Genomic DNA, 507,113 nt, shown 5'->3' with positions numbered 1-507,113 from the left:
ACGGTTGGGAGAAGTTGCTCTCGGAGGATGTGTTGGTACCATTCTTTATTCATGGCTGTGTTCTTAGGCAAAATTGTGAGTGAGGCCACTCCCTTGGCTGAGAAGCAACCCCACACATGAATGGTCTCAGGATGCTTTACTGTTGGCATGACATAGGACTGATGGTAGCGCTCACCTTGTCTTCTCCGGACAAGCTTTTTTCCGGATGCCCCAAACAATCGGAATGGGTATTCATCAGAGAAATTGACTTTACCCAGGTCCTCAGCAGTCCAATCCCTGTACCTTTTGCAGAATATCAGTCTGTCCCTGATGTTTTTCCTGGAGAGAAGTGGCTTCTTTGCTGCCCTTCTTGACACCAGGCCATCCTCCAAAAGTCTTCACCTCACTGTGCGTGCAGATGCACTCACACCTGTCTGCTGCCATTCCTGAGCAAGCTCTACACTGGTGGTGCCCCGATCCCGCAGCTGAATCAACTTTAGGAGACGGTCATGGCGCTTGCTGGACTTTCTTGGGCGCCCTGACGCCTTCTTCACAACAATTGAACCTCTCTCCTTGAAGTTCTTGATGATCCGAAAAGAGGGACTTTCTGATTTATTGCAATTCATCTGATCACTCTTCATGACATTCTGGAGTATATGCAAATTGCCATCATCAAAACTGAAGCAGCAGACTTTGTGAAAATTAGCATTTGTGTCATTCTCAAAACTTTTGACCACGACTGTAAAGTGTTGGTCCCATGTTTCATGAGTTGAAATGAGCACAAAAGTGTATTTCTCTCAAATGTTGTGCACAAATTTGATTACATCCCTGTTAGTGAGCATTTCTCCTTTGCCAAGATAATCCATCCACTTGACAAGTAAACTGATTAAACAGCATGATTATTACACAGGTGCACCTTGTGCTGGGGACAATAAAAGGTCACTAAAACGTGCAGTTTTGTCACAACAATGCCACAGATGTCTCAAGTTGAGGGAGCGTGCAATTGGCATGCTGACTGCAGGAATGCCTCCAACGTCATTTTTGAGAATTTGGCAGTACGTCCAACCGGCCTCACAACCGCAGACCATTTGTAACCACGCCAGCCCAGGACCTCCACATCCGGCTTCTTCACCTACAGGATCGTCTGAGACCATCCACCCGGATAGCTGATGAGACTGGGTTTGCAAAACCAAAGACTTTCTGCACAAACTGTCAGAAACCATCTAAAGGAAGCTCATCTGCATGCTCGTTGTCTTCACCAGGGTCTTGACCTGACTGCAGTTCGGTGTCGTAACCAACTTCAGTAGGCAAATGCTCACCTTCGATGGCCACTGGCACGCTGGAGTAGTGTGCTCTTCACGGATTAATCCCGGTTTTAACTGTACCGGGCATATGGCGTCATGTGGGCAAGCGTTTTGCTGATGTCAACGTTGTGAACAGAGTGCCCCATGGTGGCAGTGGTGTTATGGTATGGGCAGGCATAAGATACGGACAATGAACACAATTGCATTTTATCAATTTATCAATTTGAATGCACAGAGATACCGTGACGAGATCCTGAGGCCCTTTGTCGTGCCATTCATCCACTGCCATCACCTCGTTTCAGCATGATAATGCATGGCCACATGTCGCAAGGACCTGTACACAATTCCTGGAAGCTGAAAATGTTTCAGTTCTTCCATGGCCTGCATACTCACCAGACATGTCACCCATTGAGCATGGTGGGATGCTCTGGATCGACGTGTATGACAGCATGTTCCAGTTGTAGTTGTTGCATGTTGCGTTTACATTTTTATTCAGTGTAGCAGACACAGGTCAAACCATTTATCTTTAGCAGCATCATGACATTTTCTCCTCTTCCCCCTCCCTCGTTTCTTCCATCTCACCTCCTCCTCTTCTAGCAGATCCCCCTCCTCCTCAGAGTCATTGAGATCCTGGCTCTCCCTCTCCCTCTTGATGCTCTCCTCCTTCTTGTTGCTGCAGTGCTGCTGTGAGGACACCTCTCCAGGCTCAGGCTTTGCACCCTTCCCATCTGTTACAGAAAGAGAGCGCGATCCGGGTCAAACAAGCCAGAGAAAAAGAAGGCGTCAAAAGAAAGTTCAACAATGAAATCCCTTAACTATGCATACAAGTCATAAGAATGCTGAGATTGCTGGTATACAGTGGGGGGAAAAAGTATTTAGTCAGCCACCAATTGTGCAAGTTCTCCCACTTAAAAAGATGAGAGAGGCCTGTAATTTTCATCATAGGTACACGTCAACTATGACAGACAAATTGAGGGGAAAAAATCCAGAAAATCACATTGTAGGATTTTTTATGAATTTATTTGCAAATTATGGTGGAAAATAAGTATTTGGTCACCTACAAACAAGCAAGATTTCTGGCTCTCACAGACCTGTAACTTCTTCTTTAAGAGGCTCCTCTGTCCTCCACTCGTTACCTGTATTAATGGCACCTGTTTGAACTTGTTATCAGTATAAAAGACACCTGTCCACAACCTCAAACAGTCACACTCCAAACTCCACTATGGCCAAGACCAAAGAGCTGTCAAAGGACACCAGAAACAAAATTGTAGACCTGCACCAGGCTGTGAAGACTGAATCTGCAATAGGTAAGCAGCTTGGTTTGAAGAAATCAACTGTGGGAGCAATTATTAGGAAATGGAAGACATACAAGACCACTGATAATCTCCCTCGATCTGGGGCTCCACGCAAGATCTCACCCCGTGGGGTCAAAATGATCACAAGAACGGTGAGCAAAAATCCCAGAACCACACGGGGGGACCTAGTGAATGACCTGCAGAGAGCTGGGACCAAAGTAACAAAGCCTATCATCAGTAACACACTACGCCGCCAGGGACTCAAATCCTGCAGTGCCAGACGTGTCCCCCTGCTTAAGCCAGTACATGTCCAGGCCCGTCTGAAGTTTGATAGAGTGCATTTGGATGATCCAGAAGAGGATTGGGAGAATGTCATATGGTCAGATGAAACCAAAATATAACTTTTTGGTAAAAACTCAACTCGTCGTGTTTGGAGGACAAAGAATGCTGAGTTGCATCCAAAGAACACCATACCTACTGTGACGCATGGGGGTGGAAACATCATGCTTTGGGGCTGTTTTTCTGCAAAGGGACCAGGACGACTGATCCGTGTAAAGGAAAGAATGATTGGGGCCATGTATCGTGAGATTTTGAGTGAAAACCTCATTCCATCAGCAAGGGCATTGAAGATGAAACGTGGCTGGGTCTTTCAGCATGACAAGGATCCCAAACACACCGCCCGGGCAACGAAGGAGTGGCTTCGTAAGAAGCATTTCAAGGTCCTGGAGTGGCCTAGCCAGTCTCCAGATCTCAACCCCATAGAAAATCTTTGGAGGGAGTTGAAAGTCAGTGTTGCCCAGCGACAGTCCCAAAACATCACTGCTCTAGAGGAGATCTGCATGGAGGAATGGGCCAAAATACCAGCAACAGTGTGTGAAAACCTTGTGAAGACTTACAGAAAAGGTTTGACCTGTGTCATTGCCAACAAAGGGTATATAACAAAGTATTGAGAAACTTTTGTTATTGACCAAATACTTATTTTCCACCATAATTAGCAAATAAATTCATAAAAAATCCTACAATGTGATTCTCTGGATTTTGTTTTCTCAATTTGTCTGTCATAGTTGACGTGTACCTATGATAAATTACAGGCCTCTCTCATCTTTTAAGTGGGAGAACTTGCACAATTGGTGGCTGACTAAATACTTTTTTTCCCCACTGTACATACAGAGTACAAACCAGCTCATGAATTTTTTTTATGTTATAAAAGTTGACTGTCCACATAACCTGGTTCAAGCATTTACCATGTAACCCTGAAGGAGGCACTGCGTGCCGAAACATTGGTTGCCATACCAATTCAATGTTTGGGAGCATAGTGTGCAACTTTCTTTTTGTAAAAGCTTTGAACACATGGTTAAGGTGACACTCCTGCACTCTACCTGACTTCTTGCTGTGGTCCTTCTCCATAAGCTCTAGGCTCTCCAGCAGGTAGTCTACTTTGTGTTTAATCATTGTCAGCTCCTTCTTGATGGTCTGCAGGTCATCTGTTTTCACTGAGAGAAAAGAGACAGAACAAATTGGGATAAAGGTTTAAGAGATAGCTCCTTTGATCACACTACCTTATGAAGCTCTGTATTAAAGCGCTGTGTGAGTAACTTTCATTAGCAACATGCGATTAACCTCAAGCCCAGCACCGTGAGCATCAGGGCATAAAATAAACGTTTTGGTCCACCAGCCAAAATCGAGGTGGAATAGGCTATATAGGATTCGTAGTTCTTTGACTTTGTGCAATACATTTACCAGCAATTAAACAAAAACGGCAGAAATACTTTGAAAACAGCTACTGCAGCATTTATTTTACTATAAATGTGATCATACTTGACTATTTCTATTTGCAAATGCGAGTGACACACTTCACACTGTGGAGCCCTGACCACCCTCCAACGTAGCTGGTGAAATATACATCTTACCCGCCAATGCCAAAATCGACCTGCATTTGGCAGGTGTTGGGTGTTAATTTTAGGCCCTGGTGAGCATTGACAGCAGGTACTGCATGAGGATGCTACAAATAGTCTACTGTGCAATGTGCAAAGTGTATTACAAGTAGTGTGCTATTCGAGTGGCTAGAGAAGAGAGGGCTGGGCACGGACTTGTTCTTGAGGATGCCCTCTGGCTGCTCTTGGAGGAAGAGGAGAAACTGGCCTTGGCGCGGCGGCTGCCCCCTCCAGTCATGCTGACCCGTGGGCGCTTGGACGGGATCACTGCTCGGGACATGGGTGGAGGAGGAGGAGGGGGCACGCGGGATGGGTACGAGTACACTCTGAGAATAGAACAGCGAGTAATGAATGAACAATCTACTGCCTTTACACTAATTCTGCTTGCATATTGAGTTATCTACACTAAAGAAAAATATAAACACAACATGTAGTGTTGGTCCCAAGTTTCATGAGCTGAAATACATCCCAGGAATTTTCCATACGCACAAAATGTTTAATTCTCTCAAATGTTGTGCACAAATTTATTTACATCCCTGTTGGTGAGCATTTCTCCTTTGCCAATATAATCAATCCACCTGACAGCTGTGGCATATCAAGAAGCTGATTAAACAGCATGATCATTACACAGGTGCACCTTGTGCTGGGGACAATAAAAAGCCACTCTAAAATGTGCAGTTTTGTCACACAACACAATGCCACAGATGTCTCAAGTTGAGGGAGGGTGCAATTGGCATGCTGACTGCAGGAATGTCCACCAGAGCTGTTGCCAGAGAATTTAAATGTTCATTTCTCTACCATAAGCTACCTCCAATGTCATTTTAGAGAATTTGGCAGTGTGTCCAACTGGCTTTACAACCGCAGACCACGTGTATGGCGTTGTGTGGGCGAGCAGTTTGCTGATGTCAATGTTGTGAACAGTGTCCCATGGTGGCGGTGGGGTTATGGTATGGGCAGGCATAAGCTACTGACTGGCATTTTATTTATGGCAATTTGAATGCACAAATACCGTGACGAGATCCTGAGGCCCATTGTGAGACCATTTTTTTAAAGGCATCCCTGACCAACAGATGCAAATCTGTATTTCCAGTCAAGTGAAATCCATAGATTAGGGCCTAATGAATTTATTTCAATTGACTGATTTCCATATATGAACTAACTCAGTAAAACCATTGAAATTGTTGCATGTTGCGTTTATATTTTTGGTCAGTATAGTTAAATAGAGCTGAAACATAGGATGTGGGAACAGACAAAGCACTGGACTCACCTGTCATAGTAATCTCTCTGGAAGTCGTAGTCCAGATCAAATGTGGGACTACTGTGGGGAGAAGAAAAATAGTTGTATGCATGTATGCAGTGGAGAAGAGGAATTATCAAAGTAAGAGTAAGATTGAGACCCAGAGGTGGCTCACATTTGATATTAGATATTTAAAAACTTGGTTCTTTACATTGAATCAGACCTGTACATGTCTCCCGCCAATCGCTTTGTGGTCTTTGACCTGTGGGGTTTGGGTTCTCCAGCCAAGTTAATGTCTGAGGAAGAGAGAGACAGTCAGTCTTGGTTGGCAGTTGGAAATACAATCTTTATCCATATTCAGTCCTTACAGAGGCACCTTTAAAAACTGTTCTCATCCTCCACAAGCAGGCCAGGTACTGTACCGAAAAGGTCTGTTTTGTCCAATACCCATTGAACCCTGAGTTTGAGGCATTGCTCACCAGCCCCAGAGGCAGGCTTTAATCCTTACCCAGCACCTGTCCCACGATCATGCGTCCGTCCTCGGCCCCTACGGCGGTACGTGCGCATCTCTCGTTGGCGAACTGGACGAAGGCAAAGCCCTTGTGCACAGAACAGCCCACGATCTTGCCGTACTTGCTGAAGATTGCCTCCACGTCTGCCTTGGTGACCAGGAGCGTGTTGAGGTTCCCGATGAAGACCCGCGAGTTGAGTGAGCGCGGGTCCGTCTTGTTGGTCACGTTGCTGGCCATCAGGCTGCTGGTGGTGGGGGACCGACTGGTGGAGGAGGGAGAGACGGGCGAAACCCCAATTATTAACTATGTCACTGCAAGATAACACTACTCAACCATCTTTATATACAAACAAAGCGAGTGGCAGGGAATGTTCAGAATGAACACTTGACCTTGTTCAGTGTAATATTATATCACCAAAATATGTAAAATAGTTTAAGCATCTCATGCACAAATTTGTTTGTGTCGTATCTTCAAATCAGATGTCCCATGTGTTGGTAGTGTAACAACAATTAGCCTTAAAAGGGATACTTTGGATTTAGGCAACGAGGCCCTTTATCTACTTCCCCAGAGTCAGATTAATTTGTGGATACCATTGTTATGTCTCAGTGTCCAGTATGAAGGAAGTTCGAGGTAGTTTTGCAAGCCAATGCTAACTAACGTTAGCGCAATGACTGAAAGTCTATGAGTATCTGCTAGTATGTATAGTAGATACCCATAGACTTCCAGTCATTACGCTAACACTAGTTAGAATTGGCTCGGAAAACTCTCTCGAACTTCCTTCATACTGGACAGAGACATAACAATGGTATCCACAAGTTAATCTGACTCTGGGGAAGTCGATAAAGGGCCTCTGCTAAAATCCCAAAGTATCCCTTTAATATCAGTAGTACATATACAGTATGTATGTCTAGGTTGGTGCATATGGTGCAACTCCAGGAGGTCCTACTGTAAAAAAAGGATTGGGAATAAGCACAATAAGTTGCATTAATATGCACAATAAGTAATCAAAGACAATAACTTCTATTACCATATGTGAAAAACACCATAACGTTGTATTTATGCAGACGTACAGAAGCTGCACATCACATTTCAATTCATACACAAACCACAACTCACTCAACAGCCTATTACAATTGAAATGTTCCTGGAAGAAACGGATGCACACGGGTGTCCACTGACTGTTCAGACAACAGGGTATTATATTAGAACAGTGTGGACGGGGCAGTGTGTGTTCCAATCCACCTGTAGCAGGTTTTGTTGCAGGGTTTGTTTTATATTGCCTGAATTGCACATCTGGGGCCATAGTTAACAAGTGTCTCAAAGCAGTAAATAGATAAGTGCTTGAACATTTTGAGAATGTCACGCTATAGGCTACTATTTAGCACTGTAAGCATATGGTCGGGAAAAGGCATGAGTGTGTACAAATTAGGTGCTTATAATATTAGTGGCACGTGGTAATTTAAGGAAAGCTGGGCAAAGGAGTTTGTGCACAATCGGACGTTAGGGAGTGAGATTTCTCACTGGCACTGCATACAACCTGAGTGTCAAAAAAAGGAGACGTTAACAACCATTGGGGGTTAAATAACCATCACTCACTCCATAGCGTCTGTGTGCAGGGCGATCGTCTGTCTGTCAGTCAGTCAGTTCTTTGACACTGAGCGCAGGGCCAGTGTGAACGGGCAGGTGTCTTGGGTGCTCTCAGCAAAAACTACAATTCCATCAGCACCCTCTCAGAATGCAGAACTTCGCCCCACGACTTATACTGAGGCGGGTGACAGAGAACACACCTCAGTGACATTGGATGTACAGGGTTATTACAGTCTTACCTGGTTGGGTTTTGCACATAATTCAGTTATGAGCCAAATACAGAGAAAACCAGGGTTTAGGGCCATCCTATAGAGGAGCATTCAGGCGACACCCTTTCTGCTATTGATGTGTAACAATAGGAGTTGCCTAGCCTACCAACTTGTTTAAGAGAAAGATGCAATATGCTTCAGGTACTTTTAGTGACAGATTATGCAACAGTATCAATATGTTGATTGCTTTTTTATTTTTTATTACCGGTCAGGCATCCATTGCAAGACTAAGTTACATCAACAGACAGTGGGCCTAGACCTGCTTAGCTCTAACTGTGATTAAGGGGAGAAGCAGTGGGAGGTAATGTGGTAACAGCTGACAAGTCTTCAAATGTACTATATGAGTAGCCGTGTGATGCACACAGAGAAATAACATTGGGACGTTATTTTGCATGAACACATTGAGAAGCTAAATAGTCTTTGTGAACGTAAACGAGGACATGTGGGCCTATGCCTACTTTGAGGATTTCACCAACAGTGAATGTTCTGTGCAGGGGCCACCAGAACACTCACGCTGCTCATGGGCCTTCAGCAGCACTGCATGCGGTGATGTGTGTGTGGGGAGGCGGGAGCTGTGCACTGTAGTGCTGAATGTCCCGACTCCCTTATTTCATAGAACCGAAGTGCACAATAACATTTGTCAGAGCAGATATATTGCATTGACTACCCCCCTTTGTTTTTACACTGCTGCTACTCGCTGTTTATTATCTATGCAGTCACTTTACCCCTACCCATGTACAAATTATCTTGACTAACCTGTACCCCCGCACATTGACTCAGTACCTTTACCCCCTGTATATAGCATTATTGTTATTTTATTGTGTTACTTTTTTTTCCACTTTCGTTTATTTAGTCAATATTTTCTTAACTCTATTTTCTTAAAACTGTATTGTTGGCACAAACCGTAATTCTGTTACCAAATTTTGCATCGGCACGGTTTCTCAAGTAAATGTGTTTTTGTAAAATGTTGTGGAAATTGTAAAAAGTAGTCCTTGTGCATAGAGTTGTTTGGTTTGTTTAACTTTGCAATCATTGGTTTTTGTTTGGCCTACATTTTAAAGTGAAATCTTAGTCTCAGCATCACTCTTATCGTGGAATTGCCCTGTACTAGGCATGTTCCAAAGATGAGACCAGACCAAACTAAAACTTGATTATTAGTAGTAGTGATGGGGGAGGGGAAATCGATAGTTACATATCGGGATATTGATTGACGCTATATCTTCTCATTTTGACAATACCACAATATTATCTTTGCGCTAGTTGGCTGTACCAAAACTCCAGTATTTTTCCTTAATTGTTTGCTCTCCATCTTCTTTTTAAATAGGGAGCCAATTTGTTTAGAGCACTTATTTCCATGACTGATCAAAACTCATTCTCATGGCTTTCTCGTCTCTCTGCAGCAGACATATGGTGAGCAATTGTTTGGAACATCGAATCGAAATAAAATCAGTATCAAATCGCGGCACCCAAGTATCGTGATAATATCGTGAGGTCCCCAGCAATCCCCAGTCCTAATTAGTAGCCTAATTAGATGGTAATTTTACATGAAGTAAAACATGTTGGAGCTTGCTTTAGCTCTTAAAATGTTTATGTTAGTGGAAGAAGTGTTCGGATTTTAGATTTGAAAAGCAGAGAAGTAGAATAAGATTTCATACCCAAGTTGTCGTCTAACTTGTGGGAAAAGTGGTCAAAACTGCAGTTGTTTCAAAGATTTGATGCGAAAAGTAGTTCAAGCGGGTAGTAAAATAAGGTTCATACACATTTTGACAGATGGAGAAGTCATGGAAAATCCATTAGTTTTAACCAAATTTCGATGACCAACCATTAGCGGCGTTTCTATGTACAGTTGAAGTCGGATGTTTACATACACCTTAGCCAAATACATTTAAACTCAGTTTCACAATTCCTGACATTTAATGCTTGTAAAAATTCCCTGTCTTAGGTCAGTTAGGATCACCACTATTTTAAGAATGTGAAATGTCAGAATAATTGTAGAGAGAATGATTTATTTCAGCTTTTATTTCTTTCATCACATTCCCAGTGGGTCAGAAGTTTACATGCACTCAATTAGTATTTGGGAGAATTGCCTTTAAATTGTTTAACTTGGGTCAAACGTTTTGGGTAGCCTTCCACAACCTCCCACAATAAGTTGGGTGAATTTTGGCCCATTCCTCCTGACAGAGCTGGTGTAACTGAGTCAGGTTTGTAGGCCTCCTTGCTCGCACACGCTTTTTCAGTTCTGCCTACAACTTTTTCTATAGGATTGAGGTCAGGGCTTTGTGATGGCCACGCCAATACCTTGACTTTGGTGTCCTTAAGCCATTTTGCCACAACTTTGGAAGTATGCTTGGCGTCATTGTCCATTTGGAAGACCCTTTTGCGACCATGCTTTAACTTCCTGACCGATGTCTTGAGATGTTGCTTCAATATATCCACATAATTTTCCTTCCACCCCCACAGCATGATGCTGCCACCACCGTGCTTCACGGTTGGGATGGTGTTCTTCGGCTTGCAAGCATTCCCCCTTTTCCTCCAAACATAACGATGGTCATTATGGCCAAACAGTTATATTTTTGTTTCATCAGACCAGAGGACATTTCTCCAAAAAGTACGATCTTTGTCCCCATGTGCAGTTGAAACCGTAGTCTGGCTTTTTTATGGCGGTTTTGGAGCAGTGGCTTCTTCCTTGCTGAGCAGCCTTTCAGGATATGTCGATATAGGACTCATTTTACGGTGGATATAGATAATTTTGTACCGGTTTCCTCCAGCATCTTCACAGGGTCCTTTGCTGTTGTTCTGGGATTGATTTGCACTTTTTGCACCAAAGTACGTTCATCTCTAGGAGACAGAACGCGTCTCCTTCCTGAGAAGTATGACGGCTACGTGGTCCCATGGTGTTTATACTTGCGTACTATTGTTTGTACAGATGAACGTGGTACCTTCAGGCGTTTGGAAATTGCTCCCAAGGATGAACCAGACTTGTGTAAGTCTACATTTATTTTTCTGAGGTCTTGGCTGATTTCTTATAATTTTCCCATGATGTCAAGCAAAGAGGCACTGAGTTTGAAGGTAGGCCTTGAAATACATCCACAGGTACACCTCCAATTGACTCAAATTATGTCAATTAGCCTATCAGAAGCTTCTAAAGCCATGACATTTTCTGGAATTTTCCAAGCTGTTTAAAGGCACAGTCAACTTAGTGTATGTAAACTTCTGACCCACTGGAATTGTGATACAGTGAATTATAAGTGAAATAATCTGTCTAAACAATTGTTGGAAAAATTACTTGTGTTATGCACAAAGTAGATGTCCTAACCAACTTGCCAAAACTATAGTTTGTTAACAAGACATTTGTGGAGTGGTTGAAAAACGAGTTTTAATGACTGCAACCTAAGTGTATGTAAACTTCCGACTTCAACTGTACGTATATATTTGTTTAAAGTATGTGTAATGTGGTGTTGACACTGGGAGGCTGCTCTCTGATCCCATGTACCACCTCCTGTCATAGTGCAAGGCACTTAACCCCTCACAAAGTAGAATACCTGTTAGGCAACTGTATAAAACATGTGGTCAACTGGGGAGCTACTGGGTGTGCAGGCTTTTGATCAAGCCCTGCTCAAACACATCAGAGCCAGTTTATCAAGGTCCATTTGAGCAACTAATTTCTAAAATGTGGTTTGTTAGAGGGGGACTGGAATAAAAGCCTGCACACCCATTAGCTCTCCTGGAGGATGGTTGACCACCCTTGATATATAACATTGCAACATTACAAACAAATAAGTTATGCCTTTTGAAATAATTCACTAATTTAATATATCAAAGATCAAATAGCTATGGTAGGCTACAAATCGTTTTATTCAGCTGAAGCAAGCCCACACATTTTCAGGAAATGTATATTTTCTAGTTTAGTGATTTATTTTAGCTACCTTGGAAGTGTTTACTTTGCAGGCTGAGAAGCATCTATTGAGTTGCAATGTCCCATACATTGGATGCCCAAATCAACTGGAAGTATCTATAAAACAAGTTGAAGCCACATAATCCAAAAGAAAGGCTACATGTAAGTCTAACCCACTGGAATTGTGATACAGTGAATTATAACTGAAATAATCTGTCTGTAAACAATTCTTGGAAAAATGACTTGTGTCATGCACAAAGTAGATGTCCTAACCGACTTGCCAAAACTATAGTTTGTTAACAAGTAATGTGTGGAGTGGTTGAAAAATGACTTTTAATGACTCCAACCTAAGTGTATGTAAACTTCTGACTATTTCAAGGCCTACCTTCAAACTCAGTGCCTCTTTGCTTGACATCATGGGAAAATTTAAAGAAATCAGCCAAGACCTCAGAAAAATAATTGTAGACCTCCACAAGTCTGGTTCATCCTTGGGAGCAATTTCCAAACGCCTGAAGCTACCACGTTCATCTGTACAAACAATAGTCCGCAAGTATAAACACCATCTCTTAAAAGTCCCCTACCACATTTCTAGCTTACCTTTCTAATTTTACAATGGCTTGCTAATGGTTGTCTGTCAACAACATCAGAAATCTTCCCCTCGTTTCTACAATCCCATCCTAGCCTGATTCTCCTCTCCCCTAACCTGAAAGACGTTGCTCTTATGCCCGCTGTCAAACTCCAGCTCAGCACGGCGACGTGCCCAGTCCCACACTACCACCCGCAGGTCATCGCTGCCGGAGGCCAGGCGTGTGCCTGAGGGGTTGAAGTGCAGGGTGTTCACACAGCCAGTGTGTCTCTCCAGGCGCCCCTGGAGCTCCAGCCTCTGGACCAAGCCTCGTGCACCACACACACGCCTCACAAACTGGTGCGAGCCCCGGCCAATCTCCCTCGACTTCAGGGAGGGCACCGCCCGCCATGACGGCCCGCTGAGGTCACGCAGCTCCGCCCCCAGCCACGCGTCCATGGCCTGCTCGTCCTCTTACAGACCGTAATAGAGCCTGGCTGTCAATGTGTTGTCAGGAGTATCCCCCTGAGGATAGACTGGTCACTTAAAGCCATGATTACTCTTGATAGGTGTTAGCCTGGTGTTACAGTACAGTGAGGGGAGCTCGGCCAGGTCAACGGATTCTCATAGCTCAGGATCTAGAATAGCCCCTGGCATAGATAGCCTACCGAAGTTTGAAAAGAGTGTGGATCTCTATTAATTGTCCTCACTGTAGTAATACTTATCTAACTGTGCATTCATATGAAAAGTACTTGGATTAAAATGATGATGTAATCTTTTATTTCACGGACATGTTGGAGGTGTGTTTGAGCGTCCAGTGAACCTCATCAATGTTACAGTCTCTAGAGCAGAGAAATGGCTTCTCTCAATGTCCTTGTAACTAGATCACTGTGATGCCCTGACCACTTCATGTGGATAGAGGAGTGGGTGTGTGTGTTTTTGTGTGTGTAGGTGTGTGTCTGTGCATGTCTGTATGTACATGCATGTCTGTTTGTTTGTACACCTGGGTGAACCTTTGATCCTCTTATTGGGGAGTTGAATATTTGAATTCATAAATGGACACATCTCACCATCCCCTGTACTGTCTCTCCTCTTTATCCACCCATTCATCCCCCTCTCTCTTCTCTCTCTCCCCTTTCAGAGTTAATATGTTCTGCGTCTTTTCTAGATTAACAATCATCAAAAATACATGTACAGTGTATGTTATGTTGATTTAATTCAATGTCTACTTTATCAACAGTATGTTGATGTCAGGCTGGTCTTTGTTGTGGAGAGTGCACTCATGTAGGACTAAGATGTTTCTCAGGTTAAAGATAGAGCTTGGCTGTAGCCTAAAACGATGTGCTGCAACTACTTCTCTCAGCTCATTATCCATGCATGTAGGCCACTGGAATATGCAGCTCTGGGGAGGCTGTACATCTGGTGACCGCAGGCATGACAGAGACAGAAAAGTGCAGTTTGACAGAAATCGTACCTGTGAGAATTCATAAAATACCTACATTCTCAAAGTCATGGATAAAGCTCACTATTCTGTCACCCTTCAAAGTGATAAAACGACAAGATCACGCTCCAGAGTTATCTTACAAGGACTACATCATGATGTGTGAAAACATGAGGTACATACAGTATGTGTGGTAATCCATTACTCTGATGACAGCAATATATCCTCCCTGCTGTAATATAGGCAAAGAGAATGAGGCTGTAGTATGATAATGTTCCTATCGTCCCTATTTAGGTTGACTTATTTCACCAATCTCCCTGTAATCTGTTGGAAACCCACCAGTAACACAGCACCTTCAGGCCGCTCAGATATGTGGTGATATGTGGGCTCTATTTTAAGCATGTGAATCAAAAATAATTTGGCCCTGAGATTGCGAGGTGTTATTAAAATGCTAAACAGTTGAATGGGTGGATAACAAGACAATCTAAACCTCATCAGGACATGGGAGGGAAGGACGGAGGGAGAAAATAGAACATGTCTGCTTTGTATTCACTGTGGGTGATTGTTATTTCATATATTACAGAATGTAATATGCCCATAGATCATTATTGACCAAATTAACTCAATGCTGATGTATTCACTCTCCCCTACCTGTAGTATGTAAAATGTAAAATGTAAATGTATGTAAATGTCTGTAGTGGTTTGATATATTTTTGGTTTATTTATTATTTTTGGTGAATTCAAACACATATGCCTAACCTAAGCATGCTGCTTCACAGATCAACAGTAGTGAACATTTGCTGCAGAAATATTAACTGTTTTTATTAATTGATCATAGTATAGCTTTTGCTATATTGAAATGTTCATTAGGCCTACTGGACGGATTTCTCCATAGAGGTGTCTGTTAGGGTGGAGATCAAATCTTCAGCAGAGTCATCCTTCACATCCTCATCAGTAGCGATCATGTCCTTAGTGCTCTCAGGGGTCAGTGCCATGTCAGGAGTGGAGTTCTGGGTGCTTGAGTCTGATGTGTGAACCTCTGTCATGGTCTCTGATGACTGGGTGGTCACCATGGAGATCTGTCTCTGAGAGGTGGCAGTGGTCTGTGTGTCTGTGTTCATATCTGTTGTCTGTGTTTCTGTCTGCGCCTGTGTCGAAGTGTTGGTAGTGGATGGCTTTCTCTCTGTCCTAGTTGCCATAGACGAGGTGGTCATAGGGACTCCAGGTAGCTGCCACTCCAGCGGGAGGATGGCCAGGTTCCTAGCCTGGGAGAACTGGGAGAGGGAGCTCTACCCGGAGGAAGAGGGGGGTTAGGTTGAGGTCAGAGAGGAAACTGCCTGAATGTGTGAATCTCTGAATGTCTGTATAGTAAGTCAGGTTTCAGTAACTTACGTGGGCACGTGGTAGCGTCGGAGAGTCAGGTCTTATGTATATTTCCTCCACATGGGTCTTCACTTGCCGGGGTGTCCTTTGATTTGCCTGCATAAGACAATTGCAATACCCAATGATAAAACATTATGGGAAATATATTTTGCTCTCGATAAAATATGATACAGCATATTTGCTTGTCTCACAGAGTTCGGTCTTTGTCCCAAATGAGTTCCCTTGTCTGTTTCTGGTGTTGTACTTCTGGGTTTGTGGTCTTGAGATGATTTCAATAGCTGGACTTCAGTCCAGTCTTTCTCCCTCCCTACCTTTCCATTACTCTTGTCCTTGACCTTTTTGGTTGTAACATCTCCTCCAGACCAGTCTGAGCCTGTTTAGACATTTTGATTTTGAAGACACATCTTTCCAAGTGGAGCAATATCATTCTATATCTAATCAACAGACAACCCATAACACTCACCAGTATCAGATGCAGTATCTTCGTCCTGGTCCTTTTTACTCTGTCTGTACTGAGAGGCACGAGTTTTCTTCAGCTTGACTTTCCCTCCACAGCAGAAGAGAGTGAACAGCTGCAGGGCCGCCACAGCTGGATAGATGCTCTGCTTCTTCTCTTTCTGCTTGGTCTCCTTTGCTTTCTCCACAGGGGAGACCTCAGGGTCACAATCAGTACATCAGTTAGAAATCTACTGATATTTCAAACTACAATATAAATAGCCAATGAGCTCTAGTGTGTTTCCATGGCAAAATGTTACCCAATAATAACTAGGGTTAGTGCTAACCGAGATCCTTGAGACATCCCTACCCTAAACCCTAACCTTACCCTAACTCTAACCTTAACCATTTCAATTTCAATGGGGGTAAGGTCAGAGTTGGGACGTTCCATGGATTCCGTTAAGACTTTTTAACTAGTAGGGCCTACCCCATCCGAAGGGGCATTGTGACATTATCACATTTGTCAAGCAGTATCAAATTCAACACAATATACTGTGTTTTCCTTATTGTGGTCATTATCAATTATCAAATGCATTGGCAAATCCTCATTGATAAGCAGGTTTGGATGTCTTATCGAGTTAGATCTTTGTTTATTGTCTTTTTCTGTTTCCAGTGTCGTTCTGCGTTTGTGGTCCTTAGATTTACATTTTAGTCATTTAGCAGACGCTCTTATCCAGAGCGACTTACAGTTAGTGAATACATATATTATTAATTTTTTTATACTGGCCCCCCATGGGAATCGAACCCACAACCCTGGCGTTGCAAACGCCATGCTCTATCAACTGAGCTACATCCCTGCCAGCCATTCCCTCCCCTACCCTGGACGACTCTGGGCCAATTGTGCGCCGCCCATGAGTCTCCCGGTCGCGGCCGACTGCGACAGAGCCTGGATTCGAACCAGGATCTCTAGTGGCACAGTTAGCACTGCGATGCAGTGCCTTAGACCACTGCGCCACTCAGGAGATTTCTAAACTTCAATCCAAACTTTCTCGCTCCGAACCTTTCGTTTACTCTTGTGCTTGATCCTTTTCACATCACCTTCAGAATAGTCAGAGCCTGTAAGTGAAACATTTCCAAGACACATTATGTTTTTTTTCCAAGTGAAGCCTAAATAATTGTACTATGTAGCAGCACTAGTCAATAGGCACCTCCTCACACTCACCAGTATCAGAGTCATTATTGTTGTTCGTATCGTGTATTGTTGTTGCCTTTCTCCCCTCACCACTCTGGGAGGGATCAAATGGTGTCTTCTTCATCCTGACGCAGCTCAGCAGTGTACACAGCTGAAGAAAGGTCAGGGCTGGAGGGATGCTCTTCTTCTTGGGTTTATTTTTATGTTTATGGGTCTCCTTTCGTTGCTCCCAAGGAGAGACCAGAGTGACAGGGTCACTATGTGTCTGACCCATAACACGCTAGGGTAGTGTACTGTTGTAATCAATCAAATCAGTTATAGGTTGAGAGATGTAGCTAACACGCTCTACCTGAGCTTGTCTAACAATTTTAATGTGGTCTGGGATTATGTTAGAAGTGTGTTTCCGTGGCAACATGTTACCTCATAATGTTCCCTAGTGCTCCATCCCTGGTAAAGTGGCATTGTGACATCATCAAGTTATTTACCTATCCACATATCCACCCAGAACACTGGAGCAGCCTATTACTATAGACCTAGTCTGCCTTTATGTCTGTATGTCTGTCTGTCTGTACAGATGTAGGATCTTTAATTTGATCACTCTTTTGTTGCTGAGATTTGTACTGCAGAGCAAGAAATGCAAACTTGTATTGTATTACAAAAGGCTTCTAAAGTTTGTAATTTCCATTTTAAAATGTCAGACTTGATTTGCCCAAACAGAAAATGTATCAACCCCTACAAAAAATGTCCATTCATTATAATCCACATCATAATTCACATTTCCTGTTGCTGCAGAATTATTTTCCTGCTGTAGCAAACTGGCTCAAATTAAGATCATACATCTGTATGTCTGTCTCTCTCTTTCCTTCTCTCTCCATCTCTCTCTCTGCCTGTACTCATATTTAACCTCTCCCTTCACCCTATTGCAGCACTTTGTTTTCTCATCTATTTCCTGCCTGCATCATGTTGCAAGGAGATTGTGGCTGAGCACAGGTCAATCACTCCACATTGAGAATTAATTTAATTATTAATGAATGATTATACAGTTGATTATCAAGTGCCACACTCAACATATTACTACTGTTGGCAATCAGAATACATACTTGTTGTAGTCCAAGAGTCTACTCAGTGAATACATGCAGGCCAGTGGGCAAGAGTCATGGCAACACATCTATATTCACACCTCCTCTATGTCTGCACTATTAAAAGCAGATCGCCGCCACATGTAGCATAAGAGATAGGAAGCCTCCCTGGCTCAGCGCCTGTTAGTGTCAGATTTGAAGAGCTACATGTCAGCCTGATAATTACTCTGTGTCATCCGCTGAGGCAATTAGTGATAAAAGCTCACACAACGTGATAGGCTAACACCTCTGTAGGTACCTGGATGGATCACAGTAGCTTATCCACTTCACTCAGACCACTAATGATAGGTTTGCAGGTATGCACGCACACACGCACAAACACAAACACACACCACATGCACTCACTCACACACACACACACACACACACAGGCACACACGTCACACTCACACACTCCTATTGTCATACAGTAATGGTTGGTGTAGGTGGACTGCGGGACCATGGGTCGTAGGTGTTAACCAGATGAGAGGCGACTGCAGGACCATGGGTCGTAGGTGTTAACCAGACGAGAGGCGACTGCAGGACCATTGGTCGTGGTTGTTAACCAGACGAGAGGCGACTGCAGGACCATGGGTCGTGGTTGTTAACCAGACAAGAGGCGACGGCAGGACCATGGGTCGTGGTTGTTAACCAGACGAGAGGCGACTATAGGACCATTGGTCATGGTTGTTAACCAGACAAGAGGCGACGGCAGGACCATGGGTCGTGGTTGTTAACCAGACAAGAGGCGACGGCAGGCTGGCTGTCATAAAGGCGCTCAGAGAGACCTGTGACACTGCGCATACTAATGACAACTGAATTATTCATCTGTAGCGCGGCAACATCCAACAGCAGCGCAGCTAGCTAACGGCCTGGTTTATATCAGTCAGGGATGAGAGGCCTTATCTACATCACAGCAACTCTAACCAACGGCCTAAGTGATGCTATATGCTAGACAGAGGAGAAAAGAGGGATCATAGACAACAGAAAATAAACAGACTGCAGCTAGCTGAATGTAAAGGGGAGCAGAGGCTTTTTCTATAGTGCAGTTTATTTTTATTTTTTTATTTATTTCACCTTTATTTAACCAGGTAAGCCAGTTGAGAACAGGTTCTCATTTACAACTGCGACCTGGCCAAGATAAAGCAAAGTAGTGCAATAAAAACAGCACAGTTACATATGGGGTAAAAAAAACATAAAGTCAGAAATACAACAGAAAATATATATACAGTGTGTGCAAATGTAGCAAGTTATGGAGGTAAGGCAATAAATAGGCTATAGTGCAGAATAATTACAATAGTATTAACACTGGAATGCTAGATGTGCAAGAGATTATGTGCAAATAGAGATACTGGGGTGCAAAAGAGCAAATTAAATAACAATATAGGGATGAGGTAGTTGGGTGGGCTAATTTCAGATGGGCTGTGTACAGGTGCAGTGATCGGTAAGGTGCTCTGACAACTGATGCTTAAAGTTATTGGGGGAGATAAGAGTCTCCAGCTTCAGAGATTTTTGCAATTCGTTCCAGTCATTGGCAGCAGAGAACTGGAAGGAATGGCGGCCAAAGGAGGTGTTGGCTTTGGGAATGACCAGTGAGATATACCTGCTGGAGCGCAGACTGCGGGTGGGTGCTGCTATGGTGACCAATGAGCTAAGATAAGGCGGGGATTTGCCTAGCAGTGATTTATAGATGGCCTGGAGCCAGTGGGTTTGACGACGAACATGTAGTGAGGACCAGCCTACAAGAGCGTACAGGTCACAGTGGTGGGTAGTGTATGGGGCTTTGGAGACAAAACGGATGGCACTGTGATAGACTACATCCAATTTGCTGAGTAGAGTGTTGGAGGCTATTTTGTAAATGACATCGCCGAAGTCAAGGATCGGTAGGATAGTCAGTTTTACGAGGGCATGTTTGGCAGCATGAGTGAAGGAGGCTTTGTTGCGAAATAGGAAGCCGATTCTAGATTTAACTTTGGATTGGAGATTCTTTATGTGAGTCTGGAAGTTGAGTTTACAGTCTAACCAGACACCTAGATATTTGTAGTTGTCCACATACTCTAGGTCAGACCCGTCGAGAGTGGTGATTCTAGTCGGGTGGGCGGGTGCTAGCAGCGTTCGATTGAAAAGCATGCATTTAGTTTTACTAGTGTTTAAGAGCAGTTGAAGGCTACTGAAGGATTGTTGTATGGCATTGAAGCTCGTTTGGAGGTTTGTTAACACAGTGTCCAATGAAGGGCCAGATGTATACAAAACGGTGTCGTCTGCGTAGAGGTGGATCTGAGAGTCACCAGCAGCAAGAGCGACATCATTGATATACACGGAGAAAAGTGTCGGCCCAAGAATTGAACCCTGTGGCACCCCCATAGAGACTGCCATAGGTCCAGACAACAGGCCCTCCGATTTGACACACTGAACTCTATCTGAGAAGTAGTTGGTGAACCAGGCGAGGCAGTCATTTGAGAAACCAAGGCTATTTAGTCTGCCAATAAGAATGCGGTGGTTGACAGAGTCGAAAGCCTTGGCCAGGTCGATGAAGACGGCTGCACAGTACTGTCTATTATCAATCGCGGTTATAATATCGTTTAGGACCTTGAGCGTGGCTGAAGTGCACCCGTGACCAGCTCGGAAACCGGATTGCATAGCGGAGAAGGTACGGTGGTATTCGAAATGGTCGATGATCTGTTTGTTAACTTGGCTTTCGAATACTTTCGAAAGGCAGGGCAGGATGGATATAGGTCTGTAGCAGTTTGGATCTAGAGTGTCACCCCCTTTGAAGAGGGGGATGACCGCGGCAGCTTTCCAATCTCTGGGGATCTCAGACGTTATGAAAGAGAGGTTGAACAGACTAGTAATAGGGGTTGCGACAATTTCAGCGGCTAGTTTTAGGAAGAAAGGGTCCAGATTGTCTAGCCCAGCTGATTTGTAGGGGTCCAGATTTTGCAGCACTTTCAAAACATCAGCTGTCTGAATTTGTGTGAAGGAGAAGCGGGGGGGGCATGGGCAAATTGCAGCAGAGGGTGCAGAGTTGGTGGCCGGGTTAGTGGTAGCCAGATGGAAAGCATGGCCAGCTGTAGCAAAATGCTTGTTGAAATTCTCGATTATTGTAGATTTATCGGTGGTGATAGTGTTTCCTAGCCTCAGTGCAGTGGGCAGCTGGGAGGAAGTGCTCTTATTCTCCATGGACTTTACAGTGTCCCAAAACTTTTTGGAGTTAGTGCTACAGGATGCAAATTTCTGTTTGAAAAAGTTAGCCTTTGCTTTCCTGACTGCTTGTGTATATTGGTTCCTAACTTCCCTGAAAAGTAGCAACAGTATATGTCTGTTGAGAGCACTAGTGGTAGGGGGTGATTTACACTCTCTCTTTATGATGGTCCATGTCAATGCCCTGCTTAGCATTGATATAACGATACAGAAAAAAGCATGGAAGAAAATTACATTTACATTGGCCTCCCTAGCTGGGATGAGATAACAAAGATATCATCACTGTGTGGCTGGTACTCTAATTTATTGATGTTGTGTGAGGAAGAAAGTGGTGCTCTCTCCATATGACATATAGCACACACACACACACACACACACACACACAGAAAGACAGTTTATCTGTCCATGTCGTCTGGTGGTCGACTCCATAGAGATCCTATTAAATTACAAAAGGGTCTATGTCATAATCCCTCACAGTTATAGAAGGGGGTGATAAAGGCAGCTATTTTCGTCAGGAGAAATCCAAACCAGTCTAATTGGAATGAATGGCAGTAGAGGCATCGGTGATGCATTTCCTGTTTTTACTTCTGCAAGAAAAGAAAAGAAAGGTATGATAAATATCAGAAGTTGTGTAATAGAAATATTGTAACCCCAAAATATTGACGTATAATTATAAATACAGTTTATACAGGTTTATACACATTTTCGGTCTAAATAGCCTCTAAAATATATGTAAACAGACCGTAAATGTCAACATATGTATTTTCTTAGAAAGCTGTGAGTGTTATTATATTATACAATATCAGTACTTGTTGCATTTAAAACTTGTCTAAATCCTATCATCAACTGATTTCAGCAAGTGTATGCTGTGGATTGACTGCATTGTTTAAATGGAATATTGGCATATTGGCACAATTTGAAAAATGTATGGAATCATGCCTCTAAAAATGGCTGGCTATAGCTAGCAAACATACAATGCAGATAATCTCCAAATTCATTGTTTTACACAATATCTTATTACAGCACTGCAAACAATGTTTGACCAAGTCCCTGACCAAAATGGCTGATGCTTTAGACCATCATAAGAAGGTTCATATCCATTCTAGTATTCTAATTCCTAATTCTATTTCCAAAGCATCCTGTAGGCTTCATAGAAATGGGAAATTGCCCTGCTTATAGTGAACATTGCATCATCACCATCATCTAAATGGTGTCACGCCTCATCTTCTAAAGTGTCCCATATGTAGGGAGAGAATGTATAGGCTGATGACCAGTGGTGAAAGAAGTACCCCGTTGTCATACTTGAGTAAAAGTAAAGATACCTTAATAGAAAATGACTCAAGTAAAAGTGAAAGTTACACAGTAAAATACTACTTGAGTAAAATTCTAAAAGTATTTGGTTTAAATATACTTAAGTACCAAAAGTAAATGTAATTGCTAAAATATACTTAAGCATTAAAAGTAAAAGTATAAATCATTTAAGCAAACCAGACCATTTTCTAGTTTTGTATTTTATTTACGGATAGCCAGGTGCACACTCCAACACAGATATAATTTACAAACAAAGCATGCATGTTTAGTGAGTCTGCCAGATCAGAGGCTGTAGGAATGACTAAGGATGTTCTCTAGATACTGTAAGTGAGTGAATTGGACCGTTTTCCTGTCCTGCTAAGCACTCAAAATGTAATGAGTTGTCACGCCCTGGCTCTGGTGACTCTTAAATGTTGAGCCAGGGTGTGGACTTGTTATGTTTAGTTTTCTATGAGTTTTGTTCTAGATCGTTTATTTCTATGTTGGCCAGGGTGGTTCCCAATCAGAGACAGCTGTAGCTCGTTGTCTCTGATTGGGGTCCATACTTAGGCAGCCTGTGTTCACTAGTTTATTGTAGGATCTTGTTCCGTATGGTTTGTTGTATTACCTAGGACTTCACGTATCGTTTTGTTGTTTTTGTTCTTGTTGTGAACACTTAATAAAGTATGTACGCCTATCACGCTGCGCCTTGGTCCGCTTCTCATAACGATCGTGACAGAAGATCCCACCAAGAGAGGACCAAGCAGCGTGCCAAACAGGAGAAGTTGGCGATGTCCCAGGTGGGCGAATGGTGGTCTTGGGAGGACATATTCGCGGGCAGAGGGCCATGGGCAATATTAAATGCCCAGGCAGGAGAGGAGAAACGGCGCCAACCGTGCCGACGACGGACACGCGAGAGGCAATCCCAAGTAATTTTTTTGGGGGGGCACACGGCGTGGATGACGGGGCTGCTGGAGGCAGCTAGAGGGCGCATCGGCGATCTAGGAGAGGAGGCCACCAGGTTTGGGGGGCTGGAAGGATGGTTGGCGGAGCCTAGAGGTAGAGCAGAGCCAACTCCCCGTACTCAGGCTAGGCAGCGTGAGACTGGGCAGGCTCCGGGTTATGCGGAGCCACGTACTGTGCCGCGAGTGTTCCGGCACAGTCCTGTACGTCCTGTGCGAGCACCACGCACGTGTCGTGCTAAGGTGGGCATGTAGCCAGGACGGAGTGTGCCGGCTCAACGCTCGTGGCCTCCAGTACCCCTCCTCGGTCCCGGATATCCTGCGCCAGTGCCACGTGCTGTAGCGCCAGTACGAGTGCACAGCCCTGTACGTCCTGTGCTGATGCCTCACACACAGGGTGTGGAGATAGGCATTCAGCCAGGACGGGTTGTGTCAGCTCTCCGCTCCAGACCTCTAGTCCATCTCCACAGTCCAGCCCGGCCTGTTCCTGTCCCTCACACCAAGCCTGTGGTGCGCGTCGCCAGCCGGTCCGGCCCATTCCTGCTCCCCGTACCAAGCCTGTGGTGCGCGTCGCCAGCACGGTCCGGCCTGTTCCTGTCCCTCGCACCAAGCCTGTGGTGCGCGTCGCCAGCCCGGTCCGGCCTGTTCCAGTCCCTCGCACCAAGCCTGTGATGCGCGTCGCCAGCCCGCTCCGTTCCTGCTCCCCGTACCAAGCCTGTGGTGCACGTCGCCAGCCCGGTCCGGCCCGTTCCTACTCCCCTTCACACATTCTTCATTAAAATTCAGTACAAGTTCCTCAACAGATGGATTGACAGATAAGCCATATTGCTAATTGAACTATACGGAAATCAAGTTTTCCTGTTATCGTGCCATGTATGAAGGCTATGTAGAAGCTCATCCAATCACAATCGCCTGCAGAGTTTCGGGTATAAGTATTATTCCTGCACAGTAAAGAAACGCAGGGAGAGTTGGGTCCTGTGTGGCTCAGGTGGTAGATGCCAGGGTTGGATTCCCATGGGGGACCAGTACGAACAAGAAAGTAAAAAAGGTATGGAAATGTATGCTCTGGATAAGAACTTCTGTTAATTGACTAAAATGTAAATGTAATATGAGAGTTCAAAGTGTTTTCCAGAAAGGTGGTTACCATGTTTTATTGAATGCTACCTGTTGCTCTTCAACAATTGCCAAGCTTTTCCCATACCAACTTTTAATTGAAGGACCTTGTTCTGTGAAGGTGCAGAAATGACAGACAATAGAACAGGTGACTACTATGACACAGAACTTTCCAGTTTACGGTCAAAACAGATGAGTCTGTACTATCAATCAACTGTGTTACAATGAACAACTCCACAACACCAGTCTTTCTCCATGTGCATCTCCAGTATGCAAGCGATTTCCCTGTCTGTGTACAATAACAATAACCAGATTCCTCTATACAGATGCAGTACAGATATATAAGTAGGGAAAAGCATGAAAGTGAAACCTCAAAAAGTCTCTTACCTTTTTCAGCTAGGCAACATGCTTATAGAAATCTATGTTATACTCCATTCTGTTGGCCCATTGTAGCTTTGACTATTTTCTTCCTCAAACTCTACACTGTAACGAGAGAGAGAGAGAGAGAGAGAGAGAGAGAGAGAGAGAGGAGAGAGAGAGAGAGAGAGAGAGAGAGAAGAGAGAGAGAGAGAGAGAGAGAGAGAGAGAGAGAGAGAGAGAGAGAGAGAGAGAGAGAGAGAGAGAGAGAGAGAGAGAGAGAGAGAGAGAGAGAGAGAGAGAGAGAGAGAGAGAGAGAGAGAGAGAGAGAGAGAGAGAGAGAGAGAGGAGACTTAACAGAGCTTCTGAAAGAAAGATACTTTATCACTGTTAATCCCCTTGAATCCTTCTATCTGCTTCTTCCTCCTCTTCCCCTCCTACTCTCTCGCTGCAGAGAGACTGTAGTGGGGAGCCTATGGTGTGCTGTGTCTAGGTCGGACCCTGGCTGTGTGGTTTGGAGCCCAGACAGAGGCAGGCTGAGAAGTGGCTAGTCTCTAATATCAGACTGCAGCACTACGACTCAGACCACGCCAGCTGGCTCCTCTCCCTCCCTTTCTTCTCCTTCTCTCTCTCTCTCTCTCTCTCTTTTATTCTCTCCCTCTCTCTCTCTCTCTCTCTCTCGCTTTCTGTCTGTCTCTCTCTTTTTATCCCTTTCTGTCTCCTACACAAACACTATCACTTTGTTATTTTTGTCTCTATTCCACCCCATAATATCCCCCCCCCTTCTGAAAGATGGTTCATATGCTCAATAGAACCCAGTAACAAGGTTTCCTGAATAAATACACCACACTAGCCAGTTTAGTGTGTGAAGTGAGTTTAGGCTGTGTTGAAGCTACTCACCCCTCCCTTCTCCAGCCAATCTAACAGGGTGTGTGCTGTGTCCATGGGGACCTGTCTGCTCATGGAGTCATGCTCCTCCTGGTCCACCTGGCCCTCCAGGGCTACCCTGAGATCCTCTACCAGCTGCAGCACCCTGATGTTGGGGTTAATGGCTGAGGTGAGGGCAAAGGTGGGGGCAGAGTTCGAACCCTGGGAGTGGTAACCCTGGGCCCCAAACTTCAAGAAGGCCTCGCAGAACCCTCCTGCCAATAAAATGAAATAATTTAGATTCAAGTTATGGTTAGGGCACATATCATAGGGGTGATACAGCCATCAGAGCCATAAAACTAGCTATCCCAGAGTCTAGCAATCCATTTTGACTTGTTTTGATTTTCTGAAATCAGATTACTATAAACTGTTTGCTGTTGACTATATTGTATGTGACTGCTCCACAAACAGGCTGTTAGGATTGCTGAGTGAAAGTATTATGTGCTGATGAATATATCATGCCAGTTTGAATTTCCAATGTGAGTCACTGAATACATCAACATAATGTGTGAAATAATTGAAAACATCCAACTGCTACCTAGCATAACCACTGGAGGGCACCCTCCCACTACAACGCTAGCTTCAACAGTGCCTGAACGCTGTCAGCTTTGAAAACTCAAGTGTTCCCTATAGGGATATTGTAGGGACATTGCATGGTGTATTGACTGCTTCTCTGAGTAAAGGCAGTGTGTCAAAGTGCTGTGCTCTGATGGTCTTTTAAATATTGCACTAGTCTGCACAGATATATATTCATGATCTCATGTCACCTTAGCTGTAGGCCTATTACAGGAATTGTTAGCATTATTAGCAATATGTTAGCCTGTATGACCATCTCTATGGGTGATGTCACGGTTTTCTCTGTCTTGCAGTGTACTGGGGGTCATTAGCACTATGCTATCTCTATTATTAGAGCCTTTTGTCTTGTGCCCCTTACAGGAACCCCAACAGAGTCATCTGATATCCTGCTATGGTTATGACAAACAGTGGTGACTGAAATGTATCACCCCTGTAAGAAAACATGGGGAGCTGAACAATATGGAAAGAGAGCTAGTTATAGAGTGTGGTGGACAACTACAGACAAGGATGTTGTATTTGTCTTTCTTGCTAGCACTGATTTTGCTGATAGCTGCTTTATTGAGGAACGTTTTTTTCATTCTATGACATTGATATGTGGTTGTTTTATCGACCTTAGTTGAATGCACTGACTGTAAATTGCTCTGGATAAGAGTGTCTGCTAAATGACCAAAATGGAAATGTAATATAAATGATAGAGTATACATGGAATAGATCAGGTGGGGGAAGAAGAGAGGCAGCGTAAAAGACTAGCAGAATGGTTGATGTACAGTAGCCTACTGACAAGGACCATCTATTCAAAACCTGCTGAGTTTCCCCCAGTAAATCTGCTCTAGTTGGAACAAGCTTAATCCCAGTATCTCAAACTTCAAGATCCTAAGAGGAACTTTCCTTTCATCATTTCAACTAAAATCCAAAGTACACAATTTATTTTGATTATGCTTAGAAAGAACTGAACAAAATGTAACATTCCTACTCTAAGTTAATATATTTAAATCTCAATGAAACCTTCAAGACATTACCAAATACCAGTCTAAAGAGAGCAGTAATTGCAAGCCGGGTTGTCTTTGAGGAGGTCTTAATAAAATAGAAGCTTACCAGCGATAATGTCATCCATTTGCTCCAAGGCTGCCTCCAGCATGTGGCTGTCATCTGACGCCATGGCAACGGGCTACTTCATACACTGTTACTCACCGGATCACCATGCACCGATAGGAGAAATTGAAATAGAGAAAGCGAGAGAGAGGGAGAGGGATGGAGGGAGTGATAGTAGAGCCGGAGAGAGAGACAGAGAGGAGCAGAAGGGAGGGGAGTAAGAGATGGGGACAGTTTTCAATCATGTCAGACAGATTATAATCAGCATTCAGTTGACTGGAGCTTTAGGGAGTTCTCTTTGCCTCTTAGATCTATTTACAGCAAAACAACAACAGCTGCCCCAGCCCTTTTTCCCATATACATATCCTCCATGTATGTGGCTTTTGGCTTTAAATGTTCCTCTCATTTTGCGGGTGGAGTTCTTGCCATTGTCAGCAGTCCTATCCACTTGGGATGGGAGCGCAACCTTGGCATTGTTTGTGTTTGTGTTTTTCTTCAAGTACTCCATTTGTCTTCCCTTTATTTCTTTAAGATGTTCTCGTTAACTTCATTCACAGGTTCGGAAGGTAACTGAACTAAATGACTATCGCCCCGTAGCACTCACTTCTGTCATCATGAAGTGCTTTGAAAGGCTAGTTAAGGACCATATCACCTCCACCTTACCCGACACCTGAGACCCACTACAATCTGCATACCGCCCCAACAGATCCACAGATGACGCAATCACCATAGCACTGTACACTGCCTATCACTGCCTGGTACAACAACTGCACCGTCCGCAACCGCAGGGCTCTCCAGAGGGTGGTGCGGTCAGCCCAACGCATCCCTGGGGGCACAATGCCTGCCCTTCAAGACATCTACAGCACCCGGTGTCACAGGAAGGCCAAGAAGATCATCAAGGACCTCAGCCACCCGAGCCACGGCCTGTTCACCCTGCTACCATCTAGAAGGCGGAGACAGGTGCAGAAAAGCTGGAACCGAGAGACTGAAAAACAGCTTCTATATCCAGGCCATCAGACTGTTAAATAGTCACCACTAGCTGGCTTCCGCCCAGTACCCTGCCCTGAACCTTACTCACAGTTACTAGCCGGCTACCACCCAGTACTCTACCCTACACCTTAGAGACTTATATTCCAGACTTGCTCGTTCTAATACAGGGGTGTCAAACTCATTTTAGCTCAGGGGCCACATGGAGGAAAATCTATTCCCAAGTGGGCCGGACCGGTAAAATCATGGTATATATAACTTAAAAACAACAACTTCAGATTGTTTTCTTTGTTTTAATACTATCAACATAATACATAAAGCTGGAGCCTGAGGACAGTGTGTCCAAAATAGTACAAGCACAACATCACTATTAATCATAAAACACCTGAAGTTTATTAGAAAATTCTAAAGAAAAAGAACACACAAACACACAATGCCTCAGTGATTCACATAACTGTTTCACAGATCACAGAACTATATCAGGGTGTCATTTCTCAGGCAGAAATGTAGATACAAATACTGAAATCCTGTTCCCCAAACAAGTGCAAGAACCACAGAGTCAAGAATAGGTTAAATATACAAATAAAATCAATTAAAAACAATAGCACATCAACATAAAAACATATAAACATAAAGCTGGAGCCTGAGGACAGTGTGTCCAAAAGCACAACATCACTATTAATCATAAAACACCTCAAGTTATTTGAAATTCTGAGGACAAACAACACACAAACACACAATGCCTCAGTGATTCACAGAAGTATATCACAGATCACAGAACTATATCAGGGTGTCTCATGCAGCACTTTAAGTGGGGTTGCATAGTTTATTTGACTCCTGATACCTGGCATCTTTTAGCTTTCACCAGCGCATCAATATCAGGCGTCACATCCTGAGTGGCAGCCAACTTCAGGATGTGATTCAAGTGCTTGTGCGTGAGCCTTGAGCGCAGCTTTGTTTTATTCATGACGTTATCCATCTTTAATGACTTGCAACACAAAGCCTCCTGGTGCAAAATACAGTGAAAAGTCCAAAAATCACATCCTCCATTTGCAGATTGCACTTTCTCTCTGAACTTTGTCACAACGCCTGCTTTTTTCCCGATAATTGAGGGCGCACCATCTGTAGCCAGGCTGACAGCGCGGGACCAGTCCACTCCGACCCTGTCCAGCGCGCCGACGAGTGCAGTGAAAATATCAGCTGCTGTCGTTGTATCTGTCATGGGCACCAACTCCACGAACTCCTCGGTGACGGTCAATGTGTCATCAACTCCGCGGATGAAAATGGCCAGTTGTGCAACATCTGTAATGTCCGTGCTTTCATCAATTGCAACCGAAAACGCAATAAATGACTTTACTTTTTGCTTCAACTGGCTGTCCAAATCCACTGAAAGATCGGAAATCCTGTCTGCAACTGTGTTTCTTGTCAGGCTGATATTTGCAAAAGCCTGGTGCTTTTCAGGGCACACAATCTCTGCTGCCTTCATCATGCATGTTTTTACAAATTCACCCTCACTAAATGGTTTTGAAGCCACTGCGATTTCATTAGCAATGAGGTAGCTAGCTTTCACTGCAGCGTCACTGATGTCTCGGCTGTGAGTAAACACAGACTGCTGTTTCTTCAGACCCACCAACAGTTCATTCACCTTCTCTCTTCTCCGCTGTCCTTGAAAGTTGTCATATTTGTCGGCATGAAGACTCACATAGTGGCGACGAAGGTTATATTCTTTCAGCACTGCAACATGCTGTGAACAAACCAAACATACAGCTTTCCCATTCAATTCCGTGAATAAATAGAAGGATGACAATTTTTCGTGGAACACTCTGCGTCCACTTTTCTCTTTTTTGACAGAGACATATTGGGGCAATGAGGGCGCCAAAGCACATAATGTTAAAAGTAGAAGCCGTAATAAATATTGCGGGCAAAACAAAGTAGCTCATCCGGACTGGCTGCACTTGCTTGACCTATTTGCTCTGCCCCGGTATAAACAGTTTGCTTGCTTAACACAATTGCTATTGCGCCATCGAGTGGAAACAATTGGAACAGCAGTTTATTTTATTGAAAAATTGCAGCTCATTTTTATACTTTACAAAATCATCTCGCGGGCCGGATTAAACCCGTTTGCGGGCCTGATCCAGCCCGCGGGCCGGACGTTTGACACCCCTGGTATAAACTATTAACATGGGTCCGGCCGAAGCGCTAGCGAACTTGCAACATTGTATAAAATATTCTGGGCCTCCATTTCCCGTACCAGTGAGCTCGTGAGCTCGGGACAGACACAACTGTAGGCTATTTGCACAAGGGATAAGAAGCAGTGCCCGACATGGGCAAGAGCTCACCAGAGCGATGTACCGGCACCTCAAAAGTTCTACTGCTTGAGCTCCTGTTCCTCTTATAGAATATTAGCTCAAAAGTATTGTGGAGCTCCTGCACCTAAATATAAACAGTACCAGCACCCAAAATGAGTACCGGAACCTATTTTAGTCCAAGTCAAGCACTTGATAAAGAAGTAATCAGGTAGGCCTATTTTATGACGTTTCCACTGGATCAGAGCATGACATATTTCCCTTTATCTAAAGGGAGAGAGCTGGAAAGATTTTTCTAATGAATTGAGGAACTATTGTCATTCTCAATGGTTGTAAAAACAGATTTTGTTTGCTCGCTGTTTGAGGTGAAGAAAACGTTACTTTGAGAAGCTCCACAGCTCATTAGTGGTGGTGCCATAAGCCAATCAGAAATACTATCAGATCTCCAAATGGGCACAATTATATGTCTACATTTGCAAGAAGGCTAGATAGCCTATAGGCCTACTTCTATGCGTAATCAGGTGCACGTCCTTCCTCAACATTGACAGGAGCGCTCCAAACAAAAGACAATGACTAAATTGACAAAACTCCTAAATGGAATGAAATAAACCAAAACTTGTTTTTCACAAGTGTAGCATAGGTTGTGCCCTCAGCAAACAATGTGTCCACTCCGACAATGAGAATGGTAAAAGACTGGAATAATAACTTATTGAATGCATTAACAGAAATCACCATAACCAAACAAACATTGTAGATTAGAAATTATAGGAAATAACGGTAAATGTAGGCTACTACTGGTGATATAGGGAATTGATAGACACCTACAATCAAACGCAAACAATTTACACAATTAAGTTATGAAACAATGAATGTGCACAAATTGGCGGGAGAGAGATCATTCTGGAGAGAGAAGTGCATTGTGCATTTGGGCGCTGCATGGTCATCCGACGACTGCATTGGCCATGCAGCATTTACGCTTCGAACACACCCACTGTGTATATGCGTTTTGGCACACCAGAAGTACATTCATTTCCAATGGAACGCTGCGTTTGCCTTGCAGCATTGCATTGCAGAGGCAGTTGCAGTGCGTTCTTTGTGGTGCATACGTTGGATTTATCGAACGTATGCGTCAAACTGTATGCGTGAATGGGTTGACAGAAATGGTAGGAGAAGGTGAATGTTGAACTTTTGCTGCACACATATCTAGATGATGCTGCATACTATTTTGCGCAATGACGCAGTTGATGTGTTCAGAGCGTTACGGTGATATGGCCTCTGCAGAAGTCAGGGCATTCATACTGTACTTCTTGCGCTTTGCGGAGCAGCGCAGAGCTGTTGTCAAGGAATTTAGTTTATGTTTATACAGGATGTACCGCCCCCACCTACCGTCAACCAATTATGTCAATGCCCTCCGCATTGTTACAACATTTGGGAGCATACAGAGCTCAATTTGGCCTCCGCACGCCTCCAGAGGCTCCGCAATTGCGTCTCACCTTCCATATGGACAGTTTTACATGTTTTTTTGGCATTAATACATGTGACATATCCGTTAGCAAACAATGTATGAAAAACAATAAGAGTTAATAAAGTATCTCTACAAACATGGTCTCTTTTTTGCTTTCTTGAGTAAGGCAGCTCCAAAATGCAGGTGTTTCAGCCTAGCTCAGTCCTTTCTGTGCTGGTAGGGCAGCCAGCGGGAAAATAAAGAGCGTAGGGGGTGGTAATGTTCTCTAGTTGCGCCGTGATTGGCTCAGTGTTCTGTCACTCAAGCTAGACAAGCAGTCATCATGAATCAAGTCGACAATCTACTGTCAAATCCTTGTCATATGAAGAGAAGTTCTAGGTAAAACGTATCGGTGCTCATCGGCCATCCAACAAGTTGGAAATAGCAAATTCAACAATAAGTGGTTTGGAAGGAATCAGTGGCTAACTGCAAGCATTGCAAAGCAATCACTAGCCTGCTATTCAGTGGAGTGGGTGTGTGGTCCAAGTCTGGGTTTAAGGGTCTCTTTTCCAAGCTTAAAAGGATAAACATTCACATGCCATGGGCCAGAAAAGGTTGAATACATTGGCCATGCTGTCAATCAAGCATGACTTCTGCCGCGTTCAAAACAACTGGAAACTTGGAAACCTCAGACTTCAGTGAGTTCAAGACAACTGGGAACTATGAAAAAAGCTCAGACTGGGAAAATACGTTTTGAACAGTCATCCGACTCTGAATTCCAATACACATGATATCCACAATACACATGATATCAGTTATTTATTATTGGGCTATCTTCACCCAAACACAACTAATAATACCTGATAAATTAGGTGTGCATCTGAAAACCTGTTTCAATGAAATACAGATGCATTAATCAATTTGAGTATTTAATTGCAATTTATTATTACAGTACAACTTAGACCGAGTAGTATAAAAAACAATGACATGAAAAGAAGGAACATACAAGCTCAAGTGGGCGAATTAAAAAATAAATGTCTTTAAATGTTCACTCAATCTTTAAAGTTGTCATCTCTTGATTACCAATCCTAGTAAAGCCAATGTGGTGGTTTGACTTGTGGCTCAGGTCATAGAAAACAGCCATTCCTGCTCTCTGCTGGTCAAAAGAGGAACAGCAGCACAGAAAATCACGTCATACTGCTCGCTATCTACATCTAGTTCCAATGTACCTGGCTGCAAGACAATGCTAAATGTTTACACTGTGATAGGAGGGGGCTGAAACAGGGACAAACTAAATTGCATTTTGAAAAATAAAAGACCTGTGGGACAATGGAAGGGTGGTAGTGGGGGCAGGTGTTCTATGTGTGCGTTTGTGTGTATTGACGTTCTCACGTTTCGTATTAGTGTGGGTATTAAAATAGGAGTCGGCGGTGCCACTGGAAGCCATGTGGATGTGTTGTCTGTACAAGTGTGCTTCAGTCTCCGTGTTGTCTAAGAGTCCTCATCTCTGTTGACACTGTCACCATCGTCGTCTCCATCCACATGCTCTCCTTCCTCCTCCTCTTCATCATCATCATCATCCTCCTCCTCCTCCTCCTCCTCCTCCTCCTCCTCCTCCTCCTCTCTTTGTTGATTCCTCACCTGAGAGACCATATTAGGTGGTGTGAGTATAAACAATACTCAAATTACATTGAACAAATATAAACGCAACATGTACAGGTCGTGGTCAAAACTTTTGAGAATGACACAAGTATTGGTCTTCACAAAGTTCGCTGCTTCAGTGTTATGAGATATTTTTGTCAGATGTTACTATGGTATACTGAAGTATAATTACAAGCATTCCATAAGTGTCAAAGGCTTTTATTGACAATTACATTAAGTTTATGCAAAGAGTCAATATTTGCAGTGTTGACCCTTCTTTTTCAAGACCTCTGCAATCCACCCTGGCATGCTGTCAATTAACTTCTGGGCCACATCCTGACTGATGGCAGCCCATTCTTGCATAATCAATGCTTGGAGTTTGTCAGAATTTGTGGGTTTTTGTTTGTCCATCCGCCTCTTGAGGATTGACCACAAGTTCTCAATGGGATTAAGGTCTGGTGAGTTTCCTGGCCATGGACCCAGAATTTCTTTGTTTTGTTCCCCGAGCCACTTAGTTATCACTTTTGCCTTAAGGCAAGGTGCTCCATCATGCTGGAAAAGGCATTGGTCGTCACCAAACTGTTCTTGAACGGTTGGGAGAAGTTGCTCTCGGAGGATGTGTTGGTACCATTCTTTATTCATGGCTGTGTTCTTAGGCAAAATTGTGAGTGAGGCCACTCCCTTGGCTGAGAAGCAACCCCACACATGAATGGTCTCAGGATGCTTTACTGTTGGCATGACATAGGACTGATGGTAGCGCTCACCTTGTCTTCTCCGGACAAGCTTTTTTCCGGATGCCCCAAACAATCGGAATGGGTATTCATCAGAGAAATTGACTTTACCCAGGTCCTCAGCAGTCCAATCCCTGTACCTTTTGCAGAATATCAGTCTGTCCCTGATGTTTTTCCTGGAGAGAAGTGGCTTCTTTGCTGCCCTTCTTGACACCAGGCCATCCTCCAAAAGTCTTCACCTCACTGTGCGTGCAGATGCACTCACACCTGTCTGCTGCCATTCCTGAGCAAGCTCTACACTGGTGGTGCCCCGATCCCGCAGCTGAATCAACTTTAGGAGACGGTCATGGCGCTTGCTGGGACTTTCTTGGGCGCCCTGACGCCTTCTTCACAACAATTGAACCTCTCTCCTTGAAGTTCTTGATGATCCGAAAAGAGGGACTTTCTGATTTATTGCAATTCATCTGATCACTCTTCATGACATTCTGGAGTATATGCAAATTGCCATCATCAAAACTGAAGCAGCAGACTTTGTGAAAATTAGCATTTGTGTCATTCTCAAAACTTTTGACCACGACTGTAAAGTGTTGGTCCCATGTTTCATGAGTTGAAATGAGCACAAAAGTGTATTTCTCTCAAATGTTGTGCACAAATTTGATTACATCCCTGTTAGTGAGCATTTCTCCTTTGCCAAGATAATCCATCCACTTGACAAGTAAACTGATTAAACAGCATGATTATTACACAGGTGCACCTTGTGCTGGGGACAATAAAAGGTCACTAAAACGTGCAGTTTTGTCACAGCAATGCCACAGATGTCTCAAGTTGAGGGAGCGTGCAATTGGCATGCTGACTGCAGGAATGCCTCCAACGTCATTTTTGAGAATTTGGCAGTACGTCCAACCGGCCTCACAACCGCAGACCATTTGTAACCACGCCAGCCCAGGACCTCCACATCCGGCTTCTTCACCTACAGGATCGTCTGAGACCATCCACCCGGATAGCTGATGAGACTGGGTTTGCAAAACCAAAGACTTTCTGCACAAACTGTCAGAAACCATCTAAAGGAAGCTCATCTGCATGCTCGTTGTCTTCACCAGGGTCTTGACCTGACTGCAGTTCGGTGTCGTAACCAACTTCAGTAGGCAAATGCTCACCTTCGATGGCCACTGGCACGCTGGAGTAGTGTGCTCTTCACGGATTAATCCCGGTTTTAACTGTACCGGGCATATGGCGTCATGTGGGCAAGCGTTTTGCTGATGTCAACGTTGTGAACAGAGTGCCCCATGGTGGCAGTGGTGTTATGGTATGGGCAGGCATAAGATACGGACAATGAACACAATTGCATTTTATCAATTTATCAATTTGAATGCACAGAGATACCGTGACGAGATCCTGAGGCCCTTTGTCGTGCCATTCATCCACTGCCATCACCTCGTTTCAGCATGATAATGCATGGCCACATGTCGCAAGGACCTGTACACAATTCCTGGAAGCTGAAAATGTTTCAGTTCTTCCATGGCCTGCATACTCACCAGACATGTCACCCATTGAGCATGGTGGGATGCTCTGGATCGACGTGTATGACAGCATGTTCCAGTTGTAGTTGTTGCATGTTGCGTTTACATTTTTATTCAGTGTAGCAGACACAGGTCAAACCATTTATCTTTAGCAGCATCATGACATTTTCTCCTCTTCCCCCTCCCTCGTTTCTTCCATCTCACCTCCTCCTCTTCTAGCAGATCCCCCTCCTCCTCAGAGTCATTGAGATCCTGGCTCTCCCTCTCCCTCTTGATGCTCTCCTCCTTCTTGTTGCTGCAGTGCTGCTGTGAGGACACCTCTCCAGGCTCAGGCTTTGCACCCTTCCCATCTGTTACAGAAAGAGAGCGCGATCCGGGTCAAACAAGCCAGAGAAAAAGAAGGCGTCAAAAGAAAGTTCAACAATGAAATCCCTTAACTATGCATACAAGTCATAAGAATGCTGAGATTGCTGGTATACAGTGGGGGGAAAAAGTATTTAGTCAGCCACCAATTGTGCAAGTTCTCCCACTTAAAAAGATGAGAGAGGCCTGTAATTTTCATCATAGGTACACGTCAACTATGACAGACAAATTGAGGGGAAAAAATCCAGAAAATCACATTGTAGGATTTTTTATGAATTTATTTGCAAATTATGGTGGAAAATAAGTATTTGGTCACCTACAAACAAGCAAGATTTCTGGCTCTCACAGACCTGTAACTTCTTCTTTAAGAGGCTCCTCTGTCCTCCACTCGTTACCTGTATTAATGGCACCTGTTTGAACTTGTTATCAGTATAAAAGACACCTGTCCACAACCTCAAACAGTCACACTCCAAACTCCACTATGGCCAAGACCAAAGAGCTGTCAAAGGACACCAGAAACAAAATTGTAGACCTGCACCAGGCTGGGAAGACTGAATCTGCAATAGGTAAGCAGCTTGGTTTGAAGAAATCAACTGTGGGAGCAATTATTAGGAAATGGAAGACATACAAGACCACTGATAATCTCCCTCGATCTGGGGCTCCACGCAAGATCTCACCCCGTGGGGTCAAAATGATCACAAGAACGGTGAGCAAAAATCCCAGAACCACACGGGGGGACCTAGTGAATGACCTGCAGAGAGCTGGGACCAAAGTAACAAAGCCTATCATCAGTAACACACTACGCCGCCAGGGACTCAAATCCTGCAGTGCCAGACGTGTCCCCCTGCTTAAGCCAGTACATGTCCAGGCCCGTCTGAAGTTTGATAGAGTGCATTTGGATGATCCAGAAGAGGATTGGGAGAATGTCATATGGTCAGATGAAACCAAAATATAACTTTTTGGTAAAAACTCAACTCGTCGTGTTTGGAGGACAAAGAATGCTGAGTTGCATCCAAAGAACACCATACCTACTGTGACGCATGGGGGTGGAAACATCATGCTTTGGGGCTGTTTTTCTGCAAAGGGACCAGGACGACTGATCCGTGTAAAGGAAAGAATGATTGGGGCCATGTATCGTGAGATTTTGAGTGAAAACCTCATTCCATCAGCAAGGGCATTGAAGATGAAACGTGGCTGGGTCTTTCAGCATGACAAGGATCCCAAACACACCGCCCGGGCAACGAAGGAGTGGCTTCGTAAGAAGCATTTCAAGGTCCTGGAGTGGCCTAGCCAGTCTCCAGATCTCAACCCCATAGAAAATCTTTGGAGGGAGTTGAAAGTCAGTGTTGCCCAGCGACAGTCCCAAAACATCACTGCTCTAGAGGAGATCTGCATGGAGGAATGGGCCAAAATACCAGCAACAGTGTGTGAAAACCTTGTGAAGACTTACAGAAAAGGTTTGACCTGTGTCATTGCCAACAAAGGGTATATAACAAAGTATTGAGAAACTTTTGTTATTGACCAAATACTTATTTTCCACCATAATTAGCAAATAAATTCATAAAAGATCCTACAATGTGATTCTCTGGATTTTGTTTTCTCAATTTGTCTGTCATAGTTGACGTGTACCTATGATAAATTACAGGCCTCTCTCATCTTTTAAGTGGGAGAACTTGCACAATTGGTGGCTGACTAAATACTTTTTTTCCCCACTGTACATACAGAGTACAAACCAGCTCATGAATTTTTTTTATGTTATAAAAGTTGACTGTCCACATAACCTGGTTCAAGCATTTACCATGTAACCCTGAAGGAGGCACTGCGTGCCGAAACATTGGTTGCCATACCAATTCAATGTTTGGGAGCATAGTGTGCAACTTTCTTTTTGTAAAAGCTTTGAACACATGGTTAAGGTGACACTCCTGCACTCTACCTGACTTCTTGCTGTGGTCCTTCTCCATAAGCTCTAGGCTCTCCAGCAGGTAGTCTACTTTGTGTTTAATCATTGTCAGCTCCTTCTTGATGGTCTGCAGGTCATCTGTTTTCACTGAGAGAAAAGAGACAGAACAAATTGGGATAAAGGTTTAAGAGATAGCTCCTTTGATCACACTACCTTATGAAGCTCTGTATTAAAGCGCTGTGTGAGTAACTTTCATTAGCAACATGCGATTAACCTCAAGCCCAGCACCGTGAGCATCAGGGCATAAAATAAACGTTTTGGTCCACCAGCCAAAATCGAGGTGGAATAGGCTATATAGGATTCGTAGTTCTTTGACTTTGTGCAATACATTTACCAGCAATTAAACAAAAACGGCAGAAATACTTTGAAAACAGCTACTGCAGCATTTATTTTACTATAAATGTGATCATACTTGACTATTTCTATTTGCAAATGCGAGTGACACACTTCACACTGTGGAGCCCTGACCACCCTCCAACGTAGCTGGTGAAATATACATCTTACCCGCCAATGCCAAAATCGACCTGCATTTGGCAGGTGTTGGGTGTTAATTTTAGGCCCTGGTGAGCATTGACAGCAGGTACTGCATGAGGATGCTACAAATAGTCTACTGTGCAATGTGCAAAGTGTATTACAAGTAGTGTGCTATTCGAGTGGCTAGAGAAGAGAGGGCTGGGCACGGACTTGTTCTTGAGGATGCCCTCTGGCTGCTCTTGGAGGAAGAGGAGAAACTGGCCTTGGCGCGGCGGCTGCCCCCTCCAGTCATGCTGACCCGTGGGCGCTTGGACGGGATCACTGCTCGGGACATGGGTGGAGGAGGAGGAGGGGGCACGCGGGATGGGTACGAGTACACTCTGAGAATAGAACAGCGAGTAATGAATGAACAATCTACTGCCTTTACACTAATTCTGCTTGCATATTGAGTTATCTACACTAAAGAAAAATATAAACACAACATGTAGTGTTGGTCCCATGTTTCATGAGCTGAAATACATCCCAGGAATTTTCCATACGCACAAAATGTTTAATTCTCTCAAATTTTGTGCACAAATTTATTTACATCCCTGTTGGTGAGCATTTCTCCTTTGCCAATATAATCAATCCACCTGACAGCTGTGGCATATCAAGAAGCTGATTAAACAGCATGATCATTACACAGGTGCACCTTGTGCTGGGGACAATAAAAAGCCACTCTAAAATGTGCAGTTTTGTCACACAACACAATGCCACAGATGTCTCAAGTTGAGGGAGGGTGCAATTGGCATGCTGACTGCAGGAATGTCCACCAGAGCTGTTGCCAGAGAATTTAAATGTTCATTTCTCTACCATAAGCTACCTCCAATGTCATTTTAGAGAATTTGGCAGTGTGTCCAACTGGCTTTACAACCGCAGACCACGTGTATGGCGTTGTGTGGGCGAGCAGTTTGCTGATGTCAATGTTGTGAACAGTGTCCCATGGTGGCGGTGGGGTTATGGTATGGGCAGGCATAAGCTACTGACTGGCATTTTATTTATGGCAATTTGAATGCACAAATACCGTGACGAGATCCTGAGGCCCATTGTGAGACCATTTTTTTAAAGGCATCCCTGACCAACAGATGCAAATCTGTATTTCCAGTCAAGTGAAATCCATAGATTAGGGCCTAATGAATTTATTTCAATTGACTGATTTCCATATATGAACTAACTCAGTAAAACCATTGAAATTGTTGCATGTTGCGTTTATATTTTTGGTCAGTATAGTTAAATAGAGCTGAAACATAGGATGTGGGAACAGACAAAGCACTGGACTCACCTGTCATAGTAATCTCTCTGGAAGTCGTAGTCCAGATCAAATGTGGGACTACTGTGGGGAGAAGAAAAATAGTTGTATGCATGTATGCAGTGGAGAAGAGGAATTATCAAAGTAAGAGTAAGATTGAGACCCAGAGGTGGCTCACATTTGATATTAGATATTTAAAAACTTGGTTCTTTACATTGAATCAGACCTGTACATGTCTCCCGCCAATCGCTTTGTGGTCTTTGACCTGTGGGGTTTGGGTTCTCCAGCCAAGTTAATGTCTGAGGAAGAGAGAGACAGTCAGTCTTGGTTGGCAGTTGGAAATACAATCTTTATCCATATTCAGTCCTTACAGAGGCACCTTTAAAAACTGTTCTCATCCTCCACAAGCAGGCCAGGTACTGTACCGAAAAGGTCTGTTTTGTCCAATACCCATTGAACCCTGAGTTTGAGGCATTGCTCACCAGCCCCAGAGGCAGGCTTTAATCCTTACCCAGCACCTGTCCCACGATCATGCGTCCGTCCTCGGCCCCTACGGCGGTACGTGCGCATCTCTCGTTGGCGAACTGGACGAAGGCAAAGCCCTTGTGCACAGAACAGCCCACGATCTTGCCGTACTTGCTGAAGATTGCCTCCACGTCTGCCTTGGTGACCAGGAGCGTGTTGAGGTTCCCGATGAAGACCCGCGAGTTGAGTGAGCGCGGGTCCGTCTTGTTGGTCACGTTGCTGGCCATCAGGCTGCTGGTGGTGGGGGACCGACTGGTGGAGGAGGGAGAGACGGGCGAAACCCCAATTATTAACTATGTCACTGCAAGATAACACTACTCAACCATCTTTATATACAAACAAAGCGAGTGGCAGGGAATGTTCAGAATGAACACTTGACCTTGTTCAGTGTAATATTATATCACCAAAATATGTAAAATAGTTTAAGCATCTCATGCACAAATTTGTTTGTGTCGTATCTTCAAATCAGATGTCCCATGTGTTGGTAGTGTAACAACAATTAGCCTTAAAAGGGATACTTTGGATTTAGGCAACGAGGCCCTTTATCTACTTCCCCAGAGTCAGATTAATTTGTGGATACCATTGTTATGTCTCAGTGTCCAGTATGAAGGAAGTTCGAGGTAGTTTTGCAAGCCAATGCTAACTAACGTTAGCGCAATGACTGAAAGTCTATGAGTATCTGCTAGTATGTATAGTAGATACCCATAGACTTCCAGTCATTACGCTAACACTAGTTAGAATTGGCTCGGAAAACTCTCTCGAACTTCCTTCATACTGGACAGAGACATAACAATGGTATCCACAAGTTAATCTGACTCTGGGGAAGTCGATAAAGGGCCTCTGCTAAAATCCCAAAGTATCCCTTTAATATCAGTAGTACATATACAGTATGTATGTCTAGGTTGGTGCATATGGTGCAACTCCAGGAGGTCCTACTGTAAAAAAAGGATTGGGAATAAGCACAATAAGTTGCATTAATATGCACAATAAGTAATCAAAGACAATAACTTCTATTACCATATGTGAAAAACACCATAACGTTGTATTTATGCAGACGTACAGAAGCTGCACATCACATTTCAATTCATACACAAACCACAACTCACTCAACAGCCTATTACAATTGAAATGTTCCTGGAAGAAACGGATGCACACGGGTGTCCACTGACTGTTCAGACAACAGGGTATTATATTAGAACAGTGTGGACGGGGCAGTGTGTGTTCCAATCCACCTGTAGCAGGTTTTGTTGCAGGGTTTGTTTTATATTGCCTGAATTGCACATCTGGGGCCATAGTTAACAAGTGTCTCAAAGCAGTAAATAGATAAGTGCTTGAACATTTTGAGAATGTCACGCTATAGGCTACTATTTAGCACTGTAAGCATATGGTCGGGAAAAGGCATGAGTGTGTACAAATTAGGTGCTTATAATATTAGTGGCACGTGGTAATTTAAGGAAAGCTGGGCAAAGGAGTTTGTGCACAATCGGACGTTAGGGAGTGAGATTTCTCACTGGCACTGCATACAACCTGAGTGTCAAAAAAAGGAGACGTTAACAACCATTGGGGGTTAAATAACCATCACTCACTCCATAGCGTCTGTGTGCAGGGCGATCGTCTGTCTGTCAGTCAGTCAGTTCTTTGACACTGAGCGCAGGGCCAGTGTGAACGGGCAGGTGTCTTGGGTGCTCTCAGCAAAAACTACAATTCCATCAGCACCCTCTCAGAATGCAGAACTTCGCCCCACGACTTATACTGAGGCGGGTGACAGAGAACACACCTCAGTGACATTGGATGTACAGGGTTATTACAGTCTTACCTGGTTGGGTTTTGCACATAATTCAGTTATGAGCCAAATACAGAGAAAACCAGGGTTTAGGGCCATCCTATAGAGGAGCATTCAGGCGACACCCTTTCTGCTATTGATGTGTAACAATAGGAGTTGCCTAGCCTACCAACTTGTTTAAGAGAAAGATGCAATATGCTTCAGGTACTTTTAGTGACAGATTATGCAACAGTATCAATATGTTGATTGCTTTTTTATTTTTTATTACCGGTCAGGCATCCATTGCAAGACTAAGTTACATCAACAGACAGTGGGCCTAGACCTGCTTAGCTCTAACTGTGATTAAGGGGAGAAGCAGTGGGAGGTAATGTGGTAACAGCTGACAAGTCTTCAAATGTACTATATGAGTAGCCGTGTGATGCACACAGAGAAATAACATTGGGACGTTATTTTGCATGAACACATTGAGAAGCTAAATAGTCTTTGTGAACGTAAACGAGGACATGTGGGCCTATGCCTACTTTGAGGATTTCACCAACAGTGAATGTTCTGTGCAGGGGCCACCAGAACACTCACGCTGCTCATGGGCCTTCAGCAGCACTGCATGCGGTGATGTGTGTGTGGGGAGGCGGGAGCTGTGCACTGTAGTGCTGAATGTCCCGACTCCCTTATTTCATAGAACCGAAGTGCACAATAACATTTGTCAGAGCAGATATATTGCATTGACTACCCCCCTTTGTTTTTACACTGCTGCTACTCGCTGTTTATTATCTATGCAGTCACTTTACCCCTACCCATGTACAAATTATCTTGACTAACCTGTACCCCCGCACATTGACTCAGTACCTTTACCCCCTGTATATAGCATTATTGTTATTTTATTGTGTTACTTTTTTTTCCACTTTCGTTTATTTAGTCAATATTTTCTTAACTCTATTTTCTTAAAACTGTATTGTTGGCACAAACCGTAATTCTGTTACCAAATTTTGCATCGGCACGGTTTCTCAAGTAAATGTGTTTTTGTAAAATGTTGTGGAAATTGTAAAAAGTAGTCCTTGTGCATAGAGTTGTTTGGTTTGTTTAACTTTGCAATCATTGGTTTTTGTTTGGCCTACATTTTAAAGTGAAATCTTAGTCTCAGCATCACTCTTATCGTGGAATTGCCCTGTACTAGGCATGTTCCAAAGATGAGACCAGACCAAACTAAAACTTGATTATTAGTAGTAGTGATGGGGGAGGGGAAATCGATAGTTACATATCGGGATATTGATTGACGCTATATCTTCTCATTTTGACAATACCACAATATTATCTTTGCGCTAGTTGGCTGTACCAAAACTCCAGTATTTTTCCTTAATTGTTTGCTCTCCATCTTCTTTTTAAATAGGGAGCCAATTTGTTTAGAGCACTTATTTCCATGACTGATCAAAACTCATTCTCATGGCTTTCTCGTCTCTCTGCAGCAGACATATGGTGAGCAATTGTTTGGAACATCGAATCGAAATAAAATCAGTATCAAATCGCGGCACCCAAGTATCGTGATAATATCGTGAGGTCCCCAGCAATCCCCAGTCCTAATTAGTAGCCTAATTAGATGGTAATTTTACATGAAGTAAAACATGTTGGAGCTTGCTTTAGCTCTTAAAATGTTTATGTTAGTGGAAGAAGTGTTCGGATTTTAGATTTGAAAAGCAGAGAAGTAGAATAAGATTTCATACCCAAGTTGTCGTCTAACTTGTGGGAAAAGTGGTCAAAACTGCAGTTGTTTCAAAGATTTGATGCGAAAAGTAGTTCAAGCGGGTAGTAAAATAAGGTTCATACACATTTTGACAGATGGAGAAGTCATGGAAAATCCATTAGTTTTAACCAAATTTCGATGACCAACCATTAGCGGCGTTTCTATGTACAGTTGAAGTCGGATGTTTACATACACCTTAGCCAAATACATTTAAACTCAGTTTCACAATTCCTGACATTTAATGCTTGTAAAAATTCCCTGTCTTAGGTCAGTTAGGATCACCACTATTTTAAGAATGTGAAATGTCAGAATAATTGTAGAGAGAATGATTTATTTCAGCTTTTATTTCTTTCATCACATTCCCAGTGGGTCAGAAGTTTACATGCACTCAATTAGTATTTGGGAGAATTGCCTTTAAATTGTTTAACTTGGGTCAAACGTTTTGGGTAGCCTTCCACAACCTCCCACAATAAGTTGGGTGAATTTTGGCCCATTCCTCCTGACAGAGCTGGTGTAACTGAGTCAGGTTTGTAGGCCTCCTTGCTCGCACACGCTTTTTCAGTTCTGCCTACAACTTTTTCTATAGGATTGAGGTCAGGGCTTTGTGATGGCCACGCCAATACCTTGACTTTGGTGTCCTTAAGCCATTTTGCCACAACTTTGGAAGTATGCTTGGCGTCATTGTCCATTTGGAAGACCCTTTTGCGACCATGCTTTAACTTCCTGACCGATGTCTTGAGATGTTGCTTCAATATATCCACATAATTTTCCTTCCACCCCCACAGCATGATGCTGCCACCACCGTGCTTCACGGTTGGGATGGTGTTCTTCGGCTTGCAAGCATTCCCCCTTTTCCTCCAAACATAACGATGGTCATTATGGCCAAACAGTTATATTTTTGTTTCATCAGACCAGAGGACATTTCTCCAAAAAGTACGATCTTTGTCCCCATGTGCAGTTGAAACCGTAGTCTGGCTTTTTTATGGCGGTTTTGGAGCAGTGGCTTCTTCCTTGCTGAGCAGCCTTTCAGGATATGTCGATATAGGACTCATTTTACGGTGGATATAGATAATTTTGAACCGGTTTCCTCCAGCATCTTCACAGGGTCCTTTGCTGTTGTTCTGGGATTGATTTGCACTTTTTGCACCAAAGTACGTTCATCTCTAGGAGACAGAACGCGTCTCCTTCCTGAGAAGTATGACGGCTACGTGGTCCCATGGTGTTTATACTTGCGTACTATTGTTTGTACAGATGAACGTGGTACCTTCAGGCGTTTGGAAATTGCTCCCAAGGATGAACCAGACTTGTGTAAGTCTACATTTATTTTTCTGAGGTCTTGGCTGATTTCTTATAATTTTCCCATGATGTCAAGCAAAGAGGCACTGAGTTTGAAGGTAGGCCTTGAAATACATCCACAGGTACACCTCCAATTGACTCAAATTATGTCAATTAGCCTATCAGAAGCTTCTAAAGCCATGACATTTTCTGGAATTTTCCAAGCTGTTTAAAGGCACAGTCAACTTAGTGTATGTAAACTTCTGACCCACTGGAATTGTGATACAGTGAATTATAAGTGAAATAATCTGTCTAAACAATTGTTGGAAAAATTACTTGTGTTATGCACAAAGTAGATGTCCTAACCAACTTGCCAAAACTATAGTTTGTTAACAAGACATTTGTGGAGTGGTTGAAAAACGAGTTTTAATGACTGCAACCTAAGTGTATGTAAACTTCCGACTTCAACTGTACGTATATATTTGTTTAAAGTATGTGTAATGTGGTGTTGACACTGGGAGGCTGCTCTCTGTAAGTCGCTCTGGATAAGAGCGTCTGCTAAATGACTAAAATGTAAATGTAAATGATCCCATGTACCACCTCCTGTCATAGTGCAAGGCACTTAACCCCTCACAAAGTAGAATACCTGTTAGGCAACTGTATAAAACATGTGGTCAACTGGGGAGCTACTGGGTGTGCAGGCTTTTGATCAAGCCCTGCTCAAACACATCAGAGCCAGTTTATCAAGGTCCATTTGAGCAACTAATTTCTAAAATGTGGTTTGTTAGAGGGGGACTGGAATAAAAGCCTGCACACCCATTAGCTCTCCTGGAGGATGGTTGACCACCCTTGATATATAACATTGCAACATTACAAACAAATAAGTTATGCCTTTTGAAATAATTCACTAATTTAATATATCAAAGATCAAATAGCTATGGTAGGCTACAAATCGTTTTATTCAGCTGAAGCAAGCCCACACATTTTCAGGAAATGTATATTTTCTAGTTTAGTGATTTATTTTAGCTACCTTGGAAGTGTTTACTTTGCAGGCTGAGAAGCATCTATTGAGTTGCAATGTCCCATACATTGGATGCCCAAATCAACTGGAAGTATCTATAAAACAAGTTGAAGCCACATAATCCAAAATAAAGGCTACATGTAAGTGTAATTCCAATCCTGGCTGATTTTTATTTAATTGATATAAATTACATTAACAAATTAATTTCCATGACATTTCCAAAACTGTTAGGATTTTATCATTTTCTTAAACTTTTCCAGGCCTGGAAAATACCATAAAAATTCCATGACCTTACGAACACTGAAAACATGTGTACCTCTTGATTTGTGAAAGTTATGTTCTGATTCCAGATTTGAATAAGTGAGTAGAGGAAGATTCCATACGCTAACTTTGTTGAACTTGTTGGGAAAGGGGCCTGAGTCAAAGTAGCTGATTTGTGTCAAAAGTTACATCGATCACAGTGAATGGAATCAGTTTGGGATATTAACTTTTTGGTGCACCAGCCACTGTGGCAGATAGATTTTTATTTATTTTTTATCTACCAGCCACTCAAGTTTTTTATTAGCCAAAATATTATTTTCTCAATAATTACACACACAAACGGATGAGCACGCATTCTAATGTTTTAAATACAATAAATGTACTACCAGTAATAAGTAATGGGGTATATTGTATAATTTCATTTCCTTTTTGTGACCTGCATCTTTTAACCAATGTATGTTAAAAGAAATAATTTAAATCCAATAATAAAAACAAACAGTTCTACTACTGAACATCAAGAATCAACAAAGTATCTGCCCTGCCACAAAAGGCTGAGTGATACGGCTTACTTATTATTATTATTCAGGGCTCTACACTGACATGTTTTACAAGGAGTACATGATGTGCTCCTAAGTAGAAATGTAGAAGCACACAAATAAACCTAGGAGAACAATGAATACAAGTTTTTGGGAGTGATCCATGCTCAATCAAGCACAATCATTAGGTGAGACAAACATTTTCAGCTGGCCCTTTAAGGGACAGGCCGTTACAGTGGTAAATCTCTGACTGTGATGTCTTCCTAGCTGCAGCAAACTCAAACTAACATTGATAAACAACCTAGCATGCGAACAAAACTATGTAACTGGCCATGAAACAAGAGGAGAAAGTCACACTTAGGTAGCCTTTGTCAATTTGACCAACTTCTACATGTGGGCATAGGATTAAAACTGTTCCCAAATGCTGTGACCACCCGCCAACGTGGCTGGTGAAATATACATTCTTACCCGCCAATGACAAAATCTACCAGCATTTGTTAATTTCCAACCCTGAATGGAATGTTGGAAATCATGTGACTGTCTAACAATGGGGAGCTTTACATGCTTACCAGACCACCCACGGTGTGAGCAAGCTTGCAAAATAAATGTACATGTTATTCAATAATTTCATCCAAACTGCTTGCAGGCGTCTGTGTAGCCAGGCGCTAATGCGCTGCAAGTCCCACCTCTCCCATCTACTCATTGGTTTTTATGAGCATATAGGCTACCCACATAGGTGATAAAAAGATGAGGTCCACACTCCAGTCGGTGGCTGGCCGTAATACACCTTAAAGTAAAAGTTTGTTGCCAACCGCCATATAAAATCCACAGAAGAATGAACGAGGAGAGATTAATCAAAGAAACTAAAAACGAACTAGGTTTCCCCTTTTATCTGTGGATTAATTATTGGAGTAGAGAACACATGATTGTGTGACTGAAAATGGGTCAAAATTCTACAAAGATTCAGCAAAAAAAGATCCATATGCAGGTAAAATAACAACCCAATGTTTATCTCACAGGACAAATTAGAACGCAACAGCAAGCTAACTAAATGTCCATGAATGTGTCTGGTGGTGATAGACAAAATCAACATGCGTACGATGGCTGACACGCTGAGCCGGTTGGGTCATCATGTTAGAATGTTGAAGTAATAAATCGCTTTTAAAAAATTGACAAAAAGCTTAAAGAGCAACTGCCCCTAAAAACCAACTTCTCATTTAGAAACCAGCCTATGTGGAATCGATACGAGTCAGAAACATTCTGTCAAAATTGACTACAACGTAATTTGTCATAAAGTCAAGTCTTGTTCAAAACGGAGTTTTGTAACAGAGTATTTCACAAGGTAGATGAAAGTTGGGTTTATTTCAATCCTGCCCACAGCACACAAGTAATCATCCATTCGGGGTGCAGCTGCAGGTGACCAGATCATAATGCCCCTGGTAAATGTAGGTTGACTTTGGGTATCCCTATGGGGCTAGTTAGGGACCATCTGTAAATTACACAATGTGAATATCTCCAAATTTCAATGACTGAAAACCCCCCCCCAAAAAGTAACTATAAATTGTAGAAATTAATATACAAATATTAAAAGTATTTAATGAGAAAACTAAAACGTGTGCAACATGAAAATATTGTCTAATTTACATTGCTCAATTACATTTACATTTTAGTCATTTAGCAGACGCTCTTATCCAGAGCGACTTACAGTTAGTGAATATATATATATTTTTTTTATACTGGCCCCCCGTGGGAAACGAACCCACAACCCTGGCATTGCAAACGCCATGCTCTATCAACTGAGCTACATCCCTGCCGGCCATTACCTCCCCTACCCTGGACGACGCTGGGCCAATTGTGCACCGCCCATGAGTCTCCCGGTCGTGGCCGGCTGCGACAGAGCCTGGATTCGAACCAGGATCTAGTGGCACAGTTAGCACTGCGATGCAGTGCCTTAGACCACTGAGCCACTCAGGAGTCTCATGGCGCTTATAACACCAGGGTAGTGGGTTCGATCCCTGTGACCACCCATACGTAAAAATGTATGCGCACATGACTGTAAGTCGCTTTTGATAAAAGCGTCTGCTAAATGGCATATTATTATTATTGACTGTTCTAAACTAGCCCCGGAGATAGGCTATCCAAACTCAAACCAACTTTGCCATGGTCACACACCAGCCAGCTGAAGCTTTTGGCGAAATAATTTAGCTAACTGTACCCACATCAAACCACACGTTTGGGTCATGGCCGCTAGCATTTCCAATCATGAACCACATTTTTAAAAAGACGCAAAATCAGGAAGTGCAGTCACTCTTTAATAGTTTAAAAAGCATAAAAGATATCAAAAAGGTGTCTACATGCACACTGGTCCTGACCTCTCTGCACCTTGTAAAGTTTTGATTACGTTTCTAGCTTTAACGTGTACGACAAATAGCGTTCCAAATAATAACAAGAAGTATGACAAGGACTTAGAGTGGGACGTCCCAGTAATTATTAGACACACAAACAACCTGATCAATCAATGCTGAGGTCTCTGGCAGGGAGGGGCCTGAGGCAAAGCACCACAACTCTAAACAGAGCAGAGCATTTATGATTCACCACCTTACTTCCAAAGTAAATGTAACTACTAGCTATTATCAAAACGGAGAGTGGACTGTCTAGTCACTTTTGAGCTACACTTGCTGATATCTTTAGCACTATTGTTTAGTCTAAGATGCAACTTGATGAAATCAGGTTCATTAAAAGGATTACAGGAAGGCCTAAATAACCTCATAATCTGCACATTGTAGTAAAAAAGTCCTATACAAAGCTGTGATCTAGCAAGCTATATATTGGTTTAGGGTCTAGCAAAGTGAGACTGAGCAAGGACAGAGTACATAACTGCATTATTCATAAAGTAACGTTTAATTAGTGGTAACAAAAAGTGCACATGTCCTTGTGTTTTCTGCGACATAGTTAATATTATCGACGTAAAATATGAATGACGTAACGTTAATTATAATGTGAAAAACGTGTCCAGAGAAAAATGGCCAACCAGCATTTCTTGCAGAAAAAAAACATTAATTCCCGCAAAAATAGCGTTCGTGTATCAGTCTTTCTGTGGATATTCAAGGACTCCAAAACCAGCTAATCAATCACAAAAATGTTTAAAAAAAAAAAAAAAAACAAGGTGCAACAGGGAGGACTTCTAATAAAAAAAAAGTATATCGAAAAACAAATTCCACAAGGTTAGCTAGCTAACTTTAGCTTGCAGGCTAGCCAATCAGCCAAACTACCTAGCTGCAAAATGGCTGAAGTGCAGCGTGTTATTGTCCAGAGAGCGCGTTATTCGCAGATATTGTCATAAAAATATAACCAGTTCGGCTTACACAATCATGAACTCAGTTTGCAAGACAACAAAACAGATGTCAAAAACGCTAGTAAAATTATTTGGGATCCTTCTAGCTAGCATGTTGTGCCAACTAGCTAGCTTGCTAAAACGCTAATGGAACCAAAGACAGTAAGTAACTTACATCAGTATGTTTCGAAACTGTGATGGAACCATGATGAGCTAACTAACAGTTAGCCATCTAGCCGCTCGCTCAAATAGAAAAAGACATGGCGTTAAAAAATGAAATTCCAAAGATACTGTAGTCAGAGAAAAAATATAAAAAACAGTCTTGAATCAAAATACTCACCAGGAGCTTAAAGGTTAAAATGTCTTATATTTCAGCAAAATCTGTCAATACAGTACTGAGGTGGTCTTCTTGCAGCTTTGAGAAAATGGTTCCACCCTGCACGAAATGGCGCAGCACACAAAGGGGGAGGGAGTCAAGACTGGTATTAAATCAAATATCTACTTTGACAAGATAGTCGACTGACCGCTCTAACAATGGAAATACATGACCGCAAAGGTAGACGGGAGGCGCGATCAGGTGGGAACATTGTAGCCAATGAGAGGGCAGATTCGCATGTAAACGATGGACACAACTCCGATATAAAATAGTTTTCCTCAAAGTTACTTGTCTTGAATGCCACGTGCGCCCACCTATATCAGAATATGTGTAACAACATCAATATTACGAAACGAATAATCGATCAAATAAGCCTCACGTAGAAAATTCGACACTCTCATAGACCTCCAAATTATTTATTTTTTAAATAAACTTGGTCTACTTATCACGCGGATAGATTTAAGCCTCTCGCTTCGCCTCTTCCTCTCTGACTAAATCCGCCTTAATAGACACCTATCAAATCTGATTGGCTAACTCGTTGCAAACCCAAACCGTTCCCGTCAGTGGTTGGTTACAATGTCTGTCACATGCTTTTATTGTTATAACCTTGCAACTGTCGGTCGTGTCAAAGCTTGTGTCCCAAACTGAAGACATCTCCCTACAACAGTGGTATTCAAACTTGGGGGACACCATTTTTTCCAAAATAATTTATCAGGACACCACCCCACCCCAACCCAAATCTAATATTGACACAGCCTTAAAATCGGTAAATTTCGATTTTTACGTCAACAAATAACCATCAATAACCTTGAAAAGAAACCAATAAATACATTTACTCAATAAAACATGATCTTTCTCAAAAAACATCCTAAACAATAATCTGTACTCTTAATGTTTGCTCCACCTCCCTAGAAGCTGTTAAGAAGCCTTTTAGACCTAGACTTGGCGCTCCGGTACTGCTTGCCGTGCGGTAGCAGAGAGAACAGTCTATGACTAGGGTGACTGGAGTCTTTGATAATTTTTAGGGCCTTCCTCTGACACCGCCTGGTATAGAGGTCCTGGATGGCCCCAGTGATGTACTGGGCCGTACGCACTACCCTCTGTAGTGCCTTGCGGTCGGAGGCCGAGCAGTTGCCATACCAGGTGGTGATGCAACTAGTCAGGATGCTCTCGATGGTGCAGTTGTAGAACTTTTTGAGGATCTGAGGACCCATGCCAAATATTTTCAGTCTCCTTAGGGGGAATGTCTGGTGAGTATGCAGCCCATGGAGAACTGGGACATTTTCAGCCTCCAGGAATTGTGTACAGATCCTTGCGACATGGGTCTGAAACATGAGGTGATGGCGGCGGATTAATGGCACGACAATGGGCCTCAGGATCTCGCCACGGTATCTCTGTGCATTCAAATTGCCATCGATAAAATGCAAGTGTGTTTGTTGTTCGTAGCTTATGCTTGCCCATACCATAACACCACCGCCACCATGGGGCACTCTGTTTACAAAGTTTAAATCAGCAAACGGCTCACCCACACGACGCCATACACGCTGTTTGCCATATGCCCGGTACAGTTGAAACTGGGATTCATCCATGAAGAACACACTTCTCCAGCGTGCCAGTGGCAATCGATGATGAGCATTTGCACACTTAAGTCAGTTACGACGCCGAACTGCAGTCAGGTCAAGACCCTGGTGAGGACGACGACCATGCAGATGAGCTTCCCTGAGACGGTGTCTGACAGTTTGTGCAGAAATTATTCTGTTGTGCAAACCCACAGTTTCATCAGCTGTCTGGGTGGCAGGTCTCAGACGATCCCACAGGTGAAGAAGCCGGATATGGAGGTCCTGGGCTGGCATGGTTACACGTGGTCTGCCAAATTCTCTAAAACGACTTTGGAAGTGGCTTATGATAGAGAAATGAATATTCAATTCTCTGGCAACAGCTCTGGTAGACATTTGCTTCAACAAAGTACTGAGTAAAGGGTCTGAATACTTATGTAAATGTGATATGTCTAAAAACCTATTTTTGCTTTCTCATTATGGGGTATTGTGTGTAGATTGATGAGGGAATTTTAGAATAAGGCTGTAACGTAACAAAATGTGAAAAAAGTCAAGTGGTCTGAACACTTTCCAAATGCACTGTAGACAGGTGTGTGCCTTTCCAAATCATGTCCAATCAATTGAATTTACCACAGGTGGACTCCAATCAAGTTGTAGAAATATCTCAAGTATGATCAATGGAAACTGGATGCACCTAAGCTCAATTTCGAGTCTCAAAGCAAAGGGTCTGAATACTTATGTAATAGGTGTATCTGTTATAAAACAATTATACATTTGCAAACATTTCTGAAAACCTGTTTTCGCTTTGTCATTATCGGTTATTGTGAGGATTATTATTTTTTAAATCCATTTTAGAATAAGGCTGTAACATAAGAAAATGTGGAAAAAGGGAAGGGGTCTGAATACTTTACGAATGGTATATATATATATATATATATATATATATATATATATATATATATATATATATATATATATATATATATATATATATATATATATATATAGTTGAAGTGGGAAGTTTACATACACCTTAGCCAAATACATTTAAACTCAGTTTTTCACAATTCCTGACATTTAATCCTAGCTAAAATTCCATGTTTTAGGTCAGTTAGGATCACCACTTTATTTTAAGTATGTGAAATGTCCGAATAATAGTAGAGAGAATTATTTATTTCAGCTTTTATTTCTTTCCTCACATTCCCAGTGGGTCAGAAGTTTACATACACTCAATTAGTATTTGGTAGCATTGCCTTTAAATTGTTTAACTTGGGTCAAACTTTTCGGGTAGCCTTCCACAAGCTTCCCACAATAAGTTGGGTGAATTTTGGCCCATTCTTCCTGACAGAGCTGGTGTAACTGAGTCAGGTTTGTAGGCCTCCTTGCTTACACGCGCTTTTTCAGTTCTGCCCACACATTTTCTATAGGATTGAGGTTAGGGCTTTGTGATGGCCACGCCAATACCTTGACTTTGTTGTCCTTAAGCCATTTTGCCACAACTTTGGAAGTATGCTTGGCGTCATTGTCCATTTGGAAGACCCATTTGCGACCAAGCTTTAACTTCCTGACCAATGTCTTGAGATGTTGCTTCAATATATCCACATAATTTTCCTTCCTCACGATGCCATCTATTTTGTGAAGTGCACCAGTCCCTCCTGCAGCAAAGCACCCCCACAGCATGATGCTGCCACCACCGTGCTTCACGGTTGGGATGGTGTTCTTCGGCTTGCAAGCATTCCCCTTTTTCCTCCAAACATAACAATGGTCATTATGGCCAAACAGTTATATTTTTGTTTCATCAGACCAGAGGACATTTCTCCAAAAAGTACGATCTTTGTCCCTATGTGCAGTTGCAACCAGTATTCTGGCTTTTGTATGGCGGTTTTGGAGCAGTGGCTTCTTCCTTGCTGAGCAGCCTTTCAGGTTATGTCGATATAGGACACGTTTTACTGTGGATATAGATATTTTTGTACCCGTTTCCTCCAGCATCTTCACAAGGTCCTTTGTTGTTGTTCTGGTATTGATTTGCACTTTTTGCACCAAAGTACGTTCATCTCTAGGAGACAGAACGCGTCTCCTTCCTGAGCGGTATGACAGCTGCGTGGTCCCATGGTGTTTATACTTGCGGACTATTGTTTGTACAGATGAACGTGGTAGCTTCAGGCGTTTGGAAATTGCTCCCAAGGATGAACCAGACTTGTGGAGGTCTACAATTATTTTTCTGAGGTCTTGGCTGATTTCTTTAAATTTTCCCATGATGTCAAGCAAAGAGGCACTGAGTTTGAAGGTAGGCCTTGAAATAGTCAGAAGTTTACATACACTTAGGTTGGAGTCATTAAAAGTCATTTTTCAACCACTCCACACATTTCTTGTTAACAAACTATAGTTTTGGCAAGTCGGTTAGGACATCTACTTTGTGCATGACACAAGTCATTTTTCCAAGAATTGTTTACAGACAGATTATTTCAGTTATAATTCACTGTATCACAATTCCAGTGGGTTAGACTTACATGTAGCCTTTCTTTTGGATTATGTGGCTTCAACTTGTTTTATAGATACTTCCAGTTGATTTGGGCATCCAATGTATGGGACATTGCAACTCAATAGATGCTTCTCAGCCTGCAAAGTAAACACTTCCAAGGTAGCTAAAATAAATCACTAAACTAGAAAATATACATTTCCTGAAAATGTGTGGGCTTGCTTCAGCTGAATAAAAAGATTTGTAGCCTACCATAGCTATTTGATCTTTGATATATTAAATTAGTGAATTATTTCAAAAAGCATAACTTATTTGTTTGTAATGTTGCAATGTTATATATCAAGGGTGGTCAACCATCCTCCAGGAGAGCTAATGGGTGTGCAGGCTTTTATTCCAGTCCCCCTCTAACAAACCACATTTTAGAAATTAGTTGCTCAAACGGACCTTGATAAACTGGCTCTGATGTGTTTGAGCAGGGCTTGATCAAAAGCCTGCACACCCAGTAGCTCCCCAGTTGACCACGTGTTTTATACAGTTGCCTAACAGGTATTCTACTTTGTGAGGGGTTAAGTGCCTTGCACTATGACAGGAGGTGGTACATGGGATCAGAGAGCAGCCTCCCAGTGTCAACACCACATTACACATACTTTAAACAAATACAGTGGGGAGAACAAGTATTTGATACACTGCCGATTTTGCAGGTTTTCCTACTTACAAAGCATGTAGAGGTCTGGCATTTTTATCATAGGTACACTTCAACTGTGAGAGACGGAATCTAAAACAAAAATCCAGAAAATCACATTGTATGATTTTTAAGTAATTAATTTGCATTTTATTGCATGACATAAGTATTTGATACATCAGAAAAGCAGAACTTAATATTTGGTACAGAAACCTTTGTTTGCAATTACAGAGATCATATGTTTCCTGTAGGTCTTGACCAGGTTTGCACACACTGCAGCAGGGATTTTGGCCCACTCCTCCATACAGACCTTCTCCAGATCCTTCAGGTTTCGGGGCTGTCGCTGGGCAATACGGACTTTCAGCTCCCTCCAAAGATTTTTGATTGGGTTCAGGTCTGGAGACTGGCTAGGCCACTCCAGGACCTTGAGATGCTTCTTACGGAGCCACTCCTTAGTTGTCCTGGCTGTGTGTTTTTGGGTCGTTGTCATGCTGGAAGACCCAGCCACGACCCATCTTCAATGCTCTTATTGAGGGAAGGAGGTTGTTGGCCAAGATCTCGTGATACATGGCCCCATCCATCCTCCCCTCAATACGGTGCAGTCGTCCTGTCCCCTTTGCAGAAAAGCATCCCCAAAGAATGATGTTTCCACCTCCATGCTTCACGGTTGGGATGGTGTTCTTGGGGTTGTACTCATCCTTCTTCTTCCTCCAAACACGGCGAGTGGAGTTTAGACCAAAAAGCTCAATTTTTGTCTCATCAGAACACATGACCTTCTCCCATTCCTCCTCTGGATCATCCAGATGGTCATTGGCAAACTTCAGACGGGCCTGGACATGCGCTGGCTTGAGCAGGGGGACCTTGCATAGGCTGCAGGATTTTAATCCATGACGGCGTAATGTGTTACTAATGGTTTTCTTTGAGACTGTGGTCCCAGCTCTCTTCAGGTCATTGACCAGGTCCTGCCGTGTAGTTCTGGGCTGATCCCTCACCTTCCTCATGATCATTGATGCCCCACGAGGTGAAATCTTGCATGGAGCCCCAGACCGTGGGTGATTGACCGTCATCTTGAACTTCTTCCATTTTCTAATAATTGTTTCAACAGTTGTTGCCTTCTCACCAAGCTGCTTGCCTATTGTCCTGTAGCCCATCCCAGCCTTGTGCAGGTCTACAATTATATCCCTGATGTCCTTACACAGCTCTCTGGTCTTGGCCATTGTGGAGAGGTTGGAGTCTGTTTGATTGAGTGTGTGGACAGGTGTCTTTTATACAGGTAACGAGTTCAAACAGGTGCAGTTAATACAGGTAATGAGTGGAGAACAGGAGAGCTTCTTAAAGAAAAACTAACAGGTCTGTGAGAGCCGAAATTCTTACTGGTTGGTAGGTGATCAAATACTTATGTCATGCAATAAAATGCAAATCAATTACTTAAAAATCATACCATGTGATTTTCTGGATTTTTGTTTTAGATTCCGTCTCTCACAGTTGAGGTGTACCTATGACAAAAATTACAGACCTCTACATGCTTTGTAAGTAGGAAAACCTGCAAAATCGGCAGTGTATCAAATACTTGTTCTCCCCACTGTATATACGTACAGTTGAAGTCGGAAGTTTACATACACTTAGGTTGCAGTCATTAAAACTCGTTTTTCAACCACTCCACAAATGTCTTGGTAACAAACTATAGTTTTGGCAAGTTGGTTAGGACATCTACTTTGTGCATAACACAAGTAATTTTTCCAACAATTGTTTACAGACAGATTATTTCACTTATAATTCACTGTATCACAATTCCAGTGGGTCAGAAGTTTACATACACTAAGTTGACTGTGCCTTTAAACAGCTTGGAAAATTCCAGAAAATGATGTCATGGCTTTAGAAGCTTCTGATAGGCTAATTGACATAATTTGAGTCAATTGGAGGTGTACCTGTGGATGTATTTCGAGGCCTACCTTCAAACTCAGTGCCTCTTTGCTTGACATCATGGGAAAATTAAAAGAAATCAGCCAAGACCTCAGAAAAATAAATGTAGACCTCCACAAGTCTGGTTCATCCTTGGGAGCAATTTCCAAACGCCTGAAGGTACCACGTTCATCTGTACAAACAATAGTACGCAAGTATAAACACCATGGGACTACGCAGCCGTCATACCGCTCAGGAAGGAGACACGTTCTGTCTCCTAGAGATGAACGTACTTTGGTGAGAAAAGTGCAAATCAATCCCAGAACAACAGCAAAGGACCGTGTGAAGATGCTGGAGAAAACAGGTATAAAAGTATCTATATCCACAGTAAAATGTGTCCTATATCGACATAACCTGAAAGGCCGCTCATCAAGGAAGAAGCATCTGCTCCAAAACCGCCATAAAAAAGCCAGACTACGGTTTGCAACTGCACATGGGGACAAAGATCATACTTTTTGGAGAAATGTCCTCTGGTCTGATGAAACAAAAATATAACTGTTTGGCCATAATGACCATCGTTATGTTTGGAGGAAATAATGGGTAGCATGCAAGCCGAAGAACACCATCCCAACTGTGAAACACGGGGGTGGCAGCATCATGCTGTGGGGGTGCTTTGCTGCAGGAGTGACTGGTGCACTTCACAAAATAGATAGCATCATGAGGAAGGAAAATTATGTGGATATATTGAAGCAACATCTCAAGACATCAGTCAGGAAGTTAAAGCTTGGTTGCAAATGGGTCTTCCAAATGGACAATGACCCCAAGCATACTTCCAAAGTTGTGGCAAAATGGCTTAAGGACAACAAAGTCAAGGTATTGGAGTGGCCATCACAAAGCCCTGACCTCAATCCTATAGAAAATGTGTGGGCAGAACTGAAAAAGCGTGTGCGAGCAAGGAGGCCTACATACCTGACTCAGTTACACCAGCTCTGTCAGGAGGAATGGGCCAAAATGCACCCAACTTATTGTGGAAGCTTGTGGAAGGCTACCCTAAACGTTTCACCCAAGTTAAACTATTTAAAGACAATGCTACCAAATACTAATTGAGTGTATGTAAACATCTGACCCACTGGGAATGTGAGGAATGAAATAAAAGCTGAAATAAATCATTCTCTCTACTATTATTCTGACATTTAACATTTTAAAATAGTGGTCATCCTAACTGACCTAAGACAGGGAATTTTTACTAGGATTAAATGTCAGGAATTGAAAAACTGAGTTTAAATGTATTTGGCTAAGGTGTATGTAAACTTCCGACTTCAACTGTAACTGAGCAATGCATTAAGTCGGTTTTTGGTGTGGGTACCGTGAAGAAAGCCATAGTGGCGTGTATGTTGGGGTATGTACAGTATATTCAAAAAGTATTCAGACCCCTTGACTTTTTCCTTATTTTGTTACGTTACGGCCTTATTCTAAAATTGATTAAGTAAAACAATTTCCTCAGCAATCTACACACATTATACCACATAACGACAAAGCGAAAACAGGTTTTTAGACATTTTTGCAAAATGATAAAAAATATATAAAAAAAATACCTTATTTACATAAGTATTCAGACCCTGTGCTTTGAGACTTGAAATTGAGCTCAGGTGCATCCTGTTTCCATTGATCATCCTTGATATGTTTCTACAACTTGATTGGAGTCCACCTGTGGTTAATTCAATTGATTGGACATGATTTGGAAAGGCACACACCTGTCTATATAATGTCCCACAGTCAAAGTAATTGTCCGTAGAGCTCCGAGACAGGATTGTGTCAAGGCACAGATCTGGGGAAGGGTACCAAAAAATGTCTGCAGCATTGAAGGTCCCCAAGAACACAGTGGCCTCCATCATTCTTAAATGGAAGAAGTTTGGAACCACCAAGAGTCTTTCTAGAGCTGGTCGCCTGGCCAAACTGAGCAATTGGGGGAGAAGGGCCTTGGTCAGGGAGGTGACCAAGAACCCGATGGTCACTCTGACAGAGCTCCAGAGTTCCTCTGTGGAGATGCGACAAACTTCCAGAAGGACAACCATCGCAGCACTCCACCAATCAGGCCTTTATGGTAGAGTGGCCAGATGGAAGCCACTCCTTTGTAAAAGGCACATGACAGCCCGCTTGGAGTTTGCCAAAAGGCATCTAAAGGACTTTCAGACCACGAGAAACAAGATTCTCTGGTCTGATGAGATCAAAATTGAACTCTTTGGCCTGCATGCCAAGCGTCACGTCTGGAGGAAACCTTCCCTACGGTGAAGCATGGTGGTGGCAGCATTATTTATCATGCTGTGGGGATGTTTTTCAGCGGCAGGGACTGGGAGACTAGTCAGGAAAACCTGCTCCAGAGCGCTCAAGACCTCAGACTGGGGTGAAGGTTCACCTTTCAACAGGACAACGACCTTAAGCACACAGCCAAGACAACACAGGAGTGGCTTCTGGGCAAGTCTCTGAATGTCCTTGAGTGGCCCAGCCAGAGTCCGGACTTGAACCCGATCGAACATCTCTGGAGAGACCTGAAAATAGCTGTGCAGCGATGTTCCCCATCCAACCTGACAGCGCTTGAGAGGATCTGCAGAGAAGAATGGGAGAAACTCCCCAAATACAGGTGTGCCAAGCTTGTAGCGTCAAACCCAAGAAGAGTTGAGGCTGTAATCGCTGCCAAAGGTGCTTCAACAAAGTACTGAGTAAATGGTCTGAATACTTGTGCAAACATTTCTAAAAACCTGTTTTTGCTTTGTCATTACAGTGTATTTTGTGTAGATTGATTAGGGGAAAAACAAAAATGTAATCAGTTTTAGAGTAAGTCTGTAATGTAACAAAATGTGGAGAAAGTCAAGGGGTCTGAATACTTTCCAAATGCACTGTATGTCTGTTTGAAGTGTATGCAAATAGATGATACAAGTGGTTAGGCATTTTCAACACACACATTTTTTTTTAAAGAAGAGAAGTAGTCAATTTCTCCTAAACCCTCAACCATAAAAGACTATCATGCATGTTGTGGATGTTAGTTCTGTGTGTGCGTGTGTGCAGTTAAGGGCAAGGCGAGCTGCTTTGCTTTGATCCAGCTGCAGCTTTGCTAGGTCTTTCTTTGTTGCACCTGACCATGTTACCGGACAGTAATCAAGATGCGACAAGACAACTAGTACATTTGATCTTGGTGCCAAAAACACATAACATATTTTTATAACAGACATACCTCTCCCCATCTTCACAACAACTTTGTCAATATGACTTGACCATGATAACTGTCCATCCAATGTTACTCCTAGGAGTTACGTTTCTTCAACTTGTTCAATGGTCACACCCTTTATGCACAACTCCAGTTGAGGTTAATGTCTAAGAGAATGCTTTGAACCAAATACAATGCTTTTGGTTTTAGATGTATTTAAGACCTGTTTATTGTTAATTACCTATTCTGACACCGACTGTAACTCCTTGCTAAGAGTTTCAGTGAGCTCACTGGCTGTAGGTGCTTATGTGTATAGTGTGCAATCAGCAGCATATATAGTCATTTTAGCTTCTTTTAAGACAAGTGGCAAATAATTTGTACAAATAGAGTAACAGCCCAAGGCAACTGCCCTGAGGGATACCGCACTGTACATATCTGATGTTAGAGAAGTTTCCATTGAAGAATACTCTGAGTTATATTGGTTAAGTAACTCTCTCTCTCCTTCCAGACTCACATTAAGAATCTCCAATCCAAAGTTTAAATCTAGAATCGGTTTCCTATTTCACAACAAAGCCTCCTTCACTCATGCTGCCAAACATGCCCTCGTAAAACTGACTATCCTACCGATCCTTGACTTCGGCGATGTCATTTACAAAATAGCCTCCAACACTCTACTCAGCAAATTGGATGTAGTCTATCACAGTGCCATCCGTTTTGTCTCCAAAGCCCCATATACTACCCACCACTGTGACCTGTACGCTCTTGTTGGCTGGTCCTCACTACATATTCGTCGCCAAACCCACTGGCTCCAGGCCATCTATAAATCCCTGCTAGGCAAATCCCCGCCTTATCTTAGCTCATTGGTCACCATAGCAACACCCACCCGTAGTATGCGCTCCAGCAGGTATATCTCACTGGTCATCCCCAAAGCCAACACCTCCTTTGGCCGCCATTCCTTCCAGTTCTCTGCTGCCAATGACTGGAACAAATTGCAAAAATCTCTGAAGCTGGAGACTTATCTCCCTCACTAACTTTAAGCATCAGTTGTCAGAGCACCTTACCGATCACTGCACCTGTACACAGCCCATCTGAAATTAGCCCACCCAACTACCTCATCCCTATATTGTTATTTATTTTGCTCCTTTGCACCCCAGTATCTCTATTTGCACATCATCTCTTGCACATCTATCATTCCAGTGTTAATACTAATTGTAATTATTTTGCACTATAGCCTATTTATTGCCTTACCTCCATAACTTGCTACATTTGCACACACTGTATATATATTTTCTGTTGTATTTTTGACTTTGTTTTGTTTTACCCCATATGTAACTCTGTGTTGTTGTTTTTATCGCACTGCTTTGCTTTATCTTGGCCAGGTTACAGTTGTAAATGAGAACTTGTTCTCAACTGGCTTACCTAGTTAAATAAAGGTGAAATAAAATAAAATAAAAATAAAACTCTCCAACCATGTGATGGTTTCAATAACAAATTATGATCAATAACATCAAAGGCTACACTGAAATCTAACAATACAGCTATCATCTTATTATCCATTTATTTTAGCCAATCATCAGTCTGCTACCATTCTCAATTGTTTCATATCTAGGTTGTCTATACCTGGTGGCTTATTATTATTGATGGATAACAACCATTTTTCCACCTCTTCCACACAAACTTGACCAAATTCAAAACGGCAATCCTTCTCTTTCATTATTAGATTTTTAATACACAAATATGATGGTTAACTGTTCAATATTGTCATTTCACTTCTCAGTTTGTCCACTTTACTGGTGAAATAGTCATTGAAATGATTGGCTATATCAAAAGGTTTTGTTAAGAATTACCCATCGACTTCAATGAACGATGGAGATGAATTGGGTTTTCTGCCCATAATATAATTTTAAGATATTCTAAGGTCTTTTCCCCTTGTTTTTTATGCCATTTATCTTGTTTTGGTAATATAATTTCTTAGTTTCTTTGTTAAATTTAGCCACAAATTTTCTCAATTTACAATGTGTCAACCAATCAGCTGAGCAGCCTGACATGTTGGCCACTTCTTTTGCATAAAGAAGTGTGTGTGGAGTTTTCAATAGTGTGTGTGGAGTTGTATGTTGGAGCAATTATGTTGGTAGTCTCTAGCCTAGTAGCCAGATCATTTCTTTGAACTATACAATTGTTCAATTTATCATTGATCCAGGGGGCTCTAACAGTTCTCACAGTTAGTTTCTTAACAGGTGCATGTTTGTCAACAACTGGCAAGAATAATTGTACAAATATGGATCCTCCTCCTTATACACATCAGACCAATATAAATGTTTTTACATCTTCAACAAAAGAGTCCTGAGAAAAGATTTTGTATGATCTCATATAAATTATTTAGGCCCTGCCTTTGATACTTTGGCTTTCCTTGTTTTTGCCACAATGTTAGGGTCACTACTACAGCCAATGGGAGCTGATATTGCTTTGGAGCAAAGCTCTGCATCATTGGTGAAGATACGATCAATACAAGTGGATGTGTCACAGATCCAAACACTATGGTATAAACTAGTTGGTTGAGTGATAACCTGGGTTATGTTACAGGCATTAGTCACAGTAAAAAGCTTCCTCTTGAGAGGACAACTAGATGATAACCAGTCAATGTTCAGGTCACCAAGAAAATACATTTATCTTGGTGGCCTATAGCAGCACCCTAAAAGAAGCGGCTTCAGATGAGGCAGGTGAACCTGCAACCACTGTGACAACTGCTGATGTAAAAAGGGCTTTATGAAATACATTTGATTGATTGAATTCTTGTCTTCATTCATGTCTTTATCTTGGTGATAAAAAAAGAGCAAGTGGTTTTCAATAGTGTGTGTGGAGTTGTATGTTGGAGCAATTATGTTGGTAGTCTCTAGCCTAGTAGCCAGATCATTTTATGCATTAGCAAACTCCTCGACCACTCAATAAACAACAGAAGATGGCTAAAGGACACACAGACCACCTGGGATATCCATTTTTGTTCTGTCCCCCAGACCTCGGACAAGTTTAGACAAAAGCCACTATACAACCATGTCAAATGTAATGATTTGTTGGTGTATTTTTCTCTACTTTTTCTCTCCAAATTATTTCCTTCCTCTCTAGTTGTTGGAATAAAAAAGTGTTTTTGAATCTGGCTGCTGAAGACTTCTATTCTAGTACATTTTAGACAAAACTTTTGACCAATGTGTGGGTCAAACGGGAACTTCTGTGTTAAACTTGCTTTAAAAGAGTAAGCTCAACCTGGGGGGTATTCCAGAAAGATGGTTTAACAAATTCAGGATTCCCTGAACATATTCGGCTTTTCTTAACTAGATAAGGGAGTTCGGAATTTCTTGGTTCCAGAATGGCTGCTTCTCGTTTAAGTAATTAGGCTAAGCGAATCTCAGATTGCATGCAACATTCAAAAAGGTAGATGATAGATATGGAGTCAAAAGGCATACCCCAGAACAAGAAACAATTGTAACATACAATAAATATGTTCACATATTTACCCAAAAAAGTAATACATCCCCTGCCGCAAAAGCCAGAGAGGGAGCCTGGCATACAATTGCAGACAGAGTAAATGCATAAGTGAAGTAGCACAAATTCAATATCTAATAGGCCAAGCTTACACACATGGCAGATTAGTAATAATGCTTTCACTTTATAGAGCACTTTCATTGCAACACTGGTGATATTACATGTCAAGGATATGGCCTAATACTGTATGTAAGTTGTAGTAGCCTGTCACAGTTGCAATGGTAGGCCCGCCCATTCCATAGCCTATGTAGGATGAATAATAATTTGTTGAATTCGAATTTCATGACAACACGGGAAACAATGTGTGCTATGTTCAGTTGTAACCCTATGGGAGTCACAGATCTGAAAAAATAAGTAAGGAAGATCATTTCTGAAAATGATTAGGTTTGGTGAAGATGTAGGCTACAGTATTCAATAGCTACCTGTTTATGCTGTGAAAAGATGTTCTATTCACGTAGTCTCTTTCATTTGGTCTTTGAATTAGGATATGTCCCATCTATAGAACCAATGACGTTTGGAATCTACGTGATGAATTTGGCTATTTATCATTTTTATCATGTTGCCTAGTCTTATCAATTTGAGATTAGCAAAGCATCGCTGGCAGTCAACTGACCGCAGCCTACTGGACCTGCAATTCTGTAAAAGTCCTCCTTGATTATTTGGACAGCTTGATGACCAAGGAATTCAACAAAGACATTAAAACATCTCTTCAATGCGAAGCAGACTCTTCTTACGGCTCTACACACAGTTGCCTTGCCAAATTGTTCCGCATCACCCACATTGTACAGGAGTACAGGAAACTTCCAGTGGCAAAAAAATCGCTAAGCAATACAGTTTGTATAGCAGTGAAAGCGAAACCGCATTGGGTTACTTTGCTAGGGGTTGAGTATGTTGGCCAGATATGATTGATCGTGCGGAAAAACTATAACGTTCCGAAAGAAAATCTTCTGAATGATCTAAAGCAGTGGTTCCCAACCTATGGTCTCATGAGTCTTTTCAAGTACACCCAGGGGTCCTAGTAACCCTGGTTGGGAACCACTGATCTAAAGGATCTATTCGAGGTGCAATAACTCATTCCCTTTGTAATGCAGGGAGAACAATGCAGGCTCCAATGTCAATTGGATTTTCCGCAAAGGGACAGTTCATAGTAACGGACAAGGACAGTTCATAGTGACGGACAAGAATCTGATTGGCGGAGAGACCCGTCTTTATTCACCAGGCCAGGCTAAGATCAAGTTAACCTAGTAGGTAGCAGGTTTGCTTCAGCGCATTTGTTGCTAAGGTTTCTGATCAGGCTATACATCAAGCTCTCTTTCTGGAACCAGAAATTCTGAGATTGCTCAAATTCTGGTTTGACAGATCTCGCAAACTCACTAATCCAGCTTTCTGGAATACCCCTCTGATGCCTGAAACAGTTAAAACAACCAATGTCAAAATAACACAAGGGACACGGTCTTCTGTTTATTGCACAAAAGGTACATGTTTCCAACTGCACCAGTAGAACACAATATTAGGCAGCAGTGGAATAAATCATTGATCAAAAGCTTAAACGATGTGAACAAAGAAAAATAGGTCAAGATCTTGAAGGGAGAAAATTAAACATTGAAAATGAAAAGGAACCAAACTTAATTCATGTTCAACTGAATCCTGCCGATATAGGATAATGTAACAATTGGGGAGGTCATTTACAAAAAAAAAAATGACGTCATCGTTGTCTCTTCATTTTAAAAGTACTTTGTCCTCATATATAATATAAACCTCTGCATCAATACCAATCAAATATTTAGACAATTTTTTTCTTAAGTCAAACATTATTTGCTAAAGATGATTTCTTTACAGTTTTAATATATATATATATGTACATATCAATTGATCTAACTTCTATAATTCTCATACAAAATGAGAAAAAGCTGGACTTTATCGCTCTCACACACAAAAAAAAAACAACAACTGGCAAGCAGATCGATCCTCCTTTCTTCTGTCCCCCTGGCCTGAATGCTATAACACAGACCCAGAGGCCTGACTGGGCAGATGGGCCCAGATACAGAGAAGAATGGCTTCTGAAAGCCCACACAGGTCAAAAAGAGAGCCAAACAGCAGTTTCTACATCTGATCTCCAGAGCCTGATCAAACCCCGTTCCTTCTTTATGGAGTCTGATCTCTGGCAGATGCCCGACAGCTGGCATGAGCCGTGGATGTAGGTAGCAGGACCCGAGGCTTAGGGCCTTATCATCAGGGTTTCTCGAACAGAAAAGTGAGAAACCTTTTGGATGTATTTACTGTATGCATTACGCAATGAGACCATCCAGGTGTTCCTCAGTAGCCCTCCAGCTCACCGTCTCAGCGAAATGTACTCTCAGAGGAAGAGAGGATGGCTTAGGGAGGGAGGGGCTGAGGTCAGGGTGCTCCTCCAGGAGGAGTGTAAAGGAGGAGGAGGATGGGTGAGGTTAAATTGGTGGAAGCAGAGGGATTCTTTCTTTCTCCTCGCTCCAGCTGGAGCTGTTTTAGACACTCCTGCTAAGTGCAAATCCCAAACGAAACAACTAGAGTCAAATGTCTCTCCTTTTACACGAGCACACCTTTACGTCACTGAGGTGTTCATATTGCATGGTTGGCCGCCAAACGCACACTTTGTCTAAGAAACTCACGCCATACATCCCTGATTAAAGTGCACTATGGGGGGCTAAACTGATTGGCCACGTGCTGATGTTCTGAGGCTAACTGCTGATGTTCTGAGGCTAACTTAGAGAAGAAGAGGGTGTAGAACGTGTAAGGGGCTCTGGTTTGAAATCTATGGAGTGAATTGGGGGATGATCAGAGGTTGGAAGGTGTATTTCCCATCACTCCATTTCTGCCATCACCAACAGAAAAGTATGGGGGAGAGAGGTTGTTAAGGAGAGTGGGGTAATGTGTGCTCTGCAGATGATGTACAGCGGATTGTGAAATGTGTATGATGTTGAAGTGCTTATGTTCTCAGGGGCTTGGCAGAGCATATGTATGGGTGTACGAGTCCAAGTGGTTGTCTAGGGATGTGAGCACTCATCAGCCTCCCTCTAACACAGTTTAGATCAAAATCAGGGTTGAGACTATTTGTATCAGCAGACTGTATGAGCAAAACTGTCTACAATTCACTCCCTGTCGGATTAGAAGTGAGATTTTGTGTCTTGGTGTATACTAGTCACCCTCCCTACCCCTCAGCTGTGTGTATGTACTTATATGTCTGCCTGTGTGTGTGTGTGTGTGTGTGTGTGTGTATATGCTGTGTGTGTGTATGTGAATACCTTTACTGTTACTTCATGGTCTCTCAGTGTTCATGTGTGTGCCAGTGTGTCGATAGTGCCTGCCTATGTGCATCAATGCTAGGGCAATAAAGAGTGTGTGTGTGTGTGTGTGTGTACTCTTGCATGTCTCCTTGGCTCAGGAGGACATGCACTGGACGTGGTCTGGCCCTCCATCCTCTTCATCAGAGGAATCTGGAGAGCTCCACGATTCATCAGTGTCTCCCTCTGCACCCTCGCGACGTGTCTGGAAAAAAAAAAGGGAGAGAGAGGGAGAGAAAGAAAAAAGAGAATGTTCAACCTCAACACAATTGTCACTAACTACTACTGGAGAGAGAGAGAGAGAGAGAGAGAGATTGGAGTGCACTGATTTGATTACTGGAATAGAGATGACACATGGAGGGTGGGTTATGGTGTTCCACTCACCCTCTGGGGCCGTCTGTTTCTCATGTGCCTCATGAGGAACCACAGGAGCTGTGTGTCGTACTGGTCTCCATGGCGAACACTGTCCTCGTCACGCTCATGCTTGTTCTTCTTCATCACCTGAACAACCACAACAGTCACATCAAAATTCACAGTTTGGTATGCAGTATCCAAGCCTATATGTTGTGGAATGTTTGGGATATTGGTGATATGTTGTGGTTTGTGTGGATATAATGGTATGAACCGTACGTCTTTGAGGCCCTTGAGCCCTGTGGGATTCTCGGCAGTGGGGGCCCACAGTTTAACGTCATGATCCAGACCACTGGTGGCCAGACCTGGGAGGTGAGGGTGGGGCTCCAGGCAGTTGACCTGGGAACAGAGGATGAGATAAAGCGTGACGTGACAGATTGAGATTAATAAGTGAGCATGAAACTTTGAAACTGATACTGTACAATTTTGTTTGAGACTATTGCTTGCGCTCGCCAATTTCCTCAAAGCGCCGAGGCCCTTTCTATTGTCATACATCTTCCCACCCTCCATCCCTCCCTCCCTCCCTCCCTCTCTCACCACTCCACCTCTGTCTCCCTCCATGAACTGGACAATGCGAGCGGAGACCTTGTCCCACAGGTAGATGTGTCCACAGTCGCTGCCACTGACCACAAACTCACTGCTAGGGCCATAGAAGTTCACCCCCTTCACTGTGAAATTGAGAAATAGAGAGGGAGGGAGAAGAGGGAAAGAGAGACAGGGAGAGTGGCAGCTTATTACACTGGAATTCCAAGTTATAACATGGTAATACGCTAGTGTTCATGTTACTTAGGTAGGGCGGCAGGTGGCCTAGCGGTTAGAGCGTTGGGCCAGTAAGCGAAAGGTCGCTGGTGCGAATACCTGAGCCGACAAGGTGAAAAATCTGTCAATGTGCCCTAGAGCGAGGCACTTAAATCTAATTTGCTCCAGGGGCGCCGTACTACAATGGCTGACCTGTAAAGATAATACATTTCACTGCATCTATCCTGTGTATGTGTTGCTGTTTTCTTGACTTATAATTGACTAGTTCATAATCATTCCTTCCCCTTTCTTCCCCAGTACCTGTAGCGTTGTTGCGATGGCCCTTGTATCTCCTGCGGTAGTCTGCACCGTCACTGTGGCTGGAGTCAAACAAGTAGATGTCCTCATCGTTGTAACTAGTCAGGAGCTCTGAACAGACAGACAGAGAGACATGGTCACTGATGGGGAGAACAGACATGAGGACAGTCATAACAGCAACAGCTAGAGGACGTCAGACTTCTGAATAAACGTGTTTTTGAGTCATGTGTTTTACCTGTGCCATCATGACTGTACACTAAGCAGGTAATGTTAGTTTTGGACTCGCTGGACACCAGGTGAGATGGACAGAACTTCTTCAGTACGCCATTATTTTCATTCTCATTAATCTTCCTCTGGTCATAGATCCTAAAAATTTTGAAGGTGAGGAGAGGTAAGAGAGAGAACATAGTAAGAACGTGCAGAATCCAAGAGAATGCACTTTGCACTTCCTCTGCTTTACGATTACGATAGACCTATAAAAGGGATTTGAGTCTCACCTGACATACTGATCTCTCCCACCCACAGCAAAGTGGTGTGTGTTGACAGGGTTCACAAATATGGTGTACAACCCCACTTTCTTATCCCCCTCCTTCACCACCACCAGTTTACTGAGAGAAAAGGAAAAGAGCAAAACAAATTGTGGGAAAAGGGTTAAACGGCTGTTATGTTATACATTGGGCCTGGAGTTTTTCCTGGTCTGGTCACATGGACAGGGAAAACGAATAGCTTTAGTACAGTAACGTCCAGGCGATCTTGCAGTAATGGCGTTATCACTCACTTGGCAGGCCGGTCGAGGCGCAGGTCGATGCCAAACACTATGGCGTCCTCCCCAGCAGACAGGAAGGAGCAGGGAGAGTCTGGCTCCAGGGCCAGCTGACAAACACACACACACACAAAAACAAACACAAACAACACACTTAAATCATCTCAGGTCTCAGCTTAAAAAGGCTTAGAACTACTGCATCTCAAATGACAACCAGTTCCCCACATTGTGCCCTACCAAAGCTGACATACACTGAGTGTACAAAACATTAAGAACACCTGCTCTTTCCATGATATAGACTGACCAGGTGAATCCAGGTGAAAGCTATGATCCCTTATTGATGTCACTTGTTAAAGCCACTTCAATCAGTGTAGATGAAGGGAGAAGACAGGTTAAAGGATTTTTAAGCCTTGAGACAATTGAGAAATTGATTGTGTATGTGTGCCATTCAGAGGGTAAATGGGCAAGACAAAAGATTTAAGTGCCTTTAAACGGGGTATGGTAGTAGGTGCCAGGCGCACCGGTTTGTGTCAAGAACTACAACGCTGCTGGGTTTTTCACACTCAACAGTTTCCCGTGTGTATCAAGAATGGTCCACCACCCGAAGGACAATCAGCCAACTTGACACAACTGTGGGAAGTATTGGAGTCAACATAAGCCAGCATCCCTGTGGAACGCTTTCGACACCATTAGAGTCCATGCCCAGACGAATTGAGGCTGTTCTGAGGGCACAACTCAATATTAGGAAGGTGTTCTTAATGTTTTATTTTTTAACATTTTATTTAACCTTTATTTAACCAGGAAAGGCTCATTGAGATAGGCAGCACCAAGTCATTACACAATTACGGAGAGACAACATGAAAAACTACAAGTAATCTAGTAAACATCCATAGAAATTACAGGAGCATAACAAAATCATAAAATAGCAATTTAAAAACATTGACAGGTCAAGGAATCTGCCCCAAAATCCGTCATCAATGATTTAAAAACACCAATTGGGACAGGTTCTTCCAGTTTAAAAGTATGTTGTAAGGCGTTCCAAGCCGATGGCGCAGAGTACATAAAAGCCCTTTTACCAAATTCAGTTCGGAAATTTGGAACAGTTAGGGAGTACCCACCACATTTCTGAAGAATAAAAATGCCTAGATAAAATGGTAGTAAACCCAAAATGGCTTTGTAAATAAAAGTATACCAGTGACTGAGCCTACGAGTGACTAGAGAAGGCCAGCCAACCCTGGTATATAAAGTGCAATGGTGCGTAAGGGTTTTGCAGTTTAAAATAAATCTCAATGCTCCATGATAAAGGGTGTCTACTGATCTCAAACACTGAGCGGAAGCATTCATATATAAAATATCTCCATAGTCTAGTATAGGCATAAATGTAGCTGATACTAGCCTCCTTCTGGCTTCAAAAGAAAAACAGGCCTTATTCCTAAAATAAAATCCCAACTTCAGCTTAAATTTTTTTGTAAGTTGTTGAATATGCTATTTAAAAGGCTGTCATCAATTAAAATTCCAAGATATTTATATGAGGTTACAACCTCAATCTCATTGCCCTGACAGGTAGAAATAGGTTCAGTGGTCTATTTCTTGCTTTAGAAAACACCATTAGTTTAGTTTTGTCAGCATTGAGGATAAGCTTCAATTGACACGAGGTATGTTTAACAGTATAAAAAGCAGTTTGCAAGTTCTGGAAAGCTTTTGTGAGAGACGAGGCACAACAATAAATAACAGTAACATCAGCATAAAAGTGAAGTTGTGCATTTAGCAAATTTTTGTCTAAATTATTTATATAAATACTGAATAAGAGGGGACCAAGTTCAGAGCCCTGGGGCACACCATTACAGACAGACAATTTAACAGACATGAGCCCATCAAATTGAGTGCACTGAGTTCTATCAGACAGACAGTTAGCAAACCATGCAACTGCATGCTCCGAAAGACCTACACTCGACAATCTCTGCCTCAGTATAGCATGATCAACTGTATCAAAAGCCTTAGAGAGATCAATAAAAAGTGAGACAGTGCTGTTTTTTGTCAAGGACTTCAGTGATATATTTTAAAACCTTCATGGCTGCTGTAATTGTGCTATGCTTCTTCCTGAAGCCCGATTGATACATTGATAAAATAGAGTTAGTATATAAAAACTATTTTAGCTGTTCACTAACACGGGTTTCAAGTATTTTTGCCAGGGGTGACAGCTTTGAGATTGGCCTATAATTATTTCAAAGAGTTGGATCTCCCCCCTTTAAAAGCGGTAGGACAAATGCCGTGTATGGTTCTGGTCAAAAGTTATGTAATATATTGAGAATAGGGTGTCATTTTAGCCACAGCCAAAGTCTGGCTTCTTGGGCAAATGTTGAAACTCATTATCACGAATACAACCACACTCCTGAGGTATACACATGGTCTCCATACCTTGTGTGCTGCCCCTTTATGCTGAGCCACTCTCTTGGTGCTCTTGCAGCGCTGAGTGGCAGAGAGCTCAGCCACTCTGATCTGACCGTCCCGGGCACACATGGCCATGGTGGAGTCGCCACTGTGTGGCAGGAACTTTGCCTGGGGAGGAAGAAAGGTACATTTCAACATCTCTTAAAAGTCCCCTACCACATTTCTAGCTTACCTTTCTAATTTTACAATGGCTTGCTAATGGTTGTCTGTCAACAACATCAGAAATCTTCCCCTCGTTTCTACAATCCCATCCTAGCCTGATTCTCCTCTCCCCTAACCTGAAAGACGTTGCTCTTATGCCCGCTGTCAAACTCCAGCTCAGCACGGCGACGTGCCCAGTCCCACACTACCACCCGCAGGTCATCGCTGCCGGAGGCCAGGCGTGTGCCTGAGGGGTTGAAGTGCAGGGTGTTCACACAGCCAGTGTGTCTCTCCAGGCGCCCCTGGAGCTCCAGCCTCTGGACCAAGCCTCGTGCACCACACACACGCCTCACAAACTGGTGCGAGCCCCGGCCAATCTCCCTCGACTTCAGGGAGGGCACCGCCCGCCATGACGGCCCGCTGAGGTCACGCAGCTCCGCCCCCAGCCACGCGTCCATGGCCTGCTCGTCCTCTTCCTCCACTTGATCTTCCTCCTCTTCCTCATCATCCTCATCAGAGCTGGAGGAGTGGTGGGCGGTGCCACCACTCGGGCGGTTCCTCTTTCTGGCGGGCCACTTTCCTGCATCTCTCTCATTCACTCTCTCTCTTCTACCTCCCTCGCTCTCTCGCTCCCCTTCCTCGGTCAGGGAGTAGAGGCCACTGCCGTCCATGCTGTCTGTGTCCTCCTCCTCCTCTCCAGGCACCCTCACACCCTCTGCATCTGGCATTGGCTTGTCCTTAGCCCCGTCTCCTGCCTCTTTGGGAGCTAAGGGAAGCATGAGGACAAGAGAGCAAGTTGTCACACACTGAGTAAAAATAGTTACTGTCAAGAAGTGTGGAGGAAACTTATCCATTGTAAAACAAATATTGAGTGTATAATGTCAAAGTTATGGTGTCCTATGTTGTGGATAGATGTTGAACTATGACAGCTATTTGCTATAGTCCTCTTCTACTACCTGCTTGAGAGCCAGAGTGTCCCTCTGTGGCTGTGGAAGCATCTCCCTCCCCTCGCTGGTCCTCTCCTGGATCTGGCTCCTCAGACCCACCTGAAAAACAAACGTACAGAGATGCCCACACATTCACATTAGTTTTACATAGCAGGTTCTGGTGGTGTGACTCACTAGAAGTTCAACTACAGAGTTTGTATTTCCAGTTGGCCAAAAGCAGTACATGGAGTAGCCAGCCAAATAGAAAAAGTAGCCAGCAAGGGAATTCCGGGCTCGGGCCAGAGGATGTGAGCGGAGTGGAGCGAGGAGCGGAGCGTGCGTAATTTGGCTGGAGCGGATTTAATTTTGGGGGGGAGCGTCTGCCTTCTCTTTCGCTCCGGTACTGCTCAGCCACGAACTCTGGGCATGCTCTGCACAGCATCTTTCATTTCCTTCATCACTGTTCTTTTAATTAGGCCTATTCTGTTGTATTTATTTAGCCTACCCCACCACAATGCGCAGAGATGTTGATATGAAATAGGTCACACAGCCTGTGTAATTGATAGCAAAACAACAAATCAGCCCATGCAGCAGCACCGGAGACATTTAGATTTTTATATATTGTATAAATAAAAAAAGAGTCTAAGTTTAGAAGTTACAAAGTTGTCTATCAACTGTAAAATGGAATCGCAACAGAGCCAGTTACAACTGAAGTATCTGATTAGAGAAAAAGCTATTTGTTTTTTAACACAGCAGCTGCATATCATCAGGTAGGTCCTTGTTTAATAGTCTACGACATGTTATTGAAATGTTGAAGCTTCTTACGATAGCCTACTTCAAAACCAAATGTTACATAGTCACAAAAGTAGATGAGGTGTTTGTTAATTATATTTTGAAACAAAAAATGAATGGAGCCAATTTGGAGCTGCATTTATTTTTCTGTGAGCGCTGAGCGATTTTTTGCGAAGCGGGAAAGGACGTTGAGCGCCGGAGCGTTGCACAAAGATGAGTGGGATTTCCAACAATTCAAACTCTGCTCACATACTCTGGCTCAGTGGTCCAGGGGGCATGCCCCCACAAAATAAATTGCAGAACAAGCTTTATTTTGGTGGCCTCTGGTACATTATAATGCCTTGATTCCATCTGAAATACACAGCTAAATTATTGAATACTTTAACAACTCTACATCCCAAATTGTGGTATTGAGTAGAAAGACATGACTTGCAATTAAAATGAATTCAGTGTGTTAATTGTTTTGGATACCGTCTAGGCCTATACTGAACAAAAATATAAATGCAACATGCAACAATTTCAATGATTTTACTGAGTAACAGTTCATATAAGGAAATCAGTCACTTGAAATGAATTCATTATGCCTTAATCAATGGATTTCACATGACTGGGCAGGAGCGCAGCTACGGGTGTGCCTGGGAGGGCATAGGCCCACCCACTGGGGAGCCAGGCCCAGCCAATCAGAATGGGTTTTCCCCCCATAAAAGGGCTTTATTACAGACAGAAATACTCCTCAGTTTCATCAGCTGTCCGTGTGGCTGGTCTCACAAAGCGCAGGTGAAGAAGCCGGATGTGGAGGTCCTGAACTGGCGTGGTTACACATGGTCTGCGGTTGTGAGGCCGGTTGGACGTACTGCGAAATTCTCTAAAACGATGTTGGAGGTGGCTTATGGTAGAGAAATGAACATTCAATTCTCTGGCAACAGCTCTGGTGGACATTCCTGCAGTCAGCATGTCAATTGCACGCTCTCTCAAATCATGAGACATCTGTCGCATTGTGTTGTGTGAAACTGCAAAACTGTGGCCTTTTATTGTCCTCAGCACAAGGCACACCTGTGTAATGATCATGCTGTTTAATCAGCTTCTTGTTATGCTACACCTGTCAGGTGGATGGATTATCTTGGCAAAGGAGAAAAGCTCACTTACAGGGATGTAAACAAACTTGTGCACAAAATTAGAGAGACATTTCTGGGATCTTTTATTTCAGCTCATGAAACATGGGGCCAACCCTTTACCTTTACGTTTATATTTTTTGTTCAGTATATACAGTGGGGGAAAAAAGTATTTAGTCAGCCACCAATTGTGCAAGTTCTCCCACTTAAAAAGATGAGAGAGGCCTATAATTTTCATCATAGGTACACGTCAACTATGACAGACAAAATTAGGAATTCTTTTCTCCAGAAAATCACATTGTAGGATTTTTAATGAATTTATTTGCAAATTATGGTGGAAAATAAGTATTTGGTCACCTACAAACAAGCAAGATTTCTGGCTCTCACAGACCTGTAACTTCTTCTTTAAGAGGCTCCTCTGTCCTCCACTCGTTACCTGTATTAATGGCACCTGTTTGAACTTGTTATCAGTATAAAAGACACCTGTCCACAACCTCAAACAGTCACACTCCAAACTCCACTATGGCCAAGACCAAAGAGCTGTCAAAGGACACCAGAAACAAAATTGTAGACCTGCACCAGGCTGGGAAGACTGAATCTGCAATAGGTAAGCAGCTTGGTTTGAAGAAATCAACTGTGGGAGCAATTATTAGGAAATGGAAGACATACAAGACCACTGATAATCTCCCTCGATCTGGGGCTCCACGCAAGATCTCACCCCGTGTGGTCAAAATGATCACAAGAACGGTGAGCAAAAATCCCAGAACCACACGGGGGGACCTAGTGAATGACCTGCAGAGAGCTGGAACCAAAGTAACAAAGCCTACCATCAGTAACACACTACGCTGTCAGGGACTCAAATCCTGCAGTGCTAGACGTGTCCCCCTGCTTAAGCCAGTACATGTCCAGGCCCGTCTGAAGTTTGCTAGTGCATTTGGATGATCCAGAAGAGGATTGGGAGAATGTCATATGGTCAGATGAAACCAAAATAGAACTTTTTGGTAAAAACTCAACTCGTCGTGTTTGGAGGACAAAGAATGCTGAGTTGCATCCAAAGAACACCATACCTACTGTGAAGCATGGGGGTGGAAACATCATGCTTTGGGGCTGTTTTTCTGCAAAGGGACCAGGACGACTGATCCGTGTAAAGGAAAGAATGAATGGGGCCATGTATCGTGAGATTTTGAGTGAAAACCTCCTTCCATCAGCAAGGGCATTGAAGATGAAACGTGGTTGGGTCTTTCAGCATGACAATGATCCCAAACACACCGCCCGGGCAACGAAGGAGTGGCTTCGTAAGAAGCATTTCAAGGTCCTGGAGTGGCCTAGCCAGTCTCCAGATCTCAACCCCATAGAACATCTTTCGAGGGAGTTGAAAGTCTGTGTTGCCCAGCGACAGCCCCAAAACATCACTGCTCTAGAGGAGATCTGCATGGAGGAATAGGCCAAAAACCAGCAACAGTGTGTGAAAACCTTGTGAAGACTTACAGAAAACGTTTGACCTGTTTCATTGCCAACAAAGGGTATATAACAAAGTATTGAGAAACTTTTGTTATTGACCAAATACTTATTTTCCACCATAATTTGCAAATAAATTCATTAAAAATCCTACAATGTGATTTTCTGGATTTTTTCTCTCTCATTTTGTCTGTCATAGTTGACGTGTACCTATAATGAAAATTACAGGCCTCTCTCATCTTTTTAAGTGGGAGAACTTGCACAATTGGTGGCTGACTAAATACTTTTTTCCCCCACTGTATGATCAGGACTATTTTCTAAGTAAGATAACTTTTTAAAACATTAAACCTATCTTCTCTTCAAGTTATATTTACAGTTGGTAGGGTTTTAGACCGGTCAATCAATCACTGTGGGTGGAAGGTGGTAGATTAGTAATCTAGTCAGAAAAACGAATCTACCCTTTCAATTGTATTTATTGTGGAAAGACTAAATCTAGTTTACTCTTTCAATTTAGTTTATTGTGGCATAAACCTAAGACAAAAGGAACATTAAACCTGTCTTCTATTTAGATTAAAGGCCCAGTGCAGTCAAACACGTAATTTTCCTGTGTTTATAAACATTTCCACACTATGAGGTTGGAATAATACTGTGAAATTGTGAAAATAATGATAATGCCCTTTTAGTGTAAGAGCCGTTTGAAAAGACCGCCTGAAATTTTACCCTGTTTTGGCGGGATGATGTTTTGGCCTGACTGGTAACATCACCAGGCGGTTAATTCATTAATAGATCAATAAGATAGAGTTCCAAACCTCTCTGCCAATAACAGACCGTTTTCAGTTTTCCCCTCCCCACTCAGACCACTCCCAGACAGTCCTAGCAAAATTCTTGCTCTTTGAAATTTCTCTTTGCAAAGAAGCTATTTTTGTTTCCATTTGACCAGTAAGGTACTTAATTGTTACCCAGATATGATTTCATATTGATATAAAAACGGCTGCATTGGACCTTAAAAGTCTTATTTACCGTTTTATTGTACGATATAAATTGCTACAATGTTTGTTCTTCAAATTATGTATTTAATTAAAACAGAAAAATGAAGGAAATAGCCATATTATCTTGAAAGATAAATGAATGGTTCAATTGAAAAGATAAGGGTTATATCAGTCTTAGGGCTTTCCCAACTAAAACAAAATATTGGTCAACCGTAAGTCTGTTCTTTAGACCAATCGATTTGTCGAAATTCTTAAACATAATTTTCCATATATAGACACACCCTATGTGTTTTAATAAAATCAACTATACGCATTGAGCTTATCTGATGCTTAAAGCTTACGGTTTGATGAAATAAGACAAATGCCTCATGAGGGCACCAGAGATTTAGATAACTAGAAGAAAATAAACTTTACCTGACCCAACTATTCTCCACCCGCTCCAGCTGGCTTTCGCAGATTCTGCCATTACTCTCCTGAAGTTGCCGGTAATAGGCGACACGAGGAGTCGGCAAGCTTTCACATGTTGAATGCCAATTTATCTTACCATTTCTATCGAGCTGCGCGGCAGTTATGGTTTTCATATGCACATTTTCGTCAAACAGTTTAATTTAATTTAGAATAACGTCTTCATATCTCAAAATCATTGTCATGTGATTAATCAAAATTATATCCAAATCTAAATGAAAATGATACAAACCTAAAAAGTTACTTCTATTGCCATTGCCAACTATGTAAAAATAGCCTACATAAAGCCAACAAATAAAAACATTGCAGCCTGCATGTAGAAAATATCCTGATAAAAATAAATATCCTATAAATCACATTGGCTACACATGGCCTGTCTGCAACATTGTATAAACTATTAAGTTGGGTCCAGCCCCGAAGTTTGTGCTAGCGAGCTTGCAACATTGTATAAAATGCTTGGTACCGGCACCTCAAATTTCTACTGCTTGAGCTCCTGTTCCTCTTATAGAATATTAGCTCAAAAGTATTGTGGAGCTCCTGCACCTAAATATAAACAGCACCAGCACCCAAAATGAGTACTGGAACCTATTTCAGTCCAAGTCAAGCACTGATAAGAAGTAATCAGGTAGGCCTATTTTACTAAGTTTCCACTGGATCAAAGCATGACATTTTTCGCTTTCACGCTGAGTGGTTATCGAAAGGGAGAGAGCTGGAAAGATTTTTCCGGTAGCCTATAGGCCCACTTCTATGCGTGCGTGTCCTTACTCAACATTGACAGGAGCGCTCCAAACAAAAGACAATGACTAAATTGAATGAAATAAACCAAAACTTGTTTTTCACAAGAAACACGAGCAATGGACATTAGACCGATTGAAATTTGTCCTTTGGTCTGGAGTCCAAATTGGAGATTTTTGGTTCCAACCGCCGTGTCTTTGTGAGACGCGCTGAGGGTGAACGGATTATCTCCGCATGTGTAGTTCCCACCGTAAAGCATGGAGGAGGAGGTGTGATGGTGTGGGGGTGCGTTTCTGGTGACACTGTCAGTGATTTATTTAGAATTCAAGGCACACTTAACCAGCATGGCTACCACAGCATTCTGCAGCGATACGCCATCCCATCTGGTTTGTGCTTAGTGGGACTATCATTTGTTTTTCAACAGGACAATGACCCAAAACACATCTCCAGGCTGTGTAAGGGCTATTTGACCAAGAAGGAGAGTGATGGAGTGCTGCATCAGATGACCTGGCCTCCACAATCACCCAACCTCAACCCAATTGAGATGGTTTGGGATGAGTTGGACCGCAGAGTGAAGGAAAAGCAGACAACAAGTGGTCAGCATAAGACTGTTGGAAAAGCATTCCAGATGACTACCTCATGAAGCTGGTTGAGAGAATGACAAGAGTGTGCAAAGCTGTCATCAAGGCAAAGGGTGGCTACTTTGAAGAATCTCAAATATAAAATTCTAGATGATTAATTGGGGTCAGCCCTAATCAGTCTTAAGTATTATATCTTTCTGATTTTACATAGCCTACATTTTTTGCCTTATTCCATTTTGTTCTTTCCCAAATTCAGTTTTCTCCATTTTGTTTTTCCAGATTTCTGTTTTCTGAGTTTTTACAGGTTTTCATTCTTAAAATCACACGTTAATAGAAAAACAACTAAATTGGATGTTCACAACTATGCTTAAACCACATCAGGAGACCACTTTTGAGTTCTGGGAAAAATCCAAGTGCACATCTAGCAAGAAGCTGTTGTTTAGCTGTGTTTCTGTAGAGCACATGTGATAGTAGAGCTTGCAAAACAAATACCCACTGGATTGATGAAAATAATCATGATCTCATGCTGCCAGGTAAGCAAAGGCTACTTTGTAGTTAACATTTAACAAAGTGTTTTTGGGAAAGCCTTTCCATCTACCAGAAGACTGTTTTCATTAGCATCAAGGCTAATGGCTACAAAAAGTGTGCACTGCACACACATACACAGGGGCATTCTCGTTGCCTCTTCAGGAAGTTGCAGGAAATGCAAATTACTGATGCATTCTGTTCATGTCTCATAATAAACTTGGGCAAATTAATTATTTTTCAATAGATTTAGTTGATTCACTGAGGTCAATACATTTTTGAATATTGTTGGATTCCATGAGGGTCCTAATGATCATATTTCGACCTGAATGAGGCTATTAATCCTGCAGTGATGATTAGCCATCTTCATCGAATGTTTTCATAATTTATCTGTAGATAATCGCCAAAATGCCTAGGCCTCACTGTCTGGCAAGCCCCGAAATCTTAGGAAAGGAAATATTTACATTTACATTGACATTTTAGTCATTTAGCAGACGCTCTTATCCAGAGCGACTTACAGTTAGTGAGTGCATACATTTTAATTATTTTATACTGGAATCGAACCCACAACCCTGGCATTACAAATGCCATGCTCTACCAACTGAGCTACCCTTTGGTTTACTTGTCCCGATGCGATAGCATGGACATAAACTCAGCAAAAAAAGAAACGTTCCTTTTTCAGCACCCTGTCTTTCAAAGATAATTCGTAAAAATCCAAATAACTTCACAGATCTTCATTGTAAAGGGTTTAAACACTGTTTCCCATGCTTGTTCACTGAACCGTAAACAATGAATGAACATGCTCCTGTGGAACGGTTGTTAAGACAATAACAGCTTACAGACGGTAGGCAATTAAGGTCACAGTTATGAAAACTTAGGACACTAAAGAGGCCTTTCTACTGACTCTGAAAAACACCAAAAGAAAGATGCCCAGGGTCCCTGCTCATCTGCGTGAACGTGCCTTAGGCATGCTGCAAGGAGGCCTGAGGACTGCAGATGTGGCCAGGGCAATAAATTGCAATGTCTGTACTGTGAGACGCCTAAGACAGCGCTACAGGGAGACAGGACGGACAGCTGATCGTCCTCGCAGTGGCAGACCACGTGTAACAACACCTACACAGGATCGGTACATCCGAACATCACACCTGTGGGACAGGTACAGGATGGCAACAACAACTGCCCGAGTTACACCAGGAATACACAATCCCTCCATCAGTGCTCAGACTGTCCGCAATAGGCAGAGAGAGGCTGAACTGAGGGCTTGTAGGCCTGTTGTAAGGCAGGTCCTCACCAGACATCACCGGCAACAACGTTGCATATGGGCACAAATCCACCGTCGCTGGACCAGACAGGACTGGCAAAAAGTGCTCTTCACTGACAAGTCGCAGTTTTGTCTCACCAAGGTCGATGGTCGGATTCGCATTTATCGTCTAAGGAATGAGCGTTACACCGAGGCCTGTACTCTGGAGCGGGATCGATTTGGAGGCGGAGGGTCCGTCATGGTCTGGGGCGGTGTGTCACAGCATCATCGGACTGAGCTTGTTGTCATTGCAGGCAATCTCAACGCTGTGCGTTACAGGGAAGACATCCTCCTCCCTCATGTGGTACCCTTCCTGCAGGCTCATCCTGACATGCCATACTGCTTGTTCTGTGCGTGATTTCCTGCAAGATATGAATGTCAGTGTTCTGCCATGGCCAGCGAAGAGCCCGGATCTCAATCCCATTGAGCATGTCTGGGACCTGTTGGATCGGAGGGTGAGGGCTAGGGCCATTCCCCCCAGAAATGTCCGGGAACTTGCAGGTGCCTTGGTGGAAGAGTGGGGTAACATCTCACAGCAAGAACTGGCAAATCTGGTGCAGTCCATGAGGAGGAAATGCACTGCAGTACTTAATGCAGCTGGTGGCCACACCTGATACTGACTGTTACTTTTGATTTTGACCCCCCCTTTGTTCAGGGACACATTATTCCATTTCTGTTAGTCACACGTCTGTGGAACTTGTTCAGTTTATGTCTCAGTTGTTGAATCTTGTTATGTTCATACAAATATTTACATATGTTAAGTTTGCTGAAAATAAACGCAGTTGACAGTGAGAGGACGTTTCTTTTTTTGCTGAGTTTATAACCATGTTGCATGATGTATGAATGGCAAAGGGATATAGGAGATTGACTCTCAGTCAGTTCGACACTTTTTATAAACTAGTCAACACTTGCTCTTCAGTTGTCAAACAAAGCACAGTAAATACCCTATGCACCACAACTCCGCATGGCTGGCCATGTGAAACACGCGAAAGAAAATAAACGAAGGTGACAGAGAACAATAATTAGTCTAAGTGGATTTCACCTCATCGTTACCACTTACATTACATCGCACGTAAAATTCACGCGCATCATGCTCTCCTCTCTCCCTCCGGGGGCGGGACAGACCGCAGACTGCTCTACCGTGTCATCGCTCGCTTTGTGACTGACACGCGCCTAACCTATCAATAGATCGCTAGAAGATGCGTAACGTTTATTCTATCCGGAGAGGGCTCGACGGACTAGCGAATTGAAATGTTTTAATGAAAAGTAGCCTAGTTAATATGAAGTGGAAAAAGTAGCAGCCTGAAAATTAGTCTGTAAGTGGCTGATTAGCCGACGGCCAGCGCTAATGGAAAACACTGAATGAGGCTGTCTCTCCACTACCTATGGTTCCTGCAGTGAGGATTTAACATCTTCATCGAATGTTTTCATAATGTATCTGCAGATAATCGCCAAAAAGCAGTAGTAGCCTACCAATATGCAAATTAGGGAGCCAAATGGCTCTCTCACTGATGCAATTTGTGTTGGTTCTGTTGACCTAAACATATTTATTTTTTAAAAGAGCCATTTGTTCGCGAACAACCCAACCCATAACTAGGCTACACTGGCAAGTCTCGACATGGGCTTCGAATCCTAGGAAAAGACAAACAAGATCTTTGGTTTACTTGTCGTCCTGATGTGATACTATGGACATGAATACATAGTATGATTTATGAATAGCAAAGGGGTGTAGGAGATTGACTTTATTCAGTCAGTTCGACACCTTTTATAAACGACTCAACACAAGCTGTTCGGTTGTCAATCAAAGCACAGTAAATAGCCTATGCGGCCCGGACTCCGTGGAAGGCTATATAGGCCTATCAAACATGTGAAAGAAAATAAATAAATCTGCCACAAAACAATAATTAAGTGGATTTCAACTCATCGTTACCACTTACATTACATGGGACGTGTACATTCACTCACAGGAGCCTCTCCCTCCGTGAAAAGACATTTGACTACAGCCAACCACAGCGCAAAAATAACACTGGTACGGAGAAGCGGGACGGACAGCAGAATGACAAACCAGCAGTGTTCCCCTGTCATCGCTCGCTTTGTGACTGACAGACACCTGTCCTATCTATAGATCAGTAAAATATGTACACTACCGGTCAAAAGTTCTAGAACACCTACTCATTCAAGGGGTTTTCTTTATTTTTTTAAACTATTTTCTACATTGTAGAATAATAGTGAAGACATCAAAACTATGAAATAACACATATGGAATCATGTATTAACCCAAAAAGTGTTAAACAAATCAAAATATATTTGAGATTTGAGATTCTTCAAATAGCCACCCTTTGCCTTGATGACAGCATTGCACACTCCTGGCATTCTCTCAACCAGCTTCACCTGGAATGCTTTTCCAACAGTCTCGAAGGAGTTCCCACATATGCTGAGCACTTGGTGGCTGCTTTTCCTTCACTCTGCGGTCCGACTCATCCCAAACCATCTCAATTTGTTTGAGGTCGGGGGATTGTGGAGGCCAGGTCATCTGATGCAGCGCTCCATCACTCTCCTTCTTGGTAAAATAGCCCTTACACAGCCTGGAGGTGTGTTGGGTCATTGTCCTGTTGAAAAACAAATGATAGTCCCACTAAGCCCAAATCAGATGGGATGGCGTATCGCTGCAGAATGCTGTGGTAGCCATGCTGGTTAAGTGCGACTTGAATTCTAAATAAATCACAGACAGTGTCACCAGCAAAGCACCCCCACAACATAACACCACCTCCTCTATGCTTTACAGTGGGAAATACACATGCAGAGATCATCCGTTCACCCACACCACGTCTCACAAAGACACAGCGTTTTGACCACAAATCTCAAATTTGGACTCCAGACCAAAGGACACATTTCCACCGGTCTAATGTCCATTGCTCATGTTTCTTGGCCCAAGCAAGTCTCTTCTTCTTATTGGTGTCCTTTAGTAGTAGTTTCTTTGCAGCAATTCATCCATGAAGGCCTGATTCACACAGTCTCCTCTGAACAGTTGATGTTGAGATGTGTCTGTGACTTGAACTCTGTGAAGCATTTATTTGGGCTGCAATTTCTGAGACTGGTAACTCTATTGAACTTATCCTCTGCAGCAGAGGTAACTCTGGGTCTTCCATTCCTGTGGTGGTCCTCATGAGAGCCAGTTTCATCATAGCGCTTGATGGTTTTTGCGACTGCACTTGAAGAAACTTTCAAAGTTCTTGAAATGTTCCGTATTGACTGACCTTCATATCTTAAAGTAATGATGGACTGTCGTTTCTCTTTGCTTATTTGAGCTGTTCTTGCCATAATATGGACTTGGTCTTTTACCAAATAGGGCTATCTTCTGTATACCCCCCCTACCTTGTCACAACACAACTGATTGGCTCAAATGCGTTAAGAAGGAAATAAATACCACAAATGAACTTTTAAGAAGGAACCTGTTAATTGAAATGCATTCTAGGTGACTACCTCATGAAGCTGGTTGAGAGAATGCCAAGAGTGTGCAAAGCTGTCATCAAGGCAAAGGGTGGCTATTTGAAGAATCTCAAATATAAAATATATTTGGATTTGTTTAACACGTTTTTGTTACTACATGATTCCATATGTGTTATTTCATACAGTGGGGAAAAAAAGTATTTAGTCAGCCACCAATTGTGCAAGTTCTCCCACTTAAAAAGATGAGAGAGGCCTGTAATTTTCATCATAGGTACACGTCAACTATGACAGACAAATTGAGAGAAAAAAATCCAGAAAATCACATTGTAGGATTTTTAATGAATTTATTTGCAAATTATGGTGGAAAATAAGTATTTGGTCAATAACAAAAGTTTCTCAATACTTTGTTATATACCCTTTGTTGGCAATGACACAGGTCAAACGTTTTCTGTAAGTCTTCACAAGGTTTTCACACACTGTTGCTGGTATTTTGGCCTATTCCTCCATGCAGATCTCCTCTAGAGCAGTGATGTTTTGGGGCTGTCGCTGGGCAACACAGACTTTCAACTCCCTCCAAAGATTTTCTATGGGGTTGAGATATTTTTTCTCATTTTGTCTGTCATAGTTGACGTGTACCTATGATGAAAATTACAGGCCTCTCTCATCTTTTTAAGTGGGAGAACTTGCACAATTGGTGGCTGACTAAATACTTTTTTTCCCCACTGTAGTTGTGATGTCTTCACTATTATTCTACAATGTAGAAAATAGTAAAAATAAAGAAAAACCCTTGAATGAGTAGGTGTTCTAAAACTTTTGACCGGTAGTGTATATAGTTCATTCTAGCGGGAGAAGGCTATACAGACTTTTCTGACTAGCAAATTGAAAATCTTTAATGAAAAGAAGCCTAGTTAATAAACTGGTAAAAGTAGCCGACTGACAATGATTCTGTTATCGGCTGTTTAGCCGACCGCCAGCGCTTATGGAAAACTATGCAACAGTGAGGCCTGTGTGATCCCTCACCGTTAAGCACACTGGATTTACCATCTGCCTCTGCCATCCTGCTTCTTTCTTCCTGTGGACAGGAGGAGAGCCTGGAATGAAACAGAGAGACAGGGTCAAGTTAATTACATTGCTGGCTGCTTTTGAAGACACCTATTAATATTGATTGTCAACAATTGCAATATGTCCAAACAACTGACTTGACCTTCTAAGTTAAAGCAAGTTAGCAAGACATCACTCAAGACAGCTAGCTAGTTTAGTTAGCTAGCGAAGGTGACTAATGACAAATTAAGTTCTCATATGATTGAAATCTTGCAAACTAGCTAGCTAAATATATCAGCAACTAGGCCTTAAAGGAAAATTCCACCCAAAAACTATATTTTGGTATTTGTTTCATTAGTCCATTGTTGATATAGTCCGAAAGTGTTTTGCATGTCAGCAATCAAGTTTTCAAGATATATGTGTTTCAAAATACAGACATACAGCAAAATGCATTATACCAGCTGTATTTCTGTACTTTGAAAGTTATATATATTTTAGACTTGATTGCTTACATGCAAAACATTTCGTGACTATATCAACAATGGACAAATTAAACAAATACCAAAAGATTGATTTTGGGTGGAGTTTTCCTTTAATGAAATCAAGTGTGCACTTACACATTACCAGAAACGAATTACCAGTCTATAGGTATCTAGCTTTGCAACCAGTAGCTTGGAGTAAGCTAGCTGACTTAACATGACTCCATGGTGAAGGAAGTTTATGATGAAATCCACCAACGGAGTGGAGCAGAGACCAGGCTTTGTGTAATCTAGCTCAGATTACATTGATTCGTCCAAGATCAACACTTAACGCTAACCTTGTACCTATGTTTGTCCTCTGTAGTCTTTGTTTGCTGAAATCCATACTTTTTCAATAAACGTTAATCAAATACAACCGCCGACTGTTTCCTATTTGAGATTAAATTAGCACATGCGCATTTGCGCTGAGTTGCCATCAGTCGGTGGTTGTATTTGATTAATGTTTATTGAAAAAAATATGGATTTCAGCAAACAAAGAAAGGCACGCAACTACAGAGGACAAACATAGGTACAAGGTTAGCGTTTCATAATTTACATTTTTTAAAGTATTGATCTTGGGCGAATCGATGTAGTCTGAGCTCGATTCCACAAAGCCTGGTCTCTGCTCCATTCTAATGGTGGTTCATCAGAAACGTCCTTCGCCATGGAGTGGTTTACCCACTAGGAGTAAGCTAGTCTGATTAATCAGGCTGTAATACACAATTAATTGGTATATACAGCCTGGAACTGACTGCAAAATCATGTAAATGTTCCTTACAAGTCAGAATGTTGAATAAAATTATGTTTGAACGTACTCTACCGGTTATCTGTGCGATTTGCCCTTCAACCACTCAAAAATTGAGACAAAATATCCACAAGAAAGTATTTTTTACCCATTTATATCACCTGGCACATGCGCAAAACCATGTAACTACCTGCTGACTTCAGTGCACATGTTTGCTCATGACCAAAGGCACACGCAATAGGGCTGGGAATTGCCAGGGTCCTCACGATATGATATTATCACGATACTTAGGCGCCGATACTATATGTATTGCGATTCTCATTATTCTATATGTATTGCGACTCAATACTGTGATTTTATTGCGATTAGTTGTTCCAAACATATTGCTCACCATACACTACCGGTCAAAAGTTTTAGAACACAATATTGTCAAGACAATACATTCTCAAAAATAATATCCTGATATGTAACTGTATGGATTTTTTTCACCCAACACTAACGTGCACAAGATTGAAGTACATGCAGGCAATGCAATGCTTACTACAGTGAGGGAAAAAGGTATTTGATCCCCTGCTGATTTTGTACGTTTGCCCACTGACAAAGAAATGATCAGTCTATAATTTTAATGGTAGGTTTATTTGAACAGTGAGAGACAGAATAACAACAAAATAATCCAGAAAAATGCATGTCAAAAATGTTATAAATTGATTTGCATTTTAATGAGGGAAATAAGTATTTGACCCCTCTGCAAAACATGACTTTGTACTTGGTGGCAAAACCCCTGTTGGCAATCACAGAGGTCAGACGTTTCTTGTAGTTGGCCACCAGGTTTGCACACATCTCAGGAGGGGTTTTGTTCCACTCCTCTTTGCAGATCTTCTCCAAGTCATGAAGGTTTCGAGGCTGACGTTTGGCAACTCGAACCTTCAGCTCCCTCCACATATTTTCTATGGGATTAAGGTCTGGAGACTGGCTAGGCCACTCCAGGACCTTAATGTGCTTCTTCTTGAGCCACTCCTTTGTTGCCTTGGCCGTGTGTTTTGGGTCATTGTCATGCTGGAATACCCATCCATGACCCATTTTCAATGCCCTGGCTGAGGGAAGAAGGTTCTCACCCAAGATTTGACGGTACATGGCCCCTTCCATCGTCCCTTTGATGCCGTGAAGTTGTCCTGTCCCCTTAGCAGAAAAACACCCCCAAAGCATAATGTTTCCACCTCCATGTTTGACGGTGGGGATGGTGTTCTTGGGGTCATAGGCAGCATTCCTCCTCCTCCAAACACGGCGAGTTGAGTTGATGCCAAAGAGCTCAATTTTTGTCTCATCTGACCACAACACTTTCACCCAGTTCTCCTCTGAATCATTCAGATGTTCATTGGCAAACTTCAGACGGCCCTGTATATGTGCTTTCTTGAGCAGGGGGACCTTGTGGGCGCTGCAGGATTTCAGTTTCACGGCGTTGTGTGTTACCAATTGTTTTCTTGGTGACTATGGTCCCAGCTGCCTTGAGATCATTGACAAGATCCTCCCGTGTAGTTCTGGGCTGATTCCTCACCGTTCTCATGATCGTTGCAACTCCATGAGGTGAGATCTTGCATGAAGCCCCAGGCCGAGGGAGATTGACAGTTATTTTGTGTTTCTTCCATTTGCGAATAATCGCACCAACTGTTGTCACCTTCTCACCAAGCTGCTTGGCGATGGTCTTGTAGCCCATTCCAGCCTTGTGTAGGTCTACAATCTTGTCCCTGACATCCTTGGAGAGCTCTTTGGTCTTGGCCATGGTGGAGAGTTTGGAATCTGATTGATTGATTGCTTCTGTGGACAGGTGTCTTTTATACAGGTAACAAACTGAGATTAGGAACACTCCCTTTAAGAGTGTGCTCCTTACCTGTATAAAAGACACCTGGGAGGCAGAAATCTTTCTGATTGAGAGTGGGTCAAATACTTATTTCCCTCATTAAAATGCAAATCAATTTATAACATTTTTCACATGCGTTTTTCTGGATTTTGTTGTTGTTATTCTGTCTCTCACTGTTCAAATAAACCTACCATTAAAATTATAGACTGATCATTTCTTTGTCAGTGGGCAAACGTACAAAATCAGCAGGGGATCAAATACTTTTTTCCCTCACTGTAACTAGGGTGCGTTGAGTTCGCTTGAACGTTTGCTACGTTGCTGAACGGTTTGTACTGAATGGCACGTTTTCCCGAAACGTTCCTGAACAGACAGGCTGTGGCTTGAAGCAATGAGTGACGTTTTTAAAGGGTAGCGGTGTATTTTGAATCCACAACCCAACCCCTCCCCGTTCAATTGAGTGTTAAGCAAATCAAAATATATTTTATAGTTGAGATTCTTCAAATAACCACCCTTTGCCTTGATGACCGCTTTGCACACTCTTGGCATTCTCTCAATTAGCTTCACCTGGAATGCTTTTCCAACAGTCTTGAAGGTGTTCCCACATATGCTGAGCACTTGTTGGCTGCTTTTCCTTCACTCTGCAGTCCGACTCATCCCAAACCATCTCAATTTGGTTGAGGTCGGGGGATTGTGGAGGCCTGATGCAGCACTCCATTACTCTCCTTCTTGGTAAAATAGCCCTTACACAGCCTGGAGGTGTGTTGGGTCATTGTCCTGTTGAAAAACAAATGATAGTCCCACTAAGCCCAAACCAGATGAGATGGCGTATCGCTGCAGAATGCTGTGGTAGCCATGCTGGTTAAGTGTGCCTTGAATTCTAAATAAATCACAGACAGTGTCACCAGCAAAGCACCCCCACACAATAACACCTCCTCCTCCATGCTTTACAGTGGGAAATACACATGCAGAGATCATCCATTCACCCACACCGCGTCTCACAAAGACACAGTGGTTGGAACCAAAAATCTCCAATTTGGAATCCAGACCAAAGGACACATTTCCACCAGTCTAATGTCCATTGCTCGTGTTTCTTGGCCCAATCAAGTCTCTTCTTATTGGTGTCCTTTAGTAGTAGTTTCTTTGCAGCAATTTGACCATGAAGGCCTGATTCACACAGTCCCCTCTGAACAGTTGATGTTGAGATGTGTCTGTTACTTGAACTCTGTGAAGCATTTATTTGGGCTGCAATTTCTGAGGCTGGTAACTCTATTGAACTTATCCTCTGCAGCAGCGGTAACTCTGGGTCTTCCATTCCTGTGGCGGTCCTCATGAGAGCCAGTTTCATTATAGCGCTTGATGTTTTTTGCGATTGCACTTGAAGAAAATGTTCTGTATTTACTGACCTTCATGGCTTAAAGTAATGATGGACTGTTGTTTCTCTTTGCTTATTTGAGCTGTTCTTGCCATAATATGGACTTGGTCTTTTACCAAATAGGGCTATCTTCTGTATACCCCCCTACCTTGTCACAACATAACTGATTGGATCAAACGCATTATGGAAAGAAATTCCACAAATTAACTTTTAAGAAGGTACACCTGTTAATTGAAATGCATTCCAGGTGACTACCTCATGAAGCTGGTTGAGAGAATGCCAAGAGTGTGCAAAGCTGTCATCAAGGCAAAGGGAGGCTATTTGAAGAATGTCAAATATAAAATATATTTTGATTTGTTTAACAGTTTTTTGGTTACTACATGATTCCATATGTGTTATTTCATTGTTTTGGTGTCTAAACTATTATTCTACAATGTAGAAAATACAAAAAAATAAAGAAAAACCCTTGAATGAGTAGGTGCTCTAAAACTTTTGACCGGTAGTGTATGTCTGCTGCAGAGGGACAAGAGAGAGCCAACTAAAAGTGCTTAAAACAAATTGGCTCCTTTTTTAAAAAGAAGATGGAGAAAAAGCTATGTCTAGTATTGGTGCAGGTACAGCCAACTTGAGCAAAATAATATTGCAATATTGTCAAGATGATACATTCTCAAAAATAATATCCCGATATGTAACTGTATGGATTTTTTCCCCCCATCACTAATGTGCACAAGATTGAAGTACATGCACACTAATGCATGCGTACTAACTAGGGTGCGTTGAGTTCGCTTGAACGTTTGCTATGTTGCTGAAAGGTTTGTACTGAATGGCACGTTTTTCAAAACGTTCTTGTAGTTCTTGAACAGACAGGCTGTGGCTTGAAGCAATGAGTGACGTTTTTAAAGGGTAGCGGTGTATTTTGAATCCACAACCCAACCCCTCCCAGTACCCCTCCCAGTTTTTCAACGGCACAGTTTCCGTTCAATTGAACGTTATATTACGTTTTTATGTACTGAACGCTGCCCTGAAGTCAACCGTTGTTTACATGGTTTTGCGCATGTGCCAGGTGATAAACGTCAACTTCAGTACCGGCGCTCTAAAAAGTCGGGTGAACATGACTTTCCTGTGAACATTTTGTCTATAATTTCGACCATCTGAAGGACTAACACCACGGACAACCGATAGAGTAAGTTAAAATGCAATTTTATGAAACATTCTGGCTTGTAAGGAACACTTATTTACACAATGTTGCAGTCATTAGTTTCAGGCTGTACATACCAATTAATTATGTATTACAGTTTGATTAATCAGACTAGGAGTAAGCTAACTAACAGTAACTATTAACGTTAACTGTCAAACTAATCTTAGCTAGCTGCTGCAGCAACACTGACATTTAACATAACACAACAGCTGACAGGCCACCATGCTACCTAAAATTAACCAGAGACAGCGAGCTATCGTGCACGAAGTATCCTGTTGGTTGATTTGAAACGCTAATCTACAAATGTTGGTACATTTAGTTAAATGTTGTTCAGGAGTTTGACCAATTTCACGGTAGTAATAACATGTAAACATGCTAGCTAGCTAATATTACCTCTAGTCGTAGGCCCAACGAGGCGTACGTCGTTTAGTCCTAGTCGTCGGTGCAGATGTATTGTCTTCAAGCTACTACTTAGCTAGCTATAGCATATTGGATAGAAAATCTTGGAAAAACACACGACATGAGGAATGTGTGTATAAAGAGACAGTCAAATTAAAGACGACGCGTGTTTGCTCTGTTTATGTTTTGACGTTCAGCTTCTTTTTTTCATAATTCCTTTTCCGGCGAATAACTTTTTTTCACCGGAAGTCTGTGTGTACAACAATGCACCGTTCTTATTATACCTCAGTGCAATGCACCCGTGTCATCTAATGTAAATATTTATACGATGTCTTTGCTGTAATCGATCATATTTGTCCTACAAATAACAGTAAGTGAAGTTAGGTGAAAATGTTTTCCCACCTGTAGTCCATAAACATGGCATCATGATGCGCATAATAGCTTTTCTATTATTATTATTATTTATCACAATTGAATAAATCCCTTTAGTGATGGGGAGGTGGAGCAGAGGGGTTTACTAAAAAGCAGAATCAATGAGTTAGCCAGCTAACTTGCCTTTTATTTTTTAGAAGGATAGGCTTGAAATGGGCCTGGTCTAATTGAATCAACAACCAAAAACACATGTCTAAGTTAAGCTTTCTTAAATAATCAGAAAATCAATAGTTACAGTGCCTTCAGAAAGTATTCATACCCCTTAATTTATTTCACATTTTCTTGTTACAGCATGAATTCAAAATGGATTAAATCAATTTTTTTTCTCACCCATCTACACACAATAGTGAAAACATGTTTTTTGAAATGTTAGCAAATTTTTTGAAAATGAAATTCAGAAATATATAATTTACATAAGTATTCACACCCTTGAGTCAGTACATGTCTTGAGTCAGTACATGTTAGAATTACCGTTGGCAGCGATTACAGCTGTGAATCTTTCTGGGTAAGTCTCTACAATACTTTTTAAAATTCTTCAAGCTCTGTCAAGTTGGTTGTTGATCATTGCTAGACAGCCATTTTCATGTCTTGCCATAGATTTTCAAGCCGATTTTAAGTGAAAACTGTAACTAGGCCACTCAGGAACATTCAATGTCGACTTGGTAAGCAACTCCAGTGTATATTTGTCCTTGTGTTTTAGGCTGTTGTCCTGCTGAAAGGTACATTTGTTTCCCAGTGTCTGTTGGAAAGCAGACTGAACAAGGTTTTCCTCTAGGATTTTGTCTGTGTTAAGCTCTATTCCATTTATTTTTATCCTGAAAAACTAGTCCTTGCCAATGACAAGCATACCCATAACATGATGCAGCCACCACCATGCTTGAAAATATGAAGAGTGGTACTCAGTGATGTGTTGTGTGTTGGATTTTCCCCAAACATAACGCTTTGTATTCAGAACATAAAGTGAATTTCTTTGCAACATTTTTAGCAGTTTTGCTTTAGTGCCTTATTGCAAACAGGATGCATGTTCTGGAATATTTGTTATTATGTACAAGCTTCCTTCTTTTCACTCTGTCGTTTAGGTTAATATTGTGGAGTAACTACAATGTTGTTTATTCATCCTCTGTTTTCTGTTATCACAGCCATTAAACTCTTTAACTGCTTTAAAGTCACCATTTGCCTCATGGTGAAATCCCTGAGCGGTTTCCTTCCTCTCCGGCAACTGAGTTAGGAAAGACACCTGTATCTTTGTAGTGACAGGGTGTATTGATACACCATCCAAAGTGTAGTTAATAACTTCACCATGCTTAAAGGGATATTCAATGTCTGCTATTGACATTTGTACCCATCTACCAATAGGTGCCCTTCTTTGCGAGGCATTGGAAAACCCCTCTGGTCTTTGTGGTTGAATCTGTGTTTGAAATTCACTGCTCGACTGAGGGACCTTACAGATAATTGTATGTGTGGAGTACAGAGACGAGGTAGTCATTTAAAAATCATGTTATACACTATTATTGCACAGAGAGTAATTCCATGCAACTTATTATGTAACTTGTTGAGCAAATTTTGACTCCTGAACTTGTTTAGGCTTGTTATAACAAAGTGGTTGAATACTTATTGACTCAAGACATTTCAGCTTTAATTGTTCTTATTAATTCGTAAAAATGTGCTAAAATACTATTCCACTTTGACATTATGGGGTATTGTGTATAGGCAGGCCAGTCACACAAAATCTAAATGTAATCCATTTTAAATTCAGGATGTACCACAACGAAATGTGAAAACAGTCAAGGGGCACTGAATTTCTGGTTCTTTATCAAAGTTAGCTGGCGAACTAATTGATTCTGCTTTTTAGTATACCCATCAGGGCTCTGATCCATTGAGTTATAAATAACCCTGTCAACTATTGTAGCATTTTGCAAAAGAAAACAACATGATTATTTGTCTCTCTGAAATTAAACCATCAAGTGATAGATTTTAAACAAATACATGTCTGTGTCATTGAGCAACCCCATGCCATGATTAGATAGTGAAAAAACACACCAATCTCTTTCATAATTTCTTTCAAGAATAAAAGCAAATCTACCAGCATTTCTGAAAATGGATATACAGTGGGGAAAAAAAAGTATTTAGTCAGCCACCAATTGTGCAAGTTCTCCCACTTAAAAAGATGAGAGAGGCCTGTAATTTTCATCATAGGTACACGTCAACTATGACAGACAAAATGAGGAAAAAAATTCCAGAATATCACATTGTATGATTTTTAATAAATTTATTTGCAAATTATGGTGGAAAATAAGTATTTGGTCAATATCAAAAGTTTCTCAATACTTTGTTATATACCCTTTGTTGGCAATGACACAGGTCAAACGTTTTCTGTAAGTATTCGAAAGGTTTTCACACACTGTTGCTGGTATTTTGGCCCATTCCTCCATGCAGATCTCAACTAGAGCAGTGATGTTTTGGGGCTGTCGCTGGGCAACACAGACTTTCAACTCCCTCCAAAGATTTTCTATGGGGTTGAGATCTGGAGACTGGCTAGGCCACTCCAGGACCTTGAAATGCTTCTTACGAAGTCACTCCTTCGTTGCCCGGGCGGTGTGTTTGGGATCATTGTCATGCTGAAAGACCCAGCCACGTTTCATCTTCAATGCCCTTGCTGATGGAAGGAGGTTTTCACTCAAAATCTCACGATACATGGCCCCATTCATTCTTTCCTTTACACGGATCAGTCGTCCTGGTCCCTTTGCAGAAAAACAGCCCCAAAGCATGATGTTTCCACCCCCATGCTTCACAGTAGGTATGGTGTTCTTTGGATGCAACTCAGCATTCTTTGTCCTCCAAACACGACGAGTTGAGTTTTTACCAAAAAGTTCTATTTTGGTTTCATCTGACCATATGACATTCTCCCAATCCTCTTCTGGATCATCCAAATGCACTCTAGCAAACTTCAGACGGGCCTGGACATGTACTGGCTTAAGCAGGGGGACACATCTGGCACTGCAGGATTTGAAACCCTGGCGGCATAGTGTGTTACTGATGGTAGGCTTTGTTACTTTGGTCCCAGCTCTCTGCAGGTCATTCACTAGGTCCCCCCGTGTGGTTCTGGGATTTTTGCTCACCGTTCTTGTGATCATTTTGACCCCACGGGGTGAGATCTTGCGTGGAGCCCCAGATCGAGGGAGATTATCAGTGGTCTTGTATGTCTTCCATTTCCTAATAATTGCTCCCACAGTTGATTTCTTCAAACCAAGCTGCTTACCTATTGCTGATTCAGTCTTCCCAGCCTGGTGCAGGTCTACAATTTTGTTTCTGGTGTCGTTTGACAGCTCTTTGGTCTTGGCCATAGTGGAGTTTGGAGTGTGACTGTTTGAGGTTGTGGACAGGTGTCTTTAATACTGATAACAAGTTCAAACAGGTGCCATTAATACAGGTAACGAGTGGAGGACAGAGGAGCCTCTTAAAGAAGAAGTTACAGGTCTGTGAGAGCCAGAAATCTTGCTTGTTTGTAGGTGACCAAATACTTATTTTCCACCATAATTTGCAAATAAATTCATAAAAAATCCTACAATGTGATTTTCTGGATTTTTTTTCCTCAATTTGTCTGTCATAGTTGACGTGTACCTATGATGAAAATTACAGGCCTCTCTCATCTTTTTAAGTGGGAGAACTTGCACAATTGGTGGCTGACTAAATACTTATTTTCCCCACTGTACACTGCTGAGGAGTATTTCTGTCTATTATAAAGCCCTTTTTAGGGGGGAAACTAAATCTGATTCGCTGGGCCTGATTCCTGAGTGGGTGGGCCTGCTTCCCGAATGGGTGGGCCTGGCTCCCAAGTGGGTGGGCCTATGCCTGCCCAGGCTCACCCATGGCTGTGCCCCTGCCCAGTCATGTGAAACCCATAGATTAGGGCATAATTAATTTCTTTCAATTGACTGATTTCCTTATATGAACTGTAACTCAGCAAAATCTTTGAAATTGTTGCATTTATATTTTTGTTCAGTGTGTGTATGTATATATATATATATATATATATATATATATATATATATATATATATATATATATATATATATATTATACATATAATATCCGCCTCGCTCTCAGATAAATAAGTATTACTGCTAGGTTTTACACGGTCAAATGTAACAAATCACTACATTTTTTATAAGGAAATGTACAAATGATACGTGACATCAATATTTATTCAAAAGGGGACCATCGCGCTCTGCCAGATGTTTGGTTGGTGCGTAAAACCCGTAAATTTAGATAAGCAAAAAGGTATGATGGGTCTGCACTTAAAAATATGTCGCATAAAGCTTAATTCATTTTTTGATTTCATTGAACTCAGGAGCAGGAGGAGGAGATTGACATCAATCTGGAGGCCCCTGAAACTGAGGAAGCTTCCCTGGCCATACAGAACAAGTTCAGACACTTCCAAAGGAAAAAGTAGTAGAGAGAGAAAGCTCTATGCAGGAGAAAATGGTATGATAATGAGAAACAGAAAGAAAGACTGAAAGGAAATGAGAGAGTCAGGATTAAATGGTGGGAATTACATTTCAGGTTTATCATCATGACCAAATAATAGTCATTCTGTTCCCCATACTGAGATGCTGGTTAAAGATTAGGGTTAAAAGTCATTAGGCCCAAGGGAATGTATGGATCAAATGATGATCTCACAATCAATGCTTTTTATCGCACTGCTTTGCTTTATCTTGGCCAGGTCGCAGTTGTAAATGAGAACTTGTTCTCAACTGGTTTACCTGGTTAAATAAAGGTGAAATAAAATAAAAATAAATTTTTTACAAAAAGGCTGCCCAATTCTGATAATTTTTTTTGTTTTACCACTAATTGGTCTTTTTACCAATCAGATTAGCTCTTTTGCCAATAATTGGGCAAAATATCAGAATTGGGCTGCCTGTGTAAATGCAGCCATAGGGTCCAAATCAATTGTACAATATACTTTCCAGTCAACTTTTGTTTTAAAAGCCCCTATTGTTTGAGTGGTAGATTAAAATGACTGAAAAGCATTTTGGATTGATTTGAGGGATTTTTGACAAAATCAATCACACAAAAGATTAAGACAACGCATGTAACACTACAACGTGGGTCCACCCTGCTGCCAATGACTCTTAAGCCTCTTTGTTTCCACTAAGGTCAAAAAACACATGACGAGAGAGAGACAATTTGTTATAATTGGGATTTGGGACCAAGAGATTTGTCAAAAGTAATTTGTAATATTTCCTTTCTGAAAATATCAATACATTTACTTTTTTAGGTGTGAATCCTAGTTTCTGAATTGTCATAATCACAAGTTTCTGAAAAATAGTTTTGTAGAACATGTGGTGCCAATTTGGACAGCAATATTGTCAAAGCTGGAAGTTAGTCAGCTTTTGCTGATTCTAATAAGAACAAATAGTTTTGCTGATGTTTTTGTATTTTGAAGTCTATTAGAGGTACCTCTTTAAAGGACATAGTCCACACTTTGGTGCTACAAAATGGATGCTGGCTTTTTTTTGCTTTCTGCTTGGGTAAACTGTACACCACAATGCAGACATTTATGCAGTTTGGAAGCTGATAATATTACTGCATTATAGCAACTTTATAAGTTCTCTCTTGCTGTTCACTACTCGTTGCTGTTAGATTTTCAAAACAGTAGTAAATCTGAAGATTACTCTATTATTTGAGATTCATTCCACCAGCACTAAGGTTTTACCAGGTTAACTTTATTGAAGAAGTCCACATCTAGTAGTTTGTGTAGTTCAGAATATGTATGTTCATAATGTTTACACTGTGTGCTGATCGAGTACTTTAATAGGCTCACAAAACCAAACAGTGTCTTGGAAAAACCACTGCACACAAACAGGATGAGTCGAGACAAGCAGCAGACTATTTCTAGGTCCTGTTCCAATATCTTTAACATTCATCTATCCTTCCTTCCTCATAGTAATCACTGATCTAACGTGATCCATTGCAGAGCTTTTTCCTACCCTAGTTATGTCAGATCGGTGATTACTGCAAGAAAGTGAGGGAGGCATGGAGGAATTGTTAAGTATTCAAACAGGACCATTGACTGAATGAAACTCTTTGAAGAGGGAAGAACCATGGAATTCGAATTTAAAAAAATTCTCGAAGATATGATCACACATATTGTGTTTATTAGTAGGCTATTTTAGCAACCTCTGTTGGCCCTAGTGGACAGTTGTAGAATAGATTGAAAGGTTTATTTGGTAATAGTAGTTGTGGAATCTGAAAAGTAACACTTGGGTGACTTGACAGCTTTTCTATTGTTTGAAATTTAGTTCACTAGATCAGTGCTTCTCAACCGTTTTCATTCAAAGGACTAACAAGCTGTGGTTCTCCTCAGTTTTGGAGTACAGCTAACATATTTTGGAGTACAGCTTAGATAAAACGAGGCTTGTTAGAAACACTGCACTAAAATAAACTTGCTGTTGGTCACCCACTAGTTTGAGCATATTTGATAGGGCCATGATGTTGAAAGTAGATTATTTTAAAGTAAATGTGTATATGCTATAGGGCCTATTTATTGCTACATAAATACCAAGTATTCAAAGTAAAGTAATTCAGTAGAAACCTAAATTGGACAGGAAGTGCAGCACCCAGTTTGCCACATACCTTTTGTTTTACACCGAATTACCAAATAAGTTTGAGCATTTTGTACATTTAACTACTCTAGTAGATGTACAGAAAGTCGTGAAAAATCTGTCGATGTGCCCTTAAGCAAGGCACTTAACCCTAATTGCTCCTGTAAGTCGCTCTGGATAAGAGCGTCTGCTAAATGACTAAAATGTAAATGTAAATGTTAAATGGAGGGTGATTGAATAATGCACAAGACTTAAATTTTTACAGCTTTTTTTCACAATTCAGTATTATTTACTGCTTTATCACTGAACTCACTTCCCTTGAGAGTCAAGTGTAAGTTCTGGTAGTTGTTTTAATAGGGATTTTTCGTTCCAAAATCCATTTACATTGACCAATCCTGTTCTATATTAGTTGCTGACCAAAATAAAAAAGTTCTTAAACTGAATTAAAGTTTTGAGTTTCTATTGGTTACATTAAAATGGCTTAGGTCTCACACATGATATCAAGTCAAGATATCAAAGCAATCAAATTGTATCTGATTGAATTGTAAGTTCATTTAGAAACAACAGTCCATTGGCTGAAGAAGATGAGCAACAGCCTGACTCACGTGGTACACAGCGAAGGAGAGCTGTGACACACTTGTCTGGACAGGAGTCCGGTTGTTTGTGCAATATTCGCACAAAAATTTACTCGAACTTTTATTGGTTATCTCAAACGTAAATTTTCTGGGAGGTTGAGAACTATCGTTGTTTCGATTAGAAAAAACAACAGTTGTATTGAAAGGGGGCGGGGCTCAGGGGCTGTGTGTGGCTGTCCATGTGGGTGTTTGAGTGAGAAAGACACAGAGGAGAAACAATCAGTAATAAAAAGCACAGCCCTGTTCATTATCAACGCTTTGCCTACAACATCAAGGAGCCTTTCTAGACTCAGAAGTCAGGAAGACTTCGAGTTTGGTGTCAGCCATGCTATGGGAGACTGTGCTTGGCTCCAAATGACTCCAAATATCTGCTGCCATGTCATATCATGCCTCTAGAGGCTGCTGTTGCCTAGAAGTGGGCAATGTATTTCAGTTGCATGAGTTTACATCAACGACAGTGGATATCACAGCAGGACCATGTAGCTTCTGAAATGTTGTGTTTTTCTCCTCGACAACTAACACCAATGAGGACACATTAGGATACACAGTTGTTTGAAATACACAATGCTTACAAAAGCCATATTGTGTGAGTTTTAAAAGGACCACCCCCCACCCTCCCAAAACACTCTCCTTCTCCCTTTTATTTCTCTCAGATACAGTAACACCGAGACAAACGAAGCGTAACAGGCCATGGGTTAAGCAAACAGCCTTCATTTTCTACAGTCAACCAGATATGCTTGGCAGCCCAGTCAACACTCCTCCTGTCCCCTTACAGTACACATTCCCCATCTCTACATTCCGTTCCCCCTCATATCCCTCTCCACAAGAGCTGGGGTTGACTAAATAGGAATTAGCACAGCTAGCCACTGAATACAGAGGGAGGGGGGAATTATTATGAGATCATGTAGCAGACTTTTATTTATAACTCACCTCTCCCCTTTCAATTTGTAAACGTATCTCACAGGCAACACACACACACACACACACAGACACTTGCAAGTCGACAAATTCCCAGAGCGCAGACAAATGAAAATGCTTTCACCATGGTAAAACTATCTGTTGGTTATCATTGAGTCAAGGCTGATAGCCCCCAGGGCAGGCTAACTGACCTATGTACTTTATGTCCAGTGAAACCAAACCAGAAGCGTCACCCTTACCTCTCACCCCTGTCCCTGTGTATCCTAGTGCCACATTCTAGCGCTGGGCCAGTGACAAGAGAAGCAAACGGGACACCAGCACCCCTACCAACATGTTCTACATCTATTATTTTTAGCCAGGATCGGAGCCCATCTAAACTAAATATGGGAAAAGTGTCTCTGATCTCCAGGATCTCCCTGCCCATCATTCCTAGTCTCTCTTCATTTGTCTCCCTCTAGGTAGTGGACTGTCATTCAATCACTTCTTTCTATTTCAAACTCTCTGTCTCTGTCTTTCACGATCCTCTTCTTTACTGAAGAAGAGGTGAGGTGGGGTGGGATGGGATGGGGTGGGGGGGGGGCTGTTCCTCCTCTTTTAACCTGCGACACAAACACGCAGATGCAGGCAGACACACATACACGCACACACACTCAGGCACGCACACAGGATCGGTCCCTTACTCTCATCAGCCCTGTCACCGCAACAGCCGCTCTAATCCCCTCCCACCTTCTTTCCCACACTCAGTCACACACACACACACACATACACACACACACACACACACACACACACACACACACCTACATCCAGAATTGAGCCCACCCCCTCTCGCTCTCTATACCCTGTTTCCAGCTCCTAAATGTGAGGGGTTTTTAATAAGGGGGGCTCAAGAGCAGGTCTTGCTCTGTTCTGGGTGGTGGGGATCGGAAGTCCTTCCTCATTTTTATCAAATTATTTTTTAATTATTTTTTAAACTAATTGAAACTACATTAATTCCCAAATAAGTAAGGAAACATGAATTGGAGCTGGGTGGTTGTGGCAGTCCTTCTGTCTTGCGGGGGACCGTCATGGGGTGAGGAGGGTTTGGACTTCCCTGAGTACGATGGCAAGGACCGGGTCATCGAGCTAACTACCAAGAACTACAAGTCTGTGATGAAGAAGTATGATGTGATGGTTCTGTACTACCATGAGCATCCCGGAACAGACACCGTTTCCCAGAAACAGTTTGAGATCGAGGAACTGGCCCTAGAGGTGGGTCAGGGGACTGGGAGAACCAGATCAGGGTACTGGGAGAACCAGATCAGGGGTCTGGGCGGACTTGGTCAGGGGAGTGGGAGGACTTGGTTAGGGGACTGGGAAAAATGGGTCAGGGGGCTGGGAGGACTGGATCAGTGGGCTGGAAGGACTTGGTGAGGGGGCTGGGAGGACTTGGTTAGGGGATTGAGAGTACTTGGTTAGAGGACTGGGAAAAATGGGTCAGGGGACTGGGTCAGGGGTCTGGGAGGACTGGTTCAGGGGGCTGGGAGGACTGGGTCAGGCGCTTGGGAGGACTTGGGCAACTGGGTGGGGGATGGTGAGGAGAAGGAAGGGGTAACTGGGAGGTAGAAGTGGGACACAGTGCCTGGATAGGGATGCATCATCTCTGCTATAATTGATCAATGCATTGATACATTATGGAGTGTGTAATAAGTGTGTAATAAGGGCTATGTGGATACAGACAGCATTGACAGGTAACTAAGTGTTGTTGTTAAAGGTAAGACAACTCAAATGTGACCTTTGCCACAATTTTCACAACAAAGATGAGGATGATTGAAATTAAGATGTTCAAGGCAAGAGATAAGAAGCAACAGTTACAAGGGTCAGACATTTAAATTGATTTGGACAGTTCATTACATTTGAAAGGCTTTTTAGAGAATTAATTAGTCATCAAGGTAGATGGGTAGAGGCAGACGAGATATAGTCCATGGGCCTGCAGAAACATTTGTCCACTTTGGTGTGGCAAAGGTTTGATGGTATTAAATTGTTCCCCACAAGACCCTGATCAAATTGATATATGATAGCCACACTTTTATATATCTTGTTTTATAGGAGTCTATGCAATGGAATGAATGTTCGCAGGCTGATAAAGGAATGTTGAGCCAAGTAGGGATGTTCACATGCTTATTGAAAATGACTGTATCAAACAACAATAGAACATTCTATTGGGTGGATCTCATCTTAAAAATTTGGAGAAAAGAAATTGCTATCAGATCGAATGATTTACCTAGACTGGCTCATCATTGAAACAATGTTACAAATAGCAGAACTACTTTTTTTTTTACAGAAATTGGTCATACTGGGAAATAATACAAGTCCGAGATATCAAAATCTGGTAGCGTATTGGTTTTATAGTTGCCACCTGCAATAGTACTCAGCAGTACTCAGCTAAGATAAAAGGTGTGCTCTGTCATTTGTTGAGTAGTCCCAGCAAGTTAACACAAAGATGTAGGTAATCACAATTATCTCTAAAAAGGAGCATTGGTGATTATAATCTCTTCTGTCCCTGACCATCATGATTTTAAAATGATGCTCTCTAACCTTACAAGTTATTTCATGAAATACAGTGAACTCCAAAAGTATTGGGACAGCTTTGTTTCTTTTTTTGGCTCTGTACTCCAGCATTTTGAATTTGAGGGTATTTTCATCCATATCGGGTGAATCGTTTAGAAATTACTGAACTTTCTGTACATAGTCACTCCATTTTAGGAACCAAAAGTATTGGGACAAATTCACTTATGTGTAATAAAGTAGTAAAAAGTTATGTATTTGGTCCCATATTCATAGCACACAATCACTACATCAAGCTTGTGACTCTACAACTTTGTTGGATGCAATTGCTGTTTGCTTTGGTTGTGTTTCAGATAATTTTGTGCCCAATAGAAATTAATGGTAAATAATGTATGATATTTGTGCGCCTGTAACTTTATCACTCATCATTATTCATTATTAATTTAGGATGATCCGTAACCGGGTTAGCATCCACATTAATGTAGAAGTGTTTAGAAACACATTCTATTCTTATTTACAATAAAAATGACTCCAAAATGACACAATACATTATTTACCATTCATTTTTCTTGGGCACAAAATAATCTGAAACACAACCAAAACAAACAGAAAATGCACCCAACAAATGTGTAGAGTCATACGCTTGATGTAGTGATTGTGTGCTATGAATATGGGACCAAATATTGAACTTTTTACTACTTTAATACACATATAAGTGAATTTGTCCTAATACTTTTGGTCCCCTAAAATGGGAGGACTATGTACAAAAAGTGGTGAAATTTCTAAACGGTTCACCCGATATGGATGAAGATACCCTCAAATTAAAGCTGACAGTCCTCACTTGAACCTCCATAGTCATTGTATCATTTCAAATCCAAAATGCTGGAGTACAGAGACAAAACAACGTGTGTCACTGTCCCAATATCTTTGGAGCTCACTGTATGTTCCCTAATCAGTTTGTAGCCATTAGTTCAGTGGCTGGTTGACAAATTTAATAGAAATCATGTAATTGGTTATTAGAAAAAATCCAGCCTTTTAGCAATTGGACCATTGCTGATACCCTCGAGAACCCTCAGCAGCCACCAACAATGCATATTTCAGTAGGCCCTATACTACAATATATATTTTTTCATAAATAGTGTAACTAGACACCATCTATAAAGGCTGTAAACCTAAGGCTTTAATACTTCACCAGCTATGTAAATTGATGCGCTCATCAGGCAGTTTATTAGAATGTTATGTTGGAATGCACTGTATATGACAGTATTCAAGACAGATTTTATATTTAAGCAATAATGCATGAGGGGGTGTGGTATATGACTTGCCTAGTTAAATAAAATAAAATAAATAAATATGGCCAATATAACACGGCTAAGTGCTGTTCTTATGCACGACGCAACGTGGAGTCCCTGGATACAGCCCTTAGCAGTGGTATATTGGCCATATACCACAAACACCCGAGGTGCCTTATTGCTATTATAAACTGGTTACCAACATAATTAGAGCAGTAAAAATAAATGTTTTGTCATACCCGTGGTAGATGGTCTGATATACCACGGCTGTCAGCCAATCAGCATTCAGGGCTCGAACCACCCAGTTTTATAATTAACTAATATATATATATATATATATATATATATATATATATATATATATATCATCATTATTATTATATCATTATAATTATTACAAACCAGTGAACGATTCTGTTATAAATATTATAGACCTTTTTTTTTTTTTTTTTTTTTATAAAATCTATAAAAATTTGGGAACCAAATACTGACCAAAAACGTTTTTATGAATAGTGTTTATGACAAATTTTGAGAAAACCTTTGCTAATATTTTACAAAGATGATATGTTTTGCAAACCTGGCTAAATTGGTTGTGTTATCTGCATATAACTATAATATTTTTTTAAATTATCATTAGGCATATTCCACCTATTATTGAAAGAGTTGTGGCAATGACAGACCAATCCAATTAATCTAATGTATTTGAAATGGCTACAAAACTCAGCAATTCTGACAGATTTGTTGGCATGTTTTTACCACTATTATGGTAATACTTTGCTAAACACATATAACTGACATACTTGGGGCATCATTTTGGGTTGTCCTCATTGTAACACACTTTTTAAGCCATTATTGGTCTTATTACATCAATTATTTATTCAGTTATGGCCATGCAGAATCAATGCAGTTCCTTCCCATTGAAATGAATGGCGGCCATCTTGAAAATAGGCTCCTGGGACTGATTATTGACTAAATCTATGATGGCTCTATATAGCTAAAACAAAAACGTCCCCAATGGCTCTCCTTGTTCTGTGTGAAATTTGGTGTAGTTATCATCTAGGGTACGAAAGAAAAAGTATGAAAATGTATGCACTCACTACTGTAAGTTGCTCTGGATAAGAGCGTCTGATAAATGACTAAAATGTAAAAATAAAATAAAAAGATAATAGAGCACATCCCAATACTGTCCATTCTGGCTCGATATACCCCAAAATGCATATATACAGTGGGGAAAAAAAGTATTTAGTCAGCCACCAATTGTGCAAGTTCTCCCACTTAAAAAGATGAGAGAGGCCTGTCATTTTCATGATAGGTACACATCAACTATGACAGACAAAATGAGAAAAAAAAATCCAGAAAATCACATTGTAGGATTTTTAATGAATTCATTTGCAAATTATGGTGGAAAATAAGTATTTGGTCAATAACAAAAGTTTCTCAATACTTTGTTATATACCCTTTGTTGGCAATGACACAGGTCAAACGTTTTCTGTAAGTCTTCACAAGGTTTTCACACACTGTTGCTGGTATTTTGGCCCATTCCTCCATGCAGATCTCCTCTAGAGCAGTGATGTTTTGGGGCTGTTGCTGGGCAACACAGACTTTCAACTCCCTCCAAAGATTTTCTATGGGGTTGAGATCTGGAGACTGGCTAGGCCACTCCAGGACCTTGAAATGCTTCTTACGAAGCCACTCCTTCGTTGCCCGGGCGGTGTGTTTGGGATCATTGTCATGCTGAAAGACCCAGCCACGTTTCATCTTCAATGCCCTTGCTGATGGAAGGAGGTTTTCACTCAGAATCTCACGATACATGGCCCCATTCATTCTTTCCTTTACACGGATCAGTCGTCCTGGTCCCTTTGCAGAAAAACAGCCCCAAAGCATGATGTTTCCACCCCCATGCTTCACAGTAGGTATGGTGTTCTTTGGATGCAACTCAGCATTCTTTGTCCTCCAAACACGACGAGTTGAGTTTTTACCAAAAAGTTATATTTTGGTTTCATCTGACCATATGACATTCTCCCAATCCTCTTCTGGATCATCCAAATGCACTCTAGCAAACTTCAGACGGGCCTGGACATGTACTGGCTTAAGCAGGGGGACACGTCTGCCACTGCAGGATTTGAGTCCCTGGCGGCGTAGTGTGTTACTGATGGTAGGCTTTGTTACTTTGGTCCCAGCTCTCTGCAGGTCATTCACTAGGTCCCCCCGTGTGGTTCTGGGATTTTTGCTCACCGTTCTTGTGATCATTTTGACCCCACGGGGTGAGATCTTGCGTGGAGCCCCAGATCGAGGGAGATTATCAGTGGTCTTGTATGTCTTCCATTTCCTAATAATTGCTCCCACAGTTGATTTCTTCAAACCAAGCTGCTTACCTATTGCAGATTCAGTCTTCCCAGCCTGGTGCAGGTCTACAATTTTGTTTCTGGTGTCCTTTGACAGCTCTTTGGTCTTGCCCATAGTGGAGTTTGGAGTGTGACTGTTTGAGGTTGTGGACAGGTGTCTTTTATACTGATAACAAGTTCAAACAGGTGCCATTAATACAGGTAACGAGTGGAGGACAGAGGAGCCTCTTAAAGAAGAAGTTACAGGTCTGTGAGAGCCAGAAATCTTGCTTGTTTGTAGGTGACCAAATACTTATTTTCCACCATAATTTGCAAATAAATTCATAAAAAATCCTACAATGTGATTTTCTGGAGAAAAAAAATCTCAATTGTCTGTCATAGTTGACGTGTACCTATGATGAAAATTACAGGCCTCGCTCATCTTTTTAAGTGGGAGAACTTGCACAATTGGTGGCTGACTAAATACTTTTTTCCCCCACTGTATGTATGACCTGTGACCCCCCCTCCCCAAGGTGGGCCCATAGATATGTCATTACCATTCCAATTGTTTCATACCTTATTAAGTTAATAACATGTCAATTGCCTTAGATTGAGAAGATTGCTCCCTGATAATACAAAATTACATTTCATACACTCAATCCTGTTGGCCCAACTAACCGCATAGGGGTCATAACATATAATGCAGTGATAGCCACATTTAGCTACCTCCGACACATTTTTTTATTTTATTTTTTTATTTAGCAGACGCTCTTGGCTGTCATACCAAAATATAACCCACAGACATGGACCTTAATGAAAATCATCATTAGACTTTGCCACCCCAAAGTGGACAAATTTGTGTAATGTGGCCCTCAGGCCCATGGACTAATAGCAATAGGAATTAATAATCAGCTGATACTATGAATTGCCAATTGAGCACCACTGCCTGAAGGGGACTGTAGGGGGTAGTATATTGACCCACCTGCTGATCCAGGAATCTATTGGTTGCTGGAAATATCCCTGGGATGTATTGTTTTAAGACTGACTCATGGTTGTGTGGTCTTAGATGAAATGGGAGATGGCAGGGATGGGCATGTCTTTGAGGAATGGTGAGGGGAAGGAATTAGTGCAGCGACATTGAGAAAACAAAAATGTGTCACGTGCCTATGGCATGCAAAAACAACAACCTTTAGAGGCAAAGTGCTGAGTCGCGAGGACACGAGATCCCATCACCCGTCCTGGAAAACAGTCAACAGTACAGATAGCCTATCTCAACAGGTCAAACTGTTTATGTCTCAAACATGGCATGGACAGAAGTAGCAGGACCTCAAGTCATCAGCTGATCTGATTTACAATCCATCAAAAATAATCTCCTCCCTCTTCCTAATATCTATCAGAAATGTACATTTCTGAATATTCTGTACATATTGATATGTTGAGTTGATGTTGCTGTGTGTGTGTGTCTTTATGTGACCCTGTTCTTTGAAGTACGCCCCTCACTACATTCAGTACCAGTCAAAAGTTTGGACACACCTACTCATTCAAGGGTTTTTCTTTATTTTTACTATTTTCTACATTGTACAATAATAGTGAAGACACCAAACTATGAAATAACACATATGGATTCATGTAGTAACCAAAAAAGTGTTAAACAAATCAAAATATATTTTATATTTTAGATTCTTCAAAGTAGCCACCCTTTGCCTTGATGACAGCTTTGCACACTCTTGGCATTCTCTCAACCAGCTTCACCTGGAATGCTTTAACAACAATCTTGAAGGAGTTCCCACATGCTGAGCACTTGTTGGCTGCTTTTCCTTCACTCTGCGGTCCAACTCATCCCAAACCATCTCAATTGGGTTGAGGTCGGGGGATTGTGGAGGCCAGATCATCTGATGCAGCACTCCATCACTCTCCTTCTTGGCCAAATAGCCCTTACACAGCCTGGAGGTGTGTTGGGTCATTGTCCTGTTGAAAAACAAATGATGGTCCCACTAAGCGCAAACCAGATGGGATCGCACGAAGTGAGCTGGCAACCAGAGGGTTGCTGGTATCAAAACCTTGATGCTATTGCCTGCTGTTGTGCCCTTGAGCAAGGCACTTAACCGCTCACAACAACAGCTCCCCGGAATCCCTGTGGCACCCCCCCACACCTCTCCAAAACCTGTATATGTACAGTATGTATGTATGTATATATGTATGTACACTGTGTGTACAAAACATTAGGAACACCGGCTCTTTCCATGACATAGACTGACCAGGTGAATCCAGGTGAAAGCAATCAAGTGTAGTTGAAGGGGAAGAGACCGGTAAAAGAAGGATTTTTAAGCCATGAGACAATTGAGACATGGACTGTATGTGTGCCATTCAGAGGGTGAATGGGCAAGACAAAATATTTAAGTGCCTTTGAACGGGGTATGGTAGTAGGTGCCAGGTGCACCGGTTTGAGTGTGTCAAGAACTGCAACGCTGCTGGGTTTTTCACACTCAACAGTTTCATGCCATGATGAATTGAGGCTGTTCTGAGGGCAAAAGGGGGTGGAACTCAAAATTAGGAAGGTGTTCCTAATGGTTTGTCCACTTTCAGAGGGGTGGGTTAAAAGCGGAAGTCAAATTTCGGTTGGACCTTGTGTGCAATTGACAAATAAAGTGATCTTAATCTTAATCTGAGCAATATGGATGTCAAGAATGTGTGCATTGTGTGATGCTTTTTGATTATTTTTTGGCACCACAGCAAATGTCAACCTTCATTTCCAATGGACTACAATGGTCAATCTTAAACCCTCACTGCACTCTCTCACCTTTTGAGCGGGGATACCAGTCCTTCATCTCCAGGAGACATGAAAGGTTACCTCATTCAATAGTGAGACCCATAGGCCCCCTGGATGGTGTGAAACTGAGAAGGAAAGGCTGTGATTGACTGGTGGATTATAAAGCAATCAGTACATTTTTTAAAGAAGTGGATCTCTCAGGGCTGACAAGGACTTCTGACATACAGTTTCTTTTGTCATGCTCTTCAGATGGCCAATGAGCTAATCCTCTCAAATCCAGCTCTGCCAGGACTGGACCAACTTCCTAGGACTACAACGTGACTACTTTGGACTACAACTCCCATCATTCCCTGAAGAGAAATATAACACAGCTCTGATGGTGGAGAAGCTATTTTGGGACTGTTGCCTTTTAAGGAGTTGTATGGTTTTGTTTTCCTTGGACTAATTTAATCAACTGGAGGTTGAATAATGAACAAAGTCTGATGGAGATAAAAACACCTTTTGGAAATGGTGCCATGACATGGTGCCACAGTTGGAAACAAACATTTTAGGAAACGAACACATCCACGTGCATGTGTGAGTGCATGTGTGTGTGTGTATGTGTGTGTTTGCGTGCGTGTTTGCATGTACGTAGGTGCAATGTGTGTGAGACATATGTCTACTCATCAGGGTGTTTTGATTAATGATATATTAATCATCATTTATGTTATAGACATTGAGGCCTAGCCCAGGGGTGGGGGCAGTACAGCAGGTTTTGGCCCCAGTACTGCGGTGTCGGCTGACTGGGCTCACTGGGCTGGCTGACTGACGGCTGCAGTACTGTAACTGTCAGCAGATCCTAGAGACTTGAGTGTCACCAGCACCTTGCCAAAATAGTCCTGGGTCGTTGTGGCTTTGGCTCTATATTTATCCAGTGCTGTTTGTGCGTCCTACAGTGCATTCGGAAAGTATTCAGACCCCTTCCCTTTTTCCACATTTTCTTACGTTACAGCCTTATTCTAAAATGGAGTAAATCATTGTTTTTCCTCATCAATCTACACACAATATCCAATCATGTCAAATTTATAAAAACCAGACCCTTTGCTATGAGACTTGAAATTGAGCTCAGGTGCATCCTGTTTTCATTGATCATCCTTGATATGTTTCAACAACTCGAATGGAGTCCACCTGTGGAAAATTCAATTGATTGGACATGATTTGGAAAGGGACACACCTGTCTATATAAGGTCCCAGAGTTGACAGTGCATGTCAGAGCAAAAACCAAGCCATGCGGTCAAAGGAATTGTCCGTAGCGCTTCGAAACAGGATTGTGTCGAGGCACAGATCTGGGGAGGTGTACCAAAAAATGTCTGCAGCATTGAAGGTCCCCAAGAACACAGTGGCCTCCATTATTCTTAAATGGAAGAAGTTTGGAGCCACCAAGACTCTTCCTAGAGCTGGCCACCCGGCCAAACGGAGCATTCGGGAGAGAAGGGCCTTGGTCAGGGAGGTGACCAAGAACCCGATGGTCACTCTGACAGAGCTCCAGAGTTCCTCAGTAAAAGGCACATGACAGCCCGCTTAGAGTTTGCCAAAAGGCACCTAAAGGACTCCCAGATCATGAGAAACAAGATTCTCTGGTCTGATGTAACCAAGATTGAACTCTTTGGCCTGAATGCCAAGTGTCACGTCTGGAGGAAACCTGGCACCATCCCTACGGTGAAGCGTGGTGGTGGCAGCAACATGCTGTGGGGATGTTTTTCAGCAGCAGGGACTGGGAGACTAGTCAGGATCGAGGGAAAGATGAACAGAGCAAAGTACAGAGAGATCCTTGATGAACATCTGCTCCAGAGTGCTCAGGACCTCAGACTGGGGTGAAGGTTTACCTTCCAACAGGACAACGACACTAAGCACACAGCCAAGACAACGCAAGAGTGGCTTCAGGACAAGTCTCTGAATGTCCTTCAGTGGCCCAGCCAGAGCCCGGACTTGAACCTGATCTAACATCTCTGGAGAGACCTGAAAATAGCTGCGCAGCGACGCTCCCCATCCAACCTGACAGAGCTTGAGAGGATCTGCAGAGAAAAATGGGAGAAACTCCCTAAATACAGGTGTGCCAAGCTTATAGCATCATACCCAAGAAGACTCGAGGCTGCCAAAGGTGCCTCAACAAGGTACGGAGTAAAGGGTCTGAATACCTATGTAAATGTGATATTTCCATTTTTTTTATTTTTAATACATTTGCAAACATTTCTAAACTTGTTTTTGCTTTGTCATTATGGGGTATTGTGTGTAGATTTGAGGGGGGAATAAGGCTGTACCGTAACAAAATGTGGAAAAAGTCAACGGGTCTGAATACTTTCCTAATGCACTGTATAGTGCTGTGTTGCTTCTTACATAGTGCATACTCAATCTGGAGCATCTAGATTCAACTCTGATTGCTGTTGATTTGATTACTAGTATGCTGTGTATCTCTATATGTATAGGGTAGATAGAACATTGTTAACTGGACCTGGGATCTTGGCCCTGATTCCACTTTATGGGCAATAGTGTTGTAGGCTATTAGAAAGGTAGTAGTGTCATGACATTATGTGAAGCTAATTTGCTGTGCACTCTGTTTTGGTCTATTGCTGAGAGAGAGAGTGTACTCTAGGTCAGTCAATGGGAATAGAAGAGGAGAGCAAGTCAGCTCTTTTAGATCCCGTCCCTGATTTGTCATAAAGCGAACTCTCCCCTTGCAGGCAGGCAAGAAATCTGCCCTCTTGTCAATTCATGGGCCCACACAGCAACCTTATATAGCTGTAGTAGTCTGTTTGGCTAAAAGCCTTTAGCTGAGTTTAGCCCTCAATCTGTTTAACAGGCATATCTAGGCCCTAACCCCCTTAGGACCTCTTCATATGAATACCCCTCCCCATGACAAATATGGACAGATAACCCACTGGGCAAAGATGTCAGTTCAATGTCTAGTTTTGATTTATACTCTTATCCAGAGCGATTTACAGTAGTGAGTGCATACATTTTCATACATAGTAAAAACTTTGATTCAATCAGTTTGTGCCCAGTTGGACGTGTCTACAGGGTAAAACCTATTAATCTGACAAGTAAATAGTGTGGACACTGAAAGTCAACTTTCCTGGGACATCCTGCTATTGTACTATTTTAACACTGTATAATAATTCACCTCTGATATTTGGGCCACTGTTTTATATTTATTCACAAATAAAGATTCTCCAAACAGGAACATAATAACTGCACAAAAAGACATAAAGCAAGGGCCACTATTGCTTGCATCCTGCGGTTACTGGCTAGGATCTATAGGCCTACAATCAGTGCCAGGCCAGCTATTATCATTGCCCATGATGTGGAACATGACAGGAACATGCCTGGTTATGGAACTTGCTATGCAATGAAAGTAACTGCACAGAAGCACCTGATAAATGGTCCTTTATGCCAGTCTGTGTGTCTGTGTGTGTATGTTTGGGTGCCTGCACCTCCTTTTATGAAGTGTGAGGAGATCTGTGAAAGCAGGGTTGCACCTGTTGCTATCCAAACACCCAGTTACCCCAACACAGTCTGCAGAACTGTTATCCAGCCCCGTCTGAATGCATGCCACAGATGTGGCAACATCATTGGTTGAACTGGTTGTCAGACATAAGGGTCAAGTTTCACACAGATTTAGAAAGTGCATGGACAGCGCTCTGAGTCCCAGGCTTTTATGGTGGTGGAACTGGAAGGAAATGTGTGTGAAATAAGACAAGAAATAAGAGAAGACAACAACATTTCTGTTTGCTGTAGTGTGTACACAGTAAACTGAGTATAACACCTATCCCTCCAGCAAACCCACAAAGCTGAGGGTGTGGAAGTGAATGCATATACATGTCCTTACAGAACACTGATAAATAAACTTGAAAACAAACTCCCTGTATGTCCCTATAAGTTGTCCATACATGACAGAGAGGATATTCCTGCTCAGGCATAAGGGTGCCACTGTATGTATTCAGTTTATATGACAGATTCTTTTATTTCACAGCTTGCAGCTCAGGTCCTTGACGACATTGATGATGAGGAGATTGGATTCGGCCTTGTTGATGAAAAGAAGGGCAGTATTGTTGCTAAGAAACTAGGTAAATACATACTGAAATAGACACTATTACCTTTATTCAAGATTGGTATGATTATTTAAAGTTCTGAGGTCAGTTATGGCGAAATGTTTCCATCTTTCACATGATCCATCTAAGCATCACCACTGACCAGGTGGACTAAACTACCTAATAAACTAAACTACCTGACCTGTCTCACTGGATGCATCTCAATAGTCATAAGTGGATTCCTCTCCTCGTCTTGCCTCCTTCATTTGCACCGATCAGGTGGACATGGCGGACGCCTGTCGCCCACTGAGACATCACCTTTTTAATTATCTAATCTCAGTGATGATGAAGGAAAGGAAACAAGGAAACTAAGCCACATTGAGATGCACCCAATGTGTCACTGTGCTAAGGCAGTCCATAAGAAAGCCTGACCTCTAGTGGATTTAAGGGTATATGGAACCCCTGAGTAGAACCTCTGTTTTCTCCTCAGGACTGGAGGAGGTCGACAGCATCTACATCTTCACCGAGGACGAGATCATTGAGTATGATGGGGAGCTTGCTGCAGACACAATTGTGGAGTTCATCTTTGATGTACGTGAGAATAATGTCACCCAGTTATGTCCTCTTTTACCTGGCTTCAATTTGTAGAAACAGACTATTTGTCCACTACTGATATATCCTGTACTGTTTCTTTCTCTTTCCCATCCCCATGCATCTCTCTTTTACTCTGTTCTAGGTTCTTGAAGACCCAGTTGAGATCATTGAGAAAGACGGGGAAGTTAAAGGTTTCCACAACATTGAGGAGGACATCAAACTGGTGGGCTACTTTAAGAGTGAAAAGTCTGAACGTAAGAATCTATAATGTATTCCTTTAACATTGTAATTTCGCATATGTTTTTACTGTATGGTATAAGTCTGCTCATGTGTATACTATTTTATGGATAAAACAATGTATTTACAGTGTATTTGTCAACAAAAAATCTGAATTATTTAGATATTTAATAAGGTCTTAACGGATGCCTGTAACATTTCAGATTATTTGGCCTATGTGGACGCGGCTGAGGAGTTCCATCCACACATCAAGTTCTTCGCTACATTCACTCCCAAGGTGAACAACCTTACCCACTAACAACTACATCCTAAAAAGTACACCGGAGCTCTACTCTCCTCAAACTGTAGCCCATTGCTCTTTCTGACCAGTCCTCTGTGTTCCAGGTTGCCAAAGATCTGGACCTGAAGGTGAATGAAGTGGACTTCTATGAGCCCTTCATAGATGAACCCATAGTTATCCCTGGAAAACCATACACAGAGGAGGAGCTTGTTGCGTACATTGAGGATCACGACAGGTGAGATTCATGAACACAGTGGCCAGAATGGCACAATATACACTACATGACCAAAAGTATCGTCGAACATCTAATTCCAAAATCATGGGCATTCATATGGAGTTGGTCCCCCCTTTGCTGCTATAGCAGCCTCCACTCTTCTGGGAAGGCTTTCCACTAGATGTTGGAACATTACTGCGAGGATTTGCTTCCATTCAGCCACAAGAGAATTAGTGAGGTCGGGCACTGATGTTGGTCGATTAGGCCTGGCTCGCAGTCGGCATTCCAATTCATCCCAAAGGTGTTTGATGGGGTTGAGGTCAGGGCTCTATGCAGGCCAGTCAAGTTCTTCCACACCGATCTCGACAAACCATTTCTGTATGGACCTCGCTTTGTGCATGGGGGCATTGTCATGCTGAAACAGGAAAGGGCCTTCCCCAAACTGTTGCCACAAAGTTGGAAGCACAGAATCGTCTAGAATGTCATTGTATGCTGTAGTGTTAAGATTTCCCTTCACTGGAACTAAGGGGCCTAGCCCGAACAATAAAAAACTGCCCCAGACCATTATTCCTCCTCCACCAAACTTTACAGTTGGAACTATGCATTGAGGCAGGTAGTGTTCTCCTGGCATCCGCCAAACCCAGATTCGTACGTTGGACTGCCAGATGGTGAAGCGTGATTCATCACTCCAGACAACACGTTTTCACTGCTCCAGAGTCCAATGGCGGCGAGCTTTACACCACTCCAACCGACGCTTGGTATTGCGCATGGTGATCTTAGGCTTGTGTGCGGCTGCTCGGCCATGGAAACCCATTTCATGAAGCTCCCGACTAACAGTTCTTGTGCTGAAGTTGCTTCCAGAGGCAGTTTGGAACTGAGTGTTGCAACCGAGGACAGACAATTTTTACGCACTACGTGCTTCAGCACTCGGCAGTCCCGTTCTGTGAGCTTGTGTGGCCTACCATTTCACGGCTGAGCCGTTGTTGCTCCTAGACGTTTCCACTTCACAATAACAGCACTTACAGTTGACCGGGACAGCTCTAGCAGGGTAGAAATTTGACGAACTGACTTGTTGGAAAGGTGGCATCCCATGACGGTGCCACGTTGAAAGTCACTGATCTCTTCAGTAAGGCCATTCTAGTGCCAATGTTTGTCTATGGAGATTGCATGGCTGTATGCTTGATTTTATACACCTGTCAGCAACGGGTGTGGCCGAAATAGCCGAATCCACTAATTTGAAGGAGTGTCCACATACTTTTGTATATATAGTATATGATGAGGAGAGCCAGGATTTTTTTCCTGGCTGTGTGATTTGACTTGGAAAAACTCCAGGCCCTATAACTAGGTGTAAAGGGAATTTTCAGGTTAACCAAAAGGAGAGCAGTCGTTGATTAAATCAATCAAAATCAACAGTTGCAACTGAGAGACACCTCCAGAGAAAATGTCTAACGGGCCTATTGGAAACAGTACTAAATGTTCAATAAACGTCAACCCGAGAGGTTTGTACGAAGTCAAAACAAAAGACAGTGACTTTGCCAGCTGCTACAGAATCACAGTGTTCATAATGTCATCAATACAATAATAATCAGTGTGTCATATGTCCTTGTACCTTCAGTAGCTCTTGCGTCAATCACTATGAAACGAGATGAGATTAATCCATAACATTCAGCAACAAGTCTAGCGACCATCAACCCATACACAAATTGAGTTTCACAAATAGAGCACTGAAAATAATGTGCATTGCAGAAAGGGAAAACATAGAAAATATGCTAAGCATTGTGTTCATCTTAAATATTCCCAGTAAACTTCCTCATTGAACAATAAAAAAATAAATTGCATCCTATTTCTTTACAGACCAACCCTGAGGAAGATGGAACCAGATAACATGTATGAGATCTGGGTAAGCTATACCAACTATTCCCATAAAAATGTAATTTATCTCACCCTACTTTTACCCTTAACCCAATGACATGGTTAAATGTTTTGTGGATTTTATGTTTAATTCACGTTAGTTTACAACTCAATCAAATGTAAATCAAAACTAAATGTTTAAATGTCTGTGGCCAGTGGGTAGTCTATTTGTATTTATCAGGGATCCCTGCCAAGGCAGCAGCTACTCTTCCTGGGGTCCAAACATATTAAGGCACTTACATTACATATAAAACAAAATATAAAACAGTACATCATATAACATTATTACACCACTACATATCTACAATACAAAAGTATAATACCACCATACAACAATATTACAATGTACGTGTGTGTAGAGTGCATGTGCTAGCGCTTGTGTGCGTATGCGTGTGTCTGTACCTTCGTGTGTGTCTCTTCACAGTCCCCACTGTTCAATAAGGTATATTTGTATTCGTTTTTTAAAATCTAATTCTACTGCTTGCACCAGTTACCTGATGTGGAATAGAGTTCCATGTAGTCATGGCTCTATGTAGTACTGTGCGCCTCCCATTGTCTGTTCTGGACATGGGGATTGTGAAGAGACCTCTGGTGGCATGTCTTGTGGGGTATGCATGGGTGTCCGAGCTGTGTGCTAGTAGTTTAAACAGACAGCTCGGTGCATTCAGCTCGGTGCATTCTATATTCCCCATCTCACTTTTCTCACTTTTCTTAGGAGGACGACATCGATGGCGAGCACATCATTGCATTCGCAGAGGAGGACGACCCAGGTACAGAACTAAAGGGGCAACTAATGAGTCAATAGGACTGGGTAGGGGAGGAAGGAACCATTTTCAGCAAGAGGGGTTTCATAAGGCTTATGTGCATTTAACCCTTGATCTTGTGACTTTCCAGATGGTTTTGAGTTCCTGGAAATCCTGAAGGAAGTAGCAGAGGAGCACAATGATAATCCCAACCTTAGCATTGTCTGGATTGACCCAGATGACTTCCCCCTGGTAAGATCATGTTCATGGCTTGTCACTTATCAATACAATAAGATCCATCTATCCAATTTCCCCCATTTAGATATGGTGGACAAAGATATGAGATTCTGATTACTGTTGCTTTCTTCCTGGAATATTATCCTTCCTCTTTAGCTTGTCCCATACTGGGAGAAGACCTTTGGAATTGACCTGGGCTCTCCCCAGATTGGTGTTGTGGATGTTGAAGATGTGAGTAACGTTCCTGTTATGATCCAAATTGTTCTGTACGAGGAGCCATGTGGTTCCACTAGCATAAAAAAAAATCCAATAGTCTATCTTTGGCATTGAATTGCTTTTTCTCTCTCTATAGGCTGACAGTGTATGGATGGAAATTGACGATGATGACGACCTGCCAAGCGCAGATGAGCTTGAGGAATGGATCGAAGATGTTCTGTCAGATGAAATTGATCCAGATGATGATGACGACGAAGATGATGATGATGACGACGATGACGATGATGATGATGACGACGACGACGATGATGACGACGACGACGACGACGACGACGATGACGACGACGATGATGAGTAAATCGTTGATGTCATCAATGTATAAATCTGGCCAATATAATCTGGCCAATCAACATCATCACCTTCCTCAAATCTTCCTTGTCCTCTGTTGTAATAAGTCATTAGGTTAAATCTGTCAGCTCATATGGACATCCTCATGTTTTCAACATCCTCGCTCAGAGCATCTTGCCAAAATATTGTTCCATTTCCCAAGCTATCCTAAACTCCCTTTGCTTTGAATTCATAAAATACAGTACTTTCTCAGAGCCCCAGTCAATTTTTTATTCACACCTGTAACTTTGCCATCCGTCCAATATGAAAAGGGAAAACATGCTAAATTGATTTAGAAAATAATATTTTCACAAATGAATAATTGGATATTCACTAGCACTTAACCTAAAAACACCTAATGCTTCTGATTTTATATTTCAAACAAATAAAGGGGTTACTCTGTTGATACATTTTAAGTCTAAGGCCATCTGTAAACTTGTTGTTTGAATGTATTTTGTTTTTGTTTTATTTTCTCTGGAATAAATGTTCGCCCCTCTCCCAAATCCAAGGGCGCTAGCAGGCTTTTCCTAAAATTATTGTAACTTTACTTGAAAAGAGCGGTTAGCTTTTTTCTTCTTGTGCACTGAAAAGTGCTGTAAATCACATGGATGTTTTCTACTGATAAAGAAATATAACAACAACAGTATTCTATTTTTTTAAACAAGAAAACTTAAACATACTGTAAAGTCTTAAAATAAATGACAGCTTGGAAAGAGATTTAAAAATGACTTGTGTTCTGGATTATTGTGCTTGTGTGTGAGAGAGACAGAGAGAATAAACAGTCATTTCTATTATTTGTCATGCTTTAAAGCAGTACCATAAAACCATAGCAATATGTCTCACTGTTACAATTATTTTATTTTATATGATATATTACCATATTACGCACCACGCTTTCCCGGAAATAAAGTGAATTTGGCGCGAGACGCTGAGCGTACTAGGTGATGGAATGTCAGAGACACGCCCCCAGCTTCTCCGTCCATGTGGTTGATATAAACACAGATAACTTCCGTGCCAAGCTTTTTGGCTTCAATATTTATTACATTTTCTAAACTGTGCGCTCATTAACAGCTGTCAGCATGTCTGTGTCCGTCGACGTTAATTATCAAAACCAGATTGCGTCTGTTTTGGATTCACTTACAAAGGTGGCCGTCGTGGAAATAACGAAACTGTTCGAGAGTCGCTTCCTTGTTACGGGAACCACCGTTCTCATTGAAGGGCGGACGGAGCAAAATGAAATCCTGCAAACGGTGGACTTTGTCAAAAAGTCAGGCAAGAAATGTCTTCGCAGTATCGGAGTTCAAGTGGATGAGGAGCTACCTGGTAAATGAAAGTGTTACTTCATAACACTGTAACGTTGTTGCTGTGCAGAGCCCAGTGAAACATTGTGTACAATCTCATAAAAATGATCTTGCTGCTGGATACTTTATTGCAAGTAGTACAATCATGTTCTCGGGGGAGCCATATGTAAACATTTGGATAAATAAACACTGTTTAGTCTGCATGATGACTCAGTCTTATCATGCTCTCTGAATGTGACTGTGGAAATGCAGTTTATTTTTAATGAAATGTTGGAAGGAGTTTTTTTTATTTTTTTATTTCACCTTTATTTAACCAGGTAAGCCAGTTGAGAACAGGTTCTCATTTACAACTGCGACCTGGCCAAGATAAAGCAAAGTAGTGCAATAAAAACAACACAGAGTTACATATGGGGTAAAAAACATAAAGTCAGAAATACAACAGAAAATATATATACAGTGTGTGCAAATGTAGCAAGTTATGGAGGTAAGGCAATAAATAGGCTATAGTGCAGAATAATTACAATAGTATTAACACTGGAATGCTAGATGTGCAAGAGATTATGTGCAAATAGAGATACTGGGGTGCAAAAGAGCAAAATAAATAACAATATAGGGATGAGGTAGTTGGGTGGGCTAATTTTGGATGGGCTGTGTACAGGTGCAGTGATCGGTAAGGTGCTCTGACAACTGATGCTTAAAGTTATTGAGGGAGATAAGAGTCTCCAGCTTCAGAGATTTTTGCAATTCGTTCCAGTCATTGGCAGCAGAGAACTGGAAGGAATGGCGGCCAAAGGAGGTGTTGGCTTTGGGAATGACCAGTGAGATATACCTGCTGGAGCGCAGACTACGGGTGGGTGCTGCTATGGTGACCAATGAGCTAAGATAAGGCGGGGATTTGCCTAGCAGTGATTTATAGATGGCCTGGAGCCAGTGGGTTTGACGACGAATATGTAGTGAGGACCAGCCAACAAGAGCGTACAGGTCACAGTGGTGGGTAGTGTATGGGGCTTTGGAGACAAAACGGATGGCACTGTGATAGACTACATCCAATTTGCTGAGTAGAGTGTTGGAGGCTATTTTGTAAATTACATCGCCGAAGTCAAGGATCGGTAGGATAGTCAGTTTTACGAGGGCATGTTTGGCAGCATGAGTGAAGGAGGCTTTATTGCGAAATAGGAAGCCGATTCTAGATTTAACTTTGGATTGGAGATTCTTTATGTGAGTCTGGAAGTTGAGTTTACAGTCTAACCAGACACCTAGGTATTTGTAGTTGTCCACATACTCTAGGTCAGACCCGTCGAGAGTGGTGATTCTAGTCGGGTGGGCGGGTGCCAGCAGCGTTCGATTGAAAAGCATGCATTTAGTTTTACTAGTGTTTAAGAGCAGTTGGAGGCTACTGAAGGATTGTTGTATGGCATTGAAGCTCGTTTGGAGGTTTGTTAACACAGTGTCCAATGAAGGGCCAGATGTATACAAAATGGTGTCGTCTGCGTAGAGGTGGATCTGAGAGTCACCAGCAGCAAGAGCGACATCATTGATATACACAGAGAAAAGTGTCGGCCCAAGAATTGAACCCTGTGGCACCCCCATAGAGACTGCCATAGGTCCAGACAACAGGCCCTCCGATTTGACACACTGAACTCTATCTGAGAAGTAGTTGGTGAACCAGGCGAGGCAGTCATTTGAGAAACCAAGGCTATTTAGTCTGCCAATAAGAATGCGGTGGTTGACAGAGTCGAAAGCCTTGGCCAGGTCGATGAAGACGGCTGCACAGTACTGTCTATTATCAATCGCGGTTATAATATCGTTTAGGACCTTGAGCGTGGCTGAAGTGCACCCGTGACCAGCTCGGAAACCGGATTGCATAGCGGAGAAGGTACGGTGGTATTCGAAATGGTCGATGATCTGTTTGTTAACTTGGCTTTCGAATACTTTCGAAAGGCAGGGCAGGATGGATATAGGTCTGTAGCAGTTTGGATCTAGAGTGTCACCCCCTTTGAAGAGGGGGATGACCGCGGCAGCTTTCCAATCTCTGGGGATCTCAGACGTTATGAAAGAGAGGTTGAACAGACTAGTAATAGGGGTAGCGACAATTTCGGCGGCTAGTTTTAGAAAGAAAGGGTCCAGATTGTCTAGCCCAGCTGATTTGTAGGGGTCCAGATTTTGCAGCGCTTTCAAAACATCAGCTGTCTGAATTTGTGTGAAGGAGAAGCGGGGGGGGCATGGGCAAGTTGCAGCAGAGGGTGCAGAGTTGGTGGCCGGGTTAGTGGTAGCCAGATGGAAAGCATGGCCAGCTGTAGCAAAATGCTTGTTGAAATTCTCGATTATTGTAGATTTATCGGTGGTGATAGTGTTTCCTAGCCTCAGTGCAGTGGGCAGCTGGGAGGAAGTGCTCTTATTCTCCATGGACTTTACAGTGTCCCAAAACTTTTTGGAGTTAGTGCTACAGGATGCAAATTTCTGTTTGAAAAAGTTAGCCTTTGCTTTCCTGACTGCTTGTGTATATTGGTTCCTAACTTCCCTGAAAAGTTGCATATCGCGGGGGCTATTTGATGCTAATGCTGTACGCCACAGGATGTTTTTGTGCTGGTCAAGGGCAGTCAAGTCTGAGGAGAACCAGGGGCTATATCGGTTCTTAGTTCTGTATTTTTTGAATGGGGCATGTTTATTTAAGATTGAGAGGAAATTACTTTTAAGGAACAACCAGGCATCCTCTACTGACGGAATGAGATCTATATCCATCCAGGATACCTGGGCCAGGTCAATTAGGAAGGCCTCCTCGCTAAAGTGTTTTAGGGAGCGTTTGACAGTGATGAGGGGTGGTCGTTTGACCGCGGACCCGTTACGGACGCAGGCAATAAGGCAGTGATCGCTGAGATCCTGGTTGAAGACAGCTGAGGTGTATTTAGAGGGTATGTTAGTCAGGATGATATCTATGAGGGTACCCATGTTTACGGATTTAGGGTTGTACCTGGTAGGTTCGTTGATAATTTGCGTGAGGTTGAGGGCATCTAGCTTGGATTGTAGGATGGCTGGGGTATTAAGCATATCCCAATTTAGGTCACCAAGCAGTACAAACTCTGAGGATAAATGGGGGGCAATCAATTCACATATGGTGTCCAGGGCACAGCTGGGGGCTGAGGGGGGTCTGTAGCAAGCGGCAACAGTGAGAGACTTATTTCTGGAAAGGTGGATTTTTAGAAGTAGAAGCTCAAACTGTTTGGGCACAGACCTGGATAGTATGATAGAGCTCTGCAGGCTATCTCTACAGTAGATTGCAACTCCACCCCCTTTGGCAGTTCTATCTAGACGGAAAATGTTATAGTTGGGGATGGAAATTTCAGAATTTTTGGTGGCCTTCCTGAGCCAGGATTCAGACACTGCTAGAACATCAGGGTTGGCAGAGTGTGCTAACGCAGTGAATAACTCAAACTTAGGAAGTAGACTTCTGATATTTATGTGCAAGAAACCAAGACTTTTGCGATTACAGAAGTCATCAAATGATAGCGCCTGGGGAGTAGGAGTGATACTGAGGGCTGCAGGGCCTGGGTTAGCCTCTACATCACCAGAGGAACAGAGGGGGACTAGAATAAGGATACGGCTAAAGGCTTTAAGAACTGGTCTTCTAGTGCGTTGGGTACATAGAATAAAGGGGGCAGATTTCCGGGTGTTATAGAAAAGATTCAGGGCATTATGTACAGACAAGGATATGGAAGGATATGAGTAAAGTGGAGGTAAACCTAAGCGTTGGGTAACGATGAAAGAGATAGCATCGCTGGAGGCATCAATTGAGTCGGTCTCCGCGTGTATTGGGGGAGGTGCAAAGGAGCTATCTAAGGCAGGTTTAGCTAGGCTGGGGGGTCTACAGTGATATAGTACAATTAGAAATAACCGAAACAACAATAAACTAACCATGTTTGGGCTGAGGCTAAACATAAACAGGATGTAGTACCGTAAAAAGGAACAGTCCAGCAGATATCAGCTGTATAGCTGAGTTATCATAAGGTCCGGTGGTGAAGCACTAGTAAGAGGCCACGGCTAGCGGGCCAGGGCTAGCAGATGGATGGAATCTTCGTGGTTAACGTCGTAACCACATCAGACGATTTCGTCGGCAGACCAGTCGTGTAGGATCGGTTGACAGAGAGGTAGATAGCCGGGAGATGGGCCTAGCTCAGGATGATTAGCCAGACCACAGCGTCCGTTTTGTTGTAGCTAGCTGGTAGCGATGAATCCGGAGTTAAAGGTCCAGTGATTCAGTGATTCCGGCGGAAAAACTGATATGTTCTGGGTCGATAACGCGCTGTGCAGACTGGCCGAATATCCGGTGATCAATGTCCAGTGATTAAAATTAATCCCGCAGAAAAAAATCCAATGTTCTGGGTGAAACACCGCTAGCTATGGCTAATAGCAAGTAGCTAGTTAGCTGGCTAGCTGGCTAGCTAGTTTCACTGGAGATTCTAGATAAAAGGTAAGTCAATAATAGAATCCGTTCCACATTGAGTGAGGCGGGTTGCAGGAAAGTATATTTTGTAGAAGGATGAATATAGATGACTGACAAAATGTTAACAAACAACATTTGAGGCAAAAAAATTACAAAGTTATGCACAATTAGCGATTTATTTAATCTCAGTGCTGATTTGCACCATGCTGGTCATGGGTGCACCTCAGCCACGCTCAAGGTACTAAACGATATTATAACCGCGATCGATAATAGACAGTACTGTGCAGCCGTCTTCATCGACCTGGCCAAGGCTTTCGACTCTGTCAACCACCGCATTCTTATTGGCAGACTAAATAGCCTTGGTTTCTCAAATGACTGCCTCGCCTGGTTCACCAACTACTTCTCAGATAGAGTTCAATGTGTCAAATCGGAGGGCCTGTTGTCTGGACCTATGGCAGTCTCTATGGGGGTGCCACAGGGTTCAATTCTTGGGCCAACTCTTTTCTCTGTGTATATCAATGATGTCGCTCTTGCTGCTGGTGATTCTCAGATCCACCTCTATGCAGACGACACCATTTTGTATACATCTGGCCCTTCATTGGACACTGTGTTAACAAACCTCCAAACGAGCTTCAATGCCATACAACACTCCTTCTGTAGCCTCTAACTGCTCTTAAACACAAGTAAAACTAAATGCATGCTCTTCAATCGAACGCTGCTGGCACCCGCCCACCCGACTAGAATCACTACTCTCGACGGGTCTGACCTAGAGTATGTGGACAACTACAAATATCTAGGTAAACTCTCCTTCCAGACTCACATTAAGCATCTCCAATCCAAAGTTAAATCTAGAATCGGCTTCCTATTTCGCAACAAAGCCTCCTTCACTCATGCTGCCAAACATGCCCTCGTAAAACTGACTATCCTACTGATCCTTGACTTCGGCGATGTCATTTACAAAATAGCCTCCAACACTCTACTCAGCAAATTGGATGTAGTCTATCACAGTGCCATCTGTTTTGTCACCAAAGCCCCATATACTACCCACCACAGTGACCTGTACGCTCTTGTTGGCTGGTCCTCACTACATATTCGTCGCCAAACCCACTGGCTCCAGGCCATCTATAAATCACTGCTAGGCAAATCACTGCCTTATATTAGCTAATTCGTCACCATAGCAACACCCACCGGTAGTATGCGCTCCAGCAGGTATATCTCATTGGTCATCCCCAAAGCCAACACCTCCTTTGGCCGCCATTCATTCCAGTTCTCTGCTGCCAATGACTGGAACAAACTGCAAAAATCTCTGAAGCTGGAGACTCTTATCTCCCTCACTAACTTTAAGCATCAGTTGTCAGAGCACCTTACCGATCACTGCACCTGTACATAGCCCATCTGAAATTAGCCCACCCAACTACCTCATCCCCATATTGTTATTTATTTTTCTCATTTGCACCCCAGTATCTCTATTTGCACATCTATCATTCCAGTGTTAATACTAATTGTAATTATTTTGCACTATGGCCTATTTATTGCCTTACCTCCATAACTTGCTACATTTGCACACACTATATATATTTTTTCTGTTGTATTTATGACTTTATGTTTTGTTTTACCCCATATGTAACTCTGTGTTGTTTTTATCGCACTGCTTTGCTTTATCTTGGCCAGGTCGCAGTTGTAAATGAGAACTTGTTCTCAACTGGCTTACCTGGTTAAATAAAGGTAAAATAAATCAAATAAATTCCCTCTAGCCCCCAAACAGTGCTCCTTCTCAAAGGGCAGTGGTTCTTTGAAAGGGAGCAGTGAGAAGGAGGGTCCTGCACATTATATCCCCCTGCTGGAGGCTAATCAGCATGCTGACCTCAAGTGCTCTGTTCTAGAAGACAAGGTCAGTGAGTCAGTGTTTGGGGTTAATGTGATTTGTGAACCATAAGATGTTTGTTAAAATAACTCATGCCTTTTTGACCTGTAGTGTAGGCTAATTTGAGTTGCTGACACCTGTATTACAAGACCTAAGTAGTTGTATTTTTTGCTTGTCATCCGTCTGTCAGGATGTGGAGATGGTGAATGGGAGCAGTCTGGAACCAGAATCCCCAACAACCACTGAGCCAGAAGGAGAACAAGTTATCTATTCCGGTAAAAAACACATTCATTCTAGGAGGTGGTGGTGAAGCTATAGACACAGAAATATATTTGTTATAAAGGGTTGAGGTTACCATCTAACAACTATTTATTTTCTTTCCTCTAGCCCCTATGTATCCAAGCCACCTCTCTGGTACTGTTCAAAGCTCCCCAACTAAGCAGAAACCCCAGCCCATAAAGACAGAATCAGAGAATGGAATGAACACAGAAAGGGTGACTAAAGTAATCTGCCAAACGGTCCCAAAGGCAGAGGAGCAGGATTCAACACCACAGCCTAAATGTAAAGAAAAGCCTACCCAAGTGGAGCCCCAGCAGGCCAGTGTCAGCACTGCAAAGGAGACAGCCTACAGCCCGTCCTCCTCAGATGTGGCTTTGGCTCCTGTACAGGCTAAGAGAAAGTTGAAATCTATGGGTGCATGGGACCTTCCCTCTGCGGTGAAGAATAAAAAGAAGGTGGACTTCAAGCTAGACCAGATGAAGAAGAAGAAGAAGAAGAAGAAGAAGAAGGTGGATTTCAAGCTGGACCAGACCTCCCTGGAGCACAAATTGACGAGGGCCTGCTCGGTGCAGCTGGTGAACCTGCTTTTGGTGCCTGGAGGAAATAACTCTGGAGGGAAGAAGAAGGCTAATGGGAGCTACTGTCACGACAGCAAGAGGTTCCCCATGCCCAAGGACCTCAAGACCCACCAGGGCCTCCACACAGGCCGGCGCCTTTGCTGCTTCACTCAGTGTGGGAACGGGGTCTGGCGGCTTCAAAGCGTACTCTCCGCGAGCCGCTCCTACGGCTGCAAAATCTGCGGGAAGAGGTTCAAACGCAGGAAGATCTTGAGGAGGCATGAGCGTTTCCACACCGGGGAGAAGCCCTACTCCTGCTACCAGTGCTCCAAGATGTTCGCCCTGCGGAAAAGCCTCCGCAGGCATGAGAGGTTCCACACGGGGGACAAGCCTCACAGCTGCCCCCAGTGTGGGAAGAGCTTCCGGCTCAGGGACAATCTGAAGGCTCACCTGCGCTTTCACACCGGCGAGAGACCTTTCACCTGCTCCTTCTGCTCCAAGAGCTTCAGAATCCTCAGGAACCTTGAGGAACACAGCATTGATCACTTGGGAGTGACAGCGAAATAGCTCACTTTCCGACAAAGAGAACTAGCACTGAGCAGCCTTCATCGGCTGGTTGTGTAAGCCGCATTACAAAGCTGTTCTATCTCTAACTGAAACTACTAAATGTCCATTCCTAATTTATAACCGATCCTTCAGCATTGGTCGTTTTTGATAGGTACTATGACTGTAAATAACCATTATGATGGAAGATGGGGACAGTGGAAAGATCTGAAAGGAGGCAGTCAACCATCCTGCATAGGTTTGGATTGTCCAGAATGATCATCTGAGTAAAGCTTCAGTGGACACTGATGTTATTGATAGCCATAATGCTCTAATACAGTAAGGGCCGGTATTCCAGACACCGATTATGCCTAGTCCTAAACTTTATTTCAATGGAGATTTTTTATTGAGCATGCTGGACTAGGCTTAATCTGGGTCTGGAAAACTGGCCCTTGGTCTTACACTGTATATCGTTGGACAAAACACAAGGGACATGGAACTGTTGTCTCCTTGAAGAATACATAGTGTTGTACGTTGGCCAGGGCTGAGATTAGTTTGAGGTCTTTCTCAGACAGCAATCTATGTTCATGATACATCTCTTCACTTTGTAGTAAATAAACAGATTGTTCCTTTTGTGTATTTTTGTTTGTAAGTAGTTGTAAAGGTAGGCTTAAAGTGTTGTTTGTTTTATACTTTTATCTTGAACTCTTTTACTAAACCATTATGCCAAATACCTTAGTAGTGCAGCAACTTTCTCTCATTCTCTTTATTCATAGTGCTGTGTTTGTCAGGAAAACACCCTCCTTACTTTTTCCTGTGTAGACATCAGGGAAGTTGATCTAAAAACACATGACTTAGTTCAAAATGAAAAGAATGGGAAGTATTATGCAGCCTTTAATTTTGCACATACACCTTTGAATGCTATCTGTAGAGAGAAGTTGTTTCATATATATACTTTTTTGATTGAAGCTGATGTCTCTGGCTTGTGATTTGCTTAAGATATAAAAATATGACTACATGGCTTTTTAAAAATGTTTTATAAAAAATTGTTTTAACCCACAACACTTATCTGTGTTACAATAAAATAAAAATACAAACATTTTACTGGAACAGCGCTTCTGTAATCTTTTATGGTTTAAGTGATACAGGGAGGTGACCAAGAACCCGATGGTCACTCTGACAGATCTCCAGAGTTCCTCTGTGGAGATGGGAGAAACTTTCCAGAAGTACAACCATCTCTGCAGCACTCCACCAATCAGGCCTTTATGGTAGAGTGGCCATACGGAAGCCACTCCTCAGTAAAAGGCACATTACAGCCCGCTTGGAGTTTGCCAAAAGGCACCTAAAGGACTCTCAGACCATGAGAAACTTGATTCTCTGGTATGATGAAACCAAGATTGAACTCTTGGGCCTGAATGCCAAACGTCAAGTCTGGAGGAAACCTGGCACCATCCCTACAGTGAAGCATGGTGGTGGCAGCATCATGCTGTGGGGATGTTTTTCAGGGGCGGGACTGGGAGACTAGTCAGGATTGAGGGAAAGATTAACGGAGCAAAGTACAAAGAGATCCTTGATGAAAACCTGCTCCAGAGCACTCAGGTGAAGTTTCACCTTCCAACAGGACAACGACCCTAAGCACACAGCCAAGTCAACGCAGGAGTGGCTTCGGGACAAGTCTCTGAATGTCCTTGAGTGGCCCAGCCAGGGCCTGGACTTGAACCCGATCGAACATCTCTGGAGAGAACTAAAAATAGCTGTGCAGCGATGCTCCCCATCTAACCTAAAAGAGCTTGAGAGGATCTGCAGAGAAGAATGGGAGAAACTCCCCAAATATTGGTGTGCCAAGCTTGTAGCGTCATACCCAAGAAGAATCGAGGCTGGAATCGCTGCCAAAGGTGCTTCAACAAAGTACTGAGTAAAGGGTCTGAATACCTATGTAAATGTGATATTTACGTTTTGTTTTTAATAAAGTAGCAAACATTTCTAAACCTGTTTTTGCTTTGTCATTATGGGGTATTGTGTGTAGATCTGAGGGGGGAAATGATTTAATCCATTTTAGAATAAGGCTGTAACGTAACAAAATGTGGAAAAAAGTCTGAATACTTTTGGAATGCATTGTAATTCCCTGCGTTTGAGTGAAAAGACTAATCAAAGGTCTATGTTTTTTGCTATGTACTGTAGTTGGCCCTTTGTCTGGCAATAAAAAAACACCACTTGTATTATTGGTTTCACTAATGCCTTATAAACATTCACACAACCAGACACTTCTGTGTCAATCTCGTCTCTTTTGTTCCAAAAGTTAATGTATGTTACAGTAGCTTGTTCTATTTTATAGCATATAAAAAAATTCCAGCTACAAAGATAACTACAGACTACTTCCCTGTTGTGAAGGGGCTCCAATGACAGGTGAGTCTTCTTCTTCTGTGGGTTTTATGGCAGACTACAACCCAAAAAGGTGTATTGCCGCCACCAACTGGACGGGTTCAAACCAAAACAAGGTAAAAAGAAAATCCATACGTGATAGGGAAACTAACTTAATCCACCCAAATAAAAATAGTACATTGATAAAACAAAACTCCCACTTCTAACTTTCAATTCTCCATATCTCCCTTATCAGGCTCTAGGGACTGAGAGGGTGGTACGGCTTGTGACAATATTCCATGTAACTCCTTCGCCGAGAAATCTTTCAGTCCCAGGAACCACTCCGCCGCATTCACAATGATATCTATCTTCCTGGACCTTCTCTCCACGTTGGCAGTGCCATTTATCACCATAGCTATAAAGGCCACAAAGTCCACCGTCTTAACCTTTAAAATGTCTGGATCCTGCTGGTGAAAGGCAACCCCTGCAGCCTGCAGTGAAGGCCTATCCACCACCATGGACTCTTCAAGTGCACCATTCAAACCCTCAACCCTTTTAACAGATGCTGCATATGATATGCTCTGGATAGCCCTGACTTTGGCCACCTCATTCTTTTTCACCCTTGTGGGGCATTCGAAAGACGTGGCTTTATGGTTCCCACCACAATTGCAACATGTCACATTTTCATCACTTTTATAATACATAATATGATATTTTCCACAACTTGGACATCTCGGCTTCTCCCTTCTGCAAACACTTGAAACATGACCAAAAGCTTTACAATGATCACACTGCATTGGTCTTGGGATACATGCTCTGACTATGTAGTTAATATACCCTAACTGCACTTCCGTAGGGAGAGAATCCATATAAAAAAACAAAAGAACAGATAGACTCTTCACTTTTTCTTCATTCACCACACGATTCATCCGACGTGCATCAATCACTCCAGGAATATTTTTCATCTCTTCAACATCTACTTCCCACGAGACTCCAGGTATAACCCCCTTGAGGGGTGCCCTGTTCCTAAGAGACACACACCACACTTCAAACTTATCAAATCGGGTGGACGCAACACACGTTTCTTCTGATCCTCAGAAGCACAAAAAAATAAAAACCAGCCTGCCTCTCGTGATCCTCACAGCCTTCACTCTACCCAGAACTCTCTCCACCAGTTTGGATATCTCAAATGGATTCCTCAAGATTGATAATTCGATCAGCTACTCCTCATTTACAAACCGTACTCCTACAAGATACTAAGTGACATTCTCATCACTGTACACAACTTTGCTCCGTTTTCCTTTCTTTTGGACAATATTCCAATTCTCATTGATTCTCCCGCCATTTGATTCAGAATCCGACGTTCTACGCCGACAGTTGAGTCTAGCCCCGCCTCCAAAGGAAGTATAAACGGTGAGCTTTGCTTTCACTTTTGAATCTTTGAACTGGATATAGAGAAACACACACAGGCGAGGACTGAAAGTTAACATTACAGGTAAATTATTACCTTTGTTTTGTGTGATTTAGCTGCAGTGCACAGACCTTCCCATGTCTAATTGCCTACTGTGTCAACATGCCATTCACTTAAGCAGCTGGCTACTATTTGAAACGGACAATTTGGAGCACGACCTACAGCAGTTAGGGGAGACTTCTTTCCCTTTTAACCTTCTACTCCAATGTTCTTTGAACAGCACGAACAGAGTAAGATGGACGAAAAATGTACCATTCCTCCGTCAAGCAAAACCCAGCTGGAGGTGATGCTGACATGCCCAGTGTGCCATGACATCTTTAAGGACCCGTGCCAGCTGCCCTGTGGGCACAGCTACTGTATGGTGTGTCTGGAGGGCATGAGAGACTTTGGTTCAGACATACCCTTCCGCTGCCCAGACTGCAGGTCCGACTTTGGGTCCACGATTGAGGTCCAGAAGAGCTATGCCCTGGCTAACATTGCAGAGGACTACAGAGAAAACCTAAAGGTGCTCCTCTGACTTTGTTCACAGATCTCGTTTATTACTGTTGCCAAGATTTCTGTTCCATTTATCATAATTTGTGTCTTGATCTATCTGTCATACCCGGCGCCATTATGAATCAGTAGGACGGGCATTAGATTTATATAGGCGGGCCCGTTTTTTCAAGGGACTTATGTGTTCACGCGCTTGCACGCATTTTTTAAAAAATGGGTGTAATTGTAAAGACCATAGGCAGCTCATGAGTTTCAAGTTTGGGGAAGCTTACATTTTATCCTACCATTTCTAGCGATGTGCGTGCCAGTTATGAATATTTACAGTACCAGTCAAAAGTTTGGACATACCTACTCATTCAAGGGTTTTTCTTAATTTTTACTATATTGTAGAATAATAGTGAAGACATCAAAAGTATGAAATAACACATATGGAATCATGTAGTAACCAAAAAAGTGTTAAACTAATCAAAATATATTTGAGATTTGAGATTCTTCAAATAGCCACCCTTTGCCTTGATGACAGCTTTGCACACTCTTGGCAAAAACATAAATGTGTTTTACATTGTTTACAAACTGATATGTGACACGTATTAATGCCAAAATAACATGCAAAACAGGCACAACATATATATATATATTTTATATACATGTATATACACTGCTCAAAAAAATAAAGGGAACACTTAAACAACACATCCTAGATCTGAATGAATGAAATAACCTTATTAAATACTTTTTTCTTTACATAGTTGAATGTGCTGACAACAAAACCACACAAAAATTATCAATGGAAATCAAATTTATCAACCCATGGAGATCTGGATTTGGAGTCACCCTCAAAATTAAAGTGGAAAACCACACTACAGGCTGATCCAACTTTGATGTAATGTCCTTAAAACAAGTCAAAATGTGGCTCAGTAGTGTGTGTGGCCTCCACGTGCCTTTATGACCTCCCTACAACGCCTGGGCATGCTCCTGATGAGGTGGCGGATGGTCTCCTGAGGGATCTCCTCCCAGACCTGGACTAAAGCATCCGACAACTCCTGGACAGTCTGTGGTGCAATGTGGCGTTGGTGGATGGAGCGAGACATGATGTCCCAGATGTGCTCAATTGGATTCAGGTCTGGGGAACGGGCGGGCCAGTCCATAGCATCAATGCCTTCCTCTTGCAGGAACTGCTGACACACTCCAGCCACATGAGGTCTAGCATTGTCTTGCATTAGGAGGAACCCATGGCCAACCGCACCAGCATATGGTCTCACAAGGGGTCTGAGGATCTCATCTCGGTACCTAATGGCAGTCAGGCTACCTCTGGCGAGCACATGGAGGGCTGTGCGGCCCCCCAAAGAAATGCCACCCCACACCATGACTGACCCACCGCCAAACCGGTCATGCTGGAGGATGTTGCAGGCAGCAGAACGTTCTCCACGGCGTCTCCAGACTCTGTCACGTCTGTCACATGTGCTCAGTGTGAACCTGCTTTCATCTGTGAAGAGCACACAGCGCCAGTGGCGAATTTGCCAATCTTGGTGTTCTCTGGTAAATGCCAAACGTCCTGCACGGTGTTGGGCTGTAAGCACAACCCCCACCTGTGGACGTCGGGCCCTCATACCACCCTCATGGAGTCTGTTTCTGACCGTTTGAGCAGACACATGCACATTTGTGGCCTGCTGGAGGTCATTTTGCAGGGCTCTGGCAGTGCTCCTCCTGCTCCTCCTTGCACAAAGGCGGAGGTAGCGGTCCTGCTGCTGGGTTGTTGCCCTCCTATGGCCTCCTCCACGTCTCCTAATGTACTGGCCTGTCTCCTGGTAGCGCCTCCATGCTCTGGACACTACGCTGACAGACACAGCAAACCTTCTTGCCACAGCTCGCATTGATGTGCCATCCTGGATGAGCTGCACTACCTGAGCCACTTGTGTGGGTTGTAGACTCCGTCTCATGCTACCACTAGAGTGAAAACACAGCCAGCATTCAAAAGTGACCAAAACATCAGCCAGGAAGCATAGGAACTGAGAAGTGGTCTGTGGTCACCACCTGCAGAACCACTTCTTTATTGGGGGTGTCTTGCTAATTGCCTATAATTTCCACCTGTTGTCTATTCCATTTGCACAACAGCATGTGAAATGTATTTTCAATCAGTGTTGCTTCCTAAGTGGACAGTTTGATTTCACAGAAGTGTGATTGACTTGGAGTTACATTGTGTTGTTAAAGTGTTCCCTTTATTTTTTTGAGCAGTGTATATTTTTTTGCTAAACAGGGCTTTTTTTGCTAAACAGGGCTCTGCCCCACCTGCCTTGAATGATGGGTTGCCACTGAATGACGAGATGCTCATGTCTCCGCCGTAACAATGGGAGTCTTTGTCCCAAAGGCTGGAAGACATGCGACAAGCTTAGGTTAGGCATATTATTCCCTTAGAAACACATTAGGCTTATACTGGACAGATTTTGGCGAGACTGAGCCCTCTCGCTTCGCCTCTTCCTCTCTGCTGAAACTATATCACCGGAGAAAGCATCCGAGCGAGCGAAACAGCGCCCCTCTATATGTAGCCCATGTATAGTATCTGATGCTGTCTTGCCAGAAATAGAATGATATGCCATACTATTTTGGTCCAGACAGCATCAAATACATGATCTACACATACTGAGACAGCGGGGAGCTGTTTCGCTCTCTCGGATGCTTAAACTGAGATTGATGCGTCTTTCTGTCGGCGCGCGTCTCGGTCAAATAAATGATACATATTTCAATATTTTATTTGGGTGGGAAAGGAGGTACGGTAGGGCGGGCCAGGCCCTCTAAGTCCCACCCATAACTCTGTCCCTGCTATCTGTCACTAGATTGGTTTGGTTGACTTATAAATTAACCATGCCATTGATTAACTGATGGATTTCTGATTTCATTGAAGGCTAAGAAGACAGAGATTGCATATTGTGACTGCTGTCCAGAGAAACAGAGCCTGGCAGTGAAGACGTGTCTGAAGTGTGAGGTGTCACTGTGTCAGGAGCATGTCCAGCATCACCTGCAACTCCCTGCCTACATTGGACACCCTCTGGTCAAACCCCTGGGGGACCTGAGCAGGAGGAGGTGCCCTGAGCATGAGGATGAGGTGCTGAGGTACTACTGCTCCATGTCCAAAACCTACATCTGTAATATCTGTGCCATGGACAAGAAGCAGATGAACCTCACCGTCGACACCACCAACGTTCTGGGGAGAAAACTGACTGTGAGTTTTTCACCTCTCTTATTAAGGATATATTAAGGAAATATGTACAATCCTAGTTGTACATATTTGATTTATTTTCTGTTACCCTACTTCAACCAGAGTAAATGGGGTGTGGTAGGGGTAAGGGGCAGAGACTTTCTCATAAACATAGTACACTTCCAGGCACGTATGCACTGTGGAATGAAGTGAGCAAACACAAACAGGTTCTTCCAGTCTTAATCCAAAAATGTTTGTGTCTCACACACACAGATTAGATCGACTTTATTATCCCACCAGGGGGAAATTTGTTTGTTCATGTGCTTAAAAGACAAAAATAAATAAAACATAAAAACACAGAATGATACACACAGACACTCTGCCCATGCAGAATGATTGGCACAATATTGTAATGTATAATATCGTAGACAAACAAACACAAATACATACAGTGGGGAAAAAAAGTATTTAGTCAGCCACCAATTGTGCAAGTTCTCCCACTTAAAAAGATGAGAGAGGCCTGTAATTTTCATCATAGGTACATGTCAACTATGACCGACAAATTGAGGAAAAAAAATCTAGAAAATCACATTGTAGGATTTTTAATGAATTTATTTGCAAATTATGGTGGAAAATAAGTATTTGGTCACCTACAAACAAGCACGATTTCTGGCTCTCACAGACCTGTAACTTCTTCTTTAAGAGGCTCCTCTGTCCTCCACTCGTTACCTGTATTAATGACACCTGTTTGAACTTGTTATCAGTATAAAAGACACCTGTCCACAACCTCAAACAGTCACACTCCATACTCCACTATGGCCAAAACCAAAGGACACCAGAAACAAAATTGTAGACCTGCACCAGGCTGGGAAGACTGAATCTGCAATAGGTAAGCAGCTTGGTTTGAAGAAATCAACTGTGGGAGCAATTATTAGGAAATGGAAGACATACAAGACCACTGATAATCTCCCTCGATCTGGGGCTCCACGCAAGATCTCACCCCGAGGGGTCAAAATGATCACAAGAACGGTGAGCAAAAATCCCATAACCACACGGGGGGACCTAGTGAATGACCTGCAGAGAGCTGGGACCAAAGTAACAAAGTCTACCATCAGTAACACACTACGCCGCCAGGGACTCAAATCCTGCAGTGCCAGACGTGTCCCCCTGCTTAAGCCAGTACATGTCCAGGCCCGTCTGAAGTTTGCTAGAGTGCATTTGGATGATCCAGAAGAGGATTGGGAGAATGTCATATGATCAGATGAAACCAAAATATAACTTTGTGGTAAAAACTCAACTCGTCGTGTTTGGAGGACAAAGAATGCTGAGTTGCATCCAAAGAACACCATACCTACTGTGAAGCATGGGGGTGGAAACATCATGCTTTGGGGCTGTTTTTCTGCAAAGGGACCAGGACGACTGATCCGTGTAAAGGAAAGAATGAATGGGGCCATGTATCGTGAGATTTTGAGTGAAAACCTCCTTCCATCAGCAAAGGCATTGAAGATGAAACGTGGCTGGGTCTTTCAGCATGACAATGATCCCAAACACACCGCCCGGGCAACGAAGGAGTGGCTTTGTAAGAAGCATTTCAAGGTCCTGGAGTGGCCTAGCCAGTCTCCAGATCTCAAACCCATAGAAAATCTTTGGAGGGAGTTGAAAGTCCGTGTTGCCCAGAGACAGCCCCAAAACATCACTGCTCTAGAGGAGATCTGCATGGAGGAATGGGCCAAAATACCAGCAACAGTGTGTGAAAACCTTGTGAAGACTTACAGAAAACGTTTGACCTGTGTCATTGCCAACAAAAGGTATATAACAAAGTATTTAGAAACTTTTGTTATTGACCAAATACTTATTTTCCACCATAATTTGCAAATAAATTCATTAAAAATCCTACAATGTGATTTTCTGGAGAAAAAACATTCTCATTTTGTCTGTCATAGTTACATTTACATTTACGTCATTTAGCAGACGCTCTTATCCAGAGCGACTTACAGGAGCAATTAGGGTTAAGTGCCTTGCTTAAGGGCACATCGACAGATTTTTCACCTAGTCGGCTCGGGGATTAGAACCAGCGACCTTTCGGTTACTGGCTAGTTGACGTGTACCTATGATGAAAATTACAGGCCTCTCTCATCTTTTTAAGTGGGAGAACTTGCACAATTGGTGGCTGACTAAATACTTTTTTCCCCCACTGTAAATATTTTGTCCCGCCCATTCACCCTCTAAATGGCCCACATACACAATCCATGTCTCAATTGTCCCAAGGCTTAAAAATCCTTTAACCTGTCTCCTCCCCTTCATCTACACTGATTGAAGTGGATTTAACAAGTGACATCAATAAGGGATCATAGCTTTCACCTGGATTCACCTGGTCAGTCTATGTCATGGAAAGAGCAGGTGTTCTTAATGTTTTGTATACTCAGTGTACATCTGTGAGTATGTGTGTAAATGGGTTTCAGGCATTTATGGAGCAGCATTTCCAGTTGCTAGAGGGAAAGGTACAGGAATGCAACGACTCTGTCAGCAAGTTGAAAGAAGACTTCAAAAACGAAGTTAGTTCTATGTTTGTGTATACTCTACTGTAACGCTTTGATTGTTTTGAGATTCATTGTTTTATTTCTCTGTGCACAGAGGCAGAAGTCTAATTCCAAAGACTCCAGCATTAACAGTGTAACTGTGGTTTTACTGTGCCTCTGGTTCATTGCCCTCTATTATGGTGAGTAGATCTGATAATGACGCAGTCAGTCACGTCTTGGATTTTTTATATAGTATTCAATGAGTCATTGCTCTCTTAGTTGCCCCAAATAACATTGTCAATCATTGACCTGCATACACTTGGACATCAGCAAGTTGTAGGTGTGTCGGTGTGTGCATGGATGCCTGAGTGGGTGGGTGCACAGGTATGTACGCAGGTGTGTGTCTGTCTGATTAATATTTTGTCTCCATCACAGCATATAGTTCCTCTGTGGAAAATAAAAACCTCACAGATACACTGAAGAAACAGGAGACTCTCTTGCATAATGTCTACTCCTCAGTGGCAGGTGAGAAGTAATAAATAACTTTTGTTCTTTGTGGATGATCAAGCTTTAAGATTCCTGTACTATAGAAATAAGTATGGCATTACATCTCTATTGCTGTGTGGTAATAAGAGATGTGATGTATTTGTTTACAGAATTCATAGATGACAATCCACCGAAGGGCTACAGTAATGCAGACACCAGAGGAGCCCAACGTAAGCAGGGATACAATAGGTCTATAGTGTGTGTGTGTGTGCGTCAGTCTATCCATAGATCACTGATCTGATGTGCTTGTTTTTGTGTGTGTATGTGTGTCACTGATCTGCGTGTCCATTTGTCTTTCTTAGGTGCTCGGACTCTGGACGTAGACTCGGCCAGCCCTTTTCTCAAAGTGTCCCTGGATCTCCAGTCTGTGGAGAGGGTGGAGAACAAACTGTCCCTCCCCAGCCACCCCTCCCGTTTCGACAAAGCCCCCCAGGTTCTTACCACCCAGTGCTACTCCTCTGGGAGACATTACTGGGAGGTGGAGGCCGAGGGCTACTGGAACATCGCTGTGTCCTACCAGAGCATTAAGCGTAAGGGGACTGAGGACCCAGTTTTTGGCCTCAACAAGGAATCCTGGAGCATCACACACAATGAAAAGGGCAACCTGTTTGCCTACCACAACAAGATGAAGAGCGAGATCGCCAATTCCTTGAAAGGCAACAGAGTGACAGTGGTGGTAGACTTTGGGAAGGGAACCATCACCTTTTCTGAGGGGAATATCAGCCTGACCAAGCTGCACCAGTTCAATTCTCAGCTCAGTCAGCCTCTGTGCCTGGGGTTTGGCCTGTACCGCGTAGATCCTCCCAGTAGAGCCACCATTATAGAGACCCAGTAGTGGCCTTATGTGGGTATTGTCTCTGCTGAACCAAATACTGTAAATTAATTTTCTCAGGTTTCTTTTATACAAATAATGTTGACATGATTCTATTGCATCTTGATGAAATAAATGTTTTAATGATTGTGTTACCTAATGTATGCATGTCTATCAACGCCTCCTGTGTGCATACCCGCGGGAAGTAGCACCCCAATAAATAAATAAAAACTAGGCCTTTATTACACTTGTATGAGGGGAGAATATTTCTTATTTTGTTTAATGTAATGGCTGTATTAAGTAAATTCAGAGTGAGAGGCTCATATTAAAGAAATGCTGTCTCCCCTATTGTTGGTCTGTCGCAGCCATCCCCTTTAGCACTGAAACATTATTCACCGCTACTCACAGTAAATGAGACACCAGAGAGTTTGAGCTCCATCTTCATTGCTCTTTTATTAAAAAAGGGAATAACATGAAAGTCAAATTGGCCTTGATTTCTGCAGTCATTTATTCACACCGGACTGGAAACAGTGGACTTTTATTTTGCAATAATGAAAAGTAAGTGTCTTGGCTCTACAGCCCACTAAACTATATGTAAAAAGAAACAAAGAGTGTTGCATGATACGCCACTTTTCTCAATCTGATATTTTCACTATTTCCTGACTCGGTTTCTTAAAAAAGAGACGCTGAGAAATGTTTTTTGAGAACCTAAAGGCAACCAACAAAAGAAAGATGGGTATCAAATATATTTATCCAAATAGATAAGAATAACGATGGCTAACTTTTTATGAAGCTTTTGGCTGACATGGATCACGAAAAATCGAACTTTCTCCTGTCAAAACTGATTTCAAAGAACATACACCATATATACAAAAGTATGTGGACACCCCTTTAAATTAGTGGATTTGGCTATTTCAGCCATACCTGTTGCTGACCCATGTATAAAATCCAGCACACAGCCAAGCTGTTATTGTGAAGTGGAAACGTCTAGGAGCAACAACGGCTCAGATGCGAAGTGGTAGGCCACACAAGTTCACAGAACAGGACCCCCCGTATGCTGAAGTGCGTCTGTCCTTGGTTGCAACACTCACTACAGATTTCCAAACTGCCTCCGGAAGCAACGTCAGCACAATAACTGTTCGTCGGGAGCTTCATAAAATGGGTTTCCATGGCCGAGCAGCCACACACAAGCCAAGTGTCGGCTGGAATGGTGTAAAACTCGCCGCCATTGGACTCTGGAGCAGTGGGAACGCGTTCTCTGGAGCGATGAATCACGCTTCACCATCTGGCAGTCCGACGGACAAATCTAGGTTTGGCAGATGCCAGGAGAACGCTACCTGCCCCAATGCATAGCGCCAACTATAAAGTTTGGTGGAGGAGGAATAACAGTCCTGTTTTTGATGGTTCGGACTAGATCCCTTAGTTCCAGTGAAGGAAAATCTTAACTCTACAGCATACAATGACATTCTAGAGAATTCTGTGCTTCCAACTTTGTGATAACAGTTTGAGGAAGGCCCTTTCCTGTTTCAGCATGACAATGCCCCCGTGCACAAAGCGAGGTCCATACAGAAATGGTTTGTCGAGATCGGCGTGGAAGAACTTGACTGACCTGCACAGAGCCCTGATCTCAACCCCATCGAACACCTTTGGGATGAATTGGAACGCCGACTGCGAGCCAGGCCTAATCGCCCAACATCAGTGCCCAACCTCACTAATGCGCTTGTGGCTGAATGGAAGGAAGCAAGTCCCCACAGTAATGTTCCAACATCTAGTGGAAATCCTACCCATAAGAGTGGAGGCTGTTATAGCAGCAAAAGAGGGGACCAACTCCATATAAACGCCCATGAATTTGGAATGAGAGTCCACATACCTTTGGTCATGTAGTTTATGTTAACACGTGTCACGACTAGTGGCACTATGTTCCAATGTACCCTCTGGAATAGAACCCTTTGGAATCCCACTATGATTTCAGGTCCCTTCATATGGTATACATCCTCTCATAACACGATCAGTGTGAATGGACCCGTTAAAGGTATGCATGTTCAAACAATAAAACATATAATACACAAAAAAGATATACTTCACTCCCTGTCCTCTCACGTTCTATCTCATCCACAGTCCATTTACCTCTAAATGAATCCCATGTCTTATGTTGATTATTTATTTCCACTGGATCGCTTTGTGGTACATGGCACTCTTCTTTTCTCCAGTTGCTCTCCTCTCCTCCAAACTCCATCTCTTCCTCTCACCCCACTCAGTCCACCTTAGGCCTGTTATCACCCCTGACCCAACAAGACACAAATCACAATTCTCCCCTTGTCTGGGTGTGGCCGGTCTTTACTTGACAACCATGGTGTTCTGATTCCTGATGGAGCACCAGGCCATGAAGATATCCCTGAAGGAGACGAAGGGAAAAAAGAGACAAGCGTTTGAGTAAATCAACATAATCAATCATGTTCCCTTTTCTACTCCAACATACCTTCTACTTATGTTGGAGTAGAAAACTTTTCTCACAGAAAGGAATACAAATACATTTATATCCAAACCCACATACCTGCAATGAGTGGCGACACATTCATTGCTGCAGTACTCTTTGTCCCAGTCCGTGCTCTCTATTGCAGGGTTGGTGCATCCTGCGCGTACACACAGAGTCAGGGGGCCAGAAGTAGCGTCCGTGGCACCTGGAGACACATTGAACTCCATTTCCATCTGTAGAAAAAGAGGTGAAAGTTGAGAAAGGAGTTGAGAGGAATGATTGAAACACCAAGCATATTTAACATGAACATTTGGTCAGAAACCACAGCCAACCTCTCCCGAAGTGAACTCTTCCGTAACCGAATCCTCATCTGCACTGGCCGTCAGGTCAGTGGACTTCGCCAACTGCAGAGCCACTGTAGGGGTGGAGTATGCTGATGTAGGCACAGCAGAAGTGGTGACACCAATTGAGTGGGCGGTTGCGGTTGTCGTAACAATAATGGGCAAGGATGCGTCTGCCTGCAAAGAGGCCGGGACAATCTTGATCTGTAGTGGAGGGGGAGGTGTGGCGGGGATGGACACAGGAAGCCCCGGCCCAGCACTTCCTCCTCGGGGCTTGGCCTGTAGGGGAGGTGGGGCTGGGGAGTGTACCATCTGCTGGAGCCGCGGGGGAGGAGGGGCGTGCTGCATCTGCTGCAAAGGAGGGGGCTGGCGTGGGGCTGAGGGCAGCAGGGTGCGCACGCCGCTTGGGAGCACCGTCACCATGGAGGTGGGTATCTGGTGGAGCTTAGCCCCGGCCTGGAGCATCTGTTTGGAGATGATGATCTTGGTGATGGTGGGGGTCAGGGTCGGGGTCGGGGTGGCTGTGGTGCCCAGGGTAGGGGGCTTGTAAGCTCCTGTGCGGGAGCGCGTGGTGACCTGGGGGACGTCCAGAATGATGTTGGAGGCGCAGATGTTGGTGATGGTATTCTGGTCTGCGTTGTGCTGGGGAAGACGGGAGGGGCGGGCGGGAGCCAGGGGGGCCACAGGCACTGGCTCAGGTATTGGAGGAGGTGATGGTGAAGAAGCTGTGTCCATCACTTCAATGGAGGGCTGGGGAAATTAGCAAATTTTTTGTAGAGATAACAATATCTTCTAGACATTTACAGTAAAACATTGTCATAGCTACAGTCACACGATTTCCAAGCAAAGACAGGCCAAGAGTTTCTTACCTGTGAGAGCTGATTGGCTCTGTAAGCTGCTAGTGCCTTCAGGTATTCCTTTTTCGCTGCTTCCGTCTTTCTCTTATACACCTAATAGTGACAGAGGGTATAATTACATAAGTAAAGACACGAGTAAAGGCTCTTTTTTATTTTTACCACAAATGTCCTTGACATTTTCTAAAAGTACAGGTAACTGACAAAACAAAGGAAACACCTACATAAAAGTACCCTATCTTAATAGGGTGTCAGGCCACCAAAACAGCTCCAATGCACCTTGGCATAGATTCTACAATTGTCTGGAACTCTATTGGAGGGATGCGACACCATTCTTCCACGAGAAATGCCATAATTTGGTGTTTTGTTGATGCTGGTGGAAAACACTGTGTCAGGCACCGCTCCAGAATCCCCTATAAAAGGTCCAGTTGGGTTGAGATCTGCTGACTGACACACCCCCTTTAACCCCCCATGCTCCTTTGAGAACCCTCTTTCAAAGTCACAGATCTCTTCTTCTAGCCATGGTAGCAAAAATAAAATCATCATTAACTCAGGAATCTCATTTACTCAAGTGTTTCCTTTATTTGGGCAGTTACCTATATGTGTATTAGTCAAAGTGTATGTCCTGTGTACCTGTTTCTGCTCTTCCCCAAGACTGTCCCACATGGAGGCTACTATCGTGGACACCTCTCCAAATGTGGCGTTGGGGTTCTGGCCCTTGATGGCAGCCTGAGTGTCCCTGAAGAACAGGGCGTAGGCAGAGACGGGTTTCTGGGGCTCGTTGGGATCCTTCTTCTTCTTCCCCTTCTTCCCTCCTCCAGGCCCTGCCATAGTGGCCGGCTTGCCCCCGCCACGCCTCACCAAGGCAGGGGAGACTGAGGAGGAGAGCATGGCGGAAGAGCCCGGCATGGTGGAGATGTGGGAGAGTACCGCAGGGGAGACAGACAGGGACATCGGAGAGTCGACCAGCACACTCTTCGGGGTGACAGTGGGACCAGTGGACAGAGAGAGACGGGGAAAGATACAACGATCTTAGATCAGTTGACTTAGCAAGAGACATACAGTGCCTTGCAAAAGTATTCAGACCCTTTGGATTTCTTCAAATTGTATTGTGTTACAAAGTGGGATTAAAATGGATTTCATTGTAATTTTTTTCTACACAAAATACTCAAATGGCAAAGTGGAAGAAAAATTCATTTAAAAAAAATATGAATTACCCAATTAAGTCCCGCATTAAATGACATTCAGCTTATAAAGCCTTCATAATGCCTTCATAAGTGCTACATAAGTGTTACAAAGCATCTATAACTGTATGTCATGCTTTATAAAGGGTTCATAAATGTAGCATAACTGTGTGACATAATCACCAATGTAAAATGGGACATAACCCACTATGTCGAATATGATATAAACATGTGCTTCATACAGGGTGACATGTTGTGCTGAAAGATGGCATAAGCTCTAAAGTGATGTCATGTTAGTCACATTACATCTAATCTCGTTCCCAGACACTTCCGCCCAAATGCGTGGAAGGTCTGGTGGACCAACTCATCAAACATGACCTTCATTAGTTAGGGTTAGGTTTAAATACAATTTTAAGAAGATCAATTGTGGAAATGAGCAGGGCTTAGATATAATTATGACTTTTGACAGTGTTAAGTAGTGACAATGTCAAAAATGACCAAAAATGTACAACTCAAATGTAGCCATTGCATAAGTATTCAGCCCCTTTGTTTAGGCAAGCCTAAATTAGTTCAGGAGTCAAAGATGATTGTGTGAAGTAAATAGGGGTTGATATGATTTTTCCCTCTGTCCCCCATACATACAACATCTGCAAGGTCCCTCAAGCACAGATTCAACTACAAATACCAGGGAGCTTTTCGAAAGCCTCATAAAAAAAGGCAATAATTGGTAGACATGGTCTAGTTAATAATTATGCTGTGCATTATGTATTAAACCACCCAGACACCTCAAAGATAGTCGTCCTTCTGAACTGAGCTGCAGGACAGGAATGAAACCGCTCAGGGGTGTTACCATGAGGCCATTGGTTATTTCAAAACAGCTACAGAGTTCAATGGCTGTGATGGGAGAGAACTGAGGATGGATCAACAACATTGTAGTTACTCCACAATAATGACCTAAATGACAGTGAAAAGAAGAACACAAATATACAAAATATTCCAAAACATGCATCTTGTATGCAACAAGGCACTAAAGTAATACTGCAAAAGAACATGGCAAAGGAATACACTTTTTGGCCTAAATGCAAAGCCCTATGTTGGGGAAAATCCAACACAACACTTAGTAACTGGATAAAAGAAACAGGATAGGGCTATGCATAGGCAAAGTCCTAGAGCAAAACCTGCTTCAGTCTGCTTTACACCCGACACTGGGAGAGGAATTAACCTTTCAGCAGGACAATAACCTACAACACAAGGCTACACTGGAGTTGCTTACCAAGAAGACAGTGAATGTTCCTAAGTGGCCAAGTTACAATTATGACTTAAATCTGCTTGAAATACTATGGCAAGACTTGAAAATTGCTGTCTAGCCATGTTCCCCAACATCTTGACAGAGCTTGAAGAATTTTGAAAAGAATAATAGGCAAATATTGCACAATCCAGGTGTGCAAAGCTCTTACAGACTTACCCAAGAAGACTCACAGCTGTAATGGCTGACAACAGTGTTTCTAACATGTTTGGACTCAGGGAGCTGAATACTTATGCAACAACTATATTTTATTTGTATTCGTCTTTTTAAAATGTTAGAATTTTTGTTCCACTTCGACAGAGTCTTTAGTGTAGATTGTTGACAAAAAATGACAATTAAATCCATTTTAATGCCACTTTGTAACACAATAAAATGTGAAGAAATCCAAGGGGTCTGAATACTCTTGCAAGGCACTGTATAAACAAACATACAAATAGACACTCACCCTGAAGTCATCCATGTCATCATCCTGGAGGGAGCCCGCTGGAGAGGGTGTGGCAGACAGCTGGTCAGGTGATTTGGAACGAGACAGAATGTTCCCACCATGAAGGCCAAGCCCGAGCTGGGCGCTCAGCTCCGATTGGTCAATAGTGGTTAGCTGATTGTGTCCCAATAGGCCATGATTCATGTCACCAAGTGGGACATCGATGGTCATTGGAGAGGAGCTGCTGAAATGGGAGCCAATGGAGTGGCCAAGTTCCTAGAGTGACAAGGCCAGGAGTTTATCCTTAGTATTAGTGCTTAACAAAAAGCATTACCATTTGACAAAAGCATCTTAACCAAGCATTAGCATTTGAGAAAAACACATTCTTGATGCACAAGCTATTCATAAGTACAGTACTTACCACCCCCAGTGTTGAGCTGAGTAGGGCCCCCCCTCCAGGCTGGCTCATCACCCCCAAACTCAGGTGCTCCAGGCCCTGAGAGGTTGTGTTCACGTAGGTGGAGGCAAAGGAGGGGTCATTGCCCCCCACCACAGCATTCCTCGCCAGGCTTCCAGCCCCCGAGAGACCCCCTGCTCCACCTGACAGTTCCCCAAAATGGGACACCACGTCCCCCACACTGAGGGCCGTGTCCGGGTCCAGGGAGATGGGAGGGATCTCAAACACCTCATCACCAAGACTGGGGGTATGGAATGTCTGCTAAACAGAGAGAAGGAGAAGGACAACTGTTAATGGAACAGATAGATTACATGAACATGTTAAGTGTGAATACACTGCACAATGTGAATAATATGTAGTATGGAAAGTGTGCAGGCTTCTAGGATCATGACACCCACCTCAGAGGAGAGAAAAGGATGACCTGCCCCAGATATGGTCAGGTAATTATCACTGCCCCCTGGAAACTGCAAAACAGACATGGGATTTAGTACTTGTGTTTGCTCAGATCAGTGGATCACAGCTCCTTTCAGTCGAAACATATCAGGCTCAATTGGGACAGTCACTAGACTCGCCTGCGGACGCACACACATAGTATTCAAACGACATAATAACATCCTCTTTAGAAATAGGCCCCATACCTTGTTAACTTGGTCGTATCCATTATAAGCCTGTGGTTCCAAGAACTCCGGGTCGACAATCTGATCAATGCCATCGGAGAGTTCAGAGTAAAAATGAAGATCCATCGTGACAGACCAATCAAAATTGTGCGATTTAACAACGAATCAACCGAGAGTGGCGAGCTCTGTGTAGCTAACGTAGCTAGCTAGAGATCACCATCATGCCAGACGAGACGAATCAATTGACACACTTTTTCAACTGGTGTGCTAGCAAATATATGTAGCTAAACCAACTGTTAGCTAGGTAACTTCAATTTACAAAATTAAATAGCAAGTAACTGATTTGTTCAGCATTCTCAGATAGGTACTTTACATGTAGCTCATCAAACAAAACTCCATTCGCTAACGTTAGCTAGCTAGCAGGCAAGCCAACAATGCTAACGCTTGCTTCCAATGAAGCATTCGGGTTTAGCTCACGTTTGCTTTTTTTGGTGACAAATTATAGAAACGATCTTTGTTCCCCATAAGAACCGAAATGATCCCGTAAGATATTTAGCTAGCAGGCAATGTGTCAAAATAACGTTGCTCGGGCTAATTCAAGTCCCTATTCAGCTAGCTCGACGCTGTGATCTAGTCAATTAATCTAGTAGTCGAACAAGTCTGTCTAATCGAGTAAACACAATCGATCGCGTATTTACATTTACGTCATTTAGCAGACGCTCTTATCCAGAGCGACTTACAAATTGGTGCATTCACCTTTAACCACTTTACAATTATTACTATTTATTGAAAAGAAAAAAAAATGGGGGGGGTAGAAGGATTACTTTATCCTATCCCAGGTGTTCCTTAAAGAGGTGGGGTTTCAAATGTCTCCGGAAGGGGGTGAGTGACTCCGCTGTCCTGGCGTCGTGAGGGTGCTTGTTCCACCATTGGGGTGCCAGAGCAGCGAACAGTTTTGACTGGGCTGAGCGGGAACTGTGCTTCAGCAGAGGTAGGGGAGCCAGCACGCCAGAGGTGGATGAACGCAATGCCCTCGTTTGGGTGTAGGGACTGATCAGAGCCTGAAGGTACGGAGGTGCCGTTCCCCTCACAGCTCCGTAGGCAAGCACCATGGTCTTGTAGCAGATGCGAGCTTCAACTGGAAGCCAGTGTAGTGTGCGGAGGAGCGGGGTGACGTGAGAGAACTTGGGAAGGTTGAACACCAGACGGGCTGCGGCATTCTGGATGAGTTGTAGGGGTTTAATGGCACAGGCAGGGAGCCCAGCCAACAGCGAGTTGCAGTAATCCAGACGGGAGATGACAAGTGCCTGGATTAGGACCTGTGCCGCTTCCTGTGTAAGGCAGGGTCGTACTCTCCGAATGTTGTAGAGCGTACTCAGGACTAAATAACAGACATGATTCTCTCAATTAAGAGTTTGATGAAAATATCTCTAGAATCTCTCAATTTATTTCACCTTACTGGACAACATAGAAATACAACTCTGCTCAGATCTATAGAAAATGTCTAGGAAGCTGGGATATAGGTCAATTTTGAATTATGTCCCCCCTACCTCTCGAAGTGTACACTCCCCCTCGTGGAATGTTAAGGAATGGATTGGTGTGAGAATGGAGGAAACTCCCATGCCAATCCAACGCTTATTATTGTGATGGACGTAAGATACTAAATATGTTTCAACCCTATCTGATGATCCTAACTTGTAATGTTGTCCATGAAAATACAGCGAAGAGGACGTATAGCTAGCTAAGTGTGTGTGTCTGATCAACTCCGGTCGGAGTTACATGACAAAGCAAAGAAAGGAGTTGATTCCAGTGAGTGAACCTCTTGTTTGCATTGAGGATAAAACTAGCTACTTCTACAAGTTAGCTAAATATTGTCATAGTAAAAATGTGGTGTGATGATAGCTAGGGTAGTTGTTTATCAGCTTAACAAATGACAGCCAGTGATTGTCGTGTCAAGAATGACTGTTGGAAGTTTTGTTGACAACACTTGCTAGCTAGCGTGGCTAATTTTTATGATAGTCAGAAAGCTAGTTAAAGTGGCAAGATGGTACAAAATATGAAGGCGTTCAGTAGATTTAGATAACAATCCTACTCCATCTTCAATAATGAAATATTCGTATACTATATCTTACCTCCATCCTCACTACATCGGTCCGCTGCTTTCCTAATTCTATTTTTTCCTCTTCTCGATACTTGGCTTCCGGGTTTCCTTGGTTTGATTCGGGGAAATGACGTCACTTCTGTAGAGATGTGACTTTTTGGTACTGATGATAAACGTAAAACAAGTATGACAAATCATGCCATAAGAATGGTATTTACAACAGTTTTCGCATACTTAATCAAATGAGTCAAACAGAACAGTGAACGGTTGTTTAACAAAAACATTTGTTTATTCACTCACTCATTGTCATCTTAAAGAAAACGAGTTGCCTAAACAGTGCAATTCAAAGTAATACAAAGTGATGTCAGATCAGATTATGTTTGATCACATAATTCAATATAACTCAAAGAAATGGATGTGTGCACAGTGTGCTAATACATAGAACAGTACTGTATTTACTAGACTACTAGAGTACAGGTCTTGGTTGCTGAGTGAGAAGGAGCCCGAAGCGTTTCTTCAGTGTCACTCGGTGCCGAGAGAACTTGTCGTCGGGGGAAAACCGGGCCGGATGGGCCGAGCTGGTGGGCTGGCCCATAAGGTCCACCTTCTGAGATTGACAGAATGGGTTTGTTAACAGCCATATGGAATGAAAAGCGTACAGTATTATGCAATTAATGGCATTCGAGTGTAATTAAATAGTTCACATCCAGTGATAGAAATATTACGACAAAAATAAAGCAGATACGCAGGCAATGCTTACCATCAGCGTGTACACCCTCTCTCCATTTTCGTTAAGGTAGAACTGAAGGAACATGGTAGCGAGCTCACGCTAAAGATCTCTACAAGTTTGATGGGCGCTTCCAAGGCCAGAATAAAACACTCAAGTGACGGCACCAGATAATATCCTTCCCTTTAGACTGGTTTCCAGTGACTACATTCAAATTGCTAGTTACGAGCAAATCGCTTATTTATGCAATGAGCAAATTTCCACGTGTGACGGACATCCGGTTGCACTGTTCGTGTCCCCTGAACAACCGTGATCTGGGGCAATGGGTTCCGCCGTCATAATGGTGTTTACGGGGAAAACGGCAGAAAAAAAAACTAACACATGCTGTCAATAAAATACACAAGGACCAGAGGACTCAGCTGCTTTCACTGTAGATTGCTGTAATTCATATCACAGATAGTCAGGTCATAAAACAATAATAATAAATCATTGTGGTCATCCTTGCACCATAGCACACAACTGACCAGCTCTACATTGTACAATACACCCATCTTCCTAGCACTGGATCAGTAACTAATATACCGGTATCCCCCCACCCACAGTTACCCCATCCTTTCAGAAAAATTTACATCCACACATTGGACCCCTTCTAGTTCACTGACTCAACAGGACACAGAAAGGTCCTATGACATCAGACTCAGGCATCATGGGAGCGAAGTTCTGGTCTGCTCAGTACATGTGTGTCCTCTCGTCCAGTTATACTGGAGGACCAGCTTGGAGGTTCTTGGATAAAAGGGCTCCTAATACAGCAGGGCTCCCCTTAAAGCTGAGGCTGGGAATGGGATGGGTTTGAGGGGTGGTTGAGGGAGAAGGAGAGCAGTAGGTTGGGAAACACAGTGTTGGGCATGGAGTCACTTTGTTGGGGTTCAGGCTTCCAAGAGGATGGTGATGGCGGGAGGGGGAATATCATGAATGGAAAGAGTTGGGTGCAAACCTGCCCCCTTCCAAAAATCTACATAAAACAAATGAGTAAAAATAATCCATAATTCAATATAGATCATGATAAAAATAAACAATGAGGAATAACATGAAAGGAAAAATAACATGATTTTTCTGGGTCTATATCAGACAAGACGGGCTTGGTCAATCCTCTGAGCTGGAGGAAGAGTCCGAGTCCTTCTGTGCCATAATGACGTCGTCCAAAAGGGCCTCCCTGTCAGAACTCTCATATCCGCCTTGTGACAAGCTGTCGCCACCTTCCATCTTAACATCAAAGGCTTGAGTCAGGAAAGAAGAATCCTCCAAATCTTCGTCCTCCATCATATAGGCCCCATCTGAGACCAGGGTCTCTTCTTCACCTTCGCCCAGGAGTGGGTCCTCCTGCGGGGCAGGCTGGGGAGTGTGGTGGTGGCGGTGACGGTCTCTCTTGGGGATGACAGAGTGTGCTGAGAGTAGCCGGTGGAAGAGGCTGTCTGGCAGAAAGCCCTGGAAGAAGAAGATAGACAAATATTTTACTATCTGAAATATAATCTATCCCCTGCCTTTCAAGAAGTGAGTTGTAAATAAGTTAATAAAGGGTACTCACAGAGCTCCGGACAGTCTCAGCCCATTCTGGTGCAACTGCACAGTCAGCATTCTCCTCCAGAAACTCCCTCAAATCCTGCAGCATAGGTCCATGCGCAGCCCCAACCTGAGCAAGAACAAATAAATAAAAATCAACCCTCAGGCAATCAGCATCCACAAATTACTGTTTATTTGAGAGGAACCCCATGCACTGATCCTTTGCCATTTCTCACCTTCTTTCCTGTCCTCATATCAATGATCTTAATCTTCTCACTGCCCGACAGTGCTACTGCCTTCTCCGTCCTCTTCCTTTTCCTCTTGCTTCTGTTCCCAAGGAGCTAGGGGGACGCAGGAGAATGAGTCACTACAGCCACAGTGGAAATCTCAAATTATACTGCATTTCTCACATGGTGCACTACTTTTGTCCAGAGCCTCGTTTGAGAGACAGCCATAGTCTTCTAGATAAATATACCTCCAGCATGTCTCCCGCCACCTCATAGTCTGGGTTCTCCTTCAGCCAGTTGGGCAAGTCCCTGCGTCGAGGGGCCCGCTCCCCACTCAGCACTGTGCCTGTCATGGCATCAACCACCGGGACTGCTCCGTCTGGATCTGACAACTAGGGGGAAGAGAGTGAGTGAGGTATGATAAATGCAGACATTGAATGAACATTTGAGTATGTCGTTTGTTTAGTCAGTTTGTTTCTTTGTCTGCATATCTGTATACTTATTGTCTACTGTTCTCAGACAAGTATCTGTGTATTATGAGCAGTCTTAACCTCTGACTGTATGAGAATGTGGACTAGTATTGTATACATCGAGTATACAACACATTAGGAACACCTGCTCTTTCGATGACAGACTGACCAGGTGAATCCAGGTGAAAGCAATGATCCCTTACTGATGTCACTTGTTAAATCCACTTCAATCAGTGTAGATGAAGGGGAGGAGACAGGTTAAAGAATGATTTTTAAGCCTTGAGACATGGATTGTGTATGTGTGCCATTCAGAGGGTGAATGAGTAAGACAAAATATTGAAGTGCCTTTGAACAGGGTATGGTAGTAGGTGCCAGGCGCACCAGTTTTTGTCAAGAACTGCAACGCTGCTGGGTTTTTCACGCCAACAGTTTCCCATGTGTATCAAGAATGGTCCACCACCCAAAGGACATCCAGCCAACTTGACATAACTGTGGGAGGCATTCTAGTCAACATGGGCCAGCATCCCTGTGGAACACTTGACACCTTGTAGAGTCCTTCCCCGACAAATTGAGGCTGTTCTGAGGACAAAAGGGGGGGAGCAACTCAATATTAGGAAGGTGTTCCTAATGTTTGGTATACTCTGTATATGCGTACTTCTTGGTCCCTACGCTTCCTGCGTCCGCTCCCCTCTCCCCCTGACCCGTTGGACATCAAGGCATGCTTAGAGAAGGTCAGCTTCAGCCCCTCCTCCTAAGAGAGTTGGACAGTAAAAGAAAGTAGGATGGAGAAAGAGGACAGACAATTGAGTCATCCCATCTGTACCTCAGTCACCCATGCTTTATCCCAATTTACTTCAATGGTTTAAAAAGCTGAATCGGCTGTTATTACTGGGTTAGAACAAAAGCCCAGGACCAGAATTGATTCAACCCCTCTTTTGTGTTCCTCTCATCTCACCTTCAGGAGTTTGACAGTGAACTCAGATTCCCCTCCGTCTGCTCCTTCTCCACCGGGTGTGCTGTTGCCTTTCCGCATGAGCCGTGCAAAGCTGAGCTCATCCCCTGTCCCTAGGTCGTCAGAGCCTGGGTTTAGCTGGGCGTCAGAGGCGTAGCGCCGCCCTGTTGGCCACTGCCCAGACAGCACCAGCGTACAGAGGCTTTCCAGACGGTTTATCAACACACGGTCCTGAGGGAGCAACCAGTCAATCAACACAACAAACCAAAACCTTTTACTGTACAGTTTATATTAAACTTCCCGTTAATACTGTATTTTAAGTACTAATGTACAAGCTTTTACACAAACACAATACTGTTTGTTGAACCAGAACATCATCCACATACTGAATCTGGACCCATCCATACCCTATAGCAGTGCTTTCCAACCTTTTTCGGTTACTGTACACCACCAACTGAATTCTGCTCTGCCCGGAGTACCCCTGAAGTACCCCCACATGTGCATTTTACCAGTAAGCCTATGGTCTCATGAGTCTTCTCACGTACCCCCTGTTGAAAAGCCAAGTATTCCCAGGGGTACCTAGTACCCCTGGTTGGGAACCACCGCTCTATAATTACAGACAGTACGTCCCCCACATACCTTGGGCCAGTCAACCCTGAAGGGGTCAGTGAGGGACTCCGGTGGCGCACCATCTTGAGATGGAGTCATTGAGAGCAAGCTGTTCTCTCCGTCTTCCTCCATCTTCAGAGCAGCTGAAAACCGAACAAAAGAAAAACCATACGTTTGTTCAACCTGTGTCGTCTTAATTCAATCCTCACACTCTTCTAGCTCAGTCCCTCTCAGCCATTACTCACCTCTCTCCCTTTCTGCATCACTGTCCCCACTGTCGTCAGAGCTGCCTGATCGCTGGGAGGAGGTAGACGAGCCTGAATCAGAGTCTGAATCCGAATCAGACATCCCTCCTTCTCCTCCACTTCTTCCGCCTTTCCTTCCTCTGCTTCTCGGGCCCCTCCCACTGCTCTTCTTCCAGCCCAAGCCGGTCCGGGCTCGGCCCTTCCCATCAGGGCGAGAGAGGGGTGTGGTCTGAGTATCTGAGTGGCCGAGAGCCTCAGAGGCTCCAAGGAGGCCGGACTCCCTGTTCAGCCCCTCCTCCTCCTCGACGGTGGAGCCCTCCTCTGCCTGTGGTTGGCGGAGGGGAGTGGCAGGGGCGGGCTGGATCTCGAGGTAGTCGTGGCGGGCCTGGCTGAAGGAGAACTGTGGGTCGGAGAAGACTGAAAGCTCGGTGCGGCTGACGCCATGGAAGGCGGCGCCCAGCATGAGTTCCCGGTCGTGGGCTGGAGTGCTCCACCAGGCGGGAAGCTCGGAGCTTAGTGGGGCCAGCAGCAGGCGCTCCTCCATGGAGGGGTGGGGCAGGACACGCTCACGAAGACGGCGCAGCAGGCTGATGCGGTACAGGGTGCGAGAGGCCCGCTCCTCGGTGATGGGGGCCATAGACTGCCCCAGCTCTGACGGGTCTGGGGAGGGAGAGAGGGGTTAGGGATCTGCGTCTCTCCAGATCTACCCACATATCCAACACCATGCTCTATTATATTTGACCACTTTAAGGGGATTACACTTATCAATATCCTGTGTTTAATAATACTGTTCGATGCAGTTCTGACCTTCTCCGCGGGTGGGGCGCAGGTTGCACACCCTCCTGCACATGGCCATGAAGCAGCGGAAGTAGCGGCTCAGACTCTCGTCCGTCTTCTTGTCCAGACGGGCGAAGGTCCGGAAGCGGGCCCAGTCCAGTTCAGCCTCCTCCCCCTCTTGAGGGTTAACCTCTTTCTTTATCCGCTCCACACCGAACGTGGACACCACACGGTAGAAATCACACTCCTCTCTACGGGTCCACCTAGCAGAGAAAGGCACACAAGACAGATGGTTAAAGTTGTGTAACACTCAAAACTCACTGAGTCTTATACCAGATAATTGTGTAAGGTTACACCACACAGACACATTAAACAAACATCCACCAACAACTGTACCTCAGATTCAGGACACATATGCTTGCAGAGTTAATAGTTGAGGGTAGTAGTTGGTACCTCTGTTGGCGTTCCTGGCGTGCAATCTCCTTCAGCTTACTGGCCTGTTCACACCTCCTGCGCTTGCGGTCCCCCTTCTCTGCTGCCTCCACCTTCAGCTGCTCTCTCTTGTAGCTGCGCTGGTATGCAGTGATCAGACGCCGGAGCCGCGCGGTAAGTGACGAGCTGGTCGGCCACTCACAGGCTCCTGACTGGCCAGGAGGCGGCCCCTTGGTTTTAACAGGCCCTGCCTTGTCCTCGACACAGATATCATCACCCATGTTCATGGAGTCAGCCTGGGGGAAGAGGGATTTTCATTAATATAATAACAATATTCTGTAACCAAAATCAATCAGTGAGAATAATAAGTACTGATTCACACCTCCTCGTATAGATCTTTGGTGTGCCTTGACGCAGGCTTGAACTCTGGGTCTTCAGAATACTTGTCATCGTCTCCTCTGGGGGGCAAAAACAAAGTCTCAGCCACCAAGTTCAAGTTAATGGTGGTGAGGCCAGCTCTAAAGAGTTCAGTGATCTCAAGTTAGCGGGTTGTTTGGTGAGGTGCTAATAAGGTTAGCCAGTGTAGCTCACCCATCTCCCAGCTCTGCGTCTGCAGAGTGCTGCTCCGCATCAATGGCCTGATCGTCAGGGCGACCAGCTCGCTCCAGGAAACACAGACATGCGTCAGCACGCATGGTGGTGTACATCTCATACCCTGGAGCAACACAGACTGGAGTTACTACAAACACACTCACTAAACACCTAGCACCACTATCCTACTGATAAATACAAGGTACTCTTGACAAGTAAACAAACTTCTAAAGACTTTGACATTCAAACACAGACCGTGTTTGAAGACACCGACGAGGAGGGAGCGGTCTGCCTCTGTATCCCACCAGCCTGATGGCACCTCCTGTTGCTCCATCTCAGGCATCCAGATGTCAATATCCCTACGAGGACGGACAGAATCAGTATATGTGTGTGTGTGTAGATATGCATGTATAGTATGTGTGTAGAAAGTAATACCTGGCATCGGCTCCTCTCAGCACAGAATCAGCATGTTCTCCAATGACTTCCTGTCTCAGGTAGTACAGCATACGCACTCTCAGCAACACCCTGAAGACAAGAAAAGGGTTAATGCTCTGATACTGTGCACAAACACTTCAGTACTCTCTAGAGGTCGAGGGTGAAAACACACGGACTTGTTGCACTGGTGCTTGAGATGTTTGCGGTAGCTGTCGTCCAGAAGCAGGGAGTCAGGGTTGTACTTGTGGATCCACTCCACCTTCTGAACGTCAAAGGAGCTCTGGGCCTTCACCCTCTTCCCCTTCCTGCCCCGAGGAACAGGGATGGAGAGACCTAGACAGAGAAACACATTGACACATTTACTCACAATCCTGGAAGGCAACGTTAAAGGGAGAGAAAATGCATTAACACAAACATATAGACAGTTTTCCAGAACAGAGCAAGAAACATTTAGACAATGGGTGATGGAGGTTGTAAGACACATTCACAGAATGGTTGAGGAGTGTGTGGTTCTATAATGGTCATACAGTTGAAGTCGGAAGTTTACATACACTTAGGTTGGAGTCATTAAAACTAGTTTTTCAACCACTCCACACATTTCTTGTTAAACTATAGTTTTGGCAAGTCGGTTAGGATATCTACTTTGTGCATGACACAAGTAATTTTTCCAACAATTGTTTACAGACAGATTATTTCACATATAATTCACTGTATCACAATTCCAGTGGGTCAGAAGTTTACATACACTAAGTTGACTGTGCCTTTAAACAGCTTGGAAAATTCCAGAAAATGATGTCATGGCTTTAGAAGCTTCTGACATCATTTGAGTCAATTGGAGGTGTACCTGTGGATGTATTTCAAGGCCTACCTTCAAACTCAGTGCCTCTTTGCTTGACATCATGGGAAAATCAAAAGAAATCAGCCAAAACCTCAGAAAAAAATTTGTAGACCTCCACAAGTCTGGTTCATCCTTGGGAGCAATTTCCAAAAACGCCTGAAGGTACCACGTTCATCTGTACAAACAATAGTACGCAAGTATAAACACCATGGGACCACACAGACGTCATACCGCTCAGGAAGGAGACGCGTTCTGTCTCCTAGAGATGAACGTACTTTGGTGCGAAAAGTGCAAATCAATCCCAGAACAAAAGCAAAGGAGGACCTTGTGAAGATGCTGGAGGAAGGTACAAAAGTATCTATATCCACAGTAAAACGAGTCCCATATCAACATTACCTGAAAGGCCGCTCAGCAAGGAAGAAGCCACTGCTCCAAAACCGCCATAAAAAAAGCCAGACTACGGTTTACAACTGCACATGGGGACAAAGATCGTACTTTTTGGAGAAATGTCCTCTGGTCTGATGAAACAAAAATAGAACTGTTTGGCCATAATGACCATCGTTATGTTTGGAGGAAAAAGGGGGACTTTGCAAGCTGAAGAACACCATCCCAACCGTGAAGCACAGGGGTGGCAGTATCATGCTGTGGGGGTGCTTTGCTGCAGGAGTGACTGGTGCACTTCACAAAATAGATGGCATCATGAGGAAGGAAAATTATGTGGATATATTGAAGCAACATCTCAAGACATCAGTCAGGAAGTTAAAGCTTGGTCGCAAATGGGTCTTCCAAATGGACAATGACCCCAAGCATACTTCCAAAGTTGTGCCAAAATGTCTTAAGGACAACAAAGTCAAGGTATTGGAGTGGCCATCACAAAGCCCTGACCTCAATCCTATAGAAAACTTGTGGGCAGAACTGAAAAAGCGTGTGCGAGCAAGGAGGCCTACAAACCTGACTCAGTTACACCAGCTCTGTCAGTAGGAATAGGCCAAAATTCACCCAACTTATTGTGGGAAGCTTGTGGAAGGCTACCCAACACGTTTGACCCAAGTTTAAAGGCAATGCTACAAAATACTAATTGAGTGTATGTAAACTTCTGACCCACTGGGAATGTGATGAAATAAATAAAAGCTGAAATAAATCAGTCTCTCTACTATTATTCTGACATTTCACATTCTTAAAATAAAGTGGTGATCCTAACTGACCTAAGACAGGGAATTTTTACTAGGATTAAATGTCAGGAATTGTGAAAAACTGAGTTTAAACGTATTTGGCTAAGGTGTATGTAAACTTCCGACTTCAACTGTACATACCAGAGTGGTTGAGGAGTGTGTGTGGTTCCCGGCCGTTCTCTGGGGGGGTAATGAGCTCCCAGATGAAGCTCTTGATGTTCTCGTCGCCACGGTAATGCAGCAGGCAGAAGACCAGAATGACCCTGCAGATGGTCTCCACGTCATGCTCCCCGAGGCGCCGCTTACAGCGTGCATGAGACAGGATGTCCCTCCAGCGCCCCCACCTGGACAAGAAGGAGGTGGCAGTGAGAAAGGAGGGGTCAGCACAATAGCGTGGAGCTTGCTTTGGTAGAAAATCCTGTCATAACTTCACTATCACATATGTATTATAACTACACATGTCCAGAAAAAACAAAACAAGGCCCTAGTCAGGTCCACCTACCCGTAAACAAGCAGGTGTTTCTCCACACGGAAGCAGTCGGTGCGGCCGTAGCCATTTCCAGTGTGGCGCTCGGATCGCCTTGAGGACCGGGACTGCCGGGAATTGGCGGGCGGATACTCGTCGTCGCTGTCGGGGTCAGAGATCTCCCCGCCCTCGCCCCTCAGGGTAGCGAACTGACGGGTCTGCTTCCTCACCCTGGGTGTGTCAATCACGAGAGTGTTCTACAGGGAGGGTGGGAGAAAAATTTGCTTCTCACAAAACACATTGAGAAAGGTAGCGCACACACACACAGAATGGAGACGTGCCTGAGACGTTCGCATTACCTTCCTATTCATGGAATCAAAGTCTATGTCTGCCCTCTTGGCCCACTTCTGCCAGAACTCGGGGTCATCCAGGGCGATGTCGGTCCTGTTCTCGGTGGCCACGAAGCTGGCCTTGGAGAAGGTGGAGCCCTTGCCCTCGCTTTCAATGGTGATGGTGGTGGCTCTCCTTTGGAGGATCTGGTCAATGTCCTCCTCGCAGAACTTGGAGCCCTCGTCCTCCTCGTCCATGATGGCAGCGTACGCCCCCTTCCTCAGGAGGTCCTCGATCTCCTTCTTGGAGAACTGTTGGATTTGCTGCGAAACGGGTGGAACAAGACATATATTAACCAGTTGGCATCCAAACAAACCGCAGACTTAAAAAACGAACAATATTTTGGTCCTCCTTACTCCGTTGACATTGCTCTCCTTGTTGCTGCTCATGCTCTGCAGTACAGCCCGGTCCAGACCCAGTTTGAGGCTAGCCTTGTCCAACATCTCCCTCTCATAGGAGTTCCTGGTGATCAGACGGTACACCTTCACCGCCTTGGACTGGCCGATACGGTGACACCGCGCCTGAGCCTGTTGAGAGAAGGCAGGGTTAGTACATCAATCAGATGCTATTTGTACAGAGTGGTAAGGGAATTAGGATGAAACATTGGAAGGACCCATACACAAAAGAGAGAGCCTGGGTTCAAAGGTCAGAGATCAGACATTACCTGCAGATCATTCTGAGGGTTCCAGTCGGAGTCAAAGATGACGCAGGTGTCAGCAGCAGTCAGGTTGATGCCCAGGCCTCCAGCCCGGGTACACAGCAGGAAGACGAAACGGTCCGAGTCTGGTTTGCTGAAGCGATCAATGGCTGCCTGACGCAGGTTCCCTCTCACTCTGCCATCAATACGCTCGTACAGGTATCTGGGCAGAACAATGATAAAGACAACTTCTTACTCATTTAGATTACTCTTCACAACAAAATCTAGTTCTCATCAACATGCCCATCTCATTTGTTGATGAGGTAGTCTATCTACAGCTCCATAGACGGGTTGGTTGTTTAGCAACAAAACCGACATGCACAACTATGGGACAAAACAGACAGTGTTGGCTTCGATTGTTGACAACATGGCAACAATTTTTCGTCTCCAATGTTTATTGAAAGCATAAATACAGGACTAAGATTGAATCCTACTACACCAGCTGAGGCTCGTCGGATGTGCCAGGGCTTGCAAACGATCACGGATTACAAAGGGAAGCCCAGCCGTGAGCTGCCCAGTGACGTGAGCCTACCAGACGAGCCAAATGCCTTCTATGCTCGCTTCAAGGCAAGCAACACTGAACCATGCATGAGAGCACCAGCTGTTGCGGACGACTGTGATCACGCTCTCCGTAGCTGATGTGAGTAAGACCTTTAAAACAGGTTAACATTCACAAGTCTGCAGGACCAAAGGGATTACCAGGATGCGTACTCAAAGCATGCGCTGACCATCTGGCAAGTGTCTTCACTGACATTTCCAACCTCTCCCTGACCCAGTCTGTAATACCTACATGTTTCAAGCAGACCACTAGGGTTGGACGATATTACGATATAATTGGAAATCAACGATGTTTGACAGACATCGCTGATGGCAACAATATCGTGATGTGACAGACAATAGTTTGTATATTTTTTTATATAGATAGGTTAACCTATTTGAACATGACTGGCACCGCCGGAGTCGGGCAGTGCACAACAGTGCAGCTCACAGCCGGGTGACACGCCAAATGCAGATCTTTCATGATCAACTTTCAAATGAATCTAGGAGGCCAGTAACAGAGTTCTATCTGAGAAAGCAGTTTGTGAATAGCCTTAATAAAAACATGATACAGTAATAATGAGAGAGAACCAACAATTGCAAGATAGAATATTTGAATGGGAAGTTTAAACAAATCTTAAGTTTCTGGCCTCCACCTGACCAAAGCTTTAGGAAAAACAAATTGTGTACTGCCAGAACATCCTTGTAAACCAAACAGCCAATAATATAGGCCTACACTAGGCTACTGTCAATAAATGTTACTTGTACAAGTTTAACTTCTAAAGAGATATTTATATTATTGTGGAAGTGTTTATTCATATCCTTGAATTGCGCAACGGTTATTACATAAGCAGGAACAAAAAATAAATGTTGCCTACAAAAAAATTATCCATATTTAGGCTACAAATTACAAAATAAATAAAGTAAACAAAATAAGTATCAAATTAACCAAACAAATTAGTGCAAATAAGTTTAAAGGCACACAACAGAATATTCCAGCCTAGGCTACATTTATTTTGAATAAGACGCATATGTGAATAAATAAAATTAAAAAGTGTGATAAACATTTTTATTTGTCATTATATATGAACCTACCTAAGGTAACAATATTGCCTGCTGTATGCCTACTGAAAACTCGTTCAGACGGAATGCTTTTTGCACAGATGCAGAGGTATGAGGGCAACATTGGCCAAGAGCTGAAAGCGACCCTCATTCCCTCTCCACCATGCCAGTGGGTCATCATCTCCTCTGATTACATCTTAAAGTAGGTAGAATGTGAGCTCTGCGCTGGCCTGCTCTTGCGTAATTGAGTGGGAGTGTTTGCTTTGCTCTCCCAAGAAGACTGCCCAGTGAAGTCTTCAATGGTGAACATCTGCACTCGATCTCAGTTGAAATAGTCCGAAATCACCATTGAAAGGGTCTCGTAACACATTCTAGGCCTACAATGTTTGTTCCAAATCACCATTCAAAGTTAGTTATCGGTACCACATATCACCATGAGATTAGTTTATATTTATTTATACTGAACAAAAATATAAAACGCAACAATTTCAACGATTTTGCTGAGTTACAGTTCATATAAGGAAAATCTGTCAATTGAAACAAATTCATTAGGCCCTAATCTATGAATTTCACATTACTGGGCAGGGGCACAGCCATGGGTGGGCCTGGGAGGCCATAAGCCCACCCACTTGGGAGCCAGTCCCACCCACTGGGGAGTAAGGCCCAGCCAATCAGAATACGTTTTTCCCCACAAAAGGGCTTTATTACAGACAGAAATACTCCTCAGTTTCACCAGCTGTCTGGTCTAAGAAGATCCCGCAGGTTTAGAAGCTGGATGTGGAGGTCCTGGGCTGGCGTGGTTACATGTGGTCTGCGGTTGTGAGGCCGGTTGGACGTGCTGCCAAGTGCTGCCAAATTCTCTAAAACAACGGAGGCGGCGTATGGTAGAGAAATGAACATTCAATTATCTGGCAACAGCTCTGGTGGACATTCCTGCAGTCAGCAGGCCAATTGCACGCTCCCTCAAAACTTGAGACATCTGTGGCATTGTGTTGTGTGACAAAACTGCACAAGAGTGGCCTTTTATTGTCCCCAGCACAAGGTGCACCTGTGTAATGGTCATGCTGTTTAATCAGATTCTTGATATGCCACACCTGGCAGGTGGATGGATTATCTTGGCAAAGCTGAAATAAGTTTTTTGTGCGAATGGAACATTTTTGAGATCTTTAATTTCAGCTCATGAAACATGGGACCAACACTTTACATGTTGCATTTATATTTTTGTTCAGTATATTTATTTATTTGCACACAAGAAAATACACTATTGGTAAGATGATTTCCACGTTGTAGTCTAATGATTAGACTTTAAAATTGGTGGTTTGTGCATGACAGGCTGCATTACAGCTCGTTTAATGCATTGCTAGGCAATGGAACGACGTACCCCCCCACGGATAAATAAATAAATACATTTTTTTTTTTTAAAGAGACGATACAATAGTATATCAATGATGTTTGGACAGGTCGATGGGACGATGTGTCATTCCAGACATTACCCAACCCTACAGACCACCATAGTCCCTGTGCCCATGAACGCCAAGGTAACCTGGCTAAATTACTACCGCCCCGTAGGGAGGAGGTCAGAGACCTCCAGTGTGGTGCCAGGACAACAACCTCTCCCTCAACGTGAGCAAGACAAAGGAGCGGATCGTGGACTACAGGAAGATGAGGGCAGAGCACGCCCCCATTCACATCAACGGGGCTGTAGTGGAGCGGGTCGAGCGCTTCATGTTCCTTGGTGTCCACATCACTAAGAACCTTTCATGGTCCAAACACACCAACACAGTCGTGAAGAGGGCATGACAACGCCTCTTCCCCCTCAGGAGGCTGAAAATATTTGGCATGGGACCTCAGATCCTCAAAATGTTCTACAGCCGCACAATCGAGAGCATCCTGACTGCTTGCATAACCGATTGGTATGGCAACTGCTCGGCATCTGACCCCAAGGCGCCACAGAGGGTAGTGCGTACGGCCCAGTATATCACTGGGGCCGAGCTTCCTTCCATCCAGGACCTCTATACCAGGCAGTGTCAGAGGAAGGTCCTAAAAATGGTCAAAGAATCCAGCCACCGAAGTCACACTGTTCTCTCTGCTACCACACGGTACCGGAGCGCCAAGTATTGGACCAAAAGGCTCCTTAACAGCTTATACCCCCAAGCCATAAGACTGCTGAACTGTTAATCAAATAGCTACCCGGACTATTTGCATTGACCCCCTTCTTTTATTATTATTTATTATAATTTTTTTGAACTGACTCTTGCACAGGCTCGATGTACACTCACTGGACTAACCACACACACTGACACTCCAACTCACACACACGAATATTGACGCCACACACACACCTTCACACACGCTGCTGCTACTCTCTGTTTATTATCTATGCATAGTCACTTTACCCCTACCTACATGTATATATTACCTTGTAAAACCTGTACCCCTGCATATTGACCCCTTTGTATATTTTATATCCTCGTTATTGGTATTTATTATGTTACTATTTTTCCTTTAGTTTAGCACATTTTTCTTACTTACTTTTTAAAAAGCTGCATTGTTGGTTAAGGGCTCGTAAGTAAGCATTTCACAGTTGTCCCACCTAGCTATCTTACGATGAATGCACTAACTAAGTCGCTCTGGATAAGCGCGTCTGCTAAATGACTAAAATGTAAACGTAAAGGTCTACACCTGTTGCATTCGGTGCATGTGATAAATACAATTTGATATGAAATACATTTCACATTTGTTGTCTCAAACACATCATTACAGTTGGTTAGCTAGCTAGTGAATTTGAGCCATATTAGCATACACCTGACATCAGTCATAACACCTCAAAACAAGACATGGTATCAAGAACAACCGAAAACTAGTTGAAACGAGCCACTTACGATTCACAACATGGCAGCTTCTTGTCATTGTTGCTAGCTATCTGGCTATCCAGAATCACAAACCAAGGATATCTGCCCCATTGAATCGCGGGCATCGTTTTCTTGACGTTGTCAGCTAACCCGTCTATACCTCTTGTTGATGAGGTAGTCTATCTAGACCTTCATACCTCTTGTTGATGAGGTAGTCCTCCAGGATATCCAGGCAGCGCACCATCTGGGAGAAGATGAGCACCTTGTGTCCCCCGGCCTTCAGGCGAGGCAGCAGTTTGTCCAGCAAGACCAGCTTGCCTGCAGATCTCACCAGGGCCTGCAGGTGGAAGTCTGGGACCATGGGGTCGTACACCTCCCTCAACTCAGCCACAATAGACTCCTCCGCCCCTGGACAGAACAGAGAACAGGGGTGATTATAACATGGTATACCATAACATCCTGGGAAAGGTATGAAGACAGGAGTATATAGATGATGTGTTGGACTGATGTTAGTTCAACAGAACCTGTGGTCAAGTGATAGCAGCATTAAGATGCTATTGGGGTTGTGTTTTTGGAGGAGGAAGGGTATTGACATGTAGTGTAGTGTTGGTGTGAGGTGAGGTACCTGTGATGAGGTAGGGGTGGTTGCAGCACTTGCGTAGCTCCATCATGGTGTTGAGCAGATTGGGCACGTTGCTGTTGCTGGTGGCTCCCATGCTGAGGAAACTAAAGTTCCTCTCTAGGATGGCCCGGTAGTATTTCTTCTGCACATCTGTCAGCTCCACCTGTTGTATTGAGCTCGATGGTTATGGTCCATTACCAAAAATAATATTATGCTCATATACAAGGTCGCCTTGGTTCCATGGTGCAATATTATCCATAAAGTCTTACCTCAATGATGGTCTCTTGTTTTGGCGCCAAGTTCTTCTCCACATCCTCTTTGAGTCTGCGCAGCATCATAGGCTTCAGAATAGCTTGGAGCTTCTGGACCTGCTCCTCTGTTTTGAGGTCTCCAAAGTCACGTAGGAACTCTGACTCTGAGGAGAACTGAGCTGGCTCAAGGAAATGCAGCAGACTGAAGAGCTCCTCCACTGTGTTCTGGAGGGGAGTGCCTGTCAGAAGCACCTTATGCTCCTGAGAACCGGAGGACAGGAACAGAGTGTGGAGGAGGAGAGAGAAAGATGGGCAATACAGGAAAGGGAGTTAAATCGGTCTCTTTCTTGATACAAAAGACCAATGTTGTCAGATCACAAGTAATACATTTGTCACCCTGCATTGGCTGACATCTGCATAGCGGATATTTTGGTGGTGTTGGAGGTGTAACTGCGGTATGAGCTGACAAATCAGAAAGCGGCTGCTCGTGTGTCACCAACCACTCCCTTCCTTATTTTCCCTACTGCATTAGACGTTTATAAATGGCGACAGAAAGTGTCGACTATCGATGATGGAAATAATGCATGTTATGTTCATTTGGATGGGGGGGGGGGATTTAAAGCCTATCAGTCTAATCAAGGTGTAGTAGGCAATAGAACGTCATGCATTTGAGTGTTTGAACTTGTTACGCGGCTGCATTAACTTCTGCATGGGATTTGTCGGATATTAAGTCGGGAGTGGTTTGGTTGCATCCAATGGCAGTGTCCGCGATAAGGTAACGCAAGGAGCTGCTTGTGGATTTGACAGATCTAATGCAGTTCCACCTCCGACATGCCAAAACAACCGCTATGCGGATGTCGGCTAGCGTGGGTCTGATAGACTAAGGGCTAGATTCTATCCCGATGACTCACCAGGTCCAGCATCTTGAGGCTGTCCAGCAGCTTGCAGTTGCGGTTCTTGAGGCGGTGAGCTTCGTCAATGATCACACAGCGCCAGGAGATCTCCCTCAGCTCAGGGCAGTCGGAAAGAATCATTTCAAACGTTGTGATCAGGGCATCAAATTTATATGCCCCTGGGATCAGATGGTCCTACAGAGAAAATGTAATACAACACTAGTTAGAGGAGCTAGCTGTCGATGTACCAAGAATCTTATAATCTAAACATGAGAGAATCAATGTCTTCCGACAGGTCCTACTGCATTATACTAGTACTCAACCACTGTAATCCATTCTTCTGTTCTGAGGTTCCACAAACAAAATGCAAGACAGACACACACCTTGTCATCCTTGCAGTACATCTCGTACTGCTGGATCATCTGCCTGCTGGCCAGGCTGCCGTGGTAGACGATGGCATTCATGTCGGTCCAGGTGGCGAACTCCCTCTCCCAGTTGGTGATGGTGGAGAGGGGGGCGATGACCAGGAAGGGGCCCTGGACACCGGCACCAAACACCTCGGACAGCAGAGAGATGGACTGGATGGTCTTCCCTAGACCCATCTCATCGGCCAGGATACAGTTCTGCCTGTAGGGCGAGAAAAGGTGTCAGAATGACTGTTTTTCACTGGAGGTTTAGATGCGTGTTTATCACTTTTAAATACCATCATCTTTGCTGAAATCCCCTCTCAAAAGAACCTTTCACTTGCTGGAATAAATTCAAATCCCTCTTTGCATTTCTTCAGCCTCTTTTAAAATAGCTGCCTCCTTTTAGAAAGCTGTTTATGTAGTGATCTGTTCATAATCCAGTTTGTTTCTCAACAGCAAAAAACACAGAAATCGTATTATCACTATCTTGGAGATATGATGCAAGAAATCAGGAAGTATAAATGTCTGGATCTGTGGAAGCTTTCAAAGTGCTAAATCTGAAAGAATAAGGCGAAAGCCCTTTGATGAAGTAATCTGAATAGTAGCATTTGACTTGCAAATATCGATAGTACATTGTATTGAGACAACTCAGAATGTATCAAATACCTTTTGTGATGTTATTCAAAAAAAGCAAGACTGGCTGTTCCTTGAACAAATATACAGAAATCTCTCTCTCTCTCATTCACAGCAATCTGAAATATGTGCTAGGTAGATAACTCATCAGAAATGTCCTACCATGTGATATACAGCTTTTTGTACTTACCGTATGAAGATTTAACCATTGGCACAATGGGTGAACCTTACATGTCAAGTCTTCTATAATTCTATAAACAACAACCCTTCCCAATCTCACACCTAATATTCTGTAGAAAACAACATTTAATCAAGAATTTAATTAATAAAAATTGAAAACAATTTTTTTGCAAGTGCCTTGTGATAATAACTATCCAGTTGAAAATATGTAAAATAACTGTGAAGAGCCTGTTGGAAGATTTCATTTGCTCCAGCTAGATTGGGTTTATTGTTGGAAACAAAATATAATTGTGCCTCTGGAAAGTTAACAAAGATCTAAACAAAAGGAAATCAATGGCCGAGCCCATTAATCACTCAAAGCAAGCTACTTATGCTGAAGAAACTTACTTGATAATCAATTTCAATTTTCATTCTTATTCACGTCAGCAAGCTTCCTTTATCGGGCGCAATCAAAACATTGTAAACGACATTAATGTGAGTATTTTTGTATTTTCAAGTGTATCTCTCTCTGCATAGTCATCATGAAAAAACTGTGGCTGTCTTACAAACTGGTGTAAATGGCTGTTTTTAACACAGACCACTGCACTACTAATAAGGGTCTGTGTTGATTTGTCAACAACAATTATCAAGGTGAAACATTGTGCCAGACTCTTGTGTTTAATGAATTAAGACATGATTTTGGCATTGATTATACTGACCTTCGAGCACAAGTACAAGCAATCCAACTCTGTCAGCAGAGATTCTGCTAAAGATCGTAGGTTATAAAATGGAGACAAATGTGTGAGCTATGCATTGCCAAATGTTACTTATTATTACTCATATCAAGACAATCCATCACTCATCAGCATCATCATTACAGAAGCCACTAGACACACCTGTTGCCATTGTTTGTGGTCATCCTTTTGCCTGGCCATCCCAGGGGAACCACTGCTCCCCTGGCCTTTGTAGGTGGGTCTGTTCGTATGCTTATCAGAGATGGAGCTAAGATTTGTTGAAGACCCCTTGAGACTCAGACCAAGACCCAACCTATTGATACTCAGACCCAGAACAAGACCATGTGTTTCGAAACTGTGGCAAGCTCAAGACCAGTTAAAATGTTTAAATGAGATCCAGACCAAGACCAATGTAAAAAGTCTGCAAAAAAAGGCATCTTATTCCTAAACATTAGCCATTCATGCCCAACAAGCTCACACATTAGGGAAGCAAGGTGCCCATTCCTTCTTGGCCACATAACACTGGCAAGAGGAGGTATTGGGCGATATATCTTAACCATGAGTTTAGATGGTTTTAGTACTATCTTGTCCCAAGCCATTAGTCCAGACCCAGACCAGAACATTGGGTGCTGAGTCACAGATCCAGACATTTTGGGCACGGACACCCAGACCAATGTGGTCCTTAGTGGTCTCAATATCAAAACCATGAGGTTGAGACTCTAACTCTCACTATCATACTCTGATAACGAATCGGTCCATTTTAGTGTCAGTTAGCCCATAGCCTTTGTTACAGAGCTTCTGTAGGCCCTGGTACACCAACTTAAAGAAAGACTTATGAAAGTATGTAGCTTTTGCAGTACTGCAGTAACTTCAACATGATATAACGAGGCTTCGATTAAGCATTGGGAGTATGTGTTTAAAATATAGTGTAAGGTTGCCCACAGTTATACACTAGTTCTCCCCAAGGGTACTGTCGGGTAGTACTGATCGTGTCTTTAACTGCGATGTAGTGACATGCAGGGAAGATAATGATCTCCATGGAAAATGTACTGTATTTTCAAAGAAACCTTCCCTGCCTATTGACATCAACATAAAGATAGTTACACATCCTGAAACTATATCAACAACATGCACTTATGTTTTGTTGCTCCATATTTGCATATGCTAATTGTATGTATTTAATGTACCAGTCTTTTTATGTGACTCTTTCTGTGATGAACAAGGCATCAAGTGGTTACACAATGGCAGACGGATGAGTATACAGGGTTCACACTATAAACCAGGTGGTGGTGATTGGCTATTTATCTTATTTGAGGACAATTTTGAAGAATTTTATCTTAAATTAACCTCACTTTATTTTAGAATATAATGATATTAACATATTTGGTTAATGACTGGATGATTATTAATGCCTACTTTGTTATATTGAGTGAAAACCAGAGCTTTGTTTTGCCATGCAGTTGACTATTTTTGAATTGAGATAAAAAGTGGTTGGTTGACCTCAAAGATAATTTATTGTTCTTACAGTACATTAGAAGAATCATGGAAAACATTATACACTACATGACCAAAAGTATGTGGACATCTCATTCCAAAATCATGGGCATTAATATGGAGTTGGTCCCCCCTTTACTGCTATAACAGCCTCCACTCTTCTGGGAAGACATTCAACTAGATGCTGGAACATTGCGGCAGGGACTTGCTTCCATTCAGCCACAAGAGCATTAGTGAGGTCAGGCACTGATGTTGGGCGATTAGGCCTGGCTCGCAGTTGGCATTCCAATTAATCCCAAAGGTGTTCGATGGGGTTGAGGTCAGGGCTGTGTGCAAGCCAGTCAAGTTCTTCCACACTGATCTCGACAAACCATTTCTGTATGGACCTCGCTTTGTGCACGGGGGCATTGCCATGCTGAAACAGGAAACGGCCTTCCCCAAACTGTTGCCACAAAGTTGGAAGCGTCATTGTATGCTGTAGCGTTAAGATTTCCCTGACCCAGACCATTATTCCTCCTCCACCAAATTTTACAGTTGGCACTATGCATTCGGGCAGGTAGCATTCTCCTGGTATCTGCCAAACCCAGATTATTTTGCTGATGTTGCTTCCAGAGGCAGTATGGAATCCACATACTTTTGTATATACAGTGGGGAGAACAAGTATTTGATACACTGCCGATTTTGCAGGTTTTCCTACTTACAAAGCATGTAGAGGTCTGTAATTTTTTATCATAGGTACACTTCAATTGGCATTTTATTGCATGACATAAGTATTTGATCACCTACCAACCAGTAAGAATTCCGGCTCTCACAGACCTGTTAGTTTTTCTTTAAGAAGCCCTCCTGTTCTCCACTCATTACCTGTATGAACTGCACCTGTTTGAACTCGTTACCTGTATAAAAGACACCTGTCCACACACTCAATCAAACAGACTCCAACCTCTCCACAATGGCCAAGACCAGAGAGCTGTGTAAGGACATCAGGGATAAAATTGTAGACCTGCACAAGGCTGGGATAGGCTACAGGACAATAGGCAAGCAGCTTGGTGAGAAGGCAACAACTGTTGGCGCAATGATTAGAAAATGGAAGAAGTTCAAGATGACAGTCAATCACCCTCGGTCTGGGGCTCCATGCAAGATCTCACCTCGTGGGGCATCAATGATCATGAGGAAGGTGAGGGATCAGCCCAGAACTACACGGCAGGACCTGGTCAATGACCTGAAGAGAGCTGGGACCACAGTCTCAAAGAAAACCATTAGTAACACACTACGCCGTCATGGATTAAAATCCTGCAGCGCACACAAGGTCCCCCTGCTCAAGCCAGCGCATGTCCAGGCCCGTCTGAAGTTTGCTAATGACCATCTGGATGATCCAGAGGAGGAATGGGAGAAGGTAATGTGGTCTGATGAGACAAAAATAGAACTTTTTGGTCTAAACTCCACTCGCCGTGTTTGGAGGAAGAAGAAGGATGAGTACAACCCCAAGAACACCATCCCAACCGTGAAGCATGGAGGTGGAAACATCATTCTTTGGGGATGCTTTTCTGCAAAGGGGACAGGACGACTGCACCGTATTGAGGGGAGGATGGATGGGGCCATGTATCGCGAGATCTTGGCCAACAACCTCCTTCCCTCAGTAAGAGCATTGAAGATGGGTCGTGACTGGGTCTTCCAGCATGACAACGACCCAAAACACAGCCAGCGCAACTAAGGAGTGGCGTAAGAAGCATCTCAAGGTTCTGGAGTGGCCTAGCCAGTCTCCAGACCTGAACCCAATAGAAAATCTTTGGAGGGAGCTGAAAATCCGTTTTGCCCAGCGACAGCCCCGAAACCTGGATGATCTGGAGAAGGTCTGTATGGAGGAGTGGGCCAAAAGTCCCTGCTGCAGTGTGTGGTCAAGAACTACAGGAAACTTATGATCTCTGTAATTGCAAACAAAGGTTTCTGTACCAAATATTAAGTTCTGCTTTTCTGATGTATCAAATACTTATGTCATGCAATAAAATGCAAATTAATTGCTTAAAAATCATACAATGTGATTTTCTGGATTTTTTAGATGCCGTCTCTCACAGTTGAAGTGTACCTATGAAAAATTACAGACCTCTACATGCTTTGTAAGTAGGAAAACCTGCAAAATCGGCAGTGTATCAAATACTTGTTCTCCCCACTGTATACACACACGTGTGTATGTATATATATATATATATATGGTCATTATGGCCAAACAGTTTTATCAGACCAGAGGACATTTCTCAAAAAAGTATGATCTTTGTCCCCATGTGCAGTGCTTTTTATGGCGGTTTTGGAGCAGTGTATTCTTCCTTGCTGAGCGGCCTTTCAGGTTATGTCGATATTAGACTCGTTTTACTGTGGATGTAGATACTTTTGTACCGGTTTCCTTCAGCATCTTCACAAGGTCCTTTGCTGTTGTTCTGGGATTGATTTGCACTTTTTGCACCAAAGTACGTTCATCTCTAGGAGACAGAACGCGTCTCCTTCGTTAGCGGTATGACGGCTGCGTGGTCCCATGGTGTTTATACTTGCGTACTATTGTTTGTACAGATGAACGTGGTACCTTCAGGTGTTTAGAAATTGCTCCCAAGGATGAACCAGACTTGTGGAGGTCTACACATTTTTTTCTGAGGTCTTGGCTGATTTATTTTCATTTTCTCATGATGTCAAGCAAAGAGGCACTGAGTTTGAAGGTAGGCCTTGAAATACATCCACAGGTACACCTCCAATTGACCACCACCAAAGCACCCCCAGACCATCACATTGCCTCCACCATGCTTGACAGATGGCATCAAGCACTCCTCCAGCATCTTTTCATTTGGTCTGCGTCTCACAAATGTTATTCTTTGTGATCCGAACACCTCAAACTTCGATTCATCTGTCCATAACACTTTTTTCCAATCTTCCTCTTTCCAGTGTCGGTGTTCTTTTGCCCATCTTAATCTTTTCTTTTTATTGGAAGTCTGAGATATGGCTTTTTCTTTGCAACTCTGCCTAGAAGGTCAGCATCCCGGAGTCGCCTCTTCACTGTTGACGTTGAGACTGGTGTTTTGCGAGTACTATTTAATGAAGCTGCCAGTTGAGGACCTGTGAGGCATCCGTTTCTCAAACTAGACACTAATGTATTTGTCCTCTTGCTCAGTTGTTCACCGGGGCCTCCCACTCCTCTTTCTATTCTGGTTAGAGACAGTTTGCGCTGTTCTGTGAAGGGAGTAGTACACAGCGTTGCACGAGATCTTCAGTTTCTTGGCAATTTCCCGCATGGAATAGCCTTCATTTCTCAGAACAAGAATAGACTGACGAGTTTCAGAAGAAAGTTATTTGTTTCTGGCCATTTTGAGCCTGTAATCGAACCCACAATTGCTGATGCTCCAGATACTCAACTAATCTCAAGAAGGCCAGTTATATTGCTTCTTTAAATCAGCACAACAGTTTTCAGCTGTGCTAACATAATTGCAAAAGGGTTTTCTAATGATCAATTAGCCTTTTAAAATGATAAACTTGGATTAGCAAACAACGTGCCATTGGAACACAGGACTGATGGTTGCTGATAATGCGCCTCTACGCCTATGTAGATATTCCATTCAAAATCAGCCGTTTCCAGCTACAATAGCCATTTACAACATTAACAGTGTCTACACTGTATTTCTGATCAATTTGATGTTATTTTAATGGACAAAACAATTGCTTTTCTTTCGAAAACAAGGACATTTCTAAGTGACCCCAAACTTTTGAACGGTAGTGTGTGTGTGCGTGTGTATATGTATGAAATGCATTCAAAAGCACGTAAAGAAAATGTCAGTACCTGTTGTACCAGTTGAAGAGCAGCCAGTTGACTCCTTCTAGCTGGTATTCTCGGAGTACGTTCCCACTCTTGTACTCTCGGAATTCCTCCAGCTTCTTCCATGCAGCCGCTTGGGGTCGGGGCTAATGAGAGGAGTTAATGGTTTAGACTGAGGAATGATGACATAGGAGACTAGAGCAGTGGCACTCACATGGAACGTGGTGAACACACACAACCAGTGAATACCCACACACGACCAGTGAATACCCACACACGACCAGTGAATACCCACACACGACCAGTGAATACCCACACACGACCAGTGAATACCCACACACGACCAGTGAATACCCACACACAGCCAGTGAATACCCACACACAGCCAGTGAATACCCACACACAGCCAGTGAATACCCACACACAGCCAGTGAATACCCACACACAGCATCTGACACTCACCGTTCTCTTGAGCTGAGGTTGGCGGTCCTGGATCTTCCTAAACTCCTCCACCTTGTCCGCATCCACATCCTCCCTCAGCTCCCAGGTGGCGTCTTCATAGGGCAGAGAGCACCACTTCACCAAGTAATACACCACTGGCTGAGGAGATACAATACACTATTAGAGACAAATAATCCTAACTCTGAATTTTCACAATGAGATCAATTCATGGTTTACAAGAACAGATTTCAAGATGTGTCCTTTAGTCAGGCATGAGTGCTGTACCCTCACAGGGCTCCTATGTTATTGACTTCTCTTACCTCTCCATTGTCCTTGTCCACACTGTTGGACTCGTCCAGGATCCGGTCCACCTCCACATAGTCTGGGTTGAAGGGCTCCTCCTCCTGGGGACAGGGGCACAGAAAGGAGAAGACACAAATGACACAACGACTATGATCCCTGTAGTTACATCTCTATACACATTCCCATCTACTTGTCAATCGGAGGGCTACCACTTTTCTGTGAAAGAGGCCATATCATTCCCTTACCTCCTGTAAGAGGAGTCTCATTTGTGCATGTTTGATCTTGAATCTCTTCAGCTTCTGATGGATCCTCTTGTCTCTCTCCAGCTGCTGCAGAGTGGCCCACTCACAGTGCATGTAGGAGCTGAGAGGGGGAACAGGAGGGTTAGGGGTTAGCTATGGATACTCCACAAACAATTTCATGGATCTCACACCAGTACTTCAGTCAATAGACCGTCATCAGGGATTAGCAAACCAAAGTCTAATGAACACAAGGAAAGACAGTGAGACTTACTAGTTCTTATATTTGACAAAGAATTCCTCAGCATTTATATACTGTCCTGGAGACACCTTTAAAATATGAAGAGAGGAACAAACATGATACATAATGATTTGCAACTTCTTAAAATCAGCAAAGTCCATAAATACTTAATATCAACAGAATAAATAAATAGCACAGTAAGCACACTCACCTCTTTTTTAGTTAACCTCATGGACAAAACTTTGTCTACAATTGCTGCATCTTCCTCATTGGGGTTTTCCTGTGATACAGGAAATGATATACGTTATACAGCTGTCATGTGCATGTGATAAACAAAACTCACTGAACAGAACAGCCCCAACTTGATTAGATCTCCCACTCACCACAAAGAACTGCATGCTGGAAAGGCTGTCCCCGTCCAACTGCAGCTCCTGTTTGAGCTGCTCTCCCATCAGCTGCCCTGCTGCTCCTCCGGTAATAGACGGCACCGCTGCCGTCGTGGTTACGTCCACGTCCTCCTCTGGCTCATCCTCGTCGTCTGTGATTTTGATGTCCAGATCCTCTGTGTACTTCTTCCTTTTCACCTGGCGGTTAGAGCGCCTCTTCTGGTGGGGGGAGATGACATGCTAACAACTCAGACATCAGTCAGGAAGTCTAAGACAAACAGCCAGTACAATACTGGACGTATTATGTTCATAAATGTCTAATCAGGGATGTGTGTAGTATTGAACGTGTCGGGAGTCGGGAAGAGACAAAGGCAGGCAGCGTTTCTCAGCCAGTCGAAATCATGAATCAGCTGGCATCATTTTTATGGATATATATAACAACAAAAAGTCCATTGAAAAAAGGTAAAACAAAACACAGCTAATGTGCAGTCTTTCCAGCTTCAGTTTGAAGTGATTGTGTTACTGTAGCTGTGTTGTTGACTAGCTCCTCGGAACAAGTGTCCTGACGAGAGAGCACATTCTCTATGCCAGGTGAAATCGCGCCTCATTAGCTCATTGTTATGATGTATCCAAATAAAAGTCACTAGAAAACAGCTTAAATAAATGCAAATGCAGCTACTTTGCTGTTATTCTGGCTGAACTTTTTGACGTAACTGTAAATTAGCCGTAGTTGCCTAGCTAGCGAGCAAGGGATAAGAACGTTGCCAGCCAGTATGGCAATGGAACATTTAGAACGAACGTCTGGGTCGCGTCCATAGATACAGAACAAAAAGAATGAACAACTGGGTTGCGTCTCCAGCAAACCTAGATTTGTGTCAGGACTATATATTGTGGAAGGATGAAATAGTACGAATAAATTAATCATAATAACGTTTTTAATGAAAATTTGTCAATCATTATTTGAATATGTTGGTAACCCGTTGTATAAAAGGGATAATGCCCTCAAAGCCGGTGTTTGTTGGATATATTGGCACAGTTTGTCGGCACTTGACTTCGTCTGGGGCCTAACAACACCTGTGCCAATATATCCAACAAACACCAGCTTCTCAGGCATTATCACTTAACTGTAGTTTAGTGTAGTGTCATGCATGTGTGTGGAGGAAAAAGTGGTTGTGTTGTGTGTAGGTGTGTCAGTAGGAGGGATCTCACTGCTAGCATGTCCTCCTCCAGGGCCTTAGACGGAGAGGCAGGGCTCAACTCCCCATCAGAGTGGTCTGAGGAGGCATTCCTCTTCCTCTTCTTACCCCCCACTAGAGTGATCGTACTGGGGCGAGAGAGAGGAGGATGAGGATGAGAAAGATAATTAGTTTAGAAAAATAGATTTAACACCCCCAAAAAAACAGAATGAGAACACATTGCATTTTTAAATTACATAACTGCTCCTAACACACATAAACTTACTTGATCTTTGCCTTGCTTTTGCTGCCGCTGGTTCCAGACGCCCCTACAGGTGTCCCTACAGCAGCTCCACCTGCTGCCTTGGCCTTGCCTTTCTTCTCAGCACAAGCCATGCCCTTCCCCCCTGGTGGGCTTTTCTTCTTACTCCCACCTCCTCCCCCCTTCTTCTTGGCTCCAGGTGTGCCAGTGGTTGTTGCAGCGGCCCCTTGGTCAGCGGCCTTCTGTCCAGCAGGCAGTTCATCCTGGTTGAGGACTCGTGGAATGTTCCTCTCTCCTCTGGCCTTTGCTCTGGCGATGGCCTCGGCCACGATGCGGTTGGCCTTCTCCTGCTTGCCAAGGATCTCCACGCGCCGTACAGGCTCCTGGGCCTTGGCCAGCCGTATCCCTGTCGATGCCATAGTGGTGGTGGTGGAAGGGGCAGAGCCGGCAGCTGAAGTGTTGATGACCTTCACTATGGAGACGCCACCACCTGCTGTGGAGGTGGAGCTCATCTGGGGAAAGAGATGGAAGAGTTCAGAGTAAGGAAAAAAAAAACACTGATTAGTGAGATGTGCAGTTCATATATTGAGAAATGAGGCATGTGTGTGTGTATACCTGTGGTTGCAGCAGCAGTTTGAGGGGCATGGCCAGTCTCTGTCCACCTTGCCCCTGGGAGATCTGAACCACCTGTGGGCTGCTACCTTGCCCTCCAGACACCAGCTGAAACTGCAGGACAGAGACAGTTCAAGTTACAGATCAAAGTCTTCATAGAACAGGTCAGTATTTCTGATTAGTTAAATGAGAGGGGATAATTTTGTAATTACTAATTCAGGCCACTCCTCCTTACCTTGGGTCCCCCCTGTTGGTTGGGTTGCTGCTGCACCTGCAGCTGGATGGTAAGCACTTTAGGCTGAGCCCCCGTCTGCCCTGCCCTGGCCTGGGTGAGCGCAGCCAGCTGACCCCCCTGGAGGACCAGCTTCCCTGGGAGGTTACCCAACACCAGCCTCTGCTGCTGGCCCTGCTGCAACTGACCCGACCCACCCACTGTCACAGTACCCCCCTGGGCTGTGCCACCATGGGGCTGCTGCAGCACCAGGGTGATCCTCTTAGCTTCACCCTGAGAGGAGAAAGAGCAATTATCAGTTAGAAATGAGAAGATGTTGATTAAATTACAAATGTACAATCTTGAGACCTGAGGTGAAGAGACCAGGTCACTGTATTCCTGACTACTCAAAACATAGCATGACAATTCTGATGGTAAGGTCAAACTGAGTTCAGAGGTCAGTCATACCTGCTGTGGTACTGTAGTGAGGGTGACCCCTTGTGGTCGGACTGAAGTGGTGCCTGTAGCAGTGGCGGTAACCTGTGTTTGCATGGCAGACTGCAGCTGCACCTGTGTCTGGGGCTGTAGCTGGATTTGCTTCATCTGCATCGCCTGTCCTTGGGTTTGGAGCTGCACTTGAGCCTGCGCTTGGGCAAGCTGGGCCTGCGGTATTTGCATCTGGACAGTCTGCGTCTGGCCCTGGGACTGGCCCTGGGGCATGGAGATCAGCTGCACCTGCTTTAGGGGTCCGTTGGGCGACTGAACTAGCCTCTGTATCCCGGTCCCCACCTTCACCTGTCCCTGCCCAGGAGATGCTTGGTTCAGGACCGTTCCTCCAGACAGTATCTGCATGCCAGGCCTAAGTTGGGTTCCAGACAGTACCCTGGCAAAGGTGACCTTTCCCCCTTGGGAGCCTGTCCCAGCAACAGTCTGCAGCACCTGTGCATGCCCCCCAGGTCCTTTCAGGATGACGATCTTGGAGCCTCCCTGCCCTCCGGCCTGCTGGGTGATGGCAGCTAGCTGCTGAGGAGTAAGCTGCTGTGCGATCTGTGCGAGCTGCTGTGTGGTGAATTGTTGCGTGGTGATCTGTTGTGTGGTGCCAGCAGAGCTATTGACAGTCAGAGGTGAGCCCAGCAGGATTGTGGCAGCCCGACTAGTGTTACTGGCTACAGAGAGTGTTGTCTGAGGTACTGTTGAAGCTATTGAAACAGTCTGAGGGAGGGCGACCGGGACTGGGACCTGCTGCTGCACAGGGACTGGGTCTGGGATGGTTGGAGCTGCCACTGGTATGCTGAGAGCTGGGGTGGGTTCGGGGGGGGGTTCAACCTGCCCCAGAGCCAGCTTCAGAGCCTCCTCCACAGGGTCTGAGGAGCCCTGGGTGAAGGCATCGCCTGGCAGGGCATCCAGGTTGAACAGCGGTGTGTCATCAAAGAGGTCCATGATGGGGTCTGCCATGTTGCCCAGTCCACAGAAGTTATAGAGAACAAAACAGCTTTGCTCTCAGTCAGAAAGACAGGGAATCCGTAAATCTGCCCAGGTTGTGCACTTTTAAAAAACGATTGGAAAAACAACATTATTTTTAATTAATCAAAGATCATAAATATTATTCCATGAACACATATCAATCAACATAATTCACTTACTAAAATTGACTAATTCTGCGGTTTTAGTCCAGTGCAGAGAATTGACTTGGCCTTCGTCTGTGTATCCTCCAATGACAAATATTGGAGTGGTGGTGTAGGTGGTGGGGAAAATGAGCTAGATACCAGAGAAAGAGGCTCAGGGAAGAAGAGAGTCCCCCTGTTTCTCCACTTCTTCCTCACCCCTTTCCTCTTCCTTGTTTTCAGTGCTTATTTCTCTCCTCTGCTCTGTGCGTAATGATGGGATGGATGCCCATCTGTGAGATCATTCGCTGATGTCTCTTTCCTAAAGCAGAAAAGTAGAAGATAAGGGTTTAGCTTAACCAGGAAAAAGCACTATTCCAATAGACTTCCTGAAACTATCACACAAAGTGTGCCATGACACTGCTCTCTTGGTGGGGTGAAATGGTCTGATTTGTCATGAGGTAACTAGCTAGTAACGTTAGCTAGCTAGTTGGTGAACTAGTTAGCCATCTAGCTACCTATAACAACAAACACTAGTGGTTTCAATTTTTTCTTGAATCAAACATGCCTTTATTATGATCATATATTATTTTACAAGCAGTATTTGTATGGAAATTAATAGTTTAAATGGCAAGTGGGAGAAAACCATCTGTCTACACATAGTCAGACGTTTCTTTCTGACTGTGTTGTTCTCGGCAAACCCGCTACCGAGATAACGTTAGCATTGAATGGCTATTGCCATTGCATATCCCACATAAGGCTGTTTCGGGATTAAAATCTATTTCAAAAGGTATATAAATAACTACTGCAATATACATAAATCAATAGCTAACATCTTCATAATTTACTGCATACCATCCACTCTTTCAATCTCATCAACAAACCGGACCAAACCAAAGCAACGTGCCACAATAACCACACTAGCCTCTCTACGATCAGACACCGGTAAGGCCGCAATGGCATTTGGGTTGGACTACGTCTGTTATTCATCAAAAAATACCGCCAAATAACCATCCACTGCCTCGACTCTCTCAGGTTTAATTTCGGGGTGCTAAATTTACCTTTGCATCGACACACATGGCTTTCTCCGTCTCACAACACTGTACGATTACAGGAAACGGCCAGGAAAGAGCAGGAACTAACGTTCTTGCCAGAGAAAACGTTGAAAGTTTACCCCTCAATACCATCCGCTTGACTATCATTGGTCTGAATGTACACTAGCCGGCAGCATTCGTACACGCCATTGGCTAAAAGGGATTGTCCATCATCCAAATAATGGACATAGTTAGGTTGAGAAAACAATAAATGCGGCCTTGTTGGGACAATTTGGCTCAGAGGTCCTACACGTTGGATTTAGCTGTCAAACATAAGCACCAGCTGAGTTTACCGCATGTTAAACTTCAATACGATTTGAAGATATGTCGTTTATTCCATACAAAATGTCTCTGGCGATTGTTTTTGCAAACCATCTAACAATGTGACCTCAGTCTTACACACGCTACAAAAAGGAGAACATGTTTTCTCTCACACACACATAGTTTAACCCTGCTTTAAAATTGTAGCTATACCCAGACCAGAGATGCTATACTTATTTTAAAATACGTTAAATTTGTATTTATTTTCATATGGATTTCTACAGGCTAAATCAAAACTGAAATGCACCATAATCGAGGCTTATGTTTATCATGGATACAGTGTGTTTTAATAACATTGTATCCTCTTCATCTCTATAAGGTGCCTCCATCATATCATATCTTTGATTAGCACTGGATTCACACACAAAAATCACTGGCAGCATAGGAGTAAATGACACTTCACAATTACCTTTAAAATGCCAAGTTGTCCAGTAACTCCCTCCTGAGGAGATGATGTCCATACCAGAAAGACTGGCAGGCCTTCTAGATGATTTTGTGTACGGTGGCTCACTTTTTAACTTTCCACTGGGTATTGTCTTGTGTGTTTCTTTTTTGGGTACACACAAACGGAACTGGCACACTACCTACTAACAGAGGCCTCCTACTTTAAAGATAGGTGGACAACATAGTAAATATAATCACACACAGACACACACACATACTAGATTTAACAACTCAACATTGCCGCCTAGAGGTGATCGTGTGGGTGAACTGTGAGTGTGAACCTGTTCCTCTGTTTTGGAGGTCTCCAATGTAATGTACTGTACAGTAGGAACACAGAAAATCCATTACTGGATACAAATTACATGACATCTTTTAAAATAAAACTTGAACATGTTTAATAAAAGCACAAAGAAACATATTTAGAATAATTTTAACCTGTTCCATTTTATTTATGTTAGACTCATTTTCAATATAATCATGTGTAAAAAGTAGGCTAGTAGCCTAGTGTAAAAAAAAGAAGTAGGTAAAGTAGTAAAGAAAAGTAGAAGTTTGCATTACCTCAATATTCTGAATACTGATTACCAATGTAATTAGAAGAGTAAAAAGTAATGTTTTGTCATACCCGTGGTATACGGTCTGATATACCACGGCTTTCAGCATTTAGGGCTCGAACCACCCAGTTTATAAATTAATTATAAACTGGGTGATTCGAGCCCTGAATGCTGAAAGCTGTGGTATATGTGCAGGCTGTTCCAAGCAATAAGGCACCTCGAGGGTTTGTGGTGTACGGACAATATTCCACGGCTAAGGGTTGTATCCAGGCACTCTGTGTTGCATCGTCCATAAGAACAGCCCTTAGCCGTGGTATATTGGCCATATACCACACCCCCCCGGGCCTTATTGCTTAAATATACTGCAAGTCACACCGACTAAAACATATATCCCTGTTTTAACCTCTGTACACACAGCCGTTGATGACTTTTAAACAACATGTTCAATGTGAGCTTAACAAACACAACAAAGAATACACCCCTGATACCAGTGGAGGCTGGTGGGAGGAGCTATAGGAGGACAGGTTCATTGTAATGGCTGGAATGAAATTAATGGAACGGAGTCAAACGTGTGGTTTACATATGTTTGATGTGTTTTATACAGTTCCATTAAATCCATTCAAGCCATTACAATGAGCCCGTCCTCCTATAGCTCCTCCTACCAGCCTCCTTTGCCTGATACATGATCTGTGAAAAAATTCCCTTTCTATTTTTACTCAGGGAATATTTTGTCCAGAGTGCATATTTTGCTGTTGTAACGCAAAAGGAGAACTTGCTCAAACTGATCATCAGTCAGACCATTCCTTTTAGGGGTGAGAATGTTCCCGTTATGACTGAAGAGCCGCTCCACAGGAGCACTTGAGGGTAGGATGGCGTTGAATTTGAGGAACAGCTTCCTCACTCTCTGGAAGTATTTCAGGCAGCTGAGATTTTTGCTGGTTCCCTCGAGGTACCTCCGGACTTCCTCTTCTGTGTCACTATTGCCAGTCCCAGGTCCGAAACTAAAGAATTCGTCTTCTGACTGCACGTTGTCGCTGCCGATTGGCTCACCATCAGTCGGCTCCAATCGGGTTGCCTCAGCCACCAGCATCAAATGCATGTCTTCTCTCTCAGCTTCTGGTAGCCACCACAAACGAAATTGTGGAGTAGTTGCTGTCGCCATTTTTGCATCCAGACTGGCAAAGAGCTGTTTGAAACGGGAATCTATTGCTTCTAGAACAGGGTTGATGACGTCGAAGAGATAGAGTGCAAGAGTTTTCTTCTCACATAGCTTTTTCTTCAATGTGAGTACCGTAGGTATGACCAGTCCAAGAAAACATTTTTGCTCTCCTTGGAAGAGTTCCAGTGCAAAAGCAAGTGGCTTGAAGACATTTATGTATTCTTTTAAAAATGCTATCTCGTAAGATAGCAGTCTCGGGACCCCCAGGCTGTCACAAACATCCATTAGTTTTGTTTCAGGGAGAGAGACCATCTTTTCCACTGCACAGTATTCAGAATTCCAGCGACTCACACAAGGAGCAGTCAATTTCATTTTCTCTATGTCCTCCACTGCTGCTATAGCCAATGGGGATTGGTGGACGCTGTTCCATATGGCAAAACACTTGGCCATTGCGCTGCAGTACACTTGGCCAGTTTCTCCCTGTGATAGAACTTGTGCTAGATCGTGGGAGGCAATCAGATTCAATGCGTGCGATGCACATCTCTGGTGCGGCAGCAGAAAGAGGTGCATGGCCTCATCTGCTCCGTCAAGTATGGTGCCCACGTCCTGAAATTCAACAATGTCATCTTCATAGTTTTCATTGTCCCCCTTCGAAAACTCTTTGAAGACTTTGACGAAGTTGCTGCCATTATCAGTGACTGTAGCCTGAAGTTTGTTTTCAATATTGTAGGCCAAATGAATCTCGTGTATCTTGGCTGCAATTGTATCAAATGTGTGCGCGCCCCGTATTCTGGCACAGGCAAGCGCAGCAGACTTCCTCTCTAGCTCATTCTTCTCAATCCAATGACAGGTCATCCCAATGTAGCTTCTGTTGTGAGCTGACCAGATATCAGCTGTAGTGCACACAGATTGTACCCTGTCCAGCTTTTCCTTTAGTTCCTCCTTCATTTTGGAGTATGCCATCATAATTCTATTGATAAAAGTATTTCGGGTCATGGACATCTTCCCTCCACTTAAGCCCTCAATCAGCTTCCTGAAAGCAGGCTGCTCCAAGACAGAGAGCGACTGGACATTTTCCACCATGAAGTTGAAGACCAAGGTGTTCACTTTTGGCTGTGACGTCATTTGATGGACAAGGTTTTCCAGCTTGGATTTCTTGTAGCGTGGCTCCTTAGGAGACTCTGTGGTTGATCCATTGGGTCCATCCATCTCACCTTTAGGGGACTTCAGATACATGGTTGCATGCTTTCTCTGAAATACAATCAAAAAGAACATGTATTAATACACCTTCATATACAGTATATCAGAACATCCCTGTTGTATTTTTAACAGACAGGTAAATCCCCAAAGCATTTACCCAACCTATTTATTGCCATATGTAGCAGAGCCAGATACTGTCCCATAATCTTTTGAATGTGCTTCAAGATTATATAATCAAATTTAAAGCGGCAATCAGCAGTTGAAACTATAACAAAGTGAAGTCCCCGCCCCTGTTTCGGTAAAAAGCTGAGAGACAGGGCTGGAGAAATGTAACCACTCTCCAATTCATAGACAGAGCTATGGATGCAAGGACTGACCATCAATTGTAGTTTTAACCATGTTTTGAGGCTATATAGTGTTTGTTTACATTTACTTTTATTACAAACATTGGAATAAAACAAGCTTATATTTGGGGTTCTGATGGGGTACAACAGTTGAACTAAACTCATGAGGTATTTACAAGTTATATTCTTCAAGAATCAAATGGGTACATATCATTCATTTAAAAATCCAAAAATGGATGTGGCAACTGCAGATTGCCCATTTAAGATATATTTGTGTTTGTGGATGAATTTATGGCAATTATTTTTATGAAGAACATTTTCGTAATTTGTTTGCGCTTGAAGCCCATTCAAAAAACTACAAGGCTGAGAGGGCAGTTACACTGACCACCAGTAGTAGTACCCCATATGTCCATGATATACATTTCAATAAGGGTGCATCTCAATACGTTGCTTCCTCCGCCTCGTCTCCATCTCCTTCATCTTTACTAATAGGAAACAACAGGCCAGGTAAAACTTGGTTGATCCCTTTACTTTCACATTTTTCTAGTCACAAAATACAGGGGTGTAATCATTTCACCAAACAGTTGCAAAACGGAACTTGAGTTTCTATTGGACAAATTCAGGTAGGTCCCTCCCAATTTTGCAACATAATTGGCGTGATGAATACATGCCTCTGTATTGAGACACTGCACCCCCCTCCCCAAAATGTATTTCTGTTGGTGTTTTTGTGTTTTTTGTTGTTGCAGTTTTCGAGTAGGTGAAAATGATGATGCATTGCAATGTTTGAATGTAATTTATATTAAATGTTAGAATTCCATTTCCAAGTGACTTTTTTTTGCCTGATTGGTCCATGCTATACTGAATCCTTGGGACGTCCCTACTCCATTGCCGTTGAACTGTAAAATGGTTAGGGTAAGGTTTATTAGGTTAGATTACGGTAGGGACGTCCCAAGGATCACAGATAGCCCTAATCTTGTGTGATTGCATGAGGGGGGAAAGAATATGGCGACGCCAATGAAATGTCAGTCTACACTCGATGAGATGTACCGCCACCCAATCAAAACACAGTAAAGCCGTCATTATTTTATTGTGAAAGAACGTTAGTAGTTAGGCCAAAGGTGGTTTATAAAGTTGGTACGGGCTTTGGCCACATGTTTTACAAACGACCTGCATTTTTAACCCCCCATATAACATGTTCATTGAAAACATTCAACTCACCTCTAAATGTTTCTTCAGATTTGATGTCGAGTTCTTGGAGGTAGACAGCATGCGGATTTTGGGTTTGCATAGAACACACTCTACGGTCATATTTTTGTCTCTTAACTCCTTGAAAATGAAATGATGTCTATATTGCCAGACATGGAAAGATGTGGCAAGAGCACCGGCATCCATTTTAAAGAAATTATCCGTACAATGTGTCGTATTTAGTGCGAGACTGCAAGCGTTTAAACAGGGGTGTAGTCATTACGCCGATTCTGTTGCAAAACGTTTCGTCTGTTGCAACAGAAACCGTTAACTCCAAACTGAAAACGTTTTTTAACGAAAACGAGACTTTCTATTGGAGAAGTTCAGGTAGGTCCCTCCCCGTTTCGTTCCGTTTGCCGCTGTTAGGTTCTTTTAAACGGTAAACGGTTTCCGTTGCAAGACGTAATGAATACACCCCAGACAAAGCGCACTGCGATGGTCTGATTACGTAACGACCTAATCTGGATTACTTGTAATGCGTTACTACAATTGGTTGCTTTCTAACCAAGTCAATGCTTACTTATGAGCCCTTAACCAACAACTGAGTTTAAAAAATGTAAGTATGAAAAATTTGCTAAATCAACTAATAGAAAAACAGTAAAATATGTGAAGAGTGTGAAGGAATGTATTCAGACCACTTCCCTTTTTCCACATTTTGTTATGTTACAGCCTTATTCTAAAATGCATTAAATAAATACAAATCCTCATCAATCTACACACAATACCCCATAATAACAAAGCAAAAACAGGTTTTTAGACATTTTTGCAAATGTATTAAAAATGAAAAATACATTATTTATTAAGTATTCAGACCCTTTGCTATGAGACTCGAAATTGAGCTCAGGTGCATCCTGTTTCCATTGATTATCCTTGACATGTTTCTACAACTTGATTGGAGTCCACCTGTGGTAAATTCAATTGATTGGACATGATTTGGAAAGGAACACACCTGTCTATATAAGGTCCCACAGTTGACAGCGCATGTCAGAGCAAAAACCAAGCCATGAGGTCAAAGGAATTGTCTGTAGAGCTCCGAGACAGGATTGTGTCGAGGCACAGATCTGGGGAACGGTACCAAACATTTTCTGCAGAATTGAAGGTCTCTAAGAACACAGTGGCCTCAATCATTCTTAAATGGAAGAAGTTTTGGTTCCAAATGCACTGTGTGTGTTGTCAATATGCATGTGTGTCCGTCTGTGTGTTTGGAGTGTCAGTGTAGTATGTGTGAGTGTGTGTGGTTAGAGTCCAGTAAGTGTACATCGAGTCAGTGCAAAAATAAAATAAGGGGGTCAATGCAAAATAAACTGTTCAGCAGTCTTATGGCTTGGGGGCAGAAGCTGTTAAGAAGCCTTTTGATCCCGGACTTGGTGCTCCGGTATCACTTACCGTGCGGTAGTAGAGAGAACCGTCTATGACTTCGTTGGTTGGAGTCTTTAACAATTTTTAGGGCCTTCCTCTGATACCGCCTGGTATAGTCGGGAGTGGCAGAGCACAAAATGTAATGCAAATGGTTGCTACCTATAGAGGAGGTGATAGGCCTACATAGCAAGACCTTTCCTCATTGTCTTGAAAAAGGTCAGTCCCACCCAGTTGACTTTATATGCACACTAATCAGTCTTTTTTTTAAAAGCGCACCCTCTATCTTTTCTAACTCTGTGTCTTACTGTCTATCATGAATTAAGGAAGCGTGACTGACTAGTTGTGACAGCACACCACACTTGAGCCACAGGAGTCCGGCGAAGACGTGCTCGTGTGCTCTCCAAAGCCTCCATCTGTTTGTGCGCGACTGGTAGCCCTATGAGGAGTGTCCGTTATTCACTATGCTTATGCTCTCCCCCCTTGCCAATGCCCTGCCACCATGCCAACTCTGGTGGTGAGAGCTATATTTACAACAGTTGTCATGATACTGGTTCAAAGAAAAGCAGGAGTAAAAGAGTGAATATTGATACCTTGTAGCCTAATGTAATTGTCAAAATATGCAAACTACCAACAATGAAAAAACAAATCTGATTCACATTGTACCACTATAGACTTAACAAATACTCACCAAAAAGAGACAAAAGGCTAATGTATATATTCATTTTAATATGACCTGTTTATATATATCTTCCTAAGAGGTGTGCACACTGCAGAATACATACTGGTAAATAGGGAATATAATTAGTCACAGGACAAACAGGTTAAACAAAGCAGTAAGCCAGGGGGGCTAGCCAGAATGGCAGGCAAAAATGCCAGAGATTCAAAAGTTAATGAAATTTTGTATTCAGGTCTTGCCATATTTTAAGGGGCTACAGGATTTATGTTTAAAAGTGAAAATGAAAAAGATACTACAAATTGATTGCATATTTCTATTTTTGTGCCATAGTGCGCATCAACACTGGTGTCTGAACAAAAATAGTATCTCGATCCTCCACCCTAAAGGACAATTTACACACAAACTGGACACATGAGACAATTCACATATCTACCATGCAAATTCTGTCTTTGTGTTTCCCTCCACCCCTCATCTTTTATTGTCTCTCTCAGACATTAAATTATATATATTTTTCAGTCTCACCCTTTTCCCTCCCCATTCCTCTTTCTCTCCGTTTTTCCCTCTGTCCTCCTCTCTCCCTCCTGCAGGCTGTCTCCCTATAGGGGGAAAACCAAGAAGCCGGAGAAGGTGGAATACTTCCAGCCACCCATCAGGTTTCCCCTCTCTAGTTTGAGGTAGGCCTTGTCTCCCCTCTCCATGATCACTAGGCCTGCGTTGGTGGCTGCCTCCCGCGTCACATCCATGTCCCCAGCGAAGGCTGAGATCGTTGGCCACCCATTCAACATCAGACTAACCTGGAAACAACCACAGGGTTTGTCTCAATGTCAAACAACTAACCATGTGTGGGACATGCATGGATGCTATGCTACATGCTCTATGTTTACGGCATTTACAGTATGTCTCTCTCACCTGGATAGTTTGTCTATTGTAGGCCTTCACTACATGGAAGTTGAAGCTGTAGACTCCCCTCCTGGGGGCTAGGAAGACACTGCTCTCCTGGTCAAAGTGATTGCCCACATTCACCAGGATCTGCGGTATGAAGAGAAAGTGAGAGAATGAACACAGGAGGATAAGAGAGATAGGGAGTGATGTATAGAAATCATTCATCAATGATCAATCAAAGATAAACAAATCAGTCAAAGAGAAATCAATCAACCATCAATCAAAGATAATTAATTAATCAGAAAACATTGGTCAACTTCACCTGTTGATGTACTACTTTATATGGTCAACGTTTCTTTGCATTTGCTCACCTGGTCGAAATAGATGATCATGGTACGGTTGCTCATGTCTGTGGGCTCGTGGTTGGTCTGGCGGGTGGCAGAGAAGGCCACCCGGCCAGTGCCTGAGCGTACTGACATGCCCAGGGCATTTCCCGCTGGCTCAGAGTTGGGAGTGGAGTCACAGATCACCAAACACTTCCCTTCCAAGACGATAGGCTCTGTGTCATTCTGGGCCTGGGCCCTTAGAGGCCCCCATAGGAGCAGCAGCCCCAGCAACACTATGGGCTCTAAAGTGGATGGACAAACCACCCTGGGATACATGCTTTTAAGTGGCTTTGTTTTGATCGTATATCTGTTATTCATTCTAGTATGGAGGAGAGTCACTTTGAAAGATTACAGACATAGATAAACATGCCCAGGAAAAATAGGTGTCAGACTTTTAAAAAGCTAGATATTCTCTCTGCTCACTCAGGTCCTAAATGTCTCACAATTTATGTTGTAACTGATATTTAGCAGGATCATTAGGGTCCTCAATTGGTTGAACTTGGTCCACCACCCTGTTCTATGACAGCAGTCTCCTATCCCACCTCCTAGTGTAGATGCTATGTAGGAAGTCTCCCAGTAATAAATATAGAGGCATGTCAACAGGTAGGACTCACAGACTGACAACCAGGAGCGTTTGGAGTTATCCGTGTTCAGCAGAAGGAGACAAAGTCAGAACATACAGTCGCTCCCCCTATCTCCCCCAACACTATCTGTCTGTCCTTCCCTCTCTCCCTCACTCTGTTCCCATGGATGTCTCTCCTGTGATTCTGTGCTGGTTTGCAACAGTGGCAGTAGGGCAGGATAGCATGGACAAATAGACGTTTGAGTGTGTTCCAATCTACTGCATCATCATACAGGGCCTGAGAGAGGGAAGGAGAAAGAGAGGAAGGGAGGGAGGGATAGATGAAGAAAGGTAGAGTACTTGTGAGGAATCTCGGCTACCATAGAAGCTGATGAAGAGGATTATGAAGATGAGGATATTGTTAGGGGGAGGAAGAGGGAATGAGGTAACGTTCTGGACCAGTGTCAGGGGAGGATGTAGAATCCAGGAGGGAGTGAGAAAGAAAGAGGGAGTGGGGGAACAACTCCACTGAGAGACCATCTGTCTTTCACACGCGCTCTGTACCTCCTGACGTTCCACAATATGCCCCCCCCCCTTCCTCACACCCACCATGTTCGCACTTAGTTTCTCCATCATCCTCTTGTATTTTCTTACAAATTCCTTAGGTGTTTATCTTTTCACAACTACATAAATGGTTACTGTATATAACACAGAGAAGAAAGCACTTCATCCTCTATTGATATTATAGACAGAACAACATTTTAGACTGTACCCTCTCTTCATAATGTGATTTTCTCTTTCCTTCTAAAATAATCTCTACATGTCGTCAATTCAAGTGCAAAAAGACACTCTGACACATCTCTGATGATCACACTCTCTATGACATTTAGTGATTAACACTGTTATAAACAACCTTATAAAACCACCACACACTCTTTCTTCAAACACACATTGACGCACTCTCTCACACCAACCTGACATGGTTTGTTTTAGAGAGTTGGTCCCCAATATTCAATAAACAGTCAGAAGATTAACAGTTTTCCTCAACAATCCAAGATGTTAACACAAGCAAATTGCAGGACTTGTCATGCAATCCTGGAGTCTAGCTTTAAGTTCATAGAGAAATAGTTGAGAGTATCACCTGTTTCAGTTTGAAAGGTGTCCTCCTTATTTTTCATATCAAGTGAAGTAAATTATTGTTCCTTGGAGATGGAGTGATAGTCACAAATTCCTCATAACCTCTTCTCTGTTCTTTCACATTCTACAGTATCACAGAGACCTCCCTTTGAAACAGGGATCTAAATGGCCATGCCAGAGGACCCACTGCGTTATAATCTCTCTCTCTCTCTCTCTCTCTCTCTCTCTCTCTCTCTCTCTCTCTCTCTCTCTCTCTCTCTCTCTCTCTCTCTCTCTCTCTCTCTCTCTCTCTCTCTCTCTCTCTCTCTCTCTCTCTCTCTCTCTCTCTCTCTCTCTCTCTCTCTCTCTCTCTCTCTCTCTCTCTCTCTCTCTCTCTCTCTCTCTCTCTCTAATTCTCTGTCACTTACCCACCTACTAATTGTCTCTCTAACAATGAAAAGTGGCAGGGAAAGTATTGCATCTGAGATGTCATTTTGGTCATTTTGTGACATTGTTCAGTCTGACACGATCTTTGACATTGATTTATAGCCTATGAATCTACCTTGAGCATCTTCAAGTGAATCCCTTTCAATATAATGGCCTACATAATTTCACTTTTGTGAAAGATTCTAATGCCTGATGATTTTGTCATCTATACTACAATATGGTTCAGTCCACACACCTTCCATCTCTTTTTTCTCAACATTATTTGGGGTATTTAGCTTGGTACATGAGTGCCCCATAGAACCCATGTTGATTATGATATGCATACAAAATAGTCTATACAAACTCAGAAAAGGGAATGGGACCCCATGGCTATGTTACATCATAAGAATCTAGAACTATCCACTGAATGTTTAATTTTCTAACTCTTTTAGAATATTGTCCTGTAGTTTGGTTGTATTTGATTTTAAAAAGCTCTCCCTTGGGTCCAAGTTGCTTGGGTCCAAGTTGCTTGGGTGCCCAAAAACTGTGACAAAAGTAGGACATACACATCCATTCCTTACTGATTCAAAGTCATAGTTCATAGAACTTCGAGTCCTGAACTCTGTAAGAATGTAGTCTTACCATTCGCCATGCTCACACAAGCTCTACTGTTCATAGTCCAATCCCTCATGAGGTCCTGGGAGATGTTCCAGAAGGAAACCTCCCACAAAGTCTCCATCCTTGAGCTCCCACCCCATTCTAATTATCTGGTCCCTGATGATCTCTCACACCGTCACTATGAAGATTCTGCTCTGAAGCTCAGCTTTGTAGAGGCCAAAGCCCAGGCACACGGGCTGGCTGAAGGAGGTGGTGAAGTTGTGCAGGTGGGTCAGGGTGTTGGATGGCCCCACCTCGGAGAAGGTGATGGTGCCTGCACCATAGTCCAGGGCCACGCCAACACGGTTGCCCGACATTCGGCTGGAGATGCGTGTCTTCCTGCAGTTGTGCCAGGCAGCCAGCTTTCTGTCATGCTGCTGTGTCAAGCTCCAAGACATCTGCAAGTCAAAACATCATCCATCATCTAGCAGTCAATATAGAAAACCAACCATTACATTTTTTTATCACACATTTTTTCTCGTGATAAAAGTTACATTCAAAGAGACCAATTAAAGTAATTAACCACGTTTCTATCCACAGTTTTTATGCGACTAAAGCAGTGGCGTAGCCAGAACTTCGTTGGTGGGTGGGCCTGCAGAAATGTGGGTGCATTTCTTTGCCATGGGGCAAGGAGAAAATGTTGCCGTTTTATAGCTAATCTCATGCTATTCTACACATTTTGCCATGAGGCTGAGAGAAAAGTTAGCATTTTTAAAGCTAATTAAAGCTAAAATATAGGTATGATGACTGTGATGAAGGCACTGGATGATGAGCTGTCTTGTTTGCTAAATGAACAAATGGAATAAGCAATGGCATGGTGCATATAGCCATAGAAGCACAGTGACATATGCCTCAATGCAGTCATTCTTTGTAAGTTATTGGGGGGTGTGGCTTTCAGTTTGTTATTTTTGGCAACCCATCCCGTGAGAGTGAATGTCATTCCAGGTCATCTGTTCTGTTATATTTCATCAAATCTGACTAACCCAGTGCACTGCTTGCTATGAATTCTATCTGACGGTGTTTCAGGAAAAAACTCCTGAGTGGCGCAGCGGTCTAAGGCGTGCATCTCACTACAGACCCTGGTTCGATTCCAGGCTATATTACAATCCGGCTGTGATTGGGAGTCTCATATCACGGCGCACAATTGGCCCAGCATCGTCCGGGTTTGAGTGGCGCAGTGGTCTAAGGCACTGCATCGCAGTGCTAACTGTGCCACTAGAGATCCTGGTTCGAATCCAGGCTCTGTCGCAGCCGGCCGCGACCGGGAGACTCATGGGCGGCGCACAATTGGCCCAGCGTCGTCCAGGGTAGGGGAGGGAATGGCCGGCAGGGATGTAGCTCAGTTGATAGAGCATGGCGTTTGCCAGAGTAGGCACATTTGCCAGAGTAGGCACATTTGCTATTTAAAGCAACAGTTTTTGTGACAAGTGCGATGGACTTTAGAGTTTTATTCTGTACATGAAACCTTAAGCGAAAAAGTAAAAAATGTTGTGCACTACATCATCACGCACTGATTTGACTGGTGGGAAAATGTGCATATTTTCTTTATGCATATTTTTTTATATTTGCATGGAAATCTGTCGCCAATTGGATGGAAACCTAGCTAATGATCAGCTTCCAGACCTATCAGTTTACAGAGATGACAACTAACATGTCATGTTAGTCTTATTACCACAGTTCTTACTATTATTAAAGACTACATGTAGAAGAACAGTGATAATAATGTACCTTGTTATTTCCAAAGGCATTGCCCACCTTCCCCTTCCGCCCGATGCTCCGGTAGGACACCGCAATGTCCCAGAAGCCCTCTGCCTCCAGCTCCCAGTAATGGGTTCCTGAGGAGAATGTCTGGACGGTCAGGACTTGAGCCCAGTGATCGAAGCGGTCAGGGTGAGTGGCACATGGAAGGCGGTGTTTGACCCGCATGGCTGACCGCAGGCCATCAGAAATGCTCAGGAGAGGATGGGCAGAGTTAGTGTCCAGAGTCAACGGACTTGTCACTATGGAAAATGAGAAAGAGACATAGAAAGCACAGACTGAGACATGACGCACAGAGAGAAAGTAAATATGAATGAATAAACCTGAATTCATTGCATCTCAGATATAAGGGTTGAAGGTTCAGCCTGTGCACTCACAGAGCTCTCTCTTGAGTTTGGTGAGACAGTGCAGCGTCTCGGTGACGAACTGTCTGTGCTTGCTCTCAATGTCCTCCACAATGTACTTCCTGTCCAGGCTGAGAGGGTCAGGGGTGAACAGGGGGCAGTTCACGTCCGCAAGCAGCCTGTTACAGAGCAGGTTGCAGGTTAGACACAAATCATATTATACTCAAACATACGCACATACACAAGTGCGCGCGCGCACACACACACACACACACACACACACACACACACACACACACACTCACACAAACAGACACACACAATATCATACTAATGAATACCTATTTCTTATTTACCTTGAGTCATCAGATTGAAATGCCTGTGGACAGAACAATGAAAAGAAGCCAAGGACTGTTATAAGACTGTGATAATACTTATACAGTGCATTTCGGAAAGTATTCAGACCCCTTGACATTTTCCACATTTTGTTACATTACAGCCTTATTCTAAAATTGATCAAATATATATTTTTCTCATCAATCTACACACAATACCACATAATGACAAAGCAAAAACAGGTTGTTAGAATTTTTTGCCAATTTATAAAAAATAAAAAACAAAAATACCTTATTTACATAAGTACTCAGACCGTTTGCTATGAGACTAGAAATTGAGCCCAGGTACAACTTAATTGGAGTCCACCTGTGGTAAATTCAATTGATTGGACATGATTTGGAAAGACACACACTTGTCTATATAAAGTCCCACAGTTGACAGTGCATGTCAGAGCAAAAACCAAGCCATGAGGTCGAAGGAATTGTCCGTAGAGCTCCGAGACAGGATTGTGTCGAGGCACAGATCTGGGGAAGGGTACCAAAAAAATTCAGCAGCATTGAAGGTCCTCAAGAACACAGTGGCCTCCATAATTCTTAAATGGAAGAAGTTTGGAACCACCAAGACTCTTCCTAGAGCTGGTCACATGGCCAAACTGAGCAATCGGGGGAGAAGGGCCTTGGTCAGGGAGGTGACCAAGAACCCGATGGTCACTCTGACAGAGCTCCAGAGATCCTCTCTGGATATGGGAGAACCTTCCAAAAGGACAACCATCTCTGCAGCACACCACCAATCAGGCCTTTATGGTAGAGTGGCCAGACGGAAGCCACTCCTCAGTAAAAGGCACATGACAGCCCGCTTGGAATTTGTCAAAAGGCACCTAAAGGACTCTCAGAACATGAGAAACAAGATACTCTGGTCTGATGAAACCAAGATTGAACTCGTCACGTCTGGAGGAAACCTGACACAATCTCTATGGTGAAGCATGGTGGTGTCAGCATCATGCTGTGGGGATGTTTTTCAGCGGCAGGGACTGGGAGACTAGTCAGGATCGAGGGAAAGATGAACGGAGCAAAGTACAGAGAGATCCTTGATGGTAACCTGCTCCAGAGCGCTCAGGACCTCAGACCGGGGTGAAGATTCACCTTCCAACAGGACAACGACCATAAGCACACAGCCAAGACAACACAGGAGTGGCTTCGGGACAAGTCTCTGAATGTCCTTGAGTGGGCCAGCCAGAGCTCGGACTTGAACCCGATCGAACATCTCTGGAGAGACCTGAAAATATCTGTGCAGCGACACTCCCCATCCAACCTGACAGAGCCTGAGGTGCTTCAACAAAGTACTGAGGAAACAGTCTGAATACTTATGTAAATGTCATATTTCAGTTTTTTTTTTTTTTATACATTTGCAAACAATTCTAAAAACCTGTTTTTGCTTTGTCATTATGGGGTATTGTGTGTAAATTGATGAGGGGAAACAACTATTTAATCCATTTTAGAATAAGGCTGTAATGTAACAAAATGTGGAATTCACTGTCATTCACGGTTATAAGACAATAACACAAAACTGTTAATAAAGTTAATCAAATGTACTATCTCAAGAAAAGAGACATTCATTGACGGCTAATCAATAAAAGCACAAAGCCTTTAATGCCATAGTACAAATCCTGCATGAATGGCACTGTGAATTACCCCCAGATGGACAGGGAGGTAAACAGATTAGTTGAAATCCTCTGTTATGCAGTGTACAACATATGCTGTCTTGTAAATAAATAGGTGGTTAAAACATTGCATTACAGTACAGAAGTGAATGTTCAGATTCAGAATTACCAGAATAGTGACCTATGCCATCCAATGATTTGAGAGGATGGCTTTGATCAATTTGGTTTGTTTGAGGATACTCAAAGGTTGTGTCTAACGCACAGAGATTAACTGCCTGAAATGGTTACTGTGAAGTTGGTTATGTATTGCTTTATTGCAAAACTGAGGTCCTAACTCTTGCGTGGTCACTAATGACCCCATGGCACTTGTCCCAAAAGTAGGGTGTTAACTCCACTACCCTGGCGGAATATCCAACCTGTCTGCTCTTCCTACCATGGTATCCAAATCATCCCCAGATTCCAATTGGCTCCTTCAAACCCTCTCCGCTCTCTAGTCATCTTGGTATCTGGTAAAAGGGTTAATAATAAACATCTCACCCAGATGAGCAGGAAGGGGTCTGTCTCCTCCAGCAAGGATCCCAGGTAGTGGTGGATATCCTGGGTCTGACTCAGGTCCTCCCTCACCCTGCTGCAGTCGTTCTGCAGGCGCTCCATGGCCTTCTGCCTCTCCCTCCAGGTGCTCTCCCTCAGGGCCAGCACTAGCCTCTCCACCTACAGCCGCAGGTCTATACCCATACGTTCCACCTGGGAGTCATCTGCCACAGACAAGTCCTGCAGGGGGACAACAACCATCAATACAGACTCTATGGTCATAACAGGACTCAGCGTTAAGGCAGAATAGAACCTCGGATAGACTAATATAAGCATGACCAGTAAATTGATGGACTGCTATAAGCATGTGTGTGTGGTTACTCACTGTCATAGTGAGGTCAGTGTTCTGGTGCTCTTGGAGGATCCGTTCACCTTCATTCAGCTTTTCATCTGCTTTCTGGAGAAGGCTTTTGAGGATGACCTGTGGAAACACACAGATTTAGAACTGTTATAGCCACACTATAACACCAGCTGTAGGGAACTACAGGTTGTTTTCTGACCTTGAGGTCATCCTCCATCATCCTAAGTCCTTTAATGCGGTGCTGTGCATGGCCACCTTCCAATAGGCACTCTGAACACACGTACACCCGTTCGTCAGCACAGTAGTAGAGGAACATCTCCTTGTGGGCGGGACACCTGCGGTGAGACAGATCTCCCAGGGGTTCCACCAGCAGGTGTGTCTTGAAGGCGGGCCGCTCCAGGTGGGGCTGCAGGTGCTCTGCACACAGAGACACCTCACAGCGCAGGCAGGTCTTCACTGCCACGGTGGTCTCCGCCTGGTCCTCGTCCCCCACAGGTGGGCAGCAGTCACACGCCACCACCCCTTGTTCCTCCTGGCACTGTGCACAGGTGAAGCGACCCCTGACCCCAGCCTCTCCGTGCCCCCAGGCGTCCCGCACGCAGGCCGGGCAGAAGCTGTGGCCACACAGCAGGGGCTGGGCCTGGCTGAAGACATCGCGGCACAACGAACAGGTCAAGTCCTCCTCCAGGGACGCCATGGCAAATCTAATTTGTCACCAGGGAACACAAAATGGGAAAAGGCACCTTTGCACACAAAAATATATAAATAATGTCAAAATCATTGTCAAGTTGTCAAAATATTGAGCAGTTGAAATCATCTTAATTCCCAGTCTTAATGGCCAACGTCTTATTTTCAAGCCACTTCATGATCGCTATAAGCTGTGAGTCCTGGGGTCAGGTTTACAGTACAGTGGTCACTGAGTTAGTGACAGTGTTGGGGAAGCTACTCTGAAAATATAGTTTACCAAGCAACCAATTACTTCACACTGGAAGAAGTTAAGCTAAACTAAAGCTACCCTTTATAAAAAAATATACTTTACTTAACTAAAGTTAACTTTGAAAAAGTAGTTCACTACATCCAAACTACTTCGTTAAAAATCTGAAATGTCGTAGACGACAAATTGCAAGAACAGATTACTTTGGGGTCATATTTTAACACAATGTGTAATTATTGCCTAGTTTCACCATCATTTATTTTATTTTTGACAACATAGTGTTCCATACTTCCAGTAGTTAGCTACACCACTACCGCAAACACTCCCTACATTTGAATTTAGTTAAACTACCACCAAGCTACTGCAAAATGTAGTTAAATTACTAGTTGAACTACATGTAGTTCACTACTCCCCAACACTGGTTAGTAAAACTGTTTACTCATAGTTCACGCCAAAGTCACTTTTGTAAAAATGAATACTAGGAATTAGGTATTAGGAACAGGGCTTGGTCAGTCCACTTCACCGGCTCCAACTCCTCTATTTATCTACCTACTTATCAACCATTAAGCCTGTTTATAAGATCTTCCAATTGTCTTAAGTGTCAGACATGACTACTTCTTCTCTAGTTAACTGGTATAACCCGCATCACTGAGTTTATTCTCGTGCTATGGAGGAGTTGTTACACTGCTTGACCTGCACCTTGTGCCTACAGCCTGTTGCTATGGAGGGATCAAAACATCATCCTCCCTGCCCACCTGCCTGTCTCATGTGCTCTTCCTATCTTGTTTACAACTGTCCTATACACATTCTGATACGTCTTTCTTGTGTCTTTTTTCAGATTGTTCAAAGGTCCACAATAAAGTATAGATTCCCCTTACCTGTTTGTGTCCCAGGTCTGTCAGAGTGTGGCCATCGTTGGTTGTAGTGCTGTTAGTGTGTGTAGAAACCGGCTAATCCCATAAAAATGTCTGCTTTAAACAGAGGGACTGACCTCGGATAGCACATAGTCATGTGACCTACAGAGAGCGAGGGTGCATTTCAAGACTCTGAGGAGGCTTCCTCTCCTCATCTCCTTTCCTTAATCTGCACTGCTATGAAGGAAGTGTAGGAGTGTAAGCAACTCTCCAGTAGGCAACCACGATATTGCTTACCTATCTTGGGTTTTCGGATGAGAGCTGAAAAACACTTTAGCCTGTTGAGATGGACCCAGAGAGAGAGAGAGAGAGAGAGAGAGAGAGAGAGAGAGAGAGAGAGAGAGAGAGAGAGAGAGAGAGAGAGAGAGAGAGAGACGGCTGCCCTAAGTCACCACATTTGTGGCACTTTACAACTACAGCCTGAGACTCCCTGCACCATTCAGCTTTGAGATGTGCCTTGTGGCCATGGTGTGAGATATTTAACAGTAGGGATGAGTATTTGGTCATTATATAGGCTTTGTTTGTTTATGCATTTCCATATGCTCATCATCTGTTTTATGGCACCTGCTTTATGGCATCATTATACACGTTATCATTTTGTTAGGCTGACCAGAATGAATTGGTGTCAATGTTTTACAGTACACACAAATTGAATATGAAACAATTAATCTAACCTGATAGGCTGAGAGAGATGAATAGGAAGGAAGTGCAGCAGACAGAGTGATGTTAGCCCCCATGACATGCACTACGTGACCAAAAGCAAGTGGACACCTGCTCGTCGAACATCTCATTCCAAAATCATGGGCAGTAATATGGAGTTGGTCCCCCCTTTGCTGCTATATCAGCCTCCACTCTTCTGGGAAGGCTTTTCACTAGATGTTGGAACATTTGCTGCGGGGACTTGCTTCCATTCAGCCACAAGAGCATTAGTGAGGTCGGGCACTGATGTTGGGTGATTAGGCCTGGCTCGCAGTCGGCGTTCCAATTTATCCCAAAGGTGTTCGATGGGGTTGAGGTCAGGGCTCTGTGCAGGCCAGTCAAGTTCTTCCACACCGATCTCGACAAACCATTTCTGTATGGACCTCGCTTTGTGCACGGGGGCATTGTCATGCTGAAACAGGAAAGGGCCTTCCCCAAACTGTTGCCACAAAGTTGGAAGCACAGAATAGTCTAGAATGTAATTGTATGCTGTAGCGTTAAGATTTCCCTTCACTGGAGCTAAGGGGCCTAGCTCAAACCATGAAAAACAGCCCCAGACCATTATTCCTCCTCCACCAAACTTTACAGTTGGCACTATGCATTCGGGCAGGTAGCGTTCTCCTGGCATCCGCCAAATCCAGATTAGTCCATCGGACTGCCAGATGGTGAAGCGTGATTCATCACTCCAGAGAACACGTTTCCACTGCTCCAGAGTCCAATGGCGGTAAGCTTTACACCACTCCAGCCGACACTTGGCATTGCGAATGGTGATCTTAGGCTTGTGTGAGGCTGTTTGGCCATGGAAACCCATTTCATTAAGCTCTTGTGCTGACATTGCTTCCAGAGGCAGTTTGGAACTCGGTAGTGAGTGTTCCAACCGAGGACAGACGATTTTTACATGCTACGTGCTTCAGCACTCAGTGGTCCCATTCTGTGAGCTTGTGTGGCCTACCACTTCGCGACTAAGCTCAAGGCATATTCTACTCAACGGTGATCAGATGGCTGCCATTAACAACACCAGTGCCTTTCCATGTGGTCTGGATCCTACTACACACACATGATAGGTATCGTGGAGGACTAAGTCATATTCTTCATAGGACTTCCTGACGTTTGCCTGGCAAGTTATGCTCTGTTCAGTCTGGTCCCATCTACCTGATCAACCTGCTTATCTCAGACCTTTTCCAGATTGCCATCACGTTGGTCTTCATTCTCAATAGGTTCTTTGTCACCATGTCTGCCCTTCGTGAAGGCCCACTGCCTCTCCAGGTTCTTTGTTTGCCTGGGCCTCTGCACCAGCCTTTACTCGCATAGAAACTGTGGATGGGAACGTGTTTACCATTTACATCTATTTTGTATCACAAGACAATTAAGGATTTACATTTACTGTCATACAGTGCATTCGGAAAGTATTCAGACCCCTTGAATTTTTCCACATTTTGTTAAGTTACACCCTTATTCTAAAATGGATTAAAAAATAAAGAAAAATCCTCATCAATCTACACACAATACCGCATAATGACAAAGCAAAAACTTTTTTTGTTGTTGAAATTTTAGAAAATGTATAAAATAAAAAAACGATTACAGCCTTGAGCTTTCTTGGGTATGAAGCTTGGCACACCTGTATTTGGGGAGTTTCTCCCATTATTGTCTGCAGATCCTCTCAAGCTCTGTCAGGTTGGATGGGGAGCGTCGCTGCACAGCTATTTTCAGGTCTCTCAAGAGATGTTAGATCGGGTTCAAGTCCGGGCTCTGGCTGGGCCACTCAAGGTCATTCAGAGACTTGTCCCGAAGCCACTCCTGTGTTGTCTTGGCTGTGTGCTTAGGGTCGTTGTCCTGTTGTAAGGTGAACCTTCGCCCCAGTCTGAGGTCCTGAGCGCTCTGGAGCAGGTTTTCATCAAGGATCTCTCTGTACTTTGCTCTGTTCATCTTTCCCTCGATCCTGACTAGTCTCCCAGTCCCTGCTGCTGAAAAACATCCCCACAGCATGGTGCGAGGTTTCCTCCAGATGTGACGCATGGCATTCAGGCCAAAGAGTTCCATCTTGGTTTCATCAGACCAGAGAATCTTGTTTCTCATGGTCTTAGTCCTTTAGGTGCCTTTTGGCAAACTCCAAGCGGGCTGACATGTGCCTTTTACTGAGGAGTGGCTTCCATCTGGCCACACTACCATAAAGGCCTGATTGGTGGAGTGCTGCAGAGATTGTTGTCCTTTTGGAAGGTTCTCCCATCTCCACAGAGGATCTCTGAAGCTCTGTCAGAGTGACCATCAGGTTCTTGGTCACCTATCTGACCAAGGCCCTTCTCCCCTGATTGCTCTGTTTGTCCGGGCGGACTGCTCTAGGAAGAGTCTTGGTGGTTCCAAACTTCTTCCATTTAAGAATGATGCAGGCCACTGTGTTCTTGGGTACCTTCAATGCTGCAGAAATGTTTTGGTACCCTTCCCCAGATCTGTGCCTCGACATAATCCTCTACGGACAATTCCTTCGACCTCATGGCTTGGTTTTTGCTCTGACATGCACTGTCAGCTGTGGGACCTTACATAGACAGATGTGTACCTTTCCAAATCATGTCAAATCAATTGAATATACCACAGGTGGACTCCAATCAAGTTGTAGAAACATTTCAAGGATGATCAATGGAAAGAGGATGTCACGCCCTGGCTCTGGGGACTCTTAAATGTTGAGCCAGGGTGTGGATTTTTCTATGTTTAGTTTTCTATGTTTTTTGTTCTAGATCGTTTAGATCTATGTTGGCCAGGGTGGTTCCCAATCAGAGGCAGCTGTAGCTCGTTGTCTCTGATTGGGGATCATACTTAGGCAGCCTGTTGGCACCAGTTAGTTTGTGGGATCTTGATCCGTAAAGGTTTGGTGTGTGTAACCTCAGGACTTCACGTATCGTTTCGTTTTGTTGTTTTGTTCGTGTGTTGTGTATCAATAAAGATGTACGCTTATCACGCTGCGCCTTGGTTCCACGAGTCATCAGTCAACGTGCGTGACAGAAGATCCCACCAAAAAAGGACCAAGCAGCGTGTCCAGGAACAGACAGCCTGGACTTGGGAGGAGATCCTGGACGGGAAGGGATCCTGGACTTGGGAAGAGATTCAGGCCGGAATGGATCGCTGTCCTTGGGAGGAGACTGTGGAGGCGCGCTACAGAGAGGAGCAGCGGCATCGCAGAGGGTACCAGCCGAGGAGGAAGCCCGAGAGACAGCCCCAATATTTTTTTTGGGGGGGGGGGCTAAAAGGGTGGTTGGCGGAGCCTAGAGTTAGAGCAGAGCCAACTCCCTGAACTCAGGCTAGGAAGCGTGAGACTGGGCAGGCTCCGTGTTATGCGGAGCCACGTACTGTGCCGCGAGTGTTCCGGCACAGTCCTGTACGTCCGGTGCTAGCACCACACACGTGTCGTGCTAAGATGGGCATGCAGCCAGGACGGGGTGTGCCGGCTCAACGCTCGTGGCCTCCAGTACGCCTCCTCGGTCCCGTATATCCTGCGCCAGTGCCACGGGCTGTAGCGCCAGTACGAGTGCACAGCCCTGTACGTCCTGTGCTGATGCCTCACACATATTGTGTGGAAATAGGCATTCAGCCAGGACGGGTTGTGTCAGCTCTCCGCTCCAGACCTCCAGTCCGCCTCCACAGTCCGGCCCGGCCCGTTCCCCGCACCAAGGCAGTGGTGCGCGTCGCCAGCCCGGTCCGGCCTGTTCCTGTCCCTCGCACCAAGCCAGGGGTGCGTGTTCCCAGTCCAGCCCGGCCTGTTCCTGCTCCCCGCACCAAGCCAGTGGTGCGTGTTCCCAGTCCAGCCCGGCCTGTTCCTGTCCCTCGCACCAAGCCTGTGGTGCGCGTCGACAGCCCGGTCCGGCCTGTTCCTGTCCCTCGCACCAAGCCAGTGGTGCGCGTCGCCAGCCCGGTCCGGCCTGTTCCTGTCCCTCGCACCAAGACAGGGGTGCGTGTTCCCAGTCCAGCCCGGCCTGTTCCTGCTCCCCGCACCAAGCCAGTGGTGCGTGTTCCCAGTCCAGCCCGGCCTGTTCCTGTCCCTCGCACCAAGCCTGTGGTGCGCGTCGACAGCCCGGTCCGGCCTGTTCCTGTCCCTCGCACCAAGCCAGTGGTGCGCGTCGCCAGCCCGGTCCGGCCTGTTCCTGTCCCTCGCACCAAGCCAGTGGTGCGCGTCGCCAGCCCGGTCCGGCCTGTTCCTGCTCCCCGCACCAAGCCAGTGGTGCGCGTCGCCAGCCCGGTCCGGCCTGTTCCTGCTCCCCGCACCAAGCCAGTGGTGCGCGTCGCCAGCCCGGTCCGGCCTGTTCCTGCTCCCTGCACCAAGCCAGTGGTGCGCGTCGTCAGCCCGGTCCGGCCCGTTCCTGCTCCCCGCGCCAAGCCAGTGGTGCGTGTGTCCAGTCCGGCACAGCCCGTGCCTGTTCCACCGGTGCCTGGTCCGGCACCGGTCAGCTGCTCCACTCCGGAGTCAGAGCAATCCGCTCCACCGGGGTCCGGTCCAACTCCAGACAGCGGATCCACTCCGGAGCCAGAGCAATCCGCTCCACCGGTGTCCAGTCCAGCTCCGGCCAGCGGCTCTAGTCCGGATCCGGTAAGGTTTGGTCCACCGTCGTCGGGTCCAGCTCCAGTCAGCGGGGCCAGACCAGACCAGGGGCGCAACGGGGAGGTGGAGAAAAGGTGGTGGTCACGCCCGGAGCCGGATCCGCCTCCGAGGCGGAATGCCCACCCGGCCCCTACCCTCTTGTGTTTGTGTGGCGCGGTCGCAGTCCGCGCCTTTGGGGGGGAGGGTACTGTTACGCCCTGGCTCTGGGGACTCTTAAATGTTGAGCCAGGGTGTGGATTTTTCTATGTTTAGTTTTCTATGTTTTTTGTTCTAGATCGTTTAGATCTATGTTGGCCAGGGTGGTTCCCAATCAGAGGCAGCTGTAGCTCGTTGTCTCTGATTGGGGATCATACTTAGGCAGCCTGTTGGCACCAGTTAGTTTGTGGGATCTTGATCCGTAAAGGTTTAGTGTGTGTAACCTCAGGACTTCACGTATCGTTTCGTTTTGTTGTTTTGTTCGTGTGTTGTGTATCAATAAAGATGTACGCTTATCACGCTGCGCCTTGGTTCCACGAGTCATCAGTCAACGTGCGTGACAGAGGATGCACCTGAGCTAAATTTCGAAGTCTCGTAGCAAAGGGTCTGAATACTTATTGAAATAAGGTATTTCTGTTTTTTATTTTTAATACATTTGCTAAAATTTATTAAAACCTGTTTTCGATTTGTCATTATGAGGTATTGTGTGTAGATAAAAATATTCGATCAATTTTAGAATAAGGCTGTAAAGTAAAGCCAAGGCGTCTGTATACTTTCCGAATGCAGTGTACATACATCTTGTTATTATTTTACAGCCATAGTATACAGTATACAGCCATATATCAGCCATACTGATATACAATAGCTGAGTATTCCAATACTTTCTGTTTTAACTCAGTTTATGTTTAATTGTCATTTACTTGTTCTCGTTAGTGTGTTACAATATCTTTATGATGTTCACCAAATGAAGTGCACAGAGGATCTGTGTCTGCACCATGTGCGCTCACTACTGTTGTCCCCATGGGCTCAGTTCTAGGCCCTCTCCTCTTCTCTCTATACACCAAGTAATTTGGCTCCGTCATATCCTCACATGGTCTCTCCTATCATTGCTATATGGATGACACTCAACTACTTTTCTCCGTCCCCCCTTCTGATACCCAGGTGATGTCATGCATCTCTGCGTGCTTGGCCGACATCTCAGACATCCCACCACCTCAAGCTCAACCTCAACATGACGGAGCTGCTCTTCCTCCTGGGGAAGGCCTGCCCACTCCAAGACCTCTTGGAGGTTGGTTACCCTGATGAAGGCTGTTGTAGCCGCAATGCATCAGAGCGTTTTTTATTCTTGCTAAGCCGTAAACAATAAGGCTTTTACATTTTTCCACTACATGAGAGTGCTTTGATTACTTCTGAACGTTTGGTTGCACAAAGGCTTTTTCTGCATTGTTTACTATCCAGCATCAACTTATTTTTGTTCTATAACCTCTCCATCACGGTTGACAACTCCATGGTGTCCCCCTCCCAGAGTGCAAAGAACCTTGGCGTGACCCTGGACAACACCCTGTAGTTTTCTGCAAACATCAAAGCAGTGACTAGCTCCTCCAGGTTCATGCTCTACAACATCCGTAGAATACAACCTTACCTCACACAGGAAGCAGGTCCTAATCCAGGCGCTTGTCATCTCCCATCTGGACTATTGCAAGTCTCTGTTGGCTGGGCTCCCCGCTCTTGCCATCAAACCCCTGCAAGTTATCCAGAACGCTGCAGCCCGCCTGACTTCCAGTTGAAGCTCGCATCCACTTTAAGAGACTGGTGCTTGCCTACGGAGCTGCAAGGGGAACTGACACTCCCTACCTTCAGGCGATGCTCAAACCCTACACCCCAACCCGAGCACTCCGTTCTGCCACCTCTAGTCTCTTGGCCTTCCCACCATTACATGGGGTCAGCTCCCGCTCAGCCCAGTGAAAGCTATTCTCTGTCCTCCTGGAACCCCAATGGTGGAAAAAGCTTTCCCCTAACGTCAGGACAGCGGAGTCCCAGTCCATCTTCCGAAAACGTCTGAAACCCTACCTCTTCAAAGAGTATCTTAAATAAATCCCACAGCTTAAGTTGAATGCCCTAATTGTAATTTACACTGGAAAACAGCATCTGCTAATTGACTAAAATGTCAAACGTAAATGTAAAATCACAGAAAATCATGGCAAGCAAACCATGTAATCGCTGTACATGTAGAAAGAACATTATGCAACTTTTCAATAAAAATACATGAAATACGAGCTGCGAATTCATAGAGAAAATATTTGTATATATTGTACATACAGACCTTGTCCCTCTCTCAGCCAGTCATATACCCTCTCGGCAATGGGCAAGCTATAACAGTTGTTTACATGCATTGGACAGACAGGTGAAGGCACGAGATGCGACTGAAATTTTGTGGGTGGGGAGAGAGCGAGAAAGGATGGAGGAGGAGGCGTGGCTTGAAGCGCTGGGCATCTTGTTATGACATGCATTATCTGAATAAGGCCCACAGAATTACACCTACGGAGGAGCGGCTTCTATGAAGGAACTTTGAATGTCTTTGAACTTCCAAGAATTGGCTTAACGTTGGACCAGAGCTAGCTAGCTAACAAGCTTGTGTGTGCAGAGCGGCACCAGAATTTACCCCCTAAGGTCGATGTCCACGCCCCCACATAGATATAATTAGCATAATAAGAAAATCCACATAAAAATCTGTCAATTTAAGCTAGAGATATCTGGATGAGTCTCAATCCACTGCATCCGCCTATGTCACACTTCCGCATCTGCAGAGAAAGTTGACAGCGCTAAAGCGGTGTTTGTCAGACCATGAGTGTCCGAAAAGTTTGGGCTACATTCTAATATGACCCCTCTGTGGAAAGGTGAGACTCGTTTTTCTCTATGACGCCCACAGGCCTCACAAGACTCTTATGAAGGTCTCCTGGTACCAGTTGAAAAAAGGAATGGAAATATATAAAGTGCCTTCAGAAAGTATTCACACCCCTTGACTTTTTCCACATTTTGATGTGTTACAGCCTGAATTTAAAATGGATTAAATGTAGATTTTTGGTCACTGGTCTACACACAATACCCCTTAATGTCAAAGTGGAATTATGTTTTTATATAATTTTTTACAAATGTATTAAAAATGTAAAGCTGAAATGTCTTTAGTCAATAAGTATTCAACCTATATGTTATGGCAAGCCTAAATAAGTTCAGGACTATAAATGTGCTTAACAAGTCACATAATAAGTTGCACAGACTCACTATGTGTGCAATAATAGTGTTTAACATGATTTTTGAATGACTACTTCATCTCTACCTCACACATACAATTATCTGTAAGGTCCCTCAGTCGAGCAGTGAATTTCAAACACAGATTCAACCACAAAGACCAGGGAGGTTTTCCAATGCCTCGCAAAGAAGGGCACCTATTGGTAGATGGGTAAAAAATTAATAAAAGCAGACATTGAATATCCCTTTGAGCATGGTGAAGTTATTCATTACAATTTGGATGGTGTATCAATACAACCAGTCACTGCAAAAATACAGGCATCCTTCCTAACTCAGTTGCCGGAGAGGAAGGAAACCACTCAGGGATTTCACCATGAGGCCAATGGTGACTTTAAAACAATTACAGAGTTTAATGGCTGTGATAGGAGATAACGGAGGATGGATCAACAACATTGTAGTTACTCTACAATACTAACCTAATTGACAATGAAAAGGAAGCCTGTACAGAATACAAATACTTCAAAACATGCATCCTGTTTTCAACAAGGCACTAAAGTAATACTGCAAAAAATGTGGTTAAGCAATTAACTTTTTGTCCTGAATACAAAGTGTTATGTTTGGGGCAAATCCAATACAACACATTACTGAGTACCACTCTCCTTATTTTCATAGTGGTTGCTGCATCATATTATGGGTATGCTTGTAATCATTAAGGACTGGGAGTTTTTCAGGATAAAAAATAAAAGGAATGGAGCTAAGCACAGGCAAAATCCTAGAGGAAAACCTGGTTCAGTCTGCTTTCTACCAGACACAGGGAGATTAATTCACTTTTCAGCAGGATAATAACCTAAAAGGCCAAATCTACACTGGACTTGCTTACCAAGAAGACCGTGAATGTTCCTCAGTGGCCAAGTTACATTTCATTACTTACATCTGCTTGAAAAACTATGGCAAGGCCCGAAAATGGTTGTAATATAATACTAATACAGTTGAAGTCGGAAGTTTACATACACCTTAGCCAAATACATTTAAACTCATTTTTCACAATTCCTGACATTTAATCCTAGTAAAAATTCCCTGTTTTAGCAGACGCTTTTATCCAAAGCGACTTATAGTCATGCGTGCATACATTTTACATATGGGTGGTCCCAGCAATGATCAACAACCAATTTGACAGAGCTTGGATAATTTTGAAAAAAATCATGTTAGGATCACCACTTTATTTTAAGAATGTGAAATGTCAGAATAATAGTAGAGAGAATGATTTATTTCAGCTTTTGTTTCTTTCATCACATTCCCAGTAGGTCAGAAGTTTACATACACTCAATTAGTATTTGGTAGCATTGCCTTTAAATTGTTTAACTTGGGTCAAACATTTCGGGTAGCCTTCCACAAGCTTCCCACAACAAGTTGGGTGAATTTTGGCCCATTCCTCCTGACAGAGCTGGTGTATCTGAGTCAGGTTTGTAGGCCTCCTTGCTCGCACACGCTTTTCCAGTTCTGGCCACAAACTTTCTATAGGATTGAGGTCAGGGCTTTGTGATGGCCACTCCAGTACCTTGACTTTGTTGTCCTTAAGCCATTTTGCCACAACTTTGAAAGTATGCTTGGGGTCATTGTCCATTTGGAAGACCCATTTGCGACCAAGCTTTAACTTCCTGACTGATGTCTTGAGATGTTGCTTCAATATATCTACATAATTTTGCTTCCTCATGATGCCATCTATTTTGTGAAGTGCACCAGTCCCTGCTGCAGCAAAGCACCCCCACAGCATGATGCTGCCACCCCCATGCTTCACGGTTGGGATGGTGTTCTTCGGCTTGCAAGGGACCCCCTTTTTCCTCGAAACATAACGATGGTCATTATGGCTAAACAGTTCTATTTTTGTTTCATCAGACCAGAGGACATTTCTCCAAAAAGTACGATCTTTGTCCCCATGTGCAGTTGCAAACCGTAGTCTGGCTTTTTTTATGGCGGTTTTGGAGCAGTGGCTTCTTCCTTGCTGAGCGACCTTTCAGGTTATGTCGATGTAGGACTCGTTTTACTGTGGATATAGATACTTTGTACCTGTTTCCTCCAGCATCTTCACAAGGTCATTTGCTGTTGTTCTGGGATTGATTTGCACTTTTCGCACCAAAGTACGTTCATCTCTAGGAGACAGAACGTGTCTCCTTCCTGAGCGGTATGACGTCTGCGTGGTCCCATGGTGTTTATACTTGCGTACTATTGTTTGTACAGATGAACGTGGTACCTTCAGGCGTTTGGAAATTGCTCCCAAGGATGAACCAGACTTGTGGAGGTCTACAATTTTTTTTCTGAGGTCTTGGCTGATTTCTTTTGATTTTCCCATGATGTCAAGCAAAGAGGCACTGAGTTTGAAGGTAGGCCGTGAAATACATCCACAGGTACACCTCCAATTGACTCAAATTATGTCAATTAGCCTGTCATAAACTTCTAAAGCCATGACATCATTTTCTGGAATTTTCCAAGCTGTTTAAAGGCACAGTCAACTTAGTGTATGTAAACTTCTGACCCACTGGAATTGTGATACAGTGAATTATAAGTGAAATAATCTGTCTGTAAACAATTGTTGGAAAAATTACTTGTGTCATCCACAAAGTTGATGTCCTAAAACTATAGTTTGTTAACAATACATTTGTGGAGTGGTTGAAAAACAAGTTTTAATGACTCCAAACTAAGTGTATGTAAACTTCCAACTTCAACTGTATATGCCATTTAGCAGACGCTTTTATCCAAAGCGACTTACAGTCATGCGTGCATACATTTTACGTATGGGTGGTCCCAGCAATGATCAACAACCAATTTGACAGAGCTTGGATAATTTTGAAAAAATCATGTCAAATTTTGCACAATCCAGGTGTGGACAGCTCTTAGAGACTTACCCAGAAAGACTCACAGCTGTAATCAATGCCAAAGGTGCTTCTACATAGTATTGACTCAGGGGTGTGAATACTTACTGTATGTAAATGAGATATTTCTGTATTTCATTTTCCATACATTTGTAAAAAATTCTAAAAGCATGTTTTCACTTTGTAATTATGGGGTTTGTGTGTAGATGGGTGAGAAAAAAAACATATATTTAATACATTTTGAATTCAGGCTGTAACACAACAAAATGTGGAATAAGTCAAGGGGTAGGAATACTTTCTGAAGGCACTGTATGGAGACTAGTGCCAAAAATAAGGGTTTAAATACATGTAAAAAACAACAATAAATGTTTTGTGGTCTTTCTTATATCTCTCAGATATAGGACAGACACTTCAGATTTTTGGGGGTGACTATCTGTTGTTCCATGTAGTGAATCTGTTATTCAATGCTTTTGTATGGTCTAATAGCAGTACGGCCAAATAAAATGTTTAATCAAATCATAAATAAATAAAAATGTTTGATACTTCAAGGGGTCTTAAAATACAAAATCAAATAGCAAAATGATCCTTGGTATGAGTTTAGCTTTCTTTGGCATTGATAAACCAACAGTCTAGATTGCTAGTTAAATAGCTAGCTAACTTAGATGGTGAAGCTAGGCGTTCTTGATAATGTTTGTTTGTGTCTGTGGGTGAGGGTGGGTAGACTACTTCAAGTACTACTTGACTTGTAGCTACCCTAGCTAGCTGTATTATTTTGGTCAGGCTTTTTTAGCAGTTTCAGAGATGGACTGATTAGCCTCCTCTCTTGAGTCAACAGTGTGCTTACTTTACTGCGGGAAGACATGGGTCTGTTTGCTGTTACCCTCTGGACAGCAGATCATTAGTATAGCTAGCTAGTACGCAAGGTTATGTAACCTTGTTTAATCCCACCTGCTATGGTGGGTTTAAATGATTTGGTATTCACACGTCTGTTTTTTAGGTAGAACTACTGTCATGTTATTGATGCCAAATTGCAAATCTTATTTGCACCTTCGCTATTCTAGAACCAATGGGTGTGCCTGAGCTGGGCTGGAACAAAAGCTTATAAACACTCCTGCCGTTCAGATCTGGAGCTGTCCACCCTTTTAAGTCACCCCGGACGCTTTATCTGGACATGGTTCTACAGGACCTCCACCAGCCGAGAAAGCAAAGTAGTAACGCTAACGCTATGCCATCTAATTGCAGTCGCTGTACTCATAATATACAGGAGAACTATCGGCTAATGGTGAGGATAGCCGAGTTGTAGATGCAATCGTTAGGCAAGGGCAATTTAAGTGTAGGAAAGGATGATAAAGCGTCTGTGCCACCAGTAAGTACAGATAGTAAAAAGCGTCACCAAGCGCAACATAGCTTCAGCGTGTAAATTAGCTAGAAAGATGTGTCGGCATCAAGTAATTGTCTCTGGCCCCCTCCCAGTTAGGGGGAGTGATGAGCTCTACAGCCGAGTCTCACAACACAATCGCTGGATGAAAACTGTTTTCTGCCCCTCCCAAAATATAGAATTTGTAGATATTCTACCTATCTCTCCGATTTGGTCCTGCCGTACATACCTACACGTACGCTACGATCACAAGACGCAGGCCTCCTTATTGTCCCTAAAATGTCTAAGCAAACAGCTGGAGGCTGGGCTTTCTCCTAAAGAGCTCCATTTGTATGGAATGGTCTGCCTATCCATGTGAGAGACGCACACTCGGTCTTCTTTACTGAAGACTCATCTCTTCAGTAGGTCCTATGATTGAGTGTAGTCTGGCCCAGGGGTGCGAAGGTGAACGGCAAGGCACTGGAGCGAAGAACCACCCTTGTTGTCTCTGCCTGGCTGGTTCCCCTCTCTCCACTGGGATTCTCTGCCTCTGACCCTATTACGGGGGCTGAGTCACTGGCTTACTAGTGCTCTCCCATGCCATCCCTAGGAGGGGTGCATCACTTGAGTGGGTTGAGTCACTGACGTGATCTTCCTGTCCGGTTTTGCACCCCCTCGGGCTCGTGCGGTGGAGGAGATCTTTGTGGGCTATACTCAGCCTTGTCTCAGGGTAGTAAGTTGGTGGTCTGTTGATATCCCTCTAGTGGTGTGGGGGCTGTGCTTTGACAAGGTGGGTGGGGTTATATCCTGCCTGGTTGGCCATGTCCAGGGGTATCGTTGAACGGGCCCCCCCCCACCCCACCACCCCCCGTCTCAGCCTCCAGTATCTATGCTGCAATAGTCTATGTGCCGGGGGGCTAGGGTCAGTCTGTTATATCTGGTGTAATTCTCCTGTCTTATCTGGTGTCCTGTGTGAATTTAAGAATGCTCCCTCTAATTTTCTCTCTGTCCCTCCCCTCCTGGAGGATCTGAGCCCTAGGACCATGCCTCAGGACTACCTGGCCTGATGACTCCTGGCTGTCCACAGTCCACCTGGTCGTGCTGCTGTCTCCAGTTTCAAATGTTCTGCCTGCGGCTATGGAACCCTGACCTGTTCACCGGACGTGCTACCTTGTCCCAGACCTGCTGTTTTCGACTCTCCCTCTCCCTCTCCCTTTCTCTCTCCCTCCCTCTCTCTCCCTCTCTCTCTCTACTGCAGCTGATGTCTCGACCTCTGAATGCTCGGCTATGAAAAGCCAACTGACATTTACTCCTGTGGTACTGACCTGTTGCACCCTCTACAACCACTGATTATTATTTTATAATAATGTATGTCATCTATGAATGTTTGAACATCTTGAAGAACAATCTGGCCTTAATGGCCATGTACTCTTATAATCTCCACCCGGCACAATCAGAAGAGGACAGGCCACCCCTCAGAGCCTGGTTCCTCTCTAGGTTTCTTCCTAGGCTCCTGCCTTTCTAGGGAGTCTTTCCTAGCCACCGTGCTTCTACATCTGCATTGCTTGCATTTTGGGGTTTTAGGCTGGGTTTCTGTATAAGCACTTTGTGACATCTGCTGATGTAAAAAGGGCTTAATGAATACATTGGATTTGATTCAGTTGGCACTGTATGTGTCCTCTCTATGTGTAGGCTATTGTACTGGCCTGTGTGGTACAGTCTTCCATATGTGTAGTAGTTTGTTGCATCGTATTGCTTAGTTTATCATTTGTGTTATAGAATCCCCCTGCCGAGGGCGCTGTAGGACTAATTTCCAGAGTGTTTGTACTTTGTTTACATCTGGCTGGTGCCACGTAGTCTAGCTTTCCCCCTCATTTAAGAGATACTGATCACCCCAAGCTCGTGGCTTCTAGTTACAGTCCTTTCCTATTATGCTATTGATGTTGTTTATCATGCTGTCACAATGTTGTAGCTTATTCATGTCCATTCACTACTCTGCTCCATCCATCCTTTATGTGACTATTCATTATTCCTTTTTCTGTACCGTTACAGAACCATCACCATGTACATCTCTTGTGTATGTGAATAGAGTTCCTGTGTGTGTCAACTCTTGGACTGTCTTGTTCCCCTCTAACCGGGGACGGTGTCAGTGGGTCACAAACCTGTAGAATACGTAGAGCCGGGTTGCTCTCTTTCAAGGTCCTTTGTCTCACCAGATTTGTGAATTTGCTGACACCACTACAGTATGGCGGTCCACAGACTATTTTCCACACTGCCTACCTGCGGTCCGGAGTAGGATACCTCTGCATGGGAGACCCCTCTCTGGATGCTTTTATTGAACTGAGGACACCTCCGTGCACGGATTATGCCCTGTGTTCGTCCCCAACCGGTGGGGTACAGGAATCATACAGTTTGGAGTACATTTTTTATCGCATAATGCAGAAGTTTGAGGAGTTCCTAATCTGCGGCATGCAACAGCAGGTTGGATCCTGGGCTTTCTCCTGTCAGAGGAGCCCTCTCGGACAGGTTGGACCCCTCTCTGGATGCTTTTGTTGCACTGAGGACTCCTCCGTGCACGGATTATGCCCCCTGTTCGTCCCCAACCGGTGGGGTACAGGAATCATACAGTTTGGAGTACATTTTTTATCGCAGAAGTTTGAGGAGTTCCTAATCTGCGGTATACAACAGCAGGTTGGATCCTGGGCTTTCTCCTGTCAGAGGAACCGTCTCGGACAGGTTGGACCCCTCTCTGGATGCTTTTATTGCACTGAGGACTCCTCCGTGCACGGATTATGCCCCCTGTTTGTCTCCAACCGGTGGGGTACAGGAATCATACAGTTTGGAGTACATTTTTTATCGCATAATGCAGAAGTTTGAGGAGTTCCTAATCTGCGGTATACAACAGCAGGTTGGATCCTGAGCTTTCTCCTGTCAGAGGAACCGTCTCGGACAGGTTGCAGTGGAGGACATGGGACAGTCATATGGAGGACAGCAGCAAGAAGTTGTCTCTTCGGCCCCGGCACCGTTGCCAGGTGTGACTGTGACCATTGGGTGTGACTATATTGCCTCTCCAGCCCTGGCACCGTTATCGCAGGGACACGTCATGTCTCCAGCCCCCGCTGGTCCTCAGGAGTTGCCTGTTACGGAGACTGAGCCCACACCAGATGTGGAGTCTGGGGGAACCCTCTCTCCGGCTTGGGCGGCCTATGTGACTCCAGCAGCATCGCCACGCGGTAGTGAGCCTATGTTGCTGACTGGACCCTGTTCCTCACCACCACCAGATCATCACCAGCCAAAGCTACCTGGCGGGCCATCACCAGTGACAATGGTCCTGTCTGCCTCTGACTCTCTGCCTGTCCCTGCACTAGGGGACCATCCAGCGGCACCGAACCCACCTGCTGCTACCTCCGATGACCGGTCCAGCGCTGACCTGGGCCTATCGGTGGACTCAGCCACACCACTGTCGACAGCTACTAATATTACAGCTTCACCTGATCCAGCCATGGACCTGGGTCCCGTTCGGGGTGTCCAGTATACCCCTGCCCAGCATACACCACCTAACCCAGCTCCAGTCCTGGTCCTGCTTCCGCTGGACTCAACCCCCGACCTGACTGTGGGGGACACACCAGACCTCACCAGGGGTGACCATCCAGACCTCGCCCCCCAGTGTCCTGTCCCAGGGGTACTACCTGTTCCTGCTCCTGGGGTTGAGCCTGATCCGCCATCGGCACTGGACTTACTACCACTACCTCCTGATCTGGGCCCACCTCCGGTTCCTGCTATCGGGGACCTGCCTGCCTCAGTTGTCGAGCCACCGCCGCCACGCCTGCTCACCTCTGCTGGGGAACAGACTCCCTCTGAGGGGGACCACAACCACCATGCCTACTATGCTCTGCTGGGGCACAGCCCACCTCTGTGGGGTAACCACCTCCACCGCATCTGTTCTCCTCTGCTGGGGTACAGCCCACCTCTGTGGGGGATCCACCACTGAAGCGCCAGCTCTCCTCTGCTGGGGCACGGCCCACCTCAGTTGGAGAGCCTCTGCCGCTGGGCCTGTTCTCCTCTGCTGCCCCTGCCAAGGGGGCACATCTGCTCTTCTCTGCTGAGGTACGGTCTGCCTCAGTTGAGGAGCTGCCGCCGCTGGGCCTGCTCTCCTCCCTGGCCCTGGTCACAGCCCCCCCCCCCCCACCCCCCACCATACGCATCCAGTTGTTTCTCCATTTGTGACTCACCCACCAAAAATCACAATATGCTGTTTTGCATTTTATGTTATTTGTGCTGGTCTAATTCCGAAAATGAAAAAGCAGAAGAATCTGTGCGCTCTTAGATTATAATAATAATAATAATAATAGTTGATATGGTGCTCTTCGATGTCCCTGTTTTGTGGCATTGATGAATATATAATTTCATCTTTCCTTCAAGTCAGATGTTTATACACTATATATACAAAGGTATGTGGTCACCTCTTCAAATTAGTGGATTCGGCTATTTCAGCCACACCCGTTGCTGACAGGTGTATAAAATCGAGCACACAGCCATGCAATCTCCATAGACAAACATTGGCAGTAGAATGGCCATACTGAAGAGCTCAGTGACTTTCAACGTGGCACTGTTACAGGATGCCACCTTTCCAACAAGTCAGTTCGTCAAATTTCTGCCCTGGTACAGCGGCTGCGGTCAACTGTAAGTGCTGTTATTGTGAAGTGGAAACGTCTAGGAGCAACAACGGCTCAACTGCGAAGTGGAAGGCCACACAAGCTCACAGAACGGGACCACTGAGTGCTGAAGCGCGTAGCGCATTAAAATCGGCTGTCCTCGGTTGCAACACTCACTATTGAGTTCCAAACTGCCTCTGGAAACAAAGTCAGCACAATAACTGTTCGTAGGGAGCTTCATGAAATGGGTTTCCATGGCTGAGCAGCTGCACACAAGCCTAAGATCACCATGCGCAATGCCAAGCGTCGGCTGGAGTGGTGTAAAGTTTGCTGCCATTGGACTCTGGAGTAGTGGAAACACGTTCTCTGGAGTGATGAATCACGATTCACCATCTGGCAGTCCAACGGACAAATCTGGGTTTGCCGGATGCCAAGAGAACGCTACCTGCCCGAATGCATAGAATGTAAAGTTTGGTAGAGGAGGAATAACGGTCTGGGGCTGTTTCTCATGGTTCAGGCTTTTTTACATATATTTTTAGTGTGTACTTTTTACTCCTTTTTTCTCCCCAATTGGTAGTTACAGTCTTGTCCCATCACTGCAACTCCCGTACGGACTCGGGAGAGGCGAAGATTGAGAGCCATGCGTCCGCCGAAACTCGACCCGCCAAGCCGCACTGCTTCTTGACACACTGCTCGCTTAAACTGGAAGCCAGCCGCACCAAAGTGTCGGGAAATGAAGGGAAATCTTAACGCTACAGCATACAATTACATTCTAGACGATTCTGTGCTTCCAACTTTGTGGCAACAGTTTGGGGAAGGCCCTTTCCTGTTTCAGCATGACAATGCCCCCGTGCACAAAGCGAGGTCCATACAGAAATGGTTTGTCGAGATTGGTGTGGAAGAAGTTGACTGGCCTGCCCAGAGCCCTGACCTCAACCCTATCGAACACCTTTGGGATGAATTGGAACGCCGACTGCGAGCCAGGGCTAATCGCCCAACATCAGTGCCCGACCTCACTAATGCTCCCCGCAGCAATGTTCCAACATCTAGTGGAAAGCCTTCCCAGAAGAGTAGAGGCTGTTATAGCAGCAAAGGGGGGACCAACTCCATATTAATGCCCATGATCTTGCAATGAGATGTTCGACGAGCAGGTGTCCACATAATTTTGGTAATGTAGTGTATGTTATGAACACTGAACAAAAATATAAATGCAACATGTAAAGTCTTGGTCCCATGTTTCATGAGCTGAAATAAAAGATCCCAGAAATGTTCCATATGCACAAAAAGCTTATTTATCTCCTATTTTGTGCATAAATGTGTTTACATCCCTATTAGTGAGCATTTCTCCTTTGCCAAGATAATCCATCCAGGTGTGGCATATCAAGAAGCTGAATAAACAGCATGATCATTACACAGGTGCACCTTGTGCTGGGAACAATAACAGGCCACTTTAAAATATGCAGTTTTGTCACACAACACAATGCCACAGATGTCTCAAGTTTTGAGGGAGCGTGCAATTGGCATACTGACTGCAGGAATGTCCACCAGAGCTGTTGCCAGAGAATTGAATGTTCATAAGCTGCCTCAAACATAGTTTTAGAGAATTTGGCAGTACGTCCAACCAGCCTCACAACCACAGATCATGTGTAACTACGCCAGCCCAGGACCTCCACATCTGGCTTCTTCACCTGGGGATCGTCTGAGACCACCCACCCGGACAGCTGATGAAACTTTGGGTTTGCACAACCAAAGTAGTTCTGCACAAACTGTCAGAAACCGTCTCAGGGAAGCTCATCTGCGTGCTCACCATCCTCACCAGGGTCTTGACCTGACTGTAGTTCGGCATCGTAACTGACTTCAGTGGGCAAATGCTCACCTTCGATGGTCACTGGTACGCTGGAGAAGTGTGCTCTTCACAAATTAATCCAGATTTCAACTGTACCGGGCAGATGGCAGGCATTGTGTGGGCGAGTGGTTTGCTGATGTCAACGTTGTGAACAGAGTGCCCCATGGTGGTTGTGGGGTTATGATATGGGCAGGCATAAGCTATGGACAACAAAAACAATTGCATTTTATCGATTGGCAATTTGAATGCGATGACGAGATCCTGTGGCCCATTGTTATGCCAATCACCTCATATTTCAATATGATAATGCAGGGCCCCATGTCTCAAGGATCTGTACACAATTCCTGGAAGCTGAAAATGTCCCAGTTCTTCCATGGCCTGCATACTCACCATACATGTAACCCATTGAGCATGTTTGGGATGCTCTGGATCAACATGTATGTCAGCGTGTTCCAGTTCCCGCCAATATCCAGCAACTTCACACAGCCATTGAAGAGGAGTGGTCCAACATTCCACAGACCACAATCAACAGCCTGATCAGCTCTAGATGTGTTGCGCTGCATAAGGCAAATGGTGGTCACAACAGATACTGACTGGTTTTCTGATCCATGCCCCAATCTTTTTTAAGGTATCCATGACCAACAGATGCATATCTGTATTCCCAGTCATGTGAAATCCATAGATTAGGGCCTAATTTATTTATTTCAATTGACTGATTTCCTTATATGAACTGTAACTCAGTAAAATCTTTGAAAGTGTTGCATGTTGAGTTTATATTTTTGTTCATTGTATAAAAGGCATCTGTATGCATTGTTTAGTCGAGCAGTGAATTTCAAACACAGATTAAACCACAAAGACCAGGGAGGTTTTCCAATGCCTGTCAAAAATAAAAATATTCCAAAACATGCATCCTGTATGCAACAAGGCACTAAAGTAATACTGCAAAAAATGTGGCAAAGCAATTCACTTTTTGTCCTGAATACAAAGTGTTATGTTATAATAATACTTTTAGCAAAAATGTTTATTTTCAATTCACAATCTGTAGAAACAATGAGAATTCAAAGGTTCAGAACTTTTGTAAGACATCACAGTACAGTTGAAATATATATGGGAAATATAAATCCTATATGGATGGTGTTAAGAGATAGATGGGAGGTGTTGATTGGAATTGAAGGATGGGACTAATAACAACTAACAACAAATAATAACAAGATAACTAATAATGTAAGCATACTGTGTCCATAATAAGTATATAGGTTGTAGGTTGGGAGCTTTTGTGAAAGAGCACAGTTAGAAAGATATGGCATATAGAAGCAAACCAGATGGACATCATGAAAATGATCGGAGAGGTTGAGAGTAGAAGAAGTTCAGGAGAAAAAACTAACAAAATATAATTATTGTAAAATTGACTGTGTCCATAAAATGTAGATAGTAAGTACAAGCTGGAAGTAGAGGCCTAAGCATTGTTGTTCACTAGTTTACTCCAAGTAGGGAAAGGGTGGCGGGGTTGGAAAGTAATAAAGGGGAATATATATTTTTTAAAGGATAAGTATGTGTATGTATGTATGTATGTGTGTATGTGTGTGTGTATGTGTGTACATGTGTATATACAGTGAGGGAAAAAAGTATTTGATCCCCTGCTGATTTTGTACGTTTGCCCACTGACAAAGAAATGATCAGTCTATAATTTTAATGGTATGTTTATTTGAACAGTGAGAGACAGAATAACAACAACAAAATCCAGAAAAACGCATGTCAAAAATGTTATAAATTGATTTGCATTTTAATGAGGGAAATAAGTATTTGACCCCCTCTAAATCAGAAAGATTTCTGGCTCCCAGGTGTCTTTTATACAGTTAACGAGCTGAGATTAGGAGCACACTCTTAAAGGGAGTGCTCCTAATCTCAGTTTGTTACATGTATAAAAGACACCTGTCCACAGAAGCAATCAATCAATCAGATTCCAAACTCTCCACCATGGCCAGGACCAAAGAGCTCTCCAAGGATGTCAGGGACAAGATCGTAGACCTACACAAGGCTGGAATGGGCTACAAGACCATTGCAAAGCAGCTTGGTGAGAAGGTGACAACAGTTGGTGCGATTATTCGCAAATGGAAGAAACACAAAATAACTGTCAATCTCCCTCGGCCTGGGGCTCCATGCAAGATCTCACCTCGTGGAGTTGCAATGATCATGAGAACGGTGAGGAATCGGCCCAGAACTACACGGGAGGATCTTGTCAATGATCTCAAGGCAGCTGGGACCATAGTCACCAAGAAAACAATTGGTAACACACTACGCCGTGAAGAACTGAAATCCTGCAGCGCCCGCAAGGTCCCCCTGCTCAAGAAAGCACATATACAGGGCCGTCTGAAGTTTGCCAATGAACATCTGAATGATTCAGAGGAGAACTGGGTGAAAGTGTTGTGGTCAGATGAGACCAAAATCAAGCTCTTTGGCATCAACTCAACTCGCCGTGTTTGGAGGAGGAGGAATGCTGCCTATGACCCCAAGAACACCATCCCCACCGTCAAACATGGAGGTGGAAACATTATGCTTTGGGGGTGTTTTTCTGCTAAGGGGACAGGACAACGTCACCGCATCAAAGGGACGATGGATGGGGCCATGTACCATCACATTTTGGGTGAGAACCTCCTTCCCTCAGCCAGGGCATTGAAAATGGGTCGTGGATGGGTATTCCAGCATGACAATGACCCAAAACACACGGCCAAGGCAACAAAGGAGTGGCTCAAGAAGAAGCACATTAAGGTCCTGGAGTGGCCTAGCCAGTCTCCAGACCTTAATCCCATAGAAAATCTGTGGAGGGAGCTGAAGGTTCGAGTTGCCAAACGTCAGCCTCGAAACCTTAATGACTTGGAGAAGATCTGCAAAGAGGAGTGGAACAAAATCCCTCCTGAGATGTGTGCAAACCTGGTGGCCAACTACAAGAAACGTCTGACCTCTGTGATTGCCAGCAAGGGTTTTGCCACCAAGTACTAAGTCATGTTTTGCAGAGGGGTCAAATACTTATTTCCCTCATTAAAATGCAAATCAATTAATAACATTTTTGACATGCGTTTTTCTGGATTTTTTTGTTGTTATTCTGTCTCTCACTGTTCAAATAAACCTACCATTAAAATTATAGACTGATCATGTCTTTGTCAGTGGGAAAACATACAAAAACAGCAGGGGCGTCAAATACTTTTTTCCCTCACTGTATGTGTATGTATATGTATATGTATGTGTATGTGTATAAAAAAATATATATAATAATAAAAGTGTTATGTTTGGGGCTAATCCAATACAACACATTACTGAGTACCACTCTCGATATTTTCAAGCATAGTGGTGGCTGCATCATGTTATGGGTATGCTTGTAATCGTTAAGGACTGGGGAGATTTTCATGATAAAAAATAAACGGAATGGAGCTAAGCACAGGCAAAATCCTAGAGGAAAACCTGGTTCAGTCCACTTTCCACTAGACACTGGGAGATTAATTCACCTTTCAGCAGGACAATAACTTAAAACATAAGGCCAAATATACACTGGAGTTGCTTACCAAGAAGACAGTGAATGTTCTTAAGTAGCCAAATTACAGTTTTGACTTAAATCTGCTTGAAAATCTATGGCAAGACTTTAAAATGGTGGTCTAGCAATGATCAGCAACCAATTTGACAGAGCTTGAAGAATTCTGAAAAGAATAGTGGGTAAATATTGTACAATCCAGGTGTTCAAAGCTCTTAGAGACTTACCCAGAAATACTCACAGCTGTAATCGCTGCCAAAGGTGATTCTAAGATGTATTGACTCAGGGGTGGGAATATTTATGTAAATTAGATATTTCTGTATTTAATTTTCAATAAATTTGCAAAGATTACTAAAAACATGTTTTCACTTTGTCATTATTGGGTATTGTGTGTAGATTGGTGAGAAAATAAATACATTTAATCGATTTTTATTTATTCAGGCTGTAACACAACAAAATGTGGAGTCAAGGGGTATGAAAAGTTTCTGAAGGCACTGTATTTGTCACGTGCACAGGATACAGCAGGTGTTAAACATTACAGTGAAATGATTACTTGCAAGCTCTTTCCCAAAAATGTCATATTCGATATAAAGGTAAAATAATATAAAGTAAATAAACACATGAGAAATAAGAGAAACATGAGATTGTAAGCTATATAACAGGGTCAGTGCCATGAATAATTTACAACAATTTTATGTGGGAAGATGTACATCATTTGTTGAGCATCGTAGAGATATTGATATTAATAACATAGACTCAGTTGAAACAGAAAGTATTGGCATACTCAAGTACTGTATAGTAGGCTACAGATAAATAAAGTTGTTCCTGCAAAGTGTCTGTATGGTTCTCCATCACTGCATTTGTAAATATGTGAGTTAAGAGTTGTGAATTACCAGCCTATCGCTGGTATCACTACATTCATTTTAGACCATTTCTTTTTATTTTGTATACATTTCAGTTTTTCCCTTTTTCTTCACACCAAATACAAACATAAACATACTAACAACTTACAGACGCACACAAACAACGACTACATCTCCTCTGCCCAGACCCGCATGCTCACACCTCCATCCCTAGTGCCTGCATTATTGTTTGCCACATGGCCTTAAATTGTACTAATTCGTTTTTCTCAGTCGCCCTTGCTATTTCAATATTTCAATTATAAATCATTTGATTTTTCCATTTTGTTAGTGATGGCGGATGAATTGATTTCCAAATGTTTTGAAATTGTATACACTAAGTGTACAAAACATTAAGAACACATGCTCTTTCCATGACATAGACTGATCAGGTGAATCCAGGTCAAAACTATGATCCCTTATTTATTTCACTTGTTAAATCAACTTCAATCAGTGTAGATGAAGGGAGGAGACAGGTTAAAGAATGATTTTTAAGCCTTGAGACAATTGAGACATGGATTGTGTATGCGTGCCATCCACAGGTTGAATGGGGTAAAATAAAATATTTAAGTGCCTTTGAACAGGGTATGGTAGAAGGTGCCAGGCATACCGGTTTGTGTCAAGAACTGCAACGCTGCTGTGTTTTTCACTCTCAACAGTTTCCCGTGTGTATCAAGAATGGTCCACCACCTAAAAGACATCCAGCCAACTTGACACAACTGTGGGAAGCATTGCAGTCAACATGGGCCAGCATCCCTGTGGAACGCTTTCGACACCTTGTAGAGTCCATGCCCCGACGAATTGAGGCTGTTCTGAGGGCAACTCAATTTTAGGAATGTGTTCTTAATGTTTTGTACACTCATTGTATATGCCCAACTAGAGTCAGCTACCTGGTGAGCTAAAGCGAATGCATTCACTGGCCTGCCACACGACCTTGTTTTTGGTATTAGTGAGCCCCCTAGTGGACTCATTCCTCTACATCTTCATGAAGGTACAGTATGTCAGATGTTAGAACTTGTTGCAAGAGGTTCTTGGTTGCCATCAGTGCTGGCTGGGTCAGACTAAGATACAGTCACCTAAAACATACACATGCTATCTCTTATGTGCCTTGAAGTGTGACTACTCTCTAAAACACAATGAGAGACTATACGCTGGGTCTGAAAATAACACATACACAGCCTGATAACAGTTGTGTTGGTGGGGAGTTCAGTAGGCCAACATGCCTGACAGAAGACTGACTATGAGCATTATATTTTTTATAGACCTGTGTGTGAGATGTTGGGTGACATTTTGACTGCTAAAAATGTGTCACTGACTGTTGTAAACATTCTTCATATGCCATTTATGTGCTGCATTTTTTGATAAAGGCCTAAGCATTATTTCCATGGTCCCTAATGAATTTCCTCTATGAATAGAATAGGAAAAGAGACATATAGGAACATTATAATGTGATAGTCTAGTAGTTGACAAAAATGATAGCCAGGTGGAAAAATAACAGTCCTGCATTGGAACTTCTAGGTTAGGACAGGCCCTATTCAAATTATTCCTGGGTGTTAGGCCTACACGAGATTTGCACAATGCCCCCATGGATTTTATACGGGGAAGATCAAGCAATATGTGAGTCGGTAAAAAATGTTCAGTCGGTAGGCTAGTCTAGTCTTGGTCAGACTGTGTCCTATAGGACAAGTCATGGTGGCGATTAATGTCATTAATTATAGTGGGACAGTGTCCGGATAGGACGAACAGACCGACGAACAGACAGCCGCCACTGCCGCAGAAACCACAGACACAGGCCAAGAAGCAAGCCGCCCTCGCCAAATAGCCTACAAAGAGGATTGAAAAGGGAAGGGGAGGGGGGTGACAGGAATACTAATCCAATTCCCTTTCATTACCGCATAGTAGGCTAGCCTATCTTCACCCTACCCCGCCTCTTTGTCTGGGTCAGTAAAAACAATGAATTGATACATTTAAGATATTAAATAGTCCCTCTACACGGCGACGATATAAATAAATAATTTGCCAATGCGGTGTTCCGCCCGTCTGTCTAAGGGACGACTGCGCATCTTCGTGGCTGAATGCCGGAAAAGGCTATGTCGATGTCCCGACTGGAGATTTGCCCAACATATTTTATCATTTTGTAAACCACTGTCAAATATCATCGATTCTAACATGGTGAGTAATTCCGTTATTTTATTTATGTCGACGACGCAAACGAGGGATGTGAGCAATTTGTAGCGATATTTTAGGGCAGTCATAATAATTTATGAAATCATAACTTGTTATGATCAGTGCGCGCGCAGGCATGCAACAGGTCGCCGGTACAGTAGCGGGACAGCAGAAGTTATAGCGCTGTTCTCAAACGTTTATAAAATGTTAGATCGTCGATTTAAATGTCATGGTGCGATGGTACGAAAAACACAAATGCTTTGTTGGCACAATAGGCTATGTTTAAATATAATTAAATAGTTTGCGATACACGAACAACGGATTTGATTTATTCTTCGTTTTTTAACCATAAAACACTGTTTCTAGAGCTGAAAGGTTGTCTAAATATATCGTAAGTCTCTGAAAAGCGAATTCTAAAATGTATACGTGTAGGCCACATCAAACAGTCAAATCAGGATAGGCCTATACATCACTGTCTGGCAGCAGACACGATGATCCAACACAATTAAGATATACATTCAATGCCCAAATTATGGGAGGCAAGGATGACAACTGTAAAGGGGTCTGTGAATGGGAAACCTATTTTAGAGGTAACCCTAAATAGGCTTGGTGAATAACTGGCTTTCTTATTTTAATGTTCAGATATTTGTAGGCCGACAATCCACAATACAAAATTATATTTAAATTGATTGAGATTTACAAGATTTATGTTTATATCAATCGATTTTTAAAGGTTTTTTAAAACTGGTTTGGGGTGGTGATGTGCGTACCAGATGTGCGGGCCTGTGGAGAACAGGAGGATACGGTCAAAATCAGGGCAAAGAAAGGTGCATTTTGTGCAGAAAATGGCACAATTGTGCACAATCATGTTCACACATGATATGATGCACTATAGCGTACTGTACAATTATGAAAGGGTTTCATGTTGGCCATAATGTGATGTAAGTGCAAGTGCAACACAGGGAACTAAGTATCCTATAAAATAAATGAAGAGCAAGCTGCCCAGCTTTGTGGGCACTGCAGCTATGTAGTAGGCTAAACGTGCGTATAAAGGCCTTTAATTTCTTTAGGTCTACTGTATCGTTTTCTGTTTGTTTTGTGTAAACTTGTCATGCAACTCGATTGTTTGGCAGGCCTGCAATATAGCCTATATTCTGTGCGTATGCAATTATGGCCTTGATGTAAAATGTGTGTGTGGTAAGGTAAGGTCTCTCCACCCAGCAGTAGCAACTCATGGCTTATAATCGTAAAAGAGTTGAAAACACGCCTAGGTGGATTAGTATGTGATTCAATGTTATTATAGTTTTCAGTTTTTATATTAGTTTTTATTTTATTAGTTTTTTCGATTTTATTTTAAATTCAGTTTAGTTTCCCGAATTGATTTACTAGTTTTTATTCCGTTTTAGTTTGATAAAAACATTCCTATTTCGTTTTTACATTATTTAGTTTCAGTTTTAGTGTTAGTGAAAAGAGTATTCTACTGGTTTGTGACCCACTGACACCGCCAAGAGTTGACACACACAATAACTTTATTTACACACGCTGGAGATGTACATGGGGATGTACATGGGGATGAAAAGTGGGAAAGGTAGTGGTGCTGTAATGGACAGAAACAGAGGTAATGAATACACACATACCAAATGAATACACCAGGGCACAAATGCACAGATACAGAATCTTAGCAGTAAGGACAGTATAGATTGCATATGTCACCTGCAGAGTATTACATAACACAGTAAACTCAGAGGGGCAACATACAATAGGCAATAGTAGTAACTAACTATGAAGAACAATATACAAATGTCACACAACTCACTTTGGGCACACACACCATCCCACAAGTCCAGATATATAAATGAGTCCAGTTGTTAATGGGCTGAGACAGAGATGTTGCTCTCTGCCACTGCCTGAGGGAGACTCCAAGTATTTTGTGACCTGTATAGTCAAGAGGATGGACAGATGTCTGGCCCCCTAGTAAACTCCCTAGCAACCTATCAGGACACAGGTCAGAGAGAGTTTGAGAGGCAGGTTTATGGTACCCCCTAGACTCTCAGGATCTGGTTGTGGGGGATGGAGAGTGGAGTGTGCAGCTCAGGATTGTGAGGTGATAACAACAGTCACCGGCAGGGAATTCGTAACAGTTAGGGACAGAAAGAAGTGTATGCATGGGAGGCTAGGAACCATTTATGTGTTTAAGGTTGTATTTCTTCCCTGTTAGCTAGTGATAGCTAGTAGTCTCGGAAATCCCAGGCCTAGAGAAACAGCTCTAGGTATGGGGAGGATGTCAGATTCTCTTGGACATTTTGGAGAAGAAAAAAACTCACTGGAGGGGCAAAACCTTTGCATTGGTTTTAGTGAAGGTAGATGATGCAAACTAGCCACTTGCGAAATGCACTTATTAAAAATAACCTCCGCTTTTTCCATCTCGCTAACTAGCTAGCTACTAATTTGTGTCCGACGGGAATGTTGACGCTAGGGCAACAAGCGGATAAAGCTGTGACGTCACCGGATAAGCCAGTGACGTGCTTCCCTGTTCCATAGAGATGTATAGAGATAATTACATGGAAATAACCCATTCTTCCACCATTGTAATGTAGTCAACTGGGTGGGGATTCCTATGGGTTGGGAGTGATTAGCCAGTGATCAGAGCATAGTCTTCTTCTTCAAATTGGTTTGCCTAGTTTGTAAATGGCTTTAAGCTATATGACCGCCATCTAGTGGGCACAATAAATAAATTACACACAAGATTTGGTTCAAGACTCCAGCACTGCAGGTGGTGGTTAGTCACCAAAATTAGCTTTACACTTTTTTCAAACATCAAAAAAAGAAGTAAACGGACTACTTTAAAATGAAGATAACCTCAATGGCGGGCCCAGGTCATCAGAAGGGATCAGCCAATTAATTATACTTGTGAACAAATATTCCATAACTGCAGGTGGCAGTAAATCGCCAACCTTGGCTTTATACTTATTCAAACAACACACTCCAGGTGGCAGTATGCACCCTTTCAGTTTGTTTACCAACTTATAGAAGTAGTAGAAGAAGATAATAGACTACTTCAAAATGGAGATGGCCTCAATGGTGTGCCCGTGTGCTCACAGACGCCATAATCTCACCCACCAGCCTCTGTTGAACCGTCTGGTTTCCAAGTGCCTCAGAACTGGAGTTGACTTGAAGCCTATGGCAGGAGCGGACGAAACAACCACTGGTTTTAATTGGCTGATCTCTCAGTCCATCACTATCTAGTGCAACCCTTAGAACCTCCCCCGAAGTGTGCTGCATTTGGGAGCCAGTATTGTTTTTGTGTTTGTGTGCAACAAAGATAACTTGGTTAGCTCGCGCAATATGGATATTCTCTTTCTCGAAATAAATGGCCTATTCTCGCCAATTCAAAGCTGCATTTGTAGTATCACAGAGATGTGTCCAACAATCTCCTCCAGTGCTTTACAGAAGTTGTAGCGTTCTGCATCATTGCCATTGGTACTGAAAAGACTGTGCTTGTACTTTTTACTGGGATAGTGTTCTGCACAACTACGACATACATCATTCTGCCTTTGATGGCGTGTCTTTACCTTTTCTATTTGAAGGGAAGGGAAGGAAAAGGGGATACATAGTCAGTTGCACAACTGAATCCATTCAAACATGTTACAGGACGTCTAGCAGAGTTACACTGGCTAGCTACGTATTAGCATGAACGGCAATATTTGAATTGATTATCATGTCACCCAGTAAGTCCACACCCCAAACAGTCCCAAACAGTCCCACACTGTTACCAGGCTCTATGCACCAGCAAGTCGAGCATGGGGACGAGGTTACAGACGCCATAATGGGACAGATACACAGTTGCGATCTCTATACATCTCTATGGTTGGAACATTGTTACATTGTGGGAGGCAACCAGTCTAGACTAGATAGCTAGTGATAGTGTTTTGAAACATCACCATCTCCTGGCACCATTTACCTGCCAGATTCAGAAGCTTGTAAACCCCATTAGAAAAATAAGACAGCGTGTATGTGTGTGTGTGTTTTTAGTTTTACTATCCTTGTGGGGACCAGAAGTCCTCTCAGGGATAGTAAATCAAGAAAAATTTGGACAAGTTGGGGCATTTTGCCTGTCCCCACAAGGAAAAAGGCTATTTTAGGCCTAGGGGTCAGGTTTAGGGTTAGGGTTACAATTAGGGTTAAAATTAGGGTTAGGGGTTAGGGTTAGGAGTTAAGGTTAGGTTTAGGGTTAAGGTTAAGGTTAGGGTTAAGGTTAGGGTTCAATTAAAGGTTTAGGGTTAAGGGTTAGGGGTTAGGGAAAATAAGATTTTGAATGGGAATCAATTGTTTGGTCCCCACAAGGATAGTAAAACAAACATGTGTGTGTGTCTGTGTGTGTCTGTGTGGTTGTGTGAGCGTGTGCGCGCATGTTTGGGTACAGGTAGGCCTACCCACAAAATAGCATCCTCCCTTGATTATGGATATACTATTCAAAGAGGTGAGTCCAGTCAAGTCCTTGTAATGGATGATTGACGGACGGTGAGCAGCGGTGCCCAACCAATCTGTTGGTGGAACCCCAACTTGGAATTCCAACTACCTCCCTACCAGCGTTCCGATGCAAAAGCTCCATTAACAGGCCACTGAATGAACAGGAATTCGCAACAATGGCGCTAGGACACAGCTGAGTGAGCATCACCCTCCGCGAGCCTCTCGAATACACAGGACCACTGACGCGAAGCACAATGCTTCCTTTTCAACATCCGGCTCTACTTCTTACCACGTGGAGAGGTAATGAAAGGGAGGGACAGCCAGAGTGAGAGATTTTTTAAAATAGTTTTTTACTGGACCTACTCGTACCCACACACACACACACAAACACACACACACACACACACACACACACACACACACACACACACACACACACACACATACACACACAGCTATGTCTTACTATACTTCTGAGGACTTTTTGGGGACCAATTGATTTCGATTCAAAATCCTATTTTCCCTAACCCCTAACCCTAACCCTAATTCTAACCCTAACCCTAATTCTAACCCCAACCCTAAACCTAACCCCTAAGATAGCCTTTTTACAAGTGAGGACCGCAAAAATGTCCTCACTTCTCTGAATTTTAGTTGGTTTACTATTCTTGTGACTTCTGGTACTCACAAGTATAGTAAAACTTGTAGACAGACACAAAGAGACAAATCAAATCAATTGAGAGGTGTAAAGTAATTGGCCTACTGTTCTTCATCAAATGTAGGCTATACAGACTAAAATAAAATGTAGTACAGTATTTAAGTTTTATTTGCGTCATGTGGACGTAAAACTTTAGTATTTACTGAAATCAATGGACTGACATTTTTGGGGTACACATGATTGTATTTGTCTGAAAGACAGAACGTGATGGGCTTTTGTGGGTGAGGTGGAGGCAAGAGGAGTGAGGAGGGAGTCATGGCTCAAAAGAAGTGGTGTTCATTCGCCATTTGAATGCAAATGTAGTGGTTGAACAAGAGGACTATGTGTGTGTGTGTGTTTTGTGGGAGAAGGGGAGGGGGGGTCTAATGGTGAGTTTGAGAAAAGAAGACTTGTTGAGAGAAGAAATTGACACACATGCCTGTAGTCTTCACAAGGTTTTCACTTTTGCACCACGATGCCACCAACGGAGTTGGACATTTGTGTCGGAAAATTAACCTGTGCTTCTCTTCTAATTCGCGTAATTTAGTTAACCACTTTTTCAGTGTGCAGGGAGAAAAAAATCTAAGCATTCTGTTGGCCCATGTACCGCTGCATCAGTCGCGTCCTGCTGAAGCATGTCTCGTCGGAAACAGAAACGACCCCAGCAGCTCATGAGCCCGCTCCCTGCCGCCTCTCCAATACTAGAGCATGGTGAGGAATTGACTATTATTGATATGCAGGTCAACAACTGAATACAATAGCTATTAGTATGGAAATAATTAACTTTTTGTATTGTGTTGTCAAATGTTAGTTTTTCTCCATTTGTGTTATTCAAAATATAGATTAACAGGGTTTTCAAATAAATAGGCCAAGTTGTTATGCTGTTTTTTGGAAATATATTTTTCTGGGTAGTTAATACCTTTATTTCCTCTACAGAACAGTGATTGTGTATATACTACCTGTCACCTGGAAAGTTTTGGCGATAGTTTTATTGAAAATGTTGACCCTATCTCTGACAGTTCAAAGTCTAAAGTTTTGGGGATGCTATGATGCTCCTTTTAATATGTCAGCAATAGTGTCATAATATTGCATTTATTGTGTTATAGGAGTCTTTTGTTTTCTGCTTTCTGATCCTTTTTATTAGTGTATTTGTTTTTTCCTTCTCACTGCCCTCACCAACCCTCCTTGTATTGGCAGATTCAAAGACACAGACCACCCAGTTAGTGGGCATATAAAGAGGAGGAAAGATGAAAACGTAGAGGCAATACAGTGTAGAGAAGATGTTACAGTGTTACACTGAAAAGTCTTATAAACTCTATCATTCCAAATATGCGTATTTCGATTTTGGAACGCCATTTAGGAGATGAGAGGGAGATGGTAGAGGAACTGATGACCGCGAGAGGTGCTTTATAAGGTGTTGTAACTGCAATAGCATGCAATCCCATTGTCCCTCTGGGGCTTTGTCGTTGAGTAGTGAGGCATAAACATACCCAAGAACTAGTGTGAATCTCGATGTGTGTGTGTGTGTATGTGTGTTTATATGCGTTTGTAGGTCTACGACCAGTCACAGAGGGCTAATTAGGTGTAATAATGTAGTAACATTGTAGTGGTAGGTTTTAGTAATATTGTGTGTGGTGTGTGTGTGTGTGTGTGTATGTGCTTGTCTCTGTGTGTGTGTGTGTGTGTGTGTGTGTGTGTAATGTGTGTGTGTGTGTGTGTGTAATGTGTGTGTGTGTGTGTGTGTGTGTGTGTGTGTGTGTGTGTGTGTGTGTGTGTGTGTGTGTGTGTGTGTGTGTGTGTGTGTGTGAGTGTGTGTGTGTGTGTATGTGTCTATATGTCAGGATTCCCCAACTGGCGGCTCACGGGCGGTTTTATTTGGCACCCAAGTTGTCTGAGCAAAATAAATATATATATACGTATATATACAGTTTATATAAATGTATACATTTTTTTGTTGAATTTTCGTTGTTGTACATAAGACTGTAAAAACACCAGGAAATCAGCTCCAAGTTATTTTTATTTTGGAAATATGTTCCCAAGTATTCCCACGCATAATAGAGAGATGTGATCGTATACAAATAATAATAATAAATAATAATTGATTGGATTTATATAGCGCTTTTCTACCAACTGAGGTACTCATAGCGGTTCACATACAGTGGTGGAGAAAGTACCAAATTGTCATACTTGAGTAAAAGTAAAAATACCTTAATAGAAAATGACTCAGGTAAAAGTAAAAGTCACCCAGTAAAATGCTACTTGAGTAAAAGTCTAAAAGTATTTGGTTTTAAATATACTTAAGTATCAAAAGTAAATGTACAGTAATTGCTAAAATATACTTAAGTTTTAAAAGTAAAAGTATAAATCATTTCATATTCCTTATATTATATATATCAGACAGCACCATTTTATTTTTTTCTTCAAATGTATGGATAGCCAGGGGCACACTCTAACACTGATATCATTTACAAATTAAGCATGTGTTTAGTGAGTCCGCCAAATCAGAGGCAGTAGGGAAGACCAGGGATGTTCTCTTGATAAGTGAGTGAATTGGACAATTTTCCTGTCCTGGTAAACATTCAAAATGTAACGAGTACTTTTGGGAGTCAGGGAAAATGTATGGATTAAAAAGTTTATTATTTTCTTTAGGAATGTAGTGAAGTAAAAGTTGTCAAAAATATATATAGTAAAGTACAGATACACCCAAAAATGACTTACTTTCAAGTATTTTTACTTAAGTACTTTACAACACTGTTTACATAGTAGGGGGAAACTCACCTCATCCACCATCAATGTGTAGCACCCACCTCAGTGATGCACGGTGACCATTTTTGTTCCAGAACGCTCACCACACATCAGCTATCAGGTGGAGAGATGAGGAGTGATATATGCCAATTAGGAATGAGGGGGATGATTAGGTGGCCATGATGGAATGTGGCCAGGTTGGGAATTTAGCCATGACATCGGGGTGAATACCCATACTTTTACAATAAGTGCCATGGGATTTTGAATGACCACAGAGAGTCAGGACACCCGTTTTAACGTCCCATCCGAAGGACGGCACATTACGCAAGGCAATGTCCCCAAAATATAATCAAGGTTTGAAATGATTATGCTTTAGTCAAATATTATATTTGTTTAGGCTTCTTGCGGTCAATTTGCAATCTAAAAATATTTGTTTTATTATGTTATTATGGGCTCCTGAGTGGCGCAGCGGTCTAAGGCACTGCATCGCAGTGCTTGAGACGTCACTACAGACCCCCTGGTTCGATTCCAGGCTGTATCACAACCGGCCGTGATTGGGAGTCCCATAGGGCGGCGCACAATTGGCCCAGCATCGTCTGGGTTTGGCCGGTGTAGGCCGTCATTGTAAATAAAAATGTGTTCTTAACTGACTTGCCTAGTTAAATAAAGGTTAACTAAAAAAATAAAAATATATATGTTCCGGCCCCCCGACCAGCCACTCAAGAAAAAATTGATGATCCCTGCTATACAGTGTATTTGGACCCGTTGACTTTTTCCACATTTTGTTATGTTACAGCCTTATTTAAAAAATACAAATCCTCATCAATCTACACACAATACCCCATAATTACAAAGCGAAAACTGTAACGTATGAAAATGTGGAAAAAGTCAAGGGGTCTGAATACTTTCCGAATGTACTGTATGTGTTTAAATGCGTTTGTAGGTCTGCGACCAGTATAGTTAGGTGTAATAGTTTAGTAACATTGTGGTGATATAGTGTAGTAATATTATGTTTGTTAATGTACAGTACCAGTCAAAAGTTTGGACACACCTACTCATTCAAGGTTTTTTCTTTATTTTTACAATTTTACATTGTAGAATAATAGTGAAGACATCAAAACTATGAAACAACACATATGGAATCATTTAGTAACCAAAAAAGTGTTAAACAAATCAAAATATATGTTATATTTGATATTCTTCAAATAGCCACCCTTTGCCTTGATGACAGCTTTGCACACTCTTGGCATTCTCTCAACCAGCTTCACCTGGAATGCTTTTCCAACAGTCTTGAAGGAGTTCCCACATATGCTGAGCACTTGTTGGCTGCTTGTCCTTCACTCTGCGGTCTGACTTATCCCAAACCATCTCAATTGAGTTGAGGTCGGGGGATTGCGGAGACCAGGTCATCTGATGCAGCACTCCATCACTCTCCTTCTTGGTAAAATAGCCTTTACACCGCCTGGAGGTGTGTTGGGTCATTGTCCTGTTGAAAAACAAATTATAGTCCCACTAAGCCCAAACCAGATGGGATGGCATATCACTGCAGAATGCTGTGGTAGCCATGCTGGTTAAGTGTGCCTTGAATTCTAAATAAATCACAGACAGTGTCACAAGCAAAGCACCCCCACACCATAACACCTCCTCCTCCATGCTTTATGGTGGGAACTACACATGCAGAGATCATCCGTTCACCCACACCGCGTATCACAAAGACACGGCAGTTGGAACCAAAAATCTCAAATTTGGACACATTTCCACCGGTCTAATGTCCATTGCTCGTGTTTCTTGGCCCAAGCAGGTCTCTTCTTCTTATTGGTGTCATTTAGTAGTGGTTTCTTTGCAGCAATTTGACCGTATAAGCAAAAACTAAAGCAGGAAGCACCAGTGACTCTGTTAATAAAAAAGTGGTCAGATGACGCAGATGCTAAGCTACAGGACTGTTTTGCTAGCACAGACTGGAACATGTTCCGGGATTCTTCAGATAGCATTGAGGAGTACACCACATCAGTCACTGGCTTCATCAATAAGTGCATCGATGACGTCGTCCCCACAGTGACCGTACGTACATACTCCAACCAGAAGCCATGGATTACAGGCAACATCCGCACTGAGCTAAAGGGTAGAGCTGCCACTTTCAAGGAGCGGGACTCTAACCCGGACGTTTATAAGAAATCCCGCTATGCCCTCCGACGAACCATCAAATAGGCAAAGAGTCAATACAGGACTAAGATTGAATCGTACTACACCGGCTCTGACCCTCGTCGGATGTGGCAGGGCTTGAAAACTATTACAGACTACAAAGCACAGCCGCGAGCTGCCCAGTGACACAAGCTTACCAGATGAGCTAAACCACTTCTATGCTCGCTTCGAGGCAAGCAAAACTGAAGCATGCATGAGAGCACCAGCTGTTCCGGATGACTATGTGATCACACTCTCCGTGGCCGATGTGAGTAAGACTTTTAAGCAGGTCAACTTTCACAAGGCCACAGGGCCAGACGGATTACCAGGACGTGTACTCCGAGCATGTGCTGACCAACTGGCAAGTGTCTTCACTGACATTTTCAACATGTCCCTGACTGAGTCTGTAATACCAACATGTTTCAAGCAGACCATAGTCCCCGTGCCCAAGGACACTAAGATAACCTGCCTAAATGACTACCGACCCGTAGCACTGACGTCTGTAGCCATCAAGTGCTTTGAAAGGCTGGTCATGGCTCACATCAACACCATTATCCCAGAAACCCTAGACCCACTCCAATTTGCATACCGCCCCAACAGATCCACAGATGATGCAATCTCTATTGCACTCCACACTGCCCTTTCCCACCTGGACAAGAGGAACACCTACGTGAGAATGCTATTCATTGACTACAGCTCAGCGTTCAACACCATAGTGCCCTCAAATCTCATCACTAAGCTAAGGATCCTGGGACTAAACACCTCCCTCTGCAACTGGATCCTGGACTTCCTGACGTGGTAAGGGTAGGTAACAACACATCTGCCACGCTGATCCTCAACACGGGGACCCCTCAGGGGTGCGTGCTCAGTCCTCTCCTGTACTCCCTGTTCACCCATGACTGCATGGCCAGGCACGACTCCAACACCATCATTAAGTTTGCCGACGACACAACGGTGGTAGGCCTGATCACCGACAACGATGAGACAGCCTATAGGGAGGAGGTCAGAGACCTGGCCGTGTGGTGCCAGGATAACAACCTCTCCCTCAACGTGACCAAGACAAAGGAGATGATTGTGGACTACAGGAAAAAAAAGAGGACTGAGCATGCCCCCATTCTCATCGACGGGGCTGTAGTGGAACAGGTTGAGAGCTTCAAGTTCCTTGGTGTTCACATCACCAACAAACTATCATGGTCCAAACGCACCAAGACAGTTGTGAAGAGGGCACGACAAAGCCTATTCCCCCTCAGGAGACTGAAAAGATTTGGCATGGGTCCTCAGATCCTCAAAAAGTTATACAGCTGCACCATCGAGAGCATCCTGACTGGTTGCATCACCGCCTGGTATGGTAATTGCTCGGCCTCCTACCGCAAGGCACTACAGAGAGTAGTGCGTACGGCCCACTATATCACTGGGGCCAAGCTTCCTGCCATCCAGGACCTCTATACCAGGCGGTGTCAGAGGAAGGCCCTCAACATTGTCAAAGACTCCAGCCACCCTAGTCATAGACTGTTCTCTCTGCTACCGCAAGGCAAGCGGTACCGGAGCGCCAAGTCTAGGTCCAAAAGGCTTCTCAACAGCTTCTACCCCCAAGCCATAAGACTCCTGAACAGCTAATCATGGCTACCCGGACTATTTGCATTGTCCCCCCTACACCCCACCCCACCCCACCCCCTCTTTTACGCTGCTGCTACTCTGTTAATTATTTATGCATAGTCACTTTAACTCTACCCACATGTACATATTACCTCAACTACCTCAACTACCTCAACTAGCCGGTGCCCCCGCACATTGACTCTGCACCGGTACCCCACTGTATATAGTCTCCCTACTGTTATTTTATTTTATTCATTTCATTTCATTTGAACAGTTGATGTTGAGATGTGTCTGTGACTTGAACTCTGTGAAGCATTTATTAGGGCTGCAATTTCTGAGGCTGGTAACTCTAATGAACGTATCCTCTGCAGCAGAGGTAACTCTGGGTCTTCCATTCCTGTGGCAGTCCTCATGAGAGCCAGTTTCATCATAGAGCTTGATGGTTTCTGCGACTGCACTTGAAGAAACTTTAAAAGTTATTGAAATGTTCCTTATTGATTGACCTTCAAGTCTTAAACTAATTATGGACTGTCGTTTCTCTTTGCTTATTTGAGCTGTTCTTGCCATAATATGGACTTGGTATTTTACCAAATAGGGCTATCTTCTGTATACCCCCCCTACCTTGTCACAACACAACTGATTGGCTCAAACAAATTAAGAAGGAAATAAATTCCACAAATTAACTTTTAAGAAGGCACACCTGTTAATTGAAATGCATTCCAGGTGACTACCTCATGAAACTGGTTGAGAGAATGCCAAGAGTGTGCAAAGCTGTCATCAAGGCAAAGGGTGGCTATTTGAAGAATCTCAAATATCAAATATATTTTGATTTGTTTAACACTTTTTTGGTTACTACATGATTCCATATGTGTTATTTCATAGTTTTGATGTCTTCACTATTATTCTACAATGTAAAAAATAGTACAAATAAAGAAAAATCCTTGAATGAGTAGGTGTGTCCAAACTTTTGACTGGTAGTGTAGGTCTGTGTGTGTGTGTGTGTGTGTTTGTGTGTGTGTGTTTTGGTAGTGAAGTGTGGTCTTGATGGTTTGTGAGTCATCATGTCTGGTAGCCTGTTTGTTTTCTTTTGGCCCCACCTCTTCCTCTGCCTGCCCAGAACTAGAATAAATGTGTGACCCCAGTGTTCTTAAGGTCATGTCTGCCTGCCAATCACGTCTGCCTGACCCTGACACCCTACTGGGTAATGGGGGAAGGGTGCATCAAGAGATGAAAGACAGAACAAATGGAGAGAGAGCGAGAGAGAGCGAGAGAGAGCGAGAGAGCGAGAGAGAGAGAGAGAGAGAGAGAGAGAGAGAGAGAGAGAGAGAGAGAGAGAGAGAGAGAGAGAGAGAGAGAGAGAGAGAGAGAGAGAGAGAGAGAGAGAGAGAGAGAGAGAGAGAGAGAGAGAGAGAGAGAGAGAGAGAGAGAGAGAGAGAGAGAGAGAGAGAGAGAGAGAGAGAGAGAGAGAGAGAGAGTGCATGTCTATACAGTGTGGGAAAAAAGTATTTAGTCAGCCACCAATTGTGCAAGTTCTCCCACTTAAAAAGATGAGAGAGGCCTGTAATTTTCATCATAGGTACACGTCAACTATGACAGACAAATTGAGAGAAAAAAAATCCAGAAAATCACATTGTAGGATTTTTTATGAATTTATTTGCAAATTATGGTGGAAAATAAGTATTTGGTCACTTACAAACAAGCAAGATTTCTGGCTCTCACAGACCTGTAACTTCTTCTTTAAGAGGCTCCTCTGTCCTCCACTTGTTACCTGTATTAATGGCACCTGTTTGAACTTGTTATCAGTATAAAAGACACCTGTCCACAACCTCAAACAGTCACACTCCACACTCCACTATGGCCAAGACCAAAGAGCTGTCAAGGACACCAGAAACAAAATTGTAGACCTGCACCAGGCTGGGAAGACTGAATCTGCAATAGGTAAGCAGCTTGGTTTGAAGAAATCAACTGTGGGAGCAATTATTAGGAAATGGAAGACATACAAGACCACTGATAATCTCCCTCGATCTGGGGCTCCACGCAAGATCTCACCCCGTGGGGTCAAAATGATCACAAGAACTGTGAGCAAAAATCCCAGAACCACACGGGGGGACCTAGTGAATGACCTGCAGAGAGCTGGGACCAAAGTAACAAAGCCTACCATCAGTAACACACTACGCCGCCAGGGACTCAAATCCTGCAGTGCCAGACGTGTCCCCCTGCTTAAGCCAGTACATGTCCAGGCCCGTCTGAAGTTTGCTAGAGTGCATTTGGATGATCCAGAAGAGGATTGGGAGAATGTCATATGGTCAGATGAAACCAAAATATAACTTTTTGGTAAAAACTCAACTCGTCGTGTTTGGAGGACAAAGAATGCTGAGTTGCATCCAAAGAACACCATACCTACTGTGAAGCATGGGGGTGGAAACATCATGCTTTGGGGCTGTTTTTCTGCAAAGGGACCAGGACGACTGATCCGTGTAAAGGAAAGAATGAATGGGGCCATGTATCATGAGATTTTGAGTGAAAACCTCCTTCCATCAGCAAGGGCATTGAAGATGAAACATGGCTGGGTCTTTCAGCATGACAATGATCCCAAACACACCGCCCGGGCAACGAAGGAGTGGCTTCGTAAGAAGCATTTCAAGGTCCTGGAGTGGCCTAGCCAGTCTCCAGATCTCAACCCCATAGAAAATCTTTGGAGGGAGTTGAAAGTCCGTGTTTCCCAGCGACAGCCCCAAAACATCACTGCTTTAGAGGAGATCTGCATTGAGGAATGGGCCAAAATACCAGCAACAGTGTGTGAAAACCTTGTTAAGACTTACAGAAAATGTTTGACCTGTGTCATTGCCAACAAAGGGTATATAACAAAGTATTGAGAAACTTTTGTTATTGACCAAATACTTATTTTCCACCATAATTTGCAAATAAATTCATTAAAAATCCTCTCATCTTCTTAAGTGGGAGAACTTGCACAATTGGTGACTGACTAAATACTTTTTTTCCCCACTGTATATGCGTGTCTTTTTTTTCAGGGTTGTAAGAGGTTTTAGGGTCCATTGTCCTCTGTCCGGCGTTGCTGTGGAAACAAGGTAGACAGCTCATGCTGGAAGGTGTAGTCTTGCAAGCCAGGGGAATTTGGGTGTGTGTGTGGGGGGGGGGGGGGTTGACAAGGACAGAGACGATAAGGAGTGAAGTGAAGAGGAAAGAGAGGGGGAGTTTGGATGATGAGGTGGTGGAGAAGAGAACAAAGAGGCAAACTGGGCCTGGATCTGGTGTTCACCTGACAGCATGGTCTCCAAATGTATAGATGTTATCTGAGGGCTTCAGTCCTATCTGCTACTACTTGCAAAATCACAATTCTCAGAGGGACAGAGGCATTTTATTTACTCGTAGTTGTTACCTCTATGATGGATTTGATTCAGTTGCTTTTCCTTGCTATCCACTGATCATCATTGGTGTGTCAACACTCACTGTCAGATAAGGTTGACCGGTGGAAAACACTCTCAAAAGGGCATTCTGAGTAGTGCTCAAATAGATTTTTATGAACCGAAAGTGGTAAAAGTGTGTTAAGTAGATTCAAAGCTTTGTCTTGCTCAATATTACAATAACTAAGTCAACTTTCTCTCTTGTCTTCTTTCTAAAAAAAAATTCAGATGACCAGTTGGCAGTGAAGTCATTTTCCTTTCCTCTGACCACAGACTCCTCCTCCTCCTCATCTTCCTCCTCTCCTCAGAGCTACCACCCCCCCCTGGCTCAAGGTCCCTACTTCGGGAGGCTTCACACCCCCTCTCTACCCAGCGAGGGCTCCCCCCTCTCCCGCTCCCCCTGCCAGACCACTCCCTGCCCCATCTCCCTCACAGACCCCCAGTCCTCCTTCTCCCCTGACTTCCCCGATCCCTCCCTCTCCTCCCAGACAGTCCGGAGCCTCCCCAACATCACCTCCACGTCACCTTCCAGTCAGACCCACCCTCCCCGCTCTCTCATGGCCTCTCCCAAGCTAGGCGTGTCAGCCACTACCACCTCCTCCTCCTCCTCCTCTTCATCAGCCTCCCTCTGTCCCCCGCCCCACCCTGGCAGCCCTAGCCCTGTGCCAGAGGGCCCCCCCAGCCCCGTGACACCCTCCCCAAGCCCGGGCACTGCCTCTGCCCCTCCACCCCGTGCCCACCTTAGCATTGCAGTGATCCTGGAGGAGCTGCGGGTGCTGCAGCAGAGGCAAATCCACCAGATGCAGATGACGGAGGAGATCTGCAGGCAGGTGCTGCGGTTGGGTGGGGCCTCCTGTGCCCTGGAGGTGCCCCAGATCCTGCCTCCTCTGCCCCAGCTCTGTCTGGAGGGCAGTGAGAGGACCTCCAGTCCCCCCCAGCCTACACCCACCCAGCCTCCTAACTCTGTAGCCCCTCTCCTGGCATGCTTCTCCGCCCTGCTCCCTCCCCAGCCTGCCTCCAAGCCCTCCAAGCCCAGCCACACCCTGTCCCATGTCCTGCGTCCACACAAGCCTCAGATGGAGGGTGCAGGAGGGGCTACTGGGTCTTATCTTTACCCTGGGACCAGTGTCCGCCCTTCCTCCTCCTCTTCTTCCTCCTCTGCCTCGTCTGCCATCTCCACCATGGCTTCCTCCAACTACCCCCTGGCCCTCTCCCTGGCCTTGCCCACTCGTTTCCTCCATGAGAAATCCACCAACACCACCTTAGCCAGCAGCCACAGTGGTCTGTCCTTCCTCACCCCGTCCCTGCCCACCACTGCTTCTATGGCACCCCCCTCCTCTCAGGAGCCCCACCTGTCTGTCTCCTCAGCAGGGTCCTTGTCCTCCTCCCTGGGGCGTCTGCAGCATGCCTGTCGGTTCTGTGGGAAGCTGTTCAGCAGTGACTCGTCCCTGCAGATCCACCTGCGCTCCCACACAGGCGAGAGGCCCTACCAGTGCCCTGTCTGCCTCAGCCGCTTCACCACCCGCGGCAACCTAAAGGTGCACTTCCTCCGCCACCGCGAGCAGAACCCAGAGCTCTCGCTCTCCCTCCTCCCCCCCTCCCTGTTTGGGACGGGTATGGGACCAGCGGGGGGGTCTGAGCTCCATGGTCAGCCAATGAGCAGCACTGGTCTGAGCGTAAGCGCAGCGCATGCTCAGAGGCGTCGTAAACGACGGGCTGAGGATGACCCGTATGGAGACGGTATGGAGGTGGATGGTGCCGGAGGGGGCTTCTCTCTGGGGGTGTCCACTGGTGCTCCCCCCTCTTCACTCCCCCTGCCCCCCAGTGTGGACCTGGCCCTCATCTCCACCGCCCACTCCCTCCTGCGGCTCAACCAAGCCGCTGCTGCAGCTGCCGCTGCCTCCATATCCTCTGCTGCTTCCTCACTCACATCCTCTTCTTCCTCCTCTGCGTCCTCCTCCCTCGCCTCCTCCCACCTCTCTGTCCCCTCCTCGTCCGCCTCCGCCATTGCTGGGTTCTTTAAGGGGGCCAAGCAGCAGTGCTTTGATGAGAACACGCCCCCTCACCTTCCCATGATGTCTCACGCTGCTTATTCCCAGCTAGCCCACCTCCCTAAACTCCTCTTCCCATCTGGTTCCCCCCACCATCACCCTGCCTTGGGCCTACTCCGCCCTCCACCCCCTGCTCCAGGCTCTTCCCACCTATCCGCCCACTCTCAGCTCTCCTTCCCTTTCTCCCACTACCCCAAAGCCCAGGCCTTCACCTCCTCCCCCTCCACCTCCTCCTCCACCCCCTCCTCAGACACCTCCAAGCTGCAGAGGCTGGTGGAAAAGCTGGAGAAGGAGCCTCCCACCTCCTCTCCCTGGGCCTCCTCCTCAGGTGAGACCTCTCACAGCAGCATGGCCTCCGCTGGGTTGTTCAGCAGCGGCCTCATGGGCGCTAGTACCTCCAGCACCTACGTGATGGCCTCCCCACCATCCTCCACCCACGCCCCCACCTCCGTCTCCAACTTCACCAGAGAGATGGTGGCCGCTCTGGGCATGAGTGCCAATGGGGGCAGCGCTCTGGCAGGCGCTATGCTCCCCGGCCTGGGCATCATAAGCACTGGCTCCCTGGCCCCCAACCAGTGTGGGGTATGTCTACGTGTGCTGAGCTGCCCCAGGGCACTGCGTCTGCACCAGGCCACCCACCTGGGTGAGCGCCCCTTCCCGTGTAAACTGTGTGGACGCTCCTTCTCCACCAAAGGCAGCCTGCGGTCCCACCTGGCCACCCACCGTGCCCGCCCGCCCAACTCCCGCGCCCAAAACTCCTGCCCACTGTGCCAGCGCAAGTTCACCAACGCACTGGTGCTGCAACACCACATCCGCATGCACCTGGGAGGGCAGCTGCCACCGGAGGGCGCTCCGGAGTCTCTGTCAGAGCCCTTAGCAGATCCAGACTCTATCTCCCAGTCCCAGCCCCAGCCCAATTACACCCCCAATGTGTCTACTGAGAGCTTCACTGCAGCCTCAGGCAGCCAGTCAAAGAGCTCAGCAGCGTCCACCCACATTCAAACCCTAGTAGGAGGCTCTGCCCCCATATCTGTCAGTGTGACATCACCAGCATGTGTTGGGGAGCCGAGCAGATCTCACTCCTCCAGCCCTGAACTGATCCCGCCCTCTGACCTCAGCCCTGACCCCTTCCTAAACCCCACCTCACATACCCCTCCACCTGGCAGCGCCGACCCCCCGGTCCTGTGTGTCAGCGTGCCCTCCCCATCTCCAGCCCTGAGAGATTCAAGCTCCCCAGTCAGTGATGAAAAACATGCTGAACTCCTTGATACAACCATTGATACTCCAGCCAGTAAGACAAGCCCTGCTCACACTTCCTCCAGTGTTCTCAAAACCACCTCCTTGTCCAGTCTCATGATGTCAGACTGTCTATTGGGTGAGAATTCCCTTCCTCTCGATGTCTTCTTCCCCGGCCCAAGATCAAACCTGGAAGATCTACTGAGCACTCCAACCCTTGGTGCCCCAGTAGCACACCCCAGCCCAGCCCCCTCCTTTACCTCTGTCCTTAGCCCAGAGCACCCTAAAACCTACCTAGCACCCACACTAGACCCAGAACAGCCCCCTAAACCCCACACTCCGGAGCCCACAGAGGAAGACAGGGTTGAAACCTCCCCACCTGCAACACCAAAGCAAGCCCCTGTGCTTGATATGGACCCCAGAATGGCACCACTATCAGAGACTACAGAGACAGGCGACACTGAGGCTAGGGATGTTCCCCAGAAAGCTGTCCCCTACACCAGGGAGACGAGGCATGGGGCATACCTCAGCTCCTATGGGAAGGAGGATGGGATGGGTGGTGTCAGAGACCGACTGGAAAGCACTGTTCCAATCAGTCTGGCTCCCACTCTCCCCTCTCCCATGTCTCGCCCTGAGAAGAAGACCTACAGCTGTGTCGAGTGTGGGAAAGAGTATGCCAGCCGCAGTGGACTGAAGGTAAGAAAATGGGGGAGAGAATGATGTGGGTATAGATTGGTGTGGGGTTGGTAAAAAATGTGATCCTCTCTTATGGACTACATGTTTATGGACTTCATGATAGCTACATTGAAGTTGTTTATTAATCTGTGGAATTGTACATTAGATGTTCAAAACGTTGCAACCAATGAACTTGACATTACTTCTAAAACTAGTTTGATCCGATAGTTGGTTTTCAGGTTACATTTAACTGAAACATTCACTGATGAGAAGGCTCCGTACAGACTGAGGTGAATCAGTCAAGCTAAATGTTTGTGATATAAATGTTATTTCCAGCCAGGGTGACTCAGAGGTTGGTCGGAGTGGCATTTATGAAATCTGTTATTTTTATGTTCATCCACAGGGACACATGAAGCATCATGGAGGGGTTGTCAAGGCAACACGTCCCCCTGTACGAAGCGGTCGCTCAGCGTCTGAGCGACTTCCTGCTAACTCACTTACAACGTCCTCCACCCCCCCAGCCACCAGGAGCAACGTGGGCTTCTGGAACCAGTACCAAGCCTTCCTCAACACCAGCAACGACCCGGCAGACGACCCGGCACAAGGCCCGACCAGTGGCAGCCAAGGAGAGGATGGAGAGATGCCCCGATTGGCTGAATCTCCTGTTAGATCCCAGCTGTCGAAGGAGCCGACCACTGGGAGGGGCTCAGGAGAGGGATCTGATGAAGGGCCTACTCTAGAGTCAATGTGATTGGCTTGGTGATGCTCTGGTGCTCTCAATGGACATTCACTGTTCCTTTGGGTCAAACCATATGGACTTTTGTATTGTATTGCTTCCAAAATAATTTGAGTAGTCTGTCGTTTTGGTAGTCCGTGAGTAAATTGTTTAGTTAGTTTGTGAAATCTGTAAGTTGGCCATCCTGGCCTTTTGTTTTAAAAGAGGAGGAAGCTGAAAGATGCAAACAGATGACATGACTCCAGGATTGAGAGCTTGAGGAGGCCAGAAGTCACTGTCAAAACGTTGAGAGTTGGTGCTGGTTTCTAAAACGAGAGCTCTGTTAGACAGAGCTCTTCTTTAGCTAGCTTTAGAGGTCATTTTCCTGAACAGAGTCTGACTCAATGTTTATTTGATAGATAGAATCTCTAATAAAGACATGTATTGGAAAAGGAGGCAAGGTAGAGAGGATGTAACACTGTTCACACATAAACAATTCCTTCATTCAAACAAAAAAATGTAAGGTAGGTGGATCAGAATGGGAGGGGTCACTAAACTAAACTTGTACAGTAGCTTCAACCCTGACAGTCTATGGAGATGCAGTCTCTCATCCTACTACTGTACAAAACCTAATATTTTATGTCATCGTGAATAACTCTAGATTACTCCAGACTCTTCTTCCAACTGATGGACAGAGACGCACAGAGTAGATTGGCTTTTGGTGTGCCAGGTGGAGAAAGAGAGAGAGAGAGAGACAGTTTCCTGTGTGACCCTTTCCTTTGGATCTTATGAATAAGCTGATTGTTGTTTGGTCTCACAGTGATGTCCGTTCTCTGTAACTCGTTGTCTTTGGTTCATGTTGTATCTTTATAACAAAAAATGAAAATAATCAGAGGTATACATACGTCTGATATTGTTGTGAGTTGTACTTTCAGTGTATGCCATAGAATTAAGATTGATAAAAAAAAAGAAACAGATAGAAAACAACAACTGGCAAACAGATGACAATTTCTTTGTGTTTTGGATGCCTATCATGCATGTTATACATTCTGCTGTAGAGCTGTGTGTTTTGTTGATTTGTGACATAAATATGTGTGTGGCACACACTGCTGTTAGTGACATCAAATAAATGCCTACATGCACACACATAGTGTGTGCTTGTGGGCATTTCTTTGTGCAGGTGTGTGACCGTGCGTGCGTGTTGGCACAGCAGTGTGTAGACCCTAACTGCCTTCATCTTGGCAGGTTTCCTCACACACAGGCGTCACTAATCCCTGCTCTCTTTCAACACAATTAAACTCCTCTGCCTTCTTTTGTGTCTGTCACATCAACCGAGGGGAAGAGGCCAGCTGTCCCCACTTCAGCCCCTAATCTCCTCAGCCATGACAACCAGAGCAGCCACGCAGAGTCCCTGTGTGTATGTATGTGTGTGTGTGTGTGTGTGTGTGTGTGTGTGTGTGTGTGTGCTGCACATGCATTGTGAATTAAACCTGAATCTCTGTGTGAAAGGTCAGGAGGGGGCTGATAGCTCAGATGGTGGTCACTGGCCATTGAGGGTTCGCAAGGATAGCCAAGGTGTAAGCATTAATTCATTACAATTCTAGAGTGTGAGTGCAACTAAACACACACAGGTACTGAATATTCTGTGGGTTTGGTATCTGTGTGGATCTATTTAGCTGGTGCCAATTCATCTAACCACTTACTAAAGAACATTGGTGCATGTGTCAAACAACTGATCACCACATGCATAATAAGTATACTAAGTAGAAAGGTTTAGTATGTCTGTACAGCAGGTGGCAGTGTGCACAGTTTCAGATGCTGGTCCAGACTCCAGACAAAGAGGAGAAAGGAGGAGTGGAAGTGGTGGACGAAACAGCCCATAGAATACCCTAAAGTATGACTATCGAGGCATTATTGTAATGTGTCACTTGACTTGGAGGGTTTGGGCGATGAAAAACCAACTATGTAAAAAAAACTATGACTGGATATCCAGTGTTATACAAAACCTTCAGGATTTTTTTCATGTAGTTATATAGGTTAAATAATATATTACTGGTTAAAGCCACCAGGTGACAGTGTTAGGCCTTCAACATGAGAACCTGTTGGATTGACCAACTGAGCTAACTGACCCATTTGGGCTGAGGTAACCTAACTAGCAGCATTTCTCTCTTTCTGGTCCTGATGACAAAAAAACTGTCTGGGAAGGTTCTCTTCTGAATTGTTGAACCAATCCAGTAAATGTGGAGGAGGAGTTAACATGGCGTGTTGCCTTGTTAACACTTTACACTCAAGGGAATTGGCCTACAATGCCTTGCAAAAGTATTCTTCCCCCTTGGTGTTTTTCCTATTTTGTTGCATTTTAACCAGTAATATATTATTATGGACTTGGTCTTTTACCAAATAGGGCCATCTTCTGTCTACATTGTCACAACACAACTGATTGGCTCATAAAGAAAAACCCTTGCAATTTTCAGGGACCACTTTTGACTTGTGAGTGCTACCTTCAAAACTACTAGCTAATAAGTATACAACATTACTTGATCATCTTTTTAACGTCCAAAAGCGGAAGTCTTGTTGCAGGCTCTCTTTCCATTTCCCCTGAAACCCGGATGCATCCAGTTGTTTCGAACCCACAGAGGGTGAGGCTGAGGTGACCCCTCTACCCTCTTTCATTAACCAGTGGCCCATAGTACCTACCATTGTGTACGCCTGCCTGATGATAACTGTGTCATTCAACTGGGAGCAACAATCTTCTACCACAGGACATTTGAGCATGTCCCCAGACTAGGCTACTGATGAACATTTCAGAAAGAATGTGAGAGTCTTATTCATCAATAGGCCTATTTGCATAATCTTTTATATACATAAACAATTATCTCATGTATTGATACTTTTATGGAATGACCTCATGTGTGACTGTAGACAGTGTTGGTGATATGCTTACTAACTCGTAATAACTCCTTTATAAAGTAATTACTCAGAGGTAGGCTTACAGAGGCTGACTGGGCACCATTTTCCCTAGCAGAAGACAGCCAAACTTCTCTGCCAAGGTCATCAGCTAAAAATTTGACCATACCCCTTCATGCAAAAACAGAAGGGAAGGGCCAATGTTGAAGGGGGAGGTTTTACTATTTTCCAGTAAAGGCCTCGCGGGACTATCAAACTAGCAGTAGCTGTGTGAGAGAGAGAGGGGTGAAGAAAGAGGAATCAAAACATCCCGACCATACCGACAGAAGGAAAATTCAGGGAAAGCAGCAAATAAATATATAGGCCTAAAACGTTGAGACTGCGACAAAGAGAAACAAGGTCGTCGACTGTAATTATTGTGGAATATGAGCTGTTAAAACGTTGAATGCCAAATTATTGATGCAACCTCTCGCAGCTCTTTAATCAAGTTACTCCTCAGTTTATGTTTACAAATACATCTGGTTTTGATTTTAGAAGCAAGTAAAGAATGTCCGGCTTTCATCAATGCAAATTGCTGTTTAAACAATTATATTTTTGATCCATAATTTTGCATTTGGAAGCGTACTTCCTACCGGTGTAGCTACTTCAAGAATCAAGGAAAAGTGATACAGGGGAAAATAGGGCCTTTTTGGTAGTTTTTAGCCGGTGTCGTGGTCGAGGAATGGCACTCCGAGTAGAGGCATATGCCCAACTGCTGTTGCTCGTGTTGGCATGGGACCTGAGCGTGCAAGGAGCGGCGCAACAAGATGTAAAACCAGAGGTGAGTGAGTCATACCCTAGTCTTGGTAGGTCACTCGAAAATAATTAGCAGGGATTGTTGGTTTGTTGCCAGATTCATCAGAGTTAACGGCTACCCTGAAACGATATGCCTTGCTCAAGGGCACAGCGACAGATTTTTCACCTTGTCGGCTCCCGGAGTCGAACTCACAACCTTCCAGATTACGGGCACAACGCTAGGTTAACCGCTACATTTGAACACCGCAATCAATCTTTGAAAAGTTAGATGGGCAAACTATGTAAAAAATATATTTTTTAAAACGAAAAGAAATATACAAAAATAAGAATATGCATCGTGATGTTTTAACCTGATGTATACCAATAGGCCCTACTGTTAACCTTAAAAGCGCAAATAACATATTCTTATTTTAAAAGTGCCAAATTGGTAATGATCGCAAAGAGACACTGTCTGTCAAGCAGTAACACTTTTTATTTGATTATTTTGTAACACAAGTAAATGGTTTAAAATCCACCAAATAAGCATATATTTTAAACTGTTCACAAATTTATAGTCAAAATTGATGTTTCAAAATAGACGTTTTTGTATGTTTTGAACATATATTTTGATACATTTCCCCCATAGCCTTTTTATAAACATTTGTGTATTATTCATTTAAAGTGTTGTGTTTCTGTGATACCCAGAGCTGAGAAATTGGCAATTGAGCTAATCTGATATATAGCCTACCGGTATGACCTAAGATGTCACCTATATGGGCTATATGCGATATGCCATCAGACTTTTGGAACGCTATAGTCTATCAACTCAGTTCCAATTGCATCTGAAAGATGAGACTCTCGACTTGGTATAGAGACATTGACAGGAAGCTAAATATGTATTTACATTTTAGAGTTATTTTTTAGTTATAGTGGCAGCCATGCCCCAGGGGGCAAATCTGGGGTGGCTCCATGCCTATATCTTTTCAGGGTACATAGATCTACCTCTGTGGCAAATTTGGTGCTTTTATCACAACGTTTTCTATTGAGTTCACATTTTCAGCTTAGCCCATGCACCACTAGTATACACAATATCTAATTTTGAATTCCTCCATATTAACACAGAAATCATGGTAAGGTGTTTTTGTGGTTGGTAACTAGTTTCAGAAGGATAAATAGAGTTTTGAAGTTGTTACATTTCAGACCTCTTGGGGTCAGAATTTACCCCTGTTGGCGCTTTTAGGGTAAAAAAAAGTTGTACCCCAAAAGCAAGGAAATCATTTCCCAGGTCTGGGATGATAGACTGTCAGTAGAACTGGGGGGATGTGGGATGGATCTGAGCTCAGCTAAAGGAAGCAAACCACAATGATGATGGCTCACATGACAACATTTAGAAATGCTGAGGAGGCAAAATAAAAGAAAAAGAGAAGAAGAAGAAGACAAATGGGGAGAAATACCATGGTCTCTGTATTGTGGTCAGGTACAGAGGCACTTTCTGAAAGGAGAGGGGATTTAGAGTTGCGGGTAGGATCCAAGTTCAAAGACATGCGGAAATATAATTGTTGACATCTGTGCTGAGTTAGGGTTGAACTGGGGGAAGGGAATTTTACAGAGAGAAGGGCTGTGTCTGAAGAGATGATAGTCTGATGGTCAGCAGTGGAGGAGGACTCACCAGCGGTCAGTATCCCTAGTCAGAGAGAGATTAAGTTCCTTTGTTTTTCGACTACAGGAAGTCACCATCATGTTAAAGCCCCACGCAACCTATACTCCTACTGACAGACATCTATCATTTAGGAAAACACAGTAAGCTAGATCATATCACATGAAGCTCTGACTACATCACTGTAGATGTCAAATGTCCTTTTGATGTTTTTAATCTGACTGCTGGCACCTGAACTGTAATCTGAGCATGCTTTAGGGGCCTGAATTGCATTTCCAGCTGTGCAAATGGAAAGAATAATTTAACTACATCAGGGATGGGAAACTGCCATTTGTAGGCCCACGGAACAATTTCTAAATAAAATAATAATAAAACATTTTGGAACTCAGTTGGGAATAGTAGAATACACAAGTTGCAATTTCGAAATCTGGTTGTGCATCAGCAGTTTTCCTCTTGTTATGTCAGTCACTGACAGTCACTCAAGTAGCCCATGTCAGCTAACATTTTTCAGAATGGTAAATTAGTATAGCGGCCAGCTATCTAAACTTGTAGTAATCATGGTCGAATTACTGACCGGGGGGCCCCCATTGATTTTGTTAGTCATTGTCAGTCAGATATCATATTAAAAACTGCAAACATTTCTCTCCACCCTATGGCAAAAGAAAAGTTGTAGAATTGCATGAAATTAGCTGTTAAATGTACTTTTTATCTCTCACCTTGGGCTGGGCGTAAACCGTATTTTACTATATACCGGTATTGATACATGGACCAGTTTGGGTTTTTACTTTACCTTCTATAACGGTATTTCAATGTTTGGTTTGTTAAATGTGATACGCAAATCGGGGTGTAATGTCCGTTTTTACAGTTTACTCCGTTGGCTAGTTGAGTCGTCTTTCTCCCTCCTGCATGCCGCTTCCCACACTAAGCCCTTCTCCCTGTCACTCAAGGAGAGATCAGTTGCTCGGAGTCACAAACACTTTCTTGCCATTCACTCTGCAGTCTGCATGGTCAGGTAGATGCAACAAGATGTTGGTGAAAAGAATGCTGATTTTCACAAGCGTTTAACAATTACACTATTTGTGTATCTTACTGTCTGCTAGTTTGTATTTTCTTAGCAAGTTATGACTAAAATAAGTATTGTTAGCCGCTAATGCTAATCGCTAGTTAGATGGCTAGTTAGCTTGCTAAATGTACTAAGAGACCAGTATAGGCTCCTCAGAGGAGGAAGGGGAGGACCATCCTCCTCAGTGAATTTCAGAAAAATACAAATAGTGAAATATTAAAAAAGTTATCCTTTTTAGATAAAACTATACTAAATATATTCACGTCACCAAATAATTGATTAAAACACACTGTTTTGCAATGAAGGTCTACGGTAGCCTCAGCAGCACTCTGTAGGGTAGCACCATGGTGTAGCCAGAAGACAGCTAGCTTCTGTCCTCTGGGTACGTTGACTTCAATACAAAACCTAGGCAGCTCATGGTTCTCACCCCCTTCCATAGACTTACACAGTAATTATGACAACTTCCGGAGGATGTATTCCAACCAATCAGAGCTCTTGCAGCATGAACTGATATGTCCACCCAATCAAAGGATCAGAGAATGAATCTAGTACTGAAAGCATAAGCTACAGCTACAGTAGCTAGCACTGAAGTGCATAACATGTGGTGAGTAGTTGACTCAAAGAGAGAGAAAGACAGTTGAACAGTTCTGAACAAATTAATTTATTCCAATATTTAGGAGAAGCGAGAGAGAGAGAGCTATCAATATTTTGTAGTATATTTTTCACTTTCACTTACTTAGCTAGCATCGAATGCAACTAGCTAGTTTGCCCTACTCAAACACCTGGCTCAAACAGAGAGGGATGCTATGTTAGCTAGCTGACTATGGTTATTTAACACTGAAACTCTTCCAAGGCAAGGTAACCTTTTGGTTTTATAAATGTATAACTGTGTAACTGCTAAACTGCTTGCTGCTGACTGTACACTGTACTACATGATTGTAGTGGGTTTACTAACATGTTAGTTCTAGTAGCTATGTTGACTATGACGTGACAACGATGTAGGCTGTGTGTAGCGGTTAGCGTTCATGATATGAAGGTTTGGCTTGTAAACGTTTTTTTGCCTTGTCACAGACAGCTGATGTGTTGTGCAATGAAGTCCACAAAAAGTGGAAAAGGTGAGAAGAGGAGAGCGCGTGTAGATAGATGCTAGAAGGAATTATATATACAACAAGCTGTTTGTATGTGGCTGCTATGAAAGTGAACTGTGTTTGCATGTGATCAGGGGTGTATTCATTGTGCCGATTCTGTTGAAAAACGTTCTTAAATGGAAGCAAACGGAACGAAACCTGAACCGCAACAAAATTTCGCTTAGGGCCACAAAAAAGGCTAGGGCTGGCTCTGACTGCATGTGTGGGTACGGATGTGGGTATGCAGACCCACAAGTCACTGTGGCCCCTCATGATGAGTTCAGATTTTTTGTGGCCCCCACCTCCATCAAAGTTGCCCCTCCCTGACCTAGATTAGACTGTCAATTTAGCAGAAAGTAATCTAGTATGTCTCTCAGAGGGAACTGAAGCACTGATAATGTCAGTCAATGAGTTTGCCATTTAGACAGATAAATCTGTTTTTTACTTTAGAAGCAAGTAAAGAATGTGCAGCTTTCATCAATGAAAATGGCTGTTTAAACAATTATATTTTTGATCCATAATTTAGCATTTGGAAGCTCTTCTTCCTACCGGTGTAGCTACTTCAAGAATCAAGGAAAAATGATGCAGGGGAAAAACAGGGCCTTTCTTTAGTAGTTTTTTGCGGGTGTCGTGGTCGAGGAATGGCACTCTGGATAGAGGCGTATGCCCGACTGCTGTTGCTCGTGCTGGCATAGGACCTGAGCATGCAAGGAGCGGCGCCACAAAACCAGAGGTGAGTGAGTCAAACTCTTGGGAGGTCACTCGAAAAGAAATAACAGGGATTGTTAGCTTATTGCCAGATTCATTACAGTTAACGGCTACCCTGGAGCGATTGGGGTTATGTGCCTTGCTCAAGGGCACAGCAACAACTTTTTCACATCGCAGAATTGAACTCGCAACCTTTCAGATTACTGGCACAACACTCTAACCGCTAGGCTACCTTCTGCCCATTTGAACGCAGCAATCAATTTTAGAACATTTAGAGGGGCAATATCCTCTCTGAAACTTTGTAAAAAATATATGCATTGTGATGTTCTAACCTGATATAAAGCAATAGGCCCTACCTTAAAAGTGCAAAAAACATACAATATTCTTAGCTTAAAAGTGCCAAATTGGTAATGATTGCAAAGAGATACTGTCTGTCAAGCATTAACACTTTTATATTATTTTATTAATCTTTTGTAACACAGGTAAATGGTTTACATTCCGCAAAATAAGCATATACACTATATACACAAAAGTATGTGGACACCCCTTCAAAAATGAGTGGATTCAGCTATTTCAGCCACACCTGTTGTTGACATTTGGCCGATATGTGATATGGGCGCCAGTGCCATCAGACTTTTGGAATGCTATAGTCTATCAACTCAGTTCCAATTGACAGCTTTTCACTGCTTCTGTTCTACATTTGGGGTAACTCACCAACATTTTACATTACATTTACGTCATTTAGCAGACGCTCTTATCCAGAGCGACTTACAAATTGGTGCATTCACCTTATAGCCAGTGGGATAACCACTTTACAATATTTTTTTTTTTTTTTTTGGGGGGGTGGGGTAAGGGGAGGTAGAATGATTACTTTATCCTATCCCAGGTATTCCTTAAAGAGGAGGGGTTTCAAGTGTCTCCGGAAGGTGGTGAGTGACTCCGCTGTCCTGGCGTCATGAGGGAGCTTGTTCCACCATTGGGGTGCCAGAGCAGCGAACAGTTTTGACTGGGCTGAGCGGGAACTGTGCTTCCGCAGAGGTGGATGAACGCAATGCCCTCGTTTGGGTGTAGGGACTGATCAGAGCCTGAAGGTACGGAGGTGCCGTTCCCCTCACAGCTCCGTAGGCAAGCACCATGGTCTTGTAGCAGATGCGAGCTTCAACTGTAAGCCAGTGGAGTGTGCGGAGGAGCGGGGTGACGTGAGAGAACATGGGAAGGTTGAACACCAGACGGGCTGCGGCATTCTGGATGAGTTGTAGGGGTTTAATGGCACAGGCAGGGAGCCCAGCCAACAGCGAGTTGCAGTAATCCAGACGGGAGATGACAAGTGCCTGGATTAGGACCTGTGCCGCTTCCTGTGTAAGGCAGGGTCAAACTCTCCGAATGTTGTAGAGCATGAACCTACAGGATGGGGTCACCGCTTTGATGTTAGCGGAGAACGACAGGGTGTTGTCCAGGGTCACGTCAAGGCTCTTCGCACTCTATGAGGAGGACACAACGGAGTTGTCAACCGTGATGGCGAGATCATGGAACGGGCAGTCCTTCCCCGGGAGGAAGAGCAGCTCCGTCTTGCTGAGGTTCAGCTTGAGGTGGTGATCCGTCATCCACACTGATACGTCTGCCAGACATGCAGAGATGCGATTCGCCACCTGGTTATCAGAAGGGGGAAAGGAGAAGATTAGTTGTGTGTTGTCTGCGTAGCAATGATAGGACAGGCCATGTGAGGATATGACAGAGCCAAGTGACTTGGTGTATAGCGAGAATAGGAGAGGGCCTAGAACTGAGCCCTGGGGGACACCAGTGGTGAGAGCACGTGGTGCGGAGACAGACTCTCGCCACGCCACTTGGTAGGAGCGACCGGTCAGGTAGGACGCAATCCAAGAGTGAGCCGTGCCGGAGATGCCCAGCTCGGAGAGGGTGGAGAAGAGGATCTGATGGTTCACAGTATCAAAGGCAGCAGACATGTCTAGAAGGACAAGAGCAGAGGAGAGAGAGTTAGCTTTAGCAGTGCGGAGAGCCTCCGTGACACAGAGAAGAGCAGTCTCAGTTGAATGACCAGTCTTGAAACCTGACTGGTTTGGATCAAGAAGGTCATTCTGAGAGAGATAGCAAGAGAGTTGGCTAAAGACGGCACGCTCAAGAGTTTTGGAGAGAAAAGAAAGAAGGGATACTGGTCTGTAGTTGTTGACATCAGAGGGATCGAGTGTTGGTTTTTTGAGAAGGGGTGCAACTCTCGCTCTCTTGAAGACGGAAGGGACATAGCCAGCGGTCAAGGATGAGTTGATGAGCGAGGTGAGGTAAGGGAGAAGGTCACCGGAGATGGTCTGGAGAAGAGAGGAGGGGATAGGGTCAAGCGGGCAGGTTGTTGGGCGGCCGGCCCTCACAAGTCGCAAGATTTTATCTGGAGAGAGAGAGGAGAAATAAGTCAAAGCATAGGGTAGGGCAGTGTGAGCAGGACCAGCAGTGTCATTTGACTTAACAAACGAGGATCGGATGTCGTCAACCTTCTTTTCAAAATGGTTGATGAAGTCATCCACAGAGAGGGAGGAGGGGGGGGGGGATTCAGCAGGGAGGAGAAGGTGGCAAAGAGCTTCCTAGGGTTAGAGGCAGATGCTTGGAATTTAGAGTGGTAGAAAGTGGCTTTAGCAGCAGAAACAGATGAAGAAAATGTAGAGAGGAGGGAGTGAAAAGATGCCAGGTCCGCAGGGAGTCTAGTTTTCCTCCATTTCCGCTCGGCTGCCCGGAGCCCAACAAAGCACATATAATACTACCGGTAATTTGAGTGATGTTTGGCCATAATCTTTGCACCAGAACGCTCACTAGTATCGAGAGAGAGATAATACCCTAAGTGAACAGTAAATCAAGATCTGCAGCTCTGTGTCATAGCCAATTAGACTGGGCTCAATGCAGCTGTTTAAAGACCATAGTACCAGTCAGAGCATGGAAGGTAGGTGTTTCATATCCAGTGGCCTCAGTGAGAGCAAGAAAGTGGGCAGAGGATTTCCTCTTTGCTTGAAAACACCTTGTGTTGGTCTCACTGTGGCAATAAGTATGAAGAAAAAAAAAGATAAGAGCGTCTGCTAAATGACTTTAAAAAATCTTGTTGATGTTGGCTAGCTAGAGGACTGTTTGCATAGACAACCGCTGGTAATCCCATACACACTTAGGTAGAGAAGAGTCAGAGGTCAGGGAGGTTTATCAGTAACATCCACATAGAAGATTTATGATGATAATGTTGCAACACCACCCAGACACACACATGTATGATGAATGACTCTGATGATGTGTGTGTGTTGTGATTTGTCATAGTGTGTTCAGTAGCTCCTAAGCCAAGTGTCTTGTGTGGGCCAGATCATTGTGTCAGTATATTGCGTATCTACAGTTGAAGTCGGAAGTTTACATACACTTAGGTTGGAGTCATTAAAACTTGTTTTTCAACCACTCCACAAATTTCTTGTTAACAAACTATAGTTTTGGCAAGTCGGTTAGGACATTACCTTGTGCATGACACAAGTAATTTTTCCAACAATTGTTTATAGACAGATTATTTCACTTATAATTCACTGTATCACAATTCTAGTGGGTCAGACGTTTACATACACTAAGTTGACTGTGCCTTTAAACAGCTTGGAAAATTCCAGAAAATGATGTCATGGCTTTAGAAGCTTTTGATAGGCTAGTTGACATAATTTGAGTCAATTGGAGATGTACCTGTGGATGTATTTCAAGGCCTACCTTCAAACTCAGTGCCTCTTTGTTTGACATCATGGGAAAATGAAAAGAAATCAGCCAAGACCTCAGAAAAAAAATGGTAGACCTCCACAAGTCTGGTTCATCCTTGGGAGCAATTTCCAAACTCCTGAAGGTACCACGTTCATCTGTACAAACAATAGTACGCAAGTATAAACACCATGGGACCACGCAGCCGTCAAACCGCTCAGGAAAGAGACACGTTCTGTCTCCTAGAGATGAACGTACTTTGGTGTAAAAAGTGCAAATCAATCCCAGAACAACAGCAAAGGACCTTGTGAAGATGCTGGAGGAAACAGGTACAAAAGTATCTATATCCACAGTAAAACGAGTCCTATATCGACATAACCTGAAAGGCCGCTCAGCAAGGAAGAAGCCACTGCTCCAAAACCTCCATAAAAAAGGACTGGTGCACTTCACAAAATAGATGGCGTCATGAGGAAGGAAAATTATGTGGATATATTGAAGAAACATCTCAAGACATCAGTCAGGAAGTTAAAGCTTGGTCGCAAATGGGTCTTCCAAATGGACAATGACCCCAAGCATACTTCCAAAGTTGTGCCAAAATGTCTTAAGGACAACAAAGTCAAGGTATTGGAGTGGCCATCACAAAGCCCTGACCTCAATCCTATAGAAAATGTGTGGGCAGAACTGAAAAAGTGTGTGCGAGCAAGGAGGCCTACAAACATGACTCAGTTACACCAGCTCTGTCAGGAGGAATGGGCCAAAATTCACCCAAATTATTGTGGGAAGCTTGTGGAAGGCTACCCGAAACGTTTGACCCAAGTTAAACAATTTAAAGGCAATGCTACCAAATACTAATTGAGTGTGTGTAAACTTCTGACCCACTGGGAATGTGATGAAAGAAATAAAAGCTCTCTACTATTATTCTGACATTTCACATTCTTAAAATAAAGTGGTGATCTTACCTGACCTAAGACAGGGAATTTTTACTGGGATTAAATGTCAGGAATTGTGAAAAACTGAGTTTAAATGTATTTGGCTAAGGTGTATATAAACTTCAGACTTCAACTCTAGCTATGAGCAATGAGCCTTCATTCTCATGATCTGTTGTTATGTTTGTGTGTAGTCATTGGGGCACACTAAGTCGATCAGTAATCTGGAGTACTGTTGACCAGAGTTTTATTTCCATTGGCCAAGAGAAAATGTTTGTTTTTCTTCTTCTTTGAAATGTAATTCAGTCATCTTTCTCTATTTCTAGGCAGGGGCGCCAGTGCACACACACACACACACACACACACACACACACACACACACACACACACACACATCCTTCGAACTCTCATTTTTAAGGTCAGGGAAGTCATATCCTTACCTCTAAAATGTGTAGGCCTATTAGTTTGTTACTTTGTCTATGTAAAAAGTCTAAATACTAGGTCTGACTCACTCAACTAAAGTAAATAAAGTGACCACTATAACTGCCCACTCTTTAGGCTTCAGTGATCAAAAGTGCTACAGTTAGAAGTAGCATACCCTTACAGTGAATAACACTTGAAGACGTTTTTTTTACGGATCCACCAATGGGACCATGTATGGGAGGAGTGGGACTCACTAGGCTTATGGTTGAAACAAGTGTTCCGTTTTACTGAATGGCTCTTTTGCGCATACATCCATATTTTACACTTGTTTACATTTTAAAAAATTTTTACACTATGAATGACCCAGATAAAAGACTCGAACGAAAGGTATAGTGGCCTCAGAAAGAGCTGCTGTGGCCTTATACCAAACATAGAATTGAAACTTGTCCTGAAACAAACTCTTCCTCTAGACATGTCCTCCCACCTCCATTATATTTATATAATCATAATCCATTAATTACACACTTCACCATCCCCCTCTCTTTCATGACGCTCCTCTACCTCTCTCCACCTCACTCCTTCATACGTATTTACAATACTGTAATACAGTGAGTTCCCCCCACCCACACACACAGTATATGTTATATGTCACGACTTCCTCCGAGGCTGCCTCCTCTCCTTGTTCGGGCAGGCTTCGGCGTTCATCGTCACCGGCCTTCTAGCCACTGCCGCTCCTCATCTCATCATTCCATTTGTTTTGTCTTGTTTATTACACACACCTGGTTCATATCCCCTCATCAGTACCTGTATAAGTGTTCCCTCTGCCCCCTTGTCTTTGAGTGTGATTGTTCAATGTAGAGGATATATAGCTCAGTTGAGCTAGATTTGTATTGTGTATCGCCGGGATGTTCACCCGTGTGCCTTGTCTTCCCCAGTACGCCGTTTACCGCACTGGTGTATATTACGCATAGCTGCGTACCTCTGTTTATTTGAATAAACCATTTATTCAGTGATTTCCTCTCCTGCGCCTGACTACGTCCAACATCACCCGCTACAGTATAATGAAACTGCTGACTTATCACTGTAGTACAGTTTGATACAGAGAAAATTCTGAAATTACATAATGACTAGTTCATTTAAAGTATTGTTTTTGTGTTAATTATATTCATTATGTTCCTGGAACATGTACAACAACCTACCAGGCAGTTACTGTACACAACCGATGTACTAACTGTGCACTGGGTGTGGTTGTTCACAATTATTTACCCTCAGGGCTCTGGGTTTTCCGTAAGAGAAAAGAGAGGGAGAGTGGGAGGAGGAGTGTGGAGAGAAGAGGACAGAGAGACGGGAATCTGGGGGGGAGGGGTTTTGACTTTTGAGTTTTGGATGGGATCACAGAGAAATTCCCAGTAAAATTACTGACTGACTGTGTTTTTTCGCAAGAGACTGACATTGTTAACGCAACAAAAGAGCTGAATAGTTGAAGGTCAAACATGCAGCCAAACAAACCATATTTTAAAGTTGTGAAAAACACCTCCTGGGTGTGTGCTAGCTTATTGACAATGTTGGAGTCAGGGCGTGTTCAGTAGAGAATATCAGAGGGGTGGGTCTCAGGTTTACCTACCTCACAATAGCCACAGTGTTGTTTCCAACTCCTGTTTGGGGGGGGGGGGGGGGGGGGGAGAAAGGGTAGAGCTGAAATTGTGTGGGAGAGGTTTGGAACCCAGCCACTGGTTCTGCCACGGATAAAGAGTGGGAGGCACCAGAGTGATGAGCTTCCAGGGAAATGCAAGGTCAAATATATACTGTAATCATCTGGCCCCTTCTCTAGTGCAGCCAGACACTGTAATCGCACAAGTAGAAGCCTGGAAAGCGAGGCCAGTCTAGACCTATAGGGATGTAGGTTAATATTTTACCTACAGAATGTTTTTAGTTTCACTGTTAAGTTTTGTCTACCAAGATTTGGGCTTTTCCCTACAAGGGCTTTAGTGAAATCTGAGCTGTCTTTGTACGGGGCCATTTTGTCCTGGTTTGGTTTCAGTGTGTCAGCTTCTGTCAAATTGGCCTTACTTTCATTGGTCTGGACACAGTCACTGAAGAATACTGTTTATGTTTGAATACTTTTATAGTTACTCATTGGAATGACCATCGCCAGTTTGTGGACCTTGTGCTTCTCACGCAAGCCAAAACATATGAAAACATACATTTGAGATTATTTGTTGTTTATGTCATTGTGGAATGTACATCAAGTCTACTCAGCCTTATTTGCCAACATTCATATCCTACAGATGCAAAGATAGATGTTGAAGCAGAATCCATATACTTTACCGTATACAGTATTTCTGACTTATCTGTATTATATTCATTCTACAACCATCCAGGACATGTTTTAACATTACAACCTCTTCCTGTTCCATCTTTTAGGTGTGGCTGCAGCAGTATGGCTACCTGCCCCCAGGTGACCTGCGGACACACGCTGCCCGTTCCCCTCACTCCATCACCACGGCCATCACAGCCATGCAGAGGTTCTACGGCTTGACCATCACCGGCTCCATCGACACCAACACTGTAGAGTGAGTGCCTCTCACGCTAAACAACTGTTGCTGGTTCAGGACCATATTACCCTGTTTGTAGGACCAGGAGCTTATAACTAGGCCATTAAAAACAAATAGCCTTACTTGTGTGAAATCACTGATTCAGGGTTATCGTAATCAAAGGCGGGTTTCCAAGACAGAGATTCTATTCGACTCTGTGTGACCAGTCCCTGAATTGTGTTTGCCAGGGCAATGAAGCGGCCACGATGTGGCGTTCCAGACAAGTTCGGCACTGAGCTGAAGAGCAACCTGAGAAAGAAGCGCTACGCTATCCAGGGCCTGAAATGGGATAAGACTGATCTCACCTTCTGGTAAGTTATGCCTCCAACTCCAATTGCATGTGTAGGGTAACAATGAAAAGAACAGCCACAACCCATATGGTGAAGTTATGTAAAGTGTTTATTATTATGCCGTAAAGTTTATCACTGTTTTCCCTCTTTACTCCCCGTCTTCTCCTTACTCCCTCAATTTCTATATTTTTCTGTCACAAACTGTGCTCTTCTCTCTCTAACGGTGCTCCCTCTTTCCCTCTTAGTATACAGAACTACACCCCTAAGGTGGGGGAGTATGAGACCCATGAGGCTATCAGGAAGGCCTTCAAGGTATGGGAGAGTGTGACCCCTCTACGCTTCCGGGAGATCCCCTACAGTCACATACGGGACAAGGTGGAGGACTTTGCCGACATCATGCTCTTCTTTGGTGAGGGTTTCCATGGCGACTCCAGTCCCTTCGACGGCGAGGGGGGCTTCTTGGCACATGCCTACTTCCCCGGTAACGGCATAGGGGGAGACACTCACTTTGACTCTGCAGAGCCTTGGACGGTCGGCAACAGTGATCTGTCAGGTGAGTGACCTTGAGTGTTTGGAAGAGGGAGAGGGATGTTATGATGGGAAATTCACTGGGTTGGGAGTTACCATGCTCCTCAGGCAGTTGTGAGCAGCAGGCCACAAAAACACACCATCAGCAGGCCCCAATGTGTGTGTTTTGGAACTTATCCCCAGGGCGTGTTTGTGTGGGGAAAATGCATGATATACAGTTTTCTTTCGTTTTGATGGTGAGATAGAGGCCTGCTATTTAAAACCACAGGGATAGCTTGTCAATACATTAGATGTTCCCAGTCAGTTCAATTTGAATAGTGCTTTTTTTTTTTATAGATGCACACATACCATTGTTATAACAAGCTTGAATTTCATGGGACAATTTAATGTGATGGTGATGACATGGTTCTGTTGGTCTTAGGTAATGACGTGTTCCTGGTGTCGGTACATGAGTTGGGTCATGCCCTGGGTCTGGAGCACTCCAACGACCCCTCGGCCATCATGGCTCCATTCTACCAGTGGATGGACACAGAGAACTTCCAGCTGCCTGAAGATGACCTCAGGGGGATACAGCAAATCTATGGTGAGCACAGGCTAAGAGGAAATTCATTATAATTACTGTTAGTTGTTATACTGTATCTAGGCTATAACTAGGGCCCAAATTTCATTTTAGTCAGATCACAAAAAAAGATGAAGGGCCAAGGTAATGATAGTAGTAGAGGATTACATTACTCTCTTCCTCTACCGTGCAGGTGGTAGATCAGGTGGTGGCCCCCGCCCTCCTCCACCTACCCCACGCTCCCCTCACCACCCGCCCAAACCCACTCACACCCCATACAACCCTCGCTTTGGCCCTGACATCTGTGAGGGACACTTTGACACCATCGCCATCCTCCGAGGAGAAATGTTTGTCTTCAAGGTAATTAATTACAGATATGTATAGCTGAAATTAGCTTTGTCGTTGTGTATATATATGTATATATATATATATATTTATAAACTGGGTGGTTTGAGCCCTGAATGCTTATTGGCTGACAGCCGTGGTATATCAGACCGTATACCACGGGTATGACAAAACATTTATTTTTACTGCTCTAATTATGTTGGTAAGCTGTTTATAATTGCAATAAGGCACCTCGGGGGGTTGTGGTATATGGCCAATATACCACGGCTAAGGGCTGTGTCCAGGCACTCCGCATTGCGTCGTGCATAAGAACAACCCTTAGCCGTGGTATATTGGCCATATACAGGTATTAACCATGTCTCTCTCTCCTTCAGGAGAAGTGGTTCTGGAGAGTCCGTAACAACGGGCCGTATTGCCTAAATATATATATACATATATTTAGTTTGTACAGGTATTAACCATGTCTCTCTCTCCTTCAGGATAAGTGGTTCTGGAGAGTCCGTAACAACGCGGTTCTGGACGGATACCCAATGCCAATAGGCCATTTCTGGAGAGGCCTGCCATCAAACATCAATGCTGCTTATGAAAGGGATGATGGCAACTTTGTATTTTTCAAGGGTAAATCTGTCTTTACTCTTTACTCTGTTACCACCCACTCACAATACTATTCTATAGACCTGTATATGTAGAAGACATCATTGTAATTCTTACTGAGGAAAGCCACTCATTCAGATTCTCTCTCTCTCTCTGTGTAGGAGACAGGCACTGGGTTTTCAAGGAATCTCTTCTGGAGGATGGCTACCCCAAGTCTCTAAAGGAGATGGGCAGTGGTCTACCCAAAGACAAAATAGATGCCGCCCTCTTCTACACCCCCACCGGCAAGACATACTTCTTCAGAGGAAACAAGTCAGTCTCTTCGCATCTGAATGTCTCTGTGTGTGTTTGTATACATCAACATGACATGACTGAGTAGAGTGGAAATGTATACACTAAACTAAAGAACGTTGAAAACATAACATTATGACATGAACTACTGTTCCCTGAAGGAGGGAAACGAAATACAACATACTATGGGAGTCGCACTCTCGCGACTTTGGTTGAAGAATCTACAATCATGCCTGACAAGGCCAATGAAATCCGTGCCTCGCTGGAAGCCCCGCCTTCCACAGTTGATAAGCTTGAGGCGTTGATTCATTCTTTCAATTTAATACTGCTCTTCACAGAGCCCAGGAACGGGCGGTGCGGGGCCTAACAGGTGTTGTACCTTGCTTCCCTCCTTCAGGGAACAGTAGTTATAGTCTTAATGTTATATTCCCTTTCAGTCAGTCAACTTCGGTACAACATACTATGGGGAAATATAATCACGCCCCAAGCCGACCCCAACGGATACTAAATGAAATGGCCCATGGCAGACCACCCAGACCTGACCCCGCCAGATGCAGCAGTCTGGGTATTGTGCACACGGCGCGCTGCCTAGTTACTTGTCCCAGCATTAAGCACACTGTGCGCTACACTGGGAGCAGTGACATCCAAGCAATAAAACCTCACTAAAGTGTGTGGTGATGCCCAACTCGCCGCAGCACAAATATCTCCTATAGTGAAATCAAATCAAATCAAGCTTTATTTATACAGCACATTTCAGACATGGAATGCAACACAATGTGCTTCACAGGAAAAAACTACTAAAAACAATGAAAATAAAAAGTGAAATATTTACTGCACAACAAACATAAGAAGATAAAAAACAAAAGAATAACAATACATTTGAACGACTAAAAAGCACCCTGAGGAAAAGCAAAGCTAAAAAGGTGTGTTTTAAGATCTCTTTAAAAAATGTCCACAGTTTCGGCCCCCCTCAGGTTCTCTGACAGGCTATTCCAGAGGCTGGGGACATAGTAACTAAAGTCTGCCTCTCCATGCCTCTTGGTGCTAGGCTTTGGGATAGTTAAAAGGCCGGTGCCAGAGGACCTGAGGGACCTACTGGGTACATAACTTAAAAGCATGTCTGACATGTATTGGGGTGCACAATTGTGTATTGATTTAAAAACCAATAGAATAATCTTAAAATGAATTCTAAAACTCTCAGGCAGCCAGTGCAGAAACCTTAAAACCGGTGTAATGTGTGCTCTCCGTCTGGTCTTGGTCAGTACCCGTGCTGCAGCATTCTGTATGTTTTGCAGTTGACCAATGGCTTTCTTGGGTAGACCAGACAGGAGAGCATTACAGTAGTCAAGCCTGCTTGTAATAAAAGCATGGATGAGTCTCTCTGTATCAGCCTGAGAGAGAAACAGCCTCACCTTGGCAATGTTCCTCTGGTGGTAAAAAGCTATTTTGGTCACATTCCTAATGTGTGATTCGAAATTGAGTTCAGAATCTAAAATAACAGCTAGGTTTTTTACATGGTGTTTTATCTTTATTGCCTGTGAATTAAAATGTGCAGCCAAATTCTCTCTCTGTGCTTTGGCTCCAACAATAAGTACCTCGGTCTTGATTTAGCTGGAGGAAGTTGTAAGCCATCCAAGTATTTAAATCACTAATACAGGCTAATCATTTATTTGTGGAGCTAAAATCCTCTGGTGACACAGAAATGTAAAGTCGTGTGAAAATCAATGCTGTGCTTTCTGATAATGCTGCCAAGGGGTAACGTATATAAACTGAACAGTACCGGACCCAAAATCTAACCTTGTGGAACGCCACATGTGATATGTATTTTCTCTGAGTTATGTTCACCAAAGGTGACAAAAAACTCTTGACCGGTTAAATAGGTCCTTAACCAATTTAGAACTGGACCAGAGAGGCCAACCAACCTCTCCAGTCTGTCCAGAAGGACATCATGGTCAACAGTGTCGAATGCAGCACTTAAATCCAAGAGTACAAGGACAGAGAGCTGTTTGGCATCTGTGTTGGCTCTAAGATCATTTACCACTTTAACTAAGGCTGTCTCTGTGCTGTGGTGGGCCCGAAAACCAGATTGGAATTTTTCGAAAATAAAGTTGGCACTTAAAAAATAATTTTGCTGTTTGAAAACCAATTTCTCCAGAATTTTGCTTAAGTGTGGAAGGTTGGAGATTGGCCAAAAATTGCAAAGAGCTGAATAATCTAGATTACTTTTCTTCAGAAGGGTTTTCTCCATAGCCATTTTTTAGTGCAGTGGGGAAAGTGCCTGTGAACAGGGAGTGATTAACAATAGCTTGTACTTCTTCAGATATACAATTAAAAACTGTTTTGAAGAAGGTGGATCGAGAAGGCAGGTAGAAGGCTTAAGTTGTTATATCACTTTCCTGAGCAACCTGTGTCAACCAGGGGCAGTCTGTGTCAACCAGGGGAAATAAATCCAGAGTGCGTGGTAGGCTAGGGCACATATCATCAAACATCTCATCAGGTCTTGCTTGACTGATACCCAGCCTAATGTTTGTTATCTTATCTCTGAAATATGCCACAAACTCATCACATTTAGATGTGGAGGAAAGTTCACATAGATTTGCAGGGGTAGGATTTATCAAGCCAACAATGGTCAAAAAGAGCACTCGAATTATTCTGATTATTAGTGATCAAGTTAGAAAAATGAGCCCATCTGGCATTTCTAATTGCCTTGTTATACTTCTGCTCTGCCTTTCTGAAATTTCTCTCCGTTTGGATGTGGCCTTTTTCAACTTTACTGGAGCTATGGCATCAATTGTTGCCCCTAATTTGCTATTAAAGTTATCAACTAAATCATCACAAGAGGAAGGCAGAATAGGTGATGGAGTATTGTTCATACACTCAATAGAGGCTATGTCAATAGAAAGCCCCTTGGTAATAATCAGGTCCAGAGTATGGCCGCGGTTATGGGTGGGCACAGTAACATGTTGGATAAAGTCCATAGAGCTCAAAGATTCAGAAATTCAATGGCTTTGGAGTCAGCCTCTTTGTTAACATGAATATTAAAATCACCCAACACAATGATTTTGTCATAGTTCTCAAGGACAATAGACAATAGTTCAGAGAAATCAGTAAAGAAAGTGGGGCAGTGCTTTGGTGGCCTATACAGGGTTATGGCCAGCCCTGGTGGCTGACATTTAAACAGTATAGCATGATGCTCAAAAGACCCAAAGTCGCCAAATGAAATGTCCTTACAGCTGAGAGCATTAGTAAAAAAAGCAAGACCTGATGAGATGCTCTACCCTTTTTCCCATTTCTGATAGAGTATGAAAAGCTTTAGTCCGGGGGGAGGCTTCAATATGAGCGGCACTACAGTCTGAAGACAGCCATGTTTCAGTGAGAAACATGCAATCAACTCTGTGCTCAGTAAAGAGGTCATTCACAAAAAGGTTTAACTAGTGATTGCTCTAACATTTAAAAGTGCCATATTCAATGAGTGTGGGCCACTCTGCCCATGGGGCATCTGCCTGAGGGTAACTAATAGAATAACAACCAAATTGTTAACGTTACAACACATTTTCTGGCAGTCTCCAATTTATCAGAATCTGATGAGGAAACGACCTGCTGAACTGTGGTGGCCTTTGGGGGAGGATGCCACTGGGTGGCCGCCGGCTGTTGGTATACACCCAGGATCCGTGCTGACTCCCGGGGCTGGTAGGTCCGTCTCAAGCTGGGCAAAGCTTGGGATCTGATCTTCTTGGATAGATGGGTGGCCAGACTGCCTCCCCTATCTCCTACGCCTTACGGATGTCCAGTCTCCCATGGGCCGCGGAGTTGAGCTTAACATCTGTTTGTTGGATTGGGACAGATCAACGCCGCCCGACTAATCGACAGCTTTGCTATAGGAGGCATTTAAAACTGAGATTCGGTTTGCCTGGGTTACAGCAAGGTTGGTGTACTTAGAAAGCAGGTTTTCCTTTTCTCGCAGCCGAGCTAAGAGCCGCAGGATCTCTTCCCGAAGATGCTTGATGGTGGTGCATTTAGGGCAGACAAATCCCTGTCCATTTTCCAGTTCTTCATCTTGTGATTGTGTGGAAATCATCTCACACCTAAAGCATTTGCGTCCAGCCGTGGATAAAAACACCAGTGCGCTAGCACTGATAGCGTTAGCCTGCTCCATTTTCATGATGGCTAGCAGCAAACTGCTACTTAACAGGAATCCGGGACACAAACTTGCGGTCCCAACCGTAAAGGCTGACCGCGTCGCGGAATCAGTAGCAATACAAACGCTTTAACGCTTTAATGAAAACTGTTTAATAAAAACAACAAACCGAGTGTAGGCAGTACACTGTTCTGTTGTGTACTCTGATCAACCCTTTAAACAATGCCCAAGACGCTGTCAAACCCCTGGTGGAGTGGGCACGCTAGTTAACCCTTGCCAAATGCTGATATATGCCAGTGAGAGAGACACTGCTTAGAGAGCGCCCTGCCGCTAGCAGGATTAGCAAAACAGACAAAAAGCTGGTCACATAACCGGGTATACCGGGTCCGTTCAATATATGTGCGTAAAGCTGAATGTATGTCACCTTAGAGTCGCCCGGAAGGTTGTACGGATAATGCGTGGAGGTCCCTAACCCTTTTAGACGAGGCCACAGCCATGAGCAGGGAGGTTTTAAAGGAGGGGATCTTCAGATCCACCGACTCCAGAGGCTCAAATGAGGCCACACACTGCACCTCCAATACCAGCGCCAAGTCCCATGTCTGAGCAATAGATTTAGATACCCGTCTGAGACAATGTAAACCTTTCAGGAACCGCATCACCAGGGGGAGAACCTCCAGTGAAGCTCAGTCAATTCCCACATGACATGCTGAGATAGCGACCATGTACACTTTCAACGTGGAGAATTCACTTCCCTGCTCGAAAAGCTCCTGTAGGAACATAAGGATTGTCCACACAGAGCATTGAAAAAGAACAAGTCCTTTATCTTGGCACCAGAGCTCAAACGCTTGCCAATGATACGCATACAGCCCTCTCGTGGAGGTTGCCCATGCAGACTGAATGGTAGCAATACCATTTCGGAGGTAAAACACTAGCCATCAGATTGGCCCTCCCAGGGGCCCCAAAAAACTAAATCTCCGGCCTCTCAGTGCCAAACCTGTCCATGCGCCTGGGACAACAGGTCCCTGCGCAACGAGAGTTGTCACGGGTCCGCGCCTAAAAGGCGAATGATCTCTGCAAGCCAAGGCTGCCTGGGCCAACAGGGAGCCACAAGAATTAATGATAAGCACTCCCGGCGCACCCTCTCCAACGTGGGCTGAATCAGATCCACTGGCGGAAACGTGGAAAGGAGAGTCCGAGGCCACTGGGGCGCCAGAGTGTCCGTTTCCAATGGGGTACTCGGGTCCCTCATCAAGAAACATAGATGACACTGTGCATTTTCTCGTGATGCATAAAGATCTACGTCGGCCCTGCTAAACCTCTCCCATATTTGGGCAACCACCCATGGGTGTAGTCTTCACTCCTGAGGAAGAAGGGCCCCCTTGATTACAGATCCTACCCGAGTTGAGGCAACCGGGAACATTCACCACCCAAAGTGAGAGCAAATGCACACTGCGCCACAGCAACAGGGAGCGAGCCAAGGTGAGGAGGGGGAGGAACCAAGTCCACCCCGTCTGTTGATGTATGCCACCATCATCGTGTTGTCGGATCTGACCAGCACATGCCGGCCCGACAAACGCGGGAGGTGCCTAAGCGCTAAGTACACCGTCAGAAGTTCCAGGTAATTGATATGCCGGGCACTCTGTGACACCGTCCATACTCCCTGAATTGAGTAACCCTCGCACAGTGCGCCCCACCCTTGGGGGGGACGCATCTGTCATGACCATCTTGCGGGACAAACAACACCTGGCCCATGAGAACCTCTTGTGACAACAGCCAGGGATCCCTCCACTGGGCCAGTGCACGAAGGCATGTCGGGGACACCTGAATCTACTGGCTTAGGTGGCGAGATGCATCCAAGCACGTTGCTAGCACCCAGCGCTGGAACGGCCGGCATCAATAATAGTCCCAGGGGAAGGACCACAATCATAGAACCATTATCCCCAGTAGGCTCAGGAACTGGCGAAAACGTATTGTGCGCCCCATCCAAAATTGGGCCTAGCAGAGCTGGAACCCAGACCCCCTCTCCAAGGATAGAAAAGCACGATTTACACACGAGTTTAACTCGAGACCCAGGAATGGAATGCGCTGCAAAGGGGTTATGGCCGAGATCCTTTTAACGTGTAAATTGGGATAGCCACTCTTGCTTCGCCCTCATGTTAGTGCTAGCAAGCAGGCTAGGTAGTGCTAGGTATCAACAGCCAATCCAGTAAGGGCTGGAAACCATACTGAACTTTGATTGGTCAATCACAACGTGATGTCATGGATGTGTGTAACACCGCTTGTTCCCTTGACTCCCTTGAATCGTCCAGATAGGCCAATACCCTCAGCCCCTGGCCCCTCATGGGTGCCAGAGCTGCCTCCACCACCTTCGAAAAAACATGAGGCGAGAGGGACAAGTCGAACGGGAGTACCAAAAACTCGTAGGCTATCGCCTCGTGATGGAATCTCAGGAACTTTCTGTGACTGGGGTACATGGGCACATGAAAGTACGCATCCTGAAGGTCGATGGTAGTGAACCAATTGTCGGGATGCACGGATCGTAAAAGCCTCTGGTTTGTGAGCATCTTGAATTTGTGAACTCTGAGATGGTTGTTCAGGGCACGCATTACTAGAATTGGGCGTAAACCAACATTTCTTTTCGGAACCAGGGAATACAGGCTGTACCATCTATCCTCGGCCCCCGGGGCAGCCTGCTTAGCTGACGGAGCTCCGCCTGTCAGCCTTCCGGAAGGTTCCCCCTCAGCATCCCGAAAGGACCTACGAGGGAGATAAGCGTGCAACTTCTTCTCTTCCTGCTTCTTTTTGGCCTCGAACTGGGCCTGCATAGCCTCCAGGGCCGAACTGAACAACCCTGTGGGAGAAATCAGCTCATCAAGGTACATCTGTTTGTCACTCTCCGGCACCTGCGAGAGCGTCAGCCAAAGATGACGCTGTGCCACCACAGTAGCTCCCATTCTCTTCCTGAGCACTAGAACGGTGCTCCGGGACATGTGCAGAATGAAGTCGACCATAACACGGATATCGAGGAGCTCTGCGTGGGGCTCTCCTGCGGCCAAAGCCATGCCCAGATCCTCCAGAAACTCGGTCTGGTAAACCTGCAGCATAGTGATAGACAACAGGGATCAGGCAGCCACCCCCTCTGCACTATACACCTTCTCCAGCTGAGCAGCCGAAACAGTGGTTGTTAGGGAGCGTAGGATTCGCATTAGCCACGCCCTTGTTAGCCAACGGGGATAGGTAGCCAGCTAGCTTGCCATCCAACTGAGGCGTGTGCACCAGCCCTGTACCTTCCATCCTTTCCAGATCCATGAAGGGGGCACACCCATGCAGCATCAGCTTAGCTGAATGCGGTTTGGACCAGGTTGTTGTCAATTCTTTGATGAAATCAGGAAACAGGGGTAGGTGGTGCTTGACTGTGGCAGCCACAGGGGGTAGGTACTTCCAACCGAACCTTGATGCCTTCTACTGCAGGGATGAACATGCCCACTTCACCTCCAAACACATAGTCGTCCTGCGGCACAGTTCTATGAACGATGCGTTGGATACTAAGTTTTCCACCGCTACTCCCGTAGCGTGAGGAGGTGGCTGTCCCAGAACTAAGTCCTCTTCGTCCCCGGAGCCGTCCAGAGACACCAAGTCGTCATCTGAACCTGGGTCCTGTATGTAACCAGCCGTCTCACTGTTGGGATGCTAGTTCCACCTGTTCTGACCACAGCTCCAAGTCTCTCTCTGCTTCCTGCACCTCGGTCCCAGCCGAGGTACCAGCATTTGGGAAAGGAAAGTCGCCATCGGTAATCGTGAGTATCTTTTAGAGAAATGCTATAACCGCATGACTGGGGGCATGATCTCAACCCCAAACCTGGCTTCGACATCGTCGTCTCGGTCGCTTTCTTAGCCATCTTAGTCATTGCACCAGCAAATTGAAGAGTAACTCATTATTCTTGATTAGGAAATGTATGAGAACAAGTACAAACTTCAGCACCCAACAACCAGGGGGTGAGCACGCTCTACCACTATGAGACAGTTTAGTTGGCGCAACGTAATACAGTCTTGTTTTCCAATTGTTTGTTTTAGTAGCGTGAATCGTTCCTGTTCACACCGAGGTGAAGAGCGAAAGAATTGAAAGAATGAATCCGAGCCTCACGCTTATCACCTGTCGAAGGCGGGGCTTCCAGTGAGGCATGGATTTCATTGTCAGGCGTGATTGTAGATCCTTCAACCGAAGTCGCCAGCGTACGACTCCACATAGTACAGTGAGGGAAAAAAGTATTTGATCCCCTGCTGATTTTGTACGTTTGCTCACTGACAAAGACATGATCAGTCTATAATTTGAATGGTAGGTTTATTTGAACAGTGAGAGACAGAATAACAACAACAAAATCCAGAAAAACGCATGTCAAAAATGTTATAAATTGATTTGTATTTTAATGAGGGAAATAAGTATTTGACCCCTCTGCAAAACATGACTTAGTACTTGGTGGCAAAACCAATTTTCAATGCCCTGGCTGAGGGAAGGAGGTTCTCACCCAATATTTGACGGTACATGGCCCCGTCCATCGTCCCTTTGATGCGGTGAAGTTGTCCTGTCCCCTTAGCAGAAAAACACCCCCAAAGCATAATGTTTCCACCTCCATGTTTGACGGTGGGGATGGTGTTCTTGGGGTCATAGGCAGCATTCCTCCTCCAAACACGGCGAGTTGAGTTGATGCCAAAGAGCTCGATTTTGGTCTCATCTGACCACAACACTTTCACCCAGTTCTCCTCTGAATCATTCAGATGTTCATTGGCAAACTTCAGACGGGCCTGTATATGTGCTTTCTTGAGCAGGGGGACCTTGCGGGCGCTGCAGGATTTCAGTCCTTCACGGCGTAGGGTGTTACTAATTGTTTTCTTGGTGACTATGGTCCCAGCTGCCTTGAGATCATTGACAAGATCCTCCCGTGTAGTTTTGGGCTGATTCCTCCCCGTTCTCATGATCATTGCAACTCCACGAGGTGAGATCTTGCATGGAGCCCCAGGCCGAGGGAGATTGACAGTTATTTTGTGTTTCTTCCATTTGCGGATAATCGCACCAACTGTTGTCACCTTCTCACCAAGCTGCTTGGCGATGGTCTTGTAGCCCATTCCAGCCTTGTGTAGGTCTACAATCTTGTCCCTGACATCCTTGGAGAGCTCTTTGGTCTTGGCCATGGTGGAGAGTTTGGAATCTGATTTATTGATTGCTTCTGTGGACAGGTGTCTTTTATACAGGTAACAGGCTGAGATTAGGAGCGCTCCCTTTAAGAGTGTGCTCCTAATCTCAGCTCGTTACCTGTATAAAAGACACCTGGGAGCCAGAAATCTTTCTGATTGAGAGGGGGTCAAATACTTATTTCCCTCATTAAAATGCAAATCAATTTATAACATTTTTGACATGCGTTTTTCTGGATTATTTTGTTGTTATTCTGTCTCTCACTGTTCAAATAAACCTACCATTACAATTATAGACTGATCATTTCTTTGTCAGTGGGCAAACGTACAAAATCAGCAGGGGATCAAATACTTTTTTCCCTCACTGTATGTTGTACGAAAGTTGACTGACTGAAAGGGAACATCATATTTCTCTGTCACAAATTGCTATTTGGCCAAAAGATGCTTGCAAATTTCCCAAAATAAGTACTGCCACTTTTGCTTGTAAGAGGTCTCTGACATTTGAGATGAGGAAATCAAAACCAGCAATGAGAAACACAGAAATGATACAATGATACTATTCATTGCATATTGGTTATCCTGCTGAACTCAGTTAATTAAGAGGCTTAGCTAAGAGAACCAGAACATAATTCTGTCTCCGGGAGGTTTGGTCTTTCAGTGGCCCACCTAGCCTACATCTCATAACTCAGACCACACCAGCAGAGCAGCCACATCTTTGGAAGAATAATAGACCTGTAGGTGTGTGGTCAGCACAGACCAGAGGTTTGGAGATATGCGGATGCACTCATGTTACACTGAAAAATGTCTGTCTCTCCCCATGTTAGGTACTATCGCTACAATGAGGACTCACGCTCTGTGGACGCTGAATACCCCAAACCCATCAATGTGTGGCAGGGCGTCCCAGACAATATTAAAGCTGGCATCATGAGCAGGGACCAAGGTAACCTTCCCGTGTGTTTTTGTGCGTGTCTTTTATATGTCCTAATCTAAAGAAAACAACGTTTTTTTAAAATTATTTTTTTATTTCAATGGATAAAGTTATCCCAACTCTGTATTTCTTATTTTACATCTTTATCTCCCCACTGTATTTGGCTCTCAGGACACACCTACTTCTACAAAGCCAATAAGTATTGGAAGTTCAACAACCATAAGCTTCGTGTTGAGCCTGGATACCCCAAGTCTGCTCTTAAAGACTGGATGGGCTGTCCAGAGGAAGACCCCAAGACCGACGGAGGAAGAGGGGGTGGAGGACATGACCGGGAAGACAGAGAGGAGGATAGAGATGAGACAGAGGTCATCATCATCGAGGTGGAGGAGGAAGGAGGATCTGGCGGAGGGGCGGGCGCGGCGGCGGTGGTGGTGCCCCTCATGCTGCTGGTGTGTGTGATCCTCACTCTGGGGGCACTGCTGTTCTTCCGCAGGTACGGCACCCCACGCCATCTCCTCTACTGCCAACGCTCCCTACTGGACAAGGTGTAGAGGGGAGGAGAGGGAGAGGAGAGAAAGGGAGGAGAGAGAGGAGAGAGAGGAGGCTGAAGAGTTGAGAGGGACTGTATGGGAGAGAAGAGAGCAAATGGAGAGTAATGCTAGTGGAGATAAAAAGAGAGAGAACTAAAGTCAACTGATCTGTGGACTGTGAACGAGGGTTAGCCAGAGCAAGATATACTTGTTAGCTATAGTTAAAATATTCCTACCACTACCAACTTAAACATGGAAGAGATTCCTTTTGCTCTTTCACTCCCACTCTATTCTTCCATTTCCGTCCCCTCTTCTCTTCCCTCCTTTCTCTCTCGCTCTCTTTGTGGTTGTTGACTCCAGCTCATCGCAGTTTGTTTAGCCTTTTTAAATGTCATTTTTTAGTGGATGTCGTCAGTGTTTGTGTCCTTGCGAATTTCAGCTTTGAACATAATTATGTTCAGTGCCTCCATCTGCCCATTTTAGTGTCTAATGTGTTAAAAAATGCAATCAGCATCATTCCATGTCATGTAATGTTCTGCTCCATGATAGTAGATTATGCTAGATTCTGTCAAAGTATTTTACCCGTTAAGTGTTGTCTCCTATATCTCAGTTATATCACATGAACTATGAACAGTCTGAAGAGAGAGGGGGTATATATCAGATAAGAGTCTATGCGTGCCCCCAGTCCATCCTTACTACAATTTGATATCTCGATTTAAGAGAGCCAGTATGGAACATTAAAGGGAAAGGATACACTAACAGTGTCCTAATGAAGCATGTATAACACTCATTTGAAAGCTGAGCAATTTGTCTGTGTCATTAATATTCCTTTATGTCATGCAGTGTTTTAATGATTATTATGATTATTATTATCAACGATGTTGTCATTATTATTATGTCTATTACTATTGTTATTGTTGTTCTCCATGTATAGAATGTGTCTGTGTACATTGTCATTAAATGTCCTGCTGGACAGGGAACTACATTTAGAAAGTGGCCTTAATTTTATATTTCATTTTGGGGGAAGTGAATGGGATGGGGATATTATTTTTGAAACTTGATTGTTTTTCCATCTCAATGCAATAAATTGAAGATATGAAAATGACTCCTTTTTGTCAATGCACTTGTTTACAGTTCTCAATTCATGGTGCTGTTTTTTTATTTTTCAGGGATGAGAGGGTTTACTAGTAGTTAAAACAATAATAATTATATTAATTTGTATGATAATAATGATAACTATCTAAACTATTTGAATAAAATTGTGCCTGTCTTTTTCACTTTGATACTTTTCTTTAAAATAAAATGTTTTCAAAAGTTCTAGCTATATCTGTTCTTTATTTTGGTTTTCAGCACTAAGTGGTCAGTCACAGACACACACACACACACACTCCGAGGCCCTTTAACAAATTACTTTGTAAAAACATACGCAAGTAAAATCCTAACTGAAGCTCAATATCGCCTTGGTATTGTATTCACCGTTACCTCTTAACATAGCACTTCCTTATCCACCTTACTATCATACTCGCTCTTCCTTTACCTCCAGGGTTCTTGCTCCCCAAAAGCTCCACTGGTGCTTGGAAACTGGCAGGCCTGAAACTGGGTCGGAAAATAAAGGCTCTGTCCAAGGATTAAGTGAAACCAGGAATGAAGAGGATTGTGTAAACCCTTTGGCGTTCACAGCAGGAAAACTTATCTTGGCTATAGTGTGTGTGTGTGTGTGTGTGTGTGTGTGTGTGTGTGTGTGTGTGTGTGTGTGTATATGTGTGTGTGTGTGTGTGTGTGTGTGTGTGTGTGTGTGTGTGTGTGTGTATATGTGTGTGTGTGTGTGTGTGTGTGTGTGTGTGTGTGTGTGTGTGTGTGCATGTGTTATATGAGCCAATAAAGCAGGCAATCAAATCTCGAAGCAACAGGCTAAGGCGTTTCCTCTCAGCTAATGGGCCTTTGACAAACAGCTGATGTGCATGGGAGAGGGCAGAAAGAGAGAGAAAATTACTAGTTAACATATGATATCTTATGATTAAAACATGCCGCAATTACGTTGATGAAGTACTGTATTTTCCTATTGTGTTAAAATGATTTAGGTCGACCAGCCTTTCCATCTGCTACAGTATGTTGTGGAGTTGAGTTTTGGACTGGGGAGAGAGTCACGAGGCTCACTCAGTTGGGAGGGGGAGGGAGGGTTAAGTCACATTTGGAAGCCAGAGATGATTCAGAATTCCATGAACAACATCTGGAATTCTGACTGCATCTGAACTGCCAGACACCCAGCAGGACAACAGGATGGGGGGTTGGAGTGGGTATTTCCATTGTGCATGTTGAGTTTATGACTGTATCTTGCTATACTAACTGCAGAATTAGCTGGGAAAAGAGAATGTGCAGACATACACTAACACACAAACACACACACACACACACAAACACATACACACACAAACACACACACACAAACACATACACACACAAACACACACACACACACACAAACACATACACACACAAACAAACACACACACACAAATACATACACACACAAACACACACACACACACACACACACAAATACATGCGCATACATGTCTGACAAGTTAGCAAGACATGGAGAACATAAAACACATACTACCCAGAGTGCTTTGTCCTTGTCAGACGTGTGTGCACATGCATTTGTGTGTGTTTTTGTGTGTGTGGGTGCACATTCTCTTTTCCCAGCTAATTCTGCAGTATGAAAAACAACCTCAGCATATTCCTCCCCACATCTCCCTCTCTCTCCCCCTCTTTTCTTCTTCCTCTCTCTTTCTCTGTGTAACTGGAGACAGTTTCTTCCCTTTCTGCTAAATGACTCACTTTTTTTCACAAGTCTTAACAAAGACCACTCCGCTCAATACCTCCTCCTCACCCAACCCTCTTTCATCATACATCTCTCATCTCTCTCTTCACCTCTTTCCAATTTGATGAAAACACACTATTTTCTTAATCCCCCTCTCCTATCCACCCATCTCTCTTCCCTCTCTATGGAGCCTACATTTCTTGCAGTCCAACACCAACCCACATCATATGCACCCCAGACAGTGTCTCTGCTCTCCCTTTTTTTTGCTTTCCCTCTATTTTCCCAGTCTCTCTATCTCTCCAGGAGAGACTTCCTGTGGCTGTTTTAGTTGCTGTGCAGCTGACCTGCTAATGAATGGGCCTTGGTGATGAGGAAGTCACACTCTGTCTGCCCACAGTGTGACATCACAGTCTGGCCAGACGAAACATGAATAGGACCCAGAGTTTTTGCTGACCACAAGACTTGACCAGGAAAAACTCAGGCCCTAGTCGTAGGCTATACCTAGGAACTGAAGTTGTTTTGGTCAGGTCAATTGGTCAGGAAAACTCAAGGCCCTACTCATTAACCATTAATGCAGCAATACTCAACATTTTTTGTTTAGGAACTCAGTCGTGCTTCAACCACTGGTATGATCTGAACACACATAAGACATGGCAAAATGTGTAGAATTGCAGGAAATTTGCTTTAAAGCGGCAACATTTTCTCTCCGCCAACAAAAGGGGTGTGAACAGTTTGAACACCCACGGGGCACAGATGTCAATTCAACGTCTATTCCACTTTCGTTCAACGTAATTTCATTGAAATTACGTGGAAAGAACGTTGATTCAATCAGTGTGTGCCCAGTGGGCAGTTTGGGTTGTGAGGTGGGGCTTTGTTACTACGCCGATAAATGACATTATCCATTCTGACCTTTGCCACCTAAGAACTGTGTGTGACCAAACCTTCTCAAATAGTACTTGAGTACCCCGCCATTACTGTTAACTATCCTGAGATATAACTAATAGAATTTACTGTACTTATACAGTGTATCCCAAACCTCTCCTCCAGTACTTACACAGGGTAAAAGCCCTTGGTAGTGAGTGAGTATAAAGGCTACACATGGCTTCAATTTCACACAGCCAAGTCACATCCTGCACAAGCTCTGATATTACGAACACGTATTCATTCACACGCACAGACACACTGACACAAAAACGCTTACACACACAGAAACAAAGACACCTACACTTGTTTGTATGGTATTTGCTCTGTGTGCATACAGTATTTGTGGTGTGTAGCTGGACTCAATGGAAAAGAAAAAGGGCGGAAAGAGGATGGGAAAGAAAGATGAGATGTCTAATATACACTCCTTTTGTCTCGCTTCATTTCTCTTGCAAGTCTTCTATTAAGTATTCTATTAGTTTCACTGGAAAAATAACTGGGAAAATGTACTCTTTCGCTCACTTAGATGCCTGCATTTTATGTACGTGTGTGTGTGTGTGTGTGTGTGTTTGTGTGTGTGTGTGTGCGTGCGTGTCCATGCCTGCATGTGTGTGTGTGTTCTTGCAGATGTGCTAATCTTCCTTTTTTTCTCCAATTCAAGAACTTCATATCTCCTTACCAACTGTTTGATTTCTAATAGTTTCTCTGTTTTCCTTTGTGATACAGTATGTCTCTCTCCCACCAGTGCTGAATCTGCATACAGCTATCTTGGTATGGGCGAAACAGCTGCATTAATTAAAGTCATACTGTCTGTCTGCACTTTGACTAGTGTGTGGTGAGCTCTTTTATAGCCAAAGGTATTGTGTGAAAATAATACAGGTTCTTCTACACGTAGGTTCTTCTACAGTGTATACTCTTCTAACCCCATCGTGCATTTATCCCCAAACTGAGCAGGAAGAGACTTCCCATAAGGAGCTGCTGAATCAGACTCTCTCTCCTTCCCTCCTCCCCCAAACCCCAGCCATCCTCGTTCTGACCCAGTCACATCCGTTAGGAAACCCCCCTGCTTCAATCTGGGCCTGGTCTGGACGACTGGCACTTTGAATCTGGCAGCTAAATATACACACAATGTTAGTCTAGACCATATGAGAGGGCAGAGAGACCCCTTTTACCTCATGCTGTTTCTACCACCCTTCCACCTCTCTCTCTCGTTAGTTAATGAACTGCGTTACAACCTTGTGCTCAGTCAGTTATTCTGTCTCCTCCACCTCCACTTTAATGCAATAGCCCACATCTGGTTCTCATCACTAAGTTGCGGGGGAGAGACAAAGAACAGGAGGCAGAGAAGGTAATAGGTATACAATGAGTGCATACACACAGTGAACATTTATTTTTGGTGCATTAGATCTCGTGTATATGTGGCAAAGACAACCGATTACCCAGATATCACTGTCTTTCAAGTTGTCTGCTCCTTATCTCTGTTTTGTCCTGACATCCTATTGAGAGAAAGTTCTGAGAAGCCACATCAGAGGTAGCCTTTGAAAATGGAGCCAGGGGCCCCTGTCAGTTTCATGTTCCTGTGAGAGCTGGTCTGAACACAAAGGGCCATGTGGTTTCATTGAGCCGGGGAGGCTGCTTACAGGGCCTAAACTGTGTTTTTACTGCCCAGTCATCAGCATGGACTGATCTGGCTCAGCTCAGTCTCCAGGGAGGACTGGAGGGGCCTGTACTGACCGGAGTATACCCCAGACAGAGGTGGGCAGAGGTTCTGCTAGACCTAGCTACAACCAGAGAGCCATGCATTTGAGCTCCTTCTTCCCACACCAGAAAGTTGCTGTGCTCAGGGAACTAAACCGAGTCAGCCTACTGGCAACCCACAGGGCGAAAATAGCCAAGTATCCATTTCGTCCTCGTGGCCGGTCAGCGCTCTATCCTGTAGCACTTAGCCTACTTGGCCAGCGGGCCTAGTTCCTTGTCCTCTTCACTCCCTCTCTCCACAGATGTTTACTTTGCCAAACTCTCCCAGGCTCACTAACTATTGTCTCATGCAACAGGCTCCAGGCACATGTCATGGCTAGAACGGGTACAGCTTTTGTCAAATTAAAGTCATAAGTTGATTTTTATTTTGCATTTTAGCTAACCCTAACCCTTTTCCTAACCTTAACCTAATTATCCTAACCAGCTACGTTAATTCTCCTAACCTGTTGTGTAAGTTCTCTTAACCTGTTACGAAAAGTCAAATCGGACAAAATCTATTTGTTCTAGTCAAAACCGCAGGGACACAAAACTACAAATGTCCACACCCACCATCACTGTCAACACTTTGCCCTACCTTTAACCTCAAATCTTTCTCTACTGCTACTTCCAAATACACACACACAACACTCATCTGCTAATATTGGTAATTACGAACAAGTTCTTATCTCATCCTTCAGTCTTCATACATAAATGAGCACACATGGCGGGGTTGTTAATCGAGTAAAACACTGTCCCTTTAGTTAACTACTTCATTTAAAGATATGTGTCATACACAATTCTCGAATTTCTAAAGTGTTTCTCCATAGCGTGTGCTGGCTGGGCCTGGGTGCCGGAGACAGGAGGGTCAGCCCAGTTCACTTGAGCCACCCGGCACAGAGTTGCATCAGGGCACAAAAATGTTCAGCTCAGCGACCAGAGTGCTTTAATTATAGAGGAGCTCTGCTGAGCTCAGTAGGAAGAACGTCAAGGCCTGAGAGAAGGTGCAGGGATTGGCCAGAGGAAGAGAGAGCACCTCACGATGCACTATAGAAAAAGAGGAAGGGTGAGAGAGGAAATTGGGTGAGTAAGAGGTTATGTTTTTAAAACATTCAGAGGGAGAGATTAACATAAGTTTCCATTGCAGCCTCTCAATTGACTCACCATGACATTTCTCATCTAGAGCTTTTTGCGTTCAGTAATAAAGTAAAAGGCACATTTACGTCAGAAAACCTTTCATTACTATTCATTACTCACCTTCATCAGCCTTTCTTCATCTACTTCACTGCAGAGCCCTTCCAACAAATGTGTACAATTATGAAGCCCTATTGTGCATCACTGACACCTTGTGGATCTCCAATATTACTGCATCTTTTTTTTTTCCTGCGGCATAGTAATAATGACTAAGAAATGGCTAAGTTACCTGGAACATGTAATGTGTGTAATTTCATTTAACTCAGTTTTTGTTTCGTTACAATGATCATCTAAAATAAGTGCATCTCCTACTGATATAAGTTATCTTGCAGAAAACAAGTGCAAAAGCTTTTTCAAACGTATTTTTTATTTATTTGTACATTCACCACTTACAGGAGTAATCAAAAAAAAGAAAAGAAAACAATAACAAAGTAAACTTTAATAATGATTAAAAAACAATATTAAAACCGTTTGTGTGGCGTTTTAATACGCACCCCTTTTCCTGCCTGCGTTGACCAGAGGAGGGGTTGGGGGGGGGAGAGAAGGCAAAGGATGGACAGAAAGAAGCGTATAGAATATTAAGAGACAGATCAGTGAGGCCTGTGTCATTTCTAATCTCTTGCAGAGAATATAGTCTCTCATCCATCAAACTAAACAAAGACAGAACTCTGCGCAACACCGTCAGTCCTCCCCAGGAATCAAGGCGGAGGACGGCAGACTTGGACAGCATGCAGCCATGACGAAGCACCCCACAGAAACCAGTTGTGGAATACACAACACAGGGGAAGGACAAAAACTGATGTGTGTGTATGCATAGACCTCCACATAGAGCACTTATGCTTCAGATATGCATGGGGGAGAAATTAGGGGAAAAGGGTTGTTTGCCTTACTGCCAATCTGCCAAGAATATTAAAAAAAACGAATAAGAATACACTTAGGCAAAATTAACACAAATAAAATCTAAACTTTCAGACAGGAGCAAGACAGACTGCAGTCTGGGGAAACACTCCTCAAACCATGGTCCCTATGTGTGTGTGTGTGTGTGTGTGTGTGTGTGTGTATTGGTCCTCTGTAGGGTCTTAGTTCTAACAAAGTACATATAGTGATGGGGAATGGGGGGTTATTTTTAGACAGTTCCAGCCACACCAATTCCCTCTAGCGTCGTCTGTCACGAGGTGGAGGATCACTGCGGCTGCGGGAGCGTCTGCCCACCCCTGCACTGCTGCCCCCTGGTCTGCGGTGGCTGCCTTCTCTGCGTTTGTCACCCTCTCTGTCTCGGTCCCTGTCTCTGCCCCTCTCCCTGTCTCGCTCTCTGTCCCTGTCCCCCTCGCCTCTTTCGCCAGATGCGCTACTCCCTGCTTTTATCCTTTCTTTGCGCTCTTCCTCCCTTTTCTTCTCTTCCTCCTCTTGCTGCGCCTTCCTCCTCTTCTCTCGCTCCTTCATCCTCTCTTGTCGGGCTGCTTCCCTCTGTGTAAACTGGCCAGAAAGAGACAGAACAAGGGAGAATGTTAAGAGTGGACTGTAAACAATTTAAATCAACACGTTCAACAAATGTAAGGAAGGATATGTGGACCCCATATCATCAATAAGAAATCTTGTTCAGATAGTTGAGTTGTGTGTGTATATAACTGACCTGCTCTTCTGTGAGAGGGAGCCAGTATATACAAGGGGCTGCTTTGGTTTTATTGAACAGGTCATCCAGCAGTTTGGCAGGGGGTTCCTCTGGAGCTTTCTCTGAAGAAACAATACAAACAGAAAGAGTAAACATACAGTTGACCCAACAGGGCACAGCTCTAAACCACCATCTCTCCATCCCCACTCTTCACCTTTCTTGTCCATCTTCCTCTCTTTGCTCTTGCCCATCTCCTTGCGCTTCCTCTCTCTGGAGCGCGATCGTCTGGGGCCCGCCTCCTCTCCAGGTTTTCCTGGGCCAAAGTCCCGAACCTTGTCCCTGTCCCACTCCCTCTCCGCCCGGGTCCTCTCCCTGCGCTCCATCTCACGCTCTCGCTCCGCCCACTGGTCACTCTCTGGCAGGAGAGGGGGCAGGGCCACCCCCCGACCTCGGCCAGGCATCGACGCAGCCCCCCGCTCCTCCTCTCCAGCCCTCTCAGGGGGAGGCAAGCCTCTGTGGAAGTCAAGCTACACTCACACACACGAGGAGGAAGGTTAACATAAGGAAGATCATAATCACTCAAATATTAGAGAACTGGGGAATTATATACATCATCAGGTAGGGCAGAACTACAAGGGCAAAGTTAGTCTCACCTCCTCTTGCTGACTGAAGTCCACACTGAGGAACTTTGGGTTGCTCTGAGGCCATTTCACCCCATGTAGTGCTGCACGAGTGGCCACTGCCTCCTCTGCAATGGAGTACTGAAAGAAAAGGGAGCAAAACCGGGTATCCATTAGGAACATTGAGGCTTGCCTTAGATAAGACACAGAGAATAGGAAGATGTAGGAGGAGTTCCGGGCTGCATCTAAAATGACACCCTATAGTCAAGTGCACCAGCCTCGACCAGCTTTGAGCCTCCTATGGCTGGTCAAAAGTAGTGCACTATCCGGGGAATAGGATGTCAGTTGAGACGCAGACCTGTATTCAGGATAACGGCCAGCAGACAGAGACGTACCGTGACGTAGCAGTGAGATTTGATCTTGTCAATCCAGAAGCCGTCCTCCAGCATGGTGCCAGTCCTGCTGAGCAGCTCCTTTAGCTGACCCAGGGTGAACGGCCGAACCAGGTTGGACAAGTGGACGATGTTGGACACTTTGCCTCGTGGAGGAGAAGGCTGCTTGGCTGTGCGGACAGGATCGTCTATGGTGATGGACACGCCAGACTTCTGCTGACTGATGGAGCGACGGATCAGGGTGTCACTGGGGCTCACTGAACAGATGAGACCAGAGAGATACATCAACCTGATAACTCACAACATATCAAAGGCTACAATCTAGCCCAGGGTTAGAGGTTTTGATCAATCTGATAAGATCATTAAGTTGATCTTTAATTTTGGATCAATCTATCACCTGTGTTCATCTCCATGTCATGGATGGGAGGAGAGGGGGATTGTGTCTCCATGGAGTCTCTCTGGAATAAGTTGTCCATCTTCTCTCTGTCGCCTTTAACCTCCCCTCCATCCTCTCTGTCCTCATCCTTGTGTTCACTCCTCTTTGACTCCTTCGGTCCATTCTCCTGGGTCTCGGACAGGACCACCTACACACAGTACATTGGAAGTGACGAGGCGGCACACACAGATGTTTTAATAAGACATTCACAATGTAATACACCTTTGGGTCAGCCGTTATAGTAAATCTTACTGAATGCACCTTTATGAATGACCGCCGCAGAACCAATTTCCCGTAATACATTACTACTTCTTGAATCAAGATAAATGTACAGTCCACAGAACAAGTGAAGTAGAACCCTGACCTGTGTGACTGTGCGTCTGATCTTGAAGTCTTGCTCGCCCCGCTCCCTGTCCTCCTCTCCCCCAGAGAGGTGAGTTTCCTCTGGGTGCAGATCCACTACAGCCTCCTGGCCTGGACTCAGCCTGATGTCTGGGATCAGAGACTGGGCCGCACAATCAATATATTACAGATGGGAGAAGGAGAGAAGCTTCAAGACTGAACAGATAGTAAAAGGTTTGTTAGTATTCATTATGATGCTGTGTTTAGATGGTTTGTAATATGTACAACAGTATATTTAGCAGTGTAGTGATGACGCTGCTGTACCTTCAGAGAGTCTGTGGTGAGGCTGATGGATGGTTTCTTGGCTGTGACTGCAGTGCTGGAACCCCACCTCCTCTTCCTCCCGGGCCCGGCCCCAGACTCTGCCTCGCCCTCGGCACTGACAACACCTGGAGAGGCCTTGCTACCTGGAAGACAAAGGGGGATTGCACCATGGCCAAACGCGAACGCACAAATGCAAGCACCTCATCTATAATTGTCTCTCACTCACACGGGCAAACTCAAACTATAAACCAAGTCTACCTACTGGGCTGAAGAAAACAATGAACCAAAACAGGAATGAGCGGGTAGAGGGAGGTATACTCACTGCTAAGGGAGATCCTACGGGCTGCGAATGTCTTTGGTGTCAGACTCTGAAACAAAAATAAATAAACACACCCCAAAGTACAGGGGAAAGGTGAGAGGCAGAGATGGAGAGGTGCATGGACAGATTGAAGGGAAGACAGGACAAGAGAGAATGTGTGGGTGAACAAGGGAAGAGAAACTAGGTGAGAGAGACTGCTACTCCAGTCTAGGTCACTTTCCATCTCAACATATGATAGTCAAACAATGAATAGCACCAGTCATATTGAATCTCAATATATGGCTGTCAATAGCACACTGTAGTGAGCAGACAGAGGATAACATCTTTGCTTGGTCTCAAAACTGTGTGCATGGCTTTAAGATATGTAGTAATATTAATGACTGGGGCCCCAAATGTCAGTTTATGTTTGGTGTAGAAAGGTGTTCGGGGATGGAGCCGCAGTCTCTATCACACATACAGAAAGACAGATAGTAGCCTGATGGCAATACTGCAGTTTAAATTCCTTAGAATTAAATGGCTCACATTTCATTTAACTTTCATAGCAGCACATCTGAATGGTGTAGCTGGTAAACTAAGTGGCTGCCAGGATTACTGGGCCATAAAGCAAGACTATAATATTGGGTGGTTTACAACAAGTTTCATTCAAAACGGCAGTAGCCATAAATATGTAAATTAATTCATTTGACAACTATGTCGGAGTCAATTCCCCCATTTTAGGCTAAGAGAAGGGAATTGACTAAAACTATACATTTTCTAAATATTGTGTATTTCTTTGTAGAAAATAACATTGAGAAAATGACTACTTATTCCCTGGTACCACTGACACCTGATCCTTACTGGGTTGGATATGGCCCAATCTCGACTGCATGTACTGTATCTAGGCAACAAGGGTCCAATCAAAGGTGGTTGTGAAGTTTGGGTGGAAATCTGACAGCTGGTTGGCAGGATGGGCTCTGTAGATCAGTGGGGGTAGGACTTGAGTGGCTTTTGGAAACGTTTTGGGGTCAAGTCCTTAGCGCTCAAGCATCAGTCTTTCAGATCTTTGTCATGCTTTTCTGTTGGGATACTGCCCGGCTGAGGTTTAATGGAGATGGGATAGTCAATGTTGAACAAGAGTCACTCCAAAAACTAGCAGGGTCATAGTTCAGCAGACACCCTCTTTCACAGGGGCATCAGAAGACCATCTGTTGAGTGCCAGGTAGTAGCAGAAAAAAGGGACCCAATTGGCAAGTACCTTTTCCAGCTAACAGTCAGACATGTTTGGTAGTGAGTCCAAAGAAATGCTGCCATTGAGAAAGTTATAAAATGTCCAAGATCATGTCTTTGAAAAACAGCCACGAAGAGAAGACCCAAGCTGTCCTCATGACTCAGAACATCCAAACTGTCCTTTCTCAGAGAAACGGTTTAGTCCAGAAAAAGAAAAAATATTGACCAGTTAAACGGTCCATGCAAGTCCATCGAGCAGCATATTCATCTGTAGGTGGTGAGAAGAGATACGTACTGCAGCAACCCCATCCGAAGCCATCCACAGGCTTGTCATTGAAGGATTTGAAACAGTCTTATTGAGTGTCAGCCTCCTCATCTCCACTCAGACCCACTGTGAAGGTTGTATGTGGCCATACAGGTGGTGTATGAGCCAGTTGAGCCAGGCGTTGGTGACAGACAGACGAGATCAGTCATCCTAAACCCTCAGCCCATTAGTCCAATCAAGTGCCATGGCCTTTGTTGCCACAGCTGTTCCACTGCAGTGCAGAATCAGGGGCCTATCTGTGGGATACCCAGGGCTCTTGGGGACATTGGAACAGGTGCAGCAGTAGTAGTGGCAGAAGTAGTATGCAGGTACCATTAGGGGCAATGGAAGAGGCATGAGCACCTTTATAACAAAGCAATCAATGGGGTTTTAAACATCAGCCACAGTAAGAGCATCTCCCCTGCTGCTTCTGTCTGAGACAGCATCAGCAAAGGTTCAAAAACACATCTAAAAAAAATGTTTTACTAGCTCATCAAATCTCTTTAAAAAAGGGTCAGGGTCACCAAACCAGTAAGTAAATATTACAAAAAACAGATTGTTAGTTTTCATCTAGAAATGTTTGAAATGTGCTTCTTATGTCTTATCACTAAGCATTTTTCAGGACCTAAAAGCACTTAATTGTCTACAATGGGATGGGGTATAAAGCAAAAGGGAAACGAGAGACATCATTAACTGGAGAAGATGGAGCATGGATGCGCCCAATAGCACAACCTAAAACTATGACCAAAAAACAAACACCTAATTTCTCACTAAAATGGTTAGGTTTGATGGCTGACAACTGGAGGGAGGTCTCCTCACAGGTTGGCCAGTGACAGTCCAAGCCTGGAGCACACCCCTCTTTAGAGAGCCATGGTACAGTGAGGAAGTCCCAGTGTTCCTCCGTGGCCTTACCTCCTCACTGCCTTCAGGAGCCCGCTCAGGCTCAGTCATGGCAGCCTCCTTCACCTCCCTATGGAGAGAATGAAAGAAATGAAGAAGAGGAGTGATGGAGAGATAGAAGGATGAAGAGGGGGTAAAGTGTGGTTCCGGTTAGTTGCAAAAAGGTATTCAGAACAATGGGGTCCAAAGATATGCATTATGGAGGGATTTCAGACCCGAGTCACATGCGGGCGTAAATTTAACTTTATTCCCTTTTTATGCACCTTTCTCTCTAGCGTGTTGACCTTGAATTTACGCATGAGGAAAAGTCAGTGGCAACAAGGTACGAGTTTTGGGTGGTGATCAAAGAAATGGAGGTGTCTACAGATACGCCGTATTCAGACCTCAACTTAATTCCCTCATAATTCCACCACCTTCACGCGCACAGAAACGATGAATAAGGTCGAGCAACCTGTCGGTTCAAAGTGCAAAAACTTTGGGTTACGGTATGTAACCCCGGTTCTCCGAAGGAGACATCTCACTATTGGACACGCCCTCTTTTGTGGATCATTGGTTGAAGCCTTATTCAATCACGCCTATCAGAGCTTTGTGGGTGAGCTTCGTGTGTCTATATAACAACCTGCAATGCTCTGGATTCCTCATTCTAAGAACTACCTCCTACACGAGTTGTGCAAGAGGGGCAATCTGGTGAGATGTCTACCTCATCTCCTTCAGAGAACCGGGGTTACATAGACTACATATACAAAGGTATGTGGACAACCCTTCAAATTAGTAGATTCGGCTATTTCAGCCACACACCCGTTGCTGACAGGTGTATAAAATTGAGCACACAGCCATGCAATCTCCATAGACAAACATTGGCACTAGAATGGCCTCACTGAAGAGCTCAGTGACTTTCAACGTGGCACCGTCATAGGATGCCACCATTCCAACAAGTCAGTTCGTCAAATATCTGCCCTGCTAAAGCTGCCCCAGTCAACTGCACGTGCTATTTTTGGTAGCAGAATTCCTGAAAATAGAAAAGAAGCCTCTCAACCATCAGTGGTGGGGTGGTAACGCACACCGAAAGGAACAGTTAAGTCGAGAGCTAGTTTTCTGAAGAAAGCTGCTTAATGGTCTAGTAACCAAAGAGACTTGTGTAGAGGTGAAGAATGAGGAAACCAGAGCATTGCAGGGTGTTATATAGACAAGTGAGGTGTACACTAACAGAGCTCTGATTGGCCTGTTAGGCGTGATTCAATAAGGCTCCAACCAATAACCTGCAAAAGAAGGCGTGTCCCATAGTGAGATGTCCAACCAAGTCTACTGAAAGAGAACATAGAAATAACACCAATCTCCATGCACTGTAACTTATAAATTGGTAAGAGCTATTAATAAGAGCTAGGTAAATGAGTAATCCGTTTGGATAAGAGGATTGTAAATATAAATGACAATTACTTTATATCTATTTTACCTTTTGATCTCTGGAGACAAATGTGAAACCAGTCATATTTCAGCAAACTGAAAGGTATGTCAACATGACAGGTATTTCTGCCTCTTTTCCACAGTGAAGTATGAAAAACAATATATTAAAATCAAAAAAAGTATGCACTCACTCTGGATAAGAGCATCTGCTAAATGACTAAAAAATGTAATAAAAAAATTGCTGTGTCATTATTCAGAATTGTAAGCCTATGGCTTCATAATTTGCGGGGCTTAAATTTGGAGACCCAGGCCGAGGCTGTAACCTATAGAAACCAGTGAGCACTGACCGTAGAGCCGAACCTACAGAGTTGATTTATGCGGTCTATAATTTTTTTATTATATGCCGATTTTTTTTTTTTTTACAATTTCTAATCACATTAAATATTTTCCACTATCAGTAGCCACAGTCAATAATATCCACATACATAATGAATGTCACTTTAGTGCAGTGACTGTTAGTTTCCATCAATTTGTATCTTACACTTTGCATCATTCCATTACATCGTTAGTATACCTTTCTTTCCTCTGTCACGTCTGTGTGGTTGTTCCTGAGAGTCGCTAGCAATTGTGGATCATCTTAGGTTAACGTATTACAAGTTGTGCAATAATTTGGGACATGTAGCCTAATTGAATCATTATGGAACACAGACCATACATAGCAGTTTTAACATGGAGCCTAGCACACGGTTCACGACGACTGACTTTTTTTCAACCCCAATTGTACACTTCTCGCCTTCCAATATTTCATGGATTGAACAATTGAATATGGCAACTTTCAGGATGAATCAAATCATTATTTTTGATTCACCAATATATTTTGTGCTATATAAAGGCTCTCCAACCCTGTTTATGTATGATTTATAAATACTTTCCTAACCCTAAATAATTTACAATATTTGTTTTAACCTACCAATTATTTACATCTTTCTTCATTGATCCATATTCTGAACCCGTTATCTAGATATACAGTGCATTCGGAAAGCATTCAGACCCCTTCCCTTTTTCCACATTGTTACATTAAAGCCTTATTCTAAAATGGATTAAATACATTTTTTGCCTCAGCAATCTACACACAATACCCCACAATGACAAACCGAAAACAGATTTTTAGAAATGTTTGCTAAATTACACACACACACACACATATATATATATACACATATATGTATATACATATATACAGTGAGGGGAAAAAGTTTTTGATCCCCTGCTGATTTTGTACGTTTGCCCACTGACAAAGACATGATCAGTCTATAATTTTAATGGTAGGTTTATTTGAACAGTGAGAGACAGAATAACAACAATGAAATCCAGAAAAACGCATGTCAAAAATGTTATAAATTGATTTGCATTTTAATGAGAGAAATAAGTATTTGACCCCTCTGCAAAACATTACTTAGTACTTGGTGGCAAAACCCTTGTTGGCATTCACAGAGGTCGGACGTTTCTTGTAGTTGGCCACCAGGTTTGCACACATCTCAGGAGGGATTTTGTCCCACTCCTCTTTGCAGATCTTCTCCAAGTCATTAAGGTTTTGAGGCTGATGTTTGGCAACTCGAACCTTCAGCTCCCTCCACAGATTTTCTATGGGATTAAGGTCTGGAGACTGGCTAGGCCACTCCAGGACCTTAATGTGCTTCTTCTTGAGCCACTCCTTTGTTGCCTTGGCCGTGTGTTTTGGGTCATTGTCATGCTGGAATACCCATCCACGACCCATTTTCAATGCCCTGGCTGAGGGAAGGAGGTTCTCACCCAAGATTTGACGGTTCATGGCCCCGTTCATCGTCCCTTTGATGCGGTGAAGTTGTCCTGTCCCCTTAGCAGAAAAACACCCCCAAAGCCTAATGTTTCCACCTCCATGTTTGACGGTGGGGATGGTGTTCTTGGGGTCATAGGCAGCATTCCTCCTCCTCCAAACACGGCGAGTTGAGTTGATGCCAAAGAGCTCAATTTTGGTCTCATCTGACCACAACACTTTCACCCAGTTCTCCTCTGAATCATTCAGATGTTCATCGGCAAACTTCAGACCCACGTGTATATGTGCTTTCTTGAGCAGGGGGACCTTGCGGGCACTGCAGGATTTCAGTCCTTCACGGCGTAGTGTGTTACCAATTGTTTTCTTGGTGACTATGGTTCCAGCTGCCTTGAGATCATTGACAAGATCCTCCCGTGTAGTTCTGGGCTGATTCCTCACCATTCTCATGATCATTGCAACTCCACGAGGTGAGATCTTGCATGGAGCCCCAGGCCGAGGGAGATTGACAGTTCTTTTGTGTTTCTTCCATTTGCGAATAATCGCACCAACTGTTGTGACCTTCTCACCAAGCTGCTTGGCGATGGTCTTGTAGCCCATTCCAGCCTTGTGTAGGTCTACAATCTTGTCCCTGACATCCTTGGAGAGCTCTTTGGTCTTGGCCATGGTGGAGAGTTTGGAATCTGATTGATTGATTGATTGCTTCTGTGGACCGGTGTCTTTTATACAGGTAACAAGCTGAGATTAGGAGCATTCCCTTTAAGAGTGTGCTCCTAATCTCAGCTCATTACCTGTATAAAAGACACCTGGGAGTCAGAAATCTTTCTGATTGAGAGGGGGTCAAATACTTATTTCCCTCATTAAAATGCAAATCAATTTATAACATTTTTGACACGTATTTTTCTGCATTTTTTGTTTTTACAAAATCAGCAGGGAATCAAATACTTTTTTCCCCTCACTGTACATACACACATATATATAGACATACATACATATACACACATATATATATACCCATATATATATACACACATATATACATATACATACAGTGCTATGAAAAACAATTTGCCCCCTTTCTAATTTTCTCTACTTTTGCATATTTGTGGTACTGAATGTTATCAGATCTTCAACCAAAACCTACTATTAGATAAAGGGAACATTAGTGAACAAATAACACAACAATTACATATTTATTTCATAAACCAAGTTATGCAACACACAATTCCCCTGTGTGAAAAAGTAATTGCCCCCTTACACTCAATAACTGGTTGTGCCACCTTTAGCTGCAATGACTATCATTTGTTTTTCAACAGTACAATGACCCAACACACCTCCAGGCTATGTAAGGGCTATTTTACCAAGAAGGAGAGTGATGGAGTGCTGTATCAGATGACCTGGCCTCCACAATCCCCCAACCTCAACCAAATTGAGATGGTTTGGGATGAGTCGGACTGCAGAGTGAAGGAAAAGCAGCCAACAAGTGCTCAGCATATGTGGGAACTCCTTCAAGACTGTTGGAAAAGCATTCCAGGTGAAGCTGGTTGAGAGAATGCCAAGAGTGTGCAAAGCTGTCATCAAGGCAAAGGGTGGCTATTTGAAGAATCTCAAAGATAAAATATATTTTGATTTATTTAACACTTTTTTGGTTACTACATGATTCCATATATGTTATTTCATAGTTTTGATGTCTTCACTATTATTCTATAATGTAGAAAATAGTAAAAATAAAGATTTATCTTGAATGAGTAGGTGTTCTAAAACTTTTGACCGGTAGTGTAGAATGTTTGATTAGATTTTTTTTTATAACATTTGCATTTATGTCAGTGATTAGAGGGACAATAGAGTGCTGAGTACCAGGCAGTTAGCAAGTTTGGTAGGCTACTAATGACCATCAGCAGCATCAGAGCTTGGAGAAGCCTAATTACCGTGACTAAACGGTCACATGGAATTTGACTGCCATCATGACTCGTGACCGCCGGTGTGGTGGTAATACGGTCATTGTATCAGCCCTAGCCATCGCACAGTTCCATGGTTAGTGCAGGCAATAGACAAGGGTATAGCCTACTATTGTATACTATGCTCCCTATTATAATTCCATGTACCTTAATCTTCCAACATTACCATGGGTTAAAGAACTGAATGTCAATTTTCTAAATAAATCAAACCACCGTTTAGTTTCTTTTGTGCGTTTTTATAAATACTTTCCTAACCCTAAATAATCTACAAGATCAGAGTATTTTTAAATCTACCAATTGGTGATGAAACAGTTGGTGATGAAACCCGCCCGCAATTGCTAATAATCCATCTGCAACCACCTGACTATTTGTGATAAAGTGAAAATCGGAGGCCCTAACACGCTAATAAAGAAAATGCGATATAGGCTACAGTCAGAGACGGCTGACATTTTTTTTTTACAGGGGGTGCAGGATTTGTTTTGCCTGATTTAGATATTTCTGGTTATTTCCGACATTTTGGTAGGCTTGTTAGTCAACTTGTCTATAATTAGATACATGCCGCTTCTCTTCTGTCTTATGTTGCCTTATAAGAATAAAAATAAACCCTTGCTCACCAGAATGTCATAATTGAAGCATTCATTCTATCTAGTTGACATTGGTAAAGTTCTGTCATCTCTGCTTCTTTCTCGGAGCAAACACATTTAGGGACCGGGGAGAAAATGCAATAACTCTAAAGAAACTGGAAAGATTTTCTTTGCAAAATGTCCAAATGATATCAGTTTGAACAGTAGGCTACAGTTCCCTTGATGTGCCATAGGCCTAATTGAAGTCCCTGTCTTCCCAATGAATTTTGACTGCAAAGTAGGCCAACCTAACCTGGCAGAATGATATAATGATTTGTATCAAATTATATCATGTCCGGGTGAAGTATTAGTGTGTGTGTACAATGTGGACGGGAGTGGTAATGGGGGCATTCGGTCACCGCTCTCATTGTACTGTGCTGCTCCTAGACGGAATGAATCATACAAGTGAAAGGGGATTGCGCTTGAGTAGGATATTCCGAAATGCCCTGCTTTTCTTATAACAAAAAAGAGACTGCAGAATCTGCATGAATTGGAAATAGATAAAGCACGAATGGCAATCATAAGCATACAGATGTTGATGTGTTGGCTATTATGTAAGCCTACCCCTAATTTCATATCAAATTATTTGTTTAAACAATCATGATTACATTCTAATAGAGTAATTTCTGGGATTTGATTTAGCACAAAATATAGGTCTAATATTTTATGCTCAGAAAGCAAATTATGCAAATGAGGGATTTGTGCCTTATTTAGTCATATGTATAAATTGCTGCAGATGTTGCAGCGCTCTTCTCTTCTACACCAATCTGTATGGAGCACCCTGTTAGGCAGGCCCTTATGTATGGACAGGACACTATCATATTGCTTGTATATCCTATTCCCATAGGGCCCAATTCAGACTTAGGAAATCTTTTCCTTTTTTACGCATTTTGATTTAAATGCCCACACCAGTAGAAATCCACTTTTTCGAGCTGAAAGACGAAGGCCAGAGCTTACCCATGATGTTGCACAACTATTTTAAGTCAATAAATCATAGTTTTAATCAAAGTATGATATATTTGGGCTTGAAGTGACAAATCCGAACTGCCTACTTCGTGCAAATGTGTGTGAATGCGGTGTCTTTTCCTATGATATGACATGAAAAAAATGTCAGCCTACGTTCCGTTTCAGGGCTGGGTTTTATTTGAATGTTACCACCCACCAGCATGGCATTATTTATTGATCAGAAACCGCTGCAAAGTTGTATCCACTTGGCTGCCTGAGCCATGGAGCAAATTAAATGTTACACCTATCAAAGCAGTGGAGTGTGTAGTGAGGCAAAACTTTAGCGGTCAAAACCATTCGACTTGGGGCGCTGGGGAGAGCGTTTTTTTTCAAAATGCTGTCATATCACACAATTATAATATTGATAAAATTGTCATATATACACTGCATGGAAAAAGTATGTGGACACCCCATCAAATTAGTGGATTTGGTTATTTCAGCCACACCCATTGACAGGTGTATACGATCGAGCACACAGCCATGCAATCTCCATAAACAAACAATGGCAGTAGAATGGCTCGTACTGAAGAACTCAGTGACTTTCAACGTGGCACCGTCATAGGATGCTACCTTTTCCAGTTCGTCAAATTTCTGCCCTGCTAGAGCTGCCCCGGTCAACTGTAAGTGCTGTTATTGTGTTAAGTGGAAACGTCTAGGAGCAACAAAAGTTCAGCCGATAGACATGGCAGCTCTGTTTCTTGCTCATAAGCAACTGCAGTATTTTGTTATTTCTTACATTATTGTAAGAATGTATTTTTTTTGTTATTACATACAGCCGGAAATAACTTTTGGATATCAGAGCGGCGGTAACGCACAAGCATTCCGACCAGAAATACGACTTTCCCGAATTGGATCCTTTGTTCGTACCCCCCAAGGCAATTGAACTTATCCCAGAGGCTAGAAGTCCGCTCCGAATATCTTTTCTCCGCCGGTCCGACTCAGGGTCCACCACTTCCGAGTATATTACTCACTAATGTTCAGTCCCTGGACAATAAAGTAGACGAGCACAGGGTGAGGATCTCCTTCCAGAGAGACATCAGGACTTTAACATAATGTTTCACGGAATCATGGCTCTCTCCGGATATACTGGCCCGTCCATACAGCCAGCTGGGTTTTCAGTACATCGCGCAGACAGGAATAAAGAACTCTCCGGGAAGAAGAAAGGCGGAGGTGTATGTTTCATGATTAACTACTCATGGTGTGATTGTGGTAAAGTACAGGAACTCAAGTCCTTTTGTTCACCCAACCTAGAATACACATTCAAATGCCGACCGTATTACCTCCCAAGAGAATTATCTTCGGTTATCGTCACAGCCGTGTATATTCCCCCTCAAGCCGATACCACGACGGCCCTCAAGGAACGACACTGGACTTTGTGCAAAATGATAACCACATCCTGAGGCCGCATTTATTGTAGCTGGGAACTTTAGCAAAGCAAATATGAGGAAAACGTTACCGAAGTTCTATCAACACATTGCCTGTAGTACTCACGCTTCAAAAACTCTTGACCATTGTTACTATCCCTTCCGGGATGGCTACAAGGCCCTCACCCGCCCTCCCGTTGGCAAATTGGATCACGACTCCATTCAGCTCCTCCCTTCCTGTAGGAAAAACTCAAACAGGAAGTACCCGTGCTAAGGTCTATTCAAAGCTGGTCTGACCAATTGGAATCCATGCTTCACGATTGTTTTTTCTGATCACGCCGACTGGGATATGTTCCGGGTTGCCTCAGAGTAACATTGATGTATACACTGACACAGTGACTGAGTTCATCAGGAAGTGTATAGGGGATGTTGTTCCCACTGTGACTATTAAAACCTACCCAAACCAAAAACCGTGGAAAGACGGCAGCATTCGCGCAAAACTGAAAGCGCGAACCACTGCATTTAACCACGGCAAGGTGACTGGGAATATGGTCGAATACAAAAGCAAGGTGGACTGGGAATATGGTTGAATACAAAAGTCAGTACAGAGACAAAGTGAATACAAAAGTCAGTACAGAGACAAAGTGGAGTCGCAATTCAACGGCTTAGATACGAGACATGTGTGTCAGGGACTCCAGACAATCACCTACAACACCCGATGTCACAGGAAGGCCAAAAAGATCATCAAGTACATCAACCACCCGAGCCATGGCCTGTTCACCCAGCTATCGTCCAGAAGGTGAGGTCAGTACAGGTGGATCAAAGCTGGGACCGAGAGACTGAAAAAAAGCTTCTATCTCAAGGCCATCAGACTGTTAAATAGCCATCACTAGCCGGCCTCCACCCAGTACCCTGCCCTGAATGTAGTCACTATCACTAGGCGGCTACCACCCGGTTACTCAACCCTGCACCTTAGAGGCTGCTGCCCTATGTACATAGACATGTAACACTGGTCACTTTAATAATGTTTACATACTGTTTTACTCCCTGACCAAGGCCCTTCTCCCCCGATTGCTCAGTTTGGCCGGGCAGCCAGCTCTAGGAAGAGTCTTGGCGGTTCCAAACTTCTTTCCATTGAAGAATGATGGAGGCCACTGTGTTCTTGGGGACCTTAAATGCTGCAGACATTTTATGGTACCAAAAAATAAATAAAAGTGTTAAACAAATCAAAATATATGTTATATTTGAGATTCTTCAAATAGCCACCCTTTGCCTTTATGACAGCTTTGCACACTCTTGGCATTCTCTCAACCAGCTTCACCTGGAATGCTTTTCCAACAGTCTTGAAGGAGTTCCAACTTACAGTGGCTTGCGAAAGTATTCACCCCCCTTGGCATTTTTCCTATTTTGTTGCCTTACAACCTGGAATTAAAATATATTTTTTTTTGGGGGGGGGGGGGGGGGGTTGTATCATTGATTTACACAACATGCCTACCACTTTGAACATGCTAAATATTTTTTGTGTGAAACAAACAAGAAATAAGACAAAAAAAACAGAAAACTTGAGCGTGCATACCTATTCACCACCCCAAAGTCAATACTTTGTAGAGCCACCTTTTGCAGCAATTACAGCTGCAAGTCTCTTGGGGTATGTCTCTATAAGCTTGGCACATCTAGCCACTGGGATTTTTGCCCATTCTTCAAGGCAAAACTGCTCCAGCTCCTTCAAGTTGGATGGGTTCCGCTGGTGTACAGCAATCTTTAAGTCACACAACAGATTCTCAATTGGATTGAAGTCTGGACTTTGACTAGGCCATTCCAAGACATTTAAATGTTTCCCCTTAAGCCACTCAGGTGTTGCTTTAGCAGTATGCTTAGGGTCATTGTCCTGCTGGAATTTGAACCTCCGTCCCAGTCTCAAATCTCTGGAAGAGAGAATTTCGCTGTATTTAGCGCCATCCATCATTCCTTCAATTCTGACCAGTTTCCCAGTCCCTGCCGATGAAAAACATCGGATGGTGTTCTCGGGGTGATGAGAGGTGTTGGGTTTGCGCCAGACATAGCGTTTTCCATGATGGCCAAAAAGCTCAATTTTAGTCTCATCTGACCAGAGTACCTTCTTCCACATGTTTGGGGTGTCTCCCACATGCCTTTTGGCGAACACCAAACGTGTTTGCTTATTTTTTTCTTTACGCAATGGCTTTTTTCTGGCCACTATTCCGTAAAGCCCAGCTCTGTGGAGTGTACGGCTTAAAGTGGTCCTATGGACAGATACTCCAATCTCCGCTGTGGAGCTTTGCAGCTCCTTCAGGGTTATCTTTGGTCTCTTTGTTGCCTCTCTGATTAATGCCCTCCTTGCCTGGTCCGTGAGTTTTGGTGGGCGGCCCTCTCTTGGCAAGTTTGTTGTGGTGCCATATTCTTTCCATTTTTTAAAAATGGATTTAATGGTGCTCCTTGGGATGTTCAAAGTTCCGGATATTTTTTTATAACCCAACCCTGATCTGTACTTTGCTCCTTGGTCTTCATGGTGCCGCTTGCTTGGTGGTTCCCCTTGCTTAGTGGTGTTGCAGACTCTGGGGCCTTTTAGAACAGGTGTATATATACAGTGGGGGAAAAAAGTATTTAGTCAGCCACCAATTGTTCAAGTTCTCCCACTTAAAAATATGAGAGGCCTGTAATTTTCATCATAGGTACACGTCAACTATGACAGACAAATTGAGAGAGAAACATTCTAGAAAATCACATTGTAGGATTTTTAATGAATTTATTTGCAAATTATGGTGGAAAATAAGAATTTGGTCACCTACAAACAAGCAAGATTTCTGGCTCTCACAAACCTGTAACTTCTTCTTTAAGAGGCTCCTCTGTCCTCCACTCGTTACCTGTATTAATGGCACCTGTTTGAACTTGTTATCAGTATAAAAGACACCTGTCCACAACCTCAAACAGTCACACTCCAAACTCCACTATGGCCAAGACCAAAGTGCTGTCAAAGGACACCAGAAACAAAATTGTAGACCTGCACCATGCTGGGAAGACTGAATCTGCAATAGGTAAGCAGCTTGGTTTGAAGAAATCAACTGTGGGAGCAATTATTAGGAAATGGAAGACATACAAGACCACTGATAATCTCCCTCGATCTGGGGCTCCACGCAAGATCTCACCCCGTGGGGTCAAAATGATCACAAGAACGGTGAGCAAAAATCCCAGAACCACACGGGGGGACCTAGTGAATGACCTGCAGAGAACTGGGACCAAAGTAACAAAGCCTACCATCAGTAACACACTACGCCCCAGGGACTCAAATCCTGCAGTGCCAGACGTGTCCCCCTGCTTAAACCAGTACATGTCCAGGCCCGTCTGAAGTTTGCTAGAGTGCATTTGGATGATCCAGAAGAGGATTGGGAGAATGTCATATGGTCAGATGAAACCAAAATAGAACTTTTTGGTAAAAACTCAACTTGTCGTGTTTGGAGGACAAAGAATGCTGAGTTGCATCCAAAGAACAACATACCTACTGTGAAGCATGGGGGTGGGAACATCATGCTTTGGGGCTGTTTTTCTGCAAAGGGACCAGGACGACTGATCCGTGTAAAGGAAAGAATGAATGGGGCCATGTATCGTGAGATTTTGAGTGAAAACCTCCTTCCATCAGCAAGGGCATTGAAGATGAAACATGGCTGGGTCTTTCAGCATGACAATGATCCCAAACACACCGCCCGGGCAACGAAGGAGTGGCTTCGTAAGAAGCATTTCAAGGTCCTGGAGTGGCCTAGCCAGTCTCCAGATCTCAACCCCATAGAAAATCTTTGGAGGGAGTTGAAAGTCCGTGTTGCCCAGTGACAGCCCCAAAACATCACTGCTCTAGAGGAGATCTGCATGGAGGAATGGGCCAAAATACCAGCAACAGTGTGTGAAAACCTTGTGAAGACTTACAGAAAACGTTTGACCTGTGTCATTGCCAACAAAGGGTATATAACAAAGTATTGAGTAACTTTTGTTATTGACCAAATACTTATTTTCCACCATAATTTGCAAATAAATTCATTAAAAATCCTACAATGTGATTTTCTGGGGGGAAAAAATTCTCATTTTGTCTGTCATAGTTGACGTGTACCTATGATGGAAATTACAGGCCTCTCATCTTTTTAAGTGGGAGAACTTGCACAATTGGTGGCTGACTAAATACTTTTTTCCCCCACTGTACACTGAGATCATGTGACACAGATTGCACACAGGTGGACTTTATTTAACTAATTATGTGACTTCTGAAGGTGTTGCACCAGATCTCATTTAGGGGCTTCATAGCAAAGGGGGTGAATACATATGCACGCACCACTTTTCAGTTATTTATTTTGTATAATTTTTTTCATTCCACTTCACCAATTTGGACTATTTTGTGTTTGTCCATTACATGAACTCCAAATAAAAATCCATTTAAATTACCGGTTGTAATGCAACAAAATAGGAAAAACTACTTTTGCAAGGCACTGTAGGCTACTGCTTTTGCTGTTCGTTAGGCCTACTCATCTTGTTGGCTGACGAAAAGTGAATGTGGACAGTTCTTCCAATATCTTCAATATGCGCCTCGGAATTGGATAAGGACGTGTGCAGTTGCGTCTCCGATGCGTCTGTCTTCACTTGTAGCCTGTGAGAAAGACCCGATCATGTGATAGTGAGAGGTGCTTTGGCATGCAGCCGGGAGAAGGGAATTATAATTATTATATTCAGCCCAAGGGCACAACGGCCAAAAAAGGCATGGATTTTTTGGGGGGGGCATTACGTCCACACAAAGGGGATGCCGCCGGGAATTGAGGTATTATCAAGTGCTTGTCAAATTGTGAATGAGAGACTGATGAAGTGTGTACAGTCTGCGCAAAAAACAAAGCAGAGCTCATGCCCTTCATGCAATTTTTTTCAAATCTTCATTAGGTCGCATCATGCAGCCTTAGAAGGTATTAAACATTGTAACATATAGCCCAACATTTGTATCACAAGTAAAGTACATGAATAACTCTAAATTAAGCATATAGGAGTATCTGTTTTTTTGTTAACCGCTCAACACAGAATAACTGCATGTGCGCACTCCCTCAAATCGTTTGGAGAAAATATCCTTTCCATTTAATTCAGCTATGTTCAATTGTATTCTTCATACTATAAAATAATGCCACGGAATTCTAAGCAAATCTTGTCTGTTAAATGAACTTCTGAAATAGACTACATTTTCTTCATACCATGTTTCTTTAGACCTGTCTAAAATAAATAATGGATTTATTGTGATGGTATAGGTTATATTAAATGGATTTAGACTTTTTTAAATGTAGATGTTCCAAAGGTCTGCATCAGTGGCTTGTAGGCTATGCGTGAAAGCCAGGATATGCTAAATGTGTTTATTACCGTGAGACTGGCAGTTATTTTCTTGACAATCACCGTCTGACAAAATGTCATGACCACCACAGCCCTAGCGATGACACAGCCAAGTATTGCGCCATGCGTGGGGTTAAAACTGTTATGGCTTTCATTATCCATGTCTTTTTTTATATTATTAACTGTTACTAAATTATCATCAGCAAAAACCACATGGCTGTGACAGCATTTACAGAGGAAGCAAATGACGGAACACGAAACAATCTAATTAAATAGAATGATAATGTAGGCTATACCAACTGAAGGGAACTAACAGTAAATTGGCAGTCGAATATGTGTTGTTATTAGGCCTACTGACGGTCGATACTGAAAGTGGCTAATATTTAACATGATAGAAATAGGAGACAGAAAGTCAGGGCAGTCTATAATTAAGACATTTGAGAGTGCCCATCCCTGCAAATTAAAAGGCAGTACAATTTAAATTCTGCATAATGACACAGCATTTCAAAAACGTTAAAAGACACTAACAGCTTACAGACGGTAGGCAATTATGGTCACAGTTATGAAAACTTAGGACACTAAAGAGGCCTTTCTACTGACTCTGAAAAACACCAAAAGAAAGATGCCCAGGGTCCCTGCTCATCTGTGTGAACGTGCCTTAGGCATGCTGCAAGGAGGCATGAGGACTGCAGATGTGGCCAGGGCAATAAATTGCAGTCTGTACTGTGAGACGCCTAAGACAGCGCTACAGGGAGACAGGACGGACAGCTGATCGTCCTCGCAGTGGCAGACCACGTGCAACAACACCTGCACAGGATCGGTACATCCGAACACCACACCTGCGGGACAGGTACAGGATGGCAACAACAACTGCCCGAGTTACACCAGGAACGCACAATCCCTCCATCAGTGCTCAGACTGTCCGCAAAAGGCTGAGAGAGGCTGGACTGAGGGCTTGTAGGCCTATTGTAAGGCAGGTCCTCACCAGAGTCGCAGTTTTGTCTCACCAGGGGTGATTGTCGGATTCGCGTTTATCGTCAAAGGAATGAGCGTTACACCGAGGCCTGTACTCTGGAGTGGGATCGATTTGGAGGTGGAGGGTCTGTCATGGTCTGGGGCGGTGTGTCACAGCATCATCGGACTGAGCTTGTTGTCATTGCAGGCAATCTCAACGCTGTGCGTTACAGGGAAGACATCTTCCTCCCTCATGTGGTACCCTTCCTGCAGGCTCATCCTGACATGACCCTCCAGCATGACAATGCCACCAGCCATACTGCTTGTTCTGTGCGTGATTTCCTGCAAGACAGGAATGTCAGTGTTCTGCCATGGCCAGCGAAGAGCCCGGATCACAATCCCATTGAGCACGTCTGGGACCTGTTGGATCGGAGGGTGAGGGCTAGGGCCATTCTCCCCAGAAATGTCCGGAAACTTAAAGGTGCCTTGGTGGAAGAGTGGGGTAACATCTCACAGCAACTGGCAAATCTGGTGCAGTCCATGAGGAGGAGCTGCACTGCAGTACTTAATGGAGCTGGTGGCCACACCAGATACTGACTGTTACTTTTGATTTTGACCCCCCCTTTGTTCAGGGACACATTATTCCAATTCTGTTAGTCACATGTCTGTGGAATTTGTTCAGTTTATGTCTCAGTTGTTGAATCTTGTTATGTTCATACAAATATTTACACGTTAAGTTTGCTGAAAATAAACGCAGTTGACAGTGAGAGGACGTTTCTTTTTTTGCTGAGTTTATATGTGTGTGTGTGTCTTTCGCAGCAATTTTGTAAACAGACCTTGTAGTGTTCGTCTTTTCCTTCTCTCTCTCGCTGTCCTTCTTCTGCTCATTGCCCTCTCCAGCAGGTTTTCCAAGGAACGGTTTCTGATGGTCATAAAGGGGAGTAGTGTTACAGAGGGGAAGAACCATTTTGCAAAAACATGGGGAAAATATAAAGAGATTTAGATATTTGTAAAGAATAAAGAGACTACAGTTTAAATCTCAGCTAACCTTGCTGTGTCTGGCTCCATCGATGGTCATGTCCTTCTCTTCCTCCTCCCCAGATCCTCGATTTTTGCGCTGGGGGGCTTTTGGGGCCTCAGTTGAATCCTCAGGTTGACTAACTGTCTCCTTATCCTGGGATATGGTGTTTGTCTGAGGTTTCTCAGGCTAAAGGATAGATAACAGGTCAATGAATTATGTATTGGGCAAAATATCATACATTTGAGCAGGCGAGTCACAGTTATAAGCACACATCTCTGTCATTTAACCAACATATTGTTACGATAAGAATTATGGGCGTTTGTGTTTTAGCATCATTAGGTCTCCTTAAGTTACGTCTCTGCTTGTCTACTAGGCTATTAAGTAAGACATACAGTACATGACAATGGACTTAATAATCATATAATCTTTTGTCACCATTGTTTTGTGGTAAATTGTTTCTTATGTTCATTGTGTGATATACAAGTGCAGCATGTAGACCTAAAGAGATCCCAGCAAAAGCACACCTAGGCCTATCCCACGTACTTTGTGACAACATATATTCACTGAAAAATCATTTTGCCTCCATCTTTCACTACTACAGAAAACCATGTTATTCATAAATCAGAAACCGTTCTTGTAAACATCTTGAACAGATTGATTTGATCATTTGGACAAGGTTCCCTTGAACATGAATGAAATAACATATTCTGATCTCCAATGTACCATTGATTGTCACTGCTTGGGTGGTCCTGTCAAACCTAGGCCCTGACAGAATAAAAAACAAAAACAACCAAAAGAGAAACCTAAAAAGAAAATCCCAAGTACTACATGGTTAATGAACATTACTTTCCCATATTGCTGTTGGGGTTTGATCATTGTTGTTTCACGGATTGAGTGAAAGAACACCTATAGACCACTCACCTTTCTACCACTGGGAGTGGTGCGGGTTTTGCCCTGGGAGGACGAAGATGAACCAGACGAATGTGAGGAGGATGACCCAGAGTCAGAATCTGAGGAGTCACTAGATGAGGAAGCCTGTCTTCCCCGCTTCTCATCTTTCTTTTGACTTCTCACCCTTCCCCGGTCTACATTGCCCTCTTCCGGTGGGGGTGAGGGAGGTACCACAGCTTCTGCTCGACCCGAGGGGACGTTTCCTGCACCCACCCCTTTTTCACCTCTGGCCATCTCTCCCACTTCCTGCTTGTCTGTCTCCTCCTTATCTGCTAGGACCTGCTCCTCTGACGCAATCTCCTTAGCCTTTTCTTCTTCAGGACTCTTGCCTAGCGTGGCAATCACTGGGGTCTCTGGCCCTGTCGTGTCTGCTGCAGGTGGTCCAGAAACAAGGACCCCCTGTCTTGCAGGCATCTGTGGTACTGCCTGTCCAGCAGAAGGATTGGGCCCCTGCAGAGTACCTTCCTGCTCTTGTTCCCCAGGTTTTCTTGGGGACTGGAGAGCTGAGGCCTGAGGATGGGGACTGTCAGAGAACGTACGGGGCCTCTTGATGACCAGGGATGCAGAGCAAGATTGGGATAGAACTGGGGGGTCTCTCAAGAAACGGAACTTCTTGAAGGAGGACTGGGGTGACAGAGGCGTTGCTATAGTTGGTGACAGGGGCGTACCAGATTCAGCTGGCTGGTTGTCTCTCGATGCTGTTTGGGGTAGGGATGGCACGTGGGACTTCCCACCCTCCTCTGTTGCCGCCATTCTACCTGCTCCTGTGGAGAGGGGAGGAGTGGGCAGGGGGGTAAGACCAATCTCACGACCACGTTTCCATGGAGGAAGATGACTCTCCCTCTCAGCCACCTTAGCCCTTTCCTTATCTTGTTCCAAAGTGCTCTCCCTCTCCACTTTTTCTCTCTGCAGGGCCTTCTGTTCTAAAACCCTCTCCTTCTCCTCTCTCTCACGTTCCAAAGCTTTTTCCCTCTCCACTCTTTCTTTCTCCATGGCTCTTTCTTTATCAAGGGCTTTCTCCCTTTCAATTCTTTCTTGCTCCAAAGCCCTTGCCCTCTCCTCCCGTTCCCGCTCTAAAGCTTTCTGCCTCTCTAGCTCTAAAGCTTTCTCCTTGTCAACTCGCTCTTGCTCCAAAGCCTTTTCCTTCTCTATACGCTCCAGCTCTAAAGCTTTCTCCTCCTGTTCCCGTTTCAAAGCTTTCTGCCTCTCTAGCTCCAAAGCTTTCTCCTTCTCAACTCGCTCTTGCTCCAAAGCCTTTTCCTTCTCTATACGCTCCAGCTCTAAAGCTTTCTCCTCCTGTTCCCGTTTCAAAGCTTTCTGCCTCTCTAGCTCCAAAGCTTTCTCCTTCTCAACTCGCTCTTGCTCCAAAGCCTTTTCCTTCTCTATACGCTCCAGCTCTAAAGCTTTCTCCCTCTCCTCCTGTTCCCGTTTCAAAGCTTTCTGCCTCTCTAGCTCCAAAGCTTTCTCCTTCTCAACTCGCTCTTGCTCCAAAGCCTTTTCCTTCTCTATACGCTCTAGCTCTAAAGCTTTCTCCCTCTCCTCCTGTTCCCGTTTCAAAGCTTTCTGCCTCTCTAGCTCCAAAGCTTTCTCCTTCTCAACTCGCTCTTGCTCCAAAGCCTTTTCCTTCTCTATACGCTCCAGCTCTAAAGCTTTCTCCCTCTCCTCCTGTTCCCGTTTCAAAACTTTCTGCCTCTCTAGCTCCAAAGCTTTCTCCCTCTCCAACCGTTCTTGATCCAAGGCTTTCTCCCTCTCCAGCCGTTCTCGCTGCAAAGCTCTCGCTGTCTCCACCCTTTCTCGTTCAAGAGCTTGCTCCCGCTCCCGCTCCAGAGCCCTTTCCCTCTCCTCCCGCTCAAAAGATTTAACTCTTTCTTTTTCTATTGCTCTTTCCCTCTCCTCTCTCTCTTGCTGCAAAGCTCGCTCTCGTTCCATGGCTCTCTGCCTTTCTAACTCCATAGCCTTCTCTTTCTCAAGCTCAAGGGCCCTCTCTCTTGCCATAGACTTCTCTCTCTCTTCCACCAAAGCTTTCTCTCTTTCCTCCCTCTCTCGTTCAAGAGCTTGCGCCCTCTCTCGCTCCAAAGCCCTTTCCCTCTCCTTCCTTTCTGCCTCCAAGGCTTTCTCCCTCTCCTCCCTCTCTTGCTCCAAAGCTCTTTCCCTCTCCTTCCTTTCTGCCTCCAATGCTTTCTCCCTCTCCTCCCTCTCTAATTTCAAAGCTCTTTCCCTCTCTTGCTCCATGGCACGCTGTTGCTCAAATATTCTCTGTCTTTCCAGCTCCACGGCTCTAAGTCTCTCTTGCTCAAGGGCTTTTTCTCTTTCCCTCTCTGCCTGCAGCTCCCTTTCCTTGTTTTCTTGTTGCCATGCAGCATCTCTCTCTTCCATTATAGTGGGCCTAAGCACACTCACAGGAACTTGACTGTGGGGGAGATGGCCTCCAAGTACACCCTGGTTGGTGACTGGAACCAGACTGGGGAAGGGCAAACTGGCTGCAGCATTGGCTGTGTGGGTGATGGCAGACACTGTGCCCTCTTGAGGACCTCTACCAGGAAATATTGTTGCAGTTGCAGCATTGTTGTCCTGCCTCTCTGCCTCCCCACGTCCATGCCACCCAACTCCAGAGAAAGCCCCTTCTGATGCCATCTTGCGTGCCAGCAGGGTCAGTGGGCCAGGCTTGCGCTCTGCGTTGCTTTGTGGTTCTGGACTGCTACTACGACTGCCACTGCTAGAAGAGCCAGAGCTGGATGTACTGGAAGTACGCTGCCTAGCCGGGAGCTCACCTGGACTAGGGGGGCTTTGTTTAGGGGTATCAGGCAGTGGGAATGATAACTCTGGGGGAGGGGAGGGAGGAGGGGTAGGCTGTCGAAGCTGCGGAGACAACAGGGGAGGGATGTGCTGTGGGGGTTGGCGGGATCCTTCAGACCTCTCTCTTGCCAGCTGGCCTCTTGGTGGCTCTCCTAGATTCCTCCTCCTGGCACCGCTATTCCAGTCCTCATCCTCACCATCCTCGTCACCTCCGTCGCTGTCATCATCGCTATCTGCTGGGACTTGGCTAGAGGTTGGGACTCTCTCCTGTCGCTGCCCACCACCAGCTACACGCACAGACAGAGAGGCCACGGCAGCAGGGGCAGAGGTAGGCGAGGTAGAGGCAGGTGGACCAGACACATGGCCGTCTTTGGCCCTGTGTCCCTCTCCCTCGCTTGCCGGGCCTGCTAGTCCCTCTCCCTCGGAGGGGCCAAGCGGCTTGTGTTGGTCAACCAACACGGGTGCGTCATCCTTATGAGGACGGAAAGGGAGATGAGATTGAGTTTGTTGCAAGGCTATGCCAGAGTATCTCCAATGCATGCAATTGTTCAGGCATACATTAAAATTGCATGCAAGATTGTGTTAATCATGCAAGATTCTCAGACATGCAAGCTTCTCTCAAACATGCATGTTGTACAACAGGGGTGTATTCATTACACAGATTCTGTTTGTAAAACATTTCTTAAACGGAAGCAAAAGGAAGGAAAACGGGGAGGGACCTAGATGAATTTGCCCAATAGAAACTCTCTTTATAGTTATAAAATGGAATGCAAACGGGAAAATGATTACCACCCTGGAGACTCTTAAAAACAGAAAGAATACAGCGATTAGTCTGCAACTAACCTGGTCTGGGGCAGCACAGGCAGAGCTGTTATTGCCCTGTGTGTGGTCCTCTTGGTCTGTATCTGGAAAAACATAGTAGTGATATGTAATGAGGCAAAGTACCCTGAGCAGGAGAGGAGTAGCTGACCTGATTTGATTTATAAAGGAAGCGTGCTCAGCACAGGCATGGAACTGACATGTAAACTACACAGGCTTAAACCCCAAGCCAACATGTAAAGGTGAGGGGGTGCACTGCCAACTTACCATCATCTTCGACTGCTTCCCGGGCCTCTCTCTCCAGACGCTGCCTCAAGAGCTCCTGCTGTTTTGCCAGATACTGCTTAATGAAGCTGTTCTGGCTCATCTCTTCACCAATCTGAAATAATCAGACAGACCATAAGACTTAAAAAGTCCTTGCCCATAACCATCATATTGGCTTTACACCCCATGCTATATTGTGGATAAAGAGTTACCTGTCTAACAGAACACAGAGGGTGTTCTTTAATGGAAGCCTCACCAACATAATCCAGGTAGAATCAGGAATTCCCCAGGACAGCTGTCTAGGCCCCTTACTTTTTTTAAATCTTTACTAATGACATGCCACTGGCTTTGAGTAAAGCCTGTGTGTCTATGTATGCAGATGACTCAACACTATACATGTCAGCTACTACAGTGACTGAAATGACTGCAACACTTAACAAAGAGCTGCAGTTAGTTTCAGAGTGGGTGGCAAGGAATAAGTTAGTCTTAAATATCTCTAAAACTAAAAGCATTGTATTTGGGCCAAATCATTCACTAAACCTCAACTAAATCAGTTCAGTCGTGTGGTCAGGTGCCACAAAAAGGGACTTAGGAAAATTGCAATTGGCTCAGAACAGGGCAGCACGGCTGGCCCTTTGATGTATACTGAGAGCTAATATTAATAATATGCATGTCAATCTCTCCTGGCTCAAAGTGGAGGAGAGATTGACTTCATCACTACTTGTATTTATGAGAGGTATTGACATGTTGAATGCGCCTAGTTGTCTGTTTGGACTACTGGCGCACAACTCGGACACCCATGCATACCCCACAAGACATGCCACAAGAGGTCTCTTCACAGTCCCCAAGTCCAGAACAGACTATGGGAGGCGCACAGTACTACATAGAGCCATGACTATCTAGTCCACATCAAGTAACTGATGCAAGCAGTAAAATTAGATTTAAACAACAGATAAGAATACACCTTATGGAACAGCGGGGACTGTGAAGTAACACAAACGTAAGCACAGACACATGCATACAAACACGATAACATAAGCACTATAAACACACACATGGATTTTGTACTGTAGATATGTGGTAGTGGGTGGAATAGGGGCCTGAGGGCACACAGTGTGCTGTGAAATCTGTGAATGTATTGTAATGTTTTTTAAATTGTATAAACTGCCTTAATTTTGCTGGACCCCAGGAAGAATAGCTGCTGCCTTGGCAACAGCTAATGGGGATCCATAAGAAATAAAAATATTGAAGAAGTAATTAGAGAAACTGCCAAATACCTACACAAGGAGCTGATTGAATTGTTATGGTTCATGCTAAAACATGCAACTTCTTCATACTGTAACTCTCACCTGGGAGTTTGGCTGCAGTCCTATGTGATGGTGTGAGGTTCTCTGGAGGTTCTCCAGCATGAGAGCCTGTCACAAACATAATGATCACACACACACACAAAACAGTAAACACAAATTGGAAACTGGCTAAATTATTATTAATTGTTGTATTTTGCATTGCATCTGATAATCATGTTGTTAAGTTAGCTACATGATGGACTCATTAGAAAGCATTCACATTAACAGGGCAGACAACCATGCAAGTTATTCCTTCAAAACAAAGTCAAGATAAAATATTCGTAGTAGCAGAAGCATATACTGGCCGATATCGACTAAATACAAATACTTTTATTTTCAACTGAGAGCTAACGCTAGCTAGTAGGATTGATTTAACTAGACTTGAAAACGACAATGGTTGCTAGCTAGCTGTTGCATTTCACGCTGCTTGCAATTCACTTGTATTGCTAACATTACATATTCTAATTATACAATGAAGTACTAATTCATCGAAGACCCGGGGCCCCAAAACATTTAGATTACTTTTATTCATTCATTAATTGTTTTGTTTACTACGCCTCCCAAAGCTTGCTAGCTTCTAGTACAGTAGATAGCGAGCTACTTTACAGGCGCGTCCACGTTGTATAACCTCCCCCCAACTCGTGCACACCAACAAAGCGCGGACCGTGCCGCCGCCGACAAAACTACCAGTAACTGTTAGCTGGCAGCTAACGTTAGCTACCAGCCGTGTCTCACATAAACAACACACGTCCATTTAAACTTTGGTTAACAACTTATTCAACGAACAAGCCATTTGAAATGGTACAACATAGCACAAAGCTTCCAACGACGACAAAACATGACCACACAAAGTAAACAGCACACTGTAGCTATTTTATTTTCTTTTATAAACTAGGCAAGCACTCCGGCCTGCAAGACAAGCATCGGCCAGTCTCTAGCAACACCGAGGTTTAGCGACTGCAGGTTATAAACGGTCTCAAATCCTTAACAAAACTCACCCCTTTGAGCCTCTTAATGAGAGCATTTTTCTGTCCGCTTTTAGGAAGCCCCCGCTCCTCTAAAGCAGCTTTCAAATCCGCCACCCGTAGAGATTGTAGCGGCCTCCCGTCCAGCGTAACGTCTTCGAGGTCCGCCATTTTCCCTTTCCTCAATAGTTCGCTTCAGCAACGCCTTCCTTCAACCAACGTCTGAGTAGTCAAAGTGTAAACTGAATTTAATTATTACATAGTTTGATTTTATTCATACATTCGATGGTGGAGTGTTACCCATAAACGCTATTCACTGTGAATTTGCATAAATAAGATACCTAAACATTATTTTGAAAATGTCCTTTCCCAGATTCTAATTTTATTTGTGCCAACAGGGGGCACTCTTTCACGTGTCAAAATCATCTCTGTTGGATCATGTCACAGTGCAAAATGCCTTGGTGCAGCAGTTGTAACAACAACTGTGGTTGTTCTTTGACTAATCTTTTGCGCTCAAGTCTTGCTCGACTGGGGTGCTTCCCTGGTGGTGTCCTGGCCAGACAGCCCTTTTGCCAGCCCTGGTCCCTTATTAGGGTAGTAGCATTTACATTTACGTCATTTAGCAGACGCTCTTATCCAGAGCGACTTACAAATAGGTCCATTCACCTTATAGCCAGTGGGGCTTTTTTTTTTGGTGGGGGGGGGGGGGGGGGGGGGTGGAGTAAGGGGGGGGGGGGGGGGGGGGGGTAGAAGGATTACTTTATCCTATCCCAGGTATTCCTTAAAGAGGTGGGGTTTCAAATGCAGTGGCGGCTCCTGAAAAAATTCTCAGGGGGGGCAATTTTTCTGATGATTTAGGTGACCTACACACATTTTAAAAAAGATATGTCCAGCAACAACATGAAGACAGGGGCATATAAGTCAATACCAGAAGCATTTATTGACTGATCTCAAAAGTGTTGGCTTACCAGGGTTGGTGGAGCCCTCAGTTTCATCTTTGCCTCGCAAAGCTAACTCAAACACTCCGCAAAACTTCACACACTGGATTAGCCGGCTGAGGATGTGGCGGTTCTTGCTAATGTCGTAGTAAATATATTTGTTATAGTGAATATGGAATATGATATGTTGAGTAAAATGTTGTGCTAAGATCTATTTAGGTCAGGAGCTGGTTATAAGTTCTGTTCCTATCCAATAACAATGGACAAAAGGGTCCTATCTTGTCAGCCTTGTCAGTTTCAGTTCTCCAGTAAACTTGTGATTATCAACACTAACCTCATCGTTGTGGCGGCGGACAGCTAGCCTGTATCCCTCATCCAGTTGAGTGGGAATGTTCACTCTCCCCAAAGCAGACAATCTCAAACAGCTATCCATGTGGGTCTTTGACAGCTCATGTTTCTTAATCTTTCCTGAAAGATGGTGCATGTCCGTTACACACCAGTCGCTGTCCAAGCGGTGCTGTCTGCCGTGCCGCCTTCAGGGTGAAAGAGTAAGCAGGGGGTAGCAGAAGACTGCATTAGCTACATCGCAGCCTGCTAGCCAGGTTTTTCGTTCGTACCAATTTTTGGAAAATCCTCGGGTGTAGGACTTCCCCCCTTTAGTAGAAACCTGTTGAATTATTAAATTTGGTCTGGGAGGTCCTAATTGTTTCGTTGCCAATTTATCTTCATTTGTTCGCCGACAAAAAGGAACTTCTTTCAAAGACACAATCGAGTTGCACTGAAGCCTAGCCATTTTGATTGTAGTAGTGAATTGATTGACGCTGCTACCCGCTCTTTTCTTAGTTACGTTCATGGTTATGTTACGTATGACGAAAGCGCGTAAGTGCAAGCCCTCAGAAACCCATAGAGATAGTATTGAAAGCTCTGATATTTGAAAAAAATAGATTTTACATGGGAGTCTATGACAGACTTCTGGGCGATTTTCAACCTGACTGAAATCGCCCCAAAAGGGGGGGGGGCCATTTGAAGCACGACTTTAGCCTGATTGGACATTTAGTGGCACTGTGGCAGATCAGACGTCTAGATTACAACACTGATAACTACTGTTGCCGTGATATAATTGATTAGAAAAAAAATCCCTTCCTTTTCCCGTTTGGCAGTGCGTCGCCCATATCGCCCTATTGAACACACCGCCCCTGTTCAAATGTCTCCGGAAGGTGGTGAGTGACTCCGCTGTCCTGGCGTCGTGAGGGAGCTTGTTCCACCATTGGGATGCCAGAGCAGCGAACAGTTTTGACTGGGCTGAGCGGGAACTATGCTTCCGCAGAGGTAGGGGAGCCAGCAGGCCAGAGGTGGATGAACGCAGTGCCCTCGTTTGGGTGTAGGGACTGATCAGAGCCTGAAGGTACGGAGGTGCCGTTCCCCTCACAGCTCCGTAGGAAGCCAGTGGAGTGTGCGGAGGAGCGGGGTGACGTGAGAGAACTTGGGAAGGTTGAACACCAGACGGGCTGCGGCATTCTGGATGAGTTGTAGGGGTTTAATGGCACAGGCAGGGAGCCCAGCCAACAGCGAGTTGCAGTAATCCAGACGGGAGATGACAAGTGCCTGGATTAGGACCTGTGCCGCTTCCTGTGTAAGGCAGGGTCGTACTCTCCGAATGTTGTAGAGCATGAACCTACAGGATCGGGTCACCGCCTTGATGTTAGCGGAGAACGACAGGGTGTTGTCCGGGGTCACGCCAAGGCTCTTCGCACTCTGGGAGGAGGACACAACGGAGTTGTCAACCGTGATGGCGAGATCATGGAACGGGCAGTCCTTCCCCGGGAGGAAGAGCAGCTCCGTCTTGCCGAGGTTCAGCTTGAGGTGGTGATCCGTCATCCATACTGATATGTCTGCCAGACATGCAGAGATGCGATTCGCCACCTGGTTATCAGAAGGGGGAAAGGAGAAGATTAGTTGTGTGTCGTCAGCGTAGCAATGATAGGAGAGGCCATGTGAGGATATGACAGAGCCAAGTGACTTGGTGTATAGCGAGAATATGAGAGGGCCTAGAACTGAGCCCTGGGGGACACCAGTGGTGAGAGGACGTGGTGCGGAGACAGCTTCTCGCCACGCCACTTGGTAGGAGCGACCGGTCAGGTAGGACGCAATCCAAGAGTGAGCCGCGCCGGAGATGCCCAGCTCGGAGAGGGTGGAGAGGAGGATCTGATGGTTCACAGTATCAAAGGCAGCAGACAGGTCTAGAAGGGCAATACCCCCAAAATGTTGAGATACCCCTACTCGAGGTATAACACAACCATGTTTTTCCATATCTCTAAGGTCCCATAAATGAAATGGAAGGTTGTGTATTGCTGGAGGTGGGGGTGGGCCACATAATCTCATGTAACCCAATATTGCAAGCTCTGATATTGCTAAAATTTGGAATACAAGTAGTCAATTGTCTGCCGTACATACATAATCACATTTTATTGGTCACATGCGCAGAATACAACAGGTGTAGACTTTACAATGAAATGCTCACTTACGAGCTCATTTCCAACAACGCAGAGTTAACAAGTAAGACAAATATTTGCTAAATAAAAAAGGAAATAGTAACACAATAAAAACAATAACGAGGCTATATACAAGGAGTACCAGTATCGAGTCAATGTGCAGGGGTACAAGGTAGTTGAGGTAATTGAGGTAATACAGTATGTACACGTGGGTAGGGGTAAAAGTGACTACGCAATCAGGATATATAATAAACAGAGTAGCAGCAGCGTATGTGAAGTGTGAAAGTGTGACTGTGTGTGGCGTCAATATGCATGTGTGATTTGTGTGTGTGAGCGTATGTAGTGTGTGTGTGTGTGTGTGTGTTGGAGTGTCAGTGTAGTATGTGTGAGTGTGTGGGTAGTATGTGTGAGTGTGTGGGTAGAATGTAGTGAGTGTGCATAGAGCCAGTTCAAGGGAGTCAGTGCAAAACAATAAAGATAAAGAATTAAATAATAAAAGGGCTAAATGTAAATTGTCTGGGTAGTCTTTGATAAACTGTTCAGCAGTCTTATGGCTTGGGGGTAGAAGCTGTTCAGGTGCCTTTTGGTCCCAGACTTGGTGCTCCGGTACCGCTTGCCATACAGTAGCAGAGAGAACAGTCCATGACTTGAGTGGCTGGAGTCTTTGACAATTTTTAGGGTGATGTACTGGGCCGTACGCACCACCCTCTGTTGCGCCTTGCGGTCGGATGCCAAGCAGTTGCCATACCAAGTGGTGATGCAGCTAGTCAAGATGCTTTCAATGGTGCAGCTGTATAACTTTTTGAGGATCTGAGGGCCCATGCCAAATCTTGTCAGCCTCCTGAGTGGGAGAGGCGTTGTCGTGCCCTCTTCACAACTGTGTTGGTGTGTTTGGACCATGATAGGACCTTAGTGATGTGGACACCGAGGAACTTGAAACTCACGACCTGTTCCTCTACAGCCCTGTCGATGTGAATGGGGGCGTGTTCGGCCCTCTTTCCTTTAATCCACGGTAAGCTCCTTTGTCTTACCCACGTTGAGGGAGAGGTTGTTGTCCTGGCACCACACTGCCAGGTCTCTGACCTCCTCCCTATAGGCTGTCTCATCGTTGTCAGTGATCAGGCCTACCACCGTCGTGTCGTCAGCAAACTTAATGATGGTGTTGGAGTCGTGCACAGCCACGCAATCGTGGGTGAACAGGGAGTACAGGAGGGAACTAAGCACGCACCTCTGAGGGGCCCTCGTGTTGAGGGTCAGATTGGCGGATGTGTTGTTGCCTACCCTCACTACCTGGGGGCGGCCCGTCAGGAAGTTCAGGATCCGGTTGCAGTGGAAGGTGTTCAGTCCCAAGGTCCTTAGCTTAGTGATAAGCTTGGAGGGAGCTATGGTGTTGAACGCTGAGCTGTAGTCAATGAACAGTATTCTCACGTAGGTGTTCCTTTTGTCCAGGTGGGAAAGAGCAGTGTGGAGTGCAATAGAGATAGCATCATCTGTGGATCTGTTGGGGCGGTATACGAATTGGAGTGGGTCCAGGGTGTCTGGGGGATGATTGTGTTGATGTGAGCCATGACCAGCCTTTCAAAGCATTTCATGGCTACAGATGAGTGCTACAGGTTACCTTGGTGTTCTTAGGCACACCGACTATGGTGGTTTGCTTGACACATGTAGGTATTGCAAACTGGGTCAGAGAGAGGTTGAAAATGTCATTGAAGACTCTTGCCAGCTGTTCAGCGCATGCTCTGAGTACGTGTCCTGGTAATCCGTCTGGCCCTGCGGCCTTGTGAATGATAACCTGTTTAAAGGTCTTACTCACATCGGCTACGGAGAGCGCGATCATACAGTCATCCGGAACAGCTGGTGCTCTCACGCATGGTTCAGTGTTGCTTGCCTCGAAGTGAGCATAGAAGGCATTTAGCTCATCTGGTAGGCTTGTGTCACTGGGCAGCTCTCAGTTGGGTTTCCCTTTGTAATCCATGATAGTTTGCAAGCCCTGCCACATCTGACGAGCTTCAGAGCCAGTGTAGTAGGATTCGATCTTAGTCCTGTATTGACGCTTTCTTTACCTGTTTGATGGTTTGTCGGAGGGCATAGCGGGATTTCTTATAAGCGTCCGGATTAGTGTCCTGTACCTTGTAAGCAGCAGCTCTAGCCTTTAGCTCAGTGCAGATTATCTATTTTCTTAAAACTGCATTGTTGGTTAAGTGCTTGTAATTAAGCATTTCACGGTAAGGTCTACTACACCTGTTGTATTCGGCGCATGTGACAAATAACATTTGATTTGAATTGATACTTATGGTCACTGTGGGGACAACGTTGTAGATGCACTTATTAATGAAGCCGGTGACTGATATGCTAAACTCCTCAATGCCATCGGATGAATCCCGGAACATATTCCAGTCTGTGCTAGCGAAACAGTCCTGTAGCTGTAATGTTTGTTTCATACAGAAACAAACATTAGGATATCTTAAAGCATTTTGGAAATATAGAACTGTAAATACACAGATACAAAAGGCAGAAATATCAACTATGAATATTTATGATGAATGTAAACTTCACTTTTTGGTAGCTATTCAATAGACAACTTTTCAAGTCAAATTTGCTCTCGTTCAGCTGTATGGTCCTGCATGACAAAAATGCATACAGTTAATAAAGAAAAAATGTTTGTAGCTATTGTAATCGGCTCTAAGGAAAACAAGTGGGCTCAGCCATCACAGATTATCTTTATATTTAGCCTTAAATCCGATATGGCATCCAAAATCCAATATGGATGCCATAATAACATTTGATGGAGGTTAAAGGAGATGTCCCTGTTTTTCTCCCACATTGTGGAAGCTTGGCGAATTACAACAACAGTTAGGCTATTTTGAAACAAATCTCCCCCTCCCCTCCCCCACCCCCTTTCTCAACAAGCCTAGAGTCACTTTCCCCTTTGCACGCTCTCTCCCTTTCATTCTAAAACGTGTGGATTTGTTTACATAGGCATAACTAGCTAGCTAGCTAGCCAGCCAGCCAGCCAGCCAGCCAGCCATTTCATACAGCTACAGCAGCAGTCTACTTGCTAACCACTGGACACACAGAATGTTGAGTGAGGAGGTGAAATAAAACGTTAAACTCCAAAAAGTATTTGTATTGTAATACCATATAGCAACGTTTTACAATTTGTCAAGTTTCCGTGATGTGTTCTGTCGGTTCTCTTGCTAGCCTTGCTAAAGTTTGCTAAAACGTTAAACTCCAAAAAGTATTTGGATTGTAATACCAAATAGCAACGTTGTACAATTTGTAACGTTTGCTAAACCAAAGCCAATAGTTTCAACCTTTTAAAATAGTTTTGTAAAAGCCAATGTATGTAGGAAAGTATTTCACATAGCAGGACATCTAATATCTAACGTCATTCATTGTATGCGCAGGTTGCGTTGGACAATGTTGATTGTAGTAGTCCGACTAGCAGGGCAAGAGGCAGGGGCAGAGGGAAAGCCAGGGGCAGAGGACGGACAAGCAGCGGCAGGCAGCAGAGAGACAGAAATTAGGATGAGGAGAGACTTTTGGCTCTCCGACGTGATAGAATGGCTGCCACACAGGTTTGTATTACAGTGCCTTGCAAAAGTATTCATCCCCCTTGGCATTTTTCCTATTTTGTTGCATTACAACGTGTAATTTAAATTGATTTTTATTTGGATTTCATGTAATGGACATACACAAAATAGTCCAAATTGGTGAAGTGAAGTGAAATGAAAAAAATAACTTGTTTCATAAAATTCAAAAAAATAAATAACGGAAAAGTTGTGCGTGCATATGTATTCACCCCCTTTGCTATTAAGCCCCTAAATAAGATCTGATGCAACCAATTACCTTCAGAAGTCACATAATTAGTTAAATAAAGTTAACCTGTGTGCAATCTAAGTGTAACATGATCTGTCACTTGATCTCAGTATATATGAATGGCCCCAGAGTCTGCAACACCACTAAGTAAGGGGCACCACCAAGCAAGCGGCATCAAGCAAGCGGCACCATGAAGACCAAGGAGTTCTCCAAACAGGTCAGGGACAAAGTTGTGGAGAAGTACAGATGCTTAAAGAAAAAAATAAGCAAACACGTTTGGTGTTCGCCAAAAGTCATGTGGGAGACTCCCCAAACATATGGAAGAAGGTACTCTGGTCAGATGAGTTTAAAATTGAGCATTTTGGCCATCAAGGAAAACGCTATGTCTGGTGCAAACCCAACACCTCTCTTCACCCTGAGAACACCATCCTGTGGGGATGTTTTTCATCGGCAGGGACTGGGAAACTGGTCAGAATTGAAGGAATGACGGATGGAGCTAAATACAAGGAAATTCTTGAGGGAAACCTGTTTCAGTCTTCCAGAGATTTGAGACTGGGACAGAGGGTCACCTTCGAGCAGGACTATGACCCTAAGCATACTGCTAAAGCAACACTCGAGTGGTTTAAGGGGAAACATTTAAATGTCTTGGAATGGCCTAGTCAAAGCCCAGACCTCAATCCAATTGAGAATCTGTGGTATGACTTAAAGATTGCTGTACACCAGCGGAACCCATCCAACTTGAAGGAGCTGGAGCAGTTTTGCCTTGAAGAATGGGCAAAAATCCCAGTGGCTAGATGTGCCAAGCTTGTAGAGACATACCCCAAGAGACTTGCAGCTGTAATTGCTGCAAAAGGTGGCTCTACGAAGTATTGACTTTGGAGGGTGAATAGTTATGCACGCTCAAGTTTTCTTTTTTTTCCTCATATTTCTAGTTTGTTTCACACAAAAAAATATTTAGCATGTTCAAAGTGGTAGGCATGTTGTGTAAATCAAATGATACAAACCCCCCAAAAATCCATTTTAATTCCAGGTTGTAAGGCAACAAAATAGGAAAAATGCCAAGGGGGGTGAATACTTTCGCAAGTCCACTCTATGTTGAAAATGCCAATAGATTTAACAAAAATAAAGTATTTTTTCTTGAATAGTTCATGTATGAACAGAATAATTGGTGGCTGAATACATTTAGGTTTTTGGTATTTCTCCACACATACACACAGACCTTCTAGGCAGAGTTGCAAAGAAAAAGCCATATCTCAGACTGGCCAATAAAAATAAAAGATTAAGAAGGGCAGTCTGAGATATGGCTTTTTCTTTGCAACTCTGCCTAGAAGGTCAGCATCCCTGAGTCGTCTCTTCACTGTTGACGTTGAGACTGGTGTTTTGCGGGTAGTATTTAATGAAGCTGCCAGTTGAGGACCTGTGAGACGCCTGTTTCTCAAACTAGACACTCTAATGTATTTGTCCTCTTGCTCAGTTGTGCACCGGGGCCTCCCACTCCTCTTTCTATTCTGGTTAGAGACATTTTGGGCTGTTCTGTGAAGGGAGTAGTATACAGTTTCAGTTATACTTCAGTTTCTTGGCAATTTCTTGCATGGAATAGCCTTCATTTCTCAGAATGAGAATAGACTGACGAGTTTCAGAAGAAGGTTATTTGTTTCTGGCCATTTTGAGCCTGTAATCGAACCCACAATTGCTGATGCTCCAGATACTCAACTAGTCTCAAGAAGGCCAGTTTTATTGCTTCTTTAATCAGCAAAACAGTTTTCAGCTGTGCTAACATAATTGCAAAAGGGTTTTCTAATGATCAATTAGCCTTTTAAAATTATATACTTGGATTAGCAAACATAATGTGCAAACATAATGTGCCATTGGAACACAGGACTGATGGTTGCTGATAATGGGCCTCTGTACTCCTATGTAGATATTCCATAAAAAATCAGCCGTTTCCAGCTACAATAGCCATTTACAACATTAACAATGTCTACACTGTATTTCTGATCAATTTGATGTTATTTTAATGGACATAAATTGGCTTTTCTTTCGAAAAAAATGACATTTCTAAGTGACCCCAAACTTTTGAACGGTAGTGTACATTCAAATAAACATGATCTAGTTTGATCAATTTGCAATATAAAGTATTGTTTGAATTGGCTTTGAATTAATCGTACACCTTGACTATACATATGAGAAATACCTTTTGTAGGGTGTGGAGAGAAATATCACATTCTGCCTTACTGATAATAGGCTGTGTGTGCATCTGTTCATTCAGGAATTCCTCCTAAGGGCAGATAACAGAGAGGTGGTAAGGCTGATGTTTCAGCGAGAGCCAGGGTTGGTTTTTGATGTCCTAGATATTTAGCGGCGGCGGAATGGTGAGACATCACCTGCACATGTACAAGGTGCACCTTGGTGCACCTGTGGCAACTGCAGGGAGATGCCTACAGACAGAGAGAGGAAGTGTTGCGGTCAGGGACCAGACCTCTGTGTAACCAGCTGCCACATTTCACCCATTACTGCCTAGACAACGGATATTTACGTATAGGGTTGACGTGTTGGCAGTGGCCTGGGAGTACCGGCATGCTGCCTACACACAGTTTGTGATGTGGCAGTATGGTGCCCTGGGTGCAGGAAACTGAGTTGTCATCCACAGTTGCTGTGTTTGGAGAATCAGGGACACTTTCCCTGATCCCATTCACAGTACATTGGGTCACACCCTGGGCACTAGGATTCTCAAAGTGTGTGGCAGGATGACATACTAGTGTTATGCCCAAAGAGTGTCCGTTGCCAGACACTTATTGGCATGACATTAGTATGGTATCATGTCACTTGCTGTGAACAGAACACAACCTCTCCCTCAGTTTGCATTCTCCACACACAAACACCTGCCAGGTGCATCTTCAGGACATCAAAAACCTTCTTACTGGCCACGCCATGTCATATCAAAGATTCTAAAGGTTGTTAGTTTATTTCTCACCCAAAAGTGTCATCACTGCACTTTCTCCCAGCACAACAAAGTTTAAATGGGAAAATGTCCGATTTTATTTATACATCTGAAAGTGTGCTTGAATAAATAATAATTTTACATTAATTTGTTTGCATATTTGTTTTTTTCTGGATATAAAGTCTCAAAGCTACAATTTTAACATTTTAGACAACGTTTGTCTATATTGAAAATTGGTTACCATTGGCATAATCATACGGTTCAAATGTCACCCTCACAACAACAGTTATTGCCAATGACTTGTGCCAGGTCTATGCAGGTAAATTATAACTTACTCCAAGCCTTGCTATTCAAGGGGACATGGTATGTCCAGTGAAATAAGACAGAGGTGTGAAATTATTAGGTTATGGTACTGATATTCCAGAGGAGTTTTCAACTGGGATATAAAACACATAACTACCCCTGGACAAATGAACTTAATGACATATTTAAAGTGGTAATCAACAAGTCGTCCATGACCCCAGGCTTCCCCCCGCTTCTTGCGTTGTTTATATATACAATCTAAGGTTGTGAGAGAGTGGGAGAGCGCATAGATGCGAGAGTGAGCGCTTGGGCATGAGGGAGCGCGCATGAGCATACACGAGAGAGCTAGAATGTAAACAGCAGAGTAGTCAGCTGCTAGCTAGTTGTAGATACAAAGTTGTGGTTGCAGGGAGAACGTTTAAAAAAAAAAAAAAAATTATACTGAACAAGCATCATCATTAGTATTGGATCTATATCAACTCGACCTGAAAAGAGATGTGAGAAAAAGAGGTAAATGTTGGGTTTCATTCAAAATGAAATAACAAAAGAAGAGGTGCGTCCTAGGGGTTGCAGACGACTAGCTGATTCCAGCTTTAAGGAGTTTAGATGCAATGTGAACATGATTAAGTGCAAGTTAACCCTTAGCTACCAAGAAAAATTGTCAACTGATAAGTGGCTAAAACAGAAACTCAGAATATAACCAGATCAAAAACACCTATAATCCAGAACCTTGTGTCACTTGTCACCTAACAAGAAATAAAATATTTGTGTGCCAGACCAGACCATAATATACACCCCTAGAGGCAGGTAAAGCCCCATGAACACAGGGATGGGAAGATCGAAGGAGGGTAAAGAGGCCAACAATATATTTTAATAGCGCTATAGCTGACAGGTGGTCCTGTCACGATCGTTTAATGACTGGTCGAACCAAGGCGCAGCGTGATAAGCGTACATATTTATTAAGTACTGAACACGACAAAACAACAAACAAACGATACGTGAAGTCTTAAGGTACAAACAACAAACCTATACAGAACAAGATCCCACAAACTAACTGGTGCCAACAGGCTGCCTAAGTATGGTCCCCAATCAGAGACAACGAGCTACAGCTGCCTCTGATTGGGAACCACCCTGGCCAACATAGATCTAAACGATCTAGAACTAAACATAGAAAAACACAACATAACACGGAATATACACACCCTGACTCAACAATGGATCTAGCTTTGTAAAGACCTCTATAGATTTAATCTGAACTAACTGTTTAAACCCCCACTGTCGTCACATGATCACCCCATTCAAATGACCTCACGTGTACACAACCGATCACAATCTAAATCAAAATAAGGTTCAGGTGTGCAGCAAGGGGTTTGGGGATGGTCTGCTCTGTGTGTTTCAATAGGCTAGAATCACGTTGTCACTCTTATTTTGTTGTCTAAACCAATGATTCGTTTGCAAGTTGGGATGTGTGACATCACTTTTTGAGAAGAGCCTTTTAGGAGGAGCTGCTTGGGGAATTGAATGGGGTGATCATGTGATGACGATGGGCCTTTAATGAAGTAAAGAGCAAAGTTTACAGAGCAAAGTAAACCTAAGAAAATGGTCTGGCACGGTAGGCCCTATGTACAGCATAAGGATATTTATGTCAACGCTAATTTCATCCCATTCCTTCACTATGCCAGCCAGCCATAGAGCATAAGCTGTCCATGTGTATGTTCCTGTCATCAGTCTGTGTGTGTGGCCAGGTACATGAAGAAAGTGCTGCATCAGTTTTGGGGTTGGGACTGGGAGGCAGGCAGGGAGGTCTCCCACTAGTTGCTTGATAGTGGAGGCTTCAGAGGGGTTGTTAGAGAGGTCCAGCAGCAGGGGTCATGGTCCATCAGGGCCTTTACTGTCAATCTTGAGATGTATTCCAACAGATAAGTCAGAAAAAATATAATTGTTACTATGAGGGGCAAAGAATTCTGTAGTGCAAAAACTCAATGAAACCGCTTCTTTCAAATTATGTCATTGTAATGTACTTGGTGTAAAATGGTTTGTATGTACACTACCAGTCAAAAGTTTGGCCACACCTACTCATTCAAGGGTTTTTCTTTATTTAAAAAAAATGTTTTACATTGTAGAATAATAGTGAAGACATCAAAACTATGAAATAACACATATGGAATCATATAGTAACCAAAAAAGTGTTAAACAAATCAAAATATATTTTATATTTGAGATTCTTCTCAAATAGCAAACCTTTGCCTTGATGACAGCTTTGCACACTCTTAGCATTATAAGATCTATATAAGATCTCTGTTTTTTCATTATTAGTTAAGCTCTTGGCACACACACTTCAGAGTGTGCGGTCAACCAGCTTCATTATTGCAATAATTAATCAATGTTAAACAAAGATTGATTGTTTGAATGGTTGTCCAAGTCTCTCTCAGTACTGACATTTCCACTACATTTTTGGCGACGAGGAGGTGATCTGCAACTTCACCTGTTGACCGCTCCTGAAGATCTGGGTAAACTGTGCACAGGGGATCTGAAATTGGGATCTCAGGGAAAACCACACTCATGATTGAGCAGCTGGACCCGCCTAAGATCTGAGAGGAAGTGGGTGCGGGTGGGTGCCTGATCCTGATGCCTGATCCCAAACATAGTGCTGAGAGAGGTGTGCTTGGACAAAAAATAAAGACAAAAAATAAGAAGCCCCTGTTGAGGGTATACTCAGAGCGAGGTCTTCCTTAAGAGGGCCACAACTGAGGTAACTAGCAGGACTGAGTTGAGTTGATGAGAGTGTTCTTAAGTGAGGTATCCTTGGACATAATTGTTAATTAGCCAGTTGCGGGCAACCAACAGTCCAAATCCGTGGTGCTAGGTTGATCACAGTAGGACTGGTGAGGATAATGTATTGGACGAATAACTGAAGTGCAGGTGACGCCTTGCGAGTGTATCTGGCTTGGTGAGGTTCAAATTATAACGTGTATGTACTTGATTAAATGTTTTATTGATGAAGTAAACAGGTATGCCCTGGGTTACTATTGTTAGGTGTTATTGTGAGTGTTTTGTTATTCCTGGCACGTAACCTGAGGTGGAGGTTAGATGATACATTTACATTTACATTTTAGTCATTTAGCAGACACTCTTATCCAGAGCGACTTACAGTTAGTGCATACATTATTTTTTTTTACCCCTGTGATACAAGGTAAGATTGGATTTTTGGGACCGTGTTACAAAGTTAGACAGGAGACATGGGTACTCTGTAGGTAGTTTTGCACATTTGGATAGACATAAGAGAATCTATACCATAGTAATAACAGTAGGCGATATCCCAGTGTGGATACAACACCACATTGTGAGACCACTAATTAGGCAATATTCTGATAATGGTATGGGTTACCCTGTTCATATAGACATGGTCTGAAATCTAAAAACAGCGCTAACCGGTTTTTCCTCTTGTCTGTCTCATTCCCCTGTCTGTCCTGTGTTTGTGAATGTGATATGAGAGTTGTGTGAGTGTGGAAATAAGTGTTAATCTAAAGTTTGGATAAAAATATATAGAAATGTGTATAATAAGATGATTTAAATTTGGATAATACGTTTCGATATGTAGTGTTATCTTGGGGTTCCGTTCATCACTGCCCATCATATAATATCACGGGGTGGTATTGAGCGCGGGATGTTATTTTAGACAATAGCAGCAAGTCTATAATTTCTGGAAGTCTAGAGAGCCGTTGAGGATACGTGTGGAGCATTATTCCCATGACCAGCTGGGCAGTGTCCGGGGTTCCGCTGAGAGTTTGGATGCACAGCTGAAACTGTGTGGTGATGGAGAGTTGTTGTAAACGCACATGGCGTGGTTAAATAATGTGAGTACCTAAGATTCTTACGTTATATATGGATTCTGTGAAGATATGAAAAAAATAATTGTATGTGTGTATAATCTATTACTAAAGATTTGATTAGGTAATGATGGAACTAATAATATTAATTTACCAACTTGCGCACCCAAACGTAGATGTACGTCAGGGGTGGAAAAAATATAAAAGTTATCTGAGTTGGTCCCGTTTATGGATAATTTGATAGACATAAGGTTAAAGCATTATATGACTGTCTACAGGATCTGGGAGATAGTCTCAGGAAAAGGTTGGCGTATGTCCACTTTTGCCCAATGAAACCATAAACGCTTATCGGATTTTCTCCATCCGGGTACTACATTTAAAATAAAACTGCCCATAAGGCATGAAATTCGTTTTTTTTCCGCAGTATGAGAGGAGTTGCTATATTTATCGAATAAACCCTTTTCCCATACAGTTAGAACGAATTAAGATGGAATCTCCATGTCATTTATAACGTAGTACAAAGCCTAACTTAGGGTTTTCCAGCAAGATAATTATCATTGCGCAGCTAATGTGATGTAGTAAAGTAATTTCAATATGCCGTAAAATGTTTAACTAGTCATTTGTTAGGCTAACAAGCTAGCAAGAGGCTGCATTAGCAACAGCATCAACTTCCGGTAGACATGCGAAGCATGACTGAAAAGGTTACCGTTTGTTTACAGTATACTAAAATGAAATAATAGTATATAGTATGAAGTATATACTCATTAAGTATGTAGTATACAGTATATTAGTATGGGTATTCGAACACAGCTTGGGTATGTGAGTATATTTGTGACGAGTACTGAGTATACGAAGAGGTAGGATGCAGACGCGGGAATTAACAAGGTCAAGGTTTACTTAACAATGACAAAGAGAAATAACAAAGATAGAGTAAACGACACGAAGCGAAACAATCACACACACAACATCATCCAGAACAGTCCAGGGCTAAATAGGGGTGGTGATGAGATGATGAGGTGCAGGTGCGCTGGAGGTGATTAGGGTGCGTTGGGTTTCCATTCCGGTGTTGCCGAGGTGGTGCGCTCAGACCGGTGGCTCAGTAGACCGGCAAATCAGAGCGCCGGAGGAGAGCAACGGGAGAAGACGTGACAATATTGATAAAATGTACGTATGTTTTGATGGATAATCCTTGCGAGAATCAAAGACAGGGGATTCTAAAAGGTGACATTAAAATTGCCAGTATATATGGGCGAGAGCACCAATGATGGTTACAAATAGTCAAATTTTGTATCACGCTGCATTTAAACAATCGCTAAAGGGTGTAGATTTGAGGGTTTTGTGTTGATACAATATGTAGTGAATTTGTTATTGGCGTCAAAAGACGAAGAAACTGATATGCCAGACATCACCACATTAGTAAACTATTTGGTAGAGAGGGGTCACAGGGCATCATGTGGGAAATTACAACCAGCGAAACAAGAGATAACATATTTAGGGGTTTCGATTTCAGAAGTAGGAACAATGCAACACAGGAAAACCCTAGGGGGTTTAATCTCGTGAGACACTTTATTCCGTTTGATTCTAAACTAGATTATAGAATTGACAAAAGAGAGGAGGGGTCACGAGTAATTTTGTTGAGGGCTTTCTGAGTTAAAGGAAACAGAGATGCAGACTAGTGAAGGTAACAAAGGAATGTAAGTTAATTCGAAAGTAAGAATTTCGAATTTGAATTGTTTGAACTGAATAAGAGTTAGCAAAATGTAAACTAACGAAATTTACACTTTCTTTTCCAGGAGAATGGGGATAGTAATTTTCTCTCTCTTTGAAATGTTTCCCGAGACTATTGTCTTAGGAGAGCGGTTTGTGAAATTAAGTATAAAGGTATCCGGATTGGCTGTAAAGGGAGCTACCAAATTAAATAAGGCCGTTTTTGTTTGTTTTTACCCTACATTATCAATATTTGTTAGTGTTTTTAATACCATGTCTGATTTATTGTGAGTGGTCTATTTCATTTGGTTTTAGTGGGTTTTTCATGGGTTAGACAGACTGCACCTTAAAGGGGCACACACATTTTTATTTTCTGAGTTTTAACGTGAATTATTTTGATAAGAAATGTACTGAAGAAACTTACTGTAACTCTTGGATACGAAATGTATGAGATGTTTGACTGTTTTAAATTATTAGTATAATATAGAAAGAAATACTTATTTGAAGGGTTTGACTGAATCCTGACCTCTGTCCTGACTTTCTAGTGTGGTTTGATCACCCTCCTTGGGAAGCCGAGAGATGGTTGGGTGATGATTTAAAGGTCATATGTAATACTGATTTGAAGGTCATTTGTAATACTCATTATTACGGAGAAGTTTATGATTAATAGTTATATGTGTGATTTGGACCACGAGAAGGATAGACCTGTCTCTAGTAAATTCTTCTATTCCTTGAGTGAACTCATAGGTAAAAAATAATAATCTTGATGGTGTTATTAAGGGTAGTAATTCTAATTTGATTTGCAGTGTTGTTGTTTTTTACACATTCATCATGATGTGAGTGTCACGATCGTCGGTGAGAGAGGAGGACTAAGGCGCAGCGTTGAATGCGAACATATTTATTTATATAATGATCACACGATCAAAACAACAAAACGAAAACGTGATGTCCCTGGTTACATACACAAACCAACACGGAACAAGAAACCACAATGAATTAATGCCTAACGGCTACCTAAGTATGACTTCCAATCAGAGACAACGAGCTACAGCCGTCTCCGATTGGGAGCCACCCTGGCCAACATAGATAATCAACAACCAGAACCAACACACATGAAAACTCACACCCTGGCTCAACATACTAGAGTCCCCAGAGCCAGGGCGTGACAGTACCCCCCCCTAAAGGCGCGGACTCCGACCGCGCCAACCAAATACCACAGGGGAGGGACCGGGTGGGCACTCCGCCTTGGCGGCGGATCCGGCTCCGGGCATGATCCCCACTCGCTCTCTAACCCCCCAAAGTACCCCTGTTCCGGTCTGGCCCTGCTGACCGGAGCTGGACTGCACACTGGTGGAGCGGATTGCTCTAGCTCCGGCGTGAAGCAGCTGACCCGTGCTGAACCAGGCACAAGTGGAACAGGCACGGGCTGTGCCGGACTGACGACGCACACCACTGGCTTGGTGTGGGGAGCATGAACGGCCCGAGCCGGGCTGACGAAACGCACCCCTGACTTGGTGCGGGGAGCAGGAGCGGGCCGAACCGGGCTGACGAAACGCACCACTGACTTGGTGCGGGGAGCAGGAACGGGCCGAGCCGGGCTGACGAAGCGCACCACTGACTTGGTGCGGGGAGCAGGAACGGGCCGAGCCGGGCTGACGAAGCGCACCACTGACTTGGTGCGGGGAGCAGGAACGGGCCGAGCCGGGCTGACGAAGCGCACCACTGACTTGGTGCGGGGAGCAGGAACGGGCCGAGCCGGGCTGACGAAGAGCACCACTGACTTGGTGCGGGGAGCAGGAACGGGCCGAGTCGGGCTGACGAAGCGCACCACTGACTTGGTGCGGGGAGCAGGAACGAGCCGGGCTGACGAAGCGCACCACTGACTTGGTGCGGGGAGCAGGAACTGGCCGAGCCGGGCTGACGACGCACACCATTGGCCTGGTACGGGGAGCAGGAACAGGCCGGACCGTACTGGGGACACACACCACTGGTCCTACGCAGGGATCTGGAATGGGCCGGACCGGACTGGTAACACACCCCAGTACCTCTCGCCGTGCCTCTACACCTTCCATCCCCTCTTCGACCAGTGGCCCCCGTAACCTGGCGGCCTCCTCTGCCAACCCGCTGGGCCGCTCTGCCGCGGTCTCCTGCTGGCCCGTCGTCCACGGCGTTAGCCCCCCCCTAAAAATTTTCTGGCCGTCTCTCCTACCCGTGGACCAGGTCTCCTTGTCCCTCGCCAGCCTTTCGCCCTTCTGCTTCCATGTCAAGCCCTTCTCTTCCTCACCCGGCTTGACCCAGTCGAGGAGGCGAAGGAGATCTGCTAGAGATCTCCCTGGCGATGGCTCCTGGACACGCTGCTTGGTCCAGTCTTGGTGGTTTCTTCTGTCACGATCGTCGGTGAGAGAGGATGACCAAGGCGCAGCGTTGAATGCGAACATATTTATTTATATAATGATCACACGATCAAAACAACAAAACGAAAACGTGACGTCCCTGGGTACATACACAAACCAACACGGAACAAGAAACCACAATGAATGAATGCCTAACGGCTACCTAAGTATGACTCCCAATCAGAGACAACGAGCTACAGCCGTCTCCGATTGGGAGCCACCCTGGCCAACATAGATAATCAACAACCAGAACCAACACACATGAAAACTCACACCCTGGCTCAACATACTAGAGTCCCCAGAGCCAGGGCGTGACAGTGAGTCATGTGTCAAAATGGGGGAATTACCAGTCCTCTGAAGGGTTTTGGATTGGGGTTTTACACACCTTGAGTGATATATAGAAGTGTATCGAGTGATATATGAAGGAGTGTATTGTTGTGTTGTTTGTTATGTTTTTGTTCGATACACATCTCACCAGATTGGGTCTGCTGGATGATCGGGATTTCTACCTAAGGATTAGCCCTCTAATTTCCTGACCCTGTGACTCTGCGGTGAGTATAAGCTAATTTGGAAAATGGTTTCAACAGAATGTGTTGTTATTCTCGTTGACATTTTGTCTTAGAAATTTGTATTGAGAATATTGGTAAAAGTGATAATTTGTCAAACAGTTAATGCTTGTCTGGATTTCCTGAATCAGAAATTAACTGAACTAAACTGTTGTTCTGATCTGTCCTCTCGAGGTTATGGCGAAGGTGAATGTATGGAAGGGACAATTTGACCAAACAGTGTGTGAACCTCAAAACCCTCCCTAACCGGCTGAAGAAAGAGAGAAATAGTGTTCAATATGGCCCTTTCCTGCACCACTTCTACCGAGAGACCTGAGTCCGAGCCAGCAACCTGTACACAGCATCTAGTCGAAGCTATCAACTGCTTTTCTTTCATGCCCTTTCTCTCACATGCGGCTATTCTGTGTTGAGTGGTTAACAAAGAAATAGGTTCTCCTATATGCTTAATTTAGAGTTATTAATATAACTTTAGTTGTTCTACAAACTTTGGGCTATATGTTTTGATTTGTAAAACATTCTGAGGCTGCATGATGCGACTAATGATGATTTGAAAAACGTCGCATGAAAGGCATGAGCTCTGCTTTGTTTTTTGTGCAGGCTGTACACACTTCATCAGTCTCTCATTCACAATTTGACACGCACTTGATAATGCCTCGAATTTCCCGGCGGCATCCCCTTTGTGTGGCTGTAATGCCCCCTAAGAAAATCCATGCCTTTTGCGGCCAGTGGCCGTTGTGCCCTTGGGCTAAATACAATAATTATAATTCCCTTCTCCCTGAGTGCTGCGTGCTCCGAAGCACCTGTCACTCACATGGCTCTTCATCACTCACATGGCTCTCCATCATGTGATCGGGTCTTTCTCACAGGCTACAAGTGAAGACAGACACATTGGGGATGCAACTGCGCACGTCCTTATCCAATTCCTTATCCAATTCCCATAGTACAAAAGTTGACCTATTCTATTCTGTGCGAGAAATAAATATTCCAAACATAGTCTGGGACAGTTGTGGGTTGCGATAGATCCCAAATTAATATAACCACTAGCTTAAAAAAAAACGTTTTTACGCAATGAGGCTGATGCAACAAATAAGAACGTTTAGTTTAAAATGTTGATCAACTATTAGGCATTTTCTTCACATTATAAGAGCAGCAATACGTACACGGCAGTAGGCTATAAGCATGAATATTCCATTAGCAGGAAAACACAATTCTCAAAAGTGACCGCAAATGCGATTATGCATGTAATGCTTTTATTATAAATGTGCATTTTTATGGTGAAAATTATCTTCCCCAAACTTGAAACTCACGCGCTGCTTATGTATTTCAGTTAGGCTCTACACCCCTTGCAAAACAGATTAATGTGCTTAATTTTAAGAAGTTATTTGGTCACTTTAGTTGTGATACAAACCTTATCAAAAAATGTAGGCCAATGGGCTAGGCTACGTGGGGTGTGAGATTATGATTCGAAAAAGTCGCAAATAAAAGGCATTGTTTCTTGCCTTTCACTGGGCATCATTCACAAGTGATAATATATCATTCACAAGTGATAGGCTAATATTGTCACCCATCGGACTATTCTTGATTTAATCTTGTCTTTAAATACAGTGTCTTCGGAAAGTATTCAGACCCCTTGACTTATTCCACAATTTGTTACGTTACAGCCTTATTCTAAAATGGATTAAATAAAAATTAAACCTCAGCAATCTACACACAATACCCCATAGTGACAAAGTGAAAACAGGTTTAAAAAATAATAATAATAAACAAATATTACCCTTTGCCATGAGACTCGAAAATTTAGCTCAGGTGCATCCTATTTCCATTGATCATCCTTGAGATGTTTCTACAACTTGATTGGAGTCAACCTGTGGTAAATTCAATTGATTGGACATGATTTGGAAAGGCACACACCTGTCTATATACTTGACAGTGCATGTCAGAGCAAAAACCAAGCCATGAGGTCAAAGGAATTGTCCGTAGAGCTCTGAGACAGGATTGTGTCGAGGCACAGATCTGGGGAAGGGTACGAAAACATTTCTGCAGCATTGAAGGTCCCCAAGAACAAAGTGGCCTCCATCATTCTTTTTTTATTTATTTATTTTTATTTATTTTTTATTTTTATTTTTTATTTTTTCATTCTTAGATGGAAGAAGTTTGGAACCACCAAGACTCTTCCTAGAGCTGGCTGCCTGGTCCAACTGAGCAATCGGGGGAGAAGGGCCTTGGTCAGGGAGTTGACCAAGAACCCGATGGTCACTCTGACAGAGCACCAGAGTTCCTCTGTGGAGATGGGAGAACCTTCCAGAAGGACAACCATCTCTGCATCACTCCACCAATCAGGCCTTTATGGTAGAGTGGCCAGACGGAAGCCACTCCTCAGTAAAAGGCACATGACAGCCCGCTTGGAGTTTGCCAAAAGGCACCTAAAGACTCTCAGACCATGAGAAACAAGATTCTCTGGTCTGATGAAACCAAGATTCAACTCTTTGGCCTGAATGCCAAGTGTCACATCTGGAGGAAACCTGGCAGCATCATGCTGTGGGGATGTTTTTCAGCAGCAGGGACTGGGAGACAAGTCAGGATCGAGACAAATATGAACGGAGCAAAGTACATAGAGATCCTTGATGAAAATCTGCTCCAGAGCTCTCAGGTCCTCAGACTGGTTCACCTTCCAACAGGACAACGACCCTAAGCACACAGCCAAGACAACGCAGGATTGGCTTCTGTTACGCTATGGTTAAATCCAGCACTCCGAGAAACAAAACACGACTAAGGGAGTGGAAGAAACAAAAATTATTTTAATAAAAGTTCAATTTGTCTTAGTCCAAAAACAACTGAAGAAAAGGAACAGAGTGGGCTAGTCGGCTCCGGAGGAAGGAGAGGCTGAGGCAGGCAGGCAGGCAGGTTGGGAGGTATGTCTGAACTGAAGACAAAACAAACGACAGGTTAAGGAGAGTAAAGAGCCAGGCTGAAGACAAAGACAATTCAACTCTACTGGTGAGCCAAGTTACCGCTCTAGTAAGAACAACGATCTGGCGCCGGTGGAGAGCCATGCCCAGGAATTAGTAGTGCAGGTTGATGAGAGAATAGGATGCAGCTGCGTAGGCAGGAATCACTGGAAACAACCCGCAGCTGCACAGGAGAGGCAGATCCTGAGCACGCCCCCCGATCCACTCCAGACACACCCACATAATTGGGACAAACACACATACAGATACAACAGACAAAGAGGGGACAAAACAAGGAGGAAGGGAAACAGAAAAGGGAGAGACAAGCTGCCCACATAACAGCTTCGGGACAAGGGTCTGAATGTACTTGAGTGGCCCAGCCAGAACCCGGACTTAAACCTGATCGAACATCTCTGGAGAGACCTGAAAATAGCTTTGCAGCAACGCTCCCCATCCAACCTGACAGAGCTTGAGATTATCTGCAGAGAAGAAGCTTGTAGCGTCATACCCAAGAAGACTCAAGGCTGTATTCGCTGCCAAAGGTGCTTCAACAAAGTACTGAGTAAAGTGTCTGAATACTTATGTAATTGTGATATTTCAGTTTTTTATTTTTAATAAATTAGCAAACATTTATAAAAACCTGTTTTTGCTTTGTCATTATGGGGTATTGTGTGTAGATTGATGAGGGAAAAAACTATTTTATCAATTTTAGAATACGGCTGTAACTTCACAAAATGTGGAAAAAGTACTTTCCGAAGGCACTGTATAGGGTGATAATGTCTGGGAATAGTTAATGAAAACATTTTTTTGTGTAGCCTGTTTTCGCCTTCTGTTGCCTCCATGGAGCTCCCATCTATCTCAACCACTCCAGGCTCCTCCAGAAACTCATCCCCCCTTTAGAAAAAGACAGTCGGTTATACTCCAAGAATATAGTATCTTCATTACTGGCAAACATTTAGAATACTAGAGAGAGACATGACAGTACCAGAGAGATACACCACCACATAGGCTACTCAAAGAAAGCAGGCACAAAGAGAGGGACTGTTCTCACTTATCTGACAGTGTGGTGCTGGATGCCACTCCAATGCTTGATAAAGCAGGCAGAGGTAACACTTTTCTTGGAGTGGATTGTGGTGAAGCCTTTTCATAACTAGAAGTTGAGAAAGTACTTGCTAATGTATGTCACAAAACCTAGCTAGTGAGCTTGCTTGTCAACTCTCTACCAAGCTACATAATGTTAGCTAGCTAGCTAACATTGTTTCAGTAATGTTCTGTAATAACGTTAGTCACTTGGAAGTCTCAAAAAGGCGAGGCAACTATACTGCCGAGCACCATTACAGCTGCTAACGTTACAGCCGAGCACCATTACAGTTCTATCACTCTCAAACAGAGAAATGCACATGAAACGTTAGCTAGCCGCCAATGCAAAATGTAAGTAGGTTCTAAATGATCATGACTCTCAAAATCACACATGCTTATGTCAATATCCTGACTGGTTTTAGATCATAAATACCATGTACACCTTAGTTATTTATCAAGACAGCCATTTAATAAAAAATATTTTGCATCTTCAAAGTGGTAGGCATGTTGGGTAAATCAAATGATACAAACCCCCAAAAAATCAATTTAAATCCAGGTTGTAAGGCAACAAAATAGGAAAAATGCCAAGGGGGTGAATACTTTCGCAAGCCACTGTAATTCTCTCCAGCGATTAAAATTGTTACCTATATTTACTCAGGTTTTTCCCCGAGCCTTATCATTTAGTCGCTTTGCAAAACTTTTTTTGGCACCTGTATCAGCAACCAGTGGGGCTGGACGCTTGCCTAAGAAATCTGCCATTGTTGATTGCGCTCGGAAGAAGATGACCACGCGTCCGAGTGACGCTGCTGAAAGAGGGCAATTTTGTAAGGGCCCAAAGCATCTTTTGTCACGCCCTGGCCTATATAACTCTAGCTAGTTTGGTCAGGGTGTGAATAATCTATGTTTGTATTTCTATGTTTGGCCGGGTGTGGTTCCCAATCAGAGGCAGCTGTCGCTCGTTGTCTCTGATTGGGGATCATACTTAGGCAGCCAGTTTTCCTGCCTGTGTTGTGGGTTTTTGTTTGTGTTCGGTTAGTGTGGCTTGTTAGTGTTAGCCTTCCGACGTCACGTTTCGTTGTTTTTGTATGTTTATTCAGTTCAATAAACATGGATGCATTTCACGCTGCGCCTTGGACTGACCCGTTCATCAACGAGCGTGACAGAAAAACCCACCACCAATGGACCAAGCAGCGTGCCCAGGAGGAGCAGAGAGGATGGACCTGGCGGGAGATAAGAGAGGATCTGGCAAGGCAGATGGAGGCCCTGAGAAGGATCAGGGCAGAGAGACTGCCACAATAAAAAAAAATTTGGGGGGCTAAAAGGGTGGTCGGGGAGCGACAGAGAGGAGCCCCGACCACTGCACTTGTGGGGGCTCAAGAAGGAGTCCTCACTGGAGGAGTGCGGGGCGCGGAGTGTAAAGGACGGAGACAGTCATAGACCTCCAGCGCCGGTTCCCAGTCCGGTACGCCCCGTACCTGCTCCTCGCACCAAGCCAGTGGTGCGTGTTCCCAGTCCGGCCCGGCCTGTTCCTGCTCCTCGCACCAAGCCGGTGGTGCGTGTTCCCAGTCCGGCCCGGCCTGTTCCTGCTCCTCGCACCAAGCCAGTGGTGCGTGTTCCCAGTCCGGCCCGGCCTGTTCCTGCTCTTTGCACCAAGCCGGTGGTGCGTGTTCCCAGTCCGGCCCAGCCTGTTCCTGCTCCTCGCACCAAGCCGGTGGTGCGTGTCGCCAGTCTGGCCCGGCCTGTTCCTGCTCCTCGCACCAAGCCGGTGGTGCGCGTCGCCAGTCCGGCCCGGCCTGTCCCTGCTCCTCGCACCAAGCCAGTGGTGCGCGTCGTCAGTCAGGCCCGGCCTGTTCCTGCTCCTCGCACCAAGCCAGGGGTGCGCGTTGCCAGTCCGGCACGGCCTGTCCCTGCTCCTCGCACCAAGCCAGTGGTGCGCGTCGTCAGGCCCGGCCTGTTCCTGCTCCTCGCACCAAGCCAGGGGGCCCGTGCCCGTTCCACCGGTGCCTGATCTGGCAGCAGTGGCTTCTTCCTTGCTGAGCGGCCTTTCAGGTTATGTTGATATAGGCCTTGTTTTACTGTGGATATAGATACTTTTGTACCAGTTTCCTCCAGCAAGGTCCTTTGCTGTTGTTCTGGGATTGATTTGCACTTTTCGCACCAAAGTACGTTCATCTCTAGGAGACAGAACGCGTCTCCTTCCTGAGCGATATGACGGATGCGTGGTCCCATGGTGTTTATACTTGCGTACTATTATTTGTACAGATGAACGTGGTACCTTCAGGCGTTTGGAAATTGCTCCCAAGGATGAACAATTTTTTTTTCTGAGGTCTTGGCTGATTTCTTTTGATTTTCTCATGATGTCAAGCAAAGAGGCACTGTCTTTGAAGGTAGGCCTTGAAATGCATCCACAGGTACACCCCCAATTGACTCAAATTACGTCAATTAGCCTATCAGAAGCTTCTAAAGCCATGACATCATTTTCTGGAATTTTCCAAGCTGTTTAAAGGCACAGTCAACATAGTGTATGTAAACTTCTGACCCACTGGAATTGTGATACAGTGAATTATAAGTGAAATAATCTGTCTGTAAACAATTGTTGGAAAAATTACTTGTGTCATGCGCAAAGTAAATGTCCTAACCGACTTGCCAAAACTATAGTTTGTTAACAAGAAATTGGTGGAGTGGTTGAAAAACGAGTTTTAATGACTAAGTGTATGTAAACTTCCAATTTCAACTGTATATATATATTTGCTTTATATATATATATATATATATATATATATATAAAGCAAATTGAGGTCAGAGCATTGGAAATGCTTTTGGCGGTTGACCTGCTTCTGTTTTGTGGGTGGCACTGTGTGCTGTTTTCGAAGGATGGGTCCTGGCTTCTCAGGGGGCCTAGGGATCCGGGGGGACGAGGGTGGTATGCCGATCACTGGGATGACAACCCAACTTGGGATGGGGAGGGGCTTTAGCGGGGGGAATAGTGGAGAACAATTGGAGGGTTACTTAGTAGCAATGCAAATATCATCGTACAGCTATATGGAAACTCAATTACGATGGTACTTTTTATTGGTACATTTACAAACATATATTATGATAAATAGATTTGAAACTTGTTTCTCATTATGGTAAGTGGTGAAATAAGTATAGTTGTAATGGCTTAGCAGATAATAACAAAAGAAGAACAATATTTACATGGCTCAAAGAGAAGGAATATAATATCTATTGTTTACAGGAAACTCATTCAACAATTCTAGATTAAGTTGTGTGGAAAATGGACTAGGGGGCCGAAATATACTTCTCCCATGGGCAAAGAAACTCAGAAGGGGTGATGATATTAACTTTTGTGAAACATCAAAGTCCAGTTGAAAAAGATTGATATGGCAAATAGAAATCCAATATGGATGGTGTTAAGAGATAGATGGGAGGTGTTGAATGGAGCTGAAGGATGGGACTAATAACAACTAACAACAACTAATAACAACAAGATAACTAATGTAAAGCATACTGTGTCCATAATAAGTATATAGGTTATAGGTTGAGAGCTTTTGTGAAAGAGCACAGTTAGAAAGATATGGCATATAGAAGCAAACCGGATGAACATCATGAAAATGATCGGAGAGGTTGAGGGTAGAGGATGTTTAGGAGTAAAAACAAACAAAATAGAATTATTGTAAAATTGACTGTGTCCATAAAATGTATATAGTCTACAATTCTGTTTCTGGTGTCCTTTGACAGCTCTTTGGTCTTGGCCATAGTGGAGTTTGGAGTGTGACTGTTTGAGGTTGTGGACAAGTGTCTTTTATACTGATAACAAGTTCAAACAGGTGCCATTAATACAGGTAACGAGTGGAGGACAGAGGAGCCTCTTAAAGAAGAAGTTACAGTTCTGTGAGAGCCAGAAATCTTGCTTGTTTGTAGGTGACCAAATACTTATTTTCCACCATAATTTGCAAATAAATTCATTAAAAATCCTACAATGTGATTTTCTGGAAAAAAATGCTCAATTTGTCTGTCATAGTTGACGTGTACCTATGATGAAAATTACAGGCCTCTCTCATCTTTTTAAGTGGGAGAACTTGCACAATTGGTGGCTGACTAAATACTTTTTTTCCCCACTGTATATATATATATATATTTGTGAGAGAAAAAAAACATATGGGGGATTGGAAGTGATGCAGACAATTACATTGATGGAAGTTACAATCTATCTGCAATATTAAAGCTGATCTACCCCCTAATATATATATATATATATATATATATATATATATATATATATATATATATATATATATATATACATATATATATATATATATATATATATATATATATATATATATATATATATAAGAATATGTTGCAGATCAACTTTAATTGGTGACTATGGAAACAAATACAAATGTAATGAACAATGTTTTCAATATCCAACTTTATCCTCTGCAATACTTTTTACAGTACACTCTTAGAAAAAAAGGTACTGTCTAGGACCTAATAATAATAATAATAATAATAATAATACGTCATTTAGCAGACGCTTTTATCCAAAGCGACTTACAGTCATGCCCTAAAAGGGTTATTCGGCTGTCCCCATAGGAGAACCCTTTGAAGAACCCTGTTTGGTTCCAGGTAGAACCCTTTTGGTTCCAGGTAGAACCCTTTTGGGTTCTATGTAGGACCCTTTCCACAGAGGGTTCTACATGGAAACCAAAAGGGTTCTATGTGGAACCAAAAAGTATTCTTCTATTGGGACAGCTGAAGAACCCTTTTGGAACCCTCTTTTCTAAGAGTGTAGGTAATAAGCTGTAGTCAGGTGATCATTACCATGTTATGATGAGGTCTTAACTATGGCCAGTAGGCTACATAATATAACACATAATATAGAGGTCTGAATTATGACCAGCTGGTCAGATAGAGGTCACAATTATGACCAACTGGTTGAATGGCGGTCAGAAAAAGGCGTAAAACATTGTCCTTTTTCAACCAGTTTGCGACTAGAATAAGACATCATAAAAATACGTATTTTCAACCAGTTTTTGCAGAATGGTCATATGGTAGTCAGATTATTTTATTTTTTTACGTCATTTTTCAACCAGTTTGAACCAGAATTAGACGTCATACTGATGTTTTTTCAACCAGGTTTTGCCCACTAGGTATGCAATGAGAGGGCCGAGAGATCAAATTCCCACCCCCCAAAAAATTGTCACATGCGCCGAATACAACAGGTATAGATAGACCTTACCGTGAAATGCTTACTTACAAGCCCTTAACCAACAATGCAATTCAAGAAATAGTTAAGAAAATATTTACTAAATAAACTAAAGTAAAAAATGAAATAAAAAGTAACACAATAATGAGGCTATATACAGGGGGTACCGGTACCGAGTCAATGTGTGGGGGTACAGGTTAGTCGAGGTAATTTGTACATAAGGGTAGGTAGGGGTAAAGTGACTATGCATAGATAATAAACAGCGAGTAAAAGCAGTGTAAAAATAAAGGGGGGGGGTCAATGTAAATAGTCTGGGTCGCTATTTGATTAATTGTTCAGCAGTCTTATGGCTTGGTGGTAGAAGCTGTTAAGGAGCCTTTTGGACCTAGACTTGGCGCTCCGGTACCGCCTGCCGTGCGGTAGCAGAGAGAAGAGTCTATGACTTGGGTGACTGGAATCTTTGACAATTTTTGGGGCCTTCCTCTGACACCGCCTAGTATATAATTTAGGTCCTGGATGGCAGGAAGCCCAGTGATGTACTGGGCCGTACGCACTACCCTCTGTAGCACCTTACCGTTGGATTCCGAGGAGTTGCCATACCAGGCGGTGATGCAACCGGTCAGGATACACTCGATAGTTCAGCTGTAGAACTTTTTGAGGATCTGGGGACCCATGCCATATCTTTTCAGTCTCCTGAGGGTGAAAAGGTGTTGTCGTGCCCTCTTCATGACTGTCTTGGTGTGTTTGGACCATGATAGTTTGTTGGTGATGTGGACACCAAGGAACTTGAAACTCTCGACCCGCTCCACTACAGCCCCTTCGATGTGAATGGGGGCGTGTTCGTCCCCCCTCCTTTTCCTGTAGTCCACGATCAGCTCCATTGTCTTGCTCACGTTGAGGGAGAGGTTGTTGTCCTGGCACCACACTGCCAGGTCTCTGACCTCCTCCCTAAAAGCTGTCTTGTCGGTGATCAGGCCTACCACTTGTGTCGTCAGCAAACGTAATGATGGTGTTGGAGTCGTGCTTGGCCACGCAGTCGTGGGTGAACAGGGAGTACAGGAGGGGACTAAGCATGCACCCCTGAGGGGCCCCCGTGTTGAGGATCAGCGTGGCAGATGTGTTGTTGCCTACCCTTACCACCTGGGGGCGGCCCGTCTGGTAGTCCAGGATCCAGTTGCAGAGGGAGATGTTTAGGCGCAGGGTCCTTAGCTTAGTGATGAGCTTTGTGGGCACTATGGTGTTGAACGCTGAGCTGTAGTCAATGAACAGCATTCTCACATAGGTGTTCCTTTTGTCAAGGTCGGGCAGTGTGGAGTGCGATTGAGATTGCGTCATCTGTGGATCTGTTGGGGCGGTACCCACTGGTACTTCCTGCTTTAGTTTTTGCTTGTAAGCAAGAATCAGGAGGATAGAATTATGGTCAGATTTGTCAAATGGAGGGCGAGGGAGAGCTTTTTATGCGGCTCTATGTGTGGAGTAAAGGTGGTCTAGAGTTATTTTCCCTCTGGTTGCACATGTGACATGCTGGTAGAAATGAGGTAAAACGGATTTGAGTTTGCCTGCATTAAAGTCCCCGGCCTCTAGGAGCGCCGCTTCTGGATGAGCATTTTCTTGTTTGCTTATGGCCTTATACAGCTCGTTGAGTGTGGTATTAGTGCCAGCATCGGTTTGTGGTTAAAAATAGACGGCTATGAAAAATGTAGATGAAAACTCTCTTGGTAGATAGTGTGGTCTACAACTTATCATGAGGTACTCTACCTCAGGTGAGCAATACCTTGAGACTTCCTTAATATTAGACATTGCACACCAGCTGTTATTGACAAATAGACACACACCCCCAACCATCGTCTTACCAGACGTAGCTGTTCTGTCCTGCCGATGCACTGAAAACTCAGCCAACTGTATATTATCCGTCTCATCGTTCAGCCAGGACTCGGTGAAACATAAGATATAACAGTTTTTAATGTCCCGTTGGTAGGATAGTCTCGAACGGAGATCATCCAGTTTATTCTCTAGTGATTGCACGTTGGCCAATAGAACGGATGGTAGAGGCGGGTTACCCACTCGCCGACGAATTCTCACAAGGCACCCTGATCTCCACCCCCTGTATTTCCGTCTTTTCTTCATGCGAATGATGGGGATTTGGGCCTGGTCTCGGAGAAGCAGTATATACTTTGTGTCAGACTCATTAAAGAAAACGTATTCGTCCAGTTCGAGGTGAGTAATCGCTGTTCTGATATCCAGAAGCTATTTTCGGTCATAAGAGACGGCAGCAGCAACATTATGTATAAAACAAGTTACAAACAATGAGAAAAAAACACACAAAATAGTACAGTTGGTCAGGAGCCCTCCAAACGGCAGCCATCCCCTCCAAACGGCGCCATTATTTCTAAGATGAGATGGGTTGATAGATAGGCTTCCTCTATGACTAAGACTCTTACTACGCCTGTAAAATGTTTGAATAACAATCGGCCATAACAATACCTACAGGCATAATAACATAAAATACCAGAGAGCAGCACATTATCTCAATGGTTTGTCTCTGTGGTTAAATCAAAAGCAAAGTACAAACTGATGAGACAACCAACAAAGTCCATTTTACATTCCAACAGACAGACCTTGAGGGCAGGTATAATTTGTTCACAGAACAGGGTGCCAATATTTATGTTTACATTTATCAGACACTCTTACAGTTAGTGAGTGCATACATGTTTTCATACTGGTCCCCCGTGGGAATCGAACCCACAACCCTGGCGTTGCAAGCGCCATGCTCTACCAACTGAGCGACACGGGAATGTTTATGATACTTCCCCTCTACCCCTGGGTGTGTGGTAGGGACAAATTACACAATAGTAGCCTAAGATATAAATATTGACTTGGTTTGACAGGTAACTTGAGTTTCCCACAAAGATCACATTTCCCAAAAACATAAAGACCATCTAACATTTACCATTTACGATTATATTTATGTTTTTGTGAAACTTAGCCCTACCCTTTCTCTTCTTGTCAGTTTGGGTTGGATGCACTTTTGTTGTACAGTACAATGAAATGTAGGTGCTCCTATTATAAACATTATGGTAGTTGAGGCGCGGTTACATAGGCTTATTTCCATATTAGTGCGTATACTTGGACATGTACCCATTCCAACAGTCCAACATATTATCGACTGACGATACAAGAGGAATCTCAAGCAACTGTTTACGCCAACGTTTTGAAACTGATAAGAGGTAAAACAACAATAGTACATAATTATTTTAGGACATGATTGCCAAAGGCTCTTTATCGGTGAAAATACTGCTACGTGTTTTTACATAAAGGGGCGTACTACAACAATAGTACATAATTATTTTAGGACATGATTGCCAAAGGCTCTTTATCGGTGAAAATACTGCTACGTGTTTTTACATAAAGGGTCTGAATGTGGCTTGTGTTACTTCACGTTTGCACTCCGCTCTTGATTTTCCATGTTTAGCAACCGATAACCTTAGTCACGGCGATATGTTAAGCGTGTTTTGGTCTTTCTCGCTCAACCGCTGGTTTACCAAATTATGCTCTTGTCATTATGTAACGTTAAGCGTAACCAAATACGTTATCACACTGAGATGCATAATGGTTATTCGTTAAGGACGTCATTCTTCAACGATACACGATATCGTTGAAGAATGACGTCCTTACCCACGCTACGTTGTCAGGTGGCGCAATCCCCCTATTATTTAACAGTAATTTCCTCCAGTGTAGGCTCAGTCAAGATTAATGTATGCTGTTTGCAAAAGTTTCAAACATCAAAACTTCAATTCAACATCCATTTTCATTTCCTTCACATATTGCCTCATCAGCTGATGGCCCTCTCAGGCTGGGTGTGTTTGGTGACAGGTGCCTCTCGAGGCATTGGAAGGGGCATTGCCCTGCAGCTGTCAGAGGCGGGAGCCACTGTCTACATCACTGGCCGCCAGGAGAAGACCCTGAAGGAAACTGCTGCTCAGGTGAACTGTCATACTTTCATGTGTACTAAATGTCCTTAGCACACATAAAAGCTTAACGGAGGTCCCGTGAGAAAGGTGACAAACAAGGGTGAAATATATTTCCACTGAATACTGTTTTTGGGGGGGCAGAGAGACAATTAGAATACATATTGGCCACTATGTTCTTTGGTCAAAGAGTCTAAGACTAATTAACCACTTTCCTTCTCCAATCTCAATGGCAGGTGAAGGAGAGGGGTGGGAACTGTGTGCCAGTTGTCTGTGATTCTTCAAGTGATGAAGACATAAAATATCTATTTGATCAAATCCAACGTGAGCAGAATGGCAGACTGGACATCCTAGTGAACAACGCCTATGCTGGTGTACAGGTCAGTGACATCGCTGCAGGGAAAACTGTCAATAGACTACATGACAATAAGTTATTGACAGGGTTTGTAAAAACGACATTGGTTGTTTGAAGTGACATTAGCGTATGGAGAGAGTGAATTTCAATCACTTCTCAAAAATGTGTAAAAAGTATTTATGACTGTAATGACGATGAGATTTGTAATGTTATTTCAGGCTATTTTCACTAACATGGGGAAGAAGTTCTGGGAAACAGATCCAACCATATGGGATTCCATAAACAACACTGGCCTTAGGTACTCTCATTTGTTCAGTAAGGTCTTCCTTTGAACCGCACCCTATTGCAGTGTTTCAGTTTCTTGGTTAATAATAAATAATAATTCTGATGGGCATTTAGCTTTCAGCTTCTGGCAGTCCTCCACATTATACTCACAAATCAGTAGCAGATGAGTAGATATCAGTGTGTTGATTATCTGTAAGTATTGACACTTTGCATTTATTTCTGGCAGGGGACACTATTTCTGCTCAGTGTATGCTTCACGGATGATGGTGGCACAGGGCAGGGGCTTGATTGTGGTCATCTCTTCTATGGGAGGGTTGAGGTATCTCTTCAATGTGTCATATGGGGTTGGTAAGGCTGCGGTGAGTTCTGCCATCTCTATGTTCCTAATTGTTAATTATCTGCTCACTTCAATGACATTTCCTATTTTAGTATAAATAACTGTAGTCATCCAAAGTAACATAGCTCTTGAACATATTACTCCCTCTACTACACTATCATCCCTCTTTAAGTTCAAGTTCATGTATTAGAGTTTGGTAAACTTTAAACAAGTGCATTTTATGCTTTATTTTATATCGGCTCTGATACTCTAATCCCTTTCCTCTCCAGTGTGACAGGCTAGCTGCAGACACAGCCGTTGAGCTGAGGAGCAGGGGAGTGGCCTCGATCAGCCTGTGGCCGGGAGCAGTTCAGACAGAGTTGGTGTCTCAACTCATCATTGAGAAGGATGCTCCACCGGGAGTTGATCCTAAGGTAGATGATAAACCATTAGAGTCAGGGCCTAAAATGTTATTTTTGGTCCAACAGCCACTGTAGCAGGTAGATGAAAGAAATCGACCAGCCACTCTGATTTCTTTACCAGGCAAAATATTTTTTCGCCATAATCAAACAACAACAAAAAATAAGACCAACCAGAATATCAAATCAAAATCAGATCAAATCAAATCAAATTGTATTTGTCACATACACGTGTTTAGCAGATGTTATTGCGGGTGTAGCGAAATGCTTGTGCTTCTAGCTCCGACAGTGCAGTAATATCTAACAAGTAATATCTAACAATTTCACAACATATACCAAATACACACAAATCTAGTAAGGAATGGAATTTAAGAATATATACATATGGACAAGCAATGACAGAGCGGCATGCACTAAGATACAGTAGAATATTATAGAATAGAATACAGTATATACATATGAAATGAGTAGTGTATCAGATGAGACAAAATGTTCAGCTGACCCTTTAAGGGTGGGGGTTACCGTTGTTGTGACGTGACTTACTTTAATGTATTACTTATTTATCGAATCACCTAACTATGTTTAATTGTCACTCGATTAAATTAATCATGTAACAATTAACTCATTAGGAATTTGGGGCACCACGGAAGAAGTTGTTTAACGAGTTACCATCTCCCGAATTAAACTCTTAGAAGATATATATGTTATATATCGATAACAGTCACTTATTAAATAATTACCTTTTATCAGTCTCATTCTGAACGTCGCATAATCCTTGAACCTGCAAGAACCCTAACCTGACTCAGTTACACCAGCTCTGTCAGGAGGAATGGGCCAAAATTCACCCAACTTATTGTGGGAAGCTTGTGGAAGGCTACCCGACACGTTTGACCCAAGTTAAACAATTTAAAGGCAATGCTACCAAATACTAATTGAGTGTATGTAAACTTCTGACCCACTGGGAATGTGATGAAAGAAATAAAAGCTGAAATAAATCATTCTCTCAACTATTATTCTGACATTTCACATTCTTAAAATAAAGTGGTGATCATAACTGACCTAAGAAAGGGAATTTTTACTAGGATTAAATGTCAGGAATTGTGAAAAACTGAGTTTAAATGTATTTGGCTAAGGTGTATGTAAACTTCCGACTTCAACTGTACATACCAGCTGCAGACTGAAATGATAAGGTCTAGTGCATTGTCTTCGTCTTCACCTCGTGTAGAGGTTGAGAGTTTCAGAGTTTCTCAATTTCAAACGTGTGGACTAACGTCTCACGTTTTCTGGTCTTCCTAGTCTAACCATTTTGTAACGTGTAGCTTCAGCTTCACGTTTCTTGGTCTTGTAGAGTGTCAACCATTTTAAGCCGTGGGGCTTACTGATCTGGTAGAAATTCAACCATTTGCAACGTTTGGCTCACGCTTCACGTCTGCTGGTCTAAAGGTTGATTTGTTTTTCAAGGCTTTTTATGCACTCGGGGTGAAAGGGGCGTTCCGTCATGTTTGTGCTCATCTAAGAACAAATCAATATGGAAAACGATCATCTCATCTGGAATGCTAAAATCACATTGTTATCTTCACAAAATTATTATTACACTTAATCATTCGTTTTATACAATAAATAGATGCAAACCTCATAACTGGGAAGTGTACCCCCCCCCAGAGATACAGTTATGTTGTTCCACCGTCTTTAATGACATCACAACATAGTAACGAATTTGACATGATTGTTCTTTAAGTCCCCACCAACCATTTCCCACATACTTTTAAGTAGGAATGTTGTTTCATTATCCACTTTTGGATGTTGGAGTTTTGGCGGGAAGACTTCCTTTGTTAACAACGGGGTCCTTTCTCCCAATACTTCATGGCAAGGAAGAGAAAGTCTCTGCAAGGAATTTATGACCGGTCATAAAACTGGCCCCCAGGAAAGGGGGTATTCAAACCTTTGCCTAGCAGGAATCTTTGATCCTCAGCCCATGAGGGCAAGCCATGACACCGTAGTAACGGGGCCACTCAAGTACTGTATGTGTGTGAGAATTGGGATCTGACTAGGGCGTCTCCGCTATCAGTTAAAGCAGCAGAGTTAAACTAACTTTTGAAAAACAACCGAGCTTGTGAACAAAACTATAAAAATAGCCAAGAAACACGACGACAAATCTCACTTTGTAGACTTTCGACTAAATTAGACCAACTTTTATTCCTGTGCGTGATGTAGAAAATTGTCCTTGACCTCAGTAAAACAAAAAGTACTTCCAGTGTTTTTGTAGAACTAAGATAGACTTTATTACATAAGCAATAGAGCCGAGCTGGTCTGCAGAGCAACTCATTTTCCACCTCTCAGTTTATATACAGTTTCATCCTTACTCATTTTACACAAATTTTAGCTTAATCCCTCTCTGTTTAGTTCCACCACCATTGTTTTCACCTTTTGACCGCTCCGCCCACTTCCTTATTTTATAATAGTGGCGCAATCTGACTTATTTTCCTTCTATTCAACCTGTTTTATGAAACAATGGTGGCGGGACCAAGCCCTGTCATATAAAAATAACAGAGCCATTTCCATTTTTCTGTTTTAAACCTTTTAATTGATTTTTAAACCTATTAAACATAGCATGTTCATTTTATGTCCATTTTCTGAGCTTCTGAGCCTTAATCAATAACATAAATTGTAGGTCAATTTCCTGAGCCATTTCCTGGCTCTGTTCCAGGCCCCTATCTTTTGCACCCTGACCGGCCTCTATCTGTTGCACCCTGCCTGACTATGTCACGTCGTGGTTAACTGTGCATTGTAAACTTGTCATGTTGTGATTAACTATGCTCAACTGAAAATGAACTATGCTCAACTGAACAATCTCCAATATGCGCACCGCCTCCAAAAATGAATCTGTCAGCACTTCACTCCTGCCAGGCAGTGTTGCTGCGTGAGGTGGGGTATAGGATCCGTATTTCTTTGTGTGACTAGCAGCTATGAAACAAAACAGCAGAAATACTTTGAAAACAGCTACTGCAGCATATTTCTACTATAAATCGCAACTCGCACGTGCTCATACTTGACTTTTGACTATTTTTATTAGCAAATGTAATGCTCATACTGTAGAGGCCTGAAAATTGACCACCCGCTAACGTGGCTGGTGAAATAGAAATTCTTACCCGCCTATACTTAAATCTACCCGCATTAAATAATGGTGCCGGAGGGGATGGCTGCCGTTTTACGGGCTCCTAACCAACTGTGCTATTTTGTGTGTTTTTTCTCATTGTTTGTAACTTATTTTGTACATAATGTTGCTGCTACCGTCTCTTATGACCGAAAAGAGCTTCTGGATATCAGAACAGCGATTACTCACCTCGAACTGAACAAATAATACTTTTTTAATGAGTCCGACACAAAGGATATACTGCTTCTCCGAGACCAGGCCCAAATCCCCGTTATTCGCATGAAGAAAAGACGGAAATACAGGGGGTGGAGATCGGGGTGCCTTGTGAGAATTTGTCGGCGAGTGGGTAACCCGTCTCTACCATCTGTTCTATCGGCCAACGTGCAATCACTAGAGAATAAACTGGATGATCTCCGTTCGAGACTATTCTACCAACGGGACATTAAAAACTGTAATATCTTATGTTTCACCGAGTCCTGGCTGAACGATGACACGGATAATATACAGTTGGCTGAGTTTTCCGTGCATCGGCAGGACAGAACAGCTACGTCTGGTAAGACAAGGGGTGGGGGTGTGTGTCTATTTGTCAATAACAGCTGGTGTGCAATGTCTAATATTAAGGAAGTCTCAAGGTATTGCTCGCCTGAGGTAGAGTACCTCATGATAAGTTGTAGACCACACTATCTACCAAGAGACTTTTCATCTACATTTTTCATAGCCGTCTATTTACCACCATAAACCGATGCTGGCACTAAGACCACACTCAACGAGCTGTATAAGGCCATAAGCAAACAAGAAAATGCTCATCCAGAAGCGGCGCTCCTAGTGGCAGGAGACTTTAATGCAGGCAAACTCAAATCCGTATTACCTCATTTCTACCAGCATGTCACATGTGCAACCAGAGGGAAAAAAAAACTCTAGACCACCTTTACTCCACACATAGAGACACATAGAAAGCTCTCCCTCGCCCTCCATTTGACAAATCTGACCATAATTCTATCCTCCTGATAGAGGAGTATACCACCTAGTCACCGGCTTCATCAATAAGTGCATCGACGACGTCGTCCCCACAGTGACCGTACGTACATATCCCAACCAGAAGCAATGGATTACAGGCAACATCCACACCGAGCTAAAGGCTAGAGCTGCCGCTTTCAAGGAGCCGGACCCTAATCTGGACGCTTATAAGAAATCCCGCTATGCCCTCAGACGAACCATCAAACAGGCAAAGCGTCAATACAGGACTAAGATTGAATCCTACTACACAGGCTCTGACGCTCGTCCGATGTGGCAGGGCTTGAAAACTATTATGGACTAGAAAGGGGAACTCAGCCGCGAGCTGCTCAGTGACGCGAGCCTACCAGACGAGCTAAATGCCTTTTATGCTCACTTCGAGGCAAGCAACACTGAAGAATGCATGAGAGCACCAGCTGTTTCAGACGACTGTGTGATCACGCTCTCCATAGCCGATGTGAGCAAGACCTTTAAACAGGTCAACATTCACAAGGCCGCGGGGCCAGACGGATTACCAGGACGTGTACTCAAAGCATGCACGGACCAACTGGCATATGTCTTCACTGACATTTTCAACGTCTCCCTGACCGAGTCTGTAATAACTACATGTTTCAAGCAGACCACCATAGTCCCTGTGCCAAAGAAAGCGAAGGAAACCTGCCTAAATGACTACGGCCCCGTAGCACTCACGTCAGTAGCCATGAAGTGCTTTGAAAGGCTGGTCATGGCTCACATCAACACCATCATCCCGGAAACACTAGACCCACTCCAATTCGCATACCGCCTCAACAGATCCACAGATGACGCAATCTCAATCGCACTCCACACTGCCCTTTCCCACCTGGACAAAAGGAACACCTATGTGAGAATGTTGTTCATTGACTACAGCTCAGTGTTTAACACCATAGTGCCCACAAAGCTCATCACTAAGCTAAGGACACTCGGACTAAACACTTCCATCTGCAACTGGATTCTGGACTTCCTGAAGGTCCGCCCCCAGGTGGTAAGGGTAGGCAACCACATCTGCCACGCTGATCCTCAACACTGGGGCCCCTCGGGTGCGTGCTTAGTCCCCTCCTGTACTCCCTGTTCACCCACGACTGCGTGGCCAAGCACGACTCCAATACCATCATTGAGTTTGCTGACGACACAACAGTGGTAGGCCTGATCACTGACAACGATTAGACAGCCTATAGGGAGGAGGTCAGAGACCTGGCAGTGTGGTGCCAGGACAACAACCTCTCCCACAGTGTGAGCAAGACAAAGGAGCTGATCGTGGACTACAGGAAAAGGAGGGCCGAACAGGCCCCCATTAACATCGACGAGGCTGTAGTGGAGCAGGTCGAGAGTTTGAAGTTCCTTGGTGTCCACATCACCAACGAACTACCATGGTCCAAACACACCAAGACAACAGCTTTTCCCACTCAGGAGACTGAAAATATTTGGCATGGGTCCCCAGATCCTCAAAATGTTATACAGCTGCACTATTGAGAGCCTCCTGACCGGTTGCATCACCGCCTGGTATGGTAACTGCTCGGCATCCGACCGTAAGGCGCTACAGAGGGTGCGTACGGCCCAGTACATCACTGAGGCCAAGCTTCCTGCCATCCAGGACCTATATACTAGGCGGTGTCAGAGGAAGGCCCAAAAAATTGTCAAAGACTCCAGTCACTCAAGTCATAGACTGTTTTCTCTGCTACCGCACAGCTTCTACCCCCTTAACAGCTTGTACATGTAGGTAGGGGTAAAGTGACTATGCATAGATAATAAACAGCGAGTAGCAGCAGTGTAAAAAAAATAAAAAGGGGGGGGGGGGGGGGCAATGTACATTTTTGTTTTGTTTGTTTTTACACTGCTGCTACTTGCTGTTTATTATCTGTGCATAGTCACTTTACCCCTACCTACATGTACAAACTACCTCGACTAACCTGTACCCCCGCACATTGACTCGGTACCGGTACCACCTGTATATAGCCCCGTTATTGTTATTTTATTGTGTTACTTTTCATTTAATTTTTAACTTTAGTTTATTTGGTCAATATTTTCTTAACTCTATTTCTTGAACTGCATTATTGGTTAAGGGCTTGTAAGTAAGCATTTCACGGTAAGGTCTACACCTGTTGTATTCGGCGCATGTGACAAATAACATTTGATATGATTTGATTTGGCAGGTGGCGGGTGTTAATTTTATGCCCTGATTAGAATATTGCCATTCAATATGGGTGGCATGTTGGGGTTTGACTGATGCAGTTTTTTCTACAAGTTCAGTAAACCGAAAATAAGGCTGTGCGGCCTGTGCCCAAGATATTTTGCTGAATTATAATTTTTCATAGGCTTTACAATTTCTTATTCTCTCACTGTGTAGTGAGTTTGTTGAAATTACATAACTCCCTGTTTCTCTCAGTTCAGAGACGTCTTTGCCAATGGAGAAACCACAGAGCTGAGTGGGAAGTGCATTGTTGAGCTGGCGAAAGGTACATTATGCTACAGCATGTACATGGTCATGCACCATTATATTTCTACAGTTGATAATAAAACCACATTTGAAGTTTTTTTATTAAAATGGTTAAAAAAAATAAAGAAAAGTAGCTTCTAAACAAAATACAATTTCTCAAGCAAGAATTTAGCTATGACTGTCTGGGAGTGGTCTGAGAGAGGGGCCTAATTGGATGAGCCTAATGGGAGGGATGTGTAACCTGAAAACTAGCTGTTATTGGCAGAGAGGAGGGCAAACTCTCTTTGTTATTGGTCTATTAACTTACACTGGGCGGTCCAAAAACCCCACCCAGCTTAACAAGCTGAAATTTCAGGCTGGGTTTTCATACAGTTCTTACACTAAAAGTGCATTATCATAATTTTCACAATGTTACAGTATTATTCCAATATATAGAACACAAGAAAATCAAATTTTTAACTGCACTGCCCCTTTAACAACAAAACAGACTGACTATCCTTTGAAGATGACATTGTTTTAGATCTGGGCTTTCGCCCTTACTATTTCGATTTGCAGATGAGTTTTTCCAAAGTTTTTAATTTGTATTTTGCGTTCTGTTTCTGATTTTAAGATAAAAACCTGATGTCGCTGTCAGGAAAAGTGTTGATGACCTGTGACCTGGCTAGGCGCTACGGGATACAAGATGTTGACGGTAAAATATCACTCATTTTAGTTAAGTGAACGGTGTTCATGCACATTTCCAATAGGCTAAATATGAAGGGTAGGCTGTTATTTGAATGCTGGTGACATGATGATCAGTGCTTGGCTGCCAATTATCAAATACAATGATCCTGCTCTTAAGCCATAGGCCATCATATAACCCCCTGCCCACTTAATCAGCAAACTCTTGTCTAGAGAGCATGCGCCAAAACCAGATTGGGCAAGTTTGCTATTTATTGCAACAGTTTTTGTAACAAAACCATCAGTAGAGTTGAAAATGCGATGGAAACCCATTTAACTTGTCTTTTATTCAGTACATTGGAACTTATGTGCACTACGTCATCACGCACAGCCTTTTATCAGCAACAAGTCAGTTTGATGGAAACACCTCTAGTGGGAGAATGCGCATATATTTTACAATATTCGCATGAAAATCTGTCGCCAATAGGATGGAAACCTAGCTATTGTAGTATTTTTTTTTGGGAGATAATCTATTTCCATGCAGAACTGTACATAGGCCTACACACCTTGCTCTCTGTCTTAATCTTTTAACTACTCCCTCTTTTTTTTTTTTTTTTTTTTAGGCCGCAGTGTGACTGACTACACCTCCCTTAAATTCCTCCTGACCCAGGTCCCATATCTTTCCTGGCTCTCCGTGATGGTACCCTCATTCTTCCGGGTTCCTCGGTTTGTTCTTACCCTCACTAACGGACGTTTCTGAGCCACCCCAAACTCCTCTGTGACACATGGATTACTGCAGTGTCAGTAATGTATATTAAATGGTATTCCTATACATAGAATACTAAATCATTTATCATTCTGTGTTCATATGCCTATGAAGGATCTGCACCAGTGTACTGAGTGTACAGTATTATGAGTATTACAAGAGTTTATAAGCTTGTATGTAATTAAACTTGCCTATTGCCTCTGACATACATAAATTGGGAAAACCCCATACAGTACATGTCAAAACCAATGAGGGGAATGGTATCAAATACATCAAACACATGGTTTCCATCTGTTTGATGCCATTCCATTTTCTCCGTTCCAGCCATTATTATGAGCTGTCCTCCCCTCAGCAGTCAAAACAAAAGGACTGATACCTTTCTTTTACAAAATGCAATTTTTGATGTGATCAAAATGAAGGTATACTGAATAAAAAAAGTGAAGGAAGGTGTAATGATTATAACGGAATATTGAATATTTCATTGTATGAAGAGAAATGCCAGCTATGATGTTTAGCTGCATTTGAAAACACTAAGCAAATGTGAATGTGTTTTGTAATACTGATAAATAAATACAATTCTCTACATTCCTATACCAACTTGGTACTAATTTGTTGTGTCTGTGAAGCAGGCTATGGATTACTTTTCACTCATCCAACAAACTGGGGCCATACCTGCGAACATTAGAAACAGTTTATCTGTCTCAAAATGCGCATCAGCCAATTTAAATCATTGATTTACTTGAACGTGATAGAAGGTTACATTGTAGCTGGTCCCATCAGATCAACTGGACAGATCAAATATGGTGGATAAATAAGATAGTTTACTCAGGCTGTTTACAATTGAAAAAAATGGTCAGGGTCCTGTCTGTAATTTAGTGGGCGTTTCCTCTCGGATCTCGCGTGAACATGCTTTTCCCGCGTGAGTTCACGGTTCCACCGTAATATCTAGCATGCTGCTTTGGTTGTCACCAATGATGTGTATAAACCGTGGATGACAGACATGGGGCACTGTATTAAAGCCACCGCACAGCCATTTTGGTACTCCTCAATTGTATATATATATTTTTTTTTTTGGGGGGGGGGGGGGGTGCTATAGAAATGCATTTATTAATGTCTACATTCGTTTTTGACACATGTATTCTATTACAGACACCTTAATGCATACTTTTTAATTATATGAGCTAAACATAAAAATAAAACAAATATTAAAACATTTTCCTTAAAAGTATAATTTTTTGAGAGTACTAATGTTACTGTCCCCACTACAACAACAACAATACTTAAATGCATGTAATTTTGTCCTTGAAACATTTAATTGAAATACTGTAGAATTCCATTCATTCTTACGGAGGACTGCTCCTACTAGGGAGTGCCAAAATGGCCGACCGGTGGCTTCAAAGCCTCTCAATGGCCAATACATAGCCTCAGCAATCCTGGGTTTATATATGTCATTGGTCGTCACTAGTTACCACAGCCACAAAGTCATACACCCCGCCTATTTCTACAATTTCTCTTCTCAACATTTTATTTTAACCCTAACCACACTGCTAATCTTATACTGAACCCCAACCTTAAATGAAGACCGAAAAGCTCATTTTTGTTTTCATGAAGTTCTGCGATATACCCCACCCGGCTGTTCTCAGTGCATCCGCCCCGACCCAAAAAAATGTGCCAGTGAGATCTGAGATGTCTCGCCCAAGGGGCCAGGCTTCCGGTCTTGAAGCACGCTTTCCACTGTGCTCAGAGGGCATTTTTCGGTACTGCAGTATAGCTGAAGTACGGTCTAGAAAGAAGATACACTATATATACAAAAGTATGTGTGCACCCCTTCAAATTTTGTGGATTCGGCTATTTCAGCCACACCCGTTGCTGACAGGTGTATAAAATCAAGCACACAGCCATGCAATCTCCATAGACAAACATTGGCAGTAGAATGGCCTTACAGAAGAGCTCAGTGACTTTCAAAGTGGCACTGTCATAGGATGCCACCTTTCCAACAAGTCAGTTTGTCAAATTTCTGCCTTGCTAGAGCTTCCCAGTCAACTGTAATGCTGTTATTGTGAAGTGGAAATGTCTAGGAGTAACGACGGCTCAGCCACGAAGTGGAAGGCCACACAAGTTCACAGAACGGGACCGGCGAGTGCTGAAGGGCGTAGCGCATAAAAATCTTCTGTCCTCGGTTGCAACACTCACTACCGAGTTCCAAACTGCCTCTGGAAGCAACATCAGCACAATAACTGTTTGTCAGGAGATTCATGAAATGGGTTTCCATGGCCGAGCAGCCACATACAAGCCTAAGATCACCATGCGCATTGCCAAGCGTTGGCTGGCGAGGTGTAAAGCTCGCCGCCATTGGACTCTGGAGCAGTGGAAACACGTCACCATCTGGCAGTCTGACGGACGAATCTGGGTTTGGCGAATGCCAGGAGAACGCTACCTGCCCCAATGCATAGTGCCAACTGTAAAGTTTGGAGGAGTAGGAATAATAGTCTGGGGCTGTTTTTCATGGTTCGGGCTAGGCCCCTTAGTTCCAGTGAAGGGAAATCTTAACGGTACAGCATACAATGACATTCTAGACGATTCTGTGTTTCCAACTTTTTGGCAACAGTTTGGGGAAGGCCCTTTCTTTTTTCAGCAAGACAATGCCCCTGTGCACAAAGTGAGGTCCATAAAGAAATGGTTTGTCGAGATCGGTGTGGAAGAACTTGACTGGCCTGCACAGAGCTCTGACCTCAACCCTATCAAACACCTTTGGGATGAATTGGAACGCCGACTGCGAGCCAGGCCTAATCGCCCAACATTAGTGCCTGACCTCACTAATGCTCTTGTGGCTGAATGGAAGCAAGTACCCGCAGCAATGTTCCCACATCTAGTGGAATGCCTTCCCAGAATAATGGAGGCTGTTATAGCAGCAAAGGGGGGACCAACTCCATATTAATGCCCATGATTTCAGAATGAGATGTTCGACGAGCAGGTGTCCACATACTTTTGGTCATGTACTATTGTCAGTAGGCGCTAAAGCAGTTAGCGTCTATGAATGGGGTAGGCTATAACTAGCTTGATTTACCAACTATCTATGCCATTTGCCAAACGTTAGTGATTTCCTATAGCTAGTAACATTAGCTATCTTGGTTAGCCCACATTGAATGTCATTGATTGAGGATAGCTAGTTAGTGTGTGTCAAATTTGCATAAATAGCGTTCACAAACATGTATTTATAGCTGGCTAGGTAAACACCATTACTATCTTGCTATCTAGCTTATAAATCTTAAGTAAAAATAGGGCAGAGTGTAGTTATATTGATCATTGTGTCTACATTGCTTGACAGCAATGTTATTTTAGAAGAATTACTGTTTACACTTGGCTAAGACCTAGCCTACTATTAAATACATCATATTTTTTTCCATTTCATGACAAGCCCAGGCTGCAGCAGTGGATAGCAAATGTCAGGCAGATGAATTGGAAACGAACCCAACACTCTCGTTTCTGTGGCCATCACTTTGAAGATGAGTGTTTATGGCATGATCACAAGGGAAAAGTCTGCCTCACCCCGACTGCTGTGCCCACTATTTTCTCCTTCCCTGATCGTCTTCAAAAGTGGTCACAATGCCCCAGGGAAAGAGGTAAGTGGACGGAATACGGTAGGTACAGAGGTAAGTGTCAATGTTGATCATGCGAAATCATCTGCTGCACATGATCACACTTAAAGGCGCTGACTGTTCATTCCGACGTCTGCATTGGCCGTGCAGCATTTACGGTGATATGGCCTCTGCGGAAGTCAGGGCATTCATACTTCTTACGCTTCGCCAAGCAGCGCAGAGCTGTTGTGAAGGAAGTTGTTAAGGAAGTGAGTTTGTGTTTATACAGGCCCTCCCACCCTCACCTACTGTCAGCCAAAGTGTCAATGCAGAACTATACGGAGGCCTCCGCATTGTTACAACATTTGAGAGGTGCACGGCGATGAGGTACGGAGCTCAATTTGGCCTCTGCGTGCCTCCAGAGGCTTCGCAATTGCGTCTCACCATCCATATGGCGCCTCCAACCACATTTTCGGATCAAGCATAAATTGGCTCTTACTGTGTAAGTAACATTGATGAAGCTGAGGTACTTATGTTATATTGAGCTGCCCTGACTCGGAAGCAGTGCGGCAGCCCTACCCACCTGGCGGCCTGGAATTGGCTGGTATCTGCATTGGCAGGACGCCGTCGAGGAGGAAGCCTGCAAAGAGGGACGATTTTGTCATTGGTGTGAGTGTCAGCCACAAAGTCACAACTTCTGGACTTGTCTCTGTGCTGCTGTGCTGTTTGTTGCTGCTTGGCTACTTGACCAACTTTTCAGTTTTTACTTTTACTAACCATTTAATCAAAATATGCATTTAACACATTTACCAATGTCATAGTTTTTCCTCGCTTTACTTTTTCATTCAACCTTTTCACCCCAGACGCTTTATCTGGACATGGTTGTACAGGACCTCCACCAGCCGAAAAAGCTAAGTAGTAACATTAACACTATGCCAACTAATTGCAGTCGCTGTACTCATAATATACAGGAGAACTATTGCCTTACGGTGAGGATAGCCGTGTTGCAAGCCCAGCTTCAGATGCAATTGTTAGGCAAGGGCAATTTAAGTGTAGGAAAGGATGAAACAGCGTCTGTGCCACCAGTAAGTACAGATAGTAATATAAATCCCCCTGCACAGTCCCCGCTGCCGGACAATTTTCTCAAGGCTTCTGGAAAGAAATGCTGTCGGCGTGCTCAACTGGTGTCGCTCATTCAGCCAACAGAAACTTTCAACCGGTTCTCCCCATTAAGCAACGAGCCGGAGGCCGAGTCTTCTCAGGTCTCTCCTCCACCCGTTACGGGGTCTGAGCCGCCGAAGCCTCCCACCATTAGCTCTGACAAATTGAAAACCCTAGTCATTGGCGACTCCATTACCTGCAATATTAGACTTAAAAATAATTATCCAGCGATCATACACTGTTTACCAGGGGGCAGGGCTACTGACGTAAAGGCTAATCTGAAGAGGGTGCTGGCTAAGGCTAAAACTGGCGAGCGTAGAGAGTATAGGGATGTTGTTATCCACATCGCCACCAACGATGTTAGGATGAAACAGTCAGAGATCACCAAGTGCAACATAGCTTCAGCGTGTAAATTAGCTAGAAAGATTGGCCCTCTTTTTGGGACTCACCAACAAACAGGACCAAGCCTGGCCTGCTGAGGAGTGACGAACTCCATCCTAGCTGGAGGGGTGCTCTCATCTTATCTATCAACATAGACAGGGCTCTAACTCCTCTAGTTCCACAATGAGATAGGGTGCAGGCCAGGCAGCAGGCTGTTAACCATCCTGCCAGCTTAGTGGAGTCTGCCACTAGCACAGTCAGTGTAGTCAGCTCAGCTATCCCCATTGAGACTGTGTCTGTGCCTCGATCTAGGTTGGGCAAAACTAAACATGGCGGTGTTCGTTTTAGCAATCTCACTGGAATAAAGACCTTCTCCATTCCTGTCATTATTGAAAGAGATTGTGATATCTCACACCTCAAAATAGGGCTACTTAATGGTAGATCCCTCACTTCCAAGGCAGTCAAAATCAATGAACTAATTCCTGATCATAATCTTGATGTGATCCAAGGGAGTCAAAATCAATGAACTAATCACTGATCATAATCTTGATATGATTGGCTTGACTGAAACATGGCTCAAGCCTGATGAATTTACTGTGTTCAATGAGGCCTCTCCTCCTGGTTACACCAGTGAACATATCCCCCGCGCATCCTGCAAAGGCGGTGTTGCTAACATTTACAACAGCAAATGTCTATTTACAAAAATAGAAAATGACTGTGTTTTCGTATTTCATCTAGTCATGAAATCTATGCAGCCTACTCAATCACTTTTTATAGCTACTGTTTACAGGTCTCCTGGGTCATATACAGTGTTCCTCACTGAGTTCCCTGAATTCCTATCAGACCTTGTAGTTATGGTATATAATATTCACATTTCTGGTGACTTCAATATTCACATGGAAAAGTCCACAGACCCACTCCAAAAGGCTTTTGGAGCCATCATCGACTCAGTGGGTTTTGTCCAACATGTCTCCGGACCTACTCATCTAAATGTTTTTCCTCATAATCCTGGACTATAGGACCACCATTTTATTACATTTGCAATCACAACAAATAATCTGTTCAGACCCCAACCAAGGATCATCAAAAGCTGTGCTATAAATCCCAGAAAGCCCCTCAATCCCTAACAGGTACCGTATATCCACACATGTATAAATCAGGTGTACAGCAAACTTGTACACATTGTAAAATATAAAAATAGAATGCAGTTTTCAGAACGTGACCTACCCTTGCATCGCATTTTCATACTGGGGAGACCTGACGTTCGCGATCTACCCCTATCCGCAAGTGGGGCCAATAACAACACGCCTTATTGTCATCTAAATCTAAATCTCACACATAGGGATGAATTATATTCTAATTACATTTGGTGTTAGGCAACCTTATGACTACTTTGTTGTTTCTTGTAGGTACTGTGGATGACATTTGCCATCTCATTTTGAGATTAGATTGAGATGGTGTGGACAACAATAGAGGGCTTGCAGTTGACGTACGATGCCACCTGGCGGCCATGTTGGAAGACCACTGCATTCATTATTCTGACAACAACAGCCGAGTGGCTACCCTAAACTGCATGATGACAGTGCCTAAAACTAGTTCATTTTCTGTGGAGTATTTGGCAGCTCTAACAAGGCAGGAAAGACAACGATGGAAACAATATGTTTACAGATTCCATGCAATCATGAAACATCATTGGTTGAGAGGATGCCAAGAGTGTGCAAAACTGTCATCAAGGCAAAGGGTGGCTACTTCGAAGAATCTCAAATCTAAAATATATTTTGATTTGTTTAACACGTTTTTGGTCACTACATGATTCCATATGTGTTATTTCATAGTTTTGATGTCTTAACTATTATTCTACAATGTAGAAAATAGTTAAAATAAAGAAAAACCCTTGAATGAGTAAGTGTTCTAAAACTTTTGACCGGTAGTGTACATTGTCTACTGGTGTCGTTTTAAAATTGAGAACGTACTGTATAGTTGAACAATATGTAAACAGTGTGAGTTAAGCTATTCTCTGCTTCAGATGCACAATGTCAAGGGGTGCATTGCAAATGCCCATAAGGCTAATGCCATTATACTGTAGGCCAGTGGTTCCCAACTCCGGTCCTAAAGTACCTCCAACAGTACAGTTTTAGTGTAGCCCCGGACAAACACACCTGATTCAACAGGCCCTGAATGAGTTGAATCAGGTATGTTTGTCCGGGGCTACAACAAAAATGTGTGCTGTTGGAGGTACTCAAGGACTGGAGTTAGGAACCTTTGCTGTAGGCCTATGGCTGCACTGGCATTGCATGCCATTATCAGCTGAAAAATGGGTTCACATGACTGATATCATGAAAAAATGGTGACAATCAAATACAACTAATTGGAGAGCTTATGACTGAACAAAAAGTTAACGTTCATTTGAGAATACAACACAGAAACACAGACAAATTAGAGACAGATTCCCTTTCCCTCTTTATTGCAGGATTGTGATCTGTGATTAATCAACACACTAGTTCATCTTGAATAATAGTTAAGTTATCAATTAAAACAAGTTTAAACACTTAACTTCAAAAAATCAACACTTTCATATAATTTCGATGTGTACAAGTAAGCTTTACAATGTAAAGGTTAGACATTTTAGTAACAAGTAGGCTATTATTACTAAAACAATTTCAGGTGAACAAAAATAAATGCAATACCAGAGATGGCCAACCTGGCTCCACTGACCCCTGATCTACTGGGTGAGCAGACTTCTGTTCCAGCCCAGCAATAGCACACTGGCTTATTAACGAATTACGTGTGATATATTTAATCAGGTGTGTTAGTGCTGGGCTGGAACAGATGCATGCACACCCAGCAAGGTTGGCCTGCTCCAGTTGTTATAGGTTTATACATTGTGTGACTTTTAAACTATTTGTTGTTCACAAAATGTGCTAACAAATGGTACACATGTAATCCATGGCATACAATGATGTACCCTTACTCTCTTCATCTGCTGACAGGGTTTGACAGCTCTCTGTATCTGAAGACAGAAAACAGGCTGCATTATACTCAAGTTAGACAGCCCTGAATATTATGTTGTTATATCGCTCTGTCCTCAGTTTTTCTCGCTAGGGACTGGAACTGGAGAATAGCTTCATAATATCCTCCCACAAAGGTACCTTCCCAATCCAGAGTAGCCTACTCTCCCTTCTCTGACAGCTGGAAGTGCTAACTAATCCTTTCACCCTCTTCCATGGCTGTTACTTAGCTACCTACCTAGCTACAAATCCATTTGGAGTTACAACGATAAATACATCAAGATAGTTAACTAGCTCATATGAAGTTAGCAAACTGGTGATATTTAATTCACATAGATAGCTATACAGTATGTAAAGTTAGCTAACTAGTGAACATTACATTAGCAGCTCATTTCAGTTAGCCTGCACACTAAATTTCTGTAGCAAGCTAGCTAATAATACATAGATTTTGATCACTGTTATGGTTACAGGTATCCTGTATGTGTTTTGTGTTTTTCCTCTCCTTTTGCCCTAATCACAGGTGTCCTTGGTGTTCCTGATTGGAGGTCGTTGGTGTGTCCCACCTGTCAGTCATCAGTTAATCTGTTGATTGCTGAGGTGGACCAATCAGTGGACATTTCTCCTGATTGCACCACCTGTTTCTGTTTTCTTACCCAATCATATCACACATCCCGTTGTGTTAAAAGCTAGTCAGTTGTGTTTGCTGACAGACTCTTTTTGTTTGTGAGTATGTATACGGTGGTGTCTTGTTTTTGTGTACTCACTTGTTAACTGTTTAGTCTGTAAGGTACCTATATTGTTTGTTTGTGCCTGGGGAAAAAGGGGATTTAGCAAGTCGCCCTTGGGCATACACTACCCGTAGGAAAACCTTGTCTAAACACACTAGTTAGACCTGAGCAGACCACCCGCTGTATTTTTGTATGGTTAGCAGTAAGCTTAGTAGTTCTTGAGGCAGGCATGATCAGTTTAGGGGTTTTTGACTTTGTTTCATTCCTTGGGACCAGCTCAGCCCCTTTTCCCCAAACCATTTACCGTGTGTTTTATAATAAACATTTTGTGTTTGACGGTAGCATTTGGTTGTAGGCGTATTTTGTTCTCGCTGTTCCTTGGCAATAGCCTAATTTGCATGAGTTATGTTACAGGCCTCTTTTCCATCCACCCTAGACTTTTTAAAGCCACGGAGTTCGTAACAATCGCTTTCAAAATATATTTACTTTAATAGGTTCTGCCTACGTTTTCTGGATCCTTAGAAAACTAAATAATGGGCAAACGCAGCCAGCCATGTGGACAACTGAAAGACTTTCAACAGTCTGAGTTTGGTCTTCTAACATGGCGGTTGCCAGGTAGGTGATTTGTGACGCAACTGCAAACCCGCTATTGTAGGTTTATAATTTGTTATCTACAAGTTTTGAAAATGCACACGAAACCTAAGTATGAATGTTTATTTTTATACACTATAGTTGTGGCTGCCCATAAGGTAATGGGATCACATTGTATTTATAAAACATGGTTTAGATATTGTTGTAATCAACCACAGTATATGGTTGTATAATCCAGTGGTTCCCAAACAGTGGGAACTCAGTACGACTTTAAATGTACTCTTAAAAGTTGTAATAATAGAATGCACAAGGTGAAATTTCCCCCAATGCTAGAAGGAGTGAAAAAGGTTGTGAATCCCTAGAAAATCCACTATTTTAGGCTGAGTCCTCCAAGGATTTCCATTGGGAATTGTTTATGCCGGTTTCCACCAGCAGGTGGCGTAAAGGAGCACGTGCACAGCGGTTTGCTTCTCCTCTCCCATCAACAACAATCAAAGAAGACGCCTGTGACAATTCTTAACTGTTTCTCCTCCTATTTCTTTGTTCTGTTGAACAGGTATGTACACATGTAACAATTTCAAAGATTTTACTGAGTTACAGTTCATATAAGGACATCAGTCAATTGAAAATGTAGTAGGCCCTAATCTATGGATTTCACATGACGGGGAATACAGGTATGCATCTGTTGGTCACAGATACCTTAAAAAGGTAGGGCCGTGGTTCAGAAAACCAGTCAGCATCTTATGCCTGCCCATACCATAACCTCACTGCCACCATGGGGCACTCTGTTAAACACGTTAACATCAGCAAACCGCTCACCCACACATGTGTGCCAGTGGCCATCGAAGGTGAGCAATTGACCACTGAAGTCGTTTACGTCACCGAACTGCAGTCAGATCAAGACCCTGGTGAGGACGACAAGCATGCAGATGAGCTTCCCTGAGACTGTTTCTGACAAATTCTTTGGTTGCACAAACCCACAGTTTTTCATCAGCGGTCCGGGTGGCTTGTCTCAGACAATCCCGCAGGTGAAGAAGACTGATGTGGAGGTCCTGGGCAGGTGTGGTTACACACAATCTGCGGTTGTGAGGCCGGTTGGACGTACTGCCAAATTCTCTAAAACGACTTTACGGCTTATGCTAGAGAAATGAACAATATATTCTCTGGCAACAGCTCTGGTGGACATTCCTGCAGTCAGCATGCCAAGTGCACACATCTGTGGCATTGTGTTGTCTGACAAAACTGCACGTTTTAGAGTGGCCTTTTATTGTCCCCAGCACAAGGTGCACCTGTTTAATGATCATGCTGTTTAATAATCAGCTTCTTGATATGCCACACCAGTCAGGTGGATGGATTATGTTGGCAAAGGAGAAATGCTCACTAACACGGATGTAAACAAATTTGTGCACATTTTAGAGAAATAAGATTTTAGTGCATATGGAACATTTCTGGGATATTTTATTTCAGCTCATGAAACATGGGACCAACACTTTTTATATGTTGCGTTTTATATTTTCGTTGAGTGTATAATACACAAGCACATTATCTATAAAAATGTTAGTCGAAATGGTTATTTGAGTGATGCTAACCTTTTATGTTGAAATTATAAAGTTTAAATGACATAGAGATGACTGGGTTTGCAGCTAAGCTAGGCTAGCTAGCCCGTAGAATAACACAAGACAAAATGCTAATATTCTGGTTTGAATTGATAGATTTATAGCTCCTCTGAGGTAATATTGTGGTTTCTTTGCTACTCTGTTTATATGGTCTAGGACCTGACATCTCCCCACCCAAGTGTTATATATTACAGAGCTGTATTTTAATGTTTTTCCCCATATACTCTAAGCTAACTGCTGTCAAGCCTATAGGGTTACTATTAGCTTGTTGGCTATCATTAGCTGGCTCAGTATTGCGATGGCTGTACTCGTCTGTGGTTCATTTAGCTATTTAATGGTTAAAACAGACTTCCTTAGGTGTTCATTTTTATTGAAACATAGTACATGAGGTTAAGATAAATACTGAGAAGGTATTAGCTAGTATGACAATTTTAAATACAGGGGATATATTATGTTACGGTACTTATAGTACTTTCTAGTCTTTTACAGCAGCTGACTGAATTATTCATGTTTTGCAGATCGAAATTCATCCAGGCTTGAAATGTACAGTCCCAAAGAACATCTAGAGGGCGGCCAGGCCAACAGTTCCACTGCGATGGCAAGAGCACTGTTGAGTGCTTTAGATGTTGACATGTTGCTGAAAAGCAACCTGGGAGGTACTGTATGTACAGAGATTGTATAGACCTTAGAATTACTAAAAGGGGCATAGACCCTTAGATCATGGCTAGGAGGGGCTTGGCCTTGTGGGTGAGGGAGGAGCTTTCTCAGGCTCAATAGAATTCCGTCTCCAAGTTCGAAGAAGATCCAATCAAATTGGGTAATTTTTTGGGGGGTCTCCATCTCAGAATGCACATATAAGTATAACATGCATTGTGTCGGAGATACATCGTCTGTGAAAAGAGGCTACTTGCTGTACACCCAAACCAACCCTGTTTCGGATGGGAATGTCCATTCTACTCATTCTAATTCTATGGGACAATGGCTGTGGTACAGTATGCATACTGTATGTACAGTATGTAATATTTGAAGCATTGTACAGATAAGCCAGAGTCATTATCTTCAGACCTAACTGAAATGTATATATCTGGCTGTCATTTATGACATATTGAACTTATTTCATTTGAACATTTCTAGGTGGCAAAGCTAAAAGGGAGAAGATGGGGAGAAAAAAGACAGATTGGATCCTGGAAAAGTGAACGCAATAACTGGTGACGTGAATTCATGGATGCCAAAGGAAGGCAGGCATTCCCCCAAAAATTGACCAATGAAAAAAAACATATAAAATAATGTAATATTCGTCTCACTGTGTTTCATTCTTTTCCTTTAATTCGCAAGAGGCTGAATGTATATCACCGGAGAAAGCATCCGAGCGAGTGAAACAGCGCCCCTGTCTCTGTATGTGTAGGCCATCTATCTGATGCTGTCTGGTCCAAAAGTGTATAACATTGTTACCGCCCGTAGCATTGAATGCAAGGGAAGCCTGCAGCATTTGGCCTCCCTTGATTCAAAAAAAGTATAAAATAATAGCCAATCAGCTTTGAGCTCAACTGTGAATGGTCCTGGCACACCAAAAAAAAGTGTCAAGGGAAGCAGTGTTGGAAAAAGTACCCAATTCTCATATTTGAGTACCGTATTTTCCGCACTATAAGGCGCACCGGAGTATAAGCCGCAGCAGCTAAATTGAATGATATTGAATGATGTGTACATATATAAGCCGCGCTGGACTATAAGCCGCAGGTGTTTAATGTTTAATTACCATATGTAAGGGTTCGTGTACAGAGGGGATTGTCGGGAAAGAGACAAACTGTCTCGCTCTCGTAATGTCTGTCTGTCTTGCTCTCGTTCAGTCTCTCGTTCTGTCTCTCGTACCACTCTCGGTTCCACTTTTACTTTTGCGCGCTACCTGTCTCACTCTTTTCCGGCCTCCAGCTTTTCCTGCTGGAGCCCGCCGCTTAAAGGTGGGGGGCGCGGACCGGTCATAGAGCCCATAGAGTTAAAGTAGGTGGACTGTAACCTGTAAAATCCATAGATTTAGGAGGTCTTCTAGTGGCCGTTAGCTGTAAAAATCCATAGATTAGCCGCACCGTTATATAAACCGCAGGGTCGAAAAATGGGAAAAAAAGGCACGGCTTTTGGTCCGAAAATTACGGTAAACGTTAAGATACCTTAATAGAAAATGAGTCAAGTAAAAGTGAAAGTCACCCAGTAAAAGTACTACTTGAGTAAAAGTTTTAAAGTATTTGGTTTTAAAAATACTTAAGTATCAAAAGTAAAACTATAAATAATTTCAAATTCCTTATATTAAGCAAACCAGACGGCACCATTTTCTAGTTTATTTATTTATTTACGGATAGCCAGGGATAGCCAGGGCCACACTCCAACACTCAGACATAATTTACAAACGAAGCATGTGTGCTTAATTAGTCTGCCAGATCAGAGACAGTAGGGATGACCAGGGATGTTCTCTTGATAAGTGCATGAATTGGACAATTTTCCTGTCCTGCTAAGCATTCGAACTGTAAGGAGTACTTTTGGGTGTCAGGGAAAATGTATGTACATTATTTTCTTTAGGAATGTAGTAAAGTAAAAGTTGTCAAAAATATAAATACTAAAGTAATGTACAGAAACCCCCCCAAAACTACTTAAGTAGTACTTAAAAGTATGTTTACTTAAGTACTTTACACCACTGAAGGGAAGCCAGTTTGGATTTAGTGTCACTCCTATCAAATTTCTTTGAGAGCATACGTCATTGACAGAAACAACTTGAATTGGTGCATCTCGTTGTGCTGTTGTCCTCCGGTGGCTAGCTAGCTAGCTAAAATTGCCAGTTTCCTAAATTAGCCATGGATGGCGATAGGGATTTGGACTTGTGGTTTTACTTAATTGTCCATACTGGCCAATGACTATAACGGCGATTCTGATCCAACCATTAATTCATACATTGTTGTGCCCCTGGCCTGAGAGGATGGAAGTTCAACATGTAGCTAGATGTAGAAGGCCAATTTTAACTAGCTAGCGTTGCCCATGAATGGAAGTTAGGCTAACGAGCAAGCATTTTAGCCAGGTAGCCTAGGACAACAAAACATAAAAGCATGTACTGTATGACAGAGTGATAGACTGTTTCATCAACATGAAAGAGAGGAGGATGGCATTGGCGTTTCTCTAGAAGTAGGTTGAGTCAACATATTTTTTCTACTTACACGAACACGCACGCACACACACTCACACGCACACAGAAATCAGAACCATGGACAGCCACATCATATTAAGCTTACATTGATTGGACTAAATTGTTTTTGGTATCTTTTAGTTGTCACTGTATTAGACTAAGCATAGGTGATTTGTTGATGTTGAAATGTTAAAGTTGAAATGGTGCTGGAATAGTGGAGGCAGTTCCTGTTTTCTTTGCCACTTGCGGTAACTCTCCATGATTTTAAATCAATAGTTGTTTAGTGGTCCGAAAATGTCAGAAACATTAACTTGCTTGACCATGCTGTAGGTCATGTAACTGTTTGTTACATGCAATATGCTTTGTGATTAAACAAATGCGTGGATGAATTTCTTCTGCCACTGTGTCTACTTCTTATAGGCCTTTAGGCCTATATATCACGGTCACAAGGCCTATATACACTGCATAACCAAAAGTATGTGGACACCTGCTCATCGAACATCTCATTCCAAAATCATGGGCATTAATATGGAGTTGGTCCTCCCTTTGCTACTATAACACTTTTCTGGGAAGGCTTTCCACTAGATGTTGGAACATTGCTGCTGGGACTTGCTTCCATTCAGCCACAAGAGCATTAGTGAGGTCGGGCACTGATGTTGGACGATTAGGCCTGGTTCGCAGTCAGCGTTCCAATTCATCACAAAGTTGTTCGATGGGGTTGAGCTCAGGGCTCTGGGCAGGCCAGTCAAATTCTCCCACACTGATCTCGACAAACCATTTCTGTATGGACCTCGCTTTGTGCACGGGGGCATTGTCATGTTGAAACAGGAAAGGGCCTTCCCCAAACTGTTGCCACAAAGTTGGAAGCACAGAATCATCTAGAATGTCATTGTATGCTGTAGCATTAAGATTTCCCTTCACTGGAACTAAGGGGCCTGGCCCGAACCATGAAAAACAGCCCCAGATCATTATTCCTCCTCCACCAAACTTTACAGTTGGCACTATGCATTGGGGCAGGTAGCGTTCTCCTGGCATCCGCCAAACCCAGATTCGTCCGTCGGACTGCCAGATGGTGAAGAGTGATTAATCACTTCAGAGAACACGTTTCCACCACTCCAGCCGACGCTTGACATTGCGCATGGTGATCTTTGGCTTGTGTGCGGCTGCTCGGATATGGAAATCCATTTCATGAAGCTCCCGATGAACAGTTCTTGTGCTGACGTTGCTTCCAGAGGCAGTTTGGAACTCGGTAGTGAGTGTTGCAACCGAGGACAGACAGTGCCACATTGAAAGTCACTGAGCTCTTCAGTAAGGCCATTCTACTGCCAATGTTTGTCTATGGAGATTGCATGGCTTTGTGCTTGATTTTATACACCTGTGAGCAATGGGTTTGGCTGAAATAGCCGAATCCACTAATTTGAAGGGGTGTCCACATACCTTTGTATATATACAGTGAGGGAAAAAAGTATTTGATCCCCTGCTGATTTTGTACGTTTGCCCACTGACAAAGAAATGATCAGTCTATAATTTTTATGGTAGGTTTATTTGAACAGTGAGACACAGAATAACAACAAAAAAATCCAGAAAAACACATTTTAATGAGGGAAATAAGTATTTGACCCCCTCTCAATCAGGAAGATTTCTGGCTCCCAGGTGTCTTTTATACAGGTAACAAGCTGAGATTAGGCGCACACTCTTAAAGGGAGTGCTCCTAATCTCAGCTTGTTACCTGTATAAAAGACACCTGTCCACAGAAGCAATCAATCAATCAGATTCCAAACTCTCCACCATGGCCAAGACCAAAGAGCTCTCCAAGGATGTCAGGGACAAGATTGTAGACCTACACAAGGCTGGAATGGGCTACAAGACCATCGCCAAGCAGCTTGGTGAGAAGGTGACAACAGTTGGTGCGATTATTCGCAAATGGAAGAAACACAAAATAATTGTCAATCTCCCTCGGCCTGGGGCTCCATGCAAGATCTCACCTCGTGGAGTAGCAATGATCATGAGAACGGTGACGAATCAGCCCAGAACTACACGGGAGGATCTTGTCAATGATTTCAAGGCAGCTGGGACCATAGTCACCAAGAAACCAATTGGTAACACACTACGCCGTGAAGGACTGAAATCCTGGAGCACCCGCAAGGTCCCCCTGCTCAAGAAAGCACATATACAGGCCCGTCTGAAGTTTGCCAATGAACAGCTGAATGATTCAGAGGAGAACTGGGTGAAAGTGTTGTGGTCAGATGAGACCAAAATCGAGCTCTTTGGCATCAACTCAACTCGCCGTGTTTGGAGGAGGAGGAATGCTGCCTATGACCCCAAGAACACCATCCCCACCGTCAAACATGGAGGTGGAAACATTATGCTTTGGGGGTGTTTTTCTGCTAAGGGGACAGGACAACTTCACCGCATCAAAGGGACGATGGATGGGGCCATGTACCGTCAAATCTTGGGTGAGAACCTCCTTCCCTCAGCCAGGGCATTGAAAATGGGTAGTGGATGGGTATTCCAGCATGACAATGACCCAAATCACACGGCCAAGGCAACAAAGGAGTGGCTCAAGAAGAAGCACATTAAGGTCCTGGAGTGGCCTAGCCAGTCTCCAGACCTTAATCCCATAGCAAATCTGTGGAGGGAGCTGAAGGTTCGAGTTGCCAAACGTCAGCCTCGAAACCTTAATGACTTGGAGAAGATCTGCAAAGAGGAGTGGAACAAAATCCCTCCTGAGATGTGTGCAAACCTGGTGGCCAACTACAAGAAACGTCTGACCTCTGTGATTGCCAACAAGGGTTTTGCCACCAAGTACTAAGTCATGTTTTGCAGAGGGGTCAAATACTTATTTCCCTCATTAAAATGCAAATCAATTTATAACATTTTTGACATGCGTTTTTCTGGATTTTATTTGTTGTTATTCTGTCTCTCACTGTTCAAATAAACCTACCATTAAAATTATAGACTGATCATGTCTTTGTCAGTGGGCAAACGTACAAAATCAGCAGGGGATCAACATTTTTTTCCCCTCACTGTAGTGTATCACGGTCGCAAGGCATATGAACTAACACTTTATAGAGCAAACAACGCAATTATCCCAACACATAGGTTGTAATATGGCCCCAAAATAATTGCCGGGCCCACAAATAAAGTGATTTTACCCACGCACCTCTACTGGCAATAACTGGTGAGTAGGTTTTTGTTCATCAATTGCAAATGAGCATTTGACAGTGTGAGAGTATCGTCATGATATTAAAAAAATAATATGACTTATAAATGACTAATGGCATGCTAACTTCAATAATCTCCAAACTGCACGCAGAGACATAAAAGTTCACCTGACTAGGTAAGTAGAAAAACTACCTAAATCTCGAAATCTCGCAGTATCCCTTTAAAAATGAATACCCCATAACAGGGTTGGGGTCAATTTCAATTAAGTAAATGTAAGATGTTAAAGCGATAGTTAACTTTTTTACACCTTATGGAAGCGTTTAACAAACTCGGCCCTGGGGACCCCAAGGGGTGCACGTTTAGATTTTTATCCTAGTACTACACAGCTGATTCAAATAATCAAAGCTTGATGATTAGTTGATTATTTGAATGAGCTTCGTAGTGCTATGGCAAAACCTTATGGTCCCGAGGACCGAGTTTGGGAAACGCTGCCTTATAGTCAAATGGCTAACAAAACAACTAGAATGTAATTGTATGCTGTAGCAATTAGACTAAGTTAAATATTTGTGGCCAAATCAAATCAAATCAAATCAAACGTTATTGGTCACATGCGCCGAATACAACAGGTGCAGACATTACAGTGAAATGCTTACTTACAGCCCTTAACCAACAGTGCATTTATTTTTTACAAAAAAAGTAAAAATAAAACAAGAACTAAAAAAGTGTTGAGAGAAAAAAGAGCAGAAGTAAAATAAAGTGACAGTAGGGAGGCTATATATACAGGGGGGTACCGTTGCAGAGTCAATGTGCGGGGGCACCGGCTAGTTGAGGTAGTTGAGGTAATATGTACATGTGGGTAGAGTTAAAGTGACTATGCATAAATAATTAACAGAGTAGCAGCAGCGTAAAAAGGATGGGGTGGGGGGGCAGTGCAAATAGTCCAGGTAGCCATGATTAGCTGTTCAGGAGTCTTATGGCTTGGGGGTAGAAGCTGTTGAGAAGTCTTTTGGACATAGACTTGGCACTCCGGTACCGCTTGCCGTGCGGTAGCAGAGAGAACAGTCTATGACTAGGGTGGCTGGAGTCTTTGACAATTTTGAGGGCCTTCCTCTGACACCGCCTGGTATAGAGGTCCTGGATGGCAGGAAGCTTGGCCCCAGTGATGTACTGGGCCGTACGCACTACCCTCTGTAGTGCCTTGCGGTCGGAGGCCAAGTAGTTGCCATACCAGGCGGTGATGCAACCAGTCAGGATGCTCTCGATGGTGCAGCTGTAGAGTTAATAGTGGCTATTTAAACAACTCTAAACCATGGAGATTACAGTTTCTCCGGGTCATAGACTACTTTTAGGGTAAGGAACCATCTGACTGACTATAAGGTGTAAAAAAGTAAAATATCCCTTAATGTAATGTACAAATCAATCATTGCAAATAGGGCATTAATGTTCAAGGATTCATGAGTTCATCTGACTGGTTAAGCAGAAAAACGACCTAAATCTCACAGTATCCCATTAAAAATAAAGATACCATAACAGCGCTGGGGTCCATTTCAATTCAATAAATTGAAGATGTTAAAGGGATAGTTCACTTTTTTACACCTTATAGTCAGATGGCTAACCCAAAAAATATGGGGGTAATGGGGGAAATTAGTCAAAACTCAAGTTTGTGGCCAAATCCCTTCAAGTTAATAGTGGCTAGCTATTTAAACAATTCTGAATCATGTATTACAGTTTCTCATGGCCCATGCACTACTTTCAGGGTAAGGAATCATCTGACTGACTATAAGGTGTAAAAAAGTATCACTTAATTGAATTTACAAATCAATCATTGCAAATAGGGCATTAATGGTCAATAATGTCTTATTAAACTGAATCTGATAAGCTTTTCACATAAAGGTTTTTCACCCAAAAAAAGTTATTGTATGAACCCAACACCTAACTGTTCTATGTGCTCTTTATCTTATATTTGTTGCTTTCCCTCCACAGATGCTGTCATGAAGTGCTTCCCGGGTGCAACAACCCGGGTGCAACAAAGGGACAAGTGGGAATGGCTTAAAACAGTAAAATGGCTGAATTGAGAAGCGATGGGAGAAAGCAATTAAATGAATAGGATTAAAATACGTTTTTTGTATTTCGTGTCGTTTGTTCTGTTTTATTACCATGACTACAGGTATCACTGAAATAATACTCACGTAACATACAGTGGGGAAAAAAAGTATTTAGTCAGCCACCAATTGTGCAAGCTCTCCCACTTAAAAAGATGAGAGAGGCCTGTAATTTTCATCATAGGTACGCGTCAACTATGACAGACAAATTGAGGAAAAAAAATCCAGAAAATCACATTGTAGGATTTTTTATGAATTTATTTGCAAATTATGGTGGAAAATAAGTATTTGCTCACCTACAAACAAGCAAGATTTCTGGCTTTCACAGACCTGTAACTTCTTCTTTAAGAGGCTCCTCTGTCCTCCACTCGTTACCTGTATTAATGGCACCTGTTTGAACTTGTTATCAGTATAAAAGACACCTGTCCACAACCTCAAACAGTCACACTCCAAACTCCACTATGGCGAAGACCAAAGTGCTGTCAAAGGACACCAGAAACAAAATTGTAGACCTGCACCAGGCTGGGAAGACTGAATCTGCAATAGGTAAGCAGCTTGGTTTGAAGAAATCAACTGTGGGAGCAATTATTAGGAAATGGAAGACATACAAGACCACTGATAATCTCCCTCGATCTGGGGCTCCACGCAAGATCTCACCCCGTGGGGTCAAAATGATCACAAGAGGATGAGCAAAAATCCCAGAACCACACGGGGGGACCTAGTGAATGACCTGCAGAGAGCTGGGACCAAAGTAACAAAGCCTACCATCAGTAACACACTACGCCGCCAGGGACTCAAATCCTGCAGTGCCAGACGTGTCCCCCTGCTTAAGCCAGTACATGTCCAGGCCCGTCTGAAGTTTGCTAGAGTGCATTTGGATGATCTAGAAGAGGATTGGGAGAATGTCATATGGTCAGATGAAACCAAAATATAACTTTTTGGTAAAAACTCAACTCGTCGTGTTTGGAGGACAAAGAATGCTGAGTTGCTTCCAAAGAACACCATACCTACTGTGAAGCATGGGGGTGGAAACATCATGCTTTGGGGCTGTTTTTCTGCAAAGGGACCAGGATGACTGATCCGTGTAAAGGAAAGAATGAATGGGGCCATGTATTGTGAGATTTTGAGTGAAAACCTCCTTCCATCAGCAAGGGCATTGAAGATGAAACGTGGCTGGGTCTTTCAGCATGACAATGATCCCAAACACACCGCCCGGGCAACGAAGGAGTGGCTTCGTAAGAAGCATTTCAAGGTCCTGGAGTGGCCTAGCCAGTCTCCAGATCTCAACCCCATAGAAAATCTTTGGAGGGAGTTGAAAGTCCGTGTTGCCCAGCAACAGCCCCAAAACATCACTACTCTAGATGAGATCTGCATGGAGGAATGGGCCAAAATACCAGCAACAGTGTGTGAAAACCTTGTGAAGACTTACAGAAAACGTTTGACCTGTGTCATTGCCAACAAAGGGTATATAACAAAGTATTGAGAAACTTTTGTTATTGACCAAATACTTATTTTCCACCATAATTTGCAAATAAATTCATTAAAGATCCTACAATGTGATTTTCTGGGAGAACTTGCACAATTGGTGGCTGACTAAATACTTTTTTCCCCCACTGTATATGTTAACACATATTGTTAAAATGTATTGTGAAATACAAGGGACATACATGTATATGTAATAAACATTTGAATACTATGTGTCACACATATGAGCATATAAGGTAACATATATTAGGACATATAAGGGACAAATATGTAATAAACATTTGACTACTGTAACGTAGACACAGGGAGTCAGAAAGCAGGTGCAGTTAGTGAGTTTAATGATAACGAACATGGAACGGTACAAAACAAGAGAAGCGTCTGACATGGAAACACAAACAATACTACCTGATCACTGACAAAACAGAGTGCTAGATAAATGGTAAGTAATGAAGATAGTAATGAAGTCCAGGTGTGACTGATGATAGGGTGAACGTGTGCGTAAAGATGGGTTGCTAGGACTGGTGGTTAGTCGACCGATGACCCCCACGACGACGGGAGTCCAGGAGGGATCTGACGACATAGGCGGGGCTCCCCTCGATGTCCAAGGGAGGCGGAGGGGTGTCGTGAGGGACGGCATCAGCCAGGAGACCAGGAACCACCGCCCTGAGGAGGGAAACATGAAAAGATGGTGAGTTCCGGTAGTTAGTGGGGAGTTGTAATCTGTAAGTTACCTCGTTGACCCTCCGGAGGACCTTGAATGGCCCCACAAACCGGGGACTCAGCTTCGGACCCATTCCCCCTGCCGGTCCTTGCAGTGGCTTCTCAAGAACCTCCCCATCTCCTGGTTCATCCTCTCCACATGCCCGTTAGACTGAGGCCGGTACCGGGAAGCGAGGCTGACCGTGACCCCCAGCTTCTCCATGAAGGCCTTCCACACATGTGATGTGAATTGGGGGCCATGATCGGAGATTATGTCCTCCGGAAGGCCATAGTGCTGGAAGACCTGCTGGAACATTGCCTCAGTGACCTGGATAGTGGTAGGGACACCAGGGATGAAACGGCATGATTTAGAGAATCTGTCCACTATCACAAAAATGGTGGTAAAACCATCAGAAGAGGTGTATTAGGAGCACCTGCTCTTTCCATGACATTGACTGACCTGGTGAATCCAGGTGAAAGCTATGATCCCATATTGATGTCACCTGTTAATCCACTTCAATCAGTGTAGATGAAGGGGAGGAGACAGGTTAAAGGAGGACTTTTAAGCCTTGAGACAATTGAGACATGGATTGTGTACAATATGTGTGCCATTCAGAGGGTGAATGGGCAAGACAAAATATTTAAGTGCCTTTGAACGGGGCATGGATGTAGGTGCCAGGCGCACCGGTTTGAGTGTGTCAAGAACTGCAACTCTGCTTTTTCACGCAAAAACAGTTTCCCGTGTTTATCAAGAATGGTCCACCTCCCAAAGGACATCCAGCCAACGGCAGGCCAGTGGTCGAAAATGGGTCATTGATGACAGAGGAAAAAGGAGGCTGACATGAATTGTACAGAACAACAGACGGGCTACAGTTAGTCAACTGACAGTCCAGTACAACATTGGTGCCCAAATTCCCATAAAATAATGCACAACTCATTGTACCGTGACATTAATTGGGTAACGCTGCCGACGACCTTACAGAGTTCCACTTCTTTTTGCAAAAAACAAGAATCTGCGGTTGCAGTGGGCTAAGGAACGAAAACACTAGACGCTGGAGAATTGGAAAAACATTACCTGGTCTGATAAATCCAGGTTCCTGCTGTTTCTTGCTGATGGGAGGTCTAGGGTACATTTACATTTACATCATTTAGCAGACGCTCTTATCCAGAGTGACTTACAAATTGGTGCATTCAACTTATGATAGTGGGACAACCACTTTTTTTATGGGGCGGGGGGGGGGGGGGGGGGGGGGGGGGGGGTGTTAGAAGGATTACTTTTATACTATTCCAGGTATTCCTTAAAGAGGTAGGGTTTCAAGTGTCTCCGGAAGGTGGTCAGTGACTCCGCTGTCCTGGCGTCGTGGGGGAGCTTGTTCCACCATTGGGGTGTCAGAGCAGCGAATAGCTTTGACTGGGCTGAGTGGGAACTGTGCTTCCGTAGAGGAGGTAGGGGGGCTAGCAGGCCAGAGGTGGATGAACATAGTGCCCTCGTTTGAGTGTAGGGTCTGATCAGAGCCTGAAGGTAAGGAGGTGCCGTTCCCCTCACAGCTCCGTCGGCAAGCACAATGGTCTTGTAGTAGATGCGAGCCTCAACTGGAAGCCAGTGGAGTGTGCGGAGGAGCGGGGTGACATGAGAGAACTTGGGAAGGTTGAACACCAGACAGGCTGCAGCGTTCTGGATAAGTTGTAGGGGTTTAATTACACAGGCAGGGAGCCCAGCCAACAGCGAGTTGCAGTAATCCAAACGGGAGATGACAATTGCCTGGATTAGGACCTGTGCCGCTTTCTGTGTGAGGTAGGGTCGTACTCTGAGAATGTTGTAGAGCATGAACCTGCAGGATCGGGTCACCACTTTGATGTTAGCGGAGAACGACAGGGTGTTGTCCAGGGTCACGCCAAGGTTCTTTGCACTCTGGGAGGAGGACACAATGGAGTTGTCAACTGTGATGGCGAGATCATGGAGCGGGCAGTCCTTACCCGGGAGGAAGAGCAGCACCGTCTTGCTGAGGTTCAGCTTGAGGTGGTGATCCGACATCCACACTGATATGTCTGCCAGACATGCAGAGATGCGATTCGCCACCTGGTTATCAGAAGGGGGAAAGGAGAAAATTAATTGTGTGTCGTCTGCGTAGCAATGATAGGAGAGACCATGTGAGGATATGACAGAGCCAAGTGACTTGGTGTATAGAGAGAATAGGAGAGGGCCTAGAACTGAGCCCTGGGGGACACCAGTGGTGAGAGCACGTGGTGCGGAGACAGATTCTCGCCACACCACCTGGTAGGAGCGACCTGTCAGGTAGGACACAATCCAAGAGTGAGCAGCGCCGGAGATGCCCAACTCGGAGAGGGTGGAGAGGAGGATCTGATGGTTCACAGTATCAAAGGCAACAGATAGGTCTAGAAGGATAAGAGCAGAGGAGAGAGAGTTAGCTTTAGCAGTGCGGAGAGCCTCCGTGACACAGAGAAGAGCAGTCTCAGTTGAATGACCAGTCCTGAAACCTGACTGGTTTGGATCAAGAAGGTCATTCTGAGAGAGATAGCAGGAGAGTTGGCTAGAGATGGCATGCTCAAGAGTTTTGGAGAGAAAAGAAAGAAGGGATCCTGGTCTGTAGTTGTTGACATCGGAGGGATCGAGTGTAGGTTTTTTGAGGAGGGGTGCAACTCTCGCTCTCTTGAAGACGGAAGGGACATGGCCAGCGGTCAAGGATGAATTGATGAGCGAGGTGAGGTAAGGGAGAAGGTCTCCGGAAATGGTCTGGAGAAGAGAGGAGGGGATAGGGTCAAGCGGGCAGGTTGTTGGGCGGCCGGCTGTCACAAGTCGCAAGATTTCATCTGAAGAGAGAGGGGAGAAAGAAGTCAATGCATAGGGTAGGGCAGTGTGAGCAGGACCAGCGGTGTCATTTGACTTAAAAAATGAGGATCGGATATCGTCAACCTTCTTTTCAAAATGGTTGATGAAGTCATCCACAGAGAGGGAGGAGGGAGGGGGAGGAGGAGGAGGATTCAGCAGGGAGGAGAAGGTGGCAAAGAGCTTCCTAGGGTTAGAGGCAAAGGCTTGAAATTTAGAGTGGTAAGAAAGTGGCTTTAGCAGGGGAAACAGAGGAAGAGAATGTAGAGAGGAGGGAGTGAAAAGATGACAGGTCCGCAGGGAGTCTAGTTTTCCTCCATTTCCGCTCGGCTGCCCGGAGCACTCTTCTGTGAGCTCGCAATGAGTCGTCAAGCCACGGAGCAGGAAAAGAGCATGAGTACATGCATTAGTCATGCCACGTGTCAACATTGCAGGCTGGTGGTGGTGGTGGTGGTGGTGGTGTGATGGTGTGGGGTGTGTTTTCATGGCACACATTGGTTCCCTTGATAAAAGTGGAGCAACATTTGAATGCCATAGGGCATCTGAACATCATTGCCAATCAGGTGCGTCCCTTCATGGCAGGCAGCAGTATATCCATCTGCAAATAGATTTTTTCGGCAGGATATTGCCCCATGCCACAAGGCTAGGATTGTCCATGAATGGTTCTAAGAACATGACAGTGAATTCAGCTTACTGCAGTGGCCTGCCCAGTCACCAGATCTCAATCCATTTGAGCATGTGTGGGATGAGATGGAACAAGTTATTCGAAGTAGAGATCCACTACCAGCCAACTTAACACAACTGTGAGAAGCATTGGAGTCAACATGGGCCAGCATCCCCGTGGAATGCTCTCGACACCTTGTAGAGTCCATGCCCCGACGAATTGAGGCTGTTCTGAGAGCAAAAGGGGGTACAACTTAATATTAGGAAGGTGTTCCTAATGTTTTGTACATTCAGTGTATATGAGCATATAACGTAACATATTATGACATATAAGGGACATATGTAATAAAAAAAAATTATACTACATGTCACACATGAGCATATAAGTAAGTATGCATATATGCACATACAAAGAGTGTACGAAACATTAGGAACACCTGCTCTTTCCGTGAAATAGACTGCTCAGGTGAATCCAGGTGAAAGCTATGTTCAATTATTGATGTCACCTGTTAAATCCATTTCAATCAGTGTAGATGAAGGGGAGGAGACGGGTTAAAGAACGATTCTTAAGAATGGAGACAATTGAGACATGGATTGTGTGCCATTCAAAGGGTGAATGAGCAAGACAAAAGATTGAAGGGCCATTGAAAAGGGTATGGTAGTAGGTGCCAGGCGCACCGGTTTGAGTGTGTCTAGAACTGCAACGCTGCTGGGTTTTTTACGCTCAACAGTTTCCTGTGTGTATCAAGAATGGTCCACATTTTGTTATGTTACAGCCTTATTCTAAAACGGATTAAATAAAATGTTTCTCTCAGCAATCTACACACAATACCCCATAATGAGAAAGAGAAAACTGGTTTTTATACATTTTTGAAAATGTATCAAAAAGAAAAAACAGAAATACCTTATTTACATAAGTATTCAGACCCTTTGCTTTGAGACTCAAAATTGAGCTCAGGTGCATCCTGTTTCAATTGATCATCCTTGATATGTTTCTACAACTTGATTGGAGTCCACCTGTGGTTAATTCAATTGATTGGACATGATTTGGAAAGGCACACACCTGTCTATATAAGGTCCCACAGTTGACAGTGCATGTCAGAACAAAAACCAAGCCATGAGGTCGAAGGAATTGTCTGTGGAGCTCTGAGACAGGATTGTGTCAAGGCACAAGAACACAGTGGCCTCCATCATTCTTAAACGGAAGACATTTGGAACCACCAGGACTCTTCCTAGAGCTGGCCGCCAGGCCAAACTGAGCAATCGGGGGAGAAGGGCCTTGGTCAGGGAGGTGAACAAGAACCCGATGGTCACTCTGACAGAGCTCTAGAGTTCCCCTGTGGAGATGGGAGAACCTTCTAGAAGGACAACCATCTCTGCAGCACTCCACTAATCAGGCCTTTATGGTAGAGTGACCAGACGGAAGCCACTCCTTAGTAAATGGCACATGACAGCCCGCTTAGAGTTTGCCAAAAGTTAGTTACAGACTCTCAGACCATGAGAAACAAGATTCTCTGCTCTGATGAAACCAATATTGAACTCTTTGGCCTGAATGCCAAGCGTCATGTCTGGAGGAAACCTGGCACCATCCCTATGGTGAAATATAAGCATATATGAATCCTACTACACCGGCGTTGACGCTCGTCGGATGTGGCAGGGCTTGCAAACTATTACGGACTACAAAGGGGAACCCAGCCGCAAGCTGCCCAGTGACACGAGCCTACCAGACGACCTAAATGCCTTTTATGCTCGCTTCGAGGCAAGCAACACTGAAGCATGCATGAGAGCACCAGCTGTTCCGGACGACTGTGTGATCACGCTCTCCGTAGCCGATGTGAGCAAGACCTGTAAACAGGTCAACATTCACAAGGCTGCGGGGCCAGACGGATTACCAGGACATATACTCAGAGCATGCGCCGACCAACTGGCAAGTGTCTTCACTGACATTTTCAGGCTCTCCCTGACCAAGTCTGTAATCCCTACATGTTTCAAGCAGACCACCATAGTCCCTGTACCCAAGAAAGTAGCACTCACGTTGGTAGCCATGAAGTGCTTTGAAAGGCTGGTCATGGCTCACATCAACACCATCATCCCGGAAACACTAGACCCACTCAAATTCGCATACCGCCCCAACAGACCCGCAGATGACGCAACCTCAATCGCACTCCACACTGCCCTTTCCCACCTGGACAAAAGGAACACCTACGTGAGAATGGTGTTCATTGACTACAACTCAGCGTTCAACACCATAGTGCCCACAAAGCTCATCACTAAGCTAAAGACACTGGGGCAAAACACCTCCCTCTGCAACTGGATCCTGGACTTCCTGACGGGCCACCCCCAGGTGGTAAGGGTAGGCAACAACACATCTGCCACGCTGATGCTCAACACAGGGCCCCCTCAGAGGTGTGTGCTTAGTTCCCTCCTGTACTCCCTGTTCACTCACGACTGTGTGGCCAAGCACGACTCCAACACCATCACTAAGTTTGCTGACGACACAACAGCGGGAGGCCTGATCACCGACAACGATGAGACAGCGTATTGGGAGGAGGTCAGAGACCTGGCAGTGTGCTGCCAGGACAACAACCTCTCCCTCAACGTGATCAAGACAAAGGAGATGATCGTGGACTACAGGAAAAGGAGGGCCGAACACGCCCCCATTCACATCGACTGGGCTGTAGTGGAGTGGGTCGAGAGTTTCAAGTTCCTTCGTGTCCACATCACCAACAAACTATCATGGTCCAAACACACCAAGACAGTCGTGAAGAGTGCACGACACACCTTTTCCCCCTCAGGAGACTGAAAAGATTTGGCATGGGTCCCCAGATCCTCAAAAAGTTATAGAGCTGCACCATCGAGAGCATCCTGATCGGTTGCATCACCGCCTGGTATGGCAACTGCTCGGCATCCGACCATAACGCGCTACAGAGGGTAATGTGTATGGTCCAGTACATCACTGGGGCCAAGCTTCCTGCCATCCAGGACCTATATACTAGGCGGTGGCAGAGGAATGCCCAAAAAATGGTTTAAGACTCCAGTCACCCAAGTCATGGACTGTTCTCTCTGCTACCGCACGGCAAGCGGTACCGGAGCGCCAAGTCTAGGTCCAAAAGGTTCCTGTCACGCCCTGGCTCTGGGGACTATGTTATGTTGAGCCAGGGTGTGTAAGTCTATGTTTGTATATCTATGTTGGCCTGAGTGACTCCCAATCAGAGGCAACGAGTGTCAGCTGGTTGTCTCTGATTGGGAGCCATATTTAACTATCGGTCTTTCCACTTTGTGTTGTGGTTTCTTGTTCCGTTAAGGTTTGTTGCTGTAACCAAGGACGTCACGTTTCGTTGTTTTGATCGTGTGATCATTCGTATAATAAAGATGTTTGCTTTCAACGCTGCGCCTTGGTCCTCCTCTCTCGTAGACGAACGTGACAGTTCCTTAACAGCTTCTACTACCAAGCCATAAGACTGCTATTAATCAAATGGCCACCTGGACTATTTACATTGACACCCTGTTTATTATCCATGCAGTCACTTTACCCCTACCTACATGTACAAATTATCTCGACTAACCTTTACACCCGCACATTGACTCGGTACTGCTCCCCTGTATATAGCCTCGGTATTGTTATTTTATTGTGTTAATTTAAAAAACGAAAATTTAGTTAATATTTTCTTAACTCTATTTCTTGAAATGCATTGTCGGTTAAGGGCTTGTAGTAAGCATTTCACGGTAAGGTCTACACCTGTTGTATTTGGCGCATGTGACAAATAAGATTGGATTTGATTTGATTTGATATATGGGCATATACACTACATGACCAAGAGTATGTGGACACCTGCTCGTCAAACATCTCATTCCAAAATCATGCATTAATATGGAGTTGGTTCCCCCTTTGCTGCTATAAAAGCAGTATTTCCACTAGATGTTGGAAAATTGCTGCAGGGACTTGCTTCCATTCAGCCACAAGAGCATTAGTGAGGTCAGGCACTGATGTTGGGCGATTAGACCTGGCGTTCCAATTCATCCCAAAGGTGTTCGATGGGGTTGAGGTCAGGGCTCTGAGCAGGCCTGTCAAGGTCTTATACATCGAGCTCGACAAACAATTTCTGTATGGACCTCGCTTTGTGTATGGGGGCGTTGTCATGCTGAAACAGGAAAGGGCCTTCCCCAAACCGTTGCCCCAAAGTTGGAAGCACAGAATCGTCTAGAATGCCATTGTATGTTGTACCGTTAAGGTTTCCCTTCACTGAAACTAAGGAGCCTAGCACGGACCACGAAAAACAGCCCCAGACCATTATTCCTCTTCCACCAAACTTTACAGTTGGCACTATGCATTGGGGCAGGTAGTGTTCTCCTGGCATCCGCCAAACCCAGATTCTTCCGTCGGAGTGCCAGATTGTGAATCGTGATTCATCACTCCAGAGAACGCGTTTCCACTGCTCCAGAGTCCAATGGAGGCGAGCTTTACACCACTCCAGCCGACACTTGGCATTGTGCATGGTGATCTTTGGCTTATGTGTGGCTGCTCGGCCATGGAAACACATTTCATTAAGCTCCCGGTGAACAGTTATTGTGCTTACGTTGCTTCCAGAGGCACTTTGGAACTCAGTAGTGAGTGTTGCAACCGAGGACAGATTATTTTTACGTGCTACGCCCTTCAGCCCTTGGCGGTCCCGTTCTGTGAGCTTGTGTGGCCTACCACTTCGCGGCCGAGCCGTTGTTGCTCCTAGACGTTTCCACTTCACAATAACAGCACTTACAGTTGACTCGGGCTGCTCTAGTAGCACAAATAATTTGACAAACTGACTTGTTGGAAAGGTGGCATACTATGAATGTGCCCCGTTGAAAGTGACTGCGCTCTTCAGTAAGGCCATTCTACTGCCAATGTTTGTCAATGGAGATTGCATGGCTGTGTGCTCGATATTATACACCTGTCAGCAACGGGTGTGGCTGAAATAGCCAAACCCACTAATTTGAAGGGGTGTCCACACATTTTTGTATATATAGTGTATGTTTCCACCATATATGTCCATATAAAACATATAAGTAATATACATCTATTACTTTTCATAAAGTACGATGGCCGCATCCCCCTAGGGCAAGGTTTTTATTTGAGGACAAAACGCTCCACTGTTGGTCATTGAGTCAAATAATGCTTATGTGACAAAGTAGATTATTATAAAACGTTGTATATGTAAATGTAGTCTGCACTCACTGGAGTCTGGAAACACTTTCTAAAAATATATATTTACATAACCTTACAAACATGGCGATTGCAGTTCCCATAAGTGTGTTTTGGCATCTGGAAGAGTTATTTTGCTGACCAGTCGTTTACAAGCGCCTCCTTTATCCAAGCCTAGTCCTGATTTGCATAGAATACCACACCCTCTCTACCGTCACTCAGGAGATGGTGGGCCTGTGAGAGTTTCTGGTCCTCGTCGCCTCGTTTTGGCAGGACAGGGGAACACTAGGATTTTCAGAACTAAAGCAACAACTGACCGAGAGGGGTACAGTAAGGAAACAGGTTCAACCAATTGATTATTCACTTCTAACGGTTTATCATATCAAGTATCAGTTTGGGTCTTAACTTGAGATATAACAAAGTTCTAGAATTGTTTCGCGTCATTGTATCTGAAACGAGAACCCGTTTGAGGTTCGACCGATAGATAAAGCGACAGGGTGAGACAGACTGTATTGTTTCCCGGTGTTGTCTCCAACTTCAGCCATTAACAGTGTTAACAAAAGCGAAGATTGGGATAATTTGTTTTTACTTTATCCAACGCCAGAGAACAAAGGGGGTAATACATGATTCCGGTAAGTTTGTTTTTTTGTTATTACTGAAGCGTGTCGGGGTGAGTGCGCCTGTGCAGTCTGACCATTTGAGCTAGTACGCCACAAAGGATCAAGATATCTATTGCAACTTGTGAGTTGTTCAGCATTGTATACTGTCTTGATGTTACATTTGTAACAATGTCAAAATGATGAGGGCTGGTTAGGCTACTATTAGCAAAGCGTCGGAGAGCTTTCTCTGTCGTTGGCAACATTAGTTTTTTGTCACGGGCTACTAGTTTGCTCGTTCACTGATTGGCCCACATCATTTTGGTGATATAAATGTATAATTTCCGAGATCCAAAGAGTTCCAAGCACAGTCATTGGTTGCAACAGAACGCAGCAGGATACATTTAGTTCCCTAATCTGGGTTCCGAGATTAGATAGCCCAGCCCCTGACCAGGGCCGGTGCCAGAACGAATCAGTTGGACGGGTATTTGATTTCAGTAGGCGGGCCCGTTTTTATCAATGGGTGTTATAGTAAATGGGTGTCACAATAAAGAACATAGGCAGCTCCTGAGTTTCAAATGTGTGCAAGCTTACAATGTATCCTTATATATTTGCGTGCCAGTTATGAGTATTTTTATATGCACATTTTAGTGGAAAAGTTCCATTTCAATAATAACCTTTTGGTTTCTCAAAAGTATTGTCATGTGGTTAATCATAGAAATCTGAATGAATTAAAATGATACAAATCAAAAAGTTAAAATTAAACTAATGCAAGAGCACCAGCCTTTGCCATATGGACACATTCATTGGCAGCTAAAGAAATTAGGCATGGAACTCTGAGATAGGCCTATTGCTGCATTGGCCTATAGGCTATCACTTCCATAGTGAACTAAGTAAAATACATAAGCCTAAAGTCAATAAATAATAACAGTAGAAAATATCCTGATACATTCAGGTTATTTTAATCACATGAATCTCTCTATTACGTCTGTCTGCCTCTCTTTCTTTGTCTTGATTTCTGGTCATTTAGCAGATGCTCTTATCCAGAGTGACTTACAGGAGCAATTAGGGTTAAGTGCATTGCTCAAGGGCACATCGACAGACTTTTCACCTAGTCGACTCAGGAATTCAAACCAGCGACCTTTCAGTTACTGGCCCTATGCTCTTAATCGCTAGGTTTCCTGCCATTAGTGCCAGGCTAGGACATCCACACTGTGGCCCTCCAGGACCAGGGGGAAAAAAGGATAGAGCTTTAGTATGGGACATTGGATTCAATCCAAACTTTGTAACTGTATTTGTCAGGGGGAAATTACCATGTCAAGCCAAGTGTATTTGTCATGTGCACATGATACACATGGTGTACACACCACAGTACAATGAAATGTTTACTTGCAGGTTCCCTCTCAATAATGCTACAACAAAAGGAATATAAGAAATACAAAATATGCACCTGTTGCATTCCATACAGTTTTCTCTGTGAATTGACAATTAACTTAATTTATGCTTTTGGTCAGATAAGGGCAAAAGTTGTACATAAATTCCTCCTCTAATAGCCAGTCTCAAGTTTGCCTTTTGAATAAAGTCAATTGTCCTCTGCCATAGCTGTTTTATTGCTGTTTTCAAATACAGATTATATTATAAAACATCTTCCTCTATGAATGACAATTTTTATATATTTTTATATTTTGTCATGTATGAATCACCTACACATTGAAAATGTCAAATGTTCAATCTCTTTTCTCTTTCCATAGGTGTTTCCGTTGTGACTCACTGCCTCTGTGGGGGGGGGTCTAACTTGATTCTCAGAGGACAGAGCTCTTTGAAAAGTTGATGTGATTATACTTTACTGTGGATATATTCTCACATTCCTACTGCCAAAAGGACCAACTGCACGGACAACCGGTAAAGTATGTTAAAATATATATTTTTTAACATTCTTGCTTGTAGAGGTCGTGAGAGGACACTTTCCTGATTCAAATGCTACTTTCTGCCCGACAGGCAAGCGATCTACCTGTTGGAGACCCCTGGACTAGACATTGGCAACCTCCAGTGTGATTTCTCAAATGTTTTATTAGTGTGATAATCAATTTGAGCACAATGTTATTGATATCTTTATTGTCTTATCTCTACTAGACTGGAGTGACGTGCAGTGACATCACCGATGGCAACACACGTTGACCGTAACAGAAGAATAGGCCTGGAGGTGAACATGAAGGAGTCATTCCAGGGTGATGTCACAAGGACAGTGCGTGAAGGAAAGCATGCCTCCCCGCGTTCCTCCAAGACTGCACACCACCAGATCACCAATGGAAAGAGCCATCTATCCTTTGACCACAATGCAACAAACAGTGATGCAGGCAAGGTCAGAGATGGTGGTGTTAGTTTCAGCACCAACCACAACTCTGTGGTGTGCCTGCCTTTAGTCTCTGAGGGCCTGAAGCTAGTATGGACACAGTCAAATCAGACATGTGAGCTTGACACCATCCAAGAGCTGGTCCAGGCATTCAATGTGTTCCCATACCCAACATCTCGTGAGGTGAATGCCTTGGCACGGCTCTGTGCCCTGCCTCTGGACAAAGTCAAGGTCTGGTTTATGGTGCAGAGAATCAAATACGGCATCAGCTGGGCCTCAGAGGAGATTGAGGAGACGCGTTGCAAGCTGGCCGGACCTGAGTGGACTAACGACTATGCAAATGAGAAGGAGGAGATAAAGATGAGGAATAAGAGGAAGGAGTGTGGGGAGATATTTGTGGAAGCAGAGGACAAAGATCAAATTAATAATGGTCTTCACTCTTCCCTGCTCCACTTAAGAAAACAAGCCAGACATGAGACTCCAGAACACTGCAAACCAGCCTCCACAATCCGACATTTCAGTTCCTCTCTCCCACCCCCTCAGGATTCATACTACTACCGCCCTCCTGTGGACATGCCAGAAACTACCGCAACAGATGCTTCCCTGAGCCTCTCTGAGACCTCACTTGGCTCCCCACAGCAACAACAACGCGGACGCTACAAAAAAACCAAAGCTCAGCTTGCAGTCCTTCGCAGCAGCTTCCTGCGGGAAAACTGGCCTGCAGAGACAGAGCTCCGATGCCTGCAGGAGGAAACGGGCCTGAGCCGCAATGACATCCGCAAGTGGTTCAGCGACAGCCGGTACCAGCTTAGAAATGGGCGCGGACTGCTTAGAACATCCATGGTCTACCCTCAGCTCACCATAGGAGAAGCAAAGAATGATTCTCAGCAACTTCAGTCCCTTCCACTTGTAGCTCACAGGCCTCGGGATCAGGAAAATGGTATTGAAGTGCAGGGAGGGGCTCAAGGGAAGGGAGCTCGCAGCAACGGGGTGAAAGAGTCACACTTCTTCCAGAACTTCCTGTCCAACAGCCTGGAGACATTTGGGGAGGGAGCAGTGGAGGCGGAGGAGGACGAGGTTGCGGAGGAAGCCTCTGTTCACACTGAGACTGTTGAGGCTGTGGTGAAAAAAGAAAGGCCCCTACAGTTGATTAGGGGCAGCAAAGACCCAGAGATTAAACAACCACCATCAGCCGTTACCATCTGCGCTTCCTCCTCCCCCTCTCATTCTACCACCCCTCCCCCTTCGACTGCTGCCCCCCCTATTAAGCGTAGTTCCACTAGCACCAGCAACCTGCAGAAGTCTGCTCGCTCAGCCAAAGCCTCACTCACAGCCCTGTCTCTCTCCAGTCCTCCCTCATCCTGGTCTCCTCTTACACCCGCTGGCCGACCACGGAAGACAAAGGAACAACTGGATATACTAAAGGAGCACTTCCTGCGCTGCCAGTGGCCTAAAAGTGAGGACTACACCCAGCTGGTAGAACTCACTGGCTTGCCCCGTGCAGACATCATCCAGTGGTTTGGGGATACGCGCTATGCTGTTAAAAATGGCCAGCTACGATGGGTGCAGGGGGTCCGTGACAAATTCCTGGCTGAACTAGCCACACAGCAAAATGGCAGTGGAGTAACTGGTGGAAACGGTTCCAGTGGGATCCCCCGGGTTATGGGTAGCCGCAAACGTAAGTCTCAAGTGAATGGCGCCACAGCAACATCCACTGCAGATTCCCCGGACATCAATCCGCTGGTGGTTTACCATCGCTTGACAGGGGTTCTTCATGAGAAAGACCTTGATGCCCTTTGCAAAAAGTCACGAATGAGCTACCAGCAGGTGCGAGACTGGTTTGCATCTCAGAAGAGCAAGGTAATTGACCCAGAGACCAATGTTACTGATTGAGATGAGGAACTTGTGGGCGGATAAGGGTTGGAAATCAGCAGTATGTCTGGTTTATAGAGGACAAGACTGATCATGTCTTACGCAGAACAATGAAGCTCATCAGTTACAAAAACCTTTCATATTGACTTTGCTTTAATGTGAGCAGGTGTGACTCTTAAATGCTTACAGTTGTCATAGTATAAGCACAGATCTGGTGACTGTGCTGAATTATTGCTGCATTCAGTTTTTTGTTTTCTCATAAGTTTGGTCTTGAAGGCCTGCTTGTGCTGCCTACCTGCTATAGATAGGACAGTACCTAGTGCACTGGTTCAATTCCCCCACCCCCCTTATTTTCCTTGTTTTGTTTGTTTGTGTTATGATAAAATGTGTAGTCCAGTATTGTAGCAACATATAATTAACTGGATATAAAGTATGTATTGGTTGGAGCTCCTTAGGTAGTGTAGTTCTGCATTTTTCAGAAGTGAAACTGCACTAGGGTAAAGACACTGACTAATTACTGAAAGTAGTAAACATTCCTTTACAACCTACAATTCCTTTTCACTAGATGAACAAACTGGACATTAACACTTTATCCTTCTAAATAGACATGTTGCACTTGAATTTTTTAACCCTGACATTTTAGCTGCCATAATGTTCATTAAATGTATTCCTTTTTATAAAAGTTTGAATTCCTATTAAAATTGTTACGTAGCTTGCACTGACCTGCAGATGTTTTAAAGTAAAGTTCAATGTCCACGCAGACCACACAAGTTTAAAACATATTTTGATCAACTGAATTGCACTATTTATCCTGTAAAATCCTGTATTTTATGGCCTCTGCTCACCTGTCTCAAAATGAATGATGTTCTGAAGGGCTGCAATGTAGGCTTATTTTATCACTGTGTGTGCAGTTTTTTCCCCCTTGTTGATGCCCCAGATTGGTGGGGGCAGAGTATTCTGCCTATATCAAGCATTTGTGTGAGCAGAATGATTAGGGGCACAGAAGTCACTGGAATTATGTAATCCAACCAAATTCAAAGTTCAGCAGAGAAGAGACTGAGGCATAGAAGTAATAGCTTGTCTTAATCCACTATAATCCAAAGCAATAACTAGTGTTTTGTGTAGGCCGTTTCCTATGCCTCAGAGATGGAAAAAACAACATGCAAATGTGTCAAATTCAAATAGGTATACTGTAAAGTATTTAATCAACGTTTTCTAGTGTAAACGTTTTTTCTGTTAGCTATGAGAAGATTACAATGAAAGTACAAGAATGCTAAAGGAGAAATGTTAATGTCTTGTTACACTAGTCTCTGTTGCAGCCTTCAGTTGTAGTTGTAAACTTACGTTTTTTTTTACATTTGTACTACACTGGACAGATGGCACTCATTTCATAAATTAATGTATGTTCAATTTCAAATTTGCGTCACTAGAAATACATTTTAAAAAAAAACATTTGCAATTGTGTGAATGTTTTCTTGTTTGTGTGAAAACTGGTTAGAGGGAGACCTTTAATTCCCAGAACTTTCTTAGATGGGGGTCAGCTTTTCCATCACAGATGCTGCAGAAAGACGTAAGAACTATGCCAAAATACTTAGTTGTCTTTTGGCTTAATGTTATGTTAGAACACATACTGAAATCGATCTGAATTTATAAATTGGATCTCTGTTTTGTCACTGGAATTGAAATTAAATTTAGTCAATGTGGATCACTTGCCATTTCTGAAAGGATTTGCAGTGATGACCCAGTCAAGAACTGGAATTGGATCATGTTAGTCAGATTCTCAGACCTGAGAATGGAGAAGAGAGGTCTGCTCAGTCGAACTACTACACTTTCAATGATGCACTGTGGAAATCAACTGATATTCATTAATTCTTACCGGATGGGAGTGTTGTTAATGGTGTGTGTCCCATGAGAGGAGAGATAAAAACGACATGCTGACTGCAGGAATGTCCACCAGAGCTGTTGGCAGGTAATTTAATGTTCATTTCTCTACCATAATCCGCCTCAAATGTCGTTTTATAGAATTTGGCAGTACGTCCAACTGGTCTCACAACCGCAGACCATGTGTATGGTGTCGTGTGGGCGAGCGGTTTGCTGATGTCAACATTGTGAACAGAGTGCCCCATGGTGGCGGTGGGGTTATGGTATGGGCAGGCATAAGCGACAGATAACGAACACAATTGCATTTTATCGATGGCAATTTGAATGCACAAAAATACCTTGAAGAGAACCTGAGGCCCATTGTGAGGCCAGTTTGTTTTTTAAGGTATCCGTAACCGACAGATGCATATCTGTATTCCCAGTCGTGAAATCCATAGATTAAGGCCTAATTTATTTATTTCAATTGACTGATTTCCTCATATGAACTGTAACTCAATAAAATCTTTGAAATTGTTGCATGTTGCGTTTATATTTTTGTTCAGTATACAATGGCACAGTTTGGTAATTTGTTTACGGTTAGAAATTATACAATTTGGACATGGCAATGTGTGAAAATAAAAATGGTTGTTGAAGACCATAAGAACCCCTTTCCCTCCCCTGATCCCAGGTCCCCATACAGTTGACCATCCCAACCCCTCCTAGCTGTCACTATGTAGACTGTTGAATTATTTCTGTGACGTCTTTAAAAAATGTTTGGCATGTAAATGTGGCCAAAATGTATTTTTTTTATGAGATCAAGTAATCTGGTGTGTACCACTCACTGAAGCTACCACACTTGTGTAGAGAGTTCAGGCTGGAGATTGATGTGGCAGAACCAGGCGGAGTCTGGGAGCAGGCGAGATTGAGACCATAAGCAAAGGCACTACTGGAGGAAAGAGTTAGTCAGCTGCAGAAGAATGTCAAGACAGAGGACGGACATGAAACCCGCTTCAGCAAAGAAGGAATGCAAACTCACTGCAAGGGTGAGTCTAGGGTTTCTGTCTCTGAACCTCCCCTGGGATTCAGCAGAGCCTGGGTGTCTGAAACAGTTATTGACGGGTGAAAACATCTCTGAATTGAATAAATTGAGACAATATAGGACATTGTTTGACAGACTGTTTTGTTAGTACACATACAGATATATGATCTTAATTGTAGCCAGTTTGCTACAGCATGAAAATAATCAACAGGAAATAGGAATGATATGGATTATAATTAATCAAGTCTGAAATTTGAAAGTGGAAAGTGTCAGATGTCAGAAGCCTTTTTAAACCTCAATTACACTACAAGTTTTACATTTCCTGCTTTGAAGAAAAGTTATCCTGCAACAGGGTGATCAAATTAAGATCCTACATCTGTACATGGCTGTCTGCAACCATATTAATATATTCTACCTAACAGGATGTGAATGAGGGGTGACTGTAAGAGTAAGGATAGATACAGAAAGTTACACACCGTTGCTCATCATCTGAGGTTTAAAATGGAATTTCCCCATGGGGATTCATTTCAATTGTATTGTCATGTTAAGATCTCTAAGATGCCTCTGACCACAACCCATCAGTGTTCATCATTACCTGGGGAGGTGACAGCCACTGGTAGAGACATACTTTGGCACTGCTGAGGAAACAGATCACAGTTGTCAGTAAACACTTTGAGCTCATGAGCTAATACGGACAGCATATTGAAAAGCAATATGTGATAAATAGTAGAGATGTATACCCATTTGTTTATAATTGTCCTGGTGATGCCTGTGAAAAGAGGGGAAAGTCTCAAATGAGTATTGTGACAGCTATAAAGCAGTGGCTCCCAAACGGAGCCCCCCCCCCCAAATATATATATATATATATATATATATATATATATATATATATATATCACTTGCCATTTCTGAAAGGATTTGCAGTGATGACCCAGTCAAGAACTGGTATTGGATCATGTTAGTCAGATTCTCAGACCTGAGAATGGAGGAGAGAGGTCTGCTCAGTCGAACTACTACACTTTCAATGATGCACTGTGGAAATCAACTGATAATCATTCATTCTTACCGGATGGGAGTGTTGTTAATGGTGTGTGTCCCATGAGAGGAGAGATAAAAACGACAAACATTTCAGTCCCACATTTGACAGTTTGATGTTCAAAGTGATTTACAGAAAAATAAAGTATTGTTCCTTGAATGAACAACCATGGCATGCTAAGACAATTTTGTGCCAATCTTTTACATGCACCTGTATGCAAATGTCACTGTTGTGTATTCTATTGCCCCCACGGTTGACCAGGCTCTTTCGGGAGCTTCAAAGCCTTTGTTGAACTGAAATTGGTACTTAATGCAGGTAAAACCAAGTATATGTTATTCTCCATAAAGATGTATCTAATGATTTATGCATTTGTACATTGGATGGTGCCCTCATTGATCGTGTCCCAGCTTATAAATATCTGTATATCTGGATTGACAAAAATATATCTTCAAAAAGCATGTTGATGAGTTAGTTAAGAAATTAAGAATTAAAATAGTATTATTTTATAGAAATAGGTCATGCCTTTCATTAAATAGCGGAAAACAAATCCAGTCGACATTCATACCAGTTATAGACTATGGCAATATTTTCTATATGAGTGCGATACGCTTAAATACAGGCGATAGGTTCAGTACACATCACTGCATTCTGTATTAGTTAAATCCAAAGTTAAATCTAGAATCGGCTTCCTATTTCGCAACAAAGCCTCCTTCACTCATGCTGCCAAACATGCCCTCGTAAAACTGACTATCCTACCGATCCTTGACTTCGGCGATGTCATTTACAAAATAGCCTCCAACACTCTACTCAGCAAATTGGATGTAGTCTATCACAGTGCCATCCGTTTTGTCTCCAAAGCCCCATACACTATCCACCACTGTGACCTGTACGCTCTTGTTGGCTGGTCCTCACTACATGTTCGTCGTCAAACCCACTGGCTCCAGGCCATCTATAAATCACTGCTAGGCAAATCCCCGCCTTATCTTAGCTCATTGGTCACCATAGCAGCACCCACCCGTAGTCTGCGCTCCAGCAGGTATATCTCACTGGTCATTCCCAAAGCCAACACCTCCTTTGGCCGCCATTCCTTCCAGTTCTCTGCTGCCAATGACTGGAACGAATTGCAAAAATCTCTGAAGCTGGAGACTCTTATCTCCCTCACTAACTTTAAGCATCAGTTGTCAGAGCACCTTACCGATCACTGCACCTGTACACAGCCCATCTGAAATTAGCCCACCCAACTACCTCATCCCTATATTGTTATTTATTTTGCTCTTTTGCACCCCAGTATCTCTATTTGCACATAATCTCTTGCACATCTAGCATTCCAGTGTTAATACTAATTGTAATTATTTTGCACTATAGCCTATTTATTGCCTTACCTCCATAACTTGCTACATTTGCACACACTGTATATATATTTTCTGTTGTATTTTTTGACTTTATGTTTTTTACCCCATATGTAACTCTGTGTTGTTGTTTTTATCGCACTGCTATGCTTTATCTTGGCCAGGTCGCAGTTGTAAATGAGAACTGGTTCTCAACTGGCTTACCTGGTTAAATAAAATAAAATAAAAATTAAAAAGTAGGCTGGCCCTCTTTTAAGTTTCGTAGATCGATGCATTGCACTCATTTTGTTAATATAGCCCTCCTGCATAAACTTGCTCCGTACCTTACTTCATTAACTTAGACGTACGAGATACCAGACCAGTGCCTGTATTCCCAATAGCGATGGAATTTAGGCTTACGAGTGTTAACGATGCATCTTTCCATCAACAGCCGAAGATGTAACATGCATTTCCCAAAACACCATGGAGAGAAAATGGTCGCTATGTGCGTAGTTGGAGCATGTGTCGATACTGATAGGATCGAAAGAAAGGAAACACTGCTCTCGGATTAGCTTCTCCATTAAAATATTTCCTTAACATTAGAATTGTTTCACAATACTGACGATGGATCAGTTCCTCGAGAGATATTACGGACGGCTGCAAATATTGAGGCGGCTTATTCGAATGCTTACGCAATAAAAATGCACTAAATCACAGATTTGGCACATCATTGGACGTCAGGCTACACATGAAATATGTTAAGACAGTAGCAAAATAGAACTCGATTGAACATGAAATGCATTTCAATATGATTGAAATAGGCGTATAGCGTACGGTTTATATTTTAATGCAGTCAGTGTTCATTTGAAGCATCTTTTTATGTATCAATTGCAAAGACAGGCAACTTCATATTTGTCGTCAACTTCGTTCTGAAGTTTTCGCAGTCACAGAGAGATGGATAAACTGATGTTATGTTTAGTGGAGATCTGTGTATAAAGTGACGCAGGAGGGCAAAAAAGCATTAACCACGCACGTCGCTGTTGGAGTGGTCTGAGGCAGCGGTTAGATGTGTTTAAGTGCAACAGCTCGGAGATTTAAAGATGCTCCTATGAAGGGTTCAACAATGAACTCCGTCTTAAGATGCTCTTGGGAAACCGGGCACAGAGCTGGCTAACTGGAGATCCTTTGATCCACTGAGTTGGGTAAATTTGCCTTCAGATTTTCGCACCTTACTTGTGGAATAATCTTCACGGCACTAAAATTGGCAATTCAAAAGGCTGATTGAGGACCTTTACTGAAGAACGTGTTGGTTTACTATGACTGTATATTGCGTATACAGGGCTCATCTACAGTATAAAAGAGACCTTGGTCAGTCAAGGTTAAATAACTGAAAGCCATAGGGCAGACTGAGCAAGTGAATGCCTAGAACTGGAGCTATGTTAGTTATTGTACCTTCAATCTGAGTGATGTGGCTCAGGCGTCCCTTGTTAGCAGCTTTGATTACAACTAAAAACTGATTAGTGAACATAGCTCTTAAGAAAAAGGTTGCCTTCTCTGTTGTGACAATGTAGGCCCCTCCAGATCATTTGTATAGCCACGTCAACTGCACAGTTTGTCATGCTTTTGCAAGCATCTTTGGGCCACTAGTTGGAGTCTACTTCTCTGTAAGCATAGTTGATTTGGCCAAGCGCTATCATGGTTTAATGAAACAGTGCATAAGTTACCTTCACTTGTATTGCATCCTCCATCCCACAATGTTAACCACTAACCTGATTGCAAAACCAAGTTCAACTCATGCCCAGTATAGCTTTAGATGCTTAATGAGACAAGCCAAGAGATCAGGACACCATTGTAAGTATTAAACATTTATTTCAAATCAAGTCAGCCACGCCAGAGTCAGGGCATGCGTGGTAGATGGCTGCCCACCTCCCAGGAATCACAGCTGGCCTCAGAGGTTCATACCTGAAACAAATACAAGAACTGGCTTACAGGGCAATGAAATAACGCATCGTCAACAATAAACTTTTAAATGCGCATGGGGAGGGGGTAAAAATCTAACCTAGTCAATCTTTTCAGGCCGGTGAGTTGTCAGTGATTGTAAGTGGTCCAATAAGAACAGCATTTTGAGTTAACCCATGTTCCCCTGAAAATATAAAGTTCAAACATTTAACCTGGTTGCTGGACACATCAGAAATTAAGGCATCCCATCTAGTGCCCAGAGACAATAGGTAAACACCATTTTAGTGGGTGCAGAAAGACTAGTAATACCTGAGCCATTTCCCCTCTTCCTCCGGGACTTGCAGCTGGAGTCACAGCAGCCACAGAGGGTACTATGGTAGGGGTCATCAAGGAGCTCCCAACTGGAGGGGAGGGGGGAATAAGCACATGAAACCAGAGTAGTACTCATCATTACCTTTGGCAAGTTAAAGTAGTACTTCTTTAAAATATTTAGTTTGTCTTCATAACATGTACACAATATTATTTTTACCCATGCTCTTTCACATAGTGGCAGGCTTTCTTGCTGGTGTCAAGGCCACTGGGATCCCAGGCCAAAAGGTTGCAGTGAATATACACCTGAGGATAGATAAGGGATATTAGAGCACATATTCAAGAGTGCCAAAATGTCAATCATGTAGATAAGTACACCCACTTCCTCGCCAACAGCGAACTTGAAGGCTTGCAGTGACAGATGGATTTCTGAGGTTTCTTGTCTTGGTTCGAACTTTGAGTTTGAAGTCTTGCTAGCGACAAGACATCTGATGGCAAAACATTTGACAATCACTAAAGATTAGTTGCAAGAAACTAAATTTACTTGGAGCAAAAGCGCTAATAGCATCCCGCTGTATTGCCCAGTGGTACATACCCCATGTTGGTAATGATGGGGTACACTGGGCCCTCAGACTGCAGCTCTGGGGTTGTGGTTGCCACACACTCCTCTAAGAGCAGCAGCAAGGGCTGATGGACCATCTGCTCCACTGCTGCAGAGATGTGGATGAAGGAGCCCAGGGGGTATTCCCTAGACAGATGTGGTCCAGAGAAGTCATCTGCAGGATACATATGGGATTAGTCTTACATCTACAGGAGTCAAGTTGTGTACTTCAGGTAGTCTCAAACCTACCCTTCATAAGTCCCATGCGGAAGACTAGATCTCCTTGACCATATGTATGAAACAGCACTGGGTCAAATATGCGAGGTGCCCAGTCTGCAGGCCTACATAGACCCAGGGAAATAGATTAAACATTTAGCCAAGAGTCAATGTTGTTTATGGTTAAGAGGACACCTGATGCAACATCAATAAACAGAAATTTATTCTTAAAGTACACAAACAGCCACAGGTCACCTTTCATAGGAACAAACCACTGGGTGAGAGAAAGACTTCAGTTGAGCTTTGGGAGCAGACGTATAGGTCAGCTCATTCATGTACATCAATGTGTCCCCAGTCACCTGTAGTGAGGTGGAAGGCATAGAGGTTAAACACCATTTCTGACAGCCAAATACACATGATACAACCTTAGCTAACCCCTACCATTCTTCTGAAGTTACAGTCACTGAGTTCCACTTGAAACATGGCCTCCCCAGCAGAGACACGGCCAGGATAACAGCCTCCCAGCCGGAGTAGTGAGGGGTCCATTTGTGACTGGGCCGCCCTCCATCTCAGGGTGACTGAGTCAAGGCCACAGTCTACCTTTAAATCTGCCAGGAGGAAAATAATAAAGTTAATCTATTTCTAATCTCAAATATAAAACTACTAATCTTCTGCAGCGTTGCCATGAGCTTTTTTAATGTCACTGCTCACTTTCCAAACAAAAACTGAATACACAAATATAATAATAAAACACATTACCTTCCTGTGCCACAATGGTAGCAACAGCCATGCCTAGGAGGACCGCACTGTGCCAAAAGTAAGCCTTCATGACTAAAGAGTATTCAGTGAATGCCAATGTTCAGTTGAAGTGGCTTATTTATACCTGCCAGCAAGCAATCAAGTTAATCACTGTCATCAGTGTGTTAGCTGTTAACAACCTCCAGCTGCAGGCAATCAATCACTGATTTGGAAATCGTTATGAACTCATCCCAGTCTCCTAACTTATTTATTATGAGATAGGCTGCGTTTACACAGGCAGCCATATACAGATCTTTTTTTTCACTAATTTGTCTTTTGACCAATAAAAACAGCTCTGAAAAAGATCTGCTGTGAAAAGATCTGTGATTGGTCAAAAGACCAATTACTTGAAAAAATATCTGAATTGGGCTGCCCATGTAAAGCAGCCATAGTTCCTAAAGCAAAATGATCAGTTGGTTTTCATTGCAACGCTATCGTTGAACGGTAACATCAAGCAAATGTAATCTTGTGCAGATAAAACTGAGATAGTGGTTTCTATCGGTAAAGAAACATTTTAAAAACTAAAACCTTTTATTATGGTGTAGTGCTTTCATTCAGTCATGTCAGATCAGTGATTAGCTCATGGAAAGAAGCAAACAATAATGCATTTCCAAAGTATTTGTACAGGGACAGAAAGATTAAAGGGGAACTGCCTCATAGAACCAAATGATCTGGTTATAAACGGCCTATGTGGCATTGATATGAGTCAGAAACATTCATTATAGTGTCAAAATTGACTACAAAGTGTAAATACGATAATTTTGGTCATAAAGTCAGTCTCGTCCAAAACGAGATTTGGAAGTGAGTGCGTCACGATGGGTTGGGTATGGATTACTTGCATGCCCACTTTTGCCAATGATGTCTAATTTCCCAGAGACAACAAGGTGTGGTCCGCCACCCAGCTGCCATGTGTTATGGACATGTTGTGGACATGAAACGTTAACAAAGGCTACTCTGCAAGCTTGGCTTCCTCTCATGCACAGGTTGTCACTATGAGTTGATCAACTTTTATTTTCTCCTCGATTTTAGGCATTGGGAGATATTAGTGTCACTGTTCAACTATTGCCTTTCTCTCTCTTTGAGTCTACTCACCACATTTTATTCACTGCAGTGCTAGCTAGCTGTAGTTATGCTTTCAGTACTAGATTCATTCTCTGATCTTTTGATTGGGTGGACAACATGTCAGTTTATGCTGCAAGAGCTCTGATAGGTTGGAGGACGTCCTCCGGAAATGATCATAATTACTGTGTAAGTCTATGGATGGGGTGAGAACCATGAGCCTCCTAGGTTTTGTATTGAAGTCAATGTACCCAGAGGAGGACAGAAGCTAGCTGTCCTCCGGCTACACCATGGTGCTACCCTATAGAGTGCTGCTGATGCTACTGTAGACATTCATTTAAAACAGTGTGTTTTAATCAGTTATTTGGTGATGTGAATATATTTAGCATAGTTTTATCTAAAAAGGATAACTTTTTTAATGTTTCACTATTTTTATTTTTATGAAATTCTGAGGAGCCTCCACTGGTGTGAGGTGTATACTTTTGTTTCAATGTAGATTTGTTTAAGACTACCAAGAAACACTGTGTGACCCTGATTTAGCCCACTGCAGTAAAATGTTTAATAATAGCCACACCAAACCTTCACAAAAGTTTCTAAACTTTATTAGGGTAATATCAAAAGTAAGCCATTGTTTACAGGGAAAATACGAGCAGGCTATTACATTGCAGCAAACACAGCATTACAGTTAGAACTTCATTTGGCCAAAGAAAATGGCTCAACAGAATGAAACAAAACAAGCTTTCCTGAATAACTGGGCCTGCCGGGAAGATATGTGGCCACATTATTATAGGACGACTTGGCAGAATGATGATCTGCAACAGACAGCGCATTCAGTATCAGAAGTAGAAATACAGCCAGACTGGCCTGCTACTGTGCTTTTCTAGACCTTATAAACTATCAAGAGTAGACCCACAACTGATCCAAATCTAATGAAACATTCAAATCACAGGGCTTTTGCGCCATTATTCAAATTACAATTTCACTGCAGCCTAGAATGTTGTACTCACTTGGAAACAATAATGCTATTATTAATTGCTGTTTAGGTAGGATAGTTGTAATGTCCCTAAACAAGATCAATAGGAGAGATTTTTGAGCTGTGTGTATCATGTCTTCACTGTTCTTTCATGCGCAATGATGCACCTAGCCTCTCCGCTGCCTATCTCCTATTTGTTCTTGTCTAAAAAATGTATGCAGCTTTGAATGTTTTTATGTTTGGTATGATTGCTAGTTAGCCAATTGCAGATCTGGACAAACGATCCACCTTCGACTATTGTCACTATGAATGTTGGATAGTGGGCAGGATAGACCGTTAGACTGGTAGACTATACTGACCTGTGGTATAGTAACAGTTAGCACACGGAAAAGCATAGCGCATAAGGGAAGTACCAAAACACCTTGATATAGAGGAGGTGCATGCAAGTAGATGAGGAAATTTGGCTAGGATGGAATAAATTATATAGTAAAACCTGCAAAAGAGCTAATGTAAACCAGGGAAAGAAAACGCACGACCCTCCCCTGTGCCCAATATTTTTTTTAAAAACACACAACCCTCCCCAAAGCAAAACAAAAAGTTTGACAATCCTCCCCTATTTTGGACCACCCCTCCCCCACAGTAAATTGTGATCTGTCCCTAACTGCAATACTACCCTCCGATCTCTAATGTATTGGCATGCCTTCTTTCCCTTATTAAAAACCTCAGAGTTCCATGCAACAAGCTTACAATGACTATACATACACCTGGGGTGAAATGAGAGGGGATAACAGTCAAGATCTACAGTAGGAACACTACCCATTCATTTCGAGAACTTGTGGTCCACTCACTTCCTCTCTGAGAGCTAACTTGAAGGACTGCATGTAAAGCAGGATAGCAGATGAATGGTACCTAGTCAGGAACCTGGAGTTCCCAGTCTTTCCACCTGCAAGGCAACTAAAGAAAATGCATCGTCCAATGATCATTCTAGACAGAAAGCTATAGAACTTGGATGATTGGATAAGTCTGTCTCCTACACATGGCCATAATAACCAGGTCTGCTACCGTCGGCTCTCAGGCTGCAGCACTGGTGTTGTGGCCGCCACACACTCCTCCAAGAGCAGCAGCAAAGGCTGATGGGCCTTCTGCTCCACTGCTGCCTAGATGGGGATGAAGGAGCCGACGGGAAACACGTGATCTTGGCTAGCTTTTAAAACGTCGCCTAGTCAGACCTTTACTACTGTTCCAGCTGGCTGATAGCCATTGTTACTTAGATTCCAACACCATAGCTAGACTGGATCAACACTAAACCCCATGGATAGTTACCTTTTGTAAACACACAATTGGGTGATTAATAGCAGCAGGTTTAGGCCTTAAGTCAGGTCTGTTAGTCAGGTTGGTTGAATAGATATGTTTATTTCCAGTCATCTGGGGAATAGGAGGAACAGTCTTCGAGGGATCCAAGATAGCATACATTGCCTTCTGAAAAAATTCAGACCCCTTTACTTTTTCCACATTTTGTTACAACCTTATTCTAAAATAGATTTTTCCCTCATCAATCTGCACACAATATCCCATAATGACAAAGCAAAAACTGTTTTTTTTAGAAATTTTAGAAAAATGAAATATAACATTTACATAAGTATTCAGACCCTTTACTCAGTACTTTGTTGAAGCACCTTTGGCAGCGATTACAGCCTCGAGTCTTCTTGGGTATGACGCTACAAGCTTAGCACAGCTGTATTTGGGGAGTTCTCCCATTCTTCTCTGCAGATCCTCTCAAGCTCTGTCAGGTTGGATGGGGAGCGTCACTGCACAGATATTTTCAGATCTCTCCAGAGATGTTTGATCGGGTTCAAGTCCGGGCTCTGGCTGGGCCACTCAAGGACATTCAGAGACTTGTCCCGAAGCCACTCCTGCGTTGTCATGGCTGTGTGATTAGGGTCATTGTCCTGTTGGAAGGTGAACCTTTGCCCCAGTCTGAGGTCCTGAGCGCTCTGGAGCAGGTTTTCATCAAGGATCTCTCTGTACTTTGCTCGGTTCATCTTTGCCTCAAACTTTGCCTCGAGTCTCCCAGTCCCTGCCGCTGAAAAACATCCCCACAGCATGATGCTGCCACCACCATGCTTCAACGTATGGATGGTGCCAGGTTTCCTCCAGACGTGACACTTGGCATTCAGGCCAAAGAGTTCAATCTTGGTTTCATCAGACCAGAGAATCTTGTTTCTCATGGTCTGAGAGTCTTTAGGTGCCTTTTGGCAAACTCATACCGGGCTGTCATGTGCCTTTTACTGAGGAGTGGCTTCCGTCTGGCCACTCTACCATAAAGGCCTAATTGGTGGAGTGCTGCAGAGATGGTTGTCCTTCTGGAAGGTTCTCCCATCTCCACAGAGGAACTCTAGAGCTCTGTCAGAGTGACCATCGGGTTCTTGGTCACCTATCTGACCAAGGCCCTTCTCCCCCGATTGCTCTGTTTGGCCAGACGGCCAGCTCTAGGAAGAGTCTTGGTGGTTCCAAACGTATTCCATTTAAGAATGATATAGGCCACTGTGTTCTTGGGGACCTTCAATGCTGCAAAAATGTTTTGGTACCCTTCCCCAGATCTGTGCCTCGACACCATCCTGTCTCGGAGCTCTACAGACAATTCCTTCGACCTCATGGCTTTTTGCTCTGACATGCGCTGTCAACTGTGGGACCTTATATAGACAGGTGTGTTCCTTTCCAAATCATGTCCAATCAATTGAATTTACCACAGGTGGACTCAAATCAAGTTGTAGAAACATCTCAAGGATTATCAATGGCAACAGGATGCACCTGAGCTCAATTTCGAGTCTCATAGCAAAGGGTCTGAATACTAATGTAAATAAGGTATTTATGTTTTATGTTTTCGATACATTTGCAAACATTTCCTAAAATCTGTTTTCGCTTTGTTTTTGTGTGGTATTGTGTGTAGATTGCTGAGGAAATTGTTTTATTTAATCAATTTTAGAATAAGGTTGTAACGTAACAAAATGTGGAAAAGTTCAAGGAGTCTGAATAGTTTCCGAAGACACTGTAGAGTTGGGTACACAAATTACCAGTTTCTGGATGGTGCGGTCATTGAGGTTGTAGTGGAATGTTGCCTCCCCTTCACCATTGGGCAGAACATTAAAGAGTAACTGAAGGCAATAAACAACTTATCTGGTAGAAAACGGCCTTTGTGGCATCGATATTAGTCAGAAACATTCTAGTGTTAAAATTGACTACAAAGTGTAAATACGATTATTTTGGTGATAAAGTCAGTCTCCTCCAGAATGGAGATTTGAGAGATAATTAGGGAAAAAAATGTAATGGAATGAAGGATACCATAACAGTTTTCCTTGGGTTGGGTTTATTTCAATCCTGCCCACAGCTGGCAGCACCCAAGTAATCATCAATTCAGAGCGCAGCTGCACATGACCCGATCATAATGCCAATGGTAAATTTGGTTTGACATTCGATATATCCCTATGGGGCTAGTTAGGGACCATTAGTAAATAACACAATGTACATGGGACAATATTTTAAAATGTAAATAGCTAAAAATGTCAATGGCTTAAAAACCTCAAATTATAAATTGTAGAAATTCATATACACATATTTAAAGTATTTAATGAGACAACAAAAAGATGTGTAACATGAAAATGTAGTCCCATTTACATTATATAATTTATTGACTGTCCCTAACTAGCATAGGCTGAGAGAAGTTGGCTAACTTGCTAGCTAGTCTAGGCTACTTCCAGACACAAGACCTGGTTAGACTGTTTTAAGTTATCTAGGAGGGTATGTGAATAACTGTGTACTGTTTTAGCAGAGTGAAAGTACAAACGCTTCCCACGTTCGAACACAAGCACAAGAGACACTCACATCAGAGCACAAGACCCAAATCTCGTTCTCAGTCCCATTTCCTAATGAGGAGAATTGAAACCGAAGATAAATCAGGAACTTCAGCCCCCCTTTAAATGTGGATGAAACACAGTTTCCAAGGAAGAGACGGCTGCGTTTTCAACCAACTCTGGACTGACCTTCCATGTCACTTTAATGGAGCGTGTCTCACAATGTACATTGAAATCTGAAAATGAAATTGTTACGTTGCTACGTTACAACCTTATTCTAAAATGGATTAAATACATTTTCCCCTACAATCTACACACAATACCCCATAATGACAAAGCGAAAACAGGTCTTTAGACATTTTTGCAAATGTATTAAAAATTAAAAAATTAAAAACCTTATTTACATAAGTATTCAGACCCTTTGGTATGAGACTCGAGGCTGTAATCACTGCCAAAGGTGCTCCAACAAAGTACTGAGTAAACAGTCTGAATACTTATGTAAATGTGATATTTCAGTTTTGTATTTTTAATACATTTACAAAAAAAAAACGGTTTTTGCTTTGTCATTATGGGGTATTGTGTGTAGATTGATAACAGGGAAAAAAACAATTTAATCAATTTTAGAACAAGGCTGTAATGTAATAAAATTTAAAGGGCAACTTCAACACTTTTCAACCTCATTTTCATAATCTCCAGCACAATACCAGTGTCAACATATGTGAAAATGGCTCATTTCTAAGTTTTGTCAAATAAATATAAACTTAAAAAGTTTTAACAGGTAACGTCATCAAAAATGGCTAAATGTTCTCTCCACCGCATGGCAAAATGTGTAGAACTGCAGAAAAGGTGCCTTAAAACTGCAAAAGTTTCTCCCTGCCCCATGGCAAAATGAGTAGAATTGCAAATTAACTTTAAAACATACATTTTTCTCTCCGCCACCAAGACGGGAGCCACAAATAATGTTTGCCTGCTTGGTGGGGGGGGGGGGGGGGGCGCTGTCCTCGGTTGCAACACTCACTACCGAGTTCCAAACAGCCTCTGGAAGCAACGTCAGCACAATAAATGTTCGCCGGGAGCTTCATGAAATGGTTTTCCATGGCCGAGCAGCCGCAGACAAGCCTAAGATCACCATGCGCAATGCCAGTGGTGTAAAGTTCACCGCCATTAGACTCTGGAGCAGTGGAAACGCGTTCTCTGGAGTGATGAATCACGCTTCACCATCCGGACCAACTCCCTATTATTGCCCATGATTTTGGAATAAGATGATCGACGAGCAGTAGTCCACATACTTTTGGTCATGTAGTGTGCTTGGGATATTGCTTTTCAACAGGAAAATGTTATTAAAATCGCTGGAGGATGGATAATGCTGAATGTCTGTGAGAGGTCAAGGAGAGATAATTATGGACCTAAAAATGAGCAACAACATAATCCGTTCATGGTATTTCTCGACCTCAACACATACTAGATTGTTTATGATTTTTAAAGTTAACTTTGTAACAGTCACATACAGTATTTCCCAGAAAGTAATTATCTGCAAAGCGGAACCTATGTCTCACAAAATACGATGGATGGACAACGGACGGAACAGTTACTTACACAGGAAGTAAAATTGAATCAGAAGGTTTGCTCAATTTGACAACAATACCACACTGTAAGTGTGGATTAGGTATTTAATCTTAAATCGATTTGAAACGTATTTTAGGTCAAAATGCTGATCAAGGTTAAGGTAAGACCAGCCATTTAATCTGTGGCCATGTCTGCTAGTGTACAGACTGTATGGTCATCTCATCGTCGTCGAGCTAGCTGGATAGTAATATTAGACGTAAATGTTAGTTATACGTATCTTTGGTAAATGTATTGATCTGAAAAGCGCTAGTTATATAGTGGACATTGCAGGCCATTGGATTTTTTGAATTGTCATCCCCGTATAGCTAGAATGTTGTAACAACAGCCATGTTAGCAAGTTCGCTAACGTTAGCCAACTAATTTAGCTACGTAACGTTAGTTAGCTAGCTAGTTAACGTTGTTTTTCTGTTACAGACTCTCACTGGCAAAGAAATAGAGATCGACATTGAGCCCACAGACAAGGTATGAAACATCATTACTCCGAAGGTTGAATTGAATATAATGCATTTGCTTTCTATGTGTAATATATGGATTGCTCATGTCAGTATACATTGGAGAGTCATGACCCTGTAATGATGTGTGCTTATATGCTCACTTGTACACATATGAAGGTGGAGAGAATTAAAGAAAGGGTGGAGGAGAAAGAGGGGATTCCACCTCAACAACAAAGACTCATCTACAGTGGAAAACAGATGTAAGTGATCAACCCTTCCATCACAATCTTGTCATGAAACATCTGCTCCCTTTAACACTAGAAGCCTGGCCTTTCAGCCTATAAGTACCCGCAAGAGAACGTTGGGAGTCCCCTTTTGCACACCCATCAGATGCATATCAACCTGCAAGGTACACAAACATAAGCACCAACGCTTGACAAATAGTGCATAAACAATTGTAAAGCATGAATTACATGAACAAATATTAATGGGAATACTGTGCATTCGGAAAGTATTCAGACCCCTTTACTTTTTCCACATTTTGTTCCGTTAAAGCCTTATTCTAAAATGGATTAAATAAATAAAAAATATCATCAATCTACACACAATACCCCATAATGACAAAGTGAAAACAGGTTTTTAGAAATGTTAGCAAATTTATAAAAGTAAAAAAAATATAAACCTTATTTACATCAGTGTTCAGACCCTTTGCTATGAGACTCGAAATTGAGCTCAGGTGCATCCTGTTTCCATTGATCATCCTTGAGATATTTCTATAACTTTATTGGCGTCCACCTGTGGTAAATTCAGTTGATTGGACATGATTTGGAAAGGCACACACCTGTCTATATAAGGTCCCAGAGTTGACAGTGCATGTCAGAGCAAAAGCCAAGCCATAAGGTCGAAGGAATTATCCGTAGAGCTCCGAGACAGGACTGTGTCGAGGCACAAATCTAGGGAAAGGTACCAAAAAAATTATGTTGCATTGAAGGTCCCCAAGAACACAGTGGCCTCCATCATTCTTAAATGGAAGAAGTTTAGAACCACCAAGACTCTTCCTAGAGCTGGCCGCCCGGCCAAACTGAGCAATCGGGGGATTGGTCAGGGAGGTGACCAAGAAACCCGATGGTCACTCTGACAGAGCTCCAGAGTTCCTCTGTGGAGATGGAAGAACCTTCCAGAAGGACAACCATCTCTGCAGCACTCCACCAATCAGGCCTTTATGGTAGAGTAGCCAGACGGAAGCCACTCCTCAGTAAAAGGCACATGACAGCCCGCTTGGAGTTTGCCAAAAGGCACCTAAAGGACTTATGACCATGAGAAACAAGATAATTTAGTTTGATAAAACCAAGATTGAACTCTTTGGCCTGAATGCCAAGTGTCACGTCTGGAGGAAACCTGGCACCATCCATACGTTGAAGCATGGTGGTGGCAGCATCATGCTGTGGGGATGTTTTTCAGCTGCAGGGACAGTTAGACTCGTCAGGATCGAGGCAAAGAAGAACGGAGCAAAGTACAGAGAGATCCTTGATGAAAACCTGCTCCAGAGCGCTCAGGATCTCAGACTGGGGCGAAGGTTCACCTTCCAACAGGACAACGACCCTAAGCACACAGCCAAGTCAATGCAAGTCTCAGAATGTCCTTGAGTGGCCCAGCCAGAGCCCGTACTTAAACCTGATCGAACATCTTTGGCGAGACCTGAAAATAGCTGTGCAGCAACGCTCCCCATCCAACCTGACAGAGCTTGAGTGGATCTGCAGAGAGGAATGGGAGAAACTCCTCAAATACAGGTGTGCCAAGCATCATACCCAAGAAGACTCTAGGCTGTAATTGCTGCCAAAGGTGCTTCAATAAAGTACAGAGTAAAGGGTCTGAGTACTTACGTAAATGTGATATTTCCTTTTTTCTTTTCTAACAAGATGTGGAAAAAAATCAAGGGGTCTGAATACTTTCCATGTAAAAATATAACATCTACTTATTTGTTTATATTATTCATTTTAGAATAATCATTTTTTAGAATAATCATTTGTGTTTATAAAGGTGTTAGGTATCATTAGAATATGAAAAAACTATTATTTCAACGAACATAATAGCATTTTCATTTGTTTGTTACTCTAGGCTACAAGTAAAAACAAAAAAACACTAGTTCAAGTCCATCACAAAGAAGTCCATTATAATTTCGTTTTGGCAGGTCTAAAGAAACATTGTGGAAATACGAAAATGTATTTAAACGAAAACAGAATACCATATTTTAAGTTGATTATGTTACAAATCTTTGCTTAGTAGCCAGAGAAATGCTGCCTGCGAGTGGTCATGTGCTGAGTGCATGGACAGTGCAGGTATTCTTGTGAAATTTGGAAATAGAGCTGCACCTCTTGAATTTTGAGTTATTTTACAAAGGTAAGTGTTATATCTAGCCTAGCTGTAGAAGAATGCACATCTGCACAGTTTCACATTGTACATCACTCTCTCGTTTAATTACATGTGCCACTTATTCTGACAACCCATTCATCCGTAAAGCAGCACACTGTTGTAAACCATAACAACGTACAGTATGACATACAGCATGTCGTACCATACATAACAGTAAGTGTCATAGAAACTGCAGAATATGATCTTTCTGATACTATATAGAAATCAATGTTTTACCTGCATGTGAGGATTTGATGAAGTGATGCTTGTTTCCCTGCATCTGTCAATTAGAAGATGTGCCCATCTCTTCATGTACAATCTGACAACTGATAATATTGTCACTCAGACTGTCAATTTCATCTTGTCTATAGGCTAAGTCTTATTATGTGTGAAATTAGTTTGGGTGTAGTTTCGATGGGCCTGCTGCGCAGGCAGACTGGCATCGTTTCTTTCCCCTCGCTCAACTTGGATAGAGTTAAGGATATGTTTTGCATTATTCTAAAGGCCTACTGCAACACATAGCATGTTTTAGTTTCCCTTACAATAAATGTGATTTTAATAATAGAGTTATAGTAACTAAAACAGTCCCGTAACAGCTTATTTTTACAAAGGAAAACGTAAAAGAGAATAGTATCAACCTGCAAATCACGCGGTCAAATTAGTAACATGAGTGCCAACGCTGATAAATATGCATAACACAAACTCATCATTACAGTATTGTTGTTCTAAATTAAATCAACCTCTTCACCCTCCTTATCGTTCAGTTAGGCTTATTTTAAATTCGATTTTGAAGTAATGTACAATTATCGCCCATTCATCCATTTGTCATTCATTCAGTGGGCTGGCATCGTTTGAGTCCCTTTGCTCAACAACTTGTAGCATGTTTTCGTTTCCCTTATAATAATTTTGATTAGTTCTAGTAAAAATAAAACAGTCCTGCAACAGCTTCTTACACTATTTTCTTATTAAATTAAATCAGCCTCTTCAATTGTGAAGCAACGTGCACAATTATCGCCAATTCATCCATTGGTCATTCATTCAGTGAGGAGAGAGACGCATCAGCACCTGGCTGGGTACCAGCGTCTTACAGCGCATTGTCTTGGCAGGTTAAGTTGGGAATAGGTGTGAAAAAACGTATGTTTGTGATAAAAAAAACTCAGACAAATGAGCAATGTAAAATACAACAGGAAAAGTCAGGGAAGGAGCAGGACTTAGCTTTTTTTTGTCTGATTTATTGTATTTACACAACCAAACACCTTTGGCCTATGGTGGTTCTAGTGTTAATCAAGTGGCAGCATTACATCTTGGATGCAACACTTGTTTTATCTGCTCCGACTTCATCCCATCCCTCTCAGGAACGATGAGAAGACCGCTGCAGACTACAAGATCCAGGGAGGCTCAGTGCTGCATCTGGTCCTGGCGCTAAGAGGAGGGCTTGTCTGCCACTGTTCCAGCATACACCTACTCTCCTAGTGGGCAGAAACTCTACAGTTGGGCCTTGTGCCAACCATAGAGTTTGCTGCTCTGTGTGACGATGACAATTTGGACTGCTATAATTCCTCTGTGTAGATTGTTTTTGTAACCACCCATGCTTAAATTCCAACCGTGTAAATGGGACACAGTGGGAGAGTGAGTTTGGACACTGGTTATTTTGCTTGTGAATAAAAGGTGAAATTGACAGTTTCTTTTGAAGTACATGTATGGCTGCTATTGCATGAGTGTGTAATTTAGCAGTGCATTGTAAAACGACTTTCCATATAGGCAGTTATGAACTCTGATGAAAATAATTCATTCATAATTCAATTTGATAATCTTTAATTACAAAAGACATGGGAGTCAAAGGCAATGCACACAACAAACTGAATTCTCTTTCCTCGTCTCTCCCTCTGGTTCCTTTACGAGGATAGTGGTCTGAAGGATGGATGTTTTGCTCAAATTGCACTGAACCCCATTTTCAAGAGTACATTTGTTTATATCCATGAACCAGTCAATGTTCTGTCAATGCAAGTTATAAAAAAAATGAGTGGGCAGCCAGTGATATGGCCCAGATGTTCGGTATATTAGCAAGTTACCAAATTAATTCTGTCAGGGATGTGGTACTACTTTTGTATCCTTGTGGAGGCACTTATCAGCCCCGTTGTGCACCCTCAAATATCCATTAGCGTGTGTGTGCATCTGTATCAACTATTTGGTATCATAACAAGATTTGCAGTCTCCTACAACCCAAGATTAGTCTAGTGTGTTGAGAACATAAGTCACCCATTGTGCCCCACCCAGGGGTCAGGACCAGTATTTTCCCTAGATCTATTTTCCTAGATGCATTAAAACAACTCAAGAGGCATAAGCTATGGAAGGGGAAACACTGGGCAGGACTGCCTGACTGGCACTGATGCTTCACAAAGATCAGTATTGGGGTAGTACACATAATTCACAGATAAAACAGCAACTCCCACCTCAAAATAAAGTCTATATACACATACATCATAATACCTCAGCTCCAAAGGAGGTTCTGAGTGACAGGCACAGGGGAAGAGAGAAGCAGATGGTAAAGAGAGGTAGGGAGGAGAAGAGGACACCAATGGAAGGCATGTACCGTAAGTATAGATAAGGCATAGTGTTAGGGGATGCTAATCATGTGGCTCAGATTGACAAGAGGGAACTGTAACAGTGAGCCACAACGGTAGGTAGGAAAGTAGTCCCGGAGTGAAAGAAAAGTGGTCAAGGTAGCATAGGCCAAGACTTCAAGCTACTCTCTTAAAAGATTATCCAGACAGACACCTTTCATGTGGACAGTCTTGATTGCACAGTTCTCAGGATAGATGGATCTCCTGATTGGACAAGTCCCACTGGCCCAGGCAGACAGCTGCATATTACTATTGTTGATTGAAGTGACAACAATGATGATGACCTGCAACTCTGGAAATACACACCAAAGGCAGTACCATGTTCAGTAGTGCCATTAATACTGTTGGTTATGCTATGGGAAATGTAATACCAGTAGTCCAAACAGAAGCTGAAAAGGTAGAATGGTGACAATGGCTTTTAGGGTGACAGTCTCAGTTTATCTACATAAATCCCTGCTAACTGTAGGGGGACATTTTCCACGGTTCTTGAGGGTCAGCCATTTAGAAAAATAAGAGAATTAAGTCATTTGGAAAAATATCAGGTTGTAGAATAGAATAGTTGAATGACAGAGAGGATCCCCTCTGTGTATGATTGACAGGCAGCTGTCGGGTAGAATGGATCCCCACTCCTGGGCCTGATCGGCTGTCAATCCTTCCATGGTCTGATGTCAGTGTTGATGGACAGGTTGATTTCAGCTGTCATTACCAGGCGGGGCTGGGAAATGAGTCGATCTGCACCGTGTCCTGGCAGACAGAGCCCTGGCTGGTGTAGCACACACGCACCCTCATTTTCAGACTCACCTGATTAGGAAGGAAGTGAATGTTTATTTCATTGTGGTGTGCCCGTGAGTGTGGGTGTGTGCATGTGTGTGGCAACCACTGACTGAAGACCCACCTTGTTAGGGTTGTTGAGGAGCACAGTCTGGGTCACCTGACCTAAGCCATGTGCCGGGATGACGTCACCACTCGGAGCCTTCATCTGTAACTGGACGCTCTGAGTTGGATGGTAGTGAGAGACAAAGGTCATGAATAGCCTATAACTAGGGCCCAGAGTTTTTCCTGGTCTGGTCACATGGTCTAGAGGGGCCTACTCACGCCGTACAAGTTTGGAATACCAAATACTAAGGTAGTCTGACAGACGGACCCAAAAACAGACGGACAGACCTTGGGTACTGCTGCTTGCAGGGTGATGCTGGTGATGTCCCCGTCAGTAGAGTTGGTGGCAGTGAGGGTAACAGTCATCCCTGTGTCTGTCTGTCTGTCAGTCTGTAGTTTCAGAGTCACACCGTTCTTCTCATACACTATAACACTAGGTGGCACTATGGAAACAAAGAAACACCTGTCACACTGGGGCTCATGAAATTCAGCACAAGAAACAGACCATCATTAAATACATTATGAAGACATGCTATATCTTTTGCATAAAGCTACTGATGTGTTCATTCTAAAATCCCAAACAGTACATCTTCATAATGTATTTCTGATGGCTTAATGATGGCATTGTCCATCTCTCTGAAACCCCCATCTCCATTTCTGTTTCATTCTCACTCAGCAGCTCAGTGTGTCTCACCAGGTGTGACATCCAGGCCTCCCAGCAGGTCCAGTAGGTCTCCCCCAGCCGTGCTGCTAACAGGGCCGAGCGGTGTGGTGGACAGGGCTGGGCTGGGCTGGAGAGGCTCCGCAGAACCACCTAGCAGGTCCAACAGATCACACACCTTGACAAGAGAAAATGAGGGAAAGATTCCATATTGAGTTACATTTGAGAGGCTTAGCTTGAGAAAGTGCACACACGGTATGCAATAGGTCAAGTATACTTCATATCCAGATAGCTGAACTACCAAAGTTTATTGGTCATTTTCATTCCTTACCTTGTTAGCAGGTTCCTGGGGCAATACTACTTCCTGTGTCAGTTTGGTTGGCTCCATCTCTTTCATAGTCCCCCCTGCTGATTCTCCATTGGTATGTCCCGGTGAGCTCTTGTCAATCACTGGCATTCTCTCCAGAACAGCAGCCCTGTGAGCACAGAGCTCTCTTAGCAGTGTATTGGGCAAAGCAAAAGTAGCTACCATGATGAAAAGAATAATTGAGTCACTGAGGTGCTGCCATTTCCCCTCAGTGTTGTATTCATAGATATAATAATATATTTATACATCATTGGCAATATACTGTATGTTATTACATAGACTACCTCATGTGGTCGTATTTCTTAAACAGAGCGTTATATTCCACTGCCCTCTGCTGGAGTTCCACGTCGATGCAGCTGCCGTAGATGCTGACGATGCTCCTAATGCGACTGCCGGACAGGGGTGAGGAGAGAAAAACACCAGGAAACGAGCTATTTTAGTATTCTCTGTATCAGCAATGAGAGTCACAAGTCCCAAGACCCCACGCAGTGGGCAAAACTGACAAAGCAGTTTTCAGTAGTTGCTGTATAGCGGTTGTAGCAGTGTTCTGAGGGGTGTGAGATAATTATGCTTACTCCACGTTATGTGTTATGCGTGTGCTGAGTTTCATGGTTGCTGTGAGCGCAAAGCCCCTGGTTGCCGGCGACGACATATGTGACTGTAGAACCATTTCCAAGGCGTCCAGGACATCATCCTCTGCCACCTAATGGCAGGACAGACAAACAAGAAGAACTGTCTCAGTTTAATTACAATTAATACTGTATTGTCAATGGGTATTAACAATGCCTGTGTTAAAACAACCAAAGCATCCTCCCTCATGTACCTGAACAGGTTCTGTCTCCTCACACTCTCCTCTCAGAAGCAGGTCTCCATATTCCCCAATACACCAGCATGCCACCTGTACCAGGGATTGCTGCACACACAAACAAACATTGCACAGTTCCACAGCTGAGAATAGAGGATAACCAGGGCATTGAGGTTTTCCTGACTGATAACACAATCACAATTCTACAGAGCATGGCACACAAACACATTCATACTAAAGCCATACCACTGAGATGTCTGTAATCAGGGCTCTGTACAGCTTGTGGACCGTGTAGCAGTGTAGTTCTGTTGCTGTGGTGATGAGCTGGATCAGGTTGGGAACTGTCTCATCCCTCACGTCGCCCCCTGCCTGAAAGAGATGGTACTACTGTCAAACACAGGAATGTCTAGACTAGTCTAGACAGGGCAAATAGTGGCAATGTGGGGAGGCCTAGCTTCCACCCAGACAGCTTGAAGTATAGTGGGGTGATATAAGTGGGATACATCATAGGGGTATTTACAATAGCTGGTCATAGTTAAAACAACTTGTACAGTAGCTCAGCTGGAAGAGCACAGCGCTTGTAGTGGCAAGGTAGTGGGTTCGATCCCCAGGACCACCCATACACAAAAACAAAAAACAATTATGCACGCATGACTGTAAGTCGCTTTGGATAAAAGCGTCTGCTAAATGGCATATTATTATTATTATTAAAACAAGTTGTACAATCATCAGGTGATTGTGGTGCAGTACAGTGTCAGTATTTACCGTGGTGAGGACATGCAGGATGGTGTCAATGTGCCAGCGCTGAGAGGGAGCATACCTGACAGAGACACAGAGACAGAGACTCAGTGGTGTTCAGTGCTGCGGCTCAGACACAAACACAGACAGACTGACAGTGACACACAGGGAGGGCAGGCTACTGGCTAGGCCTGTGTGTGTTCAGTGGTAGAACAGCCAGATAGCAGTGAGACATATACAGACAAAGAACGCAAGACAGAAACACAGTACCGCACCTGACACAGAGACAGGGAAACATTCATATAGACATAGATACAAAATGAGACATTCAGATAAAGAGACTACATGACATAGACATTTAAAGCCCATAGACAGGTGAGGGCCAGCCCTGTACCTCTCTGCAGCGTTGAAGATGCCTGAGGTGGTGTGTGCTCGGAGCTCTGGGGGACAGCTGGAGAGGAAGAGGAGCAGCTCCTTCATCAGAGAGCGGATGTTGACAGCTGACACCAGGGCCAGAGAAAGCTCCAATGCCCGGCTGAGGGATAAACATAAAGAAGATTATAACTATATACTGTTATTCTCTACAGTACTACGCCACCTTCCATTATAGCTCATGAATAGGTGACACGTGGCTAACCGGTAGTATAGGTTCAGCAATCAATACAGTACCGTTTGACAGAAGCATCCTGGTCCTTCAGGCAGTCCACTATGGTCCCCCTGTGACGCTGCACTGCATTGTGGTCTGTCTGAACAATCTTCTGAAGGGAAGTCATGGAGATGTACCTGTGCATGAATAAAAAGATTTTGACATAGAAAGAGAAAGACGTGTTATATTTGTGTGTTTCTGGTCATGTGCGAGGGCTGTGATAATTTATCAATTGGTGCATGGATACATTTCATGGAACAAACTCTGCTCAGCCAAGCAACATGTTTGTGATTTTCTTCAACAACTATCATTTCCAAGGTCTCCCATCTCATGCAAACATTTTAGCTGTGTGCTTTCTTCCCTGGTGGTGAGCATGACTGCTCTCCTCTAAGTTTAAGGTCTTTGAAATGTATATCTGGTGTAATGATCTGCGATCATTCTGCATGCTGAGAGAATGATCATATCTGCTCTGAGCCAGTCTAGCAGCTTTCCATCAGCTGTCCCACTGCCAGAGGGAGCGGCGATTAAGCCTGGGACCAGACCAGATTAACCTGCTGGGCCAGACAGACCCTAGGGGAACAATCCCAACAGGAAAATATGGATAAAAAGGAAATGTATATGTGATCGTTAGCCCACAACCCTGTCTGTCACTGTAAGGCCTCTAGCTAAATAATCACAGGAATAGACATTGCTGACTGTGTTTAGATGTATTAGAATCCACAGGTTTGTCTGCCTCAGGCAACAATAACCTTCTAGGCAATGGGCTAGAAACCATGAAGAAGGACCAGATGAGATAAATGAAAGAGAGAGATGGAAGGGGGAGGTGAGGGGACACTAACCGGATGTTCCTATCGTTGTTCAGAAGAAATCGCCCCAGGATATTCACAGCTAGGACCTGTCACACACAAAAAAACACAACCTAGATACGGCCTCTGTTGTACATAAATGTTAGCTACATTGGCCTCAACCACTTGTAGCACATTCAATGGATACAAACAAGAAATTACTTGATGGTATCACACGTGGCACTTACCCTCAAGCCACTTTCTGATTTGATGTCCATGACAGTGAGAACCGTTTCATACAACACAGCACTGCCGGCAGTCTTACTGCTGTCTGTGTTCGTGGCCACCTGTATAAAGAAACAGTGATAAAAATCGAATTATAAACTGGGTGGTTCGAGCCCTGAATGCTGATTGGCTGACAGCCGTGTTATATCAGATCGTATACCACGGGTATGACAAAACATGTATTTTTACTGCTCTAATTACGTTGGTAACCAGTTTATAATAGCAATAAGGCACCTCTGGGGTTTGTGGTATATGGCTAAGGGCTGTGTCCACTAAGAACAGCCCTTAGCCGAGGTATATTGGCCATATACCACACCTTCTCAGGCATTATTGCTTAAATAAATCATACAACAACAACCCTGCAAGACTATTTACTGGTGAAAATACTGCAGTGTGAATCCTTGCATGTGGTTTCATTACTGTACCTGGGCCAGCAGGTCATTCATGGCATCACTGGCTGTATCATTATTACGACCCAGGATCCTCAGCAACCTAAGAATGCGCACCTAATGATGGATAAACAGTGAGAGACAGAGAAAGAGAAATACACTATATATAAAAAAGTATGTGGACAGCCCTTCAAATTAGTGGATTCGGCTATTTCAGCCACACTCGTTGCTGACAGGTGTATAAAATCGAGCACACAACCATGCAATCTACATAGACAAACATTGGCAGTAGAATGGCCTTACCGAAGAGCTCAGTGACTTTCAACATGGCACAGTCATAGGATGCCACCTTTCCAACAAGTTAGTTTCGTCAAATTTCTGCCCTGCTAGAGCTGCCCCGGTCAACTGTAAGTGCTGTTATTGTGAAGTGGAAACGTCTAGGAGCAACAACGGCTCAGCCGCGAAGTGGTATGCCATAAAAGCTCACAGTATGGGACCGCCGAGTGCTGAAGCACGTAGCGCGTAAAAATCGCCTGTTCTCGGTTACAACACTCACTATCGAGTTCCAAACTGCCTCTGGAAGCAACGTCAGCACAAGAACTGCTCGTCGGGAGCTTCATGAAATGGGTTTTCATGGCCGAGCAGCCACACACAAGCCTAAGATCACCATGCGCAATGTCAAGCGTCGGATGGAGTGGTGTAAAGCTCGCCTCCATTGGACTCTGGAGCAGTGGAAACGCATTATCTGGAGTGATGAATCACGCTTAACCATCTTGCAGTCCGACAGATGAATCTGGGTTTGGCGGATGCCAGGAGAACGCTACCTGCCCGAATGCATAATGCCAACTGTAAAGTTTGGTGGCGGAGGAATAATGGTCTGGGCTGTTTTTCATGGTTCGGGTTAAGCCCCTTAATTCCAGTGAAGGGAAATCTTAATGCTACAGCATACAAAGACACTCTAGATGACTCTGTGCTTCCAACTTTGTGGCAAAGTGGAGGCTGTTATAGCAGCAAAGGGGGGACCAACTCCATATTAATGCCCATGATTTTGGAATTAGATGCTCGACGAGCAGGTGTCCACATACTTTGGTAATGTAGTGCTTTCGGAAAGTATTCAGAACCCTTGACTTTTTCCATATTTTGTTACGTTACAGCCTTATTCTAAAATTGATTAAAAAAATATATATATCCTCAGCAATCTACACACAATACCCCATAATGACAAAGCGAAAACAGGTTTAGATTTTTTTTGGCAAATTTATTTAAAAAAACAAACAGACATACCTTATTTACATAAGTAATCAGACCCTTTGCTATGAGACTCGAAATTGAGCTCAGGTGCATCCTGTTTCCATTGATCATCCTTGAGATGTTTCTACAACTTGATTGGAGTCCACCTGTGGTAAATTCAATTGATTGGACATGATTTGGAAAGGCACACACCTGTCTATATAAGGTCCCACAGTTGACAGTGCATGTCAGAGCAAAAACCAAGCCATGAGGTCGAAGGAATTGTCCGTAGAGCTCAGAGACAGGATTGTGTTGAGGCATGGATCTGGGGAAGGGTACCAAAAAAATTCTGCAGCATTGAAGGTCCCCAAGAACACAGTGGCCTCCATCATTCTTAAATGGAAGATGTTTGGAACCACCAAGACTCTTCCTAGAGCTGGCCGCCCAGCCAAACTGAGCAATCGTGGGAGAAGGGCCTTGGTCAGGGAGGTGACCAAGAACCCAATGGTCACACTGACAGAGCTCGAACGTTCCTCTGTGGAGATGGGAGAATCTTCCAGAAGGACAATCATCTCTGCAGCACTCCACCAATCAGTAAAAGTCACATGACAGCCTGCTTGGCGTTTGCCAAAAGGCACCTAAAGACTCTCAGACCATGAGAAACAAGATTCTCTGGTCTGATGAAACCTAGATTGAACTCTCTAGATTGAAGCATGGTGGTGGCAACATCATGCTGTGGGGATGTTTTTCAGCGGCAGGGACTGGGAGACTAGTCCGGATCGAGGCAAAGATGAACGGAGCAAAGTACAGAGAGATCCTTGATGAAAACCTGCTCCAGAGCGCTCAGGACCTCAGACTGAGGCGAAGGTTCACCTTCCAACAGGACAACGACCCTAAGCACACAGCCAAGACAACGCAGGAGTGGCTTCGCGACAAGTCTCTGAATGTCCTTGAGTGGCCCAGGCAGAGGCCGGACTTGAACCCGATCGAACATCTCTGGAGAGACCTGAAAATAGCTGTACAGCAACGCTCCCCATCCAACCTGACAGAGCTTGAGCGGATCTGCAGAGAGGAATGGGAGAAACTCCACAAATACAGCATCACACCCAAGAAGATTTGAGGCTGTAATCACTGCCAAAGGTGCTTCAACAAAGTACTGAGTAAAGGGTCTGAATACTTATGTAAATGTGATATTTCCTTTTTTAATAAATTAGCAAACATTTCTAAAAACCTGTTTTTGCTTGGTCATTATGGGGTATTGTGTGTAGATTGATGAGGGGAAAAAACTATTTAATCAATTTTAGAATAAGGCTGTAACGTAACAAACATTTTCAAAAGTCAAGGGGTCTAAATACTCTCCGAAGGCACTGTAGGTTCAGTCACAAATTGACTCCAATTCACCTGGTAAAATAAATGATTTAAAACACTGACCTGCAGGAAGGGGTCACTGATCCCAGCCACGTTGTGTTCTGGAGAGTAACCTGACATCACCAGGCCTTTCATTATCTGGACCAGCTCCGGCACCACCTAGACCAAACACAAACACACACCAGGAGTCAAAATCACAGATCATCATCTAGGGATGTGCAATCATGTGCCGTTTTCACAAGTATCGATTTGGCATTTAATGTTACAGTGTATAACCAAAGATATCATTTTCAAGGGACTGAAATTGAATGTCTCATCATGTTGAATGGCTGTACTGGAATGAATGGGGTGAGATGAGGTGGGTGAGTGTGTGTCTTACCTTACGAAACTGCTCTAGTGTGTCTGGGTTGCGCTCACACAGCTCAGTAATCAGAACCACAGCTCCATGTAACACCCCTGCAATCAGACCAAACCATGAGGAGGGGAATAATTGCCACACAGACACTATTTACTATGCTATAACATACATAGTAACAGCTAACAGTCAAAATGTAAGACTACATACTGTACTCAAATGTATCAGACTGTGAAACTGGTAGGCACAGAAAGATTGACAGAAAGGAGCAGACAGTGAACAGCTGGTAATATAAGAAAAACTAAACAAATGATGACAGACTCACCGTGGTTCTTTTCAGAGAGCAGGGATCGAGCTGCAGGGGTGAACAGCTCTCCTAGTTCTGGTACTTTCCTCACGATGTGCACCGCACAAAGAGCTGCCTGAAATGTAATTGTCATCATGATCAGCTTCATAACAAAATTAACCTTCAACATCAGTGCATCACTTTACATCTCACACTCAGTTCAGTCCACATGATGGTTTCCTTTAGTCTGTTGCAATGCAGTGTTTTACAGTAGTGCTCAAGATGGATTGGTTTGTGTTTCTGCATTAGCAAGGTCAGCCATGAAGGCGAGATGGAAGGAGTGGATTTGTGTGTGTGTGTGTGTGTGTTTGTGTTTACAGAGAGTGCTCACCTTCTTTTTGATGTAGGAGTTGGAGGCTCTGAGGAGGCGGTCGATCTCTGGGGCCAGGTCTCGACACATCTCAGCTGAGCCCATACAGCCCAGAGTACACAGAGCCAGAGACTGGACATACTGACTGCTGTGCGACAGGTCACTGAAACACACATAGGGAGAGAAGGAGATGGGGGTTTAACGACAATTGCTCAATTGATTTGTGCTGAAGTAGAGGTTACTAGACCACTAGTTCAATATTTATGTATGGTAACATTGATCGTACACAGCCTAGACATTATTATGGAACTCTAGACAGTTCTGGTTCCAGTCTGATTATCTTCTGTCTGTCTGAGAATTCTGTCTGACTGTCTCAGAGTTCCGTCTGTCTGACTGTCTCAGAGTTCCGTCTGTCTGACTTTCTCAGAGTCCCGTCTCTCTGATTGTCTTAGTTTTGTCTCTCTGTCTTATACAAGTTTCAAGTTTTATTGGCACGTGCACAACTACAGTGAAATGCCTTTCTTGCAAGCTCTTTCCCAACAATGCAGCAATCACTTCCAATTTTCATACTTCCAATTTCATGGTAAAATTGCTGATAAAATTGTCCTTACTTCTTGATGGAGTTTGTGATGAGAAGGCTAGCATCCTGCTTCTCGTCTAGAAGCATCATGGCACCCAGGTACCCAACACGCTTCTCATTGTACCGAGGGCTGGCAATCAGACGCACACACTCCATCTGAGACCAGAGAGGGAGTTGGCAAGTTTTTAGGATACAAATATAGCAAATATACCAACACTACAGACATCTTAAGAGGCACTGTTCATTACCTGACCGAAGTGGGCGGGGTAACCCAGCATGTGCACATACAGCAGCTTTGCCAGGTTGTGAGAGCGCGTCCCATTGTCAGCCTGTCTGAACTGCGCCCGGATGGCTGCACACTCCCTCTGGATCACACCACGCTCCTCTCCCTGTGTACGGGCTCCTCTGATCACCCTGATCATCTCCTGCAGACGCACAGACGGAGACATGGCTCTGTGTGTACGTGTTTGTGTGGGACAGAAAGGGGGGGGGGGGGGTTCAGGATGAGAGATGTTCAACAGTTCCAACAACAACAAAAGTCTGTATTACCTGCTTGGTTCACTGACACGTATGACAAATGACATAGACATACAAGAAGACCCAAACATAGTAATCTGAATAAGAAAATGCATTGACTATCGGTGCATGTAGGACAACAAAGCTGGTGAAACAACTAATAAGTTATTCAGGAGCGTCTGTAAAAGCACTAGCATTTCCTGTACAGTCATTTGAATAGGGAATACTTCCGAGGTGCAGGTGCTGTTAATGATACAGTATACCCGAGGTTGCTACTTCCTTTTTAAATAGAGCGGCCGTTCAGTTATTGAATTACAATGAAAAGTGAAATACGAAACAACCATGTACAACTACAAGCCTTACACGATATAGGCAGCCGTGGTGTCAATATTATCTTGATACAAGGTATCGAATTAATTTACCTAGCGTTGCTAGCCACAACACACCGCAGCTCTTGCCTAAAAATTCAGTTCGTTAGGCGATCTGCTTTCACAACATGTTTAGGATAAACCTTACAGAAGCGATGTCAACTATGCATTTATTTAGCCAGCTAATGCTCGAGGATAACCTCGGATTACATGGGAGCTCGATGCTAGTCTCTTACCTTCAGAAAGTAAAAACGCCCCTATAAAAATACCAAGCCGGTTTCTGCGCTCAATTAACGGCGATGTGTCAACATTAATTAAACTCTTGCCTCACAAATGAATGGGCAACTAAAACTACTCGGCGGCTATCTTGGATGGACGCCTACTGCACGGTCCCCTAAACTTCATGTGAAAATCATAATGGCAGCATCACTTCCGCCATCTGATCTAGGCTTGAACTCCGCCCCTTAGGAAAACTGTAGGCTACCTACGTGGAGGTCGGTGTCCTTGACAACAGGTGGAAGATGGATGAGGTGGGGGTGCAGTAACTGATGGTGCATGGTCAGAGATCACATTTAGATTTGAGTCATTTAGCAGACGCTCTCATCCAGAGCGATTTACAGTTTTAGTGAGTGCATATATATATATTTTTCAAACTGGCCCCCCGTGGGAAACGAACCCACAACCCTGGCGTTGCAAGCGCCATGCTCTACCAACTGAGCTACACGGGGGTTTTGGTGAAGGTCATGGTCAGTCTCCTTTAGCCTCCAATTATTTTCATACATAAAATGTTTGTGCCATGTGTATATAAGTGTATGCAAGAGCAGTGAGAAGATGATTTTATGATTTAAAAAATTGAAAAGTGTGCAAGCACGGACTTTTCCCTGTCTACTTCCCTGCCACTGCAGACATGTCAGAATAATATTCAATAAACACATTTATGTGGTGTTGGCCAAAAGCTGTATTACATCATGCTGTTACAAAACGGTGGTGACACATCAGATATTGCATAGTGTGATAACATGTTGAAAGTGGTGCTGAATATCCAGGGCCAGTACTGACGGTTCTGCCGCCCTAGGCAAGACAGAAAAATTGACTTCTATGATTGGTTCAGATTTTACGTCTATGGTTGGTTCAGATTTGGTCAAGACAGTGACAAAAACCAACATCTGTGGACGTGGAAATCAAGGCAAGTCCGGACAGGAACAAATAAAGATGTTCAAAAGGCGTCTGTGTCGGTGCTTACTGAGGTGTAGCCTACAGTGTCGCCTGAAATATAAATGTATGAATGCCCATCTATGTGGTAGGCCTACCAATTGTAAAACACCAAAAAAAAGACGGCCGGTCCGGGACAAAAAGATGTCCAAAAGATGTGGCCCAGCCCGCAAAGGAATTTTATTAATGCCCATCCTTGTAGTAGGGCCACCGTTTGCAAAACAAGAGGTTGCATTGGCTGTATTAGTCCTGATTCCTGTGACTAATCAATTTGGCTATTTAAGCTCTGAATATCAGCTACCCAACTTCATCAGTAGTTATCCTGAGCTTATTTGCAATGTGTACATAGTGGGAAATCAGAAGTATTTTCCTTTTTACCATGATCAGCTCATCAAAAATTGACAGACACAAACTTGAAACCACTGATCATGACAATTTACCCCACAGGGTGAAACTCCTGGACAGCAGTTGTGAGTAGCCTGATTGTCCATTCAATATTGTCCATTTTACTTTGACCTGTCCTGTTTTTCGGTTGTTTGTTAACATTTCAGCGCAATTTTTATTTGATTGGCCGCCATTTAGGTTAGTCTATTTGATCGGAGAAACCTGCATGATATAAAAAGTGTCTGTCTCATTACATTGTCATACATTTGATCTCCAGCCTGTAGACTACAGAAAAGGCCACATACTCTTTCTACCATATGCATATCCAGGGGTGAAAGTAGAATTCATTTCTTCCCGGTACAGAACCAAGCGCGTGCACCAACATTTTTTATGGGCCTAATCATAGAATTACATATACAATCCCTATTAATTCAATAGGATCTCTGTGGGCCTTGGTCATAATGATTTAAATGTGTTACCTTTTATTGTGGCATAAACACAACCAGTCAAGATGTTTTCATTTGATTGTCAAACAAACACTTCAAAGGGCTCCTTTATAGGCTACCCACACACATCCATCCATTCGCAACATACAGTTGAAGTCGGAAGTTTACATACACTTAGGTTGGAGTCATTAAAACTCGTTTTTCAACCACTCCACAACTTTCTTGTTAACAAACTATAGTTTTGGCAAGTCGGTTAGGACATCTACTTTGTGCATGACACAAGTATTTTTTCCAACAATTGTTTACAGACAGATTATTTCACTTATAATTCACTGTATCACAATTCCAGTGCGTCAGAAGTTTACCTACACTAAGAAAATGATGCCATGGCTGATGGCTAATTGACATAATTTGATTCAATTGGAGATGTACCTGTGGATGTATTTCAAGGCCTATCTTCAAACTCAATGCCTCTTTGCTTGACATCATGGGAAAATCAAAATAAATCAGCCAAGACCTCAGAAAAGAAATTGTAGACCTCCACAAGTCTGGTTCATCCTTGGGAGCAATTTCCAAATGCCTGAAGGTACCACGTTCATCTGTACAAACAATATTACTCAAGTATAAACACCATGGGACCATGCATATCGCTCAGGAAGGAGACACGTTCTGTCTCCTAGAGATGAACGTACTTTGGTGCGAAAAGTGCAAATCAATCCCAGAACAACAGCAAAGGACCCTGTGAAGATGCTGGAGGAAACAGGTACAAAAGTATCTATATCCACAGTAAAACGAGTCCTATATCGACATAACCTGAAAGGCCGCTCAGCAAGGAAGAAGCCACTGCCATAAAAAAGACAGACTACGGTTTGCAACTGCACATTGGGACAAAGATCTTACTTTTTTGAGAAATGTCCTCTGGTCTGATGAAACAAAAATAGAACTGTTTGGCCATAATGACCATCGTTATGTTTGGAGGAAAAAGGGGAAGCTTGCAAGCCGAAGAACACCATCCCAATCGTGAAGCACGTGGGTGGCAGCATCATGCTGTGGGGGTGCTTTGCTGCAGGAGGAACTGGTGCACTTCACAAAATAGATGGCATCATGAGGAAGGAAAATTATGTGGATATATTGAAGCAACATCTCAAGACATCAGTCAGGAAGTTAAAGCTTGGTCGCAAATGGGTCTTCCAAATGGACAATGACCCCAAGCATACTTCCAAAGTTGTGGCAAAATGGCTGAAGGACAACAAAGTCAAGGTATTGGAGTGGCCGTCACAAAGCCCTGACCTCAATCCTATAGATAATTTATTGTCCTTTTTGTCTAAGGTGTATGTAAACTTCCGACTTCAACTGTATGAGGTGAATGGAAAGAGACATCTGTTACACAAAACACCAAAAAGTGTAATGACAAATTTGGCTATTGTTTTAGGCCAGAATTGATGCATCCACTGGCGCGTTTCGGTGTCAGCCGCTCATCTCTGCCTTGGCAAAATTCGACTGTTCTCGTAGAACCACATCGCATTTGAGAGTAGTCTATACCACCTGTTTTCAAGTCCATTCGCTCATTTTTCATGACTCTGACATGTGGTAATGATAAAAAGTGATGTAATGGCTTGACGTTTCTTGACAGTCTGCTTGAATTATTGTGAATGGCTCATGTTTTACCCTGGCTATATCTGCTACATTTTTTTGACTCTCCAACATCACCCTGGAGAGGAGCGCTGGGAATGGACAAGCAAAATATTTTGCTCCCCTGCCTTTGACAAAGCGGGCACTGCTTATCACAGGGCGGCATCAGCGCTCACCTAAAAAGCCCATATGCCACTGGTTGAAAGAAATTGTAATTGTGTGAGGTTTTATGTGTTGTTGGAGGTGCATCTTGGTCAGTTTAGCTCAGAAAATGCTGCCTTTGTCAATCTGCCTCCACAGGCGCGTACCTAATCCTGCCTAATGAGCGGGCCGGCCCTGTGAATATCACATGGAAAGTTAAGTAATGGCCTCTGAAGCATACATCTGACTACATAAATGGAGCAAAGGTAATTGTGTTTGTGGGAGGCTTCTAATGTGAAATAAACTATCAGTATGGCACTTCCCAGCATTACAAGGAGACAGTGTGAGTGGGCATGTTAATTTTCAATTGTTTACATAATTATTACATTCAGTGCATGGGTCATGCTAGCTCTCAAAAACTAGGCAGCAAGCATTCTGCCTTCTCACTACAGTTCTCAGCCATTAGCTTCACCCACGATTGCCTCATGTGAACTACAATTCCGACACTGTGTTTTAATGTCTAGAAAGGTCAATAATCATCTCTTGCGCTACAGCTTTCGAAACATATGGCATTATCTTTCATCAGCGAGAAAGAATCCTTCAAAAAAAAGATACACTTATTGTTGCAGTTTTGCACAGATCCATACATCTATGGGTGCCTCCATCTAATGAGACTACACTTCTGCTACACTTCCCAAGTTACGCTTACACCGGTGTTCGGAGCATGCTAGATAGCTAATTACCACAGGTCGCCTCGTCTTCCATCTGTTTTCCGTAAACAAGCGCTGTAACATGGCTGTGTGGGAACATTAACCCTAACCCTATCAAGGTGTGTATCAATTTAACTTTTATTTATTTATTATTATTTCTCGCTGATATAAAAGATAAACGTCCTTATGCTTCCAAAACCGTACCGCAAGCGATGCATATTAATGTTCAGACCGAGCGTAGGGGATCTTAACAAAACTCCCCCCTACAGAAGACTCCTTCGTCCAATGACTCTTACATGTAATGTAATGGAACTGAGAGTCATGATCAAGGGCTCGGGTCTTGCTAGTTCTTTTGCAAGGATTAAAAATAAAATCCTGAACATCAATGCATAATGACAAGTTGTGAGAGAGAGAGATAACATCACTTTAAAGTGGCTTTATCATCACATAAAACGATCTGATCATTTAGGAGTTTTCCATACACCTGCCCTCTACAGTACAGTATGTTGAAGAATAGACTCCAGAAAATATATTACGCTCATGTATAACCATAACATAAGCCAATGAAAAGGGGTGATAACAAAAGAAATACAGTAAAACAAAAACATTTTGGGAATGACAATTGTTTTGGTGTCTTGTGGGAAACAATATATTTTAAGATAAATCTTAAACATAAAAACAACTTTGCCACAACCAAAACAGAAATAACACAACAGATACCAAAATAAAAATAAGACAATACAGTACAAAATTGACCCCCCCCCCAAAAAATTGATCCTACAGCAACGTTTCCCAAACTCAGTCCTCGGGACCCCAAGGGGTGCATGTTTTGGTTTTTGCCCTAACGCTACACAGCTGATTCAAATTATCAAAGCTTGATGATAAGTTGATTATTTGAATCAGCTGTGTAGTGCTTGGGCAAAAAACAAAACGTGCACCCCTTGGGTTCCCGAGGACTGTGTTTGGGAAACCTGTCCTACAGGAAATGATCGTTACATCTGAATATTAAAAAAAATACATTTATCCGTCCAATATATTGACATTGCACCTCAGATTCCTGGGAATGGGCAGTAGTATGCACTGAGGCAGATTTGTAAAGTCTTAAGGCCAGTCAACATTTAAGAGAGAACCCAGTGCTATAGCATATCTCCTTGAGTGTCTCTGTCCATCTTTTGAAGTCTCCCTCTCTCTCTCGGTACCCCCTTACTAAATGTCTTCATCTGTGTTTCTGTCTGTCCCATTGTTCATTCAGATGGGTTTAATGCCTTCCCCAGTTCTTCTTCTTCTTCTTCTTCTTCTTCTTCTTCTTCTTCTTCTTCTTCTTCTTCTTCTTCTTCTTCTTCTTTTTGTCCCTGTTCCGATCGCTCATTCCGTACGTTTCTGCTTTCGCCCATGTCTGGATATACCACCACACAGAACTTTTGGCACACGTGGGTCATCTTACCTGGGTGGGAGAAGGAAGTGAGGAGAGACAAAGAGAGTGAGAGCCCGGTGGCGTGTATTCATGGATGCCAAGGGAAGCCAGGCCCCCTTGATAGAAAAAAGTATAAAATAATTGAGTGAGCTCAACTGTGAATGGTCCTGGCGCACCAAAATAAGTGTAAAGGGAAGCCAGTTTGGATTTGGCGTCACTCTTATCAAATCGCATTGAGAGCATACGTCATTGACAGAAAGAACTTGAATTGTTGCATCTCGTTGTGTTGTTGTCCTTAAGGGGCTAGCTAGCTAGCTAAAATTGGCCCTTTCTTAAATTAGCCGATTATGGAGATAGGGATTTGGACTCATGGTTTTACTTCATTCTCCATACTGGCTAATGATTATAACGGCAATTCTGATCCAACCATTAAGTCATTCATTGTGCCTCTGGCCTGAGAGGATGGAAGTTCAATATGTAGCTAGATGTAGAAGCCTAATGTTAACTAGCTAACGTTGCCCATGAAAAGGAAGTTAGGCTAGCGGGCAAGCATTTTAGCCAGGTAGCCTAGGACAACAAAAAACGAAAAGTGTGTACTGTATGACAATCATAGACCGTTTCGGCAACATGAAAGAGAGGAGGATGGCATTGGCATTTCTCTACAAGTAGAGTGAGTCAACATGTTTTTTATACTTGCATGAAGGTGTATGCATACACACACACAGAAATCAGAATCATGGACAGCCACATCATATTTAGCTTACGTTGATTGGACTAAATTGTTTTTGGGATCTTTTAGTTGTCACTGTATTAGACTAAGCATAAGTGATTTGATGATGTTGAAGTTGAAATGGTGCTGGAATAGTGGAGGCAGCTTCTGTTTTCTTTGCGACTTGCGGTAACTCTCCGTGGTTCTAAATCAATAGTTGTTTAGTGGTCCGAAAATGTTCTAAACATTAACTTGCTTGACCATGCTGTAGGTCATGTAACTGTTTGTTACATGCAATATGCTTTGTGGACTTCACCAGACAGAGGTTGCGCTCCGGTTTTGTGACGAAACAAAGGGTGTAGTTGAATTTATTCTGCCACTGTGTCTTCTTATTGTCTCTGCCTTTAGGCCTATATATCGCGATCGCAAGGCATATGAACTAACAGGTTATAGAGCAAACAACGCAATTATCACAACACATAGGTTGTAATGTGGCTTTTGTTTTGCTTCCCCATTGATTTTACCCACGCACCGCCACTGTGAAAGAGCGACAAATAAAAGAGAGATTAAATATCAATATAATCGTAAGGGCTAAACATTTCACACAACTTTGCACTGCACTGTTATGAGCTACTTTACTAGGTCCCCAAGTTTGTCCTGACCACATATGAATGGTTGTCGTACCTATGAAGGTGTTGAAGCATTGGGGCTTGTTGTCCCAGTGGATACCCAGGAAGTAGACAGGGAGTCCAGTCAACATGATGGCCAGGCCGATACCACACACCACTAGCTCAGAGTACAGGGAGAAGATGAGCAGGAAGGCCCAGAACAGCAGGTAGATCACTGGCCACACCAGGCGCACATGATGACAGGACAGTCAACAATCTATACACAAGCAAACTATACACAAACTATACACCAGGATAGGCAAATAGATTCAGCCGCGGGCCGATTTTTGTCAGAGCGGATGGTCGGGGTCCGGAACATAATGATAATAATTTGTACACTGAAAACTGACCACAATTAAGCCCAAAAAGGGTTGTATTTTAAAAGAACAATCATTTCATACATTGGTTACATTGAGACACGATCACATCTCTTTTTAATATATACTTGGGAACAGATTTTCTAAATTAACAGATTTTAAACCTGAATTTCTGGTGATTTTATAGTCTCTGTTGACCAAAAACGAAAACAACAAAATAATCCCATACGTCATTTATGAATTAATGAGTCTATACATCTAACACACAAACATATAAATTAATTGTAATACAAACACAAAGTACAGAGTACAATTGAACAATGCACAGAGAACACAACACGTGCTTTGAACATGATGGCATTGTGCATATGTGTCAGCGTGTAACTTGTCATAAACAAGAGTAGACTCATTACTCAATACTGTCCTGACTGCAGTCAAGCATTCCTATCAAAATCATGCTCCTCACAAAATGTGCAAGCAAGCAATAACCTTGTCCAACAGGATTCAGTGCACATATATGGTGGGTTTAACTTGATAGGCCGTTACAGGTCTGGCTGTTTGATGCGCAGCACAATCTGCCCAGCGACAGTGACCCCATAGAAAAGGTAGTTTATGAAGCCCACATACAGTGTATATTTGATACACTGCCGATTTTGCAGGCTTTCCTACTTACAAAGCATGTAGAGGTCTGTAATTTTTATCATAGGTACACTTCAACTGTAAGAGACGGAATCTAAAATCCAGAAAATCACATTGTATGATTTTTAAGTAATTAATTTGCATTTTATTGCATGACATAAGTATTTGATCACCTACCAACCAGTAAGAATTCCGGCTCTCACAGACCTGTTAGTTTTTCTTTAAGAAGCCCTACTGTTCTCCACTCATTACCTGTATTAACTGCACCTGTTTGAACTCGTTACCTGTATAAAAGACACCTGTCCACACACTCAATCAAACAGACTCCAACCTCTCCACAATGGCCAAGACCAGAGAGCTGTGTAAGGACATCAGGGATAAAATTGTAGACCTGCACAAGGCTGGGATGGGCTACAGGACAATAGGCAAGCAGCTTGGTGAGAAGGCAACAACTGTTGGCGCAATTATTAGAAAATGGAAGAAGTTCAAGATGACGGTCAATCACCCTCGGTCTGGGGCTCCATGCAAGATCTCACCTCGTGGGGCATCAATGATCATGAGGAAGGTGAGGGATCAGCCCAGAACTACAGGGCAGGACCTGGTCAATGACCTGAAGAGAGCTGGGACCACAGTCTCAAAGAAAACCATAAGTAACACACTACGCCATCATGGATTAAAATCCTGCAGCGCACGCAAGGTCCCCCTGCTCAAGCCATTACATGTCCAGGCCCGTCTGAAGTTTGCCAATGACCATCTGGATGATCCAGAGGAGGAATGGGAGAAGGTCATGTGGTCTGATGAGACAAAAATATAGCTTTTTGGTCTAAACTCCACTCGCCGTGTTTGGAGGAAGAAGAAGGATGAGTACAACCCCAAGAACACCATCCCAACCGTGAAGCATGGAGGTGGAAACATCATTCTTTGGGGATGCTTTTCTGCAAAGGGGACAGGACGACTGCACCGTATTGAGGGGAGGATGGATGGGGCCATGTATCGCGAGATCTTGGCCAACAACCTCCTTCCTTCAGTAAGAGCATTGAAGATGGGTCATGGCTGGATCTTCCAGCATGACAACGACCCGAAACACACAGCCAGGGCAACTAAGGAGTGACTCCGTAAGAAGCATCTCAAGGTCCTGGAGTGGCCTAGCCAGTCTCCAGACCTGAACCCAATAGAAAATCTTTGGAGGGAGCTGAAATTCCGTATTGCCCAGCGACAGCCCCGAAACCTGAAGGATCTGGAGAAGGTCTGTATGGAGGAGTGGGCCAAAATCCCTGCTGCAGTGTGTGCAAACCTGGTCAAGACCTACAGGAAATGTATGATCTCTGTAATTGCAAACAAAGGTTTCTGTACCAAATATTAAGTTCTGCTTTTCTGATGTATCAAATACTTATGTCATGCAATAAAATGACAATTAATTACTTAAAAATCATACAATGTGATTTTCTGGATTGTAGATTCTGTCTCTCACAGTTGAAGTGTACCTATGATAAAAATTACAGACCTCTACATGCTTTGTAAGTAGGAAAACCTGCAAAATCGGCAGTGTATCAAATACTTGTTCTCCCCACTGTAGTTAATAAGGGTATACATGTCACTGGGACACAGCATCAGTATGGTGGATATACACTGAAAATAATGAAAAGTATACCCTTGAGAGATCAGAGTACATAGAAAGAGAGGCACAGCGTGAACTGGTATCATATGTTTGTAGGTGTGTAAGTATGTGTGAGAGACTGAGGAAGAGCGATGCGTTGTTGTCAGGTAGAGTAAGTAGGACTCACAGTGAATAGAATGGCTGGTATCGGGGGTGCAGCGTTTCACATGAATCATGGCCAGGAGTCGGGGGAGATGGCCTTCCCTCGCTCCAGCCTGAATGAGAGAGAGTGTGAAGAACAACATTAACACAAAGTCAGCACTGAGAAATTGGAAAAACAGTTCTCCTTGTTTTGATGCTTTTGGGCACACAATGAATGAGGAAACAGTACGTTGATACAATATACTGTACAACACAGGTGATGACAAATTGGACATTAAAGCAAGGCAGTAGGTTTCCATTCAATTGGCGACAGATTGTCATGCAAATATTCAAAAATCTGCATAAAAACAATATGCACGGGGCCTCCCGAGTGTCGCAGCAGTCTAAGGCGCTGCATCGCAGTGCTAGAGGCGTCACTACAGACCCGGATTCGTTCCTGGGCTGTATCACAACCTGCCGTGATCGGGAGTCCCATAGGGCGGCGCACAATTGGCCAAGTGTCGCCTGGGTTAGGGGAGGGTTTGGCCAGGGGGGCTTTACTTGGCTCATCGCACTCTAGCGACTCCTTGTGGTGGGCTGGGCGCCTGCAGGCTGACCTCAGTCGTCAGTTGAATGGTGTTTCCTCCGACACATTGGTGCGGCTGGCTTCCGGGTTAAGCGGGCGGGTGTTAAGAAGCGTGGTTTGGCGGGTGATGTTTCGGAGGATGCATGACTCGACCTTCGCCTCCCGAGCCCGTTGGGGAGTTGCAGCGATGAGACAAGATCGAAATTGGGGAGGAAAAAGGGGGTAATAATATTCACATTTTCCCATCAGAGATGTTTCCATCAAACTGACTTGTTGCGGATAAAGGTCTGTGCGTGATGACATAGAGCACATCAAATTAACTTTTGCTGTTAAATTCCCATGTACCGAATAAAAAGGACAAGTTAAATGGGTTTCCATCGCATTTTCAACTCTACTGATGGTTTTGTCACAAATAAAAATGTGTTATATAGCGAATGTCCCCGCTCTGGTCTTGGCACGTGCGCTCTAGCCAACAGCTTGCAGATACAGTGCAGGTAGGTTACCTACAAAATGTGATTATTATGGACAAAAGAGTGAGATTATTTGTATTTGTCAAACGGCAGCATCGATCATCATGTAACCAGAATAAGACCCTCGATATTTATTGGAATGGAGCATCAAGATCACTGTGCACATTCACCTCCCTGTGAAGTTCATTATAACTTATTTCATCTGTAGCCTAATAAACTGCATGCTTTCCTGAGTCGTAGTGGGAAGACCACACAACATATCATGTTGAAGTTTACTTAGATAGGATGGTTATTATATCAATATTTTCTCATAAAGGCATTTCCACAGCCATTTCTCACATAATACATTTTACAGACACAAAAAGATCCCACCTTGTCTAGCGTAATTTGTTTAGTCAACGTTTGGAAAGTTTACAGACAAATTTTCCGTTTTCATCAGGCCTGTCGTGACATCCATCCACTCGCAACATACAGTTGAAGTCGAAAGTTTACATACACCTTAGCCAAATACATTTAAACTCAATTTTTCACTATTCCTGACATTTAATCCTAGTAAAAATTCCCTGTCTTAGGTCAGTTAGGATCACCACTTTATTTTAAGAATGTGAAATGTCAGAATAATAGTAGAGAGAATGATTTATTTCAGCTTTTATGTCTTTCATCACATTCCCAGTGGGTCAGAAGTTTACATACACTCAATTAGTAGCAATTTTTTGGCTGATTTCTTTTGATTTTCCCATGATGTCAAGCAAAGAGGCACTGAGTTTGAAGGTAGGCCTTGAAATACATCCACAGGTACACCTCCAATTGACTCAAATTATGTCAATTAGCCTATCAGAAGCTTCTAAAGCCATGACATAATTTTCTGGAATTTTCCAAGCTGTTTAAAGGCACAGTCAACTTAGTGTATGTAAACTTCTGACCACTGGAATTGTGATACAGTGAATTATAAGTGAAATAATCTGTCTGTAAACAATTGTTGGAAAAGTTACTTGTGTCATGCACAAAGTAGTTGTCCTAACCGACTTGCCAAAACTATAGTTTGTTAACAAGACATTTGTGGAGTGGTTGAAAAACGAGTTTTAATGACTCCAACCTAAGTGTATGTAAACTTCCGACTTTAACTGTAGATAAAAAGGTTGGATGGAAACCTGGTTAATAATAGATATAGAGGCACGGAGAGATGAAAATACAGAAATTGAGAAAAGATTGGGTCAGGTATTCCCATAACACATGTATGAAAGACGCACTACAGACAGGAGGCAAGTATGGGGAATGTTAATTACAGACAGTGTGAGAGCAGCACACAAAAAGACGACGGACAGAGAGAGCAAGACGGATGGACTGACCGCGACGAGGTGAAGAGGAACCCCCCCCCCCCCCCCCCGAAGGCAGACAGAGCCACAGATGAGCAGGCATCAGACCAAGCTGCATGATCATTCTCAACAGCAACCATTCCCAACAGCTATACAGGGGCGGAGCTTCGCACCACGGCGACGGCGTTGGAGGCCAGCAGCTCCTGAGGACTCATGGCGGTGACGTAGGCGATGTTGGCGAACACGTAGACGAACGTCACCAGGGGGATGGAGATGAAGATGGCCCAAGGAAGGTTCCTGTCAAACAGAGAGAACAGGGTTTAAGATCTGGGGTTCTGGTGGTGGTGTCTGTGTGAACTACTGTACTATCAGATTTGATAACACAGGCCTAACAGGACACAGTCTCAACTGTAATACAGAGTTATAGGTAGAAATCATGGTTGACTAGGATAACCAGACATGAGACTGGAAGGATTGGGTGTGCATGTGATGCTACACTGTTGAGACAGTGTGCAATTTGTCACATTGATTTCGGTGAAGTTGGGGGTCTAACTCACCTTTAGGTGTCGACAAGCTCCTCTGTGACATAGTTGAGGAAGTTCCATCCCCTGTAGGCAAAGGAGCCCTGCAGGAAGGACAGGGCTATCTGGCCATTGTCGTACGGCTGGAACGTCTCAAACGCATGCGCCGGCTCCAGCCAGTTATACTTTCCTGGGTAGACACACAAAACACAACACAGAGTGGGTGGGTGGTGGAATCATATGAGTGTGTGTGTGTGTGTGTTAGGTTTGGCCGGATGTATGGAGCGTGGTCAGGGATTATGAGTGGGATGAAGAGGTATGTGGACTTTAATCCCCTCTCTCACATCGGGATAATGCAATCCCGCGGAAAGCAGGAGTTAACAGTATTGTGGCGTTCTGGCACTACTTTACATTTCTTTAGCCATATTTCCCCTCTCACATCTTGTGATTACTACTGAGTGTTTCAAATTTTCTGGGTGAATAACAGAGCAGACTAGCTGCTCAGTCTTAGTAGTGGCCTCAGATACACTTTGTCCAGCAGGGGGAGACAAAGATTAAGGCTGTGAAGTATGTCAGTGGGCCCAGTCGACATACATTTACATTTACATTTACGTCATTTAGCAGACGCTCTTATCCAGAGCGACTTACAAATAGGTGCATTCACCTTATAGCCAGTGGGATAACCACTTTACAATGGGGGGGGGGGGGGTAGAAGGATTACTTTATCCTATCCCAGGTATTCCTTAAAGAGGTGGGGTTTCAAATGTCTCCGGAAGGTGGTGAGTGACTCCGCTGTCCTGGCGTCATGAGGGAGCTTGTTCCACCATTGGGGTGCCAGAGCAGCGAACAGTTTTGACTGGGAAAAGAGTATGTAAATGTGAAGTGAGTGATAAAACAAATCAACAGTTACAGATACACAAAATGAATGAGTGAGACAGAGACAGGGACAGGGAGAGCCTACCTTTGCAGATCTGCACAAAGCCCATAATGATGATAAGCCCAGGGCCAGCAGCTTCCCAGTAGTGAAGACATCCTGAACACGTGTGGCCCAGCGCACACTGGAGCAGTCCACCCACGTCAGCAACACTGGGAGGAAGGGAGGAAGAGAGTCACATCTCACAACATAGCATTCAGCAACACATCATGTATACAGCAACACATCACATGTATACAACAACACATCACACGTGGCCTATAGTAACACTATACTAGATTTGGTAATATGGGAGTAATTCTGAGAAAGAGAGAACAAAAATGACAAAAAATACAATACAATACAACTTTATTGTCAACAACGGCTGTAACATGATGGGAGATCTTCTGGTAGATAATTGCAATAATGACCCCTGATGCTGTTCTCTGAGGGACTCACGTAGACAGACGGGGGGAAGGGGGGCTGCAGGACGTAGTTGGAGAAGGTGAGGGCGATTACAGCCTGGTTGGTGGGGTAGATCACCAACACCGCGATCCACAGACGCAGGAACCTGGGAGAGGCAGGGAGGGAGAGGGTGTCAGAATCACACACACAGAAACACGTGAAACATCTCATTCACACCTATGAACTTCTACATGTCTGATGTAGCCAAGCAAAACAAACAATTTAAGAATGCTTGAGATACTGTATATGAGGAATGTAAACACCAGTACTCATTGAATAGAAAAGTGGGAACACAAAGAACAAATTAGCAGACATGTATTGTGTCCAATAAATCTTTAAAGGCCCAGTACAATCAAAAATGTGATGGGTGACAAAAGGGTGGTACTTTGTGAGGGGTGTAAATGTGTATACTGTGTCTGAGAAAGAAGGGTGGCTAAAAAAATAACAGATTAAATATAGACCACATGGAAAATTCAGCAGATTTTTTTATATGAATAAAGATTACTACACTGCTGGAGCAAGGAACACAAGAATTTCACTACACCCACCATAACATCTGCTAAATACTGTATGTGTATGCGACCAATAAAATTTGATTTGATTTGACTTGCTAAGGTGCCAAAATTCAGCATTTTGACATGTCCCTTTGTGCACCATCTGTGACTTCTAGGAGGATTTTAACCCACTTCACCCCAACATTTCTCCTAGTTTTCACCATCATTGTAAAGCCCTAGTTATTTTCTTGTTTGACACAGTCATTTCTGAAGATTGTTATTTATTTAATGTGATTAGTGATTCATTTTAATGTTTTTAACCTGTCCCTTTTATGGTCAACCCTGTTACATGAACTGAACTGGTTTTAATATGGTAAACTATTCACACTAAAAAGATATATAGTGTTTTCAAAAGAAACATTGAACATCTAATTGTTAAATCAGTGTAAAAGCAGGTGAGCTGGTTGTACTCTTTTTGGCCATTTTCTGGTGTTCTGTGGTGGAAAACAGTGGAAAACAGTGGGTTGACATGCTTACATGTTTTAAGGTCATGTTTTAAGGTCATCCTATTTCCCAAGTAAAATGCTCACTAACAGGGATTTAAACACATTTGTGCACAACATTTAAGAGAAATAAGCTTTTTGTGCGTATGGAACATTTCTCAGATCTTTTATTTCAGCTCATGAAACCAACACTTTACATATTGCGTTTATATTTTTTTCAGTATAATTATATACAGGGAAAAAAGTATTTAGTCAGCCACCAATTGTGCAAGTTCTCCCACTTAAAAAGATGAGAGAGGCCTGTCATTTTCATCATAGGTACACGTCAACTATGACAGACAAAATGAGAAGAAAAAAATCCAGAAAATCACATTGTAGGATTTTTAATGAATTTATTTGCAAATTATGGTGGAAAATAAGTATTTGGTCAATAACAAAAGTTTCTCAATACTTTGTTATATACCCTTTGTTGGCAATGACACAGGTCAAACGTTTTCTGTAAGTCTTCACAAGGTTTTCACACACTGTTGCTGGTGTTTTGGCCCATTCCTCCATGCAGATCTCCTCTAGAGCAGTGATGTTTTCAGGCTGTCGCTGGGCAACACAGACTTTCAACTCCCTCCAAAGATTTTCTATGGATTCTACCTCCATAACTTGCTAAATTTGCACACACTGTATATATATGTATTTCTGTTGTATTTTTTTGACTTTGTTTTGTTTTACCCCATATGTAACTCTGTGTTGTTGTTTTTATCGCACTGCTTTGCTTTATCTTGGCCAGGTCGCAGTTGTAAATGAGAACTTGTTCTCAACTGGTTTACCTGGTTAAATAAAGGTGGAAAAAAAAAAAAAGAAAAAAAAAAAAAAGATTTTCTATGGGGTTGAGATCTGGAGACTGGCTAGGCCACTCCAGGACCTTGAAATGCTTCTTACGAAGCCACTCCTTCGTTGCCCGGGCGGTGTGTTTGGGATCATTGTCATGCTGAAAGACCCAGCCACGTTTCATCTTCAATGCCCTTGCTGATGGAAGGAGGTTTTCACTCAAAATCTCACGATACATGGCCCCATTCATTCTTTCCTTTACACGGATCAGTCGTCCTGGTCCCTTTGCAGAAAAACAGCCCCAAAGCATGATGTTTCCACCCCCATGCTTCACAGTAGGTATGGTGTTCTTTGGATGCAACTCAGCATTCTTTGTCCTCCAAACACGACGAGTTGAGTTTTTACCAAAAAGTTCTATTTTGGTTTCATCTGACCATATGACATTCTCCCAATCCTCTTCTGGATCATCCAAATGCACTCTAGCAAACTTCAGACGGGCCTGGACATGTACTGGCTTAAGCAGGGGGACACATCTGGCACTGCAGGATTTGAGTCCCTGGCGGCGTAGTGTGTTACTGATGGTAGGCTTTGTTACTTTGGTCCCAGCTCTCTGCAGGTCATTCACTAGGTCCCCCCGTGTGGTTCTGGGATTTTTGCTCACTGTTCTTGTGATCATTTTGACCCCACGGGGTGAGATCTTGCGTGGAGCCCCAGATCGAGGGAGATTATCAGTGGTCTTGTATGTCTTCCATTTCCTAATAATTGCTCCCACAGTTGATTTCTTCAAACCAAGCTGCTTACCTATTGCAGATTCAGTCTTCCCAGCCTGGTGCAGGTCTACAATTTTGTTTCTGGTGTCCTTTGACAGCTCTTTGGTCTTGGCCATTGTGGAGTTTGGAGTGTGACTGTTTGAGGTTGTGGACAGGTGTCTTTTATACTGATAACAAGTTCAAACAGGTGCCATTAATACAGGTAACGAGTGGAGGACAGAGGAGCCTCTTAAAGAAGTTGCAGGTTACGCAAAATCACCAACTAGCAGAAATAGTCTATGGAGCGGAAATAGGCCACTGTACACACTACTGTACACACTGGCTGGTGCACATCGAAAATAACAATAGTAGGCTGGCAATGGCAAGCAATTTACAGTATCAGTAAACGACTTATTTCCAAGAATGTATGTTGTACAAGATCAATAGAACTTGCCTATGACAAGTTTCTTTTCATTTGTCCCAAAGTGATTTTATTTGTTTAAAAAATGTATGCATTATATAGCCTAGCGATGAGGGCGATTCAGATTGGATGCAGACAATATAGCCTATGCCATTGCAATCTTTGACAGCCTCAAATTCAAGCAATCGACAATAGTGATCGACCCACATTCTCCGAGTTGCCGTGATTTTTAAAATGAGGAATCTCCAGCATCCTGTTGTCAGCACACTCGACAGCTATTTTTTCTGCCTAAATGAACAATTTAACACCATTTGCTTGAAATGCTAATATTGAACCAATTAACTTGGCCGCGGTGTCAATTTATTATTTTACTGTCAGAATGCTTCGTTATTAAATCAAATTCAATTGAATAATTTTTGTTTCTATTAGTTTGGGAAAATTCAAGAGGAAGTAGAATGATAGAAATTATTCCAATTAAATGAAATAGGAGGGGAATGAGTACCCATCACATTATACCACTAACACTGAATAATGCCAGTGTTATCTGTGAGCTGTCTGGAAACTAGACTGATCTGAGAGACAAAACAGGTTCCTCTAAAACAGACGACATGGGGTCAACCATGTCTTCGGGGTGGAGGCTACATGTTACTCAACTTGAACTCCTTCAAATCAAATCAAATTTTATTTGTCACAGGCTCCGAATACAACCTTACCTTGAAATGCTTACTAACAAGCCCTTAACCAGCAATGCAGTTCAAGAAATAGAGTTAAGAAAATATTGACTAAACAAAATAAAGTAAAAAATTAAATTAAAAAAGTAACACAATAAAATGCATAGATAATAAACAGTGAGTAGCAGCAGTGTACAAACAAAGGGGGGGGGATCAATGTAAATAGTCCAGGTGGCCATTTTATTAATTGTTCAGCAGTCTTATAGCTTGGGGGTAGAAGCTGTTAAGGAGCCTTTTGGACCTAGACTTGGTGCTCCGGTACCACTTGCCGTGCAAGTGGAAGCTGTGGAAAAGTACCAGGCCACAGCGGAGATGCTGAATGCTTCCCGAAAAGACCCCAGGAGTGCGGCCCCACCACAAATGGGAAGAACCCGTCCAAAGGACCCCAAGGTCTCGAACCCAGCCACGTCAGGACTTATCCCGGCTCCAGGGGGAGCCAGAAACCAGGCGGGTCCAAGAAGAGTACACCAGGAGGGGGAAACTCGACAGTGTTACCGGTGTGGGGAGATGGGACATATCTCCTGGCAGTGTGGGAAACCAGCCGATGAACCTATGCCCACTGCGGAGTCCTCCAGCTCAGCACCCACACACCGTTTTGCCTCGCTCTTGGGAGTCGTAGATGGCGGCCCAGATCGCCCCCCCAACTGCCCGGTAACTGTGAATCACCATGATGTGGAGGCCTTACTGGATTCTGGTAGCCGGGCCACCCTGGTGCGTAAGGATTTGGTGGGCCCAACGTGTCTGACCCCGGGGAAAGTCCTCCCAGTTTCCTGTGTCCATGGGGACACCAGGGAATACCCCATTACTGAACTTACAATGACCAGCACACGGGGAACCATACACACGACGGCGGGGGTGGTTGATTCCCTCCCCGTCCCTGTCCTAATTGGACGAGACTGCCCAGCCTTTTACCCACTCTGGAGAGAGTCTCAGGAGAGGATAACCCGAGTACCTCGGAAACGGAGAGGCAAGACTCATCCTGGGAAGGCTCCGGTGCAATCCTCCGAATTACTCACTCCCGCCCGGGCTCTGATAGGGATGGCAGGTGCCCAGACCGACACAGAGACGGAGCTACAGAATCTGGACAAAGAACTGTCTGGTCTGAAGGGGACCGCTGAGAGGTATCGTTTGTTAAAGCAACAGTTAGACATGAAGACAGAAGAGTTAGATATCCTCCAGGCTAAACTCCAACAGAGCTCCTTCCCTAAGCAACAGGAGGAGCTGGAGATGCTGCGCAGGACCATCGAGGAGTGTGAGGAGACCCTGCGCAGTAGTAAGGAGGTCCAGAAGAAGGCAGAGGAGAAGTACAAGGTGTTGGAGAACAAGATGAAGAATGCGGAGGCAGAGAGAGAGAAGGAACTGAAAGCTGCTCAACAGAAGCTAAACTCTGCTAAAACCAAGGCTGATGCGTTCAGTAAGAAACTCAAGGAGAGACAACAGGAGGCTGAGTCCCTGGTCCTAGAGTTGGAGGAGTTGAAGAGAGAGCAGGCTGGCAAGCACCACGGCAATGCGGACGCCCTCTCCCGGCGTGATGCCTTCTTCACTGCCTTTACCCCGACGAGGACGTCGGTCCCGAGGAGGGGGATGTGTGATGTCACGAGAGGCTGTGTCCTGGAGGGACGTTACATCCCCCTGAGATGGCTGCAAACCCAGACAGCTATGGCTCCATCTGCTGGTATGGTCGGGAACTCCACCCCTCTATGGCCAATCTTCCCACGCAGCTGAAACAAATCAGGAGCTGATGAGCTGAAGGTTTGGGAAGGGAAGAGACACACTGAGGGAGTGTGTGGGGGGTGAAGAAACACAGTCTCCAACCTGGGCTCTCTGGAGGACAAGAGTGCTGCACGTCCACTTCCATGAGGAATATAAGGATTTGGAGATACTTACCTTTGGGAAATACTCACCTTTGGATATATGCACCTGTGGAAATACGTGAGAGACATTTGGAAGGACTTTTTGCTGGGTTGGCCACTAGCTGCAACGTGGACTACAGTAAGGCTGGGGAAAAGTTATGTGAGCGAGTGAGAATTATGATTTTGGATGTGGAAGAGACATCCCTGAACTGTTAACCCTTAAAGAGCCACAAGAGAACAGAATTTTGTTATATTTTCGTTAATTTCCCAAGACCTATAATAAAATCCTTGTTTTGTTTGAACCTTGTCTCCTTGCACTACTTGAGCAATCCCGCTGAAAGCTGTGTAGCCTCTCGTGACGTCACAGTAGGTATTACAGACTCGGTCAGGGAGAGGTTGAAAATGTCAGAGAAGACACTTGCCAGTTGGTCCGCGCATGCTCTGAGTACACGCCCCGGTAATCCATCTGGCCCCGCGGCCTTGTGAATGTTGACCTGTTTAAAGGTCTTGCTTACATCGGCTACGGAGAGCGTGATCACACAGTCGTCCGGAACAGCTGGTGCTCTCATGCATGCTTCAGTGTTGCTTTCCTCCAAGCAGGCGTAAAAGGCATTTAGCTCGTCTGGTAGGCTCGCATCACTGGGCAGCTGGCGGCTGGGTTTCCCTTTGTATTCCGTAATAGTTTGCAAGCCCTGCCACATCCGACGAGCGTCAGAGCCGGTGTAATAGGAGCTATAGTCAATGAAAAGCATTCTGACGTTGGTATTCCTCTTGTCCAGATGGCGGTTTGTTTTTCTCATAACAGGAGCCACTCAGACATCACGGAACTCTTGCAAAAGACCTTACTAGGGTCACACAGACAGAAACACTGACTTTGAGTTGGTCAAAAAAACATGTATCTTATAGTTGTGTCATTCTGACTGACTGCCATAATGACAATTATCATGTATGCAACAGCACCTCTTCAACCTCAGGAGGCTGAAGAAATTCGACTTGGCCCCTAAGACCCTCAGAAACTTTTACAGATGCACAATTGAGAGCATCCTGTCGGGCTGTATCACCGCCTGGTACAGCAACTGCACCGCCCGCAACCGCAGGGCTCTCCAGAGGGTGGTGCGGTCTGCCCAACGCATCACCGGGGGGCACACTGCCTGCCCTCCAGGACACCTACAGCACCCGATGTCACAGGAAGGCCAAAAAGATCATCAAGGACATCAACCACCCGAGCCACGGCCTGTTCACCCCGCTATCATCCAGAAGGCGAGGTCAGTACAGGTGCATCAAAGCTGGGACCGAGAGACTGAAAAACAGCTTCTATCTCAAGTCCATCAGACTGTTAAATAGCCATCACTAGCCGGCTACCACCCGGTTACTCAACCCTGCACCTTAGAGGCTGCTGCCCTATATACATAGACATGGAATCACTGGACACTTTAATAATGGAACACTAGTCACTTTAATAATGTTTACATACTGCTTTACTCATCTCATATGTACAGTTGAAGTAGGAAGTTTACATACACTTAGGTTGGAGTCATTAAAACTAGTTTTTCAACCACTCCACAAATTTCTTGTTAACAAACTATAGTTTTGGCAAGTCGGTTAGGACATCTACTTTGTGCATGACACAAGTAATTTTCCAACAATTGTTTACAGACAGATTATTTCACTTATAATTCACTGTATCACAATTCCAGTGGGTCAGAAGTTTACATACACTAAGTTGACTGTGCCTTTAAACAGCTTGGAAAATTCCAGAAAATGATGTCATGGCTTTAGAAGCTTCTGATAGGCTAATTGACATCTTGCAGGTGTACCTGTGGATATATTTCAAGGCCTACCTTCAAACTCAGTGCCTCTTTGCTTGACATCATGAGAAAATCAAAAGAAAGACCTCAGAAAAGGAATTGTAGACCTCCCCAAGTCTGGTTCATCCTTGGGAGCAATTTCCAAACACCTGAAGGTACCACGTTTATCTGTACAAACAATAGTACGCAAGTATAAACACCATGGGACCACGCAGCCGTCATACCGCTCAGGAAGGAGACACGTTCTGTCTCCTGGAGATGAACGTGCTTTGGTGCGAAAAGTGCAAATCAATCCCAGAACAACAGCAAAAGACCTTGTGAAGATGCTGGAGGAAACAGGTACAAAAGTATCTATATCCACAGCAAAACGAGTCCTATATCGACATAACCTGAAAGGCCGCTCAGCAAAGAAGAAGCCACTGCTCCAAAACCGCCATTAAAAAGCCAGACTACGGTTTGCAACTGCACATGGGGACAAAGATCGTACTTTTTGGAGAAATGTCCTCTGGTCTGATGAAACAAAAATAGAACTGTTTGGCCATAATGACCATCGTAATGTTTGGAGGAAAAAGGGGGTTGCTTGCAAGCCGAAGAACACCATCCCAACCATGACGCACGGGGGTGGCAGCATCATGCTGTGGGGGTGCTTTGCTGCAGGAGGGACTGGTGCACTTCACAAAATAGATGGCATCATGAAGAAGGAAAATTATGTGGATATATTGAAGCAACATTTCAAGACATCAGTCAGAAAGTTAAAGCTTGGTCGCAAATGGGTCTTACAAATGGACAATGACCCCAAGCATACTTCCAAAGTTGTGGCAAAATGGCTTAAGGACAACAAAGTCAAGGTATTAGAGTGGCCATCACAAAGCCCTGACCTCAATCCTATAGAAAATGTGTGGGCAGAACTGAAAAAGTGTGTGCGAGCAAGGAGGCCTACAAACCTGACTCAGTTACACCAGCTCTGTCAGGAGGAATGGGCCAAAATTCACCCAACTTATTGTGGGAAGCTTGTGGAAGGCAACCCAAAACGTTTGACCCAAGTTAAACAATTTAAAGGCAATGCTACCAAATACTAATTGAGTGTATGTAAACTTCTGACCCAATGGGAATGTGATGAAAGAAATAAAAGCTGAAATAAATCATTCTCTCTACTATTATTCTGACATTTCACATTCTTAAAATAAAGTGGTGATTCTAACTGACCTAAGACAGGGAATATTTACTAGGATTAAATGTCAGGAATTGTGAAAAACTGAGTTTAAATGTATTTGGCTAAGGTGTATGTAAACTTCTGACTTCAACTGTATATACTGTATTCTATTCTACTGTATTTTAGTCAATGCCACTCCGACATTGCTTGTCCTAATATTTATATATTTCTTAATTCCATTCTTTAACTTTTAGATTTGTGTATTGTTGTGAATTGTTAGATAGTACTGTACTGTTGGAGCTAGGACCACAAACATTTTGCTACACCAGCAGTAACATCTGTTAAATATGTGTATGTGACCAATAAAATGGTATTTGATGTGGCTTGTTGATAAGACCGCAGCCAGTGAGTGTTGTGTTGCTGCTGTTCATCTCATGGCAAAACAGCATGGGTCAGAGACAGTAACACACTCACAGCATTTGAGAGTATGAAAACATCCATGGCAGTTAGTTAGCAATGTGGATTGTGATGTGGATTAATGTCAACATTTGAGAATATTTATGTACTTGTTTTGTATTATGGTGTTTGTGCCACCCTAAAATAGCCAGAGTTTATATCTAGAGCAGACATTAGTTACAGGAATATGACAGGGGCTAAGTGTTCTGGTCAAGAGAGGTCACTTGGTGCCTTGTTAATGTGGGAGAAGGTGGGAGTAATCCCTGACCACTAATACAAGATCCTTATTACAATTCTCTTACATTTAAATGTTTACATTTACGTCATTTAGCAGACGCTCTTATCCAGAGCGACTTACAAATGGGTGCATTCACCTTATGATAGCCAGTGGGACAACCACTTTATTTTTTATTTTTTATTATTATTATTATTATTATTATTTTTATATACAGTGGGGAAAAAAAGTATTTAGTCAGCCACCAATTGCGCAAGTTCTCCCACTTAAAAATATGACAGAGGCCTGTAATTTTCATCATAGGTACACGTCAACTATGACAGACAAATTGAGGAAAAAAATTTGAATGATTACTTTTATACTATCCCAGGTATTCCTTAAAGAGGTAGGGTTTCAAGTGTCTCCGGAAGGTGGTCAGTGACTCCGCTGTCCTGGCGTTGTGAGGGAGCTTGTTCCACCATTGGGGTGCCAGAGCAGCGAACAGTTTTGACTGGACTGAGTGGGAACTGTGCTTCTGCAGAGGTAGGTGGACCAGCAGGCCAGAGGTGGAAGAATGCAATGTCCTCGTTTGGGTGTAGGGACTGATCAGAGCCTGAAGGTAAGGAGGTGCCGTTCCCCTCACAGCTCCATAGGCAAGCACCATGGTCTTGTAGCAGATGCGAGCTTCAACTGGAAGCCAGTGGAGTGTGCGGAGGAGCGGGGTGACGTGAGAGAACTTGGGAAGGTTGAACGGGCTGCAGCGTTCTGGATGAGTTGTAGGGGTTTAATGGCACAGGCAGGGAGCCCAGCCAACAGCGAATTGCAGTAATCCAGACGGGAGATAACAAGTGGCTGGATTAGGACCTGTGCCGCTTCCTGTGTAAGGTAGGGTCGTACTCTGCGAATGTTGTAGAGCATGAACCTACAGGATCGGGTCACCGCTTTGATGTTAGCAGAGAACGACAGGGTGTTGTCCAGGGTCACGCCAAGGTTCTTTGCACTCTGGGAGGAGGACAAAATGGAGTTGTCAACCGTGATGGCGAGATCATGGAGCGGGCAGTCCTTCCCCGGGAGGAAGAGCAGCTCCGTCTTGCCGAGGTTCAGCTTGAGGTGGTGATCCGACATCCACACTGATATGTCTGCCAGACATGCAGAGATGCGATTCGCCACCTGGTTATCAGAAGGGGGAAAGGAAAAGATGAATTGTGTGTCGTCTGCGTAGCAATGATAGGAGAGACCATGTGAGGATATGACAGAGCCAAGTGACTTGGTGTATAGAGAGAATAGGAGAGGGCCTAGAACTGAGCCCTGGGGGACACCAGTGGTGAGAGAACGTGGTGCGGAGACAGATTCTCGCCACGCCACCTGGTAGGATCGACCTGTCAGGTAGGACGCAATCCAAGAGTGAGCCGCGCCGGAGATGCCCAACTCGGAGAGGGTGGAGAGGAGGATCTGATGGTTTACAGTATCAAAGGCAGCAGATAGGTCTAGAAGGATGAGAGCAGAGGAGAGAGAGTTAGCTTTAGCAGTGCGGAGAGCCTCCGTGACACAGAGAAGAGCAGTCTCAGTTGAATGACCAGTCTTGAAACCTGACTGGTTTGGATCAAGAAGGTCATTCTGAGAGAGATAGCAGGAGAGTTGGCTATAGACGGCACGCTCAAGAGTTTTGGAGAGAAAAGAAAGAAGGGATACTGGTCTGTAGTTGTTGATATCGGAGGGATCAAGTGTAGGTTTTTTGAGGAGGGGTGCAACTCTCGCTTTCTTGAAGATGGAAGGGACATAGCCAGAGGACAAGGATGAGTTGATGAGCGAGATGAGGTAAGGGAGAAGGTCTCCGGAAATGGTCTGGAGAAGAGAGGAGGGGATAGGGTGAAGCGGGCAGGTTGTTGGGCGGCTGGCCGTCACAAGTCGCAAGATTTCATCTGGAGACAGAGGGGAGAAAGAAGTCAAAGTATAGGGTAGGGCAGAGTGAGCAGGACCAGCGGTGTCATTTGACTTAATAAATGAGGATCGGATGTCGTCAATCTTTTCAAAATGGTTGACGAAGTCATCCACAGAGAGGGAGGAGGGAGGGGGAGGAGGAGGAGGATTCAGCAGGGAGGAGAAGGTGGCAAAGAGCTTCCTAGGGTTAGAGGCAAAGGCTTGAAATTTAGAGTGGTAGAAAGTGGCTTTAGCAGCAGAAACGGAGGAAGAGAATGTAGAGAGGAGGGAGTGGAAAGATGACAGGTCCGCAGGGAGTCTAGTTTTCTTCCATTTCCGCTCGGCTGCCCGGAGCCCTGTTCTGTGAGCTCGCAATGAATCGTCAAGCCACGGAGCAGGAGGGGAGGACCGAGCCGGCCGGGAGGATAGGGGACATAGAGAGTCAAAAGATTCAGAGAGGCAGGAGAAGGAGGGTTGAGGAGGCAGAATCAGGAGATTGGAGGGAGAAGGATTTAGCAGTGTTTTGTCTATTTCTCTTGGACCTGATCCCTACATGACATGTGCAGTTTAGCTACCAACTAAAAAAATTAAAATAAGATGTTTTATTGTCATGCACCGGATAGGTGCAGTGAAATGTGTTGTTTTACAGGGTCAGCCATTTAGTACGGCGCACCTGGAGCAAATTAGGGTTAAGTGCCTTGCTCAAGGGCACATACAGATTTTTCACCCTGTCGACTTGGGTATTCGAACTAGCACATTTTTGGTTACTGGCGCAATGCTCTAACTGCTAGGCTACCTACCGCCCTTTTGATAGGTTTACCTCTAATGCACATTACATTCAATGCCAATATGGCATCCTGCCCTCTCCTATGGTGACACCTACTGGACACTACACAAAACAGTAGTACATTCCATTTTTTAAAACATTTTAGTCATTTAGCAGACGCTCTTATCCAGAGCGACTTAAAGAAGCAATTAGGGTTAAGTGCCTTGCTCAAGGGCACATCGACATATTTTTTATCTAGTCTCCTCGGGGATTCGAACCAGCGACCTTTCAATTACTGGCCCAACGCTCTTAACCACTAAGCTACCTGCCTGCCACAGTCTGTTGAGAAGACACTTTAGGATGAGGAATACATATAATTTATTTTATAGACATACATTTCTTTGTGTACAAGCATGCATTCAAGTTTTAGATTCCAAATAGCTTTTGATATTTGCTTGGCAATGGAATAGGGACCTTGTCACATGCTAAAGTAAGTAAATGCAAGAAGCACATACACAAACGGTGCAGAGAACAGCAAGTATCTAGTAGTTTTGCCTTTATTGATAACATGGTTCAGACAGAAACAGTAACAAAACAAAGAAAATGAACAACTGAAAAACATACAACCTGAAAAGCCCATCTCCTACACCCTGCTGTATCGGAGTTGTAACCAGTTAAGTGTTGAGTGACAATTTAGAGCCATCTCATCCGAGTTGTAGCTTGGAACGTGTGCTCAGCAGATCTAGATCAAATAAATACTTGTACTCTTTCAGATACTTGCGGTTCGCTTGATTTAGTTTGCTCAGAATGCCAGAGTTCACATTTTTTAACTATTCAATTGGGTCGTGCACGTTAAATCAAGCGCACCTAAAGTATTTGAACGAAAACAAGTACGTTTGACCCAGGTGTGGTAGTCAGTAAGGCCGAGGTCCTGTTGGTGAATGTGTCTGTGTGACTACGATGCCAGGTGACTGACAAACAATATAAAAACAAAAAACAGAGATTCTCTTCAGAGGGAGGATGGATGACGACCCACATAAACAGAAAAGGCTGACATCTTTAGAGTGGATCTCAGAGGGTATCTTGACTGCCTGCTATATAAGTAACTTCAACTCAGTAAACATTGTATGTGAATGATAGTCCATGTCTGAAACTGACTCCTACCTATCCTGTAAAATAACAGAGTCAAAATCGGTCCCATCTAAACCATTGATTGGATTCTCATTTGCAGATCTAAAGCTTCACTGTGACTCTGGTCTGTATGTTTCATGGTATGAGCAGGCTCATTATTACAGGCCAATTGGTAAAATGCTGGACATTTTATGAGCAAGACTACCTCCACTTCATTAGCAACTAAGTGCCTGTTTAATTGTTTGTGTATATGCGAGTATGAGAGTGTGTGCGAGGTCTTCACAGGCCGATGGTGTAGGATCGTCCTGCTGGGTTGTGGATAGCGGAGCATGAGGGCTCTGTCACGGCCCACTCATACCACACCTTCTTCCCATTGTTACACCTCCAGAACCTCACCACGACATCATCATCCCGCATCACAGGGATTGGTTGCTGGGGGGGGGGGGGGGAGAAAAGGGTCAATACACTACATTATATTGGGTAATAAAATGTGCTAAATGTAAAGTATACATTTTACATGACTGTATGACAGTCAACTTACTTTGAGAGGGAACAGGATGGGGAACCAGGAGAACATTCCGGGAGAGTGGGTCTCTGGCTTGATACCTTGACCAAACAAACACACACATTGATGTTAATGATATCCATCCCATCCATGATATCCATTTCATATTTCAAACATCACCATCCCCATTCTTGGTACTTACTGAGTGTGACATCTCCGTAGAGTGTGGTCTCGAAGTATCCAGCAAAGCCGTGCAGCACTGTGTTACATCCCACAGAGAATCTAAGGCACTGATACCTGTTGTTGTTCATATCTAAAGGAAAGGAAAGATAAGTGCATTTATTACATATCTTGTGTGATTGTTAGCTGTGTTTGCTAGGGTGTGTGTATTACCTATGGTGGGATGTGTAAGCACTAGCCATGTAAGGGTGTTTGATGCGTGTATGTTACCTGTGGTGGGGTGTACGAAGGTGAAGCAGGCCTTGGGCTCAGCCAGCTGGTGGAAGTTGTGGAGTCTGACGACGTAGGGGGTCTCGAAGTGGCATTCAGGGTCCTTGTCCCGCTCCCTGCACCCCCTAACCTCATTATACAGCTTGGAGGAGGAGAGGGGGGCCAGGAAAGAGGTGTAGGAACAGGGGATGCTAACCCCACCATCTGAGAGAGGAACAAAATAATTGGGACAAGTTTGGATGAGCGAGGGTAGAGGCAAAAAAGGGCATTGAATGACAATTAAAATGATATACAGTACCAGTAAAAAGTTTGGACACACCTACTCATTCAAGGGTTTTTCTTTATTTTTTACTATTTTCTACATTGTAGAATAATGGTGAAGATATAAAACTATGAAATAACACATATGGAATCATGTAGTAACCAAAATTGTGTTAAACAAATCAAAATATATTTTATATTTGAGATTCTTTAAAGAACCCTCCCTTTGCCTTGATGACAGCTTTGCACACTCTTGGCATTCTCTCAACCAGCTTCATGAGGTAGTCACCTGGAATGCATTTCAATTAACAGGTGTGCCTTGTTAATTTGTGGAATTTCTTTCCTTCTTAATGCGTTTGAGCCAATCAGTTGTGTTGTGACAAGGTGGGGGGGGGGGGGGGGGGTGCTTTACAGAAGATAGCCCTATTTGGTAAAAGACCAAGTCCATATTATGGCAAGAACAGCTCAAATAAGCAAAGAGAAACGATAGTCCTTCATTACTTTAAGACATGAAGGTCAGTCAATACGGAAAATGTCAAGAACATTGAACATTTCTTCAAGTGAAGTCGCAAAAACCATCAAGCACTATGATGTAACTGGCTCTCATGAGGACCGCCACAGGAAAGGAAGACCCAGAGTTACCTCTGCTGCAGAAGATGAGTTCATTAGAGTTACCAGCCTCAGAAATTGCAGCCCAAATAAATGCTTCACAGAGTTCAAGTAACAGACACATCTCAACATCAACTGTTCAGAGGAGACAGCGTGAATCAGGCCTTCATGGTCGAATTGCTGCAAAGAAACCACTACTAAAGGACACCAATAAGAAGAAGAGACCTGCTTGGGCCAAGAAACACGAGCAATGGACATTAGACTGGTGGAAATGTGTCCTTTGGTCTGGACTCCAAGTGTTATGGTGTGGGGGTGCTTTGCTGGTGACACTGTCTGTGATTTATTTAGAATTCAAGGCACACTTAACAAGCATGGCTACCACAGCATTCTGCAGCGATACGCCATCCCATCTGGTTTGGGCTTAGTGAGACTATCATTTGTTTTTCAACAGGACAATGACCCAACACACCTCCAGGCTGTTTAAGGGCTATTTTACCAAGAAGGAGAGTGATGGAGTGCTGCATCAGATGACCTGGCCTCCACAATTCCCCGACCTTAACCCAATTGAGATGGTTTGGGATGAGTCGGATCGCAGAGTGAAGGAAAAGCAGCCAACAAGTGCTCAGCATATGTGGGAACTTTCCAAGACTGTTGGAAAAGCATTCCAGGTGAAGCTGGTTGAGAGAATGCCAAGAGTTTGCAAAGCTGTCATCAAGGCAACGGGTGGCTACTTTGAAGAATCTCAAATATATTTTGATTTGTTTAACACTCTTTTGGTTACTACATGATTCCATGTGTTATTTCATAGTTTTGATGTCTTCACTATTATTCTACGATATAGAAAATAGTAAAAATAAAGAAAAACCACGGAATGAGTAGGTGTGTCCAAACTTTGACTGGTACTGTATATCGTCACTGTCGGGTGAAAACCTCTCATCTCAAAAACAGAAACTTTTCAGTAAATGGAGAAAAAAAAAACAGTCACATTTTTCCATTAACGAACATACAATTATGACATTTCAGAAGCTATTTTTTAATTATTGTTCTTGGTCCTAGTAATGAAATGTTCAGAGTACATTGAGGGGAGTTACTGCTTCCGAGGTTTTCATCTGACAGCGACGATATGGCCCTTTCACAGCTTTAGTAAGTACAGTGTGACATTTCAATATCAACGAGGTACACTGCAGAGGTGCAATGAGTTTACCCCTACCTTTGAGAAAGTGCTGTGCTCCATCTAGACACTCTGGGGACAGTTCGTTGTCCCCGAAGGACCCGAGTAGCTCGCTGACGATGATGTCCGCCTTCTCAGGTGCTGCCCACTCCCTCATGTCACATGACACCACGGTCACCTGATCGCCCCACTCCTCAAATTTCCAGTTCTGAAGCCTGGGAGAGAATGGCAGGATCAGTCTCACAGACAGACAGAGGGTGGAGCTCAATGGAGATTAACGTTGCCAACCCTCCCATTATTGTCTTGTAATTTACCTGCCAGAAACTATTAAACCTAACCGGGGAGAATACTTGTAATACCTGAATTAAATGATTATATTAATGAAACTATGTTGAAGGAGTTCTATAATCTCCTGGAATGAGGTTGGTGAAAGTTAGAAACCCCATTAGAGATCAGAGTTTTCACTCACGTGACGACAGCGTTGGGGTTCTTTTCCACAGCGTAGATACGGAGCTTCCGGTCAGCCTGCTTGGCAGCACGCAGGGAGGCATTGACCAGAGGACCTCTCCCAGCCCCCAGCACCATCAAAACTCTAAGGTTACAGAGAATACATACTGTTACACACCAGATACAGAGGGGGAAGGTAATTGTCAGGAGAATAGATACTAACAGAGATGACAGACCGGTAGGTATTGGAGCTACTCACTGTGTATTGGTCTCCTTCTGCTCCTCCGGGACTCTGTCGAGCAGACACTTGTACACAGCCTGCAGAAAGATCAGGAGACCCCAATCAGTACTTAATTATACACTGCTCAAAAAAATAAAGGGAACACTTAAACAACACAATGTAACTCCAAGTCAATCACACTTCTGTGAAATCAAACTGTCCACTTAGGAAGCAACACTGATTGACAATAAATTGCACATGCTGTTGTGCAAATGGAATAGACAACAGGTGTAAATTATAGGCAATTAGCAAGACACCCCCAATAAAGAAGTGGTTCTGCAGGTAGTGACCACAGACCACTTCTCAGTTCCTATGCTTCCTGGCTGATGTTTTGGTCACTTTTGAATGCTGGCGGTGCTTTCACTCTAGTGGTAGCATGAGACGGAGTCTACAACCCACACAAGTGGCTCAGGTAGTGCAGCTCATCCAGGATGGCACATCAATGCGAGCTGTGGCAAGAAGGTTTGCTGTGTCTGTCAGCATAGTGTCCAGAGCATGGAGGCGCTACCAGGAGACAGGCCAGTACATCAGGAGATGTGGAGGAGGCCGTAGGAGGGCAACAACCCAGCAGCAGGACTGCTACCTCCGCCTTTGTGCAAGGAGGAGCAGGAGGAGCACTGCCAGAGCCCTGCAAAATGACCTCCAGCAGGCCACAAATGTGCATGTGTCTGCTCAAACGGTCAGAAACAGACTCCATGAGGGTGGTATGAGGGCCCGACGTCCACAGGTGGGGGTTGTGCTTACAGCCCAACACCGTGCAGGACGTTTGGCATTTGCCAGAGAACACCAAGATTGGCAAATTCGCCACTGGCGCCCTGTGCTCTTCACAGATGAAAGCAGGTTCACACTGAGCACGTGACAGACGTGACAGAGTCTGGAGATGCCGTGGAGAACGTTCTGCTGCTTGCAACATCCTCCAGCATGACCGGTTTGGCGGTGGGTCAGTCATGGTGTGGGGTGGCATTTCTTTGGGGGGCCGCACAGCCCTCCATGTGCTCGCCAGAGGTAGCCTGACTGCCATTAGGTACGGAGATGAGATCCTCAGACCCCTTGTGAGACCATATGCTGGTGCGGTTGGCCCTGGGTTCCTCCTAATGCAAGACCTCATGTGGCTGGAGTGTGTCAGCAGTTCCTGCAAGAGGAAGGCATTGATGCTATGGACTGGCCCGCCCGTTCCCCAGACCTAAATCCAATTGAGCACATCTGGGACATCATGTCTCGCTCCATCCACCAACGCCATGTTGCACCACAGACTGTCCAGGAGTTGGAGGATGCTTTAGTCCAGGTCTGGGAGGAGATCCCTCAGGAGACCATCCGCCACCTCATCAGGAGCATGCCCAGACGTTGTAGGGAGGTCATACAGGCACGTGGAGGCCACACACACACACTACTGAGCCTCATTTTGACTTGTTTTAAGGACATTACATCAAAGTTGGATCTGCCTGTAGTGTGGTTTTCCACTTTAATTTTGAGGGTGACTCCAAGTCCAGACCTCCATGGGTTGATACATTTGATTTCCATTGATAATTTTTGTGTGATTTTGTTGTCAGCACATTCAACTATGTAAAGAAAAAAGTATTTAATAAGATTATTTCATTCATTCAGATCTAGGATGTGTTATTTTAGTGTTCCCTTAATTTTTTTGAGCAGTGTATTACCCTACCAGCCACAGCACCAATGCTAGTTGTTACATGTATTATAATGGGAGTACATGTGTGTCAAAGGCAACTTACCTGCTGGTACTGGGAGTATTTGATGGGATCCTTCTCAAACACTTCATATGTCTGAGACTCCAGATTGTCCATGAGGGGCTAATGGGAAGAGAAGAGAACAATTAGAGACAAAGAATCCAATGCATACACACAAACAATATAATATGGCTGGGAATTGCCAGGGACCTCACGATACGATATTATCACGATACTTAGGTGCCGATATGATATGTATTGCGATTCGATACTGCAATTTTATTGTGATTTGATGTTACAAACATATCGCTCTCTATATGTCTGCTGCAGAGATGAGAGAGCATGAGAAAATGAGTTTTGATCAGTCATGGAAATTAAAGTGCTGAAAACATGTTGGCTCACTATTTAAAAAGACTGAGAACAAGCTATAGGATGAAAAATACCTAAGTTTTGGCGCAGGTACAGCCGACTAGCGCTAGCTAACGCTACCTAGCTACAAATAATTAAATTGACTTTTTATTTTGACAAATCGATACTTGGGAGTCAAAGTATCAATATAATATCGTCCAACTATCGATTCCCAGCCCATCACTACAATATACAGCTCTGGAAAAAATTAAGAGACCACTGCAAAATTATCAGTTTCTCTGGTTTTACTATTTATTGTTATGTGTTTGGGTAAAAAAAACTTTTTTGTTTCATTCTATAGACTACTGACAACATTTCTCCCAAATTCCAAATAAAAATATTGTAATTTAGAGCATTTATTTGCAGAAAATGACAACTGGTCAAAATATAGTCCCGTGTAGCTCAGTTGGTAGAGCATGGCGTTTGCAACGCCAGGGTTGTGGGTTCGATTCCCACGGGGGGCCAGTATGAAAAAGAAAAATGTATGCACTCACTAACTGTAAGTCGCTCTGGATAAGAGCGTCTGCTAAATGACTAAAATGTAAATAACAAAAAAGATGCAGTGTTGTCAGACCTCGAATAATGCAAAGAAAATAAGTTAATGTTCATTTCTAAAAACAACACAATACTAATGTTTTAACTTAGGAAGAGTTCAGAAATCAATATTTGGTGGAATAACCCTGATTTTCAATCACAGCTTTCATGCGTCTTGGCATGCTCTCCACCAGTCTTTCACATTGATGTTGGGTGACTTTATGCCACTCCTGGCGCAATAATTCAAGCAGCGCGGCTTTGTTTGATGGCTTGTGACCATCCATCTTCCTCTTGATTACATTCCAGAAGTTTTCAATGGGGTTCAGGTCTGGAGATTGGGCTGGCCATGACAGGGTCTTGATCTGGTGGTCCTCCATCCACACCTTGATTGACCTGGCTGTGTGGCATGGCGCATTGTCCTGCTGGAAAAACCAATCCTCAGAGTTGGGGAACAATGTCAGAGCAAAAGGAAGCAAGTTTCTTCCAGGACAACCTTGTACGTGGCTCGATTCATGCATCCTTCACAAAGACAAATCTGCCCGATTCCAGCCTTGCTGAAGCACCCCCAGATCATCACCGATCCTCCACCAAATTTCACAGTGGGTGCGAGACGCTGTGGCTTGTAGGCCTCTCCAGGTCTCCGTCTAACCATTAGACGACCAGGTGTTGGGCAAAGCTGAAAATTGGACTCATCAGAGAAGATTACCTTACTCCAGTCCTCTACGGTCCAATCCTTATGCTATTTTGCAAACCTCAGCCTGGCTCTTCTTTGCTTCTCATTGATGAAGGGCTTTTTTTCTAGCTTTGCACCACTTCAGCCCTGCCCCTAGGAGCCTGTTTCGAACCATCCTCGCTGTGCACTTCACCCCAGCTGCCGTTTGCCATTATTTTTGTAGGTCACTTGATGTCATCCTACAGTTGTTGAGTGACATTCGAATGAGTTGGCGGTCATCCCGGTCAGTAGAGTCGTTTTCGCCCTCTGCAGCTTTGTTGTCCCCAATGTCTGCTGCTTGACCTTGTTCTTATGAACCGCCGTCTTTAAAATGTTAAGGATGGAAGCAACCTGACGCTCACTGTATCCCTCTGCCAGTAAAGCCAGAATTGAACCCTTCTTTTCCTCACTCAAAACTTCCCTTTTCAACTCTTTTGGCATGGTCAATAGTTATTTTTTTATTAATATTACTTTTGAGGTACTATTAGCACTGTTTTTACCATCCAGCTGGTCCCATTGCAAGAGGATAGTGATGACCACAGCAGTGGTTTTTATACTTTTCCTCATTAAATAAGATTTGGTTCAGGTGAACACCTAATCAGTGCCTAATTCAGTAGAATGAGGTGTGCCTGTGCTGGAATTCAACAGACACTGGAATGGAATGGCTGTCATAACATGTAGAGATGCTGATTTAAGAAAAATCTGCAGTGGTCTCTTAATTTTTTCCACAGCTGTAGGTATGACTATTCGCAAACCTCAGTAACACACACACACACACACACACACACACACACACCTGGAGAGGAGACTGTAGGTAATCCTCGTAACCCTTGGCAAACAGTTCATAGGCATTGGGGACAGGGCGGTTCTGGTTGAGGTATTCAAGGTACTGCAGGTAGGAGCGGAAGTCCTTCTCACTGTGACGACTGGTGCCAGTGAAGATGAACTGGGCTTCAAGCTGGGAGAAGAGAAAATAATTTGTAAAATACACATTCAATGACAGAGTGAAGAAAAATAGTTTTATTTGCTATAACAATTGCCATAGCCTAGAATTTACAGTACCTTGAAGAGACGGAAGATGATTTTCTGGTGGGCTTTTGACAGGACTGGGAACCCTTTCTTATTGGTCAGAAAGATGCTGGTGGGAAGAACAGCTGCTTTGATAGGCTCCCCAAGCCACTTGTCAATCACAGCATCGGAGGGCATGTTTTCTCCAACCTCAATGGCTTCAGCGAAAGGAAGGGAAGACAAATCAGGAACAATTGTGACCAAAACAATTCCTTATCAGTTTGTCAACACTACCCCAACCATGTTTCCCTGCCCTTACCTAAACAGATTCTCTTGTTGTAGTCACAAAGAGTTCTGAATGAATGCCACCTGAAAAAGGAAAAACCGAAGGTAGCTTAGTGGTTAAGAGCGTTGTGCCAGTAACCGAAAGGTCGCTGGTTCTAATCCCCGAGCCAACTAGGTGAAAAATCTGTCGATGTGCCCTTGAGCAAGGCACTTAACCCTAATTGCTCCTGTAAGTCGCTCTGGATAAGAGCGTCTGCTAAATGACTAAAATGTAAATGTAAAAAAAACTAGCAAAATCTGCAGGCCCTGGGCACAACACAATACTTACCAGGCCCAGGTCTTCTCGTCATCACTGCCATCATCTGTGCGTTTCGTAGGCTCGTTCTCGATGATGTCATCCCGCATGTTGTCAGTGGAAATCAGGGGGACGCGGATCCAAAACTGATATGAAACGTAGTTTAAAGTTAACCGATTTACCTTAATATGGCTTGTATTGTGACTGGCTAAGAATTAGTTATAATTCTTATATGCTATAGATAGAGAATTCTTGTGTGCTGTAGTTACCATGCAGGAGTGGTGTCCCGTCTGGATGTGGTTGAGCAGCACGCGGGCCAGGTTGGCACAGTGAGGGCCCTTCAGAGGGACCATGAAGGCTGGCAGACCCAGATATGCTGAGAAGTTCAGCTCCTGGACAAGGGCCTGAGACAGGACAGAGGGATGGAAGGACAGAGCAACAATTCAACTTGTGGCGAAAAATTTTAAAACGTTCTGCTTGAGCGTTTCTTAGTTCACGAACAAGGCCAGGGGAGTATTTACTCAAACAAACAGAACAAAATGGGGAGGGATCTCCCAGAATTTTTCCAATAGAAACAGTCATTCTCATTGCAAAAAGTTATTTTGTGAAATGTTTTGGAACTGTTTGCTACGGTGGAAGTTAATGAACACACCCCAAGTCTGATCATGATGTCCAACTCACCGCTTCTGAATTCCTGCGTTCTGTCTCCACCTCTGAGTCGGTCTCGATCCATGGAGAAAGCTTTCCAACAACCAGAGTGTTCCAGTCTGGGTAAGGAGGAATTGAAATTCTTAATTAAATATACATACTGTAGAGCCATTAGATGGCCCTGTAAGTAGATGCTCCTTTGCTCAGTGGAACTGGGCATGTGCATGAACCGTCTACCATTGAGGCCACTAGGCCAGTATGAATACAGGTAGCCTCCTCACCTCTCCCACAGAGCAGAAGGTCAGAGCGTGTATGTGCTCCTGATCGGACTTTGGCGGGGTCCAACTCAAACTCCCTCCTGAACCTCGGGTGGAAGAGGGGCATGCACAGGAAGTCAAACCTGAAAGAGAAAGTCACAAGTGGGACACAGTTTGATCTAACATTAGTTTAGTTTATTAGGATCCCCATTAGCTACTGCATATGCAGCAGCTACTTTTCCTGGGGTCCACATAAAACGTACAAATACATGAAAAAGTACAGAACAGGCATAGACAAGAACATCAAAAGATATTACAATAAATTCAATAAAAATAAAACTTATGATGAAAAGACACGGAGACAACAAAAATTATATTTACACTATTCATATATACAGTACTGTTAAAGTAAAGAGGCACTGTGATACAATATGTTGTTTTAAAGCTAAACTTGTTTTTTTGCCTGAGTAACCTCTGGTGGCAGAGCATTCCATGATGACATGGCTCTATACATACAGTTGAAGTCGGAAACTTACACACACCCAGGTTGGAGTCATTAAAACTCGTTTTTCAACCACTATAGTTTTGGCAAGTCGGTTAGGACATCTACTTTGTGCATGACACAACCAGTATGAAAATGTATGCACTCACTAACTGTAAGTCGTCCTGGATAAGAGCGTCTGCTAAATGACTAAAATGTAAAAATGTAAGTAATTTTTCCAACAATTGTTTACAGACAGATTATTTCACTTATAATTCACTGTATCACAATTCCAGTGGGTCAGAAGTTTACATACACTAAGTTGACTGTGCCTTTAAACAGCTTGGGAAATTCCAGAAAATGATGTCAAGGCTATAGAAGCTTCTGATAGGCTAATTGACATAATTTGAGTCAATTGGTGGTGTACCTATGGATGTATTTCAAGGCCTACCTTCAAACTCAGTGCCTCTTTGCTTGACATCATGGGAAAATCTAAAGAAATCAGCCAAGACCTCAGAAAAAAAATGGTAGACATCCACAAGTCTGGTTCATCCTTGGGAGCAATTTCCAAACGCCTGAAGGTACCACGTTCATCTGTACAAACAATAGTACGCAAGTATAAACACCATGGGACCACGCAGCCATCATACCACTCAGGAAGGAGACGTGTTCTGTCTCCTAGAGATGAACGTGCTTTGGTGCGAAAAGTGCAAATCAATCCCAGAACAACAGCAAAGGACCTTGTGAAGATGCTGGAGGAAACAGGTACAAAAGTATCTATATCCATAGTAAAACAAGTCCTATATCGACATAACCTGAAAGGCCGCTCAGCAAGGAGGAAGCCACTGCTCCAAAACTGCCATAAAAAAGCCAGACTACGGTTTGCAACTGCACATGGGGACGAAGATCGTACTTTTTGGAGAAATGTCCTCTGGTCTGATTAAACAAAAATAGAACTGTTTGGCCATAATGACCATCATTATGTTTGGAGGAAAAAGGGGAACGCTTGCAAGCCGAAGAACACCATCCCAACCGTGAAGCACAGGGGTGGCAGAATCATGCTGTGGGGGTGCTTTGCTGCAGGAGGGACTGGTGCACTTCACAAAATAGATGGCATCATGAGGAAGGAAAATTATGTGGATATATTGAAGCAACATTTCAAGACATCAGTCAGGAAGTTAAAGCTTGGTCGCAAATGGGTCTTCCAAATGGACAATGACCCTAAGCATACTTCCAAAGTTGTGACAAAATGGCTTAAGGACAACAAAGTCAAGGTATTAGAGTGGTTATCAGAAAGCCCTGACCTCAATCCTATAGAAAATGTGTGGGCAGAACTGAGAAAGCTTGTGCGAGCAAGGAAACCTACCAACCAGCTCTGTCAGGAGGATTGGGCCAAAATTCACCCAACTTATTGTGGGAAGGTTGTGGAAGGCTTCCTAAAACGTTTGACCCAAGTTAAACAATTTAAAGGCAATGTTACCAAATACTAATTGAGTGTATGTAAACTTCTGACCCACTGGGAATGTGATGAAAGAAATAAAAGCTGAAATAAATCACTCTCTACTATTATTCTGACATTTCACATTCTTAAAATAAAGTGGTGATCCTAACTGACCTAAGACAGGGAATTTTTACTAGGATTTAATGTCAGGAATTGTGAAAAACTGAGTTTAATGTATTTGGCTAAAGTGTATGTAAACTTCCGACTTCAACTGTAACTGAACAAAGTATTACATTGGGTTTTGGTACAGTGAAGAAACCCATAGCGGCGTGTCTGCTGGGGTATGTATGTCTGTTTGAAGTGTATGCAAATAGATTATACAAGTTAAGCATTTATTTTCAACACACAAATGTTTCTTAAAAATACTAGAAGAGAAGTAGGGCGGCAGGTAGCTTAGTGGGTAAGAGCGTTGTGTCAGTAACCGAAAGGTCGCTGGTTCTAATCCCCAAGCTGACTAGGTGAAAAATATGTCGATGTGCCCTTAAGCAAGGCACTTAACCCTAATTGCTCCTGTAAGTCGCTCTTTAACCCTAATTGCTCCTGTAAGTCGCTCTGGATAAGAGCATCTGCTAAATGACAACAAAAAAAAGTCAATTTCCCCTCAACCATGAACTACTATCATGCATGTTGTTGATGTTAGTTATTTGTGTGCAGTTAAGGGCAAGGTGTGCTGCTTTGTTTTGAGCCTTTACAATATCTTTCTTTGCTGCACCTGACCATTACTGGACAGTAATCAAGATGAGACAAAATCAGAGCCTGAACAACTAGCACAGCTGATCTGTGTCCAAAAATATTTTTATAAACATACATACCTCGCCCCATCTTCACAACAACTTTGTCAATATGACTTGACCATGATAACCGGCCATTGAGATACAACTTGTTTGACGCTCTTGCACAAAGTTGACTGTAGCTAGTGTTGATGATCACAAGTTTTCTGAACATTGCTGAAGCTACAAAAATGTTAGGTTATTTAGTTGGATAATAAATTCAAGTAACGTCATGGCTCCACAGTCAAATGTATTCTCATCAAATCATATTGAGGTCGTGGTAAGGAGGAGCATTTAATTGTCAGCCATTGTGATGGTGCACGTGCTAATTCACCATCACCGGCAAATTCACCTAGCTAACCAGCTAGCGAGTTACTACTAGCAAAATAGGTAAAATACATAGCCAGTGACATTTTAGTCATTTAGCAGACGCTCTTATCCAGAGCGACTTACAGTTAGTGAGTGCATACATTTTCATATTGGCCCCCCGTGGGAAACTAACCCACAACCCTGGCGTTGCAAGCGCCATGCTCTACCAACTGAGCTACAGGCTACATCACATGCAGAAATGAAGCCGAAGGGTATATAGCCTTGTCGGCTCCTGTATTTACCTCCACCCAAATAACTGCTGGAGCGAAACAGTTTACTTACCCAAGTTTAGCCACTGCCGCAAGTGTGTCAGCAACCTCGGGCACACAATTCAAATCTCTCCCGCAGGACACCCTGCCTCCTGTGCTGTGGGACGCCATCATTAGCCGAGTGAATGGGAAAGAGGAGAGTTGCAGTTTAGTAAAAGGGAAACTGACGCCATTTTGGCTCTGGTCAAGTATTTGCTATCATTGGAGCTGAGACTCAAAATGACTTCCACTAGAATGCAGTTTCGAGAACTGTCGCGATACTTGCACGTCCAGTGAGATTATGGTAGTTTGAGGCCGTTGTTGGAAAATCATTTGGGATCATCTTGATCACCTATGCTGCGTTCAAACAACTGTGAGCTCGGAAATCTCCGAATTCATTGCGTTCAAGACAACGGAACACGGAAAAAAACGACCTCCGACTGGGAAAAATCGTTTTGAATGGTCATCCAACTCGGAATTCCAATTCGGTAACTCAGGCCTCTTTCTAGAGCTCAGACCAATGACTGTATATATGAGTTCCCATGACATGTTCAAAACAACTGGGAACACGGAAAAATACAAGGTCAAATCATGACGTCAGTGAAAGAGTTCTCGAGTTGGAATTCCGAGTTGGATGATCGTTCAAATCGATTTTTCCAGGTCGGAGTTGTTCCCAGTTGTTTTGAACGCACTGAAGATGGAAGTCTGAGATTTCCAAGTTCCCAGTTGTTTTGAACGTGGCACCAGTTGTCTTGAAAGCACCAATAGAGATGGTTGGCTGACAATGTCACGAAAACGATGGCAGGCTTCAATGGGGCAAAAGGCAGTGGCCGTGTTCGAGAGGATCAAAACTGCAATGTGTCATGGGTAAATTGTGACTGACTGACTGATCTACAAATAATAATGAGTCCTTATTTATGATGCAAGGTGATTTGTAGATCAGTCAGTCTGCAGTCGTTTTGATGCTCTCAAACACGGCCGGTGTGTTGTTGTGATTCTGGATGGCAATGTAGCTAGCAACAATGACAATAATTAGTTGATGTTGCTCTACGTGGTCCAACACGTTCATAAAAGCGTACTGAACAGAAGACCAACGGCACGCTCTGATAATCAAAGCAACTAGATCACATGCATTTGACTGACTGGTCATAATAGCTCACAGTGTAGAACACCTAGCTCCTCATAATTGTTGCAGATTGTGGCAAGGGTTTGAATCCCACATTCGTTTTTTTCCCCCTTTAAAATGTAGAATTACATTTATTGTGTTAGTGTGTTGAATGGATAAATGGCGCTGGAGGGAATAGCAGCCGTTTTACGGGCTCCTAACCATTTGTGACTGAAAAGAGCTTCTGGACATCAGTAAAGCAATCACTAACCTTGATTTGGATGAGGATTTGTACTTCAATGAGTCGGAGGCGGAAGATATACTGCTCATCCCGGACAAGGCCCAAATCCCTGACACTCGGAAAAGGAAGAGGCGGCATTATAGAGGCCGGCGTGCGGGATACCTGATGAGACTACGTCAGCGAGTGGATAAAACGCCTTTACCCTCCGTTCTATTGGCGAACGTGCAATCACTGGAGAATAAACTGGACGAACTCCGTTCGAGACAATCCTATCAACGTGATCTGAAGATATCTTATGTTTCTCCAATTCGTGGCTGAACAAGGACATGGAAAATATTTTTCTATACATCGGCAAGACAGAACGGCAGTGTCGGGTAAGTTCAGGGTTGGTGGTGTGTGTCTCTTTGCTAACAACAGCTGGTGCTCGATCTCTAATATTAAGGAAGTCTCAAGGTTCTGCTCGCCTGAGTTAGAATTCCTCCCGATAAGATGCAGACCATACTATTTACCAAGAGATATTTTCATATATATTTTTTGTAGCTGTCTATTTACCACCACAAACTGATGCTGGCACTAAGAACGTACTCAACGAGCTGTATAGGGCCTTAAGGAAACAAGATAATGCTCACCCAGAGGTGGCGCTCCTAGTGGCCGGTGATTTTAATGCATGAAAACTGAAATCCGTTTTACTTCATTTCTACCTGCATGTCACCTGTGCAACTACAAGCGAAAAAACTCTAGATCACCTTTACTCCACACACAGAGACACATACAAAGCCCTCCATTTTGGCAAATCTGACCATAATTCTATCCTCCTGATTCCTGCTTACAAGCAAGAACTTAAACAGGAGGTAACAGTGACGCGCTCAATACGAAAGTGGTCAGATGAAGCGGATGCTAAGCCACAGAACTGTTTCGCTAGGACAGACTGGGATATGTCCAATGACATTGAGGAGTTCACCACATCAGTCACCAGCTTCGTTAATAAGTGCATCGACGACGTTATCCCCACAGTGACCAACCAGAAGCCATAGATTACAGGCAACATCCGCACTGAGCTAAAGGCTAGAGCTGCCGCTTTCAAGGAGCAGGACACTAATCCGGACGCTTAGAAGAAATCCCGCTACATCCTCCAGCGAAACCATCAAACAGGCAAAGCGTCAGTACAGGACCTAGATCGAATCCTACTACACCGGCTCTGACGCTCGTCGGTGTGGTTGGGCTTTTAAACTATCACGGATTACAAAGGGAAACCCAGCTGTGAGCTGCCCAGTAACACGAGTCTACCAGACGAGCTAAATGCTTTCTGTGCTCGCGTCGAGGCAAGTAACACTGAACCATGCATGAGAGCACCAGCTGTTCTGGACGACTGTGTGAACATGCTCTCCGTAGCCGATGTGTGTAAGACTTAGAAACAGCTTAACATTCACAAGGCCGCAGGGCCAGTGGGGAAAAAAGTACCCAATTGTCATACTTGAGTAAAAGTAAAGATACCTTAAGAGAAAATGACTTAAATAAAAGTGAAAGTCACCAAGTAAATTACAACTTGAGTAAAAGTCTAAATGTATTTGGTTTTAAATATACTTAAGTATCAAAAGTAAATGTAATTGCTAAAATAAAAGTAAAAGTATAAATAATTTCAAATTCCTTATAGTAGAAACCAGACGGCACTATTTTCTTGTTTTATTAATTTACAGATAGTCAGGGACACATTCAAACACTCAGACACAATTTACAAATGAAGCATGTGTGTTTAGTGAGCCAAGATCAGAGGCAGTAGGGATGACCAGGGATGTTCTCTTGATAAGTGCATGAATTGGACCATTTTCCTGTCCTGCTAAGTATAAAAAAATGTACGAGTACATTTTGGTGTCAGGGAAAATGTATAGAGTAAAAAGTACATAATTTTAATTAGGAATGTAGTGAAGTAAAAGTAAAAGTAGTTAAAAATGCTGTTCATTGACTACAGCTCAGCGTTCAACACCATAGTGCCCTCCAAGCTCATCACTAAGCTAAGGACCCTGGGATTAAACACCTTCCTCTGCAACTGGATCCTGGACTTCCTGACGGGCCACCGCCAGGTGGTAAGGGTAGGCAACAACACATCCGCCACGCTGACCCTTAACATGGGGCCCCCTCAGGGGGGCATGCTTAGTCCCCTCCTGTACTCCTTGTTCACCCAAGACTGCGTGGCAGCACATCTCCAACACCATCATTAAGTTTGCTGATGACACAACGGTGGTAGGACTGATTACCGACGACAATGAGACACCCTACAGGGAGGAGGTCAGAGACCTGGCAGTGTGGTGCTAGGACAACAACCTCTCCCTCAACGTAAGAAAGACAAAGGACCTGACCGTGGACTACAGGAAACGGAGGGCTGAGCACGCCCCCATTCACATCATCGGGGCTGTAGTGGAGTGGATCGAGAGCTTCAAGTTCCTCAGTGTCCACATCACTAAGAACCTATCATGGTCCAAACACACCAACACAGTCGAAGAGCGCACGACAACACCTCTTCCCCCTATATATATATATTTATTATATTCTGGACTCTGACATTGTTCTTTCTGATATTTCTTAATTCCTTTATTTTTATTTTGGGGATTTGTGTGTATTGTTTTGTATAGGTATTACTGCAGTTGGAGTTAGAGCTAGAAACAGAAGCATTTCGCTGCTCTCATGCATGGTTCAGTGTTGCTTGCCTCGAAGCGAGCATAGAAGGCATTTAGCTAGCCTGGTAGGCTCGAGTAACTGGGCAGCACGCGGCTGGGTTTCGCTTTGTAATCCGTGATAGTTTGCAAACCCTGCCACATCCGACGAGCATCTGAGCTGGCGTAGTAGGATTCGATTTTAGCTCTGTATTGACACTTCTCCTATTTGATGGCTCGTCGGAGGTCGTAGCGGGATTTCTTATAAGCCTCCAGATTAGTGTCCCGCTCGTTGAAAGCGGCAGCTCTAGGCTTTATCTCAGTGCGGATGTTGTCTGTAATCCATGGCTTTTGGTTGGGATATGTACGTATGGTCACTGTGGGGATGAAGCCGGTTACTGATGTGGTAAACTCCTTAATGTTATCGAATGAATCCCGGAACATATTCCAGTCAGTTCTAGCGAAACAGCCCTGTAGCTTAGCATCCACTTCATCGGACCACTTCCGTATTAAGCGCGTCACTGGTACTTCCTGTTAGAGTATTTGCTTGTAAGCAGGAATAAGGAGAATAGAGTTATGGTCAGATTTGCCAAAGGGAGGGCGAGGGAGAGCCTTGTATGCGTTTCTGTGTGTGGAGTAAAGGTGATCAAGAGTTTTGTCGCCTCTAGTTGCACAGGTGACATGCTGGTAAATATGAGGTAAAACGGATTTCAGTTTCCCTGCATTAAAATCACCGGCCACGAGAAGTGCCGCCTCTACATGTGCATTTTCTTGTTTGCTTATGGCCCTATACAGCTGGTTGAGTGCAGTCTTGGTTTGTGGTGGTAAATAGACGGCCACAAAAAATAAATATTAATATTTCAATAAATATTATGGTCTGCAGCTTATCATGAGGTATTCTATCTCAGACAAACAAATCTCAAGACTTCCTTAACATTAGAGATCGCGCACCAGCTGTTAACAAAGAGACACACCCAGTGGTGTAATGCAATTTTTTTAGGTGTGGGAGTGCAAAAACCAATGTAAACGATGTCATCATTTTGCAATCAAAGTTTGTACAGACAGATGTAGCCTATTGAATATCATCAGGGGCGCAACTTTCACTGGGGACGGGGGGGTCCCCCCCCATCCCCCCACACACACACATTCTGAAATTGCATTCCCCCCCCCCCAGTTTTATTATTGCATTGTAATACAAAAAGTGTCATCAGTGTGCTTTAGGACCATGCGGACGCCTCAGAGCGGTCGGGTAGACTGTTTGGTGATTTCAGCTAGCTGAATGTCTTGAGTTAATAAGTATTAAACCCCTTTGTTATGGCAAGCCTAAATAAGTTCAGGAGTAAAAATTAGCATAACAAGCCACAAAATAAAGTTGCATGGACTCACTCATGATTTTTGAATGACTACCTCATCTCTGTACCCCACACAATTATCTGTAAGGCCCCTTAGTCAAGCAGTGAATCTCATACACAGATTCAACCATAAAGATCAGGGAGGTTTCCCAATGCCTTGCAAAGAAGGGCACCTATTGGTAGATGGGTATACATAAAAAAAAGCAGACATTGAATATCCCTTTGAACATCGTGAAGTTATTAATTACACTTTATTTCATACACCCAGTCACTACAAAGATACAGGTGTCCTTCCTAACTTAGTTGCCAGAGATTAAGGAAACCGCTCAGGGATTTCACCATGAGGTAAATTGTGACTTTAAAACAGTTACAGAGTTTAATGGCTGTGTTAGGAGAAAACTAAGGATGGATCAACAACATTGTAGTTACTTCACAATACTAACCTAATTAACAGAGTGAAAAGAAGTAAGCCTGTACATCATACAAATATTCCAAAACATGCATCCTGTTTACAATAAGACACTAAAGTAAAACGACAAAAAATGTGGCAAAGCAATTCACTTCATGTCCTGAATACAAAGCATTGTGTTTGGGGCAAATCCAACACAACACATCACTGAGTACCACTCTTCATATTTTCAAGCATGGTGGTGGCTGCATCATGTTATGGGTATGCTTGTCATCGGCAAGGACTAGAGAGTTTTTTAAATAATACGAATAAACTGAATATAGCTAAGCACAGGCAAAATTCTAGAGGAAAACCTGGTTCAGTCTGCTTTCCAACAGACACTGGTAGACAACTACACCTTTCAGCAGGACAATAACCTAAAACACAAGGCCAAATATACAGTGAAGTTGCCTACCAAGACGACATTGAATGTTCCTGAGTAGCCTAGTTACAGTTTTGAATTAAATCGGCTTGAAAATCTATGGCAAGACTTGAAAACGGCTGTCTAGCAATGATCAACAACCAACTTGGCAGAGCTTGAAGAATCTTTTAAAGAATAATCTGCAAATATTGTACAATCCAGGTGTGCAAAGCTCTTAGAGATTTACACAAAAAGACTCACAGCTGTAATCGCTGCCAAAGGTGATTGTAACATGTATTGACTCAAGGGGTTGAATACTTATCTAATGAAGATATACAGTGTATTTGTGTTTTATTTAAAAAAAATTTTTTTTTTTGCAAATGTTAGAATTCTTCTTCTACTTTGACATTAGAGTAATTTGTGTAGATCGTTGACAAAAAATGACAATGAAATCCATTTTAATCGCACTTTGTAACACAACAAAATGAGGACAAAGTCAAGGAGTGTGAATACTTTCTGAAGGCACTGTATATGCTATTATATGTGGTTCTGTTTTGTAAAATACAAATTAAACATTATATGATCTTGCTAGACATTGATTTGGCTTCAGAATACATTTTCCAGAAATATTTTTACCGGATCCATTATATTCTCAAATTGAAAAAAGTGAAGAAGCGCTGCTCCTTGACACACCCCTCCCCCCTTCATCTTAGCCGAGGCTGTCGTCCGGTCTAGACAATGCATGGAAAAACCAGCGAGATGTATACTGAACAAAAATATTAACGTTACAGTTCATACTGTATAAGGAAATCAGTCAATTGAAATAAATAAATGAGGCCCTAATCTATGGATTTCACATGACTGGGCAGGGGTGCAGCCATTGGTGGCAATACTCATACAAGGCCGTAATGGATTCCACTGGGAGAAAAATAGAACAATCCTAAGGACAGTTTCTCTGGATTTTGGGTTTCTCTGAGCTGTTAAATTTTACTGCCTCTCCTTGTTAAGAGATTGCACTGAGCATCAACCTTTTACTCAAACTCAAGGGACAGTGAATCTGTTTTGTAGGGACTGTCACGTATACTCCCCTTCTGGCCTCTAGGTGACCAGTCAACTCCTGATCCCTGGGATCGTCCCTTTGGTCGGTGTCCTGCGGCTGGAGCCGCGCGTCAGGGAGGGGGTACTGTCACGTATACTCCCCCTCTGGCCTCTAGGTCACTAGGCTACTCTTTATTATGCACACCTGTCACCATCGTTACGCGCACCAGCGCCTCATCAGACTCACCTGGACTCCATCACCTTCCTGATTACCTCCCTTATATATGTCACTCCCTTTGGTTCCTTCCCTAGGCGTTATTGATTCTGTTACTCTGTTCCTGTCTGTACGCTACTCTTGTTTTGTTCCATGTTTTACTTTATCATTAAACATTAAATGCACTCCCTGTACTTGCTTCCCGACTCTCAGCGTACATTGTTACAGGGACACTGAGTCTGTTTTGTGATCAACATTTATTGCATTGATGTCAACCACAATCCGTCCGCCAGATACAATCACAATGGCTTTACAAGACTTCTGTGGTTTTCAGGACACCCCAATGTCTCAAAGGTGGAACACTCCTGCCTCACTCTCTAGGCCTATGGGAGATATCACTCCTCTCCTGGAGATGGCTGATGAAAGGAACCTTGGTTGGGGTGGATTTAAATCATCTGAGAGAGATGGAGGGGTCCCTCTGCATTTTTTCATACCTACCCCTCAGAGCTCTGTTCCTTTCTGCTGTGACAACAGACACCGTCCCTTTCCTCCCTGTCCACCTCTCCATCACCGCCCACCCGCCGCCCATTCCCTTTGTCTCACGGAACCACTACCCTGGCCTTTGTGTTCCAAGGAGGTGTTATAGCAGCAGCAGACACACGTGCCAGCTGCTCAGGGCTTGTCTCCTGTCCCTCTGCCCAGAAGATACTGCCCATCCACTCCCATTTACTGGTCACCACTTCAGGCAGTGGTGCAGACTGCATGCTATGAGAGAGAATCCTGGCCAGAGATCCGCCTTTACCAGCTACGCCATGGCCGCCGCTTGTCAATCACTGGCTCTGCCAAGCTCGTCTCTCATATGCTGCACCCATTTAAGGGGACTGATGTGTGTGTGGCAGCCACTCTGTGTGGCTGGGATGTAGAGGAGATTAGGGTGGAGAAATTCAGGGGACAAAAAGTTGATAGGATGGGATCAGGCAGAGACAGCATCTCTCCAGCAAAAGTACCCCTTGAAGAGACAGGAATGTCTGCAAGTGATTATTGTAGTCAGGATGACTTGACTGGCAGTGCCAGTGACTGAACAAGACATGCAGTAACTGACGGGAACCTGACAATATCCCTTGTCAGCGATCGTTGTGGCTGAAAGCTGTTCTATGTGTGCAGTGATGGCACCCATCTGCAGGGAGAGCTCTTCTCAGTGGGCTCAGGTTCGCCCTATGCCTATGCTGTACTGGATGGAGGGGTCCAGTGGAGCCTGTGAGGAGGAGGCAATTTCATTGGCCAGAGAAGCTGTGTACAGGGCCACACACAGGGATGCATATTCAGGGAACTGTGTGGACCTCTTTCACATCACTGCCCAAGGATATAGCCGCAAAGACAGGGAGGATCTGAGAGAGGAGTACCAGAGAGAAAGGGAGACGGTGCTGAAGATGGTGAAAGAATGAATGAGAGAGGAGGAGAGGGAGGAATATAGGAAATTAGAATAGGGAAAGATACATGGGGAAAGGGAGGGATTAGGGCTGGGGAGAGGGTTGCCTGACAGACTGTGATACCTTTGGTTGTTGTTAGGAACATTTCCTCTCACAAGCTCTACAAGCCAGAATGTTGAATCAAATCTAATTTCAACTTACTCTACCAGTTGTCTGTGCGGTGGGTAGGAATTTGAGAAAAAATATCCATAGGAAAGTATTATTAAACCGACTTTCCAAATACTGGTACTGCCGTTGAGATTTCTATCACCTGGCACATGCGCAAAACAATTTAAACAGCTGCATTACTTTGGTTAGTACACGTGCATTGCTTGCATGTACTTCTATCTTGTGCGCGTGCCTTAGATGATGAGCAAACAAATCGTGATAGCCACACTCAGAGACCCGTGTCTTATAAGTCGGTTTAATAATACTTTCCTGTAGATATTTTGTCTCACATTTCTACCCACAAAAGGACAAAGTCAGCGTAGAGTAAGTTCAAATGGAATTTGAGTCAACATTCGGGACAGACAAGGGATGTCAATACAAATGACCTTGACTATGTTGTCCAAGGGACAGCATAGGAACGTCAGGGCTAGGGAAAGGGTAGGAGTAGATTAGAGAAAATAATGTGTGTCAAAAGAGGATCGAAAAGATGGATGACTGGCCACTTTATGGGGGAGAGAAAGTAAGACGCATGCATGCATGTCTGAGCACTTGAATCGTAATGTAATGCGTGTATCAAAAAACGTCATTTCTGTTATGTAATATTATGCATAAAAGTACCATGCATGTACATTTACATTTACTTGTAACAATTCAGTTTCACTTATTAGAAAAATGCTACATTCTCAGACTCCCCCCATCCTCACGTACGTCATGCCCCCTCTAAAATAATGGGTGCATGACGTACGTGAGGATGGGGGGAGTCTGAGAATGTAGCATTTTTCTAATAAGTGAAACAGATTTCTTATGAAATCTAGAACATAATCATTATGCTTAATTCTATGTAAAAAAAAAAAAAGAATTATGCGTAGGTTATCTAAGCATTCAATTGTCATTTTAATTTTTTAAAAACTTTTATGCTTTTTTGAATATTCGATGAGGTGTGTTGACGTCAACCACCTGTATTCAATGGCGTGAGATGCTTTGCTATGCTATGCTTAGAGCGTCTCGAATTTCAACAGGGACTACTCCAATATAAAGTGTTTTTTGCCGGGATGTCACGTGCATCACACTTATATCAGTACACTCGTAACAACCTAATCATTACCAATCTTCTACTCAATCAAACAATCCTCACGTATCAAACTAGCAATTCATTTTTATCTTGACTACATTCGAAACTCTCATTGCCCCCATTCAAAAACTCCTCACTTGGCGGTCTGCCAAGTTATTTTCATGTCGACAGATTTTGACGAGTAAACCAACTCTCGCTCTGCCTCTTCCTCTCTGGTAGAAAGGAGATGAGGGCTGCCACAGTTTGCCAGTGGCCGATCACTTCAATAAGAGTTTTGTGTGGGGAGGTGAACAGAGAGAGAGAGCTGAAGGTTTTCCCCCTCAACGGGAGGAGAACAGCTTTGAGTTTGGGGGTCGTTTTTCTGTGTGGCCACTGCTCATGCTCTCAAAATGTTGTCGCCCGGAGAAGACACGTTTCCGAGGTGAGAAGGACGTTCATGAGATGGAGTTACATCGGCATGCCACCGGCCCGCAAGCAAAGTTGGGAGAAGAGGAATATTGGGACAGGGACACAGAAGGGTAGATTTCTGACGAATGGAGGGGGAAAAAGAGGAAGAAGAGGTTGAAGAGAATGAGGAAAGCAGAGGTTGGATTAGAATTTGAGGAAGATGGCAATAAAAATGGAGATGGGGTGTCGAAGAAGAGTGGTGTCAAGTGCAAACAGAGTAAGCCGTGTGCCAGACCGAGATCTGGAGGTGAAATGGAAGTGAATGAGGGCAAGTTAAGTGAGGTGGAAGGTGTGGAGAAGAGCTCGGAACCCGAGCCTGGCATCAAAGAAGAATCTGGTCCAGTAGGAGCTAAATTTTTTGAGAAAGTGGATCCTTGACTTTTGGCGGATCCATTTGTGGTGTCTAGGGTGGATGGGAAAGGAGTTGGGTAAAGTTGAATCAGTGAAGGTAACCTGTAGTGGACTTGTGATGTTATTATTGTTATTATTACTATTATTTTTATTTTTGGGGGGGGTAGATCTGCTTTAATATTGCAGATAGATTGTAACTTCCATCAATGTAATTTTCTGATTCACAACCAATCCCCCATATGTTTTTTTTCTCTCTCGCAAATATATATATATATATAGTTGAAGTCGGAAGTTTACATACACTTAGGTTGGAGTCATTAAAACTTGTTTTTCAACCACTCCACACATTTCTTGTTAACAAACTATAGTTTTGGCAAGTCGGTTAGGACATCAACTTTGAGAATGACACAGGTAATTTTCCAACAATTGTTTACAGACAGATTATTTCACTTATAATTTACAATTCACAATTCCAGTGGGTCAGAAGTGTACATACACTAAGTTGACTGTGCCTTTAAACAGCTTGGAAAATTCCAGAAAATGATGTCATGGCTTTAGAAGCTTCTGATAGGCTAATTGACATCATTTGAGTCAATTGGAGGTGTACCTGTGGATGTATTTCAAGGCCTACCTTCAAACTCAATGCCTCTTTGCTTGAAATCATAGGAAAATCAAAAGAAATCAGCCAAGACCTCAGAAAAATTATTGTAGACCTCCACAAGTCTGGTTCATCCTTGGGAGCAATTTCCAAACGCCTGAAGGTACCACGTTCATCTGTACAAACAACAGTATGCAAGTATAAACACCATGGGACCACGCAGTCATCATACCGCTCAGGAAGGAGACGCGTTCTGTCTCCTAGAGATGAACGTACTTTGGTGCGAAAAGTGCAAATCAATCCCAGAACAACAGCAAAGGACCTTGTGAAGATGCTGGAGGAAACAGGTACAAAAGTATCTATATCCACAGTAAAACGAGTCCTATATATCGACATAACCTGAAAGGCCGCTCAGCAAGGAAGAAGCCACTGCTCCAAAATCGCCATAAAAAAGCCAGACTACAGTTTGCAACTGCACATTGACCATTGTTAAGTTTGGAGGAAAAAGGGGGTTGCTTGCAAGCCAAAGAACACCATCCCAACCGTGAAGCACGGGGGTGGCAGCATCATGCTGTGGGGGTGCTTTGCTGCAGGAGGGACTGGTGCACTTCACAAAATAGATGGCATCATGAGGAAGGAAAATTATGTGGATATATTGAAGCAACATCTCAAGACATCAGTCAGGAAGTTAAAGCTTGGTCGCAAATGGGTCTTCCAAATGGAGAGTGACCCCAAGCATACTTCCAAAGTTGTGGCAAAATGGCTTAAGGACAACAAAGTCAAGGTATTGGAGTGGCCATCACAAAGCCCTGACCTCAATCCTATAGAAAATTTGTGGGCAGAACTGAAAAAGCGTGTGCAAGCAAGGAGGCCTACAAACCTGACTCAGTTACAGCAGCTCTGTCAGGAGGATTTGGCCAAAATTCACCCAACTTATTGTGGGAAGCTTTTAGAAGGCTGCCCGAAACGTTTGACCAAAGTTAAACAATTTAAAGGCAATGCTTCCATATACTAATTGAGTGTATGTAAACTTCTGACCCACTGGGAATGTGATGAAAGAAATAAAATCTGAAATAAATATTTCTCTCTACTATTATTCTGACATTTCACATTCTTAAAATAAAGTGGTGATCCTAACTGACCTAAGACAGGGAATCTTTACTAGGATTAAATGTCAGGAATTGTGAAAAAAATGAGTTTAAATGTATTTGGCTAAGGTGTATGTAAACGTCTGACTTCAACTGTATATATATATATATATATATATATATATATATATATACATTGAGGGAAGAAAGTATTTGATCCCCTGCTGATTTTGTACGTTTGCCCACTGACAAAGAAATCAGTCTATAATTTTAATGGTAGGTTTATTTGAACAGTGAGAGACAGAATAACAACAAAAAAATCCAGAAAAACGCATGTCAAAAATGTTATAAATTGATTTGCATTTTAATGAGGGAAATAAGTATTTGACCCCCTCTCAATCAGAAAGATTTCTGGCTCCCAGGTCTCTTTTATACAGGTAACGAGCTGAGATTAGGAGAACACTCTTAAAGGGAGTGCTCCTAATCTCAGCTTGTTACCTCTATAAAATACACCTGTCCAAATAAGCAATCAATCAATCAGATTCCAAACTCTCCACCATGGCCAAGACCAAAGAGCTAGGATGTCAGGGACAAGATTGTAGACCTACACAAGGCTGGAATGGGCTACAAGACCATCGCCAAGCAGCTTGGTGAGAAGGTGACAACAGTTGGTGCGATTATTCGCAAATGGAAGAAACACAAAAGAACTGTCAATCTCCCTCGGCCTGGGCTCCATGCAAGATCTCACCTTGTGGAGTTGCAATGATAATGAGAACGGTGAGGAATCAGCCCAGAACTACACGGGAGGATCTTGTCAATGATCTCAAGGCAGCTGGGACCATAGTCACCAAGAAAACAATTGGTAACACACTACGCCGTGAAGGACTGAAATCCTGCAGCGCCCGCAAGGTCCCCCTGCTCAAGAAAGCACATATACTGGGCCGTCTGAAGTTTGCCAATGAACATCTGAATGATTCAGAGGAGAACTGGGTGAAAGTGTTGTGGTCAGATGAGACCAAAATCGAGCTCTTTGGCATCAACTCAACCCGCCGTGTTTGGAGGAGGAGGAATGCTGCCTATGACCGCAAGAACACCATCTCCACCGTCAAACATGGAGGTGGAAACATTATGCTTTGGGGGTGTTTTTCTGCTAAGGGAACAGGACAAATTCACCGCATCAAAGGGACGATGGACGGGCCATGTACTGTCAAATCTTGGGTGAGAACCTCCTTCCCTCAGCCAGGGCATTGAAAATGGGTCGTGGATGGGTATTCCAGCATGACAATGACCCAAAACACACGGCCAAGGCAACAAAGGAGTGGCTCAAGAAGAAGCACATTAAGGTCCTGGAGTGGCCTAGCCAGTCTCCAGACCTTAATCCCATAGAAAATCTGTGGAGGGAGCTGAAGGTTCGAGTTGCCAAACGTCCGCCTTGAAACCTTAATGACTTGGAGAAGATCTGCAAAGAGGAGTGGGACAAAATCGCTCCTGAGATGTGTGCAAACCTGGTGGCCAACTACAAGAAACGTCTGACCTCTGTGATTGCCAACAAGGGTTTTGTCACCAAGTACTAAGTCATGTTTTGCAGAGGGGTCAAATACTTATTTCCCTCATTAAAATGCAAATACATTTATAACATTTTTGACATGCGTTTTTCTGGATATTTTTGTTGTTATTCTGTCTCTCACTGTTCAAATAAACCTACCATTAAAATTATAGACTGATCATTTCTTTGTCTGTGGGCAAACGTACAAAATCAGCAGGGGATCAAATACTTTTTTTCCCTCACTGTATATATACATACATACACATACATATACACATACATACATATATGTACATATACAGTGCCTTGCAAAAGTATTCATCCCCCTTGGCGTTTTTCCTATTTTGTTCCGTTACATCCTGTAATTTAAATTGATTTTTATTTGGATTTCATGTAATGGACGTACACAAAATAGTCCAAATTGGTGAAGTGAAATGAAAAAAATTACTTGTTTAAAAAAATTCAAAAAAATAAATAACGGAAAAGTGGTGCGTGCATATGTATTCACCCCCTTTAATATGAAGCCCCTAAATAAGATCTGGTGCAACCAATTACCTTCAGAAGTCACATAATTAGTTAAATAAAGTCTACCTGTGTGCAATCTAAGTGTCACATGATCTGTCACATGATCTCAGTATATATACACCTGTTCTGAAAGGCCCCAGAGTCTGCAACACCACTAAGCAAGGGGCACCACCAAGCAAGCAGTACCATGAAGACCAAGGAGCTCTTCAAACAGGTCAGGGACAAAGTTGTGGAGAAGTACAGATCAGGGTTGGGTTATAAAAAAATATCAGAAACTTTGAACATCCCATGGAGCACCATTAAATCCGTTATTAGAAAATGGAAAGAATATGGCACCACAACAAACCTACCAAGAGAGGGCCGCCCACCAAAACTCACGGACTAGGCAAGGAGGGCATTAATCAGAGAGGCAACAAAGAGACCAAAGATAACCCCGAAGGAGCTGCAAAGTTCCAAAGCGGAGATTGGAGTATCTGCCCACAGAAACAGTACCCCATCCGGAGAGATGCCGAGATAGCTATAGGAGAGGATGTGGCAGTTTTGGTGGAGATAGGAGTTTTGGTGAAACAGGCAAGCTGCTGTAAAAGTCCTATGTTTCCTGTAGCGAAGGGTGAAGGATATAGGCTAACAGTTTACCTTAGGGGTGTGACCAATAGAGCTAAAAAAGTAGCACCCATAGTAGCTGACCCTTCCACCATTCTGTCTTCCATCCCACCATCTGCTAACATTTTCTCAGTAATTGATTTGAAGAACGGTTTTTGAACTCACAACATTAGTTTGCGTTCGTATGCAATAACGAGCAGTATTGTTTTCGCCGTTTGCCAACGGGGTATGCTTCTGCCCCTGCCCTGTTTCACAGTGCCGTTAAGAAAGCTCTGGAGAACTGTCAGTTCACGGGAGGTTCCACTATGGTTCAATATGTGGATGATTTGTTATTATGTTCAGATTCTCAGACAGCCCATGAAAAGGATCTTGACATCCTCTTGAGACACCTAACAAAAGTTGGTCTGAAGAAGTCCTGTGAAAAGGCACAAATTGCACTCCCAGAGGTAACATACCTGGGACACACTATCTTTCAGTGCAAGAAAACTCTGACGGTTGGCCGAAAAGACGCAATCCAACGACTGCCAATTCCAACAACAATTAGAGGGGTTAAGAAAACACTGGGACTATTCGGTTATGTCCGCAGTTTTATACCGTCATTCTCATTAATGGCTGCACCATTAAATGCTTTGACGTAGCGGGGAAACAGGGACATGACCCGGTATAGTGGACACCAGAGTGTGAAGAGGCATTTGAAAGATTGAAACAAGCGCTATGCAAAGCCCCAGCACTGGGAATTCCAGATGTAAGCACACTCACTACAGCCGGGAGACGAGGTGTACTTGAAGGTCCATCAACCGGGTACCTTTCAGCCCAGGTGGACCGGACCCCACACTGTCCTACTTGTGACTGACACAGCAGTGACGGTGTCAGGAAGGAAGGCCTGGATCCACGTGTCCCAGGTGAAAGCTGGCACCAACACCTACTGACTTGGGAGAGGCCAAGCAAGATGGAGAGGCTAGAGCAGGTTTTGAAAGAGGAGGTGATGATGGAAAAGAAGGAGTGTAGATCACACTGTAAAAGGGCAATAATGTGGGGCATAGGGACATTTTTAGTTGGGGTAGTGGTTGTGGCGGCTACTATAATCACTACCACTCCAAGGGGAGAAAATCAAATAACACTTGATATAGAGTGGATAGCTCGAAACAAAGATACTCGTGTTCATTGGGAGAGGGTAACATCAAAAGTTGGTGAAGCCGTGAGCGTAACTAATCATAAGGGCATGGTGATATGGGTGTCTCCATTAGAGTATAGGTCTAGGGTCCTAGATGTAGGATGTTCTGATAAAGGGATGGTTCTCTTACAAACAGGAATTTGGAAAGAACGCAATGGAACAGTGTCACACCCTGGCTCTGGGACTCTATATGTTGAGCCAGGGTGTGTTCATTCTATGTGATTATTTCTATGTTGGTAGTTCTGTTGTGTTTATTTCTAGGTTGGCCAGAGTGACTCCCAATCAGAGGCAACGAGTGTCAGCTGTCGTTGGTTGTCTCTGATTGGGAGCCATATTTAAACTGTCTGTTTTCCCTTTGTGTTTGTGGGTTCTTGTTCCGTGTTGGTCATTGTTACCGAGGACGTTACGAGTCGTTTCTTGTTTTGGTTATTGTTGTCTATTATCACTAAAGATAATAAAGTTTAAACATGTTCGTTCAACACGCTGCGCATTGGTCTCTCCCTGACGATCGTGACAGAAGAACCCACCATACCAGGACCAAGCAGCGTGTCCAGGAGCAGGCATCCTGGACATGGGAGGAGATATTGGACGGGAAAGGGTCCTGGACCTGGGAGGAAATCCTGGCCGGGATGGATCGCCGGCCATGGAGTGAGACTGTAGAGAGGCGACGGAGAGAGGAGCAGCGGCGCCAAACGGGTCAACGTCGGACAGGCGAGAGGCAACCCCAAGAAATTTTTAGGGGGGGGCACACGGCATGGACGACGGGGCTGACGGAGGCAGAAAAGGGGCGGATTCAGAAGGCCACCAGGTTACGGGGGCCACTGGTCAAAGCAGGGAAGGAAGGTGTAGAGGCACGGCGAGAGGTACTGGGGTGTGTTACCAGTCCGGTCCGGCCCGTTCCAGATCCCGAGGTAGAGCCAGTGGTGTGTGTCCCCAGTACGGTCCGGCCTGTTCCGGCCCCTCGCACCAAGTGTACGGTGCGCGTCGCCAGCCCGGTCCGGCCTGTCCCTGCTCCTCGCACCAAGCCTGCGGTGTGCGTCGCCAGCCCAGTCCGGCCTGTCCCTGCTCCACGCACCAAGCCTACGGTGTGCGTCGCCAGCCCAGTCCGGCCTGTCCCTGCTCCACGCACCAAGCCTACGGTGTGCGTCGCCAGCCCAGTCCGGCCTGTCCCTGCTCCACGCACCAAGCCTACGGTGTGCGTCGCCAGCCCAGTCCGGCCTGTCCCTGCTCCACGCACCAAGCCTACGGTGTGCGTCGCCAGCCCAGTCCGGCCTGTCCCTGCTCCACGCACCAAGCCTACGGTGTGCGTCGCCAGCCCAGTCCGGCCTGTCCCTGCTCCACGCACCAAGCCTACGGTGTGCGTCGCCAGCCCAGTCCGGCCTGTCCCTGCTCTACGCACCAAGCCTACGGTGTGCGTCGCCAGCCCGGTCCGGCCTGTCCCTGCTCCACGCACCAAGCCTACGGTGTGCGTCGCCAGCCCGGTCCGGCCTGTCCCTGCTCCACTCACCAAGCCTACGGTGTGCGTCGCCAGCCCAGCCCGGCCTGTCCCTGCTCCACGCACCAAGCCTACGGGGTGCGTCGCCAGCCCAGCCCGGCCTGTCCCTGCTCCACGCACCAAGCCTACGGTGTGCGTCGTCAGCCTGGTAAGGCCCGTTCCTCCTCCACGCACCAAGCCAGGGGTGCGAGTCGTCAGCCTGGTAAGGCCCGTTCCTCCTCCACGCACCAAGCCAGGGGTGCGCGTCGTCAGTCCAGCACAACCCGTGCCTGGGTCACCGGTGCCTGGTAAGGTACCGGTCAACTGCTCCACTACGGAGCTGAAGCTAACCGCTCCTGCTAAGTCCAGTTCAGCTCCAGCCAGCGGGGCCAGACTGGACCAGGGGCGCTCTGGGGGGTTTATTGGAGGGTGGTGGGCAAGGCCGGAGCCAGAACCGCCGCCGAGGAGGTATGCCCACCCAGCCCTCCCCTGTTTTGTTCAAGTTGAGGCGCGGTCGCAGTCCGCGCCTTTAGGGGGGGGTACTGTCACACCCTGGCTCTGGGACTCTATATGTTGAGCCAGGGTGTGTTCATTCTATGTGATTATTTCTATGTTGGTAGTTCTGTTGTGTTTATTTCTAGGTTGGCCAGAGTGACTCCCAATCAGAGGCAACGAGTGTCAGCTGTCGTTGGTTGTCTCTGATTGGGAGCCATATTTAAACTGTCTGTTTTCCCTTTGTGTTTGTGGGTTCTTGTTCCGTGTTGGTCATTGTTACCGAGGACGTTACGAGTCGTTTCTTGTTTTGGTTATTGTTGTCTATTATCACTAAAGATAATAAAGTTTAAACATGTTCGTTCAACACGCTGCGCATTGGTCTCTCCCTGACGATCGTGACAAACAGATAGTTTGAGGAATTAAACCAGATTCTCGTCCCTCTCTCAACTTGGCATTGTGTGCGATAGACTCCAGTTAAAAGAACAGCAGTTACTAACCTTCAAGTTAGTGTGGGCGGAGGACAAATCTTCTGAGAGTTCTACGACACCAGACGTCAAGCCAGGTGAAGCTACAGACACGAAGGAGAGGGGATTATATTGGAGCAAGAGGTTTTACTTACCTGTCACTCCGTATTACCCAACACCAATAGGAATGAAATGGTCTGGGAAGATTTTAGATAGTGAGAGACCGAGGACCTGAGGAGAAATAGCTTGTTGGGGAAATCAGACCCTGGACAATATTATGCGACAAGAGTATAATGACCAAATTGTCCTTGTCGTTAAACGGCATGGGGAAAGCGAGGGATATGAGCAGATTAAGGCTTATTTACAGGCTCGGTTAGGCCCTACTTTAGTTCATGAGACAAATATACACCAATGTCTGTGGCAGAGTGGGGGAAGTACAGGACATTCCTATGGAGTATTGGTGTCGGATTTGGGGGTGACACATGTAAGTCCTCTCCAGGGTATCCCGAAAACCAAGGCCATAGTCTTTACTGGGACAGGAAATATAGGAATAAATGTGACAAAGGTGGAGGGATGCCTCGCCTATAAATTAAGAAATGGGTGATAGACTCATTAGAGAATGATACCACTCCACTGTGTATGGGCCCCGTGTAGCTCAGTTGGTAGAGCATGGCGCTTGCAACGCCAGGGTTGTGGGTTTGATTCCCACGGGGGGCCAGTATGAAAAAAAAAGTATGCACTCACTAACTGTAAGTCGCTCTGGATAAGAGCGTCTGCTAAATGACTAAAATGTCAAATGTAGAGTTATACAGGGAATAGTGCGCAGTGTGGGAAAGACAGTGGTCTATGCAGAGTGGAAGGACTACTATGAGGATAAGCTCAACATGGAGGACTCTAGGAGGGCGATCGTAACCGTCGCTGAAAAGTCTTATCATTTCAGACTTTAATAGCCACATATGGAGAAGGTTTTACTGATGAGGGAACAACAATTGAGAGGGTTGCCACAGACCCATATATACAAGAAGCTGTATTCCCAGAGAAAAAGCTTGCAGTAGTGGTGGCAGCCCATCTGTTGAAGGGGACGATCAGGAAGCATGTGACCCAGAGATATGTTGAACTGAACACTCTCTCAACCCCACTGCTCTCTCCTCCATATCAAAGGGCAGATAATCAATTGACCTACCTCCCAGAGACCTGGGACCAAGCCACGGTAACAGGAATTTGTTGAGGGATTGCGGAAAAACAACCTTTAGTCCCTAAAACCTATGTCACATATAGGGTTTTCACAGGGGGGTGGGGGATGGGTATGCCGTGGGATGGGAGATGTGATCCAGATCTGAGTAATGGTAATTATTACCCGCCAGTCCCTACTGTAGCACAACAGAAGGAGGCAATAGATAAGCTGGTCAGGAAAACGTTAGGAGAGGACTGGGAAAAAGGTAGAGAATATGTTACAAACTCAATCATAGATCTAACGGTAAAGCCGGTGATGTAAGTCACTGAGAGTGACAGAGTTAAAACGGGAGCAATAATTACTGCTGTTACATTGGGGGTAATAACAAAAGAGACTTTTAAGGTTGTGGGAGGTGCTGTAGGAACAGCATGGTATTGGACTATTGATCAAATAAGGTGGATTTTGGAGTAGGCAGCATGGGCAGTGTTGGCAGTTACGGGGGTAGCTCTGGTGGCATTGTTAGGATTCCATATAGTAAAATCTTTGTTGTTGAAATGCATCTATAGTGCGGATTTGCCACATGAGGAGGTGAAATTGATTCAGGCTACGGCTCGTGTCTTTAGGGTAGCGTTAGGAGGTGAACGCAGTGAGGAGGGCTTGGCTGAAAAACATCTCTTGTGATCCTGTAGCCCTTGATGGAAGACTGGGGAAAAGCATTATGGGGATATTTAGAGCCCTACTTCTTGTGGACCTTAGCAGAAGAGCATGTCAGTGGGCATAGTGTCCAGGGGTAGCAGGAGATTGTGTCAGTCGGGTTCCTCAAGCTGTGTTCAGAGATTTACTTTATAAATGTATCTACATAGAAGCTTATGATAATCAATAGAATTTAGGATTGTTTTAACTCATGAGCGTTTTATTATTTTTTCTAGTATTTTCGATTTTCTCTATCTATCAAGTCTGTTTCTATTACACTCTCAGGTCTGGAGAAAACCAAAGAAGAAGGAAGTCTACAGCAGGCAGGTGAAATGATTGTTTAGTGTTTGTATTCTGTTTAGTGAATGATTACTGTGAGTATTAATGGAGTTTAGGCCATGAAACTGTGTGTATGCTAATTTGGAAAGGTTTACCTAATCAGATAAGACGAAATTGCCTCGGATCAGGGAGCAGGGTCAGGCCCAGGACAATGAAGATGGACGGGGTGTGATTCAGACATCTAGCTAACCAAAGAGAGGACCATGGACATTCCACAAGGGAGATAAGGGAAACTCATTGGAGTCATAAAATGTTTAGCTCGGGAGGTGACACCTACAAGAGGGTGGTGACCAAAAGGAGGGAAGAGTATAAGATGTGTTGTGAACTTTCTAAATGTATGCACTCAGCTGACGGCATCCTTGGTAATAAACACTTGAAACTTCTCGAGCTTTTGGTCTCAATTCCTTATTGCAAAGAGGTTGCAATAGCATTTCTCTTTTTAACAATGGTAAATGAAGCATACTCACAGATTTATTTTCAATAATCACAGATTTCTCAATAGTTTAACTATTTGTGACTCGTTTCAGGAAACTAGGCGTATGTTGCGGGTCAATGTAGCTAGCTGGACTATCTTACCCGCATACATCATGGATGGATACGTCACCCTGTCACGGATGCCACGGTTACCCTTAGTTTGAAGATGTAATCCGGAGACAGGTGTTTTCTCCATCTCTTTAGCTATCATACTCTAATTCCACTGATTTCAAAACTCGATCCTCCAGAAAGTGGAGAGCAACACTTATGCCGCTCCACTACACGATACATTTAAAAGAAAGCTGCGTTAGACAGGATTACCTACACATACTGACCAGCTCAAATAGACAGAAGCGTGCTATTTGGCAGACCAATCCAAACTCCTCTCTCGGCAATTCCAGCCCACTCATTATCTCAGCCAATCATGGCTAGTGGGAAGGTTGCTGTCTTTTTCTGTGGCTTAACCAACTAGGCTTGTAATTTAACAATTGTATTAGTATTTACAGATGGCATACAAGTTTGTTATTAAGGCACATGAGAGTTCACGTGTTCCAGAAGGCATTTCTGCCAAAAAAAAACGCATTTTGATTAAAAAAAACAAGTTTACGTTCAAATGGCTCTCCTGTGAAGTAGTGACCCGCGACATACGCCTAGTTACCAGAAACGAGTCACAAATGGTTAAACTAGTGAGGAATGTGATTATTGAAAAAATCTGAGTTTGCTTCATTTATTATCATCCTAAATTAAGATACACTGCTCAAAAAAATTAAGGGAACACTAAAATAACACATCCTAGATCTGAATGAATGAAATAATCTTATGAAATACTTTTTTCTTTACATAGTTGAATGTGCTGACAACAAAATCAAACAAAAATTATCAATGGAAATCAAATGTTTCAACCCATGGAGGTCTGGATTTGGAGTCACCCTCAAAATTAAAGTGGAAAACAACACTACAGGCTGATCCAACTTTGATGTAATGTCCTTAAAACAAGTCAAAATGAGGCTCAGTAGTGTGTATGGCCTCCACGTGCCTGTATGACCTCCCTACAATGCCTAGGCATGCTCCTGATGAGGTGGCGGATGGTCTCCTGAGGGATCTCCTCCCAGACCTGGACTAACGCATCCGCCAACTCCTGGACAGTCTGTGGTGCAACGTGGCGTTGGTGGATGGAGCGAGACATGATGTCCCAGATGTGCTCAATTGGATTCAGGTCTGGGGAACGGGCGGGCCAGTCCATAGCATCAATGCCTTCCTCTTGCAGGAACTGCTGACACACTCCAGCCACATGAGGTCTAGCATTGTCTTGCATTAGGAGGAACCCAGGGCCAACCGCACCAGCATATGGTCTCACAAGGGGTCTGAGGATCTCATCTCGGTACCTAATGGCAGTCAGGCTACCTCTGGCGAGCACATGGAGGGCTGTGCGGCCCCCCAAAGAAATGCCACCCCACACCATGACTGACCCACCGACAAACCGGTCATGCTGGAGGATGTTGCAGGCAGCAGAACGTTCTCCATGGCGTCTCCAGACTCTGTCACGTCTGTCACATGTGCTCAGTGTGAACCTGCTTTCATCTGTGAAGAGCACAGGGCGCCAGTGGCGAATTTGCCAATCTTGGTGTTCTCTGGCAAATGCCAAACGTCCTGCACGGTGTTGGGCTGTAAGCACAACCCCCACCTGTGGACGTCGGGCCCTCATACCACCCTCATGGAGTCTGTTTCTGACCGTTTGAGCAGACACATGCACATTTGTGGCCTGCTGGAGGTCATTTTGCAGGGCTCTGGCAGTGCTCCTCCTGCTCCTCCTTGCACAAAGGCAGAGGTAGCAGTCCTGCTGCTGGGTTGTTGCCATCCTATGGCCTCCTCCACGTCTCCTGATGTACTGGCCTGTCTCCTGGTAGCGCCTCCATGCTCTGGACACTACGCTGACAGACACAGCAAACCTTCTTGCCACAGCTCGCATTGATGGATGTGCCATCCTGGATGAGCTGCACTACCTGAGCCACTTGTGTGGGTTGTAGACTTCGTCTCATGCTACCACTAGAGTGAAAGCACCGCCAGCATTCAAAAGTGACCAAAACATCAGCCAGGAAGCATAGGAACTGAGAAGTGGTCTGTGGTCACCACCTGCAAAACCAGTCCTTTATTGGGGGTGTCTTGCTAATTGCCTATAATTTCCACCTGTTGTCTATTCCATTTGCATGTGAAATGTATTGTCAATCAGTATTGCTTCCTAAGTGGACAGTTTGATTTCACAGAAGTGTGATTGACTTGGAGTTACATTGTGTTGTTTAAGTGTTCCCTTAATTTTTTTGAGCAGTGTATTTAATGATTTTCCTATATCTCATTAATTTATATTACGCTACTCTCCATGATGTGGACAGTAAGTGTTACTATATAGGTATATATATATATATATATATATATATATATATATATATATACAGTGGGGAGAACAAGTATTTGATACACTGCCGATTTTGCAGGTTTTCCTACTTACAAAGCATGTAGAGGTCTGTAATCATAGGTACACTTCAACTGTGAGAGATGGAATCTAAAACAAAAATCCAGAAAATCACATTGTATGATTTTTAAGTAATTAATTTGCATTTTATTGCATGACATAAGTATTTGATACATCAGAAAAGCAGAACTTATTTGGGACAGAGACCTTTGTTTGCAATTACAGAGATCATACGTTTCCTGTAGGTCTTGACCAGGTTTGCACACACTGCAGCAGGGATTTTGGCCCACTCCTCCATACAGACCTTCTCCAGATCCTTCAGGTTTCGGGGCTGTCGTTGGGCAATTCGGACTTTCAGCTCCCTCCAAAGATTTTCTATTGGGTTCAGGTCTGGAGACTGGCTAGGCCACTCTAGTACCGTGAGATTAGTTGCCCTGGCTGTGTGTTTCGGTTCGTTGTCATGCTGGAAGACCCAGCAACGACCCATCTTCAATGCTCTTACTGAGGGAAGGAGGTTGTTGGCCAAGATCTCGCGATACATGGCCCCATCCATCCTCCCCTCAATACGGTGCAGTCGTCCTGTCCCCTTTGCAGAAAAGCATCCCCAAAGAATGATGTTTCCACCTCCATGCTTCACGGTTGGGATGGTGTTCTTGGGGTTGTACTCATCCTTCTTCTTCCTCCAAACACGGCGAGTGGAGTTTAGACCAAAAAGCTCTATTTTTGTCTCATCAGACCACATGACCTTCTCCCATTCCTCCTTTAGATCATCCAGATGGTCATTGGCAAACTTCAGACGGGCCTGGACATGCGCTGGCTTGAGCAGGGGGACCTTGCGTGCGCTGCAGGATTTTAATCCATGACGGCGTAGTGTGTTACTAATGGTTTTCTTTGAGACTGTGGACCCAGCTCTCTTCAGGTCATTGACCAGGTCCTGCCGTGTAGTTCTGGGCTGATCCCTCACCTTCCTCATGATCATTGATGCCCCACGAGGTGAGATCTTGCATGGAGCCCCAGACCGAGGGTGATTGACCGTCATCTTGAACTTCTTCCATTTTCTAATAATTGCGCCAACAGTTGTTGCCTTCTCACCAAGCTGCTTGCCTATTGTCCTGTAGCCCACCCCAGCCTTGTGCAGGTCTACCATTTTATCCCTGATGTCCTTACACAGCTCTCTGGTCTTGGCCATTGTGGAGAGGTTGGAGTCTGTTTGATTGAGTGTGTGGACAGGTGTCTTTTATACAGGTAACGAGTTCAAACAGGTGCAGTTCATCCAGGTAATGAGTGGAGAACAGGAGGGCTTCTTAAAGAAAAACTAACAGGTCTGTGATAGCCGGAATTCTTACTGGTTGGTAGGTGATCAAATACTTATGTCATGCAATAAAATGAAAATTAATTACTTAAAAATCATACAATGTGATTTTCTGGATTTTTGATAAAAATTACAGACCTCTACATGCTTTGTAAGTAGGAAAACCTGCAAAATCGGCAGTGTATCAAATACTTGTTCTCCCCACTGTATATATATACAGTGGGGAAAAAAGTATTTAGTCAGCCACCAATTGTGCATGTTCTCCCACTTAAAAAGATGAGATAGGCCTGTAATTTTCATCATAGGTACACGTCAACTATGACAGACAAATTGAGAAAACAAAAATCCAGAAAATCACATTGTAGGATTTTTAATGAATTTATTTGCAAATTATGGTGGAAAATAAGTATTTGGTCACCTACAAACAAGCAAGATTTCTGGCTCTCACAGACCTGTAATTTATTATTTAAGAGGCTCCTCTGTCCTCCACTCGTTACCTGTATTAATGGCACCTGTTTGAACATGTTATCAGTATTAAAGACACCTGTCCACAACCTCAAACAGTCACACTCCAAACTCCTGTCAAAGGACACCAGAAACAAAATTGTAGACCTGCACCAGGCTGGGAAGACTGAATCTGCAATAGATAAGCAGCTTGGTTTGAAGAAATCAACTGTGGGAGCAATTATTAGGAAATGGAAGACATACAAGACCACTGATAATCTCCCTCGATCCGGGGCTCTACGCAAGATCTCACCCCGTGGGGTCAAAATGATCACAAGAACGGTGAGCAAAAATCCCAGAACCACACGGGGGGACCTAGTGAATGACCTGCAGAGAGCTGGGACCAAAGTAACAAAGCCTACCATCAGTAACACACTACGCCGCCAGGGACTCAAATCCTGCAGTGCCAGACGTGTCCCCCTGCTTAAGCCAGTACATGTCCAGGCCCGTCTGAAGTTTGCTAGAGTGCATTTGGATGATCCAGAAGAGGATTGGGTGAATGTCATATGGTCAGATGAAACCAAAATAGAACTTTTTGGTAAAAACTCAACTCATCGTGTTTGGAGGACAAAGAATGCTGAGTTGCATCCAAAGAACACCATACCTACTGTGAAGCATGGGGGTGGAAACATCATGCTTTGGGGCTGTTTTTCTGCAAAGGGACCAGGACGACTGATCCGTGTAAAGGAAAGAATGAATGGGGCCATGTATCATGAGATTTTGAGTGAAAACCTCCTTCCATCAGCAAGGGCATTGAAGATGAAACGTGGCTGGGTCTTTCAGCATGACAATGATCCCAAACACACCGCCCGGGCAACGAAGGAGTGGCTTCGTAAGAAGCATTTCAAGGTCCTGGAGTGGCCTAGCCAGTCTCCAGATCTCAACCCCATAGAAAATCTTTGGAGGGAGTTGAAAGTCCGTGTTGCCCAGCGACAGCCCCAAAACATCACTGCTCTAGAGGAGATCTGCATGGACGAATGGGCCAAAATACCAGCAACAGTGTGTGAAAACCTTGTGAAGACTTACAGAAAAAGTTTGACCTGTGTCATAGCCAACAAAGGGTATATAACAAAGTATTGAGAAACTTTTGTTATTGACCAAATACTTATTTTCCACCATAATTTGCAAATAAATTCATTAAAAATCCTACAATGTGATTTTCTGGAGAAAAAAAAACTCATTTTGTCTGTTATAGTTGACGTGTACCTATGATGAAAATTACAGAACTTGCACAATTGGTAGCTGACTAAATACTTTTTTTCCCCACTGTATCACACTTGCGTAAAAAAATAAAGTGTAAAATAATGAACTTTGACTCATAGTAAAGCATTCATGGAAAATTAACTTGGGTTTGGCAAGTCCTTTGCCCTTCTCTGTCTCCTAATAACATTACTGGGGTGGCCCCTTGATTCTGAAGCGCTATGGCTATGAAGATGTTGTGTACGGATTGTAGAAGTGTTATACTTGACTCTTCTGCATTAAAATCCTTATTGGTTATACATAAAAGACCATGTAGTATTGGTATTTTTATTAGGATCCCCGTTAGCCATTGCAAAAGCAGCAGCTACTCTTTCTGGAGTCCAGTGAACATTATAATACAATCATAATAATAAGTGTACATGTTTTTTTCTGTAGGATTCCAGTTTTGAAGAGCCACAGACCGTCCAGGGGCACAGACAGGGCTGCAGAAAGAATTGGACAGGAAGACCTTGAAAGGCTGCCCGACTGCAAGAAGAGAGGCTGGCCGAGAGGAAGGTTAGTAAAAGTCTTTCACCTGTGGTACTGTTTACCTGTTTGACAACATTTATAATCCTATCACACAACATTTGGCTGCATTCTGTAATGTCATCTTGCAAGAGCTGTCCTTTGAAGAAAGGGAAGAGGTGCTGGAGCTGGCTGCTTCCCGTCTACCTGGAGTGATTTTTGACATGATTGAGTACCGGAGAGCTATCCCAGGGTCTCTGGACAACCTTGCTGGTGCACTTGCATGAATTGCAGGGAGACACCTGCACCTTACAACACACAACTGCTGCCATTTCGCTACTGCAATATTCCATTTATTACCAAAAATGTTTACATAACAGGTTAACACTTTCCACGACTACACTATACTTTATTCTTCATTTGGATCTGGGGATATCTTTGTAAGTCGTTTTGTGTGACTTTTACCATGGTCTGGGTGATAGTACTTTATCAGAATGTTTCCCTTACACTGTGCTTTTGTTATTCTGATGAAGGTTACAGAGAATACCTTGTATTCTTGTTTATCTCCCTTATAAAACTATTTGACCTGATCTGTGTAATCGGACTGAGTTGTTTAGTACTGTATTTACACCAGGGTAGTCCATCTGTCCTCTTGGATATCTACCCACCTGTAGGTCTGCTAATTTGAAGTGTAAACTGTCAAGAGCATAGATCTCCAGGAAAAAAAACAGTTTAGTAAATCATTCTAAAACCATTGCAAAAGTACAATGATGACCACAGCATGGTGGTGGCAGCATCATGCTGTGTGGATATTTTTCAGCAGCAAGGACTGGGAGACTAGTCAGGATCGAGGGAACGATGAACGGAACAAAGTACAGAGAGATCCTTGATGAAAACCTGCTCCAGAGCACTCAAGACCTTAGACTGGGGCGAAGGTTCACCTTCCAACAGGACAACGACACTAAGCACACAGCCAAGACAACGCAGGAGTGGCTTCGGGACTAATCTCTGAATGTCCTTGAGTGGCCCAACCAGAGCCCGGACTTGAACCCAATCGAACATCTCTGGAGAGACCTGGAAATAGCTGTGCAGCGACACTCCCCATCCAACCTGACAGAGCTTGAGAGGATCTGTAGAGAAGAATGGTAGAAACTCCCCAAATACAGGTGTGCCAAGCTTGTAGCGTCATACCCAAGAAGACTCGAGGCTGTATCTCTGCCAAAGGTGCTTCAACAAAGTACTGAGTAAAGCGTCTGAATACGTGATTTTTCAGTTTATTTTATTTTTAATACATTTGCAAAAATTTCGAAACCTGTTTTTGCTTTGTCATTATGGTGTATTGTGTGTAGATTGATGAAGGGCAACAATTGAATCCATTTTAGAATAAGGCTGTAACGTAACAACATGTGGAAAAAGTGAAAGGGTCTGAATACTTTCCGAATGCACTGTATATCTTACCTTTTCAGCAGAAAGAAAATCTAATTCTGGGTCGGTTTTGAATCCCTTCAACTCCCTTCGTTTTCTCCACTGTTTGAGCGCAAATCCAAGGTTAACTCTCGTCTTGGCCCGGGTCAGGTCGTTTGCCCCTCGCGTCTGCCATGTCTGTCAGCTAGCAATCTCCGCTAGCCATTAGCCAAGTTTTGGGCATGGGCTCAACTAACTAGCTATCACACCACCTCCTCACTAACAAAAAACACGTCTCTCATTGTGCGCGCCACAAAATCTGGCGGGAAAGTCTGACTCGACTGGGGAAAATGAATACCAGTGAATACAGTGGTTCTCAGGCAGGCTAGGGGCGCACTATTGTTACTGTTGCATCACATTGGATGACCACTAGCGACTTATTGGAGATTTTTAACATTTAAGAAAATACCAAAGGTTACATATTGCAGCTTTAAGTTTTAGGAATTTAAATTGACCTTTCAACATTCATTTCCAATGGTATTGTACTTAATCTGCTGAATGAGTCCAAAAACGTGCTGCAATTGATTTATTTTGATGATATACTAGAAATCACCAGATCGGGTTTGCCCTGCCTAGTTAGTTTAGCTAGTGTAAAGCTTCGGCAGCAATTTTTCAACTAACCTTTACATGGCGATAGTTTTACTTCCTCAACTTGGAAGTTATCGGTGTATTCTAATCTCCCATTGCTAGTTGCAAATGGAATGTAAGAATTTAGAACATTTTCCAACAATGTGTATGCTTCCATATTGTCAATTTCAGATATTTTCTCATTGTTCAAGACCGGTGAGTGTCATTCAAAGCGACGCTTGATTTCTAAGTCGCGCTCATGATGTGCATCACTTTGGGGTGTGACCCACCTGTCTCGAGCAATGAGAGAAGAAACAGACAATATGGCGGCGTAGACATTGTTGGATTACCTCATGGAGCAGAAATAGCTGCAGAGGCATTACACTCGCTAAGCTGTAATGGGTATGGAGCATTCACATATCACGTTAGAATTCTGTAGCCACTAGCTACATGGTCCTGTCCAGGGCTAACGTTACCTAAGTGTACATTACATACTGGCCTTCACTTTGTTAATGAGAATTTGTAACCTTCAAAAAGTGGATAAAACTCTCACTCTAGTAGAAACAAACCGTCAGCTAGTAAGGCCACCAATCTCAAGTCAAGTGCAGCTGGCCCTCCCTAACTAACCTCGAATCCCATTTGTCATCATTCCACAGTTCCAACATTGCGTCATCGTGGCAGTGGACTCTCGGGCCACAGCTGGCGCCTACATCGCCTCCCAGACAGTGAAGAAGGTGATAGAGATCAACCCCTTCTTGATGGGCACCATGGCTGGAGGTTGCAGCTGACTGCAGCTTCTGTGAGCGCTTGCTGGCCCGCCAGTGTCGCGTCTACGAGCTCCGCAACATGTTCCATATTGACTGACCTTCATGTCTTAAAGTAATGATGGACTGTCGTTTCTCTTTGCTTATTTGAGCTGTTCTTGCCATAATATGGACTTGGTCTTTTACCAAATAGGGCTATCTTCTATATACCCCCCCTACCTTGTCACAACACAACTGATTGGCTCAAACACATTAAGAAGGACAGAAATTCCACAAATTAACTTTTAAGAAGACACAGCTGTTAATTGAAATGCATTCCAGGTGACTAACTCATGAATCTGGTTGAGAGAATGCCAAGACTGTGCAAAGCTGTCATCAAGGCAAAGGGTGGCTACTTTGAAGAATCTCAAATATAAAATGCATTTTGATTTGTTTAACACTTTTGTGGTTACTACATGATTCCATATGTGTTTTTTCATAGTTTTGATGTCTTCAATATTATTATACAATGTAGAAAATAGTAAAAATTAAGAAAAACCCTTGAATGAGTAGGTGTGTCCAAATTTTTGACTGGTACTGTAGCTTCATACACCTGAGCACACATTTGTAACCCTAATAGACTGTGAAACTTGAACCCCATTCATGCATGTACATGTATTTGTTTAAACCACCGTCAGCTAAACTATGTAAACACTGTTTTTCACATACTCAGATCAAGGCTAGCATTATGAGCATGTTTTAGTAGCTGCTCAGAGCAGAGAATATCTTTTTTTGTATCATATTTCCTAATGGGAGTAGTTAGCAGTGATTGAGCGAACCTCCCCTGTCTCTGCTAAATACCGGATTAAGTACAGTTTGGTCATTTGCCACTAGATGGCATTGCTGCCACACTCTTGTTTACCTGTTGTGGATGTGACTTGTGTTTTTGGATACTGTGCGGTAAGAGGCAGTACATCACTCGAGGCACACCCGTCGCTATGGGCAGGCCATAGGGGGCCGGGCCCGCCCCCCAAAATGCTTGTGCCCCCCCACTTGAGGGAATTTATTATTAAATATATGTACTGTAGGCTAATAACAATTGTGCCCTGCCCTCCCATGCATTTCATATGCCCCCCTTAAGACAGGTCTGGCGACGGGTCTGACTCGAGGCATGCTTAAAGAGGGCTGCACAGTGACACTGTAATGGGAAATCGATAGGGCTGGGACTGTGGGCCAGGGAGTGCTGGCGCGGTGATGGACGCAGGGTCTCGGCCCTTACAATTGGGTCGCATGCATAATGTTGTTCTGCTTGATCGATGAGCTTTGTTCACATAGTGGGGAGTATATGTGGACAATAACAGGCCTCCAGACTGCCTGGGACCTAAGTGACGCGTGTTAAATCCTGCAGTCAATCAGGAGAATAATGATCCCAGTATTAGTTAAATAGGAACGGCGGCAGCTACAATGCCAGTGATTGAATGGAGAGGTAAATGTCATGTAAATTAAATCAATCTCGATTAAGAGAAGGCTCATTAGCGGCTACAATGATATCAAACAGTTATTCTGGTGATTAGGTGTCTTAAGCGGCACGTGAAATAAATCTAATAAAGTACTGTTAAGAGTTTGACAAATATGGCTGTAATAACATGTAATGCCATGTGTAGCTCAGTTGGTAGAGCATGGCGCTTGCAACGCCAGGGTTGTGGGTTCGTTTCCCACAGGGGGCCAGTATGAAAAATGTATGCACTCACTAACTGTAAGTCGCTCTGGATAAGAGCGTCTGCTAAATGACTAAAATGTAAAATGTAATACTCATATGGTGAAATGCTTAGTGCCTGGTTGCTAGGCGGTGTGAGTGCACAAACTCCACTCGTAACTAGAGAACGACCGATATGTTTTTTAGGGCCGATGCTGATACCGATTTTTGGGAGTCAAGGTTGTTTATTATTATAATATATTTTTTATTACATTTGAACATTTTGATGATACATTTTCCCAGAGACAACCATGTATGCATTAACAAATCATTTATACAACCATACAATAGATTGGACTTAGTTTTTAACAACATAATGGTAATAACTTATTTGAATGGTAAACTGGGTAAATCAAGATGGCGTAGGCCTACTCACAATACAGGTGAATTCATATTCAATAGGACTGTGTGCATGCCTTGAGTTATTGAGCTAATGTTGGCTGATTTCAGTGGTCTATGGGGCTACAGGTGACAAATAATCTGTTTCCCTTTTATTTGTGACCATGTTAGGCCTTTGTCTGGCTACCTATCCAAATCTCTCTGGCCAACTGATGTTTCTTTTCCACAATGGGTCTGGATTTGCCTCCCTCCCCGGCGATATCTAGAATGCGAACACATTCAGACCGTTCTGATTGGTCCCAGAAACCGATGGGTTGGGCCAGAGCCAGCCTACATGATGACGTTATCAACTTTGATACTCTAGTTAAATTTGTTAGATGATCCAATCGCTGATGAATTTGTTTTGTACAACGCCCCTCATTTTGAAGTCGCACAAATGACTTCTAGGATGGCAGTTTCAGACTGAATGTATGTAGCGATCACTAGACCAGCGGAATTAAATTCAGGGTGAGTCGTTAGGCAAGTTAGCCTACTGATCAACTACTTTCATAGAAGTAGCCTATGGTCTTCTAGAGAAAAGACACCACTCACAAGTAATGTAATAATATAATAATAATATGCCATTTAGCAGACACTTTTATCCAAAGCGTCTTACAGTCATGCGTGCATACATTTTTTTTTTGTGTATGGGTGGTCCCGGGGATCGAACCCACTACCTTGGCGTTACAAGCGCCGTGCTCTACCAGCTTGTAGCCAGGCAGTTCGGCTCAGCAAGGAAAAGACAAGTCATTTAGCTAACCCATACTAGTGAATTAACAACATTTATGTTGACAATCAGCTTTGAAATTAGAATATTTTGCATATTAGCTATCACAAATAAAGTTCTAGGGTAGAGAACTGACGTTACAGTGCCTTCAGAAAGTATTCAATCCTCTTGACTTATTCCACATTTTGTTGTTACATCCTGAATTCAAAATGGGTTAAATATATTTTTTTTCTCATCCATCTACAAACAATACCCCATAATGACAAAGTGAAAACATGTTTTTAATATTCACACCCCTTGGTATGACACTCCAAATTGAGTTCAAGTGCATCCAACTTCCGTTGATCATCATTGAGATGTCACTACAACTTGATTGGAGTTGACAGTGCATGTCAGAGCATAAACTATACCATGAAGTCCAAGGAACTGTCCGTAGATCTCTGAGATAGAATTGTGCTGAGGCATATATCTGGGGAAGGCTATAAAACTATTTCTAGAGTTTCCAAGAGCAGTGGTCTCCATAATTGGGAAAATGAAAAAATATGGAACCACCACTAGAGCTGGCCGTCCAACCAAACTGAGCAACCAGGCAAGAAGGACCTTGGTCAAGGAGGTGACCAAGAACACAATGACCACTCTGACAGAACTACAGAGTTCCTTGGCTGAGATGGAAGAACCTGCCAGAAGGACAGCAGTCTCTACAGCTCCACCAATCTGGGCTTTATGGGAGAGTGGCTAGACGGAAGACACTCCAGAGAAAAAGGCACATGACAGTACGCCTGGAGTTTGCAAAAAGGCATGTGAAAGACTCTGAGAGCATAAGGCAAAAATATTATGTGATCTGATGACACAAAAATGTAACTATTTGGTCCGAATGCAAAGCGCCATGTCCGGAGAAAAACGGGCACAGCTCATCACTATCCCAACTGTGAAGCATGGTGTTGGCAGCATCATGCTTTGGGGGATTATTTTCAGCGGCAGGGACTGGGAGACTGGTAAGGATCGAGGGAACAATGAATGGAGCCAAATATAGGCAAATCTTTGATGAGAACCTGCTTGAGAGTACAAATGACCTTAGACTGGGGTGAAGATTTATGTTCCAACACCTTTGGCAGTGATTACAGCCAAAGCAACGCTGGAATGGCTTCAGAACAATAATGTGAAAGTCCTTGAGTGGCCCAGCCAAAGCCCAGACTTGAATCCCTTTGAAAATCTGTGGAAAGCTTGAGAAAATCTGCAAGGAATAAGGGGAGAAAATCCCCAAATCCAGATGTGGAAAGCTGATAGACATACCCAAGACGACTCAAAGCTGTAATCGCTGCCAAAGTTGCTTCTACAAAGTATTGATTCGGGTATGAATACATATCTAAATTAGATTTATGTATTTAATTTTCAATACATTTGGTAACTTTTCTAAAAACAGGTTTTCACTGTCATTATCGGGTATTAGAGGGGTTCCCAAACTTTTTGGGCCCACGACCCCATTTTGATTTTAGAACATTCTCATGAGCCCAACCATGTGAAGAAAAAAAGTCATTAACAGCCAATGTTTCGTTTTTTAATTGGGCCTATGGCAGTCAGTTTAAAACATTCTAACAGTATTTCTGATTTGTGTTCTCAACTCACCATCATATACTTTTAATGTGGGGCTATGTTAGTCAATTGCTAATTAGTCTGACATAATTTATCTTATCTCACCACCACTAATGAGATGGGTGTGCTTGATGCTTCTCAAAGTCAGGGGGCGTAGTCGACAGTGCGCACCTCATCTCTCCTGACACACCCAACCTGGATCGATATTTGTTTTTAATGCAGACGAGGGCACTGAAACAGGACCATGAGTTGTAATGCTCGGAGGGAGACGGCACAGTATTCCCTTTGAGTCAGGAACCAAAACTCCACCGTAGTGACCCGTGAATGAGTTGTCTGCAGCATTCGGTCACGTGACAGCTCGATCAGCTGTTCGATTTCACTTATCTGTATCTCATCTGAGCCAGGATCACAGTCAAATGGATTTTCCCCTGAAAGTCAACAGTATGATTTTTACATCCATTGTGAATGACAACAGTTACTCTCTCAATTCGAAAAATCTTTCCAATACTCCTCGATAACCACCAAGCCTGAAATAGAACATTGTCATGCTCTGATCCCATTTCTCCACATAGTTTTGCGAACAGATGTGCGTGATGTAGTTTACAATCAAAGTTACTAGCTGCATATCTCCCGAGTTCTGCGCTCAGCTCTTTTGCCGCCAGTTGCTCTCGGTGTATCCATTATAGCTCAGTGGGTGTATCATACAATGCGTCCATATGGCAGAGGGAGACACATAACTACAGTGCAGAGGCCTGCCTGCCGTCCCGTGATAGCTGGAGCCCCATCTGTGCAAAAGCCCACCATTTGATCCCATGGAATCTGTTTTTCGTAAATTTAGCCACGCAGCACACTGAACATCCTATGTGCCATTTCATGCTCAGGAATCGTGAGATGAAACACTATGTCCTCGTGAATAGCATCCCCCCGACATGTAGCGAACAAAAGTCAACGCATCTCGGCCCTCACAGCTAACGTCCATTTAGAGAGCATAAGGTGGGGAGATTTTGAGTCGTTCCTCTTGATTGCTAGCTATAGCATCAATTCTTAGTTTCACAGTGTTATCTGACAAAGGTATTGAGGTGAGTTTCTGTGCCTCTGCCTCCCCCCACACTGTTTTCACTATCAATTGCAGCCGGTAATATCAAAGTCTCTGCAATAGTGTGTGGTTTCATAGCGTAGCCGGTTGAATTTGAACTTTTAGATTTGAATAATTTTCATTTTAGATTTTTAAGGTGTAAGCACATTACAATGATTCTGAGAGACAAATGCCAAAAGTATGTGGACACCTGCTCATCGAACATCTCATTCCAAAATCATGGGCATTAATATCGAGTTGGTCCCTCATTTGCTGCTATAACAGCCTACACTCTTCTTGGAAGGCTTTCCACTAGATGTTGGAACATTGCTGTGGGGACTTGCTTCCGTTCAGCCACGAGCATTAGTGAGGTTGGGCACTGATGTTGGGCGATTAGGCATGGCTCGCAGTCGGCATTCCAATTCATCACAAAGGTGTTCGATGGGGTTGAGGGCAGGTCTCTGGGCAGCCTAGTCAAGTTCTTTCACACCGATCTCGACAAACCATTTCTGTATGGATCTCGCTTTGTGCACGTGGGGCATTGTCATGCCGAAACAGGAAAAGGCCTTCCCCAACTATTGCCACAAAGTTGGAAGCACAGAACCATCCAGAATGTTATAGTGTGCTGTAGCGTTAAGATTTCCATTCACTGTAACTAAGGGTCCTAGCCCGAACAATGAGAAACAGCCCCAGACCATTATTCCTCATCCACCAAACTTTACAGTTGGCACTATGCATTCGGGCAGGTAGCGTTCTCCTGGCATCTGCCAAACCCAGATTTGTCCGTCTGACTGCCAAATGGTGAAGCGTGATTCATCACTCCAGAGAACACATTTCGAGTCCAATGGCGGCGAGCTTTACACCACACCAGCCGACGCTTGGCATTGCACATGAAGCTCCTGACGAACAGTTCTTGCGCTGACATTTCTTCCAGAGGCAGTTTTGAAACTCTGTAGTGAGTGTTGCAACCGAGGAAAGACATTTTTTACGCGCTACGCACTTCAGCACTCGGCGTTCCCGTTCTGTGAGTTTGTGTGGCCTACCACTTCGTGGCTGAGCCATCATTGCACCTATACGTTTCCACATCACTAATAACATAACTTACAGTTGACCGGGTCAGCTCTAGCAGGGCAGAAATTTGACATCCTATGACGGTGCCACGTTGAAAGTCATTGAGCTCTTCAGTAAGGCCATTCACCTGCCAATGTTTGTCTATGGAGATTGTATGGCGGTGTGCTCAATGTTATACACCTCTCAGTAATGGGTGTGGCTGAAATAGCCACATACTTTTGATGATGTGTGTGTGTGTGTATATATATATACTTTTTTTCTACCAGAATTTTGTACATTATTCCGCAACCCCATTTTCATATCTAGTTTGGGAACCGCTGGGGTATTGTGTGAGAAAATAAATATATTTAATCAATTTTGTATTCAGGCTGTTTAGGGCTGACCCCATTTAGTCGACTGGTCGATTGTTTGGTCGATAAGCTGTTGGTCGACCGAGATTTCTTTAGTCGAGCAGTAGCCAAAAAAATTAAATGTTCATGGTGTCTGATTCGCACCTGTCTGAGTGGAGTAATCCATTGTGGGGGCCGTGGGGATGGCACAGTCCATCACTCTAAGACGTGCTACTGAAATTGTATATGGTTACACTATGTAAGAACAATGGTGCAACACTAATACAAAAATATTATTTTATATCGATTTAGCTTTCTCCCCGTTGGATAGCGGTCGCTGTCCGCGGTTCTGAAACACATCAGTGCGCTGTTGAATTGGCGCCTTTTCCTAGACCATGTTGCTATGTGCATAATAGCAACGATAACCAGCATATTGGTGTTGAGAACAACGCGGCGGAGGCAGCAGCGGAGTTAGGAGACAAGAAAACAGTCCTTACCTTAACTGTCTAAGAAAAGTGAGGAGAGAGGAAACCAACTTGATTATGATCAATAGCCTAACTGTTAAATGTGCCTGGCTTTATAAATCATCCATATAAAGTGCATTCGGAAAGTGTTCAGAGCCATTGACTTTTTCCACATTTTGTTACGTTACAGCCTTATTCTAAAATTGATTAAATTGTTTTTGTTGCTCATCAATCTACACACAATACCCCATAATGACAAAGCAAAAACAGGTTTTTAGAAATGTTTGCAAATGTATTACAAATAAACTGATATCACATTTACATAAGTATTCCGACGATTTACTCAGTACTTTGTTGAAGCACCTTTGGCAGCGATTACAGCCTAGAGTTTTCTTGGGTATGACACTACAAGCTTGGCACACCAGTATTTGTGGAGTTTCTCCCATTATTTTCCACAGATCCTCTCAAGCTCTGTCAGGTTGGATGGGGAGCGTTGTTGCACAGCTATTTTCAGGTCTCTCCAGAGATGTTCGATCGGGTTCAAGTCCGGGCTCTGGCTGGGCCACTCAAGGACATTCAGAGACTTGTCCCGAAGCAACTCCTACATTGTCTTGGCTGTGTGCTTAGGGTCATTGTCCTGTTGGAAGGTGAACCTTCGCCCCAGTCTGAGGTCCTGAGCGCTCTGGGGCAGGTTTTCATCAAAGATCTCTGTACTTTGCTCCGTTCATCTTTCCCTTGATCTTGACTAGTCTCCCTGCTGCTGACAAACATCCCCACAGCATGATGCTGCCACCACCATGCTTCACCATAGGGATGGTGCCTGGTTTCCTCCAGACGTGATGCTTGGCCTTCAGACCAAAGAGTTCAATCTTGGTTTCATCAGAGCAGAGAATCTTGTTTCTCATGGTCTGAGAGTCCTTTAGGTGCCTTTTGGCAAACTCCAAGCGGGCTATCATGTGCCTTTTACTGAGGAGTGGCTTCCGTATGGCCACTCTAACATAAAGGCCTGATTGGTGGATTGCAGAGATGGTTGTCCTTCTGGAAGATTCTCCCATCTCCACAGAGGAACTCTGGAGCTCTGTCAGAGTGACCATCAGGTTCTTAGTCACCTCCCTGAACAAGGCCCTTCTCCCCCGATTGCTCAGTTTGGCCGGGCGGCCAGCACTAGGAAGAGTCTTGGTGGTTCCAAACTTCTTCCATTTAAGAATGATGGAGGCCACTATGTTCTTGGGGATCTTAAATGCAGCAGAAATGTTTTGGTACTCTTTCCCAGATCTGTGCCTCGACACAATCCTGTCTTGAAGCTCTATGGACAATTCCTTCGACCTCATGGCTTGGTTTTTGCTCTGACATGCACTGTCAACTGTGGTCCTTATACAGACAGGTGTGTGCCTTTCCAAATCATGTCCAATCAATTGAATTTACCACAGGTGGACTCCAATCAAGTTGTAGAAACATCTCAAGGATGATCAATGGAAACAGGATGCATATGAGCTCAATTTCGAGTCTCTTAGCAAAGGGTCTGAATACTTAAGTAAATAAGGTATTTTTGTTCTTTCTTTTTAATAAATTGGAACACATTTCCAAAAACCTATTTTCGCTTTGTCATTATGGGGTATATTGATGAGAAACAATAAATAAATAAAAATCATTTTTAGAATAAGGCTGTAACGTAACAAAATGTGGAAAAAGGGAAGGGGTCTGAATACTTTCTGAATGCACTATATATCTACAGAAATAAGACAGATCCTGCTTCTGTTGCTTGTTTAAGTGTTTGTTTAATAGCCTACTGATTCAGTGAGCACCAAGCCTCACGCATCCACGTCAAATAATGTTTAACAAATGTGCCTCTTTTTAATCTTTGCTATGCTGTAATAAAGGCTTTACATGTTTTTTTCTCTCATTAGAATAGCCTCTGGTATTATTTAATTTATTTAGTGTTTACACTTCCAAATGGTCAGAAAAATAATATTTATAATAATAATAACCCTTCATTTTCTTTATTTCCTTTTTATTGTTATTATTACTATCATTATTATGACCATCATTATAACAATAAGTGATATCATTATAATTAGAAGGCTTGGTATAGCAGCCTTGTATGTGTCACGGATACCCCCGGTACTGCAGCTTATTCCATTCACCAGCTCCAGCCTTCTAGGCGTCACTGACCTGGTTGATTACCACCAACCCCGGAATGTCTTGTCTCATTAGGCACACCTGGTTCCCATTCCCCCTGATTAGTATGTGTATATATGTGCCAACTGTTCCCCATTGTTGTTGTCAATTATTGTCTCATGTCCGTTGGTCTCGTGAGTACATAGTATTATAGTTTACATGCCAAGTAATTGTGCACTTGTTATTACGGGTCTCGTCCCGTAATAACAACAGACTCTTGTACGCTTATAATTTATTTAGTGTTTACATTGTTCCAAACGGTCAGAAATATTATATTGTAAACTAACAGCACTGGTTTGTCACACACAATATGCAGCACTTGCTCCTTACCTTCTTTTTCTTGATCTCCAACATTTTCCATAAATAGTCAAATTTATTCCACACATCTGACTTCCTCTTTACCTCCTGAGCAACCAGTTAACATTCCCCCGTTTTTAGTGTATTTGTCATGTCCTCTGCATCCATTTTGCTGTCATTGTGTTACGGTGTTCTGAGTTTATAACCAATTTATTGATGTGATTATGATAGGCTATAGGTCAGGCCCTATTGGTCATGTGCATGAGATGCATACATGTCACGTAAAGAGAGAAAGGGTTGAGGGAGTAGGGAATGTCTTTCCTAAACATTTGAGGGGATTTTGGTAACAGAACTTTTCAGTCAGAAATGGCTGTAATTATGTTGCAGCTTCAGCAACACGGACAGCACTATAAACACTGTTGATGCTCTGTGGTGGTTGCTGCAGCAGGGAGGAGAGAGACAACGGGTGCTAGTCACAGTCATTAGCTGTCTATATTTGTAAAAATATTTATCAGTACAGCCAGATCCTGCTTCTGTTGCTTGTTTGAGTGTGTCTTAATTATTTCATGCACTTAAAGCATCAGACAAGCTCAGTGCATATAGTTGATTTGATTAAAACACATAGGATGTCTATATATGGAAAAATACACTTAACATTTCGACCAATCAATTGGTCGAAAGAACAGACGACTCTCGGTCGACCAAGATTTGTTTTGGTCGGGGACAGCTCTAAGGCTGTTACACAACAAAATGTGGAATAAGTCAAAGGGTATGAATACTTTCTGAAGGCACTGTAGCTTCATAGCTACCTCTGAATGTTGTTGTTTACTAGGTAGCTAGCAAGCAAGCTACCGGTATGTTTCTTTGTGAAGTGCTTCAGCCTCAATGGACATTTAGATTTTATGTCTAACAGTGAATTAATTAACACTTTCAACATTTCTACATTCCGTGTGGCATTATTAAAGTGTGTTATTTGTATATGCAGCATGAGTGGATAGCTAGCAAGCAACCCAGAGGTTCCTTGAGGACAGGGTTTGCTCCTACCTATCTCTCCGATTTGGTCCTGCCGTACATACCTACACATATGCCACGGTCACAAGATGCAGGCCTCCTTATTGTCCCTAGAATTTCTAAGCAAACAGTCACTGGCTTGCTTTCCATGCCGTCCCTAGGAGGGGTGCATCACTTGAGTGGGTTGAGTCACTGACGTGATCTTCCTGTCTGGTTTGTCGCTCCCTCGGGCTCGTGCAGTGGAGAACTTCGTGGGCTATACTCAGCCTTGTCTCAGGGTAGTAGGTTGGTGGTCTGTTGATATCCCTCTGGTGGTGTGGGGGCTGTGCTTTGACAAGGTGGTTGGGGTTATACCTGCCTGGTTGGCCCTGTCCGGGGGTATTGTCGGACGGGGCCACAGTGTCTCCCGACCCCCCCGTCTCAGCCTCCAGTATCTATGCTGCAATAGTCTATGTGCCAGGGGGCTAGGGTCAGTCTGTTACAGTGCTATGAAAAAGTATTTGCACACTTTCTAATTTTCTCTACTTTTGCATATTTGTGATACTGAATGTTATCAGATCTTCAACCAAAACCTAATATTAGATAAAAGGAACATAAGTGAACAAATAACACAACAATTACATATTTATTTAATTTATTTCATAAACAAAGTTATGCAACACCCAATTCCCCTGTGTGAAAAAGTAATTGCCCCCTTACATCCAATAACTGGTTGTGCCACATTTAGCTGCAATGACTCCAACCAAATGCTTCCTGTAGTTGTTGATCAGTCTCTCACGTCGCTGTGGAGGAATTTTGGCCCATTCTTCCATGCAGAACTGCTTTAACTCAGTGACGTGTGGATTTTCAAGCATTAACTGCTCGTTTCAAGTCCTGCCACAACATCTCAATTGGGATTAGGTCTGGACTTTGACTAGGCCATTCCAAAACTTCCAATTTGTTGCTTTTTAGCAATTTTCATGTAGACTTGATTGGGTGTTTTGGATCATTGTCTTGCTGCATGACCCAGCTGCACTTCAGCTTCAGCTTACAGATGGATGGTCTGACATTCTCCTGTAGAATTCTCTGATACAGAGCAGAATTCATGGTTCCTTCTATTAAGGCAAGTCGTCCAGGTCCTGAGGCAGCAAAGCATCCCCAAACCATCACACCACCACCACCATGCTTGACCTTTGGCATGATGTTCTTACTGTGGAATGCAGTGTTTGATTTTCGCCAGGCATAATGGGACCTATCTCGTCCAAAAGGTTGACTCAAGTTTGCCAAAAAGCACCTGGATGATCATCAAGACCCTTGGAAGAACGTTCTATGGACAGATGATTCAAAAGTATAACTTTTTGGACCAAGCCGTGAGTTAAAGGAATTGTCCGTAGAGCTCCGAGCAGGGGCGGTGTGTTCAATAGGGCGATATGGGCGACGCACTGCCAAACGGGAAAAGGAAGGGATTTTTTTTCTAATCAATTATATCACGGCAACAGTAGTTATCAGTGTTGTAATCTAGACGTCTGGTGTGATCTGCCACTAATCTGTCCAATCAGGCTAAAGTCGTGCTTCAAATGGCCACCCCCCCTTTTGGGGCGATTTCAGTCAGGTTGAAAATCGCCCAGAAGTCTGTCATAGACTCCCATGTAAAATCTATTTTTTTCAAATATCAGAGCTTTCAATACAATCTCTATGGGTGTCTTGAGGGCTTGCACTTACGCGCTTTCGTCATACGTAACATAACCATGAACGTAACTAAGAAAAGAGCGGGTAGCCTCATCAATCAATGCACTATTACTGTCAAAATGGCAGTGCAACTCGATTGTCTCTTTGAAAGAAGTTCCTTTTTGTCGGCGAACAAATCAAGATAAATTGGCAACGAAACAATTAGGACCTCCCAGACCAAATTTAATAATTCAACAGGTTTCTACTAAAGGCGGAAAGTCCTACACCCGAGGATTTTCCAAAAATTGGTACGAACGAAAAAATAACATTGCCACTCAACTGGATGAGGGATACAGGCTAGCTGTCCGCCGCCACAACGATGAGGTTAGTGTTGATAATCACAAGTTTACTGGAGAACTGAGACCAAGTAGAGACTTTGGACAGGGTGGATATGGTATAATAAAGGCAGTTTATTCAGAGGTAAAGATATCTGGAATCGCGTGCACGGACCCGTTCGTCAAACTCTTAGGGAGCTATACATTAAGCCCCATTACTTACCATATCAGATAAGAGAAATTGCTGCAGCTACATATATTTTACATCCTGGCCCTACATAGTTCACTATTTGCATCACTTACCAAAATATTACATGTGGTCATATATGCTTGGAAAGTGGAGATGCCATAGAACGTCAAAAAAGTAAACATTGCTGGAGACACATTGCCGTTTTGGAGAAGACATCGCGTTTGCTAGCGAAGAGATTTGTTGTGGCAAATGAACTTGGGCTGGGAATTGCCAGGAACCTCACGATAAGATATATGCATTGCGAGTCTCATGATTCTATACGTATTGCGATTCGATACTGTGATTTTATTGCGCACCATATGTCTGTTGCAGAGGGATCAGAAAGCCATGAGAACGAGTTTTGATCAGTCATGGAAATAAAAGTGCTGAAAACAAATTGGCTCCCAATGTGAAAAGATTGAGAACAAGCTATGAAGGAACAATAATGGTGTTTTGGTGCAGGTACAGCCAACTAGCGCTAAAATATTGCGATATTGTCAATACAGTATATCGTAAAGTATCACTATGTAACTCGATTTCTTTCACCCCAATCCCTCAAATTAACGGTAAATAACTGAATTGTTTGCCCCACATTTAGCTAAGATGATTAGCTAGCCAGCTAAAATGTTTTATTTAGTTAGCAGTCGCATCTACAATAGTTTACTGTCAATAACATGTCTCCAAAAATGACGTGGTGTCTCCAATTGTGTTGACATTTTACAATTGCGATGCGCATCCATGAGTATCCACTTTCTGTAGCTCAGCTGGTAGAGCACGGCGCTTGTAACGCCAAGGTAGTGGGTTCGATCCCCGGGACCACCCATACACAAAAATGTATGCACGCATGACTGTAAGTCGCTTTGGATAAAAGCGTCTGCTAAATGGCATATTATTATTATTATTATTATTATTATTATTATTATTATCTGAAGAGAGCCCCGAAACATTGTGTGCAGACATTTTATGCAATAAATGAAGTAGGTTGAATCTAGTAGTTCTGATCTTCTGATTGGTCCTGATGAGTTGGGCGAGGTCCCCTCCAGGCTACTGTCACTGTTGCATTGGCTCTGAGTCGGGTTCTCTGTCTTCAAATGTTCAGCCTAAGAGAGGGGATTTTTGTGTGTGTGTGTGTGTGTGTGTGTTTAACAGTGATGATGTGTGTGTGTGTGTGTGTGTGTGTGTGTGTGTTTAACAGTGATGATGTGTGTGTGTGTGTGTTTGTGTGTGTGTGTGTGTGTGTCCTCAGAGCAAGAACTCGTGAGTTGGAAGAACTGAGAGGCCTATGGCGTGGGTGTTGTCCTTGGCCACCTGCTGACAAGGCTGACAAGATAGGACCCTTTTGTCCATTGTTATTGGATAGGAACAGAACTTATAACCAGCTCCTGACCTAAATAGATCTTAGCACAACATTTTACTCAACATATCATATTCCATATTCACTATAACAAATATATTTACTACGACATTAGCAAGAACCGCCACATCCTCAGCCGGCTAATCCAGTGTGTGAAGTTTTGCGGAGTGTTTGAGTTAGCTTTGCGAGGCAAAGATGAAACTGAGGGCTCCACCAACCCTGGTAAGCCAACACTTTTGAGATCAGTCAATAAATGCTTCTGGTATTGACTTATATGCTGCCCCTGTCTTCATGTTGTTGCTGGACATATCTTTTTTAAAATGTGTGTAGGTCACCTAAATCATCAGAAAAATTGCCCCCCCTGAGAATTTTTTCAGGAGCCGCCACTGGCTCCGAGTCTGGAGAGACCTGAAAATAGCTGTGCAGCGACGCTCCCCATCCAACCTGACAGAGCTTGAGAAGAATGGGAGAAACTCCCCAAATACAGGTGTGCCAAGCTTGTAGCGTCATACCCTGAAGACTCGAGGCTGTAATCGCTGCTTCAACAAAGTACTGAGTAAAGGGTCTGAATACTTATGTAAATGTGATATTTCTGTTTATTTTTTAATACATTTGTAAAATGTTTTTGCTTTGTCATTATGGGGTATTGTGTATAGATGAATGAGGGGGGGGGGGGAAACTATTATTTTATCAATGTATGCACTCACTAACTGTAAGTTGCTCTGGATAAGAGCGTCTGCTAAATGACTAAAATGTAAATGTATAATAAGGCTGTAACATAACAAAATGTGGAAGAAGTGAAGGGGTCTGAATACTTTCCGAATGCACTGTAAAATTAAGTGAGACGAGATAGTGTATTGATTGCCAAAATACTGCACTGTAATACCAAACCGCATATGATTCAGAAGTGAATGAGTCAGTGGATTTGCTGCACTACAGTGAAGGTAAGCCGCTGCTCCCTCATGTGTGAGGCTGAGTGTCTGTTTTTGAAGCATGTTATTTTTTTCACTTTATTTCCCCCCTCAGAGCGGAGCCAGTGATGTGTTCTAGTGAGAAGGACAGACAGACATATTCAGACAGAAAGAAACTGCTCATCTGTGATGCCATCCCCTGCTCATCTGAAGGCTGTCACTCTGACACTCCGCAGCATTGACGTGAAAAAGAGTTTAACCGCCTGCCACCTGGCTGGTGGAGTGGAAGGCGAGGCGCTACGCTGGAACGTTCCGTCGCTCACAGCCCACTGCCTTCCTGCAGGTATATGTGGGCTCATGAACTTAAACCCTTTTGTTCTGCCACGACAAGCATCACCCTCATCTCCCCTCCTTATCTTACATTTACATTTGACATTTTAGTCATTTAGCAGACACTCTTATTGAGAGCAACTTACAGTTAGTGAGTGCATACATTTTCATACATCTTCTGTGCCGCTTCTCAGTGACACACTCTCCCTCCCTCCCTTTTTCATCTGCTCCTACGTTCTCTATATAGATTCCAGGTGTGATGTGAAAGTGTTGATGCTTTTATCCCTGCCTGGCCCGAAGATCTGTCCTCCTCCTTCCTATGTGCCTCTTAGCATAAGTGATTGCCTTTAGAAAAGTCTCCCCTATTATATTTTTTACCAGTCCTCCTGTCTTCAGAGTCGTGGCTCCAAACATTGCAAATTATCCCAGGGCAAAGGTAGGAGCTCAGTGATTATCAAAGGGAGGAAGGGGCAATTTGCCAGTTGAAAGCAATTGTGACTTCCTAGAGCAGTTTCTTAAAGAAGTGTTCTCCAATAGACTGTCCTTAACTGTCCTGGGAACTGTGCTCTGACCTGCCAGGAGGATTTGCATGAGAGATATAATGCATAGTGTGGCGTACAGCAGGTCAGCCACCAGGGGGAGACTCGTCGAGGCCTGGTAAAAGATGGAGTATACATCACGAGGCGGTGGCTCCATCTGCTGGACGTGCCAGGTCTCGACGGGCTCCCCGGACAGGACTAATTGGGGCTGTTTGGGAGCTGGTGAGTAATTAAGGGCGGATTGCTTACCAGCTGTGCAAGGCCCATAAAGCTGCCAGAAGGGCAGCACATGAGAGAGGACTGGGGGAAGTAAGGTAACTTCCGTGTAGTTGGAGACGATATCCTGGAGAGGGTCTCATGGGGGAGACCTAACCTTTTCTTTTGATTATTTTATTAATAAACACCCTTGAAACCGAGCTAATCATACTCTGTCCGTGTCTGATCTGTGTAAATGTCTTGACCCAACCCCCTGATCTGCCACAAGTGGTGGAGAATGCAGGCACTTTGATAATGTGGTCAGATCAGGGTTGACGTTTACACAGCATCAGCATGGATGAGTTGATAGCTCAGTTCGTCCAGGCCCAACAAGCACAACAGGCGGTTCAGGAACGAACGCTGGAGGAACAGCGACTACACAACGTCCGCCTCGTGGAGGAGGTCAGGAAGCTGCAAGGAGGAGCGTCTCCTGAATCCCATCCCAACCAGTTTTTAATCAAGCTAACGGAAGACGATGACATTGAAACATACTTCTGTACGTTTGAACGGACAGCGCTACGGGAAGGATGGCCAAGGCCGAAGTGGGCAAGTCTGCTGGCCCCGTTCCTCTCTGGGAATGCCCAAAAGGCGTATTGGGACCTGAACGACGAACAGGCGGCTAACTACGACGGCCTCAAATGGGAGATACTCAGCCACTACGGGTACAGCCTGGCCCATCGGGCTCAACGGTTCCACGACTGGAGGTTCGTACCCAACGCATCCCCCCGAGCCCAGATGAGCGACCTTCTGCGCGTCACCAGGGCATGGCTCTGACGTATCCACCCTCTCCCTCCTTGACAAAGTGGTCCTGGATCGCTTCGTATGGGTGCTACCCCACGACATGAAGAGGGCAGCGAGCCTATGCACGCCCCAGACCTTGGAGGGCCTCCTGGAAGCAGTGGAGACGCATCAGAACACTCAGGCCCTACTGAGGGGGAGCTGGGACGAGTCGGCGACCTGGGCGAGGGGACGGAAGGACAACTCCACCGCGGTGTACCCCGAACCGACAGTCGGCAGGGCCAATGGACCGCAAACCCGTGGAGAGACGGCTGGGGCCGTCTCTCCACGGGTTTGCCGACCCGCCACTGACGACCCCAGGTAGATGGAGACCAACGGAGGTGTTTTGAGTGTGGCACCCGGGGGCACATTGCCTGGAATTGCCCTGCTCGAGAGGAGTCGATGCCATCCGCTGGCACCGGAGGCCAGGTGGGTCATGCCATGAACTATGTCACCTCCTGTTGGACGCACCATGAATCAACTGCACCCATGGTCCCGGTGAAGGTTGACAGACACAACACGGAAGTGCTATTAGACTCCGGAAGCATGGTTACGCTCGTAACCACGAGCCTGCTGAACCAGGAGACCGAACGGGGTAGGGAGATGTCAATTTCCTGTGTTCACGGTGACACAAAGCGGTATCCCGCTGTATGGACCAACATCGTGACACCACAAGGGAGCTGCCAGATGATGGTGGGTGCAGTACCAGAGCTGCCGGTACCTATCCTAGTGGGATGGGATTGTCCGCTGTTCGCGGCCCTATGGGGGCACGAGTTGAAAAAAAAAGATACGAGCCGGCCGAAGAAGAGAGCGGGGACGACCCCTCGCCTGTGCGGCCAGGACGCCACCGGTTAACTAACCTGACTTTATGGGTCCGGAGTCGGAGTCGGAGCCGGAGGGGGAGCCGGAACCCGAACCCCCTGGGGCACCACTGGAGGAGGAGCCCAGCCTCCCCCTTCTCGATTTCGAGGGGCCAGTCGAGACCCCCGTTGGGGTCTAACTGAGGGGACAATTCGGGACGGCCCAGTGGGAGGATCCGAATTTGAAAGCTGCCGCAGCCCAAGTGATAGCGATGGATGGACAGCTATTTCCGGGGGTGAGTGACTGGCGATACCCCCATTTCCAAATTAAGAATATCATTTTGTATCAGGTGTCGCGCCAACAGGGGGAACTTCGAGAGGTATTGTTGCTGCCCCGACGGTACGTAGGAACCGTTCTTCAGCTGGCCCACACCCACCTGTTGGGGGCGCACCTGGGAATGGAGAAGACCCGGGAACGGGTCGCCGCCCGGTTCCACTGGCCCGGGATGAGGAGGGCCGTGGAAGACTACTGTCGCAGCTGCCCGGAGTGTCAACTCACTGCCCTGAAAGCACACTTCCGAAACTCTCTGGTCCCCCTGCCGATCATCGGGGTTCCCTTTGAACGCATCGCCATGGACATAGTGGGACCCCTGGTAAAGACTGCACGAGGACACAGGTACATCTTGGTAATAGTAGACTATGCCACCCGGTATCCCAAGGCCATTCCCCTACGGGCG

At 43.8% G+C, this 507,113-nt stretch overlaps 21 protein-coding genes and 3 pseudogenes across 38 annotated transcripts; 9 read left to right on the top strand and 15 right to left on the bottom strand.

The window, feature by feature from the left end:
• Positions 1-1,775: 1,775 nt before the first annotated feature.
• LOC311146979 (heterogeneous nuclear ribonucleoprotein C-like) lies at positions 1,776-11,548 on the bottom strand (the record flags this gene model as incomplete). The annotated part of the gene is made up of 7 exons (XM_084183587.1): positions 7,858-11,548; positions 6,258-6,523; positions 5,973-6,045; positions 5,780-5,830; positions 4,669-4,838; positions 3,958-4,071; positions 1,776-2,011 (listed from the first exon to the last, which is right to left on the bottom strand). The coding sequence occupies exons 1-7, from the start codon at positions 7,860-7,862 to the stop codon at positions 1,776-1,778; spliced, it is 915 nt and encodes a 304-aa protein (XP_084039713.1). The 5' UTR covers positions 7,863-11,548.
• A 10,344-nt stretch (positions 11,549-21,892) lies between these two features.
• On the bottom strand, positions 21,893-28,584 carry LOC311146362 (liprin-beta-2-like). Its single transcript, XM_084182848.1, has 3 exons — positions 27,668-28,584; positions 25,970-26,211; positions 21,893-21,934 (listed from the first exon to the last, which is right to left on the bottom strand). The coding sequence occupies exons 1-3, from the start codon at positions 27,729-27,731 to the stop codon at positions 21,929-21,931; spliced, it is 312 nt and encodes a 103-aa protein (XP_084038974.1). The 5' UTR covers positions 27,732-28,584; the 3' UTR covers positions 21,893-21,928.
• A 4,733-nt stretch (positions 28,585-33,317) lies between these two features.
• Positions 33,318-51,313, bottom strand: LOC311147077 (heterogeneous nuclear ribonucleoprotein C-like). 6 transcript variants are annotated; one of them, XM_084183700.1, is made up of 10 exons: positions 51,192-51,308; positions 51,027-51,083; positions 42,490-42,655; positions 40,890-41,155; positions 40,605-40,677; positions 40,412-40,462; positions 39,301-39,470; positions 38,590-38,703; positions 36,498-36,643; positions 33,318-34,042 (listed from the first exon to the last, which is right to left on the bottom strand). In XM_084183700.1, the coding sequence occupies exons 3-10, from the start codon at positions 42,492-42,494 to the stop codon at positions 33,893-33,895; spliced, it is 975 nt and encodes a 324-aa protein (XP_084039826.1). In that variant the 5' UTR covers positions 42,495-42,655; positions 51,027-51,083; positions 51,192-51,308; the 3' UTR covers positions 33,318-33,892. The 6 variants fall into 6 exon arrangements, with proteins under 6 accessions (XP_084039826.1, XP_084039824.1, XP_084039825.1 ...); XM_084183698.1 differs by having other exon boundaries at positions 40,593-40,677; positions 51,192-51,298; XM_084183699.1 differs by having other exon boundaries at positions 40,593-40,677; positions 51,027-51,094; positions 51,192-51,287.
• Positions 51,314-66,039: 14,726 nt separating this feature from the next.
• On the bottom strand, positions 66,040-92,441 carry LOC311146766 (DDB1- and CUL4-associated factor 8-like). 2 transcript variants are annotated; one of them, XM_084183346.1, is made up of 13 exons: positions 92,192-92,441; positions 86,087-86,157; positions 73,690-73,779; positions 72,871-73,499; positions 72,560-72,700; positions 70,157-70,251; positions 69,876-69,986; positions 69,614-69,744; positions 69,382-69,489; positions 68,860-68,990; positions 68,542-68,661; positions 68,296-68,412; positions 66,040-68,116 (listed from the first exon to the last, which is right to left on the bottom strand). In XM_084183346.1, exons 2-13 carry the CDS (start codon positions 86,121-86,123, stop codon positions 68,009-68,011), a joined length of 1,818 nt encoding a protein of 605 aa, XP_084039472.1. In that variant the 5' UTR covers positions 86,124-86,157; positions 92,192-92,441; the 3' UTR covers positions 66,040-68,008. The 2 variants fall into 2 exon arrangements, with proteins under 2 accessions (XP_084039472.1, XP_084039473.1); XM_084183347.1 differs by having other exon boundaries at positions 86,108-86,157; positions 92,192-92,400.
• Positions 91,645-119,327, top strand: LOC311146772 (calsequestrin-1-like). Its single transcript, XM_084183353.1, has 12 exons — positions 91,645-91,783; positions 96,981-97,114; positions 113,730-113,823; positions 114,278-114,378; positions 114,524-114,635; positions 114,822-114,895; positions 115,003-115,133; positions 116,967-117,012; positions 117,739-117,793; positions 117,918-118,018; positions 118,160-118,234; positions 118,356-119,327. The coding sequence occupies exons 2-12, from the start codon at positions 97,100-97,102 to the stop codon at positions 118,575-118,577; spliced, it is 1,026 nt and encodes a 341-aa protein (XP_084039479.1). The 5' UTR covers positions 91,645-91,783; positions 96,981-97,099; the 3' UTR covers positions 118,578-119,327.
• Positions 119,328-119,579: 252 nt separating this feature from the next.
• On the top strand, positions 119,580-128,693 carry LOC311146769 (uncharacterized protein). The gene is made up of 4 exons (XM_084183350.1): positions 119,580-119,929; positions 126,103-126,239; positions 126,403-126,487; positions 126,600-128,693. Exons 1-4 carry the CDS (start codon positions 119,686-119,688, stop codon positions 127,613-127,615), a joined length of 1,482 nt encoding a protein of 493 aa, XP_084039476.1. The 5' UTR covers positions 119,580-119,685; the 3' UTR covers positions 127,616-128,693.
• Positions 128,694-131,343: 2,650 nt separating this feature from the next.
• On the top strand, positions 131,344-139,234 carry LOC311146770 (nuclear factor 7, brain-like). Of its 2 annotated transcripts, XM_084183352.1 has the most exons (8): positions 131,371-131,447; positions 131,644-131,928; positions 134,818-135,135; positions 137,574-137,666; positions 137,746-137,830; positions 138,066-138,155; positions 138,287-138,346; positions 138,479-139,234. In XM_084183352.1, exons 2-8 carry the CDS (start codon positions 131,659-131,661, stop codon positions 139,009-139,011), a joined length of 1,449 nt encoding a protein of 482 aa, XP_084039478.1. In that variant the 5' UTR covers positions 131,371-131,447; positions 131,644-131,658; the 3' UTR covers positions 139,012-139,234. The 2 variants fall into 2 exon arrangements, with proteins under 2 accessions (XP_084039477.1, XP_084039478.1); XM_084183351.1 differs by having other exon boundaries at positions 131,344-131,928.
• A 187-nt stretch (positions 139,235-139,421) lies between these two features.
• On the bottom strand, positions 139,422-148,861 carry LOC311146762 (TOX high mobility group box family member 4-B-like). 5 transcript variants are annotated; one of them, XM_084183336.1, is made up of 9 exons: positions 148,779-148,861; positions 146,428-146,493; positions 145,994-146,290; positions 145,594-145,848; positions 143,292-143,633; positions 142,674-142,754; positions 141,796-142,554; positions 141,542-141,696; positions 139,422-141,382 (listed from the first exon to the last, which is right to left on the bottom strand). In XM_084183336.1, the coding sequence occupies exons 1-9, from the start codon at positions 148,782-148,784 to the stop codon at positions 141,325-141,327; spliced, it is 2,019 nt and encodes a 672-aa protein (XP_084039462.1). In that variant the 5' UTR covers positions 148,785-148,861; the 3' UTR covers positions 139,422-141,324. The 5 variants fall into 5 exon arrangements, with proteins under 5 accessions (XP_084039462.1, XP_084039463.1, XP_084039459.1 ...); XM_084183337.1 differs by having other exon boundaries at positions 145,994-146,287; XM_084183333.1 differs by lacking the exon at positions 148,779-148,861 and adding an exon at positions 146,668-146,905.
• Positions 148,862-149,012: 151 nt separating this feature from the next.
• On the bottom strand, positions 149,013-149,775 carry LOC311146778 (H/ACA ribonucleoprotein complex subunit 3-like). The gene is made up of 2 exons (XM_084183358.1): positions 149,508-149,775; positions 149,013-149,354 (listed from the first exon to the last, which is right to left on the bottom strand). The coding sequence occupies exons 1-2, from the start codon at positions 149,559-149,561 to the stop codon at positions 149,214-149,216; spliced, it is 195 nt and encodes a 64-aa protein (XP_084039484.1). The 5' UTR covers positions 149,562-149,775; the 3' UTR covers positions 149,013-149,213.
• A 114-nt stretch (positions 149,776-149,889) lies between these two features.
• Positions 149,890-179,382, bottom strand: chd8 (chromodomain helicase DNA binding protein 8). The gene is made up of 39 exons (XM_084183330.1): positions 179,308-179,382; positions 178,286-178,568; positions 177,111-178,187; positions 176,667-176,936; positions 176,435-176,545; positions 175,844-176,331; positions 175,592-175,706; positions 174,380-174,601; positions 174,208-174,276; positions 174,030-174,085; positions 173,762-173,879; positions 173,534-173,617; positions 173,235-173,372; positions 172,797-172,918; positions 165,936-166,179; positions 165,571-165,747; positions 164,678-164,920; positions 164,412-164,571; positions 163,984-164,194; positions 159,303-159,498; positions 158,995-159,165; positions 158,608-158,901; positions 158,285-158,505; positions 157,924-158,126; positions 155,949-156,105; positions 155,773-155,862; positions 155,593-155,696; positions 155,338-155,461; positions 155,129-155,204; positions 154,768-155,042; positions 154,345-154,577; positions 153,538-154,197; positions 153,323-153,435; positions 152,687-152,914; positions 152,387-152,482; positions 151,510-151,653; positions 151,271-151,375; positions 151,060-151,164; positions 149,890-150,959 (listed from the first exon to the last, which is right to left on the bottom strand). Exons 3-39 carry the CDS (start codon positions 178,095-178,097, stop codon positions 150,618-150,620), a joined length of 7,752 nt encoding a protein of 2,583 aa, XP_084039456.1. The 5' UTR covers positions 178,098-178,187; positions 178,286-178,568; positions 179,308-179,382; the 3' UTR covers positions 149,890-150,617.
• A 1,458-nt stretch (positions 179,383-180,840) lies between these two features.
• LOC311146768 (uncharacterized protein) lies at positions 180,841-184,739 on the bottom strand. The gene is made up of 2 exons (XM_084183349.1): positions 184,578-184,739; positions 180,841-183,066 (listed from the first exon to the last, which is right to left on the bottom strand). The coding sequence occupies exons 1-2, from the start codon at positions 184,665-184,667 to the stop codon at positions 181,369-181,371; spliced, it is 1,788 nt and encodes a 595-aa protein (XP_084039475.1). The 5' UTR covers positions 184,668-184,739; the 3' UTR covers positions 180,841-181,368.
• Positions 184,740-187,235: 2,496 nt separating this feature from the next.
• Positions 187,236-188,183, bottom strand: LOC311146776 (cerebellin-1-like; the record flags this gene model as incomplete). Its single annotated transcript, XM_084183356.1, has 3 exons — positions 187,236-187,433; positions 187,549-187,668; positions 187,893-188,183. 3 exons carry the CDS (start codon positions 188,181-188,183, stop codon positions 187,236-187,238), a joined length of 609 nt encoding a protein of 202 aa, XP_084039482.1.
• A 2,613-nt stretch (positions 188,184-190,796) lies between these two features.
• Positions 190,797-196,355, bottom strand: LOC311146771 (E3 ubiquitin-protein ligase TRIM11-like; annotated as a pseudogene). Its single transcript has 7 exons — positions 195,858-196,355; positions 195,683-195,778; positions 195,304-195,537; positions 193,127-193,149; positions 192,804-192,949; positions 192,397-192,668; positions 190,797-191,066 (listed from the first exon to the last, which is right to left on the bottom strand). The product of its transcript is annotated as an E3 ubiquitin-protein ligase TRIM11-like (transcript).
• Positions 196,356-212,681: 16,326 nt separating this feature from the next.
• Positions 212,682-243,161, top strand: LOC311146978 (uncharacterized protein; the record flags this gene model as incomplete). The annotated part of the gene is made up of 5 exons (XM_084183586.1): positions 212,682-212,856; positions 213,320-214,165; positions 214,276-214,352; positions 238,757-242,431; positions 242,814-243,161. 5 exons carry the CDS (start codon positions 212,682-212,684, stop codon positions 243,159-243,161), a joined length of 5,121 nt encoding a protein of 1,706 aa, XP_084039712.1.
• Positions 243,162-246,293: 3,132 nt separating this feature from the next.
• Positions 246,294-273,730, top strand: mmp14b (matrix metallopeptidase 14b (membrane-inserted)). The gene is made up of 10 exons (XM_084183348.1): positions 246,294-246,852; positions 258,855-259,003; positions 259,213-259,335; positions 259,560-259,867; positions 260,264-260,425; positions 260,595-260,761; positions 261,226-261,364; positions 261,502-261,652; positions 271,784-271,899; positions 272,059-273,730. Exons 1-10 carry the CDS (start codon positions 246,754-246,756, stop codon positions 272,436-272,438), a joined length of 1,794 nt encoding a protein of 597 aa, XP_084039474.1. The 5' UTR covers positions 246,294-246,753; the 3' UTR covers positions 272,439-273,730.
• Positions 273,731-279,436: 5,706 nt separating this feature from the next.
• On the bottom strand, positions 279,437-308,386 carry acin1a (apoptotic chromatin condensation inducer 1a). Its single transcript, XM_084183331.1, has 17 exons — positions 308,229-308,386; positions 307,234-307,299; positions 305,888-305,999; positions 305,645-305,706; positions 301,976-305,272; positions 301,082-301,240; positions 300,870-300,955; positions 285,558-285,615; positions 283,139-283,184; positions 282,817-282,959; positions 282,515-282,655; positions 282,112-282,298; positions 281,718-281,971; positions 281,356-281,463; positions 280,917-281,229; positions 280,724-280,824; positions 279,437-280,566 (listed from the first exon to the last, which is right to left on the bottom strand). The coding sequence occupies exons 1-17, from the start codon at positions 308,364-308,366 to the stop codon at positions 280,246-280,248; spliced, it is 5,592 nt and encodes a 1,863-aa protein (XP_084039457.1). The 5' UTR covers positions 308,367-308,386; the 3' UTR covers positions 279,437-280,245.
• Positions 308,387-339,435: 31,049 nt separating this feature from the next.
• Positions 339,436-350,412, top strand: dhrs1 (dehydrogenase/reductase (SDR family) member 1). The gene is made up of 9 exons (XM_084183354.1): positions 339,436-339,654; positions 340,264-340,410; positions 340,632-340,775; positions 340,969-341,048; positions 341,262-341,394; positions 341,642-341,785; positions 348,343-348,412; positions 349,004-349,084; positions 349,677-350,412. Exons 2-9 carry the CDS (start codon positions 340,267-340,269, stop codon positions 349,811-349,813), a joined length of 933 nt encoding a protein of 310 aa, XP_084039480.1. The 5' UTR covers positions 339,436-339,654; positions 340,264-340,266; the 3' UTR covers positions 349,814-350,412.
• A 29,990-nt stretch (positions 350,413-380,402) lies between these two features.
• LOC311146764 (homeobox and leucine zipper protein Homez-like) lies at positions 380,403-387,412 on the top strand. 4 transcript variants are annotated; one of them, XM_084183343.1, is made up of 3 exons: positions 380,403-380,534; positions 382,540-382,695; positions 382,922-387,412. In XM_084183343.1, the coding sequence occupies exon 3, from the start codon at positions 382,950-382,952 to the stop codon at positions 385,032-385,034; it is 2,085 nt and encodes a 694-aa protein (XP_084039469.1). In that variant the 5' UTR covers positions 380,403-380,534; positions 382,540-382,695; positions 382,922-382,949; the 3' UTR covers positions 385,035-387,412. The 4 variants fall into 4 exon arrangements, with proteins under 4 accessions (XP_084039469.1, XP_084039467.1, XP_084039468.1 ...); XM_084183341.1 differs by having other exon boundaries at positions 380,409-380,824; XM_084183342.1 differs by having other exon boundaries at positions 380,436-380,824; positions 382,540-382,690.
• Positions 387,413-392,348: 4,936 nt separating this feature from the next.
• On the bottom strand, positions 392,349-394,190 carry LOC311146775 (zona pellucida sperm-binding protein 3-like; the record flags this gene model as incomplete). The annotated part of the gene is made up of 9 exons (XM_084183355.1): positions 392,349-392,419; positions 392,545-392,636; positions 392,765-392,850; positions 392,927-393,032; positions 393,140-393,320; positions 393,395-393,486; positions 393,617-393,720; positions 393,803-393,969; positions 394,121-394,190. 9 exons carry the CDS (start codon positions 394,188-394,190, stop codon positions 392,349-392,351), a joined length of 969 nt encoding a protein of 322 aa, XP_084039481.1.
• A 7,438-nt stretch (positions 394,191-401,628) lies between these two features.
• On the top strand, positions 401,629-406,192 carry LOC311146777 (ubiquitin-like protein NEDD8). The gene is made up of 4 exons (XM_084183357.1): positions 401,629-401,768; positions 402,083-402,130; positions 402,280-402,362; positions 405,870-406,192. The coding sequence occupies exons 1-4, from the start codon at positions 401,751-401,753 to the stop codon at positions 405,985-405,987; spliced, it is 267 nt and encodes an 88-aa protein (XP_084039483.1). The 5' UTR covers positions 401,629-401,750; the 3' UTR covers positions 405,988-406,192.
• A 97-nt stretch (positions 406,193-406,289) lies between these two features.
• LOC311146761 (AP-1 complex subunit gamma-1-like) lies at positions 406,290-418,204 on the bottom strand. Its single transcript, XM_084183332.1, has 22 exons — positions 418,000-418,204; positions 417,128-417,332; positions 416,911-417,035; positions 416,321-416,462; positions 415,969-416,065; positions 415,668-415,744; positions 415,352-415,447; positions 412,727-412,807; positions 412,265-412,363; positions 412,071-412,126; positions 411,255-411,368; positions 410,980-411,120; positions 410,613-410,667; positions 410,094-410,216; positions 409,866-409,955; positions 409,618-409,745; positions 409,327-409,431; positions 409,007-409,151; positions 408,709-408,853; positions 408,303-408,457; positions 408,034-408,132; positions 406,290-407,939 (listed from the first exon to the last, which is right to left on the bottom strand). Exons 2-22 carry the CDS (start codon positions 417,326-417,328, stop codon positions 407,841-407,843), a joined length of 2,373 nt encoding a protein of 790 aa, XP_084039458.1. The 5' UTR covers positions 417,329-417,332; positions 418,000-418,204; the 3' UTR covers positions 406,290-407,840.
• A 3,068-nt stretch (positions 418,205-421,272) lies between these two features.
• Positions 421,273-435,655, bottom strand: LOC311146976 (large neutral amino acids transporter small subunit 2-like; annotated as a pseudogene). Its single transcript has 11 exons — positions 435,639-435,655; positions 432,011-432,150; positions 431,628-431,752; positions 430,703-430,856; positions 430,136-430,442; positions 427,820-427,907; positions 427,607-427,664; positions 425,943-426,018; positions 425,096-425,296; positions 423,665-423,732; positions 421,273-421,305 (listed from the first exon to the last, which is right to left on the bottom strand). The product of its transcript is annotated as a large neutral amino acids transporter small subunit 2-like (transcript).
• An 8,804-nt stretch (positions 435,656-444,459) lies between these two features.
• On the bottom strand, positions 444,460-458,184 carry prmt5 (protein arginine methyltransferase 5). Its single transcript, XM_084183304.1, has 16 exons — positions 458,027-458,184; positions 454,648-454,766; positions 454,400-454,485; positions 453,988-454,122; positions 453,752-453,864; positions 453,458-453,507; positions 453,193-453,356; positions 452,927-453,088; positions 450,522-450,599; positions 448,768-448,826; positions 448,531-448,653; positions 448,101-448,276; positions 446,021-446,224; positions 445,773-445,883; positions 445,607-445,671; positions 444,460-445,497 (listed from the first exon to the last, which is right to left on the bottom strand). Exons 1-16 carry the CDS (start codon positions 458,125-458,127, stop codon positions 445,345-445,347), a joined length of 1,899 nt encoding a protein of 632 aa, XP_084039430.1. The 5' UTR covers positions 458,128-458,184; the 3' UTR covers positions 444,460-445,344.
• A 4,175-nt stretch (positions 458,185-462,359) lies between these two features.
• Positions 462,360-488,365, top strand: LOC311146975 (proteasome subunit beta type-11-like; annotated as a pseudogene). The gene is made up of 5 exons: positions 462,360-462,395; positions 465,253-465,330; positions 465,937-466,321; positions 466,550-466,835; positions 488,234-488,365. The product of its transcript is annotated as a proteasome subunit beta type-11-like (transcript).
• Positions 488,366-507,113: the final 18,748 nt, after the last annotated feature.

This window comes from Coregonus lavaretus (genome assembly GCF_964263955.1).
Source record: "Coregonus lavaretus genome assembly, chromosome: 19".
Taxonomy (NCBI): Eukaryota; Metazoa; Chordata; class Actinopteri; order Salmoniformes; family Salmonidae; genus Coregonus; species Coregonus lavaretus.
Note: the sequence above shows the minus strand (reverse complement) of the source record. Positions and strands in the feature narration are given on the sequence as shown.

Coding starts and splice junctions, on each gene's coding strand:
- dhrs1 (XM_084183354.1), top strand. CDS start 340,267: ATGGCCCTCTCAGGCTGGGTGTGTTTGGTGACAGGTGCCTCTCGAGGC. Junction 340,776..340,968: donor ACGCCTATGCTGGTGTACAG/GTCAGTGACATC, acceptor ATGTTATTTCAG/GCTATTTTCACTAACATGGG. Junction 341,786..348,342: donor CACCGGGAGTTGATCCTAAG/GTAGATGATAAA, acceptor TGTTTCTCTCAG/TTCAGAGACGTCTTTGCCAA.
- LOC311146362 (XM_084182848.1), bottom strand. CDS start 27,731: ATGGCGTCAGATGACAGCCACATGCTGGAGGCAGCCTTGGAGCAAATG. Junction 26,212..27,667: donor AATGGATGACATTATCGCTG/GTAAGCTTCTAT, acceptor TTTTATTGGCAG/GAGGGTTCTGCGAGGCCTTC.
- LOC311146778 (XM_084183358.1), bottom strand. CDS start 149,561: ATGTTCCTTCAGTTCTACCTTAACGAAAATGGAGAGAGGGTGTACACG. Junction 149,355..149,507: donor AGAGGGTGTACACGCTGATG/GTAAGCATTGCC, acceptor TGTCAATCTCAG/AAGGTGGACCTTATGGGCCA.
- mmp14b (XM_084183348.1), top strand. CDS start 246,754: ATGGCACTCCGAGTAGAGGCATATGCCCAACTGCTGTTGCTCGTGTTG. Junction 259,336..259,559: donor AAGACTGATCTCACCTTCTG/GTAAGTTATGCC, acceptor TTTCCCTCTTAG/TATACAGAACTACACCCCTA. Junction 260,762..261,225: donor GAGAAATGTTTGTCTTCAAG/GTAATTAATTAC, acceptor TCTCTCCTTCAG/GATAAGTGGTTCTGGAGAGT.
- acin1a (XM_084183331.1), bottom strand. CDS start 308,366: ATGGCGGACCTCGAAGACGTTACGCTGGACGGGAGGCCGCTACAATCT. Junction 300,956..301,081: donor ATGGAGCCAGACACAGCAAG/GTTAGCTGAGAT, acceptor TATGACCATCAG/AAACCGTTCCTTGGAAAACC. Junction 281,230..281,355: donor ACTTCAGTCAGCAAGAGGAG/GTGAGACTAACT, acceptor GTGTGAGTGTAG/CTTGACTTCCACAGAGGCTT.
- LOC311146770 (XM_084183351.1), top strand. CDS start 131,629: ATGTTCTTTGAACAGCACGAACAGAGTAAGATGGACGAAAAATGTACC. Junction 135,136..137,573: donor TTCTGGGGAGAAAACTGACT/GTGAGTTTTTCA, acceptor AATGGGTTTCAG/GCATTTATGGAGCAGCATTT. Junction 138,347..138,478: donor AGACACCAGAGGAGCCCAAC/GTAAGCAGGGAT, acceptor TGTCTTTCTTAG/GTGCTCGGACTCTGGACGTA.
- LOC311146768 (XM_084183349.1), bottom strand. CDS start 184,667: ATGACCGTAGAGTGTGTTCTATGCAAACCCAAAATCCGCATGCTGTCT. Junction 183,067..184,577: donor ATCTGAAGAAACATTTAGAG/GTGAGTTGAATG, acceptor ATTGTATTTCAG/AGAAAGCATGCAACCATGTA.
- LOC311146761 (XM_084183332.1), bottom strand. CDS start 417,328: ATGTCTCCGTCTGTGCGTCTGCAGGAGATGATCAGGGTGATCAGAGGA. Junction 417,036..417,127: donor ACCCCGCCCACTTCGGTCAG/GTAATGAACAGT, acceptor CTCTGGTCTCAG/ATGGAGTGTGTGCGTCTGAT. Junction 408,458..408,708: donor AGGCCTGGATGTCACACCTG/GTGAGACACACT, acceptor TTGTTTCCATAG/TGCCACCTAGTGTTATAGTG.
- LOC311146762 (XM_084183333.1), bottom strand. CDS start 146,772: ATGGATCTTCATTTTTACTCTGAACTCTCCGATGGCATTGATCAGATT. Junction 142,755..143,291: donor TTGGGGAAGAGCAGAAACAG/GTACACAGGACA, acceptor TGTCACTATTAG/GTGTATAAGAGAAAGACGGA. Junction 141,383..141,541: donor TGTGTCGCCACTCATTGCAG/GTATGTGGGTTT, acceptor CGTCTCCTTCAG/GGATATCTTCATGGCCTGGT.
- chd8 (XM_084183330.1), bottom strand. CDS start 178,097: ATGGCAGACCCCATCATGGACCTCTTTGATGACACACCGCTGTTCAAC. Junction 164,921..165,570: donor GCCTCAAGATGCTGGACCTG/GTGAGTCATCGG, acceptor TCCGGTTCTCAG/GAGCATAAGGTGCTTCTGAC. Junction 152,483..152,686: donor TCACTGTCAAACTCCTGAAG/GTGAGATGAGAG, acceptor CAACTCTCTTAG/GAGGAGGGGCTGAAGCTGAC.
- LOC311146772 (XM_084183353.1), top strand. Junction 113,824..114,277: donor TATTGTTGCTAAGAAACTAG/GTAAATACATAC, acceptor TTTTCTCCTCAG/GACTGGAGGAGGTCGACAGC. Junction 114,379..114,523: donor TTGTGGAGTTCATCTTTGAT/GTACGTGAGAAT, acceptor ACTCTGTTCTAG/GTTCTTGAAGACCCAGTTGA.
- LOC311146777 (XM_084183357.1), top strand. Junction 402,131..402,279: donor ACATTGAGCCCACAGACAAG/GTATGAAACATC, acceptor ACACATATGAAG/GTGGAGAGAATTAAAGAAAG. Junction 402,363..405,869: donor ATCTACAGTGGAAAACAGAT/GTAAGTGATCAA, acceptor CATCCCTCTCAG/GAACGATGAGAAGACCGCTG.
- LOC311146766 (XM_084183346.1), bottom strand. CDS start 86,123: ATGGCAGAGGCAGATGGTAAATCCAGTGTGCTTAACG. Junction 70,252..72,559: donor ATAAAGGGGCAGCACACAAG/GTATGGAGACCA, acceptor TGTGTTTGTCAG/CTGGCCCTGGAGCCAGACTC. Junction 69,490..69,613: donor GTACAGTCATGATGGCACAG/GTAAAACACATG, acceptor CTGTCTGTTCAG/AGCTCCTGACTAGTTACAAC.
- prmt5 (XM_084183304.1), bottom strand. CDS start 458,127: ATGATGGCGTCCCACAGCACAGGAGGCAGGGTGTCCTGCGGGAGAGAT. Junction 454,767..458,026: donor GCGGCAGTGGCTAAACTTGG/GTAAGTAAACTG, acceptor TTTCTCTTTCAG/GTTTGACTTCCTGTGCATGC. Junction 448,277..448,530: donor AACCCCAACGCTGTCGTCAC/GTGAGTGAAAAC, acceptor ATTCTCTCCCAG/GCTTCAGAACTGGAAATTTG.
- LOC311146769 (XM_084183350.1), top strand. CDS start 119,686: ATGTCTGTGTCCGTCGACGTTAATTATCAAAACCAGATTGCGTCTGTT. Junction 119,930..126,102: donor AGTGGATGAGGAGCTACCTG/GTAAATGAAAGT, acceptor AATTCCCTCTAG/CCCCCAAACAGTGCTCCTTC. Junction 126,240..126,402: donor GCTCTGTTCTAGAAGACAAG/GTCAGTGAGTCA, acceptor TCCGTCTGTCAG/GATGTGGAGATGGTGAATGG.
- LOC311147077 (XM_084183696.1), bottom strand. CDS start 51,058: ATGGTTCCATCACAGTTTCGAAACATACTGAT. Junction 40,463..40,592: donor ATGTACAGGTCTGATTCAAT/GTAAAGAACCAA, acceptor TTCTCCCCACAG/TAGTCCCACATTTGATCTGG. Junction 39,471..40,411: donor CAGAGAGATTACTATGACAG/GTGAGTCCAGTG, acceptor TTCTATTCTCAG/AGTGTACTCGTACCCATCCC.
- LOC311146764 (XM_084183343.1), top strand. CDS start 382,950: ATGGCAACACACGTTGACCGTAACAGAAGAATAGGCCTGGAGGTGAAC.